The 576716-nt window shown below is 43.1% G+C and overlaps 8 protein-coding genes, 1 long non-coding RNA gene and 1 other non-coding gene across 39 annotated transcripts; 3 read left to right on the forward strand and 7 right to left on the reverse strand.

Annotated features, from left to right (window-relative positions):
• Positions 1-8228: 8228 nt before the first annotated feature.
• Positions 8229-36865, reverse strand: NAP1L4 (nucleosome assembly protein 1 like 4). 6 transcript variants are annotated; one of them, XR_008824219.1, is made up of 18 exons: positions 36769-36862; positions 34966-35006; positions 33845-33903; positions 32787-32818; positions 31513-31574; positions 29873-29972; positions 28799-28940; positions 28612-28698; positions 26958-27083; positions 26145-26216; positions 22406-22545; positions 20344-20489; positions 18730-18752; positions 17974-18093; positions 17657-17686; positions 16273-16350; positions 15074-15111; positions 9333-9508 (listed from the first exon to the last, which is right to left on the reverse strand). XR_008824219.1 is itself a non-coding variant. In XM_056353406.1 (18 exons), the coding sequence occupies exons 3-17, from the start codon at positions 33845-33847 to the stop codon at positions 15106-15108; spliced, it is 1146 nt and encodes a 381-aa protein (XP_056209381.1). In that variant the 5' UTR covers positions 33848-33903; positions 34966-35006; positions 36769-36863; the 3' UTR covers positions 9333-9508; positions 15074-15105. The 6 variants fall into 6 exon arrangements, 4 of the variants coding, with proteins under 4 accessions (XP_056209378.1, XP_056209379.1, XP_056209380.1 ...); XM_056353406.1 differs by having other exon boundaries at positions 16273-16329; positions 36769-36863; XM_056353403.1 differs by lacking the exon at positions 15074-15111 and having other exon boundaries at positions 8229-9508; positions 16273-16329; positions 36769-36863.
• Positions 28271-28398, reverse strand: LOC130156603 (small nucleolar RNA SNORA54). Its single transcript, XR_008824493.1, has one exon. It is a non-coding gene; the product is annotated as a small nucleolar RNA SNORA54 (small nucleolar RNA).
• Positions 36866-40453: 3588 nt separating the features above from the next.
• On the forward strand, positions 40454-43175 carry LOC130155780 (uncharacterized). The gene is made up of 2 exons (XR_008824223.1): positions 40454-41082; positions 41304-43175. It is a non-coding gene; the product is annotated as an uncharacterized LOC130155780 (long non-coding RNA).
• A 6565-nt stretch (positions 43176-49740) lies between these two features.
• CARS1 (cysteinyl-tRNA synthetase 1) lies at positions 49741-84236 on the reverse strand. Of its 2 annotated transcripts, XM_056353430.1 has the most exons (23): positions 84123-84225; positions 78081-78326; positions 75139-75230; positions 74223-74311; positions 73824-73920; positions 73265-73363; positions 72151-72300; positions 70827-70967; positions 69901-69989; positions 68628-68749; positions 67763-67875; positions 67073-67201; positions 66733-66862; positions 66307-66410; positions 65195-65292; positions 63584-63773; positions 63009-63077; positions 60092-60173; positions 55536-55616; positions 55099-55166; positions 53691-53750; positions 52365-52448; positions 49741-51249 (listed from the first exon to the last, which is right to left on the reverse strand). In XM_056353430.1, the coding sequence occupies exons 1-23, from the start codon at positions 84145-84147 to the stop codon at positions 51115-51117; spliced, it is 2493 nt and encodes an 830-aa protein (XP_056209405.1). In that variant the 5' UTR covers positions 84148-84225; the 3' UTR covers positions 49741-51114. The 2 variants fall into 2 exon arrangements, with proteins under 2 accessions (XP_056209405.1, XP_056209406.1); XM_056353431.1 differs by lacking the exon at positions 78081-78326 and having other exon boundaries at positions 84123-84236.
• A 392-nt stretch (positions 84237-84628) lies between these two features.
• On the reverse strand, positions 84629-94611 carry LOC130155779 (tumor necrosis factor receptor superfamily member 6-like). 3 transcript variants are annotated; one of them, XM_056353432.1, is made up of 10 exons: positions 94502-94611; positions 93390-93483; positions 92428-92559; positions 91917-92028; positions 91263-91336; positions 90469-90573; positions 89441-89472; positions 86367-86678; positions 85843-85891; positions 84629-84945 (listed from the first exon to the last, which is right to left on the reverse strand). In XM_056353432.1, the coding sequence occupies exons 1-10, from the start codon at positions 94532-94534 to the stop codon at positions 84650-84652; spliced, it is 1239 nt and encodes a 412-aa protein (XP_056209407.1). In that variant the 5' UTR covers positions 94535-94611; the 3' UTR covers positions 84629-84649. The 3 variants fall into 3 exon arrangements, with proteins under 3 accessions (XP_056209407.1, XP_056209408.1, XP_056209409.1); XM_056353433.1 differs by lacking the exon at positions 94502-94611 and adding an exon at positions 93862-94006; XM_056353434.1 differs by lacking the exon at positions 94502-94611 and adding an exon at positions 93577-93843.
• A 1486-nt stretch (positions 94612-96097) lies between these two features.
• On the reverse strand, positions 96098-278414 carry OSBPL5 (oxysterol binding protein like 5). Of its 4 annotated transcripts, none has more exons than XM_056354277.1 (22): positions 277994-278414; positions 161974-162130; positions 155836-155909; positions 145211-145291; positions 144445-144546; positions 142647-142850; positions 136698-136782; positions 126360-126531; positions 121002-121221; positions 116572-116756; positions 115080-115161; positions 112900-112998; positions 111898-111994; positions 110766-110864; positions 109390-109487; positions 107254-107343; positions 104385-104521; positions 101211-101396; positions 100532-100670; positions 99238-99355; positions 98505-98607; positions 96098-97435 (listed from the first exon to the last, which is right to left on the reverse strand). In XM_056354277.1, exons 1-22 carry the CDS (start codon positions 278006-278008, stop codon positions 97300-97302), a joined length of 2679 nt encoding a protein of 892 aa, XP_056210252.1. In that variant the 5' UTR covers positions 278009-278414; the 3' UTR covers positions 96098-97299. The 4 variants fall into 4 exon arrangements, with proteins under 4 accessions (XP_056210252.1, XP_056210254.1, XP_056210255.1 ...); XM_056354279.1 differs by lacking the exon at positions 277994-278414 and adding an exon at positions 239126-239377; XM_056354280.1 differs by lacking the exon at positions 277994-278414 and adding an exon at positions 238542-238740.
• A 13978-nt stretch (positions 278415-292392) lies between these two features.
• Positions 292393-368131, reverse strand: PTPRJ (protein tyrosine phosphatase receptor type J). Of its 3 annotated transcripts, none has more exons than XM_056353597.1 (23): positions 367968-368130; positions 319261-319279; positions 318070-318237; positions 317051-317317; positions 316218-316484; positions 313024-313290; positions 311627-311893; positions 310162-310428; positions 309227-309493; positions 307177-307464; positions 306788-306922; positions 304015-304225; positions 303724-303842; positions 303065-303152; positions 301968-302009; positions 300940-301027; positions 299731-299821; positions 298804-298877; positions 298516-298650; positions 298004-298123; positions 297076-297236; positions 296440-296575; positions 292393-295684 (listed from the first exon to the last, which is right to left on the reverse strand). In XM_056353597.1, exons 1-23 carry the CDS (start codon positions 368040-368042, stop codon positions 295526-295528), a joined length of 3711 nt encoding a protein of 1236 aa, XP_056209572.1. In that variant the 5' UTR covers positions 368043-368130; the 3' UTR covers positions 292393-295525. The 3 variants fall into 3 exon arrangements, with proteins under 3 accessions (XP_056209572.1, XP_056209573.1, XP_056209574.1); XM_056353598.1 differs by lacking the exon at positions 367968-368130 and adding an exon at positions 355334-355350; XM_056353599.1 differs by lacking the exons at positions 309227-309493; positions 310162-310428 and having other exon boundaries at positions 367968-368131.
• Positions 368132-416227: 48096 nt separating this feature from the next.
• Positions 416228-493221, forward strand: PTPN5 (protein tyrosine phosphatase non-receptor type 5). Of its 17 annotated transcripts, none has more exons than XM_056353903.1 (16): positions 416228-416791; positions 420092-420236; positions 421232-421392; positions 454207-454339; positions 458882-459063; positions 460015-460134; positions 461984-462067; positions 467099-467337; positions 470206-470395; positions 473412-473496; positions 476457-476536; positions 477012-477149; positions 480319-480429; positions 484140-484300; positions 487530-487643; positions 491357-493221. In XM_056353903.1, exons 5-16 carry the CDS (start codon positions 458902-458904, stop codon positions 491448-491450), a joined length of 1578 nt encoding a protein of 525 aa, XP_056209878.1. In that variant the 5' UTR covers positions 416228-416791; positions 420092-420236; positions 421232-421392; positions 454207-454339; positions 458882-458901; the 3' UTR covers positions 491451-493221. The 17 variants fall into 17 exon arrangements, with proteins under 17 accessions (XP_056209878.1, XP_056209885.1, XP_056209879.1 ...); XM_056353904.1 differs by lacking the exon at positions 416228-416791 and adding an exon at positions 416828-416993; XM_056353905.1 differs by lacking the exon at positions 416228-416791 and adding an exon at positions 417064-417086.
• Positions 493222-498428: 5207 nt separating this feature from the next.
• IGSF22 (immunoglobulin superfamily member 22) lies at positions 498429-526296 on the forward strand. The gene is given in 28 exon segments (XM_056354527.1): positions 498429-498495; positions 501746-501877; positions 503526-503789; positions 505323-505593; positions 505793-506153; positions 506155-506215; positions 507170-507198; positions 507949-508084; positions 508087-508105; positions 508720-508835; positions 510111-510305; positions 510602-510657; positions 510659-510704; positions 510707-510750; positions 510753-510838; positions 511825-512000; positions 513095-513194; positions 513196-513218; positions 516365-516553; positions 516556-516608; positions 518347-518631; positions 519472-519563; positions 519565-519755; positions 520401-520417; positions 521263-521521; positions 521524-521573; positions 521575-521709; positions 524600-526296. Coding segments are annotated over 28 exon segments (3516 nt in total). The 3' UTR covers positions 524663-526296.
• Positions 526297-526434: 138 nt separating this feature from the next.
• TMEM86A (transmembrane protein 86A) lies at positions 526435-555386 on the reverse strand. Its single transcript, XM_056353393.1, has 3 exons — positions 554756-555386; positions 537583-537847; positions 526435-533401 (listed from the first exon to the last, which is right to left on the reverse strand). Exons 1-3 carry the CDS (start codon positions 554774-554776, stop codon positions 532974-532976), a joined length of 714 nt encoding a protein of 237 aa, XP_056209368.1. The 5' UTR covers positions 554777-555386; the 3' UTR covers positions 526435-532973.
• Positions 555387-576716: the final 21330 nt, after the last annotated feature.

Genomic DNA, 576716 nt, shown 5'->3' on the forward strand with positions numbered 1-576716 from the left:
CTCCCCGGCGCTGGGATTTTTGGCTCCAGCTGCCCTCTGAGCACATTTCTTCACAGCACGCCCAGCCCGCAGCGCAGCGCAGCGCAGCCTCTCCTGTGGCTGATAAGAGAAGGAGCTTGACCTTTATCTTTGGTGATTCATGGCTGCTCCTGCTTCACTTGCACATTACAGGCTGATTGCCTCCTCTGTGGGAAAGCTCCTAAGTGTTGACCGGGGGCAGGCAGAGCACAACCACACCTGCACCCAGAAATCCCCTTTGGCCACGGTCATTCCATCACTTATCACCCTGCCGGTGCCTCGCTCGCTGCTTCTCTCACAGTGCAAAGCAAGGCTATAACGGTGGTATTGCGGGACAGTTTGCTTTACCTCTGCTCAGAACTGAACGGCAAGTGTGCTGGCACAATTATTAACTAAAAATAAAAATCCTCTTATTTATGCCACAGGCCATACCCAGGTGACCAAGGTCTTGGGTGGCCAAAGTCATTGCATTTTTCCCAATTCCCGAAAGGAATCTCCAGGTGTCCCAGTGCTGTGGGCTGCTCCCAGTTCGGAAGTGGGGACACCAGCCCACGCCACCCAGCTCTGTGGCTCTGGGGACTTTGATGTTTTCCAGTGGAGGGAAGGCAGGTCCCCAGGTCGGGATGGGGAGCTCAGAGAGGAGCACCATGGCCCCACAGGAGGTGCAGAGTGTTGTGTTGCCATGGAGGAGAAACACCCTCCCAGGCACAGCATGTGCCCGGTGTGTCACCACCCCAAGCATGTGTGTCACCGCGATGGGCAGCAGGGATGAACTTTATACTTCACACCAGGTTTCTTAGAAGCATGTCTTCTCCCAAAGGCTATTGCTTCTGAGCACACACACGTTGATATGTGCAGAGACCAGCACCGTGCACACGGGGTACCAAGGCAGGAGCCCGGGACCCCCTTGCCTACACCAGCATGCCAGCCACAGGTGATGGCCATGCATGGAGGAGGATGCGGATGTGGATGAGAATGAGGATGAGGATGGATGAGGATGAGGATGAGGATGAGGATGAGGATGGATGACGAGGGGGCTGCCCTGAGGAAAGGCTGGTTGCTCAGCGCTGCTGACATACAGCACCCTGCTCCCCAGCCTGCAATACAGGAGGGTGGGTTTATTTTCATTCCACAGAAGCAGTTGCTGCAAGTCATCTTGAATCATAAGTGATTTCTCATCTGACAGCAACGAGGGAAAAAGAGTGAAAAAGGCCTTCACCTCATGAGAAGTCTGGGAACGGAGATGGGGATGCAGCCGGTCCCACAGGAGCAGGACTGCATTTCCCCGTGAGATCAACAGGTTGAGTCACTGCAAAAAAGTCCCCTCCACAAAGCCAGGCTGGGACTGATGCTTGCTGTGGGCATCGAGGCTGATGAGCTTTTGTCAAGCATCTGGGACCGTGGGGCAAAGGGAGCAGGAAGGCAGGGGGAGGTTTGTGTTTGTGGGGGGCTGGCGGGGAGCCTGGAATGGGGTCTCAGCCCCGACCAAAGGTAGGAGGCTGCTGGCTCGGCACTGACTGATGAACCTGTCCCAGCTCTTGCATGTTGCTCCCATCTGGGTGTTTGAAAAAATCAGGTTTCACTTCTCTTTGGTTAAAGGCAGCTTTGTTCTTCACTCTGGCGCAGGGCTGGGGTGGCCAGCAGCAGCGGGGTGACTCAGCTGTCCAGCTCTAGCTGTATTTGCAGAGCAGGTGAATCAATCATTGCACAGAAAGACTTTGCACCTTGCCTTTTCCCCCCTTCCCCCCATCACCCGACCTTTCCCTGCCGGGAGTCGCGCTGCCTCAAGCGAGCGAGCGGCTGGCACCGGCCCGGGGCCGGAGCTCTGCGAGGCGGCCGTGCGCTGGCGACCCAGCTGGGGCAGCCTGGCCAGCAGCTTGGGGGTCCTGGGGCCACCTGCCCCTGCAAGCCGAGGGCAAGCTCGAGGAGCTCACCCAGCGCCGGCCAGGGGCGGAGGAAACACCAAGGGTGGAGGAAACACCAAGGGCGCAGCGCAGCCACAAAGCCGCCAAGTTTTTGTCTTAATAATTTTTTTATCTCTGGCAGGAGGAAGTCATAAAGCGATTACGTTTCATTGAAACAGGAGGAGGAAGGACATCCCAGTGCATGGGACTGAGTCAAGGCCAAAGCTCTGGTGTCCCGCCTGCCAGAGAGAGCAATAAAACATAAAGGCATTGTGGAACTAAGCTGGCAGTTCGGCCCCTGTAATTATCACCGTTTCCCAAGGGAGATTTCTACCACGTGCCCCCATTTTTCCCTCCCTGGTCACGCGTTGGGACAGATAGACAAGGTGGTGCCTGCGGGAAAGGTGCCCACGTGGGCTGGGTGGGTGAGTCCCACCTTGGTGCTTGCTGTGCGGGGTCACAGGGAGAGCGTTGCTGTCAGAGGACAGCTGCTCACTGCTTGGCATTGATTAGAATAGAATAAAATAATAAAATACATATTTTTTGAGCTCCTAATCATGGTTTTGCTTTAGTGTCCTGACACCCATTCCACTCCAGCAGCTCACCCGCTCGCCAGCAACCACCCCGTACTTTATCCAGGAGGTGTTTCTGGATGGTGCCGGGTGTTGGGAGGCTTGGTTTGGCTTTGGAGGGCTTTTTGGGTTTGGGGTTTGGTGTTTTTTTTTCAAGCTATTCACGGCCCCTTTGATGTGTTGGCTCCGACACCAAAGCAGCCAATTGCAGCTTGCTTCGGGGTGCTGGGGCAGGATCTGAAAGCGCTGGCAGCGTGGCCGGGAGGCAGCCGGCTTCAATGTGCTCCCCCCAGTCACCCCAGAGCCCCCCACGAAGCCCTGCCAGCCAGGGCCTTGACAGGGGAGCTGCCCCTCCCCCCCAGCCGTACTGCACACCATGCCCAGAGATCTCCCGTGGTGCCACCAACATGCTTGAAGGGGGCTGGTCGTCCCCCCTCCCGCAACTCCCCCCTTTAATTAAAAATTGAAATCATGTAATTGCCTCTTCATTAAAGCCAATTAAAGCCCGGCTGACAAGGGAGGAGGCGGCACATTTTGCAACTTGCCACAGAGATGAGAAAGCACACACCGCAATTACGGTGTCTGTTTGCTTTGCCTTCACCCAACGTCTCCATCAAGGTTGGCTTTGAAATTGGACCCCAGGTGAAATGGCGCTGGCGGCTTCCCACTCCCAGCAAACCCCGCATACTGGTCGGGCCAGCTGCTGGGAGAGGCTGCCGTGCTGCAGTGAGAAAGGGAGGCCAGGCTGCCTCCTCTTCCTCCTCCTCGCCCTGCGTCTGCAGATGGGGCCAAGCGTGGAAGAGGGATGCTCAGGGGGATGAGGGATGGAGAGCAGGACTGGGGGCAGCGCTGCCCATGCCCACCGTGGAGCCCCCCGCGCCGGGGGCTCCCTGCTGCAGCTCTGCCTGCCGGGCCCCTCTCTCAGGGATGCTTCAAAGCTGGTGGCGACTCTGCCTGGGCCAGGAGCAGAGCGGGTGGCCCCCACCCCCTGCTTGGCTTTGGGCACCGCTCTGACCGCGCCCTGGGAGGTGGGGGTACATGGGCAGCGTGTGCCGGAACAGCAGTGGGGTCACAGGGGGTCAGTCCCAAATGAAACGGGGCGTTCGCAGCCTCTTTGGCCTCGCTCGGGGAAAGAGTCTGAAACAGCTGGTTCCCGGGAGGCCAAGACGAAGCTGGGGGCGGCAGGAGGGGCTCCTTCCCCTCTTCTCCCTGGCAGCAGATCCTGAGCCAAGCCGCGCCATCCTGCCACTGCAGGAGCTTCCAGCCGGCACAGCTTTACCGAGCCTACAAGCGCGGAGCGGAGCACACACGCGGTGCTGCAGCACACGATGTCGCCGCCGTCATTTACCCTCCTGCTGCCCTGCTTTGGGTCGCCTGAGCGAGCAGCCCTTGTGAACACTTCGCCGCACACACCGCGTTTGCCTAGATTTTGACCTGAACTGTGCTTTTAAATTTTTTTTTATAATAACAGTCCAGTGTTCTTTGTAGGTGATCTGTCTTCAAAGATCTCCTTTTTGATCTTTTCATAGGCTAAGCAACAATTCATCCTATATAAATCTCAGATTGAAAGTACATAATCTGTTTTTCCCTGCTTTTTTGAAGCGGTAAGAGATGAAACGGCTTAGGGGAATGTCAGCAGTAGTTATATCTTAATTGGTTTTTCTCTGCATCAGAATGTCTTGAACTATTCACTTGTGTGCAGGAGCTCTACGTGACCTTTATGGCAAGTGCTTTAACTCCCCTAACAAGTTATATCCCATCACCGACTTCAGGCATTTGCTTTGGTAGTGGCTCCAATACTGATTTTGTACCCAAACTGCCTCTCTCACGCTCCTTCTGTCCTGGCAATTCAAAGAGTTTGAAATGTGCCTTAGGTCAGGAGCATGAAAAGAAAGAAGGAAGACTAAGTAATTGGCTGGAATAAAAAATAATATAAAGAAGGGGAAAAAAACCCAAACCTAAACCTCTCCTAAGGGTGTGTGACCTTGCCACTGTTGGTCAAGTAGGTGTTAACGCTAAAACACTGAGGTAAGTTCCTCCTTCACCCCTAAAATGTGGATGAACACGGGCTCAACAACCGCAGAGAGAATTTGCTTCGCAAAAAGATCAGTTTAACAGCTCACAAGGAATATTTGCACAGCAACAAGATTTGCATCGGTGATCTATCAATGGTCCTTTTCCAGCACCATCCTATGCTGTTTTGTTTCTGCCCCAAGCAGGGGCAAAACGCTATTGTATGTATATTTTTTTTCCCCTCTTTGGGTCATGCTGCATAATAGGTAAGTTCCTCTCCCCACCATTTCCCTTCCCTTTAGCCCTTAAGCTGGGATGGCTCTGGCAGAGGTTACATTTAACCTGCAGATGCTGGGGCAAGCGGCAAGGCAGGGGCTCGTCAGCGAGAAGCCACTGCATCGCTGATGACGGCTCCTTTGGGAAAGGAAAATGAGCTCGGGGCTGGGGGGGGGGGTTGCAGCGCAGGACTGTTACCAGGAAGGCTGGCACAGGCCAGGAGCTGCGCAGAGCCACCCTGGCAGTCGGGGCACACGCGGGCTGGGTTGTGCTAAGCTGGTTCGGCATACCCACGAGGTGCCCGGGTTCCCACGGTAAAAACCAGAGGGTAAGGCGGCTTGTGCAAGAGGCGAGCGCGCTGCTGGGTGGAGCGTGTATTTTTGCTTGTGTAATGGTGAGGTGAACAAGCAGAGAGGAAAGCCGGTCTGGAAACAAAAAGCTGGCACTTGCCAAACAGCTCAGTCGTTATTCACATGATGCTTTATTAACAGCATATGCGCTTGGATTTTTTTTTTTTTTTTTCTTTTTGGATGTTTGTCAAACCAGAGTGACTTACAGCATTTATTGGCCTGCAAGAGGTTGGAGGTGTTTAGGACAGCAATACGAGCATGTGGAAAAAAAAATAGCTGTGCCTGCAATTAGCGTGATGACTGTGAACTGTCTGGGAAAGGGAGGATGAAGGCTCTTCCATCCGCAGGTCACAGCTGCAGTGACAGAGCTGTTTGCACACTGGTTATGGTGAAAACCACAGGCAACAAATGTAGAAAATTCATAATCTTTCAGGGGAGGAGTCCTGAACAGGTACCATATTGACACAACATCAATGCCTCCCAGGCTTTATGGGGGAAGTAACACAGATACTCGTCCATAGGAAGAGGCAGAGGATTAAGAAGCGTGAATGTAGCACTTAATTTCTTTTCATACATTGCTATTTACAATAGGCTATCAAGAGGCAATTTGCAGGAGCCCAAAGCATACTTCATGATTTCTAAAAGCCACACTGTGGACACGGAAGCCACGGGAGCAGGTGAAGTTGAGCAGTGGCAAGGCTTTGGGGCACATAACACATGCTCAGCAGCAGGAGGCAAGTCTCCCACCTAGCCGCCTAATTCACTGCTCGTGCTTGCAGGCTCGGCTAGGAAGGACATTTCTTCCATTTTCTGGCCGAGTTGTAATTGTTTCCAAAAGGGCTCAAGCCAGGATGCTTCGGAAAAAGTTGCAAATTTCAAGCGCAGGTTCGTAAGGTTACGTGCTACCTCAGTGTAATGTCAGGCAGCTGGGGCACACCTCGCATCTTAAACTCACCTCCTGAACTGTCGAGCTCGCAGGGAGCGAGCAATTTTCTTGTGTGGTAACTAGTCTGACCTCCTCTTACACGCTCTCTCCTGCGCAGGCCTCCTCTGGACTGGGCTGTGCTGAGCTGGCCTCCTTGGCCAGACCTCATTTGTTTTAGGAACTACCGTCAAGGCAGCATTTAACCGAGGACGAATTTATTACAAGTCTCTTTTATTTTAAAACAGGAAAAGCCTGTTAGGAAGGAGAGCAGAAACACACACAGACTACTCTAACTTTTCCAGCTACCACAAATCCTGAACAGATAGCAAACCCCAGATAACCGAACATACTGAAATCAGACAGAAAGCTCCCAGTTGCGCCAGATCCCATGCTGCCAGGAAGGTACCCTAATGCCACGTGTAAGACACCTGAGAAACCACAGACCATCCCGTCTTCAGCTGGAAGCAAAGTACTTGCCTCTTGTTGCCGTATCAGATAGGGCAGCGGGGCAGTACCTCCAAGGCTGCCTTCCTAGACAACTGAGGCGCTGAGAAGCCATTCATCACACTGCAGCCCAAGCAGGCAACACGCCAAATTAATCTTGCTTACAGCGCTTCCAGCTGCTTCAACTTCCAGACCCAGAAATGAAGCTTCCCCCCCCGAATGAGAAGCTACTGACATGAAGACTGCATCAAAAGAGCGTGCTCCCACAGACGGAACTTCACAGTTCCTTTCATCGGGTTGCCATGATGGTAATCAGGCACATATGCACGTAGACTCACTTTTTGGTATCACCTCACCATTTTTGAAACTTTCCACCTTGGGTTTTGCATAGGGCCCCATGTTTACATGTCTTAAGGCACAGCCTTCAGAAAAAAACAACATAGATTTTAGTTTTCCAACAGTTACTCGCTCACCCCCCTTTTCGCACAACCATCGTGACATTCTGACAACCAAGCCATCAATCCCTCATACTGCTTCACCCTGCTAGAGGAACGAGCTGAGCCATTCACGTACCTGTTTGTTACTTTTCCTGGAGTCTATGAAATGCTCCTTTTTGCCATTATCAGCTAGATCTGTAGTGGCTCAGTTTTGACAAGATCTGTTTGCTATTAGGTTGTATCAACTGGCATTAACTCTGCTTTAAGAATCCCAGCTCAGCTTTCCCATCACTTTCCCCAAGGATGAACATCTTGCTTGGCAGCTTCATTACCAAGCCATCTCATTTGTGCTCCCTGAACGCTGGCACATTTGCTCTATGTGTTCTGGAATTTCCCGTTTTCTCAAAATTAAAGTTAGCCTTTCAGGATTCATGCACATAAATTACTTCAGTGTGTTCACTTGCAGATGTTTATCTCTGAGTAACAGCACTCCCGTTTAACCATGTAGTGGAAAGTACTTGTTTAGGATGGGGGAAACTATAATTCAGTTTCTTTTGATACAAAAAGAAGCAAAGCTGGTAAAATAGCAAAGCTATTAGAAAAGCAAATAGAAATATTTCTATTTGCCATGCCAAGCATCACCAGCACTGTCATTAGCCAGTCTGCACATGGGTAAACTCCACTTTGCTATTCCTCCCCTTGTCAGCATGCCTTTACACTGTTCTCTCTGCATGCTCTGGTACACTTACAGTCTAATGACTGGTTACAAAACCTCATGTTTCCCATTTGTTTTTTCAAATAAAAGCCCACAACCTACCCCTATTCTTGCCTTCTTCCCCCCTCCCTCATTCCTGCCTTAACACTGCAGCACATCACCTGAGTGTTTGTGCCCACATCTTTCGACTGCAAGGTACCGATGTGGCATTAACAGGTCATAAACCAGTTTACGTCCCCCAGCATCTCATTTATTCCGTGACCAAACGGCACAGATCACATGGAATCTTTAACAATGATGCTGCCTCCCCAAAGTCTACAGAACATCCCTGACCGTTTACTGGCAAATTGAGCAAGTTTGTTCAGATTTACATGAAGAACTCCATAATGCACTACTTACAAGGGCTCCTTTCGTTGGCTTTTGACAACTGAACCTAGCAGGATGCTCAGAAAAGTGGTGTAGGAGGCCAAACAGCTGGTGTGCCCCTCATCAAACAATTCACTGATCACTACTGAAAGTCAAACGGATGTTCATTTAACCTAGGAAGCATTACGGACCAGACAAGCACCAATGATAATGTTTCACAACTTTAATAGAATATTCTATCTATTCTGTACAAATTGAAAACACCGTATTAAGTTACAAATGTGTAAGGTAAGGCTGGAGCACTCTACATGCCTGGTCACAGTGTTGATACAGCTGCTATTCAACTGCTGCCAGAGGTTGGCAATGGATGCTGAAACTAGAAATGTGTACCTGAAGTGCCACACAACAACAAAAGGTAGTTTTGAAGACTTCAGAGCTTTAAATAAAACAAATCGTGGAATGGAATAATTTCAGTGTTGCATGTAAGACACCGAAACTTCAGATTTATTGAGCTGAATTTTGATAAATTTCCGTGTTCATAGTGAAAGGTCCTTCCATGCTAGACACCAAGCAATAAAACTACTGGAAATTTTCTGGTTCTTTGGCTGCAACCCACTTCCATCAACAGCAACAGTTTGGCCTTTGCATTTTGACCTTCACCCAGAAGAGTTGTCATTTTAATGCAAGTTCGTTTCGTCTGTCTAGACTACTACATTGAGACCAACTCAAATTATTTGTTTTACAAGTACCCATATCGTATGCAAAAGAGAAAGATTTTCAAGTATATTAAAAACTATTAAAAAGCACTAATTCTGTCAAAGTACTTACAAACATGAATAAATAAATAGTAAGATGAACAACTAAGTCTCAAATATGACACCCCCTTCAATGAAGTAAAATTACTTCAATTCAGTTGGTTTTACTGAGATAATAAATATGACACTTAAAGCTGCTCAAGCACTAGTTCAATCTGTAGGTTGCAAGAAACATTAAAAAAAGGGGGGCGGGAACTAGCAAAAGTCATATTGCTCTATCCGTTTCAGCTACCATATGTGTAATCCATTTACTTTAGCTTCTCAGCGCATTGCTATTCTGCAGTTTTCAATGTTTAACAAGAAAATGGATAATCCTCACCTGGTAGTCTGGACTACTGCCCTGTGCATAGGGCAAAAAAGGCTCCGAAGGCCTACTGACATACTTAGCTAGTGTACCAACGGCTGTAGAGTGTGCTTTATTTAAACCTCATATTTCCCAAATGCATTGAAGTTGCCACTGTACATGTTAAGCAATAAAGAAAAGTTAGTGAAAATCATGCATTTTAAAACAAATTAATTTTAAGCATTGTTAATAAGATTGTGCTGCAGCAATGGAATATCCTGAACTGCAGGCCAGGTACCCAAATATTTGTTACAAGTTGTTCAAATATCACTTCCAAGTGGTATTTCCTTATTACTGTTGTTTGCATTCAGCAGGTTGGCTGGAATCTTTCTGGATAAAGGGAAAAAGAAAAAAGAACCAGTTAAAAATCAAAATGGTGTGCAAGAAAATACAACAAATAAAAGAAATTTGCTACGCGGTTTTGAATTAGCCAGAGGTATCATTAACGTGTACAAGAAGAGATACAAGTAAACTCAGACTAGATCATAAAGGTCTGAACAGCAGTCACCGTATTTATCGGGTTTCCCCCCTATCCCCAAACTGCTTGGTACCCCATAGTATTTTTAATCTACATTTGTGTTCTTCATGCTCCATCCAGTAGGCCAAGGTTCAAACAAACAAGAAAGCAAACCACCTCCTACTCGCCCCTCAACCAGAGGCTCAATTTGACTTTCGGTTCCCATTAAACAGTTTAACAATAAACTGCTGCCACCTCACTAACTGAGGAGGGAGGGAGGGAAGGCAGGCTGCTTATTCTGCAGCACATTTGAGTTTTTCCCTTAGAAGCCTTGCCCTTTCTGCCAAAGTGATAAAAAAGTAATTAATGTGTTGATTTCTTCTAGGTTCTGCATCACCAGCAGGTAACTATTCAACAGTTTAACATGTGGACTTCTTGCCCAGTGTTAATCTGAATATGTAAAAGTAGAAACACCTTCATTAGGTAGTAAAACAACTTCCCCTCTGGCAAAAGGAAGTGTATTTGGGAAGGAGAGCAAGTACTCAGACAGCTAAGAACTTCAGGTTTTACACGGCACTTCTTGCTTTTTTGTTGTAAAATAGGATTCTTAGAAAGCAGGATAATTTATTCAGTGTATTTCCAGTTTGCTTCTCCCTTTAGCATTCTTAATATAGTTTATTACAAACAGCCAGCAGTCACAGACACCTGCTGAATTCTAGCAAAGAAAAATACAGGTATAAACCACAACACCTTGAATGTCACTGACCGCGAAATAAAATCTTAGTAACTTAGTAACAGAAGTAAACATGCAAGAGTTCATTACACATCAAGCAACCAAAAGCTAAGGCAACTTAAGTACTTTTCCTGTAGTGAGGAGAACCAGGCGCAACAAAGATTCCTTATCCTAAGTTTTGTCCTTGACAACCTGCACAGAACCCAGACTATTTTTCCTCTTCCTCACCTAAACTGCTTTAGGGTTACAGCGGTCACTATCATTCCCACTGGATTAAAGCCAAATGCTGCCTCCTCTGCACGGATATGCCAAAGACCTTTCAGCCTTCTTCCTTGTGGTTTTCCTCCCACAGCACACATCTCACTAACATCAACTTTGTACTCTCTCATCTGCCTGGGATTCCACATAACACCGATGTGAATTCATGTTCATTAATTCCCTCTTGGAAAGAAGGATATGTTTACACAAAACACAAAATTAGCTAGCATTCTCTCTCTCAGAAAGCAGAAGTCTGATGGCCCCTGGTAATACCTTGCATGGTACTGCTTTTCATTTAGAGGCAGGCAAAAACTAGCAACGTTTTTATCAAAAAGCTTTCTGAAAGTATCTGTTCTTCTTGTAACTGCTTTGTATCTGAAGGTGGCCACAGAGGAGTACACAGCGTTACTTCTCCTCACTCATGCATTCTGGGTAAGAGCCCTAATCAAGCAACAAACCCATTATTTAGAAAGTACTTTAAATCTTTCCATCTCCCTCCTTCCTTCCTACTCACCTGTTATATTTATATTAGACATACTTAGGCTGACCACTGCAACCATTTCCACTGAATTTTAATGATCAACCAAACCCCTTGTTATATTTTCCAATAAACTTAATTGCCTTTTCTTTGTCTTTATTTCTGTAAAGATTTAAATAATATTATTGCATATAAATCTTTATCCTGTAAAAACTGAGTCACAGGGATTACAAAGTTCCTTCTTAAGGACCTTTCAGTGTTGATTACTGCTCTCAGACAAAGAATACAGTTTAAGGGGTTCCTGGATACGAGTTAGTTGTTGGAGAATTTTGAGAGAAGTACTGCTAGTTTATGCTATTTTTAGCTTATAGTAGAGGGCCTATCTATCTTGACCATACATGTAAAGTGTTTCAGCAGACTATAAGCAACAAGGCAGTATCTCAGATCCAGACTCCAACATAATCAATTTTCTTCCACCATTTCAGTAGTACCTCACTGCTCTTGCTAAGCAGGCCAGCACGCAAGTTCCATACCGCCTTCAGCTATCAGCCAGCCGCCTACAAAGCATCTTTAATCCCAAGATGACAACAACACAGATAGATGACTACAATCTTCTTCACGTTACAGCTGCCCTATCAGGCACATGCATGTTGAGACTTATCTTTGACCTCTAATGGCTCCTGTAAGATCAGAGACCAGACCCTAAACTGCAAGCAAGATACTACATCCATACACCCTCAGACAAGGCTGTTAAGCTTGAGCCTGCTCTTCCTGCAGTGCCCAGACATTTGGTCAGCCAGCCAATGTGGGATACGTTACATACACAAATGGGGGTCAACCCATTTTTTGGCCCTAGACAGATCTTATGCTATTTATCTTCCTCTTCTAGCAAGATTTCCATTCATGTTGTACTTCGCTAAATTAACTTCCCAAGATACTTAAAAAGGTGGTGAGTGCACTGGCCAGGCAACAAAGACCAAACAGAAAGACTTTAACTGGTGAAGATAAGGAGGAATTGTATCTTAAACAAATTCGGCAGCATCACATGTACTGAAGTTTACTACCAGCACTACACAGACAAATAAGAATTGTTCTTCTTGTAAAGAGATTCTCTACAGCAGTCATGAGCAATGACTTAAGTTCATAAAAAAATCCTACCACTTTTCATATTTGTACATCTTCAAACTATTTCATAATATGTACAAGGAGTTTAAACTACTGTGGGCCTTTGATTCTTGTTTAAGAGGCTGTTATAATGGAGCTATACAAGCTAAATCAGTGAGACTCCCACCTCTTTTTTCTTTCGCTAAAAAGCATCAATATAAAGCTTTTTTGACCCTGCCTCTTTAGTGCATCACTTGCCCAGAATTAAAAATAAAAATACTCTTGCTACAATGGACATGAAGATTTTTCTTCTGGCATTTGATTACCCAGAACAATGCAAGAAACTTGAGCTAATTAGCTCATGTACAGACCACCTGCTCAAACATCAGCAATCACATCAGGTAAACTGCATCAGCTGCTCAGGGACACAGCGGAGACATCAAATTTAAAGGAAATTTCACTTAAAATTTGCAGGATCGTAGGGCTAACATGGAGAAGAAAAGCACGCTTGAAGTAACACTGTTTTCATGACTTCCATACACACAGCTCACTGCATCTACCCATCCAAATGACCTGGTGTCCTAGAGGATGGGAGTATAAGCCCAAAGTATCCACACCATTTAGGTTAGCAATTTAATCCTTTCAAACCGTATCTTTTTCACACAGTTACTGCTGAAAGACACTGAGTTTTTATTAATCTTCAATGTTTAAACAGATTTAGGCAGGATACATTCCTAGGTGATTCAAAGAGCAACTGAACCTTCACCTCCTTACTTTTACAAATCACTTTTTGGGAAGCTTCCCATCCACTAAAGTAGGTGTGCAGGCACAGGCAGCCCACCAAGACCTCACTGACTCCCAAACTTTTCTGCCAACAGCAGGATCAATGTAGGCAGTAGGCAATAACGCTGATGTCCTTTCTAGCACAGAAGGAAGAAAGCTTTTCACTACTTCAAATGCCTTACCATGAAATAGTTCAGCTAGGGGTCCTAAAGCTAAACCTTATCTTTGTTAATTTTCTAATCTATGTTATGGAATGAGAACAGCAAAGGTATCAAATACATACATGGGAAGTAAACTCAGAGCTAACTGGAGTTAAGCAAGCAAGTGGTCTGAACTGCCTCCTCCACAAATGAACAGAACACTTCAAAGGTTCTGAAAATGAATCTGCTGCTAACAGGCCCTTCCACCACTGTTACTTAAAAGATAGACTAAGCACCCTGAAGCACGTGCAGTCTCTCCCCACAGCAGCTTTTCAGTTCATAATTCAAAACTGCATTCTATATTACTGTGCCAGGTATTTCTCAATTCAAGCACTGTCAGTAATGTGAGATAAAGGCAGCTAAAGGAACAGGGTATGCAAGCACATAGAAACATATACTAGACAAAACAAGCTACATTATCTGCTTCTGTAGCAACTTCTGAAGCTACTTCCAGTCATCCCACTGCTCAGGCTTCCAAAACCACAACTCTTACACCAAGCGCTTATGCTATATATAAAGTTGATAACGATCGGGTTCTAACTGAACAACTCATACTTCAAAACTGACAGAAGCGAGAGGAAGGAAGAAAAGTTAACAAAGCAGAAAGTGTCGATAATTATGTAGCAAACGTAGCACACCAAGGAGGAGGTAACATGGAAATGACTGACGAGGAGAAACTGAATTTAGAAGGAAAACAGACCAAAGAACTATTATTTTTTTTGTGTACATGAAAAGGAAAGCTATTCTAGAACTAAGAAAAGCAGGGGGGGAACTGAAAGGCAAAGAGAGGCACGGGACAGGGAGAAACAGGACGAACAGGAGGAATGGAAAACATGATTAGAGATATGAGTCTCAAAAGACAAAAAACCAGAATTCCAAGTTGACTTGAAAAACTGAAGCTGGCAGCTGACAATTCTTAACTTTATGAAGGGAAGACAGCTGTGTAACAGACTGTAGCAGATACAAGCTGTTGGGACACATGGATGTTGTGCCACTACACATGAGTAAACAGTGCGAGTATGCTGAGGCAGTGTGGCTGGCTTCTGAAAGCATGTCAGATCAGAAAAAAAACCAAAACCCAAAACCACAGCTCAATGTTGAGTTTCACAAAGGCAAAGGGCATTATCTACACACAGAGGGAATGAGTTGGAAAGATTACAGTTTCTCCTAAGTAATTAAAGAAAAAAGAAACAAGCCTAAAATAGAGGGGAGAAAAAAGCATGGAGCCTGTTGGAGGCATTGTTCTCTATGAGGCATGGGATGAAAGGCGAAAGATGACAGCATACAACAGAAGGAACTTCTTTTTCTTCTTTTCAATAGAGACAGGTAAGCAGGAGAGCAGTATCTGTTCAGAAACATGAGAGTGCTCAAAAAAAGTCCTCCAAGAGTGACTGACTGCCTTTTCAGAAAGCATAAATAGTATGTCCTTTCCAGCATTATTAAGTAAGCTGGTTACAAGAGTTCAAGAAGAGCAGAGGAGATATTTAAGAAACAATCTGCATGTACACAAAAAACAGTAGAGACAACATCAAATCAGAAACAAGGGGAAAAAAGTCTGACAAGTCTCAGTTTCTCCTGTCGTGAATATATGAAGTACAGCTTGCTTGCTACAAAGGTAAAGCAGAAGTTGTGCCAGGAAGGCAAGAGGGGTCATTCTGAAAAAATCTGATTTATATGATTTAAAGGCATTCATCTCTCTACACATTTCTTTCTATTTTTTGCTGATAAAACCTAAACGCTGAAGTCACAATTCCCCCATTTCTTTTCCCCATACAAGGAAAAAAACAACAAAAAAACCCCAGAAAACCCTAGAAAACACACCACATTGCATGGCTACAAATGGGACTCTTGGAAGTTAGGTATGAATGGAATTCCACCTTACCTAGAAATGTATGAATGATAAACAGACTTAAATTACACCTAAATGGGAAAAAATTGAAAGGAACTGTCAGCATGAATGAAAAGTGAAATGCACAAAATAATACAGGAGGCAACAACCATAACCTTCCAAGATACCTTAAGCTGTTTTTCTACAGAATACCAAATCCTTTAAAAGGGTATTTGATGCTTATCACAAATATACCTCAACTTAGAACTAACATTTTGTTTCTCAGCTGTCCAACTTTTCCCATTACAGGTACCCCACTGCATTTTGATCCTGCAGAGCAGAGTCAGAATACTCATTTCTGCCACTCTAACCCTGTCTGATCAATCTTTCCACAAGACAGACTGTCCTTACTATACAATATTTCCCATTAAAGAAAAACAAGCTCAGTTCTCGATACAGTGACAAATTTAATAGCAACATGATGACGTAAAGCTCTACATCAGAAAAGTAATACCTTAAGCTACTGTTAAAGACTTCCATCCAAAGATCAAGTAGTTTTGCATGCCTTTCACTTTTCATCTGTGCCTTTATAAAAAATTTAAAGCCAATGCTTTAAGAACTAAACGAATGCAAGTCTGTCATCACTGTCCCAGCTTCGCTAAATATAAGCATTAACTTTACCATGACTGAAGGACTGAAAAATACCTATCAGAAGAAGCACTAACCCTTAAGGCTGATTTAAAAATCAAGTCTAGTAAACTTTAAAATTCAAAGTTGGGGACTAACTTTTTTTGATTTCTAGCAGAGTACAGATGTGCGGAGTCTAACCTGCAGGCATGAGGACAGCCAAAAAAAGCACAAAAACCCAAAATAAACAAGCTAGCTGAGATTTTTCAGACTAATCCTAAATTGAAGTCCAGCCACAGAATACTTGAATGTGACCTTTCCAAAGGAAAAGAAATATGTAATTATTATACAGAAATATCATTACGAAGTAAAGGCACACAGTTTGGAAATTATCTTTTTCTTAGTGCAGGCTGAAAGACAAGACCTACGCTTTCTCAATTTATGGAAACACTAAGGGCCACTTGAGTGCTTAAGAAGGCAGAAACACTGCAGTCACAAGCTAGGGTGGTTTTTGTTTGGGGTTTTTTTATATGTAATTTATTAATATTTTCACAAACGATTATAACCTTAATTACACTGCTCATGATTGCAGTCTGTGATATGACTGCTCACACTAGAATCCTTACCTTAGGATCACTCTCTGCATCTTCCTCTTCTTCTCCCTCCTCTTCCCCCTCCAACTCCTATGACAAAATAGAGATAAACTAACAGAAATTAAAACAGGTTAAAAGTGCAACTTTTTGTAATGGAGAAAAAACAAAACAGCAAATTTAAAAAAATTACAGTGTTTCAGATGTCAACATTAAAACTACTTAGGCTGACTTAAAAGGATTCAGCATCTTCAAAATCTTAGAGCAAAATCTTAAAGCAAAATCTTTAAAAGAAGATTTAAACATTGATCTGGAAGATTCAGCATGGCTTAAGGCAACCCTTCCTATGTAAGTTGCCTATGTAACTTCTACCCAACATATTACTTGGAATTTTACAGTTCTGGTAAGTATATGTCTAATTTTATTCTTTGTTTTGACCTCTTCCCAAAGAGTCTCCGTTTATTTGGATTACTGTTGACAGGCTATATATTCCTGCACAGGGTTTCGCAGTATTTCCACACGCTGTTGTACACATGCCTACATCTAAGTAGTAACACCTGGCACTGAAAACAGATTAAAAATACATGTCTATTTCTATCAAGACTCAGCTTAAAAAAAAAAGAAAATTTTTTATTTACTCAACAGCCTAACAGTAACAACATTACTCAACATTGCAACTTGTAAGGAGAAGAGACTGGTGCTGAAGGCTGCCAGCCCACATCAGAGCACCACCTCAGTAAGTTCTGATGTACTCTGCTATGGTGATCTCAGTGACAGTTAGGTATGCACCTTTAACCAAGCAGCAAAATCACCACAGTAAAATAAAAATGTAAACCTCTGTAAAGGGTATTAGTTCATGTAAGTGTGGTATCATTCGGTGGCTTAGTGCAACGCCTTTCACGATATGTTTGTATACATACAACACTAGTGTAAACTGATCAGACCTCTTGATATACTAGAAATTCTGTCCTAAATTAAGCCTTTATCTTGAGCAGTTGCACTCTCCCTTTTTTACTTTACGTTTAGCACGGCCCAGTCTTCAATCTCACGACAACTAAAAGCTGACAGCCGAATTCCACTATGGCCTAAGTTAGCAGATATTTAAAAATAAGACCGAAGGTTCTTGTCATTCAGCACTCAAGAAAAAAAGAGAGTCAAAAACTAGAGATGAGCTTATCAGAAAGCAGCTTTCGAAACAGTAGAAAAAACCCAGGATTAATGTTCTTGCAGACAGTAATTTTTTGAAGACTAAACACAGCCACAGATTTTGTAAGCCAGGAATGCCAAATTTTTTTGGAAACAAGCATCATACACAAAAGCATTTATGAACAGGGGTTTTTTTGCTCCCTATAGGACTATTTCTGGAACTGGAATGCAGTAGGTAATTAGTTATCTATAAAAGATACAGTATGCATCTCACCTCCTCTTCACCTTCTTCATCTTCTTCGAACTGAAAAACAAACCCAAGGTTTTATTAGCTCTGCTAATATTTGCATAAAATCTTCTGCAGTAATAGTTCTAGAATATTCAAACACAGTAATTGAAACTAAGCCCCTTCCAGAAGCAAAGATTAAACACCCATAGCAACCTAAATAATTCCTTCCTATTCCTAAGCAACAGGAACCTCTTCAGGTTTGTTGCTGTTCTCATTAATTAATACTATATACTAAGCCAATCAGAAAAGGAGGTTTCTATCTACATGGTGACTAATAAACAAAATGCTGATAGCATACATACGTTATCATCATCCTCTATAGCTTCCCCAGTGAAATAAAGCACAGCACGAGGGACTATCCTTTCACGGAAGAAGTGTCCAATTTCAAAATCTGCTGCTAAAGTAAACTCTGAATCTTCATCCTGTAAAGTAAGTCAGTTTTGTTTACTCCTCTGTAGCATACCACGTTACTGGTAGAAAAATCAAAGTATTCCAAAGTTACAGGTTTCAGAAACTTCACATTGTCATCAATATCAACCTTCATGTCACACATACTTTCAGTACACTTAACTTTGTAACAATAAAAGTAGTATTGCAAGTCTAAATCCAGGTTTTCAGAATTGAGATTTATTTTAGAAGTTTTCTACTTTCTACACACAAGCTACTGTCCTGCTGAAACACTTTCTATTAAAAAGGCTCATTCTAACACCTGATGTTACAGAATTTTTCAGAATGCTTCAGACTGATTTTTTTAGAAAACCAGACACCAGCCATGCCATAGTCCTGAGTAGCTAGAACAAATAGCTACTTCTTCCCAACAGTGATCATTGTAGAAGTACTGGATCAGCAAGATATGCAAGAAAGAGCAATATGTCAAGGGATTACTTGGAGAAGTCAAGAGTACATTTCTTTTTATCAGGATGAAGCCCAGCTTTAGTAAAAGCAAGAATAATGATTAAAATACACTGTATTTAATAAAAGAACCAAAAGGGTCACCAGAGATGCTTAGCAAAAAAGATGGCAAAGAGCAATCATGGAATTTCAGAAATGAAACTTACCAATGACTCTCCATCACCAGATACTACAAGAAGAAAAGACAGGAAATTTAAGAAAAGTTCATGTAGTCTAGCCCACCTCAATATTCAAGATGACAAAACACAGTATAAAGACCTCCTCACACCAGAAAACACTGGGGCTATAGTGTCTTCAGAAGCTATTAAAACCTTTAAAGACAATTCAGATTAATCTTAAACCCACAGAAATTGCCTTTTCAAGAATTTTATGTGCAATAAGCACATCAAAGCTGCCCATTTTGATGTCAAAGAGTTTTGCACAAGAAATACTTTCTACACAGAGCGGTTCACCAGGTATGCAGATCACATTTCTTCCTTCAAAGAGCAACATATTTTGTTTCTGTATTAATGCTGTGATTACAGTAACTTTATTTTGCTGGAGTGCTACAAACCCTCCCCTCTCCCCAAACACAGATGCTACCAAGTAGATTTAACATTTGTCAGGAATTGGCAAAGCATTGTTGACAAAAGGCCTGGTACTGTAACCAGTGAGAAACAGTCTGGGGTTTTTTTTGTTTGTTTGTTTAATTAAAAAACCCAAACCAACAAAAACACAACATAAAACAAACCAAAACCAGATTCCCCTCCTCTACTCCGGTGCCACAGTACTGTGAAATCGGTAATTTGGCTCAGTGTTCTCAAGTGAAAATGCAAGCAACAACTGCCAGCAGATGTCACAGTTACATCTTTCTTACATAGCTACCTCTAGAGTATGTCCTTTAAGTGTTTTAAAAAAAACAACAGAAAACCATCATGAGGCCAACAAATCTCCACCCCTTTCTGAAAGAACAAACTACTTGTAACACCCCCCCCCCCCCCAGAACAATGTTATGTTAAAGAACTTTTTGTACCAAATGAACTCCAACTTTGGAAACACTTATCACTTGTCTCTTATCCCCATGTACACAGGAATTTGCAGTGGTACTCAGAAGGGACAGACAGCTCATAGTAGCCCACAACTGAAACAAGAACCAATGTCCATTCTGTTCAGTACATCTCTGAAGACCAAAAAGTTAACTGTTTCTTCCATCCATGTTTGTGGGTGGAAGAGTACAATGGGAGATGTACCAAGAAGAATGTTTCTGGAATCCATCTAAATTGTTTTAGGTATATGAGTACACATCTACCGTCAGATAAGTAGGGAGATGAGGAAGGTATGTATGGGGCATTACTGATCACTAACTAATCACAGAAGAAACCACAGGAAGTTCCACCACTTAAACAAAGGTTTAAGCGAAACCAATATGCTGTAACTTTTCCAATGTTGGTTAAGATTTTTTTTGCATGTTAAAAACCTCAAAATGATGCATGGAGCCATCCTGTGGTAAAACAAGTTAAATTCTTTGGGGGTTTCTACATAAGACACTTGCCATACTATGAATCCTGTTTACGCAGCACACCTAATAGCCAAATTCTACAGAATAACATCAGAATGAAACGATCTGTTTCAATGGGCTGCAGTTTGCTATCTTCCTCTAGTAAGAAGAAAGTATACGATGCAGCAGCATAAACAGTTTGTATGTTTAAGCTGTATAAATACAAACACATAGAAATAAAACACATTTTAAAGAAACCTAAATTCTTGATTTCCACACTTACCCTTTATTGGGCTGAAGAAGTTAAAAAAAGAATCATTAGGTACTTGTTTAGTAATTGTCCGAACTGTGCCTCGACCCTTGTGTTTCTGTTTTTTCTTGATTGTTTTAACTGTAACATTTTTTCCTTTCATCCAGTCAATAGTACACCTAGAGACAAGATGTGTAAAACAGCATTTTAACATAAGACACCAGTGAAAATAAGGAAATGAGCATTACAGCAACTAACAGCAAAGACTATCATTCTCTAGATCAAGCTAGTTTTACACACACTGGCAACTCAATCTACTTGACAAGATGTCAAGTAGATGATGCATCGTAGTGCTAGAGACTATGTGGATGCTGGACATATCAAATACTCCCCTAAATGAAAAAGCTGAATAGTTTGTCTTCGCAGAGTAATCGCTACCCTCATCCCCCTGATATTTCAATACCTCTGTGCCCCAGCTACTGGAGTTCCATAACCAAGGTCATGATTAAGCTATTACACAAAAATCTCAATGGTTGAGAACTATTCTTCCAACAGACAGACCAGTCCAAAACCTTTCACTGCAGGCCAACGCAGTATCCAGCTACCCTAAAAATAAACGTACAAAGAGTGGCCAGGGAGAGGCACATTTTAGCAGTGCTCAGACTTACCTGGCAGTCAAGTACAGCAAGCTAGAAAGAGCTTATTTTTCAGTTCCTTTCTGCTACTGTGCAAACTGACACTTTTATCTCTATTAAAAATCTCTCTCCATCCACTCATAGTTTTACCCCAAACTGCATGGGGCAAAGACAGAGGTAAACACAGCTAGTTCTCTTCTAAAGGAAACAATGGTGTCACAGTAACCCTGAAGTGCCTCAAAATATCTTGTCCTACAGATAAATGGCCAAAGTCAGCCGCAATGTCTTCCCGCTCTACGTGTTCCAGTATCTATAACCTTCATCACAAGACATGAATTGACATAAAAGTTTTTGACAATTTTAGGAAGCGACTCCTCTAAGACTTTAACAGAAAACATTTTGCTGTAATTAACTAAAGTTTTCTTCAAAACAGACTAGGTTTTACTTAGGTACAGTTTTCACTAAACGTGCAAGTACATGTTTTGCCTCACTGCCGGTGAATACTCAATTCAAAAGCCAGCATGTAGCACTAAAAGACAGAAGGTTTTGAGGTTGTCAGGGTGCCTTCAAGAAAGCAAGTATTTGGCATTTCTTTAGTTTTAGTTTAAAAAAAAAACCAAAATAAAAACAACCCCCAAAAACCTTCCCACCAGAAGCTAAAAACACACCCTTGGCAGAGGGACTGGAACATAAAAAACACTAAGTAAGCTAAGAAAGCAAAGGTACAAAAACATTTGTCAGTTGTCTCAACTCTGCTCTGGTGTGCCACTGAACACTGGCTATGGAGCAGAGATCAGTGAGGAGAAAAGGTTAGGTTAGACAGAACAATGCTTTATCCAAAGGAAAACTCTAGCGCGCTGTCCAACTCACTAGACTTCCAGAACATGGGTAAGAATTCACCATCCCACAGCCTGTTTCTGAACACATTTTGCTAAAATAATTGCTGCCTTAAGCTATAACTGCCAGAACCAAACTGTGTGGCCAGTATGTTTGCACCTCAAAACAGTCTGAAAGAACAGAGCATACATATGACCAATTCCTATCAGATTCAAAAGCACTGCTGGAATAAAAATTGCCGAGGAGATGAGCAAAAGTCCAAGAGAGTCTAAGGGTACTTATCAGACTGAGAATGGGGGTCTGTGAAATGTAATGGCTAAAATGAGTTTACCCAGTTATCTGGAAATAAAAGGCTTGTTACCTCATTAGTAATCTATTAAGTTTGAAACGTGTAAGATTTAAAGTGCACGCTATATTAAAAAGTATCTTTGTCTACGTTATCTGTTCTTCCTGCATGCTGAAGCAAAGATCATCACCATTATCCCTACAAACATTCCCAGCTTTTAAGTTATCAAACACTGTATTTTACCTTCATTAATCATTCTCATAGTAAGAGAAAACAGCATCTAAAAAATACAGACTATTACTTCAGAAGATTTTTTTGAATTTCAAATTTTCCTTACCCCTCACAATCAACTATTTCAGGTCCTTCAAATGAAAAGGGATCTGTCTTGTCCGGCTCCGACTTCATCTTGTATGTTTTTGTCAGGACTGAATTAGAAAAGTAGTCATTGGGCCCAAAGTGGAACTCTAATGAGAAAGACTGGAAGAAATTTCCATTATAATTTTATATTGCCACTTATTTTTATCTTTGAAATAGTGCATTAGCAGAATTACCATTAATCACACTCTAAATACAGGAAAAGCTAGGAATTTGTTGATAAACAAACCTTTCCAAACTACAGCACAAGCAGGAAATTAATGTCAACCAATTCTTAATGGGCAGGAAATCTGGAACAACTGTGGCTACTATTAACATTCAAATTATAGTCAGGTAATTACTATATTTCCTTCACCTCTACATATAAAACTGCTGTCTTAAAGCAACTTTGATTTTTATGTCAGAGTAACATCAGGTTCCATTACTGCCCCCACTCTGATCACTCAACGTTATAATCTTGAAACTGAAACAGATTATATTTCTAACTAAAAAGAATTCTAAATTACAGCAATCCTGATTTAAACAGTGCACTCCACCACGAAGCAGAGGGATTTTTTTCCATTGGGTAACAGAAGATCCTGCAAAAGAACACTTAATTTCACAAACTGAAACCCAAGATTATACGTCTTAATAGGCTACAGTCTGAAGCAGGTGTTTCTGCTTATGTTTGAGCCTCCTGTAGCACATGAAAATCGTTTGCAGAAATTCAGTTTCTTACATGGAGAATAGAAGGCTCCAATTATGGAAAACTGCCACATACACAATGCACCACTTTTTAAACATGTAAAGACTTCAAAACTGCTTGCACAATGCTGTGTGTACCCACTTTGCACTCAGGATCAACTATGCACTATTTGAAACAAAAAAAAGTCAAAACCTCCAACATCGCCATACCTGCTGCACAGCCATAGCATGCAGAGCAGTTACCGTAAATATTTTATTCACTCCCCCAGCAACAAGAACTAGACCTAACGCGCATACAAAACAGGTTAACTGCTAAAACCACTACCCTTGAATATACTTCCCCAGGCCCTCTTCAGACTCAGGCCAGAAAATGGTCTGTTATCACTCAAGTCTCCCTTGCCATCTTCTCTTTTTGAAGGCCCACCATGTGCAGACAGGATAAATAACTCTGGGGACCGCAGCCTGTTCACAGATACATATCTGTCACTCACCACCCTAAGGTCCCTTAGTCTTTCTAAGGCCCCATGAATCTCCTCACATGACTGAAATCTAGAAAGACAGTGGCCAAGGAGTGATGAAGACTGGTGCAGCCATCCCAACCTACACACGCAGTTTAAGGAAATGAAACCACTGGGAACTAGATGTGGACTGGAATATCTACACTGGCTTCACATAACCTATTTCAGCTTTACTGCCATTTTACGGCAGTTCAAGACAGCTAGTACAGTTTGGAGGGTGTCTCCAGCCAAGGCAAATCTCCCTCTGGCAAACGTGCAGGGGAAGTTACAAACTTTGCTTATCCACCACCAGCGGCTAAAACTCGTGCCCAAGGAATCCCACAAACCATCACTGGGGCTATGAATAGGTAACCAGTGGCACTACTTAGCATGCAGGGTCCCAAGGACGAGCAAGACAGAAATACCTGCAGAGACTGCATTTCAGTATTTCATTCTGTATGTGCTAATGAGGAGACAATAAGAAGCAGCTTCAAGTTTCACATACTATTAGAAGTGTTGTAATAACCTTTCCAGCAGTCTTTATTTGGACATCTTTGCTTTTGATATCAGCTTACCTTTGTACCATGTATTTTTAGATTTTCCCTGTAGTATGAGGTGTTCTCATGAAGTTGAAAAAAAAAAAAAAAAGATACATCTTCCTGATTTTAAGCTACTTATTTAAGTTATACCCAGATGTATCATGCAGGTGTGAAATGTGCTAGCTAAGTATCCTGATGGTCCAATAGATAATCTAAGCAGAAATCGTATTTATACAAACGGGTAGATTTGTTCATATGATTATAAATACATAAAAGCAAACAGTAAGGGAATCACTTATGCTTTGTGAAGGTAGAAGCTTATATATACAGGCTATGGCAAACAGAACTTTGAAGCACTATTACTGTAGCCAGGTAAACCTACTTTTGGAGGACTGTAACTACAGTTAATCACTATGGGTCTACGGTAAATCAGAAAATTCCTATCTACCATGTATTTCTTTTAGCACCAAAACCTAATCCCCAGCAGAATTACTGTATTTATTACACAGTGGTTATGTGAACTTTTTACAGTACGAAGCTACCACTGCTGCACCAATTTTCAACTGCCAGAGAATTTCAGACAAGACAGTCACATGCAACTGGGGTAACAGGTTTCACTCAAGTAGTTAGGAATGCATCCTTTTGTCTCCAAATAATGACAGGAGATGGAGTTTGCCAGTCTTCTATTTACTGGTTTTCATGTAGCACTGGAATGCAACCTATTCACAGAAACAGGCTGTCAAGAGATTATGACTAGTGCAAGACAAGATAGTTCCATTGATGTTTTAAAAGCAGTTCTTCAACTTCAGGTACTGTAAAACAGAGGTGAATGAGAGAGAACACAAAAAAAGCTGCAGGGGAAAAAACCCAACTATTCCCAAATCACCCAAATGCCACCAAACAGATATGCTTCAAGACAAAAATCAGCAATATCTTAGAATACTTTAATTGTTTAAGCACAGAGTAATTTTCTTCATAAAACTCATATCCTCTCCTTCAGGCCTAGCAATATGTAGGAACTTAATTCCCAGTTTTCCCTCTGTCTGTACTACTTCCCTGGCCTATTATCAGCTCAAGTGTTTTGTACCTAAGAGGAGAAAGACAATGAGGACGGAAAAAAAACCCCAACCAACCAAAATTTTGCTTCAGCTGTTATTAACCTTTAAAAGGTATGTTAACAAAGTCCTTCCATTCTTTTTTATGGGAATCTTCAATGAAGTTTTTTCTTTCATTTGTGTTAGACTTTGTCAGAAGACTAATTCCGTAAGACAAAACAAAAAAAGCCAAACATAAGGAAAAAGGCACAAGAATGAAATTTAAAGAAAGGATGCGTAGGCTCAGGTTCCATCCTTCTCCCCGCCACCCCCTCAAAAGGGGTTCAAGGAGTATGTATAGCCTGCACGAATTAAATAAGCAACAGAACAACTTCTTTTCAACAAACACAGTATCCCGTTTCTGTACACTGAACTTAAACAAGAAAATTTCCAAAAACAAGGCAAAATTGTACTTTAAAAACTACTAATTAGGTACACTTCTGAAAGACTAATTAATTTTCCTATCCTTTGATAGGCATAGTATCCATTACCATTTTTTATTAATATTACTAAGTCACATTTCTTCTTTTGATGAAATATTCAATATAAGTAGCACCCAGCATTTTTTCCACAATTCATTTTCAAACCAAAAGCAGCCATGTAACTTTATGAGGAAAAGTACCTAATTTGGAATTTGAGAGAGAAAAAGTAAGTGAAAACTAGACAGAATTGAGCTAGAATTTTAATCTAGAAACTACAATGATATCTGAGATGTCCAGGCCAAGGATGAAAAAGCAAAGGGTCAGAGAAGCTGAAGATAAGTCTTTAAAAGGCAAAGTGTGAAGCTATTAGCTTAGAAAAAAACATCTCACACTTCAGGTGAAGAGTGTGGAATGGAAGTTTTGAAATTCTACAATTTTCATGAGAACCAACAAAAGAAAGCTCACCATAGGCTGTCCGGGTTCAGAAAACTTAACTTTAATATCCTGCAGATGTTTCAAGATTGGTTCATCATATTCCTAAGGGGAAAAGAGTTACTGTTCAGCAGGCAATATTCAGAAGAACAAAATTTTAAACCTAGCTTGCCTGTTCAACCTGTTTGTAAGAAAGAACCAAAGCTTGTAATTATTCAACAATTTCAGCTAAAAGATCAGATTTGGATCCCAATTTCTTCACCATAGTTGCAAATATCACCTACCAAATTCTTGATCATTAGGCCTCATCTTCAGTAAATAAAACTGTTATCACACTAGGTTGCGTGAACATTATTGAAAATAAAGTAACTTCATTCAGGATATTTATTGCTGGTGAGATTCACAGAAGGACATGCTTCAGGGAATTCTTAACAGCATTAAAAGCAATTAATATAACTGAGGGCAAAACTACATAAGCTATTTAACATGAATTCAACCAATCCATTGGCACACTTATAATATCCTTGCAAAAATAATCCTTTATGGACTAAACTAACAAAACTACAGGGGAACAGCTGTTGTAAGCAGCGTAAAAGCTTGCATTTTAGTATCTACAAAAGTTGTTACAAGATCATATCTTAAACAATCCACAGTGTTTAACAGTTTGGATCAGCTGTTCTGCTTGTCCATCATAAGCCTTTCAAGCACCTTCATGAACAGTATTAGGGATTCTGAAGACTCAAAGATTTGGTCTCACACACACTCCATAAACATTCACTATCAATTGGAAAAAGTGGCAATTCATTTAACACGACAAAAGGTACTCTCTTCAGTGGAGAAACTTACCTGTACTAATTCACTTAGCATATCTACATTCCTGAAGATAGTAAACCAGAAGTCTGGAATCCCTTTGACATTTGTCTCCCCTGCTTCCGCTTTTTCTTCTATTACCACTGCATTTTTCAGGTCTCCCTATAAAACAAATACAGAAACATTTAAATCCCTACTACTTGAAATATTTGATAAACAGAAGTAGATGTACGAAACATTTGCCATCTTTGAAGCTGTGTTTAAGGAACATTTAAAATTTACACTGTTTTTTCTCTGTAAATAAAGCTAACAGACACAAGGTTTACTTACACAACATATATACGTTTAATTCAGACTTACTAGCAACTCATTTGAAATTCTTCTGTATGAAGACTGAATAGACTGAGTTTCACTAACTTGACAAACAGAAACAATTTAAACACATTTCTACTCTTCTACAAAGAGAAAAAAATATATAAATACACTTCTATTTTTCTATTCACCTCACTCCTGTAGCTTCATGAGCCGTTTGCAGCGTTTCATCTAAAAATGTAAAATGTAACTTTGCCTCCTGAAACAGTTTTAGCTTCCCAATTTTGCAGAATACTTGGTAAAGTTCGTTTTAATGGTTATTTTTCATTATTACACTGTCTTCAGTTATTTCTCTTATGCGGTACAGGATTCCCTACACATAACTGATGTCAAATGTTATAAAAAAGAAAGATGACCAAGTCACTTCTCCACCCCAAAAACCCCAGGAAATTGAGTCTGAATTAGCTGCATTGCACCTTTCCTTGTGCACCACTAGAGAGCAGCAAACACGCACGATCTTCGAACAGCGGCTACTTGGGCCGTGAGTAGCCAAGAACACGGAGCAGTTTACGCGCCATGTAACGTTTCTGATCCTGTAACTGCACGGAATATGGCCCGTCAACGCTGTATTTACACAAAGCCTAACAAACCTTTCTTGCTTATGCACATGGAGTTCCGTGTCATGCTCGATCTCATGAGATCAGTAAAACCAAAGAGAACAATAAGCTTTGTATACAGAACAGTGTCCTAAGGAAACTGAGGGAAACAGGCCAAGGAAAAAAACGCAAAGAAAACCTGACAGAATGGTAAACAGCATTGTAAGTAGATAGGTTCTCTGAGAAAAAGCAGCAAGCCATGAGTATACATCTCTAAAAACTATGTTAGGAGAGCAACAGGCAGCCTACAGAATACAAATCTAGGTAGGTCCTACTCAATAGACAAGTAGGAATCCACTAGCCAGCATGCATTCTATTAGGTCAATTCCATTTTATGACTAGGTGACATGTCTAATCTGTTTTTATAGAAAAGAAAGCTAATTATGTCCCCCAAAATAAAGGGGACAGGCAGACAAACAGCCAGCCTTATATTACCTTGGGGTATCATGTAGCACTGGAATGGAACCCATTATCAGAAAGATACTGTTAACAGGTTACGAACAGTGCAAACAAAAGCAACTTTTCAATTCACTCACTACAAACTTGAAAAATGTTAAACTAGAAGTTTAAAAGCTTTCACTGTACACAACAGTATTCATCACAAGCACATTACTGATAAAACTTTATTTCCAAAAAGATGAGTCTTCCAATGGAAAACACTGTACAGGAATTAATTCTGACAATCCAACATATCTGTAGTTCATTATCCAGCTTGTACTCACAGCTAGCTTTTCTTCTTCCTCATTTTCACTGTGCCATTCTGACTCTGCATCTGTGGGTTCAGCTTCCCCATTAATAAACTCTCTTCTCTGTGTTAGAAAAATCAAGAATGTAATTGAAGACGTAAAATTACATATATGTGAACAGAACTGACTCAGCTAGGAGACAAAGATTGCATAGCCTTCCCACCTTATCAAAAAGGGGTTGATAGAGTGCTGCGTATTTTCTCTCTAAATCATGTACTTCTTCATAGAATTTAGCTTCTATATGGGCACATTTCACCTGGAGCTGTTTCAAGGCATCAATTCTTCTTTTCACTGCTTTTGGTAAACTAAAAAGCAAACAATTCTTTAACATTACAAGTTAGTTGCCTCAGCATTACTTAATATATCACTGTGAAACAGGCTGCTCATGACCAAGTGCAATTTTAAAATAAGAGGCTTATGTTAAACATATATATATTTCTTCAAAACGTTTGGAAGAACCCTCTCCTACCCAAGTTGTTCTCAAAGGTGTTCCATTCCCTGGGGCCACTACCCCTCCCGTGTAGTTCAGAGATCTGAAATTAATACCTGTGTTTACACCTAAACTTTTGAGGCTAGAGTTGTACTGATCCATCTATGAAAAATAAGAACTGCGCACTCTAAAGGGAAAGTTTTGATTCATGGGTCATACTCAGAAAAGTATACTTTGCCCATCTGTATTTTAAATTAAGCTTTTATAGATATTCAGGTACAAAGAACTTTTTACAACACTTATGTGGTTGTTTGTGGTTTTTTTTTTTAAAAAACAGGTCTACCATCTATTCCCCATCAAGAAATAAAAGCATAAATATCTAGTAAAAACAAAATTTTGAAGTTCCAGTGTACAGTTAATATAAAACTAAGCTTCCAGCTAGGGTCCTGAACTTTCTACTACATCCTGGACAGCAATCTTATAGAAATCATCAATCACTGCATGCCCTGACAGAATAAGGGTCACAGAAGGAAACAAACCCAGCAGGGGGTGTGTGCATGTGCAGTTATTTCTAACCAAAGTGATAACAGCCAAGGAAAATACTGAATCAGACCAAAATTTGCAATTTTATACAAGTAACCCAAAACTTGGCTCTTCCTTCCACACGTAGGCCACTATGAATCATGGTTTAAGTCAACCATTTTTTTCAGTGAATAATTTGTTCTAATTTCCTACCTTAATTATACAGTAACAACATTCTGTTATGCTTTCAATCTTTCATTAATTTTATTATGCCCTGTTACTTACGTTTCAATGTAACTTGAAGGAGTAAGTGCTGTGTTGTCAAGCCGTTCCTGTAGAGCTGCCAGGACCTGTGGATTTTGCATCACTTGGTCTGCTAGCTTTTCTATGAAGACAGAAAACAACTTTTAAAACAGATTTGAATAAATTTATAGTGCTTTTCTTATGCTGTATGTCTTACAGCATTCACAGCAGAAATACAATTTTCCAGATCTCAAATAGCACCGGTATATGTAACTAACACCTCGAGCAAAATTACTTCAGGATCAGATTTCAGAAAGGTAACATTGGATAAGGATAGAAAATGCACCTTTCTGTTTGAAAATATATCAAATCTTTGGTTTTAGAAGCAAGCAGTACATTGGTGACATAAAAGGGAAGACAGGGAATTTGCTTATGTAAGAAAGTGCAAAATAGGAGCTTCACTATCCTCCCTATTAGCTGTAGCTTATAAGCCATACATAAATTTGCAAGAGAAGAACCACTGAACTATAATTCCAAGACAAAAGTGAGTGTTTTCCAGCTAGTCTGGCTCCCGACAAAAACAACTGAGGAAAACTTTGTGTACCACACAACAAAGCAGCATAGTACTACAACCATTTCCTTGACAACTACTAATTTTTTACATCAAGATACTTCTACAATCTGTAAGACCCCTCAAACAGTCATCACAACAGTTCACAAAAGGCTATTTTTTCAGGAGGTCAGATCTAAATGCTTCTGGTTAGGAGTTAAAAATCCTTGCTAATAACAACACAGGTGGTCACAGTGGGAAGACACAGGCTTTTCAAATCTCTCCACCCTTTCTCACTGCTCTTCTCCCCAGACATTAAAACCCAGTAAGTTGCACAGCACACGCTAACTTGATGAAGCTTTCATATAGATGAGTGTGTGTTGTTTGGTTGGTTTTGTTGTTAGAGGGAGGCGTGGTGCTTCTTAATCCAGTTTGACTACAAGAATTATTCAATGGTGTCTACCAGTTCATATGTGATTTCCAATTGCTGGTCACACAAGCCTTGTTAAAAAACTGAGACCTAAAATGCATTCAGTGACCACATATGTGAAAGGTATTTCACTAACTTACAAAATTGAACATTCAGGTAAATAACAATGGAATGTAGCTTTTCCGCACACAGAAGTATTAAATTGAAAAGCATTATTCAGCAATTACCTGAATTACCTGAATAACGCTGACCTTCCAAGCTAAGAATAAAAACCTCAATGACACAACAGAGATGCATTTTCCTACAAACAAGATAGTAAAGAACTAGCGTACATCAAGGACTGCTCATTTTAATAATTATGCTGATAAAGATTACATGTTGTTAAAAGCTAACCTATGCATGCCTTATTGCAAGCATCTAGTGGGTTCTTTCACGCAGTACTGAAGCATCCTAGTCAAAAAATAAGCAATAATACTTTCACTGTTACAAAAATATAGCCTTTATTTTGCTATTGGCTGCAATAAACATGGAAAACATCAGAAAGTAAACATTCAGCCTAGAAACCATTGCTTTGCTTTCAACAGTAAACACATCTGTAGTTTTGACTAAAGATTTTGTAACTGTAGATAAAGAACCTTCAATACACAGGACAATAAGCTTATTCCACTTTTGTAATGTTACCTACTACTATGTATTTCCTACCTTTTTTGTTGCTTGCATTTTTAGCAGCCTCCACAGAATCTGAAGCAGTTTCTTCTGTTTTACTAGAAAAATTAAAAATGTAGCATATTAAAAAGGCATCACTTCACAAAATATTAACATTTAAGAACAGAAGTATTCTGAATTTGCAGTGTTTACTACAGAAGTTTCATGAACAAGTATTCCAATAAAAATCATGTATTTATGTCTTCAAGTTTTTCAAAACTTAAGTCTGGATATGCAACTAGTTCTCCCAAGATGAACAGAATGCAAAGGAAAAAGGCAATCCCCCTTCCCCCACCAAACCACCCCAAAATAAACTAAAAAGCCCCAAAACAAAAAATACTTGACAGATAAATTCATCCTATTAAGTGAATGGCTGGCTTTTCATCTGTACTGGGTCACTCTGGGCAGGAAAATGTTATTACTCACAAGTGAAAATATAAGACACCCTTTTAGTGTAATGGAAAAAAAACCATGAGAAAGGATACAGGTGAGAAAGGAAGATAAACAACAGGTCAAAGCTTTTTGTTTTGAAAACACTCGCTTCTACTCCAGAGATAACCCTATCCTTCCTATCTCCCTGCTGCAATGTCTTCCATCACACTTCCACTGCTGGAGAAAGACAGGGCCTAGAATGAGTCAACAGCCAGCAAGCACTCCCTGTGTTCCCTGCCAGTTTATAGGTCACAAGAGTACAGACTGGGTATTGCTGAAATTAACCCTAACTCAGATACAAGAGAAAAGATATCGTATATGCAAATGGGTATTACGAGTTACTGGGTAGACTAGCTTATCCTGCTTATCCTTGTGTACTGCAAGCCTCGAAAGCCCAGTATCACGTATGTCTTTACACCAGTTTAACACTGTTATTTGTTCCAAGAACGCTATAAAAAAATTAGAAAATAAACCAGAGCCTTTTGCAAGCTTAAAACATACACATTGGAGAAATATTGATGATCAGCATTATTTTCAAGTCTTTAGAGCATTTAAATAATGAACACTGAAAACCAAATCACAACAGTGCAAATTATGTTAAATGCCAGAACAGAGTAATTCTGTATCTGACACACAACCTCAGCTTCTCCTGTACCAAATGGGCACTGTATCCTTGCTGTAAGGAAACACAGTCTAGTAACAGAAAATATTACCATCGTATTCTTATCCAAGTTCAGTAATTCATTCTTCATATGTAAAAAGAAGACTCTCCCACATAAAACCAGATTATAGTCGGCTCTCCTTTGATTTAATTATTTCAAGAAAACACTTCAACATACCTGTTATCTGCCATCTGTGTGCCTGTATCCACCTGCAAGTTGAAATACCAAGTGTTTAAAAATAATGACAATTTGTTTACCTCAACAGAAATTGAAAATAGAACAGGTGATCATTTAAAACCTCAACAGAAATTAACAGCTGCTGTGTTTTCCAAGATATTCATCATGCATAAGCTCTTACAGTAAGGTGAAGAGCTAATACCCAATACAAACTGGAACCTGCTCATAGTTATAAAGTCTGTTAGGTGCTTTCCTCTAAATCTTTTAAACTTATTTTTTCTGTGAAGTATGCCAGATGGTAATCCATTTCTACCAGATCGTAAGTCTTTGGCCTGAAGACAAGTATCAAGACTTTCCTAGACTAGCTCTCAATTCTATTAAAAAAAAAAAAAAAAGGGAAAAAAAAAAATCACACCAAAGAGGAAGATGTATTATTTCCTAATTCCTTAACAGTATCATAGTAAATAATGAATTTTTAATCTCCGCATATCCTGTATTACTATGCCTGATCTGAAAGCAATTAAAGTTCAAATTAATTACAGCTTCATAATGACTTTCTTCTTATGTCACCTGAGCAGAAAAATATGCCTCACTTGCCTGTCTAATCAGGGCTATTTTTGTGAACGGCTGCTTCTGCTACACTACACTGAAGGACAACCTAAAACTGCTGCTAGATAAAGAGAAGCAAAACACTGAAGGAAAGAAAATTATTTACAAGAGAAGGGTTTTTGACAGCAGCTATGAAGGCACAATCCCCTATACAGACGTTTGCCTTGAATTTATTTATTGGGAGTGAAAAAAACAAGAGGAAACATAGAAGTTGAAGTATTGGTGTTAGCAATGATTGGAACCAAGTTTAGTGCAGCAACCCCAGCCCCCAAGATCTAAATTAGCTCTCCTGAGAAACCAGAAGGAGCCAGATTACCTAACCTGCCATTATTTCTTTAATGGGGAGAAATATCCAAGCTTATAGATCTATTTTAGTAACAGGTTGGATGCTTCCGCCACCCCCCCCCATTCTAAACAGTTCATCACAAATCCAAGTAATCACTACATACCATACAGAAGCCTAGGTGGTGTTTTCCACTGTCAAGCTTTCAAGAAAGCAGATGTTAGTCTGCAAGTCAAATTTAGAATAAAAAGTACCTTCCATCATTCATGAGTCAACAGGTCTCATTTCTTAGATTTTACAAAAGCCAAGCAGGCCAATCTTTAACCCAGCTTCCAATACAGGCCTATCAATGAAGAACCTAAGATGTCCTGAGTGGCAGCCAGGGTAGGGCGCCCAGAGATTGTATGCACTCTCCCATCTGGAAGATGCTGACTCCTGCTCCAAGCTGGGAACACCACCTTCACAACCTCTTTAAACGGACTTAAAAAGATTTGTTCATTTACAAAAGTACTAAGAAAATACCTTAGATTATTCTACAGGAAGTAGAACTGCTTAAAATCTACCAAAAAAGCGCATGAGCTTACTACAGAGTAAGTCCAGGAACAAAAGGGGCTTCTTGTAGGCTAGGTGTGTTTCAGCAACACAGGTCTATTATTTGGAAACACTTAATTCTTGCCTTAAACATCGTAAGAGAAAACGGCAATGCAAGCAACCATCTGCTAGAGCAAAACAGAAGAATCTTACTATCTCACAGCTGAAGAAATTAAGAAGCATACATGAGTCTTTCCTTTCATAGCAGACAGAAGGCAGGGGAAAAAAAGATACAATTGAAAAGTCAAGACATAGCAAACTGACCTAACAGCCAACACGTCATATGACCCTAGTCATTATTAGAGGAAGCAATAGTAAGAAACTAAAAATGCAGACTTGCATTACTTAAAAATTAGTCTCAAAGATTTGTCTCTTCCAACTGAGGCCCAGTGATAGAGCTAATGGAAAAAATCCACTCCACATACAAATTCTTCTGCTCGGTTTGTGCTTTATTTCCTGCACGGAACTACTTCTCATCCTTGCTGAGGGAAGACAAGATTCTCATTCTATCCTCATTTGTGTTTGGAAAACATAGAATAAAATTCCTATAACCTGAATAATTTTTAAATAGTAGTTGAATTAATTTCCACTGGAACAGAAATGAATTGGGCGTGTTCTGACAAGCGCCATTCACCTAAGTAACAAGAAACAACCACAACAAAAAAGAAAACACCATTCACAGCTGCAAATACATACTTTTAAGTCTTGCTGTGCTCCTCAAGTTGTTCTTTCCGCAACTAAAAAATAAAAAGAATTATATAAATAAGTAATTGGAAGCAGCTTTCTTATAAAACAGCTTGCAATTCCCCGTTGCATTACAGCAGCCTTCCAATGACTAAACTGCTGCAGAATTACTAACAAAACTGTTCGGTAAAAGCTTGTGAGGGCAGGGGAAGGAAGAGAGCAAAGTGATTTTAGAGAGAGAAAGTTAAATGCACAGCTAGTTAAAAAAGTACAGTAGCAAGGCACCATGCCTTCATATTTCTTGCCTTCGTTACCTTCCAAGCAAGTGAGCTCAGTTTAGACAATGAAGACATGAAAAAGCTATCAGAACTCCAAGAAAGCAGTAGTCTAAGGTATTGATATAACTGCTACCACCACCAATAAAAGGCCAAATTCATCTTACTTCTTCTGGACAGCTCACTGTTTTCAAATGACTAACGCAGACATGAAGCTTTGGGAAAGACGGGACTCCATCAACCACTCGTCCCACAAAGCAGGCTGCTGCAACTTGTCTAGTTCAAATGTCATACACCATTAATCACTTAAAACAGCAGGAAACCATAGACTCAATGCACACTAAGACAGCAGAAGTTCACTGTAAGAACAAGTGATATCCTGAAGGATGCAACTTTAAAGGAAAAGTGTGTACATTTAATGGCAAGACATATTCATAAGTAGAAGGGTACACAGAATAAATCTTCTCGGCTAAATAGCCTATGTCTGGTACAAAACTCCTAAATACAACTAGAATATGAAGCAGGAGACTAATGGACTCCTGAACTCACACGAAGACTACTACTGACAACTACTACTGGTTTTCGTAACTACAACAAATCAGAAGGGAAAGTTATGACTTCCATTTTAGAGCTGCTGTGGGAAGCCACAACGCAATAGTCTTACACTTCTCGTAGAGAAAATTAGGAGCAATAAGGAAAAAAAGTCGAGAGGAAGAAACTCATTACCCTGCTCCAAAAGCCCTAAACACGAGCAATACTTCAGTTCACCTTGGAAGTTTTCTTGAGGGCACACTATTTTGATTCTTGCCTATTGGTTCTGGGTTTACCTGTAACTTACATACTACATTCTTATTTTGAAGCATCATAAACTGACGTTGCAGGAACAGAGCGAGAAAAACCCCACAAACGCTGGTAGTATCTGCAGTAAATCATCGCAGCAACAGCGAGAGTTTTAAACGGACCCTTACTTGACCGACGGAGACCTCCGAAACGAGAAACCGAGCCCCCAAAATCCCCCACCACGCCGAGGGCACTCAAGATCGCGGATGAGGTCAAATGAAGGAATCCCGCCTGCCCTAAGCGCGAAGGGCCTGACCCAACCCGCGCGGCGCGGGGCGAGCGAGCCGCTGCCGCTCGGCACAAACAACAGCCCTCCCACCCTCTTCCTCCCCCACTTCCCCCGGGGGGAGGGGAAAGGGCGGGCGCGCTGCCAGGCTCCCCGGGGCGGGCGGGAGCGTACATGCAAGTGGCCGCAACGGCTCCCTGCCCCCCCTCCGCCGGACCCAGGCGCAAAGCAGCCTCCCTCTTCCCTCGGTCCAAACTTCTCGAGCCAGCCTTAAAATGGTGCCGGGCCGGGCCCAGCCCGCCCCTCTCCGCCAGGCGGCCCCCGCCGCCACCCAGCTCCACCCCGGAGCAGGCCCTAACGGCGGCCGCAAGCGCCCCGTCCCCGCGGCGGCCGGCCCGGGCCCTCCGCCCGCCCCGCCGGCTGCGTGCCGCCCCCAAGCCGGGGCTCGGCGCCGCGGTCCCGCCGCGCCCTCACCTGCCCCCGCTCCGCGTCCCCTCACGCCCGCAGAGGCAGCAGCGCCAGCCGCCAGGCTCCTCGCAGGCTCACTCGGGCTGCGCCGCCACCAAGAAAGCCCCCTCCCATTGGCCGGAGAACGGGCGCCTCCCTCAGCAAAGGCACCGCCGATTGGCCCCGGCCACGCCGCCACCGCCACGCCGCACGCGGGCCATGTTGACTATCCGACTGCGCGGCGCTCGGCCAATCAGAGGGCGAGCGCCAGCGCGCGGGGGGAGGGGGGGGAGGGGGGGCTGGGGGCGCGTGATGCGGGGCGGGGGGCTGGCGCGTGCCTGCGCCCTTAAAGTGGCAGGGGCCGCGCGTGGTGCCTGCGGGCCGGGGCCCGGGGGCGCCCGTGCTGTGGGGCCGTGGCGGCAGTGGCGGGACCGAGGCGGGCCCCGAGCGGGGGCCCAAAGGCCGGTGCCCGGGAGCGCCGGCGCGGCGCTGTGCGGAGCGGAGCGGGCTGAGTGTTTGCGGCGGCCCGTGCTGAGGCCGGGAGGTGCTGCCCGGGAGGCCCCGGCGCGCCGTGCTGCGGCCCGGCCCCCGCCCGCCGCGGGGCTCGCTGGCTTGGCCGGTGCGCTCGAGGGCCCGCAGCGCTGCGTTCTAGCCAGGTGGGCGATGCGGCCGTGGTTTTAAGAACCCCTCTAGATCATCCGCATCGGTGAGACTATCAGGAGTTTAAAGGTCAACTAAAAATGTGAGTGCTTATTGTTAAAAAAAAAAGCGCCCTTCTCGGTGTTTCAGATCGAGCACCTCTGTGAAAATGCAGCTGTTAGCCTTTCCAGCATTGTTTCCTAGTCTAGATACAGGCATGGTTTTGGCTTCACAGAAAAGAAATCCAACAAAATTTCGGTAACAGCCCGGCGCTGGGCACGGGGCAGTTAGCAAGCAGCAGGTGCTGTGTAGCCTGGTGTTGGGCTCAGTGCAACTTCAGCATCTGAAGCCACTTAGAAGTTTTGGTAACCTTTCACTTGACAGGAAAAACCTGTCACCCGTTATTGTGTCAGTGGATTCACTTGTTCCAAAAGAAAAGGTCGTTTTCCAGGTCTGCAATTTAGTCTTGGATTTTGGTAATTAACAGCTAGGGTTTATCATTACAATCCTTCCACAGGCAAGATTAAAATTTGGAAATGGTGAGACCAATGTTAACAACTAATCAAGACATTAATGTTGGAGTAGTTCAGTTATTGTAGGAATAACTAAGGAATTGTTGGCTAAACAGGTGCCAATAGTGTAATTAAATAAAGAGATAATTTTCAACTGCATTCAAACAGGTAAGAAACTGCAGGAGCATTGTAGAATTAATTGCACAAACAAGCAGATGTGATGGGCCAGAGGACATGCTCAGTGCGAAGTTCTTCCACTTTTTTTTCTTTGCTTCCATTGATAATGAATTCACTGTAGGATAGAATAAGCCTTGTAGTTAAAGTATAATGAACATAAGAAATATATTCTAATGAAATTAATAGCTGCACAACAAAAGCTGCTATGAAATCCTCTGTACAACCCTGTACCAAGGCTAAGAACTTGTATTTACTCAAAAATGTAGGTATAGTAATTAGGTCATGTAACCGTAGTCTGAAAGAAATAATTAATGAAATAACTGATCAGAGGAGGAGTCTGTTTTTCTTTCTTTAACTTTCTCTAACAAGGGGCCTGCTTATAAGTTATCTCGAGGGAGCAATTAAAAGAAACAAGCAGAAGAAACAGATGGTTGACAAGGACATAAATTAGCTCAGACCAATAAGAACACTGCAAACTGGCAAGATCATCACGTACCAGACAAAAGGTGAAAAGTACACCGTGAGGAAGACCTATGGCCTTCCTCCCAGAGACCACTGCCCACAATTCTTGGAAGACTTTGCGCAGGCAAAGGACTGATAAGCTAATTAACATACGAAGTGAGAATAGGCGGGATTAGGTAATGACTATGTATAGGCATTAATTGAATATTCATTGTTTTATTGTATAAATGTAAGATAATTAGTTACTCTAAACATGCACGTTAGGCGGAAGGATCCCCCGTGCATCCAGCGCTGCCAATAAAGGATACTCAGTCAATAAGAAATGTTGACTTAAAATTTAGTTCTTTAAATCAATCTGGCGACCCAGATGGGACACCTCTCTGCCGGGCTGTAGGACCCGCTGGGGATAGGACTCCCTAGGGTACCCCCGGGATTTCCCGGAGGGACTCCTTGACTCAAGGGATCACTGCGGCGGCAGACAAGGACCCCATTGCTGTAAGTGACGGTATTCTTTATTTTGGTTTGTTTGTTTGGTAGACCCATCATTTGGAACTGCCCGTAAGTCAAAAGTTAAACTTCTGCAGGGTGATGAATACTTTTGTGGCTAGCACCTTAAGTATACGTTTGGTTGGCATTCAGTTGCCGTTTGGTTGGCATTCAGTTGCCGTTTGGTTGGCATTCAGTTGCCGTTTGGTTGGCATTCAGTTGCCGTTTGGAGCCTGGCAAGTTCGCCTATAGGGCTCGTTTGGTACGGTCTCGCCTGTTACGGTTGTCTGACTTATTGGGTGTGGAAATTTGGCTCTGATTATCGTTATTGTGATTTTGGCTATATTCTTGGTAATCTTGCTTATTAGAGTTTTCTGACATACTGGATGTGGAATTTGATTATCGTTATTGTGATTTTGGCTATACTCTTGGTAATAATAGTGGCTTTTTGATGCTGCTGTAGAAAGGTACCTGCATGTTGCATTTTGTAAGTGTTAAGTGTATTCTGTTAGTGTGAAGTGGAAAATGGGAGGAAAACAAAGCGGTGGGATTTTAAGGAAAAGTCCTTTAGGATGTGTTTTAAGTCATTGGAAGGATATTGGAGGATCTGCTGGTGGGAACGTGAATAAGAAAACATTGATAAAATATTGTAATCAACGGTGGCAGCTTTATAAGCTGGAATGCGGAGAAAAGTGGCCTTTTAATTTAAAATTATAAGGTTATTAATAATTGTTATACTCATTTATGCTGGAAATGTGAGAACATTTTTGTATTAAGTATATTGTAAATGTTGGTATGTGGTTATTGTCTTGAACATCCGAGGGATGAACGTGAACCTCTATATGTTATGAAGTGTATATGGTGTAAAGAGTTATTATGTGTATGGTGGGGACAAGAAATGGAATGCCCTAACTGTAAGGTTAGGACGCCTTGGGATAAGAGAGAGAGCTGTAAGTGAAATTAGAGTGGTCTGTGGCTGGGATAGCGATTGAGGTAACAAAGTGGCGGAATAGTAAGAAAGAGTCCGTTGGGATGTGTTTTAAGCCACTGGAAGGAAATGGGGGGGCAGCCTGGGGGAAGCGTGAATAAGAGAACTTTGGTTAAGTACTGCAATCAGTGGTGGCCCCTGTATAAGCTGGGGGACGGAGAGACATGGCCCTTAAATGGGACACTGAATTATAATGTTTTATTGCAGTTAATGTTATTCTTGAGGCGAGAGGAAAATGGGATGAAGTAATGTGTGCTGATATGTTTGTGTGACAGGAGGAGTGTGGGATTAACACCACCTGATCTTTGATTATGGCTCTAGAAAAGGATAGGGAAAAACAAACAAACAAAAAAAAACCCCCCAAAAAACCCAAAAACAAAAAAATCCCCTGAGACCTAAACTAGAAAGATGTTCTTGTTGAAATATTTGTGGGGGAAAAAAAAAAAAAGAAAAAAAAAAGAGAGCTCAGGTTGTGGTTCCTTCTGTGCAGCAACCAGAATGAAACACGTTGTAAGATAAAAACTTGTGCTAATGTATGTAAGATCTGAAGCGGGGGTGGGGGGTGGGGTGGAGAGTCAAAGACCCTGTGAAAGTGTTAAAGTATTGGGGTGAGTTTGTACAAACGCCCGTACCCCCTCGAAGGTGCGGCTGAGTCCTGCGGGACGCATGGCAGGGTGTTTGCTGTTTGCCTGCAAAGGCTGATATGTAAGAACACAGACTTAAAGCAACAAGGAGCAGATTTGCATTCAGGGTCAGAAAGAGTTAAAACAGAAGTGCTGTAGCAGAGGCAGGCTTGTGTAACCTGCAGAGCAGGAAGAGCATCTCCTGCTCCAATCCTTCTGCTGGTGAGGAGGAGGGGGTTGCTGTTGCTGAGGATTGAGCAGAAGGACCTGACAATGTCACCCCAATTGCTGCAGCATTTGCAGCACAACAGGACCCGTAACGGCCCCTCTAGGGCAGGCAGTGGGTCTGAGGAAAATAAAGGTGAATCTTTGATGGGAAATTTAGATGTTTGAAAGTTGGTTGTGAATAGGACTGGATAAAGGCTCGAGTTGATTGTTACTAGGTAATTGTGATGTAGAAAAGTTGATAGAAGGAATAGGGGATGTGTACAGAAGGTAAGAGAAGAAGAGCTGGGTCGTGCTAAACTGATAGAGGAGATGAAGCAGAGACAAAGGATGAATATCAGGCAGAAGTGAATGAGCATATTGTAGGGAAAGTGGACACTGGAAGTGAGATTGACCTAAGCTAAAGAACCAACAAGGGGTTCTGGTGAACTAGGGATTAGGAAAAAGGAGGTGGAATTTTTAGTGAATACAAAACCAACTTATTTGGTGTTAAACTTCAGTGAAAAGAATTTGTTACAGTTGTGGGGACTGCTGACCACCAGGAAAACATCCTGAAACCTTGAAAGTACAAACTAAGAAAGCAAATAAGAATGCCAAATTCACCAAAATCTTTGTTGGGAAGAGATTTATTAGAACATCTAGACGTTTAAAGAAGGGGAAATGAAACCAAAAGTTAAAATTAATCAATTTTAAAAGATCAATTAATTAAAATGTTGAGCTTATCTTTAATTCAACAGAAAAGTGGAAGAGAGGACCTCCCTGAAGTAAAAGAAATCTTTAACCAGGTATATCTGGAAGTAAATTCCAGGTAAGGGGAAAAATGCTTTCCCTGTTACAGTAAAAATGATAAGGGGAAGGCCTGCCTAGTTCAGGTAAAACAATATCCCTTGCTCAGCAAGGCTGTGGGGAATATTGGCAGAAAAACTGAAATAAAATACACTCTGTAGTAGTTCTACTAATGTAAATCTGTGTGTTTTACCATGACAGTGACTTGTTATGGGATGCGCAGATGAAACTCTGCATTGACAACGAAGTACAAGGAATAAGGTTGGTCAAGTGCCTCCTACCACAATCAAGGGCAAGACTGGGCTGGCCTCTGTGTTTGCCACCAAGAAGGATCTTGAGCTCTGCTGCTGGCTGCAACCCAGCAGGCGTTGAGCGGTGGGAACATGTGCCATGCCAGACCTTGATGTGAGGAATGGCCCCCGCTGTTATAAGAGGGTCATCCAGGAAGGAAGAACATAAGGTGACCCATTGAGGCACTGATTTGGAAATTGGAAACTGCCTGGCCGACCATGAAGCCAGACAAGTAACAGAGGAGGTAGGAAAGGAGGAATTATCCTTAATACCAGACGGTAAAATCCAAACTGTAAGTACAGATCAGGAGCCAAACTACTCTAAAGAAAACTTAAAGGTAATTCAGGACATGAATGATAAAAAATAAATAAGTGGACTTATTTGAGGGATGGTTGTATAGTGGTACCATCCAATTTAATATGGACCACAGCCGTAACAGAACATAATGAGATGCACTGGGGAGCTGATAATTTATATAAAAGTCTAAATCAGAAATTGATAGGGCAGAACTTGTATACTGTAATAAAACAGGTGACTCAGCAATGTGAAATGTGTTTGAAAATTAGCCAGGGCAACAGTGGCAAGTTGATTTTTCCAGACTCCCAAGAATTGGGGGGTACCGATATTTATTAAATGAATGGACACCCCCAACGTATCATACAGTATTATGGACCTGCAACTTGGAATCCTAATGAACTCATTAGCGGTGCTCGAGAACCTATCTACAATCTGAATCGTATCATTCGTCTACAGGCTGTCTTGGAAATTATTACTAATCAAACAGCTAAAGCTTTTGATGTGAAATGCAATTTATCAACACAGGATGGTTCTCGATTACCGGCTAGCCGAAGAAGGAAGTGTTTGTGGTAAAGTAAATGTTTCCAATGGTTGTTTGAAAATTGATGACAATGGTGAGATAATCACATCAGAGATAGGGAAGTTAGCCCATGTTCCCGTCCGAACTTGGAAAGACGAATACTGACTTGGACTTGTTTTCCTGGCTTCTCGGGAGCCCCTGGGTAAAACGAATCCTATTTTATTTGTTATGTGGATTAGCCACCTTATTGTTTTTGCCATGTGCTGTTCCATGTTTTATAAGATTAATTCAACACGTTATAACTAACATGCAATTTGCTATTATGGTTTCACCCGATGGCGTTAAACAAATGCGAGTGGTATGACAAAATGTACACACAAAATAACATTTTAATAGCCAACAAGAATTTGGAAACAATTGACTCTTAACAATTCAGATAACAATGTAGGCTGAGTAAGAATAAAAATAGAATAGCAGCAAAAACAACTGCCAGGAGCACATAGACGAGGATATGGTAATGCCTTTTATACTTTTCCGCTTCCGCCATAAGTTCTTGACATGAGACAACAGAAAAATGCACCCTCTGCCTAAACAACAACAGGAAGAAAAAAGTTTTGATCTTCTTTCTAATGAACCATATAGGTTAAACGTTTTGAGAACACTCACCTTACAGAATGTTCAGAGGGGGAAATGTACACTCTAGACCCTTCTTCCCTGGCAGGTGACGCGGTGGTCTGGTGGTGAGAAAACATTACATTGAAAACAGGGACCTATTGTTTGGCCATAGTGCCATAAATGTTACCATTAACAGACTTACCGGAGTGGTAAGCTCGGGAAATGGGTTTGGGACTTCATCTGGGCATGCAGTAGCCATTGTTTATCACACGAATGATCCATGTATACCTTTGAACATGTGCATGTGCGATTTTAAAGCTCCACGGAATGTGTTGGAAAAATCTGGAAAGACCGCGCATGCGAAATCCCTATAGTCTAGCCATGATAGTGATGCATGTAAAAAAAAAAAAAAAAAAAAAAGGAATGTGTTAAGAAAATACAGTGTTTATAGTTCATTTAAATAATATTTTTATTACTTAAGTGAAACATATAGCTATAAGTGTTATTTTTAGGTTTTGTTTTTGTAGGTTATGATTATATGTATTACCCAACCCTTTGGATTTATTTTGAAAACTGTGTGTTTGATGCAAAGTAACTTCAATGAACCATTTGACAATCAGTAAACAACAAATAACAATTTATTAACAAACATGAACTAGAAATTGAATAACAGAATAACAGTCCAGCAAAGTCTCATGTAACGTGAAAACAGACTTCTTCACTCGTGAAGCCAGTATTTCTCTTCACGAAGTGACGAAGATGAACAGAAAAGAACGAGACGCTTGTATCCACTATTCAAGAGTAAAGAAAACTCCTGAGAAATCATGGGCCGTCACTCCGGCAGGACCCACAGGACTACGATTCTTCAGGTCATAATTATAGTCGGATGTTTGCCAAATTTGTACTTAACTCTGTGGAATAGGAATGTACATTTATCCCTGGTACAAGGCATATCTCAGGCTCTGAATAAAACTGATTGTTGGATATGTACACATGTGCCTGAATATGGAGGAAAGGGTATGTCATTGATTGGAATTCCATTACCTAGGAATAAATCTTAGGAAAGACTGTGGGAAAATACCTCTTGGAGTATTGAAAATGATGAAATTTTGAAATTACGAGATAAATAGTCCTAAGGTGCAAGAGTCATACTATATGTGTGTTCAGAGATGTAATCCACCCAAAGGATTGGGAAACATGGACTGTAACCCTGTGACCTATGTAGGAAATCAAACTTCTTGTAATACAACTTTAAATATTGGTACCTCGATTTCTGTTAACTCCACAGCTTGGCCAGTGCCAGAAGGAAGAGGATGGTACTGGCTGTGTAATGGTACAGCCCGAAAGATATTACCAAAAAAATGGATGGGAACATGTACCTTAGGAGCAGAAGGTCCTAATATGACGTTACATGATTCTTTGTCAAAAGGATACCTGAGAAATCATATCCGGAGAATTAGATGAGAAATAAAAAATCCTTTAATAGAAAAGCCAAGTGCTTTTCATAGCTTTGCCCGATGGTTTATCCCTTGGTTAGGAGTAAGTGAACTGAAAAAAACCCCTATAGTCAATATATCAGCAATGATAGAAAACTTAGAAAACAAAACAATCGATGCTATAAAGACACAGCAAATAGAAATATCTAGCTTGTCACAAGTGGTATTACAAAACAGAATGGCTTTGGATTTATTATTGGCTGCTCAAGGAGGAGTATTTACAATTATTAATACCAGTTGTTGTATACGTAGATCAGAGTGGAAGAGTTTCCACTGATGTAGAAGAATTTTGGAAACAGACCAAAGAATTACACGAGATTACAAAAGATGATCTTTCTTGGGGATTTGAGGAATGTGGGAACAAGTTGACTTCTTGGTTACCTAACCTTCAATGGCTGAAGCAGATTTTTGTTGTAATAATCATTTTTTATAATATTTGGAATATTTGTATGTATATTATGTAGATGCATGCTTTGGTGTTTGAATGCAAGTAGATACATATGATGCAAAGGAATTTGCATGTACCTAGAAAAGGGGGGAATGATACTGAATGAATTCACTGTAGGATAGAATAAGCCTTGTAGTTAAAGTATAATGAACATAAGAAATATATTCTAATGAAATTAATAGCTGCACAACAAAAGCTGCTATGAAATCCTCTGTACAACCCTGTACCAAGGCTAAGAACTTGTATTTACTCAAAAATGTAGGTATAGTAATTAGGTCATGTAACCGTAGTCTGAAAGAAATAATTAATGAAATAACTGATCAGAGGAGGAGTCTGTTTTTCTTTCTTTAACTTTCTCTAACAAGGGGCCTGCTTATAAGTTATCTCGAGGGAGCAATTAAAAGAAACAAGCAGAAGAAACAGATGGTTGACAAGGACATAAATTAGCTCAGACCAATAAGAACACTGCAAACTGGCAAGATCATCACGTACCAGACAAAAGGTGAAAAGTACACCGTGAGGAAGACCTATGGCCTTCCTCCCAGAGACCACTGCCCACAATTCTTGGAAGACTTTGCGCAGGCAAAGGACTGATAAGCTAATTAACATACGAAGTGAGAATAGGCGGGATTAGGTAATGACTATGTATAGGCATTAATTGAATATTCATTGTTTTATTGTATAAATGTAAGATAATTAGTTACTTTAAACATGCACGTTAGGCGGGAGGATCCCCGTGCATCCAGCGCTGCCAATAAAGGATACTCAGTCACTAAGAAATTTTGACTTCGTTCTTTAAATCACCATCCCTTTCCGTGTTTCCCCAAACCAGTCTTTTATTCTAACAACAGCCAGTGAACAGCCTCCTCCTATTTCCATGGATTCTTATTTTGGGACAACTTTACTCATGGCAGTGGCTACACGTAATTCTCAGTCCTCCAAAGAAGAGCATAATGAACTCTGAAAGAAGGATTTATTGGAAGGTATTCCTGCTCTATGCTTTTGTTCTGGTTGCTGGTTCATAGCTGTCAAATATTCTTTTAAGCTTTTTCTGTCAGTCTCCATTTGGTTAAAAGCCATTTCTCCTTTCCATCCAGAAGATGTTTGAAGTACGTATTCCAAACTTTGTCTCCTGCAAAGAGGAGGTTTTGCCTGAGTATGTGATGTAGCTGCACTCTGCAGCCCCGTTCAGACTATTTGTTGCAGTACTGCATCTTCAGTGGTATGTGTAGTTTGTCCCTCTGAAGTAGTTGCTATCCATCTGTAAATGCAGTTCTCATAAATGCTGCAAACCCTGAATGAAATTAAAATTAGGATGGTCTTGTAAAAGTAGATTTGGTTTCTTCTGGAACAATTATTAAAGCCTTCGAACAGGCCAGAGTGCTGGAAGTCCCTGGCTGTCTTCCTCCACTGATGTGTATTGAAGTAAACACACATTTAAATTGTCTTGTGCCCCTCTCCAAAGACATTAGTCTGCCGTGATCAATGAGGGGGTTTTGCTGACTTCTCCAACCTCTTGTAGGATGGTGGTGGTCTTTAGGACTCTGGATAAGGCACAATCTGTGGAGTCATTTTGCCATCAGGTGCTCCTACCCTGCAGAGAGCTGCAAAAACGTATTTGCTGACTCACCCTGGCTTGATTTAAACAGCCAGCCTAGCATACAAGAGCTTGGAGAACCAACACTGAGAGAAAGGATTGTGGCAGAGCTGCCAAACAGATGCACTAGACACTGGAGAGAAAGGCTGTGCTGAGGTTGTAACCGGCATTAGCATGTCTCCGTCTTCTGCCCTTGGGTGGGTATTAATAGAAGCTGCTGTCACTTGGGGAGATGCCAGCCATTCACAGCCTAATTTGAGAGACAAGACTTAGTTTTGTCAATGACTTTTTCTGGAGGGGGAGGAAGAACTTTGATCGTTGCTAAGTGGAGTCCTAGTACTAAACAGCTAATGTTCTTAATTAATTTGTCTCAGGAGGCATGTTAAGAACTATACATGTGGTGCAGTGTCTTGTATGGAAATTGCCCTGTGAAATCAGGGAGAGGAGTAAAAATTCCCTTCCGTATTTGTGTGGTAGAAATGGTGTCATTAAAGAGGGAGCTAAAGTTGGTCTAGCAAACTACCAGTACCTGAAAATGTTTAAACTTGACTTAAAATGTAGGAAAAGGAGTTGAAGGTATGTAGTGCATGGGCAGAGATTTGCTTATTTGCACGCTTAAAATGCATCAGTGGCTTCCTGGAACAGCAGACAGCAAATACAGGTGTTAGGATAAAGAGGTCACTGAGACTATCGTCAATGTAGTTAGGCACTCAGTTTAAAGTCTTTGAAAAGATTGGTGGCAACAAGACTAGACTGAACAATTCACAGATTTTTCTGCCAGTATCTGAACCAACTGAGGGTTCTCTTTAGTGGAGCAGTCTTCATGTTTGATGTTAGTATGAATGTTCACGTTAGGAAGGCTGAAAGGCGCACTGGGCAAAGTTGCTGCTGCCAAGTTTGGCCTGCAGCCAGGGGTCCAATTAAAAACATAAACCCCACACTTTTACCTTGCCTTGCATGTCCAAATAAAGTCTTTGATAGGTGGGAAATAAAAAGTTCAAATTTGCACAGACCAACACAAGGTCTGTGTCCTAGAAAATTAAAATATTAAACAATTCCAGGAATTTGCTCTGGGGATTTTCATTTTCATAATGCTTAGAAAATCAGTTCCAGGCTGGCTTCCCTGAGCCTGTGTATGCATACACACACATTTTACAATAAATAAATTAAAAATACTGTGGAGTCCTCACCCTTTCCCTTGCTGGGAGGGACAGGTGACAGACACTGAATGCAGGCCATTGCTGTTACATTCCCTTCTGGTTGCCAGGTCGCTCTCACCCAGTGCAGTGGAATTCACTTAAGTGCCACCTTGATGGATTGCCAGGGAAGAGGTACTGTGCTGAGTTTCAGCGATTCCACAGATCAATTGGCACACCTTCACTGAGAAAGTCAGCCTAGAACGTGTGCATCCAAGCCTGGCTGCAGTGATCTTTGTTTGCTAGCAAGCTTTCCTTCACCAGGACTTTATGCATACTGAATTAAGAAAAAAAAATTACTGATGGAGGAAGCAATGTGTGCATGTGGGAAGCATACGAAGAGGCTGGAAGATAACCTTTGGATAATGGAAGTCTGAAATGCTTCGAAGAGCTATTCAAGGAGAGTTGTCCCAGAAACAAAATGAAGCATTTGGGAAGGGAAAAGGACGTGTTTGGTTTTTTTAATTCTTCTACATTGATGTAGTAGATAAATCGTGGAATTGGATGAAGTTCTACTGAAAGTATAGCAGGAGAAAAACCAGTGCATGGGGGTGAAAGCCAGGATGTTATCATGAGATAGATGTCATAACTGACAGCCGAGGACAGCAAGGGGTTAACAGTGTCTTCTCCATAGTCATATACTAACTAGCTTTAAGCAAGTGCTAACCTGGATCACCAAAAAAAGATTTTCTGTAAGCAAATGACAGTCGCTATTTGACATCAAATAGCAAGTTCAGAAGCAGCCCAGGCACGTCTGTCCTGGTTTCGGCTGGGATAATTTTTTTCTTGGTGGCTGGTGCAGTGCTGTGTTTTGGATTTAAGAGCAGTGTTGATAACACACTGATGTTTTTAGTTGTTGGTGGGCAGTGTTTGTGCTGGGTTGGGGACTTTTTGGTTTCTCAGGCCTTGCTGGCCGGAGGCGACACAGCCAGGACAGCTGACCTGACTAGCCAAAGGGCTATTCCACACTATGGGACATCATGCTCAGTATGTGAACTGGGGAGGGGGGGAGGGGGAGGTGGCTGGGGCCTGGGGATCATTGCTTGGGGACTGGCTGGGCATTAGTCAGCAGGTGGTAAGCAGCTGTGTTCTGCATCACTTGGTTTCTTTTCTCCCTTCCCTTTGGATTTCAGTTATCAAATTGTGCTTACCTTAACCCCCAGTTCTTAAGAATTCCTTTCAGGTTCTCCTCCCCCATCCCTCTAGGTGAGGGGCAATTGAGCGAGTGGCTACGTGACGCTTAGTTACCAGCTGGGGTTAAACCACGACAACATCCCATCCCTTCATGGATATCCTGGGGGAGCATGCCGGGAAGAAAACGATGAGCTGATAATGTTAAAGGGGGTTAGAATACAGAGTGGCGTAAAAATGCAACTGAGCCTCTTCTGTTCATAGGCCAGAGGATGGAGGAGTTGCCCTCGTGGCTGTGGCCGGCTGTCTAAAGTACCACTGTGCAGTTTAAACACGTGTTTATACAATTATTTAGAAATTAGCAGAATAATCAAATACTAAATGCAAAATGAATTAAACTAGTAATAGCAAGCTAAAAGAAAAGTTCTGTAAACCACATTTTTTCAGAAAGATGGTTGTGGGATAAAGATAAGCTCTATATTCTTCCCACTATACAAAGGTCACATACAATTTATACTTTACAACAGATTTTATTTTCTGCATACAAGATGTATGTGCTTTACTGACCTTAACATTACAGATGTTTTCAAAGGCAAATACAAACTAGAAAAAAACCCTACTAGACCTTTCTGTTACTTCTCAGAAGGAGTAATATAAATATAAAGATAAAGCAAAGATGTTTTAACTCTTAATTAAGGAAGGGAACACAGCCTAATAGTTATAACATGAACCTAAGAGTCGAGGGAACAGAGGTGTCACAGTATGATCTTCTGCAAGTCACCTTGAGGCTTAAGAATACTTGATGAAAATAGTTCTGCATATTGGGCACTTGGCTGTTAAATGCAGTCGGGAAGTGAGATTTTTTTAGAATTTCACGAACTTTGGTTCATTCAGCAGCTACTGCCAGTGAAACGCATTATTAGGCAACAGAGAACTGTCCTTGCAGACATAATGTGACCATACTACATCAGGAAGATTGTTAACTCAGGGTAAAATCATCACATTAAAAACATCCGGCTTGAATAATGAGCAATGTATAGCTGTATTTCCTAATTGCAAACCAATCCACAAACTGTATCTCAGTTAGAAACCCTGTGTTAAATCCCCATGGCTCTGAACTGGTAATTAGGTACTTTGGCAGCACTGCTGTTCCCTTTGAGGGATAGCTCCAAGAATGCACTACCCTCTGCCATTAGCCCTTCACATTTTTTCCACCACCACAAAGGCAGGTGCATTTGCCTTGTACTTACCCACTTCACTGCAGCTGCAGGTTAAGCAAAGATGATGACGTGCTCCCTTTTGCAACAAAGGGACTGTTAGCTTCTACTATGCAAAGTGTTCTGGGCATACTTACAAGAGGTTTTAATGACAGCAGCTAAAGTAAGTATCCTAGTGGAACTACCCACTTTTCCTGCTTATGTAAAGATACTAAAGTCATCTGGAAAATACTGTTCTTACTGTGGGACAAATTACTCAGCTCCCATTTAGTTGTAAATTTTGCTGACTGTGATATATTCCAGAATGCAAGCTACAGTGGGTCTTAGATAGAAATCAGTATGCAGGGCAAATTAACCAAAGCCTGGACAGCTCTAATAAACAAGAAACCTTACATAAATTTGCTGACTGAGCAGCACCTTGCCAAATAAAACTGGCAACCATTCAACCTGCTACTGTTGTTCTGAAGAAACTTCTTACAGGTTGGCTTTTTTTTTTTTAAGAATGGATTTTTATTGACTTTCCAGATGACATTACTAATCCACGTAAACAGGATTTTTACTTTGCACATAATAGAAAGTGTAAACAGAAATCTGAGCATCAGTATATGCTCACTTCTTCAACGGTGACCCAGCACTCACATTCTAAAAAATTAAAGTCCTGTCATTCTCAATTTGCACTTCCATTCTGAACCATTTGTAGATACTCCTTGTATAGCTTTTCTTGGGTTTCATAAAGTTTCTTTAGCTTCTTAACTTGTCCTTTGCTGAGTTCTTTGCCTTCTGTATCATGGGTGGGAAATCCCTGAAATATTTAAAAAAAACCCAAAAAAACAACACAACAGAATATTTAAGACAAATTCTTGGACTGCTTTTGCTCCTTATGGAATCATGTTTTAAGAAGATAGGGGGATAATGTCATCATGACAAGCTGTCAACATGGGGTACATCTTGGCTAAGTTTAGTCACCTACAAGTTTGACAACTACCTCTCACTATTTGTGTGTGTTCCCTTCCTAGTTAATGACAGGGCAAAGGGTGTATTTATTTTCTGTCCTGTACTAGGTAAGGGGAGGTTAGACAACTAACTTCTAGATGGTTATAACTGTAAGAATAATGAATAATCCCTGAGCAGATGGTTAAGAGACGACTTCTAATCACACCAGCATACAGAACCCAAGGCTTAAAGCAAAGTCAGTATCAGATTTGTGTTCTCAATGGAGAAAGTATGATGAGTTGTTACGGACATTCTCCTTGGCTTGCAGGGGTATTTTCCAGTATTTACACTCTCCATTCTTACTTGCCCCCAGGGCCTGAATTTGCATGGGTGATGAGAACAGGGAGAAACAGGATCCATGTCCTGGATCAAGCGCTGAACACACACTGCTTTGTGTTTTCTAGGTAGCACGTTTTACCATCGAGGGGAGCAATCAAGAGCAAAGTTATCCATACAGCCCCTTCAGAGATCCTTTGCCAGGAGAGAGCAAAACAGTGGGTAGAACCAAAAGGAAGCACAGGACCTCTCTGAAAAACATCAGTTCTAGCAGAGTTGGGGAGTTTGTACTTGCAAGTGAATTCCTTGCCTTGCCACAGGGTAATAAAGCTGTGAACAAACATCATACATGTTCCTACCCACAGTATCTACAGGGAATTTTGCTCTGCAATGAGAGGGGCTAAAGGAGACTGACGTACAATGAAAAGACCCTTGAAATGATGGCTAACAATTACAGAACCTTGGTCCCCAATGCAAGATGTATGCAATAAAATTAATATATCACCATTTCTTTCTCTTCTTCCCTCCTCTTGTTACATAAATAGCACTGCCCTGGAGGTTCTGGAACAAGATCAGCTATGTACATAGACAACTGAGTAAGTGTAACTGGGGAAGGAAAACCACTCCCTATTTAAAGAAGTCTCTTACGTTTTCATCAAACATGGAATATTTGTCGTGTTCTGATTTAAACATTTCATGTGGTGGGATCTTCATTTTTGCCAGTTTTGCTGCCTGTAATATAAAATGTGCATTAACATCACAGTTAATTACCGACAACCTGTCACATATGCAAAAGGAAAAGTAGACTATAATTTGCAAATCAAGGAACATTTAATTTACAATTGTTTCTCATGTGAAAAGAAACTGAGTGAGGAACAACTCAGTAAGTCTTAGCTGTGCTAAGCAGGGAAAAAACCCCCAAACGATAGAGGTATTGCAGGAACTCAAAATAATTCACTTACATACTCCAAAACCTACATCTGATTTTTGCTGATTTGGTTCCTTAGTGCTTTAGGTGCAAACACAAAGGGAATAGTTGCTATGAGTAAAGAACATTCAGCAATTAACTCACTGCAAAGGGAACCACCTTTATCAGGAGTTTCCTGCTGACAAGCACAAGTTTCTGTGCAGGTCACAGCAGGATCAGGATGCAAGTAACTGTACTGAAAATAAACTGAACTGTCACTTATCTGTGAACAAGCACATCTCAGAATCCTTTCCAAGTGATTTATGCCCAATGCAAGGGAATCACCTTTTCGAAAGAATGCAAAAAGCTGCTTGGAATTTGTGGATGATAAATGCTATTTATCTAGTTTTCTCTCTGTACGTGGTGCTCTCTAAAAGTCAGCTTCCTCTTTCAACGCAGGAACGTATTTCCTGTACTGTTAGAGTCATCAGCATGGCAAACTCTTTTTCTTCTTATGAGTTCATCTCCTCTGGCTGTCTACTCCTCATCCAAAGGCTGAAACCATTTGAGCTATCTTAATTCCAATTGCAGAGATAAAATGTGTTTTTAAAAATCACTTCATTGCAGAGCTCAATCATAGGGAACAGGTGGATTCTTAAAGAGAAAAAACTCCATGTTTTCCACACATGCCTACTATATCTGAAAGGGAAGAAAATAAGCTTCTTTTAACAGGTATGTAAGATACTGCTTTGGCAATTGAAGTAATACTGTCTGTAGACTGAAATAAGTGCTACAAGTTTTTCTAAGAAGCTGTTGCAACCTTTAGTTGTGTTTTCAAAGACAGCTTCTCTGTAATAGGAGCTGAAAATTCAAATCTGAACTGCAAGCCAAAGTCATTCTGAGCAGGAAACTGTAGACAAAAAAAAAAAAAAAAAAAAAAAAAAAAAAAAAAGAGGCCCAGTTAAGGCTGGGCAGAGAGCCTGTGTTCTAATGTAATCTTTCCTGCATGTGACTATTGCTGCTAACACTCTTCTTCAAGACCAGATTAAAAGGATCTGAACACCTACTTCCTGCTGTTGTTTTTTCCTGGCCGCTTCTTCTTTCTTCCTTTTTTTCTCTTCTTCAATCTATGAAAGGCAATGTTAATGAGTAAAAGGTAATGAACTATTTAATTTGATTGTTTTCTACAAATCTTTCCTGCATGCTTCCCTGGATATCAAATTACATACAGAACTGGCAGCATAACCTGCAGCAAACCACCATGCCTTATAATTAGGATAGTCTGATACTTCCCACTGTATGACTTTGATTTAATTTGCTTTCATTCACAGTTACACCAGTTTTAACTGAACAGAATCCATTTTGCATGCAAAGTGTATACCTATAAAAGAATACTTACAAAGCCTGCAAAAGAAATGGTCCTGCCATTTCACGGGGAAAAATGTTTTGCAAATGACTTTAAAAAAAGACTGTATTTCACTGATATTTTAAGCTCTAGCCTCAAACTGTGAAGCCATTAGTTTCTCAAGAAGTGGTTGTATCTCTTGATGTTCCTAGGGAAACAACTATCCAAATTTATCCAACCGAAAAAACTTAGAAAAATCTCATCTTGAACTTGCTTAGGAGAGACCCATCAGTTCTCCAAGAGTTCTGCCAGTACTGAACATAATACTGTTTCCAGGGAAAACGTATTCTAGCTGCAGGTTCCACCCAGCAGCTAAATACAAACTGCCCTCAAGTGTCTTTTTGATGAAAACATTTGGAATCAACTGAAACTACATTTTACTTCTCCCCTTTTCTAAAAAAACATTTACATGGAAGAAGAAATGTTGGAAAGTCTGCCAAACATTTCTAGCCATGATGGAATTTTACTATTTGTTAAAACTGAAGACAGACAAAAAAGTGTTACTCTAAATGTTATAAAGTCAGATATTAATGCTAGGATGGTTTCTGTGCAGACCTTGTGCATGTGAATTAGAATTCGCAGTCTTTATATGGTAACATGTGAATTCCTGCCCCCACACCCTGAATATGTCACCCATCCATACTACATTAATTAAGATTTAGCCAGGGCATTTTGTTCTCGCAAATCAGATAAATATAGTCTAGTTCTATGGAAAGCATCAACTTCGTTTGTACAGAGAAAAGAAGTCTGAATTAGCTTCTCATTGGAATCATTCTTCCAGAGACATTAAGATAGTATGCATGCAATACTCAACATCTTTTAATTATATGAAGATCTTCAACAAAAAACCTTGGAGGTATTCATTAGGTCCTATACAAAATTTTCAGAAGCTGCTGTTTCAAAATTCTTTTCTGGAACACACTCAAATTTTAGTATCAATTCTCATATATTATTTTCCTTGTCGATAGTCTGTTAAGATTCTTCTTACAAGTTATCAAAGAAATGTAAAAGTATCCATAGCTTGCACATTATTTTAAATTTAAAAAATACAGAATGCTTAAAATAATAACCTTTTTCTTTTCTTCTCTTTCTTTCAACAACGTGTCCTTATCCACTAATTTAACCACAGTTGGAAGACCTGAAGAAGCAAAAACAGATGAATGAGTTTCCAGTGCTTGAATAGTCAAAGATAAAGGTGTTTAAGTTTTCTTATTGCAAGCTGAATGCAAATACAACTGAGTAACTACTCAGAAGTGATTAAGAAATTAGGTGCTATACAAAAAGATCAAAAAGATTGCAATGCATGTATTTACATTCTATACATGTATTCCAATATACAGTTCTAGAATATATATTCATACATCAGAAATATGATATGCTATAGCTTTGCAGTCCTTGAGTTTGTTGGATTATTCCAGATTAATCTTGACAGGTTTTTTCCCCACTTAGGAAAAGAGTAAGATTATAAAAACAGCTACCTACAAAGTTGCAAGACATAATTAGGTACCTTCATGGTCTTCAAATCGAACTCCGAGTTCAGGAAGGATGTCATCTCGAAGAGCATCGCTCAACTGCAGCACTTCAGTTACTACAGAGAATGAAAGATACTTTTAGTGAAGTAAGATCTGCTGCAAATATACTTGCGTCCTGCTACATAGTTATTTAAATGCAATTAAGAAATTGTCACTCTCTCACATAGGCCAGAGAAAGGTCTTTTGTTTTAAAGTAATAAACCTTTCAAATAAGCTCTCCCTTCTTTCAGCTACCCAGAGAAGCAGCATGTTTCTTTGCAGGGACTTGAAATTAATAAATTTCTTCCAAGATACCCTCATTTTTCCTGAAGGGGAACAGAAAGAAAATCCAAGGCAGTTCAGAAACAATGCAACAATTCTACCAGGGTATAGTGGAAGGGTGTATGACTCAGGAAGATCCTAATGGTTGCTGCAGGATTTCCAGTAAGAAGAGTTAAGAACCCTATTGTAGAAAAAATCACTAATTAACATATCCTGTGCCACATCTAACAGTGCCTTTGGAGGACTACGATTTTGTTGGTTTGATAATGACATTTGTCAGAGCAACTGTAATCCAAACATCCTCTGTTTCTACACGGAGTTATCTTTACCACCTAGTCTGACAAAGCTGGTTTTTGCAAGTAAGCTAGTCGCAGCAGAACATAGAATTTTGATTTGGCTTTCTGGATGGTGATCAGGACATCATGACTAACGTTTTTTCTTTTTTGAGAATTTATCAAAGAGCCTTTGATGACACCAAATGATTAAGAACTCAAGATTTACCGGAAAGAGATGCTATCAGGGCCTAAGGGGAAAATAAATCTTCATACAAGATATTTACTTGGATGAGAAACTGTATCAGCCGAGAAGCAGCAGCCCAGTTAAGAGGAACTACATGCATCAAGAAGACCAGTATGTTGCTGTTGTGAACTTAATTCAGTGGCATTCTTTATGGACAGTGCTGCACTTAGAAGGAAATGCCTACCAAGTGTGACAAGATAGATACCTGGGTTAGATGACACCACATGCTTATAATGTGTTTTCCATTTCAGTAACTCTCAGCTGGCTAAATCTAAGAAGCAATAGGGGTCTCAAGGGCAGTAATTCTAGCAGGGGAAGCTGCCACCCAGACACTGTACTAGACACAGCACCTACCAGTAGATACAGGTACCATCCCTGAACCTTCATCCCTTCCACAATTCTCAGAGCCTCAGAGAGCTGAACAGCAAACAGATCACCAACTGGCCTAATACCATAAAAAGGAACAGCCACCCTATTTCACTGCATGGTAGTGTTCTGCAACTCTCTTTGTACAGGAAAGCATTGCAGTTTATAGAAGCTCTTTAGTCCGTCATGAACTAAGTTGTTATTTTTCTTGATCCAAAGCAGTTACACAGTTAACCACATTCATGTTTGATACAACTCTAAATAAGCCATAAAGATAAACAAGGGCTAAGATTACCTCACTGGCTGTTAACACTAAAAGGTGCTGACTCTAACCCAGGCAAAAGAATTACACATATCGTATCAAGAATGTATCAGGTACACCTAATGCTCATTCAATAAAACAGCATCTTTTCAGTTATAAATATTTACTTATCTGAAATAATGAATAATTGGAAGTTTAAGAAGAAGAAATGTGTTATTTAGGAAAGGACACATCCTCCGATCAATCCTTTGTCATCCAGAGAAGTCCGCACCAGGCTGCTTAAGGCTGAAAAGTAGGTTCTTTTCATGTGGTACCTCCAGAGCAAAGATGTTTTCGGATTGGGTAGGGGTGTGTGTTTATGGGCTGCCCTAAGACGTAAGTCATTATCCTTACTAAGGACAGTGGCCAGGAAACCAGTGGATAGACAGAGCCTTATCACCAGTGCCCATGAACACCCGGACAGCTAGGCACACCTTGAGCCTGTGAGCATTGCCCAGACCGCTTTTCACATTTTCTGTGAACTTCAAGCCAAAGAGTCTCGGATGTGAAACAGATGTTGTGCTGTTGTGAATGGGAACACTGTGATGGAGAGGAAAAGGAGGAACTTAAAAAAACCCACCAGCCTGAGAATGCTCGGTGTTAAGACTGGCAGCAAAAGAAAAGAGCAGGCATGGTGACAATGATCAAATTTGTCCCAATCCTGGTCAACTGATGATACATTAGGAAGAGGGCAGAGGGCTTCCCCCGTGTCCCAGAAGCAGCTTAGAGCAAGATACCACATGACACCAGCATCCATGGCAGGAAATGAAGATGCAGGCAGAGTTCAGTCATGGACACCTTCACCACAGGGTAGTCAATTTAAGCAGATGTCCTAAAATAAGTAACCAACAACTGAAGAGACTTGCTCCTCTTTTAACATCTGAAGAATAACTTGCTGCTAATGGGAATTCTTCCCAAGTATTGGGGGCTGCACTAGAGCACGGATCTGCTCCACTGTGCATCCTTGCAGAGACAGCTATGTGGGGTCTTTGCAGTTGGTCAAGTTCTCAAGCAAAATGTTGGGATGTGCAATACAGAGATGCTCTGCCCAACTGATCGTTGATGTCTTTTGCAGAGGGTTTCTGCATTTCTTTCCCTTGTACAGCTAGCACAATGTTTTCCTTTTTCTGTTTACCATCATTGCTAGAGTTGTTCACAAATTAAGTCAAGACTCAACTGCAAGTAATCGGTGCAGGTCTCCAGTTTCAACACTAATAAGGTTATAAAAGACAGAATTTATTTTACTAATAATGTTTGAATGTTAGCCTTTCTGAGTGATGGTAGATTTTTTGTGGAGTGTATACATTTTGATTCTTACTGAAACCCATAGTTTTACAAATGCTTATTCTGTGAAATGTTCTGTAAATATGTATTTTTAAAAGTTCTGTGTATATGGATGGAGACATTTATATTTCTCTGCAGGTTTTACCGAAGCAGCATACTTTTTATTTAACCTGTAGGAAGACTTAAAGCAATACAGATCATGTTAATTAATATTTAACACCATCCTGCCAGCATCAGGCTATGATGGGGAAACTCCCTTCATTTACAACCACATAGAGGCAGTATTTCCAGCCATTAATCAGAACAACTTTCACAGTAATTTAACACTTCGTGCAAGTAAGAATTTAATTGGTACAGGGAAATAAATCAGTACCACATCATCGCAGGTCCTGCCAACCACCACTCAGCTTCCATATGTCAAATAGTTTAATGAAAGGTGCCTCCCTGGTCAAACTGCAGTGTTCTGTACCCCAGCCACACCGCAGCTAGATCCAGTTTTATTCTTACTGCCCAATTTATTTCATGCAAAATATCAATACCTTCCAAGTAAGAAACTCAAGTGCCAGTAAGCAGTCTAGTGCTAAGTACGTTCTAAAAATGATCTACAAGAATCCCTGTAATATTTAAACGTTACCACTGTTAAGAGTGAGCAACAGTTTAGCTCAACCATCAGAAAACAAGGAAACCAGAAGCCTCACATAAAATGAATATTTATGTTAAATACCAAAAGACCAAAGGTCCCTTTTTTGCCTGAGGATATACACACAAACTTCTTGAATTAATTCAAATTACAGAAAATATTTGGTGTTGGAACTAACAAGCCTATTTCTCAGCATTAGTTAGGTCTATAGGAGTTTGACAGTAATAGCCGAGTAGTCACATTAACAAATATAGTTTTGTGCTTTTAAGGTAAACTTATTAGCCCTTAAGAAAAACTCAAAACAGTAGCAAAATTAGGGTTTGCATTCTTTGCCAGCTGAATAGGTTATCAACCAGACACTACAAGTAATTTTATATTTCTGCATAATACATGGGTTATTAATATCTATTTTATATAGAAAAAATGACTTATTTTGCCTTCAAGTACAAATCTCAGTGTAAAACAGTTTTAAGAAAACAAGAATCAAATACCTATTAAAGACATGTAAATTCCGCAGGGGACAGCAGAAAATGGTAACAGCTCCATTAGGAACTAATCAGTCGCTAAAATCAAAGATGGCTTAATGAAACAACCTTTTTTAACGCTGTATGGTTCTGCTGCCAACACACACAGCATGATTGATCAAAGCTTTTCAGAGGAAAAAAGCAGCGCCTGAAACAACTTCTAGCAAACTCCCAGATGAATTTTGCAAAGAAAGCACTCAATTACCATCAGCGGAGCTACAATTTCAACTACGCTAACAAATAAGAACAGACATCTCAAGCCAGTTAAACACAGACAGTATCATTGCGTAGCAATCTACACCTTTAAGAGAGCAAGCTCCCTGGGAGAAGAGATCTTGGGTACTTTATACCTACAAAGCAGGGAGTGCCCTAATCTACAGAAACAACAGCCAGTCCTGTCATTCCAGAACTTTCAAATTCTTTAGGAAATTATAATAAAATTAGTTTAGCAGCCTGTAAAAGATTCCCAAATTAAAGACACAGGTAGCAGGGATGCAAATATTCAAGCTAATTCTGATTTAAAGATTTTATTCTCTAAGCAAAGAGAGACTGCTGTATCAGCTGGCTCATGCCCCCAGTTTGATTCCTATAACCCGAGTCTCATATGCAACAATACAGGAAAAAGTGAACTCTCACCTTTCTTCTCTCTGGCAATCTGTCGCACTCCTTCTCTGAACTCAGAAAGAACTTGTAGGTATGGCATCACTGTAGATTCAACCTGCAGGATAATTATTTCTACAGTTAGCTAATCATAATTTAGATATAAAACGTGTCCTTACCCACTTCATATATATGTGCTGGTAAATGGAACCTGACCCTCAGGGCTGATGTGCATCGATAAAAATTGTCATTGCTGCATTGATGTCAAAGGACAGATGATCCCTTGCATTAGCTGTCAATTTTCCTTTTGTGCAGGTACTTGTGAAGTTCTGCCTGCCTCTCCCCGTTCCTTTTTTGTCTCCTTTCAGTTACAGATATATCAGTTCCACAGGGTTATGCTATAAAGCAGCTAACTATAATGCAGCACAGGGATAAAAAACACCACCCAGACGAATTTGCTCCTTCACGTTCTGTGTTGCCTGACTTGGGTCACAGTGTTTGTCAGACATAATACCAGGTGAAACTGATGTTAGGACTCATTTTCGTTAGAACACAGATCTGTTCCTCAGATGTTAGCTTATGCTAATTGTGTTTATTCCCAATACAGTGCAGTTGTCTGTATTCCTCACGTGACTCCCTACCCTACAAAACATGGGGAGAGATTACTGTTCAATTATTTCATGTATAAGTAAATGGTAGTTTTAAAAACTCACAGAAAAAATCCTGAGAATCCTGCTTTCGGTGGTAGTGAATAGCAACAGCAAACAGTTAGTGAACAGCAGTGAACAATTACAAGAACAACTACAGATCAGTGCTGTCTGCAGATGCTTTTCTGGAATCCCAAGAGGGGAAGCTAGGCACCCAGGAGACTGATTAAATTAAAAGTTTCATTAGTTTGGAGGGTGGGGGAGAAAAAGAAAAAACACACACTCTTGTCTCCCCTACAGTCTCCCTGAGTCTTTCCAATCTGTTAAATCTCCATGACAAATTCCTTTGCAATTAACAGACAAGATAGTCTGTTATGCTCAAAAAGTGCCCATATGAAAGGAGCTGAGGGGCTCCACTAGAACTTTTCATAAATGTGAATACTATGCAATCACCTTCACAACTGGAACCATTGCTGACAAGTCTGGCAGAAGAAACAGGCTCTGGAAAGTGAGCAAGAGTCATACCTTCACTACCCCCTCTACACTGAAGCTAGCTAAACATCCAGATGAAGCGGTGTCAGGAAAGCATGCGCTGTCCCTACTTTATCAGTCATTTAAGATTAAAAAATTTTATTTCCAAAATAACTAACTTGATAGCAACGCTCAATTCATTTGGAAAATGAGACTACGGAACCTGAGGTTTTCTGAATTAAAATCTCTTCTATCCCCTTTCACGTAAATTACTGAACCGCAGTAATTAAGCTAGTTGTTCTGTCACAGCTTTTGAAGAGGATTATGCATTTTGCTCCAATTTAGACAAATCAAAAACAGGCCTTCTGTAATTAATGAGAAGTTTTTCAACCTTGAATGTTCGCCTGGTAATTCCTCCAAAGAAAAATAAGTATCTGCATGGAAGACTGAAAGAGGGTATAATATTTCATGAAACAGCCCCAACATTTGTGATATTATGCATCTTTATATTATAATGCTTAAACGCAGTAATGTCCTAGGTGATAAAAACAGAAGTTTCTTGTACATAACAGGTGTTAGCACAAGATTCTTCTGACAACTGTGATAACAGGTGTTACCACAGGATTCTTTCTGCACAACATTCTTCTGACTCTACTACCCTTGGCAACGTTACTTTAAAGGAGAAAGGACTTAGCTTCCTGTACCAAGGTACTGCCAATCCTTCCATAAAGTGTTATCTGTTGTAAACACTGCCTGAATTAAGTGCTAAATACTAATTTAGTATTTTTCATTTTCCCTAAAAAGGTAAGTGTTCAGGTGCTGCCTGTCTCGATAATTCAAAATAATTCTGAGCTAAATTAAAATTCGCTATTGATGGGGTTTGGTATGAAATACTGAGTATCTTTCATATTATCTTTCTTTTATCATTACTGGAGATTTCCACAGCACAGTAATATAAGTATTTGCATGGGAAATTATCAGATGAGTGTTCATTCACATTCTTCAACCACAAGCAAGCTTTCCTCTTCCTTTCATTAATAAAAAGTTCAGATTTTTGTTACACTACAGATGTTTTAATTATTCCTTCTAAGAAGGAACAGAAATATATATAGTCACACCTTTGAATGCAGAAAAATACTTGAAAAACAGCACAGGTTTGTCCATGTCAGATTTTCCACATGAACAAAGACAGTAAAGTTGATAGCTTTCATATGGAGTTATTTCTCCTTCCTGCACCATGAAACATGACTGTTATTACAGTGCCCATCAGCACTTTCCTCAGGTATCTCCCAGGTATTTGCAGAAAAATTCTGCATCACATTGGAACTGCTGGGTGACCAAAGCAAAACAGCCTTCAAAAGCCAGATAAAACCTGTGGCTATAAAGGAGATCAGAAAAAAGAGATTGAAATGCAGATAAAACTCCAGCTGCCTCCAGGTTGGTTTTTGGTGTACCACAAGGAAGTTTAATCGGTATAATTGTATTTTGAAACTACTTAACATACAAATACTTGTAACGAGTCTTTAGATGGTAGCATGTGCTGTCTGTAGTTAACGTGGTTTCTTAAACAGACTCATCATTCAGAAGACACGATAATTCTTTTTCTGGTTGCTATACAATTTGTCTCTCATTCAGTTAAAGAAACCTATAAAAACCGCCAACTCTCATAAAAGAAAAATCCTGCTTCCTAAGCCAGTTAATTATTTTAGATTAAAATGTTAAAAGCAGAAAGGATATAAGTCTGCTACATATCAGTAATGTCATCACTTTACCTAACCTAACCTCTTCACAGGTCACAGAGTGATTTTGTATAGTGTACTTTGTCCTTCACTTACATTTATGTTTTGACTACTCCCTCCAACAGGAAAACCAATTGCGTCATCACTTTCTATGGCACCAAAAATCTGGTGAACAAAAAAACATAAAAAGAAAAAAGAAAAGATTGTATACGTCAGGTCACAGGCATGTGAAAACTAAGCAGAATTAACATGTGCTAGGGTTTTGAAGCCACCTAGTTCTCATTTAACCCACAATTTGCTGCTCTAATAAGTTTTGGGTTTTAATTGATACAGAATACTAAGTATTTGCTTTCAGATTTAGCTTTAATCTGTCCGATTTGACACCCTGACTTCATATTTTTTCTACCATCTAATTTTCCTTGCATGTATTAGGGGTTCTCCACTATTCAACAAAACATTAGCTCAAATTAGAATGTAACATAAAGGACTTCACATTGTTCCTGCTGCAGCACGCACTGCAATCTGGGGTTGTTTTGGATGGGATGTGTGTGGAAGATCTCTAGTTTCCTACAAGATTTAAACAAAGACTGTACAGATCCCTACATACTTGAAAAATACAACAGTTATAATTGCACAGTGCAATAGCAACGTTACTACTTGCTATTACATACCTTTAGCATTTGAGTGAGATAGGAACTGATGTTTTCTAAAAGAAGTCTGTTTGGCATTTGTCTGGAAGATTTCTTTGCAGCAATATAGGAGTTACTCTGACTGACTAATGAACGCATTTCTTCTAAGACAGAGCGAGTGTCAATATTGTCACACAGTGCTTCATGAATTGCTGCCTTCTTGTCGTAAAAACTAAGAAGAAAAAGATTTTTTTTACTATTGATGTCAGAAGTATCTGCAGCCTACTCTGAAGAATCTCAGAAGAGTAAGGGAACCTAAAAGTGAGATAATCTTTTGTTGGTTCATAATTTTTATTTGAAGGAAAAACAGATGAGTGAGAAAAGGGCATTATGATGCTGCCAATTTGCTGCTATGGACAAAGGCAGGCAGGATAAGCTAACTGGCAACAACTATCCAAACAAAATTACATTAAACACTTTTTCAGCAACCAGCCTTTTCATGCCGTTTTTTTGAAGCAGTATAAATTGCTTATTTAGTACATTCTTGTGCTTAGTATTTGTTTTACAGTATTGCTCTCCTATCCCTATGTACCAGCCAAGTATTCTGTTTAGTGTCTTTCCATCGACAAGCACCAATTTGGAAGGTAACTTACCACAAAGTGAAGTGTTATGAAGCTGCTACAAGCAGATACAAGGAATAAAGTAATGCAAACCTTTGCAATGTTCGTGAATAGGCATAATAAGTAATACAATATATTAAAGTACCATTTCATCACACTAGGAGTACTACTGTTTCAAACGTACTTTTTTCCAGAGAAAAGAGAATGAAAAGTGGTAGAGAAAGGAAAACAAAATTATCCCTGAAGCATACCTTCTGTTCCTTCCACTTCTTTGTCCCTTTCTTTTGTCCTCTCTATTACTTACTATCTTCCCCCTTTTTTTAAAACAGGGTTATCTCTACCAACCTGAAGTTGAAGATAATATTTTCAGAGGACATCCTTCTACAGTCAACATCTCTGTCCACAACAGTGAACTGAACTAGGAACAATTTTAGTACTGTAACATGAGATGCTTCTATTTAAATTTCACACATAATAGAAGTCACATAGGAAGCTGTTTGTATTACAAACAATAATGACAGCTTTGTTATAAAAACGAAAGACTGCAATATTGATATCACTGTCTCTCTCAATAACACATTTTCGAACATTGGCACTCTGAGTATTTGTGCTTTTAGTCAGGTTATTTAACTTCTGTGTGTCTTAGTTTGCTCACTGCACTTTGAAATGTGTAAAATACTATTTTCCCAGTTGTAACCACTGTGAATTATTGGTCATTTCTCAGACAGAAGGACAGCATTTCAAGTAGTGAAGAAAATGACAGATGTTGAACAAAAAAATTCTCCTTCTCTTCACAGGGCAGTGAGGCATGCTGGTGTACTTAGCCTAAATGAAAGCGAAATTAACAATTTCATCTGTACTTCATAAAGGTGTTGCAAGATTAAATTCACTAGCTTGTATAGAGTTGGGTACTCAGTGGAAATGCTGCACTTACAATATCACTATATACATAGTAAGTCATTTTGCAAGCAAAAAATTAAAACACGTAGCTACACAATAGCTATTCACAGAGAAGTAGGAATGCTCCACTTACTTTTTGTTCAGCTCTGCTTCCTGATTTTCCCATTTCTGAAACTGGTCTGTTACATCAGTGGGAGCTCGAAGAATATCCTTCACATTTAAAAAGAACTCCTATCAAAGAAGAATATGGCTAAAAATCAGTTTATATTAGATACAACCAGCATTTACTACCAAAAAAGAGCATTATTTTCTTAATTAGCCTCCAAAAGTTTTTAGTTCCAACACTGTTTCAGCCAGGATCTACTGAATGTCTGTCAAAGCAAGGAAACCCACACATTTTGCATAACTCTAAATCACAGCTGGACTGTAATTCAGCTCTGTCTCTTGGCTCTGCCACTGCATGATACACTACAATACTCTAAACACCATGCTGCTCAAATACAAGACTATTTTTTAAAAGTCTAGGCAAGAGTTCTTATGGCAGATTTTAAAGTGTGTTGCTAACAATGGAAGCCGAAGAATAAAAATGGCTTTATAGCAAGGGCATCCATCTTGGTGAAAAGTCATTTTCAGTTATTCCATGGCCTGAACCAAACCATAAATGTTTTACATAAAAAGCAGAATAGCTTCAGCTAGAGAGACCAAGATCAACCATCTCAAAATGCTGTACAGCCTGCTTGTGGGAAACGTGGGTTTAAATCATGGTTCCAAAATAAGCAGGGAGAGGAACTGTGCCTGACCCCTCACATATGCCTACAAGGCACAGAGACAAATGGTCGATGTATATGGTGAGGCGACAAGGTAGGAATGATACTCTCTCTTCTCCTTTGGCTATATTTGTATAAAGTCTGATCTGGTAGATGTGTTACAAGAGTGTCTGTTGGACTGAGTCCTATAAGCAAGCTGAACTGAGAAACAAATCTCGCGTGTAAGTGCCAAGCTGCTCAGAGATGTCAAAACCTGGAGAAAGCACCCGGCTGCAGAGGAATGCAGCTGTCTGTGGAATTTACCTAACTTGAACGTTCAATGGCAACTAAACAAATATTGTGACATCCCACCCCACGAATTCAGAAGGCAAACTCAAGTTTCTGGATATGGCCTATATATCCTTGGGTTCTATTCCTTGAAACACATATCACAACACAAAGCTTAGAGAGCTGGAGGAGGAATGGAAAGCTTACTTACATTCATAAACTTCTCATACTGAATAGCTGACTCCATGGTATTATTTGAATAATCCAGTGTATCTTTCCAAGAGTGCATGAGGAAAGCCAACCGTAACTGTCGCGCTATTAGGAGTTTCAAAATAAACAAGGAACATAATCATAATCTAAAGTATTTTTATGGCCTCCAATACTGCAGTGGCTAAGAACGTAATTTTTAATGTTGTTACTGTCAATACGTCTACCAAAAAAGCAAGAACGCTATTATCCATACAGATAATACCAACAAGGAACGGAAGAACAAGGAAGCTGTTCTCAAGTTAGCAAAGAAGACAGACACCTGAGGTGAGCCATTTTTGGAAACTCCATTATGTGCCTGAACAACAAAACTACCACAGTCACCACTCAAACTACATCAAAAGTGTTCAAATTCCGAAGCAATTTTTACCTGTATGTTTCTTCAGTGCATCTTTTATGGTAATGAAATTCTTCAAAGATTTGGACATTTTACAGCCAGCAATTGTTAAGTGGCCAGTATGCAGAAAATACCGAACCCAGTGATCATTTTCAAAGTATGCCTGCAGCAAAAACAAAAACCCTGAAGACCCAACACTGCTTACATATATACCAGCAAGTAGGATAATTCAAGAATAAAATCTGAGAACAAAAAAGCTATGCTTATACAAATCACACAAAGTTTTAAAACTTAGTTGATGGATTTGTGTGAGTTGCAGTCAAAGCAAAGTGTGTTACTTTTTCAGCACTGAACTGAAGCCCAGTTTATTCACCTCAGACTGTGCCAGTTCATTGTCATGGTGGGGAAATCGGAGATCAAACCCTCCTCCATGAATATCCATTGACTCTCCTAGAATGGATCCAGCCATAGCAGAACATTCAATGTGCCAACCGGGACGACCCTGTTAAGAAAAAGACATTACTTGGCTCCTAGTTAATTGTCTTTCTCTCCTGCTTATTCATCATTCCCTCATTGGTCTGCTGCTAAGCAGTTACACACCTGAGGAAAGGAGACAGTGTTACCAAGCAAAAAATATTTTTAATCTCACCTTCATAAAAGTATACTGTTGGCTTTAAAGATCAAACATGGTATATACATCTGTGATGCCTCGATTATCCTGCTTATTATTATTTTGAAAATTACATTGATATTTTTGATCACAAGGAGAAAAAGGGATATAGAAATTACTGCAGATAAAGCCTGTAGATACAGGACAAACGACCAGCAACAGCCATCCTGAGCCTGCATGCAGACTTCTGTTTAAGAAGTGTCAGACAGATTGATACACTTTCTAATTTATTAAATGACCAGAGCAACAGAATCTATGATTGAATACAAGATCCCCATAATCTATACATTATTAATATGAGGTGAGGCAAAGTATTTGTGTAATGCTGTTTACTAAGGTGGATGCTATTTACTAAGGTGTAGAAGATCTAAATCCTGATTATAATGTCCTTACCTTTCCCCATGGAGAGTCCCATGAGGGCTCTCCTGGTTTGGAGGATTTCCACAAAGCAAAATCATTTGGAGAATGCTTCTCACTTAAGCGATCAGCTGAGATGCTCAGGTCACCTTTCAGAAGAGAAAATGTAAATATATACATTTTGTTTGAACACCAGCATTACTGATTTTTGGCCTTGCTGTACCTCACATACAGTGAAAAAGAAAATAAATAAATAAAAGAAAAGAATTCAGCCCTCAAAATTCCTCATAATTAACCCCGATAGTTCTTCAGGGGTTTGATTAATGTGTTTACTGAGCATTTTGAGCTAATCCTATGCTACAGCTAAAAAACTAAAAAACAAATCTGTATTTGGATTTAGTTCAACGCCACAAGGTTTACAAGTAGGAGGAGTTCTCAGTACGAAAGAGGAACCCAAATATTTGTCATGAAATAGCCACAGCATGGTGTTGGAGAGCTTTCACCTGGCATGTGGAAGACCCAGCTTCAAGTCTTTCTTCCTCCTACTCTGAACCAGATGAACAGCCAAATAACTGAGCTGTAGTCAAATGATTGAGCTATTCACAATTCTGACCAAAAAACTCTCTCAAAGAAACAAACGAACTAAAAAACCCCCAAGCAATCCAAAACCACCCTAGAATTAACAACATTTCTTGGTATTTTCCAATGTAAAAGTTTCAGGAAAGTGTTGGCTCAAGCTACAAAACTTTGGAAAATAAATCTGTTGGTAAAGGAAGTGCAGCAGGTAAACTATTCAACTCTGACAGTGACTTTGATCCAAATGTCATTGAAGTCAGATGAAGAGATCAATACATCATCAGTTTATTCAGCAACTTAAGCAAATGTTATTTCCCCTTTTTACCTTCTCCCTCTTGAAGAGCTTTTTGATCACCTACAGCTTCAGGAACCAACTTGGCATAGGAGTGTTTTTCACTGGAATCAAACTTCATAGTATCAAAGTATACAGATCCATTGGACACATACCTGAGAAGTTAAAGTTCATTATTCAGCTAACTTTCTACCAAGACTTAACTGAATTTTATAACAAAAATCACTTCAGTTCTCTAGTGACACTACATACAGTACGGTACTGCTCAGTATTGTAAAGATGACTTAGGTGAGCCTAAGTTTTAAGGCCTGTCCATAAAGGCTTCAGACAAATTGAAAGTCATAATAAAATTGATCAAAGGGAAAACAACTAACATCTTTTGTTAAACTCTTAAGAGGCGAGACATTAGATAACAGTCCCAGGAGAAGAAATATTTACAGTACCTCTGGACCCTTTCAATATTTTGGAATAATATAATATGAATCATGTCTGTTTCGCAGTCATTTTGTCCCCCTTTACTTTGCTAATTTTGCCCCACTACAGCCATAATAAAAACTCTGACACAAAGGTACGTCCATAATAAAAACTCTGATACAAACGTTAAGTTTCAGGGCTAACAGAAATGCTGATAATTCAGTGCCAACAATTTTGAACTGCTGCTCCCTTTTTTAAAGAGAATTTTAAAATGTAGGTTTAAAAAGAGAAATTATGGCAATCTGAATCACAGGTTTGCTTTTTTTCAAAATAAAAATACATCATGTAGAAAAATTGAGGCAATTAATAGAAAGAGAACTCAAAACTTTCAGATGGGCATCTGTCATGATACTTAAGAACTTCCAGAATATTAGCTTGATATTCACAAATATTAGACAATAGCAGAAAAAAAGTTCATTATTACTTTTTTCCTTTTAAACTTCTGTTACTTAAAACTGATTTCTAGCCTTCTACTCAGGCATCCATTTCTGAAATGCCTTGTTGAAGGCCAGGAGTCAAACACAGTTAAAATGAATGGGACTTTGGCTATTTATTTTAATGAATGAGGATTTAATCCTATAAATTTAATAATTAACTTCTCTCTTTGTAAAGACATCAGAAGTACAGAATAGCACATTTTCATCAGGTGATAAATAACAGGTCTTTTGCAAAGGAACCTGAAGTTCCTTTATTTGATGAAACACTACTTCTGGAAAAGACTAGTACTGCATGTGAAAACAGAGGAAACAGTTCACAGTTAAGTGTTGAAAGCAATCATTCCAGCTCTAGTACAGTACAAGCGGACAACAAAAGCATCCAGTGGCAAACTTACCCGTAACCATTATCCACAATCTTTTTCACAAAATCCACAATTTCTGGCACATATTCACTAACTCGTGTTAAAACATCTGGAGGTAAAACCTATAGATAAAAAGTAGAATTTCATATTTATATAGATATGTATAAATTATGTAAACAAAATATTTATATAAAACGTGTTTTAGATATATACAAGAATTAATATAAATATATATATGCAAATAGACACTAAATATTTATAGTATACACTGGTTTAAAACTGGCTCAAAAGCAAGTGACACTAAGACTCCTGTTTCAAGCTTTCTGAAACAATGTGCTGTGGCCGTTCTTCCTCTGCCCTTACGGCAATGTTAATAACAAACCACTGCAGGCGATGTCAGCTCTTCCACCTTCTGCACTTCTGACAGAACAGGCAATAAGCGCCTCTGATTTGCAGGTAAATTAAATAAACCTTCACTGATCTGTACCATTGCATATTACACGGCATTTCATCTGTAACAGACAAATCTGTCCTCGATTGTTATCATCATATAATTTCTTAGTGACTGAAGACCGGTAAGCAGTTGAATCTGAATGCTGAGGCTGGCAGGGCTGTCTTGTGCAGCTAACAGAGTCGATCTCAAACTTCCGGATCAGTTTATGATTATAAGCCTATGCTACACCAAGGGCAAGGGATGGAATGCAGACATCAAATGCAGACATCAAACTTGATCACCAGTTAACTGGCTCTAGTAACACACACAATGGATTTAAGATTGTTGGGATGGAAACAGAACAGGTGCTAGCTTAACCGCTACATATTCACATTAAAAGAGGTACTTTAGCAGTAAGGCTGTAATATGAGGTTTTTGAAAGCTATTGAAGTAGCTAAATTGTATTCTAGGTATTATGATGCATGGCACGCACACTTGTAGAACAGAAAACAGTTTGTATACTCACGTTGAGTGCTTCCATATCTTTATGAAATTCTCCTTCCCAGAATTTGGGGAGCTTTGAGAATATGGAATTATCAGTCACCTGACTGCCAAATTTTGTGTCCAACCAGTCAGACAGCAAATCTTTGGCTTCTTCCAATAGTATCTATTAAACAATAATGGTAAGTGCAACCAATCAAAGACTTGTGCTGTTTACACTTCAGAAAGATCTTACTCTGACCAGAGAGGTTTGCTTAAGGAAGACAACACTTGGCTATGAATACAGAATAATTTTGCTTCTACCAGATTTTTACCATACTGCCCTTCAGAAATATGGATGAAACAAACAGAGGAAGGAAGATAAACTGCTAAGTGATATCTGTTTGCATATCAATTACTTAAATAGGCATGTGGGACCTGCAGTTAAATCGCATCATCTCTTCCCCCCATTACTACCAGACAGTCTAGCAAAAGATTTACTGTGTACATTGCTAAAAAGTGTTTGAAAGACAGATTTGAACATCAGCAAGGATACACTTCAGTTAAAAGATGACATTTTTTTACAATAGGATATAGCCCAGGAGGTGCAATTGCTTAGATTTTAGTTGTTTTTAAAATTCTGTTAGGTCAGTATATATTTTTACAGAAGCACTGGAGGGCTTTTGTAAAGATAATTCAGAGAGTCTTCTCACGAAGGAGCACATACTCTATGCTTTCTACAGTAATTATCACAAATATTCTGAAAGCAAGAAAAGATGAAAGTAGAAACCAATTACTAAAAGAGAGTAGTTATACTGGCTGACTTGATTACTGGGACAGTACCAAAGCCCAAAAAAGGCAACAAGATTATTGTCACTAGATGTAATGGTCTTTGGATAAAAATTATCCTTAGCGTAATTTTTTGGGATGTATTTTCTTCTCTGGTCAGAGACGGAAACAACTATGTAGAAAACTCCCACTAGTATTGGAACGTGATAAATGCATGTTCAGTAATTTATACTGAAATTAATTCATCAAGACAAATAAGTCTAAGAGTAAAACTAAATATGTGCAAGAGAAAAAAAACCCATGGGAAAGGAAAAAATAACTGACTTATTATTCACAGTGGAAGGAATAATAATAAAAAAAAAAAGTAATTGATAAAAACAGCACCTGAAAACTATATAGTTGAATTCAAGGATCAAATTTCCTCTACTGAATGCAAAGTAGTAAAAAGTCCTCAGCCATACAATTCCTCTATTTATGAATACAAAGTTCCATAATGTCTCAGGGAATTACTACAAGCAAAATATTTTTTAAACCCCTAACAATTATAAGCCAGATATATTTAAAAAGGAGCTCAAACTGACCTCATGACATCTCTTGATCTCTTCTGCAGGGTGTTTTGCTTGCACAGCTTCTTGTAGAGGGTCAAAAGCAGACTTCACTGCATTTTGAATTCTTTCTAACATTTGCTTTTTATCTGGGTCTGTTGTCTCATTTAATTTAACTGAAAAAAGCTACAATTAAAAAAAGAATTAGAAAAATTAGAAAGCAACTTGCAGTACAGTAGCACTCTGTTCTATACAAAATACATTATCTTTGCCACATAGTATCTTGCTAGTGACAATACATCATGCCACATAAAAAGCTTTGGTATCAAACTACTGAAACATACTCTTCATCAGAAATAAAGGTGAAGTCAAAAAAATTTAGTTCACATCTGAATTCAGTTTTTCAGAAAGACTTTATGAATTACTACATCATCATTACTGTTGTTTATTAATTTTCATTTTCCATGCAGCTGATCACCTTAATTACACAGCTGATTATCACAAATCTGAAAAGGAGAAGCTTTAATACGAAACTGCTATGCATAGGGAGTATGTCAGGCAATGATAGTTGGACAAGATGTCCAGGCTTCCTATTCCCAGGCCTGCGTTCAATGCATTAGACTGACAATCTTTGTGATCTGTAATCCTAATAATCACCTGCCCCCACCTTCAGTCCAGCATACACAATTTATTAAATCCCTAAAGCTTTGGAGACTTTTTGCTCTTTCCAAGGCCATCAATGCTACGAAAGAGAAATCTTTAAAAGATTATGGACATACCACTGTTTAAAAACTGTTTTTAAGGGTTATTTTTAAAGTTTTAATTTTAACACACAAATGTTGAAATGCTTTTTGAGCTTTTTCCCCAATACCCCAACAACAATTTGATACACGCACTCACAAACAAGTTATATGGATGTAAAAATCGGACATTCTTTTTACATGGATATTTCCTGTCAATTCTAAAACAATGTAAAAATCAAAATGATGTGCAGTTCCAATAATATTTCTGTGTGGTACCAGTTCGATAGAATAACTGAAACAAGCAGAAAGTTTAAGGAGGTAGCAAAGTCAGAGGCATTTTTTAGATGCTTTGTTACATTATTGAGTAAGAACTTAAGACACCAACAGGGATTAAATACCATGCCCACCTCTGAGGCAGTTTTAACATCTTCAAGTAGCTGATCTGGTGCTGATTTGTTTGCTCTATACCGTTCAAAAAGGTAATTCTGTCTTGCTCTCTTGATGATCTACAAAGCAGAAACATGAAAATATTTTTGTGAAGTGACACATAGTTATACAAAGTGCAAATAAAATCTATTACATACCAAAGGCATTTCAGAATCCCGATAAATTTAACAGGCTATAAGAATTTCATGTAGTAATACAAATTAAACACATCGTACACAGTCAATCAGCTACTTCAACAGAGTCAATCTGGTATCTCAACAACAGGCAAATAAAATGTTATCTTTGAAAAATGCTTGGTCTTCATTATTTATGATAACATTCATTTACATACAAGAATACAGGCTTTGCTACCATAGGAACACTAAAAAACTGAGAAACATCAATGACTGTGTACAAAATGTATGTCTAAGTTAATAAGTGTAAGATTTATCTTGGCTTATCAAACAGCAATTACATATGACTCTCTGAATTCCATGCTCAAAGTACAGTATTTTATATCACAATTTTAAAAGACCTTACCTTATCATCAATATCTGTAATATTCATACAATAGAAAATGTCATATTTAAAATAATCCCTCAAGATTCTTCTTAGGATGTCAAATGAGATGTATGACCTAAAATCACAAAAGATATAGGAGTGTTTTTAGCAAACACCTCAAGCCTGTTTCTATTCTATTCGCAAACTACTTTAATCTCAGAGTCAGTTATTTTACAGCAGTTTTAATTTTCCCTCACCTACTAGTAAGTTTTTAATCACACAATGACATAATATTACAACATGCTTTTAATCTTACATCTCAAGCATTGAGTCTAACACGACTGTTTTCTAATAATACACTCATCTAAATAAAGTACCTTTTTCTATTAACCTTTTGCTTCCGATAGACACTGTTATTACCTATATCAAAATAAGTACCTGGCATGTCCCATGTGAGAAGCATCATAAACTGTTGGACCACAGCAATACCACAAAACTTTTCTTCCATTCTGAGGCTGAAATATTTCCTTAATTGAAAGGGAAGGTACAATGATCAGAAGAAATTGAAGGCATGATATCAGGCCAGTAACACCACATTTGGAGATTAGGACATGAAAACACGGACTATAATTACAAAAAAGGAATAGTTACTCCACTCCCAGTTTTACTGTAAAAAAAGGTCACCACTAGCTTTGTCATGTAAGAGAGGTAACAGAGTATGGCTGCTTATTTACCTGCACTCTTATCAAGTAAGGTATCAGATTACAAAGATTCAGACTAGGCAAGGTAATATTCAAGCTGTGTTTGTGAAAGGAAAGATCAGCTTTCTTCCGCACTGAAAAAGGTTACAGAGTAACACACACTTTGATACTACATCCCATATAACCTTAGTATTCTTAGTATTTCCTCTCTTTCCCAAAGAAGACCACAAGAAGTTTTACCAGTTTATATTACATAATATAATTGGCAAGATACTATTTTTTTTTTCTTCTACACAGACACCTAAAGAAAGAAACTGTGATTTTATCTGTTCACGTTGCTTGTACTTATGTGTATTACAGTTTAACCCCTGGCTATTTTGCATGATGGTAACTTGCAATTGGGAACTATATATTAGGCAATATCCACATATATACACACATTTGTAGTATATGTATATTTATTGTTTATATTATAACATCTGCCCAGCAAACACACTTGACTGACACAGCATCTCGCATGTGCTTGCTAACATTCCACACCATACAACACAGAAACCTGTCTACTGATAGGGTAAACACTTCAGAAACAAACATTTGATGACTCCACTATTTGTGTTTCTATGGAAATCTCGGCTTTTCTTTCATTTAGTCACCTTGTTGCGAGTCAGGCTGTTGTAGAGGCAGAGCCTAGAATGTTTTGTCCCTTCAGGGGGAGACCAGGGAGGCTGCACACGCTTGCCTTTACCTAAGAGGAAAAGTAGTTTAAAGAGAATTGAAAAGATGCTTTCCACAAACAGATCTGTAATATAACATTTTCTCCTTATCATGTCATTATTTCCAAAGAAAAAACCCACATACAATTAGACAAAGCAGCTCCAATCCCAGTAGTCCAACTACTTTGTTAGTGCTTCCTACAAAGCCACTAAACCCAAAATAAATTATTCCAATCTAGTTTATTTTCTACTCCCTGAATTGCTACCCCTATTAACTTTCAATCCAAGTAACAGGAAGGAAAAGTCTATAAAAGTAAGCGCATGCAATTCCGTTAAAGCATTAACAAAAGCTTTGAAGTTTAATGAATTATTAATAAAGTGTTATGACAGTCCTGGGCTTTCTGCAACGCCACTGATTTTACCGTGACGGCATATCACAGATCTCATACAGAATTTGCACGAAGTCTCCAGAGAACAGTCTCTAGAGCCAATATTGACAGAGTATGTGTACTCAGCGTGAGAGGGAGGGGAGAGGGAAAGGTTTAGAAAGAACCTCAGCTTTTTATCCTGCATGTTGCTATGTACACAAAGCATTTTTGAACACACTCATTTACCACAAATATGCTCCAATTCAGCAAGAAGCTAAATTTTGCCATTAAAGAGAGCAGATAAAACCCAGGGTAATATTAGCGACAATATTCTTGCATTTTTAACTTTTAAATTTTTAAGCAGCAACATAGTTGTTAAACTCATGGTTTTTTCATGAGTATGTCATCTGTTGAAGATCTGCACTTTGCTATACACAAAGCTGCTTGCAGCTGTAGTAATATTAAACTAATTATCACATTAACTAGGAATGAAAGCAAACCAGGAAATTAAAAAATACAGCAGGGTTGCCAGCTTAATAATACACACAGCACTGTCTTTAGGAGTTCTCACGGTATGCATTTTAACTGCAATTAAAATATTATATAAACTATTTGTTTTGACAACAAAATTTGCCTTCTCATCCTGTGTGTCAGGGTGCTCTTCACTTATTCATATGAAGATATTGGGGGAAACGGAGTATTATGGCTGAAAACCTTCAAGTAATGTAAATATTCATGGTATAAAAAAATTTAATCTCTTTATCTTCCTTGTTGGAATAACTGCCTAAACGTGAAAAAAATATATTAACTGCAGTACTTTGTCTCACAAATGGACTCCGCTTAATCTCCCTGTTATGGATCCACGGAAATATGTGTTTATTCTAAACATTTCATTGCATGTGGTACTCCTGGACGGAACACTTAAAGAGCAGTCTATCCATAACACAGACCATACAGTAAGGTATGGATTTGTTTACTCTGATTTACAAAGATTATGCTGCCATGCTTAATTGTGGCTAACATTCCCCTCAGGGAAAGAAGCCTATGTGGGTTAGTCTAATAAAAGATAGATCTGTAAAGCTTTATTTACTTACAACCACACTAAACATAAGAAAAAAACCAGATACTGCACCCTGAAGTTCTCAGCTTGCGAATTAGGTGTCACGTTGTATCTGCTATACAGACACCGAGGGCAAAGTAAAAGACATACTGTTTAGTCTGTTCAAATATGTCTCTGTCAGCTATCCTCTTCCCCCTGGTTGAACTGAAGTTCATTTGCTCCAATCCACCCCTGGAGCTCTCTGACACACCCAAGAAAACACTGATAAAATACCCAAGGTCTAAGATGTGTGGCAGATTCACGTCATTTTCATAGCGAACACTGCAGAATACCATTTCAGGAGTCCTGATTCATATGCACAGATGATGAAGATAATAAGACATAACCCTTCAGAAAAAGAGATTAACATGAAAGGTTTCATGGACCAGAAACCAGAGACAGTTTCTCTTATTGTTCCACCCTGATCCATGAAAGTCTGCAGACAAAGTGTAGTTAGTGGCATGAATCTGCTCTCAGAGCCAGCAGTACAGCTGAGATCCCTTGGCTGTTGAAGGGCAATCGATAATAACCATCACAAATGCATGCAGGCACACACAGGTATACAGAATCTACTCGCAGCAGTCAGATTTTAACTGCTGGTCTGCTAGGAACTGAGAACACATTTGATGAGAGGTTGTGAGAATGGCACTGGAGTAATATTAGTCAACAACCATCAGCAAAGATGACGGACATTATGCATTCATTTGTAGGTATTGCAAGCACTATACAACAGCTCTGCTGTTTATTATTATTATTATTATTATTTCATGACTCCCTGAGCAAGGATCTCACTATAAAGCAATTATATTAGACTAGCTCATTGGAAAACAACTCAGGAGAGTGATGCAGCTCCCAGAAATGCCAACACCCATGCTTACACAATGTCCTAGATTAACTGGTTAGCATTTCCTCAAATCACCAGCAATGCCACGGTTAAAAAAGAAGCCCAAATATTCTTTTTGAAATTCAGCGTTAATAACAATTGTAAGAGGCAGTATTGAGTTTACTTTATTATGAATTTGTATATTATACAACAACTATTTAGTTACCCTTGCAGGAAAAAAAGAAAGCGGACCGAGCCAATCCTGCTATTTTAGGGAAGAAGCCAAAACCCACATAGCCTTTTACAATCCAGCAGCTAGCTTTTGAAAGAAAATACACACAATCGAATTCTGTACACTGAGGAATTTTAAAATCAAAGAAATGTGGAAACAGAGCTTAAACATTCCAATAGGTCATACAATTATGCAGTAACTGTACGCAAGAAGAATTTTATGACCTTGAATACAAGTCAATATGGTAAATTTTAAAGCGTGCAAGAAAGTATGAAAGGGAACTTCTAGGAATTCCCAGCAATAAAAACCAATACAATGTCAGCTAGTCTATAACCTGCCCACCAGTTTAATATTACTCACTTGTTTGAAGTTTACAAGGCTCATTTTTTTCACTGCTGCCATCATAGATTGCTTCTATGTGTCTGTACCACCGGACAACATGGATATACTGGTCCACAGGTGGCCCCGAAAACTTTCTGAATACCTCCACATCTGCATGTGAAAATGTGAACCCCTGGATATAACTACGAGTGCTCAGGTACTCGTTCAAAGCCTTCACCCTGGCTTCCTCTTCACTAATGCTCAGAATAAAACTGTAGCTGGAAGCTGTAAAGAGAGGCACAGGATATTTGGTCAGCATTGAAAGAAGGAGGAGATCCCATGACCAAAATATATCCTTACACTATACATCTCCCCCTTTAAATTAGCTCTGACAACTGACAAGAAATTCAGAGAAAAATGTATTTAATACAAGGTACTGAATAAATATGTTTCCTATTAATAGATTATGTTCATGCTGTGGTGATTTTTTTGGAGACATTTTACGAAGAGTAATAAGGACAAAAGCACCGGTCCTTTTCATGAAGAAATACTATCTACTTGAAACCAGAGAAAATTCATACACAGCAAACCTAATCAGTCTGTCTTTTCCACATTTCCAAAACACTCATCCTGCAAATACTTAAATATGATTAATTTTATATGCTATGGATAGGCTGTCAATAGGTCTACTGAAGTTGGGCATAATTAAATCTTTGCAGGACTGGGGCCCACATGCAAGCTCCCAGCGTGATGCTCGGTTACTCCTACTTGCTTTAGCAACTCAAAACTTCAGTTGCTGTACCTTCCCATATTTCTCCTATGCCACTTCCTCTCCTCAGACATATGAACAATATTTAAAATGAGTAAGATCTACACAAATTAACAGAAAGAATATTAGATCATGCTCCTCCGTCACAATGTTTTATTTCCATGATTTATTTGGTAAATCATGGGTTCAATTAGGTCTCATCTTTGCAAATCCAGGGATGTTGAGGAAGCAGTGGAAGAGTTCTGTGACTTGGTGGGGATGCTCACAGGAACTGCAAGCCCTCCTCAAGTCAGTGGGTACAAAGCACTGCAGAGGTTATGGCATCTGGACTAGCGCTGACATTAGATAAACCTAGCATTCATATTTTCCTACAATGATTCAACAATTGTAACTCCGTTCACATTCAAAGTACTGTATAACACAAAGTGTAACAGCTAAGCCAAGACCCCGCTTAGGTAGTCAGCCAAGAAAGTAATTTAAGATGTTGTCAAGGTCATAGTGCAATCAAGTGAGAGAGCCAGTATGAGAACACCTGTTCCTGCTCCCAAACTCTGACAGAGACCACTACCACAACTGTTGTTCTTACACTACTACTAACATCTTCTGCACAAGTAGCTCCCAAAGCATTGGAGGTGCTCACAGACTAACGCTTTTGGAAAGGGAAGGATGAAAGGAGATGGGGAAGTGATGGCTATGAGAGGATGTGAGGGACTGCAGAATTAAGAAGTTTTTCAGAATATTATCGGTTAAGACTTTATGAGCAGCTCATTTCCTATATAAAAATCAGTTACTAAAATGTTCTAAAGGAACACAGGATGACAGGGAAATGGCAGCTAGATACCAAGTGTGGTTGTGTTTGACTCAAGTATAAATGAGACACAGTGGCACACCAGTAGAACTAATAAAAGAGATCAGTGATTTAAAAAATATTAACAAAAGGTCACAAAGATATTTAAAATTCATACACAAAATCAAAGTCAGATTCACATTCTTCACAGATTCAATTCTTCTCCAGGGCTATCCATGTAACTGTTCAGTATAAACAAAGAGTAACAAATAATGGTTTGTAACTAGACCTTACCTGCTCGCCTTACTCAGCTGAATAGGATTCAGCTTCAGCTCACATAGTTGAGTTTACCATAAACTTTTCAGGCTCCTAAATATTTACTGATGTTTATCATCATAGAACTTCATATGTTTATACACATGAATTAGTTTGAAATAGTTATGTTCATTAACTATGGAAACCTAAGACACAAGTCTTCCTTGAATGTGAATTTTGTATCCAGGAATCATATGAGGGAGAAGGCCAAAAGAAAAAAAAAATTACAAGAATGATCTGAGTAGAAATGAAACTATATCTCAAAGAAAAGATCTTTAAAGATCTATCGCAAGGAAAGCAACATTCAATTTGCTAAGTATTATTAGGGTTATTACAACCATTATTCACACACCAGGCTGCTAATGGGAGGCAAGTCAGTATATCTGAAAAAATGTGCTTTCCAACCACATCTGCAAACCCATCTAAAAGGGGAGGTGCACAAACTTACACATAAATACAACAAAGATGACAGAACTCACACCAGCTAGTTTTGGTAAGGAGAGATGGCAAATACTGCCTGCAAATGTAGGTACCAGCTCAGCCCTGATAAGCAAAGCAACCAAAATTACTTTGAGCAATCTTGGCACACACATTAATACTTGAAATTACGAAGTTTGACGTTATGTCTAGTTGCAAGAGCAACAGCAGACTTGAAAGTGTAGTACATCAAAGAAACCAGTTAGCCCAGGGGACCTAAGAGGCGGATGTCTTTATGTTGAGACCAGTCACTGACTCAAATTGAGCCCAAACTCATGTCCATGACTGCACACCACAGCAAATGCAGTACAGCATGAACACACCTGAACAGCTGTTGGCAGGATTTCTCAGGGCACAGAAGCAGCCGGGCTGCAGCAGTCTCAAGCTCCCAGCAGGCTCGCTGTACCAGTATAAGTTTCCCACACTGGTTTGACAGGCTGCGTTGAGCTACAAATTTCCTTTCCTAGACTGACAGCTACTTTTCAAACCATGACAGCTAGCTTAAAGCTAGCATGGATGTGTTCTACTCTCTGCTGTGGCCAGATGCAGAGAAACAAGCAAATTTGCTGTGTTTGAGAGAGGACTGAGTGATCAGTGCAATTCTGCAATACCGCTGAGCATCCTATTTCAGTACATACGGGACAAAATCATTCTCACTTCTGGCATTCTTGAGTAGCTCCAAACTGGACTGAATTAACAAAACAAAACCTCTTCTTCTGAAGCGAAGGATGCTCTCCTGGGAAGAAGGAATGAATATGGTAATACTGTCTTTTGGAAAGCGGTATACCAGAGGGCCATCTCTTTTCAAGTAAAAGTTTTTAATCGGTCAAAACTATCTTCACATAAAGTCTGTTCCAATTTAATTTATATCACTACTAAAAATAAGAGTAGTAAATCTACAGTCTTGTTTTCTTGTGAATTATATTCTGCACCCTTAGTCTTGTCATCGTGTCTCACAATGCCTTTAATTCATCACACACTCCCACTGAAATATTTCCTGGTATCTCCCAAGTGCTCCATCTCTTCCTCCCATGCACTTCACTATCCCCATCCTCCTGTACAGCCCCAACACATCTTTGCTCAGTCTGCCAAGTCTATACAAGAGGCAGCCCACTGTCAAACGTAATTAATACCAATCGATGCATTAAAAAACTGTTGAGGGAGAAGTGCCAATGGACGTATATAGGTCTGACCTGTTCTACCCTTGTTGCTTTAGGAAACAAGGCTAAGAAATAGCCCTTCCCTCTGACTGCGATGTTTTTCCCCTCCCAAAACAGAAAAATGACGGTTGCTACTACTCAATTGCATTACTAAGTGTCTTCTTGACAACAGAAGCACATAAAGTATTACAGAGCTGCTGCATAACACTAAATGTTAACTCATGTGAATGGAATGATCCACAGACACCAAATCATATCACTCAAGAGCAACTCTGTTCAGAAAACAAACACCGAGCATGAGTACTGGGAGAGGCAGCAAAATAACCTTGAAAAATCATAGATAATGTAACACTCCGCCCACATTAAAAAGTTGTTTCAAAAAAATTCCACTGTAGACATTATTTAAAACAGTTCTTTCACAATAATTGCCAGTGTATCATCTCTTTGGGCAATATAATTGTCACACATTCTTCTTCCCATGCATTTGGGAATTTGTAAGACTGCAGCAACACACAGACTCAAAGGTATAAGACTGCTTCTACATTTTATTTGCCCATTAAATACCTTTTGAAGTTTAATGTATAACCCACACAGTATCAAATTTGATGTAAATTTTTCACTTTTATTAACTTGAAAAGAAAAACCTCTGTTCCTTGAAGGTGTTAACAGCAAAGTAAATACAGAAAAGCCATAAAGTAGGCAGTAAGCTGACACAAAAATGGATTTACTTTGCTTCGGGGAAAATCAAGTTTCCTGGGCTTCCCTGAACCTGCTAACCTTGTCAGTCATAATTAGATGACAACCGCAATGTTCCAGGATTTCTGCAGATGCATTCTCTGAGGAAAAATCTTAAGATGTTTCTGAATATTTTAAAACGTCATTTCTCTTCCAACTTGGATTTCACAGATTTAAAACTACTCATAAAATATAAGCGTAACGGGTCTCATTATTAACACAGCTCAAAACCGGCCATTTATCATTCTGGCTGGCCACTCTGATAGCTTTGGAAGCAAGTCCAACTGTCTGCTCAGCCAAGAGGAATTATACATTTCCATAAAACATTCAGAAGAACTGAACCAACACAGCTATCCCATCCATGCAAGACACAGCACACACACAGCAAGGCAAAGGACTTTCCAAAACTCACACACGAGGATCAAGAGGCTTTTAGCAGAGCAGGGATTTTTAAGACCGTCATCTCCCACCAAGGAAGAGCTTAACAGTCCCAGTCACTTTAGCCCTGGAAGTTTCACTTCTACTTCTCCTGAACTGAAACTAAATGTAACAGTTTCAGTAAAAAGCAAATACTATTTGCCCAACAATAAATGTAACTAAAAACTGTCTTGAAGGACACCTCAACTGAGCCTTTGGTGGTTCCTCCTCCCAACCTTAACTAAGATACTGAAAATGTCTGAAAAAGTCAGTCCCCTAACAGCAATAAATGTTTCTGGACTCCCTTAGACAGGAATGTTACTTGTGATGGATAAAGAGCAAAGTATCTTTTGGTAACGAAGAAAAAGGTGCAAAATCTTTGAATCTACAGATGTTTAACTGGAATGACAAAAATTTCCAACCCCTTACCTACCATGATGGTATTTCATACCTGTATGACTGGTAATCCAAGTTTCCATTTGCTACAGTAGCGCCAAAAATTATAGGACTACCCTGGCCCTCCTTCCATATGGAAGGGCATAGTCTAACCCATCATTAAAACGTGACCACACAAAAAAATCTGGAAAAGTCAAAAAGTTCAGACATGAGTTCAAGGGAGGACACCGATGACTAGGAAAGGCAGCGAGGAAGGCAGAGGCTTCTTGTTGCTGTTCTCTGCCCTGCTATCCCCCACTGCCGTGCTCCTTCCCAGAGCGGGGGGCTGCGACCAGCACCGACCGAGCGGGGTGGCAGCCGCCGCACGCCGCCCTGAGCCCACCAGGCTGGCGAACTGCTGCTTCCTCGCCCCGGGACCGGGAAGCTCCCGGTTTTTTCCGCAGATCGCCGTGTGCCATCATTAACCTTTACACTGGCGGCGAGGCACGATGCGGGTCGCCTCCCCTGGCCTCGCAGGGCACCGGCGGTCCCCTGATCCGTAGGTACCGGCCTAAGAGGCGCAACCGCCCCCCGCCGCCCCGCGCCCCCGCCGCCCCGCGCGCTGCCTACGTGTCACCCGCCGCCGAGGGACACCGGTGACCTCCCCGGCGGCAGGCGCCGAGCCCACACCTCGCCCCCGCCCCCAGCACGTCGCGGCGGCTGCCGGCCTGGCACCTCGGGGGCTCCCCCCGGCACAGCCTTGCGGGAGCCGCGGGGCGCCTCGCCGCCGCCCGCCCCGGGGAACGCGCAGAGCAGGCCGCCGGGACGACGGCCCCAGGCCCCCCGCCGCCATTTGCCGCTCCGCCGCTTCAGCAGCGGCGACAGGGCGGCGGGCCGGCTGCTCGCCCCTCGCCCACCGCCGCGGCGCCCGCCCGACAGCGTGACAGCGGCAGAGCCGCGGCGCCAACCACCACCGAGCCGCGCCAACCCCGGAGGACGCCCCGCCGCGCCCCGCCAGGCCTCCTCGGCGCCGGTCACCGACCTACCCTGCTCGGCGGCGGGCGCTGCCATCCTGCTGCCTCCTCCCCTCGCTCGCGAGCTGATGCAACAGCGCGCCCGGAAGCGGCGCCCCGCCCCGCCCGCCCGACGCTACTTCCGACGGGCGCCCCGCGTCACCGCGGCAACGGCGCAGCGCCGCCGCCGCGCCCCGGGCGGGCCGCCCCCTCAGCGAGGCCCGACAGCCGGCGCCGGTTCTGGCCCAGCCGGGCTTTTATTGCCGTGCTGCAAACGCGACGCCCCCGGCGCGCCCGCGCCACACACGGCGCGGCAGCTCCGCAGTCCGAAGCGCCGCCACCCCCGCCGGAGCGGCCCCGGCCCTCGGGCTGGCGGCACCGCGCGGCTCGGGAGGCCTCAGCGAGTAACACCAGCGGCGGCGGCTCCCCGCGCCAAGGTGAGGAGGGCATCACGTCCGCGCCACCGCCTTTGCCAGCCGCTTGCCGACGTCCTCATTTACAGGAAGGCCGTAGACATACACACATGTACACAGGAGCACTTGTGAAGTTCGTCGTAAATGTTAATCCGTGGCTTCTGACATACTTATAATGTTATTCATTTTCAAAGTGTTCAAGACCTTATCATAAGCCTCAGCATCTACATAATTTAACTCATCCAGTAATTTAACAATACATTGTTTCATTCCCAGTTTGTTTTTCCAGGCCAGAAGCATCTGATAGCATTGCTCTTCACTGTCACTAGGAAAGTCACAAATAATTTTATCAATATCGTTTTCCTGCAGATAACCTCTCATAAACTGCTTCCATTTATTTGGTGGTACTGCATTGATAAAGACCAAAAACGTATCTCTCAGTTCTGAAAAAAAGAAAAAACACCAAACACCACACACATCAGCTTAGATTTTAAAATACAGGTATTTTTTTTCTCATAACTAACATATACGCTTTCCTGTTAATTTTCAGCCAACACATGCACAAAACAAACAGCAGCAGCAAGGCCAGCTTTGGCACCTAAGAAGCTGCAGAACAAACAGGTTTCCTACTGAGTAATCTTGAAAGAAGCTAAAGGTATCAGTCTATGTATCTCAGGAGTAGTCTCTTAAGAGAGACACCATTCAGTAAAAGTAGTTTTGCGGAAGGTTTCATTGGCATGCACATTGTCACTCACTTAAACTTGATAGGGCTACTCAACAGTAGGCTTTAACCACTTCACTATGCTGCTGGTATAGTTTGCTGCTGGTTTGCCACGCCAAGACCCGCATGAGCAAAACCTGTCCCTTAGATATCAGCTTGCTGGGTACAGGCAGGTGTATGGCAATTTGAGGCGGTCTTCCATGTGAGTGGCCATTTGACAGAAAGATCTCCTGCTCTGACCTACACTGCACTCACTAAGGCAGAGTATACTGCTGCCATGCAGACTTGTTTAAAACCTATGAAAAAATTTTGTACCGTTCTTATTCTTAAAAGCATAAGCATGACTGCATTATACTCCTGTGCAGAAAAGCCATGCTTTAAAGTATAACAATTTACCACAGGGATTACAACTTCTCTCAAATGTAGTAATAATCCTGTTTCAGTATATTTTACAATAATCTGAAAGCCTTATAGCTCTAAGCAATATTCAGTAGCCTCCCTACACTATTCCTTAAGTAGACTAAAGTCAACAGGAAAAAAATTTCCAAGTACTTTATTTTTTTGGAATTTATGGAATTTTTGAAATTTATGGAATTATGAAAATTTATGGAATACTTACCTTTCTGAGAGAGATCGTTAACAATTATTTGACACTTTGGTTCTTGTACCTGTAATACAAAGTTGGACCGTTACTCCAACCTATCAGAGCACTTCACTCACGATTATTCCTCAGCTACTTGACAGCTCGCTTCCACAGCACACATACCAATAAGGGGGAAGGGGGCAGATTTTACAGCACAGCTGAAAGTATCTGAGTAAAAAACTTGCATGCTGAAACAGCCACACTGCCAGCTCTGAAGGGAAGCAGCAAGGCAATACATCTGCTGCCCTTGCGAAAGAATAGCTTCTGCGTAAATATTGAACAGGGACATGAGAGAGACAGAGCAGATTAAATGAGGCGTTGAAGTTTGCTTTCCCAAGATATCACTTCCCATACTTTCTATTACATCTTCAAGGCAAAGCCTCCTCTTCACTATCATTCTGCCTGAAAACAGCATCTATCACTCAAGGAATAGTTAAGAACTCAACTGAAATTACACATGTATCAGAGCAAATACAGTAATTTCACACACGTACACTTACCATACAATTTACTGGCATGCTACCACTTGGTACACGAGGTGGGTCATTCTGATGAAAAGCAAGAGTCTGCCCAATTTTTGCTGGTAGTGAAGAGTTAACGATCCTCCTCCAGCCCCTTCGCAGGACAGTGCCCCGCTCAGAAAGCACAATGCTGTTTTCCTCCGGTAATGTATTTTCTACTTCCAAGCTGACACTGGTTTGCACTTGGCCCTCTGGGCTCTCACCGGAGTTCCCACTCTCAGGGCTGGCTGTGTTAGTTGCAGGTGTCTCCACTTCTGGTAAAATGAGGCTTCTAGTACTGCCCTCAAACTCCTGTAAAGAGCGAGAACATATTTTAAGAAATGTTTCATAGGTAGGTCTTCAAGGACAGTCTGGAGAAAGAAAACAGAACACTTGAAGTCACCAGATGTCAGAGAAATAATAGGAGAGCTGCTCATGCAGCAAAGTTACAAACATGCAAAAGTTACAGCCTTTATAGACTTGGACTTAGAATCACAGAATCATTTAGGTTAGATCTTTAAGATCATAGAGTCCACTGCACTTCAAAAGGTTTCAGAGCCTAAACTTCCCACGTTGCTTGTTGCTTTGCTCCCACTGGACCGCAGGGTAAGGCTCACAGGTTACCTCCACAACAAACCCAGGAAATTTTTCCTGGTGTTTTCACCAGCCTGTACTGCTGCTTGCTCCTGTCACAGTACAGAAGGTATGCAGGAGGGAATCAAATGGCCTTGCTGCACCTGAGGTGACTTAACAGCAGCAGGGGCCTCAAGACTACTGCTGTACCAAGGCTGATGTTCTCGAGAGTTTTTGTCAAGCTAATAATAGCCTATCAGCTCTGTGTAAGTGCACTAGCTCAGGCTTTTTTTTTTTTTTTTTTCCCCCTCCAGTTTTAGTTTTTCTGGCAGATTCACAAACTAGAACTAGCTGAAAGAAGCAGCAGTGCAGACTGTGTAGCTTTTGAGTGGACAGAGTGGGAAGCAAGTGAGGAGGGCTGCATCATTTTCAGCACTGTCAATACATTGAACAAGCATATGCCAGGGAGCGTAGCTCCAACTCATCAAAAACAGTATAAGTACAGCACAGACCAGCATCTATCTAGCTTATCAACTAATGCTAAAAACTAGAAAGCTTTAAGATTTTTTTTTTTATGAGTGGAAAATGAAGGCAAAGAGTGACTTGTTCTAATGAGACTTGTGTTTGTTAATGTGCAGCTCCCCAATGAGCATAAAACAGTGTGATTTCTGTTTGCACAAGGTCAGTGACCCACGTGTGACAGCACCATGTGTAAGTAGGGATGCAAGGGGAACCACCCCACACATCAAACATGTAGTTGTACATCATCCTTACTGAATCCACTTTCTGTCGAAGAGTGCAAACAGGTTAAACAAGTTGACCCTACTTATACAAAATAGTTCTTCAGTAGGTAACCAAGCAACTGAAGGAACACGGCATAGCTGACTAATAGAGCTGCTGCTCTATTGTGGAATGAAATAACTATCAGCAGTAATTTTATTTTATTTTACAACAGTATAAATTCACTGGTTCTTTGGAAAGGACAGCATGTTGGCACTAGAACACCTGTTTTCAGGGCTGCATCAGCATTAACTCTCCTTAGCAAATAAGCTTTTTATTAAGTAGCATAAATGCTCCAAGTACACAGACATTACAATTCAAGTTGTGACAACTCTTACATCAGAGGTGTCACAATGTACTGATTATTCTACTGCCATTTTATTCTAATTAAAGAGATGATATTTGCCTATTCCTGCGCTACAGCATTTTGACCAGACTGTCTGTCATGCTTCTTCATCAGCTTCTACGAATACACGAAGCGCTGCAAATCTGGCCAGGGCACGGGGGAGACACAACTCAACAAAAACCCACGCATGACTCATGTATTTGTGCCACTTACGAACCTTGAAAAAGAGAAGAGTTTAAAAGTGATGTTTGCAAAAGGTATTTCAGTTCTATTTCTTCAGTCTTCAAGTATTTGTGACATAATTCAGACTCATTTTATTGCTTGAAAAATGTCTAATAGTAAGATTAGCTAAAAGCTCACACACCAGGCAAGTAATGCCTGCACTGGGTGGGGGGACAAGAAAGGCAGCAGGGAGAAGGTGCTGTACATGTGCTACAAGAGGAATCTGGATGCTCATCAAGACAAACATTTGTTTTACAACTTGTGTTACACATCATTAACTATGCTAGTGAAGACTGAGCTCATTTTCACCTTGCTATGCTGTTAGGAGTGTAGCTTCTAAATAGAGAATCTAAAGCTAGACTAGCGAAAGACAAGCTAGCCTTTTATTTATCTTGCAAAAGGCTAGACTAGCAATAATCTTTAGAGTGAAACAGTAAGGTTCTGAAATAGCATTTGACTACAGGAGGCCAGGGTGAACCTAGCTTTAAAGTAGAACATAAGCCATCAGCCAGCCTGTGCTTGGTAAACCCTTTTCCAGGCTGTATTTCTGAACTGGTATGCTCCTGAACCCCTTGACTTACGGGACAGTCTAAGACCAAGGAGTTAAGACTGCCAGGTCCTGGCCTGTAGCTTGTGACATAAGCCCAAAGGCAGGAAGACTCAGTCACTTTGCTGGATGGAGAGTAGTCAGTCTGATGACCAAATAATGTTGTAGTCAAAATGCAAGGAAAGCTAGAACACCACAGTCCAGGCAAGCAGTAGCTGATGCTGCCTGGGAAATACATGCATGAAGTGGCAGACAACTAATTGGATCAAGGCATCACCTGGAGACAGCTTGAAGTGAAAGCTTGCACTTAGCCCAGTTTTTTTTCCCCACTTTCAAAACATCCTGGCCAGAGGTTCTGGAATGTTTCCAAGGGAAGTACTGGAAAGGGCAGCTGCAGTGGACACATACAGCTAATTAACACATCAGGCCCTTGCTAACATCTGGCTCTGTATTAATCAGAACTTGTTGCATCACAGGAACACATCCTACCAGAGGGTCTACAGTGAGACAAAAATTGAGAGCTGTGTATCAGGTACAAATAACCAGTACTGGCACAATTAAGCTGCACAAAACTGAGACAAAACACTTAATGCATCATATACTTACCAGACCTTTCTCTGCACCTTCAACTGAAGCAGCTAGAAAACAAAGATAATTTCTAAGAAGCTTTTAGGAATTGCAACAACTTAAAACACAGCTGAATTCTCACAAGACTGATACACAATAGACACATTCGTAACAAACCAAAGCCGTAATACAAGCCATTTAGTTTCCTTGATCTGTCATATGTTTTGTAAGAGTACTACCCTCAGCTTCCACCTCCAGCATTTAGTAAATTAGTAAATTTACTTAGTAAATTAACAGACCACAAGATGCAGTTTGGATTTTAAGCCACTCTTTCACCCCACCCCATCCCCCCCAGCTTATGCTTCTTAGCATTTTTGTGGGCTGCCGCAATAGAAAGAGAAGGCAGAAAATTGTCTTTACTGCAATACAATCAGTAAGACATGATTTGAACAAAGTTAACTTTCAAATTGAAGAGTAATTTTCAACATTATTTTAACTAAACTAGTTGCAAGAAAAACTTTCATATGCAGTGGCAGAAAGAAGAATTCCCCAGGAAGATACCTCTGCTCCCTCTAAATAAAAATATGGAATTAATTCACACAGGACTTATCAACCTAACAATCATGTTAAAAGGTCTCAAGTGATGAAAGGGCAACAATTTGTAGAAAAAGTTTCCACAGCCAAACACAGTGAAAGAAAGTAATTGGGGATCTAATTAGTTGCTGCTACTTGCCCCACACATCTGAGCTCATGGAGAGCTTTTTCCTCACCCTTTGCCAATACAATGCAAGTGGATAGGAAAATTCCTTCCAAGGACCTTACACTAATCTTGCTCTGAAGCACAGGCATCTGTCAGCAAAGTAAGGAAGCTCACAGTTAAGCTTTATGCATTTTATTTGCTGAACAAGACTAGCCACCATGATACAGGAGTTACTTAACTGAACCACACACTAAATGAGCCAGAGATTAAACAAGTCCCCCACAAAGTAACAAAAAAAGCCAGAGACAGCCTTAGCGCATGCTTTGCCCAGTTCTGGAAACTTTATGGATAGTAATTAAGCAGTTACCTTTATCACTCTTCAGGTTTCTAAATCTAACCAACAGCACCGAAACAGCCGCCACCACCACAATAATCCCAGTAATCACCATAATATAAGCAAAAGCTGGGCTTCCTGTGAAGGGTAAAGGAATGAAAAATTAGTACTGAGCAGTCCCCAAACAAGATATTCTGAAGCACAACCTGACTCCCTGCTGTCCTAGAGAACAACCTACGCTCCACAGTAGTACAATGACCTGGCTAGCTTGTCCTGGGTCTATCAGCTGAACTGAATGTGCAAGTGCTCATTTGCACCGCACGTTGTTAGCCCAAAGGCAGCAGGGGATTCTGTACAGCTGCGACAACTTAGCAAGTCTTTCTGAGGAGACCTTTAAGAAACAGGGGACACAAGTATGCAAAAGGTGACAGCAAGCTTCAGGTGCTGTAGCACTGGTAGTGTCAGTTCCTTCTTTCTCTACTCTGGCAGAAGCTCTCCGCCAGCAGAAGAGAAAGCCACTCTGTACACAGCTTCTCAGACAGAAAACACAGAAGTCTTTGCATTATCTGTAACTTTCAACAGTGTCACTGTTGTGACTTTGACAACCCTGGCAAGACATGCAGCTTTTCACCAGCTGAAATTTAAGATAGTTTGCCACTCCAACCCCTTCAAGAACTTGTCTTTAGCAAGTAATTCCCAGACCAAAATACAGAAGCTCTTAAACATGTTACATTAGTTCAAACCGCTGTTTTACAGACTGCTCCAATGTTATTAGCCTGAAGCCACAGACCCAACAAATGAAGCTGAGCGGTATTTGTGTACCAGACCTTGATCAGGTAGGCCACATCCTAGGTCCATAGTAGCATTGCAGTTCTGCACAATATCTTTTCCTTCCGGACACCTGAAATAGGTGGCAACATAGGGTTGTATCAGCATCTCCAGAGCAACATGCAGCTCTGCCCAGGCCTTTTTCAGGCAGAGCTTAGAGACATGAACAGATCATGCATAAACAGGTGACTGTTAGTTACCCAAGGCAATACTATGAAACTGAATAGAAGCAAAGCAGATAAAGCTCATGTGTGTCGGCTTCTAAGTGGTGGGGAAAAAAACCCACAGAGTAGATGCATTATTCAGGCACAGTTAATTTTCTTCAGCAGGTGGTTCTACCTCCCTGAAATTTTGGGCTAGGTGCTACAAAACTCATTCAAGGTGTGTATGTGGGGGAAGTACTGATCTGAAGACATGAAGAATGTAAGTTTACACCTGTAAGCAACAAGCACAAAACCAAAATCTGTATCTTTTAGGTCTCAACCTCATGTATTTTGACACCTAAAACTTAAATGCATGAATAATGCCATTTGGCTTCAGAGCCATTACTTACAGCCTAATAGCATGTGTTTGTTAGGTACTGGCACAGGTTGGGCCACAGCAATAACATTCCCTGGAAGGAAAACAGTTGCTTACATAGTTATCAAACTTACATTGTACTGCATCTCTGACATATTTCACAGCCCTCAGCAGGGCAGAAATACCCTTGTTTGCACTGGCATTCAGTATCGTGTGTCGGAGTACAGGGTCTCAAAGTTATCTGATCTAAAAATACAAATTACAAAATAAATATAGAAGCTTTGCATAGCTGTAGAGCAGGGGTCCTCAAACTACGGCCCCCCAGGGTCCTCAATCCGGCCCCTGGTATTTACAGAACCCCCCTGTCCCCCCGTCCCCCCCCCATCAGGGGTTGTTGGTGGGGGGGGGTGGGGTGGGAACTAAGCAGCTGCAGATGACTCCCTGCCCCTTCATCTGCGCCGGCCCCCGGTTTAAAAAGTTTGAGGACCCCTGCTGTAGAGAGTCACAAGTTATACTCAGGCCATAAAGGCAATTTATATGTTCAATATTATCAATGACTTAGAAGTGCGGAAAGCCAGAGGATGAGACTTTCCACATTACGGAAGGGGAAAAGGGTTAAGGTTTCATCAAAATTGTGCTCGGTACCATCTTTGCACTGTCTGCATGACAAGCATCCTTCCAAGCCGTTCTCATGGGCAGTATAACTCTCCCCTTCGACGCACGGGTCACATCTTCCTCTCAAATGCGGGGCACTACAGTGCTGAGCAACAAAAGTACCTGTGGAAGGGGAGAACTGGTAGCAGCAGCAGCCTCAAGCAATCATTTAACAGGCAAAGGACTACAACAGGATGTTACAACACAAGGCCATTTTTGGTGAAAGTTCAACCCCTTCTCATGTGTGGTGTGCCACATGAACCAAGCGGCGCAGCAGGGTCAGGAGGCACGTTTGCAGCTCGCCGCTCAGACAGGGAGCGGCAGCAAACAAGGCATCCAGCCAGGCCCCTGCCAGGACACACTGGGGAGGGTGACTGCAACAGCCCGAGTCACCCATGTGGCCAGTGCCACCTCCCCTGAAGGGACACAGTCGGAACAGGGAGAATTGCTCATAACCCCACTTCTCCTTTGCCCGATTATCTCTAAATGCACCCGACAAGCCCTCCAATACACTTCTTGGCACAAAGCTTGTTAACACCACACACATTGAGCAAGGAGAAGATTGCAAAGGCAGGCCGATGTTCTACCTACAGCTACAGAAATATCAGAATTCCCCTGGGCCCATTCTTTGTGCTAGCTAAAGCATTGCTTTTTGCTTGTTTGTTTTAAGCTGGGGGGGGGGGGGGGGGGGGGGGGCGGGGAAGACCAACACCATCCAATTTGGAACACTTCAGCGGCAGGCAGAGGTTTCCCGGCTCGCTGCCAAGGCACCTCTCCCAGTCATCACCTATTGCACAAGGGGCTCTCACTTCAAAATGGAGCCCGGCCTTAACAGCACCGACCAGGCTTACACTTTCACTGGATGCAATGTTAAAAAAATAATAGTGACGCAGTAGTCTCCAAGGGATGAAAACCCCATGGCTGTTATCAGCCCTAACAGCCTGCAGCCTTACCAGCTGGACAAGATACGCAGCAGCAGCCTTCGTGTAAGTACTCCCCCTCCCTGCAGTCCTCGGCGCTGGCTCCAGGCATCATCAGCAGCATAACCTACAGCAGAGACAAACAAGCGCGAGTGATTCATCTTCCCGGGACACGATAACCATCTCGGGAAAATGATCCTGCAAAGACTTGAAAACACACTTGGAAGTTGACGGGAAGCCACAAAGGAAACCCAAGCTAATTTCTGCCTAAGTGTGCTGCTCACGGCAGTAGTGGCAATCATAAGGCTGGGGTTAAAGCAGCACTGTGCAGCGGCCGGTGGCTTTTAGGCCAACTATCGCCCCAGCTCCCTGCCTCCCTTTTAAACTTTATTTTCTTTTTACTAATCACTGCAGCCGAACTTCAGAGGCCGCGGCTCCCGCCCCAGGGACGTGGCTCTCCCTCCTCATCTCCCAAGTTGGGAGGGCGACATCCAGCATTCCTCACTGGCTCTGTCATCTTCAGCAGAAGGCAAGTGGCTGAGTCATTAACAAAAATAACGTGCTGCGGCCACAGGAGCTTTAGGAATTTTTATTCTTTTTTCCTGTTAAAGACGCCCGCGGCTACCCCGCCCCGGAGCCCGGGCCGGCCGCCCAGGTGCCTCGCCGGGGCGGGCGGGCCGCGACACGGGGCGGGGCAGCCGCGGGGCTCCGGGCCGCCACTCGCCACCAAGCGGCTGCCGGGGGCCCGCTGCCCCGGCTCCCTCCCCGGCTCCCGGCCCCGCGGAGCTGGCGAGCCCCCCCGCTACACGGCGCGGGCACCGCGAAAGGCCTCGCCCCCCGCGCCGGCTCCTGCGGAGAGGGGGCGCCCCGGGAGCGGCGGCACCTGCCCCCCCGCAGGGGCCCGGCCGCGGCCCGGCTCGGCTCCGCCGGCCGCGCTGCCTCGCCCCCGGCCGGGGAGGGGGGGGGGGGGGGGTGGCCGCCCGGGCCCCGGGCAGCGCGGAACGGAAGCTGGGGCGAGTTCCCGGAGGGGACGGCGGCCACCCTCGCGGGGCCCGGCCGCGCCGCAAGAGCCCCGCCCCGCCGCGGCAGCGCGGCCAACAGGTGGCGGAGGAGACCCCAGCCAGGGACCCCCGCCCAGCACTCACCAGCAGCAGCCTCACCGCCCCGCCGGCTCCCATAGCAGCGCCCGGCTCGCACCGGCCCCGCTCCGCGCCGCGCAGCACATCCAGGGGGCGGTGCCGCCGCCGCTTTATCCGCCCCGGGGCGGGCCCCCGCCCCCGCCCCCCCGGCAGCGGCCGCCGCGGCCCCCCGCCCCCCGCGGGAAGGGAGAGTCTCCCGAGCCCGCACCGCCCGGGTGCGCACCGGGTGTCCCGAGCCCCGAGCGGGCTGCCCCCTTCTTCAGCCCACGTCCCGCCTAGAGAAATAACGCCCTGGTCGCGGCTGGCCTCAGGAATGCCGCTCGTCCTCCACGTGCACGCAACGGCATGTCGGAACATTCACCTCCAGATGCTGAAATTGGATTAAAATCAACGGCACGAGGAATTACAGATTGTTCCTTTTCGGATTATGTTTTTAATCCCCCGCGGCAGCAGCAGTAAACCTTGGAAACTTCTCTACTGCTGACGTATAATTAGTTTATGTAGCTTAATAAGTTTCTTTGATTGAACTGCTGCTCTCGTGCTAACAGCGTTTCTTTTATTTAACTGCAGGAACAAGTCCCAGTGAAATCCCTGTGGACATGCAGTTTGGCAAAATGGAAACGGCCCAAAGAATGTAAAGCATTTGCTTTTACACCTGCCAAAGGCTCCCTGTTCAGCACTGCTTCGCCTTGGTTCAGGTGGGTTTGGGGACTTTTTTATTGTTTGGGTGAGGGTTTTTTTAGTAACTTTTTCTCAAACCCAGAACACATTGGTACCCTAGAGATGGAACTACCCCTACAGAAGAGGAGCGGCTCCCATCAGCGACTCAAATACGTGGTCCCAAAGGGGGACGTGTGTGATGAGGGAGGCTGTGCTGACAGGCCAGAGGTGCACGGACTTGCTGAAGGATTCAAAGGGAGATTTAGGCAGGAAATGCAGATGCAGGGAGGCATCGTTAGCAGCTGGACATTTTTTCACAGGCAGAGAGGCAGAGGCCAGGGGCACCTCCTCTCGCAGGGTTTTACACGGCGAGTGGCACGGGTGAGACCTCCCCAGGAAGGAATAACTAGGGCAACATCCTTTAAAAAAGTACCCAATGTGTATCGGCAATGTTGACATTCTTTAAGGATGATTCCCCAAGGATGAAGAACGGTTTTCTGGAGAGTGATGCCTATAACGAATTCACTCTCACCCTTTATTATTTGTGATCTATTTCTTGACCATCAGCTTCCAGATGCTGGCTCTCACCCCATCTGTCCACATCAGAGACCTGTGCGTCTCTCCACGGAACTGCCTTACTCTCTATCACCAAGTTACCTCCTTAATAAAAAGGTTTTCTAAGTCCAAGACAAGTTGGTACATTTACATGTACCACGATGAAAACCAAGGCAATCACTTTTCTTTCTATTTCAAGGGAAGACACAGAGAATTTGAACCAGAAAAGATCAAAATGCTATTGCTGTTCTAACATATGGCCTATGTTTGGGATTCCTGAAGGCCTTTTCCTCTAAAAAGCACAGCCTAAGAGTTGTTTACTTGTAAAGTGCTATAAAACAAACCCGAGTTCAAACACAACAAATGAATTGTCAGATAGACTGCCACTGAAAGTTGTGTGTAGTTTTATTTCAACATATCAAGCACAAACAGATTTCCCCTAACTGGGGAATATGATGAGGAATGTACTTAAAAATTTGGAAACATTTACATTGAAAGATAGCCCAGACTGGCACCACCACTAAGTATTTTAAGGCTGTATATATAGCAGTACTTACCACTTGGAACTACTTCAGGCCAGAAAAGAAAGGCTTAGTATTGTCCGCAGTCTACAGAAAATATTGCAAATCTTTAAAAAATGGTGTAAAATAGGAAGACTATCAATAGAGTTGAACAATGCAGTGGCAAAACCCTTCCTCCTTTCTGACCTTCGACAATAAACATGCCTACGACCGAACACATGTACACCTATATCGCTCACATCCTTCTCACCTATCCTGGGGCAGTGGTTTTCTCTCTACAATGCTAGTGTGTGGTATTACAAAACAGCCATACAGCAAATAACAACAGTAAGTGACCCGGTTTTACAAACAGGCATGTCTGACGTTACGCTGGATGGGCCTGATCCAGGACACCAGTCAGCTCTGTAACCAGACGAGGAGCTTTCACTGAACACTTCCTATTTCCTAAAGAGGAACGGCTCTAGGAAATTGTGCATATTTACAGTTCCCGTGGAATGGAAAATAAAAACACATCCTGACGTCCCATTCTGTGTGTGCTGACAAAACAAATCATGACTTCATATCCAGGGGCGTGGATTTTTTAGACCAAGTGTGCTCCCTCCCATAATTAAAGGCAGACGGACAGGCACTGTGGACATCAGTTCTTTACAGCTCTCCAACTGCACTCCCTCACTCGTAGAGCTATGACCCAGGCTGGTGTGACCTTTCCAGAACGCCAGGGTGTTTACCATTTTGGGGGTACCAATACTGCTGGGTAATTATTAATTGCATCAGAAAATGACAAGACATAGAAAACAAATTGCACAATTAAAGCTACATTTGGCTTCAGCATTAAGGCCCGTACAGGTTAAGAGGTCCTTGAAGATGTACATGTAAAAGGCAAAAATGACATAATCTGCAGGAACAGAGTTTTGCAGGTTCCTAGGTCCCTTTTTAACCTCGTTTCTTCAACTTTCTTCCACCTCTGTTGTGTTGGTTCTAAAGTGCTTTGGTGCCTCGCTGGGCTCCTTGCGCGAGTGGCCCCCCTCCTGCCGCCAGTAATCATTATTGCTGCCAAACGTAGTGATTTTATTTGAAGACATAATTAATGAATAGTTGACATGTAAGAAAGATGCAGAGGACAAACCAACAGCGAGAGTCCAGAAGGAAGCTTTCAGAAGAGACCTTCCTGTGGAAGGATTTTTTGTTCAGAGCACTGAGGTTTCTGGAAAAGAAAGCAGCACGTTTATGTACGTGTGGGAGGGAGGTGCGCTGTCACATGTGCGCACATACCCAGAGCTTCCACACCGGGAGAGATCCCCATACTTCAGAGACACCCTCACAGGTACAGCACTTGCCCCGCAGACTTTACCTCTCCGCTTTTTATCAGGAGGGCAAGTACTTGTGGCTGCTGCCGGACCAGGCAGGGCATGCTGGCTGGCACGAGAAGGTACAAGGGCACAGACCCCAAGAAATCTCTTCATCCAGCACCCACTCACAAACGCAAGCCCCAAACTTCCCAAATATAAGGACTTGCCCTGGACAACCCCAAGAGCAGCAAAGGAAAGCCAGAGCTCTATCACCGACAGCTCTGGCATCCAGAAAACGGTGGGCCTCGTGTGTCACCCCACCCCACCGAAGGCTCGGGGCGGGGGGGGGGCGGCTGGATAGTGCTCCTCATGCAGAGGGGAATCAGAAGGGCTCCCTGGGGCAGGTGTGGCTGTTAGTACCTCCCCTGCCCTCCCCACAGGAGTCGCAGAGCAAAGCCCTTTGCCAGCAGTAGGGTGAGCAGGTATACTCACAGCTTCCCTCAGACAGCAACCAGCAGTTTAAAGAAAAAGTGGGAATTTAGTGCTTCTCACCCATGGATCCCAGTTTTCAGACCACAGGCCTGCATGTCTGCAGCAAACTGAGCCAAGTCCTAACACACTCGATGAGAAAGGAGACCCCACACCTTCTTTTCCAGAGGAGATTTATTTATAGCCAGGACCTGGCCCAGCCCCTCCCAACTTCTGCAGCTGTTCTGGGGTTGGGAGTGCCAGGAGAGGCTTAGCGCGCTGAGATGATGCTTTTTGCCCCATAAAGAGAGTCTTAAGAGGAAGAGATTTCCTCACTGTTTCAAACAGAGGGTGGGTTTGTCTCTGCGGTGTGTTAGTGGGCTACCTATTGAAACAGCTGCTAACTGCACCCCTGCGGCTGCTAAGGTCGCTCCAAAGGCTGCAGTGGGGGAGTTAAATGCCACAGGGTTTTTTTAGCCCATTAAGATCATTGATTTGATGAGAAAAAATGGTTACCTGTGTATGTCCTGTTGGGCTCTCTGTAGGGATAAGACAGCTGAATGAATTTCCTTCAGGTGATTAATTTCTTTCCCACACTGAGCGCACAGGCTTTCAAACCCTATGGCGAAGCATTGAAAGTATTGAAAGTATCTGGCAGCGGTGATAAAACACAAACCAGGTGCACCCAGAAAGTGGCTGGCTGTGATCAAATTGTCACAGCCGGGGGGCTGGGGGGGGAACACTTTCAGGAGGAAACAGAGGGAGAAGGAGACAGGGGACAGAATCTTCCACCCTGCAGACCCAGCTCAGTGAGTCCTGTGTCACTGGCCTGGGGCCCCTTCTTGGCTCTCAGGAAACAATTTTTGCAGCTTGCTCCCCAGCAGAGGGGAGGGGAACGGAGTGCTCACACCTGCCCCCATCTCTGAAGTGCTCAAGGTCACCTCCAACAAAGGCTGAGAAAAGGGAATAAGAAACAAAGCTCGACTCCTATCTGTTGACTGGAATGTCAGTGTATTTTTCCAAAATGTTTGTGCCAAGAGTTGGGAAGCTCTCGTTGGCATGGGCAGTGCAAGGCAGAAAGAGGAGCAGCATGTACGGAGAACAGGAAAGCAGAATGTTCTCTGTGTCTGTCTGTGGACTATGGGCCCTCCCTATTAACTGGGCCAGGAGATGTCCCAGGGCTGGCTTGAGGAATAAAGTACCGAGGGAAGAACATTAAAGCCTGACCCAGTGACACCCAAATACTTGCCATCATCATCCGAGAGCTCCTGCACCGACTCTGGTGTTGAACAGCTGCTCTCTGTGTTCTGGCTGTGGTTGGACGGCTGATCACTGGTTTTGCGGCGCCTGCAGTCTTTGGTAGACCTCTGCGTAAAACAGGGATTAAAAGAGACTCAGTCACTGTCAGACTGAAGACTCTTACGTTTGGCTTTAAACAAAGCAGTTCAGGGTGCTGGGGAGTATCTGTGAGATTGGAAAGTTTGATTTCTCAGCAACTCCTAGGAGCTGGATTCCTGGCAGCTGCTTAAAGATATTACACGTGTCCCATACAGAAGCATCTCCTTGTATGACAGCATCCTTAAGACACCCATCCAAAGTATTCTTGCTGTAGATTTACCTGACACTTACTATTATGAGCCTTATGGTTCTTTCGCTGAGTTGTGTGCCCACCAACCAGATACATAAGAAAAAGGATGAAAGAGAAAAATTTAGAATGAAATTTCCTGGAGAAAGTTTTTCAAAAGGTGCTTGAAGGATTTAAACATCACAGAACTTTTATGCCTCATTTTGTGATGCACTTTGGAAAGTTTCTCTCTACCTCTCAGATGGGTAAACCAAACACATGGGTTTGAAATTCTCACTGGAGGGTCTGAAAAGCAGTTATGAACCCCAACTTTCCCATTGTTTCAGAGACATTCAGATTTGGGGTATTATAAATAAAAGAAGAGACTATGTACATAATAAGATAGGAGTTCTTCAGCGTAATATGGGTTATATCCACCTGGTTCAGTTCTACATTTACAAAGCATTTTATGAATGACATGTATTACTCCCACGATGAATGCAATAAAGTAAGAAAGCATCATCTCTGTTTAAGGGGAAGAATGGAGAGAGTCTTGTCTAAAAGGAAATGATAAAGGCAGATGGCAGAGACCGAAACTGAAGTTGCAGGGTCTCAGTGGTGCACTCCAAAACCTTGCTCACACACTCACTATGGGAAGTTTTCTGCTTTGGAAACACTGAACAGTGAAGTTCACCTCAGTCATGTGCAAAACTCAGCATAAGAGTCACTGTCACTAACACTGGGTGGAAGAAAAATGCCAAAATGGATAAGATACATCAACCAAGAATTACAGTTATTTGGAGTTTATGATGGTATAATACTGCAGGTCTAGAGTCGTAAGCTGTATTTACCCAAACCAAACATTTCAGCCTATGTTGTGCTTATATGAAAATGCTGCAGTATGTGGCTTGTGTATGTGAAGGGCTGTGTACCTAAACAATTGTAAAGAGTATTATATTCCCCAAAACAGGCTTATTACCTTGTGCCGTATGATTTGATTGTTTATACATGTTGTTTTGTGGTTTGACATCCTTGTGGTTAAGTGTCTTTCCATAGTCTGAAGTATGCCGTTCTTCTCAAATTGGGCAATATCGTTCAAAGGATCCCAGGGCCTTAAACTTTTGAAACCAAAGGAAAAAAACATCAGAAAAGCAAGAATCCCACACCAGGTGTGTTAAGAGCAATACATTAATTCCACATGCATCGGTGCAGGTGTTCGTCCCTGATGGTAACCAGTTTCCACAGGTGCAGTGTGAGGAGTAACAGATACTTCCCTCTATATTCACAGTTCCTAGAAATAACCGAGGGGGGTTCAGTCTCCAAAGGCTTCATGCTTCTTGCCAGGGGAGGAAAGCACAGTTATCAACTCTGCTCGCACAGCGCAGAAAATCTCTGCTAAATGGTTCCACAATTTTCTGCAGTAATAGGGATCTGTACCAAGAGCATGGCAGATTTTCCATTGGCAAGCCCTCATTTCCAGCTATTCCCAATTAGCATCAGGAATATGTATGCTAATAATGACATGGAGCTCAGAAAGAGCAAAAGCAGGGCATAGTTTGGGGAATGGCAGGACCCGAATTAGAGGCCTGTATCCTTGTTTGCATCCCTGGGGACTCAACCAGTGAGGTGTGTTCATCGCCCCCCACCCCACCACTCACTCCTCGTATTTGTAGTGCCATTCATTAGTCGTGGCGTCGTGCTGGAAAAGCAGTGGTTTCCATTCTGTGCCATTCTCTCTCCGCTCCTGGGCAGCATTCCTCTGCTCCTCTTCCAGCACAAATTTTTCCTGCGTTGCCTTGTGTTGATCACCTTTGTTTATTGCACTGGTAACGTGCTGCCAAAGCCTAGAAATAAACAGGGAAGCAAGTTAAACCACCTTAAAACCAACAATGCATTCTGCCACCTGGAATGTAAAAGCAGACGCTTTTCTGGTCTATTGATACTCCAGAGGAACTACAACAGCATTGCTCAGCCTCTGTTTTGGCTTGTAAGTAAAAGGAACATTATGAGAATGGCACCCCTGAATGCTGTAAACAATGACCCACTGAAGAACAGGGGAATCTTCCCTTCCCATCATCTTTGCCTTCCCGTCACCTACAATATCCATTAAAATGGTGTCTGACCTCCTTGTGTTCTCCATGCTTTCAACTCAGTTGTTTCAATACTATCATCTTTTCCAACAAATTGTTTACTTATTTAACCGTGCTGAAATCCAGAGGGTCAACCCGCACACTCCAGAATGCTGCCCTGCACCTGCCACGCAGGTCCAGGAGTGCTTGTGGGCACTTTCCCACCTTGGGCCAAAGCAGACGCACAGCTGCTGAGATGCGTGACCCGCCACCCAAGTGTGCGTGCGCTGTCTGAACCCGCAGCCCCCCTCGCTGCACCCCTGCAAGGCGCCTTTCCTCAGGAACCCTGCGCTGCTCGGGGCCGGGATGGGGATTGATAAATATAAATCCCAGAGGAGACTGATATATAACGGAGAAGCTGTTACCTTCCTCACCCTTTCAATCATCTATGTTTAGGAGCCTTTGTGTTAATGTCTATCCCTGAAACAAAGGCTTTATATTTAAAGTTTAGAAGCACTGGAAAATGAACTCATGTGCATGGCTTGCAGCTGCATGTGCAATATTGTACTTCTGTATAGGAACCGCATAGGAACCAGATCTGTATGAAGCTGAACAAATCTGCAAGACATGGACACGTACTCATGCTCACAAACTGCGAGCATCAACACAGGTTTTCACTTGCACTTGTTTTCACCTGCCAAAAGATTCGTGATCCATCATATAATGTCTCATAAGCCTCTGCCCAGAGGAAAGGACCTGCCTTTTGTGAGAGAAAAAATCATTACCTTTTTTTTTTTTTTTACTAGAGCCAAGCTCTGACAGCCAAGCCTCTCCACAGTTCCTCTAATTAGAGCACTCTAATCCTTATTTCAGATGGGAAATACTTCTGAGATCAGCAGCTAGCCCTCCCAAAACATTACCGTGTGGTTTAGCAGTTAGACTAGGCACTGGAGATCCAGGCTGTTCCAGTACTCCCAACTTCACAAAACACCAGTCCACCATTTAGAAGATGAATGCATTACTGCATTTAATTTGGACCTTGCTGTGAAGCTCTTTAATTTAAAATGGATACTGATATTTTAATTATATTTCTATCACCATACATTAACGCAAAACTTACAAAAAAGCAGCCTCTTAGATAGTCTACTGAAGGCAGAAGAACACTTTCCTGTCCTTTTATACAGGTCACTCCCATTTTCCTGTGTATGAAACTTTTCTCCCAGAAACAATGGAAGGAAACTCCACTGAAACTCAAAGAGATGGGGGTGGGGGAGCGAGAGAGGAGTGAAAATAACAGCCTCAGAAAATACTGCGGTGGTGTAAAATCAGTCCTAAGGAATGCAGCAGTGTAAAGAGAGAGTCCTAATTCTAAGAACCTCAGAGGGACACGCACAGAAATTGTTTGACGAGGGCAAACCGCTCCATCAAGAGCTGCATGTGTCAGACCATGAGACCCTCCCTGGTGAGCTGCATAACAGTACGAGCTTCAGAGACTCTCCAGCGTTTGTGAAAACAGGTGGTTCTCAGCGCTGCAGGAAAGGCTCAGCAATTCAGACAGAACATAACCTGGATTAGATGTAATTTATTCATGCAACTGTCAGCATAATAAGGAGCTGGGTGGAATGTCTGTTAGGGATCTCCAAAATTTTCCTTTTACCTCCTTCCCCTGCACACATGTATCGTTATTAGTCTCTAATGTAGCAAAGGGAGCCAACTCCGGTAGCACCCTGGCAAACAGAGAAATGGAAATTCTTTGTCCACAAGACCAAGATTTCTCGTCTCCTTTAAAAGGATCTTCTCCAGGAGATTAATAGAGAAATGTGCTGCGGTCTGCTCTGTTCCGTGACAACGGCAACTGTGTGACTGTAAATTACAAATACAGACTTTATTGCCCTTCTATAATGTCCGCTGCTGTCCAGAACAAACTAAATGGTCATGTGTTTTTATTTTCATGCAATCCCTTTCTTCACCCATGAAAAGGGGAATCTTCTTAGTGTGATGCGATGCAACACCAAAATTAGGTGCCCACAGGGAAGTGGCCAGCGTGCCGCAGACCCAGGCAGCAAACTGTGCTGGCTTGGGATGTTAGCTGGCACTGACTAGCCATACGGGTGAGATGGCAGGACGAGATGGTTCAAAGCCAGTGCCACATGACGTTGCTCTAACTGTTCTTGCTCAAGAACTGGCTTGGGGATGCTCACCGCATCAGGTAGTCATCCCTTCCATTTCCTAAGTCATGTGTCAGGACTGTGTTTTTAGGTAATCCAGATTACCATAAAAAGCCTGGTGCAGACTTCCTTGGAGATCTCAACTGAGATTGCAAGGCAGGGTTAAACACCTTTTAATTACATTCTCCTGAACATTAAGTGGTTCCGTGACTCCTGCATCTAAGTTTAAGAGCCTGCGATTGAAACAACTCTTCCAACCTTGCCAACAACTCAACCAACATCTTGCCCTTCCACAGAATGTTCCGACAGTTACAGAGAGCCTGTTCATGATCTCCGGAGTCCAGGGAGAGTTGTTATTTTAGCAGATGAAATGTATCCTACGCTATTTCCCCGCCCGGCTCTCTGGTTATTTCAGAGCAGTACTTCGCGGAAAGACTCCAGAGTTAACAGACTGGAAAAAAACAGGTAAAAGGCTGGATAATATGCGCCACCCAAGTGGGTCACAGCTGTTGCAGGACTGTGCTGAGAAATTAGTCCCTTCTGATCAGAGCCCTGCTGCAGGGGAGCAGCAGTGAGATGTTCCGGAGCAACCTACCTCTCCGACTCAAAGTCCGCCTGCTCCTCAAACAGCACAATATGGCGCTTCAGTCTCTGCCTTCGTACCTCACAGGTTGGGTTCCAGAACATTTCTGTGTTCCCGTTTTTCAACTCGTTTATATGCACTTCTCCATCCTGAGAAGAAAAATCAAGTGAAAAGGTTAACGACAATCAGAAACACAGGCAGAAAATAATCCCAATAAATGGAAGCTGCTTCCAGGTGATGATCAGGCTGCTTTCCTTCTCTATCCCATTAAATCTCAATGAACACTTCCTGGAAGTTTCAAAAATGAATGAGGCAAGGCATTCCCAGAAACACTGGCTGAATTAAAAGGGACCTGGTCCATTTTGTTAGTGTTGTCCCCAGACAAGGGTACCCACAGAAGCCCTAAAATGCTCTTCTTTCCCCACTGTTCCTTCCAGGTACCACCCACCACATATAAACAAGATCCCTAGCTCCTTTTCCAGTCTTTCTTTTATTCCTCAATCTGAACGCTGAAACCTCACGCAGAGCCTACTGAAATACTATCCTCTCTAGAGAGGAGACCTCAAGCTGAGATCTTTCACTTCCCCCCCCCCCCGCCCCCTCCAGTTTAGCCAGGTTTTTCTATTATTGCTCCTGAACTTCATTTAGTATTTCAAAATGCCAGGGGTCTTTCATCCTTATTCCTTGCCAATTTACTTGGCAACCAAATATTAAGCAGCGCTTCTCTCATCTGAGGCTGGTTAGGCGATATCACTGTCTCCCTGCTTAACGAAGCTGCTTCCCAGCCTTGCTCAGAGACGCAGCACTACCAGGGAGCCAGACGGGGTTACAGAGCGGACAGTGAACAGCACAACACTGACTGCAAGCGGAATGAATCAAACTACAGCTGCCGAGCAGCATGTGCACCAGTGCCATTTCGCTGCCTGGACATGGTGTGAGTATCACGCAAACCTTATTTAGGTCACGGCTATCGGCTTTGCCTATCACTGCCCAATTTCTCTGTGACACAGCTGCTGCATTTCTTCCCCTGCCATGGTCCCTGATGCATGTCGCCAAGTTCACTTCCCACATCTTCAGCTGTGAAACTCCTTCAGCCCCGAGGGACTCTCATCCCTCCTCAAAGTTTTCCTTAAGACGTCCTCTGCCATGTGCCACCTGTACCATCCTGAGGTGCCAGTGCCGGGGCAGATCTTGGGTCCCCAGGAGTACCCCAGCTGTGGGCAGGAGGCAGCACGCAGGCATTATCAAACACAATTGTGTGCAACTCAGCTGCTGCTTTGATCCTGGGGCTGAGAAGCATTGGGATTTGCTCCCCTTCTTTATCCAGGTGGGTTTTCAGGTTCTAAGGCAGAGTTCAGCTGCGAGGGTTTCTGTCAGGAGGCCAATACCCCCAGCAGGGAGGGAGGATGGAACAAACCACTCCCCTACTGCTGCACAGCAGCTACTCTGTGCACAACACGCAGCTGCAAACAGCGGCTGATGGAGCCACCCTTTCAAGCCATTTTACTTCTTTTATACATCATTCTAGTTTTGTGCACCACAACCAACCAGCATAAAGAACAAGGGAGGAATAAATTATTTTCAGGCTGATAAAACCCAAACACAGAAGGCTGGAAGCTGAGCAGCATGCAAACATGTGGCTCGGCGCCCCAGGGGCACCACTCAATTACATGCTCTCACGGGTGGTGGTCCCAGGACACACGGCAGACGAGGTACACCACAGCTCAGCACCACTCACGACTGCCAAAGCTCACTCTGCAGGAAAGGGAGCTCAGAACAGAAAAGCTACCCAGGCACAGGGAGCAAATCACCTTGTACATGCCTAGAAAGGGCAAATCTCCACATTTCAAAATGGTCATTAGCTTTTTATGTAAAAAGAGAGATCACCTGAGGAGAGGAGTCCAGCAGCAAAGGCTACACTGTGGTTAGGACCTCTCTATAGAAAGGGCTTTGTCCAGGCACATCTTACCTGACCTACCTTATATACCTCCTTTAGGATAAGACAAGTCTTGTCTCAGAAGTGGCAATTTCTGTGGACTGGTAAGGGAGCAGAGGTCAACTATATGAAGATGTAGATGACTAAATGTAGCTAAATACCTAGAGTGCCCGACCCAAAGCCAGGCCTCGCTGCTTTTGCCTTGGTTACCACGAGTTCTCAGCCAAAGCTCTAGACTACATCCTTCACCATGCCACTTTACTCTTGCTGGATTTTGGCTTGAGGATGTCTCCGAGTGATCCATTTGTGGATACTAGGTGTGCAAAGGTGCTAGCTGCTCTGCTGACTGTTCTGAGCTGCCCATACATACAGACCCTCACCGAATCCACATCTCTGTCCGTCACATCACGAACAGAGGAGTAACCACCTTCTATAAATTTTTTTATAAATAAAAGTTTGTTGTGAAAATAATGGATTCAAAAACCTATGAAGTTCTTTCCTGATACTGCTGTATCTGGGGAAGTCTCAGACACCAGACAAAAGGAAGCCTCATGATTTTCATAATCACACATAGGACACACTGCGTCTCCTGCCATCAGTGCCTGTCCTGAGCCTAGGACCCTAAATACAGAGCCACGGGCTTTGAGGAAGCACTCCTCACTGTTCCCAGCTTTGTCCCAGGCTCTGGGAGTGCAAGTGTTACTCACACTGCAGGGAAGTCAGAGGAGTAAATGACCAATGACCTTGAGAGGTGCTGCCAGAAAGCTCTGCTGCCTGCATGCTGCCTGCACTGCCTGGGGACCGCACGAAGCATCGAGGAGCCAGGACACGGGCCCTCGGTGGCCAGCTCCAAGGCAGGGAGCTGCCAAGGGCTGCCAGTCCTCCCACGCACCCTGCTGCCGCGCACACTTAAAACTGTCAGCGACTTCGATTGTCGTATGTTACCCAGTGTCCACTGAGACTTGCTAACACTTCTTCTCCCGATTTAATCTTCCCAGAGATTTGATTAATGCTTGTGCTGCCACCGAAGAAGGGCTGTCAGGGGAGAACAGAAATAGAAAACATGATCAGTCTAGTGAGAACTGGAAGGGAGCCAAACGCAGTGATGAAGCAGGAGGGAAGGAAGGTGCAACTTGCTTGATTTCCACTATTTCTGGGGAAAACCAGAATGAATTCTAACATGGATTTTGACTGTCTAGCATTGTGCCCTGCTCCTTTTGTTTGCAATACCAAAATCACTGTAGGAGCTGCAGGAAGGGAGGTAAGCCTTCAGGTGCATTCAGCAGCACAAGGCCTCGCCTTCATTGCAAATACATTCACTGTCAGCTAGACGTTGGGACAAGTGTATGTGGGCAAGTCCTTCCCGTTGTCCAGAATCACATCACAGTTTGCGCCCTTAAACTTGCAGCCTTGTCCAAAGAAAAAGGAGCAGCACTAATGCAGTTGGTGACAGTTCCTGCTTACAGGACAGCAACAGCAGTGTGGCACTGCTGATGGCTGCATCTGCGTGAAGCATCCAGTGTGAAGAAACTCTCATCGGCATCATACAAAACAGAAAACAAAAAAAGAAAAAGGGTATTTCCAGAGTCAAGAAAAAGATTTTCAGAACAATGGAAAATTCCCCTCACCTCCTGTCTGCCGAACACAGGAAACAGCAGTGACAGAGTGGCCAGCTCTTCCAGTCGTACTACGCAACATTTCTTCAGACATTTTAGCAGCTACTTTCCAATAACATTTGTGCAGGCGAACGTTTTTGTTTTTTAATAATATAAACCCACATTTCCCACAACACCCACCACAAGTATCTCAAGAATCAATGTATGCAATACAGCAGAGAATTGGTACATATCCAAATTAATAACAAAATTATGCGGTTTACCTTTAACTTCTCACAATTCTACAAAAATGGCGGCTAAGAAATATTCAAAGCAGAGCACATAATTAAGCCATGGGGACCTTTCTGAGTCATGTTTGGACTAAGCATATTGTTTTCAAGCCAGAAAAGAATGGTCTGCATTTGAGGCTCTGAAGTGTTTGTAGGTTTGAGATGACACTGATCGAAGTTGGGGAGTTGGCCTCAACACAGTATGTCAGGCCTATGGGAAGAACAGGCTTGAAAGACAAGTATATACAAATGTTAAGGAAGTGCACAGGGCAACAGTTCACTTTGTGAGAGCAAGTAGACAGAAAATTATGATTTCCCCCAGAAAAATGCAGTCTGCAAAAGACTCCCCTAACTCCAGTACTCTCTCGCATTTACGTTGGCTAAGGCTGCAGCAATAAAGTCCCGCAGACTCTCAGTTCTGCCTCTTTCATTTTATGGCCAGGCAAGAAATTGTTTGTTGGAACAGAAGAGAAAGGGATGCTCCTTCAGAAGCAAGCTAACTGTCCAACAACAGTTACAGGTCATCACTTTCCCTCCCAAATTTTAACACGTAACTACAGGAATGCTCCAAGACGTCTCCATTTTATCTGCATACCATAAATTTGCAACACCAGGCTTTCTAGGGGGGGGAACAGCTACATGAAAAAGTCAGTACAAGGCAATGACAGTGTAGCGCATCAGGGTGACAGCTACTCAAAACTGTCTGCCTAGAAATGGGTTCTCACCGGGCCATCCAGGCACAGTTGAGAAACACAAGGTACGTGTAGTTCATTGTAATACCTGCAAAGGTAAGAGTACACATGCGATGGCTGCTGGAGAGCTACACTGCAGATCCACGTCCTAACTTGCCTCACAGTAGTTTGTACACCCTGCTGTATTTTGCAAAAAAAACCCCCTAATTGTACCTTTCTAAACAGAAGCCGCACTGGCATTGCCAAACATTCAGAACAGTTTGGCCAGCAGCCAGCTAGCTGGCTGTGAACAAGTCCTGTGTAAAGCTCAGGCTCCCTGGGTTCAAATCAAGTTGCACCAGGCAGAACTGGCGGCAGGATGATGCCTCCTCCCCAGGCAGGCCACCCCCTGGTGCATGCATACATTGCTGGTACGCAAATGATCTGGTATGTATGGTCAAACTTGCCTGGAGTGGAGGGGCAAGCCTGAGACGCATTCAAAACGGGGGCCACAATGTCTCTCACCTTTAGTTTGAATTCCAGTTCTGCCCTGTGGTTAGTTTTCTCACAGTTGATGGTAACTTTCCCTCCAAGCTCCATTGTCATGGTACCATATAAAAGTCCTGAAAAGGGGGGGGGGGGGGGTAAGAGATTTAAGAGAGGTCCCAGTGGAAGCAATCTGCTTTCTCAACTCAAGCTGGTTCTCACTGACATGCTGTGAAATTTGCTGCTTGGCTTACAGTTTTGAAAACACAGAAACCAAAGTTTCTAGGAAATGGCTCTTTAATATAAGCATGAAGAATCCTCCCTAGTCTATATGCCATATTTATTACACCAACTAGGAAACAGCTTGACTCACAGGTGCTGCCAGTACATCTGTGGCAAGCTGAAAGCCGGAAAGGAAAAATAAGGAAAGTCGTGCCCAGCAACCTCATTTATACTAGTGCTTAAACAGACCCAGTCACTTCTCACAGGGTGCATGAGGCAGAGAGAAGCTGTAAGAGGATTCAGCAGAATCTGAGAGACTAGCAGTCATGCAGGGGACTCCTTTTTACACACGCTTATCTTTTTCTAAAAAGGTCATTTGCAGAAAAAGAAAAACTGACCAAAAAAAAAAAAAAAGACCTAAGCACAGGAATAGTTCACGGAGGGTATGATTTACAGAAGTTACAGTTTTCAGGTAGCTAGACCCTCCATAAATATTAGCTTAGAGGTCAACATGTCAAAACAAAAAAATATTCAAAACCCCAAATTGGATCAAACTGCTGCAGGAGTGATTTTATCACTGTGCTTGAAACGCCACCAACACTTTGCTTTCTAAGGAGAAATGCAAAGTTTCAGCCACGAATCAGCAGCCATCTCCTGGCCTCAGTTCATATTCAGCTCAACAGAGCAAAGCTACAGGGTAACAGGCATCAGCCTCACTGAGGCAGCTCATACACTGATGAGTATCACGATTAGAGTAACAAAAAAGTCAGAAGTCAGGAATTTCCATTATTCTCAAACCCCCCAAAAATATATTAAACAATTTCCATGTTAACTTTAGAAAAGCTTTTTATCTTCAGAAGCTCAGAAATGTACTCTTACTCTTTCCAACTTCACTTTATCTGCAGTGTATACACATAGTACTTTTTCGTTTCTACGTTGTGTTAAAACCAACTTAGATGGGCCTACTAATTCTGTCCTCAGCTCTGCACAGACAAATCAGAAAGACTTCAGTGAGGATTATCAGTTCTCTCCTGACCACTATGACTCATGTGGAGCAACGGCTCCCTGGAATTACCAGTCCCTGCAGCACCAGGTATTCCAGTGGGAAGAAGAGAGCCAGTGCAAAACTAGTCAGTAAGATATCATTATATTATTCTTTCTGTTTGCTTCCTATTTGAACAGCCATCACTTACCTTTACAGTGGGCGTATGGCATGGTAATTATATAATCTTCCCCCCTGTTTAGAAACATCAGCTTTGCTTTCCCATCCAACAGTGCAGAAAGTGAGTTACCTGGAATTTAAAAGAACAAATACAAAAGAACAAATATTAAAAAAAGCATGTTTTACGTGGTCACTCATCCTACCTTAGAAAAACATTTCCATTTAAATGTAGGTCACTAATGAAAGAAGAGATACAAAATGCTGACAATTCAGGACCCTGCAAATCATTTACTGTTGGAGGCAGGCAGTTCTAATAAACTCTCTGCTGTACAGCTCGTATTCGCTCTGGCATTCAGCCCCTGTTGCAGAAAGGGTAGTATACTAAGTAAGTCGTTAGTGGGAGGCAGAAAGCAGTTCCAGTGCTTGGAAGTTTTTCAGGTCCTTCTGTTCTCACAACTTTTCTATTCGTGTATGATCCCAAACAATGAATAAAATTGCCAGGACAGTAATGACAATTCCCAAGTGTTTCAGCAAATACATTTACATGTACAGTAATACATTACTGTAAAAAAAAAATACAGGATAGCGCTTGAGAGGTGTTATTCTAAACAAAGAAATATTTCAAATAGCAACATGGTTTCAGAGCTTACAGTTGGGTGGCCTCCACTGAGTTGAAAAGATACGAGGACATTCTGAAGCTCTCTGGTTCAACTCTCAGAAATCTGGGAGCCAGATAAATGGTTACACTTATACAAAGACTTTTGCAAAAGTCAGTTGGATGACCAGACAGCTATGAAGTGACTCATCTGTGAGCACATGCAAAAAGACAACCAATTGCCCATACGTTCTCATGAACCTTTGCTTTCTGAAAACCAGGTTTTTAAAGCTCTCCCTTTTTCTGTTTAGTTGGCTGGATTTGCTGGGTTTTTTTATTTGGTTGGTTGGTTGGTTTGGGTTTGTTGTTTGGTTTTTTGTAACATCAGTGAAATGGTGGAAATGGGGAAAACCCAGCAGAGCCAAGACAAGGAATTAGGGTGCCCTGGTGATAGATCTCTTAAGCATTTCTTTGTTCCTAACCCTTGACATATTCAGGAGCGATTGAAAAACCAACCAAAACCAATGCCACGATGTTACCTGAAAGATGTCTAGGCTTAATGCCTTACCATAAAACTTAGACCTAGCTAGAATGCTGCCAGTAATGCAGAACCCGTCCTTCCTGTTGCTGACATGAAAAGCCGACACTGGCGGATGATGGGAGACCTAGAAGAAAAACAGGCAGAGGTCATTTACAGCAGTCTTACAGGCTGAGCCGAGCAGGGGGTACATACACAGCCTCACACAGCGCTACACACGCTCTAGGGAAAGAGGCCACAGGACTGAGCTGAGTCCTCTAAGCCCCATCTGTACCATTAACCTCAGTGTTAAAGACGGGAACATTATATGCAAGACCATTCTATATGTAAACTTTCTCCCCTACCCCGTATTTTCTTGTCCTTGTGCGTTTGAAATCACTTTAGGCCAACAAGTACAGTGTCAGATTTTCAACACAATAAAAGTCAGTGCAGAACTTTTTGGCAGCATCTGAATAACCTCCACAGAATGGATGTAGTGGCCAAAATAAAATAAAACAAGACAAAAATTCTCTGATTACATAGGGGAAAAAAGTATGTGAAAGGGGGAGCCCCTGTACCAAAGTCCACGTGGTCCTCAGATCCCTTTATTAACACTGTAAATCTCAAACTAAATTTTTTCAGGCCAGTTTACTTGTGAGTTCTGCCCTTCATTTATCCCCAAAGACACAGAGACCAGCCCTGAATTTATTCCTATTAAAATCATTATAGAAAGTTTAGAAATAAAGTAAGGTAGGATTTGGTCATGTGTTTTATGCCCCTTTTGACAGAGGCAACACAAACCACATTCTATTAACAATAAGAAAATACGGGAGACCTGCTTTTATAATCTTGAATGCCCACCAAGCTCACATAACCTCTGTAAATCTAAGAAAAAAACCCATCAGCAGCTAGTTGACCCCATGTCCCACTCTGGATGTTTACACAAAACTCCCAAGTTCCTCTCTTAGGTGAGACAAGGAGCATGTTACTATGCACAGAGGTGCAAGCAGGCTGCTGTTTGCAACACCTCAGCATCCAAATAAAGCAACTTACCTGTTCTGCTATGTAAAATGTGTGGCTGTTTGTCTGAGGATGAAACCAACAGCAGCGAAATGTCTCTCCCAGAATAGGGTTGTATGGCTTTTTTATTCCCTGAAAAACAAAGTAATCAAAACCTGCTACAAACGAAGACTTGTGATCCAACTCTACAGAGATGGCCACAAAACAACACCGCAATTTCCTCCCTGATGTTTTAAACTAAGTCAATCACAAGAATAAAAAATGAAGAACTAGTTACTATACCCTCCTAATCTAACCTTTTAATCTGAGCCATGGATTCATCTGCTATTCTCAACAACTTGATCTTTGATACTGTCTGATCAAAGCTTTACAAGATGATCAGACTTTATTATTTCTGCTACTATATGCAGCAGGTGCGTCCTGATGTAGAAACATGGCACTTTGGTACTAACATGCCTGAAAAGAGAAAGGAGATCCGCCTTCAGCAAAGGGACAAATCCTGTCTCTGAGAACATGCTGCTTGCTGATGACATGTTACTTGCTGACGACATGTTACTTGCTGATGACTAGTTTTGCCTTCTAACTGCCCAGTGCAAAGGCTCTGAGGTTGATCAACACTTATTTTGCACTCAGTATCTACTCTGAAACCAAACGCAACTTCAGTTTTAAAAGTAATGGTCAAAGTCTTCTGAACAATAGAAGAGGTAAAGTTTCAAAGGACAGGCAATAAAGAAATACAAAACCATAGCAGGTTTCAATGCCCGTTTGTGGGAAAATTACTTTGGGGAAGGAATTAGAGAAAACTGGGACCTAACAGAAGCGTAGTACTACAGAAAGCTCTTTAGGGTAAAACGAATATTGCTTTCAGGCTGGTTGGTGTGCATGGAATCTACTTGACCGTGGCTCCCTAAGCAACAAACCCTGCAATCTCAGCACCTGCTGACAGGAGTAACAGAGGGGGGAGCGGAGTGGAGACCCCATGGCCAGGCTCTGTTGTGCTCCCTGCAGGAAGGGGGACCTGATGGTCTCATAAACTGCATAGCAGTTATCACATAAAGAATATATGAGTTAATGTCTGCTGCCGAGCTGGTCGTTGAGCAAAATTACTTTCCTCAGATGAAATAATCTCATTGTTAATACTAACACACACCTCCATCCCAGCGTTACCTGCCTCCAAGGTACTACTACATCTCGCTGGGTACATGATACCAATCAGTAACAAAAATATGTATGACTAGAGCTGCTCAAGCTCCACCTAAATGTAAAGAAAATGGACTGGTCCTGAACTGAAATCTAAAGGGGGGGGGTGGGGGGGGGGGGGCGGGCGAGGAACTGTTGTCTAAACTCCAAAAATGCCACACTGATTTAGTGTCACAAAGGTAGGTCAAGCTGACCCACCCCCTAAAGCTGTAAGCTCCAGCTGACAAGTTGGTAAGGTGTCACGAGCCCCATACATCCACAGAAACGTAGCTGAAAGTAGGACAAAGGTAATTGTGGTAGTGGGAGATTGTGACCTCTGACTCAAATAGCCCCCTCAAAAGAGGGCAAACCCCTGCTTGGAGAGCACGCGGAGTTAGTGAAGAACTTCAGCAGTGCTGTCTGAGGCGCATGCTAATTAACATTGGAAGCGAGAAACTTTTAACCTGTCCTGTGTATGATAAATGAATATGCAATGTACTATGAAGTACAAAAAGTGTACAAATGAGGGGAGAAGTCAGGGAAGACTCCATGATAACTTCTGGGATCAGCCGATGGGCTAAACCCATCTTCTTTCCTAAAGGGATGCCTACTGGGCAAGGACTTTATTCTGTGACTAACTCATGCTAGCTGTTATTAAATGTATTGCTTCAAGCTTGTTTTGCTGTCGGTGTATTATCACCCGCAATCTTTGAACCTTACTCTGTCACAAACTTGTACTTTGTATAATAAAAATCTTCAGCTGAAGTTCATTTTGAGTAAGTCTCCAGAGACCTGAGCAGCTGTTATAAGGGATGTGACTCAGCGACGCTGTTAGCGGGGGTCCCCGGATAGGTTGGTTGAATCACCCCCCCGACACAGGGGGCTGTCAAAACGCAGGTAGGAGACGGGCTGGTCACACACGAGGGTCTCGTCTTTCTTGGGAAACTGACAGGCTGACCCACTGTGAAGGGTTCGAGGAAACGCCCCTTGTTAATGTGACACCGCAACGACCCCAACTTCACGCATTCTTTTACCTTTGGCTTCTTATAGAAGCCGGACAGATACCACCGCAAAACTTGCTTCATTCGACTGTATGGATCATCTTCAAGGACGGCCCTGCAGGACAGAACATAAAATGCTCTTCATACTGTTCACACTTCACATTCACTTCATACCAGTATAATAACACTAATTTAAATAGTATTTCCCCACTACTAAAGGGAAGTAAATTCTGTGCTTCTACCAGTGAAAAAGGTGTCTGCCAGCAGAAATAATTTTTTTTTGTAATGTACATCATACAACACACACATAAACTCTTGGAAGTGGCACCCCATACTGTGCACTCCTGCAAAAAGCCTAACAAAATTTCTGGAGTGTATCAAGTTTGATTGGATATTCAAGTATATTAACGTGGGACTGCCACTTACGCTAGCATTTAGTTACAGCTAACAGTACAGTGTGAGTCATAAAACCAGTAATACTAATGCCATCACAATAAAAGACAATTCTATTTCTCTTTTTCTTTGTTTCTCTCTTAAAGATCTTTAAGCTGATGTGCTACATGGCCTCTTTCAGTACTTTGAGATTTCATACAGTTATTTAGGTTGGAAGGGACTTCTCAAGGTCATCTCGTCCAACCCCTCCCCATCCATAGACGAAGCGGGAAGTAAACACATACTTCCTGGTTCCTGGTATTTCCAACCATTCAGTTGTATTTGGAAAACAACCTGGATAAGTTCTTGCAAAATCCATTTAGAAGGATCATCCATACCACAGAGAGGTTTAACAACCCCCCCCAAACCTCTTGAAGTGTTCTTAGACCTCAGCACTGAGGAGAAACATTTCCTTAACTTCAGACGTTACAAATATGACAAACAAGGCTTGAAAATGCCATGATTCTGAAATTACCCAGAGGCAGTGGAATAAACGTGAGTAACTAGTGCTGCTATTGGAATATTGCACACACTGGTTTTGAAATGTAGTGGGCATATCTCATTGAGAAGGCTGGTCTTATTCGCAAGGATAACATTTTCTGTCTTCTGTTCTGCTGGTCCCGCTCATCAAATGCACGTTAAAAAGATGTTTCTTACTTGTTTATCAACCAACATAACTGTATTTCCTTTGGCGGCAGAAGTGCCTGACAATTCTGTCTGCTCTCTGTCCTACTCCCCTCTGTACACAGCTATGCCAGAAGGTGGCACAGCTCTGTTGCGAGATGCTCAAAGGCATGAGCTGAACCCCCATCAGTTCCAGCCAATGCTGGCAAACATGTGCATGTGCCAAGGTAGTTCTGTCTGGAGTTTAACTGTTTTCCTCGCTCCTCACTGGCAGCAGTCCATCTTTAAAAGGTCACTGCAGCTGGCACCTGGCTTAATTTACATTGAATCCAGCAGCCTGGGTATTATTTGGGAGCCTTTCAAGCACACAAACACACCCCAGCCAGCACCAAGCGAACATTTTCAAGTCATACATTTTCAGAAATGTAAGGGAAGCGCCCATGCTGGGCACACTCTGCACGCTGCTTACTGGGAAAGCAGGTCAGCGTGGTAGTAGTAATCAGAGAGTTTGTTAAGGAATGAGCGTGGCTCCAGGATGAAGGTGGGCAGCACCACCCGTGACAGGTCCATGCCGGGCCGCAGCTGCTTCAGCAGGATCCACATCAGGCTTTTGTTCTCCTCAGAGACAGTCTCCGTTTGAGACGATTCACCTGTCTACAATGGGAAAAGGGAAGCTCAGAGCAGAAACAGGAAAACCATTTCTTGCAGGTGCGTTTACCTGCAGGGTCCAAGCTCACCCAGGCACACCTGGCCCTGGCACAAGGGTGAACGCTCAGCTACACCACTGCGGAGACATCAGCTGTCTCAGAAGTGAATCCCCAGAGCACTAAAGCGAGTGGTACAGAAAGCCCCGGGCCTCCGTGAGAGCTGGCATGAGGCAGGGAGCGTGCCTCTGCTGTGCCCTTCCCTCAGCCATTGCCTCCACACACCTCAGGACTGCGATGGGCCAACCGGGACCAACATGAACCAAGAGGACCCTGCACCGCAGTCTCTCAGGAGGTATGGACGCGCTCATGGCTGTTACAGCATCACTGCAGCCTGGTGGGATGTATACAAGAAGCTCCTCTCAGTCCCATTCTCAGCAAATGAGAGACTGTAAGATTTACAGCCTTTACTACATTATTACATTATGATATGTGTAGAAAAATTTAGGAGGTAAATGAGTAAACAAAAAATGGAAGCAGTCCTCCAAGTCCAAAATAAGACAAACTGGTAGTGCAAGTACGGTAAAGGCCCCACTGCCAGCCGACATGCACCGATACCCACAGCACCCCCCAACCCTGCTCGGTGCCCTTTGCAGCAGAAGTGCAGGTAACAGTAAAAAAGCCAGGGATTACGTTGTGCTTTCAGTTTCACCACCCGAGCATTCCCAGCATGACCTTTTTGGCTCCCAATCAGCCCTTCCACTAGTCATGCAGAAACACACTAAGTCTAGCTTGCAGGCTGAGGGGAATTTCAGACTGAGGAACAACAAAGCTCTTTTCATTTCATTGCTTTTCCGTTATCATGCCATTCTTCTTGTGACAGTCTGATGCAATACACAGCTTGAATCTCCAAGAAGAAATGGAAACCATTAAAGAATACAATACCACAGCGTCAGCTAGGGCTTGCAATACATACGGGTCTGTCAGAACTTTCATTATTAATCTAGATTCTCAAGTGCACATGTATTGGCAATACAAATTAATGCCATGTTGAAACTGGTGTACAAAGTCTTACTCAGAATGAATCCTTGCAGAAGGGATGAATGAAAAGGGAGGGAGAAGGTGGTGCAGGAGGACAAGAACAACTTCAAGTTGTTTCTGGTTTGCTTTCCCCTAAAATACATCACCCTCAATAATGCTTTTTATAACCTGCTAAAACTAAAAGCTTGGGAAAAATGTTTGGTTTTTTGTTATTAACCTATCTATTGAGGAGGTATCTTTTTTATATTCTAGACCAACTTTTACAATCTCAAAGTCATTCTGACACCTATCTCTGCCTTCACATTCCTACTGCAAACAAGGCAAAGCTGGAACATCAGATGCACATGCACAGACCTTTCAAATGCATACCGGTGCAGAGCTTTCAAACGAGCTTTCCAAGCCAAACTGAAAATTTAACAGTGACAGTTTGCATCTGTGACCTTTGTCATGCCAAATCTGAACCCTACATGCAGACTGAGAGGCAGTAGTTTCAGTTTAAGATGACAGCCGATGTTATTACTTGCATGTGTTTACCCCGATACACCTCTACCTGTTGCTGATAGCAAACCATATCATTGCATACAACGCAGGAGGGGGCCTGGGAAGCAGGACCCCAAGTAACAATCAGTTAGTTGAAAGGAATGTGCTCGAGCTTGTGGGTCACAAGCCCTGGTGATAAGGGACATGAAAAATTACTGAAGGGTATAGAAACAGGGACTAATCATCAAGTTGAGACTATACAAGGAATAAGGCGGTCGGTTTGTCAGATTGCTCAAGGACGTGGTTTAAGAACTGCAGACGTTGTTTTTATTGCTGAATTGCTAAATAGCTAGCGTGAGATCTTCACGCGAGTTTCCACAGTTACAGAATAAGCAAGTTTTTTGAACCGATCAGAATAAGATGTAACAATTGCTTGTGTGTATATAATCATGTTGTTAGGCTAATTAAAGTTACATTTTGCTTGCATCAAGCTGCGTCCCATCTCTCAATCGCGGCGATACAACCTACTTTTCCTTACGTTACAGTCACCGATGGGATAAGACCCAACCACAGTCCTACCTGTGTGTCCCAGGTGATGACAGCCCCATCTCTGGGTCAATGACAGAAATCTAATAAAACACCTAATGGTGTCAAGGCTAAATTGCAATTCTTTAGAAAGCCCACTGGATGCTACCTCTGCCTGATCAGCCACACTACCATTAGCCTTATTTTACCCTACACGAAGTGTCACTCTACAGCAGAAATTTAGTCCTTTCCGTTTGGTTTGTACTGCATTGCTTTTTTATTTTACGTAAAACTGCAGAAATCTCTCACTCTCACCCACCCACATACAGACATCAGTGCTGCCTGTTCATTCAGACACCGAAGTATCAGCCTGCCGTACCAACACTTTAAGACAAATTTGTCATGTGGCAAAAGGTAATTTCAGAATAAGCAGCTGATAGAAATTCATTTTGCTGTTGCTTAGCTACATTCAGAATCCCCTGTTGGGACCCAGTTACCATTTGCTGTGTGTCTGGGGTGGGATGTGAGGGAAGAGATACTCAAAAAAAGGAGCTGGTACCTTTTTATCTCTGTAGGCAACAGTTCTCTTTGCACGAACCATTTCTACAGCAGGGGCTTGCACCTCACACCTGACATCTGAAATGGCAGCAGACATATGCTACCTGGACTGGTGGCTCCAGACCACAAACTGCTGCGCTTGGGGGTGGCTGAGTTGTGGAAAGGAGGAGGCAAAACTGAACTCCTGTACCTCTGCAAGGTGATAGGGCAGAGACATTCTTTTGTGGCCTCTCATGTAGGCTGTCCTGCTATAAGCAGTCTGTGGAGAAATAAGCAGGAGTAATACAATCTGTGTGTGGGACACCTAACCACTCTCAGTGTTTTAAGTTATCACTCAGTGAAACACGGAGTGTAATTAGTACAATTATAAAATTTATTATAATTATAAAAATTACATTTAACTATATTTGTTTTCTCAATATTAGTAGTACACTTTCAGGAAAACATGGAAAGAGGAGCGTAAGAGGCTGGTGAAGGGGCTGGAGCACAAGTCCTACGAGAAGTGGCTGAGGGCACTGGGGGTGTTCAGCCTGGAGAGGAGGGGGCTCAGGGGGGACCTTATTGCCCTCTACAGCTGCCTGAAAGGGGGTTGTAGGCAAGTGGAGTCTGTCTCTTCTCCCAAGCAACAAGTGATAGGATGAGAGGAAGCAGCCTCAAGTTGTGTCAGGGGAGGTTTAGACTGGATATCAGGAAAAACTTCTTCACTGAAAGGGTGGTCAAGCGCTGGAACAGGCTGCCCAGAGCCCTGGCTGCATCACTGTCCCTGGAGGTATTTAAAAGCCGTGTGGTGTAAACCTGGTGCTTAGGGACACGGTTTAGTGGTGGACTTGGCAGTGCTGGGTTTTCGGCTGGACTCGAACTTAAAACTCTTTTCCAGCCTAAATGGTTCTGTGATTCTCAGGAACAGCTTTCTAGCAAAGTGGTTTTCTTTGAAGCACCAACAAGACTTCAGCTTCCTTGTTCGAAGCAACAGGCAAGGGAGTGCTCAGAGCCCTCCCAGCGTGGGAGCAGAGCTCCTCCGCTGCCTGCCCAGACTGAGTCTCACTCAACACACTTGGTTCCCCCAGCTCTCCAGCACTGCCTTCCTCAGTGGTGTCAGTGTGACATCCAGCTAACAAAGGCTCTTACATATATGGAACAGAAACGCATCCTCCTGCTGTTAAATGACATGAGAAATGGCTTTCCTACAGGAAACTGTCATTTCGGAATCAAGTGGCTCAAATGCTCCATTAGGTCACAGAAAAAGGATGTTCCATGCATAATGAAAAAAGGAAAGTATCATATTTTGCATCACAGAAGGACTGAGCACCCTAATCGGTCAGGACACAAGCCCAGAATAGTAATTCCCCCGCACTGGCTCCACAAAGCACTGTGCCAATGCTCTGTAGCTCTTTAATGCAATAACCGGTTAAAGCAGTTGCTGATGCAGGAAAACAGTAGCGGAGCTGCTGTTCATAATGCATAATTATTAGAGCACATGATAATTCAACGTAATTTAGCAGAAAGCTGTGCATTGCTTTATCTGTAAAACACCAAAACTCACAAAGCTAGTTCTTAACTGCCGTGCGTCTACAAGGCTGCATGACAAATACTATGAACAGAGACATTTTAACAGAAACAGGCAGCGATTAAATTTTTTTTTTTCTGTTACCTCCCCAAATTCCTCATAGATCTGTTCAATGTAAGTTGTCCCTTTCCTTCCTGGAGAGACCTCTCCATGGACTTCTGACTGATCGCTCTCGCTTTCATTTGTCTTCCGACTGTTCTCATGGGTTTCATTCTCCGACTCTTCTACATTGTCTCTCTCTGACTTGTCTGAAAAAGCATCATTTTCCAGGTGGTGGTGGTTCTCCAGGGCTGATTCATTCAAACTGCAACACACAGTTCATTACTTGCTTCAATTTGATTTATGAAACCAGATTACTTAGGGCCTTTTAGATAAGGTAAAAACAACCTCCAGGATTCAAAATGGGGCATACATCCCAGGAGAGTATAAGACATCGACTTCCTGAATAGCAGGGTTTTTACCGCGGAAACACTGAGATACTTTTCATCAAAATTCTCCCCTCCAAACTGCACTTTGCAAAATGTGCCACACAGCTCTACTTACCCACCCTTATGCAAAATTGCCCCTGGCTCTGGACAGGAGCCCACACCCCGGAGGGATACAAACACACACAGAACTGTACACTGCTGGTTAAAGAGCTGAAGTGTCAATCAGGAGAGATTTTTCCCCTTACAGAAGCAAATCAGTGCACTGTAGCATATGGGAAAAATATGACATTATGGAATACATTTTATTTTCAGTGCTACTGCTACTTTATTTCAACAGATGGTGGTCCTAAGTTGGCCCTACACTAGTAAAGGCAAATTTAAAAATCAACAGAAGCAAGTATTTTCACACACACACAACGCCCCAACCGAACCTGGGGAATGTGCTTCCCCCAGACAATGCTTTGTGGAAGAACTGAGTTGAAAGTATGGACTGGACAATAACACGTAAGAAGAATACTAGATTATAACAGCATCCAAGGGAAAGCATGGAAGGTGTAGCAAGCTTCATGCTCAGGGATCCACGCTTTAGAGAATGAGGAGAAAGCCAAAAATTCTCTCTCAAGTAGCCTACAGCATCTCCAGTTGAAAAAGCAGATGCAGTTAGTACGACAGATGGCAAACATGATTAGATGGGCCAGAGGTCAGATGCTGAAAAGTATTCATTAAATGCCCATTTTTTCAAGTGATATTTGGCATGGGCTTCAGTGCTCCCTACAAAACATGTCTTCACACACACGCTGCCTCTTTCATGGCCTACCCCAGCTCTCAGGTGCTGACCTTCTCAGCTTGACCTTCCTCTGAAAATGTCTTACCCAAGTTCTCATGCAAAATTGCTCTTGCATAGAGCAGTAAGAAAAGATTTCCAGCTATTCAAGGAGCTTTAGGGGATATAAACAGGCCCTGGATCGTGGAAGAGTTTTGCTACTTCCCATAGTCCGCCTCCCTCTCAGAGCAAGGTTTCTCTCCTCAGAACAGGAGAATGGTCCATCAAGCCTGAAGTCTCTCCATGATCGGCCTTTTCTCAGGCTATTCTGGACATGTTTCAACTTTGATTATAGATTAATGCTGAAAGTTCCCATCCCTTGTTCTCTCTTTTTTAAAAAAGATAATTAGGCACTGCTAGTTAGAGCCAGAATAAAAAAAACCCAAAAAAACCCAACACAACAGAGGAGTCAGAACACAGAACTGGTAGCAGGTTTTCAGAAGATCTCAACTTGCAACTATGCACTGAAATAAGCTCATGATTTTTAACATGCCAAGCAAGCCACATTCTGACAGTCACAGCTCAGTTTCTGGAGAAGCTCAGTTTCTAGAGTTCTTTTGAAAGTGTTGTCTACAGCTTTCTGTGCCTTTAGAAAAACTTTCTTTTAACTCCATTTATATATGTATGCATATACGTCTATGTGTGTCTGTGTGTGTATATATATAAACTACAAGGTTTTATGATATATCATTTTACTGTAAAATAAACCTAAGATCATAAACCATAGAATCAACACTATACTCCAGCACTAAGAATGTGCTATTAGACGTTACGTGCCCTCATCGTTCTAGTGCTAGGATGTTGCTTCTTTTCTTTAGCTAGCAACCAGCAAGTGTAGTGACTGATAGATAACCAGATCCACTGGAAGTGTAGAGTATAGCACGTCCATGAGTTTAAGATAACAAAGGAGAAAAAAAGTTGAGGAGAGAGCTGTCTAGAAGAGATTATCCCATGATTCCTCATTACAGATACTTCTCGGATGGTAGGTCCAGGAAGTTATTAGTTATCAGTTGGTGACCATTTAAATACCTGATTTATTTCTTAATTTTTCAAAGATCTGCTAAATACATGAGTGTTTGTCTGCGGTTGCTTGCTCCCTTACCTAGTGAAAGTTTTCTCAATCGGGTGAAAATGCTTGAAAGAACAGTTCACTATAAGGCTTATGGTTCATGGCTGAGAAGCGGCACTTGTTTCTATTTCACATTTGTAAGAAGAGCAAGTGTTTTTTCGTGTCAGCTGTGTCACATTTGGGAAATATCTGAAGTTGCAGTGGAGCAAATTACTCTTTTCTTAAGTTTTCTCAGCTCCCCCCCCATTATTTTTTAAGGATTTCAGATTTAGTCCAAGAGGGAATTAAACTCGCAAGAAATCCCACTCAGCTGTGCACTGATTACTCACCAGCCACAGACAAGGCAAGACTTAACACATCCAGAGCCAAGGAGCCACTCTGGGCAACCAAAGGCAAAACAGATGTTCCTCATTCTGAGGAACAAACTTGAGATGTTGAAGTGGAGCCAGGTTCTTCTACCCCTCCAAACAGAACCACCACTGAATACGTACGATACGCTAAAAACAAAAGCCACACTATGAGCTTGAACTAAAATCAATGTAAAGATTTCCCAAGGGCTTCCAATGGGATTTGGACCAGGCTTGAAAAGCTGGGAGGGAATGACTATGCTGGAAGTCAACACTGGATTTCCACTCTGAACATGAGTAACTTGGCATTTTTCAGAGCTAATTTACTGCCTCAGCATACTGGAGCTCTTACACCAGTGCTTTATGCCCAAGGGGCATTCCTGGAAACTGCAGTCAATGACCTTTCGGTCATTGATAAAAGTCAAAACTTTTGGGGGTTTAATACCACTCTTCCACACAAAGCACAAAAAAGCCTTTGGCTCTTGTCAAACAAGTAAACCAGCCAGATTCTCAGCGTTGCTAGAGATAAGACATGGAATTCACAAGAAATACAACTTCATATTAAAAAGAAGAGTGCCTGGTGCCCTGAAGGCCTCTTAGCTAAAATCACAGATTTACACAGTAGTTTAGCCTTCAATTCACTTGCACAGTTCTCTCCCTCTCATTTTTATATGCAACTGAAGACATGGATTTTAAAATCACTGTATAATCTTGATTCCTTTCCCAGGGAAGGAGCAAAGCAGCCAGCAGACAAATGCAACTTTGGCTCAACGGATGATTTGCCTTTGCCAATTTCCTTGGGGTTTGTTCTCCCTATAATATTCATCATCTCTCTTTTTCTTTTCTTGACAAAGTAGTTTGGCTAATTTGAAGACAGAGTTAAATGTAATTAACTGCCCCTCTGACAACAGCGTGCCAATTTGGTTGGTAAGATTCCCTGTAGGGAAGGCATTTAATTAGAATGATTAAATCCCTATGAGGAAGCCACTGTCAGTGGCAAACCCAAACCCCTTTACTCAGCACACACAGTTTGGTTTTGCATTCTCTCTTGTTTAACTGTTCTTTATTCATCCAGGAACAACAGCAAGTCACCCCCCTGTTCCCGCAACCATCAGAATCCCCCAGGCTTGAAGCACTGGGGAAAGTCTGGATATTCATTAAAACCAGTGGCAGGACTCGTAAAGGAGAGTGTATTGTCCAGAAGACCAGATGCTAAACACGCAGCCTGAACCAGACTCCGCTAAAAACAGCCTGTCAGAAACATCTGGTTCCAGTTGTGGGTACTCTGAGAACTCTGCCACGTGTGCTGCTGCTGAGCCCCATCATCCAACAGGGTTTTTAGGGCTGAATAACTAAGAGGTGAAACAGAGGCATCGTTTAAGTGTCATTTAGCTTCACAGTTTGAAGAATACTAATACAGTTTTAACTACACTTCCTTACAGTAGCCATGAGTCTGCCTGAATGTTCTCAGTGCCACAGGCTCCATTTTAATATTGGACTTCTGTACACATATATCCATTAGCTGAAAAACAAGTCCACTGCACTCCTGGATTCATTATCACAGCGAGCACAGTCCTAAGAGACTCTCTCTTAGGCAGAAAGAAATAAGAAAGTAAAGTGTTATCGAAAAAGCCCAAGAACAACAGAAGTATTTGCACAAGTACTAGGGCACATGCCCTGGTAACACATCAGATTTCCTTCTCTTCTCCCATTACTCTTCATTAAAGCTTTTCCTCAAACTCAGGACTGGAGAACACATGCTGGGAGTACCAGTGGCTTTCAGAGCAAAGGGCAGACTAAAATGGAACCAGAGATACCTCGACACCCTGAAGAGGACTCAGATCTCCGCTGTTGTTATAACAGAGCCTAAGAAAACCACTTAAAGGTGAGGTTCCACTGTGCAAGGCATCATCTTTGCAGATTGCAAGAACTGATACCCTAAAAACTGTGTAAATGACAGTGCATTTCTGTGAGGCCCAAGAGTCAAATTTGTATCGGCAGAACTAGAAATAGACACGACATCTCCCAGGTCCCGCTCCAAGGGCCAAGTGTCTATACCAAAGGGATTTCTGAAGTTGCCTGTTTAGCTATAAGCAATAGGTAAGGCCTAGTTTTTTTAATGCTTTGATGTGAGCTGTTCCACAATGCTGCAGCAATACTAGAAATATGAATAGAAAGAAGGCTGTGGGGACTTTTTTCCCCCCGTTTGTAAAATCTTATCTGGTGTATCAAAGAAGAAATTGGAAACCACTCAAAACCCCTGTAGAGAAAGAAAGTAATTATAAAACTAAGGATGCAGTGTGTGCACTCTGCTGACTATGACACAGTATTATTAGAAAACATTATTAAAAAATAGATCAGACTTGAAGCCATATGTGCTAGTCGACAGACAGACATCGTTAATGGCTGCATCTGTGTAACTACAGGGCTACTCCAGCAGCTCGATTCTGCAAGCTTTACCCAGGCAAGCCATTTTTCACACCAGCACCTCTGGGCAGCGTTTTGGCCCAAGCAGGGGACAGAAGAAAGTTGTTTATGTACACACAAACACAGCTGAGGTTCCCCCCGGTCTGTGCACTCAAGCATTAGGTGGCAATAAACCTCACGTGCACCAAGCCCATACATTAGTGACAGATGCAGCAGGAGAACACAGAGGCCGTTTTTTTAAACAGGTTTCCTTACTGGACTCTGGCTAGATTATGCTGAAGCTCAAAGAATGACCAAGTGTGAGCCATGCAACACCACTCTGTGCATTAAGCAATAGCTCCATCTTACTGGAAGAACTCGTGGTCTGAGATAGTGCTTGTGTGCAAGAGGTGGCTGAGCCCGGCATGTGCAGAATCGCTCGAGCCGTTCATTTCTCCATCCTTTCCCTGCTTGGAGGCACTGAGCCGGAAGAGGCTGGAGCAACGCAGGGCAAGTTCCAAAGCATCCAGCCAGCATCGGCCTGTGAAAACAAAATGAATTATTTAAGCACAGGAGAGTAAATAAGACAATTCATGCACTGCTTCTCAAAAGCTTCTGGCCTGGGAGTAAAGCTCATTATAATTCAGGAAATGACTGTGTAAAATAATCTATTTCTCATATATAATACCTAGGTCATCTTGCCAGAAATGGCATGCTTTCATGGCTGCACGAGTGATATACTTCCGCACGGGTAATACAGCGGGAAGCTCACCCCAACTCCCCCTTCCCTAACAGCATCTCTTCCTCTCATCTCCCACAACCTGTTCACATCCCCTTTTGCCCCCTTCTGATTTCGTTCAGCATGCAGGAAACACGTACAAGTGCTGCGGTGCTTTCAAACCACCTAGCAGCTTATCTCTGCAAGTAATACATCCCAAAACCACGTTCAGCATTTGGCGTTTCCACCACACACACACGCTACCCAACAGGAGGGAGATACGGAGGCACTGCACTAACAGGAGAGGCCCCTGCCTTAGCATGGGATCACTGAACTACAAGCTGGCTCAGGGGTCCCACACAGCGCGTAGGGCTGCAATAACAATCACTCCAAACAAGAGTCAGGATGATCAATACTTGCCAGAGTGATTAAGACTAGAGGGAGCTGCTTGTCGGGCTGATTATTTTTCCTCTTTCTATGTATATTTTTCCCTTTTCTCCATTCCTTCTCCCTGCTTCACCCATCAGATAATCTGGATGGAATCTCAGTTTTTCTTATCTTGCCACAAAAAAATCTTTACCTGAAGGGTCTACTTTGCAAATCCCAGAAGCTATACGCATGGCACAGAGAAAAGACAAACTGCAGTTCCTATGCACAGCCTCACCGGATTTCTTTAAGGCCTCTGTAAGTCCCACAGGCAGGTAGCAAATAAGAAGCATGGGAAACCAAACCGACCCTTGGCCCTTTTTGCAATGATCCATACAAGACTACAAAGCTGTGTGTTAGTGTTAAAGCCTAACCACTGCAATGCTGGAGTCACTGTATTGGAAGCACCTGAAAATAGTCTGCTTCTGTAGAGCAGTCATTAATGAGGCCAAGACACCTGCAAATTGGCTGAACATTCAAGAATTGAAGTATCATGGGAGTTATCCTCTAATTTCAAGCATGTAAAACGCAGCTCTTCATTACACTCCTCAGAATATATTTTGCAATAATTAGAAGTGTGCTTGAGAGGCAGTGAAGAAAACAAAAGATTTTGCTCTGGCAATGGCAAGTGCTACAAACAGGTTTTCCCTGGACCACTTTCATTCCTAGGTCCCATTCGGGAAATCTTTCCATTACTTTCAATTCTATCACACACTTAGCATCAAGCACATGCATAAATCTCACGGGGATCCTGCTGTTCTCTTGGGACAGAATTCCCATCAACTTCAATATGACTGAAATTTGGCTCTGTAAGATGATCAATGAGAGTTAAAAAAAAAAATCCAGATCATATGTACATAAAGAAATGTTTATAAATTTGAGTAGCTTTCAGTGCTTGCTTTGATACAAAGCTGCAAGCAGTAAAACAGAGAGAGAAAAAATACCAGAGCTTTGAAGAATTGCACTTGAACGCTGAGCCACAAACACCACAGAGCTCAGTCATTTACTCTAATTTCATCCCATAAATTTGTTCAGCGCCAGCTTATGGGTTAACAATAAAACCCACACATAATGGTTAATAAAAGATTAGGAAGGTTGAAGCCTGTTGGAATTGATTTCACCTATTTTGTATTTAGGAAATATTCTTGCATTAAGGCTTTACACGCGGAGATTTATTCCCCTCTCGCCATGTGGAGGATTTGCATGGATAACCTGTTAGAGTTGGTGGCTGCACTAAGCACAAATCCGCTTCCTCCTACGTATCCCTTCTCCCCCAAAATCCACCAAGATGGAAACCTGTTTCAGGCTGTTCCACACAAGGGAGCACACCCCTGCTGAGGCTCACCTCCTCCGGCTCTCTCTTTACCTTTGCTTTTCTATTCCAGTTCTGCAGAGGGAGGACTGCAGGATCTGACATCTGGAAACGCTGCGTATGTCAAGGTACTTTTATATTCAGTGGGCTTGTAGAATCAGGTGCTTTGATAGGCAGCTTGATTTGCAGCAGCAGGAGCACTCTGGAGCGGGAAGGGAGGTCAGCTCCTCAGCGTCCTCAGCACTCGTGTTGTGTGAAAGACATTTTCTTACGATGGTTACAGCAATTCGCTGGCTATGTTTACACTTTCTAACAAGGGAGACAAGGGTGACCCCAAAGTCTCCCTCAGCCGTCTCCCTTCCTGTGCCCCTGCAGTACACCCCTCCCTGGTGCCAGCAGCTCTCCCCTCCCAGCACTCACTGGCACTAACGTGGGCTTACAGGCTTGGTCAGACCCTTGGGGTCCACCACATTACCAGAGGAATTTTCTACGTAACATATCTAGGCTTTTTATCTTTTTATATAACTCACTGGAAGGTGTTCAGAGTAACTTGAATCTTTTTTGAAACCTTATTCAAGAAGTCTAAATTAAAAAAAAAAAATTAAATATTACTTTTATCTATTCCAAGGCAGAGGCATAAAACTCGCTGTACGTTAGTAGTCAGCATTACTTCTCTCCCACAGAACACAGAAATGGCATCAGTGTTTTCATTTCTAACAGAAACTGAATTCAAGGGATGCACAGCATCCCCAAGCTAAGAAATGGGCCTTCAGCCATCAGGTGGTGCTGTGAATCCGAACAAGTGCGTGCCACAAAACCAGACATAAAGTATGGGATTTCCTCTGGGAATGAAAAGGTTACATTCTGTCCAAGTCAATGGCGTGTTAATTGCAGCATAACACCGTAAAATTATACCCTCTCAATTTCAGGGACTGCACACAAGATAAACCTGTTTCCTTCCTAAAGGCCTCCATAAAATGTTTTTACGTTTGAGTGATCTTGCTATTGAGTGATATTCTTTATCGTGAAAATGATACAAAAATGCTAGAATTTGGATTACTTAATTGCTTACTCAACAAGTCTACTCACTCCCTGAGGAACTGCAGAAGGGGAAAAAAGTGTGTGGTCACATAATTAAAGGCTGTCATCTATAGTCATGGTAGTCTGCATGCAGGCTTCATGGTTACCTTAATTCTCACATTTTCTAATTTTGTGTGGTTGACTGAAGTCAGGGGTTTTTGTATGCAAGGTAATTAGATCAGAGAAGGATGCAAAATGTGGGTTCCTTCAGACAGGCATGGCAGCCTGGTTTGACGCATATAAAGGCAGCAAAAAAGAGCTGTGAAGGAGTTACAACGGTATTCTTTTAGAAGGTTTGAGGTTTTTCAAGCTGCAATGTAAAATACCGCAATCAATTATCCGTTATAATTTCCCACGAATTGTAGCTTAAAACAAGCACATGTTTAAATTCTGAAGGAAAACCCAAGAGCATATTGTCAGCTTATGGAAGAATCTCTCCATATGCTTTTAAGCTCTTCTTATATCAAATGATCTATTACTCTGTTGACCACAATGATCACTTCTGGACAATTTCTGCAGAGATCACGCTGTCTCTAAACCACCTGCATTACCTGTGGGAGAGTTGGATAGAGAATGTCTGAAGAGAGATGTATGAGAGGAGGATGGAGAATGTCTGATCTGGCAGGAGATGAGAGAACAGCTGAGTATTGTGAAGGAAAGTAAGAAAGATAAACAAGGTTTTATCTAGTAGTCAAAAGGTGTTTGCACGCTTGTAGTGATACATGGCTATGTAACTGCATGAATGGTTTCTGCCCTGAGCCTGGCGGTACATACAGCTGGAATTTGTATCCGGGCTCAGAGATATAAATATAAATATGAGCTTCTCTGTACAATAAAGTGTCTCTGGTTGCACCACAACCTGAGTCCATGCCTTCGTATGCCACAATTACCCCCTTCTGCTTGGGAGCTGTGAACTAAGTGTTCCTTTTCAAATGTTTATCTGAGCTTGACCCTTTCTTCATTGTATTTAGTATCTTGTCACTGACTTCCAAGGGACAGCCCACAGAGTAAGCTCTGGCTCTTACCTGGGCTGTTGAGGGAGGGTGAAAGATGGAGAGAGTAAAATAGTCCTTCTCTGGAGACATTCAAAACCCGCCTTTTATCCAAGCCAACAGAATTCTCACTGAGGATAGTAACAGAGAGAAGTGACACCCCACCCCAGAAGGTCCCCAACTCAGATGTGAAGTCAAGTCCAGCTAGGTCGCTCGTACTGGCAGCTGACACAAGGAGGAGGTTTCACATCACCCATCTTTTGGCACCTGAACTGGCCAGGTGGGTGTGTTGCCCAGCCACCTTTGGCTCTCCCCAGCAACAGTGAGGAAAGAGTGAGACTCTTGGACAAAGCTGTTCCTGAAGCACCAAAAGCAGATGTCCTACCGGAGTGCTAGTGCTAGCACTAGCTCTCTTTTGTAGCAGCAGCCTCTCCTCTTGCACTGATCATTGGTTTCAATATCCATTCCCTACATCACTTTAACAAATGATGATCACAGCATTTGGCATGTCACTGACGGCCTGGGAAAGTGGGATGTCAGCAGAACACATCTGCACATCATTCAGCTTCGCTCAATTAAAAATAAAAGAAAAAAAAAAAAAAAGAAAAAGAAATGGAGGTGTCTTCCCTCAGTAGGCCTGTAACCCTTTTCTTCTGTTTTATGTGTTTACAATAAAATGACAACAGTCATCAGCAACAATTTGAAAAAGTAAACTCTTTGAAAAGTCAGTTAAACACAGCTGGGTTCCAAAGTTCCTTCCCTCTTCAAAGGTTTGGGAAAGAAAAAGCTACTAAAGGATGTGTGTTGCCTCAATTTCGTAAAAACAAAGCCAAACATGCATCCCACACTTTTTGAAACCTTCTGTATGCTTTCTCCAGGTCTTCTGACTCAGCAGGCTGGAAAAGCACCTTGTGGTCCTTTGAGACGACTCCTGCAGTACAGCTGTGCAAACGGGAATCACTATGGGTCCCTGTAGGATGCTTCCTGGGTCTGCACTACTGCTGGCACCATGTGGAAACCTGGAGGCTGCAAGGCTGAACAGGAGCAGGCATGCACTCGCACCAACTTTTTTTTTCACAGAACTACTAAAACCAAGTGATGAAAACCACTTCTCCTCCCCCTTGGCAAAAAAACCCCCAAAACAACTGAAGATTGCCTATGCTGCTAACCTAGGTTCAGTTCAAGGAATAACTTGAGACCGTCATAGTCTTCAGATCCAAATTACAACAATATCACACAGAATTGTATTTGCATTGAACAACAGTATTGAAAACATCCAAGCTATTCAGCTTCGAAATTCTTTACCCACCTAGGACAACTCATAATTTGATGTGCCAAGTCTATCTGCCACATCTTGCAACAGCTGATCCTAGAGGAGTAGCCAGTGTTCTCTCAGGACTCACCAATAACAAAAATCTGCTCAAGATGGAATCACATTGTTGCACACCAAAATCTCAGTCTGGGACTATACTTTTTTTTCCATTGCATTCCTGTAGCTACAGAAGGTCTGGAATGAATCTCTTGTCAATTAAGACTTCAAAAGCCTCATACCTAGTAACCATACATTCCTCCAGACAGGCATCACTAAGGGAATATTATTCTTCTTGAATTATTAAAGTCATCCAGCTTTTGGCCTCGTGCCTCACACTTGCAAGATAGATGCTTTTAAAAATCAGCCTGAAGTAGACTGTCACCTGGAAACGATGAATATTGCTCAAGTGCACACAAATCACGAATGATGAAGAAGAGGCTGATTTGGTTCAGTCAGTGAACATGAAGGTCATCATATTCAGCTGACTGCTTATTTTGATGTACAATGCATAATTTTTTACAATTTGGCTGTCAGGATGCAAGGATGCAATCTCTCAGTTAGCTGCAGGTACAGTTTATGCACTGAGCTAAATGAAGTCTGGTTGCAAATGCCTGGATTTTAAACTGCTGTGAAAGGTCTAAGAAATATGAAGGGCAGACATAAAGCTGAGAAGGTAAATTCTATTTTTCCCAGTACTGCCAGGATCCATTGATACATTTCATTGTGAACTTGGTATCAAATTGCAATCTTCCTCCTGGTTCACTGCTTCTGTGTGCGACCCTTATTTCAGTAATCTAATTTCCTCCCTAGATCAGGGCATCAATTCTGGGGGAAGGGCCAGTGCCTAACAATGAAATAACAACACTGTAAGCCAGGCCGTCAGGATTTCCACACAACTCCATCCACACCAGGCAACAGAGACTACCCAAAGCATGCCTGGAGGAGAGGACAGACACAGGGAACAAAATGTAAGTGTGGTTTAGAGTTCCACTGTTAAGCCTTCACCACTTGGTAATCTGCCACTTTGAATTTCTCTAGCAACCCCTTCGGTGGCACTGCCCGTGGCAAGGTGGAGATCCGCACTACGAGATTTAAGCAGGCGACTCAAAATGCTTAGGAGGTCTGGAGCACTGGTTTGAAATCCCAGGGGCAGCTCTGGAACGGTCCAGTCAGGAAGCTTGGGACAGGTTTAAACTACTAATTCTAAGCCACGAATCAGCACAAACCCGAAATGCATATACAGTCACTGGTTTGGAAAAAGCAATTTTCTTTTCCGAAACTGCCAAGAAAGAAAGACCCTGTGCCTGTACATGTTGAGCCTGTAGGCTGACGTGACCTTCCACGTGTCTTTAAAACACATCATAAAGCAGACTGCTACTGTGGTCTCTGAGTGTGAAATCTCCTGTAGCTTGGCAGCGGTTCTGCAGGCTGTCCAGAAGTCAGGACCTTAAATCCTGCCAACAGTCTGTCACAGATGGTACAGCAGAGGGGGAGAAAGACATTCTGAAATGTTGAGAGAAGAAGTAGGACATGTAGCTGCTGATCATGATATAGCTGCCCGGATAGCAGAACTGTACATCTAACATACGCTGCAACTCAATATTCCCCAGTAAGTCAGAGGCCTCTATGAATTAACGTTAAATTTGCCAAATGCTCTGTGGTTCATTTTCCACTAACACGGGAAGAAGATGGTCAGGACACCTCCTCAGAGATGCTGTAGATTCACACCATATTGCATCTACGGAGGAGATGTGAACATACTACAAATATACGCTAACATTATGCTAGGGAACAGATTCCACCTGCCCCAGTTGTGTCAGCGAGCTTAGGCTCATTCTGCCTTCAGCTCCTGCCTCTCTTCACCAGAACTGCATCCTGTATGTTTGTTCAGTGCGTTAAAGAAACCAAACAAACTCAGGTACACCTTCTTGGAGACACCTCTTTACAACAGGTAAAGCTATGTAACAGTCTACAGCCATTTCAGTAGTGTCTTCTGAGCTTAAAATCAAATTGTATTAATTGCAAAGTACAAGCCTTAATTTGCTGCAGTTTATACAGATTTCTTTAAATGTAACAGTTTCTATTCCTTGTGTCCTTGGCTGCATATGTTTTATACCACCTACTGACGTTAATAATGTTCCTAAGTCACTCACCTCTGAGTGTGACACCATGTGTTTGGCCATTTGTCAGCCTGTCTACACCGCTCAGTGGAGCAGATACCCCCAAAACTGCCCCCACAAAGGCTAACGAACCAAAGCAGCATGGCACAGTCGCGATGCCAGGACAGCTCTGGTGTTTGGGAGGGAGGCTGTCCTGGATGTATCAGCTGTTTCTCTCTCTTGCCTGCTGATTCACATCCTTCCCTTCCTGCACAAGGCACAGCCACTTCTCACAGCTCACTGACCTCAGCTGTGAAGTCAAATACTCTCATTCAGCTGAAAATTACACCACTTTTCATGCTAGCATTTCTGGTGCAATACTGTATCACATTTTTTTGTGAAGTCCACTGCTAAATGGACACATCCCAAAGCTTCACTTCATGCTGGCTTCCACGTCACCTCCTCAGACTGTGAGGATCTACCAGGCACAATGTGAGTGCTCCAAACCTGTGCAGGTGGCTCCAGGGCGTCACTAGTGCTATTCAAGAGCACATATTATTTCACCCTTAATCAAAGACCTAGTTATTTTCTACATACGTGATTATGACATTTGATTGACAGGTATCACAGTTCCTCCTCCTTCCCTTGATCACATTAGCTTTCCATCTAACCTGAAGACCCTACTATAGAGAACCAGCACAGTACAGGAAAATCATACTAAATCCTAAACTAACTCTACTTCGATCTGTCTGGCCTCTGCATGCTCTCCAAGAATCTTGGCCAATATCTTGGCTTTAAAATATGTTTCAGTAACTCACTATTTTAAGCTTTTATGACACCAGAGACACGTAGTAATTCACTGGGCACAAAGCTTCCCGCAGGCATTTAAATATTGAAAATTCTCATGTCCCAGATATGGTCCCTTTTGTGCTTTTTCAGCAGGCGTTGTGTGACCCAGACAGAGAGATTACAGCTAGAAAAGTCTCACCTCTGATGATGTCTTGGGAGCTACTGCTAGCTTGGGAGCCTTTATGGGCAAGGTTCCTTAGAACAAATCTAAAGCTATTCTACTCAACCTAACGTACGGCAGTCGTTGTAAAAGAGAAGGTGGAAGTTCAGCCACAGCTCTCTTTACCAGGCTGGCTTTAAGGTTTGATCATTAGGTCTCCACCAGAATGAAAGTTTTCATTTAGAAGGTAGCTGAAATGCCAGGAAAAAAAAAAAGTACTTTATGAGACAGCAGTTTCTCTTGAGTATATACAATGACCACATTGGTCCCTTTGCACACTTTCTAATTAAGTTAATGGAAAGACAAGTTACATGGGTCCCTAAAAAAAATAATAATTTAGAACATACGGATTGACAGACAGTAGTTGAAGCTATTTGGTGCCTAAGAACTCTGTGGGACTGTTTCATACATCTATTCTGTGGGATATCTGTACATTCAGGATTTGAAATGCCTGTAACTTAGCAGCTCTACCCCAACAGCACTTTTTATCTCCAAGAGACTATTGTATCAAACTATCCTTTTCTAGACAGGTGGTAATCAGAGCCGGCTTGGAATCCTGTATTTCATTACACAAATAAGCTGTAATGTTTCATAAGCTATGAAAGCATAACACTGAAAGAAACAGACGTGCTTCTACGGCTCTACAAGTTCCACTTATCTTCATATCATTTCACTACACTGGCATCTGCAAGCAGCTTTGAGTGTCCAAATGGTATCCCTCCCTATCAACAGCCCTCTTTGCACAGTACTAGGAAGAAAAGCACACCCAGCCTGTAACGAAAGAAGGTTTCCTCCTACTCTGAGTGCCATGTCAAATGTGCACTTGACATTGTCCCATTTCCAGCCTTCAGGAAAACCTAAAACTTAACCTCTGGATCAGAAGGACACCACTTTCAAAGCCCACTGTGCTCCATAAAAAAAATCCTTGTGTCCTTGAAAGTTACTCTAGATGAGACCCAAAGGAGCACATGGGCTACATGAACACCCTTGGTGAGGTAGGTGAAAAATATCCATAAAATGAACAGCCTGGGTTAATTCACTATGGAAAAAAAAAATAAAATTACACCGAAGGTCAAATGGAATGAGTTTTAATCTTCTTATCTACTTATAAATCACTGATTTTTTAGGTCCACTAAAGTAATTTGTGGAGATTTTCACATAGCAAGCTGGCATGCCCGTTATGTATTGACCTAAATTTACCTTCCATAATTTTGTGAATTCCCAGAATGGTATTTTACATGTGGAGTCACCAGCATCTGGGCCTGCTGTACTGTAAACCATGGTACAGCAAGTTGACAGGAAAATTCTGGTGGTTGAGAGAGATCTATCAACAGTTCTTCAGTATTACTGTATTATTTTCCTCCAACAGATCGCTACCTAGCATAAGACATAGGCAGTTAACCCACTGAAGTCTCTGCTGAACTGAGGAAACAGTTAAGCCCTTCTCTCATCCCAATTTTGGGATCAACTCCGTTCATCCTTTAGTATACTATATACATACTGACTTAAGTGTTTTTTCCCCAGCTACAAGCCTAAGTCCTTCTTGCACACACATGCCCAGAAAGGTGGCCGTTCACTGAGGAATGCGAACTGTGCCTGTAGTATGCTTGACCTATTCCGACCATTGCTAATGAACGGCATCTCAAGCTGGGTGAGCAGCCACTTTTTCCTTCACATGCCTTTCTGTTTGCATCAACCTATTTTCTTAACTAGCACAGGGTACGCAATCCGGAGAAGGCAAACAAAGACCAAAACTTACCATCCGATTCAGAGGCTGCTCTGAAAATCAGGTAGCTGCTGGGAAGAGGCTGAGTGATCGAACCAACATTTTCTCCCTTTGGGCCCTGGAAATGCACCCAGACAAAAAGATGTAAGGCACAGAAGATGCAATGGCCTGTTCAGCGTCGTTCTACCCTTCCTGGGCAGAGTGTGTATGTTTGTGATAGGAGAGAAGGAAGGAGCAGATGGAGTAATTTATAGACTCATCAGTAATCATGATATTGCTGCTGCAACTCCAAAGCAGTAATGAACTCTGACGTAAATGGGGCTTGGTCTAACCAATGCTCAGTCCAAAACCTACTCTGTTTTATTCAGATCTTCAGGAATGGAAGAATCTCATTTCTGTTGCTTGGGACAAAAACAGTCAAATATTTTCTATTGGCCATCTTTGTGCAACACCTGAACAGAATGTCCCACACAACACGCACCGAGTCTGTCTGCAGCCTGGCAGTGTGGCAGAACCCACACCTTGCGCTGTGAGTGCCTCTAGCAGAGAGGCAATGACAGCTTTTCTGGAAGGAAACAAAGGGGAAACTCCATCCTGCAAACCTGTCTGTGGGAAAGGAGGAGACAGGGAAAACCACAGACTCGGGACCAAATGTCTCCCAGCATGGACACATGCTGCTGGGATGCAGCCCCCTTCACCTGTACGTCCAGACCCTTTGAGAACATTGTGTTGTGGTGCCTGGGGTAACGGCCCCTTCAGGCTTTAACAAAAGTAGGCTTTGCTTGTTTATGTTGCCTTTGGTTTAAGAGCTGTAGCAAAAAAAAGATTACAGTGTCTGGTAAACATCCTGCCACAATCCGTTCAGCACAACCCTCCAGAAATGACTGCCAGGGAGGTAGAGTCCATCTTGGATTAGGCACTGCTTTGAGCAGAACCACAGGCTCCCACCTTGATCTCCTCCCTGCTTTTCCCCTCTTTCGAGCTCCAGAAGCTGCTAAAAAAGGCAGTTCCTGTACCCAGTGAGCAGAGCTTCATACTCCCATTGTATGGGCTTCATGCCACAACCTGGCTGAAATAAATAGGAGTCACTCCTCCTCCGTTGCATTTCCAAAGTGACCCAGCCTCCTTCAGCTCCTCCTCTTCCTCACTTTGTAACAAACATGAAAGCAGATCCTTTCTCAAATACGCAGACATCATGACAGAAATAAATGCAGAGCAGAAAATGTCACCAATACTCACAGAACCACTATGCCAACTGCAGGGTGGAACTGGGAGTCTGCTCAAATAAATATTTCCCTGAGTTTCTTGAGAATAGCACACAATGCTGAAAATCTGTAGACGTATTTTTGCAGTTTGAGTATGCCTCTCCTCCCTTACACGGGCCTTTGCAGTATTCCATTCTGCTCCCTGCAAGAAGGTCTTCTCCCTAGCGTTAGCTGGTGAGCAAGTAAACTGCTACCGAAAACTGCTCTGGTATACAAGTGTCTGGTAGTTAAATGGTGGTTTCATCTGGATTTTTGTTTCGGAGTTCCACCCAGAAAACCAAAGAGTTTGGTTTGAATGGAAAGAATAGAAGAGTGCAAGCATAGGACAAGCACCAAATTGTCTCTGAGTGTATGCCACAAAGATGTAGTGCTGAGAAGACAACAGTCTCCAGCCTAGCTTCTGGTCTTCACATCTGCAGGGTTCTGCTGCTGCCAGGAGAAACCGGGATCCTTGTTACTCACTTCTTTTTCCCTTCCCCTCTCCCACAAGAGTTTCACAAAATTAAGACTGTTTAAAGGCTTAATAGTGAGGACTGGCAAAGTTGAGATTAGATTAGTAAACCAGAACAGAGCAGCTTAAGACATTACTAGTGACATTAATGCAATCAGGCGTCATTCCCAATGGCATTTTCCCTTTCGGTAGCTTGCAGCTGAGCAGGGTGTTTGAGAGCTGTTGACCACACCACTACTTGTGTTTTCAGCGCAGAGGTTGGTATTTGCTCTGTTGGAGGAAAAACCCACAGCCAAACAGTACAGATCCAGAGAACCATTACCAAAAAAAATGGAGCAAAGGGAAGAAAGGGAAGGAGGGAATAACATGAGGTTTTAACAGACATTTAGGCATGTGGATAAACACGAGGAGCAGCCAGGTCACTTTGGAAATATATTCAATAGTAAGGCATGGACATACATGGAGTGGCCTGTTTCCCACAGAAAGAAGAGGAAAAGAAGAGTAGGCCGTAAAAATAAAGTCAACATCTCCACAGAGAAAATGAGGCTCTGCATCTGCACGGCAAAGACGGTAATGCTTTCTGTCTCCCAGCATTTGAGCATCATGCCTGTTTAGAGTCTAAGACCTCCAAGACAATTATCTCTCACTAAAAGTTAATGTTTTCCCTGCTGCACTGGGACCCAGAGCTCAGCTGCAGCCTCTAGACAGCAGAGTGAAGAAAGGATCATCTTGAGATCATTCCCGTCTTTACATTTGATTTGAGACCCAAAAGGCATTATCAAACAGATGCTGATTAGGCTTTGGAAAAAGGAGTGGACTCACACTGTTTTAGATAGCATGACTAGTTTTGGAGAGTCCTAAAACAAAGCTTAAAAAAGGGGAAAGAATCCCTTTCATCAGCGGTACCATGGATAACTGTAAGGACGAAGATGAAACTAACTGTGTTATACTATGGAGTAGAACAAACAACTGTAAAAGTGGCAGCATAAGCCCATTACTAGAACTTTTTCTTTAAAGGAATGACTCAAAAGTTCTTAAAATCAGCAAAATTCAAATTATATATATTCCCAGATTCAGTGGGTCAGACCCCCACTCATTTAGCATTCTAAATAAATGTCAGAACAAGCTGCAGTCAATAAACGCCTTCCCACACCACACTGCTCAGCAGCTTCTGAGCAAGCTCAAAGGGAAAATGCAACTATTCCAGGACATTTCTGGGGGACAGCTGAGCAAACCCTGCCAGCTGATAGCCCTGTACTCCCTCTGCGAAGCAAGAGGACAGGCCCTCACACCCCCACACTGATCACCAGGTGTCCTGCAGTCATCTTGGCAAAAAGTGTCTTCCCTGAAGCAGCGTGGGATCCCGCCGCCTTCACGCAATGGACAAAGGGCCTCTGCGGCAGCACTCCGAGTGTGAGGGGGAAGCTTTTCTATTGCTGCTTGCGCAGCTGACTGATTTTGAGACTTTGGCAGTTTTGGTCTTGGGTTACAAAGGTCCAGGCAGAGCAAACAGGTTAAAGGTGTAATCCATTTGCACTGTGCAGGAGTTTCAGGATAAAACCACTGAAAAGCCAGGGAAGCAGTGTAGAACAAAGGACTCTCTCCCCTTAGCAATGTTTCTAAGATAGCTCTAGACATCTGAGAGTTTTATAGGAAAAACAGTTCCCTGGTGCAAATATTTAGCTTTCAACTATAAGTAGTGGTCTTACAGCTTACCTACCTGCCATTTGAAAGGTACCCCAAAATTTTGCCCTGCTCTAATCGGAGTTAAATGCCTGCCCATCAGACTTACTTGGCTAGCACAACTATAAATGCGCAGGGCAGTGCTTGAACCAGACATTTGTTCCAGGACTGAACCCTGCAGTTAGATCCAAAAACTGCTGAGCAGCCAGGCCAACATGTACAAAGGTGCTCATCAATTACCCTGAGTTAGCTGCAAGTCCACTGATGTGAGTCAAAGCTGGACCATCAACTCCAGTCTGGAAAACACCTGAAAATCTCACAAGCCATTTAAGCCAAAAGGGAAAGCTGTTTAGCCAGATCTTATTTCTATTGTGATGGACAGTAACTTGGGCTTTTTGCTTAAGCTCAGGCTAATCTATATTTCACGAGAAATAGGCTTTCTTTGCACAGTTATACAGAACCAGTGTACATCACTCAATTCTGCTCCAGTTGCTTTAAAAGGTGGCCATGAAATGACATAAAATGAAACAGTATTTTTAGCAGTTTTAGCCTTAAAACTGTTGTCAGAGTGCAGACAGCTTCTCTGACATCAAGCAGTTCACTGGTGGATTTCTTGATGTGTATTTTGGTGTTCACCTTGTGGCTGAAAGCATCTACCACACATAACAACCCACGCTGAGTTCAGGTTTCAGGGAATATCCTACTACGCAGCTCAGATGTTAACTTTCTAAATATCTGTCTCAAATGAGTTAGCGTATTACTTTGACTTTAAAATTAAAATCTCTTGGGACTTCCTCTAGTACACGAATGTTTTCAGAGATATATTCCCTTCATATTTAATACACTAATTCCTATTTCTGTCATATATTTTCTAAAAAGCGACAAGATTTAGATATACATACACGCGCTCAGATACATATGCATATTGATAAAAGCTCCTCCTGCTTTTGGATGACTCGTATCAAAGGAAGGGCATTCTAGCACAACACTTCAGATATGTCAGAGACACTACTTTTCCGTACCTGACTGCACTTTTGATTCTACTTTTTCACCACTTCACCTGACGGTCCTTCTCAGCAGAATTGAGTTGACCTGTCAAGTCACAAGGAATTGTTTTGTTCAGGGACAGCAAATGATCAGCAACTCTCTGGGGTGCATGCTCTGATTTAAAAAAGCATCAGAACTCTCAAAACTGAATAAGCAAGGTAGCAATGAAACCTTTGGGACTTAAAGCAAAAGCACTGCATCTAAGCAGAGATCAGAGCTGAGCTACTGTCAGAAAATAGCAGTTCTTACCCCTGGTTTTTGAGGTTAATTTTAATTCTCTCCTCCTACCTTATTAAAAATTGCAAGACTTTTTACAGTGATTGTACAGTTGTGTTTAGAACTGTTCAGTTAACTGCAGGGATGAGCAGGAGTAAGCCTTTTGATCTGCTCCCACAGGGCTTCCCCTCCATTTTGTTAGATCTTCCGATGCCAATGACAAATGCCTTCATCGCTTTCACACGCGTCTTTCCAAACAGATTTACTCTGCTGACCACCTTGCAGCAAGGCACTAGCTTGTAATGCCTTGCTTACACCGGTGATGTCTCCTAGAGAATTTATGTCTGCAGTAACTCTGCTGAGTCACTGTTTTTAATGGGGAAACAAGAATTCAAGAACATCTGAGTTTTGTCTTCAGGGTATCCAAGAGATGATGCTCTCATGCTTCTCAGGAGGTACTGGGGTCTTGCTCTTTGCTTATAGGCATTAGATAATATTTTTTTTCATTTTGCCTATTTTTAAAGGAAAGAAAAAAAAAAAAAGAAATGCAGCTCTCTCCAATTTGCAGGGAGTTATTTTAGGAAGTGTGAGAAATTACTAATCATTTGCATTACAGGGAGATCCAGAGGTCACTGCAGGAGTTATTGTGTGTGTATAGGAATAGACTGTTTCAGTCTGTGGGTAACAACACGACTGAAAAACAACTCAAAAGTGAAGGGGAGAAAACCTCACTATTTCCATTTCAAAGAAGAGAAAACTAAGGCAACCTATCCAAAGTCACACTTTTCTGGAACCATCAAGGCTTGAGCAGACCACTGAGTTCCAAGTCCATCACAAACGCACGCAAACCTCAGAGGCACTAGAGAAAAAAGTCACATTATTAATCCGTTTTTTGTCACTTTGCCAGCCCTCTTCCAATGCTGTGCAAAGCATTCGGTGTTTTGTGTATCCTTGTTTCGCAGAAGTCAGTTAATTAAGGTTTATATCTCATCTCTTTTTAAAGATGTTGGCCATGGCTTGATATAGCTTCTAAGTATTGATCCTTTTTCCTGCACTAACGTGTTTCCCCTTTCTTCATTCTATGCATGCATCTATACACCAGGAATGACACATTTGTGTCACTACTCACAATGCACCACATTCCTCTGATGTCATATTATGACCAAGCTTTGGTGTCTTTAATCTTCTGATGCAGTCAATTCACCATCACTAACAGCAACTGAGTTACTGCAAATCTAGGTAATATCAATGCCAGCTAATACTAGTGCTCAGACTCTTTGGTGACCCAGAAGAGGTTGTTTGACGCATCAGGCTTGTTACCTTTACAGCCCAGATTGATTGATCCAAAGGATGAAAAAGTTTAAAACAGAAGCCATCCTTTTTGGAGGGTCTCTCGATCAGCTCACAAGAATGGAGCAAGATTGTCCCAACCCACTGTCCGATCTTTGGCGTCTTATAAATCAGCAGCACTCCTGGTTTCAGAACACACCACAGCTTGGTCCAGCTCTTCAGAGTCCCACGAATCTGGAGGGAAGCAGGGAGGGAACAAAAAATGGCACTTAAGTTGCTCCTTAAAAGAGAAACAGCATTTATTCAGTATTTATACAGTACTGCCAGTATACGTTTCTCCCAAGGCCACACTACGATGCACTTAGGAAAACACAATGCAGTATCTGAGCAGTCCTATGGTTCTCATGGCAAAATCCCAGACCTTGTGAATCTGGCTATCAGAATCTAATCTTCATATTTTTATTACTGGCTTAGTGTGAGCAGCTTGCTTAATATTTTAGACAACCAGCACTGCTGGCTGATGTGAGTGTGATTTGTTAATAATCATGGAAGACACTCCAATTAGAACATTGCACAGAAAAATGTTATAGCTAGTCTAACTTGACTTATAAGTCATTTTAATAGCATTCTGCATAAGAGAGGTGTTAATGGGTTTTGTCAAATACCCCATTTTTAAAAGCACTTTCTCCGGCTGGTTTACTCCATGCACTCTCTCTCCTGTACAGAAAACATTAACTCTGATAGTGTATATTAGAGATAACAGCTTTAAGAATGGGGAAGTTTCTCAGTAAGGTTAGATTTTGCCTAAGGTCTTCATATCTTCAATGTACATAGGCCAAGCTTCAAATTTTATGACACTGTTCTGTTTTTGTGGTCCAGCATTATTTGTTGCTGAACCAGAAATTTCCAGCCACAGCAAACAGGCAATAGGCATTTTATATTAAAAACAAGTATCTCTATATTTATCTATCATCAACACTAAACTCTGGACACATTTTATTGCCAATCTAATTTCTCAAATAAACCACATGCATCTCACTTTTCTGGCCTCTAATACTGCTCATAGAACAATGTTGGAGGTTTTCCACACCGGTCGAATGCGATAGTATTGTTTCATGAAATCCCACATTACTTTTTATTTTTAGAGCTATGTATTTGACGATGTTTGGAAATTAAGTTTTGTCACGATAAAAGGGGCAATCAATTCACTATTAGTCAAGAAGACTAAATGGCCCCAAACAAGGAGAAAAACAGTGCTCAAAGGTAAGGTCTCTCAACGTCAATCCAAATTTATTTTGCACATACAAAGTTTCAGACTTCAATGAGAAGCTGTCACTAGTTGAGTCTTTGCACAAGAAGAAATTACAGTTGTCATCAGGTCCAATATGTTTCATTTTGTGCTGTGACAACACAAAATCCAACCATATATAGAACAAGCTGTATCTGCCCATTTCCAGGCTGTTAGTCTGTCTATTCCCCCTTCAGTACAAAAACAAATCTATGAGAAGAGGCCAGCAGATTCCAATTTCAGAGAGGGAGAAAGAAAGAAACGTTATCACTTCCTTTTGCACTATGCACTTTTTGAGACCTTTTTGCTACTTAAGAACATGATACAGATGGATTGAATTAGGTTAAGATGGAAAGTAAATATTCCCCATAACTCCACTTTTCTAGCCGTTATTTAAGTATGGCTTTACAGCAACTTCAACTCAAAATTATTCAGTCTTCCTTCAGTGAAAAAAAGTGCCAGTACAAGTCTCAGACACATCGACAACTTCTCACTTATTTTTTCCTACAGCCCTCAGAAGCAATAGTCTGTATTAAATACCTTCAGCCAGTCTGCTGTGATCACTACGCTGGGATCCTTTAGAGCACTGAAGAGTTGTTTGGTAGCTCTTTTCTTCTCCTGTCTGTAATTTTTTTTTTGTACCTGGTTGAGAACAGAGAAAATACAGCAGCTGTAATCATGGCCTCTTTCAGGGAGGAAAGAACGTAATGCATTAAGGACAGCCACATATAACACAGAACTTGACCCAGCACAGGTTCCCCAGAAATAAGCACAAGAAAGAACAAAAGCATAACAGGATAGCAGGTATTTTCTTTGTTCCTGAAGTTCCACTAAATAGAATCTAATCTGTTTTTTCCTTTGGGAGTAATGGAAAGAGACTGAATACCCAATAGTCCCTACCCCTGAAACTAAACAGATTAAATCTAATTTCATCCAAACCAAATTATTTGTACTTTTGGTTTGGTAGACAGGCAAGTGTTCAAGCAATAATTTGCTCAGACTGCCTAGGCGTACCCCTCCTAACAAGACCAATTGAAAGACTACAATCCTCCTGAGGTGCCCAATAGCTCTGGAACATACAAACAACGTGAAATAATTACACTGATCTGTTCTGTTTGCAGTACATAATCTTACCCATATATAAAGCCTGTGAATGCCCTTGGCCTATAATGACTCCTAGAAGAGTCAGAGGCTTCTCTGAGTCTTGGGAAATGACTCAGAGTAGTTCCCAATGGTTTGTTTGGAAGGTACTACTTGTTTTGCAAAAGAAAGTCAGCTGATGCTGACTTGGCTGCTTTGCACATACCTTCAGTGTTTCCTTCTTTGTGAATTTGGCTGTTGGAGACACACACTCTTTGTCAGACCCATTGCAAAGCTTATATTCAATCTAAAAAAAGAAGAGAGGAAATACAAATGTGTTAACATGAAGATATTCAATTTATGGTCTAACGAAGAGTCATTTATATCTTCCAGGAACCCATGAAAGAGCTGACTGCAGAGTTCAGCAGCCGAACTCTAGGCAGGCACAGAAAATGTGTATTTGCAGCGCAGTCCAAACTTACTTTTTAAAATCCCCACCAAATTTTCTTCATATTTCTCCCATGCAACCATTCATCTTGGTAAAATACAACAAAACCAAACAACCCCCCTATTCTTATTCCTGACTTTGAAAACTGCCCGTCTCTTTTCAGATCTGAAAGCATTTCAATTACTGGAATAAAAATTATGGGGAAGCTGGTACAGATCTTTCAGAACTAGACTTGACATTGGCAATGACTGTTGCCCTAGCTGAAATGTCCAGAAACATGAGTGGGCAAGAAATGACCTCATCATGTTACAGATAATACAGGATATCATCATCATCATCATCATCTTGGCCTTGTGAAGTGAGGTACAAAATATACAGTCACTTCAAATCACGTTTGATAGTGGCAGTGCTGTTTAAATTCATTTTCAGAGGCTACAGACTGATCTCTCGATTGTGCTGACGGGCTGAAAAAATGCTTTACTTTTGTTAGCCACAGTCACAATATTACTGTTGTGAAAATAATGTATGCTTAGAGACTACAGCTCTCTGGAGCCCAACTCACAACGAGGACCCCTACCTGGGTAACTACTGTCAGCAAAACGTCCAAAACCCGGGGAGGGCTAGTGACGTGAGAATTATGGTACGGTCTAGACTCTGCCAGTCTAGACTGTATTTTACATGACCTTGGGAAAGTTACTTTCTCTCTCTGTACCTCTTTTCCTTCCAGTCTTTCATGAGTCTAATGCATTCAGCCTGCGATCTTTTGGGGTCAGGCACTGGCTCTCCTACTTACACATGACAGTTTGTGAAAAAGCTCAGCCCTTGGCCCCCTTGATCTAATGAGCATGACACAAAAATGAGTTGTACTAAGGAAAAAAAATTATCAAATGTAGTTCCCATCTATAAATTCACTGCCATGTGAAACAAATCCACTAGGCTCTCCAACTCTCTCTCCTTTATGTCATGAGTTGATGCAATCATTTTACAGCACCTTCAGTTTTGAGGGACCGACTTCCTTTTTCCCTTCCAGTGACACAGAAACCTCTTTGGCTGCTACAGCCACAAACCATGCTGAACACCAGGGTGCGCAGGAAAATATTTAATGACATTCAGATCAGTCCTTTTCACACAACTTAGATAAAAACACGCAAATGCATGACCAGATCACAGCAAACAGGTCATCAACTATGCTTTAGAGACCGTGGCCGGAGCAACAATGGGAGATAAGGGTGCATGCTCAGTTGAGCAAAACTCTTTGTGGGTAACGCAGGATTAGAAATCAGGGGCAGAAGGTGCAATTTGCAAAAGAGGCAGAGTCACTGTAGAACCTATTACTTTTTCTCAAATAACCCTTACAGCAGTCTTTCACTACAACCAAAACTACACGATACTTCAGAATAATTAGAGAAATGAAAACTCTACGATGGCACATAAAGACCAGTGAAGTCCCTCATCTGATCATCTGGTCTAAAGTCAACTTAGCAATGAAAGAGAAAATGCAAGCTCCTGGACTCCTGCAAACTATTCGGTATTTGCCATTTTTGGTTTAATAGAAAGCTAAGCCTGCCTCCTCTACCTGTAATGTAGTCTCTGATACATATTCTATATTTCTGTGCATGAGACTTCACTGTAAAAAACCACAAGATTTACGGTGGGGACCGCGGCACAGATATGACATTTCAGCAGAGAATTGTGCCCACAGGGTCTTTGTCACATTTCAAAGGGTAGTAGTAGGCATCTGGGAGGCATACTATAAGCTTTTCTTTATAAGGAAACATTTCTAAGTGCTTAAATGTCTCTGAGCAAGAATCCTTTGGATTTATTAGGGGATTATGCTTTCATGATTTGAGACATGTGCCCTCTGAAACTGGTCAGAAGAATTCTCCCCCTTTCTCCCAATTAGCAGGGAGAATGTCCTGTCCTTGAGACACAACTATGAGCCAACTGTTTATTGGTAATTTCACTCCCTCCAGCAGGAGAGATCAGATGCAGAGAGAAACGCTGTGTGCACTATTCCTAATTGGCCAGCGTGAGAAGCAGAAAAAGCACAGATGTCCCCGAGATTCTAGGAAATCCTGCTCAGGTGTCTGCAAAGCATCAGGACGTAATGAATGCTTTTTGCTCAACTAATTTAAACAAGCTACAGTTACTTGTTGTCTAGACAATTACACCTTAGCATTTATATAAAGAATAAAATTTTGGCCCCTAAGCTCACTTGGCTTGAGGAAATTTACTTGAAGATGAATTCGGAAAAGCTTTCAACAACTGCCACAAACCGTGTGAACCTGAGCCCTTAAACCTGCTGCTTGTGGAGAACCAGCATTAACACAGACAGAGGCACTCTTGACTGCTCTACCAGCCACCCCTGCCTCCTCCTCGGAGTCTCTCTAGGTCATACTAAAAATAGAGTTAAACAACCACAAGACTTCAAACCTGGGATGCTTACACAGAGAGACATTGATTCTGCCCGTTCAGGAGAGGTGACTCGTAGCTCCGTGACCAAGGACACCGCATGCCCGATGCCAGCCCACGCTGCTGTGTGTGTTACAAAGCCACAGCACGCAACAGCGGATGAAGGGATAATCTCCCCTTACACCACCATAGCCTTTAGAAGCTTAATAAATTCAGTGAAATTTGTCCGAAACTGTTACAAACTGGTCTTTCACTTGGTCAAAGCAGCTGGATTAACAGCCCTGGAGGCTGCTGCAGTGGGCTCCTGAACCAGTGTGCTGCTTCCTTCAGGCACTGCCCCCCCCAGCTCCATGAGCTACATCCAGACATGCTGAATTTGTGAACCTTACTTGTAAACGGAAGCATGGCCACAGGGATAGTGCACACTGAGGCAGACTTAAGAACGGATGAGAAAGAAGCAGTAGCAAATGTCCCTCGCTGCCTGCGTAAGAATTTCCAGGCACGGGAGAATCTGTGCTGCCATGTCCCAAGCACTGTGCTGTGCCAGCTGTGTGACAAATGGGGCAGCTCTCTGAGACAGTTGTAAAATGACCAAGCTTTATGAAGAGAGAGAAAAATTTTACTAATACCAAGACATGGCTTTATCTAGGAGCCATGGACAAGCCTTCAGATGTGTCTGACCTGGGGCTTCTGTTTTCAGAATCGTGATGCTGTTCCCCAGTTACTTGTTTAATGAAGCAAACTGATTGTTTCTTCATGCCAACTTTGCTTCTTGTTATGCTTATGAGAGTGCATCATCACAGATCCTAAACAGCAGTTTGCTTGCAGGTGACTTCCAGGTCTACAGAGTGAAAAGCATTGCATTTCTGGATCTGAAGTTCCTGCCTTTCCCCAGGAAAGGTGGGATCGAAAGCCCCAGCACTGCATACCACAGGCCCCTGTGCTGCTGATAGCAATGCACGGTTCTTCCAGATTTAACATGCTAAGTGACTTGAAGTAATATGATTTCAACTTTTTACATGCATCCATCTTAATAGTTTTGATTGTACCTTGTGGCATATGTAAGGGTCAGTAAACCTGGGCCATCACCTCTAAAGATCCCTAAGATACAGCAGGGCCTTACATTGCTAAGACACATCAAGAGCATTTAATGATGCCCTTCAGTTGCCCTGCCTTTCTCAGCTTGGCAGAAACGAAGAGAAACCATTTGTCATCACAGCAAATCTTTCAAGGACACCGGGATAATGCTTGTGCAGGATATCAGAATCTGGCCCCTTCTCTCTGCAGCAACGGGTGAAGAGTATTAACCAGAGATGAGACTTTGTACAGTGGGAGGGTAGGGAACTGGTATCCTTTTAAATTTTTTTTAAAAAACCCACAACTGGAATATTCTAGTAAGAAAGCAATAGGTGTGTTTTCCATATACTGGTTCTCATAATTATAAGGAGTGAAGGCTGTTAATCTGCCAAAACCTTTTACCAGGGCATGCAGCAGCACTTGCAGGGGTAGGAAAAGGTGGTGTCTCTTTAGTTCTCTCACCAGATCTGTCCTGTCCAGGACTGAGTGATGACCTTGCTGGCTGATGATGGGCTGTACTGTATTCAAGAGACACACTTTTTATCCCAGTTACGTTTCTGTTCCCTTCCATCTCAGTCATGTAGCTTTGCAGATCCACTGCTGATTATTAGCAGTCATCACAATACCCCACACTTCTGCTAGGCTTTGTAAGAGAGCACATAGAGTCCTCACAACAGTGCTATGCTGATGCAGTGTCTTTTTGGTGACTTCAGTTCCAAGAGGAACCAAGTCATTTCACAGAAAAACAGTCTGGGATCGACGCTGGTGGGGGATGCCAGCCCATCGGCATGCCGTGCCTTGGAGGACAGCAAGAGGAATATCCTGTTCTTGAGCACAAACAATCCCTGATGCATAGGACGGACACAAAAAATGTGTAATGAAAGAGAGACAGACAGAAATATTCCAAATCAGCAACATTTACAAAAAGTCATTCTCAGGCTGTGGTCAGTATGGTAACAGCAGTGACAGCTGACAAGTTGCTCTTTTTTCTTCTTCGCATCCAAGTGAGAGAAAGATAAAATCAGATGGGAATTTGAAGGCAGAACAAAAGTAGCCGGGGTCATAAGTTATGTTTCGTGAAAGCAAAAATGGTCATCACATGGGAGACTCATCCTTGCTCACAGATAATTTCTCCAGTATCTTTTCCATCATACAATTGCTACAGATCTGTATCACTGCAGAAATAAAAGAAATGAAGCAAAAGTTTCTGAAGTAGTATAAACACTATGGAAATGCTGGCTTCAACATTAGAAGTGAAGAGCTTTTGGTTACTGATGTGAATATTCACAGATACCTCAATTGCATTTAGACAACTTTGTTTTCAATTTACTATGAAAAGATTTTTTAAAAACTTTTTTATTTTGCTGTAAATTAACAGCTCATCCAAAGCAAAGCAGTCAGTGAAATAATTCTTACTGACAAACAAGCTTTGCATTAGGAAAGATTACCCATCAATTAATAGGCTGCTTTACAGCAAGTTGAATAATCGTCAGCTAAAAATTTCTAGTCTGAGGTAAAAAAATTAACATACCCCTCTTATTTCAACAATGTGACATAGACATAGCAACTGTGTTTACAACACTGAAACAGCACAACGACTGGCACAAATTGAAAAGCCTGTACAAATAAATGGCTGACGTGACTGCAATATCTGGGGAAAATCATTGGTGAAATTCAGCAATTCCAAAAATCAAGTTATACAACTGTTTGGTGGAATGCTTTGCTCCATTGTGTCAGACTATAGTAAATAAAGGAAAAGTCACAGACCTCCTGAGATTTCTATTTGACCATTTCAGCGCACCTTTCATGGGAAGAACGTTCTGCAAGATTATAATATTTAAAGAACACTTCAGGTAAGATGGGAAGTTGCACACTGACAAAGTGCTGTTTCACATGGCTGATACAGTTCATAGAATCACAGAACAGTTTGGGTGGGAAGGGACCTTGAAGGCCACCTCGTCCCACCCCCAGCCCCGGGCAGGGACACCCCCCCAGCCCAGGCTGCCCCCAGCCCCGTCCAGCCTGGCCTTGGGCACTGCCAGGGATGGGGCACCCACAGCCTCTCCGGGCTGCCCTCACGGGGAAGGATTTCTTCCGGATATTTAATCTAAATCTACATTATTTCACTTTAAAGCTGTTACCCCTTGTCCTACGACTACATGTTCCTGTAAAAAGTCCCTCTCCAGCTTTCTTCTCAGCCCCTTCAGGTACTGGGAGGTATAAGGTCTCCCCAGACCCTCTCTTCTCCAGGCTGAACCACCCCAGCTCTCTTGGCCTGTCCTCACAGCAGAGGTGCTCCAGCCTCTGAGCACCTCTGTGCCCTCCTCTGGACTTGCTCCAACAGGTCCACGTCCTTCTTATGTTGGGGCCCCAGCTGGAAGTCTGAAGCAAAGCTTTGCTTTCCCCTCCAGCTTTAGGGACAGCTTTTGTTCCTAGGCTGAATTTAAACAAACAAAGTGTGCAATAAAAAACAATTGGGACTTTCAGCTCAGAATATCCTTTGCTAAATTGTTTAATAAATCATTTCCATTTTAGCACCTCCCCCATCATAAACACTAGAGTAAGGAATTATGATCACCAGTGACCCAAGGTGACATAACAGGACTGCTGTGGCTTACCAGAAGTTATCAGCTTTGAGACATCACACCTGTGAGCGAACAGTTACTTCTGCCTACGTTCCCCTCTGTGAGGCGCCTGGGAGTTTCAGGGCTCGTATGTACCTACACGAGTTGGGGATGTTTCCTGCCTCTCAGTGCAGAATCCCACCCCTCTCCTATGCCATTTCCCCAGGATACTCCAGGCTACATTTCTGCTCACTTGAGATCAGCTGCAAAGCCCTCTGCGGACAGCAGCGATCACCCTAAAATGCTGCACATGGAATCGAAGCAGCGAGGTGTACCTGAGTCCGGGCACAGGAACCGAGTGTAACAACTAGCTCCAAGGTAATTCCATCCGCAACGACAGCGTGGAAGTACAGTAATGAAAAGCCAGCAAGGGTCCAGTTAAACATAACACCATCTAGAAGGGCCAGGTCCTCCCATAAGCTGTGCTTGGCACGCTCAGGGGATGTTTCACTCTTCAGCCCCTCTGAACCAATTCCTGCGACATCTGGATCTCTCTGACAACTGACTCCTCAGTTTGCTGGCTAAGGGAGAACAGAGGGAAAGGTACCCTTGCAGGTTGCCAGAGTTGTGAATGATCTTTTATGATTGTCCCAAATGTAACCATGGATAGAATTAAGTCAGAGGTTAAGAGCATAATCCACAGATCTAGAAGGATGAGCTTGAGACAGCATGAGAGTCATAGCTTAAATCTCAAGTGATCGGTATGAGGTGTTTCAAACTACAGCTAAATTAAATTTCTAGCAGCCGTTTAGATTCATATTTCAGATTACAAATCACACAATAAAGACTTGAACAATCCAGGCATGTGGAAAAACTCATTTGTGATGAACAAAGCAATCTAATCTTTGCCCTCCCATACGTCATATAACTTGCACGTTAATAGCCATACTCCTGCAATGTGATCATTTTAGACTTCGCTGTGGCATTAGTGGGGGACTGAAAAAAGCAAAGTGCCACTGAATGCCAGCTTCAAGATCTTTCTGACTATCCCTTAAAATATACTTCAATTCTTTGTGGGCTCTGCATGCCTATCAACAGACACACACACACACACACACCCCCCCAGCTGCTCTCCAGCCAGTAGAATGGTAGATAAGCACAGGACTGGAAGAAAGAGAAAATGCAACATGCATACCACAATAAAAGGTGCCTTAAAGGGCACTAACAGTGCCAAATGAGGCACAAAATGAGAAAGGCATCTCCTGTCACTATCAGGTGTGTGCTAACTGTACTACCTGGCTGCAGAGACAATCCTGAGGCTTAGAGACAGTTCTGTGATACTTTCACACACCCCACTATGAGCACTGGTCCCATAAGACAAGGCTAAAGGGCTCAAAAAAAAAAAAAAAAAAGAGAGAGACTAATATGAGAAACAATCTGACATAAATAAACTAGTAACTTTTTTCTTCCTTTGGAAAAGGAGATGAAAGAGACTTCACTTAAAAATTTAAATAGGAGAAAATACGCCGCAGGAAAGTTGCCAATGTAATATGTAGCTGAACTGTGCCTTAAATTTGTTTTAGTAAAATCTGGGGTGAGAAGCCACACTTGAAATCAGAAATAAATACTGCTAAGAACTGCACAAACACACCGGAAACAAATGTCCAGCATCAAAATATTTTACTGTCTCTACAGACAGGGCAATCAGGATGTGTGCACGCCTCAGACACAGACTCGCAGTCCATCCCTGAGCGCAGGGCAGTGTGCTTGCAGTTAAATGGCTTCACAGCTCACAGGTTCACAGACATTTATAGGGGTTTTATGAGATGTTCTGCTTGGTGCCTGCTAACCTAGGAAACCTGCAGCTTGCTCCATCATGCAGTGTAGGTATGGCCTGAGTGAAGGAAATGTGAAACTGTTTCCACCTTGCTGATGAAGATGTGAAACAGAAATGCAATTAATCTGCTTGGGAAAATGCAGGGACTCCAAGTCAGAGCTGGGAATTCAAGGTCCCCTAAACCCTGATCCAGAGATCAGATTACTGGACTGGCTTTCTTTTCCTTCTCATTACTGGGTGAAAAGAGTCAGTGTGGTGAAGTACATCAAAATAGCACTGCTGAAGGGACACTGATGTCCAACAAGGTTTGTTGTATCCACTGTGCCAAAAGAAAGGTAAGTATTCATGGCACAGATCTGTTACCTAGAACTTTTACTTTTTAATCCATTAATTAAACCTACACACCCTACAGTTTGGTTTCTAAAAATTATTCCCCCCCTGCTATCAGCAATATAAGCATGACCCAATTAGCACACACTCTTTCCTTTGGTTCAAGTAGGTGGAACTGCTATTTATTTTTAAACTGAAATACTGTGACAGATCCCTAGTTACAGTTCTGGATCCCTTTCATTTTCTAGCTTGAGAGCTGAGTGGATGTGAAAAATGAAATATTAAGCAAAATGACTACCAGTTTGCCTAAACTTCTAAGGTACAAGACATTTCACAATAGGGACTCCCTACTGTCACTGACACAGCAAAGCAAGACGGAAGAAATGTTATGTGGCTGGAGAAGAACAAGGTAGTGTGCAACACGGCAAGGCAAAGCAGAGTGAAGTGAGAACGACAGGTGCTACAGCACAGGTCCAGTGAGGAAGAAGGTCTAAGCAGAACATTCAGGCAGGAAAGAAAAACTAGCTCTGGCCCATCCAGTAATGAAAGCAACTGCCTGCAACACTGCAAATGAGTAGGCAAGTTGAAGTTTGGTGTTTTGGGGCCCTTGTATCTGTTTTGAGCCTATTGGTGTTTCAGAGCAATTTTGACTATTGTAAATATGAAATCTTGGGCTGGTGAAGTCAAAGCTCGGGTCCAGGTTCAGATCCCCAGATTGTTTTGAATCACAGATCTGATGCAGTTGTTTTGTGCTGTGCATTTTCTCTTATCTCCCCTTAACAACTGCTCTTGACACTGTCAAGGAGAGACGCCCCCAACACCTCCCAGGTGCACACAAAGCATGGCAGAAATCTAGTTGGGCACCCAAATCTTCCAAGGGTTCTTCTTCTTTCAAACATACACCTGTAGGAGAGTAAATAGCAAGGCAGGCCCTGAGGCGGGCAAAACACAGATGAGCTATGCTTTCACCCAGATACGTCTCATAAATACATTCCTACCTTTACGTTCACCCTGCATCTCAGAAATCAGACTCCCTTTTGGACAGCATTTCAGTGCTCTGAGTTGTCCTGTCCAGAAAAAGTCCTTCTTCTTCATATTCCTAAGTCAACTGGGAATTTAACACCACTCCTTGTAAGGCACACAAAACATCTGGCTTTAAAACAGCTTGCCAGGTCCCAGCAATAGCAAAGGACACGTACACGAGCCCTTGTGCTGCATACTGCCAACGCTCCTCTCATCACCTTCTCCCTGTGCTGACCTCTGCCAGGGCACCCCAGCAGAACAACCTGCAAGTTCCAGGCAAGCACAGCCAAACCTATGTGAAGATGCAGAGCCTATTTTCATGTATTATAAGAAATCACTTGTCTGCTGCTGCTTTCCTCATGTTATATTTTCATTTCAGCTGGTGTCATTTGCATTTTATAGCTTCATAGCTGAATAAATTCAGTTAAAAATTTATTAACAGGCCTTGCTTCTATTTCCAGTTACCCTCCAGAAACATGTTAGGGAGCTGCAGCCAAAAAAGGCCTGTATATGAATCTTCAAAGCCAGATCTAATTTATAAAGTTGACTCCATCCCTACAGGAAATCAAACCCAGGCACTCCGTAACTCTAGATAGAGAGCCAGGTTTTGAACACCCAGATCCAGACTCTTTAGATCCAGTTTTACCTCTCCACAACAGGCTGGATGGAAACACTGTGTTGAGGAAATGCTGGTCAGTTCATGTTCCTCTCCTCTTAAGACTAATTCCCAGTGTTCTCACCCAGAATCTCAATTCGTAGTTTCAGATGTTATGCACTAACTAAATATTACAATTTTCTCTTCCAAAACAATTAAGGTTTATGATTGCCTTGCTGATCAGGAACAGCAGGAGACACCTCTGCTGACAAAATCAACCTTTCAACTGTAATTATTCATATCTAATTACACTACCAAATGAGGCCCAAATAAACAGGGTTCTGCAGTAGGTGCTATCAAGTCAGGGGAAAGTGTGGGCTTATCTGTCATCCCAACCATGCAAAACCACTGATTTTCTTTCTCTCAAAAAATGCGCACACAGTTACTGCAGGAACAGAGGGAGAGGATTTCTCAATGACTTTAAAAGTAAGACAGTAAGAACGATTAATAACAGCCTGAGAAGAAATGAAAGCAAGTCTAGGGATGGATGCCTATCCCACAGTACCTTGCTAACGGAGTTTGGAGTCTGTGGTGTCTCATCCTTCAGTGCTGATGGGCTGTTTGCTTCCACGTCTTTTCCTGCAACAAATAAATGTGATTCAGAAACAGAGGAATTCTGGGCAGAACCATGGCTACTCATGGCCTTAGAAGGGCTACTGCTAACAGCAAGCAAGAGAAGCTGTCATGAGCAGAAGCAGGCACACAAGGATCACAGAGAGGGATCCTGCAGAGCTTGAAATAACCCACATGTGTGGGCTATGCAACAAGTACTGCTTAAAAGTTAGGTCTCAAAACTTCGTGGTAAACCAACATAGTGTTGCAAAGTCCAGCATATGAAGGCTGGGAAAAAACAGAAATAAAGTTGCTTAATGCATCCTTAATCAGCTCCCTTCTGTGTCTGTATTATGATGCAGTCTTTAATTACGTTACTACAGTCTGTTCTTTTCTTACAAACCCCATGACTTATTCAATGTAAATAATAAATGGAATCCAGTTAATAAGCAGTTATTCAATATATTATCCTCCTTGGTCAGTATCTGGCAACTATACACAGATGCATTTGATAGCATGCTTTGTTTGACAAATCATAACCATGATCATAAAACATTACAGAAGACAGAACATAATCTAGACATAATCAGTAAAACAAAATAAAAAAAGCCCTGCAGAAGTTCAATGTATTCTGACCGTTATTTGTTAAAATAAGAAACATTTTCAATTAACAAGTAGTATTTATGAACACTATGACATTTTCCAATCATTATAGAGAAATATTTCCACTAGCCAAATACGCTGAACCTGCAGTACATTCTACACATTATGTACTAGTATGAGTGTGTGTAGTCCTAGTCCAAGCAATAAAATGTAATGACAGATTCTGTTCTTTTTGCCAACTGTAATCATGTCCTTACAGTACCAGAAGGCATAGAGCTTCTATTAACAAAAAAAGCCAGAAAATGGCATCTGATGAGATTGGATAACAATGACTATCTTGTCACTAAAGAGCTAATTTGCAATGTAGTTTTCTTCTCAAAATTGTTAGCAATCAGAGCTTCAGAATACTGGATGCAGTAAAGAACCACCAAGACAGTGAAATATAATCCATTTGTAGCACACTGCAGGCATGGGAACTGTTAAAAATGCTTTTAGACATTGTGTGGGCCAGTCTTGGAAACATCACCAAATCCAAAACCAGCAAGGGAAAATCCTGATTCTCCTGAAGACAGCAGAAGCTGTCACAGATGTGTCAGAAGCCACAATGTCTCCTGGAGTTTTCAGAGCAGCCATTTAAAAAAACTAAGCATCATGAGAAAAGCCTGCCACAGAAGCTTACTAAAAAATAAAATATCCTCACGGTCATGTTTCTGTACTTCCATCACGGGACACGTGAGAGAACAAGCATGTCCCATTATAACCGGAGCTGCAACCGTGCTACAAGGTTTCACTGGTTAAGAGACAGGACAAAACCCAAGCCCTTTTCACAGGCATTAACAGGCAGCTTGGTGTATCAGCTCTTAAATGTAAGAAAAGGCTTTGTGGGACACCTGCCTCTAGAAGGTGTCCAGCTTTTCACATGATGACCCAGGATGGTGGAGCTTTCAGATGTCGTTCTCACCCATGGCATAGTGCCGCGCTCTGCCACGTGCATGTAGCCATCTGACACAAAGCAAACGCTTCCAAGGCTGGGAGAAGAGGGACAGCACGAGCATTGCGCACGTGGGGAACTGAGGCAGAGGAGGGACCTACGCAGTCACACAGGAAGGCAGTGTACCAACAGGGAACTTGTATCCTAACCTAGTTTCTTAACTTTCACTCCTCCCCTCGAAACACTGCGCCCTAAATAATGCACTCAGAAACCTAACGCCCACCAGCAGGAGAAAATCGCAAGCCGCTGGGTATCTGACAGTCCTCTCGTACTACCATGACAAGTGAGATGGCCATAAGCACAGCTGCGCGTGGATTAGGACCTGTACCTCCACACTTTTTCTTTCTCTGATGGCACTTTCCTCTCTACAGCCCCCGCTCTCCTTGGCAGAAGCAAAGGTTGGAAATAAACTCCCAAAGCCATGGGGCTGCTGCACTGGTTTCCCACAAAGAGCTTTTTCTGCGCATGTATGAGAAATGAAAGTTCGAGTGAAGTTAATGGGAATCAGCTGCTGCTGCCTGCTCCAAGGGAATGGTGCCTATTAATGTAACAGAATTCACATCCATCCTTTATTATGTCTAATTTCTTAAAGAAAGCTTAACTTCAAGCTGGCATCCATACAAAAAGCCTGGATGTAAGAGATTTCCGCCTTTTCTCAGTAAAACACTTAGAAGGGTTTGCCATCTGAACAATGAGATTTTCGCTGTTCCTGAGGCTCTGTACCATCACGCTCACACAGTATTATGAAAAACGGGAACATGCATCTGTTCACTCTTCTACCAGTGTTTGTGAGATGTTTATGGAGCAGCATGTACTAGTTTCTCACTCGTCAAGCCTACTGGCACTTGTAAGGGAAAGGCTGTTTTTTGGAGAAGAGCTAACTTTGCCGTTTGCTGTCTCTCTCAAGCAGACTTGTGGCAGCCATGCAGAAGGACAGTGCCAGCCCTTGTCTGCAAAGCAAACTTCATTGTGCAAGTTTCTCAAAAACCCGCACACATACTTAAGTGCACAGAAAGCCCAAAAGTGGGAGTCCCACCCAGAGAACAACAGACACAGCCACCTCGAGAAAATAAATAGGAAACCACATAAAAACTTAAAAGAAGCTCAATATTAACTGGCTACAGAAGCTGGAGTTTTTATCTCCCTGACCAAGAAAACGTAATGCCCACAACAGAAATAGAGCTGAATCTCTCCTGACTTAAAAGTGCTGGCTGATAGCAGGGCATGCAAAGAAGGGTCCTCCACAAAGTAGCCCAAAAATTTTTGCACCAAACAATGAAAAAGATTTTGGGAAGAGAATCAGTGGTGCTTAAGGAAACAGCCTTCATTCACCACATTGTGAAGAAAAGTGCCAAGACTCCAGTCTTATGGTTACAGAGTAGAATTATCAATACCTTCTTTTATCCCATTACTGTCATGCACAGGAAAAGCAAATACTTAGTTCCTTTGCAGAACAGTAACTATTCCTTTTCTTTTGTTTGCTGCTGGGCATCAATCCTACAAGTGCATTTGCTTTTCCCCTTTATAAAGGATGAGACAGCAAGCATGACCAGTAACAATAGGGAGTAAAATTACTGGGTTATTGAGGAAATCATGATTAACTCCATGCAGCATGAACTGTTATTTTATAGGCTTTCTGACAAAGGAGCTGGATAACTACAAGATGAAAAATAGGCTCTGATGTGTGGCAAAATTATCGCAAATAAAACCTGTCACTGCTGTAAATATCTGCCACATAGCCTAATGTGTACACCAGACTGAAATTTAGTTCCATGAATCTATCACAGTAAAATTCCCTTGTTCATGAAAGCACAACTCTTAGGATGTAGACAAGCTAATTTGAATTTTTATTTAAAGACACTGTGTGATCTCACAGCCTAGTCAAAAAGAGAGATTCTCTAGAAGTTCTTTTAGCTACTCCCCCCAAAAATTGCCTACCCTCCTAAAGAGAAAATGGAAAAAGATTCTCTCTCCTTATTGCTAAGTGAAAGACAGATACAGGCAAGGAACATGAATTCATGTCTCTCTAGTTTGTGAACTTCCCTTTATAGAGAAATGTCTTCCTCAAATTTCTTTTAGTTACCAGAATCACTAGCATTTTTTTATGCAAGCAAGAGGCAAAAAGTCTGACATGTTATTCCAGATACTGCCCTCTGCATTTCCCATATGTTCCCTTCAAAAAAATCCTCTCAATGAACTGAATCTTCATAGCATAGCTTGCCTGAGGTGTGAAGTCTGTCACTCACTTCTCACTGAATTATTTACTTGCACACCTTCATTGTTGGAGGGCTCATCCTAAGTGTTGACGTTGTGAGACCTGCAGCTCCAGCCACCTCACAACCCACCACATTTCTGGCAGGAAATCACTGGGCTTTGCTGCCCACAGCACCCATGCAACACCATCAGCCCAGTGCGCTTGTAAAGAAAACTGCTGGGGTCAGGCAGCAAAACACAGACCAACGGAAAAGCCTCAAAAACTGAAAACTCACATAAAATATAACAGAGAGAAATAGGGGACAGAAATATGGGATGCAACTTATGAGTGTAGACCTGTGGCTTATCTGCGGTGACAGCAACGTCCTTAAGAGCGATGGGAGAAGGTGGGGGGGAAGCACATGTGGCTCAGAGGAAAGGGAGCAGAAGCAGCAACAAAGCACTGAAAAGAAAGCCCATCATGGGAGACGGCCACTGAATGTGAAGAATGACAGTTACTTCTTATGGGAAATGTGAGGAAAACAAAGAGACAAGGCAGTTCTGTGGGGAAGAGAAAAGAAATGAAAGGAGTTAAAAAAAATATGAAGGCCAGACTTCTGCAAGAAATTCCCTGGCTGAAGCAGTAGCTTCTGTTTGTTTAAAAGAGATATTCTCTCCTTTACGAACTCTTTTGCCTATGCTCTTTTTTCTTTGCAATAAAGAGGGCTACTGCCCTCACTGATGGCAGTGCTGGAGGTTACTCAGGAGAACTGTGCAGCAGAACAAAAGGTCCAGCGTAGCTCAAGGCATTTGTTCTGCTCAGCCCAGCAAAGGCTGTTTGGTCTGGCTGCCAGCAGGGATCAAGGAGAAACAAGGAGATGGGGGAAGCTGAGGCAGAAACAAACTCTTCCAGCTACCTCCTCCATGCTGAAACTCTCACCTTTTCCTGGTTTGTGAAAGATCACAGCTCTGTGAGGAAGTCAGTAACTTGTTTAGCACTGAAAATGCTGGTAAGAACTCAAGAATGGGCAAACTAAGCTATGGCTCTCCATCTCCCCAAAGCAAGGGGAAGTGACTATAGCCTGAAGAATCTGCTCTCCAGCTCCCAAGGATGGCAGAAGTGAAACAGCTAGTTACTTACCACTCATTTGTACAGACTGTAATTATGGGCAGCTAGCTGTTCAGAAGTCCCTACAGGTTTGAAGTGTATGAGATTTCAGGTGTCCCATTTGAAGTTGCTTTCAAATTGATTACCAAAAGGTTGCTGAAGCTTCCAGTGACCTCAGTGACAGCCGGGATTAGTCACACTGCTGAAAATAGGTTCCCCATTGCCTTGAAGCAGACACTCACAAATAGAAATACCTGCAAAGTCAGAGGCCCTTGAATCCTTTGCACTTAGAGACAATTAGCTCAGGAAACTCAGACCTGGTTTTGCTCTGCATCTGCAAAGCCCAGAGAGTCTGTCAGGTGTTACATCTATATGAACACCGAAACCTTTTGACAGATGCTATGGTCTTTCTCTAGACAGCAGTGTTTTGAGAACTCCCAAAGGTGCTCTGAGGTTTGATTATTTAGCACTGACAATTGCAGCTGCAAATGACAGCTCTACGTATTCGTGACTGCTCCCTGAAGCACTTGTTTACAGGCTGGAATGGAAGCATTGTTTGCAGACTGCAATCAAGGAAAGACTTGAATGTTTATTGTGAGCAACAAATTCTGAAAGAATGAAATGAGCTCTATTTCCCTCCGCAAGGGTGCTAGGAAATTAAAAACAAAAAAGATGCGAAGAGAACGCATAAAGCCAATCTGCCATTTACCACAACCTGCCAAGATTCCTGGTACTTGTTGTGCTTGTAGATATTTACAGACCATTAACCACTGAAAGTCTGGTTTTGTAATATTTATCCTGGGCTTTAAACCTGAACAGGGAAACCTGCCATTAAACATCTGCAACTGGGGCCAGTAAATCTTAAATGAGTCCAATGCTTAGGGTGAAACACATCAAGTGCCTCGAAGTGGAAGCACCGAAAACATTAGTCATTTTTTTAAGTGTGAGGCCACGCAGCGTTCAAACAGTTAGGAACCCTAACTCTACCAGCCGCCGTGCCCAGGAAATGCTATGGCAATGAAAGCCCACAGACAGCGCCACGAAAGCAGCACTGTCTGCGATCCACCTACACTGCAACAGCTCCTCTCTCTCTCACACTAAGGCGTTTCTCTCTGTTTCCCAGCAGCACACTGAAGTACCTACTTGCAGTCAAGCACCCGACACACTACTTTCTGCACTGACACACCGAAACCAACCTGGGCTGAGCGGATAGATGTCATTGTCGGCCCCAAAGAACAGATTGCGTGTCAGCTTGCGAGGATCAACCTTCTGCGGGGTGGACGAGGCTGGACAGAGGGAGAACCTGCGGCGAAGAAAGTTCTCCTCCTTCATGGCATGAGCTGTGGGGGTTTTCTGAAAAGGATAGAAGTAACAGTTCAAGACACAGGAAATCAAAGTTTCACACCCGGATGACTCCACTGCTTCAAAGCTGCCTAATCCTATGTAGCATGCCAGATCTTTTTATAGAGTGCCAGAAGGCTACGCAGGGAAAAAAAGAAAGTGCTATTAGTTTGAAGCTACAATTACTGATTTGCTGACCCCCAGTATTTGCAAACTGCAGGGAAGCAGGACACTGCTCCTTGGTGATTCCAGGCAGTATAACACCCTCCTGCCTACAAGGATCTATCTAGGATAACAGCTACTTACTGTTTGTATCCAGAGCACAGTGGCTAAAATTCACTTTTAACTATTATTATATTGTTTAGGTTTTGGAGTCTCTTTCATACATGTAACTCCGTTGGTGTCAGCAGAGTCACACCATCTCCACAAAAACCTGCACTTAATCTGAGCTGCATGGAGGAAGACCAGCTGCACAGGCCTGCAGAACAGCAAGCAGAGATAACACCGGTGTCACTCCCTCCCTTATTTCCAATTACACATATAAATAATTTTAGTTTTCATTAAAATAGCATTTAGATCAGCCTTGCAGTTTGATGACTAAGATAAACCTTGCTGCTCTGTGAGGGTAAAGAACAGCAGCTGCCTACCCCAAAGCCTCCCTGCACCCCCGCAGAAGAGCCCGGTGGTACTGTGCTCTTTACCACCACGTGGCTAATGCATTAGACTATCCTGGCTGGAATTAAAGGTTTCTTTTATACCCACCCAACAAGCAGTTCTTTCTTACCCATTACAAACAGATATTATGACTGTCTCCTTTCTGAGTAACAAGCGTTACTCTCTCCCCGTGTGCAGCCAGAGGCAGGGCTCTTACGAGCAGCAAGAAGCATTAACCCAGCCTTTGGGTGGGCATTACAGACCACAGCGTCTGCTGCTCCTCTCACTTTACCTACCACAGTAATTGTGGTAAGAAAACCCCTTTAGGATGGCACACGTCTCCTGAAAAGAGACACCAAGTTTTCCCAACTTTTTTTAAGCTACTAGGAAAACAAAGGGAAAGAAGTCGCCCAGAGTCACAGTGTTCAAGAAGGCAGGACCAGCATGCATGCAAGGTGATCTGTGTGGCACTTGGTTGAAAATGGGCTGATGATGGGCTAGAACACCCTGCCCCGCCCCTCCTGCTCCCAGTACCACCCTGGTGCCTGTGCTGGCCCAAACACCCCAGCGTAACGGGGAACCGACAGTGGCCTCTTGGAGCTCAGCCTTCACAGCTGAGACACTGCACAGGAGGAAGGACGCAATGACCATGTCCCACTGTAGAGAAACTCCTCTCGGGTTTTATCTGAGCTCTGCCCCTCCACCTGCCCTGCTAATCCTTGTAGAAGGCAGTCCCAATGTGTCAGGTTTTGACGTTTTTTTAAATGTATTTACACAGCAGGCTGCATCAACTATATAAACTACCAATGATTTACAAGGCAAGAGGGAATCTGCTCCTTCTTTCCTGCAAGAGATGGCCTCAGTGCCCAAGAGTTTAATTTGATCTAAACGAGTCTGGACTCCAACAATCAGCATGGGTTACCAAAACCACTCTGAGCAGCACGCTTTTCTGAACCCAGCTCACCGTGCTGGGATAGGTGAGCCATCAGATGTGAGGGTCTGTGACACCCAAAAAGGGGCTAATGGCTAGCAGCCAGGGCTAGCCTGAGAATGGGACTCCCCCAGGCCACACACCTGCAAAGTGAAGGTGATACACGTCCCTTGCTGGGCCTGCGTCATCCACGCAGGATGACTTACGGTCTGTGCAGTGCTCTGAGGACAGAATGTTCGCCGAAAGCCCTACGTGTTATCAAGGCCCCCTCAGTGAAGCGGCTGTAAGACTACAGATTCGGCAGCAGCATTTCACCCTAACCTTCACACAGCTCTGGGAGAAAGGCTTTACATTTGAGCACCGAGACACGCCAGGCTGGATGGGGCTGCCACAGCCAAACCCGTCACACAGCACCTCACGCAAGGCTGTTCCAGGTTGATGGCATGTGATGACAGCTGGGTGAACGGGTGGCTGCAGCGCTTTCCACTCGCTGCTGCCCTGCCCCCCCGTCAATTCGACTGCCCAGCAAAATCGCCCTACAAACATACATCCAGGCTCAAAAAGTCCCCAGGTTCCCACCGCAGCCAATGACATCTCTGAAGCAGCAGGTAACTTATGTACCTAACATCTAGCAATGTAAATAACCCCTTTTTTGCATAGATACTCTTGACCGCCTACAGCTGGGTGCAGAGAATTTTTTTTTAAAAAAAGCTAACTTTAAAAAAAAGAGAAGAGAGAAAGGAGGAAAATGCAAGTAGTTACATGTCTGAAAGCAAAATATTTTAAAATAATCCAGGTCTAAATAGCTCTGTTTGGAATGCTAACACTGAGCTATTTTCTGCCCTTGTTCCCAGAAAGGCCATCTCAATTTTCCGCCTCTGGAACTGCTCGTCAGTGGCTTGGAGCAAAAGCAAATCTGTGGGATACTCTCCCCAAAAAGCAGTGACCCAGCAAGGCCGAGCCAATTGTGCAGGAAGGCGTTCAGAAATCCCAGGTCCATCCAGTGGAAAGCAGGCTGGGGAACAAGTTACAAACATAAAATATCTGTCCATCCAGCTCTTACGCCCTGCTCTCATGGTGGAGACTCTTCTTGACAGGGCAACAGAAAGGGTGCATTTAGCATCATTTCATCTCAGCAATTACACAAGCCACATCAGTGGAGAACTTCCAGCCAGCTTACACTGCTGTTGGTGGCAAACCCCCTCCAGACACTGGAGCAAGAGCAGGCTGTATACCAGATCAGACGTACCGGGACAGAATTTCTTTCAACTGCTGCTATATTTACTATGCAGAGAGCGCCGTGCTCTGATTTCCCTCACCTATTATTGCACACTATTCAACCACGAGATAACTGACAGAGTTATTGTGCTGATGCTCTGTTGTTCTCACGCTTATTTAAGCCATGGCCTTGACAGCAAGAAACCTGGATGCCTTGTTCAATGGGGAACAGCCACTGCGCCATAACAAAGGAAAAAGCCTTTTCTTGAGTCCATAATTTGCTCTCGCTATTCTCTTATAAATCTTAATATAAACTTGTGGCAGCAGCTCACCTCTTTCTGACCACAAAGATCAATTTGAGTAATGTCCTCTTAACTGGATCCTTTTTGTCAGAAGGCCTCCAGTGACCCAAGCTCCCAGAGAAGCAGCAGCAGCGATGTGTCTGTCGGCCACACACACGCAACACACCACGTCACCAACATCCCAGCCTGTTTTTCAAAGGTCACCTAATCTTGCATTGCTCCAGCTCACAGGCATAGATCCTTCCTACATTTGACCCTCATCCAGACAGGCTCTTATGCCGTGCGCATTGTCATAGGCTTCACTCCAACTAGAACCTGCTCTGACAGCAGCAGAGCCTCTCATTGAGTGCACTACATGGTATGCACCACTTCAACATACTTCTCCTTTACTTTGGGTAAAAGAGAAGAAATGCTGGCCTGCAGTTCATTCTACAAGATTGTACCATCTTTTAGGTTACCTTGCAATTTTTTCAGAGAAAGACTGAGATGGACAGACTCAGCCTACAAGATTTCACCTTATTCAGTGCAAAGTGCAGCACAAAATCAGAGAAAAGAACTTTTTTTGTATTTTGGGGTTTTTCTATACATCACCTTTTTTCTTGGTGGGAGAAAATGTAGTTCACAGTATTAAGATTCTATAATACACGCGAAATATTTGGCTTGGTTTCCAAAGGATATCTCTGTATGTGTCTGCATCCGTATGTATGCTGTTCTATCCTCCCTCCCACCCAATGCCTTTTGTACCATTGGCAAAAGTCAAGGCAACCCAACAGGTGTTAGAAAACCTGAAAATACTAGCTTCTTAAAAGTTACGTGAGAATCAATGCCTAAAGAATGGAGGGAAACTGCATTGTTGCCCTCTGAAAGAAGGGTAGCACTACGAACCCAGCTATTAACAAATACCATCCAATATAAGCCACAAATCCATAAGAAAATGAGGCTTCATTAGCTCATTTATTCAGAGAGCTCCTTGTTCTGTCTGTCCATAAGGGTCTGCCTGCCCAAACTGGCTTCAAATTACACAAAGTTCGTGAGAGTTGTAGGGGATGCTGAACAGTAGACAGCAGGGGCAATTTTCTGAAGGGATGTAACAGGAAGGTGGAAAGTGCGCACAGCGTTTTTCACAACAGGGATTTTTAGACACCTAAATAATCCAGCCTCTGCCCAGAATCACCTGTGTGAGATAGGAGGGTGTGAAGGTTTTGAAGAATATAGCCTTGTACTATATCTACTTTTATACCATTAATGCATAATTATCTAGAAAACACATAAAAACTCACTAGCGATGAAGTACTTGTTAAGAAATATGCAACCATCCAAGAAACACTTCTAGACATAAGTGCCTTTGAGCCTCAAACCTTCCATGGACGATTTGAAGGCAACTTTGCTGTGAAACTCAAATCTACTTCTAAATCAGTATTTTGGAGGCTACTTCAGGACATGGCAGGTGCTTCACAGAAACCAGTTCCGTGGGGGCTTGGGGAATAGAAAGAAGGTAAAAATCAAAACCGGGCCAGAATTGCAGAAGGCCAAAATTGCCATTATTTTACCAAACCACTTATGTAATACAAAGCAATAAATTTCAACCACTGCTCCTGTGTTCCCTCCAAATCTGGTAGACGAGATGGGGAAATCGCCCTAGAAAGACATCATGTGTTGATGTGGAGATGCCAACATGCAGAATCCATAAGCTCCCTTAGGAAGCTAATCTCATTGCAAAAAATCTTCACTCTAGCATTAATTTACTGCATTAATTTCTCTGGATGTTAGCAATCTTGGTAGATTAAAGTGCCCTTAAGTTTGCAGTACAGGTCATTTCTGGCCTTCTATTCTGTGCTTTTGATCATAAAAATGAAGGAGAGGTAATACAGAGAGTACAGAGCCACTAAACAGTATTTTTCAGGATTGCCCCTTTTGTATTCACAGCTCTCTAAGCACTAGTGGGCTATTAAACACGGGCTGCTAGCCAGAGCTTAAATAGGAATAAATAATTCAGCAGCAAGAAATAAACTTCTTGCTTAACCCTGTCTTTGAGACTACTTTATCTTTTAAAAATGAAAAATACAGGAGAGTATGCATCAAACCCCCATGCAACACAGGACAGTAAAAGCGGTGGGTGAACTTAACAGGGTGCAATTGCCTAATGGGACTTTCACTTCCAGGCAGCTTCAGGAACAGCCAAGGAAAGAGCAATAGGACAAGAATAAAAATTATTTCATCAGCAAACCTCGTGGCTGCCATTAAACCAAATGGGAAATGCCAGCACCTTCTTCTTCTGGCACTGGACCCATTTTGGGTGAAGGCAGCAACTAATACACTTACAGATGATCAGCGTTGGTGCAGCGATGCCTTTCACATGGCTGCTCTGCATTTTGTGCCTTCTGTGCTTGCTGGGAAGATAGGGCAGCTTTCGGCTTCAGGCTCGAGCCTCTTGGGGATGGAATCTTCCTGGTTCCATCTTTAAATCTGCTAAGTTCCTGATATATAATTACCACACAACTAAACACTGTGCAGACATTACGCTGCCCCTACCCTTTGCAAACTAGTGGGTAGGTTGGTTTGCTTACTCTCACTTCCAGCATTTCAAAATAGATTGGAAATATGCACATTTCTATAAGGAGTTAATTAGGGGTTCCATATCGTCAGAAGGCTGTGCAGGGGAAGGGCGGTGGTGATGTGTGTGCTCTTAATTTATTCAAAGCTTGTCTCAAACAACCTTCTCTTTTTCTGGTCACTAACCATTTCCCAGAAATCAAATTAAACCATATTTTGTATTCACAGCAGTCATTCACTCCAGAATCTGCATCAATAAGGAAAACTAAATCTGAAGATACTGACGCTTCCTGATTCAATTAATCATGAGGAGGTAAAAATTTCATGAATGAAAAGAGAAGGCAAATTGTTAGCAGATACATTTCTAGCTATTACTGCCGCCCTAAGTATTCAACAAGGAAAAACAGCAGCACAGATCCTCAGCAAAGGTAAATTAATAGTCCAGTGGTGCACTGGTGATTTACAACAGCTGAAGAACTACAATCAATTCAGAAATTCTTGTGAAATCTGTTTCTGGAAGCTATTCCTAAAACACCTATTTATAAGACAGGTAATTGGACAACCAACCCCCTACTAACAGGTGAATAAAACCTGATACAGTGAAAAGTGCCTGCGCAGGCAATTTTTTTTCTCTACTCCATCCATGGTTTTGGTTAAGGATATGGCAAAACATACACAGTACAGCTGACACTGAATGTTTTGGGCTCTCATGCTGTCAGCTGGAACCTCAAGCAATGAAGCTTCACAATAACTGTCAGCTATTTCCCAGAACTACTTGGGTCAGCTGTTTCTCTGTGCTGCTGGCAAGGGGACCTTTCCTCACCAGGGGTGGTCCTCAGTATGTTCCCCCTAGACCATGTCCTGCTCTGCTGGAGCCCAAACCAGCTCCAGCAGCACGATGAAGCACCACTCTTTCAATCCTTCATGCACTCCAGCTGAAAACACCAAAATACTAGTACTGCGGGAGTGCTCCAAGTTTAAGGAATGCTATGTCCTCTGCTGCATGCCATGTTACTCAGTCCAGGCTCGAAAATCAAATAATACGGGTTTGCCGATGACACCCAACTGCAACAATGGAACGTTATAGAAAGCTAAAGCTACAGACAGCTTTATTAAGATTATATGCAACAGGATGGATTTCTCTCAGCTGCTTTAGCAAGCTCAGGAGTGTGGCCAGTTCATCCTTACAACCTAATTCAAAGCTCACATGCCCTGCAGAGTCCTTAAAGCTGCCTCTCGTGTGCTGGTTTTGTGGAAGTTGCCTACCACAGCCACCCCCAGCAATCTGCTCTTGCTTTCTCTGAGAACAACCATCTCTTTCTATTGCCTTCTGCTTCTCTGCCTGCCTTTTCCTGCACTGGCCAGTAGTAATCAGGAAACAAAAGTATTTCCTCCCTTAATTCTCTGTAAGATGCCTTGATTAACGTTTCCTTTGTATACACGAGAACATTGGCAGCTTTAGGCACACCATCAGCACTTACATGCATAATCTTCTCAGAACAAATCTCTCTCTACGGTAAGCGTTATGTACAAAGACCACAAACAGAACAACTACAGGCAAAACCAGGCACTGCATGCCTACACTAGGAAAAAAACATCCCAGACCATTTGTTTTGAGGATCCCGAATTAACTCAGGACTAATAAACTTGAAGGTAGGGTCACAAAGGGCAAAACATTTTTATTTGACATGTAGGAAAACCTCATCTTTAGAATAATCTCTGGTTTGGATGAACATCATCTGTGAGCAAACAGCAGCCCATCACTAAAGCCATGTTGTGTTTGGGAAAAGGATCACTGCAAGCTTATGGCTTAGAAATAGCCATTGTAATAAACATTAAATACACAATCCTCGTGTGTTTTTTTGTCTTAAAACACTTGCAATTTACTCTGTAAACATCATGCTAGCGATTTCTTCTGACTAAGAATATTGAGCGGGTCATCAAATGAATGCTTAATGATTTTTACATCCACCTCCTCTGCCCTTTAAGCTGTAAATTGATTGTTATGCAGAAGGCTATTAATTTAACACAGCATATTAAATTTCCTACTACCACTGAGGGGCTTCTCCTGATTTGGCAATTTCACTGGTCTTTCCCCTTGCTAATGGCATAGATCATACCTCACTTGCTGTAATTACAACTAGTACATCAATTATTTCCCCAGTAACAGCAGGTGCATGCAGAATTGATGCTTTTACCCATACTACCAGAAGGATGAGAAAGTCCTCAGCGCTCAGTGAAAGACAGGAACAAGCACCTTACCTGCACACCTTTGTCTTAGTCCCTTCGCTTTACTTTCAGTAAATCGTATTTTGCATAAACTCCTTTAGGCCCTGATTTCTGAAGGCATCTCTACTGAGTAAAGCTCATCAAAGGTATTTTCTTGAAGCACCAATCTATGCAGAAGGGTAAGGTGCTTTCATTGAATCCTCTTCAGCCCTTTAATCCCATGTTCTAATATATTCAACTGAAGATGACCAAAAGGTAAACCACGCCTGTTAAATATACATGAAGCAACTGAACGTTTATCCGCCTTACAGAATTTTTATTTAAAGTTTACCATTATTTGTTACTGATAGCTCTAGTTAGCATTCTTTTAGGTAGGAAAACAAAGCCAAAATGCAGATTAGCAGACTCCCCACCAAAACATAATGTACAAGCACATGTGGAATGTATAGGAAGAAATGTGCCATCACAGATCACCACTGATTTCCTGATGCAGTTTTCGTTAACACATTAGCCAAGAAATTCCAGTAAGGATCCACTTTGAAACAAACTCAGGAACCAGATCTCTGCCTCTAAATTTCTGTTTATCTAGAAATATTTATACTTCTTTAAAAGTTTTATATAGATGACACAAGGATTCATCTGGCTATCATAGCTGCTTCTTGGCAGCGAACTCAAAAGGCTGTTGGAGATATACGTACATCAAAATTAAGGTACAAGCGCAACTTGGGCACACATACATAAATTACCCTTGGGCTACCTAGCTGGAGTGGGGCTAACTGTGTGGGCTACAGTCGTAAGGCATGCAAGGCAGGCTAGAAATTATACCTGAGAAATCAGACAAGCACCACATGGGCAGATCATTCTGAAATCCATGCTGATGTCTGCTACTGAGCAAGCTTGTTCAAGTAAGCAGATACAAGTCATCATCACACCTCACCGGCAATACAGACGCCCCTTGAATCCTTGCTGCTTGTGCTGCAAGTGTGGGCACAGCGTCTGGCCAGCCTGCAGCGGTTTGGCAGCACGTGCCCAAGCCAAAAGGCAATGCTCCCTTTGACCTCCATGGGTGTGAGGCTCGGGCACAGACACGGTATTATGAAATTCAATATAAAGAATATTAGGCCCAAAGGTAAAAACACTGGCTAGATGACTCAAAAAATCCCCACCTGAAAAGCAGATTTGAAGCGCTCTGCATCCTTTTTATTGTAGTTATTAGTACTGATAGCTCATACACCACTGATGTTTTTTGTTTGAGGCACACTGAACACAGTATCTCCAAGCCTGAGCATTTCAGGGACCAAGTCTCTGAGTCCCATGAACAGTATTAATGAGTTGCATAACGGTAAACCACATCCACCTTTGACACATTAAGCCTTCCAGTAATTATCCATAACTCAGTACACACACTACTTGGAGAACGGTTATCCCACAGCCCCCTGTGCCCTGAAGTTTTTACGTATGCTAATTGTTAGTAATAACCTCCGATGTCCTCCCATACAATCCTTTAAACTGTAGCTGACTACATAAGCAAACAACTTTTTAATAACCCATTTTTTCTAGTGGTACCTTAGGGATTAGAGATGGAATCACTGTGATAGGCCTTGGGAAGAGGGAGCCTGTCCCTGCATGGCACCTGCCATCCCCACTGCCGGCAGGAGGGCTCCAAGGAGCATGGCCCTTTGCAGGGAGCGACAGGATTTGGGATAAGTCCAGGGCAGTGAGGGAAATATGGTATCAGGTACATGGAAATGTAAGTAAGAAATTCACTTAGTTGTTTTAGCTAAAGCCACCGGAGATTTAAAGCCAATGCAAGAACACATTGCTTTGGACAGCTGTGTAGTTACATCATTTGCAAGCAATCCACATCTTCAAGGTCAATTCTTGCCTCGACATTTTTCTTTAAGAAGAACATATTAAAAAGCATCATTACAGCCTCATACCACTATCTAAATCACATAATGAGATCATATTCCCTTTTAATGGAAGGATCTTACTTCAAGCTTTAATGACATTTAAAAAAACCCAGACGACTGCAAGTCTCAATGATGGCCTTCTATGATATCCACCTCTGCCTTTGTATAATTAAATCTAGAAAAGACTGTGCCTTGGGGATACACTCCCACCACACAACTACTAGGAAATACCAAGCTAATTTTAAGACCTGCTTTCATGCTTGATAGCGTCCCCCTGACATTATTCCCTTGTTCGTGAAATATTGCCCCCTTGTAACAAAGTAAAACAAAATCAGACCTCTATCTCAAGTCTTGCTGAGCTATTTTCAGACTCAATCTCAACAGAGAACTTCAGCAGTAAGGCAAAGGCAATGGCAAGAAAGGGTGTTTACAAACCATCTTAGAAGTGCAGTTCAATTCCACAAAGATTTTCCACAATCAGTTCCAGATTATTTATGTCATGAGCATCCACCATCCCAAACACATGCTCACAAAGAACCAAAGGGACAATATCCTAAATGCAGAGACTTTTAGATTAGAAGTATATTTCTACCTTGACATCCTGGAAAAGCACAAACTATACTTGCACCCAAAGGCTCTGACCCCAAGACCACTAAATTATAGCTGACCTGGCTCATCTGCTTCTGAAGAACAGCTAAGCAATGGAGAAATGGCCACATCCCACAGTGCTCAAATCATGCTGAATTTTCTGCTCCTCTACTTTCTTGTTTCTTCTGTCGATTCAGACAGTCTGTGTAAACCTCAGGAGCCTTCGCAAGGAAGGCTGAATAAACAAGACCAACAAAATTTAAGGAAGTACATCTATTTTTTAAAAGATACTTCTCGTGTTCAGCTTTTCAGACTCTTGGGTGCTGTAGCACACCAAGATCAGTTGTACAGTTATTTACATTTAGCACCCACCTATACCTCCCCTGCTACAGCCACTCCCCCTGAAATTCTGCAGGAAATTAAAACACCATGTATTTTCACACAAACTTCACTGTTTCTCAGAGACAAGAGCATCAAGCTCTTCCTTCAACAATAGTTAAAAGATAGCGCTGCAGTTATTTTGGTCCTAGATTTTTAATTAAAAATCTCTGTGGGAGGAAGGAAACTAGACAACCCACAAAGAGCATCTAGGGTGGAATTTATGCTGTGTTAAATGAGCCCAAAAGACTCAAACAGCACACAGACTGATGCAGCACACACAACAAAACCCACTCTCAGCCTCAGTTATCAAGTCAAAAAACGTTCATGCCTGCGTGAGTCCTTCCTTCTCTCCTAGTTTATCCGTGACTTTGCTGGTGAAAACAAGGAGACAGGATAAACTCTTTATAATCATAGAATCATTTAGGTTGGATAAGACCTTTAAGATCATCAAGTCCAGCCGTAAACGCAGCACTGCCAAGTTCACCACTAAACCGTGTCCCTAAGCACCGCATCTGCGTGTTTTTTTAAACACCTCCAGGGATGGTGACTCCACCACCCTTCCTGGGCAGCCTGTTCCAGTGCTTGACCAGCCTTTCAGTGAAGATATTTTTCCTAATCCCCAATCTCAACCTCCCCTGGCACAACTCGAGGCCGTTTCCTCTTGTCCCATGGCCTGTTCCTTGGGAGAAGAGACTGACCCCCACCTCTCTACAACCTGCTTTCAGGCAGCTGGAGAAAGCAAGAAGGTCCCCCCCAGCCTCCTCCTCTCCAGGCTGAACAGCCCCGGTTCCCTCAGCTGCTCCTCCTAGGACTGGTGCTCCAGCCCCTTCCCCAGCTCCGTTGTCCGTCTCTGGACACGCTCCAGTGTCTTTCTTCTAGTGCGGGGCCCAAACCAGAACACAGGATCCGAGGTGCGGCCTCACCGGTGCTGAGTGCAGGGGGATGATGACTGCCCTGGTCCCGCTGGCCACAGTTTCAGATACGAGCCAGGGTGCTGTTGGCCTTCTTGGCTGTCTGGGCACACTGCTGGCTCCAGCACCGCAGCCGACTGCTGTCAGCCAACACCCCAAGGTCCTTTTCCAGTGGAGGCCCATCAGTCCAGCCTGCCCAGGCCCCTCTGCAGAGCCTCCTGCCCTCCAGCGGATCAACACTCCTCCCTTGCTTGGTGTCATCTGCAAACTGACCGAGGGTGCACTCGATCCCCTTGTCCAGGTCGTCGATAAAGATGTTCAACAGAACCGGCCCCAGTACTGAGCCCTGGGGAACACCACTTGTGACTGGCCACCGGTGGGATGTGGCTCCATTCACCGTGTCTCTTTTTTAGCTCCACCGGCCAACCAGTTTTTTACCCAGCTCGGTGTATGCCCACCCAAGCCGTGAGCAGCCAGCTTCTCCAGGGGAATGCTGTGGGAGATGGTGTCAAAGGCTTTGCACTGGTGCCTTCCTTTCATTCAGCTGGAGGGAGCTTTAGGCATGCAGGTGAACGGATACACCTTTGACATACAAATTTAACCGTGCATTTGTCTTTGCTGATCTTCTCCTACCTGTTCAAATACTACTATCCCAATATTTTTGTCACTGACTATTCTGCTACTTGTACAACTGTCCCACTACCAGATGCAGCCGTGTGCGTGCTGGGCATAAGCCAGACAAAAACTCCTTTTTAGTTATCAGCCATAAGCTATGGGCCTGGACAATCCAGGCTCCCAATCTCCTGGGCAGCAAACCTGACAATACAGCTCTTGACAAAAGGCAACAAATCTGAAAGCTGTGGAATTCAGAAGGAGTACTCTTCTTATCACTTTAAAGCTATCCTATACTGACATTGGCTTTTTCTTTTTTTTTTTTTTGTCACTGAATGGAATGATCCAGGCAAAAAAACCCCAAACCTGAACCAAAACAGTACTGCTTGGCTGCAAGCCCTCCTTGCTACAAGCACTGGAAATACAAAGGGGGTCTGAAGCACCCCTGCCTGGAGAGCTGGGAGTTCCCAGCTGGGGAGGGTAAAGAAAGCACTAACCACGCAGCACACCACCAAGGCAAGGATGCCTACACCAGCGCCAGCACTGCCACAAAGGAGGGAGGAGATGGAGATAGAGAGAACCAGCGGCACCTGCAGACTCCCGTCTATAGATTTATAGATCACACTGACTTTCAACAGCTCAACATCGAAAGTGTTAAAGGTGGCTTTAAAGAAACAAACAAAAAATCCCTGCTTCCCACACAAACATGAGCTGAGGCCTGGCACAGAAGGAAGATCAGGTCCTCGGTGTCCAGACTGGCCCTGGCTGAAAGGAAGCCAAACACAATGCAGCCAATTCACAGCATTTTCTTTATCGCAGCACTATGAGCAGCCATACAATGCTTTCCAATAAAGAACACAGCAATTTATCACAGAGAGACAGGAGTTAGCAGGAAACACTCCCATTATCTCTGCTACGAAAAGGAAGTGGCAAGGAGAATGGTTAAAAGGTGACATACAGTTTTTATGAGGCTGGACTTCAGGCCCGCTCAGGGCTGACCAGCTCATCTTTTTCACACTAGAAAAAAAGTGATAGGCTTCAGCTGCGTGCGTCTTACAAAACAGGAGTTAGAGTTGCCACGCTAGGACTTTTCAAGAGAAACAAACCAAGACAAAGGAAAATTCTTCAATAGCAATTGTGCTGCACCAGATGCCCAGCCTGGGTAAATCAGGGAAGTTCTGTGGCCTCCTTCACAGGGTGATGCTGACCTACAGTGGTGAGCACAGGGCTGGGCATCCAGCAGGTAGGAGGGAGGCAATCTGAGAGACCTGCAATGCCCTCAGGAGGTGGTGAGGGCCCACAGTGCTTTCTGGCAGCTATCTGGTCTGTATTACAATAGTAGGCTTGAAAGTGGTTGTTGCCTACAAGCTCCATACACGTTTATAAACACAAGAGTCCAGATGGAAAAGGTTTGAAAAGTTTGGGAGGGAAACAAGGGAAGGAATAAACAAATATCTCTGAAATGAAGTAAGAAAACACTTAAAATGGCAGAAGGCTAGATGGTCTGTACAGATTTTGTGGTGCTTCTAAAAGGTACAAAACCTTTAACAGCCCATAGCTGTGTGCACATACCAAATTCCCCTACAGAGCATAAACACAGACTGCTATTACCAGCTGCCAGTAATAAATACTATTGCTCAGCCATTACCAATCCGTTGGCACAGCAACCAAAAGTGCTAGGAGCTGTACAAACACGTAATGAATAATTGCCCCTGCCTCAAAAAACATATTGGGTTTCTAACTGTCTCAGGCAGTCCTTGGACCCAAACATATTTTCTAAAAGGCAATAGACCACACCAGCTAAGGTCTGAGTGAAGCAGAGAAAACTAAAGAGCGTAACGTTTAATGTCTTCTCCTTGATCAGGTCAGCTCACTCAGTGTCTTTCCCAGCAAAACTGATCTTCCACTGCAGTCATCTCTTCATCTTTAGGGAAATGTAGAAACATGGATATTAATGACTTCTCTCCTGCGCAGCTCACAACGCAACACCACAGACATCAGTGATGCGATTGCTGTAAGGATGACTGGGTGCTTTATAATGAACAATTTCATATGTGGTTAAAAGTGGAGGTGACGAGACAATAAAAAGAATCTTTTTAAAGCTGCTCACCAATGGATTCTGTGGACTCCTGAGGGAGCAGGGCTGACCCGATACTGCTTCTATTTGTCAATCTCACGAAAACCGTCCCAACTGCAAGCTTTGCTGCCAAGAACTGCAGGCAAGGACCTGTCTGATGCCGCTGCCTCTCCTTCCAGGACTGCCAACATTGCTGGACCTTTTGAGGAGAAAGATCTGCTGTTGACAGCCTGTGGCTCCCACCCGATGCAAACACAGCAGGCAAAACCCACGAGTCGGCTCAGGGAGAGAAGTAATCTAAACCAGCAAGGGGACCAACACAGATCACTTTCCTCCTAGAAGGAAGCAGCAAAGGCCAGGGCAAGCTGGACTCTAGGCTGGGTTACAGCCTAGCGGCAGATTTGTCCAAGGTCAGCTGCTTGCTCTTGACACCAATACGCCAGTTTTACTGACTGCTGCCCTGTGCCACCCTGACAGCCCTGGCACCACCCAGCTGCAGCCCCAGCCACAGGCAAGAGCCCCAGCCCAGCTCGGGGAGGGGGCCACCTCGGCCACCATCGTCAGAGTCATGGGAGTCAACGCGCTTGGGGAAAAAAAGGCAAGGAAGTTTTCCTCCCTGCTCTGCGAAACGAGCCCCTTGCAGTCGGGAAAGCTGTTTCCAAAGCAGTGCTCAGTCTGGAGGTAATGGAAGGTACTCCCAGCACTGAAACGGCACTCACAGTAAGCAAAGGTGGGAATTAAATGAGACGGAGGTGACAGTAACTCATAGGAGGAAACTGTTAGGTTCTGTGAAAATTTATTTCCCTCAACAGCCCGGCAAGATAACTGTGCCAAACACCAGCACAATAAAGTGCGTTCCTCCTAGCAAGCTTTGCAGTCCCCTAATGGCGCCAGCTTCTCCTCCCCACAGACTGCTTCACCTCGCCATCACCTGCCTTAAAATAACTTCCTATCTTGCAGAAGAAAAGGGTCATATCCATTCTTTTACTCTGTGGTAGAAGAAAATCTACAGATTTTAGTTAGGTCCCATGTTTCCAGACACCTGTCAGCCATGCGCAATTTAAGACAGTTCCCCTCCAGGAGACCCCAGTCTGTTGGGGGCTCTGCCCTCCCCCAGCACTCTGAACGTGAAGGGTTTCCCATGACAAACGTGCTTCTCCTTTGCCTGCGAACACCAGGAGTCTTTCCTACACGGTTCTTGCTACAAGACACGTACTGATCACCTCGATTAGCAGCAGTAGTGGGAAAAAAAACATCAATAAACCATGATATCTGGATAATAGTATCTGACTGGAATTTTTTAAAGTTTCTCCCTGTGCCTGTTGCCCCTTGATCTCTGGACTGCTCTGGCCCGCTGAGGACCGAGGTAGATGACCACAAATACAAATACCAAGTATTCCACAGCCACCAGGCACTCACTTTTCACCGGCACAAGCGGCTTTTCAGGACCTAGACTTCCAGCATTGCTGGAACACCTCTGTGTTTCCCTGCCAGCTCAAAGGCACTTCCAAGTAAGCACTACTGGAACTTGCATCTCTGCCACGGCCCTCCTACATTGCCAATATGCTGCAAATAAAAACAAAGGTCAGCAACCAATCTGAAAGTGAATAAAGTCTTACGTACTTTATTTAAAAATAAACTACAGCCATGACTCACAGTCACAACTTTAGAGCCAACACACTGACCAGTTCTTAGTTTCTTAATTGTGAATACATAATGCCAGTAACACTAAGTCTTTTCCACTGTACCTCTAGTTACAAAGACAAGATTATAAATACGTGGCATATTCAGCACTCACTCATGAAGGAGTTATTGAGGCAGTCTGCAGCCCAAGACTTGTTCTATACATGATTTTGTACCAGTTACCCATGTAAAATTGCAAGTATTATTTGCTGGTATATTTCTGCCAATACAATGAAAGCGTGGATGTAGTCAGAGCCAAATAAAAGTGCTCTATACTGGAATAGCTTGTTCTCCTTTCCCACGGGGAAGCAAGCTATGCTGGTATAAGCATGTCCATGCTGGCATACCTGAATTCACATCAGGGGCAGGTTATATCAATGTTACAGAATGGAAGTTGAAAGTAGCGCAATTTGTTTACATAGGCAAAGCCTAATTTTGTAGAGGATTTGCTCCTGATCTTGAAATCTCTACTAAAACTCCTAATTCTACATGCAATCTAGACACAAAATAGAACTGGGCTGATCAGGGGTTGAGCTGAATAAAATACACTACAAATCAATACAGACCACTGAATAATAACAACAACAACAACATAAGGAGGCTGCATGCTTTCATGTGGGCTTGCTCTAATAAAGCCAGTTATATCTAGGGGACTCCATCCCTTTAGGAGGTGAGAAGTTACCAAAGTTGTTCAGCAGCAGAGGGCGGTGAAATGGCCAACGTCGTTTTGTCAGACAAAATTCCCAAAAATGTCAGCTGATGAAGCAAATGACAGAATGCCACTGCCATAGCTGCTCCTAGCAGATTTCAAGCCTCAAGGGAGCTGAGTGCTGGTGTTTTTGAGCAGACAGGCAAAAATGCCACTAGGGTCTTCAGGTACTACTAAATCCATTATAGACAATTCCTGCCAGTCAACAGTTCCCAAAACATAAGGCTACACATGTTCAAAGAACCCACTGCATTTGCATGACACTGCGTCCAGCCTCAGAGGCACAGGAAATAAAGACGGGAAGACTGAAAGGAGGGGAATGAGAGGGGAGAATAGGAGGCTAGGTAAAAAAGGAGAGGCTGAAAGGCATAAAGAAAGAGTCTACGCAAAGGGAGGATTTTAGAGAGCTATAGGAAAGTAAGAAGGATGGCTGGGATCAGTCTCAGGGAAGGAGGAGAAAAGGACACTCACCGCAGTGCTCAGTGTTCTCAGACAGCATCCACTCTCCTCTCCCTCATGACACCTGTGCTCAGAGCAACCGCCCCTTCCCCAGATCCTCCCCAGATCCTCGCTGCTTGCTACAGGCACAGAAGCTTTCCCGTCCCCTCCTGGATGCCACACTCCTCCAAGCTGCAGATCAGCAGGACCCAGAGAAGACACCTGCACGCAAAGCCTCTGCTCCAGGGGCACATGGGCAATGGAACACACCTCCCACACGCTGCCAGCACGCTGTCTGATCCCAGCTCTCGCTCAGAAAACCAGAGCAGCTCTCTAACCCCAAAAAAAACCCTGAAAAGAAGCACAGCATGATTCAACCCAGCAATATATCCTAAGAAAGCCTTAAACAGTAGCCCTGACAGGTGTGATCTGCCACTGTTTGTCAGGGGAAGTTTAAACTGCAATGCCCATCGACAATAATTTGTCAGTGCTGTTAACAGTTTCATTGCTGATCAAAGCAGCTGGGCAGCACCGAGAAAATTAGAGCCAGTTGCAGCCACTTACCAAAGCACACCAGCAATAAATAACGTGCAACTCTGTGACAGGCTCCCTTCCTGTCACACATAATCTCTCACACTCTGTTTCTTTTTAGTAGCTTCTTGGCATACAGAATCACTGTGCGATCGGAAGAAAAAAAACAACAAACAGTTCACTTTTTTCTGTAATTAATCTGTAAGCAATAAAGTAAATCTTTACAACAGTGGGCTGCTGCTGGTGGAAATCACTCGGTGCATTCTGCGCAGGGCTCAGACACGTTTGAGTTTGACAAAGATTTCTCAGCTGATGCAGATGAGCACAGTAAAAGCATCATTTCCTAAGCTGCGCAGAACCTAAACCTGCCATGCAGAGGCAGGTTTGCCAGGCACAGGCATAGACATCAGCCACACTAGCATAGTATCACTGCTTTAGCTTTGAAAACAGTCCAATAGATGTTGCTAGTTATAGTATTCTACAGCAATTGTACACATACTTCAGTAGGCAAGCATGTTTAATTACAGCCCTGCTTCTTCCTACATCACTCTGCATCTGCAAAATATCCACAGGTTTTTCCTTCACGGGTTTTCCTGATACTGCTAAATTAAGTGATAAGCACAAAACACACACCTCAGCCAAAGCCAAGGCTATTTGTGTTGCTGCTGTTCTCCCCAGCATGTGTTCTTCCCTGGCCCTCACGCTCTCACAGTGAAGGAAGAGTTTTGCAAATAACATCTGTATCTGCTGGTGCAACCAGCTGCAGTATATCAACCTGTGTCTTTTTGTATACAGTTTTACAGTGACTTGTCTGGGTTTGTTTGAGATCAGATTCCTCCAAGACATCTGGCATGATGTGACCGCAAACAATACGAACTAAAAAGCTTTGGAAGAACTACTAGTTGCACGGATTTCTCATGAATAACTGATATTCAAAATGATGGAACACTAAAATGCCAGTTGTAACAATAAGAAACCAGCATTTCTGTGGTATTTTACACCTTCAAAGTACAGTGCAAATAAGGATTAAAATGTATGCATAAACACCACCTTCGAGACCTGACAGTCCATAGTTTGCTGAAGCCACAGCATCTGCTGAGAAATGAAGATCTTTTACTAGACATTTCAGCTATCAGAGACAGTGTCGCTGTAGGAAACTGTTGAAGTCCTTGTGGGAGGCAGTGCTCATGTGCCAGGCAGCATGAACATTGCTGGATCCTAACACCACCACCTTGGAGGAAGTGATACGCACTCCCATGCAAGGAGTGATGCAGAGGCCAGGAGGCTGCAGCCCCTCTGCCACAGGGGACTGGAAGAACCAGGGCACCCAGAGACGCTGCCTACATGTCTTGGGGTAACCCAACAGGGGAGGAACCATATGAGGTGCACACTGTGTGCAGAAAGAAGTCCAGCCTCATTTAAGAGGGCAGAGAAATCCTGCAGTAAATTCTGGCAGTAAATGACAGAGAGTGAGAAGTAACATTTTTTTACTACAGGTACCACAGTTGGTCTAGGCAGGGGACACAGTAAATCCATCCAGTGCATTTGGGGTCTGGGAGCCAGTGTTCAGATAAAAGTGCGTATCTCACTTTCAGACAGTTATTAAAGAGCCCTCTGTGGTTGGGTATTACAAGCCAAAAAAGAAAACTGGGATGAATTTAAGAGAAAGGCTCACAAGCAACTGGCATTGCAAGGGGTCTGGGGTCTCCACTGGGACAAGGGGATGCAGGCAGGCTACTGGCTGGGAAGGACACCCTGAGGCCATGCTAGCTGTGAAGGCACAGGGGATTTTTGTGGGCACGTGAGACAAGGAGCTGCCAGGAACAGTTTTGTCTTGGGAAAGAAACTGGATGTTCTCTGTGGGTCCCTTACAGTCCTGTGTTTCCCTTGTTCATAACTTCTGCATTTTCATCACCTAGTGCTACAAAGATAAGTCAGTCTTTCAGCACCTGCTCAGGCTGTTTGGCATTTGCAGCAGCACCAGCAAATCCAACAGTGCCACGGCCAGCAGTTGCTTCTGAGAGAGGGTGGGGAATTTTTGAACAGGTAGATGCGGAGGCAGCTCTAAGCAACCCCTTCTCTGTACTGAGCCACTAAATGTCACAGCAACCTGGAGGCTCCTCACAGTTTTGGACTGTGGTCTGCCCTTGGTTCCATGCAAGGTATGACAATCCAGAGAGGGGAACTGCTGCTGCTGCTGCATCATTTGTGAGCAAGGGCACATCTACCTCTGCCATCTCCGCCACACCAAAACGAGGAAATCCTCAGATTTCTTTCCAGAAGAAAGCTTTTATACCTCCCTTCTAAGATGTCCTGCCTCTTCCTTACACAGCCTAGTTCAGGATTAAAGCAGTAACAAAACTCACATCTGCAAACTGGTATGTGGTTGCTCCCTTGCGAGCTCATACAACTCGGCTGGACTTGGGTCACTGGTGACTTGCTTGGGGTCAGTGCAGACAGGATCAGCCTTAACACTTCTTGATCTTAAAGAAACTTGCTTGAAAGTTGTTTTCCACATGCCAGGTAATCACATTCCCGCTGTCTCTTTCTTGTTTAAGCTCCATTTCTGCCAAGTAACAGCTTCCTTCCTGTACTTAGAAAAGTACATCTGGGTCCCAAAGCTCATACCAGGTGATTTTCTTTAGAAGTCTGGCTGAACTGTTTGCTTTCCTAAAAAGCAGGCAAAACACCTTAATCTTAAAAAAAAAAAAAAAAAAAAGACAACAGTCAAAATGACCACTATAAAATGCTGTTAGAAAAAGGCCACGTAGCCACACAGCTTTGTGTTGCTAAATTAACAATGTAAACCCAGATCTTAGAGCAGACTCTCACACTTAATATCCCTCCAAATTCAGATGCTTGCAACAAATCAGCGGCCTGATCCATTTACAATTAGAAAACAACTGAGCTGGCACCTGGGTTATGCAAGTAGGTTCAGCTCCCAGCAGCTCGTGGGCCAGCAGCAAAGCTGCTTTCAAAGACACTACAAGTTGGGAAGAGCTTGTTAACCTGCCCAGGAAAATCTCAGCGTGCTCCCGCCTCAAAGTCTCCACTGGCCATCTTCCTCTGGGCATGACTTACTCGGCCAAAGACAATGCCCAAGAAACATAAAAAACTGCTTTTTCCTGTGACCGAAGTAGCAAAGGCCCAAAGGCATCTCCATTTGTGTCTTCTGATTTCCTGCAAAAAAAAGGCACACCTTTTTCCTTCAAACCTCTCTGGATCACAAAGCAGGCGGGCAGCCCTTAACCCTCTTCTGGCCAGGCAGCAGGACGCAGGCACTGCCGGGGGAGACCCCCTCCATCCCGGCGAGCAGCATTTGGCCATCCCAATGCAGCCCTGTGCGGAGATGCCATGAGGTCTTCTCCAGTGGCTCTGACAAGGACAGCTTAGCACAGCCGAGCCTACCAGGCCTTCCCGTGATTGCACAGTCTGCACAATGCATTTCTAGTTCTAAAATAAACAAATCAAAGCAAACAAACCAGAAACAACTTATTTTTTTCTTTCTCATTTTAGACCTGGAATCCTCTTGAAATGTTATTGAGGTGAAAGAGATTTGGGCTTTGCATTTTTCTGTGGTTGCAGGGTGCAAATACACACATACTGACACAAAAGAAACATGCTGGGCTCTACAGTGCTGCTTTTCCATTCAGTGAGGAGACAGAGGAAGAATTGCTTTCTGGTGTACACCTAGCCATGCTTTCTCACTGCTTCCAGACTCTGCATTAATTGCACATTTTCACAACTGCCCATTCGGGAATGACACAGGCAAGCCCTTGGTTTCTAGTATGCAGCAGATCAGACCATTTTATATCCAGAACAAAGAAAAAACTTTTCATTCTAAATTGCTGTTCTCAAACAGTCTTACAATATCTTTCATGCTACAACTTCTCATGCCATTCTCAAACTAAAGCTATTTTTTCCAAACAAGTGTAATTAATTCATCTATTATCTTAAAACTGCTTCCAAGATGCTCTGTAAATAAGGCCAAGTTTTAACCAGGTCCCTATCGTGCCATATAAAAAAGAAAGTGTAGAAACTACCATTTACTTCTTTCAGAAAATACCTGCTGTGTTGGTATGGGGTAAGACAATTCTATAGGTTATGTCAGTGGCTTTACCAATACGGCAGCCAAACCAATCTCCTGCTGTTTCCCTAATTCCATACACTCCTCTCAAGCCTCTCCTGTATTTAAAGTGGCTACTGCAGTTTTTATTTGACATTCAGATACATCAAGACAACCACAAATACAAAACAGAGGTCACAGAAATCAAGTAAAGATCTGCCAAAAACTTCAGCAGTAACAGCATTTCACACAAGAAGTATAATTTATCCCAATTCTTTCATTTAGTCCTGTTTCTCTCAGTTGTGTGATAACAGCCTGCTTCTGTGGCTTCACTGAGGTCACTCCTGATTTACACCAGTGACGAGGAAATCAGCATGCAGACGTTGCAGCATGGCACCATCTGGCCACACACTCCTGGCTCCTCTGAGAGCGAGCTCCTCCAGGAAGGGTCTACGGCTCTCACACCGAAACCCTCACAGCTTTGCTTTTGAGGAAGCCACAGGTCAGAGGGAGCAGGCTGGAGATATGCCAACCCTCCTTTATTATGCTAGAAATCCTACATGCTAAAGAGTGTCCTTTGCCTAAATATCACCCTTTTCTGTCTGCAAATGAATAGGGCCACAGCAGGTGAGTTATTGACAGTACTGAGGCATGCTTGCTGCTTTATGCAAAGTACAGCTTTAATGGGATGCTGCTTTTCACTAGCAATGCTGCCACTATCATCAATTTAGCTTGTGTAAAGAAAGTAACCTTTCTAAATTGCAGCAGTTTCATTCTTGAAGCATAATAGAGTTAACAACAGCACCGATCTCATAACCTTGCCTGAAAAGGTGACTGCAGGCTTTTCTGTGTACGCAGTCGCCTGAAAGAACACAAATTCAGAACTTGGCTGATTTGCAGTGTTAACATCTGTTACACAACACAGGAAATTCCCTGCCACTACCATTATCAGTGCATGTGATGCTTCACTATTTTGCTACAGAACCGACTTTCGGAAGAGCCGTATCTTCCTGCCTTCACAGGGCTCCACTGCACCTAAGCAGTAAAATACTATAGTAACAGGGTAGAAAAGTGAGAAAATGCAAGGCGTTATGCACTAGCAGCAATGGAATCACATCATGAAATCTAATCAGATCAGAGAGGTACCATTTTGGAGATTCACAGAGAGACACTTGAAGATACCTTTTTTTTAAGAAAGAGAGAGTGAAAGAATTACATCCAGTATTTCTTGCAGTTCAAAGAATCCAGGATCCCAGAAGTCAGAGGCATGCAAAGACAGCTAGCCAGAAGAGCACATGAAAATAAAAGCTATTAGAAAATAATAGAGAAACCTCAAATGGCAGCAAGCATATGTTCACCACCCATCCCTCTAGGCAAATTACTCTTCTCAGGATGTTTCTGGCTAACAAGCTAACCTTGGAAATACCTTTTTTACATTCTCTGTGCCTGTTTCTGGGATCTCTGCTATGAGAAATAAGCCTGCTAGAAAGTACAGGTAGGTCTGGGCCTTTGGGCCCTAGTTTAGGAGAAAATGTAACCCTTTTTCCAAATATGTGATTAGGTCCCATGATCCAGGAAGAAGCAAGAAGATTGCTAATGTGTGTTTATAAATCTTGCCACATCTGATGGCTGCTTCCAAACTCTCCATTTACAACTTGGTGAGCGTCCAGTAACAGAAGGTTTCCCAGGGCTAGGGCACTGAGGCAGTACCGCTGCGTGAAATGTGCACTATTGTAATCAAATTCCCAAGTGACACTACGTAGTCAGGACAGGATTTGTGCTTCACACCCAGTTTACCTGTATCACTGCTATGCTGTCAATAAATGACAATGCTTTGGTTTTGGGAGGTTGCTCTTTTTCCTCAGTTTAATAAACAAAAGCTGCAAGAAGAAGTCTTGCCGCCTGCCTTCAAGAAAAAATCTGCAGAGAAGAAAAGAATAGGGAAGAGCTTGTCTTTGTAAAGTAAAAGACACCACAGAACTGTGAACCAAGGCACAGTTTCATGTTCACAAAAACCATCAAAGCTCTTCAGCCAAGCTGGAAGGTACTGTGCACCCAGTGAGGACTCACACGCACAGAAACCTCTGCAGCACGGCCCAGGCTGAAGGAATTGCAGCAGGGGAGTTAATTCACAGGGAGCAGGACTGTGCTGCCAGAGCAACGCCGCCCCACAAAGATCAGCCCCATTGGGGGGAAACAGGAAAAGTAGATGGGCAAAACTCCAACTACGCAACTGCTGCCAGCAGGAAAGAGGAGAACTGGTAGCCCCAGGAGCTGCCGGGTTAAGAACCGGAGGAAAATGGCCATGGCTGGACAAGGTCAGCGAGCCACGGCAAACGGGGCACTAAACCAGGCAAACTGAGTGCTCAGCCTGTTGGAAATCAGGGCAAAGGCTACTGGGACCCATTTTGGAGCCCACTGCTCCCCAGCACAGAGTGAAAGCAGGACAAGGGTGCTGCTTACCCACCCAAGCGCCCTCCCTCTGCTCCCAGCAGCTACAAAGCACAACAGGAGGTATAGACTGAAAAGCTCCATATGGTGGAACACGTACAGGCTGCTACAGGGCAAAGTAAACTTTCTGAACACACTGAGCTATTGTTATTACATGCAATCCTGAACTGTTTGTTGTAACTTCAATTATTAAAACAGGTAGGAAAAAAATTCACCCCTTAGTTTTATACTAGTGGAGAAAAAGCCAGTAAAAGGGATGAAAAGGAAATTATTTTTCCTTGTGGCCTAACATGCAAGAGCTGAACCCTGACTGACTCCTGTAATTAAGAAGGGAGAATGAAAAAAGTGTTGTTTGTTAAGTCGTGACCTTGCCTTCTCAGCAGTATCAGCATCTACTTCCATGAAACAACAAATCTCCCCACCTTTGGAAGGGGTTTGTTTCAAATCCAGTCACTCATTTGCAAAAATTTCAACTGCATCCACAGCTTTGGTCCATTTTCAGATTCACACTTAGTGCTTGGTGCCAATACATTTTGTTCTGAGTATAGTCACATACTACAGAGGACATCTGATAAGAAACCAGGACCACTAAGAATGAAATGGCACAAAAAGGCTTTTCTTGGTAGGACTTACACAGATTTAAAGAATTCCAGCAAAAGACAAATTTATCCAGCCTTTCAGAAACTGTTCAAAGATGAGCTTATTATCTGGAACTACATAAGCATAAGGTGCTTCATTTAACTAGGAAGGAACACCCAGAAAAAGTAAACAATGTCATTTCTTCCAACACTCTTCTTTTCATTATGACCTTTTACACAAACGTGGTGTATTGTAGCTCAAAATGAAGCCAGAACCATGGGACCACATAAAACATGACCGATGTGTCAGCTTCTTTTGAATCCAGCTATAAGCAACCAGAGGCAGAAACAGTCTATTCTGTTCCCTGTTCATGAACCCTTTTGCTTTAATGCTTCCAGATCTAAAAGGTTTTGCTTTTAAAACAGCTCCCAAGAAGAAAAAGATGTTATAGGAATGGTAAGAAAGCCAATAACAGAGCCAGATGCAGTGAGAAACAGCTGAGTCAAAAACCTCAGTAAAGGTCATTTTAAATACCATTATCTCTGCTGGTAAAGAACATACCAGATGCGTGGAGCCAGATTCGCAAGTGGTGAACTGACTTTGTTGCAAGTGAGGCCATTTACACAATGTTTTTTTATGTTTAGCAGAAAGCAAGATCTGTTCAAGAGGACAACCATGAGGCTCCAGGCTGTCTTTGAAGAGCTAACATACCATTTCATGCTACAGATAGCTGAGTATCATGTGTTTCATTGGCTTCTGGTTCTAAACTGTGCTCCTGTGGTTAAGCACAGCAGCTGCACAGCAAGGAGGGAATGACTCACAACCAGGAGAACCACCAGTGTCCAGCCAGGAGAGTGCTGTAACGTGCCGGAGGATCAGGAGTACAACATGTGGCAGCTAACTCTGATAAGAGTGAAGACAATCGGGCTTGAATCCTGTCATTTAGGAAACAGACTTCCCCTTGAAAGGGTGGACACCCAAAGGAAGGGACTCCATCCCCAAGCCTGCTCCCTGCATCAAAGGGCATATTTCTAAATCTACAGCAAGCAAGGGTTCTTGGAAGAAGTGTTCTGACAGAACAGGCCATTTTAAAATGGCAATGTAATGCCTTGCCAAAGGATTTCTTCTCTGAAACCACACCTGTTACAGCCTCTCCTGCCAAGAAAATCCACTTCTGCAGCTGTGCCATCAGTGACACAGAAATTCCCTGGGGCTGAGTCTCCAGACTTGTCCCATCGATGGCCCAGTTGGCAGCATGGGCAAGAAGGGGAGATCACCCCAAGAGGACAGGGAACCAGAAGCGACACTTACATCCAAGCCAGGTTGGCTTATGGAGTATTCTTGGTTGTATTACGCAGAGTGTTCACCAGCGAATGCAAAAACAGACCATGAGCTGGTTTTGCATTCACAGTTATGTCCCATAGCTGGAACACGGTGGTGAAGGAAGGGTAACACAAATGCCCTTTCTCTGCAGTTCTTAGTGATCTGCAGGTGACCACAGCAAGTGGAATGCAAGACCTGTGCAGTCCTCATGCCTGCTACTCCTGGTCTGGCATTTTATGGCTTTTCCAAGTGGTCTGACTTCACAGACTGCCATTATTCAGTTTAGGGTCTGACAACAGGAGACAGCGCAAGCAAAGTGCTTCCCTGTGGGGAGAGACAAGAAGTTGGCTGACCAAGGACCTGCTGGTGAAATCAATCAAATCAGGCTTCAAATCTTTGAGTTCACAGCTGGTGAACCCCAGGTCAGGATTTCCAGGGATGTCAAATGGGCCTGGGATAGCTAAACATGACCTAGGAGGGCCACATCCGCATTACAAACTTAGGACCAGAGCACGGCAATCGCTGCTTTGCAAGACCATGGCATCGAGACGGTGCTTGGGGAAAGACAAATCTGAAAAAAGCACCAGTGAACACGGCTGAAACGCGTTCAGTGCCATCTGCACCCAGCCTATCCAGATCTGCAGGCAGGACCAGCTGGCCTTACACCATCACAGTCTTCACAGTCGAGGCCTTCATCTCCCACCTAAAGCGCTCTGGGTAACAGCTGACACCGACAGTACAATGAAGGTGTCACACAGTGGAGGAAGTCAGACAAAAAAGTAGGCAGAGACTGGGGTTCTGCTTAGATCTCTATCTGGTAACATCCACCATACCCTAACGGTTCCGCGACAGAAGGATCCATCATAATTAAATACAAGCTCTCCACAACTGCATACATGTATACACGCACACACCCCAACACATGTATATGCATACACACCTGCATGGATTCAACACAATACTGATATCCTCACAGAAAGGCAGCAAAATCTACTGACAATATTAAGCTGCGGTGATGATATCCTGACTGCTATTTCAAGACACTGTCACTGGGAAAGATTTATAACTCTGTAGCTCTGCCTGCCCATGTAATTATTCTATCTGTGCCAATTATATAAATGGACAATGATTGGAAAATTTATATTTTTAAAAAATATTATTCACAGGAAGAAAAAATACCTATGTAGATACATTAACTGGAACAAAGAGAAAGCTCAAGACTGAGAAAGTTTAGTGCTATAGTACCCTGCATAAAAAGCATCAGAAATTTCTAATTACTGCCTCTCAACTCTTGCAAATCAAAATTTTCTGCTTCTAAACAAAAAAGATCACTGCAATTTAATCAGCAAGGAAATAGTACACATTAGCTTATGGCGTGTGGTGAGGCACAGTTAAGCTTATGAACATGCATTAAAAATAACTTTGAAGTGACAGAATCAAATCAGAAAAATCTGTCATGACTGCAAATATTTATCCTTCACAACAGCTTAATGTCAATTGGTAGGTTCCTCCAAGAAACCAAAATAGGAAATTCCCCTGTTGTGCACCTCTCTAGATGGACAAGCACTACTGAGACACGAAGGAACTGCAGGCACCTTCAGGTGGCCCATGAGAAGCTCTGCAACCAGGCCAGACCCGGTCATGCCCCACCACAAAGGACGCAAAGCAAAAGCGAACATGCAGTCACCTGTGCCTTTCCAAGCGAGCACTCCAACAAAGTTACTCAGCTTGACTGAGGATTTGACCCCACACTCTGACTACTCCATTTTGCACTGCACAGGCTATAAATGAATATTCTTTTATTCATTTCATAGGAATTATGTTACAAAAATTAAAAATACCCGAACTGTGAAAAGCACTAGGTGTTCATCCAATAGCTGAATTTCTGCTGGGTCAAACAGCAGGTGGTTATTAATATTGTGGTCTCTGTCTGGGAGTAATAAACTTCCAGTCACTCAGCTGGCAAAAGCTCCTCTTTGGTCCTGAGTCACCAGTGAGCTACAGCAAGGCACTGAAGAGCAGTATCTGGTCTTTAATTCACTGCTAGGATTTGCACTATGAGAAAAGAGCTTCCCGCTTCTTCCCTCACCTCACCTCACAGTCCTTACATGACATTCACACAAAACAGAGCTCCAGCTTCACAAAATCACGTCGCCTTGACATCCCACCAGCTCTGTGCACTGAGCTGACTTACCAAAGCAGAAGAAAATTTCACAGCAACTTTGCTTGATCAGACCACTCAGCTCAATCAAACACAGCAGGAACCAACAAAATGAGGCATCTTCATCAAAGCAAATAAACCAGTAACTATAAATGCAGCTTCTTCCAAAGAGCAGCACATCAGTTATCAGAGCGCCATACTGGCAGATGTAATTTATTTAATCCTTCATCAAATGCAAAGCAGGTACAGCATTTCAGCAAAAGCAGAAAAACATGAATATACGAGTATTTTCACAAAGCATCGGGGTTCAGACCCTGCTTTGGTGAAAGCTGGAACCACAGTGCACTATAAAACCCACCCAGCTTTTTTACCCAGGACAGCTTGAGTCCCTTTACCTATATTAAGAGCAAATCGGTGGTTCCTAAGCTGCCACAAGTGGATGCTGCTCCATTGAATTCACAACGCGTTTACAGCAAGGAGTCTTTTTTACAAATGTTCCCTGAATAAATGAAGTGATCCCATTGGAAACATTCTAGCGCAAGAGAAATCTTTTTTAATAGGGACCAATCTCTGATAATCTCGCACACAGTGAACAATGCTGTACTCCACAAATAGCCTGACTGATCTGAACGGGTGGTTATGGTGAGTAAGGTACTACTCACAGTGAGCAAAGGTGATAAAACATCTGTTTCTCTCAGGTTGTCACAAAGAGGTGGCCTTCTACTGCTGCGTATGAGACAATGGCATGTAGGGAACTGACTCATGTTTTTTAGGTATGTCTTACCTTTAGAAAGACTGTTATGCCAAAAAAAAAGTCAATTTTTACTTTGTATACAGCGTGTATTCAGTGTCTTTAGGTAAGCAGGCAATGCAACTGTGTGTCCTCTGCTTTACACATTTCAAATTATAGATATACACACACAGGTAGGTTGAACACACGTGACGGCCTGCCACAGACGTTTGCTGATGCATATACCGAGTCAGTAAGCTTCAAACATCTAAAATGGGCTTTGGGCATGGAAATAACCCATCCTGCAACTGATCTGATACTTCCTGCTGTCCTTACACCAAGTAACGTCCTGGGTCCTGCCCTAAGCAGTCACTTAGCTGTTCCCCCACAGTGCCCTGAAGTGGTCTGAGAGCAAAAAAGTATCCTGTCTAAACGCCCACAACAGCTTTTACAGGACACTGGAGTGATTAACACCATCACTTTACAGAAACATAATGGTTTTGCACATATTGTCCTACATGTATCTATTACTAATCTATTACCATGCAGTACAAAAGCAAGGACCGGAATAAAATGAACTCCCCCAAATCTCTTACCAGCATGATAGGTACCGATATTTCAAGAAATAACGTGAAGTCAAAAATGAGACCACATACTTTGCTTTAACTTTATAATACAAGGAAAAAATATGTCCCGCTTCTGCTTCTCTCACAGCTTCATTCTGAGCACTTCAGCTATGTTTGCTCCAGAACATTTTAAGTGTGACTGCACTTGGGAGGGGTCAGCTGGTGTACTCAGCACTGATGCTCAATATCCAGATGACCACACACACGTGGCACCTTGCCATACAGATCTGATGGTCTTGTAGATGTAACGTGGGACTGGAAGTTAAAAATAAAAACCCAGACCCAACACTTCCTGCATTTCTGTTTTCTAGTCCATCTTTAACTCTACAAACATGCAGGGTGGGGAATTTCACTCTTCCTGTTGGGCAATGCATGAGCTCATTGAGTTTCTGATCTCATGAGAAGTCTTGATGTAGTCAGGCGTGTTCACAAGGGGTCTTATTCCAAAAATGACAACCCTGTGCAGACGCCTTTAATTTAGAAGAATGACATTTTGAAGATGCGTTCATCACCTAAATGACCAGTCAGGTAGTGACTCCTTGCAATTATTTTCCAAACGTGGTGGGCTTTCCAAGCAAAGACAAGCTAAGGTATGCCAGCAGCTCAGCTCTTCATTTCCCAGCTTTCTTCCTCCTATCTGAAACTCTTACTGACACACAACATAAGGCATTCCCAACAGCCCTTTCTTCACACTCACCCTACTCTTTGGCGGTAAACCACATCCCCAGCTCTCAGGCTGCTCCGTTCACAAATAAAAATATACATCTGAGGCTGTAAAGAGAAAAACTCTTAAACTGGAGAAAGAGTTGAAAATATTAGCAGGTGGAATAGACTGGACTCTGGATGCATCTTTTGCAGCATCAACAAGACAACTGATGGAAATCAAGCAGCAACCCAAATCCTGCCCCACTCTTCTTCGCCGGCTCCCTGCTCTGCACACAACTCCAGCAATAGGGGAACTAAGGGGCAAAAAGACTATTGCTCCAGCCTGCGGGGAAACCACAGTTATCAACAAAAATGATATCCAGGCTTTCCAAGCAGACAGCTTCTAGGAGCAGACAGGACCTGGGAAGATAAGCAGTACTAACACACATACACCGAGAACAAACCCAGATACACACCAAAACCCAGGAGCCTAAGTTTGGTAATAGCCAATGGCAAATTCAATGCCAGAGTAGTTATGGCAGCTTTCTGGCTGCTGTGAAGCATGCCCCACCTGCAGCAGGCTCCAGAGAACTGTACATCCAGTCGGTAAGTATTCTAGCAGTGCTCTTTCAGGAGGATCATTGTTGCTGGTATTTACACCTCCCAACTTCTGGTAAACAATTATGGCTCCTAAATTACGAAATTAGTGTCTCTGGTTTTAGTGGAAAGAGAGAGAGTCCTGCCAAGAGTGACTCAAACTCGCAGCCTCCCTTAGCAGGACACCAGTATCCTCTGCACTCTTAGGACAGGCATTTAAGTCAGACACCTAAAAGTAGCAAGTGAAAACACCCACTGAAGCTCCTTTCCATTCCTCACATATACCCTTTTCTGGGAAAGGAGCTCTACTTTTGGCTACACAATTTTGGCTCCTAAACAGCTGTTTAAAGTACCCTTGTACCTTTCTAGGACTGACATACTCGTGCAGGGATGCACCTGGGTCAAGGCTGCATTACTTGCTCTCTCCCCCAAGACTGGCTGCAGCTGCACGTGGAAGCCTCATGCACAAATGGAAATACTGGAGGGGAAAAGGGGAGAATTCGAACTTTGGAGGTTTTCAAGATCTGCAACTCATGACTTGGAGCAGAATTTGAAGCAGCAGGCAAGACTACAATGTCTGAGAAATCCCACTGCAGTGACTCTTGATACATGCTGTGCAGCTATAAATGCAAGATGCAATCCAAAAGTGTTACCACTGGGTCTCCCTGTGGCTGCCTAGCACTTGGCTGTGCTTGCTGCCTTTACCCTCAGAAGTACAACCAAAACCAATCCTGAACACAGCAGATAATCATGCAGCTGCAGCTGCCCCAGAAGACTTCGATTTGGTAGGGACACAGCAACAAACACCAGCAGACCTGCTCTCCACCCAAATGCTTCCTTCAAACAGGGTGATCTCTGCTTTGTTCCACAAGAGCTGCCAATACCCGCACAAAGCTACAAGGCCACTCAGAAGAGCACAGCCCATTTGTTCGGCTTCCTGAAGCTGTACACTCGCTGTTGTCCTTAATCCACTGCATCTGGCAGGGAGGGCCAATTAACTATAGTTATGGTGCCTTTTTGATAAAGGACTGCAAGAGAAAGCAAATTACCACTTAAGGCAACATGCATTATGTAGGAGTGAGACACATGTAAGAAAATTATGTGAGATGGTTATTTACTCATGAATGCATTATCCTCCCATCCCAGGCTGAAAAAGATCTCAGGAAGTCCTGTAATGCATTTCTCTGCCAAAAGCAATGCCTTGCAGGTTATTTCTCCAGGATGCTCTTAAAGACCTCCAGTGAGGAAAACTGCACAGCTTTTCCCCTACAGCCTCTTCCAATGACTCTCATCTCTACAGTTACATGTTTTTTCCTAATGCTTCATCTGACTCATTTATTTACACTGAGAACACGAGTGCCATCGACAGTGGCAGACAAACTTATTAACATCACTACAATGGCTCATAATTAAAGTTACCCAAGACTTCTGAGCAGAGGACTTCTACTCAACTGAATTTTAACGATTTGTGTTGAAATTCAGCATCTCAGCCACCTGCCTTAGGGCTGGTTTAAAAGATACTTCAACCAGAGATAATAAGTGATTTCTATGAATGAGCAGAGATACGGTGTATTTTTTTGCTCACTTGCCAGAGACCTTCCCTTTGAAAACTTTAGTACTGAAACCCTCCCCTGACACCACCACCTCATTTGGAAGCAGGAACTTATAAATACAGCCTAGCACTGCTCCTATGGAAAAGTACTGCAATTCAGCCAAGCTCTGTGTTTTGTTTTCAGCCTTCCATCCCCCCACTGAAGGGGCTCAGGAATTAACTGCTGGTGCAGCCACTTCACAAGTCAAAGAAGGTAAAATCAATGGCAGCTGACCCTAGTTCATGGCAGCAGATCCAAACCAAGCCACAAACAGCTCAGAAACAGACACAGGTTGAACAGGGGACATATCTTCCTCACTGAGCCTTTCCAGCTATCAGCCGGGAGCCTGGCCTTGGCACACTGAAGGCTGGAGGTGTACCGAGAACCAAAAATGGAGTAAGATAGAGGGGAAGATGCACCCAGAACTAAGTCTCCAAGAACACAGTCTAGGACCTGATGCTATTCACTCTGAGCTTGGTGGCGAACTCCCTAATAATCTCAGTGGAGCAGAAATTGGTTCCTAGTGTTTCGCTCACAATCTGCCCTTCCATCTCTCCTGTAATCCCTCCAGTTCAAAGATGAGGTAACACTGGCAAAGCAAGGAAGTAAAAAAGTGTATGTTCCTACCTGAGTATCGTAACCTGTCTGCAAATAAAATGAAGTACTGCAGCCGTGAGTGCTGTCATGTGTCTCTCTTCATTGGTATAAAGTTTATAAAATTAATAAAACAATCAAGATGAAGGACAATAAACTCCAATACACAGCTGTAAACTCAATCTCACAGATGTCTGATATACCACACTAAATCCCACTCTACCTACCTTTTCCCATTGCTCTCCACCACAAGGTACAGAAAGGTTCCTTACCGGCAGGCTGCCTGGAGGATCGTTCCACCCAAGCATCAAGCTTTCACAGCTGGAGCATGGGAAGGGGCATGAATCACACCAGCAGTTTTCAAAGGGACCACTCAGGAAGAAGTTCTCAATTTGCAGTCACACAGTGAAAGGGAAACAAATAAAACCTTAAATAGGCTAGCAGCAGCTTTGGGGACAGATAACACACCTTTGATCTCTTATGGTGTAATTAACCATAAAGTAAAAACATACAGGTAAAAAGAGGAAGATGAGCAAGGGCAGAACCCCTACAGAAACCCAGTACCTGGAGATACTGTCATCTACCTTGTCTACTGAAATGCTGTGTGACAGTTTGCATGTTAGGAGGATTTTAACAAAGACACAGCATTTCAAGAGGGCACACAGCAATGATTTTATTAAACTTGGACTAATCCCCAACTCTTTTTCTTCATTCCTGGTTTTATATTGATGAGCATCTTCATTTCTGTGATCATTCCTCTGAGTTCCATCTACACCTGTATGTGAATGCAACATTATGTATGCAGGTCTCTGCATATATGAAGTTCTCTTTTTTTCACTTTGCTCCTGCAGGAATAATATCAAATGACAGAAAAGAATCCTATTCAGACTGTGTTCGAGACAAAGGAGGGAGTCCCCTCAGTCTGTCTTTCGAACTAAACTGCCCCAAGTTAAAAAAATGAAAATCTTCAAGTGCTTTCCTGCCTAACAGACCTATTCACACCAGTGAAATTACTCAACTGTGAAAACATTTGCAAGAGGGGCCTGTCACCGTAAGCTTCCCACACACATCTGATTACAGAGCACAGGCCAATGAGCACATCCATTTGACAGCTCTCACATACACATAAAAAGCACATCCAGGGGCATTAGAATGTGTGAGGGCTGAAATAAGCACAGCTGTGCCTGGAGTCCAGCATTCCCCTGGAGAAACTGGCTGCTCACGGCTTGGGTGGGCATACACCGAGCTGGGTAAAAAACTGGTTGGCCGGTGGAGCTAAAAAAGAGACACGGTGAATGGAGCCACATCCCACCGGTGGCCAGTCACAAGTGGTGTTCCCCAGGGCTCAGTACTGGGGCCGGTTCTGTTGAACATCTTTATCGACGATCTGGACAAGGGGATCGAGTGCACCCTCGGTCAGTTTGCAGATGACACCAAGCAAGGGAGGAGTGTTGATCCGCTGGAGGGCAGGAGGCTCTGCAGAGGGGCCTGGGCAGGCTGGACTGATGGGCCTCCACTGGAAAAGGACCTTGGGGTGTTGGCTGACAGCAGTCGGCTGCGGTGCTGGAGCCAGCAGTGTGCCCAGACAGCCAAGAAGGCCAACAGCACCCTGGCTCGTACCTGAAACTGTGGCCAGCGGGACCAGGGCAGTCATCATCCCCCTGCACTCAGCACCGGTGAGGCCGCACCTCGGATCCTGTGTTCTGGTTTGGGCCCCGCACTAGAAGAAAGACACTGGAGCGTGTCCAGAGACGGACAACGGAGCTGGGGAAGGGGCTGGAGCACCAGTCCTAGGAGGAGCAGCTGAGGGAACCGGGGCTGTTCAGCCTGGAGAGGAGGAGGCTGGGGGGGACCTTCTTGCTTTCTCCAGCTGCCTGAAAGCAGGTTGTAGAGAGGTGGGGGTCAGTCTCTTCTCCCAAGGAACAGGCCATGGGACAAGAGGAAACGGCCTCGAGTTGTGCCAGGGGAGGCTGAGATTGGGGATTAGGAAAAATATCTTCAACTGAAAGGCTGGTCAAGCACTGGAACAGGCTGCCCAGGAAGGGTGGTGGAGTCACCATCCCTGGAGGTGTTTAAAAGCCATGGGACATGGCTTAAAAATGTAAAAGCTTAGGGACATGGTTTAGTGGTGAACTTGGCAGTGCTGGGTTAATGGTTGGACCAGATGATCTTAAGGGTCTTTTCCAGCCTAAACAATTCTATGATGCTATGACTGCTATGTGCATGTTCCTGGTCAGACAGTGCAGGACTCAAAGGTCTGGAAGAACATTGCCAATGTGTAAAGAGCAAAAGTGTTGCTGTACTACTGGGGATGTAGCTCATTTAAAAATCACATCTCAAGAACAACTTTCTACATACAGTTCAAGATGCCCGTCCTTGCTGAAGGCCATATTAAGTTTTACAGACAAGTTTTCTCTATTACTCAAATTTCTAAGCACAACAATGGGGAAAAGCATCGTCTGGTCACTCCAAAAACTCCAAAATAATCAAACACTTACTTTATCATGTTTTCTCCAATTAAAAAAACATTTGTATGAGCATGCATGTGAGAACCAGGAAGAGGAGCTTTTTGGTTCTAATCACTGCAGTGCCACTTCAATGCTGGAGAAAAACCTTTATTGAGATCTGTCTATCTTTGTAGGGAAATGGATGTAATCATACAAAAGGCCTTCTTACATTTTTCAACTCTTCAGCATATGCTCCCAATTATAGCACTGGCATTTTGATAACAGCCAGCTATTCAAGTTCTCCATTTCATAAACAAGCATCTTGTCAGCTTGGAACTACACAGAGAGAAAGCTGCAAAGCCAAAACCACACTCTGCACTACACTATTTTTAAGACAAGCAAATCAGAACCCACCACTTCTTCATGAGGGGAACTTGCCCAGTTTCAGAAGACACTATGACTGACCAGAGGGAAACACCTCTTACAGCAAACCATAGGGCAATTTAATGGACTTCAGCAAACACGAATTGTACTTTTGATGTACATCGTGAAAGCTGGCCTTTAAAATGAATGAGCAAGACAAAACCATGCAAAAATTATAAAAGTAGCAGTTTTCCACAAACAGCTGTTAGGTAGGTATTTATTCAAAACTTATTCAAAAATACTCCAAACTTGCAAACATTCCTCAAACATACCAACAGCTCTGAACACAGAGCAAAGTGAGAGCTCTTAGCTGAGAAGGCTGGCATTTCAGAAAATAAGCTGGCATTTCCCCAGCCTTGCCTCACATAGAATGACTAAGCTAAACAAACTGTATCTGCACACTGTCAATGTGAAAAATCACTGCAAAAGGTACTGCCAGTTTATACATGGCAGGGCACCCAGAACAGTAACAAGGAAAAGTTTAGGCTTTTGTTTTTAATGTACTGCCTGAGACAGAGGTTCCTGGCAATAATGAAAGGTACTGAGAGGAAAAGAGCAGCTGAAATGAAAATTAATCTACTTCATAATGTGGTTGATCTGGGTTTTTTTTCCCCTTGCAAGCAGTTACGATTACTGTAAAGCAGACAGAGTCCTAAAAATTAAATGGCAATATCTGTCTAAGGGCTGTGACTAACATACAGCAATGCCAGTTTGGGCAGGACCAGCCCAGAAAAGCTTCCTTGTACTTCTCTGGCTTTCATACCAGTTTTCTAGGGCAGCAGCACACGGTGGCACCTAACCAAGAAGCTCAGTCCAGAACACTATTTGGCTGACCATGTAAACTAATTTCCTAAGTAGGTCCCAAGTAGATACTTCGTAAGGCAAGTGAGACCCTAGGTCTTGCGCCTTTTGGTACCTTGAGTCAGGCCTAAGGGGACTTACCAAACAGAGGCAAACATTAGATCACCTTTGTATTTCAAGTGACCAAGAAAACCTCTGCTGGGACCAGTGCAAGCAATGCTGTTTGCTAACAGAACCCCAGTATAACTGAGCTGGTGACTAGCAGTGGGTTTGCTGCCACACAGCTGGTAAAATTAGTCTGTGCACTGACAGAGCGAAATCTGCAACGTCAGCAGCAGTGTGTGGTACACACTACATTCAAAAATAGTTCTAGGATGTTCAAAGCTCCTAATATACTTCAAATCTAAGTTTCAGTCCAGGAATTCTATGTTTCCACCACAACCACCATTATAAGGATAGTCTCTGGCTATGGAGCTCTCTGGGTGACTGATTTTATGAGCCAGTTATCTTCAGCAGCCTGACATGGCTCTTCAGATGTATTTGGCTGCAAGATGTGATTGTTCCCTCCCTACTGTCACCCCTCAAGTCTCCTGATTGTATTTTTCTGCTTTCTCATTAACCTTCTGCTGCCTATGTTGTATCAGGTCCGGTCTATGGCATGAAACTCCCTGTGGCAAGAGCTCTAACTGCATCCCTCAGGTACAAACTAATTTCTCTGCAGGGCAGTCACTAGTAAAAGTTATGACACCAATTACTGTGCAGTCATACTCACACAAGCATTAAAAAACTTTGGCTTATGAAAGCCTTAAAAATGCCTGCTATTGCAAACAACTTGCTTTCTGCTATTTTCCTTTTAGCAACACATGAAAATTATTAAATAGACCCATTTTGGTGCCCTGCTTGCTTCGTGACGGCAAGTGTTTTCTTTATACTTGATGATGTGGCTTTTTGATTTGGTTTGGATGAAGTGCAAAAGGAAGGAGTCATTCACTCAGAAGAGCAGAACATTTGTTTTATGTCTCATGCTGAACTGAAGGCAACATCATGTTGGTCCTGCATCAGGACTAACTCTCTACTTGCTAACAGCAATGAACGAGCAGTATTCTGGGATTGCTGTTTTCTACAAGTTAATTCAGCATCCCCTGCAAAAAAAAGCTTAATGCTGTAAGCCCATCAGCTTTGCTGCAACGGAAAGGCAAACTAGTAACAGAACACACCAGCAACCTCACAGAGTCCATTCCCAAGGCACATGATGAGTGGACAGTCAATCTTCCAGTGATCTTCCCAGAGGTATTAAAATTATATCTGACTATTTTCACTAGCCTGAAATTGTTTGCATCTAATAACCAACTACACATTCTCCTAGCTCCAAGGCAGTGCTCCCAACTCTAATCTTTCCTCTTGCCTCCGAGGCACAACTCTTTCAGACCTGCAAATATGAAATGAGCTAATTGAAGTATATCACGTCTCTTCCCTTTTTCTGTATATAAACATAAATAAATATATGTATGTGTATACACACATATAGAAGAGGACATGAAGAAATACACTAGCACATATTCCTGCTCAAAAAGTTATTTTGTCCCACAGCATCTGTTTGTAAGTTAGCTATGAGTACGCACACCCAGGAGCTGTGACTATCTGCTTTAATGAGCCAGACCTTCAGCTCACACCATCCGCATTGGCTCAAAATGCCTGGCTCCTACAGAACTGCCCTCCATCCACACCAGTTGAGCAGTTTTAAGCACCTTACAGAAGCTTACAGAGACATGTCAAATAATTTTCAACTGCAGTTTAGCCTGGTCTCTTACATCTCCCACTGTTTTTCTCATTCCAAAGGAATCAGGCTGAGTTCAGTCATCCAAGGACCAGATCTATCCAAACACATTCCAAGAGATGTGTTACATTCCAGATGAGCAGAACTGATGATTACTTGCACTAATTTTATGACAGGTTTTGTCCATTAAATCCAGGAACACTGGTCAAAGTAAATGCGCTTGAGCAGACACTTTTGCAACAGCTAGCGTTGATTAACAGAACTTTATACAGCACCACATCTGTAGCATTGTGTAGTGTCTCAGCGATTAATTTGTGATTTATGCTCCCATTCTGCAAAGACTGATGGTAAATCTCAATGCAGGACACCTGCATGAAGAATGCCCTCAAAAGGAGCAGGAATCTATGGATGCATTGCTCAACAAATGCAGAGATGCTCAAAGTAGCAGGACTCTAAAATTGGGGTGGGGGTGGGGGTGGAAATTGTAAAGTGCGTCATCTTCGCCCATTTGGCAGAAGCCAAAGCAATGTTGCAGCCACCAAGAGACAGCTGCCTATTAGGCTGCGACCAGAAATATCTTCTGCTAAAGCTTGAAATGCACTGTTTATATATATCTTTGGCTGAATATCTCTCCCATAGCTCATGCTGTATTTCAATGAACACAGAAAGAACTTTATCTCAGCTAAGACCACCTCTGCATAAATTTTGTGACAAGCTATTTACACAAAAAAGCAGACCCTTCAGTATTCTCCTGGTTACAACTATTTAGAAACAACAAAAAGGCTTTAGTGGTCAAATTTAAATTAATACTTCCTAAATGTGGCTCAGTCTCAGACAGCTATACATCTTTGGAGGTCTCCTCCTCTCTGTAAAAGTAATTAAAGATTTAATATCTCTGCTTCTGCCAGCTGTAGTTCATCTAATGTAGCCCAGTGGGACTGGTTTACAGAGATTTGGTTTTGTTCTTTTCATTAATGTGTTAGTTATAAAACTGTACTTAGGATGGATCAACATTTCCATGCTAAGGACTCATTTTCTGAAATATGGAACGCGTTTTTACCTGATGCAAATGACATTCTTCCCTGGCTAAAACTTAGCATAGAGATTTTCAGCACCAAAAGACACTTTTTTTATCCTGCCTGCTTTTGATCAAAAGAGAAACTAAGCTTTTTGCTTCCAGTTTGCTCAGTTCATTTTCACATCTTCATTTCTATTACTACAATAAGGACATGCTTTGATGGGAGAACTTTCTCATCTGCTTTCCACATAAACAACAGCAGGGACCATATTCAACAAAACTATTTATATTCCTTATTTTACTATTGATTTCATTAGAATGGGTCTATATTTTATTGGCTTTCCCATTTCATTTCACCAAGAATTAAGAACCTAAATAGTTTGTTGTATCTGGCCCAAAGTATCTGCTCCATTATCCTTTCCCAAATCATAGCCAGAAAAATCTTTCTCCCAGCTCTTAATTGTTCTCCTCTCCTATTCCTCGTTACTGAATTTCATTTGGAAATAAAACCCGAGCCTACCACTCAACAAGGGTGTCTCTTTACCGAGAGGGAGAGAGAGATATCTACATTAACACTGTTTTAGAAACTTGACAAACACATTTTGAGATTCTTTTCCTGGGATCTGAAGTGTAAGACAAAGAGTTAATTTGCTGCACATTACTTCATTATTCACAGCAGAGGAATGGGGGGTACTGGCAAAATCCCAAGTCATTACCTGCTTCATGTCTGATTGCCAAACAGACAGACATCTGTTATAAAAGCAAAGTTGGTCTTTGCATGAAGTTGGTTGTTTGTTTTTTTTACAATACATATTCTGAGAGCAAAACTCCTTGCTGGCATGTGAAAGGGGCTTCCAGCCAGAAAAATAATATAACAGGAAATGCATAAACAAAAGATGAGACTGAAGGATTATCAGCAGAATTGGAGAGCACGAGTGTTGGACAAAACCCACATCTCTGACATGAAACATGCTGCTGATAGAAGCAATAAGTGAACAATTTGGCTACAATCACTGTCCTCTAGGTCATGATTTGTGCTGCTGTCATAGTCTGCACAGGCCACAGAGTGTTCAACTCGTCTGCCAACATTGTCATGAAGAGAGAGCAATGAGACAATTATTCCTGAGCTCTCTAATTTAAGAAGTGAGATGATGCCTGATTCGTTACAGTGCAACAAATTCTTAATATGGAGCTCTGAAAGCACTCTCCACTCCCAGAATCAATAAGCAGCACAGATTATAGGTGTTGCTACCAGCTTCCTATTGAAAGGGTTAGGATCTGGGTAAGACCCACCGGAGACAGAATGTTTGTTAAGACCAAGCCAAGAAATGGAGCCCTACAACCTGGTGTGCAGGGCATGTGGGAATTCTGCAGAAGAGCTGCTTTGTATCAGGAAACTCCATACCACTTCACAGCAAGCCCAGGTTTGACAGCTCTTCACTGAGATCTTTGGCCCTGACTCTGCTATGTGAAGCAACACGAATTTGCAGGATGGAGCCTCTGTTTAAACAAAACCCCATAAGCATCCTATTCCAGGTGACCAAGATCGTTTGGAGCTTCTGTGCTAAAATGCAGCTCCCACTTCCTGTAGAAGTTCTTCCTAGAGAGAAGTTTCTCCTACTCTGAGGCACAACCAACATGCTGAGGACAAAGGATATGTGTGTAAACAGTGCTTTTGAAATAGTTGCCATCACCTTCTGCAAGCAGACCAAGCAGCAACATGAGAAACGAAACAACAACCTGTTACAGAGTACCACAGCACTGAGCAAGAGAAATCTGCCCAGAACACGTAGCTCGTTAGCTAACATTATTTTCTGCATTCCAGTTGGAGACGTCAAGACAAGAGGGAGACCATCACAGAAGCTTAGAAACTATGCGGTTCCAGACACTATGGCCTCTTCCTTGGACAGAGACTAGAATTATGAGGTATATTCGTCCTTCGGCATGATGCCCTATGATTGCCAAGAGACTCGTGCACGCTCACAGAACTGCCAAGGCACAGCACTACACACTCATGAGTCAAACCACAGAACTCACAAGGCTAACTAAAACACACCCCAAAAACCATAAGAATTTAAAATATAATTTTTCTGTTCTTTGATTTCCTTCCTGTTTTTCAAGTAGGAGATGCAAGATATTCAAGATGTTTCAGCACCGGCTGCGTTTCTAGGCAATCCTCTAGTTCCTAGAATCAGGGCCCAAAGGAAAACATTGGCTACCACAGGTCTAACATGACAGGGAAAGGAAAGCAACAACTTAGCAAGACACTCACCTGAGACAAGAGTATGAGGTTGGTCCTTGGTCTGTTGAAATCAGCTACAATTGTATTGTGCCTTGTAAGAGAAGCCTCCATGCCCCCAAACACCCAGGGGCAGGAAAGCCCCAGCAAGCACCACTGTGCTTTTTCTCCCGTCCTTGTCAAAACAAAACAAAATGCCACTTCAATAAAAACTGATCAACCTTTACAATAGTGTATCTGAGAATGTAACATTCACCCAGGAGCTGCGCTCTGCCTTAAACAGGGGCACTAACTGTGCCCTGGCTTTGAAGAATTTCCTTGGGGCTGCTTAAGCAGTGTTTTTAGGCTGAGATACTGGATTTTTCACTGCAGCTGCTAATGCATGTTTCCTTCTGCTGTTTCTGTTATGGGTCCAGTACCCCTTGGAAAGAAACAGGAGCAGGGAGCGGTACCTTTTACAACTGCAGTAGCAAGATTGTCCAGAGCTCATCCACCAACATCCAGAAGATACAGCTCAGTAAAATGCTCGGGAAGATGACTGGACTGTGCAAGAGAAGACACCAATCACTATTTTAACTAGCCCTTAGCTAAACACAACTTAACTATTTTAAGAGGAGTTCAAAAGGTCAGGAGCGATTCATTCTTGCCCATATCCTCACTTAATCGCATTTTCAAGGGCTCATTTCAGAACTATATAAACTACAATTCCAAACTATATGCACAATGACTTGCGGCAATTACTGCACTTTCGTGAAATAGAGGCTGGGTTGGATGTTTACCTCTAAATATCGTATGTCAAAAAGCTAAGATGATCTGGAAGGCTGGTAAGGGAATGCCTGTGGTGGAAGGTTTCAGACAGTGAGATTTCAGAGCACACCTATGAAAGCTGGCTTTAGTTTGGAAATATACTCACCTTGGTCCCTTCTTTATAAATCAGCAATCAACTCCTGCAGATGATGGCTCAGAAAAGACTCCCAGTCCCTGGTCTGACCTGCCTTATAGCAGCAGTCCTCCCTCCTACCCAACTGACTGCAGAGGTGGTAAGAGTGGGTCTGGTGCACTCTCCCGAGCTTTTGGCCATCCATGGGAGCTCCTGTACAAAGCATCCCAAGGTGGGACTGCAAAATCAGTACACAGGCTTTGCCCCTGGGATGCAGGCTTCTTCACCCAACACTATGGTTTTGACTCTGAGCTACTCCCAAGAGGGGTAAACATCTGCTCCTCACTGGGAGGGAAGGAAGCTCTGAGCTCTTGCATCTTTGTTGAGAGGCACAGTGAGCTGATTCAGGGAGTTCAGTGATCCCAAAACCGTTTTATAGGACCTGTTTTTATGTGCACTGGTGCCAGTTCAGAAAAAGAGACAAGAGCAAATAGCAATGTAAAGCAAGGTCAGTGGAGGGGCAGCTGGCCCTCACATCAGCTGAGTGTGATATGAACCTACATCCCAAGTACTGCTACTATTTGGCACCTCTCTACAACAGATGGGATGGACGTATAATAGATTGTTTTATTTCTTTGCCTATGAGTAACAACTCTGTCTGCCACTCATCCATCAGTGCACTACACCAATGATTCCTCCTTTAGATATGGACAAGACAGATCCCACAGACACCTCATTTTACAGACACATACAAGTGGCTAGGTCTTTCAATAGTTTTAAATAAACTGCAAATTTGAAAGAGAAACAGACCTCACACTTCTCCAAATATAGCTAACCGTCTTTCCTAGTTATTTAAGGGTGGCAGTCATATTCCCTAGTTTGAAGAAAAAAAGAACGGGCCTTTTTTGTTTTATCAGTGGTGAAAAGCACCTTGCAACTTGGATGTCCAAGCGGAGAGAATCTAAGAGATCCTAATTTCAAAGAGCTCAGCAGCCACGTTTTGCAAGCCAGGATCTTCTCCGGCACTTCCAAATGGCACATCAAAGATTTAAGATACCCTGAAATCAGGACTGACATTTAAAAAATCTTGACCACTCCACATCTGTGAATCCTTTTCAGCTCATGCCTAAAAATCAATTTGTACGTTGTATTTCCCAGGAGAATATACTTCACTCAGTGAAGGAAAGCCACCTATTTGGAGTGTGGGTTTCAAGATTTCATGATGTAGCAGTAATCAAACTGAAATCCAGAAAAGAGGACATTGAAGGCTTGGGTCTGAGAAGAACAGTTGTGACTCTGCATTTAGACCTAATGAAAAGGAGACAGGGAAATGGGGAAATAGATCTTGAGACCAATAGTTCAAACCAAAATGTCCTCAGCTGAAAATTAACAGATGTCAGTCTAAGGATACATTAGAGTTTTATTTCTCTTAACAGAAGAATACAGTTTCCAAAAGTGTCTCAATTAAGAACTAAAAGAATTAACACAATATAAGAATAATGTGACAGAATGTCTAACTTTGAAAAACAAAATACCAAAATACCCACCACGTAAGTGCTAGCATAAAAGGATCCAGAGAAGCATCCTTCTCTGAAGTATTCACTGCAGTGTTTTAGAAATTATATGAACTCAATTTATACCACCTTTCTAGGTCAGCAGCTCATCAAAATATTCAAGTGCATGCTTAAATATTCCAGCTCAGCAAAACACAAGCATCTAAGCACACAAAGGCATCAGCAGCGTACAGGCTGATGCAGCCTATGCAGACTAAACTGTACATCAGGGGGTTGCAGAGCGTGACTGCTTCCTTGAATCAGGACATAAAAATGCCATCAACATGCCTTCAGCATGTAAAGGACTCTAAGATACCTGAGTTCTGGGATATCATTATTATTAGGCACCTCTTACAGCTTTGAAACATTCTCACCTTCAGTAAATGTTTCTGCAACTTCCCAAACGCTTAATATTTCCAGTCTTCCCATTAGTCTGGAAAGATGGGCTTCAAATGGATCTCAAATGTAGTTTGGGGCTCTTGTACTCAGTGTATTCTGTGTTACAAGGTATAACACTGCATTGAACAGGAAACTTCACAACTTTAAATTAGACTCTATTTTCTTTCAGTTCATACGCCCAAAGAAAGCCTACCTTTCCTCCTGGTACCTCCTGCTAAATTTTAAAAACACAAGTGCATAACCAAAATGAATGCTGGCAACCTCTGCTGCACTAATAAACATCAACACTTACAACCTCTCAGCTAGTACCACACTTATCTAGGTTACAATAATGGAATGATCTCTAAAAGCAAAAGATACTTCAGGAAAGTTATCAGGAATTGCCTTTTCATATAACTTTCCCCAGGCGATAGAAGAGAATCATGAAAGGATATGGTTTAAAATTTTCCAGTCAGTCTTCCTGTTTACCTTACTGGATCTTAGATTAAAGCATGTAGGAGTATACAGCCCAACCACACCATACTGGGCGGGGGCGGGTGGGGGTGGGGGGGGGGGGGGGTGTGCGCAGAAAGAGAATTTTGTCAGTGTCTTCAGTTTGGCGCAGGTGAACACGAAGTGGAGAGGCAGACTGGGGAGTAAAGATGATATTGCAGACTTAATTACAGAACGCAATGCCCAAATGTCCATCTAACTCCATCTGCCCACCTGAACAAAACCAGTTTGGTTTTCAAAGGTCTGAGCAGCCACAGATTTTACCAACTCCAACAACTATTGCAAGAGTCAGCATTTCTGAAAACCAACAACTCTTATACAACTGCCTAAGGGACATCTCAACTCCAAGGCACCCAACTCTGAACATCCTAAGCTTCTTTTTTCCTATTGAAAAGTTCAGGCTGGTATTATACAAATACATTCATAAAATAAGGTGTTGGTATTGTACTATCTACTTGGTTCTGAAAACCTGCCATTTCATTTTCAGTTTAAAGGGATTCAGCTTATTTCCTCAAGTCTGTGTTCTTAGGGACACGTGAACATGAATGATATCAATTGTTATTTAAGAAAACATAGGCTCCTAGCTCTCATGATAACAAAAACATGAAAAGTGAAGACGTTTATAAAAAAGCTTTACAACAAACCCAGAGAGCTGATGGTTAAAACAGCTCAGGTGCTGCGGAAGCCTAAAGCATGCTTTTTCACTAGTATTGGCAATCCAGTATTTACTATTCTGCTTGGACTTGCAAAAAACACAACTGAAATACTGTAATTTGAAATCAGCATAGAGGCAAAAGAACTGCCCTGTGTACTGAAGCGTCATTTACCTGCCTGCTAATTGCCTGATTTGGCTACCATTTTCCAGACTCCATGTTACAACAGATGAGATGGAACGAAATTTAGTTCCATACAAAACTCGCTGGCTTCAGCTACTTCTAGAAACTGAGGCGCCAGTTTAGCATTTGCATCTCGGCATACCTCCAGGGGGTGAAAACAAGCTGGTAAGATTATAACGGCGCAGAGAATCAATGTGAAAAGCCATAAGGTATCCTCACAGCGCCAGTGTGAGCTGTGAGCCTGTCTGCACAGAGTTCAATCCCATCAAAATCAAAAGATAGATGGTCTATTAAATGGAACTAGGTAAACACAGGAGAGAAATAAGTCATACCTAGATGAGCTGACTTGAATGTGGAAACAGCGGCACTTAATTTTTCTTTAAATGTGACCACTTAGATTTAGAACAACGAAGTGATTTTTACGAACATATTAAATACTATGTATCTGTATTAAAGTATCCTTTGTCTTGCCAGAAGAAAACTATGGGGTGTAATTCTCGATTACAGCAGCAACTGCTTTCCACTGATCTGTCTGTGAAAGAAGACATAAATGCAGTTTTCCAGATCTGAAGATCCCTTTGCCTTGCCAGAGCAACAAAAAACATCCTGAGAAAGATGTTTGCCTGGGCTTTTTTCTCCTTTTAAAGAGAATTAAAATTATGTTAAAATGTGACAAACAGGGAAAGAAACATAGCTAGTTTCTTGATATTCCTTACAGCATGAATTAATCTAAAAGCTGTTTCAATAACTAACAAAAAACGTACCCGTTAAAACCTAAGTAGAACTCATTGCAAGAGAAACACAAACAGAATCTGCAGTGGTCCACGCAGTGGAGCCTCTTCAGGATCTATCTGAAATTTCAATGATCACAGGAGGATTTCTGGTATAAATAGGGAAAAGGAACAGTAACAAATCAGGACTACAACTAGTGTTCACTTGAAAATTTTAAAAACACTCATAATTGAGATAGCTGGATTACTGGAAAATGAAAAACATGAAGCCTTTAGAAAAGATTTTGGGAGGGCCTTGGAAACTAGAGGCCTATATGACAACACTTGTATCTAGCAATGTTGTGAAGCCTGTAATAAAGGATAACAGATACCCACATAAATACAAGCTCATGGCAGTCAACACAGCTGTTGTAAGGGGGAGCCCTGCCTTTCCAGCCTCTTGGAGTTCCTGCAGTAACCAGAGTCTGCAACCATGTGGATAAAAGTGATTTATCTCACTTAATCTGTCACAACTCTTCTTGAAATCCAAACACCTTCATCTACAGCTCATGAAAGCTAAAAGTTGCTGGATAGGAAGGGAAGTCCTTGCATAGAAAAAATGTTTAAAAGTTAGGAAACATAGAACGGGAGTAAGCGTTCAGTTCCCAATGAAAGAAGGTCATCAGTGAAGTTTCATTAGGAGCCTACGCTGCAGTAGGAAAGATGACATTAAAAATCCACAGCTACTTCACACATTGAATACTACATGAAGGTCCAGTCCTGTCATCTGAGGAGACTCAATAGTCTGGAAAACACTTTATTTAGGGGGACAAAACAGAGTTCTGTAAAAGCATGGCTGTCATCAGCATGGATAGCAATTGCTAGCTTGCTGTGTTTTCCACGGCAGAGTCTATTAAAGTGAAGCGAACAGCATGTCTGTTCTTCAGTAAGCGGGATCACCCTACAGTGAGAGGACACTGTGGGTGCAAGAAGTTTACATAGGCTCAGGAGGAGACTGAATCAGGAAACTTGAGTTTTGTTGTTAAACAGAACACTGGATCTGAAAACTGCCGAGTTCAGTAGTTCCCCTGCTCAATCAGGGCTTTACATCTGATCGTGCTGCAGCTGGGCAGGTAAGCTGTTCAGGGGCTACTGCAGCATATGGACCACGCTAATAATGCCTCCTGTAGCGAAGTAAAAGAAGCCCTACACTGAAGCCTTCTGCACAACACTGCATTCATCTTTACCTTCAGTTTAGACCTCTCCCTCACACCCATGGATGTACGCAGACATCCACGCTGAAATCTTTCCATATATTGCATTAGGGAACCAGCTGATGTTCGTTCTCCAGTCACTACCTGTAAGATGAGCAAACAGCACAACAGCAACAGCTGCTATTGCAGAATCATTTCACATCTCCTGGTTTATCCCATTTCAACTGCAAGGAAATCATAGCTTTGTCCAGTGTAATTTGAAAGCTGCAGTAGGCACTTCCCATAAATGCTGGTCACACTTCCACAGCTTCATCGAAGGCTCCCCACCGATTTAGAAGCGGAAAGCTCATTAAAAAACGACTTGTAAGTCTAATAGTTAACTTACAGGACAAGGGGAAAAGTCTGCATTAGCTTAGTCCAGAAGGTGGCTGCACTTAATTGCTTCTTTAAAAGACCTGTTTCTTTGTGAAGAATGGTAGAGAATTGCTGATCATTAATACCAATTTGCTTAGATACTTAAAACATCAATCTCCTTACAGAGAAAGCATTTGCTGAAATTATCACCATTTATGTTGTGTGATGAGCTTTTGCTTCTCTTTGCAATTTGGAAGTAGGCCACCCCATTAATCGATTCCTAGACAGGTTTAAGCAGGAAGGCATTAGTGTGTCCCTGCTAGTAATAACAGTATCATGGTGTAAGTACCAGTGAGCCTGCTGAAAGGCAATCACACAAGAGCCCAAAAGCTTCTTGTGCACCAGGGCTTGTGCAAAATTAAATTCCAGCCACAGAAATTAAAGTCAGGACTGGTTTGTTAGCTTAATGAATGGCTGAGGTCTTACAGAATAGTTCTAATTTTAATGAACTGAGGACAAAAACACCAGCAAAGTAGTATTTGACCCTGAAATAGAAAAAAAAGATGGTTCTCTGGTCCCAGCTGAATTAGGCAGGGGATGGAGCCAACAGCATAAAGATGACATATTTCAGTCCAGATTAATGCAATCTTATTCTAGTTGCCCATGCTAAGTATTACCCTCAAGAGATGCTTAGAGACCAGCAACAGCTCCGTACCCTTCGTGCCTCACTGAAGAGCCTGAACTTTAGGGGGAGGACTCTGGGCCTCCGTTCCTTTGCCTGACCTACCCCAAATCCCCCCTCAACCATGGCACTTGCTGATAAAGACAAACCAGCCACATTCCCAGGTCCTTTTCACAACTGTATCCTCAACAGCAATCATTTCAGCACAGGAAAAAGCAGCAGAGAGCAAGTGGTATCAAAACAGAAGAGTGAGATTCTTCACAAAGGGCAGTTCAGGAGTCATTTCTGCCATTCATCACTGCACTGAAATGCCTCAGAATGCTAGAAGTATCCTTAGATCTTTCCCATGTCCTACTCACTGATGTTAAGGCCATAAGCAGGAACAGCATAATATGAAAACAAGAAAAGAAGGCAGAGGAGGTAATCGTCCGGGTGGCTGTTCTTCCAAATCCTGACTAAGCATTCTTCAGTACCCTGAAATCATTACTACCTTGTTCCTTTGGCAGCAACTCCTTTTGTAGCAGTTTAATTCCACTCAAGACTTACATGCCATGTTGGAAATCATTCAAGTAGCTACAACCACTTTCCTCCCACAGATCCACAGCATGTGAGACAAGATTCAAGGCTTCCTTCATTATTTTCTGGACAAACTTGTGCATTCAAGCAGCCACGTAACTGTCAAAAGACCTGGACCAGGTTGAAATGTAGACATGTCCAGAGCCAGAGGAGTATTTTGGGAATAGAGGAAGGTGGGTGCAGCATGCAGTTAGCTGCTGTGGCACAGGGTGCTACGCACCTGGCACAGCCCTCATGCAACCCAGCAGGCTGTCAGGCTCAAACCCCTTTGACAAAAAAGTGAGGGAGCCTTGAATATTAAATAAAGTGACCAATGATAACACAATACCTTTGCTCAGCTTTTGCTTACTCAAATATTAGCTACTTAAAAATTTAAGAAGAAAGAAACACAATAACCAGACACACAAGTAGACTCCTGGAGTTAATTGCTGTATTACCAAAGAACACTGACAAAGTTAAATAACTGCAAGCTTGCAGGCTACTTTTTAAAATGTGCTTCTAGTCAACTGTGGAGAGCTGTGAATTCCCCTACAGTTTAGATGTTAAACCTGAAGATATAAAGGACTTCATGTAACAAGCAGTTAACTGCCAGCCAATTTTTAAATTAATTAACACACATCTGAGACACCATTTGTCTTGTAATTAGTTATATACCACATTAAGTTTCTCACCAGCCTGTTCATTTTCAGCCCCTTCTCCATCTTGCTTCTCAACTCTATCCAAACAAGCCAGAAATAGTGCTCTCATTTTTAAAATGCCTCAGCTCCTATCTCAAATTATTTTGCAGTCTAAGAGCTACATAATACAGCCCTCCTGACTATAGTCCTTACAGAAGTATACACTAATCCAGTTTGCATTAGGGAAATTATCTCTGCTCCTCCGTTCATGCCATCTTCTGATCAGGAAGTATCTTTCCCTTCCAGGCTACAATAAAAGTCACTGCACCAGCATTTCACTGAAGTATGAAGACGAGAGGAGATGCATCAGGAGACCAGTACGTAAGTCAAGAAAGGAAACACGCCTGGGTGGGATGAGGTGACCCAGAGCTCTGAGAAGTAAAAGTAACTCTAGTCCCACATTAAGCCTGGCTGGAGGCTTCTGCTTCTAACTTCTCCTTGGGTCCACTGTCACCTAGGGTCATCACCATGGCAAGTAATGAGGGCATAAAAGAAGAAAAGCCAAGTGCCCAGCATGGCGGGGTCCAGGGATTCTGTGCGGTCTCATGCACAGCCAATAAGCCTCTGTTATTAGCTACTCTGAATAGCTATCCTAAAAAAATGCTTTCTGTAGACCTTCTGTTCTGTTTAAAGGTGGAGACACCTAAATTTGGATCTCTCTGCTAAACCTGGCACATCTCTGAAATTAAGCTCACCACCAGCAGCAGCAAAAGAAAGCCAAGTATGGGAGCCAGCAGAAAATCAGAAGTGAGGGCTGCACAGTTCCAAGGTGGAAGAGATGTTTGCCTCCTTGCTGGCAGGAGAAACACAACGTTGTTCCAAAAAAGGAAACAAATCAATTCCAAAACAAGACAACAAACCAAACCCGACCCTGCAAGCTTCAGGCACCCTCCTATTGGGGCTGATTATGCAAAAGCTGATTTTTTCCAAGGACGCCACCAGACTTGGGTGGACAAATCCTACTGGTACAGACAGGGTTGCTGAGAAGGCATTTAATACAGGGAAGATGAACATTCAAAGCCTCCATTCCCACAGGAGGGGAGATTTCCAGATTTCGTGCTTGCTGGGACACATTCAGCTTTCACTCTGTGGTACTCTCAAATTGTCTCAAACTCACTGCTGCTGCTTTTCTTACACACCGAATGTGGTCAGCAAGCTTGGGCCCCCTCAAGCTTTGTCATGACCGGGAGGGCACCAAAGGGTAGAAGAAAATACTAATCTCCTTCAATCTTCCGGCAATGCTGCTGCTCATAGTGCAGCCCAGCATGTAGTTTGCCTTGTTGACAATGTCGGCTCATCTCTGACATTGTGTCCGCATGGACTCTACTACAGTCCTTGGTAGGGCTGAACATCAACCAGCCTGTTCCCAACCCAGCTAATCCTACCGTGCAGTTCAGTGTATGACATACCCAGATTTATTCAAAACCTATATCCATTTAACCCTTTTAAGGTCGGTGATGCTGTCCCTTGTAACACAGTTGTAACACGCCATGTAGGAGTAACATGAGCCATGCCAACTGCTTTGCAGAAGTGATCAGAAAATGCCTGCAGTATCTGACCAAGGCAAGGACTTACTAAAAGCTCAGGCTAGGTTTTAATTCAAAGGAGTATATGTTTAACTAACGTTTGTCATACAAACTTCTTACCTGGGATCTCCTAATTTCTGGTTAAAGAAACCTCTTGTGCCCACCGACTGGTGAAGTTGGCTGCAGTCCTGTCAACAGCAGCATAACCATTCTGTGCTGAAAAAGCACTGCAAATATTTTGCAGAGGCAACAAAAATGAAAACACACTGATAATTGCTGTTTTGCTGGGGAAAACATTTTCTAGCCATTATATTTTTTTTCAGGCACAAACCTTTGCCACTTCAAAACAAGATAGCTGGTGTGCATTGACCATTGCTTATTACATTGCATGTGAATGCTTTCCTGTTACCTTGTTCTGTCCCTTCTTGATATTATAAGGTAAGCCCATACAATCCTAGGACAGTGAATACTTGCCTTTAATAAACTAGGTCTGTGTGATATCTAGCAGGATGGAGCTTTGATCCCACATCAGAAGCTCTAGGTATTACCATACAAGTAAACAACAACATTCAACCAGGGTAACAACAGAAGCCTAGATAAGCAAGTCCTAGCAAATAGCTGTAGCAGGCAATTGCCTGGCAGAAAAACAAGCACACAAAAATGAAAAAAATCAACCCAAAAGGTTTAGACTGAAATTGCAAACTTCCTCTTGAATATTCTATTAGAACTGACAAAAGACTCAAAACTCTCTGAACAGTCTCTTTGTAAATCATATTTCCTAATATCATCTCCTAATAGCTGATGAGGCCCTCCAGCCCAGCAAGGCACGGCAGCCCGCTATCTGATCTCTGCTTACACAGATATTCAGACTGTTCTCTCAGGTTCGTAGGCTGCCTTGCCAGATAAACCAGAGCATAAATCACAGAAAATAACTGAGCACCACATTCCCTGTCACTTGGCTTTTCAGTCCTATTTGTATAAAACCACAGAGGACAGCAAAATATTTTCCTAAGTAGGAGAGGCATTTAACCATTGCAGAACAAGTGAAGTTGAAAGCCAGAAAACCACCACCCAGCCAAGCTGGCTGCAGAGCAGCACTGCTAAATCAGCAGGCCAGACTTCCTCCAAACAGCGACAAGGAAAAATCCGGGGGTTGGTGCTGTTTCTGAATTACAGCACTTGCTCCCACATTCATGCACAAATTCAGTCATTCCTGCATCATCTTTAAGTAATACAGGCAAGTTATAAAATGAATCAATAATTTCCAGATATTTGCCTAAAACTGGGTGATGCTCAAGCCCCCCTGGACTTTCGCAAGGCTTTTGCTTTCAATTCAGTGAGGAGACCTCAGCGATTCAGTAAGGCTTTGGAGCTATGGAAAACTTGTTGGCCAACATAAATGAGGCAGAAGGGACGAGCTGCCACTCAAGACATACTTATATCTGAATCATTTTGTAGACTTAATTGTGCTTGCTGGGACAAAACCATCTGACCTCATCTCCTTCATCTGTAGTAGGACTTCTGCTATTGATTTTCAAGGGAGGAATCTCAGCGTCTCATTTCACATACCCAGAAGTTCACATTAAATAGCCAGGGCCTTTTCTTGCAACTACTACCAAAGGCAAAATCAAACAAGATTCCTCCTTCCAATTAATTCCACTTCTGAATTGGCTGGAGGAGTCAATACTGAGCAGCACAACACTTCCCCACACTACGGAATATATCAACACAAATGCCAGGGCTTGAGTATGCCATTTACTCACATCAGCAAATACTCGTTCACGTAAGATGACCCCAATTCTGGGGACACTACTTCTGCAAATACAAGCACTTCAGTGCAAGTGAATGGTGCAACAGGAAGACTGAAAAAGTGAGAGACGAGGGTATAAGCAATTTAAATCACTAAGTCTACACTCGTGGTACCTCGTGTTTCTCCACACAGAGCCTTCCTCCTCCCTCCCATCTCTTTAAGTACTGTTTACTCCCAATCTTAAAGGGCTGCCAAAGTCAGTTCCGAGGAAGACAGTGCCCTGACCACTACTCTCACAAATGGAAAGAAACTCTGCTTTAATTCTGCCAGCTGCTGCTCCGATGAGAAAAGGAAATATCAAACCTGATCCAATTTCTCAGAGCAGCATAATAAGACAAAGTAGTTTGTGAGCTTGCAGGCTAAGCGTTCAAGAAAATTAAGAGTAGCAAGAGAGACTTATTTTGGTCTGGAATCACATGGACAGCTTAGAATTAATATGCTGGCTGGCTCCTATCAACTATGATCAAAAGCGTGTCTTAAAACTCACCATAGCAACACCATGATCCGACCACTCACTATTTCTGAGAAGAACAGAGGAGAAAAAGCAATAAAGAAGCTAAGACACTACTAAATGCATTTAAACATTTCTGCTCCTCAAAGCACATCTCATTTACTTCACAGAGCTGGTGCAGATACAACACAGGGATGCAAGGAAGAACACTCTTTGCTCAGGAATTCTCCAGCTTGTATGTATATTTTGGATCCATCTTGAGATCGGATTGAGCCACGAAGGAGGGGGGAGATTACAGAGGAGAGGCCAAGGCAGCAATGCTATCTCATGCTTCCCACTAGCTTGCAATTGTAGGGATGTCAGACCTCTCAGCTCATAGAGTCAACAGGTGCAGCTTTCAGATTTCCAAGGTCCCCATTAATCACTTCCCCCAGAGCTCCACAGTAGAAAGCTTCTTATTTCATGACCTTAGGGGAGTGGTAATTCAATTTTTATGATACATCTTCATGTGGGACCTTTCCCCATTGACACACCAGTATACACCTTGGCAGCTAATCAATAAACCCTACCACCACAACAGATTCATTTCAGCCTTGAGAAGCAGCCTGGGTCAGCTGAGAAACGTACCTCTGGATTCCCAGGCTCCCAGAGGTAGCGTCCAGACTCAGCATTGACCTCAGGTCACCAGTGTGTCTGGGGAAAGGGCTGACAGCTTCACTTTATTTTGTTTGAACTCATACATCTACTAAAAGAGCACTTCGTCTCCCAGGCTCTTCCATCCCCACAGCTCAGGAGAGGCTGTCTTTATTGCCAGCGCTTGGATGGGAGCCCCAACGCCAAGTTAGGGTTGCATTGTGGCCTCCCTGCTCAGCACCACTCCTATCACCATGAGGGGGCTTAAAACCTGGTGCTGTCAAAAACACAGAGGAGGAGAAGAGCCTTTGTTCCACAGTAATTACAGTTTGCAGATTTGTGTGTGTGGAGGGGTCCAGAGAAAACAGAAATGCAGAGACATAACAAGAGAGCTTCCTTTTATAATGCAGATTGAGAAAAAGCAGATTTACTTTCCAGCAAGTCCCAGAGATACAGAACAAAGGAAGGCAAATTCACAAAGCTAAGTAGCCTCATCCCACACCTACCTTGAAGCTGTTTGGTAGGTAGATATGCTGGCAACACTCAGATCCTGATTTTCTGAATTTTAATTCTCAAAAGTAAGCCAAGATCTCCAAGAATCCCTGCTGCTAATACAGGCACCAGAATAATACGTGGAAGTATTTATTACCAGGCAAGTCTACCCCGGACACGGGCTATGTTGACATTCCAAAGCTGGCACTGAAGATGAGAAAAATAAACACTACTTTCAACCTTAAGGTACCTCTTTCTAGCGCCTATTTGTACTTGACATGAAATCAGCTTTGGGATCCATGTTTAAAATGGTTTTTAACAGTGTCTGACTGAGTAGCAACAGCCAGACTGTAGAAAATAGCTTTGTTTCTTAATTCAATTTGTGCCTCACAGAGGATGGGGCATTCAGCCAGCTGGAGCAAAGCCTACAGTACATTTTGCTGGGAGTTGTGCAAGGATAAGTCAACAAGCAACAACTTAAGACTACACCAGCCTGTTCCAGCCCAGCAGGAACAACTTTCTACTTGCTAACTGCCAAAATTAAAAAAAAAAAAAAAAAAACCACACAAAAAAAACCCCAAAAAGACCCCAAACCAAAAAAAAACCCCAACCATTTAAAAGAAGAAGAAAAAAGAACATATTAAAGAAAAAAGGATCAGAGTGTTTCCTCACAGCAACCTATTTCTTGCAGTATTGTTTGCATTAATACATGGAGTGCTCAAGAGCAGCTCCATCGTTACTCCTCAGGAGTTCAGCGACAAGCCTTGCTGCTTTCATTAATTGTAAATCTGCTCGTATAGATTCAACCTCAGAGCATCCTGTAGCTATCAGTCAGTGTTCCTGCTTGTCCCAATTTAAAACAGGTTCAACCAACATGAAAATAAGAAAATTCAAGCTGTTGATAAAAATGTAACCTTTTGCAGCTCACAGCTGCTTCTGGTCCATATGACATTTTACACCAATAAGGACTTTATCAGCAGAGAGCTGCAGCATAAAAAGATGATTTTGGGATTGAGGTCAGCTGGAGCTGTTCCACTAACACCTATGCACCTCACTGCAACCAAAAGGACCTTATCCCACATGAGATACGGGATACTAACATCCTTCCCCATGTCCTGGTGTCTTGGAAGTCTGACTGTGCAGCTCCTGTGTAACCAGAAACCGCAATAGGCCAAACCTATATAAATACGTGGGGGGTGGAGTGGGGGTGGAATCCTCTTTTATTCTACTAAAGTTATGCCTGGATGTGGGGCTTTTACTTACTTAACGTCTTCACAGAAATACACTCTTCCCTTCACGAGTCTCATCCTGGAAGCAAAAGCTGCTGGGTTTTCCTTTAACTTACTGGAAAGGGATGCTGGCACATGAAAAGGGGCCTTGCATAACATTTCTGAGAAGGGCATGGCAGCCTTGCTCAGAAAAGGCTACTCTCGCGTGCCCCTCAGTGCTGGATAGCCTGCCATTAACAGTGACACATCCACTTCCCTCTGGCACTCACCGGGAGTTACACAGTGCTCTTGCCCCCGATCCTGGTAAAGGAGGAAGAAGCATTTGTGTTCATACCTTAAAAAAAAAAAAAAAAGTGGAGGGTGGAGGTGGTTCGGTTGGTACACCTTCTTCCACAGAAGCGACTTGTGCACATGAAGCTAATCCAGAAGGGTAGAAGAATGATAAGATAAGAAAAAAACCTAAAACACATCAACCCACGCTTTCTTACCTGAAATTAATTGATTCAGGAAAGATTCCAAATCTAAGAGGAAAAAAAGCATATTTAGAGATTAAATTTACAAATTAATGTCTGCTCTTCATGCACTTTGCTGCCAAAATAACTTTCAGTATCCTGTGTTTCTTCTGTGATATTTGTTACTAATAATTACACTGAAACAGCACAAGAAATACTCTGACAAAGCACAAATACTGAACTCCAGGTTTGAGCAGGTTAAAAGCCCTCCAGTTTGCCCTGGAGCACAGAAAACCCATGAGAACAAAACTGAGCTCTGACATTTGTAGGTCAGAACTCAACAACATCAGTGACCACATTAAAAATGTCCCGCTCAGCTGGGGCTGGACTTAGAAGCAAGACGATAACCCACAATACTTCAACCCTACCTATTAATCTTCCACCACGTTGTGAAAGGCCCTCGGACAACCTGTCTCCCCCAGGCTCCCACACAGCACATGGGCCAATGACTTTAACACAAGGCTGATTTCTCCAAGACTGCTGATGGGCTGATGTCTTTCGCAAACATGAAGATCCAAACTCATGAACTGTAATTACTGAGACTGCAGATGAATCCCGATTAGGGAACCATGTTACAGGACAGGTTTTACTCTGGGCTGTCTCTTTTGGTTATCATCAGCACGATTTAGTTTCATCTGAAGGTAATCCAGTGTGCATAGTCCAGGACTGCTCCACAACATGAAACAGAGCAAGGAAGCAGAGATTACTCCGCAAGTGGAGACTGTATCTGCAAAGCACAACCGTTATCTGAACAAAAATCCTACTGGAAAAACCCTGAATCCACACCTACTGCACCATGCACAACACAGCCCTCAACCTCAAAACTAGATGAGAACTTATGTATGTATTACACTTGGTACGCGCTATATTCCTGGTGGTACAAGCATGTGCGTAAAAACAGTGACTTGAGTTTTCTTTCCTTTCTGAGACTTGTAACGCACACGTGGACCACACCTCATGTAATCAAGACTCAGAAAAACCACCACAACAGAGATCTCAAGGGGGATTGCAGCTCCCTCTTACTAACGCTGCATACTGTGGTTTTGCACAAGATCTATACATGCCTAATTCATGCAGGTAAACTGGAGGGACAGCACTCACTCTCATAATCCAGTCACTGAAAAAGCAAATGTGACAGCCTGGGCCATGACTCAAGGCACTAAAAAGGGGAATTTAGGTTTTGGGCTTAGACACAACTGCTCAGTAGTGGCTCTCCCAGACCCTACATTCACAGCACTGCAGTGGGCAGAGAGGGGAGAGCATCTTAACACCCTCCTGGGAGTCCCAAAAGCTGCCTCAATCACAACTCAACTGTGCCTGCATGTCTTTGGCCAGCGACCTACTATGAAGGAGCCTTTCTTCCTAGCTGAGCTTCTCAGTGTGAACTGCCCAGACTCTTCTCCAATTATACTGCATAACACAAAGCAAAAAAGAAAAAATTCCATGTATCGTGTATGGAAAAAGACGACAAAAGCCTATTTGGGGTGACAAATGCCTGACATTTCAAAGTGATGGATCTGTGGTCTTTGTGAGGAGTCAGCCTTGCAATTTGCAGCCCACATTACAGCACTCCAAAACTATTCATGCTGATTTGCCAATGCCAGTATTGTGCTTGCATGCTTGGCACTTCTGGACTATTCTGGGATTTCCCCCCATGCTGACTGGACACATTCTTCACCAAGCTAAGAAGGGGTGACCCATCGCCTCAGGCTGGGGGGAAATGTGGATAACTGCTTTTGAGAAGAACCACCACCACATTTCTAGCTCGTGTGGGGACATCTCAACCCTGCTCTCCCACCCAACAGACCACAGCAACTACAGTAGCTCAATGCAGCTGCACACTGCCTGGTATTTATAAGGAATTTGACATTTATGTTCTGATTTAGTAAAGCATTGAGCTCAATCTGTTCAAGAACCTGCTTTATCTGATTTGCATTGCCCTTCTGCCCAGTTGGCTTTGGTGCATGCGACCCAGCACTGGTGCTTGCCATGGCATGAGCACCGGTGTCCACCAGCAGGAAAGGGAGCCCCAAGCCTCCTCCTCAAACCTGCCCAGGCCCATCCCCTCTCAGGGACACTCACACAAGGCTTCTCAGAGCAATAGCAGATTTTCTGTTCACAAACAGTTAAAAAAACCCCAAACCTCAAAACCCTAACAACAAGCCTACCTTCCAAAATATAACTTTAATAGACTTTGTCCCCTTTAGATCCATTCTGCATTTATGCAATTACAGGGTGCATCTGTACTCACACCTCTCCAGCACTGGCAGATCCCTGTCCAAGTGAGACGCTCCAAAAAAGCCTGGTTTCAATTATGTGTGAACAGTGGGCTATTTCCACTTTAAAAAAACCTACTGTTTGACAACAGTATTTTACCCCTGACCAAACACAGCCCTCCAGTGAATTTGGTACATATTAATTAAGCTCACAGTGCCTCAGTGACAGAATGGGGTATCATCCCAAAGATGCAAGGGAAAAAAGGTACAAGACTGAGACAGACAGAAATTACTTAGAGATAGGTTAGAAAAGAGTCAAGCGGTAGCGACTTTCACTGGGATGGATCAGCAATAAGGAAAGAAGCTGCTGGGAGCGATTTCCCACAACAAATTAACTTGGAAGGACTAATTTATCAGGTTGCGCTGGAGAGCTCAGGGAAGAGCGAAGGAGAGAAGAGGCTGGCAGCCAGAGCACCCACGCTGCAAAGGGTGGATGACCCTGAGGCTGGTGGAGGGACCGGCCAGCGAGGCTGCCTAGAACACAGTAATCCTGTTTTGCAAAGGAATTCAGAGCTTCAATGTTTGCTTTCAGACTGCACTAGAAGTACTGATGGTGCCGAGCTCCAGCAATACTTCATATTTAAAGGAGCAATCCGTCCAACTTGTTCTTTGTAATGAACAAGCCCCTAACGCTTGCAGGTAACTATCTTTAAGGCCATCAACTCCCTTCCATACACACTTTCCAGGAGAGGCAAGTGTAAACTATACAAAGGCATTATATATACTGAGGCCTCATTCATTCAAGCACACCAATGCAAGTGGATAATGAAGTCAGCGACATTCCACATACATCCAAGACCTTACATGCTCATCTGTACAGGCAAGTGAACACATGGCAGTCTCTGCATTAAAACAGTACCATTTATATCAAGTGACTAAAAAGCTATATATAGAAAGCACTGTATTTATACTCTGCTATGGATATTAAAATACACGGTACTAATATGTACTAACATGGGTGTGATTATATATCGGCAATGCCAACATAATGAAATAAAGGGGCATCTCCTTGGTTAGCATCACAGACCACATGTCCTACAAACTGCGGTCTATCATGGAATTTATAGCATTATTTTTCAGAGACTAAAATGAAATGTCAGTTTCTGGATAGCCTATATAATACAACTGCCAATAACGGAGGGCAAGGAGGGATGACGACACACGACACAGACAGACACATATAACCCAAATATGAACTGAACTGAAAATGATTTCACAGATATTGAACAAAATGTCGACGAGATGGTGCCTGATTTTAGATAGAAGGTAGAGACAAAGAGCAAAATGACCTTGTTTTGCACAATAGAGTGATTCATATGGATGAACCAGATACCCCGAATTACCAGCTACCAGGAGAACTGTATTGAAATTAGCTGAACCTCCAGCATATCAAGTGCTGACTCAATCCTATCTGCAAAATGAGAAAACATGGACAAAGTAAAGTCAGTCACCTTTCTGAACTTGACCATTTTCCACCTGGTAAAAATGTAGCAGCATACTGAGCAGGAGCTCCGGGTGGTATAAATCAGTACAGCTCTGTTGTCACCATGGACGGCAAAGGACAATGTATTTTTGCAGTAGTTGCTCTCCCACAAGATCAAGTGCACACATTACTTGATCTTCTCTGGCTGCCTGTGCGCATACACATGCACATGGGCATACCCACACTAAGACAAGTCTCACAAACCCCCTCTGTTACACCCCTGCAATGCTGAACCCTTCATCTGAGGGGGTCTTAGCTCTACTCTGCTACAGTCCTTTTCTGGGCATCAAGGGGAGACTATTACATGGATGACAGAGTTGGAAAAGCTCTGCACAATTTATGCAATAAAGATGTTTTCTTCTAAGGAGCTTTAATCTGCAAGACTGTAACTTTCACGCTCGAAATAGAGTTCAAATTCCTGACCTTGGCACAGCATCACAGAGGACTTATTTTCACTCACATGGATTAACTGTCACTGAACAACTCATCCAAGATAATTGGCATCGCCACTCCTCTTCTTCAAAGCTAGCGTTTCCTCACCTATTTTCCCTTCTTCCTCCAATGAGTACATAATGTACAACAGGAGTACATAATGTGTAACAGTGACTTTAATTACCACCACATCAATTGGCAAGAGTGTTATCCTGAATGAAGTCGGCAGATGGATTATATTAATTGAACAAAAGCATACACAACGCTGTATAAAAGACACCTGCAAGCACGCTGCTCTAAGTACCAGATGCAGTTATGCACATTGCTACGTACTCTGCCTGCCTCCTGAGGAAGGAGATGCTGCAGCCCAGGAGGACCACCCGCATGCACAGCTACCTCGCTTCCAGACCACAGGTAAGTGTGCCGGTAGACCTCTTCCTATGGACAAACCTATACCCATGCCCTTATCTGCATGTATCCACACGGTTTACATGCCAACAGAGAGGTCTACAATCCATTCATAATATTATGTTGGAGTCAAGTCCAATATATTTTGTTCTCCTACTGAGTAAATGGCTTTCTCTGACATTAAAGCTACTCTATTCGCAAACTTGAATGGTTTCGGGATTGTAAAAGAGGATACTAAAGAGATGTTGGCTCTATTTTGTGTTTTAACTAGGGCTGCTATGATTTGCCATTTTGTAATCAATTTCACAGTACTTTTTTTTCTTTTAAACCTCAGGGGATTGCTTTGAAAAAATGTCTGTTTGTTAGTAAAAGCCAGGGGGAAAAAAACCTCTTCTGGTTGGAGAGAAAAGCTTGGAAGTCTGCGTGGAACATAAGCTAGAATTTTTAAAAAATAACAGTAAAGAATGTTCCTTAGCACCCCTCCTTCCCCCATCTTGAGAAGTTTGTATTTTTAAAATGAGCGTCATAATTTCTAACAACTTCGGGATCTCCGAAATTGACAATATTTTCCTGGATATACAATATTATCCCTAACAAATGGATGAGCAAAAAACTTTTTGGGAAGCACTGTCCCAGCTATTTTGACTGCCCCTGCATACCAGAGCTTTGATTTTGAACATCTAGTTGCACGCAATCTGCCTCTCCAGCTTTGAGCTGTCTGTCTCATTTAAATTTAGAAAAAAAAAAAAGCTGGAAGAACGGCTAGAAGCTCTGAAATAGGGCAGTCTTGTCTACACTCCCACCAGCAATTTTCCCAGGGCTGCAGTTCAATGCCCCACCCAACCGCGCAAACCTAGGCTTCCCCCTCTCCCTCCAGCTGCACCCTCTCCCCTCCTGCCTTACATCCAGCAATCATGCGGCCCCCAGGGATGTCTCTTGGTTTATGCAACAGAAAGGAGGTGGGCCAGCTCTCCCGCAGATCAGCTCAAGCAGTTGCTGGATTTTATACATGGGATGCAGTGGGCTTGCACAGCTGAGTGTGCAGAGAAGCCAGATTACTCTGGTGTAGGGGGAACATCAAATCACCTCCAGGAGAGTTAGGAACCCAGTGTCCACACCCTTTCAAGGGATCTATATAGCTCAGGAAGCCTCCCTTGGTAAATCCCAGCCCAGACCAATTAAAAAGCAAGCAGACCACAGAAATAAGTTAAATGCTGCTATTCTAAAGCACCTTCTTAATTTTGAGCACACCTCTGAAGCAAGTAGCAGCAATTAAAACACCAGTCTGTAATTACATTACAGCACAGGAGCCTGTCTGCCCTCACAGCTAGCTGCAACTGCTCTCACTTCTGGAGAGCTTCTTCAGCAGCCACACTCATCCACAATGATGCTCCAGCTCTCCATCCAGCTTATTAACATCCTCCACCCCCAGCTCTCGGGACCTGTTTGAGCAGCATCTTGCCCTGATCAAGGATAAGGACTTTGGCACACTACTGCAACACCAAACCTCAGCAGCAGCGTAACACGCCAAGCATCCTGTTTCAGATGAACTGAGGCAGCTCTAACAGGAAGGGAAGGAGCTGGGGGAGGTGTTCGTCACCACACAATGGAATCTTCCCTCACTTCATCCACCCAAGACAAAATGCTAATATGGCCTGCTCAGGGCCCTGCAATTATTTAGGTGCCAACCTGATTTATCTACAGAGATTTCTTTTCCTGCACCAACTGTTCAAGTCTCTGCTGGCCAACTTGATTAGGAATTTTGGGCCATTTCAACCACTGTATATTACTAGCTTCTCACAAATACCTCTCTGCTTGAGAGAGGAATGCTTATCCATCAAACACCTTGGTGCCTTCGCTGCTTGCCACATGCCGCAATTATTTGCTTTGGCGCAGCAGATCTCTGGACGTTGAGCAGGCACGCTGTTATTTTCCCCAGGGACAGCATGAAAAAAGGAAAGCATACAAATTATAGCAGTCTTGGGGCTGCCTTCATTTATCCTGCAAGGAACAGGATTTTTCTGTGTGTCTAGCGCTATTTTTTTTTGAAAACGGATGCTGCATCGCTGCTCCCAGCCGTCCTTGCCCAGAGAAGGGACAGTGCTGAATACATACCCAGCCAGCGCTGTCCAGTGTGCAAATAAAACTTCACGGAAGAAAACCTTTCCAGCACAAGGTACCTTACCCGAACTCTGTGTGTCCTGGGGAGGCAGGGGAAGGTTCTCTGCCCCAATTTTACACACACTTTGCATTATTTTTCACTTCCGGAGCAGCTGCTCTCTTGCACACTGGAAAATTCATAAATACCTAGTAAAGGTACTACAAACACCTAGAAACATGGCAGGTCCCCAACATTCTGCAGCTCCATTGCACCACACTGTCCATGACGCATGCACGGCTCAGAGAAAGCAAGACCAGAATGAAAGCTCAAATGTGTACGAAGATAATGCCTTTACATAGTCAAGCCATGAGTACAACCCATGGGCTTGATTTACTTCTTGTTCCCATTGTTTGTTTTGTGTGTCCCCCTCCTCCTGATGATTTCAATGGGATTTAGATTGGGGCCTAAATGGATAAACAGAATAAAAAAAAAAAATCCATTTTAAGGCAAGGAGAGACTGGAAACAATTTACCACTCACTTGAAAGTATTTAGACCACCTCTCCTGGGAAGGACTGCACCAAACCAAGGAAAGTAACATACGTGTCGACCCAAGTGGGGTGTCTGAAGCAGCAGAAAGGTAGCTGTGGAAATAAAGGCTCCAGACTACTGCAAGTCGAATTAAACCTTGATTTAAATGAGGCTGCAATTTTCAATCTGGATTTTATTACTACTAATAAGAAGAGCTGCTGAAGCATTCCTTATGTTTCCTTCACATCATTTTATCTGGCAGTCCCTGGAATGTATTCAATGTCAACTGCTACCTTTTCCCTGGGACAGACATCTACACTGGCAGCTTCTAGCACTGACAAAACACATCAACTCCAAGGGAAAAATCACCATTAGCTAAAAATATCTGAATGAAAACAAAAAAAAAAGTGTTTTGAATGCCATGGTATTACCCTGCCTTCCTTTCTTTGGCTCCATCTTTCTTTTCTGTGACCAATGAGATGGCTTCTGACATTTGCATAACTGCCTGATTTATTATTAGGTTTTAAATAAAGTGGAAGACATTTCCTTTAATTACATTTTTGAAAAAAATGCAACTGATAATTGTTTTTTTTGCTAACGATCCATCCAAAGTCTATGAATACCCGGTGAAAATAGAAAGAAAAGGCCCAGTAAATCAATCGTGAATGTAAACAGTGGCAGACCATGACATACTTTTTTCCCCACTTTCCAGAAGCTGCTCATTAAAGCCAATTTTAAACCCGGGTGGAGACAAGCCGCAGAAATTCCCAGGATGAGATAACACTGGTATCTGATTAACAAGAAATGTAACATCAGACTCACTCGTACAAAAGATATCCCAGCCACGTGTACGCAGGCGCCAGCACTACACAGTGTGTCTGCCCCAGAGCGCCCTGCCCACCTGCTCCCTTCCTGTTCAGCTTGGACCTTCCTGAAATCAGGACCATTTCTCCAGTCTCATTCAAAGTTGCCACCTTTCTCCTTCAGCCTGCCTCAAGACACTGCTGGCTAAATAAAGACTTCAGGAGTAGAAATGACTGCATTTTGCGACAGGCATACGCCAGAAAGCAGGAGGACCAGCACGCAAACCCAAACAGAGCAGCGCTGGATGCTTTCACAAGGGAAATTGCTTATAGTAGAAATGGCCTTGGAGAGGACAGAATGACCCCCAGATGTAAGTCAACCCAGGAAAGAGACACTTTAACTTTAAAGCTTAAGGTTTTTGTACTTCGTGTGCTAAATGTAAATCCTTAGGTGTTTTCCAAGAAGTCTGTTTAGGTACCCTGCACGCATTTGCTGAAGAGCAATGTGTTTGGCAGAAAGGAAGTATAGAAACACCTTGTGTTGAACTGCGTAAGCACAATAAGCTTTTAAAACATTTAAATACAAAAGGCTAGAAAAGCAGGCATGAATGTGACTTCCCATATCCCTTGGGATGGCAGGAAGCTGGGAATCCTCCTTCAATCCTTGCAGAGCCAGCAGCTCACTCCAGCTCCAGCACATTTCAGCATTTTACTACGCAACAGCCATTGCCAAGACCAATACATGCAGAGTCCCAACACATACAATGCTCTCTATAAAAGTAAAACCTACTGAGCTGCCCAAGAGGACACTGGCTGAAGTAATTTAAATGGCAAAATAGCACTTTTTGAAATAAATCCATTTCAGGTGGACCTGGCTTGTTTCCAGAGCCAATTAATAGCAATATTGAATCCTTGGGCAGCTAAATATGCACCTTCTGCCCACTGGACGTTCATGTAATGACATTGTAGGATGCTAAAAAACCTGGCTCAGCCAGAGACTATACATGCTGTTTCCCCCAATCCAGACCTTTCAATACTCCCTTTTTTGAAAGCATTTACATTCAAATTCATTTTGAGGGTGGTTTGGTAGTAAGAACTGCAACACACAGTTCCTCTGCCCACTGTAGCTATATAATTGTTATAATTCAGCTCCCTAGGCATGCATTCTCAGATGTCTACAGAGATGCTTTCAGGAGGGATAGCAGCAAATGCCCAGTTACAAGAGAAACAAGCCAGCACTCCCTGGAAGACACTTTTGTTCATTTCCTTTAACAAAAATACACCAGCTGTGCTACCTCTTTGTACAAAATAACAAACTAGCCTAATTCACAGCACTAAAACTCATCAGCCTGCCACAAGTGCTTGCTGCCCCCACAAATAGTAACCCTGCAAGAAGCCAGCACCTTTCCCTTCGAGCTCCTGCAGACCTACCCAAGCTCCCAATCGTGGCTGGTGTTACAGAACCTCCAACTTGACTGCCGACGCTCATCCGCTGCCCAACCACTACTGCTATATTTATGCCACAGCCTTGCCTCCAACAGTATGACTTCTGTATCAGTAAGGGCCATTTGGGGTTACAAGAAAAACAGCATTGCCATCTCAAACTGAGGCATCTCAGAGACAAAAATCAGTAAGTTTGGAAGCAAAGAAAAAAATAAGATGTAATGTTGTATTTCAGTGAATTACTATACTTGGGAAGTAACAGAGGATTCTTAATAGGTAACATGGAAAACCACTGCTAAAAAATAAGCATATATAAGATCTTGTGAGCCTGAGAGCAGAGAGATGACTCTAGAAGCCTTTTAAATCAACTTAATGTTTAATTTTCCAAGTATCGACTTCCCATCATTTCTTTTCGCTATTGTATTCAATGTTCAAGGCACATTTTTTCTTTCATCTTCCCTATACCCTACTTCACAAAAGGACAAGTCACTGGAACAGGGACCAGTGGCATACAAAGGATGGCTGGGAAAGCTGCTCTATCTTTTATTCCCATGTATTTGTACCAGCTGATAATTCACCTTTAACAAAGCTGTGGATCGCTGAAATTTCGTTGCAAGGAAACCATGGTCTGTTTAATAATAAGAACAATCAAATGCCATGATTTGTAGGAAGCAACTTTTTTCCTTGACCTTTTTATTACTGGCAAAACATCTGCAGATTATTAAGAGTGCAGAGAGCACAATGTGTGATAAATAACCTTGTGTTGATACATACCAGACCAAAACACCCCCTCCTCTCTTTCCAGACACATACCTTAGTTTTCCAAAATGGCTCTGGTTTACAAAGAATTACAGATAACCAACAGAGCCTGGATGTCAAGTGCAACACCATGGGTGAACAGGGCTTGCTCAGTTCCTGGAAGCATTAACAAGGGGGGCAAGGGGGAGGTGTGTGTGAACCAAAGCCAGCAAGAGCCAGCATAGAGCCTTACTTCTGCATGTGGCAGCTGCAAAATCACTGCTGGCATAACACATGCAATCTTTACCTTTACCTGAAATACTGTATAATGAAAAATTGGAAAGGACCCAGCAAAAAAACCACAACACTGTCTCCAGGTCTTAAATCAACTGCAATGTGAGATTTAAGGTGTTCAACCTACTTAACCAAACAAAGATACTTAAAGGATCATCTGATCATAGACTGCAATTACAGGGAAAAGATGTCAGAAAGCTGGAAAAAAATGAAGCTAAAAAAAAGCCAGATTAGAGGGAAAGTACACATCTTTTATTGTAAAGATAATTACCCTTTCCACACATTGCTGAAGAACACAAAAGAATCACCAACAAAAATCAAAATGCACTGCATGCCTAAGATATATGCTGAATTTAACCAGAAATCACTAGACATGAGGTAAGAACCCCAGGCTAAAATCCTGTGGCTTGCAGATGCAAAGTCAAGTAAGATCAACACGACTGATACTTTTGCCTTTAAAAATCCAGGATGCAAAAAACCCCTGAACTGTTCAAAAAAGCAGACTCCAGCCTTCCTGCCTGAGCCCACTTACTCACCACATAAGCACCTTACAAGATCACCACGCCAAGTGCTGCAGAGCCTTTTCTCTAGGCTGCCCGAGTGCTGCACATCACTGCACTACAAGCAGACAGCAGGGCAGCCCGCAATGGGCAGCTTGCGTTGATTGTTAAAACTTTTCTAGCACCTAAACACTGCATTTAATCCCCACGTAATTCTTCTAAGGTCCATTTCCAAATTAGCCTGAAGAAAAAACTGTTTTACTGACTTCAGTAAAATAAAACTTTTTTTATTATTTCGTATGCTGTTTCATTTTCTGGTACTCAAAACTAAAGAGTACAGATATTTACAGTACTGGGCGTCTCATCTATGGCTCATCTAGGATGGACTCACTGAGCCAACAGCTTAGAGCACAGCAGGACTGCATATTAAACATACTACAGTACCATTCCAGGCTTCCTACGGGCACCATCTATGTATGCAGCTCAGCTCATTTTCAAGACATTATTAAGAGCTACACTATTTAACTCACCATTTAATTTTGACGTTAAATGAAAGCAAAGGGCAGGACAGAAAAGTGGCAGTGAAAAAAAAAAAAAAAAGATAGGGGCGTGAAGGTTTCCCACTAGCTTTATTCAGAGAGTACGTAGGCATGCTCTGGCTGAGACAGGACAGGCAGACAAGGTCAAATGACACAGAGAAGAGATCAGACCCTCTCCCTACCCTCATAACAGTCTTGTAGGCCAGCAACACAAGAAAATAAATAAAAACGCAACCCCAGAACTTACTTTCTGCTCATTATTTTCCCAATGCAGACAGAGGTGCAGGGGTGTGAGCCATCTCCCCACAGCTACACAAGGCCTGCGATGGCAGCAGGAACCAACATCGGTCTCCTGGATACAAAGCCAAAGGCCTTAACCACAAAATCATCCTACTTTCATTGCCTCAACCTGTCTGAATCCAGAAATACCAAATTAACGGGGGGATGGAAGGAGAGAGGGAAGACAAGAAAACAGAACATTTATTGGGAATATTTCTGACCCACTGAGAAGCACACACCGCTTACAATGGTGTAAGTTTCCCATATTGCAATAGAAATCTGGAACAAGGTTATGAACTTTTAAAAATTTCAAAATACTCAGCTTTCTGAAGTTCAAGTAAGGCTGACACAGACCCTCTATAAAATCAAGCAAAAAGCCCCGTATTGCTTAATGCTTTTTAGGTAGGGGACTGGAACACTCAAGAGATTAAGTAATTCACACACTGCCTTTCCCCAGAGGTTCACATCCAGCCCAGACCACAAGTGTCAAGTACAATCACACACACTCTGATACACTTTAAGAGGTAAGAGAACGGCTCAAGTGTAATTCCCAGAAGACAAATGTTTGTACGGGACAAGCCCCTGGGGATCAGCTTGGCAGCAGCCCTAGCACGACAGCAAGGGAAGCCAGTGGATGACTTCTGCAGAGAAGTGGTGTCTCGGACCCCAAAGTACAGAGGTGAAAAACCAAGGAAATGCTCTGGTTTCCCCTTGACAGCTTTGACTTCTGAAAACCCAGTGAAATCCTGTCCCAAATAAATCACTTTTATGCACACGGAGAGCGAGAGCGTGCTTACAGCAGCTCCACATTAAAAGCATAAAGATGCCATTCTCATTTGCACCAAACATGCCAAAACAAAGAGCTGGTGAGTTTTCAGCCGATACACAACTCCGTGCACCTCATGACTTGCTCAGGGCCTCAAAGAGGAGGGAAGCGGCCTGCAGCCCGGCCAGCCCGAGCTGCTCCAGCTTGCCACAAGCACAACACAGCAGCAACCTACACCTTGCTCTGCAGCGTGGGCGAAGCGTGGAGGGAGCAGCAGCCTCTGGAGAGCCATGCTACAGCCCAGTGCTTTCAGAGCTGACTCCTGCAATAGCACTTCCCATGCAGTTCCCCTGCTTATGGAGCTCCAGGCTCGGCTTCAAGGTGCAATCTGCTCCTTCACTCGATTCCCACAGACATTTTCATTTGGAGCGCCTACTGTTTCCTTTCAAATATCTGCTACGTCCCTGAGGTACAAAGGGCAGAAAGCTATTCTAGCAAAACTTGGGAGTCAGCAATAGAGAGGGGAAAATAAATTATTAAGGACCACACTCAGGCAGACTACTTTCTCTCTGAAGCAAAACTTAAATCTCTTCTTTCTTCCCTCATTGTGGCTATGCTAATAATGCACAACTACTCATTATCCTCATATTAACTAGAAAAGCCTCTTTCAATTTAGCACTTAATATAATTATGGTAAATTAAATAGTGTCTAGAAAAAAAAGTCTTACTTTTTCAGAGCTATTATCTTACCTTTATAAAACTCTATACAGTTAAAAGTGAATCTAGCCATTAAACAATAAGGGTTTGTATCTATTCAGCAAGCATAAAAGTGAGATGTTCAGCTGAAAATTGTTCAAATTCTATTTCCAAATTCAATACCACATCTCCAAGAAAAAACAGGAGAATCTCAATGATAGCACAATGTTCCTTTCGCATTGGGGAGACAGTACTTGAACACCAATTCCCTGTTCACTTCATTCACCTCAACAAAGTTTCTTTTTTTGCATGAGGAAAGAATTTGCATTTTACAGAATAACAAGGCAAATGATTGCCTTTGTGTGCTTTCAGGAGAAGTTCTCGCAGGCTAGCGATGTATTATTAATGTGATTTCTCTGAAAGAGACAGGCGATAAAAAGCACTTGGTCGCCATGAAATCGACAGGAAAACACACAGACTTCAAGAGGGTCAGGATATCAAACACAAAACAGGAGGCCAAGAGGAAATCAGGTAAGAAGCCATGTACATTTACATATCTTCTAATAAATATACGGTCTAAGTGGTAAAAGCTTAGAAGATTCATTTCAGCAAACACTGACTCACACAAGTCCCTGTTTAGAGCAATCTCATTGCAGGCAAAGTAATTTCATTTGTGAGGACAAAGTGCAGACGTGGATTCCATGCCTACTCACATCTGTGCCACGGAAGGATGTGAAAATCTTAAACACCGATCTTCCCTAGAAGTTCAGTCTGTTTTAAAGCAATTAATTTCTACAATGCTACTCAGAGGGGAAAAAAAAAAAAAAAAAACACAACAAAAAAACCGAAACCAAAGCATCTACAAGAAGTATCCAATGCAGGCTCTTCATAAATGGTCATTCTATGTTCTTATAAATAAATCAAACACTGGTTTGGTAATATTTGAACTGATAGTAGAAGCATTATTTTTAACACAATGTGAGCACACCAGACATCAGGAATAAAATACTAACCAGGAAATATCTTTATTATATTGTTGTTCAACAATCGGGAGAACATTAGCAAAAATTAGCAGCCAGCATAGAACTGCTCTCTAACTGTGTATCTTGTGGATAACAGCAAGGCTTATATTAACACAATGATGTCAGCTGACAACAGCTTTACAGCAGAGCGCAGCATATTATGCATTTCTGGGAAAAGGAATCTTTAGCACTGTAGGAATTATTGTGGTTAAATTGCTTCTGAATCACAGTTGGTTGTTGCTCAATGTTTCTCACTTGGTCCCTACCTACCTTTTATCTCCTCACGAGGATGCACCTGTTCAGAGGAGAGAATAAAACTGGCACTGTTGCACCCACTTTCTCAGATAATTTAGAGGAGTTACTCAGTATCTTGCTTACACAATGGGATTACTTTTATTTATAATCACAGAAAGGCCCAGCAGAAGCCAAGGCCACATTGTACTAGATATTCTGTGAACCTACCACAAAAGATAGACCTTGACACCATAGAACATATAATCCAAGCAGACAGAAGATGAAAAAGGCATGGGAAGCTGATGCTAACACACCCTGGCCACGTACCTTCTTGGGGCACTCAGGAACAGGAGACCCTACACCGCACTTCTCACATACGCTAATGGCTAGGGGATCCTCCCAGCTTCTCAGCACACTTCACCCTCTTGGAAAAGAATGCTTTCAGTACCTATACCGAGTTTCCACAAGCCAGAACTTGAATACCAGCTTGGAAAAATTAGTTTAGATGCCTGATAGTCTGGGCTTGGTTTACACAGCCTCCAGCCCTGTCCACAACTAGACCTCCCCAAGTCGACTGTAATGCATACATGTACGAATAAATGAGTATGTCAATGTGCCTCCCATGACCTGGAGTCCAGAGAGAAATTTGGGAAAAGCAAACAGCAGTTTGATTTCAGGCAACAAAGCCTGGGTGGATCATCAGCCAAAAAAATATGGGGCCTGGTTTGCATCCACTGAACCTGAATTAAAACAAAACAAAACAAAAAAAATCCATTTCTATCTATTCTTATCAAATTACATCTCCCCTGTTACAAAGGCAGAGCAAGACAAGGAGGTTGGGCCAAATTAACAGATGTTAAAACAGAAAGAAGAAAATCTATTTTAAACCAAACTCAAAAATACAAAGACAGTGTATTTCATGCCTTACGTACTTGTGTCCTGCTCTAGATTGACAATAACAGAGTCCACGGTCCATGGAAGGCAGCTTAAATTACTGCCTTGCCCACTAGTGTTGCAATTTGTATAGTGCATTCAGTGTTCACAGAAAGCCTTCGTAATCCAGGTAAGGATTTACAACTTTATAGGAAAAAAAAATATATATATTGCTCAGACCTGAACTGTCTTTGATCTACATATGAAAGAAAAGGTCATTAAATGACCTGCAAACATAGATTTCTTTCCTTAGTAAGGTAAGGGGAAAAAAATTATTCACTGTATCAGCAACTGTCAAGCTTGCAGCATTGCACGAAGTTCTTTTCAAAGCAACACAGCAAAAGGCTGAAAGATTCATCTTATAACATGGAAATTTCATCTATTTGTATCCATTCCAGAAGGTTACCAGAATAATCCCCCCACTCCCCCTCTGCCCAGCATTAATCCAGTGGTTATTTCACATTCAGCTTCCAGGGATTTTACAGAAGAGCCAGCAGCAGCTCCCTGAGCCAACAGTACAGTGTTTGATAAAGTGTCAAAAATCCTTGGTCACCTCCTACTAGTACATAAAAGTGATTCTCTCCTGATGCATGCCAAAAAAAACCAAAGAAAAAAAAAGGCAAAAAGAAAAGTTTTTTTTTAAATTAAGTTGTTCTTTTCATTGTGCCAGGATTACCCACAGTGAGTAACAGTTACCGACACCATGCAATACAGTAGAGTTCCCTGCGCCTCCTCACTGGGACATGGCAATTGTTTGCTGTGAGGACAGAATTCCCTGTCATTATAATCTGAGAAAAGAACAAAGCAATCGAATAGTGCAATGTTAGTGTAGGCTTTGCACTCTTAAGCAGCATCAAACAACAAAACTAACAAAAGCCAAACTTTCTGCAGCACTGAAGGTGGGAAGAGGCAACAAAATGCAAACATTTGTCTGGAGCAAACTACATCAGCATGGAAGTTAAAGTGCCTTTTAGCACAATCTCATGTTTTTGCAGTGAGAAAACTGAAGGAGCACTAGCAGGATACTGCTTTTGCGCTTGAAGTGCTGGGATGCAGAAAGACCAAGTTTACGTTCAAGCTTTCCACTCAACACCGAACTAGACATTTCATCACTTAATGCCTCTCCTCTGCATCTTACAGATAAGCAGCAAGTCTGCTTTCATTTAGCCTCTGCTGATCAATTTAGACAGCACACCCTTCAGGACTCTACTACAGTAGTACCATTTTGGGATTACACACAAAACAGCTATTACATTATTCCTTGGGGGTACAATTTCACATTGATTGATTCACTAAAAGATTAGATAGGATGAAGCAGGCAGACTCGATGTTGAGGCTCCCCCCACCCCCCCCAAGGATAGCTACACATGGCCCAGTTTATTGAGGATGTGTGTATTTCTCTTTTGCCTTTAGTTGGTTAATTTTACACTGATACTATAATCATGCCTAAGGTAACTGGCCTGCCAGAACACCCAAATTCACACAACCGTACAGCTGATCACCAAAAAAATCACAGCTTGGCTTGCAGTTTAACAAAACACATATAAAAACTCAAAAACTATTATCAAGAAGGCTGCCAGCATAAGGTTATTGATACTAGCCCATAGCACAGACCTCAGTGACAAATTTCAAAAAGCAAGCCCAGGTGTACACCTAGAAACAAGGAGGAGAAAAGAGCCTTTTCAATCGAGAGTTTGATTTACATTTCTATAAATCCTTCAGTCCAAAAGGAATATAAAGAAAATAATGGCACAAGTTGAACTGCAGCTCTACAAACACAACACAAAATTATCTGAGACTAGAGAACAAGGGATATGCCCATATTTTTTGAGGATTTTTTTGTCTGTTCCCATTCCCTGAGCTGCTGCTTGTGTTTCCTTTACCTTAGTAACCATAGCAGGCATGCACAAACACCTACAATGTGCTGCCAGAGACATCGCACATTGAGGAGCGGAGGCGTAAGGAGCAGCATTTCTGGCTGAGAAAACACTGCTATTAACGCTCAAAAGGCAGGGAGGTCAGGAGAAGAAACACTAAATGCAGCTTTTTCCCCAAATAAGAGACGAGATCAAATAGCACAACTCTGTGCAGTTCCAGAGGGACGTCTGGGCTCCATAGCTCAGAAGCTGCAGGATCCTACTGACACAGTTCTAGGCCGTCTCATTTTTGCCTCTTAAGCCCCTGATCCAGCCCTAAAAGACCTTTGCCACTGGCAACACCAACAGTCTCAGAGCTGCCTCCAGCAGGTAACAGGTCCCTTGGACATGAAGTGACTCTAACCCAATTCACATCAGATTCACTAACACGTTTATGATTTATGAACACAAGATGAATTATGTTGAGTCTGAGTTTTGCCCTAAACACAGCACACTGACTTCAAACACTGCCCATTACAGACCACAGGAATGGCCTTTCCCTAAAGAAACCCCAGATTGCAAACCACAGCACCATGTCGGACACAGAGCCATTTCTTCCCTGCTGTAGTCAAGAAAGCACCTTGCTAAATACCTAACCCAGCAATGGAAACTGAACCACCTGCACTGTACAAGCCTCCCTCCCACTGACCTGATGAATCAGTCTAGCGATAAAGCACATGAAAATTAAATTAAGTACCATGAAATGATTACAGCAGTAAATCCACCTTTCAGTTACATTCATGTCGCACCATGATTAAATCGTTCCTTAGGTTCACATTGTCCTCTTCAGACTAAACCAGGCTGCAGGCAGGACCAAGGCCTGCATTTTTCCCCTTGAACGGCTGAATTGTTGCCACCTCGATCAATAGTGGCACAAAGTAACCCCTGACGCTGGACCAGACTCCCTCACAGCCCTCACACCTTTTTGGCCCAGCTCATCCATCACTCTCCTCGCCAGGCTGGAGCAAGCACACTCTGAGGGCCACCTACCATCCCATCATGAGCTGCCCTGTGGAGAACACCCGTTCTGCACTCCTGGAAGAAAACTTACCATGCACAGAGGGGAAGATGCTGCTGAGTGTGACTTCAGGCTTCTCTCCCTCCCTCCCCACTCACACCTCTTTGGAAACTTGCTGCCAGGGAGGGAAGGTGGCAGCTAGGGACACATCCAATGCAGCGGCTGCTCTCTGTTGTACAGATGTTGCTGAATACTATTATTTTGTGCATCAGTGCAAAGAGAGGGAGGGAATATTTTGACAACAAAGATACTGCTGCAGCTGGATGAAGTTGAGCAGGTGACTACACAGCTTCAAGAAGTTTCCTCCCCACTTAAGTTAAACAATTGTTTCACACTACAGCACTTCGGGTTTGCATAGCACTCAGAAAACATGGTTTCTGATCCAGCGGACAGTTGTATACGCGTATATATTCATCTCTCCAGGAACGCTGCCTCGCTTCACTTATTGCAAGCTAAAAGCATTTCCAAACTCAGGTCTACCCAAGTTGGCTCACAATGCAAATGGTCTCCAGTATAGTATCTGTACAAGTGCCTATAGGAAAGACAATTACTATCCTCACTTACACGTAGACAGCATCAGTGCAGTCTCCTTACTATTTCCTCACCGTCCTTGAAGTACATTAAAAATGGGTTCCACCGACCAGGTACGTCCACACGTGTAAAGAAATGATGTCACCTTGACAGCCTGCAGCCCCCCACGCCACGCCAGCCACACACCAGCCGGCCAAGCCCTGGCACGCAGGGGTGCCAGGGGGACGGGGGGGCATCCCACAGCTCCCACCGCAAACCCCAAACTGCAACAGGCACCCACAGAAACGGCAAAGCTGCCTCGCTACCCGCAAACTGGGCACAAAGCACGGGCAGGGGCCGCGGGGTTGCCTTCCCAGTGCTGCCAACGCTCAGCCTCCAAACTGGAATCACTCTTCTCCCAAGATGAATCTGGGGGCGCAACGTTATGCTTAAAAATCGGCAGCCGGACTGCGCGGGGGGGCGAGAAGAAGGGCTGGCTTTGCGGGAAGAACCGATGGGGGGTGGGGGGGGTGGGCGTGGGCGAGTACGGACACACGTCTTTGGTTTTAGAAGGTATTTTGGAGAGGATGGCGCGGGGGAAGAAGCGGCTTCTGGGGCTGAAGGGCTCCGAGACCGCCGACCCGGCGGCTGGAGGAGGGGGCGCCCGGCGTGGCTTACCTGCTCGGGGCGACCAAGCCCCCGCGGCGCCGCCTTCAGCACGGCGCGCCCCGCCGCCGCCGCGCCGCCCGCATGGCCGGGGCAGCGTGGGCCCCGCGGAGCCGCCGCACGGGAAGCGCGGAGCGGCGGGAGCGGCCGGGCAGCTGCGCGGGGGAGGCGGCGGCGGCAGGAAATACCAAAAGACTGATCCAACCGCGCCGGGGAGGGAGGGAAGGGAGCGGGGAATAGAGGGAGAAATAGAAGGCGGGGGGGGGGGAGGAAAAAAAGAAAGGAAACGTGCAAAATCCGGGCGGGATCGGCGCGGAGCGGGCGCGGTACTCGGCTGCAGGGGCCCGCAGGAGCGCCCCCCTCTCACCCCGCCGACCCGGCTGGAGCCCGGCTCGGTTTGGTTTATTTTCCCCCTGGAGTTTCCTTCTTTCCCTCTTCTCGACACAGGGAGAGGCTGAAGCCGAGACAAGAGTAAATAAAGCAAAAAAGCCAAACGCCCCAAAAAATTATGCAGACACCCCCACCCCCCACCCCAAGCAAGCAACTAGCCATCCTTGGGGTTCGCTGACGCCGTGTGCAAGGCAATGAAAGTCAACCTGGGGAAATCGCCGCGCTGAAGCCCTCCAGCTGCAGGAGCACTTTGTCTCAGCATCCAGCCATAAGCCGCCGCCGCCGTGACTCAAAGGCGCCCATGCAATATACAGCCCTGACACGCAGCCGGGCACGCTCCCAGCTTCGCCTGTGCATCCAGAGCGAAAAATCCATCCCACGGCAAGCAGGGACCCCTCAGCTCCTCCAGACGAGAGGACAGTCCAATCACCGCATCCCTGGCCGCAGCCTGCCTGCCCCTCGGGGGAGGCAGGACTCTACAGGCAGCACAGTATCTGGTAGAACATCAGACACAGAAAACGGCCCAGCCACACACGTTTAACTGATGCTTCCTCTCCCTCCACCCCGCGGGTCCCACGGGTTGATGCTGGACCAAGAACAGGAAGCCAAACAGGGCTTCACGCCTCCGCCATTGCCCAGGGAGAAGGTAATGCCAAAAGTCCACCCAGACTCGGAGCGGCAGCATTAAAAGGCACCCACACTTTATGAAACTACAGTCATATGACAGGAGATAACATGACCAACATGTGTGTCTGACTTCCATCACCAAGTCTGAATCACCCGTGTGCAGCTGAGCCCTTGGTGCTAAACACAGCGCGCAGCTCAGAACCCAGAAGCGTTTAACCAGCTGCCTGAAGTGCTCTGCTACCCCACCCTTCACAGAAAAGGCTAGATCCTTTTTCACTGCAGGGTGTGCAGCCTCTAAACCAAGACAAAGACCCACCAGCTCTGATGTTCCTCATGCTACCCAGGAAGCCAGCTTCCAACTCTAAAAAGCAATAACTCATTAATTAAAGAGGTTTCCCAGATGTAAGAGAAAAATCCTGAATTCAACTAAAGCTGCAAGCTCAGTGTGGACCCCGACACACTTTCTTTCACTACCTCCAGCCAACTACAGCCCATCCACGGACAACATGGCTACACCCTGCATCACTTAAGTCCACGTACCTAATACTAGCTAGTAGAGGTAGCTGATTTTCTCCTAGTCAGCTCAGTAGGACATGGAACAATAGGCACTACACCTAGCTAGGAGTACAGCATGGTACTGGAGAGAAAATTCACCATCTATTTTTGCTCTTTCCTAGAAGTTCTAGTACAAAACAGGGCTATAAACAGATTATAAACTAAATTATGAAGAGATCCCACAGCCTAAGCTATTCCTGCTACTCAAGAGGCACTATGGCCCTTCTCTACCCATTAAATAAGCCCTTGAATTACTTACCTGCATAGGCAGGTAATTATTAAATTCACCTGTATTTGTAGTGATTTCTGCCATCCAACTGCAAGGCATGGAGAGTTGCCATGATTCCAGCTGCCTTCAAGTCAATTGGGATTTTGACTTAACCGTCCCCAAAATTTTACCCTGAGGGCAAGCCTGTACTGTGCCATGGTGCAGGGCACTGCACGAAGATGCCAGAACGAGCGAGAGCCAAGGCTTCTCGTCACCCTGGCTCAGGGCATCGCCATGCAGAGCCGTCCTGTCGGAGGCTGAAGCAGCTTACCTGGCTCATACTGCCTCTCCCTGCTGCCTCCTGCCCTGTTTGGTCTCAGCCATACCACGCTCCTCTCTGTACCTCACGCTCCCTTCACGCTGCCTGCTTTTAGGGTTGGCTCACTCAAATGCAGCTGCTAGTTTGCCAACACCTTGCCTGGTCCAAATGGCTTTTTTTTTTGAAACCATGGGCTTGACATTGATCCTGCTACCTGCATCTAGATTGGCTTTGTCCAGCCATAACAACAGAAGGGGCTCCTCGGCTACTTTGGTACAGAGATAGGGTGTCTAACATCCCTGCAGAAATCACAGTGGGACTCAGAGTCCACTTCCCAAGGATTTCTGTTTTAAAAGTTTTTAAAATCCTTTTAAAAGTGTTTTGACTGAAGTTTTCCACTAGATTATTTTCTTCTCAGGCAATCATTCTGTGATTATTAATATTTCATCTGTTCACTGCCACACAGAGCTCATTTGATTAAAAAACTGCGCATTCAAAAACTTTTTCTGTCAAAACAGTTAGAGATCCTTGTAAAGAATACTTTGTTTTCCGATGTGCTCTAAGACGGTGCATGTGGCATTAGTGACATGTGTGGATACACAGAGCGAAAGGCTTACCAGTTAAACTGTCAGTATTTTGGGAAAATTTATACCAGAATGATGCTTTGCATCATGTAGCCATGGCATTTCTGACATGGTTCAGGGAGCCCCGAAACTGGATTTGCTGTGGCTTCAGACCTTGCACCAGATGGTCCTCTGACACTGACTTAGACAAGAAGAGCAACATCCATTACTACCCTGCCTGTCAAAGACAGGACCTGGACCCGTTCTCCCTCTTACAAATCTGCTACAGAAAGTGGGGAAACCGAACCATGCAAACACTAATATTTGTAAGGACTATTGTCCACAGCCCTCTAGTGTCTGTTCTGTTAACAGCCATTCAGAAGACAACATGGGTGCTCAGGCTCTGCTGGTTACGATTTCCTTGCCTGTGCCGCCTGCACTTTATGTGGATGTACCTACCCAACGGGGTAGGCTGTGCAGTACAAAGCTCATGACCCAACTTCTGCATTTGGGGTGAGGTGTGCTGTGTGCACCAGCTTCCGTCCTAACACCACCTGAGCTCTCAAGCTAATTCATCAGTGACCCCCAGATATGACACATCCCTTTGATAAAAGCTCTCTGACGGATGTACCTAGCAGTTAGGGCTGAGGTCCCTTCTGGCTTCAATTCTCCTTTGCAAGAAAGCAGCCTACCTTTTAGGTCTGCAGCTGTGATATTTTCTTTGGGCATTTGCCAGCGTTCGCAACACTTACCTTTCTCACCACAGCAATATAACTCTGTCCTAAGAGGGCTTGTAAACTGCTGTGAACTCTATCATAAGCAAGGGTAACAAAAACAGCAAAGCACAATATCCTGTAATTGTAGTGTTGGGAGGCTGAAGTCAAAGTGATTCAGTTGTGTTGCTCCAGTCCTTACAATCCAATAATGCAACCCAGAGAACTTAATAGTCAGGGCACTTAAAAACAGTATCTAACATCTTTTTATGACAACCCTAGCAGATGTGCAACAACACAGTGTAAGTGCTGTTTAAAAATTATGATAAAGGCAGATGGGGAGATGAGCTGCAGCAACAGACAGATCACTCAGTTCTTTCAGGTCAGCAGCCTGCTTTTTGCTCTAACAAATAACTGAAACTTTCCCCTGCATCTTCCTTTTTGAGTCCTTCACCTTTTGCTAACTGCTGAGTTCTTCTTCCCCGCAACAGAGATCAGATCCCACCTATGTGAAATGCAAATATATGCTCATTCTGCATTGTCCAGAAGACTTGCATTTTATGCTTCCCTGTATCTCACGACATATCTACAATAGTTCTACAAGCCCCCATTTATGACTGTAAAGGTTATTAAATACCATAAAAGCCATCAGATATATTTATTGGCCTCTATTAAAATAGAAATTGAGAGGAACAATCATATTCATATTGTCATAATTAGTACAATGTCTCTACAACCATAACCACATTAATCAGACATCATATGAACGATTCTTAGGTTGTTAGCATTTCAAGAAGCTCACTTGCCCTTAAGCTCATGGACACATAGCAAGACAAGAAGCGGGAAGCTTTAAAACAAATTAGTTAAAAAAGAAGTTACTGAACACAGGTCTTTATCATTATCCATAAGCTTCAACACAACTGTACACAATTAATGATAAGAAAAAGATCACTTTTACCCGCATGCATTTTCCACTGCAAAGTTCCTTAGCAAAAAGTTTTTAATACCATAGCTGGATAGAGCAGGAGTTTCTTGTTAAGAAATGGTAGTTCGTCTGTTTAGAGCTCTGGAAAATTAAGTCCACAGCTAAACATGTTTGCTCATTTTACATTTTGAAAAACAGAGCTGCTGCTAAACCAGGTTCCTAATTGCAAGTTTGCTAGAATGGGTCTCTGGGGAAGTTAGAAAAAACACAAATATCTCCCTGGGAGCCACTGGAGATTGAGGTACTCTTGTGGCAAAAGGTGAAGGAAAATTTTCAGCAGCTGATGACTGCTGAAAGTTGGGACTCTACACAGGGGGCTGCACGCTGAGTAACAGATTCAGAGGGAGTATGGGCTTTGCATCAAGTTTCACAGCACATTGCAGAGCATAGAAGCAGCAGCATGAAGACTTTACATCTGGCCGTGGGCAAGCATCAAGAGGAGCACAACATCACTGTGTTTTGATACTGCAGACTGTGCTTCTGTTTACTTTAGCAGCTCCTGAACGTTAGATAATGTTTCTGGCTGAGTCTTTTTTTCCTCTGTTAGAAGAGGTAATTTTTCCTGCATGTTTTGCTAGCAAGAACTTACCTCCTAGCTAATATATTCACCATCCACTAACACAGGCCAGCTCCTTCCTTCTTGCCTGTCTGCTGCTGAGATGGGTAGATAACATAATTCTAAGATCTTGTTTAGATCCTGCTGCTTTGTATTTCATCTCCTTTTCTGCTGTCTTGTTTTCTCCCTGCAATAGTCCTTATGGACTTCCTTGAGTGCAGCTTAGGAGACATTTCTGTGAATGATGGATGTTGGCCATTGCAGCACCGTGCTCCCTGCCTAGAGCAGTACTAAAGAAGATGGAGTAAGTAAACAATCTGAAGGTCTTTCTTTATCCACACACTGTGGTCAGAAGATTTTCAAATGTCCACATCTGGGCTTTGGGTTACAAAGCAAATAAGTCTGGCTAGGAATTTCACCCAGTGGGCTAAGCCTCCAAAGGGCTCACTAGGCACTCACGGCTGTGATGGTCCTGTAAAAAAGGGTTTGAGCTTTCAGGAAGGAATCTCCAGCAATAGGTTGTAGTAGAGACTTCAGGAGGCAATTTTGAAGACCTGCCGGTAACAAGAAAAAAGATCACAGATGTTCTTACCTGCTTTGTTTTCTCTGTATGACCTGTCATATGCTTGGATGGTGCCCTGCTTTCTACAGCCTTAACCCCAAGGCTGTTTTTCAGGAGTCTAAACAGTGTCATTTCAACTACTTCTACCCAGACCTCATTCCAGAGAGGTCAATTGTGATCTTAGGTATCTCGTATTAAACAAGACTTCTTGGGCAGATCTCACTTTTCCTACCCTGCACCCGCGCTAAAAAAACCTTCTCTCTCAAGGGGGCTCACGTGCAGGAGTCCTAGATTAAGGTCTGTGCTGGGAGGTAGGACTGTTCTTCCATACACCTTGGTCTTGCTAAAATTGGAGTCAAATCAAGTTGAGTTGTGACTACCCAAGGTCCTAATTTCTTATGGCTTATCTGAAGGCTGTTCACATCAAGCACCATGAACCTATTTTATTCTCCTCTCAATGTCTAACATAGCAAATTAAGCCAAATGCTGCAATTATGGCTTTGGTGTGAAAACTAGATCAGTTCGGTTGCTATTGGTTTGTTCCTGCAGGCCTGGCTAGTAACTAACTGCAAATCTCCTCTCAGAGGGAAGCCCAACACGCTGACCTGATCTGGTGAGCCAGGTTCCTCCTGCAGCTAGCAGCAGGCTGGAAAGCAGCCAAGATATCCAGGATCTGACAAACTGTCCAGTGAAATCTGGGCTAGATTTCAAAACCTTTGATAAGACATGACATGAAACCCATTCGCTATTCAAAAACATTCCAACAGCCCTTGTTCTTGATCATATTTCAAGCTCATTGCAAAGCAAGTTAGCTGTTAGCCTTGAAGGATAAAATGAAAACTTATATGTATGTGTAAATATATGCATACATGCCTAGAAATATATATGTAAATGAACTTTTTGCATGGCTGGATAAGTTTGCAACATCCACATCAGGATGTGTAGCTGACATGATTTCCTCAACAGCTAATGGGAAATGTCCATATGAAGTCAAACTTCATAAACAGCCAGGGTTTTTTTATTTTATTTTTCATCCTGCCCCAGATAAACTTTTGAACAGATGACAACAATTTTAATCTGCCTGGACCGAGTGCTGTTCTCTTACAGGAAATATTACAATGAGAAGAAACATAAACGTGTCTTTAAAAGATTTGATTATCAGACTTATATAGACAGATAGATCTTCATATAAGCCAGTACCAATCTCTCTACAGGTATCTAGTTATTGACTGATTGATACTCTGTCCGGAGATAGATCTGGATCTGGGCAGACAGAAAGTTACAGCTTAGTTCTGCTTTGTTCATAACATCATCCTCTCCAGAGAGGGGCATTTTGACTGACAAATGATTGAATCTAGTTCCTGATACTCAGTGTATGCTATTGATCTGGAAGTCAGGCCAGAGAGTCACAAACCTGATCTATTAGCAGCTTTGTAATAACACTTATCATATTTCCAAGCTTGCAGCTGCTTCCAAACATTACAGGATGTGTTTGTTTTCATACTTGACCCCTTTTATTTTGCCCAACTCTTGACTCACTCTTGCAGCCAGCTCATTTCTGATAAATTACGGAACCTCTCACAGCTTCTTTCTTGCTCTGCTCTCTGAAATCCATCTTCTGTCTTCATCCATGATCAAGCAAAAATAAGTCTCCTTGACTGTTGCAATTCATTTTAAGGATTCTTTGTTACTGCTGATGCCTCCTATGAACAGGACACCTGCAGTTGCCGCAAGGGCTTGAAGGAGATCAGGAAGAGAAAGTACAATAACATTTTCTGCTACTGCTGAAGGCCAGCTGTCTAACTGGTTTCTCTGCACAGAGGGATGCCAGTATTTTGTCCTTTTGCTTCAAACAAGGAGACCTGTCCAGTGTTCCTGTTGCAAATTACAACTGTAGAAGTAAAACACAAAAGTGAAGCCTAGAAGAAAAGAAATGTTTCCCCAGAACAGATAAAACACTATCAAAGACCATGCTCTGACTTACAGCCTCAATGGGCAACACACAAAGGTTTGTTCCAGAGCAAAACATCCATCTCTTTTATACCACAGAGGACCTGGATTTAGATCTGTGCTATTGAAGTCCACACAAGGTCTCACAGAGGATGGCTGGATTTAGCTACTATTTCAATCTTGAAATAGTGGAATAATACCCTGGGAATTATGATGGTGACCACAGCAAACTGTAGGCATTTGCTCCATCATTTTGCAAATAGAATTATTAATATCCTGGGTGTTTTCAGCCCTGACGAACTTGATCCACTGCCACTGTCTCCTGATCCCCATGAACAGTTAAATCAGGCTTGCTGTCAGTGTGTGGCTTTCTCATGCTAATCCTACACCACCAAGCAGGAGCACATCCGTAGGGTGAACAAACTGTTAGTGAGGATGCAACATCTACAGTATTTGAATTCAGAGAGATGGTTTTAGACTAGCGTTCGTTTGGACCCATCAAATCAGCATCCATCAGCAGCTACAGTGAATTAGGATGTGCTCTTAGAGTAAGTACATCTTCCCATGTAGTTTCACTGAAAGGGAACCCAGGTGCATGAGACTGCTCTGGTTATGAATCAAAGAGCAGTAAATAAAGATGAACTGGAAATTTACCTCAAAACTACATTGCTGATGTGTCTCAAAAAAAAGAAAAAGAGTGACACATCTGAGATATGAGCAGGCTGCTGACTGAGGAAAGAGATATTGGTGGAAAAAAATACTGTGGAATGCAGAGACAGGTTTTTAGGATAACATATCACTTTACCTACTGACTGATAATAGCTCCCTAGGTTTGTACAAGCCCTGGAGCACATTGCTTAGCCCTTCTACCTTACGCTCCCTCAATGACTATCTGGCAGTGAGGGTTAGGCTACTCCTCCCCATTTCACACCTAGTGGGGGACGGCTGTGCCACAAATGGGGCAGCTAGCCTGCATGGGGCACCACGGCAAGCAGAACCCTCAGCCTCATATGCCACCCACGCCTCCACTGGGTGCAAGCCTTCCAGCGGGGCCAAAGGCTGCTTTCTTCAATCAGACACTGTCATGTGGTGGTTGCATGCTACTGTTTTGAAGACAAACCGTGTTAAATGTAGCAGCCATTCGCTTTGAACTGTCATGGCAAAGACACAGGGATTAAAAATAAGACCAAATTCTAAGAACAGATGCCTTTTTTAAAAAAGATAGTCAGTGAAAAACATACCATAGTTTTGAACACAAATTGCTACTGAGAAATTGTAATAAATATACAAATATATGAAATGCATTAGTTTAAAGTGTTATTACTTGTATTTATATTTGCATGACTACAGGATTAGAGGAGTAATGCTGATGATGCATATTTGAATGAAACCAGAGTTCAAGACCATCAATGATTTCTTGCTACCCAGAACAGGAAACCCCCTGGGACTCTATGACATGCAATTAATCCTTGTCCTGCTTCCCATCAGATCCTTGGGCACAAAGGAGAGTAGAATAAAGAGCAGAATAAAATATTCTCTGTAGCTGATCTCTGGGGGACACAAATAATTGCATTTGGATATGGAGAGCTAAATTTGTATCACTTTCCGAAAGTACCTTAAATAACCCTGGGCAAAAGAGTTTTTTAAAGCAGAGCAGAATCCAAACGAAGCTTCATGGGTGTGGGGTCATATTAAAACCTTAAAATTCAGCCTATTTTCATCAGACCTGTGCCAAGCATCTCAGCCAACTGAGATGGTTCTGCAGCAAAACTGTGCTCCTCACAACTCTGTCAAACTTTCTAGTGAAACCAGATGAAACTCCATAGTTCTGGACTCAATCAGAAAGCTTATAGGAGGGCCTGTATCAGCAGCAGCACAGATATAAGGCTCTGCTAGTTAAAGCCAGAGTGTAGTCTAGCATATAGATTGGTTTTCAAAAATTCCACTTGCCAGTGGCAGGAAGTTCTTTTCATCAGGCAGCAAAAACATAACGGATTAGATCTGCAATCAAGAAATACCATTTGATGTCAGCTGGGGCTTGGAGATCAGTATGTATTCTTTTTCTTTGCCTGAGAAGGTTGCTCTGAGGTTGTGTCACTGGATTATTTTGAATAGGCGGGCAAGTTTTAGCTCTATTTGAGCAAAACTGTTTTCTCTTCTTCTCTCAAATACATGTCTTAGAAACCTGCTTATACATGTACACACTATTTCTCCCTGAACAGATGTTACTTTTCACAAAATTACGAGGCTATCATCTGTGATGAATACTAAATAGTTTCAAAGAGACTATTCTGTGAGCTGGTACAAAGCATGGAGCCCAAAGGAAAGAAAGGAGGGTCTGGTGAGGAAAACAACAGCCTCATCAGACCGGGTCCCAGTTCTGGCCTCTACTATTGAATTTCTCTGTGCAAAACTTTAACCTACTCACAGTTGTTCATCTGCAGGATAGAGCCTGTGTCAAAGACTTTGTTTACTTACATTTAACATTCTTGACATAAGTGAATGTTTTACCTACCATGTCTAGAACTGCAGTTACTGCTATTCTGATATAAACAACAATGTTTTTATTTCAGTTCAGTATTTCCATCACTTGTAGAGATAAACACATCACTGACTTGTTCTTCTCTATTGTTTTCTTGTGGATTCATTAGATTTTCCCTTAAAAAACCCAAGGAGTTTCTAAAAGTACCAATGAGTTTTTAGAACAGAAGATATTATCTTCCAAAACCAAAAGGAAAGAGACAAATCAGTCAGAAATGTTGTCTCCATTTCTGCGTTTAGGCTATTGCCTTCCCAAAAAAACCAACCTAATAAAGGTCTTTCTATGCTTCTTTTATAAGAAGGCCAGTAAGATACACCCTAAATAACATAATCCTAAAAGTATAAGGCCAAGAACTGGCAGTAATTTCTCTTCCCATCTCCTCTCTCTCCTTTTTTGGGTTTTTTTGGTTGGTTGGTTGTTGGGTTTTTTTAAACAGAAAGAAAAGCTGTCTTGGTATGGGAGCACTATGCTTAGTGGAGGAATGCTGGGGCTGGAAAGGTAGGGGAGTGCTCTCTGCGGAGGGAAGAGACTCGGTTCTTACTGACAGCACAAGTAAATGGCATCAGCTCCAGAAAACACAAAGGATTTCAACGTCTGGCTGTTGCTTGGCACACTCTCAGCTCACTTGTAAAAGGAAATTCAGTTCTGTTAAAATGGGAAGAGACAAAGTGAATATAAATAGATACCTGTGAGCTTGTCTATGCAGACATTTTTTTCCTGGTTATTATACTGGTCTAATTAAATGGTTCACGTTAGACCAGAGTAGACGTTCTGATTTTAGGTGAAGACTCTATTTTGTCAGGATAGCTTCAAGAATTCATGCAGCAACATGAAGTAAAAAGGGCAGGTCTTGATTTTAGACACGAAGTGTCCTCCTGGGAACTACTGGTTTAATTACAGAGGTTCAAAGTCTCTCCCTTTCCTTTTCTGCTATAGCTATCCCACATTGACAAGCCAAGTCTGAAGAGAGACTGAACTGATTGCCCTGCTGCCTGATATTCGCCTTCACTTGAACGGATGCCAACTCAGCTGACAAGTGTTGTAACTGTAATGCCAGTAAATATTAACTATTTCACTTCTCAGCATAGCACCAAAGGAAATCAAAGGACCAAAGGATGTGGGACTGCAGAAACACTTCCCAGAAAACAGAGCTTGAAGAATACAGTAGTTTGGCTGCTGGGATGCGTAAGACTAATATATTTAAGTCTACCTACAGTGAAAGACTTCTGGCAAGGAAGTCAGGGGGAGGACACCAAATGAAGTAATTCTTCTGGAAGAGGTTAGAGGTGGGCTCAGCTTTCAAAAGCTAGAGAAGTAATACTTGTTAACATGGTTCTCTCTTGTTCCTAGAGAGACACCTCTCTTAGGCTCTGGAAAACAGGGCACTTCCACTGACCTGATGGGTGGGCAAGAGTTGTCATGGTGTTTTTAATGAGCCGCAATGACTTTCTTCAGAGACTTCTAGAGTTGTAGATGCTGAGAACAGTTTATCTCAAGGGGTAGGAGTGATAAAGGAAACAGGGACGGGTAATCTGCTGAATTCATTGCACTGTGCAGAAATCACACCTTGATGAACTATATTAACTGTCTCTTGATGAAAAAAGAGGTTTTAAAATGACAGAAGTAGGTAGTATTGACTGCTCTGGATGAATTATACTCCATGGTTTTGGAGGAATTCTGTGAGAAGCCTTCTCTGAAGGCTTCAGAGAATAATAATAAACTGCCAGTTTTCTGAGCATCTCACAATGTAAGAAGCAAAGCTGGAAATCACCTCTACAAAAGGGCATACATACAAAACACATATCACCAGCTAGGTCTGAATATAAGCTGTCTTCCACCTCCAGCTTTCCAAAGCCAGCACAACACCCAACATGTTCTCCAATGCAGAGAGGATACCTGTCACAAAGCAGAGCAAATTCAGCCCATTGTGCTGTAAAAATTCCCCATGCAACTATCAGAGAAGTACACACAGTCAGCCACAAGCCCTACTAACCATCCAAAGTGTGGGTCTTAACTCTACAAAAACATGCTTACAGGAAATCTTCTGTCCCATAACAAACCTCCTTGAAGAAACAGGACAGCCCTCTGCAGTAGCTGTTTGACTCGCACCACACAAACACTGATTTACCGACTATACATTCCCCCCAACAGTGCTGCTTTTTGAGACTCATATTTCTAGCTAGGAAGGCAAATCTTAACGAGACAAAAGGAGAAAGTGTGATGGAAGGGCCAACTAGAGAGAGATGAATGGCAAACTAGAGATAGATGAATTTCACTAAAAAAGATTTAAATGTACAATAGCAAATGAATTTGGAGAGAAAATTAAGCAGTCATGGTATCTTATGCCTAATTGCTCCCATGAAGGCAGGGCTGGTGATTGTTCTTAAAGTGACTTAAAAATTAAGAGTCCAGATACCATGAGGCATGCCAGACCAGTAAAAAAAAAAATCAGCATAGCTCCCTACCACATCTTGCCAAGATCTGTGAAAATCTAGAAACTCTGTATGGAAACGGCCTGTTAAGCCAGCCCATTGTGTCTTGGTCAAAGATTGTTCCTAGTCCTTGATATATTCCCTTGGCCCCCCTGCTCCAGGAAAGCCTGGCCACAGCTACTCACTTGCAGCACGGGGCTGCAGTGGCTCAGGGCTGGAGATAGCGACTGGGGCACAGAAAGCCTGGAAAGAGAAGCTTTATTTTCTCCACACTGACAACCACAACCAAATTGAACTGAACAGATGCACTGTTCTGGGGTTAATTGTTTTTTAACATTTTTTTAAAAATAGACAGGACAAGGTTTTATTGTGTCTTTAAAACAAACTGAAAGAAGCAGAATTTCTGTCAGATAATACGACCAGCTTTTCATGCAAGCTGCGCTGGCAACCCTAGCTATGGCGCAGCAAAGCTCTCCCTCTGGTCAGATCCCAAAAGACATTTTCTCTGAAAGCGTTCAGAATCAAATGTGCATTTAACTCTTCTTTCCATTTCACACTCCATTTCTAGTGATTAATGCTTGTGTTCTAGATGGATGAAAGCTGAAACAGATGTTATCCACTCACAATGCCATTCTGCTAACCCTGAGCTAAAGGCTGAAATCCTTAGCAGATTAGTGGCTGAAATAAAAAATGGATAAATAAAGTGGGGAGTACAGGTGAACAAACTCTTGTAGGTTTTGCTTCTGTGGGTAACAATGCACACAGGCTATGTAATATCCATGCTAATCTGCCAGAGGAAGGATTAAATGGCAAAATTCCAGCACTGAGACCTGCCGCTCTCCTCTGCTGCAATGCCTCAGTATGACCACATACCTTTCCACTAGAATGTCACTGTGTAGACTCTACTACATTTTTTTAAGTGGGTTTTTTTCAGCTTGTTTTCTGTTTATTGAAACAACAGTAGCAGGTTTTCTTTTACATTCCCAGGAGTTTATGCTATTTCTGCCATTAAATGTACTTGCAGCATTGTATGATTCAACCAGTGCTGAGGAGGTTAGGAAAATGATTTGAATTTTCACTTAAATGAAATTTCAAGTGGCTTTTATCAAGTAAGGCAGCACACGTTCTAGCGAATTTTGGACTTCTTTTTATATTCCTTCATTCAGACCTTGGAAGTCCTTCGGAGCAACGAACCTGGTGTAGCTCTGTCAGTCAGAGAAAAACTTAAGAGTCCTTTGTTCTGCATCTCAGAAAGCCAACAAACTGTCAAAAAGCTGTGGTGTATATTACAAATTAAATTACAGTTTAATAATGTACATTAAAACTGTAGGCAAGATAAACAAACTTGGCTGAGGGCATGCTATTGGATATTAAGAGAAAGGGACAAGATCTGCAGCGTCAGTACCCTGAAGAGCAGAGAGCTGGCTAGGTATGTACCAGCTATATAGCTTGACATATCAACTAAACATCTTCCCCCCCCCCCCCCCTACATTTTTTATTAAAGACCCTCCAATTACTCTTTTTAAAACACAGGAATAGCAACATGGATGCAATAATCTAGTCCATTATCCTGCCTCAGACAGTAGCAGATGTTTCTGGGGATGGAAATAACAACCTTTAGTAGGCTGGTGTAAGGATAATCTTACCCTCACATCAGATCACAGCCTGGTCTTCAGTAGTTCAGAGACTGGCTTAAGTCAGGCTATTTAATATCCTTTTGAGAAGGTTTTCTACTCTGGCTACATCAATGATGAATTTCTTTGCAACATGCATCATGGAGGCAGGTACCCTAAATGCCCCTGCTTCATATATCAGATCAAATTTATAAGACAGTTAAAATTCGAGAAAAGACTATTAAAACAGTAACTCAAACTACTTTTTCCAAATGGAGAGGACATTCACCTTGCCATGTGTAAATTGTTGTTCTTGGTTGAATTCACATTGCAAGCTCCTTGAGGCCTCTTACATCACCGACAACTCCGTGCTAGTTCTGCATCTATCAATAATGCATAAGTCATAGCAAAGCAATCAAAGTCCCAGCTCTTCCTCCCATCCATAAGAATAAGCCTAAAGACCTAAACTTTGCAAAAAAAGGCTGCAAAAAAGCATTTATACTTTATAATGTAATGTTAACACAACAGGTATGAAATGAAGAGCAAGAAGGAAAACTATTCCTTCAAAGCTGTGCTATAAAAAAGGACTTCCAAGCTCGTGAACCTCTTCCCACCACCTACCAAGAATCATTTTGTTACAGCCCGTAAGATGACTTAGCTGATGAATAGCACAGCATTTCAAATGTGAGTATTCATTCTCTGATGCAAAAATCTTCAGATCTTCAGAACCAGGTAGCCACAGGGATCTCTGGCTACGTTAACCCTCCCCAGGCTCCACTTCACCAGGCAGCAGTTAAGACCCCAGTTAAGACTATTACTAACCTGCACCTTTCCTAGCTCTTCAGTGACACCTTCCGGGACAAAAATAGACTGAGCCAATCTTATTTTTTCTGCAGCTTTTGCCTGCGTGTAGGAGTCAAGTGAGATATTTGGAAGGTAGTTCTCAAAAAATAGTGAGCACACAAGAAACGCTACCCAAGTACAGTGCAGCTGCCTGTACGCAGCACCCTGAAAAGTGCGATCTCTGGAGACTGGGCAGGAGATGAGTCCCAGATGGCCACAAATCTGCAAGCTTTCACTTCTCCCAATGTATTTTGATTTCCTGAGATTGCTAACTGGGGGGGAAAGAAGTCACACTTGAACAGCTAGATCCTCCCTGTAAGAGCAGTAAAGATGAAGGTGGAAGTTTATATTAAAATATTTTATTGTTAGCCAGAGCAATCTCATCTTTGCTTGAGGGTAAGTTTTAGATGCAGCTGTGGTGTGACATGAGGGCACAACACTTGCATTTCACTGCGGCAGAAGCAGCGTAAAGAGCTGGACCGCAATTCCCACTCCCATGCAACCCCAGTACTAGAGCACAGAGCACACAAAGGTTCCCCCAAACACAGGGGGAAAGATACCTCTTCATTCACTCTCCAGGGAACATGCTGGAAAGACGAACAGGCTGTGCTAGGCAGAGCATTAACTCACTGAATAGCCTGGAGCTTAGCTGAGAAAGACACCACGTTGAGCACTCGTGCATGTACAACCCCAGACTTCGGTGATACTGTGCAAATTTACTGCCAGTCAGACAAGTAGAAACATCTGAAATTCCTATGTGCACACTCCATCTCAAACAAGCTTACCTTTCATCACACTGTGCTCCACCAATGATCTCTCTGGTATATTTGGCATTTTCGGTCTGCCTGTCCCTAGCCTGTTTATTAATTTATTGATCTGTAACTTTTTAATGTCAAAACAGGCACCCTGGGCAACAGTTCTTCATGTCTTGTGCAGCTACTGTTTTGCAAAGAGAACACACAGTGGGTGAAAAAAAATCTGTCGTGCTCTTCAAGTCTGACACACAATATGCTTTCACCTGACCTGAGCACAAGGCGAGCCAGGAGAAGGGCATCTTCTCCACCGAGGGCAGTCAGCAGTGCTGCAACACTGACATAAATACTGTGCTCCATACCCAAAGGCAGAAGGTCAGCACTAGCAATTACATTAGTGTGACCTGCTCTAGCGTGCCAACAAGCTTAGCTACTCTGTGTAACTCTTTCCACATGCCGGCCCAATGCTGACTGCTTTCATCAGTACACATTTTCCTGAAACATTAGGGTTTCCTTGCAAAGGAGGTGTAACTAACATGACACACTGGAGCCTGGAGAATTTATTTGTAAATGGGGAGTGCTGCACAGACGAGAGCCACAGGAAAGGTTGGCAGTATGCAACATAAACAATGTGACTAGTAATCAAAGCAGAAGGCCGTCACTCATGTCTCCTCTGGACTGGCGCATTAATGATCCATGTCCTTCTGTTGGAGAGATGCTAATGTCACCCATGAATCATGCATAGCTTAAAAAGAAGAGGACTGAAGAATAGCTGCTATAGTCTTTCCCTTCATTTCTGCTCTGCAGTGGCCAAAGGCTGAGCTCTTTGTCTAGATGCTAAGAGCTGCTAGGTACACAGCCGCAAAGTTGAAAATAAAGGACAAGTCCAGATCTCCATATGCTTCCTCCCTGTCCTCCCCTTGAAGATACATCTAGTCCCAAACTCATCCTAAACAGATGAGTTCTTGCTGAATAGATAGGGCCAGATCTGGGAGTCGTCCTCTTGCTGTGATTCTTGGTTTGGACACTGAAGAAAATATTGTCCCTCAAAATTTCCCTATTTCCCATCCAAACCCAGAGTATTTTCTCCCTTATATAAATCCCCAAATAGGTATTTGGGGCACAAGCCTGATTTTTCCTAGGCAAGATTATGTATTGGAAGCCACAGAGAGCTTTTCCTGAGTATTGGGGGGTGGGGGTGGGGGGGTTGGTGTATCAGAGCTTATCTGCACATCTGAACACAGTCTGCTGACACCCATTTTTTTCAGGGTTAAAAGACAAATACCACATAAATTGTAAACCTCTGTTATAACAAGAATGCTCAGCAAGAATATTTTCTGGCTTTTCTACTTTAAGGAGACAGGATCTCCTGATTATTCTTCACTCATGATACTGAGACGGCCTGACCCAAACTGAGGCCCCATCATGCTGGCTTGTTTCTATACATAAGCAGAATGAAAGCAGCTCATGAGAGTACAAGGCTTCCAAGGCAAAACATTAAGATTCATGTCTGACATCTTTAAAAATCGCTCTCAGCTGTCCTCAAGGACTTGCACATTTCTTTTTAGAGTTCTTTTACTAGCAACCTTTGCCACAGGCTGCATTCTGCTTCATTCCCCTGGAAGCATTGGTTCACTGGGAGCTGCACAGCTATGATTAGTGCTCCCAAGAAAGGGCTGGGGAGCACCTTCCCAGCCCACCGTGCTCCAACCTCAGAAGCCCCTTGTCGTGGACTTTGCTGTCTCTACCCTCAAAACCAGGTTATGCTTTCTTTTTACAAATAACTTAGAAGGGACACCCTTTCTGGTGTCTGATATACCTGTGCAAGAAGTAAGCATGCTTCCGTCCCCAAGTATAAATGTACTAAAGCGGTTGCAGCCTCTCTCCTGTGAACACTGCATTGGCTGCCCCGGCTGCAATGTGCTTCTCTGCCCCACTTGCGGGGACACGTCTGCCTTGGGAAGGCAAAAAATGTGATCAGACAAAGCTGACTGAGCTGCCTATGCCCACTCAGGGTCCAGTGAAGTGTGTGCTACTGGTGCATGTCATTTGGCTATCAACACATATTCTGGTGTGCTCATATTTCAGGCATCCTTTGCACAGATATGAATGAGTAGTTCGAGGGCACGGCAGCAAAGCACAAAGGCTTAGGGTAGATTTAGAACCACACTCAGCATGTCGTATTAAGCAGTGTGCCAGAGGACCTGTTACGGATTTATACCTTTTGGGTTGATATTTGCCATCGACTGTCACTGCTCAACAGGAAAGGCAGTGTGTTCTTAATAAATGTCAGGATAAGGGGTGGTTGAATTGCCCTGATTGCAGCAGTCCAGTGACTTCTGGGCAATGGTTATCTTTGTTTTCTCCACAATTGTAGATTGTGAGGGACTGTAAGCTGACCTGGCACAGGGAAAGACTTCCCGTATCTTACAATTAATCATTATTTACTAGCCTGGAATAGCCACAAAGTCAGATCAATCCTCAGCAAAGTACCACGCCTGGAGATGAACGGAAAAGTTGTTTTCTGGGCTTTGTTCAGGTGCTCTACTGGAACTGCCAGCAAGAGGGCCTCTTCCCACCAGCAGGAACGGTGACTGCAGAACAGCGATTCGGCTGGAAGTACCATCTGATTTTACACCAGTTAACCACGGCTAAGCTGATCTCCCAGTCTGCCCACACTGGGTCCCTATGCTTTGGAAAACATCGGAGCAGTGGAGAACAGGTAAAGTGCTCCAATACTAGTGTGCTGTGAAAGCCCAGAGGCTTTGGCCTCCTCTCCTTACTCCACGTCTTTGAAGCAGAGGAGGTGGCTGCACTCACAAAGGCGTAAGCAGAGAGTTTGCCAAGTTCAGGCAGGCTTGGTATCCCTGTAGAGGCTCTGTGACAGTAAGTGCCCCATTGTCACTGATTATGAGGCTGAAGAAACCCAAAGAGTTAAAGCTTAACAGTCTCTGCAGACATCAATCTTTCCAAAAGGCATAACAAAAAAAAGAAAAGCTAAATAGAAGTTTTAGCAGTAAAACTGCTTTAACAGCTACTGTAGGTCTAGTAAGACTGATAAGGAAAGATAGAAAGCATATGGATTAAATTTATTGGCATTGGCATAAATCTGGGGACATTAACATAGCTGCAGAAAACGCCATCATCAAGTCTTTGGAAATCCAAAAAAAGATAGTCTTTCAGTGCACAGAAATGAAATAGAAAAAAAAAAAAAAAAAAAAAAGAGGAGATAGGATATGGTATCTCAAAAGAAACAGATACCTGTCTTATTTCATATGTATTTTTGGGCTCAATTTTCTCCTTGCATAAATTAGTGGGAAAGTCATCTTCAGCACCATATTTAAGTACATAATTAGCTTGAAGTACAGGCTTCATCCTGATTGAAATCAATGTGTGTTTAATCATATTTCTGCATTTGGGCCTAAATCAAAAGTCTACTAAGGCTCTTAAAGCTACACTGGTATAAAAGAGATGCAAGAGGTCAGAGTCAGGCGCTCTAGGGTGGAAGGTAAATTGCTACTGCCGATCGTCTGTTAAAACAAATGGTGTTATCTTCTACCAAGAAATTACACTGTGCTGTGTTATGACAAAGAGAATTTATCTTTTCAGTCATTTCCTACTCTGGTACTCATCAGCTGATGATGACTCTGCATGAGTCAGAGGCAAAAATATAACCCAAATTCTTGGGACAAAAGCTAAAATGCAGCAAACTTTGTTCATAACATTAAAAGATACATAATGAATGACAAGAACTGATTCCACAGATAAATGCACTAGCTGGTAATTGCTAAGAGTTATTCAGGCTGACCAGATATTCTTAGACTCTTATTACTGTAGAACATCAGAACGGATATTACACATATAAATCATAACTACCACAATTCAGCAAAATAGTTCAACTTGTTTTTCACTCTCATGGAAGTGGAGCTGAGATTAAACAACACCCCATTACGAGGTGGGTTATACCTTAACATTGCCCATTTCAGTGAACAATAACACACCAACTTCTTGAACTTACAAGAACTGGAGCAACACCTAAGAAATCTGCCTTAAAAAAAAAAAAAAAGAAGAAAACTACAATTTCACTACTTTTACCCACTACAAAAACCAGCACACATTCATATCAATGTCACGGATAGCAGAATAGATAATCATTCGACATTTAAATTGCCCTGTAAGTCAAGAACGTAAAAGGATCCACAACTTGTTTCAGAGCTAGTTTCTAATGGGCTGCTTACAGAATTGGCATGCCAGAAAGTTTCTTGGCAACCAGTGTTACTGTATCTTCACCTTGTTTTCCCTTCCTCATTCTTCAGTCAAGAGAGTCAACTTCCAATTTGCGAAAAGAGAAAATCCTCTTTGAATTCTACAGGAAAAAAGTAACAAACCACACACCCCAAAACCCTTCCCATATACAGGATCTCCCCTCTTCTGAAAGCCAGATAAAAGTCTCCTTTCCCTTGACACCATTCAGGGAGGACAGAAGGCTAATATAAGCACCTCAGGTGTAGATTATTTGAAAAGTGACGTCAGCATCACACATCTGGCCAATGCCACACTGGCTGAAGACCCATGTTGACCACAGTCTCTTCAAATCCCCTTGCATGCACTTCCACATCTCCCTGTCTGTCAAACCCATGCTCTGGGAAGGACCTCCTTTTTGTTCTCTGTGCTAGACTAAATGCCATGGAGCTACTTGATGTTAAGTAGCCCAGCAGAATCACACAGCCAAGACCTCCCAGAGCAGCACGGTGATACTCCCCACTGTTACATACACCCGTGGCAAGCACCTAGAGGAGGGCCTAGGACCAAAGTGCAGGAGCAAGAGTGTGAGAGGAAGACAGCTGTGTGAGATGAAGAGGTGAGAAAGTGTTGTGGGTGGGGGAAGCCAGCCTTGGGTGTGTATGGAGGATGCACACACCTTAGTAAGTCTGGGTGGTATGTGCAAGCAGGTAATAGTAGAAAACATAATTGTTAACAATTAACAGAAAGAAGATAGTGATTAGCCCATGGCATTGGTCATTAAGCCTTGATGAAACTCAGCATGCACAGCTATCTTGGTTAATAGGTTACCGTTAATGAGTACCACTAATGTATTTAGGCACTAAACCACTCCAGAACACCACTGACACGGGAAAACATCCCTTAGTTTTGTCACACCCTTCATTCTAGGAAAGAAAATTCATGATAGGTATGGCATTGCACTGTAACTTTAAGAGTACAGATGGAAAGCCTGCCTCTTCCCAGGAGCTGTAATCTTTCACGTAGTAAAAAGTCTTTGAAATAATCACTCAGTACTTACATATTCAGGGTTTTGGACTGGCGTGTACTGCCCTGCAGCATAAAGTCTGCTTCAGCACTACTTGATCCCCAGCTAGCTAGAATAAACTTTTCTCAGGAGCATCTGTGCTTTGCACTCATTTATTCTACCTCACTTTCTTACACAGGACAAGGGCCTTAGCTCAAGCTAGTATGTTAAAAACGTGGGTTGCAATAAATTGGGCACATGTGCAAACACTCAACCACCTCATTTGTCCACCTGTAAAAAATTAGTTTGGCACTTCTGGTTCAGCACAGGCACATGTGGAGCTGTTGAAGCTTAGAGATCTCAACAAATGCTGAGGAAAACTGCCTGAAGGCTGCTGGCCTGTCTCCCCATCCCAAAAGGGGTGGGGAAATGCTGTACTTAATGTCTTCTGGATCCTGTATAGTCTAGTAGAAAGCTCTGCAGAGAAACAGAATTAAAAAAAAAAATAGGAAGGAAGCCATCAGAAACACTCCAGAAATCCCTAGCACAAAGTCTGGACAAAGCTTTGCTCTCTGAAACCTGCAATGCACTGGAGGACATCTTTCCTAGGAAGGCACTCTGGGGGCTATCGCTCACCCTGAGCTCAGTGCTCACTGAGTGCAAAGTGGAAGAAAATCCCATCTCTTGGCTGCCACCTGAGGGCTGCTCAAGTGCTGGAAATAAAAGAGAATAATGCTTTCAGTTTAAGGTGCTGCCTTCTACCTGTAGACTTTGTGCCTTTCTTATCTTTATTAGACATTTCTCTTGGGCATCAGGCTTGCCATGGTCACCACCACAGCTCTTTGCGTGACCTTCTTCATAGTGATTTTGGCTGTCTCATGTTTAGAGATCACACCTGACTTCTAGAAAATGTTTGGGGTGAGACTAAAAAAAAAAGTGAACAGGGAGGGTGCTACTCTTGCACATGAATGCTTCTGATTCTTCTTCTAAGCACATCTAGAAATGTCCTATGTAGTGAAACACAGCCCTGCACAGGGAACCCACACCTAGAAGCATTCAGAGTCAGAGCTCTGTTGGGAAGGCTTAAAGGGAGGGCTTAGGAGATTTGTAAGCTTTGTGCCAACCTTAGGACTGAGATAAATGTCTTTCCAGAATACAGAGCTCTCTCATTTTCCCTATGGCCCTTTTCTCCCTTAAAGAGCTTTTTAGAGAGGGAATATTATTCCAGCCCCGAAGAGACTGACTAGTACAAGTAGAAGCTAGTGTAACTAAACCTTGGAATTGCTAAAAAAAAAGAAAAGATAAATGAGACCCCAGTGCTACCAATTACCATACAATTAGATAGTTGTCACATGGGACTGTTAACAATAGATGCTTTTCAAGAATAAATCCTTATGCTTTCAAGAGATATGTCTTTTCAATCACCAGCTCTTTTAAGAGGCTTCAAGATAAATGAATGCAAAGCAATTTAACGGAGAACATAATGTAGTCACTTAACATTCCTGATATTGATTCCCTTTCATTAGCTGGTAAGCACTTTATACTCCCTCAGAGAGTTTCCTGCCTTCCTCAGGTATCTGATTATAAGAATAAAAATAACCTTAAAGAATCTTCCCCTTGGAGCCTACCTCTAGATGTATTTCCAGGACTACACCTTCATGTATTTTTTTTCTCAGTCAAGTAGAGATTTTAGTACTGAGAAGGGGATGTGACTAGTTTTTCTGCAGGCTTGAAGCATTTGATTTGCCTGTTAGAAACGCTGTCCATTAAACCTGCTTTGCAGTCCTTTTGTCCTTCAGTATGAGTGGCAGAGAAAGCCAATATATGTGTGTCAGGAGAATATTTACTGTGCCAAAATTAGCAATGGGTGTGTGCACATCAGTGTGTGTCTTCGAAGGTTGGCTTCCTGTTTGTGGAAGTCGTTCCAGGACAAAGCCTGAGCCTTTCAGTCATGTCGGCCATTTCACAAGGACTTCAGGTTTACTGAGTCAGGGGCCTGCATGTTAGCCAGAAGATGGCAAATTTGTCTTGCAGTGCAACATATACCAGCAACACAGCTTTTCTGCTGACCCAGCTGAAAAACGGAATGCACTGGCATCATTCACCACGGCTGTAGGACTTCTCTAGCACTCAGCATACCCTGTGCAAAACAAGCTTGCTATCTTTACACAGCCCAGTGCCGTATCATCTGTTGGTAGCATTAGCTTTTAAAAAGTCATAATGGGTCTCCCATGCAGAGCAGATGAATAAAAGAGGCCTGAAAAACATGTCCCTGACCAGAGAAAATTACTCAGATCTAGAGATGACTTAAGGTTAATAAGGCCTGATAAGAAAGGCTATATTGTTCAAGAGGATTTGGGGCATATTGAGATAAAACTTTTTCTTTTCCTATTCCCTGAATTATTTGCAGAATCAACACAAATTTGCCAAGTGTTTTGCTGATTTTCAATTTGCATTTTTTGCTGAACAAGATTCACCCACTTCTAGCCCTGACTAGAATCAAAATGACAGAATAACTACAGGAAATTGCTTCTTTCTGCTGCTTTCCACAGCAAGTGGTTTAAATGCACAAAAATCAGCACATTGTTCAGAAATGGAAATCATCCAAGAAACAAAGGAAGTAAAATATGCCTTAAAAGACTAAATCTGTTCCATTATTTTCAAAATGGCGTGCAAGACTTGAGGTGCCTGACTCTCACTAGCAACAGAGAGAGTCACAACACTGCAGTACAGGTCTTTGAGATGAACATGTCTGAGATGTGATTTCACTAAGCTTTAAACCAACACTGCCTTGCAAGAGCTTACAGCTTTGTGGGAGTATAGATGAGAAAGCAAACAAACAAAAACAATGAGGAAGAAAATACTTGAGTAGCGAAGGCAATGTGTAAGGGAAAGGTAAGCAGAAATAACAGTATTATTTGCATTCATTACCTAGAAAATTGGCCACAATCAAGGTGATCAAGGTTAAGGCTTTTAAAGAATGGGTAATCTGACTTATATTCACCACTGTTATGAACGGCAGCTACACATACACCTTTTTTTTTAAAAGCACATTTTACCAGAGACAGACTGATTAAGCTGAACACTTTTTATAAGCACTTAAGCATACATGGTAAAGAATAAACATTTGGAGCGAACTACAGGCAACTATAGCCATCTAGTTGATGGTAGTTGTCCCAGTTAGTGCACAGTGACCCAGATCTTCACAGTGTACTTAATCCTATTTTAAAAAGGGCGTCACTGGTGAGTAGAAAGATTTGCCTTCTGGAAATGTTCACTCTCCACTGACAATTAGGAGATTCCTACTAACCAGGAGTCTAACTAAACTCAGACAAAAACGTCTCTCAGCTAGTCTGACAAGGTAATTTAACTTCTGTAGAGTTAAAATTTGCCTGGAAGGCTTTTCTGACATGCTATTTTGGATTTGTTTTCATTGAAATGAAGATAATTTTATTATTTACTTCAATGGGAGAGCATTCATATTAATGCCAAAAATTTTGAGAATGTTGTGTTTGTTGTATTCAAGTGTAAAATCAACAGTCTTTAAGGGAGCACTATCAGAAAAAGAGCTGGACTTCCTCCAGTGATTTAATTTGGTCTGCCACAAACCACACTAAAAGACTCCGTTATATCCTGGATCTTCAGGCTTTTATGCAGAGGTTCATCAGATTTCACATCTCCACAAGAAAACCTTGGTTAACTGAAGGGGCTTAAAGCAGCTCCTCAAAAGGGGAACACTCGGAAACTTGTTTGATTGCCTTTTTTACTAGCAGGACACTAGACAACACTGCCTGGTACCTTGCTGCACAGTCTGACAGCCAGCTATGAAGAAGTCGGGTGTATCACCTGACTTTGAATTTCATGGGAAAATCATCCTTCTTACGCCAAATGCTTCTTCACCATCCTAAAACTATCACAGAAAGCAGATAAAGCTGGCTTTTCCCATAACACACTGAAAAAGAGATAAATAAATTAATTCTTACCCCAGTGTTGACCCACACATACAGCAAAATTCAGTCTCTCAAAAAAAAAGTCTGAGGTGAGGACTGCCCAGGTATTGCTGAAGAGGGTCACGGTAGAGTTTTTCCCTCTTCCATATCCTACCTGCTCTAGGACCTTCCCCCACAGCCAGCTCTTCAATCCTGAACAAGGGAAGGCACCAAGAACAATCAGCAATAAAACCTCCATGGCAGGGTCCTCTCTTTTGTGAGTAGCCAGTATCTCAGTTGCAATCTCAAGACTGCTGCAAACTGGGACTAGCTATCCTTGCATTCCCTCCCTAGGCTCTGCGCAAGGCCATGAAACACACACTGTCATGCTAGAGTTGAGATGGTAGTCTACCAAAATGATGTTTGTAAACTATGACGCTGCCAAATATTATCTAATAAAAATATTTCTACTATGAGGCCAGAGAAGAGGGTTGCAAGTTTAAAACTCAAGGCTAAGGGTACATTGTTCTTCAAACTAGAGGGAATATGAGGTGAGAAGAAGCTAAAAATCAAGCTGCAGAAATATTAGTGCCCCTGGGCATGTCCAGAAACAACTAAAGAGTGGATTGTCTTTTGTTCAATAGAAGGACTCTGTTGCTCAAATTAAAAACAACTGAATTGCATTTCTCTGAATTTACTTCAATACATTGCTGGCTTTATCTATGTCTGGCATAAATCCTGAAGTCATTGGAAATCACAGGTAGAGTAATTCATGTTTATAGCACTTGACAACTCAGTTCATTAAGTTTATAAGAGTTTTTGCAAAAAAGTTTATAGTAGACCTGAATTTGCATATTTGGACTTTTACTGGGACCAGTATCAGAGCACAACAGAGTGGTCTGTTCCCTCTGGGGATACACCAGGAAACCACAAGGCAAGAAATTAATGTGTGAGAGCTGATGTTTGACATTCTTAGGCCAGGAGCCAACCTGGCAAGCATAGCACCTGCAATGCCCAGGCAGAAAAGGTTTAAACTATACCTTAGCAGCTGCAAAGGCTTTTGTAATCCTGTCCTCCAGAAACCAATAACCTATTTCTTCTCGGCTGCTGGCAGAGCAGACACTCCTCTTGTTAATAAAGCAAAGCAACTCCAAGGAATTCACAACCACTGGTAAAAAGTCTAACCTTAAGTGTTAAGTTAACTTGCAGATCTCCTGATAAAGGTATTTCACTTTGGGATACAACTGGCCCCAGTTCCATGAGGCAGTCACTAACAAGACAATACACTTAACCGCTAACAAGGTATTTATACATTTCCTTGACTACAAACACAGCAGAGCCAAGGCTGTGCAGAAGTGCGCTCCTGACTGGTGGCACCTTGCTCAGTCCCGAAGTTTGATGCCTTTGGCCCTCCTACTTCTTTTGCAGGAGTGCTGGCACTGCGAGCTGTCCTACTTCCAGTGTCAGTCCCTCCAAAGTGGAGGCTGGTCCCAATCCCACATCTGCTGAGGCATTTGGGAAAGCAGCAGCTGGGCACATCAGAGGGCCAGAAACCCCAGATCCAACTCTGCTCTGACCAGCCTCCTTGAAATCACTAGTAACCTACACATAGATACAGCCTAGCATCTTCAAAAATAACTATTTTCACTGATTGCCGCAGTGGGGAGCAATGAGCAGATACAAGGAAAAGAAGCAAGAGACCTAATGGGTCTGAAACATGGTAAACCCTTTTCCAGGGAAGTTAATCCACTCTGTTTAGTGGATTTGGGCTCCATATTCAAAGACCCCTAATTTACATAACTCCAGATTTTACTGAAATTCATGCTTGGTCATGCTCAACTCTGCTAACATTAAGGAGAATTTTTTTCACATTGGAACCTCAGTTCTTCAGTGGTTCTGTACTCTGAGACTCCACTTTAGCTTTCCATACTTAATACTGCAAAGGAGATTATGAAATACGTGGAAAAACGTTAGCTGTTTTATGCCAGAATAAATGAAGGTCACATTAACTAGTTATTAAGAACTAATTTGTTATTAAATGTAGTTGAGTGTCAGAAGAAGGATCCAGACATAAGTAGACATATTTCAAGAGAAAATTAATAATATGCTTCTAATATTAATTATAACTCTATATATTATGTATCAAGTCATTTTTATAAGTCGAGAAAAGATCACTGTCATCATAGTCTGGCTTCACTTGGAACAAGGCAGAAGATGTCACTGAACTCACTCATACATATGGATTTTATATTTTAAAAACGTAAATCATCTTGGTTTAGCAATTGTAAGTGGTGAGGTGTCCACAACAAGCACTGTTCCAGTGATTAATACCCTCTTTCATGTAAAGATTATGTTTATCTGCTTCTCCTCCACTCCCAGTGCTGACTGCCAGACAGCAGAGCCTCTGATGTGCTGTTGTCTCTGATAAGAGGTCCCAGCAGCAGGATGCACTGTTGGCCAGAGACAACCAGGGTAAGTCAAGCACGATCAGCAGCACAGCCTCCAGATACCGCTCCCCACCTAACTGAATCAGCCTCGTTGCGAGGCAGGCTAACTTAGCCCATATTTTGGGCTGAGCTAAGGCAGTTATGCTGCTTCTGGTACCCAGAAAAAGCCACAGGAAGCAGTTCAGGTGTACCTGCATGGCATCCTCTCATGTTGCCAATGTCCACGGGCTGCAGTCAGTGTCATGGGAAAGGAGCCCTCATGGGAAAGGAGGAGGCAAGATGGACAGGTCCTTCCCAAACCGAAGCCTTTGGTAACAAGACTCCAAAAACCAGCTGCACCTGACTTCCCTCCCTGTGCTTCAGCTTGCCTGGTTCAAAGCCCTGAGGAGACTCCTTTGTTCCCCTCCTCTTACATTCATAGCGCAAAGATGTGGCCACATACAAACACACAGAGTTTGCTTCCTGCACCCACCTCCAGCTAAGCCACACAGCCCTGGCGCAGCAACCGTCTTCTCTTTTGCGCTGCCTCTGACCCACATGTCATCTGCTGCCAGTGTCGGGCACCGCTTTTGCTGCTTCCTTCCAGGTCATTGCCCTGGCTCTAAAAGCACATTCCCTCCACTTGCAAAACCTTGACACAGTCTGGTTTAAAACAGCCACTCTTAGCATTTGCTGCTGGCAGGCCTGACTCTCAGCTGACAGCAAAGCGGGTAGATCCTTCCCCCTCCCAATTCCTGCCACATGCATGTGTTTGCAGTAACAATAAAAGCTCAGGTACCTTCCTCATCGCCACTCAAGAACATTATAGCAGCCACTGGAAAAAGCCTTTTCCTCCTTGTTTCTGCTGCTCACTGAATGTGTGCTCCCTGCCCATCCTTGCCGCTGCCCAAATAGACTTCTTAACAAAAACAAATCAACTTCAGGTAGTTACTGGAGGAGTAAAAGAAGAGACAGATTGGTTAGGTCACAGTCTGATTGCTGCCCTGAATCTGCCTAGGCCCATCAAAACTCCTAATGAAGTCTAGTTCCCACCTATTTAGTGGATTACAATAGCAGATGTGTTTCCAGCCAAGCATTTTCAGAGGGGTATTTCTCTACAGAGCCTTTGAAAGGAAGAACCCTCTGACATCTCATTGCTCATGAAGGTCTGAACAACCACTGCGCGAGTCTTCTTGTGTTGCACCTTGCTGATCCTTGTGCATGCAAAACCTGTCAGCTTGTCTCCAGAGGTGTGCCATTTCCCTTTCCATCCCAGAGATTTTGGGGATGTGGTCCAGCTGACACAGTATATGGAACTCTCCCTGAAGATGCACAAATCCATTTCCAGTCATTTCAGCTCTGGCAATGCTCAGATATATCTTATTCTGCATCCAGCCACGGCCAGGCCAGAAATGCCTTTTACAGAGGAAGGTGATGAACTTGGCAAACCACACCCTGCTGCACTGGGAGCGGCAGAGGGAAGGGCAAATTCTTGGCTGGCAGAGCAAGGAGCATCAAAGCAGAAACCTTCAATGTACCCTGACAGTGATTTTTTGATGGGGGACCCAGGGCCAAGCCAAACAGGCTTGCCTCTGCCTTCCGCTGCAGGCTGGGAAGCCTGTCACACCTCCAGACTGGTAGTATATTCTCAGCAGTTGGCCCTTGATCAGACTTCCCCCCTTATTTTCTTGGGCCAGTGCTCTAACATCTGACCAGCAATGCTTCCTTTCCCAGACGGAAATGGCTATTGAGATTATATAGAGTTACTCTTGAAGATTTGCTATTTATGGTTTAGGGAAATTATGAAAAAAATTACAGGGTTTTACATATATTGTCAGATAAATGTATTTTGTTTCTTAAGGGGAGGCAAGGGACAATCCATACTTAATGCTACATCATTTCCATTATGAAGCCCTATTTTATTCTCCTGTAATTTTGTGCAAGAAAATTGGTTAAAGTTCCAAATTGCCTCATTCTGTATTGGAGGAAAATGGTAACTAACTTCTCTGGGAGCACCATGTATTTACTTAACAGTTAAACGAAACTTGAATGGCACTTGTCTTTGTAAGCAATCAACCAATGTCATTGATAGCTGCCCGCAAGGGCTGGGTACCTGCTGGGTGGTGAACTCAGATGGCTTCAGCAGCACCCCACCAAATGGTCTCAGGCAAAATTCTGCCCAAAGTCTGAGGTTGCTTTTTTTCAAAGGTTTAGCTGTCGGTCTTGTTTTGAGGGTGTACTCCAGAAAGGATAGCTTGTCTCAGAGGTAACAGGTCAGACTCATCTTAAGAGTTTCTTTTCTTTTAAGTGATGTGGCCCCGCAAATGACTTACTAAATTGGCATCGCTTTAGCAGACATTTTTGGAGTAGAATTTTGGGATTTCAGTTTCCCACGTGGCATTTTGCATTTCTGTATGCGCTCAAGGAGGAGGAGACAGAGGTTAAAAAGAAAAAGCAGTGAACTGGAGATGCACAAGCAGGATAAAGTAACATCCTGCTATTGAGGCAATGCAAGCAAGCAGTTCTTAATGGGATTTGACTTAATCTCATATAATCTCAATAACCTACTATACAGTGATATTTTCTCAAAAAAATGCAAGATATTTAACTTAGAAAAAAAAACCCAAACCTTTTCTTAGTATTTCCTGAATTTGTTTTACTCTTTCTGGTAGCCAAATAAATTCACTTCAATAAACCAGTAATGTTTTCTTAGTTATTAAGAAATACCAGTTTTGGGCAAAAAAAATATTTTTTTTGAGAAGATTCCATTTATTAAAAAGAGAATTCCGCCCTAAGAAAGTTGCCAGCCTATCTTACATATGAATAGAGGAATTACTATACTACAGACTGTGTTTGTTTTGCTGGCCACAAAAGGGACCACGATCCTTCTCTGGTTAGCTGCCGTAGCCACATCCACATCTTCTCTCTAAATACTGCAGAGCTGTCCTGCCAGTGGAAGTAATCAAGTCTAGAAACATCCTGTGCATTAAGGCACCATCTCCTTATCTCCCCACAGACCCCTAATAGGTCTTATATTTCCATGTGTCTCCTCTCCAGTGTATCCCCTTACTCCTTTCTGTATCTGCTAACCACCAGTGGCTCTGGGGGATCATGAATACTTGGTGATTCCCAAGCATACCTGTGCCAATCAAGATAACCAACCGTCCCATCCATGCTGCAGCCTTCCCCTCCGTGCAGACACCTGTCATAACTTGTTTGCCTTTGAGAGCTCTACCCCTCTGCTGAATTCTGCTGAAAAGCTAGTACTACATGGACACAGAAGCACAGAATGGTTGAGATTGGAAGGGACCTCTGGAGGTCACCCAGAGCCCCAGTCTGTACCCTGCCGTGGTCCTACAAGCAGCTGTAGGGTCCCTGCGGCTATGGACAGAGAGAGCTCCACACCACCCACCTTCTTCTGTGTGAAAGAATCCAAAATACGTTTTCTGATTCATGAACTCATTGGCTGGTTTGTACTGTTGTGTTTTTTTTTTAACCTTTTGGGGCTTTTCCTTTTGCAGAAGGATTGCATAAGCCTCAGCTTCTTAGGAAACTGGGCTAAAAAAAAATTCAAAGCATATTAAGTGTCATATTTAATATTTGAGTCTGCAGGAAGGGATATGTAAACCAAACGTGCATTATAAAGGAAACAGTAGGCCCTTCAGCAGTGTAGCTGAACTCAACTGGCACCTTGTGAGCTCGTGAGAATCTCTTTCATACCTAGACTTTAAACCTCTGATGGGCTCTCTGTGATGCAGGAATGAACATACCTTAGGTTCCACATCAGAACAGACAGTCCCTGAGCACAGCAGAAAAGCTGAAGGATTTGCTTTGATTTACAGGCACCAACTGTCACACCTTATAATCATTAATTTCATTAATAGGGTTGAGATCAGTGTCTTCTTACCAAAAAAGTGGCAGGAAAACCCTCAGTGAAACAGCAGAAAGTACTCTCATTAATATGTCTACAACACCCAGACTGAAAAATATTTTTGCTACCGTGCTGGCAGGACTCTTCATCATAGAATCATAGAATCATTCAGGCTTGAAAAGACCTTTGAGATCATCACGTTCAACTGTTAACCCTGTACTGCCAAGCCCACCACTAAACCATATTGCCAAGCACCGCATCTACACATTTTCTAAATACCCTCGGGGTATTTTCCTGAGGTATATTCCACACCCTCCCTGGGCAGCCTGTTCCAATGCTTGACCACCCCTTCAGTAAAAAATTTTTTCTTAATATCCAATCTAAACCTCCCCTGGTGTAACTTGAGGCAGCTTCCTCTTGTCCTGTCACTAGTTATCTGGGAGAACGGACCTACCCCCACCCGTCTACAAGCTCCTATCAGCCAGCTGTAGAGAGCAGTAAGATCCCCCGAGTCTCCTCCTCTCCAGACTGAACAACCCCAGTTCCCTCAGCCACTTTTCATAAGACTTACATTCCAGACCCTTCACAAGAGCAGCTGAACCACTCACTACACTAGCAAAATGAACTTTCTTACAGGACAAGCAAGTGCAATGTACTGTGAAGTTGCATGTGAGGACCTGTGCTTTTAAGGATAAGGAACATACTGCACAGCAGCCAGCTGACCTACATTTACAGCTGAAGACGTAAAGCTGACCCATAGGGAATTCTGTCTAACCTACAAACACAGAAGGAGTGCTAGTCAAATGGACCATGTCTTTTAAAATGATAAACTGAGCAGGAGCAGCAGCATGGGGACAGGCTTTTCCTGCTGCCATATATAAGAAGCAAACCAGTTCAACACAGTACGATGAACCACTGCTGGCAGGGAAGCCCATCTCAGAGTAACTTACTTCCTCGATATCCCGTGCTCCAGTGAGGAAAGCATACTTTTGGTATGTGGAGGCAAACCAAGTGAGCAGCAAGTGATATGGCAGCATGGGCTGAACTGGAAAAAGCAGGTCCTGGGGCCTTGCTGCAGGTAGCGAGGCTGCAGCAAAACCAGTGCTGCTGTGCTTTCACTGCTACCAAGCCCATGGCATCAAAGCTCACACAAGCAGCAGCACTCAGCCACAAACACAGCTCGCCACATGAGCATGGATAACCTTTAAAAAATCAAGGGGGTAAACAGTGTGTTGTAGGGTTATGAGGCAATAAAGAGAGGAGAGGAGGAGACAGAGGCAAAACCTTCCCCAGGCACAGTGGTAATCATCGCAAGAGCATGAGAAGAGAATCACACACACTTGGGATCAGATTTTTAACCCCCACAGAGCCAAGTAGCTCTGTTGAGATGAGCCTAGTGCTGCTTCACACTGTGTGAGGATCTCCCTGTTGGCATAAATCAGCCTTTAGAAAAACAGGCTCCCAGCTAATTTGCTGAATCCTGCCCCAAATACATTGACTTTTCTTGAACAGAGCCTTCCCTGTCCCTCTGTGGAGCTGCATGGTCATATGACTAAAGAGCACATGAGCTCTTTTTCCACTGCTAAAGTGCAAAAGGAAAGATGTAAAAGAAAAATTGAAAGTTAGTACAAAACAAAATTGCATATCCTAAACCTGCCTGTTAAACTGTAAATGTTAATTAAACCTCCTTGCCTATAGTTAAATTACATCACACCAACATTTCATCCCTGGCAAGCATAAGTGACAGCTCCATACTTCGGAATTTTATGAAACAAAAGGGAACAAGCAAGGGAAATAGCTCTGCTGGGCTCGGTAAATGTATACAAATAACCATAGTAGGAAACAATTATTAATAAAACCTAGATAGAAAAACATTTCCTAGATTACTCAGTGTTACTTCCTCTTTATTTGGTTTTTCAGAAATCTAGTCATCTTTTACTAAAACTTCACAGGGACAAGACTTTTCCTGGGACAAAGAAACCTGGGTGGTTTGTTTCTATGCATCTGGGGAAAGCCTGAAACACAGCCATTGCACCAATGCAAATGCCTGATGCAGATGCAATAACCTCCCAGAAGCCAGTACAGTCTAACCGCAGTAGGAAGTAGGGATGAACTGCTGAGACATAGCCGCGTGGCTTACCTGCGACCTACAGCTTGTGTGGGTGCAAGTTGCTGCAGTAAGTGTCTGTATACGTCACAAACTTGACTGGGTCAAGTTTGTTACCTTTACTCTCATACTGAAATCACCATCCATATAGGTTCTTTATGGCATTTCTGTGAAACTGATGAAAGTGTGATGCCCCTATATTGGAGCTGACGTATGACATAAACTTGAAAACAAATCAGTCATGTTTACATGTGTCATATCTTTGTCCTTGCAGCCAGAGAGAGCCTTGTACCACAGAAGGGGAGTAAGAGAAATTGAATAAATACTTCCTTTTTTATATTAAACTTTGACATCCACCTAAAAGCAAGAGGAATGAGATTTGGTTTGCAGCCCAGGTGGGAATATTTAATATCAAAATCTAATCTGCTGTGACAGAACTGCTTAAGGGTATTCCTTTTTCTGTCATGGATTCTGGAAGAAGGAAAAGTAATTCTTGTGCTCACTATTCCTTTCCTGGGACAAGTGCATTTCCTCCCCATGCTTAGTTTCAAATGTAATCATTTATATTACAAAGGTTGAGGCATTTACCCATTACTGTCCCTGACAATCTTATCAGTTCAGCAAGTTACTTCCAAATTTTACACCTCACAGGTAACATTTCAGCAAGTTTATGATCAGCAATGCTTTGTGGCCAAAGTCAGGCATTTACCGAAAGTAAATAAAGAACTTTCTATTAATTCAAAGAAGATGGACTATAAAAACATTTCAAAGGAGATTACAGGATTCAACAGCATAAGCCCCTACCTAAACAACTTTTACAAGTTAAAAAGACAGTGACTTTAAAGCTACTTTTTATAACTTTAAACATTTTAACCCACCTTGAGCTACAGTGACTTACAAGAAACTGAGGATAGGGACAGACCATTCCACGCAGTCTGAAAACAGCCTGTCAGACATCATTTTTGTTAGCTTCCATCTTCTCTAAGAACAGAGGTAGGACCAGCGTGTATTCCATGTGGCAAATTACATATTCCCTAAAACATGTACCGGTCACCTGGGCTTAGGAATTTTCCTCAAAAATCCTTCCTATAAAGTCAGCTGAAAGGAGAAATCAGGTATATTGGGGAAGCATTTTATATATTAGCACTGGAGTATTGGCTGAAAGTTCACAACACTCCTTGTTTTCAGAGTGTTTTAAGTGCCTTATATTTGAGTTCTGTGAAGCAGTAACTTAAATGATTATGCAATCTTTTAAAGGTGTCCGTGTCCCCGCCCCCCCCTTTAGTTACATATGTGGAGAATGATTTTTTTCAACCTTGTGCCTTTACTAACTCTCCATGTGAGAGCTTATTTTAGCCTAGATTCCCACAAATCACCACATTTTAGTGATTTCTTCATCAAAGGAGCAATGCCCATCTGGACACACTTAGCCAGCCACATTTCATCACACGTACAAAATGATGCATGGTATGGAAATGCACCATCTGCCTTGGGTTTTAAGCTATCATGTTGTATCCATCATTTCCAAAAGGTTAAGGGGACACAAGTCTTTGCTTATATGGAGTAATGGGTGAGTGTGCAGTTTGGTCATTTGCTACTGTCAGACCAGAAGTTCAAAGTATTCTAGGGGCGCTGACAGTGCTGCAGCAGGTGATGAGAGGTTATGGGTTGCTATGGCACTGATGAAGCTTTCCCAAAGCAAGACCAATAGGCTTTCCTCCGCTCCTTCTTCCTGCCTCCTTTCTGCATCTCCTTGCCCCTGGAAGGATCAGATGAAAACTGTGAAGGAGGAAACATCTTGTGTTCAGGGAAACAGGAGCTACATACATGTATGCTTTGCAAACACTTAAGATTACATTAAAGGTATGAGTTGTGTATAATCAGTATCATTTTCTGATAGAAACACCCCAGGAAGATCCCAGGCACTGGCTGTCCACTCAGATCAAAGTGGCTACAAGAGCTACACTGTAAGGGAGGACATGAGCTGCTCTGGAGAGATCCTATCACCCATCCATCTGTTGTGACAGTGGGTGTAGAAAACAGGGAGATGAGTAGTTGCCTAGCTCCTGTTTTCTCCCCGGCAGCAATGCTCTGAAGATAATAATGAGTAAACTTCAGCAAGCTTTGCTTTCCAAGATGGTATTTCCATGGAGATATTCCTGAATGTCTCCAGCTGGTGTCCTGGCTGTGGATTTCAGTTTTGTTTCTAAAAGGTATGATAAATACTGTGATTAAAAGCAAATAGGTTGTCTTTACTCTGAGGTGTGCAGGAGAGAGGGAAGGGAAGGTGGAGGGGAGACTTGGGTTGTTGATGGTTTTTGTGATGGGTATTTCTCAGACACAAAGAAATTCTAATTTTGCTTTGCTTTCTAAATAAAGCCCCCTTCTCTGGTTAGTTTTTATCCATCCCTGCATGCCAGGCATCCTGGAATCTGGATTGTGCACCATGAAAAAATCAATCTCACACATCCTGTGAAAGAATGAAATTTGCTTGTGGGGAAAAACCCTTTCTGGTTTTACCCAGTTTGATTTGGAACATGAGGACGTTGCTGGCTGTGCTGCTGAGGTGCATGCAACATGCACTAAGCCTTCAGACTGGAAAGCTCTGAGCTACCTAAGGTACTTTCTCCTGGTCGGGTCCATTTTCTTACCTAACACAATCTTCTGCTCAGAAAGCCCGAATTAAATCTTATGTTCTGTATTTCCTGAAGATAAGTGCCTTACTGTTGCAGAAGCTGCAGAGCATGTGATCAAGGGATGCCATATGGGCCATTTATTAACAATGAAAAATGAATGCATGATTTGTCAGTCTGTAATTAAAACTGAAAAACAATATTCCAGTTTGCACTCCCATTGTTGATCTGGCTATTTGTATCACAGAGCATAAACAGTTTCTTGCCTTATTACTCCTAGCATGAATTCATAGCACATCAGGATTATAAATGGACATTGGTAGTAAATATTTCATATTATGGTTCAATAATACGGTGATACATATGTAAGCACATTGCCTACCACTTTCCTACTTACATACATGTTAATAAGATTATGTTTATATACACATACAGAAATACAAATTCACATCCAAACTAACACAAAACCAGCCAAGATGGAAATAAAATCACTGCAGTCAGTTTACATGTCGTTCTGAATTTTAAGTGCTTTAAAATACTACTGTAATTTGCAAGTCCACATTCTAAACTAACATATTGTAAAAGCATTGCACAAAAGATATTTTAAACCATCAAAATACAAATCAATGCATTTCCACTTTCTTTGCTCACATCTTAATTTAAAAACAAAACATTTCCAAAGAAATGCTTTTTTAAAGTCTTAAGAATCATAATTTTCTCTCAGATCCATTTCTACAGAATTGCCAAATATAACCATTAACAAAGATCACAAGCTTTATGATATTTTTAGTTGCCTCCTCTTCTGAGATTTTTCCACTTTTCTCTGTTTTCCCTCCTCAAGGCAAAAGGGCTAGAAATGCCCTTATCTTTTATCTACTGCAAGAAAAAAAACAAAGATCAGGACCCAGGCACATTTACAAGGCTGGGGGAGGCAGCCGGAGCGCAGAGCACCACACCAGACAACTGATGGCAGAACAGCAAAAATCTGCCATGCTGTTTTGAGGCTGGCTGCAGTCATGCCCTTCGCACTCCTACAAGTTGTGTGTGGGGCAGGCCAGCAAAGGGTAAAGCATCTGATGTGACCTGTCCTTCTCCCCTGCCCTGCCACAGGGCCCTGAGCCACTCTCCCTTCCCAGGGAGTGCTCGCAGAGGCCACTGGCACAGCTCAGGCACAAGGAATTTTCCTTGGGTACCCATTCCACGGGTACCTGAAGTGAGGCCACTTCTACCTTTGGCTTGACAGTGACAGAAGTCACAGGTATTTCTACCTAGACTGATTGCAAATGCTCAAAGAATAAATGAGTAGCTTCTCTGTAGCTTTTGCAGGATTGCTGTCTTGCAGAAACATATCAGCAGCATACCAGTAACAGGGTATCGAAGAGCCCTTTGGAGAATCAAGAGGACCATGCGTCTCGCCCCCAAGTAAGTTGCATCCTGCTTAGCAGTAAAGCTCCATTTCTACCACAGGTTGCTTTTAAATGGTTCTCATTTAAACTAGCAGAATTCACATCTTCACAGTTGCTTCCTCTTTTCCTTCCTTTTTAGTATTACAACAACCACAAATTGCAACTTCACAGGTGCATGATTGACATTAATATAAAAAACTTTTCCAGAAGGGTGAAAAGATACCAAGCTGGTATGTCAGTACTATGTTTTCCACTTACTTACTTATATCTTAACCTGAAAGAAGCCCTAATTTAAAATCCACAACAGAACCTCAGGAAATCACAAACACACCTACAAACTAGATAATTCTGTTCTGCAGATACTGCCTTCCATATAATGCCAGTGCCTGTGATTTCTAGAAGGGATGTTTGAAATCCAATGAGTATGAATGTCAACTTCCCATGGCTCCCTTACAAGCCTCAACCAGCAACAGGAGCAGGAGTAGTGTAGAAACACAGGAACAAGCGAAAAAGTAGTTCAGACTATTTACAGCGTCAACAAAATGAATGTTTCGAAAACACAGCACCAAAGTTTGTCAGTGCTACCTGGCACAATTGCACCAAAGTCACATTAAAACACATTTGCTGCATCATTTCCCATTAAGGTCCTATTTCACTCTTATATCCGCAGGTGATAACAGAGCCACACAACTTCGTATACTGCCATTCCACTTGTCATGGGAGCCATGGGAGTTCAACAGGATTATTTCCTTCTGCAGCTGAAATACAGCTAGGAATTGCACCAAGTGAGGCCTCCCCTCCTCCTCACTTGGACATAATAGGGAAAATCTTCCTACAACCACAGCTGCAAATCAATGCACATGTCTCCTCCACCTGCAAAACTTGGCCCTCCTACTCCAACCTCTTCCCACAGTTCTCAAAACGTAACAGCATGGCTTGGAAAGGCAGCTGCGGTGGAGGCAATTTTAAGAAGCTATAGCCAGAACTACGCTGTCCATTCTGGCTCCTCAAGGAACCCATTGCATCCCAGGCCAGTGTGGTACTGCAAAGCTATTCCAGCCAAGGCAAATCATGAAGCTGCTCAGGTTCCGCCTTGACCCTCAGGAAGAATGAAGAAAAGCATTGTTGCCATCAACACAGTTGTGCTAAGCACAGCCCAAGAATTCAGCAGGTTCTAGCTCAGGAAGTGTTTGAGGACTGTATATAGCTTTACTTACCTTTAATTTAATACTTTGTCTTAGCTCTGAGGATGCTGTATCGTCCCTGCACTATCATCAGTAGGGATCTGTTGGCAGAAAACACTGCCACCTCACTTCTCCTAACAAGGAATGACGAAACATTAGGGAGAGGTATTTTGAAAAAATACGGTGATAAAAGGTGGTTTCTCAAAGCTGTTAAAACTTTACAGCTTCCAGATCAATGCTGGCTATCAGAGGCACTGCAGGTTGTTAGACTGAAACTTAAAATATTCGGCATCACTTCTGAAGCAGCAGGTATGCTGTGCTATCAGGATTAGCTGCATCTTTAAATATTATAGAGCTGCTGCAGTCTAAAAAGCTGCGTTCCTTCAATCTGTTCTAGTGCTGTGGGTCAACCATCAATTCCTTAGGTAGCAATAGTTTTGGAGGCTCTTCCAGAAATGTTTATCTGTTTCCAACTGATGTAGGTGCAATGCAGTATCCTGCCACTTTGAGCACCACACACTTTGGTGGCTACATTAGAAACATTCTCTTTCTTAGCTCTGCCCTATTTTTGCTCTGTTGCAAAGCACAACTTGCAAAACAACCCATAGCATCAAACTTTACAGAAGTTACCCTTAAAAAAATGAAAGGGCAAGATTAATCAGCAATTTTTAGACTTAAGCAAATATTAACAAGCAGCTCTGGTATTTTGAATTTTCACTAGCAAAAGAATAAAGCTGAAGAAAACAATTTAATGTCAGCATCTTGCAGCTGTATTTTGTTCTCTCATAGCAAAAAGCTTAAATCAATGTCTCGCAGCACAGGAAATAATCAGAGGGGAAGACAAATGCAGTGTTTCCACTTAGATCATTGCAAGAGTTAATGGAGCATTTTGTGACAGCAAGCAATTTACCAAGTACATTTTCACATCATTAACCAGCAAACGAGACACAGTCCACAGCAGCTGCACATTTAATTGTGTCAGCAATTACATTATAAAGCACTTAATGCGTATATATATGTGTGTATACAGACCCATCTTTATATACTTACCGTGCAGCAAGGCATGGGTGTTACGTTGGTCTTGAAACAATTGCTTTACAGCCCCAGGCAGAGCAACCTTCTTCTCACTCTCGTCTCGGGCAAGTCAGTGTTTCTGGAAAGTGGCCAGGCAAGATCAGATTCATCAGCCAATAAAATTGTCTAAAGCTGCCGTTCCACAGGAGACCGTTCCTCTGGTTGCAGGCTCAGGAGCAGCCAATAAAGGAGAAAATCAGCATCAGAGTGCGGGCGAGCATTTTGCCCCATACGAAGGGTCTGCTTTCCAAAAATCCAGCTTCCCCCTGCCTGTGCTTCTGTACACAGTCATCCTGCATAAAAAACAATTTGCACTTGCCTTGCCTGGCTAAAATAGATGCATAACTATTTTGAACACTGACAAGGGTAAAATATCAGTCAAGCAGGTGCCTTGTGCTGGGAAGCAATACAGTGACATCCGGAGCTGTGAATTCACGCTGCTGGGGCAGGGGTACCATATCAGACCTAGCTTTGTAGGGAGTGGTGGGAATTACTGCTCAAACAACTTAGCATTCACTGGAGGACAGAGATGCTGTTCATGGTGGGCAGTGTGGAGACCATTGCAATCTTACCTCTATTTTATCTTCCAGAGCTGGACCTGCTGCAGTGGCTGCGTGAAGCCATCCCGTCCTCAGGCCCACATGTTCATCCTGGACTTCACTGCTGTTTGGAAGAGCCCTTGATTTCACCCTGCCAGTCCTACAGCAGCAGCATAATTTCCCAGTGTGCAATAAGACCTCACAGAGGTGACAACCAGGAGCTGGCTGACATCCAGGGACATCCAGGAAATGTTAGTTTTCCTTACTAAGAAACCAAAACTAAGTCAGTCTTAGTATGTGGTAGCTAACCTATGGTAAATCCTAAAGATGACAAGGCATTTGTTGCAGTTATGCATGTTAGCAGGTCAGGAAAGGACTTTGGAGGCGTGTACTTCTACAATTAACACGACGAGGAAGACCAGACCTATATGTCACGAGCCTGAAAAAGTGGGTTTTGACAGCAGATGACCCATGCTATGAAATCCTAATAGAGAAAAGGCATAGGTAGTCTCTGCACACTGTTTTGCTCCCTTGCTTGCATTTACGTCTCCTAACTTCTTTCAGGTAAAACCTATTCAGATTTGTTTCCACAGAGGTTTTGCACCAAGGTGCTCCATCTGCAAATCTGACTGGCCACCCGATATAAGGACAGTCCAGGCCATGGCCCACGTTTCCACCGACATTTATTTCAGTCTTCTGACACAAATGAAAAGCAAACACCATCCAATCTTCAGCAGTAACATTACAGACTGTCATCTACACATATTAGAGGACAAAGTTGTCTGTAGTGCAGACAACCCCTTGGGAAGTTATTACTTTGCAAAAAGCTACACTGCACCTTAAAATGGGAAGGCTTTTTTAATGAAAAAGCAAATGGTAAGGAAAAAAACAGTTATATTTGAATAGGGTCAGCAAGACTGTCATTAACAATAACCACTTTTTCTTTATCTCCTGTTTTGGTATGGATGCTTCTTCACTTATTTACACAAGACAGCGCTACCACTGCTCCCTTTACATGATGACACTGCAGCCTTTTGGAGAACCACAATCCAAAAATGTTGCCCCAGAGCGCTGAAGGCGGTGTTACACTTGAGCTGGAAAAGAGGCTTCTGAAGAGCCACAGTACGCTAAAATCAGGCAGCACAGAGGCACAGCCTAACTGAATACAGCAGCCTGGACTTTGATCTTGGAAAGCTACATGTGCAAGCATTTATGATCTGGATTTTCCTTTGATGTAAATTGGCATAGACCCGGGCTAATTCACACAGGCTTTTCTTCCAGCTGAGGATCTTCTGCTATCTTTAAAAATGTGAGGTTTCATTTGAAGCCACTTTACACTTCCATATTGTCCATTCAGTGGCAGTGCTGGGCAGAGAGCACACACCACTGAAGGCAATTACGCACTGTGTGTTCCCTCAGAGGTGGTCTTGGTGCTGCAGAAAGAAGCTTGTCAAGTAGTAGCTTAGTAAAACAGTGTCTTGGCTGCAAAGACAATAAGGACATATACTTACTGGAAGCAGCTGTCTTAAGGAAACCAAGGAAAACATGCCAAGCAAGTGAGGAGCCCCCCTACCTCTGGGAGTAGAAGAGCTCAAAGCCAGCAGCAGGCCAGGGGCCACTGCAGTGGCATACCAAAGAGAGGGACGCCAAGTAGGTTACCACCGCAGCCTGCCTCCAGGAAGTTCTGAATTTTCATATAGCTGATGAAAGAAAAATCAGTCAGCCAGGCAGCTGTGCTGGTATCCCATGCCACTGACAAGCACTGGGTTGATTTATTTTGTAAGTTGTGCACATTGCACTAGAAAACCAGTAAATACCTACGTTTTCTCCTCCTGTGTATCTGGAGTGTGGTCAAACTGCACAGAGAGCAGCTGATGCAGGATTTGGTTAATCATTCATTGTAAACTCTAGTTTCAGCGTTTAAATGGAGAGCATTTTCTAAGCTGCTTTCTACACATATTTGAGGTGGGTTTGGCTCTAATTAATTTGGAACAGGGCAATGAGTTCAGAAATTTTCCTTTTCTCTCTCACATCCCTGTGTCCCACTTTACTTTTAAAGTGGTAAGGCCCATCTAGATTAAGATTCTAGGAGGAGAAGGGAGAGAGAAAAATATCTAGCTGAATTAGGGATGGCTGACAGGGGCTTTAATCATCACAATCATACGCTCAAAGCTTTTCAGAGACCGTAACACGAGTGGCCATGCAAATCAGTGAGTCATTGCAACAGCTGAACAGGAAAAACCCTACACACAAAAAGAAGAAAAAAAGCAGAGCTCTGCTTACCTGCCGAACCTGCTCACTGAGGAGTTTCCATAGTATGCTTCTGTTCTGCCTGGCTATAGCACATTTTTATTCTCTTTAGTGCATTTATCCTTAGGATGTCTTTGTGAAGTAGAACATTACTTGTGGGAAAGTTACATTACTTTCTTACTACTGGGAAAGCCCAGCAGCATGCAGGAAGCCTGTGATACTTCAAGAAACTGAAGCATATCTTCACTAGTTAGAGCTAAGGCTGTTAAAACTGCATTGGCTTCTTGGTAATTCGAGATCAAAAGCTGCTTCCCTCTTCCCCATCCCTTCTAGCACCTGGATATGCAACTGCATCTGTGTGCCTTTAGTGAGGGGGTTGTGTAATTTTAGCCTTTTAATAGCAGTCTTCTATTCTTGCATATCTTATGGGCTCAATATTTACATGTTTTTTCAATACTTTTTTTTTTTTTATATATAGGTGACTTCAATGTTTAAAGAGAACATACTGATTTTGGGGGGACAGCTAGTCTATACTCAACCCTTCACACTTTGTGCACACATGACAGCAAGACACTTTCCATAGTTTTACCCTTTCTAGCAAGGAAAGATGAAAGCCCACATACAGGAAAAAACAGTAAAATAATCAGAACTCAGACTGTTTTTTCCCTCACCTCAAGCCTAAGCAGTCCCTGCTTGAGGGTACTGTCCTGTCAGCTCCAGAAACACGGAAAAATCCAAGTGCAATCCTAGGCAAAGAACTGCAATATGCACCAGAAAACATGCATCTGTCCTAGAGTGGAAAAATGCAGCCTGCAGTTAGTAACAAAAATATTTCCCTGTGTATTGCTTACACCTGCGAGAAGTAAGATACCCTCTTCGGAGTAGGCAGATTAGCAAGCATGACATCCAGTGCCCCCTGCTTTTAAGGGGGAAGGCAGTTTTGAAGCAGACAGAGCTTGGGAGAAGAGACAAGATTAAAGGAGTGGTGTTTCAGCAAGCCCTCATGTGAAGGGTGCAGGAGTGGTAGGAAAGGCTCAGTGCTCAGTGCTCAGCTCCTGGTGGCTTCACACAATCCTACTCCAAGTGCAGCCCATGATGAGCAAAAGGAGCTCCGTCAAAGCTGGATTTTTGTGTCAGGGTAGCTGTACCAGCTACCTGTAATAAACATCTTCTGTGTATGGTGTTCTGTGATCTATCATGACAAATACCTAGCTTATTCATTAACACAGGAAAGGAGACCTTAAGTGATTCACAGTGGGAAATAAAAAAAAAAAAGGCATGCTGCTCAGAACTCACTTTGATTCAGATGAAGCAACTTTGCAAGTCTAATAATGCAGCTTTTGGCCTTTGGTGTTGCTTACAGGAAAACTCATCAGATCTGCCAGGTTTGTTCAAAAAAAGGAAAGGAATGGGGTTTTATTTATATCCCACCCCCCACCTAAATCAGTTTGACACTGCAGCATAGAGTGGATGCCCTCTGGCTGGCAGCCTCATTACCATCTGTAATGAATGTAACATCTTAAAATATAAATAATTTGTGTTGTAATAGCAAATACAGTTTGGAAGGAGAAAGACATTTGGGGAAACTGGGATCAGAAAAGGCTACAGTGAGTCAACATGGGCCTCTGTTTCCATGGAATTACAAGCACAACCCTGCCCGCCTTAACTGCAATCAAACTGCCGCCCAAACCACTGGGATGACTCTCAGCACAGGAAATATTGCATCAGATTATCAAATAGGAAAGTCTAGTACTAAGCAAAGAGGGAGATCTCCCAGATGGGGAGCTTGCTGGACCAGGACCTGACAGGAAACGACTTTATTTTCCAGCTTAGTTGCCGATTTCTGTCCCACTCTAGGCAGAACCCCTAACTGTGAGGGGGAGGAAATCTGTATAAATAAATGAAAAAAAATAGCAAACAGCTGTTATTACCTTGTCACATCCTATTTTATATTTTTTGAAACAAACTTCACCCATGCTTCCTCTGCTGTGCTTGGACTAATTTATCATGCATTATGTATGTTGCTCTGTCTCAGTGTTTAATTATTGATGAACCCCTCCACCCTTGCCCCCTTTCCTCTTCCACTTGTGCCAGGATCCATCCAGCACAACTCAAGCCCTTCCTTGCCACCAGCTCTCAAGGGTGTGAGCCTGCAGCCTGGCCCAGCTCTGGGCATTGCTAACTTCTGCCAGAGAAACCAAACCCCTGCATGTTTGCCAGACAGCTTGGTTCAGACCTTCGGAAGGCACAGGAGCACTGTGTCAGATCAGGGGACTGATGCATGGAAATGTCAGCCCCTCTGTGGGCTCCCCAACAGCCCTCCTGTCCCTTGATGAGGTGCCGTGGGCTGGGGAGACCCCAGTGCACCCCATAAAAGTGTGGTGCAGCCCACATGCACCCCAGAACCCTGACGTGAGGCCCGACACAACCTCCCCTAGCCCCCAGAATGGCGGGCCCCGAGGAGCTGCCTCAGCACCTTCTCTTGCCCACCGCAGGGTGCGCCTGCCTTGGATGGCCCTAAGGTCGCTCTCACCTGCCATGGGACTCCTTGTTTCTCTCAGCAACATTTTCACTTCATTTCTATTTAGAGGGAAACATCTGAAGAAGGGAGACCCACCCGCTGGGTGACACAAGGGCTGGGCGCGCCTCAGGGCTGGCTGGCAGCTGCGGGGTGACAGCTCTTCTCTGCCGGCAGTGGGGGGTGGCTGCTGTGAGGAGAGCTGGCGGGGGCTGCCCCGTGCCGGCCACGGCCGGTTCCAGCCAGTTCCTGCCACAGCACGGCGCCCAGCCTCTCAGGCGAAGCTGTGGAGCCTCCGGGAGGAGGTACCGCGACCTGAGCGCAGCGCGCCCATGGTGAGGAGTGAGGGGGCAAGGTGTGAGGGGGAATAGTGTGACGGGAATGAGTGGAAGAGTGTGAGGAGGAAAAGTGTGAGGGGGAAAGTGAGAGGAAGAGTGTGAGGGGGCAAAGTGTGATGGCCAGCACTGCCGGGCCAGACGCAGGAGAGGGCTGAGGGCTGCTTGAGCCGCCAGAGGCACGATTGCCCTTCCCACTGCCCGGGCAGGCGTGAGGAGGAGGAGGAGGGAGGGCAGAAGGGATCATGGTAGACACAGCCCTGCCTGGCTGTAGGGATTGGGAGTGAAGGAGCAAAGCTGAGCCTGAGGAAAAGGGGACAGGGGTGTCTGTGTGTGCTTTAATTTGTCTTTGTTTCTTGCTATCCAAACTTATTTTAATTGGAAATACATTAATTTTCCCCAAGTCCATTTTGCCCATGATGGTAATTGATAGGTAGTCTGCCTGTCTGTATTTCGGCCCACGAGCTCTTTTATCTTACTTTCTCCCCTGTCCTGCTGGGGACGGGGCTGAGAGAGCAGCTGGGCAAGGGGCTCCAGCCAGCCAGAGTCAACTCACTGCATATTACTATTAATCAAACTATTAACTTTGCACTTGCTCTTTTCTCTCCTGTTAGCTTTATGATTGTCTGTTCACTATTTATTTGTCTTTAGATTTGCTGTACATGTTCTTGTGGGCAACATAGACTATTCCCCTGTGTGTTTTGCTCTCTCCAGGGTTTCTCCATGTCTCTGCGTTTCAAGGTACATACCCTCAGGGTGGCAGGCACATCTTTGCTTCCACAGTAGTAGCACCTTTGTGTTTAGTCCACTCTTTTTCAGGGCAGTCTTATCTATCAACCCATGCAATAAGGTATTATGTACAGCACAGCAGCTTTTCCTGTAAGCCAGTAGTGTCTTAAAAGCTGTTCTCAGCTGCCAGTGCCAAACGAACCTTACTTTAACTCATGCTCAAAAAGGTCATGCATGGGAGCTATGAAGCCTTCCCTAGAAGAAAGCCTTTGATGCCAGCCTGGTCTGTCCGAGTCAGTTCCTCAGCATGCAAATCCATAGGCAATGCCAAGAGTAAGGAAAAGTAAGAAATTACTACTGCTTCTGTAATTTAAGTACCAGATACCATCGCTTGCATTTTATTCCAGCCCCCATTTCCAAACAGCCACAAATAGATTTGTGTTTAAAACCCCCAGCTTTCTCCTCCTTTTAGTGACGGTGATGTGCTGCAGTGTAGGAGAGGTGTAAATCTGTTGTTGCCACTGTTCTGCTGGCCCAGCATCCTCACCTGTGCTGTACTGCAATTTCAGTTAGCACAGAATGCCTCTGTCAGCATCACAGGCAAATGCATCAAGTATAATGTGCTTTTTTTTAACTTTAAAGTCTTCACCTCCAGCTTGCATAATATCACTGTCATGGTTTAACCCCAGCTGGTAACTAAGTACGATGCAGCCGCTACCTCACTCCTCTCTCACCCAGAGGGATGGGGAGGAGAATTGGAAAGGAATGTAAAACTCTAGGGTTGAGATAAGAATATTTTAATAATTGAAATAAAATAAAACAAACACAATAATAGTAACAGTTATAATGAAAAGGAGGGGAAGAGGAATGAAATGCAAAGGGAAGGGAGAAAAGAAGAAAGTCGATGCACAATACAATTGCTCACCGCTCACCACTCTCTGACTGATGCCCAACCAGTTCCTGGGCAGCAGTCCCCCAGCCCTGGCCAATTTCCCCCCCAGTTTACATACCGAGAATGATGTTCCATGGCACGCAGTACCCCTTTGGCTAATTCAGGTCAGCTGTCCTGGCTGTACTCCCTCCCAATTTCTTGTGCCTCTCTAGCCTTCTGGCTGGCAAGGCCTGAGAAACTTAAAAAAAGTCCTTGACTTAGTATAAACATTACCTAGCAACAACTGAAAACATCAGTGTGTTATCAACATTTCTCTCACACTAAATCCAAAACACAGTACTATACCAGCTACTAAGAAGAAAATTAACTCTATCCCAGCCTAAACCAGGCAAATTACTCAGCTGATCTCTTAATTTTCTACATGCAAAACCAAGCTCTTTGTTCTGAAACCACACGGCTTTCATCTGCTGCCAAAGGGGAATCCATCTAGCTGCTGTGACTTCCCCCTTTGAAATGAGTCCTCCCCACAACCGTTAGCAGCCAGCAGGCCTGTGGCCTCATTGGAAAGCCTACCTGGTTTTGGTTTACCAGCAGAGTAGGGAGGGCTGGAGACAGCAGGCTGCTCACAAACCCCTCCTTGCAGCTACAACAGTCAGCTTCCAGGGCAGGGGGATTTGCCCAGGTGTAGCAAGACCCTAATCACCACTGTTTTCTGTTTGCTTTCTGCCTTTGCTGTGAAGTTACTTAGGAGTAGTTGGCATTTCATTTAACCATATGAGTTATTTTGGGGTTTCCTATCCATTGCAGCCCTATTGTATCTCCTGGTTTCCTGTGCTGTGGCTCTGTTTGGTGCGGAAGGCCGTGGGCTGCTCTTGGGGACCAGCTGTGATGGGGAGACAGAGCCCTGCCAGCTCCTTTGCAAGGCTGGCAATGCACCACAGTGAAACACTGTGCTGTCCACTGTGACTTCATGGGCTAGTCCCTCAACTGCTTTTGCATAGCAAGAGCGAGATCAAAAATCCAGGCACATCCTCAGATGACTGGTTCACCCCAAATGTCTCTTTCCTCACCCACAGCCTTAAACATCAGCAAGTCCCCCTAGCCTGGCCACCCTCACACCTGCTGCCTGTGACTTTGTGCAGCTCCGACCCCCACCTTATGTTTCATTGTTGAGGTTATTTATTGCTGTAATTAGTCAGTTGATTCCCCCATATGTGAATACTGTGCCATCCTGAGACTGTCACTTCAAAGGACTTTTGTCAGATTTATCACCAATAATTAAACTGTCTCCACCCAAGCAGACTGTGCTTTTGATCAGGAATAGGCAGTTTGCTCCTGACTGTGGGCCAAGGAAAGCCATGATTTGATCACTGGCAGATGTCCTAGTGAGCAGGGGAAGCTCACTTTGTTATGTTTAGCAGCTCCTGTCTTTCAGTCATGGGAAATCATAATTTGCCTGTTAGCATGTAAGAATTTTCCTTATGCATCAGCAAAGTTGAAAGGCCATTGTCAGCTTGGAGCACGAAGCCTGCTCTATATGGAGGCTGGTGAGAAACTCCACACTAATCTTACCCTGCTGTTTGCCCGCTGGTTTCTGGTCCAGTCCCAGGTTATTAAGATGCAATTAGTTGCAATGAAATTATTCAACTATGTGGAAATGCTTTATTTTTCCCCTTCTCTGTTGTGTGAAATAAGAAGAAAAGGCACCGCAGCTTCACATCTGCAAACATTTGCAGCACATACCTGCAGCGAAACATGCAGGTTTTCCCCTCCACAGCCCCTTGGCTCCGGCGCAGCGAGAGTGCATTCTGCTTCCTCCAGCTCATGGGAAAGCGATTCAGCCCCACAATGCAGCTGCTGGCAAAGATGTCAATTTGTTTTGCCGGTCCTTTTTGTGGTATTTCATAGCTGATTTGGTGTCTGTGTTAATGATACCAACATTCATTGTCCAGGCTTTGAATCGCCCATAAACCCCTCTGATTTTATTCCGACACCACCCACTTTACTGAAAGGAACTACTTCTGAACAAAACCACAAAAAATGCCTTCAAATGTCTCCTAAAAATTTTGTATCTAAGAAGTCCAGAAAATGGTAGACAATTGTAGATGCTGTCTATTAGAGTGACCATGGTCATCACACTGCTGTTTTGTGCCTTGTTCAGCTGCTGGTTATATTTATCTCCTGCATCTGGTTGTATCGACTGCAAATTCTCATCAGGAGATGAACCTTCCCTCCTCAGCAGCTCTGTCCTCAGTCCAGAAAGCAGCCAGCTTGACTCCTCCAGAACCATCCTGCCTTCGCCAAAATAAACTAAATAGCAAAGTCCTTTAAAGTTGAAATGTTTGCTGATTGAAAGCCCAATCCAAGGAAAAATTGTGGTGTGGTGTTTTCTCCAAGTGCAGAGAGAGCAGCCTCTGCAGACGGTGGTGCTGCTGGTTGTGTTTTCACATAGATTCTGGCTTTACCTAGTAAAAGCACTTACAACATATTGATCACTTTATGTAATAAATTGCAACTATAATAATATTTCATCTGGAACCAACTGACCGTGTTCTACAGAATAATACTTCCACATACCTCTAATATCATTTAAAGCCAGTGACCTTGAAAGAGTCTTAAGGCCCTGGTTTGGTAATAACATTTTGGCTTCCTCAGACTGACTTTTAAAATTTCAGCCTACCCAGCCATGCATGCTTACATGGCATTGGAATAACATAAGAGGAAAAAAAATATTTTAAAAGATATTTAACTTGTGTCTGTGAAATGGAAAGTCGAGTACCTAAATACACATAATGGATGGCTCAGTGCAACACTCTTCAGGAAAAAGCACATACTTTCCACAGCTGCTTAGAATAAGGCACTAACAAACCTATAAATCGCATAAGAGAATACCGTGGAAAAAAGTACGTGTCCTATACATGATATGTGTTGACCTACTTCAATATCAAAATCTACATATAGGAGAGCTGTCAGTGTTCGGGTAATTAGTCTTCAGTTCTAGATGACTCAGGTTACCATCTGCAGAAAGTTTAAGCAGCTGTTACTGATTGACATCCATATATATTCAGATTCCCTATTCTCTGTACCACTGTTTTCTAACTGGGTGCTTAATTTTGCTCAAAAAAATCAGCTTGGTTTGCCAAAGCTCTATGCAAGCTGTTTGCTCTGTGTATGCCTTCACTCCCTCTCTCCTCTGACCAAGGGTTGTCGAGCAGAGATAAGGGCATGCTCCACATGTGAGTGAAACTGGTGCTTTCTTTGCATTTCTCAGTATTTCAGTCCCCTTGACTACAAAACACATTTTAGAGAAACAAAATTGGAATATATTCTTAAATCCTGATTGAAACAGTCAACCATTCATCTTTACTTTAAATTGCTTTTAAAAAATGTCCAAATTGTGAAGAAATAAAATGGAAAGCAATTCCCAAGAAAGATTTTTTTTCAGTTAATGTGGAACTGTTCAGATCTTTGTTTGGAAGCATTTTTTAAAGGCAATGCTTTCTGAAACCCTAAAAAGTTCATTCTCAAAATACCAAATGGCAATATCAAGTGTCTTAACAGAAATAGTGTCACTGGTACTAATGTGCTGGCAGTGAGCTTGACAAATAAAAATATTGATGGTCTCACTTTGAAATCTATTGGCTGCCATTTCAGTCACATTTTAGGACATCATCAGGTGGAAGAAAACCAATCCAATAGCTTTAGACATGACTTATTATTAAATTACAATGGTTTTAAAGGTTTGATTGATCCTGATTGTCCAGAAATTTTTCTCAGCAATTCGGTAACTGGACTCCAGAGCTCAGCCTTCCTCCAGCATGTGCCAACCTGCCCTGCCAGTGCCAGCGCTGGGAACATCGATCTGGCCTGGAGACAATAGCTGAGAGCAGTTCAGCTCAGTCAGACCCTGCACAGAGCAGATCTTCCATGGGACCGGTGCTGATATACAAGCATGGGAAGTTTGGAGTTGAGGTGTTACTTCTAGTTTTGATTTATTCCTCATTCATTGCAAGCAGCCGAGTAGGTGTAGACACACTTTCCAGTAGATTTAGGGCATTTGCTGAAGGTCCCTCACACACTCATCTCCATTATAGCTGTGCTCGTGAAAAATCGCGTGCTTTGCATTGAAATCTTTCTGTATTTCAGGCTGGAGAAGGAAGAAGCCAAAGTAACTCACCAGATGTTGCCAGATGCTTTAAAAGGTGCATTTAAAACCTCCCTAAAGACTTGTAAAAAAAGGTGTGGAAGAAACTTCGTTAGCGTTACACACACATACACAGATTCATTAACTGAAATAGCCTTTTTACTGTTTTTTATGTTGAGCAGTATGAGTAAGGACGTCTTGCTGTCTTTATTGATGTATCTGCACTGCGTTCGGCAATCCTATAAATCCATCACTGCTGAGAAAAGCTGTGGAGCAGACAAACTGGGAAACGACCGCACAGCCGACAATACTGAATAACCAGCTTCAGGCTGGTCCAAGCCAGTCCTCACCTTGGACTACATGCACCATCAGAAAACACCTAGCAATGCTCAGGTGTTAAAAGCCAAGGATTATTTGGCATTGTCAGGCTATTGCTGAACTTAAGAGCTTTTTCAAAAAGTTACCTGATCAGGTATACAACACTCCACAGGTGAGCATGAGGTACCTAGCACCTGTGGAGCAGGCAGACAGCCTTAAACGGGCATGGTGACCTGGGTGGCATTGACGTGAGCCAGGGCTGGAGGGGACAGGCTTTGTACCCATAGCGTGGGGAGAAGAAAGGTGAAACAGCACATGGGGTGGTGGGAGGTTATCAGAGTCTGGGAAGGAAGTGAAAAAGCGAGCAGCCTCGCAGGAAAAGCGTTCCCTGGAAAGAACAGAGGTATCATGTGCCATCTGGAGGCTTACAGCAGAAATGAACAGGCTGTATTTCCTTTCTGGAGAGACAGCGATCACCTTTTAGGTAGGCACATATCTTAATCAAGAACAGATGTTAGATCAGCCTTTACCAAAGAGCCTGTTTTCCTTCTGATAGTACATTCCCAGCACTAGAAGCACCACATCAGAAAACTGCCAACTAAAAAACCAAAACAAATGAGTCTAAGAAGTATCTTAAGGGAATACCAGTTGCCTTGCCCATCCTGCCCTGCACAGAAACAAGGGCAGAGACACAGCACAGTGTGCAAGGAGTGCTTTTGTCCCTAGCACACTGAGCACACAGCTTTTGTGTCCCTAGCAGTTTTCTTGTAAGCATTATTAATACACTAGGGGTGTCTATGAAACACTAGCATTACATCCAGAACATTGTTCCACACAAGCTGGCTTTTCCCTAGTCACTTGGAAAGTTGACGGTAAAACATGAGTTAAAGTAACTCATTTTGGATCAAACTAGGCTACCTTTTCTTGGTGTGAGGGGCTGATTTGCTAGGTTTGCTTCTGGCTGTCAGGAGATGATGTCTGTTAACAAAAATGGAACCATTTAAAGCCAGAGTTTTCAGTGACACGAGGTCTTATGGGAAGAGCTGAAAGGGCCTCCCTGAAGCAGTGCCACAGTAACTGGGAAAAGGAAGCACAGTAACTTCCCTGGTGGGTGTGAGGAGAACACTGTACCTACCTGCCTCAGAAACAAACTGTTGATCCTTGCTTGCCCCTCATTCTGCCCCTGGACGAAAGTGATTGCATCTGCATTTCTTAATTAACTTTTACTCAGAACACCCAGGAACTGTTAACACCTAGCATCTTTGCCATAGCTAAGAGACTTTTCCTTTTTTGCTTGAAAAAAGCAAAGTGTGTGAAGTTTTCAGGTGTTTTTCCCTTCCAAGCTCCCATTTCTGTCCCTCTTCTGCAAGAACATCCACATCTGTTCATCTCCAAAATCCATTTGCTGCCTGATAGCACCCAGCCAGGAAGGGCATGCAAGGGAGCAGTATTCCAGACTACATACCATTTATCAAGCAAAGAACAGGACAGGAAGATTACATCCTTTCCTGTCTGAACTCCACCTTTTTATTCTCAAAGTCAGTAAACCTAATACATGGCACCACCAGGTACAGAATGAGACTTCCAGATACACAGGATCTGTTCTGCCCACCCCAACAGACTAACACTCCATATGACATCCAGAACACTTGGCTTTACTGAAGTTCTAATATTTCAAATCTGATTTAAGGAAAACAAAAAAGTGAGGGATTTTGCTCCCTAAAAGTGTCCCCGAGGCTGATTGGCCCTGGTAGTGGTGGTCACCTGCTGCAGGTCCTACGCTGGGAAGTTCCTTGTCACAGCTTCTCTTCTGCAGAAAGTCTCATGCAGCGCACTCTAACAACCATCATGTGGCTGGCACGTTCTCCCACTGGAAGATGATGAGACAATCACGCTTTGCTCTTCCCCTCTCACCATGTGGTTGTTTCAGAAAACGCACCAGAGTTATGATGGAGGATCATAAGATTTTACAGTAAGTGTCAGCACCCCGTGATAAATTGCAGAGCTATTGAGTGCCAGTATCACCCTCCAGGCATGTGATCCTCCTTGGGAGTGATTCAGATGGCAACCAGGAATGGAAACCAAGAATTTTAGAAGACACAAGATTTATATGGTAATTTTATATCCATCTGCAGTCAGGTAATCTGTAATCAAGAAGCCAGCTATAACACAACATTACCAAGATATTTCTGCACCCGCTTCTGTCATCACCCCCTGACAACAGGACACCTCTTTCAAGGGATGAAAAAGCCATCACTCTTGGTTTTGTGGAAGTAAAGGAGTCCTAGAAACACTGGTCCTCCCTCAAGGCTGTTTCAGTTAGCGGAAATCTTTTGACTGACCTTGGATGAAGTTATTGTTCCTTTAACCGGTACCAAGCTCTTCATTTAGAGAGACCACCAACTGCCAGAACACAACAGCATCAGGCCCTGTTCCACCAGGCAAGGCTCAATGACAGATTAACACCCTCGCAGGGAGCCCTAGTGACCGTAATACGTACCCAACTCATGTGCCACCCTACAGGATGGGAGCCCACTCTCCTTACCCATTATAAAGCTCCTCAAATTAAATGGGTATTCTAGAAAATTAATTTTATTCAAAAGGAACTGAGAAGAAAACCCCAAGAAAGGAAACACAAGTCAGAAAGTGCTCTAGGATGATGCTTTTTAATTGTTATTTTTATATCTTTAAAAACAAATGAAACCATTAAAACCATTATAGACATGTGCTGAAATTTCCTGTACAACAAATATGAAAACAATTAAGATTTATACATAATTTCAAGATATTCAGCAGTCACTTATTTGACACACATCAACTTTTCCCTTCTTAAGCAGGCCCCAAATGGAAAGAAAGAATTGAACAGAAATGCAGATGTAGTTGCCACACAGTGGAGCTTTCAGCCTGAAAAGCAGGTATCTTTACATAAGCAACAGCAAGAGAAAACATTGGCCAAAGAGACAGACCTCAGCGACTGTAACACACAGAACATCAGAAGGCAGTGAAAAAAGTATTTGCAGGAACTCACATCATCTTGACCAAGACAGATCAACAAGGTAGTAGAGCATTGCCTTTAATCCTCCTCTTCCTGCAGAGATATTCTATGAGGCATGTTCTACTTCCTCTCATCAATACTACGGCCAACTTTGTGTTTACCACATTTTAAGCCTTACCAACTTTTTCCACCTATACCTGCTATCAGCAGGTCATTTCCTTCCAACTTCTGTCTCTTCTCACAATGGGTCAGATTTGGGAATACACGTGTATTAAAAACAGATACTCATTAGATGGCAACACAAGGGAGAATTTGGCACCTGCTTCCAACATCAAAACAACAGGACAGATAGGTTTGCTTTCTCTAACAGTATCTGGGCAGTGACCAGGCAGAAACACATACCATTATAAGCTCGTTTTCTGATGTTCTGCTGCAATACAATGCAAACGTGATCTAGCATAGAAGATTAGTCTCCCTCTCTTCTGTGCTATACAAAACAAGGGCCTTCTGAAGCAAGAGAGCATTCAGCACCCTAAGGCAGCAAGTTCTTGGGAGACCTGCCGTAATCAATACTGTCTCTGCGCTCTGCACAGATGTGCAGTAATTGAAAGCTTAAGAGAGAAAAATATAACATGACTAAGGGGCAGACTTTCTTCCCTCCCAGTTCCTTTGGAATGGTTCTGTTTGGTCCAAGTGGTTTATCTTTGTCATCTGACAGCAGCTTAGAAAGAATGCCAGGTGAGAGATCCACTACGTGGAATGCCAGTTTGGATGGAGTTAGGCAGGATCATTAACCTCGTGGGGTTTTTTGGGATTTTTTTTATGTGTGTGGGGTTTTTTTTTTGTTTTTTTCTTTTTAAGTATTTCAGAGAAAGAAAAAAAATATTCAAGAACCCAGAAGTGGCTGCTACAAAAAACCCCAAAAAACACTCCCCAAAACCCTGAAAGCTGAAGCACACTGTGGTTTGTCCTCCAGTTTTGTTCACACATTGCACACCACAATTTCACTCCAGGTTGTAAAAAATTCCACGGTATACCTGTAAAGTTACAGCTGTGCACCAGGAATTGCTACATTTTCCTTCAGCTGACAGTGGACTCTGAGGTCGCCAGGTTCCACTGTACTGTCACATACACTCCTAGCATCTGTAGCTTCTTCTGACAACTCTGCTATAACAAACAAAAACCCAAAACAACACAAAACAAAGCAGCAGAATACCAGGGACTCTGGTTATTAAACCTTCATAAGACTTTCACCACTTTATAGCTATTCTATAGCATTATTCATAAACTTTGTATTCCTCTGCAATGCAACCAGTGCAATGATCCAAAGACCAAAAACTACACCCCCCCACCCCCCACCCCCACCTAATTAAAATTAAGAAGTCCTTCATTGGTAATGCCTTCATAAGTCTAGCAGTTATGTACCAGCAAAATAATTCCAATCTGATCCTTGACTTGTAAAATCAGCAGCTAGGGGGTTTCTGCTTGTTTGTTCCATTTTTAAAAGGACCAGTTAAAACAACAGCAGCAGTATATTGCAGGTAATTATAAAACCATTACATTAGGTCAATGAGATGCAGGCAGGTAAGATGCGTCTCAGTTTTGAATGGCTAAAACAACTGAGAAATTGGTCTTTACAGGAGAATTTTGTGCAATTTGTTCTGGTAGAAACAGTAAAGCCTGTCAATCTGGGAGTGCTTGGACACATGGAACCTTCGTTTCGACATTTTCACAGATTTATATATTTGAGAAAAAACAACAACAATGATAAAAAGACACCAACCTGAGTAAAACTCTATTAGAATAGAGTGATCATTATTCAGTAAATTATATATTGCACCTTTAAATAAATCATTATAAATTGTATAAAAACAGGAATATCAGCCAGGAACAGGGAGAAGCTATTCTGTCCTTCATACACACCCACACATACCCGCACACACATTCACATACTCACTTGCTCAGTTTTTTTTTACTATAGTTAAAGCTTGGAGTGACAGACCACACTCCTTTTGCTCTAGCAGAGGCACCGAAACATTAAGGCAGGGGCTATTTGTGGTGAAATGCAAAAACAAAGCTCACCTCCAAACTTCTGGAGAGTCCTGCCAACAGTGCAACTACAGTTAAGTTTGACATAAGCCTTATTTAAAAATCTGTGTTCTCATTAGGAGTTTCAGTACAAAAATAGAATCTCTGCTGGTTTTTTTCTAGAGTAGCAACTGGAAAAGGCACAATTTCCAAATATAAATGTCCATTTGAAGGAGCTGTTTGTACTCCTTTTTTAAATAAACAGGAACACAGAAAAAAAAACCCCAAAACTCACAGAGGCACATATCTATTAGCTAAGTAATCAGATACAGTAGATAAAATATGTTCCTGAAACTTATAATTAAATATATTAAAACAGCCCACAAGCCTGGTGTCTGTAAATAAAATCATATAAAATTGTAATAAAAAGCTTGTGTTATTATTTTAATATTAAATACTAGCTCACCGTTCATACTGCAAATGCTATTTTCACTTATCAGTACTGTTAAATTCCCAAGAAAAAGCAAGATTCTTCTGTTAACTTTAAATAGTTTTGCTTGGTTTGTTTTTTGTTTTGTTTTTCTTTTATATCAATCTGCAGCTCCTGACAGAATTGGTTTTCCTTCCGCAGATCACATCGTCAAATGCAGACAGAACTGGAGAAGCCAGACACTCCACACAATCCTGGAAAACTTGAGCAGAACATCTCCCTTTCCTATGTGCAGGTAACGCCTCCTGGAGACATGGCATTCCTTCCAGGCTATGCGTGGTAGCCATTTGCCTTCCCGAAGCCTGGCCCAGGTGTGAAATTCTCATAGATTGCCATTGCTGTCATGTTTTGGTAAATAAGATCTGTTTTCTTGTCTTTCTGGGATTTAATAATATCCATAACACACTGGTTTAGGAAGACGTACTGGTCCTGATGAAAGAAAGAGAGGGTAATACATTTCTAGAAAATAACTCAATTTTGGAAGTAATTCTGCTCCTGAATACAGATTCTGGGGTTCGGATGCACTGCGCTGAATGCTATCGGGGAGTATATTTTAGAAGTTGTACGTATAGTTCATGGGAAACAGGACTGGAAAGGACCTCATGACATCATCTGATCAACCCTCCGTAAAGAACTAGGATCAAGTTTTCCGTCATGCCTAACTCCCTCTTAAAAGACCTTCATGATGGACAGTTTACAGCCTTTTTCAGATCAGCTTGAGTTAATCCACACACCTGTCCAGACTGATGTCATAATTTCAACAGGAACATGGGTGTTCCTGCAGAACAGAACTGAGACGACTTGACTGAAGATAATTCTGGCTCACAGCTGTAAGGATAAAACTATAAAACTCACATGGGTGAAAGAAGCTGCAAAAAAGCCCCCCAAAACCAAAACAAACCAACTTTTTCAGGATTTGATTCTTTCCAGCTGCAAATGCCACTCCTACAAAGTACTCTGTAAAGAGATTGCTCGGATGTACTATGGCCCCTGGCTGCAACTACTTTCGTGGGAAGAGATGAGGCAGGAAGGAGGGAAGATAAATAAATATCAAATAAAAAGCAATTTCAGATTGCTTCTTAGTATCTAATCTTCCTATAATTTTGAAGTACACCTTGAGCCTACCCTTCCTGGATTATTACGCATATTGGAAAAACATGCTGCTGGACGAAAGACAGCCTTACCTCAGTTTGCACCATTAAAGGTCGGTGCATGCGAAGATCATACACCACTCCATAGACATCCACAGTGTTCTCCATTTCAATCTGCTGAATCAGGCGGTCAATGGCAATGAATGTTCCTGTCCTCCCAACACCAGCACTGCAGTGACATGGGGAAAGCTATTTACTGCTTTCTCTCAACCACCTGCTCACCAGTGGCCTGCCAAAACACCAGTGAGTCTAGCAAAATGCTTTCTCTTATTGCAGTGGCACGGGTACTAAAAGCCTCTGCAGCCCAGTGGGTGGTTCTTACTACCACCAACAGGGAGGGAGGACATGCTTTTGGGCTTCCCAGTCTTGCACTGGCACAAGGTTACCTGTAAAAGTACTGGAAAAGGCAGCTTCTTGAGCTAAGTTTTCCAGGCTAGGACACAGGGTCTATTCTAATGAAATTTTGTGTCATGTACTTTGCTACCTATATAGCATTGCTACCTTTCTGAGGCATGGGGCAAAGGTTTTAATTTGGCAGGATGATTAGCCCATGGCCTTAAGCAAAGAGACTTACTTTTTTTTTTTCTTTTTCTAAATCACATTGAAAAGAATTGTTTTTAAAAAAGCCAGAAGATAAAAATGTGTCTAACACAAATATGTTCTTCCTACCTGCAGTGCACCAGAGTAGGAGAGTCGATTGGATTTTGACTGCTGTACTCATGAACAAGGTGTCTGAAGTTGATGAGAAGGTCTGTTGTCTCCGGCACTCCATGATCTGGCCAGGAGGTGAAATGGAACTGGCGCACCGTGTGGCTCTCTGGCGTGTTAGACTAGGGGAATACACATCAGGGGAAAAACAAACAAACAAATAAAGAAACCGGCTCCAGAGGAGCAACAGTAGGGCTTCCAGACATATGTACTGGGCAAAGCTCAGCTTCACTAGGTGCCTGTTACAAACCGTGCAGTAATTTGATCAATGATATTTCAGTTTCCCTCCTCCTGCTCTGGTAGAGAACACTTCGAAATAATTTCCTTTTACTTTTCACTTTACTCCAAGATCATCTCTGCTGCATTTCATTTGCTGACAGAAACAGCTAATTGTTCAGTCTAGCAGACAGGACAAGTATCTGCGTAAGCAGAAGTTCTGCGTAAGGTGCGAGTCTCAGAGAAACACCAGCTCAGGACCACTGACAGGGCAACCAGCAATTCCCATTAGCAGGCCAGATTTTGCTGGCAGACCCCTTTATGCCACAGGGAGGCTCTTACTGACAACTCACTCCCACCACTGGATATGTTGCTAAAACAGCTGTGAGAAGCCAGGGCTTCCAAACATACACACAAGTACCACAGGAATCTCGTCGTCAGCGAATAGTGTGAAAGATTTTAAATCAGACTTCTGGCAGAAAGCAGTCCAATATGCTCCAAGCCTCAAATAAAAATAAACAACTTTTATCCTTCTCCCTCAGATAACTCTGAATTTCATTAAGTTTTAGTGAAATTATTATATATTATCACATCAGTGTTGCTTAACATGTGAAGTCATAGTGATGCAATAAATCACTTCTACAGATACACTAACAACTGGGGGGGGACTCACCTTTTCTACAGTGAAGTCCCTTATTGTCCATTCTGGAAGGACAACCTCCGAGACCATTGTCACAGTAATGTCACCGTAGCTCTTGGATTGTTTGTCTGGCCAGTATTGCTCACATTTGGTCTAAGAAGAGAGTTGCAAGATGAGGCACATCATACACAGCAGCTGACTCTAGTTTTAAGTAACACCCCACCTGAAGCAGGGCTAGAAAGCACATCGCCCTTCCCAACAGCCCATTCCTGGGCAGAAGCTCTACCAAAACCATTCCTCAGGGAGAAGAACCCACCCTTAAAGGCAGCAATTCCACAACCCTCCTGAGATTATCTTTTCTAGTAGTCAGCAGATATAAAATGGGGAAAAGCTAAAAAAATGGGGCTTACTTAATTTAGAAAACAGTCTTCCAGTAAGTGGATGGTTTTTAAAAGAAAGAAGGTCTCCAGCCTACTAGGGTAACACCAAAATTAGAAGAGACGCAACAGTCTTCAAGAGATGGTTCAGTTTTAATAGAAACATACCCGGGCTTGTTCAACACATTTTGTCAACATCACAATAGAGTAAATATTCTTTTCCCAAATCATGCGCCAGAAGTCTTCTATAGTACTGGGTAAAGGGCCCTGTGCGGCAATAAAGGCCTTCTTTGAGTTATAGCCCTAAGACAAAAAGCCCAAAATAAATATATATATACACACACGCACACATGCATTAATGAGACAAAAAGCCAATTTTAAACATCATCATGAGCTGTTAAGCCTACATCATAAAAACACGCATTATATTTCATTTCAACTAATGAAGCAACTTACAGGCATATAGTTTGCATTAATATAATCGTCAGTTGCAGAGTTTTGATCTGAAAGTTTCACACGAGAAATATCATCTGCAGAAAGAAAAAACGAAAAGAAAATGAGGAATTTCAGAACCTGAACCTTTCAGCAAAATACTGCTCATCTAACACATGATTTCTAAATAAAAGGTGTTTTATAACAGTGTGCGTTTTAAGAATAAGAATATAACTTCAGTGATCACAAATAGCAGCAGTTTAGAACTTTTGTAATGAAAGCCTTCAGAAAACCGAGTTGTTAGGATAAAGACTCAGAATACTGAACAGATATTTTATTTTTAAAAAAATATGGTATGTTTTTGCATAGATATGTATTTTTAATCCAACAAGAAATTTACTATAGTTTTAACTACTAGAGAAAAATGTAATTTGTCTCCTGCTGCCACCGCAGCTGTTTTTCCTCCAAAGCACCCATAAGTACCCGTCACTGTTTGCCTTCCAACTCCTCCTTACATGCTGCTGCGCTGGGGTGCCCACAGCCAGCTTGGCCGGGTGCGGAACTCGGGTTCAGTGGCACGGCTGCCCAGCTGGGCCACAGCTCTGCGCATCTGTGTGGCCACAGCAGCTCTTACCCTCTTGGGTTTGCCGCCTGGGCTGCAAGTTTCTCACGAACAGAAAATTACAATTATTTAATTAAGGAAAAGCTCTTTAAGGAGCTTCCTTGAGGGAAGCTTGGGAAATTTAGGGAACATTCTTGAGGGAAAACTCCTGAGGTTTGCTTCTACAGTGATTTTGGGAACGCAGCAGCCCAAATTCATTCATTTGGCAATTAATGACATTAGCCCCTCTTTGAAACCTCTGGCTACTATTGAAGCCAGGTTAACTGAACCCAAGTGTTTTCATGTAAAAACTTGACCAGTAGAAGATGCAAAACCGAAGAGTAACTCACATGGTAGGACATTGTTGTATCTGTTTTTTCCCCTGTTCTCGGCAAGTTCAGCAGCAAATTTGGGCTGATGAACACCAGCAGACTTGAGTTCCTACAATAAAAGAGGGCCTTACCAGCACATGGTCCTGGTCTGGGAACCAGACATAACTGAAACAGACAAATGCTCCAAACACCTTCGGCCTTTGCTGTAACAGCAGGCACATTGAACTGGGATAAATGACAGAAAGAATCATCTTTTTACATAGCAGGAGCGTGACTGCGGCAGAGCAGACGGAGAAGGGATGAATAAGGAATGCAGGCACAGCAGCATGTTTAAAACCCAGAGGGGGGTTGTAAAGCCCAGAACCAGTTTTGCAGAAATAGACAACATGGACATCAATGACACTGACAGCAAGGGTGCACCCGTTCTGACCCCTGGGCAGCGACCTCCCTCGCATAAGCTCTGCATCACAGGGAGGAAGGGAGCAAGTACATCATGAAAGGACAGAAGGAAGCACAATCTCAGAGGAAGGCAAGGCAGAGCACAAGCCTGAAAAATGCAATCAAAGGGACAGAATTTCATCTGGAAAGAAGAAGAAAGTCAGTTAATAGCTTCAAGGAGATGAAAAAAATTGAGATTTTTTAACAGCAGACATGGCAACACAGAATCCTTACTGACACTTGATTTGCGTTTTGTACCCTGCTAACAGCTAAGCTTTAGCACATTTCACAGAAAACCATTTATGGTCCCTAAGCTAATCACAATTGCTGTTCCTCTGACTGCTCCGTCCAGCTATGCACAGGTGTGGTTTGCAAATCACACCTACACACTGAAGAAGTCAGTGCTGTTAGCAAGAGACCTGTCTTGCTGTGTAGAAAAACAAAAGATAAAAAAACCCCAAAGTGCAGAGAAGTGAAATAGCTCTCCTGAGGCTGACTCTATAGTGCAACTCAGGCAAGGACTGAGGAGACGCTGCCTCTGACGAGAGCTCTGCCCAGCAGGCCATGCTGTAAGCTCACAGGGTGAGAGAATAGTTCAGGATGTGAAGTATTTATCATGCACTTTGGAGCTGAATCCGAGAAGGGAAGGCTACACACGCGGCGTAATAATCTCTGTTATAAAGATCCCTTCCCTCCCACTCCAGTCAGCCTCCTGTATGCTCCGTAGGAAAGCTAATTTGCCTTTCCAAAAACATTTGTCATGAAGCTCTCTCCACTGAGGGCACATACCTCATACTCTTCAGCAAAACCACAGTTGGAGTCAGCTTGCTGCTTCTTAAAGTAGGACTCGAAGTTCTCCACTTTAATGATTTTTGATCTGAAATGAGAAAAGCCATGTACTGGTAACTGAGATTACGTAAATAAACCATGAATTCAGTTAATGTGTTAGAAAGTATGCTTTACTTACTTCTTGATTCTTCAAGGGAGGGTGGGGGGGAAGAAAAAAAGGCTGATTAGACACATGCAGCTTATTTTTCACTATGTGAATCTAAGAATGAAAGCACGACTGTTAGTAGCAGCTACAAAACCGTGCATTTACAGGGGACAGGTTACCAAGCACAGGATTTAACTGATCTGTTAAACCAAGGTGAGAATAGCGCATCCTTCAGGAGAAGGGTATCACAGATGCCATCAGTCAGCTGCTTCTGCACTCCCCTCAGACTTGCCTCATTCCCTGGTGCATTTTATGTAAACTATCAAAGTCTGCACAGGTGGGACTTCATGGGCTGCTCTGGCCAAGACTTCCCACCAGCACAAAAATTCGATAATGTGATTCAATTGCACTGTCTGTGACTTCCAATATATTGTGGTTACCCTCCCACGGCAAAGCTTGTACAGTATCAGGATTGTCCAAGTTCATGGCTCAGCACAAAGTAATCATAAAGCAAAGGAAAATCCAGGACACAGTGCAGAACTGTGCCTATGTGCACTTTATCAACAATTTGGATTGTTCCCTCGATGTGCACGGAAGCCCACGTTTCATTCAAACATCCTCTTTTTTCAAAACTCCGTGGAGCATCTGTGCGTCTAATAACAACTCACAAAGTGAGCGCTCCAAATCCCTGCGGCAGCTCAAGAAGTGTCAATCAATGTCATTAAATAATTAGTCAGCAGGCTAGAGTCTTTAAATTCCACGAGGAATTAATATTGAAAAATTCTATATAAAACTGCACAGAAAACCAGGATCAGGGTTCACATTAAGTTTTGCAAATATCACTTGAGCTCAGAAAACAATGTGTGAAAGGATATGGACTTACTTAATGGGAGAAAAGGACACTTCAGTATTTCTTTTATCTTTCCTATATGGTGAAAGAAAACAACACAATACACAGCAGAATTTAGTGGGATGCATATTAAATTTGTGACAACAGCTATTTCCTGTGCAAAACAATTTCTTTTAAAGCATCTTATCCTGTGCAAAAAAACCCTTCTCAGGCAAACCCTACACCTGAAGCGAGAACAAAATACTCCATTCTTCATTCAGTGGTGCTGTGCAATGGGACCGTTTCTTTCTGTCAGACCCAGAGTACAACACCTGGACACAAAGCATATGGTTTGGTGGAACAAGCACATCCGAGGGATCCACGCTGTTAGCTAGCATCTCGGGAGAATCGCTGCTAACCCCAGAATGCCCACACTGACTGTTCAGCAGCCATGTGTCAGTGGTGCAGAAAGTGGCAGCTGAATGAAAGTAAGTGCTCCTAGCTTTAGAGGAAGCTCTTCTCAGTATTGTCCACAGCTACTGGACATGCCTGTAAATATAACAGCAGTTAATCAGAAAAACTAAGAAAACTGGACTAAGGGCCCTACAGCCAATTCTTTAGAAAGGATGTACCGCACAACCAGAAGCAGGAAAAGGGCTCTGAAGTCCCAGATCATTTGGAAAACACTGGAAACAGGAACCAGCTCAATTCCTAGGCAACTCACCAGCTTCTAGAAACTCCGGAATAGAGATTTCACGTAACAGGCCATCAAGCAAGTAAAAAGTGTGATTAATGGTTCATTTAAAATAAAACCATCCAAGATATAATTACATATGTCTTTTAGCACAATAATTTGTGATGTTTTCTCACTTCTGACTGAATGACTTCATCAGCATGCATGAATTCAGAAGAGCTAAACAAAACAAATCTTAACTTGTCAGTTTGTAACTATGGGGTTGAAAAAAATAATTTAACTAGTTTGGCACATCCACTCTAATCTGTGACATACAAACAAGGCTTTTAACAGAACGTATTTTAAAACCTCATGACAGAAGCGCATAAAACAAAGAGAGGCCTTTATAGGAGAAAGATACAGAAGTGAAATACTTGTGGTTCCTCATCACAGCAAATGCATAATGAACACACATTACCTTCTCCTTCTCCAGAATATGAAACCCCCTATAGAAACTACAGCCAATATAGCTAAAAGGCATCCAATAACAGCTCCAGCAATAACACCTGGTAAAAGAGAACCAGTATTACTCATTACTGATTTACCTCCTTGGTAATGATTTAGCTCAATCAACACGCTACAAGAGAACCTCAGAAGTGACAGAGCACACTCCGCTCTACTAAACATCTATTCTCTACTGCGTCCTTTGTCAGTACCAGTATTGAAAGCTCATCAAGAATAATAAACCAAGCATGATAAATTAATACAAAATTGGCATCAAAGGACCAGTATTTGCATTCTAATACATCCGCTTCTAATTTACCAGAACTGTTAGTACATCAGCTGCTTTTTGCTACTTGTTTCTGTACCAAAGTCTCACTGTGCCATCCAATCCCTTTTAGTGTGTCATGAATAGCACAGCTTTCTGTTACTTCTGCAGGGGAAAGCACACATGGGAAAAAGAGGTCACCTGCAGGGCTATATGCAAGCTATGAATTTACAGAGCGGTTCACTGCAAAGCTAGAAAGAAACAATTCAATACAGAAAAAACAGAACAGCGTGTGTTTTGCTGTTATGAAACTTGCCACACACTGTATATGTGCCAAGCCACCAGTCCTGTAATTGACATTTCCATACCTGGATCCTGGGGTAGCAAAACTGCCTCAGAACAGGGTGAAAATGATACGTAACTATCTTCCCCCACAATGATGTTGGCCATAGTAAAGGTTATGTTAGTGAAACCTGCAATGCTTGCCCTGTTGGTAAGGGAGAAGAAAAAAAACCAAAGACAGAGAGACAGGTACATTACATGGTTTTAACAGACATAAGCAAAATCTGTAATAAGCAAAATCTGTAATCTTTTAATCAGACAATCTTTTAGCTTTCAACTCCAGAAAAATTACCCAAACAGTGGTTTGAGATAAATACCTGTATGAATGAAGAGGAATCAATGGTCCGTTTTCGTAGGCATACATTGTGTTTCCCTTGCCGACATTAATGATGTTTGTACCATTCTGAGAACGGAAAGAAGGTGATTTTGCCTGCTCTATATCTATGACGTATGTTACATAGGTGACTGTCGTCCTCTTCTTGAAATCTTTGTATGTGTTGTTCAATTTAGACTTCAAAGACCCACAACCTTCAGGGAAAAACAAGGCCATATGTAGTATACATCACGCACTGATTTTTGTATTGCTTGGTGCGATGCCCAAGACTGTCACATTAACCACAGCTGCCATTACTCTGTAAGAGCTGCCTGAAATGAAAGCCTGAGCGCACCAGACAATCTCAGAAACCTCTTCTGCTGCAGTGCAATCTACTGAACTACCTCCCTACTCCCCAACACTGTTTGTTTTAATCTCACTGGTTTTACCTCCACGATGTATAGCAGAGCTTCTCTGTAAAGCGGTGTTAAGTAGTAGACTCCAGCGTCCTCGTGGACACCCTTCGCGAGACAAGCCAGCCATACCCATATGTGCTCTGTCAACTATCATATGTAGCCGAGTACAATGCAAACAGTGTAGAAAAAGTCAATTGGTATTTGCTAACACTGTGCTACCGAAACAGCATCAAGCCTCATTCAGGGTGACACCAAACTTGTCCTGAGCTATAGGTCCTTGCTACATCTTACAAGAAGTCTCACACCTAAACCCTAAAGAGACAAGAGTTAATTTCTGCCTTTTCTTGACACAGACAAGCACTGGCCAAAGCAGTATGTCTTCCAGAAGACAAAGAAGAATAGGCTACTGTAGTCAAACAGTGGCCAACAGGATACCACCTGCAGAACAGCATCCCTTTACAGTGTCTGTTGTTAGAAGATGAACCCTAGAAACTTGAGGCAGATTATACAGCTGATGCCCATGTGATTTAAGAGGTAATAAACAAGCTCAAAATAACAGTTGTCCAACAACTCAAGCGCAAACTGATGTAAATACTCAAAGCGTTGCAGGAGGAAGAATCTTGCTCATTTGACTGCAGTTTGCATACGCTGCTCCCTACCAACTGCCTTACAAAGCCAAAAGCTCCTTCTAAAAGCAGATATAGTATCAAATTCACCTTTAAAAAGGAGAAGCCTTGCAGGAGCTCTGAAAGGTGGAAAAGCTCCAGTAGCTTTTCTATAGTTGTGTAGACATGGTCTGACCTGCCACCAGCAGCAAAGCTCTCACCAACTATAACTGCAGGAACAGGGGGCAAGACAGCTTTTCTAAAGCAGTGGCTTGGTTACATTAAAAGCAGCTGAGGTTGCAATTAACTCAGTTGCCTAGAAATGGGTGTTCAATCTGCGTGAGATACGTTATATGCCCTGCCCAGTCCCTAGTTTCCATTCCAAAAAGATGTACATCTTGGGCTGTATCTGCAGCTCCTTGGGGATGTCTTGGCCATCACCTCAGGACGCCTCAAACAGCCACAGACACCATTGCTTACACAACCGAAAAAAGTCCCCTCTATCCAGCCTAAAGGTAATGAATGATGTCTGTTTTAAGACAGGGAAATACATCTCAAGCATATTAATGCTATTTCAACACTAAAAAGCTGAAGCTATGCTTGGCTGTAAGGATAGTTTTCTGCTCCTATCAAAGCACTCAGATTCTAAATTATAAACACGGGTGATCTTCCTTATTTCAATCACATCTTGAAAGTCCTCTTTCTTGAATAACTTGCAATCAAAATCACACAGAAGAACATGCTGAATCTCATCAAGACTAAACAGGACTGGGTGAAGGTACAAGCAGAGCTGTTGCTGCATGCAAGAGATCCGACATTCAAATCAGCAACTCTGGGGCAGCTACATAGGCATGTGAAAAGTAAGAATTTTCTACATATGTTGGACATATGTTGTATGGAAACCACAGAAGACCGACCTACAGTCAAATTGCTGCAAGATGAACTTCCACAGTGTTAAGACAAAGGTTAAGCATGAATGTGAAATCCCACTTGGGGGGAACAATCTCCAGCAGCTGCTTTATTCCTCCAGCGCACTGGCAGAGATGAAAAGAAGTTCAACTGGAACCTATGCTGCAAAGTTCGTTCCTTAATTTTACGATTTATCACTGGACATCCACCAAAGACACTTCTCTATTTTGATTCTTTAAAGAGGTGAGTTTGAAAGAGTACCCTCTAGCTTTCCATGGCATTCAACCTCCCACAGCGCGTAATGCTGACAATGCTATTCAAAAGTGTTCCACTTGCACTGCCTCTCAGTTAATGAAGTATTTTAAGTAACATCAGAAGGAAAGTTCTCTTTTTTTTTTTTTTTTTTTATTTTTATTTTTAAAAGATCTCACTGCAGACATCTTCCAGCTAAAGAAGGGAGGGGGAAAAACATCCCACATTCCAAAGCTGCTTATTATTAGTAGCCCTGAAAATTACTCTGTGGGAGAAAAAAAAAAGGATACCACACACTCTTGTGGCAGGAATCACCTGCAGATCAAGTTGGCGACAGCACAGTGGCAATACATATGACACTTACATACAAGGATAATTCAGGCTGGAAAAGGCTGAGTTAAAACAGTGGCTTTCTGAAAACAAGGAGTGATCTGACTTCAAGTAACCAAAGTATGTGCCTTGTGATTTTTGAAAGGTGATTGAAAATAATGAGTCAGCTTTTTCTCTATCCATTTAACTCCTCTTTAGAGTTTAAAACACAATGCTGTCTCATAATTGTTTCACACAGCTACAAGATACTATCATAGTATCTTACCTTGTTCTTCTGTTGTGATCATCACTGCATAGGCTTTCAACGGTCCATTCACTGACTCAAAATCAGAGAATTCAACAGATAATGAGCTGTGACTGACTGCCTTGACTAAAGGAGCTTTGCTTGGAGCAGGTGGGTCTATAAACAGAAATTTTTTTAGTACCTTAACAACTGATAAAGAAAAGTTTTCCGATCATGAAAACGCTGTAATACTGGTGCTGTTCATATAATGCGTATTTACTGTGAGTCACATTAGACTTTGCATGAATGTAGTGTTTTATTCATAATCTGTAGGCTGATAATGTACTGCACATCATGTCTGGTATTCTGTAATCATTAAGTTAATATTTCGGTTCTACAAATATCTTTCATTCTCAAATGTTAATGCTCACCAGTAATGCTTGTATTACACATTTGCTGCACTGGACGGCTTTCAGAACTATTTGAAAGAGTTGCAATAGTAACAACATAGGTCCTGAAATAATCCAAAGACAATGTTCTGAAGGTTTCCTCTGAGCCTTCTCTCATACAGGATGGAGCCCATTCTTCTTTTTCCCATGTATCATTAAAGATTTTAATTTTGAAGCCGGAATTGTTACCAGAAGGACATTCCCATTTCAGCATCAGGGAAGACTGCTTGGCCACTGGTTCACAATGAAATGAATTCACTACTGCAGGAACTGGGAAAAAAAAAAAAAAAAAAAAAGAGAAGAAATCAAGTAACGTCGTAAATAGAAAAAGATGTCTATTTATAAGTTCTGTGTATACATGTCTGTAAAACTTGAGTACTCCTTTCCACTTTTAAAAAGGTGAAGCTACTGCCTAGAAGGACTTACTACCCTACAGGGGAGAGAAGTATTTAGCACACTAAGAACACAAACCTCTTCCGTGTCCTCTGACTCCGCTGCAGACAGGTTTACTGAGAAAATTTAGGTTGAGTATCTGACAGGATGAGCAAAGTTTCCAAAATACTGTTCAACCATTGAACATACTACTCCAAGAACATTTTTAGAGTAGTATGTAGATTGACACTAACTCCATGTATAATTACATAAAACTCTTAGTGGCCAACAAATTGGAAAACATAACCTCTGTGCGCTTTAGAGCACAGCAGCAGCCATCCTCAAGAGCAGCAGCAACATCATCTCAGCTTCTGTGAGTGTCCTATAGGACACAATATAAAAATTCCAACCTTATGATCAGATACAAAAAGACATTTTAAAAGTTAACATAGCAGTAACACTGAGGAAAGGTCCCTCTAAACTAAAAATCTCCTAAAACTTGGCCTTCAAGACCAAAACTCCTGTAACGTTTACTATTCTAACACACGGTAAAGTTACCCACGACTTTGATGAAGTATTTAATACTTCCAAATAAAGGGGTAAAAAACCCTCATGGATTAAGTTATTTTGTTATTAAAAATGGGGATTACTTTAAGAAACTAAGGAGAATCAGAACTGTGTACCAGAAGAAACAGATTTAGTTAAAACATAGCTGTGAGTGACTGGGACTTATTTCTACTGCATTTTATAAAGATTTCTTTTCCTCTAGTGACACTGTCAGCTACTCCTACAAATACGGTGAAATTATAGAAGGTTCCAGGGTTTATGTCTGTAATAACAGCTCTGGTGACGCTGGCTGTCTGGTTTCTAGAGGAGGAACCATGACTTTGTATCTCTCTCCTGTACGCGTAGTTAGAAGTATCATCTGTGCTCCATGGGAAAAATCAAAGAACAGCAAACTCTAGCTGGGTATGGAACACAGGGCTGGGGTCCATGAAGTCAAGGGGAGACTCCATCAATGCTCACAAATACTTACTGACACACACAGACAGAAAAAGCAGAAGCACAGCCACACTTGCACATTTTGGAAAGACTGAGAATTACAAATAGCCAAGCAGCACTTTCACAGTACCAGACTCTCTAAAACAGGTTGATTCTGGGGCACCTCTGGAAACCCCACCGAGGAGCTCTGGGGCAGATTCACTTCACCTCAGACAAAACAGGACAAAACTAAGGAAAGGAACAGCAGCATATATTCACAAGGGGGGAAAACGGTCACGATGCCCAGCATGAGGATCACAGGAATACCTCAACCTTCTCTCTGCTGCCGAGCTGAGCAGAGCAGCGTGGCTGAGCGCCACACAGCACAGTACTGCTGACAGCCCAGCTGCAAGCCCGGGCCCCTCCAAAGGGGGAATTTCCCAAGACACAATTCACGTTCTGTGGAAGCCCTTCAAAATAAGAGCCTGAGGGCCTGCTCCACAAGGAGAAGGCAACAATTCCCCCACGCACATATTATAACATCACTGACTGCAGGTAGGCTGTGTACAGCAATTCCCCCTGAAAAAATACTGCACTTCAAGCCTCAGGCAGGTAGGCAGAACCCTGTGCTGCACAGGAACACACATCCCAACAGCAACTGCAAGAAACTGTGACTTACTTGTATACAGGCTGATGGACATCGCTTCTCCTTCCGTCTGACCATCAGCCGCTACTGCAAATACTGTGAAACTGTACATCGTCCCAGGGAATAACTCAGTAATTTCAACTTCAGTGACATTGGATGACAGGTTCCTAACAGAGGTACCACTTACAACCTCTATCCTGTACGTGTAGGAGCTGGAAGCAGTGGTGTTCACTGCCCATGTTAAGCTGACTTTCTCAGCACCAACATACTCCGCCTTGAGATCCTGGACTGGGCTGGGCTCTGTGAAAGGCAAGACAACAATCTGTTACCCTGCAGCAACACCTGCTCACACACACGGACAGAGGGAACACAGCACACCGCCACCTCACCCTCTTCACATCACTCACTGCTCAGAGTGCAGGGGCACCCCAACAGCATCACCACATGCTCCTGGATGCTTCTGCATCAATGGGCAGCTAAGAGAGACTGAAGAAAAGTCATTCTGAGTCATTCTGAGTGCACATCATCTCCCTTCGACACTCCAAAGGAGAAGCACAGGCCATCACTGACCACTGCTCCCAGGGCTTCCCTTGGGAATCCAGAGAGGTGGACAGGAAAGGAATCAGTATGGTGGGAAGGGAAGGGGTGCTTTTGTATGTTTGTTGTTTGGGGTTTTTTTTGGTTAGTTGGATTTTGGGCTGCTTGTTGTGTGGATTTTTTGTTTCAGGGCAGGCGGTGGGGTTAGAGGTGTATGGTGGTGGTTTATTGTTTGTTTGTTGGGTTTTTTTTTTCTTTAAATAAAATACAGTTGGAGCTATGCTTCCTCTACATATTCACACCTCATTCTTAGTAGGTAGGCCAGGTAAGCCTTGTATTATATTTCAACCCTTTCACAGGTAGGCATAGCCCTGTGCTGCACAGGAAAACACAGTCCACTAGAAATGGGGATCCAAACAACCGTGACTTACTTGTATACAGGCTGATGGACATCGCTTCTCCTTCTGTCTGACCACCAGCTGCTACTGCAAATACTGTGAAATTGTACATCGTCCCAGGGAATAACTCAGTAATTTTAGTTGTGGTGACAGTGGACGTCAGGTTCCTATCAAAGGTACCACTTACAACCTCTATCCTGTACGTGTAGGAGCTGGAAGCAGTGGTGTTCACTGCCCATGTTAAGCTGACTTTCTCAGCACCAACATACTCCGCCTTGAGATCCTGGACTGGGCTGGGCTCTGTGAAAGGCAAGACAACAATCTGTTACCCTGCAGCAACACCTGCTCACACACACGGACAGAGGGAACACAGCACACCGCCACCTCACCCTCTTCACATCACTCACTGCTCAGAGTGCAGGGGCACCCCAACAGCATCACCACATGCTCCTGGATGCTTCTGCATTAGTGGCTGGTAACAGCAAAGCAAAAAAAGAGGCAACTCAAATACAATCTTCCTTTCATGTTCAAAAGCAGCAGGACAGGTCACAATGGTGCCAGCACTCCCAGGGTTTCCCCTGGCAATCCAGAGAGGTGAGCAAGGACAAAAGAGTAGGCGGGAAAGACAATGGTGCCACATCTCTGCACAGCAAAAACTAAGGAAGATCAAATATCACTGGAAGAGGAACAGAGGTGATGGCCCAGGCTCCCTGTTTTTCTGCAACTCTTGTGCCCCGCACTCACTCCCGTGGCAGAGAGACCATCTCCAAAACCCCTCTTTCCAGCACCCTATTCTCTGCATCTTCAAAACAGGGCTACTAGCCATCAGGCAGCACAGGAGAAAATTTTGGGACTTTACTGGAAAGGTAGGGGCACACATGCAGGTACATTTCAGGACAACACAAATGACAAGAACAGGCATGTTTTCTTTCAAATACACCCTTTGGAATGACCGAGCTGGGCTACAGCCTTGCAGGACAGCTCTAAAATTGTCTTTCCAACACCATGTGTCAAGACTTGATATTCAACATGGCAAGGTACTGGGTGGCCAAAGCAGTTCTCCTGAACTAGCGTGGCCTAAATCCCACTCTCCTGCTGCAGCCTGATAGCAGCTACAGAACCTCAACTCACAAAAGTTCCCCTGGCACAATACGCTTTCTGCGGGAGCCCCTTAAAACAAGAATTTCAGGCCCCCATCCTCTTGGAAATGAATGCAACCTCCTTTTCCAAATTTAAAGAGAGAGGTCCCTGGGGAAAAACGTCTTCTCTGTATTGCCAGCCTTGGGGACGAACTTCACCAACAGCTTTCTATCATAGCAATGCTTCTGATGTACTTTAACACCCCAAGGTTGGCAGATCGGCCATCTCCAGCTCTAGGATCAAAACATCACCCCTGCCTGCAGCAGTACCCAATTACACCCCTCGGGCAGGTAGGCAAGGGCCTGTGCTACACAAATACAGTCCACCTGAAACAGAGCTGCAAGAAACTGTCACTTACTTGTGTACAGGCTTATGGACATCGCTCCTCCTTCCGTCTGACCATCAGCCGCTACTGCAAATACTGTGAAATTGTACATCGTCCCAGGGAATAACTCAGTAATTTTAGTTGTGGTGACAGTGGACGTCAGGTTCCTATCAAAGGTACCACTTACAACCTCTATCCTGTACGTGTAGGAGCTGGAAGCAGTGGTGTTCACTGCCCATGTTAAGCTGACTTTCTCAGCACCAACATACTCCGCCTTGAGATCCTGGACTGGGCTGGGCTCTGTGAAAGGCAAGACAACAATCTGGCAAGACAGAGAAATAAAGAAAGAAGAGCCACAGCCACATTTCCTTATTCCATATAAAACGAACATTATTTGCAGCCAAGCAGCACTCCTACAGTATCAATGACCAGTTTCAGACATTCATGCTGGGGCATTTCTAGAAAAGCCACAGAAGTTCTGGGGGGTATTCTCTTCAGTTAATTTCACATGCTAAAATTATTTGTTTCCACAGTGGGTTTCCAGACAGATGGAAATCAGGGAAGGAAGCAAAGTGCAGGGTAGTCTTGGTCTGTTAACTCAGAATTGTGCCCGTCCGTGTTAATCTGAGCCCTTCAGCCCAGAGTCACCTCAAGATCAGCATAAGGAAATGGGCTCCTTGAGCAGGCCCAAGAGCTGACCCACGCGGGGGGCTGTGTGTGCAAGGCTGGTTCGGCACCAACACCAGGCAGGCAAAACCCACCCCAGGCAGCTTAGACAAGCTCATCTACTCAGCAGCAGCTCCAGCAGACACTGCTTCCAATTGCTTTGTGGGGGAGTTGCCTGTTCCCTTTCTACCCTTGAGCTAGACACAAAAGAAAGACCTTACCCTCCCATCCGTCCCTCTGATCTGGGGAAAAAGGTGCCATGGCACAAAGCCAACAAAAATGGCACCACACTGAGTGCAGCCCTAGGCACCGTCACAGCAATGGGAGCTCCAGTCCAGGGACTCCATCAAGAGCTCAAACCAATCTTCAGGAACAAAAAGCTTCTGTGATCTTGGCCACCACATTGCTGCACACTATGTCCTTTGATATGAGCTGTAATAACCTGCTCCCAGAAACACTGTAGGGGGCCTATTCAGCCCTCAAGTCTAGAAAACATCATGCTTTTGTGGCAGCCAGATCTCTACGTACTCTTGAGCAGACAAGCTGATGAAATAACTGCTTTACAGGCAACACGGGCACACACAGATACACATAAAATCACAGTTGTTTTCCGTTTTACCAAAGACCACTTGCATTCCTGTTCGCAGGAGCGAAGCAACATCGCAATGATAAATAGTAAAAAGTTGCACACCGAAGGTAAAAAAGCAGGACAATTCGGTACAAGCTGAATGTTTACAGGCAATGGGGAGGCACTGCTTCCTTACTTGTATACAGGCTGATGGACATCGCTTCTCCTTCCGTCTGACCATCAGCCGCTACTGCAAATACTGTGAAACTGTACATCGTCCCAGGGAATAACTCAGTAATTTCAACTTCAGTGACATTGGATGACAGGTTCCTAACAGAGGTACCACTTACAACCTCTATCCTGTACGTGTAGGAGCTGGAAGCAGTGGTGTTCACTGCCCATGTTAAGCTGACTTTCTCAGCACCAACATACTCCGCCTTGAGATCCTGGACTGGGCTGGGCTCTGTGAAAGGCAAGACAACAATCTGTTACCCTGCAGCAACACCTGCTCACACACACGGACAGAGGGAACACAGCACACCGCCACCTCACCCTCTTCACATCACTCACTGCTCAGAGTGCAGGGGCACCCCAACAGCATCACCACATGCTCCTGGATGCTTCTGCATCAATGGGCAGCTAAGAGAGACTGAAGAAAAGTCATTCTGAGTCATTCTGAGTGCACATCATCTCCCTTCAACACTCCAAAGGAGAAGCACAGGCCATCACTGACCACTGCTCCCAGGGCTTCCCTTGGGAATCCAGAGGTGGTCAGGAAAGAGACAGACTAACTATTTCAGTCAGAGGGGCCCTACAAGGATCACCTAGTCCAGCTGCCTGATCACTTCAGAGCTGACCAAAAGTTAAAGCATATTATTGAGGCCGTTGTCCAAAGGCCTCTTAAACACTGACAGGCTTGGGGCATCGACCACCACTCTAGGAAGCCTGTTCTGATGTTTGACCGCCCTCTCGGTAAAGAAATGCTTCCTACTGTCCAGTCTAAACCTCCCCTGCCACAGCTTTGGACCATTCCCACAAGTCCTGTCACCGGATCCCAGGGAGAAGAGCTCAGCATCTCCTTCTCTGGAAGCTGGGAGAGCAATGAGGTTGCCCCTCAGCCTCCTTTACTCCAAACTAGACAAGCCCAAAGTCCTTAGCGGCTGCCCATAGGACACGCCTTCAAGCCCTGTCACTGGCGTTGTTGCTCTCCTCTGGATGCCTTTCAAGGACCTTCACATCCTTCTGCAATGGCAGGGCCCAGAACTGCACGCTGTACTCAGCGAGGCCACACCAGCGCTGAATGCAGAGGGATAACCACCACTTTTCACCGGCTGGTTCTACTGTGCTTGCTGCCCCACGGGGCACGGTTTGCCTCCTGGCTGCCAGGGCACGCTGCTGGCTCATAGTGAGCCTGCTGCCAGCCAGCACCCCCAAGGCCCTCCCTGCAGGGCTGTTCTCCAGCCACTCCTCTCTCAATTCATACTTGTGCCTGGCATTACTCCGTCCCATGTGCAGCATCTGACATTTGGTCTTATTAAATTTCATCCTATTAATCATAGCCCAGTGCTCCAATCTACCTAGATGCCTCTGCAAGGCCTCCTGTCCCTTAAGCAAGTCAACAGCACCTCCCAGTTTGGGAGCAACACCAGAAAATTTGCTAATGGTGTGTTCAACTCCTGCCTCCACGTAGCTGATAAATACGTTGAACAGGACTGGCCCTAGAACTGAGCCCCGAGGAACACCGCGGGAGACTGGTTGCCAGCCAGATGCAGCCCCATTCACTGCAACCCTTCGAGCTCTGCCATCCAGCCAGTTCTTCCCTCAGCACACCGTGAACCCAGCTTATCCCACAGTTGGACAACTTGTCCAGAAGGATGCTGTGAGGGACAGGACCAAAAGCCTTACTAAAATCCAGAAAAACTACATTACTGCCTTCATCCACTAGGTAGGTGACCTTATCTTAGAAGGATATCAAATTAATTAAACAGGACTTCCCCTGTGTGAACCCATGCTGACTGTCCCTGATGATTGCGTTATTCCTTAAATGCTTTCCAGCAGTATCTAGTATGATCTTCTCCATAATACTTAGAGAAACTGAGTTTACACTAACATAGTTCCATGGATCTTTCCTCACGCCCTTCTTGTAAACTGGAATAACAATGGCTAGCTTCCAGGCAGCAAGGTCCTCCCCAGACTCCCAAGACCTTTGGTAGATGATCCAAAAGGGGTCCTGCTGTTACATCCGCTAGCTCCTTCAGAACGCTGGGATGAATCCCATTGTGCCCCAGGGACTTGTGGACATTCAGCTGATACAGCTGGTCCCTTACAATTTCAGTGTCCACAAATGGAAAGTCACTGGTCCCGCACACGTGGTCCTCTAGCTCAGGGGACCAGCAAGCCAAGGTCTATCAGTATTATGAAAGACAGAGGCAAAAAAAAAAAAAAAAAGCATTGAATGCCTCTGCTTTTCCTTCATCCTTATTACTAAGGTGACCATCTTCAGCAAGTATCAGTCCAATGTTTTATCTAGACCTCCTCTTGTCATTAACATACTTAAAAAACCCTTTCTTGTTGTCTGACACAACATCAGCCAGTTTCAACTCTAACTGAGCTTTGGCCTACATTCTTCTCCCTGCATATACGAACAACAGCTCTGTAGTATTTCCGAGAAGCCTGACCTCACTTCCAGAGATCAAACACTTCCTTTTACCTCCTGAGCTCCACGAGGAGTTCCCTGTTCAGCCAAGCTGGTCTTCTGCCTTGCTTGCTTGACATATGACACGGCAGAATTGCCTGTTCTTGTGCTTCTAAAAGGTGGTTAAAAAATCAGCAGTACTCGTGGACTGCTAAGCCCTCAAAAGAAGATCCCCATGGTAGTCTGGCTAAGTAGCTCCCTGAATAGCTCAAGGTTTGCTCTCTTGAAGCCCAGGGTAGCAAGCCTGCTGTCTTCCCCCCCTTATTACACTGAAAATGTTAAACTCGACCATTTCACGATCATTATGGCCAAGACAGCCACCTAGCACCACACCTCCCACAAGTCCTTCTCTATTAACAAACAGCAAGTCTAGGAGGGAATCTCTCATAGTTGTGTGAATCACACAGTTGAGTGTGAATCACTCAGTACTTGTGACAAGAAATTATCTCCTATATGAGGGGATATGAGGAGATCATGACGGAAGGGAAGGAAGGTGGGTTTTGTTTCATTTCTTTTTAAAGCAGGGATGTGTTTCTTCCACACATTAAGACCCCATTTTTAGGAGACAGCTCAAATTAGGCTCCAGGATTAAAACATCACATCTACACACAACACTTTTATATTTCAGCTGTCAGACAGGTAGGTAGAGCTCTGAGCTACACAGCGGAACAGGGCTGCAAGAAACTGTGACTTACTTGTATACAGGCTGATGGACATCGCTTCTCCTTCTGTCTGACCATCAGCCGCTACTGCAAATACTGTGAAACTGTACATCGTCCCAGGGAATAACTCAGTAATTTTAGTTGTGGTGACAGTGGACGTCAGGTTCCTAACAGAGGTACCACTTACAACCTCTATCCTGTACGTGTAGGAGCTGGAAGCAGTGGTGTTCACTGCCCATGTTAAGCTGACTTTCTCAGCACCAACATACTCCGCCTTGAGATCCTGGACTGGGCTGGGCTCTGTGAAAGGCAAGACAACAATCTGTTACCCTGCAGCAACACCTGCTCACACACACGGACAGAGGGAACACAGCACACCGCCACCTCACCCTCTTCACATCACTCACTGCTCAGAGTGCAGGGGCACCCCAACAGCATCACCACATGCTCCTGGATGCTTCTGCATCAATGGGCAGCTAAGAGAGACTGAAGAAAAGTCATTCTGAGTCATTCTGAGTGCACATCATCTCCCTTCAACACTCCAAAGGAGAAGCACAGGCCATCACTGACCACTGCTCCCAGGGCTTCCCTTGGGAATCCAGAGAGGCAGGTAGGAAATTGATGAGGATGGAGGTGAAAGCGGGGAAAGAAGGTAATTAAAAACAAAACAAAAACATCTGGGCTGTTTCCGCTGCACACTAACATCCCACCCTTTGCATACAGCCCAGATTAGGCTCCAGGACTAATATATCACATCTACATACAGTAGTACTGAATTATAATCTTCACATAGGTAGGTAGAGCCCTGAGGTGCACAAAAAAATTACAAACCACCAGAAACAGGGCTGCAAGAAACTGTGACTTACTTGTATACAGGCCTATTGACAGTCCTTCTCCTTCTGTCTCATCATCATTCACTACTGCAATTACTGTGAAATTATACAACGTCCCAGGCATTAAGTCGGTAATATTAGTTGTGGTGACAGTGGATGTCAGGTTCCTAATAGAAGTACCATTTACAACCTCTATCCTGTAGGTGTAGGAGTTCGAAGCAGTGTCATTTACTTCCCATGTTAAGCTAATGTAAGTCATACCAACATATTCTGCTTTGATATCAAGAACAGGGACGGGCTCTGTGAAAGGCAAGAGAAGAAAAAAAATAATCTTTTCACCTGCAAGAATATTTGTTGACAAACACAAAGCACTCTTCTCCCCACCCTACCCAAATAACAGGTCTCTGTAAAACAGTAATCAGTCTGGGAAAATGATCAAGCCACCCTTACATGTTGGACGCACTTCAAGTATCACTTCATCTCAAGGAGTAAAACTGTCTAGGTGCAGCAGTGACTACCATCCTATCCTGCCTCAGCGGTCAACTTCACGCAGGGAGCTGAGAAAGACTTGAAACACACAACTTGCTGTTATGTTTCCTAATCTGACTATTCCAAAGGGAAAAGCCTTTCTAGCTGCAAAAATCACACACCTGTCCTCCAGACAGATGATACAGCACCCTCCACACCAGGTAGAGTACTTCAGCTGTGGTCTGTTATGCATGTATTCCAAATCTGTATGTCAGAGTATGTTTGAACTGTTGCAGCTGTAACCTAAAAAGCTAACATAAGGAGAGAAGGAAGCCCAAACCTAACAGTGATAAAACTGTTTCAAGGCTACACGCTAATCACAGCATTAAATTGCACTCCCAGTCAGCTGTGCAGATACAATTCTTTGGCTCATTCTCTACTCCAGTAAAGGAGCTGGATCTGCACCCCTGCAAGGCTCTTTGCACTCTGGGCTGGAGTTCAGGCTTAAAATGCTAATGCAGTATAAAAGCACATCTAAAACCACCTTGAAAATTCACATCCCAGTCACATTCCAAGTGACTTACGTGTTACATTGTTCCGATCACTTATTGCTCTGTTGGATAGTGACATATCCCTGGTGGATCTTCCACCTCCGTAGGCTTTGTTCCCACTTGTAGAGTTTACTGATAAATTGTCATTACTACTGGTTCCTGTTTCTGCAGTTACATTTCTTGAGCTGCAATCCTCAGTGCCTGAAAGAAAGAATAAAAAGCACTAAGTATCATTACAAAACTTTGGGTTTCCCATTGGCAAAAGCATAGTCATTTTTACAGATACCATGCACAGACCCACTCACTTCTGTTTTCCCAGTTGTTCTCCTACAGATATTTCACTGCACATGCCCTGGTTTTACCACGTTTAACTCTTCTGAGATTATTTGTATTAGATTAAGAGATTGCCACATTGTTTTGGTCATATACTGACTCTGCTCATGGCCTGAATGAAAGCTACCATGATCTGATCTTTTTTTCTGCGCAGTTTTGCTTGAAAGGAATTGAACAAACTTGCATCCACATTCAGGGTGTGTATTTTCCTCATATATTATCAGAAACTAGCTGCTTTATTTAACCTGGCATACCAATTTTGTCTCTTCCCCTCAGTGTATGAGCAAAAATTTTCATACCCTTGCAATGTGTTCCCCCAAGTAAGGAAGAGACATGGTATACCTACGAAAACAACTTCAGGTTGATGCAGCACAGCCCAGAGTATGCAGAGAGTTGATTCTGAAATTTAAAAGCTAACTCACTCAAGTCTGACATTTGATATTAAGGTAGAACTCATCTGCAAGTACTTTTGGAAATTTCTGCCACATGAAAATCTGCCATCTTAGCAAGTACAGCAGTTGCTATCCTCACTTCAGAAAATCGTCAAGGCATCAACTTCGGGTGTCTTTTTTTGTTTTGGGGTTTGTTTGTTTTGTAATGCCTTTAAGTATATTTTCCATCTTTCTAAGCACATTAAATCCGTACTAGATTTTACCAGAACTCTTTGCAAACTGAAAAGCAAAGGGATCAAAGTACACACTCGTATCTTTAAAAATCCTTAAATGCATTCCACGAAATGTCACACAGTTTTGAATACTATTTCTAAAAATTCTTTTCAGGAAGTTTTTTTAAATACTTAGCTGATACAGCTGTATCTTTCTTAAAATAAATTAAAAGAAATAAGAGGTATATGAAAAAAAATTAAAAATTGAGAAACAGAATGATACTTACAGGCAATTGTACATCTGACCTGGAAAACAAAAATAGCCATAGAGATTAGAAATTCAAAACTACCAGAAGTTCAAATAAAATAAGGACTGGTTTAATTAACACATGACAGGGGAGGTGGGGAGAAATCAGTTTAAGATCAAGACTTTTCAACCTGCAAAAGAGATACCTAAAAATCTACTGACATAAAAATAAAAACAAAATTATACCAAACTACTAGATAAGAAACCCAAACACGCCAGTAAAATGTCAGTTTCAATGTTGGGTTTGTTTTTGTTTTTTTTAACTGGTTTATTTTGTTACAAAACCAGCTTGCATAACATGTTCTGATTATTTTGCACATATACCTTTAAAAACAAACCCCATAAGATCTTAGTCAAAGGATAATTTAGTACCTTTGACACCACCCCACAAAAAATGGCAGATGCCAATTAGGTCTTTTTTATTCATAAGATTTTTCCTTTCATCCTATTGCTATATAAACTTTCTTCTCACAAAAGAATATTTTGCATTTTCTGAAACAAACCCATTGTAGTCAAAGTTCAAAACACTTAGTATGTGTTCTGAAATCTAGTTTATATGTATGTGCATCCATAAAGTACCCACAGTAGCCATTTAACTGCAGCCCAAAATGACTTTGCTAGTAATACTGACAAGCACAGCAGAATTTTGCTTTGAAAATGTTTTTTAGTATTTCAGCTTCATGCTTTTACTTCTGAATAAGCCATTTCCCTTCCTGTTAGTGTGTAAATTGGCCTATAAATTGCCATCTTCATCTCCCTCGGGTGGCAGCACAAAATGCTCCCAAATGAGTGTAGTAAAAGCCCCAGACTGAGGTCTGCAGGTTCCCGAGAGGAAAAAAGTGATTTCTGAGGACTCCTGTAGCCAGCTGATACCGACCAACTGCAGCAGCCACTTCGGTAGTGTAACAGAGGTACCGCTCCAGCAATTGTATCAAGGCTTAAATACAGCTGTTCACCATGCAAAGCTACACGTGACCAGGCAAAACCGAGCACACAGAGAGAGACCGGCGTCCAAAGGACACACAGATCCCCTGTGTCGTGCTGGAGATCCGCAGGTTGCAGTGCCTTGTGCCAGGGAGGCTCGCGGGCACGGGAGGTTTCTGCCCACGCTCCGCTGTGTCTGGTTTTGGCATCGCAGTGGGTGCAGGTGGAGGCAGCCCCCAGCCCCAGCAGCTCCAGCATCACCTGCAGAAGGGCTGGTCTTCTAGCTGGACCTTATACTGTATCGCTCCTAGGAAATCCAGTTTAGCTTTATGTCAAATGGCGTGCTACCCACACAAAGCACCACTCCCTCTAACTGCAGAGGTTGACACACTTATCTAAAGCACTTGAAACTGTCTCGTTTCCTTTTTCCACCCTGTTTTCTTAGACAGTTTCTTAGCTGTTTCTGCAATCCCATGAGCTAACTCAAAATAAGCAGCTGTATCACTTCTATATATCACACTAATGCAATGCAAAGCTTCAATCCCAAATTACTTGCCTCGCAGCTCTCATGCTGCTGAGGCCACAAGTAGCTCCATCAGCAGTAGCTCCCTGCATCACAGTCATGGGCCCAAGCAGATGCACCCTCAAAAAGTAGTCAGGAGATACTGTTAAATCTTGTTCTCTGTATGAGTATGAGACTACAAAAAGCACTCTCCACAAAGATGAGGCAGGACAGCCGTCCGGAAGCAACATCAGAAGCAATGTCTCCAGCTTTACAGTAAGGAGAAACGCAGCAGAAGCAAGCTTCACGTGGAGACAACACACACTCGCCCCCCTCCAGCCTCTTGGTGCCACAGGAAGAAGTTTGGGCACACTTTCTAGGGAAAAGAGCATTTACAAGCATCAAAGAACTAACGCCTGGTCTTCTCTAGCACAGTCCTACTGACAACTCAGCACACCAAGGACATTACTTGGGACACAGATGTCCTATGTACAAGTGTGAGGCTCCTCCTCAACCTTTCTGAATATTTGAGAGCTCAGCCGAACTGCAAGGTTATTAGAAAGCAAGGAAACATTCATCAGCACTCAGGTCAAGAGCCTTTCTGTATTCTTGCACAAGGTGGCCAAGGAAGAAGAGACTAAAAGGAAAAGCCACTCACTCTTAAGGCAGGAAAACACCACTGTGCAGCACTCAGAGAAGTACTAAGCAATGTGGAAACAGCCACTGAATGATGAGCAAGAGGTGAGATTCACTGAAAAGCAGGGCAATCTAAAAGCAAAGCCAGAAAGATACTATGTTTACTAAGAAAGGGAAATCACAAAATGAAGAGAACAACAACAAGAAACACCACAGGACTGAGTAAGTTACAGTGATTTCCGCAGCCCTCTACAGACAAAACAGCAAAAGCCTGACATCACTCACAACCAGGCCTTCAGTTACTTTCTCATCTGCCTGAAGATGATTAAGTTTCTCATCTCCCTCTCCCCATATTTTGGGTTCAGGGACACAGCATCCTTCCTGAGCAACAAAAACAGACATCACATGACTGAGAAACAGGTATGCCACTATCAAGTCCCCTGCACCCCTGCTTCTCACCTCCCCATTTCTTCCCTGCTAGCTCACAACAAGAAGCATGTTGATTCCTGTTTTACCCCCTGCCACAGCCATCTGATTCAACGGCAAATTATGATCAAGCTGCTAGAAACTTGGTTGTAATGTCATGCCTGGGTTTTATTAATGATGGCCAAACAGCAAAAGGAAAGTTATGCTACAGCTCCTGTCACATGGCACACAAACAGCTTCCCATCACTTTACTTGCTTTTGTGTATCACATACTTTGGCAATACCCCCTCACAATACCCCTCTGACTTTCCAGAACCCTATTGTGCAAACCAAATTCAAAAAAAGCACATCCCGTTGGCAGCAGGCAGGCCTCCTTCTGAAACCCAAAACTGCGCAAAACAAATGATCCCATTCCCAAGCATCAGCCTGCTTGACTCAGTCATTCCGTGCCATATTTTTCAACATAAGCCATATAAACTGAACTGTTCTGTAGCCTTATGTTTTTACTGAATGAGATGCTATTTATACAAAACATTTGTTTATTATTTCAGAGGATATTTGTGCTGAACACCTGATTCTCCTTGTGTTTGCATCTAATATATCAGGAGCCCTGCCATCTCTACTTTTTCATTCTATGTCACAAATCCATATGATTCATGTATAGAGTTGGGTATTCTTTTCAACAAAAAAACTGGAACTTGGGGTAAGTGTGGAACATCCCTCCCCAAGAAAATAAAAGCCAGCACAATGCTGAACACTGAACATTTCAACTGAACAGGAGATGTGTGTACACATACTCATTCCTGTCATTGGCTATGGCAAATGAATTTTTTCCACGTGTCACACAGCCATGATCAAAGGCTGCACATCCCAGAGGAGCTGAATAATCCATCTGCGCTCACGCAAGGTCTGTCCTGCGCTCCTTATGTGTGCAGTTTTTTATTGACCAGGAGTTGGTGGTATGTAATAAGATGCAGGATTCACCTCCATCCTCCTCAGCTACCCAGTGGGTCACCTAACTGAGGAATTATTATTCGTAGTCTCACAGATAATCTTATTGAGGAAGAAATAAGATGTGCTGCAGGAAAACATCTTCAAAAATATTAAGTGACTGAGAAGCCCAAGTTCCACAAATATCTGGTAAGACTTAGACTAATACTATGATATTCTCAGGAGCGGGATTTAAAACATACCTGCTCTACACATGCATTGGGGGAGGCATAGAAGCTGGTCAGCAGTGGAGAAGACAGCAGTGCCTCCCCTCCTGTTGGCCACAAGACTTCAGATCAGCTTGGCTCTGCTGCTGAACTGTACCCTCAAATGAAGTTAGGTTTCGGGGGGAAAGCCCTTGTCACCAGCAGCCCATCTGCCTGGGGTGCTCCAGTTTCCAAGACAAACAATGTGGTTTGGGTCATGTAAACACAAGGTTAAGCAGCTGGCTGAACAGTCACAGTGAGCAAACCAAAAAATGCTAAGTAAAAAAAAAACCCTTAGCCACAAATTCTTTTTGAGAACGCTGCCTGAGGCCCTGCTTACTAGTATTTTTTGTGCTCACCAGTGTGTGCCTTATGACTCAGATGCAAAAATCCAGGAAACTAATCACAACCCTTCTCAAAGCTAACAGTGTTTCACATGTGTACCTTCAGATCTTCTCTCCTCCACCTACCCGTCCTCTTGGGTTTGGAGGAGCTCCACAAAAATACTGCCAAGCTATCACAGTGGTCTCCAAATTCTTTCTCAACACCCTTTCACGAAAACAAGAGCATAGTTTACTGCTCCAGTAACCCTGGTCTCACCTCCTTTTTTCTTCCTGCTGTGCACACCTACCATTAGCCATCCCACATCCATAACTATGGGCTTTCGAGCAAGCCACCACAGTGCAATCACCACCACGGTTTTAAGACTCCAGGCTTCACTTCGGTGATGTTATCAGTCATCACGCTCAGCCAACAAACGTTAACTAGTGAAGATGCAGTAACTCAGCCACTCACAGACTGCTCTGCCACCTCTCGTATTTCATACTTTTTCAGAAAGCATTCCCACAGAAAGTTTTTATACAAGGTCAGTGAAGTGAAAATTAAACCCTGGCATGCCATTGGGAAGCCCCACGATAATGGAAGTGGGATTGCTCAGATACTGCACATGCAGACTGATACAGCTTTCCAGTACTTGCTGATTTTCTAGGATTTGTAAGGCACTGACTGCTATTCCAGCTGGGACATCTTCCCACTTCATTGGGAGTGTAAAGTTTAAACCAGTAGGGAGCGACACCTTCCTGCAGGAGACAACAGTCTCAGAGACAGGATGAAGTTCGGAAAGACGTAATGTTTCTGTCTCTTGCAACCAGTCTCAAGGCTGTTTCACCCCATTCATTTCAATATTATATCCAAACTAATGAAGTCTGTAGGCTTACCACACCAGGCAAGAAAAATGAGATCACCTGAACTGGGGCATAAAACTATGTGCCTAAACATGTATGAACCTAGTTCAAGTTAACATGCCTTACTTTGGCAATTTCTGGGGTTTAGAGTGAAAAAAAACCCCAAACAATACTTGAAAATGAGCTAAAATAAACTTGTGTAATATTTTGCCCTATTTCTAATTTCTTCCTAAAATGTCTTAAGTCTTCAACTGCAAAGCATTTCTCTGTATTTGAGCAGACAACTTCTAAGCACAAATTGTTACACCGTTATACTATTGTAAAATGCATAGAAATTCATATGCAATTCATATGTCAAGCCAAGAAAAGCAAGTGTTTTCCCCTGTACTTAATGTACAGAAAGAAAAAAAGACAATGTAGATTAAGTCTGTGTGCTGTAGATTCACTCCAAGCTACCCTAACAATTCAGTTACCAATTTCAGCGGCATTTGTGAATACTTGGTCCTCCTGTATCAGGTCCTTAATAAGGAGGAAATAGTCAACAGGTGGCTAAGTCAGAAGCTAACATTTAATTTTGTTAGATAGTTTCAATTAAAATTGATTACTTTCTGGATTTGGTGCTAGGGTTTGGGCGTTTGTGGGCTTTTCCAGTGTATATTTACTGTGCTAAATTCATTTTAACTGTAACCCACAACAGTTTCTTTGATTCAGATTAACACTAGATGATCTCAATAATACGACACATTCACTTCCAATGAAAAACTGAAAACACACTGTGGCAAGTGTCATCTCCACATATCTTCCCTCTGGTATCTTAAGCAGGCACTCACAGCCCATCCAGAAAACACCATTTCACAGAAAGCTTGGTTTAAGTGAGTTTCTCCTGGGGGAGGAAAAAAAAAAGCTCTAATACTAGCAGCAGCAGTGCACCAAGTTTTTGCAACATTTTTGAAGGCCTCTCTTCTTTTAACCCTAAATGAGCAGCTCTGCTAATGAGACTGCATGAGACCAGATGGACATCCAGAAGAAAGAAACATTAGTTCATGTTCGTTATTAATTGGATAGGGCTGGACCCTCACAGGACACCGTGTTGTATTAGGAAGCTATGCAAAGTTCTAAAGCAGTCGACAGCCATACAAACTATGCACAGGCTATTTTGAGCTGTTATGCAGTTACGTGAAAGAGGAGAGACTATTTCCACTTTGCATGTATTAATCTTTTACCCCTGACATTTCTAAATTTTGCCTTCCCTGAAGCAAGCTTTTCTCCAAAGACAGACCAAATATCATTTTTTCCACTGGCTTTTACAAAAACAGATGAGGAGATTCTGGTTTGTGCAGAAACTGCAGTGAACTAAAAATGTTGTGAAAGACAAAGCCTTGTAGGAAAGCCAAGATGAGACACCGAATGAAGATTTGTGGTGAAACATACTGGAGAAAGTTCTTTGTTCCTGTCCTGATTTCTCTCCAAATTTTACCTCTATCTGCTTCTCAGATGACCAGCCTAGGTGTGAGGAATCTTCTGGGCAACGGCAACGTATCCAAAATAAACAGAAAAATATAGAATGGATCTCATCTGAACTGTACCTGTTAGATCTGTTTCCCCTTCCTCAGTCCTACCTTCAAGAAAAGGTTTCTCGCGTAAGTTATCCTGCAGTTTGGTACAAGGAAGCAGTTCACCTACCTGTGCACATATAAAACAAACAAGCAACAGAAATACCTAAAAACGAGCAGCACAGATTTTGGTAGGAACAGGCTGACAATAGGCCCAGACACCAAACACAGCTGCATTGCAACTGACAGCACTCTCACCACCGACCCAGAAGCACCATTAAGACTTCTTCCCAATGGCTTCCAGGTCAACCATCAGCTTAAAACTTTCCGTGCAACCCAGTGACTGCTGTCTGTTTCCCCCAAACCTGCAGGTTCTGATGAACTACAGGCAGAAGGTGTTGCAAACCACCTCACAGCTCAGTAGCATCCCCCCCAACATCCTGCAGTCTTTCAACTGAGAAAACAACAACAAAATTTCATTCCAGAGAAAGGCTGAGAAGTTTCAGCAAGTTTAAACTATTCGCATAACCCAGTAAGCCCTACATGTAATGTCTCTTCAGAAACGATCTTGCTGAAGGAGTTTACAAAGGTAACTGTTTATTTGACAACGGCAGTGAGTAATATAAATTATACATATATATAAAATATATATAAAAATAAAAAAAATAAAAAATAAAACAACTACCTACTGAAACACAAACTGTTACCCTACTTGAGCTGCACATCATACCAGTGTCGGTGGAACTGCAGCTGGGTGTGCAATGAGCAATGCCTGAATCAAAAAACCTCCTCTTTTAATAGGAATTTTCAGTTAACAGTGCCAGTCATTTTCTTTCAAAACTAGGAAAGCGTCAACCTCTATTTTATGTGAACAAGGCGCATTCCTGCATGTAGCCTAACAGCACAATTTTTTCACTCTGAGTCATTACTCAGGCACACCCTGGAAGGAGGAGGATACAATGAAAAAAAGAAGGGAAAAATTAAAAAAGAAGAAAGAAAAAAAAAAAAAAAAAAAAAAGACTCCTGTGGCAATGACACAATGCTAACTGTCCCCAGGTCAGCAGGGCTGGCCACTCGGGAAACACACAGCAGAGCCAGCAGCCACGTGGCCCTGCAGCACAGCCATGGAAATGAGGGGTGCTCCCTGGCAGGGCCCGATTTCAGATCTGCTTTGCTGACAGCAATTGAGACGCTCAAGTTTCTCTCTTACGACAAGTGGATTTCACTCTCCAGAGCCAGCCACTTTAGAGTCTGCACAGTCGCTGCTCGAGAAAGTGTTAAAAGACACTTTACAAGGAAACAACATTGAGCTGGATTTGGTTTGAGAGTTTTCCAAGTAAAACTAGCTGTAAAGGGATTTTAAAACTCACAAAAACTCAAATGTATCATCAAGAAAGATGATTTATATTGAAAATAAAGATCAAATTTTTGATCTTTCAAGCCTTGTCTGGCGTGTGAAATCAGCTCGCTCACACAGAACTCAAAACTCTCTTGCTAGACAGAAACCCCTTTTTTTGTGGCAGCCTTGATGCTGGCACATGAAGGGCTTGTTGTTTCCTGCCTTACTTCTATACTTTTCTTCAGACAGTTTATCTTTTTGCCCTTACCAGGATCCTGAAAGGCTCCTAATTTAAAAAAGCAACGAGGCATGCAGCTGGCAGAAACCAGCCTGTGACCACTGCCCCACATCCAGACCTTTCAGGCTAACTTTCATCTCCTCCTTCATGCTCTGTTACCGTTTATCACCATTTATTTATGCTCCTTCAGCACGTTCAGTTCTAGCACCATGTAAAATGCTCCACTAGAATCCAAGTACGTACCTGCACGGCATGCCCCGCAGCCGGCAAATCTGTGCCAAGCGCGGAAGGCGATCCTTCCTCCCAGCCTGGCTTGGTAATGCAGTCTTGAGACCACTAGAGGCCCCGATAAAACCATCAAACTTCAGCCCGAGTGACTAACCGCAGAGAAACATGCCTAAATTCCCATAAAAGTGACATATTCTGGAAAGTGCAAGGCTACGGATGACCATGCCAGAGCGTGAAGTGTGGATGTAGATAAAACCGCCAGCTCAGATGCAGATGGTGGGAGCTAATTACACCATGCTGAGCTGGCTAAGGCAGGCTCAGTGCATCCTCAAGCATCACAAACCTGTCAGGAGGGAAGTAATTTTATACAATAAATTACTGGCTGGACCTCAGAATTTCTTCACAGTGCTTATTTACTACATCTCACATCTTCAGCTGCACTGTTTTGTACTAAATCAGCATTTTTTGATGGGCCCTAAAACTAAAGTAGCATCTGATCAACTTCTTAAAAACAAGTGCAGATTGCCCCATAGCAAAAAATGTGACACTAACCCTTTCCAGTTCTAAAGTAAGTCAGAGATCTGGCTGATCTACAAGGATCAGATTATCACAAACAATTCGATTAAACAAACGATGTTTTCCCATATGCTGTTTTCACATGCAGCAACATGGGGCTAGGGGGACACCCCGGAGGTTTGCCTTCAACTGTCAGCCCGTGTAATCCTTTAATGAATTTCAACTGTAGCAGAAGACAAATGGACTGCAAGCGTTCAAACATGTAGTAGTAGTCCTGGGAGGGAACAAAAGATCTCATTGTATGGCTCCAGCAAGTTCATCTAGGGCTCTGGTAGAGTCTCTCTTTTCCTCCTCTTTGAACAGAAGCTGAATAGAAACAGAAATGAGAACTGGCTCTGCCATCACCCCATCACCAGACTTGCCTCTATGAATACACTGAGGCTGCATGAGAAGTTATTCACTGACAACAACGTGGGCTCTCTCTCACTTAGCAGTCAATAGTCATGTCTATCAAAGGTCAACTTCATGGCCATCTGGGAAGACCAGCTATGGTGGAAAAGGGCTGGATGATGCAGGGTCAGAACTGGAGATCAAACCTGACACTGCAGCCTGACCAGCTGCAAACTTTTTGTTCTAGAAAAATAATACCCATGGCTTCTTTCTCTGTCCGAGATACATAAAGGAGTCCCTGCTGATCTGTATGTTTGGCTTAGCTCTGATACAGATCAAATAGCTAGTAGCTCATTTCAAACTCTTATAGTTAAGGGGAAGATATGTTTATGTAATCTATGATGAGTCTTGAAACAGTCCTTGCAAATAAATCGCATATTGTATCATCACTGTGCAGTGTTTGCTTACACTTGGACATCACTTAGAAACAGAGGAAGCTTTAAAACTAAGATTCAATTTTTATAATATTCTGGTCAATGTTTGCTTAGAGTAATAACACCACTGATAGGGTTTCCCATAGCCTCTGCTATTTCCTTACAGTTAGGGATTTTCTGCTACCTGTATCTCCAGAACACAAAAGCATGCCTCTTTCCATTGCATAGCTTTAAGAGACAAATACAAAGTTTTCATAACAGATTACAGAATATAACCTTTTTAAAAAATGCAATTAAGTGAAATTTACCAAATTCCATCCAAACTAGCTGTCTTATCACTAAATGAATATCCACTACCAGCAAGTTTAATGATGAAGCACAATTATTTCAATCATAAATTCACTTTCCACTTGATAATGGTTCTGGCAAATTTTAAAAACGCAAGATTAAAAAAAGATAATTTCTGTAAAAGTTATGTTTCTGAAGGCACATATATAAATATATATTATACAGGCAGCCTTCCATTTAACAGATTGCCTTGGGAAAATATTTTAAAAGCACTTTGAAGATTTATTAGAAATAGTGGTCTGCTATTTTGTGTGTGAATAATTTTGTCACACAGGCCCTCCACAGCATTTGACAGTGTTACCCCTAATGCAAAACCAGAAAGGGGCAGCAACAAGTCCAATACCATCCTCCAAGCATTCTGGCAGTGTCTCACGTTGGCAAAGTCTGTCATAGCAGCCATTGCCTCAGCTGTGGCAAAAAAACCAAACAAACCAAAACCAAAAACAAAACACTGAGATATTAAAAAGAACTGATACTATCAGGCACCAACACTGGAGGAAGAGACTGGGGGTAGGGGAGGGCTTCATCAGTATCTCTCTTTTTCCTACCTATGTTATTAACCCATTTAGTCAAATTATTATTTTTTTTTTAAGTATACCTGGGACAGTTAGAAATTCAGGTCGAGGGATATCCCCCAGATATACTCAATGTATTTTATACAAGCCTCTCAATACTTACGTACAAAATGGAAGGATGAAAGTAGAAGCTACTAGAATCAATCGCAACTCCTCATCCTCAGGCCTCATTTTTGTTACACCTTCAACAACACCTAAACAGCTCCTTCAATTAACGATTCTTTGACTCGAACTGAAAGTCACAAGAGTAGACTTGGTTTTATTTCACCCAGATTATATGTTCAACATCTTTGAAACTTTAGATGTTATTCTCTTTTGCTCCCATGTCCTCAAACAAACCACAAACATGGAAACTGAAAAATATCACTTCTTCTCTAGAAGTTTTCTAACCTTGAGTTAAACCTAGACAGTTTCCCTGCACCACCACAAAACACCTTGGAAGCCTAGCAGGACAAGAACTTCATGATTTATATACATACAGGTTTATATGGATTTCACATGTTAAAGATGAAACAATGCCTACAATAAATAGTAGCAAAGCATTTCCAACCAAGAGAGTAATAAACGGTAGTAAAACATTTCCATTTTTGAGACATTTCTTTCTGGTCTGACATTCAGTGTTTCGTTTTTTATACTTTTTAGTATTGCATTAAAATATACCTAGGCCAGAAATGGGATTATGAGTGATCTGTTAAAAATACACTTCTGAACTTTCTTATCTGCATGTTTAAGGCCTGACAAGTTACCAAAACTTTGAACAGAAACCCCACATAAGTATGTATGTTTGGAGCAAGAGCTATGGAGAAGGGTAGATCCCTTCTCACTGTAGTGCATTTCACCGTGCACACGTGGGACAAAGCTTCATCTTCCCACTCAAATACTAAAGCCACATTAAACTAGCATTTTGACAAAGATGAAACTAAGTCCTCCATGCCTGCATTATATTTTATGTGCATGTCACAGAACACTAGGCCATTTACTGTATTTGCTCATGTAATAGCCAGACTTCCTCCACATTAGAGGGATAACGTTCATCTTTGTAACTAACTATAAACTGCTGCTTGCCAACAGTAAAGCCTGTAAAGCAGCAATATAAAACAAGAGTCACGCAAACCTTAAGCGCTTTGTACCACACTGCTGGGTGGGATCTTCTTAAGCCTTTAAAGTTTAGCACATTAAAAAAATACGTGAGAAGTCAGGGTGCTGAGTCAGAAGTCAAAGTCTTGTATCAGATGACATAAATAATCAACGTTTGCTACCCACTGGGTGACTGTTCAACTGCATTAAATGTGCAGGTACAGGAGAGAGATAAGAGTGAAGAGGAAGTCAATTGCATTCCAGCTGCTAAAACCTCATAATCTTATACCTTTTAATTGATGTGGTTGTGCAGACTTCCACACCGCCTTCCCTGAACTGCTCCCTTAGTGGCCTCATGCTCTTCCGCCACCTTCCAGTGAGGGTTAAACCAAGAGTGATTCACAAGCTGGATTCCTTTGCACCTCTCCTGTTTCTAACAGAGATAGTCAAAATGTCACAGAGTTATGTAATGCTGACAGAAATGTGACTACCTGAAAAACAGGTTTGAATAAAGAATGTAAAACTTCTGTAAGTATGATTACACACCAGAACAAAGGATTGCAAGCTTCATAGGCTATGGCAGCCTCTCATCATCTCTAGCAGATACTACTTCATCACTGCTTATAGCAACTACCTTACAGCAGTTCAACTGAGGATAACAAACTAACAAGAAAAAGCACTTTGGACCAACCTGCCTTATCGGCAAGAGGTGCTAGCAGAGTTTGATCCACACCCAGCAGGGTTTTATCCTTTGCCTGCATGGCAGGACCCCCACCCTGTGCTTCAGCACCAGTGAGGAGGCATCCTTCGGACACCAACTGGGAACAGTTTTATCAAGATGAAAGACTCAGCTCAGACGACACATACAAATGAGGCCAAAGGCATACCAAGCCAAGTAGAACTAAGGACCACTGTTCACTGCACCCAGACTGCCCAGTGCTAAAAGACTTTTCAAATGAATGAGGAACACATTAGCTTGAATACACTAGGACAGACAAGGCCCTAGTTTAGAAAGATGCCTCATCTATCACCCGACTCAAGCTATGAAAATGGAAATGTACCTGCAAGGCTTTTTTTTTATTTCAAGGGAGTATCATGTATTGGGACACACAAATCTCCAGATACTGAAAAGCATGAAGGCAGATGTCCAGACAAACCCTACGGGTTGAACATCTTTATAAAGACATTTTCTCATTTTCTTTTCTAGTGATATACCCTGTCCACACAACTCATAACCATTTAAAATCCTCCCTTATAACACTTTCTCCCCTGCACCATACAGAGGTGTTTATGTCTATGTTTCTTGTAACAGCAACTGCATGTTGTGAAGGCTGTGTTGAGAACCCACTTTAAATCCAGACTTTAAGATTTAGAGCCTAGCCCGTGCTCTGTCTCTCAAAGACACTGACCAAAGCACATTCCTTACAAGTAAGCCAAGCAAACAGAGACGTGTTTGGATAACTAAGGGGTTTCCTTCTTGTTTTAAAATGGAGAAGAGACCAGCAAGTGTGTGTCCCTGCACTGTTACCCAGGACACAGGCTGCCAAAAAGATGAGCTCTGATCATATATGGTGTGGCTGCGCATAACAGGGAAGACTTAGCATCACCCATCTCTCTGTAACATAGTTTTAAAAAAAACCCAAAACCAAACAAACACAAAAACAAAAACACCTAAAAAAAAAAATCAGCCATCAACTAGAATGTCTTATCAGGGGATAGCTCTAGCACTGCAGGTACTTCAAACCACCACGTTTCATTACAGACTGCAAGAACATGAAGTTACCTACTTTCATTCATTCACACACTACTACTCTGGAGACAGGAATACAACACCACAGAGACAACCCAAGCACAGAAGAAACCAAACACAAAAGAATTACCTTTTTCCTCACAGAAGTAAATGGCACAATCAGTCATTAAGACCAGGAACGATCCTGCACTAAAAGTTGCAAGTACTACAATAAAAGGTAGTAATTAAATAGGAAAGTCTCCGGTAGCGTCTTCCATGCTTTTTGATCCAGTATCTACCACTGAATACTTCCTAGCCAATTTCTCAAAACCTGAAGTCAGAGGATATGACTTAATGGAATTTAACCTTCATATTTAAATGAAAGAAAATGAATTGCACTTGTGGTGGTGTTAACTCTCACTCAAAGCACTTATACTGCAGGTTTACCGAAACTTTCTCATTTGAATAATGTCCTTTGTACCCTACATTTAAACTACCCACACCGGAGACGGCAGTCAAACAACTGAAGAAGGGGATAGTATGTTATTCTTTCTACTCTTTTTTCCCTATTTAACTAGAATTTAATCCCAAAAGAGATTGCCTGTTTTCCTTACACCCTTCTTATCCCATTTCAACATATGCTGAAGCTCCCCACATCACTGAGTACTAGGACAGTAGTGTTTTAAGCTCTTACACTGTTCTTTCACATAACTCTCCCACATCATATGAACACTTCATGTACCTATCCAGTCTTAGCACCTATTATATGCAGACTGTGCAGTTTCTTCCATTAATTTCATTAACATAAATTTTATTGCAATTCCATCAACAGAATACATCAGAGTCTACTTATAGCAACTGTCAGAAAAGCTGGGTGTAAATGGTGGCTCAGTCATCCCAGATACACGGTGCCTGCAAAGCTGCACAACCCAAACCAGACAAAAACATCATCTTTTAACCAAGCTGATCTGCAGAAACAACCTTTCCAATAAAGCACCAGAGCTTCCTCCTTTATTTCAAACACTGAACAGACATCCAAGAGCCAGAACAGCTTTGAATAAGGATGAGTTTAACGTGACTAATCATTTCCTCTATTATTATAGGGAGCTTATGTTGCCTCTTAGATATCTTGTTTGTGTTACCACATGAGCTAGTTCCTTCTGCTGCAACACCACAGCTTTTGGTGCAAAGCTCTCTTTTTAAAGCTATAGGGTTATAAAACAAACAGAACAAAAAAAACCCCACTTGTCTGAGGGGGTCAGGTTTGCTTATCGGCTAAACCGGATCCACACACTGCTCATGACAAGCCTGAAGACTATGTAACAATAAAGAAACAGGCCTATCAGATTTTAATATTACTATTTCTGGAACTCCCCCTCCCCCACCCCACCCCCTTGCTGAATCATTTATTCATTAAAAAACACAGTTTCAGGGAAAACCAAACTATTCATGAATTTGGGCTGAACTTACAGAAGGGTTCACTCAAGGACAACCCCCTCTGACTTGTATTGAAGCCAACGCAGGAGACTGGAATGAACTATTCCGATCATGACAAAAACGTTCAGATGCTGGGCATGGGGAATAAAAGCCAAGGCCACAGGAGCCACATTCAGTCATAATACGGCACAAGTAGCTCCCAGCAGCCGAGTGGCTACAGCACTCGGCTGGCACGAGTAGATGCAGGTTGAAGTCTCCTCGCTGCGGGGCCAAGAGGCTAATCCTTCTTTAGGCAGGGTGAGGCTTCAGAGTGGCACGCCGAGCTGCCTGCCAGGACCCTTCGAGCTGCCTGCCAGGACCCCTCGAGCTGCCTGCCAGGACCCCTCGCTGCGGGCAATGGGGGATGCAGAGCGCACGGCTCCTGCCCCAGGAGCCATCATCCTGGCTCTGACCTGTCCTCCACCGTGTGCCCTGCTGCCCTGAATACTGCCAGGCTCGAAACACATTCCTGCTGCAAGGGAGACCTGTGGTCAAGCCCCAGAGAAGAAAATGGGCTTCAACAAAAGGCACAGAGGGACGCGCTGCTGGGGCAGAGCATGGGCTGCCCTCCCCTCCCACTGCATTCCCCCCAACTCCTTCCCCTGTGGCTCTTGGTTTCAAAAACACAAGCCACACAGGCAAGAAGCCCAAGCTAAACCACTCAAACATGAGGTCACACCAAACAGTCAAATTAATTTGAAACTAGCCAGACTCGGGTTTTCTGTGTTTCTGTAGGACTTCCCCCTGTCCCCATCTCCCCCCTGCAATACTTAGTTGAATTGTCACAATTTTTTCTCCTTGAATTTTTTTTTTTTTTTGCGGTGGGGTGTGTTGTTTTCCCATATCTATGCCACCAAATGCAAAAATAAAGATAGATGTAGATTTTTGTTTTTCTTTTTATGTCATACCAAAAAAATATCTGGCCACTGCAGAACTGCATGCACTTAGGAGAGGTTGAGTCTGGGACACATTCACATGTTACTAGCACCTACAGGCCAACAGTGCTGGGAGCAGAAAATACTGTAAAAATAATAAATAGATGTTAAAAAGAAGTACTAGGGAAAGGCATCTGTTTGCACGCTGGGGTGGAGTAGCAGCACAGTACAAACGACAGGCATAAATTGTTCTTTTTCCTTTCTTTTTAGCTTTCTGCGTAATCCCAACAAATGGCAGTAATTTGGGGAACAGCATTAAGTTCCTCTATCAGAGGCCACTCAGTACATTCCCCTCATTCAAAAGCAGCTGGAGCACAATGGTAAGAATGTTATTCATTATTTCCTATTACTCAGGGTGGGACTAAATGCTACTCAACAAGCCTGTATATCAGATAGAGACAGCTATAATAAGTTCACTGAAATAAATATCCTGGGAGGGAGAGGTCTGAACCATTTAATACCAATTTTGTTTATAGTCAAAAACAGTAAGAAGTTAGACCCAAAAGTCATCTAATTAATCAACGTTATGGGCAGGACAACACTATGAAATAACAGGAGTGAGATCATAATGCAATGCTCTGATTAACACTAGCAAAGGCGAGTCAGTGTACGCACAGCAAAGCAAGATTCTCCAGCCCATGGTATTTTGGGAATCTGTGTTCTGATACATGCTCAAACTGCAGCATTCCCAGCTCTCACAACTAGATGTAAACAGCCCCTTTTATTACGTTATCTTTATTGGAGAGAAAATACTGTGGCAGGTGTAGTTTCTTACCTTGAAAGTAGTCATTCATACACAAAACTACTCTTTCAGTATCCACACAGCTTTCATGAGGCATTATATCCAATTATGTACCACCAGGGATGCTGTTAGTGATTACTCAAGAGACTGGATGTTTTCAGCTCTATGGCTTCGGACACAAACTTCCAATTAGCTGAAAACACTGCCCCATTTACCCATGCTTGCCCATCTCTCGCATCTTCATGATTGATCTCCAAATTTAGACCTCTGATGACAATGAAAACTAAACAGATAAATACAAAAAAAGGGGGCAGCCACTAAGGTTGAGCAGAGTTTTGCATTTCTCCCGTATCTGACAGCTTCTGTGAACTGCTTTTCCTAACTGCTGCTCTGACACCTGGCCAAGCTGGCAGGACTCCCAGCCCCATCTCCCAGTCCTGAGCAGGTGCATCAGCAGCCGCTTTGCACCAGAGACCAGGCAGAAGCAAAGGACAGCCTCACCCTGTGGCACAGCTTTATCAATCACCGGTCAGCAGCAAGGCTTCTAAAAACAAGATCAAGACAACGAGAGATCTTAGTGATATGACGGAAGCCAAAACGGCCTGGGTTTTTTGGTGTGTTGCGTGTGCCTGTGCACGTGTGTTGTGTACGTACGTACCACACAAATGAACCCAAGGTGTCTCTGGCAATGCCTTCCAGCACGCAACGCGCAGCCAGCGGCACACGCCACGCTGGGGTGCGGAGCTGCAGGCATTCATGGCTCTCACTGGAAGGACACTCAGTGCTTGTCAGGATCAGAGTTCTCAACTTCCACTCTAGCAACTGCCACTGCAGGAAGAGGTGGGGAGTTACATATATATATGTTTATTGTTTAAGAAAAGTTTGTAGGGTTTAATAAAAATAATCAGTATTTGAGACATCTTTTCTGCTACTGATTCCGGATTAATGCTCTGCCCAAGCAGCAAACCTCTGATTTTTGCAGGCATTGGGATCTCTCGTTCTTCCGTACACACATACACAAAAAAAGCTGTTTTAAAATAATAGGGAAAGAAAAAATGATGACTTTCAGCATTTTTTCCCACAGTCCGCCCCCCCCAGTAAGAGCAAGGCTCTAAATATATAAATAGCCTGGCAAAACGTGTAGTATAAACCACACCCCATTTCAGGGCCACTGTCTTAAAGGAAACCGTTAATGTTAAAAAACCAGGGATGTGGAGAACGTGGTAAGGCTTGCACTTGGTGTATTTCTGTACTTACCTTTGAAGGACACCAAATACCTCTCACAAAAATGCCAGGTCCTGTCCCCCTGCCCTCGTTCTATTTTTCATCACACAGAGACTTTTCAGCAGCTCTCCCAGCCCCTGTGAAGCCACGACCGCTTTTAATTAAGAACAGTGGCTTAACAGGACATACACCCTGGGGCTTGGAGGAGGGAGGGTTCCCCCAGAAAACCCCATACACAGAGTTTCAGGATGTTAAGGCAAGAAGACACACAAAGTCCATCTTTTTGCACAACCAAGGTCCCATTCCACTGCTGAGGGGTTCACTCCAAACCAAGGGAGATGCGACTGCCCCAGCCCCGAGCTTGCTCAAGGTTTCCAGAGCAATTGCACCAGCAGGAGCTGCAGTCTCCCCTTGTGCAAGTGAACACTTGACACCCAGAAAGCGTATTTCCCAGCAATGCACGCTATTTCTGTGGAGCTCACTTATTATAGTTATAGGAAGTTGCTGAGAAGTAAGATCTCAGGAAGCTGAGAAGAGGAACCAGAGCTTTGTAGGACTGACAAGAAATCAGGAGAGTTGTAATAAGATTGCTAAAAAACAGAAAGAAAAAAAATACCTTAAGGGTAGGATTAAACCTTGCACTTCAGTTATAAAGGCAATCGCTGTGTTCAAAGGAGACGGGGGACTAATACGGAGTTTCTCTCCACAGCTGAATGTTAAGTTCCTTTGTTCTACCAGAGCTGGATATATCTACCTTTCACCAGCACCTTCCCCTCTTGCTACACGGTTTAAGTGATGGGTGAATGCCAGCCTCCACGCCCCCCATAAAAGCCAGTTAGCATTTTGCTGTGCATCGAGTCAATACCAGGACTCCCCAAGACACCAAGACTTCACTAGCTCTGCCGAAACTGGAAACTACAACCTCAGCCTGTGCTGTTCTGTGTCTGCCAAAAGGCTTTGAAGTAAGTTCTTTGAAGCTGGCCAGAAGCGGCTCTGAACTGGAGAGAGCGAGGAGCTGGGGGGCTGGGGGGGGCTTTGATTCCCACACAGTCAAGTCCAAGTCAAGCCTGGTTTCAGCAGATAAATGTGCATTTTTTAAAAGTCATCATTCCTTTCACAGGTAAAAGGAGACTTACATTCTAACTTACTTTCACAAGATAACCAGTGGGTGAACATTAAGTTTCAAGGGTAACAAGATACGGAAGTGTGAGCTCAGTTCAGTCTCGCCCACTACTGCAAATACCATCCCCTGAAAAGCAACATCTATGATGGGACTGGACTAGGCACCAAAACAGTTCACTATACATATTTCTGCAGAAATGACTGAAAATTCCCCCAAAACTCCCTGCAGCATTTCTGCTACAGGGACAAAAGGAGCACTTAGTGCAGGCTTGATTTTCTTAGGTACAAGTAAAGAGTGGGAGCCATTTAAAACTGGCCTTTTCTGGAATGTGTCTGCAAAGGACATCTCTGACCCTCACTTTCAGTACATAACCTAGTATCACTCAGCCTGTAGTTTTAAGGGTTACAACTTTGGAGAGCAGTAATAAGAAGTCTGGCTTAAAGTAACCGCCTGCATGAAAACAACCCTGATCCGCTGGCCCCAAGTATACATTATCCCTCAAAGCAAGGAGCAAGGGAACGCAGTAATAAAAACCCAGCTGAAAGTATTACACATTAGAAACATTTCATCCTCCTTATGATGGCTAAGGACCAAGGGAACAGAGGCAGTAACTACAGTGCTGAACGCACACAGGCAGACGATCTTTTAGCAAACCGATGGGAATTAGCCAAGTTTCTGTTGCACTGAGTAAGGAATCAGGCACAGCAGGCAGACCGGCTTTGGCCAACAGAATTATGAAAGTGTTAGACATGTTTTGATTCTTTAAAAAAGAATATCAATAAATAAAGTAGTTAAAATGAAACCGGTTGCACGTAGAAGACTGCACCAGAAGCAAAGTGCCTGAAATTTTGGGACACTGGGTTTAGTCATATTCAAGTATTGGTTCTGTTTTTCCTTTCCCAAAAGGTGTATATTCTTTAATACAACTAATTTCCCTCATAATTTAGGGCTTATTGTAGAAGTGTTTTCCATTCAGTCCCTGACCAACTGCACATAACAAGAGGACAGATGAAGATTTTCTTTCACTGTTAAGGTTCTCTTGCTGTGTTTTATAACCATTACTCACAGGCCTTTCTACAAGCCAGCATTTTTAATAATCATAAGGCAAAGGAACCTGTCAACACTATCTCCTCTTTATTTGCTCTGCTAACTTTGTGGCTTTCCACAACAATCTAAATCAAGTCATTCGTAATTTTGAAATCTGAAAATGTTTTGGTTCTTTTTTGGGGGGTTGGGTTTTTTTTTTCCCTTTGAAAGTTTTAGTGTAGACAACTATTCAAAACAACATCAGAGCACACAAAGTGGCAGTCTTGTACTGAAAGGAAAGCATCTCCCTGTGATAAAAACAATGCCATATTTATTGTACAGCCCTGACTGTAAAGTTCTTGTAAGGCTGCTACAAACGGTGCAACAGGTTTCTACTTTATCGTGTCCCGGTGATTTGTACATTCAATTTGCAGAGTTTGCAAGACAAGTTGCCAGTGTTACTCTACTCAACCTCACTGTTTTGTTGTTGCTGCTGGTTTGTTTTTTAATTACTTAAGGTGTGCAATTTGAAATCACTTAACGGTTCCATTGAGCTGCTTCTAGGAATGATTCTTACCTACTTGCGTACCATGGCTTGCGAAAAATGACATGAAGAAATATTACAGTTACATGGCAGGAAGAAGAGATTACTCAAAATACGTACGACAGCATATGAGTTCAGTAAATATATATATTTAACTAGCCTGCTGCCTGTGGCCAGATACTAAGGCCATGCAAAGTAACTCCAGTTAACATCGCATTAAAATCACCTAGTGCTATTTTAACAGCTTTCAGTTTCAACAGTACTTAACCAGATAAAGCACGGGTCTTAGCACTAAAGTCTCTAAGACAGCCTCCAGACATAACAATTTATTTTCCTTAAGGACACCTTAACACGTGTCCTTAATGAAAGGACTTTGAACTAGACCCTGAGCTAAGCCCTCTCAAGTCACTTGCTGTGTGCTTGTGCATTTAGCATGTCATCAACACAATGAGCCAATAAATTGCTGCCCCTTCCTTCCATGCTTTGTTTTTAAAGGCTTCATTGTATTTTATTTAGTTTATTTAAGCAAGATTTCTATCGCTGCTGGTACAGAAACAGGCAAATCTTGTTATCTTTGCAAATATTTAAAAAGACTCTAATACACATGCATATTTTTTCAATTGCTCCGACCTTTACAATTTAACAACTTAAAACTTGTTTGTTCAATCAGCAACCACAAACCCATAAGCCTTTAAACTTCGACAAGTTATGGAAATTAATGACATCAGGAGCAGCACTTTTTACATTTTCAGGTTTTTTCCATGACAATCTCAGAGATCAGCCACAAAGCCAGGCAAAACATCAGCTGTAGAACTATTACTGAGCATGCAGTGCTCTCCTGAACATGCAACCTTTGGGAAAACCTTCACACAGAAGAAAAAAATCTTTCACATCAATGAAAAAGTTGAAGGCTAATCACTGCAAATTGTGGGGGCTTCCTGCAAAACCACAGACACCGTATCTGAAGAACGGATCTGACAGTGGCTTCCAAACATTTTTTCAGATCAGCTGCTCAGGTTGTGATGCTTACATGAGGGTCAGCAGTTCTGAGGGTCAGCAAGAACTGCTGACCATGGCATATGCTTGCTGAATCACCCCAGACATTCAAAATAAAGACACGTGACTTATTTTCCCAACCAACTGCTTACAAGGATTATTGCTGTCATGGGTCATTAGACACGTTTCTGCCCTTTTTCATTGTTTCTGCTGCAGAGTGGGGATGGTAGTTCAGCGCTTCCAAATTAATTTGGAATTTAAGAGCAGCAATGACAGAGATGCCGGGGGGGGGGGGGGGGGGGGGTGGGGTGGGGTTGGTGGGCCGGGACAACAGTACATTTAACATAAGAATGCCCAAAATACACCGAGGAATGCCAAGCCATCTCTTTCTTCCCAAAGCGCCATAAGGCAACAACAAACAAGAGGAGGAGTTGGGTTCACTAAGGAAAGAGCTGCAGCAGAGCTGGGAACTGTTTGCTTCCCTGGATGTGGGTAAACAGACAAACGTTTGTATGACTAACTGATCCTCATCATTAGATTTGTGTGTAAACCTCCCTATATATATATATTTTGTCTGCATATATTTAGAAGAGAGGTTTTTGCTGCCTTTTTTTTTTTTTTCATAAGCATAGAAGAAATGGGGCACAGATTACCCTTATCCTGTGATTACTTTTTTTTTCAAGTGGAAACTCATAATTGAAACATGGTCAACAATACCTCAAATAGATGAATATAGGTAACCTACATCCAACTACATACAAGAAGGCTTGCTTATGTTATGAACAATAGTATATAGTACTTCTCTGCATCAGCTACGGCTGGATGCTTAGCACAGGAAGCGATGGCAAGTGGCAATGGGAGAAAAGAACTTCAGTTTAGCTTTGTTCTTCCCACTCCAACCTGTCATTATTATTTTGGTCCTTTTTAAAGGACCAAGTCTGCATTTTGAGGTCTGTCCTGTGTGAATGGACCAAGCACCTCTCTCCGTAGGAGAATACAGACAAGCGGCAGGCTTGCCTCCCATTCCTGATTACCCGTAATACTCCTACAACCGCTGTCCCTGCAGACAGCCTGGTGCTCTGTCAGCCAAACCACTGCTCTGCTCCCCTGCCACCCTGCTTCAGGTGCAGGATACAGGGCAAGCTGAGAAGTGCCAAGTTTCACTGTGTAAGTTTGAAATGTTACTGAGCCCAGCTACCAACTCAGCCTGTGCTGGGCATGGCAGGTAATAAATTACCAGGGCAAATTTTGTCAAAGGACCTTCCAAATCCTTAGAATGCCTTCCGCTTGGCCCCTCTGACCCATGTAGTCCAAACACAAGTCCCAGCTTAGGAGCCACCTGCAACAACAGCCTGGGAGAGGAAAATGACCACAAAAAGAGCCCCAGGTTCACCTCACCTAATTGCTCCCTTTAACCACCTCCCACCAAACCAAGATCCAAAAGCCAAGATGGGTTCTTCCTACCATTTTTATTTAAAAAGTTACTTAGCATCATGTTGCAAATGGAGCTGTTCACACAAAGAAAGATCCAAGGCTACAAAACCCATAAATTTTTAGAATATTTCTATCCATTTTCACAGTGGACCCATATGGACATAACATTTACACGTGAAACTATCTGGCAACAGTAGCTTAAGACTGTCAGAGCTGGAGAGAGGACTTCAGCCTGATCCACAGCTTTTATTAACTGGTTAAAACTAATAGGGTCTTCAAACCCGGTCTCCTAACCAGAAATAATTCCTTGCCAGCAGGACTACAAGAAAAGTCTAAAAAAAAAAAAAATAAATCACGTTTTTTTGTTACAATGTGTACTAAAGGCCTCAGACAACATGAACATTAAGCCTCAAAAGCAACAAAATGTGTTTGGGGAAACAGATACGAGCCTTTGGATAAAATAAACAACAAAGAGACAGAAATTAATGCCCTAATGTAAACTGCAGGAAGAAGAAAAAGGATTTTGCTAGTAGATTCACATGTTTTGACCTCTGCATGAACTCTAAGTAAGCAGTCCGCGATTTCTAACAGCAACAAGAATGGAAAGTGCATAGGAAGATACTGAACAAGGATCCCAGTCCTTCCAACTTTCGATAAGCAGTTAAGGCAATAATCAACTGAAGAAAAACCACAAACTGCACAAAGTTGCAACACTGTTGCAAATCTCCAAAATGCTTCACTGCCAAGTATTATAGGCAGAGCAGTGCAAGCCACAGACCTTTATATACCTTAGAGCCTATGGCTTCGACTCCTTCTGCAAAGGCTTTATGCACAAAATCTCTGCCTTGGGGTTTAGTTAAATTATCAGTTCACGGAAAAAACTGTTTGATTTAAAAGTAGCAAGTCCTGGAGAATCTACCACATCCCCATGTTAATGATTCCACAGTTTAATTAGTTTTAGCATAATTACTTGTATCTACTCCCCCCCCAAAAAATGTGTTTAGACACAAATATTCAAACTATTTATTACTTGAATGTTGGGACTTTTTCCAGCTCATGCTAAAATCTGTACCTACTGAATGTATCAGAAAAATGACACCAGACCTTTAGCAAAGTAGGTGTTTTGCCCCCATATCATGTTAACAAGCAATAACTCAAGTTAATGGGGACAAGCTGGTGTTAGAAGTGGCACAAATATCAAAATAAGGTTAAGGTCAAGACTACAGTGTCTAGATTACACTACACATTTTCATTAAAAGAGAGTTATCTCTAAACAATTAAGAAATTAACCTTTGCCGCTAATCTCAGGTTCAACAAGGCACAAACATACTAAAACTTGCCTTCTCAGTAACACATGGCCAGTAGCAGAATCTCCAAAAAAAGCTGGTAAGTTCATTTTGGTTTGGCTGTCGGGAAATACTAGCTTCTGCTACAGAGGTGTGCAAGATTGTCACCACGTTATTTCTGTTTTTCTCCAAAAGACAGGTGCAGAAATTATCTTTAAAAGGAAAATTTATTTTTATGCTCGAAAGAGCTTCTAGTCTTTGGAGCTGTAAAGAAAAATTTGAAGTCTGAAACAGACTCATTGATCCTCAGCATATTGTCATTACCAATATGCTGGGCTTTGGTTTGCTCTATTAAAATAGTTCAGGCATTTGGCTCTGAAATTGGTATTTGATTCTGGGTTTATGGAGATGGATGATAAGACACTGCATAAGAAACTAAAGTACCACAAATATAACTTTTACTACTACTATTACAGAATGTAGCTCTCCCTACGCAACTTTGGTTGTTGGTGAAAGGGGCGAGCCATGCCTCCACCCCTCCGGCTGCCCCCCCAGCCGCCCTCACTCACCTGCCTGCTCACAGAATTTGTTTAAGGAGCGAACTCGGCAGAAAACCTTGCTGACAGGATAATGGGAACAGCTTTCTGCTAGTTCAGCTATCCACCCAGCCCAACGCGGGGTCAGGCGCGGGCCAGCGGGGTGAGAGGGGGCAGCCCAGGTCACTGCAGGGCAGCAGGGCGGTAGATGGCCGTTAGATTGGCTCAGCTGCCTTGTGAGCCCTCACCTTCTTGCAAACATAAAGGAAGAGATCTAGAGCTTGTCCGTCTCAATGGCAGCTGAGGCAGGAAAACGTTCACCTTCTGCCAGCAACAGACCCCTCTCAGAGGTCACAAATATTTCAGTAAGGTAAAGGAAGCACACAGAGTCATTTGCCTATCTTTCTGTCTGGTGAAAGCTCTACCAGCTGCTTACCAAATGAAGGCATGTCCTTCACTGACCAGGAATCTCAGAAGGATTGCCTCTCCAATCCACTCATTCCCCACCTGCCTGCCTGTCTTTTCTTTCTTCTGTCTGTGGGAGCCAGTTGAAGGCTGCAAGAGGGGCCACTGACTTCTTCACAAGTCACACAGACCAGGGTCCTTTTGCCATAACTACATTTCTGGACATGAGCACATGCTTTTAGACAGACTGTTTTCAAAAGCACTTACTATTCCAGGTAAACTAGTTTATTGTCATTACTGAGATGCACAAGGCACTTGCAGAGGGATCATTCTCACAGTGCAGGGATAAATCATCTTTCAGCCAGCAACAACAGTGAAATGAATGAACCAGCTGGGAACCACATGATGCAAAATATTTCATTAGATAAACTGCACTACTCCTTAGTAGAACTCAGTAGTTTTTATTCACAACAGAAATGGTACCATGTGTTCTTCAACTAATTGCTATAAATACTGCACAAATTAACTGCTATGAAATACTTTTTTTAAATAAACTGTCCTCCTTCCTCTGCACAATAATATTAGCAGAGAAGACAAATACAGCAGCTCAAAACAGAAGAGCTTGAAGAAAGCAGGAGGAAATTTAGCACCCTTTATTTTGCCTCTTCATGCAAATTGCATATATCTGCACTTCAATAACACCTAGAAGAATAAACTGGGGCAGTGTTCTGCTGAAAACCGTGCTCACATCTGGCAAAAATGGCTCCTGCTCATTGTCCTTCTAACGTAACTACAGTAATACCGTAGGGTCTTTCAGGTAGTGGGCATTTGCAAAGGATTTCCCCCTTTCCTTCAGAGGAAAACATTAATTCTATTTCCCACAACATATTTTTGAAAGTGAATTAGCATTTGCTACACAGAAACACTTCATGATCCAGCAAGTGCTCAGCAAGGAATTCACAGTTTGTGGTGCACATGGAGGGTCCAAAATGTAGGAATGACAAAGTGGGATAACCTACCCTCCCCTGTTTTAGAGGTCACTTCCAGACTACTGCTTCTTTGGCAAGGAGACACCAGAAAGTTACCAAGATTCGGCGGACCATGCTTAAGAATTAAGGACAACCCAGTTTTGCAAAAAAAGATGATTAAGCCATATGTAGAAATGCAAAACTAGCCTCAGGAAAAAAAAAAAAAAAGTAAAAATCTCATTTCCTTTAACATAGAAAGGGAACAGGCAAGGGAGATGTCAGAAGAGCTGAGTGGTCACAGCCTGCAATTCCACTTCCCATCATCAACAACCAAAAGATGTAAGGGTTCACTTCACTACATAACCAGACCTTTAGTCTTCCATTAGGAAAGGGAGGAAATTTCACCCAGGGTAGGTGGTGATGCTGAAAATAAAATATAAATTCTAAGAGGAAGGACACAGTGAATGACTAAAGCCCTCCTGAGACAAATGAGGGAGTCAGAAAAAGAGGGCAGGAGAAATAATGACCCTGGAGCTCTTCACAGCTGTGTGAGCCATTTTATGAAACGGTAATTGCACTGTACACAGCCAAAAATGCATAACAGGCTTTCTTAAGTTATTTACTAAGAATATCTTCCCTATCATTTTAATAAAGTTTTAAATTTAAAATTTAAATTTTAAAATTTAAAAATACAAAGAAGTCACACAAGAAAAAGAGAGGCTGCATAAAAGTCACGATGTTAAAAAAAAAAATGCAATGGCAGAACCAGTATTAAGTGCGATTCTTGCATATAATAGAACCTTATTATGTATAATCACAGAATACATTAAAGCAACACAAAACGCCACATATGCATCTAAAGATTACACAAAGTTCAGTGCAAAGCAATGCACCACCTTGTACACTGAGCCCTTCTGGTGAGCAGCAGAGGAGCAGCAGAATTTCTGTGGCTGCCCACGCCAGACAAATCATGCTACTGTAATCTTTTTTCTAGCATATTCTTAAGTTCTCTCTATTGACAGAGGGAAAATACAAGCTGGCCCTCCTTTCACTGAACTCAGCATAATTTTAGCTTAGAAGTTGCACTACTATTTACTTTTTTTTTTTTTCCTTCTCATTTTAATCAGTTAAGAATATTTTCAGGTACTGTGCTTATTCCTGATAATCTACAAAGACTTTTGGGTTTACAGATGTATCTTACTGTTCCCTACAGTACTTCTGTCTTCTCCATTTTGACCTTGACACATGCGATACAACTAAATACACAGAGCAAACGTGACACTGACTTGGTCACAGTGCTGCCAGAAGCTCCAGGAGAAGGACGTACATGTTTTGGGGTGGTTTTTGTTTTTTAAAAAACTTCCAGTAATCATCATGTTACAGTCACAGCAGTAGAAAAGTATCATAAAAAATATAAAATGAGAAGAGCCGCTGCTTCATGACTTCATAATGTTTTCCGGATGAGGTGCTAGAGAAATCTAGGCTAAGTTACTGCTTAAACTTTCCCCAGAAGATCTCCCAACAGACCACACCATGTGGCAATTTTTAACCCCTAGAAGCTGTAACTGTTCTGGGATGGATCCAAAACTTCTGTGAAAACATGAAGGCTACAGTTACAACAGTCACCTACACCTTCATTTCTTTTTCTATATGCGCACTGGTAATTAAACTAACCTCTCCAGACCAGGGTGGAAAACTGAAGTGAAAAAGTGAAATATACACTCAGATGTTCTCTATTCAAGTATCTGAAAGGAAGAAAAGTTTACTAAATGTTCATAAGCAATACTGAAAGCTAGAGCACATACCCCAAGCTGAATGACACACTAAGAGCACAGTATGCCTTACTCTGCAGTTTAGGTTTTATTTCATAAAGATTTGTAAGGAAAACATGTACCTTAACATTTAAGATTTCCTTAATATTTAAAAAACTAAGAAGCAGATTTAGCCAGTTATACGATTGCAGAGCTCTGTGCGTACAGGCAGCTCCGGTGAAATGAAGGAGAAGTAACCCCACACTAACACTGGTGAGGGGACGGGAAACGATAGGGCATTGCCTAAGTTTACACCATAGAATTGTGATTTTAGCTGAGTGGATTCTCACTGTCATTTACATCAGGGTTGTTTGCCATAAGGTCAGCTGGGCTGCCCTTGGAAGTAAGTGTTGGTGAGACATGAAGAGGCTGCAGAATTAGGAGAACAATGAAGCATACAAAACAAAGCCTCCAAATTCAGAATAATCTTATTTCTCTGTGTTTGGTATGACAAGAGCTTCTTTGTGGTTCATGTGGTATGTACTCATAGCAATCCCTGGTTATTAATTCATATTAGAGAGTACTGCATGACAGGTGCTACTTTCAAGGAGTAAGGTGGGGGGCAGCTGGTTACGTGGGGGAAATGCGGGGGGCTGTTGAGAACTTCTTCTGTTAATGAGTAATAGGCTCTCCTCATCCCCTCCACAACTGAAAAGTCAAGGAAGAAATGTAAACACCGAGTAAGGTTACTGTTTTCCAATTCGCCTGTGCTTCTTCTAGTTACTCATTACCTTTCACACATATTAACCAAAGAATAAAAGAGAGACAGAAACCCTCCCCACCAAGAAGCAAATGAAGCAAACAGGCAGCAGGTTTAGAAGAACCAGAACTGCTCAGGCGAGATGCATCCTCCCACGGACAACAGCAGTGTAGCCCAATCCCAGCTGAAAACTCGATGATGGATCCTTACTAGCACCACGGGGCCACAGTGACAGCAAACGCACAGTCCCTGAGCCAGTTTTATCTGAAAATTCCCAGTCTGTAAGACAACCAAATAAAACACAATCAAGCAATGCCCAGAGAAAAATAAAAAAAAAACCAAAACACCTCAAAAAAAAATAAAATCAGGCATTGCTGACCATCCATTCTAATAATGTCATAGCCAAAGTTCCTGTCACATCTGCTTGATATGCTGGATTACAAACAAACCCCAACCCAAACAAAAAACTCAACAGACACCACAAAACACCAGTTAACTGTAATTTCAAGCATCTGACCTCTGAAAGTATTCTTGCTGTTTGTAATACAACCCACCACGTCCAAAGCAAGACCTCAAAAGCAGGTTTAAGGGAGACTATGTCAACGCACAGATTTTTACATTAGACAGATACTGACTTCAGCAGCTCTCAGGATTTAAATTTTGCCCTAGGCAGTATGTGAGGCTCTAGGGACAGCTCAGGGGAAATTCCAAGAGCAGTCCCACAGGTAAGGAGCCGGCTAACAGAGAAGAGCAGTACTGTGATGAGCTCCTGACATCAGGTAGCAAAAGAAGAGGTACCCCTCCACGAGGACACCGAGCTGGTACAGGGTCAGCACCCACCTGAGAGAGATGCCAGTACTGCTGCCATCCAACAACACTGGCATCCCTACAACTGCAATCAAGCGAAATCACAGCAGGTGCTAAAAGATTTGTCCCCTTAAAGGGCTTCTGTCTATTAGCAAAAAAAGATGCCAAGACCACGAAGCACAAACCCCACTGTTGTGACCCCTAAAATGATGCACAGTCTACAAAAGACAAACTAAAACGGACAGAGCAATGGACCTTTCAGTCCCCTTAATTTAATTCTCTCCTTTAAGTCAGTGCACTATTATTACCCTTGCAATGAGACTGTAACATTGAAATTTTTCAGCTTGATGGTAAAATCACGTAGTGTCCATCCATCTCCAATAATAGCAATATTGAGACAATGAGCTCTATTGAGGCATTTAATAAGGCAGATAGTCATTTGCATAGTACATTTTCTGTGACTCTCTGTAATACAACATCTCAAAGACTCAATTCAGAGTATTCTCCTTTCCCACAGACGTTTTAAAAAAAGGATTCTTTTACTAGAAAAAGAAACAATGACCCCTCCCATAATAGAAGAAAGCAACAGAAAGGATTTTCCTGCCTATGATGGGTGCACACTTTTGTCTGTGTATTTTTATTTGGTTGGGCTTGCCTTATTTTTGGTTTGGTTTTGTTTTTTTTTTAACTCTATGTGCTTTTCATCTCCGTTGTGGATTGAATACTCAGAAGTACATTTCTGAATTTGTTCTAACGGACTTCTGAGCAGGAAGCACTTTGGGATCCCCACCCACCAGCACAGGCAAATTTGATCTTAAACTCCCCTGCCACAGTCTCTTCCTTCATCTCTCCACATACTCCTCTCCTACATGACTCACTGAATTATTATTTGCTGGACATACCATGGTGATGTAGATACACTAGCCTGCCTGTGAGTCCTGAGTGAAAGGACGAGCTCTGCAACGTAGTACTTGGGTAAACTTAACAAATCACTTCCTCTTCAGCAGGCTGCAACAGCCTTGACGACAACGTACATGCACGTGGCGTATGCTGCGCCTCAAAGTTCAGCTCCAATAACATCTCCAAGTACCGCCACATAGAAGCAGTAATGATTACGTCCTTCCTCTTCATAATCCTTCTGTCTTCTCTGCTTTCAGTAAATAGTCCTGGACTTTGTCAGTGTTTTATTTAGCATGAGGCGGCACATATTCCTGGAGGCAACTAAGCTACCTCTGCAGGAAGGACACACGCAGAATACCCAAAGCAGCTCGGGTCTGCTCTGCCCTCTGTCCCTCAGCACAGTCACAGGCAAGCTCCAGCAGGTTTTGCTAAATCCTCCGTCCAGTTTCCTCTGCCAGAGGCCACAAAAGGAGCCCCGGGAGGGAACACATCCCCACAAGTCACCACCCCAGCCCCCACCTGCGACAGCGAACGTTAATCCACCTTCAGCCGCGAACACAACCCCTGCAGCCGCCCCTGGCCAGGGCGCAGAGGGGACGGCTGCCAGGAGGCCCCCGGAGCCCCCCTGCAGGACCACCGCGGCTCTTCAGAGGGGTCTGGCACGGAAGCCCCCCGGCAGAAGGCTGAGCCACAGCACTGCCCTTAGGTTAGCCCCGGGCAACCCGGTGTCAGGCCCCGCGGAAAAGAAACTAGCTGGCACTTCTGGCAAGGCAGGGGAGGTCAGCGGAAAGGGAGAAAAAGCTGCCGCACAACAGTCCCATCGAGGAACAGTGCTGCACTCTTCGTCCAAGTTTCTGATTTTATCAGATTATGCCACAGTGTTAACATTGTTTACGGCCCTATTTTGTATCTGTGAATCACCCACTCCCAGAGAATCTTCCTCCACCCCAGTTTATAAATAGCAGCACATACAGAACAGTTTGTGAAGCAAAGGAGAATTGCTGAAACAAAATAATGTATATTGAACTGACAAAAAGTCTTTCAAAAGCCTTTCTCATTTATTTATAGTGCTGGCTAGATAGGCAGATTCCCACATTTTGTAAACCCTGTAGGTCACTAACTCCATTGCTCACTCACAAGCAATTCTGCTAATAAAAAAAATAATCCCTACAGTTATAACTGAACTTATTCCTCATTACACTGCTTCTTGGCACATACCTTCTGAGAAGAAAAAAAAATTAAATAAGCAACATTATGTATTTTTCCTATTTGAAGGCAACATACAACTAGACCGTGATAAGATAATATTGACATTATTTACATACCTGGAGACATTCAGACTTTGAAACCAACCCCTTGGGGCTCTATCAGTACGAGGCAAGTTATTTTCTACCATGTCATAGCAAACTGTGACATAAGTTTCCATAGACTGTATTTTCACAGGAAAATACATTCTTGATTGCAAGCATAAAACCCATCAAGGGCTTTTTAATTCCCTCTTTTCTTCAGGAACCATTTGCTTGCACTGGGAAGTTCACAGCGCTATCATCCAGATAACAAAGCAGACAGACATACGCGACCAAAAGCTTCAGAAACAGTTTCCTGGAGCCTGCCTGAATGCACATGACACCTTGTTGAGCCCACACGTAACCTGCTGTAGCCTCTGGGACCCAAACAAGCAGAGCCTGGGTATTAGAGAAACCCAAATTCCCCATCAGATGGGCTGGATGGAAAGGGAGCTACCAGACTCCATTCTGGCAAGGAAAACCTTCAGTGCTGGTGCTGAATCCCAGGCAACTCATCCCATCCTTCCATCCTCCCCCCTCAGATGTATTTGCAACGCATCAACGTGACACCAGAGAATGATCTGGACTGGATACGTGCCAGCCTAGCAAGGGACTGCTGAGCTCATTAACACCCACGTCAAGCCCACACTTGCAAATATACACCACCACAATGTCCCCACCAGTTCCCCAGCCCTGTTTTGCCAGGCAGCCACATCAACACCAGTGATGCTGGGGCCGGAAGAAGCCCTTAATTTTTCCACCAGTTGCAAAGATGTGGGTACACAAGATGCCGGTGAAAAGACATCCTGCCCAGATTGATTTAGCAGAAACCAAAGAGCCACTGAAACAACACTGGCATGTTCTATTGACAAAATTCCTTCTAAGGTGAAAGCAGTAAAGTACTTCTCTATTCAGTCACCATTTTTTTTCCCCTGCAATTAATCACATGGTTATTTGTCAAGCTAATGGTTCCTTAATCAGTCATAGAAGCTAAAACTTGCTATAACAAGGCTCCTCTTTAAACACAAAAGATGTATAAAACTATGCACTCAAATGCATATTTTGGGAACAGTTAAATGTATTAACTGTGGTTCTTTTTTGTTATTTTGTGGACAACAAAAATCAACTGTTTATAATCTTAATAAAAAAGGAAAATAACAGTGCTTGGAAAATATCACAGTAAGACTGGACATCACTTAAGCCAAGCACATGTCTGTCTGTTTTGGTTTTTTTTTCCTCTTTTAATTCTTCTACTGCTTATCTCAACACACAGTTCCTTTTCCTTTAGCCTCTTTCAAACAACACTCGATCCTAAACACATAAAACTAAATACTAAAATAAATGATTTCTCACCAAAGCCTCGTTTCTTCTATCCTGATATACATTCACAAATACATACATGTATGTGAGTATACACAGTTACACAGAAACATATACGCACATGTATATACTTGAACTGGGTAATGCTACTAAAAGTATTATTACCTTATACAAAAGCTGCCTAGCATCAAACATGACTTTCTGGCAGAAAGAAAAAATAAGAGCAGGGTCCTCTTGGAATGAGATAGCAGCACTGAAATTCAGGAAGTCCACGCTGTGTGTCATCAGTTCATTGTGTTACTTCCCACCCTCATCCCTAGTTCTCCGTATTTATGAACAGAAGCCCGCTCGGGAGTGGGGGGGCTCAGTCTTATCATTCTGAAATACTCACCAAAGAACTCACAGAGGTAATATTTAACCTACCATAAACTCTTTCCATATAAAGAATGTGTTTGTAATCACAGTCTTTGGTAACATGTCTGATCAACACAGAAGGAAAACAGGACTATGGCATGATAATGACGATGGGGATCTCCCACGCACAGAGGGGAAACCACTCAAAATCAGGGAGGAACAAGAATTTTAATTAGAGCTGACTGAAAAGTGAAGCATATGGTCCACAGGAATTTTTACTTTCAATTAAAACACCTTCCTCCCCCTAGGCAAACTAAATAAATACAAATTAAAACAAACTATTCTGTGACATGTACATGCACAAACAAAGACAAGTGTGACAGAAAATTTGGGTGGAGCTGCTCCATATACCATGTACAATTACAATCCAAGTCCTGCCACACTCACTGTTTTGTCACTATACTACACAGGCATTACTCCTCCCCATCATCACTGCATGAAACTATCCGTTTCCCCCACATTATTAAAAGACATTCCACCCACATACCTAAAATTTGACTCGAGGTGTAGGCTGAAAAGCAAAGGGGGAGAGATAAAGGTGTAAAGAACAGGACTGAATTTTAGAAATAAGACTTATAAAATATGGAAACAGCCAAGTTTCTACAATAATATATTAACAGGGAACAGTATAAAAGATGAGGCCATTAGGGAAGTATTTACAATCAAAATGACTGACATTGCACCTACAAAGATACAGAGAAGACTTCAGTAAACTGGATACATTCAATTCAGAAAGAAGTAGACTGCCGTGAGAAACAACATCCTTACTTGCCTTAACAAAACTCAAAGATTTTACAGAATGGGTAGGACTTTCACCTACTTTTAAGTTCTAACAGGATTCTTTGGCCCACAGAAGGGAATTTAGGGAGGAAAGGTTGCAACACCAGGCTGTGGCACAGCTCTGCAGGGGCAGTCCCCACCAGGTATGCTCAGAGATCTCGCCAAAGCATCGCCACAGTGACTGCTGTAACTGAGGACGCCCATGCACACTGTGCATCCAAAACCACAAAGCTCAGCTGGGGACAAATGCCTACAGCGAGACAAGAGGAAGAAGTAGGAAGAGTAGTTTTGTATGAAAGGGAGGAAGGCGCAGATGCTCTGAAGTCAAAGGTAACTAGTTAAATGAGAAGTTTGAATGGTAATAGCAGAGGGTGTAATGTGACCTTGCCCAGGGTTTCCTAACAGAAGACCCTTTTTCGTTTGCTCACAACTTACCCCAAGTGCTTCAACTTGGAGGGAAATTTTTAAGACTACATGCCAGCATCTGGCTAATTATATGCACTTAATTATGAAATGTTGCAGCCAAAAGGCTTCAAAACATTTGAGAAAATGAGAAGAGAAGGAAAACACGTTGCTGCACCATTACTAAACACCACAGTGACGTTTCTCCTTCTTATGGTCCAGCAAGAAATTACCTTCCCCAACCCTTTTAGAGCTCCCTTCACTAAGGTAGCCCTTGCTATCACTGGGAAGAACAAACTTACATCAGAAACACCTGGGATATCCAAAAAGTCCTGACTTGTGCCTACTGAAGCCTTTCCAGAACTGGCACAGAGGGGAATAAACACAGCATAAAGCTAAACCAAGCACTGAAAGATGCTCTGTAAGCAACCCTAATCATCCTATACATGGAAGGAGAGGGAGACTGAGGAAGAACAGGGAAAAATTAGGTGAAATAACCAGAAGACATATGTCAGGAAGGTGCATGAGAAGGCAGGGAAAGGGGAGGAGGGAGCTGAGCAGGACAGCACAGCAGGAAGCGGAGGCTCTACCAGTCAGCAGTGCATTGCCATCACACATGAGTATGGCAGGCCCTGCAATGAGTGGTATCCAGGGTTAGGATCACCAGCCATATCTGCAGCGATGAGCTAGGTCCAAGGTCAAGCCAGGAAGTTCATCCCATGCTACAGGACCCAGGTCAGCAGGGCACCCAGTGGGTCACCCTACCAGGCACCCGCTCAGCTGCCATGTGCCCACAACCCAGCTGGGCACTCTCCCCTCAGCTTGAAAACCGCTCCAAAATGAAAGCAGGGGGAACACACTTCTTGGCAAGGCTGTAATAGGGGGAGCTGCACAGGTACATCATCCATCTTAATTGCAAAATGCATCCAGGCAAGCTGAAGCTTCCCCAGCAGCACCCCTGATGAAGGGGCTGGCACGGAACAAAGGCAGCTAAACACGGCAAGAGGGGAGAAGAGTGCACACTCTGGGCCCTGCCTCCAGCCTTCGGAAAGGGTAAGATTAAAGTCAAATGGGCAGCTTTAATTCCAACACTTCCTAGCTTTTCAGAGACTAATTTTGCAGCCATAGAAATGTTTCCTAAATACAGGCTGTGTGTTTGCACATGTGCATGCTTAAAATAACACACATTCAGCCATCTCAGAACACAGACTGCCTTCCCTATGCATTTTCACAACGACAAGCAAGTTAACCCCACTCTTAGCTAGGGAGGTTGAGTAATACCCTGATGCATACCTATATAAGCAAACAGTAATACCTATCACATCCTCCCCTCAACAGCGGCAACTGTAGAGACTGGAGACTCTGCTACTGTGTAGTGCAGCAGATGAATCAGAGGCTCACTCCTACTTAAGCTCTCAGATGATCTTAGTTTTGACCATCAGCAGACAACAATTATCATCACCTTATTGTAAGCAGCGTGCAGCTGGTAACCTCACGTAGCAAGAGCCTGCAAGTCCAACACTAACTGTCTAGAAATGTCTTCTATCACTTCTAAGCAGTATCCAAATTACAGGGGATAGTGTCTGTCATCACAGCTGTCAAGTGTGCGAAGGTTTGGGGGGGGGGGGGGGGTTGAATCCTACCTTCCTCCCGTTTCAGGAAGGGATGTCTCATCTCAACAGGATCTAATTAAAAAGGAGACAGCAGACTGGTCAGTATTATTTCAGAGATGAACACAGTCCAGCTCTATGTAATACAACAGCACATACTTGGGCACTGCTGTAACAGCCGATAGCACTGTTAACTTACACGGGCTGCGGCGTTCTTGCCTCTCATGTACACCCCGTGTTTATTCATCACCTCCCTCAACAACCTACCTCCTTTTCTTCAGAAACTTCCGTCTTTGCTTTTAGTTTGAACACGATGAAAGTGCTTACACCCTGAACCCAATTAGCCTCTCATATTCTTGCTTTTCCATGTCCTCCTCAGCTGCACCCACACATGGTTCTTGTTTAGCTCCCTTCAGTGCATTAAAGCAGCGATAGGAACATTTCAAATTAGAGTCCTTCAAACACCACCCAATGCATACAAACCACAGACTGCCCACAAGACCAGTCACTGCACTATGGGACATCCAGAAACAAACTATGGGTTTTCCTCCTCAGCTAAAAGAAGTATTTGCTGCCCAAAGGCAACAATCACATTTGTTTCAGTTATGCACAATACACACAGTTTGAACAGCCTGATGGTAGCCATTACTAGCGCACTGATTTTTGCACCATTTCAATATAACGGGTGTTACCTCTAGCCTTGATTTCTCAACAGGATCTGCACAGCCATGCACCATCCCTTCATAGGGTCGGAGGCAACGTTTGCTTCCTACCACCCCAATCCCCCTCGCTGCTCCTGCTTGCTTTGAATAGCTGTTTCACAACTCAGGACTTGCTCTATGACACACTGAGCATCCAGGATAAAATTTGCTGTCCCACTAAATGCCTGCCAAGGTTTTGTACTGCCTCAGTCACAGTCCTACCCCTTTTTCCCCGAGCACTTGTGTGGTTTACCACAGGCTACCCTGTGTCTAGAGGTGAATGTCTGTCTCACAGCATAAGAAACCCTTCCCCCATCTGTGCCTGATGTAAGGAATGCCTTTCCTATCTACAGATCGACCAAGAATTAACCAATTCACTTAGAGAAGAAAGGGACAAGACCCCACAACCCAGCGTTTGTCTGATTTATAACCCATTCATGGCCAAAAAGGAATACTGTATTCACAAAATACCGGAAGTTGTGTGAGGGAAGCTTTTTTCCCATCCAGCTCTCATTTTTAACACAGTTTGTGAGCAGAAGCAAATCCTGGTGGATACAGATGTGGTGCGGCACTATGCTGACTTCCTACATGCACCTGGCAATTAAGAAAGATTTCTTTTTTGAAGTCATCGCCAGAGGTCCTAACCCCGATCAAGATTGCTTAGTATTAGCCATATACAAATGCACAATGTCCCATAATATTTACAACCTCCAGGTCACAAAATACAACTGGTGCAACAAGGGGGAAGAAAATGTGGAGAGAAGATATGAGGGGCAGCAGGTGACCAGCTCTGGTGCCCTCTGACAAATCTTGACAGCACAACTTACTGCAGGTCCTAAAACTTTGCAGTCATTTTGAGTAACCTTCAAAACTCTAGCAGGATTTCAGAAGTCCTAGAGACTTCCTGGAAGGTGGAGCAGCAAACGTCCAGCTTCAGGACAGCACAAAGTAAGAGGCCTTTGTTCAAAAGGGGAACTGAAGTTTTGCAGTATCTTAGCTCCTATCTTTTCCACACATTTCTACAGGAGAAGACAAAATGTTCAGCTGACCAGTTTTCACTGCAAATCTCAGATTAACATAGCTGGAATGAACTTTGATGCAAACTTAAAACAGCAGTGACAAATACCACATGTAGCAATGAATCTGAATAAATGTCTGGACACGAGACATCAGTTTTCTTACTCACCTACCCTTTTTTTTTTAAAAAAAAAATTATTCAGAAGAGAACAGAAGCAGCTAGGGTAGCCAATTTGCAGGAACAGGAGTGCAGGGGACTCACATAGTCTGCAGCAACTGGTCTTTGGCATAGATGGGCATTACAACTTATTATTCTTCTTACCTTGAAGAGGAGCTGGAAAATAAATAAAAATGAACTATTGTGTCAGTTGTCATAAATAGCCTTAAACTGAGGCTCAGGAGGATTCACTGCACACACTGCTTACAAGTCAAACCACAAATGCACTGCACAGAATTCTGCATGTAAGCATAACCTACGGGGCACAGTAGAAGGTTATCATAATAAATGACCTTCTGCCTGATAACTGCACAGCAAGCCAGCAATGGGTTTGATAGGGTGGCACAGGGGCTGCTCCGTGAATCACCAAGAACTGCTGCTACAGAAACAGCAGTCCGTTCCTGCAAATCAAGTAACACTGCAAGTGAATGAAAAGGAAAATTGTTGTACTTTATTTTTTTTATAAGCTGTTTAAACTTTCAGAAATTTAGAAAAGAACTATTTATTTGCACCTCTTCCATGAAGTCCTAACCAATTTTACCATATAGAGAACTGGGGTCCATTACCAGGAGGTCGCTGGGGTGGAGAAGTGGGAGAAGTACGCTTTGCAGTAAATAATTAGCAGCTCTGGCCTTCTGCTCGCTCCTCCTGCAGCATTATGCTTCACACTGAACCAGGAAATGGTTGAACAGATACATTTAAAAGCATAAAAACTGAGTCAGAAGACAATAGTTAAATAAACACCAGTTAAACCACATACTGTAGGTCTGTCTTGTAGTATTTGGAAATTAATACCACTAAAGACTGTTCCAGATACTGCTTCCACCTGCAAAGACTTGCTGCTGGCTAGCAGTCAGCACATAGACGTTCACTAGCAGTGCCAGTACTTTCCAAAACATTGCAGACAAGAAAGAAAAATAAAATTAGCTTAATATGAAGTACAATAAACTAATTATATGCTTTAATTATCAAGCACATATAACACCTGGTTGAGGGGATATATTTTTTTTAAAGCAGGTTGCGCAATTATAAAGTTACTTAAGGATATCGCTGCTTTTTTCCACATTTTAAGCTTTCAATTCCATGAATACAGAGAGCTGATTGTTATCTTCTTAAACGTGGAACTTTTAATACGAGTGTATAGCAGAGATCAGAAATTACAATGTCACAGAGGAATCGGGCACACACTCACAATAAAGGCACTGAAGCAACCACACTTTAACTACATAGTCTCAAATGCACATATTTTAGATCAACTACTTCTCAGCAATAATGAAAAATCATTACAGCTGGAGGAAGAGACAAGAAGATTAAAATGCACTGACATGGTGCTGGAGGACATTGGCCATTAATGTCTTGCCTTATGAAGAAACAGCCCAACACCTTACAACAGTATTTCATCTGTAACTGTTAAGCTGGAAGAGATACCCGTTTCTGAGTGGATTCAACACAATTTTTTTTTTTTTAATTTGCTTATGCTGGCTAGCTTTTTTGTCTACAACTATCTCCCACAAATTTTAACATCTCCAAATGCAAGTCCTTGCTAAGTTACACAGAAATGAAAGTTTTCTTCCCTTTAACAGGGACAAAGGAGAGTACTGTTGAGATTTATTATATACATACAATTACCTGCATTGTTATGGAGATTAAAGGACAAAGGGCCAACAGATCTAATTCCAGGTCTTACAGCCTTGTCCCTTCCCATAATTAAGTCTTAAAAATGAGTTTCAGCTAACAAATTCACAATACTAATATCTACAAATGTCTTGCCTGTAGTTAGAGGTAATTTCAATAATTTTAATGTGGATGCAGTAATACATTTAATTTATCATTGAACATTCAAGTGAACACACTCAATTTAATAGTACTAATAAACTTTTATTTCAGTTGGTTCTAAGAAAAGTCATAAAACTAGTACAAACTTCAAAGAAATAACTGGCTGGGCTGTTAGTCACTTCAAGAAAAAGAGGCAAAACAAACTTTCACAAAAAATCTTCCCTTTTTTTCTTCTGTCTCAGAAATATTTGCAGAAATATGATTTTGAACTGCAGAGAGATACTGAAAAAAGACAAAGTAAGTATTTTTATTTGGCAGATATTAATACTGCCCCTTTATCTCATGTCAGAATATGTCTGTCTCCTTTCTTCAGCTGGCAGATACAACAGCTATTGGAAACCGAGTTTAAAATACCAGGGCTGTGTCTGTGGCATCCACAGTATGCCAGCTAAAAAGGCTAGACCCTGACCTCAAAGCTGCCCTGCTTATTTCTCCCTGGTACCCAGCTGCACGAAACTAGACCCTAGAGGTGAATTCCCCTCAAAAAATTATGCAAACTGAACCAAAGATAATGGACTTCCCCAAAGAAAGAACTTCGATTTTTTTGCCCCTCTCTGCCTGCCTACCCCCCTTTTTTTTTTTTTTTCAGTTTTGTTGAAGATACACATTTACAAAAACCGTGGGAAGGAAACTGTGGCTACGCTCTTTATTTCTCCTTTACAAAAAAAAAAAAAAAAAAAAGTGTAAATGCATAGAAGGTGAAACCATCAAAGACCTGTTAACCAGGCACAACCCACTCTGAAAGAAAAAAAAAAAATTGCGCTGGAATTGACCTGATAAGTACGTTTGTATTGGTATTGAACTCCAAGCTGTTAGAAGAAGTGGCTGATCCTGCAAGGAGACTGAAAGAACACCAGAATTTAGAAAGCATAATTCATATAGCAGGAAAGCCATGAGCTATCCATTCCCCAAATCCAAATCTGATTATAAATGGGTGTTTATAATATGTGCAGCATCAAGACGACATTAGAAGTCCTGTACCTACTTTCGCTGGAGAAAAATAATTAAAGAAAACAAAATCTGATGACTAAAAGGACCCTACCAACTTATCACCATTCATCTCCCTCCCCCGGTTTAAGGCATTTATAAGCATATAAAGTTCCTCCAGAATCAGAGAAAACAACTAAGCATGACCACAAAAAGAAGAAACCCCTGAACTCCCTTATTAATATAATACGATTTTGCATAGGTAAATTTGATGCCAGATACAGGCACCCACTTTTTCCCTTCAGACTGGTTTTCATAACAAGTCACATTTTAATGTTTAAAAAGTACACTGAGTCCATGGTATTCCTAATATTGTAATAAAACCATTGGCAAGGGTGACTCAATCTCTTTTGATGGTTCCACATTGCTACTTTCTGCTATGGTAAAACTACTAACACGTTTCTTTCACCTGCAACCCACAGGTTAACAGTGGAAAGCCTTCTCTTTCTCAGCCAAAGCTACATCTTGGTCTCAGAGAGAGGTCACTTGCCCCAAATCCCTGCCAGCACAGAAAACTGGTCCCCTTTTCAACTGGGACTATTCTTTTTTCTAGATGTTGCTAGTGGTGGAAGCCTCTTCTATTTTCAGCTGGACACCACCTACCACCAGTATCCTCCCTGCCCCTTCCACTTCAAAATGCATAGGCCATCTTGCACAAAGACAAGCAGCAGAGCAAGTCAGATAGCATCTAACAGGTCATCTGGCCTTGAGCTGATACAGGCTGCGGCCAGATGAAGCTGATTAAATGAACTCTCTCCATTTCTCCCTTTGTCCCTCTGTATCGTGATATCTATTGCAAAATTAAGTTCAAAGTTTCAAGGGAATGCTCTGGGAATCGCTTGGCTGAGCTGCTTTGGGCACAAGGAAACCCTGGGGAAGACAGGTAGCAAAACGAAGCAACCTCCATTTATCTACAGGGACCATTGACACTGCAGGCACAACAAGCACTAGCAGGAGGCAGCAGGAAGCTTTCACAGTCTGTAGCATCACAGAAGGTTCCATGTTTTGCTGCATATGTAGGCTGGCCCATCCCAAAATGAAGCCACAGCCTTCTCTGGCCATGGCCTGATGCCCCATCCTTCGCAGCATCCTCCTTCTCGTGAGGCAATATAGCTCTCCCAAGCCAACCCTCCGGCTGGCACCCACCTGCCCTTCGCATGGCTCTCTCCTTATTTCCATGGTCAGAGTTGGCAGAAATCGTAATTTGAAAATGAGGACTCAAAAGCAGGTATGTAGAAATAGACTTGCCAGCAGTGACCTGTTCAGGTGTGTATGTAAGAAAACAAATAAGGAAACATTAAAAACGCTCTTAGTCGAACCCAAGTGCACAAGAGGAAATAATGAAAGAAAGCCCAGTCTAAGCTCCACCATGATGGGGAATGTAGAAACAAAAGTCACTGGCATTCTACTGAGAAACGCCCTCCAGGGCCATCTCCCACTGCAGAGAGGAACCATCGGCGAAGCAAGACACATAATGTCATAACCTTTGCCTAGCAGCCTTCACAGAAGTGTGTGGAGTCCCCTGTCTTACCAGCCACTTACCAAGACATCCTAAACCCGCAAATAATTCATCTTGATAGCCTCCATTAAAAAAAAAAAAAAAATTCCCACAGAACTAGTAAAAGCAGAGGCTTTCAAACACGCATGTAAACCCATCAGAACATGCCAAGCTACAACCCCCCAATGATCAGGGACAGGCTGGGCTTCTACAAAGCCGGCCCACACAAATAACCCCTCTTTAGGGAGCACGCCCATTCAGGCTTGGTTCAACCCCATTCCTTGCAAGCTGGCAGACAAAAAAACCCTATCAAAATATTGCCAAATATCAAAAAAGAAGTAAAGAATTAATCTAAGAATGCACCTCATCACAGAGCCAGCTGTGTTTTAGATACAAACTATAAAATTCTAACAAGGAAAAGCTTCCAAGTTCTTTAAGTCCCTCCTCTCACTGGATTGTGAGAGGAGAGGGGGCTCCAGCACCTTCAGGCTCAGGACAGACCCACTCACAAGGCCAGGACCAGATGTCACTCTTACCCTTTCTCAAACACCCAGAGCCTCCAACACAGATACGCTGAGAGACTGTATCTGCCTACCAGGCTACAATAGCCAGACCGTAGTTTACAAAAAAGCTCCAGACCTGATGTTCAAGTCTTTACTCAATGCTTTCGTAGTCTCAGGAGCAGAAATTTCTTACCTTCAATGGGGGAAATAGGGATGAAGTTCCCACAAATTGTTCTTTATACTCGATCACTGGCCCATATGTTGCACCGTAAACGGAAAACAGTACTACAGCATGTAGATGCCATTCTCCTGCACACCACAAAGCCAAACCAATCAACCAAAAAACCATTAAGTCTTTCCAATAAACAAAGCACCCAACTCAACATTTAAAAATCCCCATAGTCTAAAGCCGAAAGTAGAACTCCAGATGCAGTACACAACAAAAACCTCTGCCTGCATTAGGAAGTCATCAATGACATACTAGGTATTGCATTTACTCAGTTTGGCTAGAATTGTACTAAACAATGAGGAAAGTCAGAAGCATACCAAACAAGTGGGAGGCACAAGACAAATAGGAAAAGGAAACCAAGAACAAGCAGATGTGCAGCGCTGGAGACAAAGGGATTTCTAGGCATCAGCTAGGAGAGCTCAAAGGTAATCCTTCCAGTGACCCTTTCTCCTCCCAATAGGCCTTACATCAAACACAGGCCTTAGTCCTCTTGCCCACATGTACCAGCTGCGTTTGAAGCACCACATAAAGCCACGATCAGTTACAGTCCCCACAGGTCCAGTACCACAGCAGATGACATCGTTCCTTCCCCCATTTGTAGCTGAAGGTGCAACTGCCTCTATTCTGAGACGCAGTTAACAGCACAGATTCCTTTTCTCCCATTACATTTCTACAGGTGGAGAAAGAGTCTTTCATATGTGGCCCTAGGTGTCTCAGATACATCACAGAGAGAAAAAAGTGATGGCTGGACTGCATGGTTTCTAATACCAAGGGATTCTTCCAATTTCCTGGTGATGGTAGGAAAATAACCTTAGTAACATTCAGTGATGTGCCAAATACCAACAACATTTATGGGAAGATATGGACATTACCCTGTGCTGCCCTGCCTTTTCCACTGAATGCCCATGAATGGCACAGAAGATAACTAAATGAGGCCACAAGTATATCAGTCCAGCTCTGGGTGGACCACATGTACGTGTCCATTGTTTACTGGATTACAGAAATACCTTTCCCACTTAATCCTGGATTTTCTCCTGGAATTTTGGATTAATAGCCCCAGGAGGCCTGTTTATGTGCAGATACATTTGGGAACAGCTGGAAAGCACTTAAGAGAAAAGCCTTAGTGCAGACTTCCAGAGCAGTGCATCTGTTTTGTTCTTCTCTTCCTGCACATGCCTGATTGCCCTTTCCTCCCCTGACATGTTGCTTTCTAACATTTCATACTAGCACATGCTCACCTACGCTTAGCTGTCTTTTTCCCCCACAATTAAAAGTCCTGCTCTGCAGAGTCATCCCCTGCAGAAAGTTAATTTCCTACTGACGGCTCCATTTAAGGCAAGGTTCTCTTTCACCTTCCCCTTTCTGCATAGCAGTAAGCTGCTAGAGAAAATTCAGTTAGCTCCTCCTACACTTCCAGCGACACCTTCAATCATGTTCAAGGTACTATTTACATTCAAATTCTGGAGTCTAGCTACAAGCAATCACATCAGGCTAACCCAGATGTGCAGTCACTGACTGTTCTAATAGCTTTTCTCTCATTTGCTCCTGTTGTGGATCTTCCTTCAAGCAAGCAAAATACCCAAATAAGTGACATGAGACAGGCTTCATACCTGCAAACATCAAATGCCCAGTCCCCAACCACTCTCTAATATTGTTGAAACACCCACTCTATGACACACTGTAATTCGAGCAGGAAGAAGGAAATGTGCAAATTAAAATTATCTGGACGACACCCTATACAATAAACAACCAAAGATTTTCATACAGTAGCGATCTCTCTCTCTCATATTTAGAAACTCCAATCAAAAAAATTTACATGCCATGAAAATCCTCAACAAAGACTTGCATGTAGCTCACATAACTGAGGAAGTACTAATAATAGTGTCGCTGTTTGCACAGAGATTTCCACTGTGGGCCTAAATTCTGATCTCAAACACACAGAAGAAGATATTTTGTTGTGTGTTGCTGGCTGCAGACTAAAATCAAAGTACTGGAAACCATTTGAGTGTGCTACAACGTGCAGTCAGCCTGCACAGCTAAGGAAGCGCAACATGCAGCCATGCCACACTGAAAACAAAGCATCTGTTGAGTATGACAGAAGGTGTGCATGTAACGAACATAGAGAAGTATGTGAAATTAACCTGTTGCAGTTTCAAACAGAAATTAAAGCCTTTGCATTTCAGTGTCAACCGTCAGTCACCACAGAAAACAGTTTGTCCCAACATATGAGAATTGTATTTCTAAGCTCCACCAACACAAGCAAACTCACCTCACAGCCACAGCTTCCCTTTCTGGCCTACGCTGCATACATCCAGGCCTGCTCAGGTCTCGAGATGAATGATGCCCATACCTGTGTTTCTAAAGGCAATCATTAAAGGTCACAAAATACACAAAGGGTGTTTACAGTAGCAGCAAGGCAGCCTCACAGTTCTCAAGCTTTATTCTTTTTAAAAGCACTAAACGAGCTATATATAGACCTACGTCACAAAGTACTTGCAAAATATTTTTGCAAAACTTACTTTTAACTTTTTTCTTTCATATGCTGAATATTACCCTGAATAATTTCACAAACTAAAATATAGAGCATCGTACAAGAAAAGACTCAACAGGATGATGATTAGCAGTGATCAATATACAGCAGAAATTAACCAACATGCAACATACAAACACTGCAAGCCCATATTAGGTATGATGGTGCTTCATTTAAACTCCTCAGCTAGATATTCCTCAGCCATAATCCTATATAATCGACTCACGCAGTATCAGTAGGAGTTCTGTGCGTGGAATAAACTGTAAGAACAAGTTATTAGGTCCACATAAAAGGCATTTAGAACTGTAAGCACCAAAACATGCACACAAAGACTGAAGCTTAAAAATCCATTGTTCTTGAGTAGTAGATGTTATGTTGTTGCATCACTAATATGACATTCTCATTCTCAGGTCACTAGCTCCCATAAGAAACACACCGCAAGGTGTGTTTTTTTTTTTAACAACCCCAGCCTTGCCCACTATGTTGTAATTCATTAAAAATAAGGAAGATGCTTATCCTTGACTGAAAGATGCCACAGAAAGATCATATGCCTGTCACACCGCCCAGGAGCTGCCATGACACAGCCATTCCACAGCTCAAGATGCTTCCTAGCCCTTGGATGCATTCAGGCGACAATGCTGTCTGTGTTAAGCGCACTGTCCCCTTACCAACCCCACAGACATCTGAAAGGCAATGTGGAGAGCAGATCCTGCCAAGAGCCACGCCTACCAGACTCGCTGACTTTCCTCTCGTGACCCAGCACGGAGACTGTAGACAAGGGGCAATAGCTCTTGCTGGCAATGCACAAAGTCCAGCTCATGCCATGTGCCTGACAGTCTTGCCAGCTGCTGTCGTCTTCTTATGCTAAACACCTTACCAGGTAGTCCCATGCCATGTCCCCATACCTGCACACATGCCACACCACAAACAACGCTGGCCAAGCCTGACATCTCCCTCAACCTGTGCAAAGAACCCACCACAAACAGCGAAACTGTTCCCTTATAAGAAACCATCCTGAATTTTAGAGTGCAAGACCATGTGAACACTACTTGCAAGAGCCAATAAGACCACTGTGCTCTGAGCAAGCAATAGCTCCAAGCGAGGCTTTATTCTGCATCCTTATTGCTGGCAGTAATGGGCCATATAAACATGAAGTTTTCTCACATGAGTTATACCTCCCTACCTGCCATAAGTGGCTGAAATTTAGTGATTTCAAATGAGAGCGACTGTTCAAATTAACAATTTGCAGACTCACACCAGCAGCTAGGACTTGGTTTACATTCCGGTCCTCCAAGGGGCCTCTTCCCCCACCTCCCTCTAGATCAAGCAAGTGCTCCCGATGTTCAAAGGTGCTGATCAGCACAAGTTAAGAGGTCTGGTGAACACCGACTTCCTTGCACTGGCCTTCACATTCCCCAGGGTAAAAGTCACAACTGAGACTGTCAAAAACTGTAGTCTTCTGAACTTTCAGATCATGACACCATGAGCTGGGAAGCTTCCACATAAAATTATGAGCCACACCAAAATCTGCAGATCTGACCCACATCCTGTAGCACATTGACGGGAACTCTGATACTGTCAGGGGATGACAGGACCTACTTGAGGGTCCCACAGGATGTCAGTGGGGTGCACAGATGGGCCCAAAGATGATGAATGCATACATGTAACTACATGTGATTGAGGAGAGGAACCATTTCATTATTATTATTAATCACACTAGACACCAATTAAGAGCCAGACTTAAGAAGACAAGTAGATCATTATGTCACAAGATTTTATTTCATGCTTGAGAAGAAAAACTACAAACCATAGCAATCATGGCTGGCAAATCTTCACACAAAGGCTGCTCTGGTTCAAGGGAAAGCAAACACAAGCTATATGCCCACACAAAGCTCCTCTTGCCTGGGGAAGCCTGCAAGGCTACAGCCAAGGACAATGCAGGCCTATCCATAGCTTTTCCAAAATGCTGGAATACTTTGATTCCCAAGTCAGTCTTAGCCCTTACTCAGAAGATTTTTTTCAAACCCAGGCTTGGTACAACAGCAGAGGTGGAATGTCTAAACACTCCAAGGTACCCCAAACTGAAGGAGACACAAAAGGAGGAGGAAGCAAAGGTTTACAGTAGCCACTGGCTGTAACTGCAAGCTGGTGCTGGTGTAAGATAAAGAAAAAACAGTTAAAAATCTAGACCAGTGTATAGTCCTGCTCTGCAGCTCTCAGGGTAGGATGGAAACACAGCCCAGGCAGAACCCTCACTGCAGATTACTGAGCATCGTGGTCCATACCAACACATGTTCACACTTCTGCTGCAGAAAGCACTGAGGCAGACACCAAGCAGGTACACCTGGAAGCAAAAGTTCAGCATGCCCCAAAACATTAGAGTTCACAGCAGCCGTAACGCGTTCCTACGGGAATGCTAGGTAGCTATCAGCCCGGAGAAGCACGGGGTGAAAGTCTGTGCCAGCCTGCGACGAGTGAGTCACCTGGCAAACGACTTTCATTTACATCACTGAGAGGTGTTCCTGGCACACCACCCTGCAGCCCTGCCGCCCCGGCGGAGGCCTCCCGCTGCCCCGCGGCCCAGTGCCGCCGGCGCCGCACCCCCCGCGCCGCAGACCGATCTTTCCGTAGACGCCCCACGCCGCCCCCGAAGGGGCGACCCGGCGGCTGATACGCGCCAGCGGCGCGGCCGACGGGCGCAGAACGAGCTACCGATTGAACAGCAGCGACACGGCGCGGGCGGCACCGCGCTCCGCCACGGGGAAGGCGCCGTGCCGCTCCGCCCGGGGCAGCCTGGCGCCCGCACGGGGCCACCAGCCGCGCCAAGGGCCGCCCCCCACGGCCGGCGGCGCCCCCCACGCTGCGGGCGGGCGGGCAGGGAGCGGCGCGGGAGGCCGCGGGGAGCCCGCCCCAGGTGAGCGCCGCCGCCGCCGCCGCGCCGGCCGCAGCCCCCCCCCGCCTCCCCCTCCCTTCCCGGGCGGCACCGGCGCAGCCGCCGCAGGACAAAGCCCGAGCCGCGGCGCGCACCTGCCCCGCCACGGAGCGAAGCGGCTCCCAGCGGGGGCAGGTGCGGTGGCCGCAGCAAGGCGCCCCGCCGCAGCAAGGCGCCCCGCCGCCGCGCCCGCCCCGGCCCCGCGCCGCGGTCTCACCTCGGCCGGCGGCAGCAGCAGCAGCAGCGGCGGCAGCAGGCAGGGCAGGGGCAGCGGCAGCGGCAGCCGCCTCATGGTGGCGGAGAGCGCTCCCCGCCGCGCGCACGGCCGCTCAGCCCGACGCCGCCTCCCCCGGAGACATGGCCGGGCCGCGCGCCCCGCACCGCCCGGCGTCCCACCCCTGCACCGCCCCCGCAGGCGGCGCCGCCGCGCCCTCCCGCCGCTGCCCCGCCGCGGCCCCTAGCGCTGCCTGCCTGGAAAGGCGGCCGCGGGCCGCGGGGCAGGGCCCGCGTGGGGCGGCGAGCCGGGGGGCCGGGGCCGTCACCGTCCGCCGGCGCTCCCCCGCCCGGGGCTGAAACGCCCCTTGCGGCGGGCGGGGGGGGCTGCGGCTGGCGCTTCCCCGCCTCCCCTCGCCGGGCCAGGGAGCGGCTCCCTCCGACAGCGCCCCGCGCACCCGCGGGGGGAACGGCACGGCGGACCGTGCCGCCCGGGCCGGCCTCGGGACAGAGCTCGGGGCAGGCCGCGGTAAAACGCCGCCGGCCGCGGCCTCGCGGGCCCTGCCGCCGGGGACGGGAGGGGCAGCGCTGCGGCGGCCCGGGCGGCTCCAAGGGGCTGCCGAGCCCGGCGCGGGGGCCGCGGCCTTGCCGCAGCGAGTGGCTCCACTTGCGGCGCCGCCGTCGCCCCCAGGCCGGCCCCCCGGAGCCCGGTCCCTCGCCAGGCGCTGGTCAGGGCACGTGCTGTCCCTGCCATCGAAGGGGACGTGGCATCACCAAACGCAATCACTTTGATAACCTTAACTTACTTCCCAGCCTTAACGCACTGTTTCACCTCTGGATGAGGCAAAAGGAGAGAGGGTCCGTTTACAGCGCGGATCTTTAATTATGGGAACACTGGCAGTCTTCATTTTCTCAAAAGTTTTGAGCTCACATGTTTGTAATTTCCTTGTCTTCCCCAAGCCCTCAGAGCACATGCCTGACACTATGGAAGCAACTATTTCCACAGGAGTTCATGGGAAGACTCACAAGAATAAGGGCGTTGCGGTGGTTTAGCCTGCAGAAGGGAAGGCTCCAGGGAGACCTTATGGCACCTCCCAGTAGCTGAAGTTACAAGAAGGAAGAGGACAGGCTTTTTGGCAGGGCCTGTAACAACAGGACAAGGGGTGATGGTTTTAAACCGACAGAGGGTAGATTCAGGTGAGATATAAGGAAGAAATGTTCTGCGATGAGGGTGGTGAGACACCGGTGCAGGTTGCCCCGAGATGTGGTAGATGCCCCACCCCTGGAAACATCTGGAAACATCAGCGGTCAGTTTGGACGGGGCTCTGAGCAACCTCATCTAGCTGAAGATGTCCCTGCTCATTGCAGGGGGTTGGGCTAGATGGCCTTTGAAGGTCCCTTCCAACCCAAACTTTTATAATTCTGTAGGGGCATGCACATATCTCAGTGTTTGGGAGGCTGAGACTTACAGCTGGAGTTAGATAAACGGGGCGGGGGGGGGGGGCATCCCTTCATATCAGTAAGATTTGTAGAAAATATATAATTACTTAGGAAAAGCACTTAAAAAATGTTAGGGAGTATTCAAACAAGGAAATAAACACTATACAAACCCCATTTTAATAAACCCACCTTTCCCACACTTTCTATTCAGTGCAAAGCACCTGATGATTCTTTTGCAGCTATAGACTCCTGGCAAGCTACACACCTGCCAGAAGTCTCGCTGGCTGCAGTGAAGTTGTTATGCTGAGATAACTTCTGCAGATCATACCCTACCATTTGGAAATTACAGCTCCGGCTCTTAAAAGGAATTCTTTGTCGCAGCTCCCAGTGCCTGGCCAGAGCCCCGATGGGTCTAAGTTGCCAAACTGCAGCTTCTGGCCGGGCCAGGTTTCACTTGCATCTAAAATGCAATCAACTGCCTTCATGGTGGCAGATCAGGGCTACGCTGCACGGCTGCACTTGAGCTATCATACCTGGTCATCTTCGGCTCCAACTTGGTGAGAACAACATGGCTTTTTTAATTGCATGCCTTTCCAGTACAACAGCCTAGTAATTAATCCAGTTACCCCTGAAAGTTACTGGGAATCTCTCCACTGATTTAAGCAGTAATTGCAGCCAGCCCTGAGAGAAAATAATTCTAAAAAACCAAATGCACTGAAACAGCAAGAAGTGGGATTCTGACCTGTTCAGTTATAAGAATCCTCAAATCGATGTTGCCAACCCCGGACTCTGTAAGTCTCTGGACCCTCAACTCAAGTTCACTCATTCTTCTTCCCTTAATGGGCCACGTAACCCAACTCAGAAGCAAGGGGCATTGTGTTTCTTAGGCTATGTCAATTTCTTGCCCCAGAGAGCAACTCGGCAGCTACATCACTATTAGAGGAAGCTAAACTTCCTCCACCATATACCATGTCTGCCTGGATCTGGTATAACTGGTGGGGCTTTTCACACACAAGCTACATGGCATCTGTGATTGATTAACTGATTACTTTCTTATATAACACTTGTGGCTGAGTCCTCGCAACTACTCGTTGTCAAATACCTGAACCAGGAGGTCTATGAAGTGTTGAGAGACAGGCTCATTTCTGGAGCATCCAAAATAGTAGAGGACTGCATTAAACTTGCTTGTGAAGGTATCTAAGCAGAGTATTTCTAGGACTGTAGTATAAAGTTACCTTAATGCATATTTTCAATTATAAGCATAACTACTGCCAATCATCAGTAGGATTTACACGCAGTCAGTTAAACTGGCACAAAGAGAACATAGGAGGTTTGTTACTGGTTTAGAATACATCTCTCACAGACTGTTACCGGACACCAAGGAAAGGACTAACTCCTTCCCCGAGACATTTCTTGGATGCGGGAAGTATGCTATCAGGGACACAGCTCTGTCTGCACCAAAACAGTAATCTACCAAGATTCACAGACATTTGAATAGGCTCAGACACGCTGAAGATGGCCACAAAAAGTAAAAAAAAAATGTGTCAAGAAACATAGGGCACCAAAAAGTGTGATTATTTTGTAACATAAAACAGAAGTGCAATTTCCATTTGATTAATTGGGGAAAAAAATCCCAACTAGTAGCAATCAAACTTTTTTTTGTATGTACAAATTCTGATTAAATGTTTGTCTCCTCCAGGTTGTTTAAAATTCTGTGAGGAACCTTCCAAAAAAGCTTTTCTGATTAGATTTTGAGAGCTCTGTGGAAAAAGAATCACATGTATAACCTGATTGCTTCTTTGGATCAATGCCTCTGCTTTTTATAGCATGCTATGGTTGACTGCTTAGCCATGCAGACCTCAGGGAAGAACTGGATAGCAATGAGCTGTGATTCATGCTAGAATCAGACACTTCACGTGCTGAAAATGGAAAAGAGAATTTAAAAGCCAAATTTTTTAAAGTGTTCCAGGTGTTAATGGTTCAGCAGCAATAACCATCACAACACAAATAATTTCCTAGGAATTAAGAGGCTCAAGGTTGCATTTCAGGCCACAGGCTCTTCACAGTGTGTTACTAATCTGCTGGAAATAGTCTGAATTACAACTGCTGTTGCCTAGGTGTTTCTATAGGTAAGTTTTGTTTATTCTACAGGCTTTTATTAAAGCTGTATGTGTGACAGGATTATAAAACTGGGTAGGTGTTGCTCCTGGGCTAAAGCTTCTACTATACCTTCATCTGAAAGTTAATTTGTGCATCTGAGTCATAAAACCTCTTCAAAAAGAAGTGTCAGAAAGAAGTGTTTCCACATCCTTATAATCAAGTTTTTGAACAAGAGACCCAAGTTTAAAAGTCACCTTGGGCTCTCACACACAAATCCAGGAAGAATGTGCAGGCATATTATATATGGGTGCTCTAGTTTATACGGTAAGGTACACTACTTATTCTCTGGGCAGAGAGAGAGACTGCAAAAATATAGCGACCCAAAGCTGTTCAGTTTGGAGCAGTTGCCCTGACTGATAATATTTGTCTTTCACTGATACTGGCGATTAAATACAACTTCTTTTAAAAAATATATATAAAACCATTATGGCTATATTTAACTGCATAGCACAGCCAGCCTTGATCACAATAGCATATTCTCCTTAGTTCTTCACAATTTCATTCATCAGCTCAATGTGCAGTGTCAGCTGAAAGAGGCATCAAATTGCTGAGCATCATCAGGAAGGGCGTTGAGAACAATGCAGAGCGCATCATTTCGCCCATGCATAAAACCCAGGTGCACCCACATCCTGACTAACACACACCATTGCTCTCAGCATTGCAAGGAACACAATGGACTGAGAGCAAGTCCGAGAAGGGCAGTTAAAATTATGTGGATGATGGTGCAGCTGTCTTACCTGGGGAGACTTAAAAAGCTGAGAGAGAAGGCAGCTACCTGGAAATAAAATAAATTAAAGACTTGTTCACTGAATCCCACCTAGAAATAGGGATCACTAACGCTAATAAGAGATTTGTTTAACAGATAGAATATAGTGCTTTCTTACATGGCAGGCTGAACTTAGGGAATATGTAGTCAAGAGCAGGTTTTAAAGGCAAACAGTACAAAAAACAGGGCGGACAAATTCATGGACAACATGTCCATAAACAGAAAAAAGGCAGAGGTGAGTCTGTAACATCCCTAATTGATGACCGTGGATGCTGGGAACAGACCTCAGATATCAGTCAGGTTTGTTTGCTCTTCAACAGAATCTCCTAATGTTGCTGCGGGAAACAGGATACTGGTTGGATGGATTCATCACTGGTCTGACCAGGTAGGGCATTTCTTAGTTGCTTACAGTAGCAATGTCCAAAACAGACCCTCACTGGACAAAGTACTCTATAAGCACATAGCCAGAAATGAGACTGCTGGCATTAGCTTGCTATTTCAGTAAGACAGGTAAAATGGCAAAGAAAGTATACGTTACTATTGTCATTCGTAAGAGAGGAAGCACTATTATGATTTCAGACCGAGAGCCAGTAAGTGCTGTGCCGTTGCAAGTCCTTAGATTCAAACAAGATGGCACCTACATGGCATAGGGACTTCTGTCCTGTCTGTCACTGCTCCGCGCCCTGAAGCTATGCAAGCCCAAAGTACTCTTTCTGGTTGACATTGCTCTTACTCTTATTTACACTACTTCTTCTGACCCCAAAAGGGCCCTTCAGGTTTCCACGTACCGCTGAACTCGGATGAGTCTCTTGAGAACAACTCAAAGCTGGGCCACAAGTCCCTTTTACATTGTAACAGAGGAATAAGGGGAGAGTAAACTGAACTGTACACAAACACAATGTACAGTGTTGTCCCAGGAACAAATGCAGTTCTAGTTCTTTTAAAATTACTTTGAAATTGAAGAGACGGACTAAAGTTCTTGATCGTGGAAGGGATTTTTTTTTTTTTTAAACATATGGACAAAAGTAGTAACACAAGAAACATAAATTGTTACAGATGTGTTTTGGTTCATATGTTCTTAGTTCAAATGTAAGATCACAGCACCCAGTTCAGTCTTTTTGCCTGAGCTTATGAGGGACATATCAAATACTGGACATTAAATTAGAAATCCTCCTTGAAAGCAGAGCAGTCCATGGGAAAGATGTTGCACTCGTAGGAAGATTATCGAGATGAACGTCTTCATGAGTGCTGAGAACCTTCCTGGGGTGTCAACCTGCAGGCAGAAATTACAGAATTTACAGCAAACGCTACACTAGCCTCAGCAGCAGCTTTGGTGGAAAAGCAGAAAGTGGCTAAATACTGCACCCAGGGATGGTCCTATTGATCAGAAGTGATTCAGAAAGGTTTCAGATGGTGGATGTGGCTCTAACCTGGTTTCTGCTGGTACAAGCTCTCCACAGCCTGTAGCTGCAGGAGGTACTGGCTGGGGACTGCGATGTAGTATTTTAACTCCTAAACAGTATGCTTTTTTTTTTTTTCCTTTTTTAAAAGTTATTTTTCTTATGTTCCTCACAAGGAATTAAAGGTGTACTGAGCTGCTGGCAGAGCCATCTTTCAGATGGAGAGTAAAACACAAACAGACAGGATATTCAAAGGCAACATTTCACCTTTTACAACAACGAGAAAGTTAACTTGAGTTCTGGTTAGGCCAGGTTTGGGAAGATTTTGTCTTGAATGATAGGGAGGAGAAAGACAGTTTTTGTTGTGGTGGGGGCTAGGAAAGAGAACAAATTAAAAACAAGCTTTCGGGTTTTTTTCATCCAACTTTCAACATGACTTCAAAGTGCATTAACTGAAAACGACTTCTGGAGGTGGCTAACACCTTCTATCTATTACATTCATCCGCTGCTCTGCGTGGGAAGGCAGGTGGGCAGGAGAATATATTTTACATAATAATTGAATGGAAAATATGCATTAAAACCCCACAGACTAGCACACTCCAAAGCATCTGCAGCACCTGAACTACTTCCAACACAACTTCTTTACTTTTTTTTTTTTTTTTTTAGGTGACTCGGGTTCAAACAGACACAAGCCTTTTAAATAAGTCACCTTCTACCCAGCAACAAATGGACTCTGTTTCCACGGGAGCAGGGAAGAGGTTCATAGTCCTATAGCTTGTCTCACAAATGCAAGGTCCCATGTAATCACTAGGCTTCAGCCAGGAGTAATGTCATGGGTTGCAAAGGGCTCTAGCACAATAAATATACACCACAGTTTTACTCAGACATGTAGAAAGGGCAGGAGGAAAGTGATGTTTGTGATAGGCAGTCTCTGCAGGGGATATCGAAAGGCACAGCCATAGCTCAGCTGTCCCACACAGGAGAGAGAGGTCTGAGGCCGCATATGGAGCAAGAGGAAGGCGTGACTGGTAGGATTCTGGCAAACACCAGAAGCTAGCAGCCTGTGTAGCTGGCAGAAAGATTTCCCCTTCACCACCCGCCTATTTTTTTGTTCTTGCCTTCCTGCTTGCTAAAGAAATACATAGATGTTTTCCAGTGCTTTCAATTACTGTTTAAGTCCCCAAAATGACACCATATAATCCAAATGGAATAACACCAACTCATTTCTCAACTCATACTACAAAACATTACAATAGCTGAGTCTGCTCTAGTGAATGAGTGAAATCACCTGTCTAGTGTAAACTAGCAGGTGTGTATGTGACTAGGAACCTCTATCAAGGGCAGTAGAAAAGGCAGTGGCTGAACAGCTCATGCTGTCCTGAAGTCCCATCTACCGTGATCTCCTACAACACATCCTGCCACCTCTAAGAACTGAAACCTTAAGAAACTTGTCAGCAAAAGCATGGTTCTGCAACACCACTTGCAAAACTACTGATACTTTTAACAGCACCGAGATTTCCACATCAGAGGATTGTCATCTCTAGAGTCACAGATGACTCAAATCCAGAGTGATGGATACCAAATTAAAGAAGGAACAAATGAAAATATTAAAAATTAAATGTGTTGAAGTTGAAAAAATAATTGAGCTTTTTCCACCCACAAATTGGGTGGTGGGCATAGTCTGAATGCTGGGCTGTTCAATGTCTTTTGCTTATCTCTCTCAAGAAATACAAATAATAATGTGTAGAAATGATGCAAAATTGCATGAGTCTTCCAAGAATGATGTATATCAACTGTATCGGGAAAAGACCATTTGTGGACATCCTAGGAGATCAGAGTCTTCAGGGTCATTTAATCCCTGTTCCATGGCAGAGATTGCCCCTAAAAGTGATGTAGATACATCTTCTTGAACTCATTTCACACATGGTACTGAAGCATGGACTGTTTTCATAGCAATCTACATTTGGCAATACTGTAATAAAGTGGGAGAAGCAGTTATCTGAGCAATAAAACAACTGTCTGGAGCACAACTGGCTTGTTTACATACAGCCAGTATTATCCTGCACAAATACCTGCTTTACGCTAAACACCTTTACTTTTTACAAAGGTATGCAAAAAATGTCAGGAAGCAGAAAGGCAAAAAGGAAGAGGTGAGACTGAATCCCCGGAGTGTTCATATCCGGCACTGAGAGACCAAGATCAGCAAGATATCCTAAGACTCCTCTTGGTTGATAACAGGTCCTATTTACTGTGCTCATACCACTGTGATTGAATTGGGATGGTTTCAAGCATCTTGGCAGTAACGCTTAGCAACTGAGCTTGAAAAGCAAGATGGAAAGAAGGCCAGGAAGACATCTGCCTTGGAAGAAAACAAAAGCTGACATAAAAAAAAAAATCATCAGTTCACGTCACAGCATGGCTGAGCTCCCCGGATTTGAATTTGCATCTCTGCACTTGCAATTCTAATGCCTGGTGATGCCCTCTGATCTTTGCTCATTTACTTGTCCTGTCTGACTGGAAATGATGTTTTGGCAACAGCCTGCTATTTACTGTGACACCACAGCCCTAAACAGCTTTTAAGACATGCTGAGGCTTAGCTGGCCAAGTTCTTATGCTGGCCTTTCAACTCTCAGTGAGAACTGAGTGCCTAGCTTGCTTACATCCTTTTCCAAAATCCCAAGTTCTGTTTTTCAATAACATTTTTAAAAATATATCTATTTTTTAAAAACTCCCTGCTATTTACCACTTGAACAGTCAGTATTATAAAGCTTCTTGATGCTACTGGAAAAAGTTCTTATGCTCACTAAACTCTTGTAAATTAAATAATAAGCTACGTATCAAATAATGAAGTATTGATATTGCGGTTCCTCCGTGTTCTAATACTATGCACTTGCATAAGAACAAAAATGACGCACCAAAGATTGCTCTTTGGATTAGCAGTTTCCACATGCAATGCTTCCACCTTCAATCCCTCAGTTAACAGGCGGTTCTGAACAGTACTTCTGCCTCCCCAAGAAAACAAGGGTTCAAAAGGCGAGCAAGCAACATCAACAACTAATAATAAATCCTGTGGGAGGTATACACCCTTACAAAAACTGATGGATTCAATTCAGCTTGCTTCAATAGGTACTCACCAGCAATAGTTGAAGTTAATATTCCAGCTGACAGCTTAAAAAGGTTGGGTGAATAATCTCTTCTCTTAAAATGGAAAACTTCCATTTTTCTAAAGATCTTGAACTTCCCAAAGTGCATCTATACAGCTACATGCTGTTGCAACAGCTTTGCAGGATATGAAAGCAAGCAATCACTTGTTACTTCCTATACTTGTCCTCCTTGCTAATTGCTGTAGAGCAAGGTAACCCCAAAGAAAGCTAGTACGGAGGGCAATGACTGCACAGGCCATATTCTCTGCCACAGGTGATCTGAATTCCTTCTCTCTTTTAGGCCTCGTGAGTGGCTGCTTAAGGAGCTGTGCTTGTCACCTCTGTTGCTAGTTAAGAGACTAAGCATGTAACTCCCTTCAAGTATAGACTATACATGGTTCTACAGCAGTACAGTTACTCAAATTAACTATGTCACCGTCACTGTAAAAACACTCGTTTTTGGCAAGAAATAACTTAACCGTGCCCATGGAGAGAGGACATGGGAAGAGAATAGGGTGAGGGGGAAACAGATATCAAGGGCATGGCAGAAAATTACTGCCTAAACAGAACTCATACCTCCAAGTGATACCAAAGCAAGGAGATAAAGATTTGAAGCAGCTGATCAGGAACAAATCAAACTTTCTCGAGCTTCAAAATGAAAGCAGCAAGTCAAAAGCAGGGAAAGACTGAAACTAGTTTTTTTCTTGTTGAAGGAGCACTGCTGCTGAACCATCAGCCTAAGTAAATACTCAATCTGTGGCTGCAAGCACTGCAGAAGTGGCCGTAAACACATTGCATGGGGTTTCTGTCAGACCGTGCAGTCATCTTCCACAAACCAGAGAGTGCTGAGGCTTTCTGCTAGGTCTAAACTCTTCATTCTTAGCCACTGGCTTCTTTGCTCTAATGCACTCCAAGAGGGTCACTTAACAACGGATACAGGGAAAAAATCATAGTCACAAGAACACTCTCCATGCCTATCTACCACAACGATTTGACCAGACTTGGCTGGGTCCCAGGCAGGTGGATGTCTTGGAGTTTCAAGGTGGTATGTTCTTTTGAGAGATTTCTAATCCTTACAGCTCAGGAAAGCAGCAGATAATGGAGAATGTGCTTGTGCTTCTTAGTGATTATCAGAGGGAATCATAATGGAACATTCCCACAATTAATTCATTTCCTATATTCAGCATAATTAATTAATCTAGGGAATAAAACTGATTATGCTTCTCTTCTACAAAGCATATTTTTTCTGCACGAGAATTCGATCTTGCCTTTACTATTAATACATGGCTTGGTGAGATAAATACGATCCAATTTAAAAAAAAAAGTATTTGTCCCAGCATCCATTTTACCTAGTCTATTAGTCAGTCCTGATTCTACAGGAAGTACCTATCTCCAGGATGCAGCAGTTCTTTCTTTAAAGGTAGAAGATTCAAAATTAAAATTAAAACCAGAAATATGTTGATTTCAGTAACCAAGAGATTCTGATTAACAAACAAACTTCTACTTACTGTTCTCCTTCTGAAGAGATTGTCAGACTTTGGGTTGTCCAGGTCTTTGAGAGACATGAGGATTCATCTTGATTGCTGTCGAAGTGCTAATTGAAAGTTTTTATTTCCTAAACAAGTCTTAGATTTAAGAGAGATAATCTTGATTTTTATTTACAGGATTTAAGACAGGAAAGTAAATAATCTACTTAGTTTAGTGCAGTAATCTATCCCTTTCTGGTAGGAACTGACCTTTCTGGTGTGTCTTACTGGAGTTCGAGACACTGCATACAAGCATGGGCTGTGATAGAGGTTAAGGCATGCATAGGCAAAAGAAAAGCAATAGCAGCAGTAGAAAAACAGAATAAATAAATTTCCCAGTTAGCGGTGGTGCTATTCCTTTCTAGAGGGTAGTTGCCAAGCAGGTTGCCCAATTTCCTTCCCCTTGTTCCTCAGCCCTCATTTTCTGGACACAGAAGACTGCTGTACATGGGCCATTACTTCTGTAACTTGTTTATCCACAAATACGGGCCATTTCTCATCCTGGTATCCCACTAGCTATGGACATGCTTTAGCCATGCAAGCTTTACTGCCTTGTCTAGGCTCTGGTAGAATAAGCTGGAAGGCAGCTGTTAACCAACAGATAACCCTCCTCTCGGGATACTCTGCCAGTCCCCATTCCCTCCCCAGACAGTATCAGGTAGACACAAGTATATTTTCTAAGAGATACCTATTGCCAAGTAAAGCTAGTAAGGAAGTAGAAGCTACCTAAATGCAATGCAAAGACTGATGTTGCTTCCATCCAGCTATAAATAATTATAGTCATCTCAGTTTCTTTGATTTGATTTCACTTTAACTATAGCACCACCATCTTTAACAGTTTGACTGCTAACCTCATGACAGTTGTTTTTTCCCTTGCAGAAGGACCTGCATTTCTGCATTTGCATCAGAAGCAGGAAAGACTTCCAGCTTTTCTTTAAAATGAAATATGACTGGATCCCTTGTGATCACAGGAATAAGCTCCACCTCCCTAACGGTTCATAACCCAGAAGGCAGTGCTGGGGAGGGATGGGGGCGGGGAGCAAGAACATGTGATTTCATGATTTTTAAGTTCATCTCTGAACAACTGGCAGAGCCAGTATGGAAGTCTGAATGGAAGTCTGGCTTTTGAGGAGCTTTTGACACTTTAGAGGTTGCAGACTTTCATTCAGTCCCTTGTCATCTCTACCTTGGATTGCAAACAGACATTCAAGATGCATAAGGTAAAGAAGGACCAACTTGAATTCCTATGTTCCTGCCACTGCTAAAGCCATTCAGTGTCTGAATCTCTGACCCTAAAGGCTTGGCCTGGCTAGACAGTGCTGTTTGGACAAGGAAAGTCTGCCCAGATGCTTTTAATTATTAGGAAAGTAGTTTTCCAGAAATAGCTGGCTGGCTCTTTGCCAGATCTATTTCTTCCGTCAGGAAAAGCAAAATGTAAACATCCAGCACTTCGTAAGAGACCATAGAAGTCTCCTTCCAACTAGAGCAGAACTTTGGAAAGACTGTGCTATCCTCTCATCTCTTTTACAGAATGCTGGGCTAGCTCATCAGCAGAATTATCCCACATATAGGGAGGTTCTGAGAGCTACTTCACACTGCAGGAGACATGGCAGCGCTGAAGAATCTCCTCAGTCTTGATACAGAAATGTTTCTTGTGGGCTTGTGAGAGTACAGCAAACAAGGAGCTACTGCCATGCAAATACTTAGAAAGCTCTCAGGTACTGCCAAAAGAGACCATTTCCACCCAGTTGCCTACCAGTGGCGAAACAGGGCCCACCTGCAACTTACTAATATGGCTCCTGTCAGATTTGCCCGAACTTCAGAAGAACTACTTTTTAGTTACATTGCAGCGTGCTTACTGATGACACAGGTATAGAAGTATCTCCTGTGTTGTAACCTCTCCCAGGCTCCAAAGACAACTCTTTAGGGAGTATTTCACCTTTCCCTTCCTTGATCTGTACCTGGAGATGTCTTACAGGAGGCAGAATCTCAGCTGCAAATCCAATAAGAAAAAAAATCCCCTAATAGCTCTAAGCATGACACACATGGGGAGGCAAGAAAGCATGTTTTCTGGGTTCTCCCGCCTATGCACAATATTCTGGTAGGAAGAAAATGAGACAGAGAATGTTACAGTGAGTAAACAGAATTTCGCTCTTTGCAGTAACTGCCAGGCAACTCACGGCTCCAATTCTCCCTTTGCAGCCTTGTGCCCCACAGGCATGGCATCTGTGCTCAGCATTTCAGCATTGAAAGTCCCCTGCTTCTGGAACCTGTAGCCAAACAGCATGACAGGAGATACATTCTTATTAGCGCTTTAGTTTTTAGTTTGGCAATACTTGGAGGACGTCCAGAGGACATGTTAAAGAACTGTAGGTTGAAATAAGGAAATGGTATGGTTTGATAGCTCAGATATTACTGCTTTATTCTTAATTCCAGCAATGCTCTAGGGATTACCAGAAGCAAAGTTCCTTTGCTGGTAACTGCTATACAAATATGTAGGATGACATTTGTAATAAAGAGGTGATAGATAAAATAGGAGACACAGAAAAGGGAAGTTTTTTACAGATGGCACAGTGAATGATTAAGTAGCTTGCCCAAGGCTACAGAAAGAGATCGTGTGAGAGCCAGAAACTATGTCTGCTGAGTCATAAAATGTGAGTTTACTCATCTGAATTTTTTCCCATTATATAAATGCCAAGGAGCTTGACTGTGATATAATATACATAAAGTTGCTTAAATGCAACTGAACTCAGTAAACAGAGAGTGGTTTCATTAGCTTAAAGAAAAGAAGGCCTTTATGTTACAGAGGGTGGAAAATAAACTACTTATTTGCCAGAAAGGCAGTGGCCTGGTCTTCTGGGTCACTGCTGGGCAGCGTCACCATTGTAGTTAGTTTCAACAGGGAAATAACTCGCTAGTGTTGACACTGTGGCACTGCTTTTGGTCTCTCTTGCACGTCTGACTTCCTTGCTTTGGACAATTTTTACGACTCTTAGGTCAGGAGGGAGCTATGTGAAAATATTGCCTATCTGCTACAGGTACAGGTAGATGCCAAGGGAAGCTTGAAGCTAAATGATGAAGTCCTTGCAATTTACAGCAAAGAGAGGAGGGAAGAGGGCATCAGGAGGGAATTGCATTGCAGAGCACCGCAGATTGAATCAGGGATTTCTTCTCTGAAGACCAGTTGTTAAAAAAATAAAGAATCATCTTGCTTCCTCTTCACAGGAGGCGGGGAAAGGCAGAGAGCTGATGTGAGCCCCAGCCAGCTGAAATTAACAAGAATTAGCAAGAAACACAGTGTCCAAAAGTAACCTTTATAAAAACTAAGACCCTTATATGGCACCAAAATAATGGAATGGAGAACTTCCCAGGAGGACTGTGGAAACATTAGGACTGTCCCATTAGACAGTCCCTCTTGTCTGCCTACAAGGCAAACAAATAGCTAATTCAGTCACTAAAGAGACTTGACACTTTCTGTGGGGGCTTTGGAAATTGAAGAGGTGGTATGACACAGGATGGTAAAGTAAGAAACAAAGCTGGGGCAGAGGGTCCCACTGTGTATGAAAAAGCCTCCAGCTGGCAGGTGTTTGTTTGCTCTGTCTGTCAGCCTCTGATCTGGCAGAGCACTCACAGCTATTTAACTTGCAGCATTTAAGCAGTTCATTGAAGGCAATATGACTGCATCTGGGCTCTACTGTGCTGTTGTCTTGAAGTACTTCCCAAAACTGCAGGAATCAGCCTCTCTGGCATTGCCTAGGCTAGATTTTTGCTAAACGTTTCCCACCAGTCCACATCAGCTCTGATGGGGAGACAGCAGCGGTGTGGACTCTTGAGCAGAACAGACTTTGAACTTGAATGTTAAAGGTCTGAGTCCTTGAGGAAGGATTTTCAGAAGGCCTATTTGCACAGTCTAGAAAGAAAATCTGTACCTCAGAATCCATTTATGTTTCTAGAAAAGTAATTTGACTCTCAAATTAGCACCTATTGTCATCTTCAATGGGATTTCCACCTGTCCAGAAATTATGAAAAAGCAATATAATCCTCTATAGGAGGCTAAACCTAAATATTTGTTAACATAACTGTAGACATTCGCATTTGTAAAATGTTGGCCTTGCTCTAAAATATTGTTTTACTAACGGATTTTTCTCATTATCTAAAAGTTGTACATGTGTGGCTTTCTAATTACACCAATAGGTTGAGTGTGAAAATGAAGACTATTAAAACAACCCTAAAAAAAATTTCTTGAAAATTTGGGTCTGTTTGGGTGGTTTCTGCTTTTTCATAAAACGGCCTCCTTCGTCTGGGTAAAAATGCTCTTAGTTTTTGAATGTTGTGCAATGAAAATTTCTGAATGTTATTTTTTTCCGTTTGAGAACAGAAACATGTCCACTCCATGCTCCCCTGCCCACAGCTGTTAAAAGATATGTAAAAGCACAGAAAAAAGCCCAACCCAAAATGTTAGTTATTAAACTTCCCCCTTCCTCTTATTGTGCAATAACAGTTCAGAAGCATGCACAGTTAACTTTCCATCATGAAAAATATTCTCATCTAAGTTGCTAATACACCCATAGAACTGATAAGCTAAGAATATTCCCTGAAACTTTTTTTTTTTAATTTTCACTTAGTATATATTTCCATGGCATGCAGAAGTGTGCTCTCTACCCACTCTGAAATTCATACCCAAAGACACATTGCCTGCAGAAAGGCATACTTGAAAAGGCTATTTTTGTCTATTTTTTCCTATCTAATGCTTTTGATGGTTATGGAAAGTTGTTGAAGACTGATCACTCACAGTGCTCTGAAAGAACTTTTATTAGTAACAACCAAGGCTAATATGCCAAGGCAGCACATAAACAAGAGGTTTCTTCTTTTAACATTAGGGTCCCTAAACAAAGTGTTCTATTGATCTTCTAAACTATAATGCAGAGCACTCAGCTTTCTATATTTTGCCTACAAAAGCTGCTCTAACTTCCTGCCAGGAAAATGATGCCAGGCTAACTTCGTAAAGCACCCTGGAAAAGGTTTGAGCTCTTACTAGAACTCAAAATTCCATGGCTATTCTTAATACTCTTAAAAATATTATTCATATTCTCTGATTAATATTATGTTAATATTCTATATTATCTTACTCTATGAGTTTTTATACAAGTAGTGTTATACTGAACCTTACTAAATAAGCACACTTTGTTAGCGGCAAGAGGGGAATTTGAGCACCTGAGCACATACACCCACAACACTTGTCACAGGACCCTGACAGGACCTCAGCAAGTGGAAGCTCTGTTTCTGCTCAAGGGGCAATTTCAGTCTCATGAGCATTGTTAGCGCTGGCCTTGCTTGAGTAAACCGTCTGCCAGCTGACTCCCCACATTTAGGCGTCAAGCCAGCTAGCCTTGCTATCCCAGGCACCATGTTCTGCCACCTCGGTGCTGTGTTGTTTGGGATTTGAGAAGTTTGGTAGGACTGTTCACACTGGAACTCAGCCAGGCGAATAGTGACAGCTCTGCTGCCATGGCAGGTGTTTGTGTTATTCAGGAAGTGAGACCTGACAGATGATACAAAAATCTCCTGTTAGCCCACTATCCTGTAAATGACAGTGGCCAACAGCAGAAGCCTAGGAAATAAAAGGACAACAGAATAACAGCATGATAAGCATGTAGTAATGCTTTCCCAGTTCTCTCCATCAGGTTTTCTCCAGCATCTAATAATCTGCGGCCCACAGCTCTGGGATGTAAAGATACAGGAATCAGTAGCAAATCTTCATGGTTAGACCAAATAAATGCTTTTTTTGTGTGATAGAACACAATTCATTAGGAAAGTACAGGTGTTTCATTCTTCAAAAGTTAATTCAGACTTATAAATACCAGAATCATTTGACAAAAGCCTGGAGAATATACAGAAAAATAAAGAAAAAGCAAGAAAGAGGGAACTTCTCAGCCTGTCTCATGGTCTCATATTCCCTTGATACCGATTAAGCTAAATTGGTATCAGTGATACGGTAAACTGCAAACTAGGTGAGGTTATGCCAGTAGTATAGCCAGTCATTCTGTCTCAGCTAAACCATTTTCAGAGGAACAAGAGGAAGGACTAGGAAGACCTTTGTAAATGTGCACAAGTATATCAGTGCTTTTATGGCCTGGTGACTTGAAGCCCTACACAGTTTCAGTTGATAAGACAATTACAAGGCTTTCATTCTCATCTGAGTAAGAATATTTAATCTTTGCAGCATTAAGTCCCATGTGCTAAATTAAATTTCCTGCCAGCTCAGCAAACAGTTTTGATAGTTTGAACTGTATTGTACAGGCTTTCCTTTCATCACAGGATGCATTCTATCTCAGCATCAACAGCCAAGAGGGGAAACACCACTCAGGCCGGGGAACTACATCTGCTTCAGCATAAGCATCAATACAACGCAGTCAGTGAGCTGTGGTGTTCAGAGACACCATCAAACAGCAGACAACCACAGTGGGATTCAGATGACCAAGCAGAGGTACCTGCAGTGGGGGCAGCTATGTCTGAACAAGCCGCTGCAGGCTTCTTTAACTGTCCATGGAGGTAACAGGCTACTTGGCTGGCACAGGGCAACATCTGATGCAAGCAGCTGGGAAGGCAGCGTCCTAAAATTGCCTCTTTCTCTGCATTGATTTTTAAGGCTGCATAGAGAATTAGCTCAGGTGTAAACAGCCAAATTGCAAATCTCTGTGGTCAGGAAGGAAGAATCTGACTTTCAGTTCCCTCCCAGTTCTAGACAAATAGAAGTCTTTGCCACAGTAAGTTTGGGGAGGCTTCTCTATTCCCCCTGCTGCAACTCACTCATCTACAAGTTTATTTCAAAATGCTTCATTACTTACAGGCTAAATTTTGCATCTTCATTCAAGAGTTGCCTAAAAACGTAAAGCAGAGAAAGCTGGCCATATTTTTCTTCCAAGGGAAGGGAAGGAAGAGGGCAAGCAACTGATGGCATTATCAAAAAAGCAAGGGATTTTTCACATCATAAATTCTTAACAAGTTTAAAACATTCCATCTTGGTAAAGTTCACCAAACGCTCATGCTTATTTTGTAAACAATGTTTTAACTGTTTTAAATCTTTGTTAAATTTCCCTTATTTAAATTCTTACTAAGTAAGAGTGGGTAATAGTTGTGATTAAGAAGATTTTAAAGAAACAAAAGTTCTATGGATGCTACAGTACAAAATAAAAGGTTAGATTGGGGAAAAAATACACACTGGGGAAAAAATTGTCAGGGGACAGAAATTCAGTTGTCTTTTGGTCAGCTCTATTCACAGATCAGTCCCTTCCCAACTTTTCTTGCATAATCTGGAGTTCATAGCATTTTAGAGATTTGCTGGCACTGGTTCAGAAGTATAGGGGGTTTAAAAATCAACTCGGAAATGCACTTTTCTTTGTTACACCAGTGAAACATCACAGGAAGATGAGTTTGTCCTGCAAGCGTCAGTTTCTCAGTATCCCAAACTCTAGCCTTACTTGATCAGAGTAACTGAAGATGCCTGAAGATGAAAAGCTTAATTTACTATAAGAAGGAATTAAATATGTATAAACAGAAACTAGGTTTTGGCAGGCTTTTTTCCTAATCCTTCAGTATTTCCCCAATTACTACACAGCCCAATCATTCTACATAGGTTGTTTTTATTAACACTACAAGAGGCCATCTGTCTACAAATACCCAGGCAAATAATAGAAGCCAACACAAGAATAATCAAATTCAGCTACTGAAAAATCTAAAAGTTTTGTGTGCAGAATAAATACTTATTTTTTAGGCACTTCAATAACATTTGGAAGTTTTCCAAGCATTTATCATTTCAGGGTGGCAGGGAACTGTAATAATTCTTTCTCCACCCATTTCAAGAATTTTACTTTTAATCACCAAAGATGTTGTAACGTGAGGCCTTTCCAATTTGCATCACCCACCCTGTTATCACACCCCCAAAACACTGTGCATGCTGTGAATTTTACAAGCTTATAGAAAACATAACAGCACACTCTGATCCCCAAAACACTGTAGCAATGGGCTGGTCCCCTGAATCAGTTTAAATGCATGGAGTTTAGTAATCTAAACTACAATACTTGAATTAGTTGAACAGTTTCTGTTAAGAACTATTTTAGATTTGTTTTTAAACACACCAAGCGTAGAAGCTTCCTTTAAAAGCTTCAGTGTGAAATCAGCATTGTTTATCATATTCAGTATTCCTGCTAAAAGGAGGGAAAAGAGGAAGAAAAATGGGGAGGCTGTAAAGAACTAACCTGCTGGGCAGTGCTAGCAAATATAGCGACTTGATTCATATTGTGCTGTTATTTTCTGCTATCCAAAGTTTCCATGGGGACAGAAGAGATTGAAAAGATTAACTATGAGCTGCAATACGTCCCCGAGCAATGAACATAACAAAATGCATGCAAGTGTGGAAGAGGGTGGTTTCCCTTCCTGTTCAACAGTTTAAGAAATGATAGTGATCCAGTAGTGTGTAGCTAATTTTCAGCTACTCCTCAGCTTCCATGTTTCACCACTGCTCAGCCAGATGCCTGACAGAGAGGAATGCCCACTTGCCCTATGAAAGAAGTACCCTGGCAGTCACAGCATCTCCCAGAGCAGGCTGTTGCTCCACTGTACACAGAGAGTTGTACAAGTGTGCACTTCCCACTTTGCCACATGTAAGCTACAGCCCCCCAGCCTGTCAGTTGAGCAGTAACGTATGTCTGGCCCTGGTGTTGGGAGGTAAAAATTCAGAAATGTTGCAAGCACCTATAATCACTCTGTTAGATAGATTTTCACTGACTTGCCTCTGAACTGAATTTGCCTCGGTGGCCATGATTCTAACCTATAATTGTAAGTTTAAAATTAAGTGTCAAAATATATTAAAAGCAGTTGATCACAATGAAAGCAAATTTAAATATGATGAAGAAAGATCAGAAGAGTTTAACGGAAATTGACTAGATTACCTCTTGAATTACTATCTCTGCTTGAATATGCAGATAATTTAAATAAGAGCCTGTCTTTCTTAGAAAATCCTGCCTTCAAAATATATCTTGGGATTTATGGCTCTTAAGAGAATGAAATATACAGGAGGGCTATCTTTTCATAACTTATGCTATAGAGTTATGATATACTGAGAACAATGACGACAGTAACAAAAAAGGTACACATACAGGAGGTTTGTATAAAAAAATTACATAAATGTTTGTAGTGTGGTCCAAAGTATTATTATCACTGCTTAGGGAACTAAAACATTTCACCATAGATAACTACAGCAGCCAAAAATCAACTATTATGTAATAGCTGGGGGGAAAAAAAAGAGGGAAAGGAAAAAACCAAACCCACTCTGTATCTCTTCATGGTCCCTGGGCTATCTATCCAGACCAGATGTTAGGAGGGAAGGATGTGCTTGTACAGCCTGCTGCACAACAAATGACACAAGGACTATGCTTCTTGCAGTAGTGCAAGTAAAGACGTGTCAGAAATGCTGAGGAACTCACGCTTGTGGAAGGCAATAGGTAGAAGGAAACTCCTGTGCTTACTTGTAGGTCTCACCTTCAGAAGATGAGGGGCCAGTTCCTGGCTGTGATATTTGGTAAATCAGCTCATCTCTTTTTCTGCCTCAGCTGCCTCAGTATGATGGTTTAAGCCAAATAGCAATTTTATATTATTCAGAGCAATGTTAAAGAAAGGAATAATTAATTTTAGAATCAAATAGTCATACTAATAGATACAAGTTATTGTATGTTGCCATACAATAATATAGTTGTTATAAACTCTATTTCTATCTGCTTTGCAGATGAAACAGTGCATTTGGAAAACAGTTCTTCAGTCATGAAAACTACACTAATAAAACATGTTCCCCTTCCTGCATAAGCTAGTTGTAAGGCACTTACCACCCACGTAACTGTGGCCACATTCAGGAGTTGTTCCTTTTTTTACTAACTCAGTAGAGTGAATGCAGTATGACTTCAGAGTGCAGAGAGAGACCAGCCATAAAAAATGCTCTTCAGCTGTTAAACCCACACACCATTTTGCTGGGCCTGAGAAAAGGATGGACAAGTAGCAGGAGAGTTAATGTCAGGAAATAATAATAACACTAATACTTCACTAATTACTCTTTTCCTCTGCACTCGATCAAAAGTGAGATTAGGGCTTCAGATAACCAAAAAATAACCCCCCCAAAATTATGCTAAGAATAAGAGGATACATCTGTTTCCTGCCTTAGCCCGATCTGCTACTCTTGTCATCAGAATAGCTGCACTGAGACGCGAAGTTCTGAAGATTAAAGCTGAGGGTCACTATTTTTACCCAGAAGAGCTCAAGAATATGCGTAAGAGTAGTTCATTATGTCATCCCTGCCTGTGACAACGCAGAAGTATTGCCAATCAGGGAAACTCCTAATTGTAAAAAGCTCATCTGAGTGAATGCAAGCAAGAGATTAAGGAAATATCTGGCCCAAAAGAGTTCTTTACTCCATCTCTGGAAGTAAAAAATACAAGTTTACCATGGATTTAACTAAGCATAGCACTGACATTTGGCTTCAGCAGGAATTTGTCAGTATGTTAAATGTGTCTTAGTTCCTACAGTAGGAAGTCCTTTCCTGTTACTTTAGAGCTAGGAAAGAGGTATTTTGAAAATGGAGCCCGTCACTTAATTTTTCTTTTACTCACCTACAGTTTGGGCCTGTTGGCAGGGTTTTTTAAAAGATGAAATTTGCCACAAAAGCTATCAGAATGGGAATACCTAGTCACACTGACAACTTACTACCATCTGTTCACTGGTTACTCATGAGTGATTGGAGTCCCCTTTGTGCTAAACACTGCATATATGCATAGCAAATGAGAAAGTGCCTGCCCCAAATAGCTCAGAACAGACAGAGCTAAGATTTGCCCAAGACTGCAAGATGTACATGGCAGAGCTGGGAAACAAGCCCAGGTTCTCTCATTTCAAATCTAACTCAAATTCATTTTTCTTTCTGAAATGGCCTGGAAACTGTCCTATATCTCTAGGGAAAAAAGGTCCATATCACTGACTAATACGCACAGGTTAGTAGTCTGTAACTAAGCACAGGAAGATGTGGAAAGGCTATATTATTATTTAAGCTGAATAAAGGTGAAGTGCTACAGCCTGCACTTGTTCAGAGTGACAGCAGCAGAAGTAATCACTTCGTTTCACACAGACATCTGTCCCCCTGTGAAGTCTCCTGTCCTAGAGGAAATAATGGCTTGGGTTTTGCCATCCTTTCTCTCCCTTCTCTAATATAAACCCCAAATTATTGCTATTCTAGCAACTTTCTATCTTCAAAATGCCCAAACCAGGTGAGATTTACAAAAGAAATATACCTTTGGAACCCCCTATTAGTTTTCTTTGTCTTTTTTTGTCCAGTATCTGAGGAACTGGTTGGGCAGTGGGAAGATCTGAGCAGGGAGGGAGAAAATATTCCTACTCAGACAAAACAGCCTGTTCCTGGCTCCTCACTGGTCCCTTGCCCAAAAGATCTGCTAACATTACAGAATCTATGTTGTACAAGGTTTTCACGACATCTTGAACCATTAATGTACAGCGCCTGGTGTTACTGCACTCCTAACTCAGTCATTCAGCTAGATGGAACAAATCCCAGTCCAATTTATGCCTGGATTACTGGTATATTGAAGCCCCAGGGCCGGGGAGGTGCAGAAGGTCCAGAGAAGCAATGTGCAGGAATTGCATGCATGAACGCAGCAACTCGTTCTGTAGTGGGCAAACAGCAAGAGCTGTCGTGTGCCCAAGGAAACGGGTCTCTGTTTATCCTACTGATCTGCAGTCTGGTCCATTTCTCAAAGTCCCTCTACAGAGAAACATGGAGGAGGTCAAAGCTGCTACTGCAGTCCAGGAGCTGTGGTGATGACCGCGAAGCTAGTCTATGCTATGTCTGCAATAACATTGTATCACCACCGATTCCTGAGCCCGGGAGGTCCTCACGCAGAGGTCTTTTACCCTAGCTTTGCAAGGCATTAGTTTCTGAACTAGGGAAGGTGCTGCCTAGTTTTTTGACAGCATGATTCACAGTGGTTACTTTTGTCCTTTCAATGAAAGCAGTATCATTAAGGAAAGCACAGTCAGGTCAAGTTTGCCTTGCAAAAGGAGACAAAACTACAGGTGACTGAAGCACAAAACAGAGCGATGTAAAGTCAGCATCCCTTCATAGCTCATGCAATGAAGCACTCACAGTGTCAGCTTTGAACTATTCTGCGGTGTGTTTTGAATAACACATCACTTATATGCCTGGAATAAAACTTAGGAATCTTAACACTACATTGATTAGACTTTGTTAACTCATAAATCCTCTTCATCAAGCGTCCAGGTTGAATATTAAGATTGAGTTAAGGATTTTTTTTTAAAGTCACCACTGCAAACTTTCAACTGTAAGGGAAGGTGTTATATGTGCAGTTTCTAATGGTACTGCTCAGCCTGCAATGAGATTATGGTATTGTTAAATTGAAGGAATTCCTGTTCTGTGGTGTTGGTTTTGGCTGATCCAGTATTTTGGGTTAACTTCATGCGATGTATTTTCTTTAGAACAAATTTCCTTCAATTCATCAGAGGAGGTTCAAGCTGCTGCGCTAAGAGTTTGTGACATTTTTTTGGAAGTAGTTACAAACACACCAATGAAAAATTAACAGATTTTCGGAAACACTCCCTTGGGAATGACGTTTCTAATTATTTTTTTTTTTATTCTTTATCTTTTGTTTATCCTCTTTTCTCTTTCAAGGCTATCTATTTCCAGCCCAGCAAAACTGCTGCGTGGAGCTTCCTACTTATGACACAATCCTAGAAAGCTGCAGAAGAATGCAGACCAGGGAAGAAGAATCTAATTATCCACTAGAACAGAGGCCTTTCGCAACAGAGATTCAAGGGCAAACCTGCAGTTAGTGGTTACTGTAGACTCTTGTACCTGACTCTGTCACAGGCTCATTGGATATACATTGCTGATTGATAACAAATCAGGTTATTTCAGACCCAGCCATAAACATCAACAAATTATCAGTGGAGCAATTGGTGCAGAACAATCAGCACGTCACCTGTAGAATTGTCTCTAAACAAAAATAGGTGTGTTCCTATGTGTCCTTGGTTCACAAAGGACAGAAGGAGCCAACACACACAGTAAAACTGAAATGAGCTCTCTGACAGAGTCCTCTGGATCATGTCAAGAGTATGCCATTAAGTATTTAGTCAGTGGGAAGAGGCGTGTGATCCTAAATAGCATACCTAAGTCATCAGTCTTGGTAATTACAGGTAAGAAAACAGTATACTCAGCCAAGCAGTGAAGAAAGATGGATTAAAATAATATGGTGTCAGTAGGGACAAATTTGCTTGAAAGCAAAAGAATGCTTGCTACTTATTTTCCTCTGCAGTTCTCTATATTTTATGGAAACAGACCATTTTGAAAAATTCTAATTGCCCACTTAATACAAATGCCTGTCCAAGCCTCTTCAAATCCACTGAGAGGGGCAGAAAGGACAATTAAGAAGAAAAAACCTAATGGAAACAGACAGTGGATGACCCTTGTCATATAGTCCTGTTCAAACATATACTTTCCTCAACAAGTGCAGTAAACTGCAGCTTTTTGGATACGGAAAGAAATACCCCCCAGAAAAGTTAGATGTATCTCAGCCTTGAAAGCTGCTCTCTTTAATGTGGCAACGACAGGAATACATGAGTTTCACATTCCCCTTTTATATGTTTAACCTTTGACAAAAAGGTTAAACACTTCCCTCATAACTGACTCACATCAGGAAATGCAAGAACTATACTCTCCAGATGAAGCCTGGCTAGCTGCAAAATGCAATGTCAGCGTCTGAAGTGTAGTAAAACAAGGATTCCTTGTGCAGTTCCTAGTATTGCTACAGGGGCAGGAAGTGGGTCAGCAAGAGGGTCTTTTCCAGATGGGAGAGAGCTGAAATGGTAACAGGAACAATGAGGAAGTTCAGGGCAGAGGGAGAATTGGCTTCAAACATCTCACTGAGATCTATTTTAATTGCGTTGATGTATTAAAATTCCCCTAGCAACATAACAGGAAAGTTTACAAAACATTAAATGGAATACCTGTGAAGGGTTTCCATGTTTTCCATTCTTTGCCTTACAGATAACTTAGGGCCAGATTCTCATCTGGTGTCAATACACCTAATTCCCTTCACTTGCCTAATCCCCTTCAGTTGGTTTCACTAAGCTCAGGTTTGGCTGGAGTGTTGGTTTATTCGTTGGAAGACTGGTGGCCAAACTCCTGAACCGCAGCAGCTCCAAATAAAGTCAATCAAATCTGCAAGTACTTAGTATCTCTGAAATTCAGGTCTGGGATATTCACTTAGTGCCCTAACGGGCTACATATATACTCCAGTTATTAAACTGAGTTAAACACAGGCCCTGTGAGGTGGGACAGAGCTGCTTGCAGGGTGCTGAGGAACAACAGCTGCAGGAAACAAAGAAGTGCTGAGCACCAACCTCTACCCAGGATAAAGCATAAAGGAATGATCAGAGTTGAGTCCAGGTGTGACTCCCCTCCTCAGCTTAGTATCTGGAGGGGACCACCTACGTGGATATGAGTGAGCCTACAGGACATGGCATAGGAAGACCCAGGAGTGCAGTTCCTCCACATGGAGTATGTTGGGGAATGGGAAGAGAAGAGAAATTGTGATGAACGTGGCAATCAACATCTGGAAGTAATGTCTGCTGGCATCTGTTGACAGACCATAGCTAGTATGACAGCCAGGCAACAAAGATCCTGAAAAGGTCCTGATGGGGGTAGATGTCACTACTCCCCTTGCCCACAGCATACTCTGGGAGGGGAAGAGGAATGTAGGATGTTAAGAATCAAGCACTGTTTTCAGGAGCAGATCCTCTCTGAGGTGACTCCTGAGCAGTGAACTTGCCATCAGCCCCAACTTAATCCCTCTGCTCCAGCCCCCACTGCTCTGATCAGCCTTCTTACTTCTGCATTTTGATTTGACTCATTGTTCCCTGGCAGGAGAAAGCCCACTAGAAAAAGTCATAGGGCTCCAGGACTTCTTGCTCTTCCATGCTTAAGCTGCCCCACCTTTCCCTGCTACTACCAAGCAGCCCTCCTCTTGTGACATCATATAGCCTCATGCTACCCATACTTGTGGTGGTGGCAGCAGGCGGCAAGACACGGGGGAACACTTCTCTTGCCTGAAGCACGCATTTTAGGGTAGAGGGGTGAGCTGGCACTTCCGCTTGGCCCAAAACACAAAAGCTCTTGAAAACCACAACATAGTGCAGGGAGCTTAGGAAGTGGTTGTGGCCAAGTTCCCTACTCCCTTCTGCACAGTAAGGCAATTGTGAAACTCTCTGTAGCACAGCACAGCACGGGATGGCGTACGGGTGTTGCCCAAACGTATTCCCTTCAAGACAATGCGCAGAGAGGATGTGAGGAAGAGGCCATTCCAGGACTCTCTTGACTCAGGCAACAGAGCTGCTTGTCACCACAGCACAGACCCCTTCAGCCAAGTTGGTGTGGATGCAGGCTTCATGGCATGTTAGGGTATGGAAATAGACTCTCTTCTGTATTGAGCCTATAAGGTGGTGATCCTAAACCATGAAATAAAATATAGGATAAAACCAGATCTGTAAGTGTGATCTGTCCAGCATATCTAGAGTGACAACACTCTACTATCTGCTGTCCTGATGGTGTATCTCCTGCTTCCTTCATCATATGTGCAGTATAGCAAAGGGTAAATCCTAGCTCTGGAACCTTGTGAGACCTCCCTCACGATCAAGAACAAATTCACTTTAAGGGAAGCAGAAACTGGCTCTTAACTACTGATTCAATTTCCCTTCAACACCAAAGCAAAATAAACAAAAATAAACTCTTCTGCATTTGAAGAGTATTCAAAAATCAGTTTTCTTGGACACTGGGATGAAGAAAGTAAAGAGGTACTGCCGACAGACTGATCTGCCACACATGTTGTACTTGCACAGTGCTAACAGGGGATGCAGCCACCACCTCAGGAGATCCACCACTGCAGTAAACTACAGGGTTATACTAGATTTACAAACAGCAGTGAGGTCTGTGACAACTAGCACATTCCAAAATCATCAGACACCTGAGCTACGGCATTTTGGTATCGACCATGCCTATCCTGCCCCTCTTACAAGAAACCTTTCAAGCCCAATATTTTACATTAATCCCACTGCATTTGCTACAGCAATTGTCATAGAAACACTGCATTTTCTGCAGATTGGTATATGATGCAAGCAGGCACCAGGTGGCGGTGTAATTACAAGATTAGCAGTGATATCACAAAATCATATTATAGTAGAAATCTTAAAATTATTATCTAGACACTTTCATATATCATTATTGCTATATTGATCATATAAAATGAAAATTTTCTCACTACAGCAGTTGCCTCATCTGACACGCACTGACTTTTTGATCCTCTGTAACAGGATAGATACGACCCTTAAAAGGCTAAAAGGAAGGTTACCCCAGTGTGGGATAATAGACAGCTTTCAGCAGGAGTTTTTGAGAACAGATTCTGGGTGGGTTTGCTCATTTTTTTGTGTGCATGTGTGTTTATGAGTAGATAAATCTTTTGTATGGGCAGCACGAACTCTTGCCCGGCTCATGTAAATGGCGTCCTATGCATCACTGTACTTTGCAGCGATTCTCCACTAGGGAAGAAAGGGGGGAGAAAGGAGTAAGTAAGGCATGTAAGGGCTGACTCAGCAAACAAATGTTCACTTAGTGGAAAAAACACAAGAAAGTAATAAGACAGTAACAAACATCCCAGCTTGCTGACAGGAATAGCTGGCGTAAAGTGCTCAGACCTGTAGCACTAATGGGCTCTCCAATTCAGGATCAGGAGCAAACAGACCTCAGGCCTGTTTCTCCTCTCATCAGGAGCAGAACATTAAAGTCAGCAGAGCTGTTCTGACATACATTCCCATATCTGGATGCCAGATGGGAAATAAGGAACACATTTTTAAGAGTGAGAGTGACTAACCATTGGAACAGACTAGCAGGGGAAGCAGCAGATTCTCAGTTTTCTGAGCCCAAACTGGATGCCTGCTTTGTGCAGGCTGTGTTTTAGTGAAACACACAAAGCTCACAGCAAGGACAGCAGACTATGGACTGTGATTAGAGAACACATTATTCAATCTGGCTCTTAATTCTATTAATCTGTAACAGTCAGAGCAAATGGAGGGAAAATCAGGCCCTGTATTATTGTTTCCCAAGTGGGTGCATGAACCAAACTTCTGGCGTAAATATTTGCAATGCAGGATTCAAAGTTCAATTTTTTCATAATTCATTTTTTGGTATAATCACATAATTGGAAATTCACATTAGCTCATCTAAACTGGTTATAATACAAATGAATTCATTTCCTTTGTGGACTGAGTAGCTTTGCTCTGCATTGTGATTTTGGATAACCAAGATCAAACCTAATTTACAGGCAAAATCTGTGACCCAAACACTTTGGTTTTACTATTGCATTTCTGCTGGATAATCCCACATAAGATTCCAACCCACTTGCAACAGATGAGCACAAATCATTCAGGTAGAAACTGCCTCTCTCTACAATAAAGTATGACCTTGGAAGTTCAAAATAAATAATAGCCATATCAAAGATTCATTTGCACATAATCTCTTCCAGACAGCAAAGCCTGTGAGCAAGTTTAAAATTATTTCTCATTAAAAAACACATGTATTTCTCTCCAAACAACTGATATAGTTGGTAAATGTTTGTCTATGTGTACTCGGACACACACATTTACCTCTAATGAACTGTGGTACAATGAAGATGGTTCCACGCTACTGTAACTGGCAACTGGGAAAACTGATTCTGAAAACTTCATCAGCTGAGTTTTATAACAAGTTCTAGATGAACCAGTCATTGATAAACGGACTAGATTGTGCCTGCGTGTCCATTCCTTTCAACAACAATGAACATACCACCAGCCATAAAGTACTGTACTGGTTCAATTAATTCTGACAGTCTAGTACATGGAAGAGCTAAGGCATATCTCTATGTGGCATTTTATTCTTGGTGTTTCATTATCATTCATTCAGTATTCATTACAATGCATCTCATCTTGGTTAATGCAGTGGATATTGATGTGGATCTTCCTTTACTTCAATTAAAACTGTTGTAATTCATGATTGGCATAACTAATCGAAATAATGCTTCCTTTCTCAACCACATAATCTACACATTACAAAGGTATATAACAGCTTTTTTGTCTATTCATTAGTAAGTTGCATAAAAAGAATAGAACAGAACTCTGTTTCTTGAGATAAAAGAGATTAAAAGCTTACTTTCTTCTGCCGTTTAAATATGTAGATGGCTACGAATAATATGTGAATTTCCTGTACGTGTATGTGCCCATCACCATCTCCAAGTACCACTGCGCATAAAGGAACGATCCTGTTCAGAAAGCAGTGGTCCCGAATAGTCCCAAGACACCTTGCTGGACTGTTTGCAAGGGCACACAGTGAATTAGCCTTTGTGGCTGTTCATCAACAACCTCCGTTTTCAGTCACTGTGCCATTCTGCCGCCCTCTGTGAAAAACCACTGAAAGTATTTGGGATGTCTGCTGCCTTGCACTTTCAGAGTTCAACATAAAAGACAACTTCTTTGCTGCTCCCATGCAGAAAAGCCTGAATCGCAAAAGGACTGACAGCAGTGGGGCAGGCCAAGAAGTCTCCCCTGACACCGCAGGACCCAACCTGTCAGTACTTCAGCTTTGAGTCTCAAGGTATTAGTGTTCTTTAAATGTTGAGATCAGACATAAACCTACGTAACAGATGTCTTTCAGGAATTAAGTTGTGTGTCACGGTCAATATGGTGAATGAGCCTATTTTTTTGGTCCCTATTTCACACAGTGCTGCAGAAAATGGACTCTTCTTCTGTTCTCATGATTTCTAATTTTGCCTGCACATTTGCAGTCTCTTGGGTCATTGCCCCTTCTCTTGAACAGTGTGTTTTGTTCTGCATCAAACAATAAACTAATTAAGCACTTCCTCACAGTACTCTTCCAGTCTTTCATCTCCTTTCCATTGAACAGGATTTTAAAACGCTGTTTCAAACCCATTTCTGACACAGTCTTGCACTGCACCGAAGTTAAATTGCGCATTCCCTGGGGTAGGCAGACGCTTGTTCTCTCTTCAGTTAGTGGTGCACTTTATAAAGCACAAACAACAGCCAGCTATTTCAGTAGAGCTGAGCTTAAGCTGTATTCTCCTGGAAAAAATATATTAACAAGCAGTAACAAACACAGCTGTCTGGTTTTTGTTTTGGGTCAGGTGGTAGGAGATCTGAAATTAATTCAATCTCCAGGATCCAAATCCTGAATAAATGCAGATAATATGAAAATCTACCACTTGGGGAATTATATACTAATTTTTCACTGCCTCTCTTTTAGGGACAAATTCTGCTTCCTATTATACAAACTTAAATTCATAGCAATAGCATTGGCATTGGTAGTCTTCCACTGAAATACACCCTTGTATATCAAACTAGGGTATGGCACTGCCTCCAAAGGTGAAAGGCATGATACAAAAAATGCCGGTTACTTATTAACAGTGGAGTGCCTGCAGTGTCATTACCAGCTGGGCTAGTATGCATTTTCACGTTTTTGAGGATCATTTACTAACAAAGCTTTTAAATATATTTTGAGATGCAAGCTTAAAAAATGGAAATCCTGAAGAAAGCATGCATTGTTTTTTAGTATTTCTCCTTACAACTCTGAGAAATTTAATCAAAATCCCAGAGAAAAGCACTGCCCTGCACTGTATCCCCTTAGATGCACTACCGTGGGCTAGCCCACGCTAGTGTGATCTCATGGTCAAACCACTGGCCTGAGGATCCCAGCAGCCAGACCCTACTGCCTGCCGTGCCATGACCTGCACCTCTCCTAATCTCAGCCTCTGATCTCTCCATCCTGTTCCCTGTGCCTTACTTAAATGTCAAGCTGGGAAAATACTGCTGTTTGGGGCAGTCTCAAAAAAAGAGTCCTGAGTAGGGATCAAACGAAGCCTATGTCGAAACACTTTCCTGGGACAGATGAGTGTACGTTTCCTAAGTGCAGTCTGTTTGGCCAGGGCTTGCCTCCCGGAATCATGGCCAAGCTATAGCTGTGCTGGCAAAGCCCCTTGCAGATACTTGTCCAAAGGACTAAAGGAGTTTCTCTGAAAGCATGCTACATTGGGGTGCCTTCCTCCCCTCCTCCCCATGCCTCCAGCTGGCAGCTACTCTAGCCAAATACTGTAGTACAAACCTGTCCTCAATCTATCTGATGCTTTCCAAGAACACAACAGCAATCAGTTACAGCTTTTCCTCATTGATGCAACAGAGATCAGTTGTGCTCAGAGTCCTAAGCAGGGGTCTGATTACAGGAGGTAATAGCCACCCAGTGCCACCAGGTATGTGTGGTGGGACAGTGGCACAGACAAGCACAGCCACCCACTCCAGTGCAGCTGCAACTGCTCCACTTGGGAGTCAAACCTGAAATCTCTGTGGTGTTGCTGTAGAGCATTCAAACAGAGTTGTTAATTAATTAGTTAACTAGGCTACATTATGCTCCAAAAACCTCACCTCAACAAGCAAACCCACCTCCTTGTTCTCTGTTCCCCTCCCACCTTGCCCTATCTTCACACCTTTGGCTCCTTTTGCCAAAAATGATGACTTAGCACCTAAGTCATCCTCTGCAAGGATGTAAGGAGTCATTTCCCTTCTGTACTTTTTTTTTTTTTCCTTCCCTTTTTGGAACTGCCCTTGCCATTTTGCAGACAAGTTCCCAGCTCCAAGAGAACACTGCATGCCTGCTGTGGGTGTTATGTGAACGGAAATTATGTGGTTTGGATTTTTACAGGACAAGGCAAAATGTTGCAAATAACCTCCATAAATCATTTTAAACAAAGCTCAGGAAATGCCATAATGATTTAGACCGCAATATCTAAAAAGAAGTTTACACTGTTCTCTGACTCCTGGTGTATGCTTGCTTAAGATGTAATTGAAAAAGTATTGTGTTACTGTTTACATTTTCCATTTTCTATCTCCTGTCCAGGCACAGCTCATTGCTGGCAGCTCTTAATTTGTACTATGCAGTATTTCATCACCCAAACAACAGTTTCTCTAGGCCTACCAAAAAAATGGCCGGAGGGAGATAGGTACCAACCATAACAGTCGACTGAGGAATGCTGTAGTGAAAGGCTGGTGACATCTGTAGAGCTGTGGAGTTACTGCAGTTTCCATTGCCCTTCACTTTCCTCTGTCATTCAGGCTGAGAAACGACAACCCTCTACTCAGTGTGGGATTCCACACTTAAAACACCAATCTGGTTATTTGCTGTCCTGTACTGCCTCACACACTGAAAATCGTGCCTAACCAGGTTACTGCTTTTTAAGAAATGCTCTTTGCAGGTGGATAGCCAGTGAAAACCCAGGTTTGTTTAGTCCAAATCAGTGATGACTATTGGTTGGGAAGGAGATATATTCTCTACTGTAAAATACCAGTTTTAGTAAGCAAGTTTAAGGAAACAATATTACCAGCCAGAGACGTAGTTTCAGGACAGCAGCATATGTCTTGTTGCCTTCAACCTTTGACACCCAAAGTCATGCTGCAATGAGCTATGGAAAGAAAAAGGACAAACTGGAGCACAACAGTAAAATCTGATTGTTTGTGATCATTCCTCTTACTGATCTTCCACCAGGCTTAAAGACAGGATAGTGCATGAGCTGTTTTGGGAGCATATGCAGTTATAAATTTTTCTCTTGCCTCATTGGTATTATATGAAGAAAATAGCTGTCTACAGTCAAATCTATTTACTTGCTTGTCTCTCAGGTAAATTTTATACCATTCAATAAAAATTCACTTGTCTTCATAAACAGATAATTCTTACTTACTTAGTATATAAAATGAATATCAGAATATCCCACATTAATTCCAAGGTATTAGAAATCACTTATTTACCTTCTTACTACTATTTTTAGTTCTACTTTTACTGCTTAGCTGCCTCAGGAGGGCTGGGGTTCAAATACATCTATTGAGTGAGAAATGGCCTCAGTCTAATTCTCTGATACAAGACAAAGTCAGAGAGAAGAAAAATTATCATCCTTTTTTTTTTTTTTTTTTTTTTTTAATCAGTAGGAACTGAGGCACATTGTAATTTGTTCATACACTCCAAAAGTCTGTGTCAAGAGCTGGAATTTTAATTTAGATCTCTTGAGTCTCTGCATGCCATTTCTAATGTCTCAGTAAAAGCAGACCTGAATTTGTCACATTTCTGATGGCAGCAGGCCTCAGACAGGCCTGCCTCAGAGTTGCTCTGAGTGACAGGAGGCACTTTGTTTCCCTGCTGGCAAGATAAGTGTGTCTATTATTTTCCCAGCTTCCACATGTCCATTGCTGTGGTGCCTCATGTGAAGTGCAGTACAGCTGCCTTGTGCTTCTTTCCCCTTCAGTCCCAGCTATCTGAGATCTCCTGTTGATCATGAATGGGCACAAAGCAGGGCAACTAACACAGCATGCCCTGGGACTCACCTGACCCTAGGCAATTTAGAGAAACCCACTGGGTTGGCATGACAAACTGAAATCATTTAGGTGACACAGAGACAAGTCAAACTGAATCCAAATCAAAATGTTCCTTTTCTGTTAAGGAAACATAATACAACCAATTCACTTTGGGACTACAGAAAGATCTGAGCCTCCATTTCCTAACCAGCATTCATTGAAACTTTTCAACCCACAGGAAGGAAAACATATCGATATTACTGTGTTCGGCCCAATTCCTGATAAAGACAAATTCTCAAATACCAGCATTTCACATGGGACGATATGCTTACATTTATTTGCTCTTTTACTGCAGAGAGTGGGGAAAGAATCCTAAGCATAAATGTATCAACCTCCAGATTATTTCTGCTTTCAGGTGGAAAGACGGAGGCATTAAAGAGACTGAACTCTGACTGATCCAAGGACAAAAAAACCAGTAAATCACCCAAACTACTCTCAGCAGCCAGGAATTCTGACTCTTTGTTCACTGCTCTAATGATTAAATGATGATGACAGTCATGACAAAAACCATGTAACAGGGGAAGGTGAGCATTAGACCACCTGTAACTGGCAACAAGTAGGCTAATCATATATAGTCTGTGAAATCCGAATACTTCAAAAAACACTTTCTCCAACCCACACAGGAAAACTATCACTCCATACTCCTACGATGCATTGTGCTATATTTCTTCTTGTTAAAACTGTATCAACAGTTTGTGTTATACTCTTACTAACACATTCTTAAGTTAGAAATAGGAAGTGTATAATAAGGCAAGCAAGAGCATCTCGAATTTGTGTATGCATGCAATATGTTAGTGATATGTGTCACTACTCTAAATCAACAAGAGGTATTAGATTTCTTGATTCCTGTGTGGCATTAAATTTAAACTGAAGGTCACCTTTTTGTTGCTCTTCTGCTCTTAGGGAAATTGCATCAATAAATATAAACAAGGCTTCCATGTTGTGAGTTAATGTCCAGAGAATCGACATTTTAATAAATGGATTAAAATGCTGTAAATTTAACATGCAAAATGGATATTAGACAGAAGGGAGCTTTCAGTTGATACTTCAGCAAATAAACAAAAACTCACTCTTAACTCTTTTGTTTCCCAGCTGTTGAACTGTTAAATAGCTACTTGAATTCCTCTAACCAGTCACAGGAAGAACATGGAAAGAGGAAAATCAGCTTTAGGCCTTTTAAGACTTAGTCCACTCTGGATATAAGGTGACAGAACTTGCATCAGCTTCAAAAAGAATTGCCCTGGCTCATGTCATGGACAAGTGTGATCTTAGAGCATATTTGTTTTATATATCAAGTCAAATATATGCAGATATGAGCTCAGAATAGCACCTTTGCAGTTAGGGCCTGGGGGCAAGAGGTTAAGGAGGCTATAAGGCAGGCTTTGTCCACAGCTGTACCATCTCAGTAAATTACAAAAGTTCAAAGTCAAGTCAGCTCTGAAGAATTCAAGAAACTCCAGTACATAACAGCTTTGACTCATTTAGTTCTAGAAGGTATTTTCCTATTACTTCAGGAGGATTGCTGATATATCTGAATCTTCAATGACACTAATACACAAAATAGCACTGCAGCCTCATCACACAATGCCCTACCTTGACCCTCCAGACCAGGAATGAGACAGTCTCCAGGCTGAGAGAACTTTTTCTTCCCTCATATACTATTCACTCTACAGAGAATTATCTGGCTGGAAGTTGAAATCTCCTCACCCAGGACTTCAGCACAATGACCACATTGGAGCTCCTGCTCCCTTAGATGTTGTGCTTCACCACAACCCTCGACCCTTCCTTCATTCATGATACCCTGGCATCCACAGGTAGCCGCTGCCCCAAGAGGTCTGGACCTTCACTAAGAAGATGGAGCCACATTACAAGAAAAAGAGCCATTTCCAGTTCCTTCACCACCTTGTTGCTAGAGCTGAGAGGCCAAATGGCTCTCTTGGATGGTCCAGAGCATGACCTAAGCTCTGGAGAGATGCAATTCTGAGGAGGTAGAAGCAAGAGAATCACTAAAGGTTCAGTCAGAGTAGGATCAATCTGTGTCACAACACAAGGATACTACTTAAGAAGTGCTGTCACCTTGGCCTTTTGGTACTGTGTTAAATCACATACATTTAGATTCAGATACTGAATTCCCACCATGTACTGTTGACTACCTCACATACCTCCTCTTGCTTCTGCTATTACACCTTATCCAGACTAGAGGATCCATGGGTAAATGCTGCTATTTGTTACAGCCATGGAATCCTACTGAAGTTAGCAGGATTGAAAGCATTCAATTAAAAGAAGAGTTAGCCCAACTTATGCTAAACAATGACAGTCGCATCTGATGTTGGTTTGGGGGTTTTTTTGTCCTACTTCAGTTTTGGTCTCATATTCCACTGCAGCAAAGCAATACAAAACCATGACAATGGCAGAAAAAAACCCCACTAACCATTTAAAATCATGAACTGTGGTTCTTTTTGTTCTTTTTCTGGGTTTTGGTCCCTGAAGACTCAGACCAGAAGAAAAATCTATTTTTACTTTAAAAGTTAAGATTCTTATAATGTAGCTATATTTAGCCATAACAGCATCAAGTGCTGCCAGACCTGTGGCAAACTGTTGCAGTTTCTTGTCTTGACACTATCTTTGAACTCTGTCATTACACAAGGATTGACTCACGGAAATGCCTTTCTCCCCATCAGTTCCGTAGGGCAACAACCTCTGTACAAAGATTCCTCTCACATCATCAGCTAATCAACACAACACTTTCTGAGGTAAAGCTTCACCAGTATTCCATAGATAAAGGAATGACATGCTGAGAGATTAAGATTCAAGATCATTCCCCTTCTCCACACTCCAGATGCAAAGTTTGGCAATCTCCCAGCTCCAAGCTGAGTTGTTACCTAGGCAGGTGCTGTTTCCCCACTATCTTCTTTACCTGATAACCTGATTTATGTGGAGGAAAAAAACAGGCAGTCAAGCCTGAAGAATGACAGTCCTCTGTCTGGGGCCCTCACTGTTGAAGTCTGAGAGCACACTGAGTCATTAAGCACCCTTTGCTATTCTTCTAAGTCTTCATAGGGATTTGGTGGCACAACGGGGAAGTCAATCTGCAGCTTGTCCCTTTGACAACTCCAGTCAAAGGGAGACTTGATTCTCAACAAGTAATAGCTAAGAGGTACAGTGCTGAAATTAGTCCCTCCCTCTTTTGCAGTACCAAGCTATGAGGTGGGTATTAACAAGCCAGGTAAAACCAAAACAGTTTTTAGCAGCCCACTTTCAATTAACCGCACTCCATTTGCCTGACAAAGCAGCACTTTGCGATAAGCCCTAATGATCACTGCTCCTGGTTCTCAAGCTTGTCTATTGCTTTGTTCTTACAACACTTTTATTTAGGAAATAGATGGAAAGATGAAATGTAACTATTGCCATTCAGGAACAGAGCAATAGTCCAGTTTGATCTGAATCCTGCTCTGTATTTGGCTTACAAAGAATGCTTTAAAAGAGGACATGAAAGAAGGCGTGTGTGTATGTGTGTGTGTAATCCACCTTCTTACCCTCTTTGCCATGCCTTAGCCAGTTTTCTTAGAAAACTCTACCTGACCCCACCCTGTCATGAGCTGCTATCATGAAACATGAAGACCAGTGTTGTTATTTAACCCCACCTGGCAATTAAGCACCACACAGCTGCTTGCTCACTCCCCCTCCAGTGGGACAGGGGAAGAGAATCAGAAGTGTGAAAACTTGTGGGTTGAGATAAAGACAGTTTAATAGGTAAAGCAAAAGCTGTGCACACAAGCAAAGCAAAACAAGGAATTCTTTCACTACCTCCCATCAGCAGGAAGGTGTTCAGCCATCTCCGGGAAAGCAGGGCTTAACCACACTAATGTGTGGTGCCTTTGGGAAAGCAAAAGCCATCATTCCTTACGTTCCCTGCTTTCTTCTTCCTTTCCTGGCTTTATATGCTAAGCACAACATCATATGACACAGAATATCCCTTGGGTCAGTTGGGGTCAGCTGTCCCAGCAGTGTCCCCTCCCAGCTCCTTGTGCCTCCCAACCTACGCACTGGTAGGGTGGGATGAGCAGCAGAAAATCCCTTGGCTCTGTGTAAACACTGCTCAGCAATAACTAAAACATCCCTGTACTATCAACATTGTCTCCAGTGTCTCCACACTAGCTACTGTGAAGAAAATTAACTCTGCTCCAGCCAAAACCAGCACAACCAGTAAGCATCAGGCTGTATAGCTCGGAGCAAGTGCACCTTCCTTCTTTAATAACACCTGTATACTTCTTACCTCCTCCTCTGAAGGCCTCTTGACAGTTCACCTCCTGCTTCATTTTAGGAAGACACAGCAACAGGGTAGGGATATAGATGTTGTATCACTATGTATAGTGATACAACAATTGGCCACAGGTAAGTAAATTTTTTTTCTTAAGATAAAGCTCACCCTCCAGTTTAAGTTTGGATGGCCTTTCAGTTTCTCTTGCTGAATCCTATACTTGAGTGCCACATGGCTCCTACGTCAGTTACTCCTACTGTAAGTATCATACACCTCAACCGGTGTGCATTACCCAACCACTAAATAATGGAAATTGTTACTTTCTCAAATGGTTATTACATAAAATTAAAATTCTATGTTTCTCGCAGTATATAAACTTTAGCAGCATTGATGTTTTTCATGTAGAGAGGTACTAAATTACATAGCAGCCAGTACTGTTAAGCAATAGCTTTATGACTTTTCAAAAACAGTTACTTGCAGTTCCTAAGTTTTAGTAAAGGAGGCGCAAATCAAGTGTTCTTGAGATTGTATATTTAGACCCACCATATATTTTCCAATCAAAAGCAAGCCAGACTATATGATGGCTATTTGTGGAGAAACAGTTTGTGTAACAACAAAAACACGCTAAGAATTAAAGATACTTGTATGCATTAAGAAGACTGTTTCGTGCATTCCATATTCTGTAAATAGCATTCTAGGAAAAGTTAGCTTCATCTACTGCAAAAGGAGTATCTATGCAAGAAAAATGCCAAAGTTGCACCAGAAAACTTTCACCTGACATAGGCTATTGCTATTCAGGTTCTTTTATTGTCATTCTGCATTACTAGTATTTTTCAAATGGGAAAAACTTAATTCATAAGCTCCCATACGTCACAATTTGAAGTAACTTCTGAGCACTGCCTGATAAACTAGGCTCTGCCGTAACAGGCAGATAGAAAGGGAGCTACTGCTGCTGCTGGCAGTTCAGTAATGCTAAGTGACGAGACTGGGAACAAATACCAACTAGAAGAATTCAAAGAAAAAGCCTAAAAACAGCTTCAGGGGCCAGACAAACCAGTCTTGCAGAGCATGTGCCAACTTCTGATGACTACATACAATGTGTAGGTCCTTGGTTTCTTAATCAAGTTATTTTCAGCAAAGGAATATATATCTTTATGTTACCTGCCATAACATACAAGTTAAAATTCTTAGCTGATTATATGCCCTGAAACCTAATTAAAACCAGAGACAAATCGCATATTTTTCCACTATACTGAAGGCATTCTTTAAGACATCAAGATACTGTTAAAACCAAAAAAGTTGTTTTCTAGCAATCTCTTAGAAATACAATTCCAAACTTAATTCTGCTCAAGGTATTGATCATAAGGCCCTAATCCAGCTTGACTCCCCTGGTTCAGTATTTTGGCTTCCATATGTTGAACTCTTGGGGTCACAATTATTCATATAAATATTTATATATATGCATCTGCACAGCCATAATTCCTGGCACATACTGACAATGAATGAACAACAGTAGCAAAGGATACTTATTTATTCCAGACACCTGGAAATCTTAAGAAGTATCACTGAAATTATTATTTTCTGAATGAGTTCTGAAATCCTATGTTTTCAAATATTCCTGACCTTGGTAGGACTATCCCAAGTCAGAAGATACTTTCTATGTAACATTTTCCTATGTGACTCTTGGACCATGTGGTCTCTTGCTACTAGAGCTTGTATTTCTCTTCCCAAGGATGAATTTTAACATTCATTTTCTTCAATCTGGAGCAAGAGGACTATTAAATCAGAGAGATAAACAGTTACAAGTCTTTAGCCATACCCAGTTATACAGACTTCAGCTATCTCAAGTGTCTATCAATTCCGCTTAGCAGCAACACTTGCTGTGAAATGCTTGTTTGCTAATATTTGCAACACTGCAACAGATGTACAAAATCAGATAGGCTACAGTGAACATTAAGAAAGGGCAGATGATTGTTTAGAGAGAGAGAATATGTTCTCTCTAATATATATTATATATATAATATATATAATATGAGAAAACACCACTAGTTGTTTCCTGGCATGTAAATTTTTATAGTCAAGAGGCAATATTCTCTATAGCGACAGCTCTTCCCTTCAGATTTGTGCTTTTGCCTCCCTTCATTCCCCCTGAAATCAGCAGCTGAAGCTAGACTGGATTTTTATGTATAGGGAGATCTGGCTGGTGATTGCTGTTGTTTTTGCCAAAATTTCTGTGATTTGACTATTTTTATGTAAAATATGCAACAGCAAGAATGCAAAAACCATGCAGAGCCAATGTTCTGAATGCTAGATTTGAACAGAAGAGATCCTGCAGAAGCTGAAGAAATTAATCTGGTGATAACTGGGGTATTGTAATGCTTTGGGAAGCTTGACATGTATTGAAGGACACCATTTCAGAGCCAACTGTATACATCTCATTGATTTCTTTATGGTTGTTTCCTCAGAAGCCATTAGTCTTTTTTCTTGTTGGCTAATACAACATTTTTTCATGGGCTGTGAGTGTGAGTATAGATATATATCTGTCTGCAAAAATAGACGTCTTTTAGCACCTAAAATCCAGCCTGTGTAGTTACATGCTTTTGTAAGAGTCTCACCCGCTTTGTTATGATTGAACTCTGTTGAGTTGGTATAGAAAAGTACAATCCTGGCCTTGGGAATTTACTATCCAATTTAGAAAAGCAGTGATAACAAATATTGGGAAAATGGGGGAAGAACAATACAGGTGATAAGACCAAGCAATTACAGATGCTAATAAAATTACTTTGATTTTAGAATTTCCCCATCAATTCTTAATACATACTATTTTGTTACCTTTTTTCTACCATTTCAAAACCAGCCCTGCACAAACTGAGCAATCCTGAAATCATGAGTTCCAAAAGTGCATTTGAAATTTTAAATACACTGCATTTGTGGATTCTGTCTTGAACTATCTCCCAAGACCTGGTACTGACAATGTACAGAATGCCCACCAATTTCCTTAAGCAGTCTTACACTGAGCAGTTACTAATAACAAAGGTCCCACAAACACCAGCTGCCTTTGAAAAGAGATGCATTGCCCGTTTTATTTCTGTTCCTTCTCATATCCATGCATAAAATGGTCTAAAACTCTTCCACTTCTCATTATCAGACCATTTTCAAAACCGTACATTCTCACAGTATCTGAGCAGGTGTTCTCTCCTTCAGCAAAGGTATCTTTCATGCTGTAGCCACAGAGGTCTGCAGGCATGATCCCCTGAAAGCACACTGCCATCAGCATGCTTTTTGTCCCCAGACAAGGAATAGCAGGCTGCCATTCTGATTTCCTCCGAGCCATATGCTTCAGCATCTTGAAAGCATCCAAGCCAAGACTTCTTTCGCTTTTCTTGAACCTCTAATGTGTGATACCCTCACAGTCCTGGTCTTTTGATTTTTTTTTTATTTCTGGGTTTTATGCAAATTGAGTTTTTTACCCCAAGCAGAAACTATGCTTCCAAAGTTTTGAATATGACCATGTTAGCCTTCTGTAGGTGTGCGTTTATCAAAATAGCTGCTGGTGACACAAGCTGAGAGAGGGGAAACCCCAGGACATGCACCATATGGTGACAGGAACAGCAGAAGAAACAGCAAATACTAATTAAAACAGTTCTCATGGTTTCAAAATGGCTTTTCCATGAAGTATTAACAACTGCTGTTTAATCCTTCCTTATGACTACTTAATTCTGAATGAACACATCTCTCAACTTTGGGAAAAGTTTGGGGTTTTTTCCTCATTCTGCCTTTTTTAACATCTGAAATATAAGGAGAATTATAGTAACCATGGTATCCTGATGACATAATGGTTACCATGAGAACAAAGCCGAAACAGTGTCATCAGAGCCCCTTCTCTCTGCTGTGTGTTGAGTTTTATATTTAATAGAGGTGGCCAAACTGCTGCCACCCAGCCTGGCCAATTCTATTCTGCTTCACTTGAGTTTCAAAGCTTGTAAAAGCAAAGCTGCCCTGCACTGCTGCCTTACCTTAGCCCAGTTAGTTTTGCTTCAGGGCAGCAGTGCCACTGGCTTAAAAATCTGCATAGCAGCCAGGTAAGAAGATAACTGTGTTGTAGCAGATTCCCCTAAGACAGTGGCATTTGTCATGTCCCTAGGACACACTGCAGTATAGCCTTTGGCTATGTATGAATAGCAGTTCTTGGTCTTCACTTGCGAAACAAACCAGATTTTAAATCACATTTGCTTAACTGTACTAGATTTCTTTGCTAACCTGTGCAGGGTCTCTCAATGCATGATGGTCTGTGGTCCAGGCCTGCAATAAGCTCTGCCCAGAGAGGGATCTGCTAGCTTCAGGGGGTACTAGCTGAGTGCAGAGATGCACCACACCCAGTCTGTTATAGGACAAGAGTGCTGAAGCAGACACCAAGACTCAAGACAACACTGTACTCAAGTTGCACATGATTCGTCTTTATGAGTGCTCCCGAGTGACGGGAACACAGAAATTAGTTCAGATTCTCTGTTACCATCTGACTGCTGTGAACACAAAGTACTATCCTCCCCTGGGGCCAGCACACAACGTTGCTACAGGACAAACTGGCACTGCCAAAATGCTGTACCTAGAGGGCAGCTCCAGCTTCAGATGAGCAAAAGCTATTCCCAGTTTGTTTCCTTAGAGAAGTTCCACTTTTATTGCAGGAACCGATGGACACAACTCACTGCATATTGTTTGTTCATTTTGTTATATATATTTCCGAAATGCTATTTTAAATCACATTTCTCCCTTATGCTCCTACCAAGTTTACTGCATGAAAATAACCCTCTGATTTTAATTTCATATTTAACCAAAACAAATGTGTCGTGGCTCTGTTCACTTCAATAAATCTATCCTGATTTATATCATGCATACAGATACAAGAAAAGTGGTCAGAGGGGAAGACCTGGAGGATACTACAAAACAAAGGGGCCAGCTAAGCAGGCAGCATTTCACACAAAACTCCCTGCATTCTGCCTGTTTAACAAAATGTTTCCACACCAACCCAAGTCAGTTCCTGCAGATGGTTCACATACATTTCCTTCCTCTTCTAATTGGAGCCCACTGCACAGGCCCTTGCTAAAGCTTCTGGCCACAAAGTTTCTATTGTAGCCCCTTTTTAGTATGTGCTACCTAACTTTTTTACCACACTTCCACACAGTTCTTCGTGTTTCCTTGCCTTAACCTTACAACCCCTTCTTGGAAAACCAGGATAGAGAGTCATTGACAAAGACTAACTGCAAAGTACCCTCTAAAACCACGGCCTCTAAATTCAGGCTGGAAGGGACCTCTGGAGGTCATCTGGTCTGATTCCTACTAAAAGCAGGACCAACTTGGAAGTTAAATGAGGTTGCTTAGGGTTCAGTTAGACGTCAGTCCAGCTGACTTCCGAGTACCACCAAGTATGAAGATACCACAAACTCTCCGGGCAGTCTGTGCCAGTTTTTAACCATGCTCACAGTGCAAGAGAAAGTAGTCACAATTCCCTTATATCTGGTCAGAATGCAGTTCTTGCTACAACTTAAAGAGCACTTGCCTCCTGTTCTTTTGCTATGCAGAATCTGATTCTGTCATTATTACTCACCGTTAGGTAGATGAAGACAGCACTATGATCCTCCCTTTGCCTTCTCTTATCCAAGTTAAAACAAAGAAAACCTCAGTGCTCTCAACCCCTCTTTTACAGCAGCACACTCCAGATCCTAACCATCTTAAAGACCCCTCCACTAAACACTCTCCAGTTTGTTAGTCTCTCCTTTGCACAGGGAGACTCAGAACTCCAGATGCAGCCTCACAAGCCCCTCACAGAGGGGAGAAATCAATTCCCCCAGCTGCTGCCTATGCTTTTGCTAATATAACCTGGAATGCAGTTAGCCTTTCACTGCTGCAAGGGCACACTGCTGATTGAGGTTCAACTTACACACTGGGATTCCCACTTTCTTTCCTGCAAAACTGCTCTCTGGCCAGATGGTCCCCAGCTTGTACTGTCACATGGGATTACTCTATCAATACAAAAATATGGTACAAAAATACAAGACTGCACAAATTCACAAAACTTTACGTTTGCCTCAGAACATCATGAAGTTTCTATTGGCCCATTTCCTCAGCTTCTTGACAACCCGCTTGAACAGCAGCCCCAATTTGGTTTAATTTGTGAAATGAAGGTATAGTCTGTCCTCTCATGTAGGTCATTGATAATGATGTTAAACAGCATCAGCCCCAGAGGAACATCACTACTAACCAGTCACCAGATAAATTTTGAATTGTTGACCATTACCTTCAGGCCTTGGGCTCAGTCAATTTTTCACCCACCTTGCAGCTCGCCTATCATTCCATACCTCCCCAACTGTATACAAAGATGCTATAGGAGACTAAGTCAGAAGCCTTGCTAATGTCAAGGTAAACAACATCAATTGCCTTCCTCTTGTTCCCTGAACTAAACATTTCATCACACAAGACAATCAGACTGGTCAGGTATGGTTTGCCTTTGGTAAACCCATTCTTAATGTTCCCCAACCACCTCTTCTTCACATGCCTAGAAACTGTTTCCAGGCGAGTCTCCTTCATAACCTCCCCTGGGACTGAGGTGGGACTGACCAGCCTGCAGTGCCACAAATCTTCCTCCTTGCCTTTTTTGAAGATGGGCACTGCATATGCCTTTATCCAGTCACCAGGGACCTCCTCCACTTGCCACAACCTTTCAAAGACAGCAGAAAGCAGCTTTCTACTGACATAAACCACTACATTTGCACCCTCAGATACATTTTGTCTGGTCCCATGGACATTTATTTATAGATATTTTTTTTTTATATGAAAGCTAAACTTGTAAAAAAAAATCAACAGACACAGTAGGGCATAGCTCCAAGTCAAAATAAACATAACTATATGCAATAGTTCAGCATATTTGGAATAACCTAGAAAACCCCCACAACTACTAACCCTTCGTTACTGAAGGACCTGCTTTTGCTAGTTGGAGATGGACTTACTCTGTCCAAGTGTCCTCAATCACTTTTTCTTTGCTTTACCTCAAGACAGGAAAGAGATGGACAGATATGTCTGGACTTTGAGGCCAAATGTAAGATGGCCCTTATATGGTTTGGAGAAGCCTCAAGGAAGTGTGGTTATATACATTTTGCATGACCTCACATATATGATGCAGAACTACTGAGCTGGACTGGAAATGTTTCTCCCATCAGTGCACAATGGACTTTATCAGCTCTCTCTGCTGTCTCTGGTTAGCCCTGTGGCTCTTTTATTCAACCATCTCTCCATAAGGTCTGTCCTGTTTGAAAGAAGACATAGGCTGAAGTAACCAAGAGAGGAAAAAGAAATAGAAGCGCCTGCCAGGTTCCACTGGACTCTTCCCACTGGAGGCAAGATTCATCCTTTCCTTACACTGCAAAGCGAAGGGTACAAAAAGAAGGATGCAGCTCATATGTATTAATGTGGCCAGATAAATACAGCAGGTTTGGCTCATTTGAAAAAACTGAGCCATTTGGGAGCAAGGCCCAGAGCTGTTGCATTATTTATTAACTGCTACTTTGCTACATTCCCCCAAGACAACACAAGTCCATTGGAGACTGCACTGTTTTCTCTGCTGTCAATGGGACCCTCCTTCTCTTTTTAAAAAGAGAAGAAGTGGCAACAAGAAGCGTGAAAGCTACACCTGAACAGCTCATCGTTCTGAGGGTGTCACCTTGGTGTTTGGAGAGGGCTTTCACTGGAGAAAGCTGCTCCTGCTCTCTCAGACACAGATCCTCAAAAAAACCCACAAAGATTACTCTCAATGGTACCTGTGATTATACAGGGTTTGCTCTTACATCTAAGGAGAACTAGGCTGATGTTCAGTCCTGGTTGCTAGTGGAGGTCATCTGTTTTGCTGCAGATGAAATGCTGAGAAAGGAAGCAACCTCACCAGTGCATCCCAGGTAACATTTTGACCTCAGTGTGCCTGTCTTGTCATAAAACTGAAACCTTCACTGATTTTTTAACTCCAGAAGGCTGATTTGCATTTATGAACATAAGGTTTAAAAATATATATGTATATATCTGTGTCAAAGACAGTCCCAGAGAGCAGTCTCAACTCCCATCCCTCATTCACTAACAGGAATTTCACCAAAAGAAGCATGTTGTGAGGGCCTGACTGCTTTTTGCTGCAAGCAGTTGGAAGGTCAAAAGGGAAATAAACCAAAGTAATTCATAAACCTGCTGGACTAGATTTTCTAATGACTTCCTAAGCCACAAAATCAAAAAGACTTACAGCATTAACCAGGACACAAATACAGCAGCATACCAATTTCAAATGTTACAAATTCCAGCTATTCCCACCTTAACCCTTATCAAGGATCCTTTACCTGCTCCAATAGCTGCCTCAGACCCATCACAGTTTAAGTGCTTCACTCTCAGCAAGATCAAACTTTAACCCAAATTTCAGCTATAGCTCTACTCCACAATCACATCAGTGGATGTCCCAAAATTATTTAGGTAGCACTACTTCAAACCTGGCTCATCAGCTGTGCTTCACCCAAAGTTCAACGCTGATCCCAGCTGTAACCTTAAGGCAGCAACCTCTGCCTGCCTAGCAGCAAGCTGCTGCCAGGGTCAACGCTTAAGTCCCTAGCATAGCTAGCAATAAACCCAGCTGAGTGGTCACTGAATCACTAACCTTCACCCTCATATCATTACGTTAACCTCACCTCAACCTCACACTTAAACCCTTCCTAATTGTGGCAGGCTAGTGACTTCTGTCTTCCCCAGCAATGATTCCTTCCCATTGGCCTCCACAGACTCAAGCCAGGCACTAATCCTGCTAGACCCTGACCGGCAGGGTGACAAAACACCAGAGCAAAGTCTAATGCCAGATTACAACCAGCCTCAGTTTAAACTCATCACGCACTCATGGCTCAGCCATATACCCAACCCTAAATGTTGGCTCCTTTCCTTCTGGCATAATTTTAACAGAGGAGCTGGTTCGCTGATTCCAACATGTTCTCTGCAGCAAGCAGTTGGCAGAGTACAGGGTACCCAAATTTTGCTATTCAAAATCAGCTGGGGCAGATTTGGACTGTTTTTCAGCACAAAAAAAAAAAAAAAAGCAGAGACCTACATGTAGCAGCACATGTAATTTTAATGTCTTACCTCTTGCACTTTGGTAAGCCTAGGAAGCAAAATGGCTCTCAGAGTAAAGCAAAGAAACCCTGCTGCCTCTCAACTACTTACTTCTGCTAGGCCCAACCCCCTGAAAAGCTACTGTGCACCCCACAGCAACAAGCAGCAGATGGCTGGTAAAGTAGCTAGGAGCATTTGGGAGCAAGGAGCTAATTCCCTGCTCCACTGCAGTCTTTCTGAACTCCAAGAGGAGTTCCCATCACAGGCTCATTCCAGGTTTTCAGGCCACTGACTTTTGGAAGGGAAGAGGATACTGAGCTAGTCCAGTAGTAACTGATGAGTCCAGTTTTGCCTCTTACATCAAACTGACTCACCCTGCACTGATACCAACTTGCAATTCTCTTTTAATTGGGAAAATCACTAGGATAGTACTCACCACCAGAATCCTGGGTCATAAAGTCAGTCTCTGACTCAGAAGGAGGTTTACAACAGCTGTGGCAACGATACGTACTGTAGGTGAGTCATGTTGAACTACAGCACAAACATAATAAAACAAATACATAAAGAATTGCACTGACCCTTCTAAATTATGTTACTTTTGTTATTCTGTAGCAAAGGACAATATTTTATTTTGCACTCAGTTTTCAGGAATACAAAATCTAAAAAAATAAACTTACTAAGACACTTATCATATGAGTCCCAAGCAGCTTTTTTAAATTCAGAGACTAACATTTCAGCTGATATAAATTTTCTGGCAGGCATTAAATTTGTGGAGGCATACAGAATTAAACCAGCTCAGAATCCGATTCTAGATTCATGGGATGAAAACCCATGTTTATTGATTATGTAACTGCAAATGCAGATACCTCTCAAATGCAGTATGCAATGTACCTAACAGCACATAACAAATGATTTGTGCATTTTCAGAAGTGGAAAATGCCCCATTCAATTTAAATCGTAGGACAGATTTAGATAAATACTATTGGGTTTTCCAATCAAGGATTTCAATAAATCAAATTAAGAAAATATATAAAACATTATGTAACTTAGAGGAATTACTGCCCTTCAGTGAATAGATACTGAGGTAGTTCCGCTGACTTAGTAGGCCCCCACCGCCTGAACAATTAATCCTTTAATTCTCCAGTAAATTAAGCTAGTAAAACTAAAGTCACAAATCAAACTCAACAATATTCATGACAAAGCACTGGGAAAAACCTCTGTTCTCCAGTCAGAGGTTGTGAATTATGTGTTTAACAAGTTACAACTTTTTTAAGGACCACTGACGTGGGGAACAGGATTACCCCGAACAGGCCACCCCACAGTACAAAGTAACCACTGTAAAAAACAAGTGGGTTTAAAGCAGTCTTTGAGATGCTTTCCTCTCTCCTATTACTTCTGGACAAGTCTTAATTCAGGTATTAGGTGCTGGGGTTTTATCAGTATAAAATGGTTTGCCTTCAGTGAAGCAAAGTAGGTTTACTGGAGATGAGGAATCAGCCACGCTGTTTACATGTAAAGACTATGGTCATGGCTCTGGTTTGAGAAGTCAGCCTCCTGCCCCGAGATTCTTCACCCAAACGTGAGTTGACAAGAGGCATGCTCTTCATCCACTTCAGCACAAAGTCAACCACACTAACTAAAGCATTTGCACTAATCCCCAAGGGCCCACCGCCGCCGCTCTACCCAAAGTTCAGATGCGGCCCCGGGAACCTGGGGCCTAAATGGCAGGAAGAAACCCCTGAGGAACAGTAGCAGCGTCTCAGAGCGGCCTCTCGTCCCCCTCCTCAGGGGGGAGCGTGGACAGTCTGCGGCCGCCGGCTCCTCTTCACTCGGACTCGGGAACTAGCAGCCCACGGAGGCGAGGGCCACGGACGGCCCGCCGTCCTACCCGCCTGGGCCTGCCGGCGGAGCCCCGCCGCCACCGGGGGCCTCACTGCGGCAGCGGCCGCTCCGTCGCCCCCGGGGTCCGGGGCCGGCTTCTCTGCGGGCGCTCCCGCTCGCTGCCCAGCTCTTCCATTCATGCTTTCGCCGTCTCCCTCTTCGGCTGAGGGGAAACGGGAGCGCGCGTGGGCGGCCGCTGGAAGGCTCGCTGTCAGTCAAGCGGCCGAGCTGAAAAGAAGGCGAGCGAGGGAGAAGGAGGGAGAACAGCTTTCCCGGGGGAGGGGGTGGCTGTTGTCGCTGCCAGCCTCGCAGCCCTTCCCGGGGGCATCTGCAGCGACGGGGCGGGGGGAGGGCGGGAGCGGTTTCACCACAGACCTTTCCCGCCTCAGGGAGAAGCGGGGGCGGCTTCTCTCCCGCCCGCTCGTTACCTGTCTCCTCTCCACACACACCCACTCGGCGGCGACGGGGGGGGGAGGCCTGGCGGCCGCTCTGTCTGGCGAAAACGCCGAGCGGAGGGGCCCGTGCCGCCGGCAGCGGTGAGGCAGGGCGCTGTGGCGGCCTGCGCGTACGTATCTACCGGGGGCGGCGGGCGAGGCGTGGGGGAGGGCCGCCCGCCCCCGCCGCTTTCCGGGGGGAGCACGGTGCGTGTCCGCGGCGGGGCGGTACGTGGGGCGGCCGGCCCCCTTGAGCTCTCCCCGGGGCTGGGGAACTTCTGAGGCTGAATGGCACCTCGCAGTCCCGGCGCCAGCCGCCCTACTCGGAGGGGGGTGCGTGAGCAGAGGCGCCGGGCAAGTTACAACGGTTTTAACGGTCGCAGTGGTTTGGGGCGGGGGGCGGCCGGCGCGCGCGCGCCGCAGCGGGTGAGGCGGGAAGGGCGCGCGCCGCGGGGAGGGGCGCGAGCGGCGGTGCAGTGCGCAGCAGGGCCGGGGGTTCGGCGGCGGGAGGCGCGGCGTGCTGGGGCCCGCTGTCCCCGCCGCAGCGGGCCGCTGCCGCTGTGCGCCCCCGCACCTGAGCGCGGCGCTGGGAGGGACGGCGCAGGTGAGGCGGGCGCGGCGGGCAGCGGCGGCCCCCAGAGCCGGGGAGCGGAGGTAAGGCTGTGCCGGCGGCGGCCGCTCCCGGGCTTCCGGTGGGTAGAGCAGGTCCCTTTCCCGGCTTTTCCTGCAGCCGCTTCCCGCCTCGTCCCGCCGCATAGAGACGCGGCGGCAGCATCCCGGCGCCCGGGGAGGAGGATGGCCCCGGGGACCGGGCGAGGGGCTGGGGGAGCCGCCGGCGCGCGCCTGCTCCCGCGCAGCAGACGGGGGGGGGGGGCCGGGCCCGGACGGGGATCGTCCCTGTGCCCCGCCGGGGCGGGCGGAGCAGGCGCCCGTGTCCGCGCGTAGCGGGCGTCGCTGGGGAGGGCTGGGCGTTGCGGGAGGCTGCTCTCGCACCGCTGCCGCCGGGAGTTGGCTGCGGGCTGCAGCCGCCTTGCGCGGCTTCCCGGGCGCCCCGCTGCCTGCGAGCCGGCCTGGCGAGCAGCCCGCGGTGCGCTGCCGCGCCCTGCCGCACGGCGGCGCTGCAGGCGGGGAGGGGCCGCGGGCGGGGTGCGGGGCGGGCTTGGCGGAGTTACTGACGGGTGGAACAGAAGGGGCTTCGCGTGGGCCCGGTCAGCTCCTTTGCAATTAAGAGGATTTTTTTCGAGCTTTACGTACGGCTGTCCTGTTGACGCTTTAGTGACACTGTAATTCTTACGTCGTGTGTGGAAAGGAAAAACTAATTTAGTTGGTTAAGCCTTTGTATTGCAACGTTATTTATGGGCTTTCTGAGGTTTGGCTCGAGCTCCACTGGCTGCCACCTGATCGGCAAAGCTAGGGTCAGGTTCTGTGCCTGAGTTAGGGCAGTAAATTACTGACTCAAAAGAAAAGTGGCTGCATTACCCTCTTTTTATTTAATGAGTGTTGCATATACTGAGGAATCAGTATTTGGGTTTGATCACAGTGTTTTGCTAGGTAGTTTGAGATAACTTCTTGGTTGTATAAAATACACAGTTAATAGATCAAGTTCAAATCTTGGATAGACCCAGAGCTCCTGTTGATTTAGCAGAAGTTGTGTGACGTTACAGAATCCTGAATGTTACTGTGTGGAACACTTGCAGTAGAAAAATTTTCTCTCTGCTTGCCCTACGCTTGTTTTCCAGTTTGTTCCTTTGGAATAGCAAAAGGTAGTGCTTTTGCCAATCTTTTCACTGATAACAAATTTGACAGTTGAATTAGGGTTGTATGTCTAAAGCCAGGGGTTGTTCTGGGGCTCAGTATGTGCCCATTGAGAGACAAAATATTTAGCCTGTTGACTTGAATGTGAATAAAATGGACATGAGAACTCTTATTTTACATTTGCGTATAACAAGTTCCCAGCATTTCCAGCAGGTATGTGCAGGAAGGCAGGCACATCACATTTGCCTGTTTAATTGGTTTTGTTATCCTCAAATAGGCATTATTCTTCGTAGTATTTTGTTGGGTTGTGGATTTTTTTTGTTTCTTTGTTTTTTTACTTCTAATTTAGCATTATTGTTTTGGTTTAAGGACTAAATATTAAAATACTTGTAACTCAGCTGCAAAGAGAGTTGCCAGCTGGATGTCATGCATGTAAAACTAGAACAAGAGCCTTTAAATAGCAAGACCATCAATTTAGTAACAATTCAGTGTGGTAAATGATAGAATACACAAGAATACAATTCTGAATGATTATAACATGCATCTTTTGATATTAATATTGATAAAGTACAAGGCAGAAAAGCAAATAAACACACCCAGCTTTTAAGTACTGAAACTGGTTTGAAGTGGGAGAGCTGTATTCTGTTATGTAGCTTATGCTTGAAAGAAAAGCAGGGAGGGAGGGCAGAAAAGTTAGTTATGAGCATTTGTTTTGTTTTCTGGATCTTGAAATTCTGTTATGTAGTAGGTTGCTTTCCAGTCTCTGCTTTCTCAGTGTCTGGAAAGGCAGATGTTGCTGCAACAGGAGTAATTACACTGGTTTGCAGCACAGGAGGAAAAAAAATAATTTCTGTTCTAACTTTTTGCATCTGCCTAGAAAGATCAGCCATTCAGCTCTGTTTTGGGCTTGTCAACAGAAAAGGTGAGATAGGGAAGTTAAGTTTGTTCAACAAAGGTTGTGTAGTTAATGTACAAATTAGGAAATTTCTGTTTCTAGAATAAAATGAGTAAATTTGCCTAATAGACTTATGTTGAACAATTCCACTTGCTTGTCCACAAACAGAACCTCACCGAAAATCAGGAAATTTTCCTAGGTTTTGTTGATTCCTGGTTGCTTAACCAGATCACACTGTTCCATGGGATGTTGAGTCAAAGGGCACAAGAGGCAGCGGAGGCTAGAGCCCTGTAGGCTTTTGTAGGATAGGCTTTCTGAATTGTATCTTTTTAAAAGGTGCATCTTCATTACAATCAATGAGAATTTTTCTATCGTGGCTCTCTTTCAGTTCGCTTCTTACCCTATGCAGACCATAGCAAAGTGTGACTGAGGAGACCCAAGATTCAGCCTATGACAGGACATGGGTTCTTGACTTAAGCTGATGCTTTGAGGAATTTTAGTTTTCAGATGTAAAGTGTTTCTGCTGTAGAGGATATTTGAGACTGTCTGCAAATGAGAGTTAAGAACTGAAGAGCTGATTTGAACTAAAACGTCTTTAGCAGAATAAGGCCAGAAGAGATGCAGAATACGTGTATGCTAGATGTATGTGTGCTACCACATAGTGAGTGAGCTGTGATATTCAAGAAGGGCAAGGGTCTTGAATGTCTCTGGAAGGCAGCAGGATTTTTTTTTTATCTCGCCATGTTCTCAGACACAGTAATTCTTTTCCCGCTTTTTTCAGACTCCTCCCTTAATGGTACGGAACCAACTTGACCTGTGATTTTGAGAAACACTTTAAAGAGCTAGTATGGTAATAATTCATGTTAGAAGTCAGATTCAAGCTCCTGCATTGTAAGACTCCTGATTTGTCACCAGCTAGAATTACAGTAAGTCGTTCTGTATGTTCTTGGTTTGTGTTTTATTTTTTTCCTCTTAGCCCTTCCTTGCTTAGTGATCTGCTGCATGTAACCTGACTCCTAACCTGTTTGGGGCCGGAGCAGCTTTTCATAACTTTTTTCAGTGTGCCTTAAAACCCTGTTTGCAGTTCTAGTAAGAGACTGGTGTAATAGAAAGTAACAGTCTGACCCTGATTTAAGGTCAAGGGTAGCTGCCCAAAATTTTTAGTATTTTTAAGACACGGACCCCTAGCATAAAAAAATTAATAATAATTGTTTCTTGTTTTCATTGTGATTCCATATCATAACTAGTTTCATTCTGTGTTTTACTGCTGTGCTTATGGGTATAACAGCTAGATAGTGTGACCTGTGTTTTTATAGCAGTGCTGACCTGTGGACACAACTGCACATGTTAACACAGGAACTCTTTATTTTTGACACAAACTTACCCTTAAGCGACTTGCTTAAGTTATGGGGAAATTGTGATCTCCCTTATCTATCATCAGATAAACACCTTTAGACTAGCCTTGTCAATCTCTGCAGTACAATAAAGTCATTCAGACCATCTTTTCTAGAAGAGTTGAAAATGCAATGTTGGATTCAAATAGCAGTAAGTGCTAGAAATATTGACAACTGCATGTAATATCTTTTATGTGGATGGACTTGTTTAGGATGATACTCATCTTTATAATCCTCTGTGTGCAGACTTGGTACTTCTGTGTGTGCCAGAGGTTCAGACAGATTTTGAAAGTTGCAATGAAGAGTTAGTCATAGCTGCAGTATGCAGAGCCTGCTCACTAGTTTGGCCTGCTGTCACACACAGAGCTGACATGTCACTATCCAAACTCTTGTCTGTGTGCATATGCCACTTCATTAAACTTCATAAGCTATGACACAACTAGTCTTAATTGCACTTGTTTTTTAAATAATTCAAATGTTGTAATTCATGTATCACTAGAACTGTTCTACTGCTCGTTTGTCCACAGATAATGTTTCATTAAAAGTGCTGGTGAGCACTCAGGACTCTGAAGACAGCAGTTTTGTGCAACATAAGAATGTTCCTTAAAGAAGCTGATGGAGGATAGAGCTCCAGAGTTCCTGAGAGACACTGACAGCATAAGATGGCACCATAGTCTAGTCTGAAATTGTAAGTCTTAAGGAAGACTAGATGTCCTTGACTTTACAATAAAAGTTATTGCTCTAAAGAAACTTAATAGCGGTCTAGAGTCTGCTTTCAGGACCTGTATAGGTGTTTGTTACTGTTCAGTTACACTAATGTGACTATGAAGCAACTAGGTTCTCTCAACATCTGAGTGTGAGTCGAATCCCTCTGTGTTAGAGGAAGTAATTTTACTTACCCAGATCTACATTCAGAAATCAGTCATTTCTGAATGGCTTTGTTTCTAGAACTGCTAGGAAATCTAGGAAATGGATGGTGTAAGCTTTACAGCATGACTGAAACTACTGGTTCCAAAGGAGGCTCCATTTTGAAAGATGTGTGTTCTAAAGTTGTTAGTTCATTTGTAGAAGGCTTATTTGAAACCGGCAGTTGACAAAGGTCATAAAATCATTGATAACATGAAATGTGCAAACTTTTCATATGGGTGATGTCCATACCCTTGCAAGGTTTGGTTTATTTGTTGTTTTTTTTTTTTAATCACTGAGGCTTTTTGTAGTATGGGCCCCTGTCAGTGGGGAACAGGTTACATGTGGGGAGGCTAGGACACTAACACTGCATATTATAGCTTGAAATACATTACACAGTTGTAACTCCAATATTAAATAAAGAATAACACTATACTTGGCAGATTCAAGATTGATAACTGCTCCGGGGGGGGTGGGGGGGGTGGGAATCTGTATTAGTGAATATTTTAGTGGGCAAGTCCAGTGGACTTAGATTTTTCCATTTCAAAAAGTGGAGGAATCTTATCTCTGGCTTCCACATCTTTTTACCTTCATTGCAGAGTTCTTATAAGAAACACTAAATGCAGAAAGCAACCTTGCACAGTAACGTTTCTGTTTGTAAGTGGGCAGTGATCAAATCCTGTCTTTCATTCCTATGTGACCCTGAGAGTTGCAGGACATGGATGTATTTCATTGAGAAATGGAGGGCTAATTTAGATATGGAAATTCATGATCATTAGTGTACCAAGCTTATTTTCCACATGTGCACGCTTCCTACAGAAGCAGACTGTGAATGTGGAAATGTCTATGCCTAAATATTTAGAATGGCTATTCGTAGCCCTGTGTAGACAGACTCTTCTTAAATGTGAATTGCTATTCAGAAGTTGGTGAAATCTCATCTAAACCTGAAGGAGGATAAAACAACAAAAGGAGCACAATAAAAATGCAAATTGAAGTGTAACAAAAGAGAGATCTTCAAAGTACATGTGCTTTGGTAAAGATAGGAATTTTCATTTGTAAACCTGATATGAGAAGTTACAGTTAAATGTCAGCTTAGATATGCACTCCTTTGTTTGTTCTATGTCTGTATAGAAAAAAGAATACTTCCTATTTACAGTTGTAGCTGTTTAAACAGGTAATGATGCATCTTGTATTACTAGTGCAGCAGAGAAGTGACTCTTGTGATGTTTGTTACTTCTTGAAATGCACGTTTACTGATAACGAGAATTACACCTAGAAATCACGGTCTCCCTAGATCTTGCAAGTTCTCTGTGTCTGGGAATGTATACCCTTTACTCAAATGCAAGGGGTAAAGGTAAAGATAACTTATGTTATGTGTCATTAAGAATTAAGTGTTGAAAATTGGTGTAAGAACACCACTAGTCTGTAAACTTAAGTCAGTAAAGTATAAAATTGTTTGCAATAAATGGAAAGGGAGCAGACATGGGACAGTGGGGGCTGTTGATGCATGTAAAACAGCAAACAAGATGCTTGAAGGAAATTGTTTTCAAAAAAATAGGAAATTATTTTTAGGAATTTTGGTAAAACTCATTAAGTATTTCAGGGTTTTTTTTGCAATACATGAATTGTAAGTTATGTTTTTCATGTCAGGCTCCTAAGTACTTGTTAGTGGAGTGTTTGTACTGTAGGACCACACCAGCCTGTGAAATCATCACAGATGAGAGTCAAAAGAAGCATTAAAACTAATTCAGTGTTGACCTGTGAGTTAAAACACATTCTAAAATTGTGATTGCACTTAAATTTAAATTGAAAGCTTTTAGGAAAGAATATTTTTGTTGAGGAGATACAATTTGGGATGTTTCGGTTACCTTCAGTTATTTCATCTACACTTCCTTCTGCTGGGTCATTGGTGGTTTGTTTTTTTCATAGCCTACCTGTATTGTTTCTGACATTTTTAGAACCAGAAACTTGAAACTTTCCAGTCCTTAAAGACTCAAACAAAGCTTACAGGACCATTTGTATTAACCAGCACTAAGTTTATGTGTACCTTCTTCCATTATTGAAACTATAGCATACTACTTATGTTACTGTTTAATAATTCTCTGCAGATTTCACCTCTTCGCAGGGGTGGCTTAGATTAATTTAGATGCTGAAATCATTTGGATTAATGTATACTTCACTTCCAAAATGAGGCTGTATCTCATTTTTTCCTTAATTCCACATGCTGGTGGTTTCTACCCTGAGAAAGAAGCATTTCCTTTTTCCTTGGAGATAGTTGCTACTCCTTTTCAGTGGGAGAATATACTCTATTTGTAACACCAGTGATTTCATGAGCCTCTGATGGTATCTTAGTGTTTGTTAGGAAGTAATGCTGGGATTTTATAAAGATGCGGAGAGTTTTTTCAGGTATCATTGAATAACCAAAACTACTAAAAAATACTAAAGAATTCTGCATGGTGAGGATATCTGTTCTGAACTGTACCTCTCAGGTGCTACAAATAGTAACTATTTTCGTAACGGATAATTTGCAGTCTGTAAAAGCAGGTTGTTCCAATTACTACCTTCTTCCTGCTGCCTCAGTAGTGGGAGATTTTTAGCAACCAACAATGCTACAGACTTTGTTTAGGTGGAGGTGTATACTTTGTAGGTGTGGGTAAGGGGAAGGCTCATTGGAGTGTAACAAATTTTAGATCATTTGGAAAGCAGCATTAAAGAAACTGAGGTGGGGTAAACGGTAACTAGCTGGTTTTGGGTTTTTGGGGGGGGGTTCAGGGTTTTTTTTGGCAGGTAGATACTTAACTACTTTCAGTCTTAAAGAAGGATTTTTTTTGGTAGGCCCATTCCTGCCTCTGACCAGCTTGCCAGGACCACAGCTATACTTCACATGTAGAATGACCTTGGAGGGGAAGGGAGAGGAGTTGAGAAGTTCCTTCTTCGGTTGAGGGAAGTGGAATAGTCTATTGAACCTGCTCGCTGATCCCAGCTCGTTGTTGAAAGTTGGGTTGTCACAAGCAGTCCATGGGTTGTAGGTTGGCAGTTGTCATGTGCAGCTGTGGTGACAACACACAAACACTGAAAACTTTTCCACACAGCTGCTCTGGAGACCTGTTCTTACAGTTCTTACTCAAAAGGCAGGCAGCTCAGTCTCCCTGGATGCATTCCATGTGTTTCTCAATCAGTAATGAAATTTTGCATATCATAGTGCTGTCTTGGATTTGACCAACATTTGGGTTATTTAAAATACAGGCATATACTCCCATAAAATAATAAGGCAGGCAGACTTATTGTAGGCTGCTAGTGGCAGTGAGAATCCTTATGGGCTTGAGGTTTCATTTTTCTCCACTCCTGCAAGATTTAGGTCATGCTGGTTAGGTCAGAACACTTAGAAGCAAGCTAGGCATCTTGATTCAGCCTCCAAGATGGTACTTGTTTTGCCAGGGATGTTATTTGAAGCATTCCCTTGGATGTATGTTACCACTTAAAAATTTACTGGCAGTTAACTGAATTACACTTGCTTGTTCACTTTTTGGGGTTGTTTTTTTATTGTGTTTTTTTTTTTTTTAAATACAGGTAAGATAAATATACTTAATATGGTTTTTTTTTCTAGCATCATCCAGAGATTCTGGGAAAGGCAATCCATTTTATTCAACAGTACATTTTTTTTCTGACGGTTCTGCAGAGCTCTTTTTATTCCTAAGAACAGAGACTTGGCGCTTCATTCCTGTACCTTGACTTGTTGAGTATGGCTAATTTGTTTATTTTCGTTTCTAGAACATCTTCCATTTCATACTCCAACAGCATCTGTTCCCTCATTTTCAGTCTCAGTAACAGTGCATATTACCAGCCCGAGGCTTGGCTGTAACTGCCTCCTTTAGGAGCAGAGCCTCCCTTGCCAGTACAGATCACTGCCACCAAAGCATTTGCTCCTTAAGTTTGAGAACAGCAACACAGAGAGGTGGGATCATTTAAGTAGCTGGCTTGTTTCAGTCTTCCTCTAAACAAGGAAATCAGAGCCTGCAAACATTCATAACCTGAAACACTGGTACAGACACGATCATTTCTGTGAAATTGCCTATGTGATTACTTTGTTATGAAACTGCTGGGAGCTTCATGAATTACTATAACAAATCCTGTGACTAAAAAGCATGTAACGGCTATTGTATTCTGCTGGTGATTGTTTCTGCCCTTCAGAGCATGTTTAGAATGGCCACGTTATTGAAATAGTTAACAGATTCTTTTAAATTAGAGGGAGACTTCTCCCATACTTAAATGATGCCTAACTTGCTCTGACATACAGAAGGAGTTGAGTGCCCAAATGCTGTGTGTATTTTAGCATAAACCATGTTTTCAGACCCTTAAGTGCTCTGTTCTTTCTGGTAAATTCCTGCAAGCATGTGTAACATTCTCCATGATATATATGTTTTATAAAATCTCTAGTTTCTTAATTATTTTTTCCCTGAAGCAGGCACTGCTATTTTTTCTTAACTTTTATCTCTTTTGAGCTTTAAGCATCGTGTATAACAGTGTATGTCATGATTTTTTTTAGGAAAAAACATTGTCTTTGCAAACCCTTTGAGTTTCTTATGCACTCTGGTACCCTTACCTCTCAAACTCCTGATTGGAAACACTACAGACCTTACTATTGAATGTAGTTTTGGCCATTTGCTGCAATTCTGTGTGTTGGCAATGGGCAGCAGTTCACAAATGGGGAATCAGTGCTCTAAAGTTTTGTAGTGATGACAGATAATGAGAGAGCCAGCAATTAAGCCACAGTGTTTTATCTGCAGTGTATTCTGTGCAGCTCAGAACATGAGTTTTCAGTCTGTTACCCTTCAGGATTAGGTTACATTATAGTAATTTGTTTTAGATTAAATTGAGAATTGTTGCATTGTGTTAGTGCTGGGCATGACTTTAATGCTACATAGAGGTTTTTTTAAGCCCCCAAATTGTGCCAGTGGCAAGATACTGATTCAGGCACGGTGCTGGTTCCTGTGTTTGGATAGAGGAGACCTGTGTACCCAGCTGCTTGGCAAGCTTTCTTAGAAGTCAGGTCCTGCTGACACTGTCTCTGGCTTTACTGTGTTCTGTCACAGCCTACTGGCATTTATTTGGTGTCCTGGGATTTGTAAAGCTGTGTCTGTGAGTTTGCTGATTACACTGAGAAGAGAAGGCAGTCCAAAGCTAGCTGGCATAGTGTCTGCTGTCATTTGGGAATTTACTTTATTAAGGCATCCCACTTCCTTGGTTGTTGATACCGAACAGAAGTAGAAATTGAGAGCAGATCTCTAAGCTGATTTACTATCTTTGAAACAGGATATTTATTCCAGTTTGGAATATTGTCTCCTATCTGTGTTTAGCAAGCTTTTCCTCCTTCGTTTTTTTCAGCTGATACCAGTCTCTGCTGTTCTGTGCATGGCTCTCATCCTTTCCATCTGTCTGTCACCTCTCCAGCCCATGTGTCACCTCTAGCTATGTATTTCTTTCTTTCACAAAGACCTGAGTATCCTTCTGCTGCAAAAGCTTCAAACCAAGGAAGTGCAAGCTGCCCTCTTTATCCACTACATCCTCTCAGATTAGCAGCTTCTATCTGATGTTGTCTAAGTACTAAAGAAGCAGCTTTTCCCTAGAAGCTATAGAATCCCTTGTTTGTAAGGGACATTGTCATGAACTGAAATGCGCTGATGGCTACCACTACAGGATACGTAAAAGAATCATTTGCTTCTGGTCTGTGTTCTTCTTTTGCAGCTGATTGCTATGGACAGCTTGCTCTTCGATTCTGAGAACACAGTGGGTATTTGGAGGTACCATCTTGAAACCAGTATTGGTCCTCGAAATTGCCACATTAATCCAGCCAGCCATTTGTAGGCCATTTCCTGAGATACTGAACATTGCGTCTATCTATTTGTGATTACCAACTTTCTTCTTGGGTTGCTGCATGACTTTAGGAGCTAATGCTTCCTAAATTACCAGAGCTAGAGATTAACATAAATCTGAGATTTTGCTAACATGTCAGGTAGATAAAGCCTTGCTTGCTAATCATAGTGATTTGCATTATATTGGTCCTTTGTTCTAGAGAAGCATTTTTTTCCTGTTCAAGAACTGGTCTCAGTCCTTATATCAGTGTAAATGTTAAAGCTCCTCTGCTGTACTAATCCCTTACTGCATCATTTGGAGGCTGTTAATTGATGATTATTCTGAATGCTTAACCAACTTTATTTGAGGGTTTCTAAACTTTTCTCTGCACAGACTATTTCTCAGTGACACTGGTTAATGTGAGGAATGGTTTTAGGGAAGCAAATGGACTGGAAGGCAAAAGAAACTGTTTCTGTTTTGCATCTTTTGTGTGCAGTCGTGCCATGAAAAGCAAGGTCTGGAAAAGATGAGAGTGATTGTTCTTATCCCCCTCTGCACTATCTCCCTCTGCCTGTGCCAGGCATTCACATTTGAAGAATATGATGCAGAAGCAGAGCCCCACCTGCTGATGTTCCCCTTTGTGTGAGAGAGTTCATTAAAGAAGGGGCCTTACATAAATTATTTTGCTGACCTGTGTTTCTGTGTATATGCTGTATCGCATCTGTGGGTGTTAACTGATGCACAGGAAAAGAAAAGTGTGAAATCAAGTCAGTGGTAGAGCTGGAGAAACTAAACACCCCCTTTAGTTGTATGCGGGTCATTTCTAAGCAAGGTTTAGCATCTTCGCAAAACTTGGACCAAGATAACTTCAGAAGTTACCCCAAAATGAAGCTTAATTTCTCTTTGTGTTGAACTTGATGGCAGAAATCATCTGGATGGTGGAGGGAACAAGATCAAACTACATGGTGATGGCTTGCAAGCTGTCCACACAGCCATAGGTATTTTTTTTCTGTCTGAAAGGATCCTGCTGCTCCGCTGGGGGACCAAAGCTGCTGTTCTGTTTTGACTTTAAGTGGTGTCTAGGGAGAAGAAAACAGTATTGGCAGAAGCTTCTTTTGCTTTGAGCATTATGCCTCTATACTCCCTAGAGAACTCATTAATTTTTAAGGCTGTGGCAGCAATAGGCTAAACGGATACAGCAGCGATACACTGGTGGTTTGAGGTGCTGTATTCATCCTTTTGAGATAACCAGTTCAGCTCCTTTCAGCAACGTGTAGCACCCCAAGGTCAATGGGGCAATTTGACCTGAGAAGGTGGCCGTTCAGCAGGCAGGAAGATGCCATTTGGTACAATGATGGAAACCAGAAAACTGCTCTCTTTCTAGAGCATTGTCTGTTTTCTGATTGAGTCGTTCTTAAGATCAACGTACCATGCTAGTAAACTCAACCTGTTTGTAGAAAGGGAGGAATAATGGAAGGAGGCCAGGCTCACCGTGGTTTATGCAGGGAAGATGACAGTGTGTGAAAGACACAGTTCTGAGTTACAGTGTGATTTCTGATTAGTAATTGCTAGTCAGGATGAGTGTCTTGATTGTTGACTTATGGGGTCTTAATGTTGTGAATGACTAAGATTTCAAATGGGTGTGTTTTGAGGGTGGTTGTATTTAATGTACTTGTGTATGTGGCCCATTTGTAGCTTGTAGTGTCCAAATACTTAATACAATTAAGGTAAAATTAAGACATTGCTGTCTTAACAGTGGGAAGTCTTATATTGGACAGGGTGGGGAGCTCCTGAGTCCCCACATAGAACCTGAGTTCTATGAGTTAGCTTCCTCTAAGAAAAGTCGTAACAGACTGCCACTGCATTTTGAGCTGCAGCCCTGGACTTCGGAAGAAACCTACTGTTTTTGCCATGGGTAGATGCTTTGAAGCGGTAGTAATCAAAGCTGAGTTGGCAAAACCCAAGCAGCGAAGTTGTGGCATGGCCCCGGGGGCCTTGATACTATTTTGCTTTCACCTGAGGACACAGCCAGAATGCAGGGGGCAGGATAAAAGGGGGATTCTCCCATGCCCCGCTGCCTGTTTGCTGGGGTTCACAAGTGGGACAGACCTGGTGTAGCCAAGGGCTGAGGCACTCCGAAAGCTATTCTTGGGCACATGTGCACCTCTGTGAAGGTAACAACTACTGAAGGATACAACATGGGGTATCACAGGACATTTAGGGGCACCAGTGCATGGACCTCAGGAGGATGAAGGATGGAAGCAGTTGGCAGATAGGCCTCTGTTTGGTACTGAAACCACTTACTGGCCTTACTTTAATACTGAGATCACTTACTGCAGACTTGGATCGTCATGAAATGCCTCTGTCTGCTCTTAACACTAATGCTGCTTCCCCCTCCCCACTACTGCAATCGATTTCCAAGAATTAGGAGTTAGAGGCATGTAGTCTGCTCTGGCTGATGGGGTTGGAAGCTATAGGGACCGCAAATTTGATACTAAGTATTTTCTAATTAAAGAAACAATGCCAAGATACTGTGAAATACACATGTAAACATCAAAGGGAGAGTAATGCTCCATCTAATGCAAAGTATATTCTGCACATAAAGCTCTTAGTATATACTGTATGTTTCATCAGGTTTGGTAGTTCATAGTGCTTATCTTCCTGACCCTGGACTGTAGACATCATCAGCCCTGTGATGGAAGCAGGATCAAGCTCTCTAAACCCCAAATAACAGAGCAAGTACAGGTGGACTATGATCCAGACCCCATAAGCAGCTACACGCTTTAATGCCCATTGATATAATCGAGTGCTTAGACAAGGGGTCCCTGATTATTTAAGGGGATGCTAACCAGCCATAATGCCCCACTGAGATTTGAGTCAAGGGCATTTACCACCTTGAGGATTCAGCCTTAAATACTTGCGAAAATGCTCTCTGGTCTTGGAACTTGAAATTATTCCAAGCTTCTCTTTTTTTTTTTTTTTTTTTTTTTTTTTTTTTCTATTTTCAAATTAAAATGTGAAATCCAGTCTACTCTAGTACTATGTTTTTCTCCCCACCTCCCTCCCAGATTCTGTCTTTCTGGACTGGATCCCTATATATCATGTTGCAGTAAGATTTAGGATTGTTGTGATAACATATAATTAGGGATTTATAATATAAATGCTGGCATAACCTCAACTAGCCTATTGCAAATGTGAGGCTATTCATTAAGGACTCTCTAGGGTGCAGTATACTCCTTGGTGGGTTAGCTTCCTGGAAATGTAATCGCAGGTTGCAGATTGGCATCCAGTTTGGGTTTTAGTCTCTCTCTTGCTACTGTACAAAGCAGTTTTGATTCTGATAATGTAGAGATTTTGGTTTACTTTCATGCTGTTTTTTAGGCAGGAGGATGAGTCATCTGGGGAGATCCTGGAGAAACAGTGCAAAGATACATTGCTTTGTGTCCAGTTAGTCTTCTAGAAATTAAGCAGGATATTCATGCCCAGCCTTCAGTAACCAGTTTAATTCCTATGTCACCCGTTAGTGAGCTCAGCTAAGTTCAGAAGAGGCACCTGAGATTTATGTGTAATTCTAGCTTATTTCGGGCCAGTAATTTTATGGAGGTTGAGATAAGCATTATAGGTTGCTGTGGAATTTACTTAGTTCTTGGTACATCTGGAAGCTAGATTGATTTCCTTCAACTCAGAAAAACGTTGAATTGTTTTTATTGTGGGATGCTACAATATTGTGTACTACTTACAGGCTATCCATATAAAATCACTGTGCAATAACCTTCTAAACAATTATATGTACGGAATATTCATTTGGGAATAGCTATTCTTAAAATACTCATCCTACTATATTGTGACATAACTTGTATCTGTAGACAAATTCATAAAAGTTTAATAGTTTTGTGGAGGTCTAATTGTAAGAACCAAACTGGCCTATGCAGAAGAAATTCTTTTGTGTAGAATTACTTAGATAAACTGTCATCTTTTATAAAGATCCACATTTATTTAGCTGTTGTATACTACCTTTCAGGGTGTGCCACCTTAAAAATTACCATTTTGTTTTCAAATTATTTGTTGCTAAATACTTTCCAGCCAGTTCGTTTAAATACTTAAGTGAGAACTAATCCTTCTTGTAACACCACCCACCCCCACCCCCCGCCTCCCAGTCCTTTAAAATGCTTCACTCTCAAACAACTATCCCTTTTCAGGCATTTTTATAGATTCAAAATACACACACATACACCCAATCTAGCTTTAACCATGAAAATAGCTTAATTTTTTTGAAATTTTAGAATACTACTGAAGAGAAAAAACTTATCTAGGGATGACATCTATTCTTCTGTGTATTCTACTGTGGGTTGACTGGCTTGTGAGTGTACTTGACTGACACTGTTTGAAACTGTATGAGTGCTGGGAACCCTGAAAATTTTGGCTGCCTTTACCCATGCCATATGCTTTGCTAGCATGATGCTTGCTCATAAGCTGATCAGGCTGTTTTGATAGAGACTCAGATGCAGAGAGATCGTGAATCCACATGAATATCTAATGGTAAAATAGTCTTCAGAGTTATGTTGCACATGAGAGCAAAAATAATATTCCAAAATGAAATACCGCTCTGAAACATTCTTATGAATGCATGTAGTCTGTGTTCTGAGTTGGCCTGATCATCCTGAGTAACCCTATCAACCCCACTTGATGGCATGACACAAAGGAAGAGCAAGCGGATTCTGGGCTTCTTCAGATAGCCAGTTCCCGCAAAGGATAAAACTTGGTGAGGCAGTTATGACCTGCACTGTGAACGTAACTGTCAGTGGAAGGCAGGTAGCAATGTGTCCAATTCTTTTAAAGTTAGGCTGGTATGGAGAGGTCTTATAGTTTGCTTAAAAAGAGTCCCCACATCAATAAGTTTGATGCAAGTCCTTAATGTGAACTTAAACCATCTAGCAAAAGTGGCTCCAAGTATTTCTCTCTGATGTTTCCACAAACGATTTGTCAAGCTCTCTGAACATATGTTGGCTTCAGAATTTACAGCACTTGCATTTGTATGTTGCCTGTGATCTGTTTCTGGTCTTTGTTAGTTTATAACCTGTACTCTGGCTCACCCAGAAGCATGCAAACACTTCCTTACCTGAATCAAGTTAGAATTTCGTGAGCAGTGCTGCACTACTTGAACTGAGATTCATGTGGGTTCATTTTAACCCAGTGGTTAGCTTAAGGAGTAAAAGAATGGGGAAGTGCTGGCTGTGCAGAGATGGAGAGGCAGAGCTAAGTAGAGCTGGTAGAAGGGTGAAGGGTTGCGTGACAGGACGGTAACTCCTTTTTCATATAAAATTTCTTTGACACAGCTGCAGTGCATATCACATGGGTCAGTGCTAACGGCCAGAAGGTGTTTACTCCCTCTTTACCCTCTTAGAAAGATGGTCATGAAAGACTTACGTGGATTTTGGTAGGGTTGTAGGACTACTCAATACTGTGCACTCTGTGGATCTAGCATTCTTAATACTCTTAAGAGTCCTAGGCAGAAGAATAGTAATTTTGATGATTGCTGTTCTGTTTTGTGAAATCCAGTGAGAGGGAATTACCCTTACTGCCTAAAGACTGGGAGCTGGGGAGGATATTGTGACCACTTGTAGTGACTGGCTCTGTAGCAGGGTTTTTGCTTGTTATGTGGGAGGCTTAGGTTTCATCGGAGCATATAATTTTTAATTTCCCCATTTCACTGAGGCTGGATTTTTACAGAAATGTAACTCTGTGTACCTTGCGAATCTACAGGAGAGCAGAGCTGATTTGTGTTGAGACAGATCTCCCACATGGCTGTGAAAACAAGTGCACAAATTCAGAGTAGCTGGTTGTAAATCTGAAGTAACTGTCATGGAGATTCATGTTCTTTCTAGGAGTTAATCTAGATTTTGCATCAGGGTAACTGTGACCAGAATCTCTCAAGATGTATCTTTGCTAGACTTTAGTTGTTCACAAAATTAATTGCTAATTAACTTGAAATGGTTGATTATTGTGAATGCTTCACACATATTTCTTCTGTCTTACCATGATAGAATTTAAAGACAGAACTCCACTAGATCAGACCAGATCTTACCTGTTTGGAACTCCTGCTTGTCAAAAGCTGTTCCTTCCAGCTAGATACTAACACACTGAGCGCAGTGAGCAGACATTACAGCAAAGTGCTGCACTCCTCAGGAATCCAAACTTTTGCACATCTGGGGGAAAAAGAGCAGAGACATGGCAGCCTGTATTGCCAAAGGTCCTTAAAGTAAGGAAGGGGGTAGGGGAGGTCCTGCAAGGCAGTCCCAGGCTGCCTGTGAAGACTGGCATTGCCAGTTTCCACAGTGGAGTGGGGCAGTGTGAGATGATTTCTTGACATAAATACAGTAGGTGGTGTTACGTGGATTCACTGCTGAGATACCTTAGAAGCAGCGTGAGCTACTTCCCCTCAAAACACTTCTTCCCTTGTGTCAGAAAGCAATTGAATTGGTGCTTTGCTAATTCAAACAAAGCAGGTTGTAACATGAAGTAAGCATCCAGGGCCATTGGGAAGGGAAATGTCGCTCCTTCAAGGTCTGACAACACTGAGGCACCTGGAAATTCTATCTCCCTCTGTTCCTCTGTATACTGTTTCACAGTCAACATTACACTAAAAAGACACACTTTTCTTTTATGTGTTTTGTATGGTTTAAATGAAATTGGGATGCCAGAAGGATGGGATCTAAGTGATCCTGCTGTAGTCTGGGTAAAGAGGTATTATGACAGCTACACTTGAAAACTAAATTCAGGTTTCCAGCTTGCCTCCATTCTGGAGGAGAGGACAGTTAAAGCAATCCAACTGAGACCTTCTGATGCCCTTGAAGATAATAAAAGGATCAGTGCCAGAGCTGAAAGCAAAACTAGATTAGACTTCGATTCAATGAAATGCCTTTATTTGTAAAACAAACATTTTGTTAGGGCCCACCAAAAAAACGTGTTTAAGTAGCATAAAGCTAAAAGTCACCCTTGTCTACAGATGTGCTTAACAACCTCCAGTCCTTGGGCTTCACTTTGAACTGGTCTGTCCTCTAACAGCTTGTAGTTTGAATTGGGAAAGCCTGGTCATACTGACTGAAGAGCATGCAATGAAGATGTAAGAATACAATAAACAGGCGATCATCTTTCCTGCCTGCATAAGAAAGTAAAGGCATTGTGCCAAGCAAATATGCGCATTAGATGACTAACAGAGCTCCCACACTGTCAGTGTAGGCAGGGAATATGCAATGCAGCCACATACGTGTCTCAGAACCATACTGAGTGCTTTTTTAATTCTTAATGTTTGGTTTTGCTTTTAAATAGGAGTTCAGATCCTTGAGCAGGATGTTTATCTCTATGCACAGAAAACAATATTGGTCACAGTTTTTAATATACATTAAGTTTTTATAACTACCAGCTGATAATCTCTGTTGCGAGTGACATGAGAATTTCAAATAATTGCTGTAAATGTCCACTAGGACAGCTGTGCGTGTCATATGTAATTCTCTGAGTTTACCTTTTAATTTTTTTTAATGGCTGGAAAAACCCTTCTGTTTTTTCCAGTGGGAATGTTGTTGGAAAGTTTTGTATTTATCTACCCTGATTAAGATTTGATCTTTCTTTTTTTGACAAAATGGGTGTGAGGTTTTCATCACAAAGATTAGTATGCTGTAACAGAGGAGTTGAATTGCATTTGATACTTGCTTAGCCATAGTTTGTAAAACATACATGCAGATACTACTGAGCTGAACACCCAGGGAAATTCTGTAAGTCACTGTAAGCAGAGTGCAGTTCAACGTGGCATTTAATCTAGCACTGAGCTTCCACTGAAGATGGTCCCCTTTTCACTCCCCCAATGATGACTAATCCACCCCCCAAATTAATTAGTTTTCCATCAGTTCTGCAAGCTGAAGCAGCAGCCTCGTTGCTGCATAGTTAGGTAAGATGGATGGATATGATGCAATAAGAGGAGAGTGAACAGGAGGGAACAAACCCCTCTTCTTCTGCAGCAGTGTAATGTTAGATCATCTTAACTGCAACATGAAGCTAACCTTAAGTGTTTGCAGTGTCATTTAAATTCCCCAAGAAATATTAAGGACACACTGAGCTAAGAACTCTGCAAACACAGAATGGGAGACAGTCTTTTGAGCTGAATCTCCAAAAATGGGGATGCTGGAAACCAAAGACAGAATCCCAAACCACCAAATTACAGTTCTGTGGCCTGACAAGTAGATAATCAGGTATTCAATGGACAGACCTCTGTTATTCCCAGAGCTAAATTTTTTCCAAATTTATTATGCTTTTCACTGGCTTATCTCATTCATACAAGAATCTCTCTTTGTAGCACTGAATAACTCTCTATCTAATGACAAACTGATTTCTAGGAGTTCAAGAAGCAACAAAGCCGTATTTCCTTTACAGAACTATGTAGTAGCTTGTGTCATTTGGATTTGTTTCTATTTCCTCTGTTTTAAAAACCTGTCTCTTCTTTCTTGATCTCTGTGAAAGCTGGCATCTAGATCCCTCATCCCAGTTACTTTAATTTTACCAGCAAAAATTGCTGTTACGTGGACTAGCGGTTACAAGGGGCTGTGCAGAATGACGGGGGTGAGAGTCCACAGATAGTCTGCGTTATATAAGCTACACTTTGCTTTCCACTCAGGTGGTTAATTAAACTTTGTTTTCAGATTCCAAGACAGAAAACATTTCTGTGCAGACTTTATTTTAATAACATGTTTCTGTTCCTGTGCCCCAGGAGACTTGGCCCTGTCTTCAGGGTCATCCATTCTTGACATGGAGAAAAGGGAGTATAAGGACAGAAGGAGAATGTATGGCTCTGTGCAGTCCCTTCTTGGGCAAGTAATCTTGTCTCATTTGGGGTCATAGATGGAATGAGGGAACATCTCACAACATAATGTTGCTACAGATTGCCTGAATGTGTTCTTTGGAATATATTCTACATCCTTCCCAGAACAGTGAAAAAGTAAACAGTAGCAATAAACAGTTTTACTGGTTTGGGTTTTGTGATGATGTTCCTGCCCACTGACCTGCTTTGCCACTCTGTCAGTGCTAGGGTGTGCATCCAGGTAATTGTGTGCACAATTTCTGCTTGTGTCTAGGCTTTGCCAGTGTTTTCAGCAAAAATTAACCTGGTAGCTTAAAACCACAGAGTTTTGCTTATGCAGAGCACAAGATAAAGTCACTCTTGCTTCCATGAAGTAGTCTGAATGTGCTGCTGAGTACTTGCTACCAGAAGTTCTGCAATTGCTTATCAGTCCTCTGTGACACATCCTTTAGAGCTTCATAGCGAGCAAAATGAAGTGCTGAAATCTCTTAACTCAGAGCCTGATTTTGCTGGCACTTACACACATGAGTAAGTGCTCCTATGACTAGTGTTCACTGTCAGCATAACAAAGGACACACGGGAGGTTTAAAAGGAAGGTCATGCAGTTGTATTGCCTGTATTGTTTAAGGTGACTGACTTCCCCTAAAAGTACTCTGACTTCAAGGTTTTCCTAGTAGTCATGGGCACATTGCAGCATGTTTCTTCTACATCAGACTAAAGTAGGTGTAAAACGCTACCAAAGCTGAATATTGTTTTCACATCAGTTTTGCATTGATGATAACTGCAAGATGTAAGGTAATTGAGAATAAGGCTGTATGCATTTTCAGAGATAGGAGTGATTCCAAACTGTCCTTGCTTTAGTGGTGTTTTCTTCTGATCATTCACATGCTGTTGGAGGGACAGAAAGATGAGGTGTGTTAGGCCATAGACGGGAATATTTCCTTCAACAGTTTAAAATTATGTTTGTCCCTAAGTTACTTGGTGGAAGAAAGAGGAAGAAGAGGAGGAATGCTTGAATTTAGAGGCAGTGTAGAGAGAGGGATTAAGTGTGAAGTCTGGCAAGGCACCTGTACTGAAGGCAGACTAAAACGGTTGTATGTAGCTTAAGAGGTAACTCTAGAAGCTCCAAGGACCTAGAGGTACAGGCCTTGTGCCTGCAGGTTCAGCATTAATTCTTACTTGGCCTCCCTGGAAATGTCACAATACCAAGTTCCTTGCACAGCAGTGTGTGTAAAGAAAACACTTCTATATCAGCATTTGGGTATTGGTGGATGGCAGGCACTAAGAAAGGCCAAAGAACAGCATTTGGGGCTACTGTCATTGCGAACAGCTTTATGTTAAAAATTAAGATACGTGTGTGATCAAGTTACCTTGTGTCAGCTGAACCCCTGTAACTACATGTACACCTTCTTACTCTGCTATTGTAAAAGCACTGAGCACTTCTTGCTTGAATCTCATCAATCTTGTCTTCTGTTCGCATTGGACTTGAGAGCATGCAGAGTCCATTACACTTCCACTTAACAGAAATAATAACTCTATGTACTGGGGTAACTCATTCAGATACTGGAGCCCTTTGTGTCAAGGTAGCATAAGGAGAACTATATAGAGATGTATAGCATATTTTGTTAGACCATTTGATGTAGTTTGGGGATATAATTTGTCCTTCAGTAGTGAGTGAAGAGGTACGATTTCCTTTTTTCCAGTGGCAATCACTTGGGAAATACGGTTACTTCTTAGTTCTGCACCTCATGGACATGCTGCTGGAGTGGAATGGGTGCAGTGAAGCCTGCTTCTCAGGAGCTGTTGCACACAGCTAGCGATTATGCTGTGAGCAGAAGTTTCAGAGGAGCAGTGGGGGTGCTGATGGTGGGCTTGGAACTATCCACAGTCTTTTCATGGTGCTTGTTACTTGTTTTGAATTGTACCTGCTCTGTAAGAGAAGGATGACTCCCCTTGGGACTTGCCAGCAAGACATCTTTTCTGTTTTTAAGCTTTGACTTAAGAAAATGGATCAGAAAACAAACTTAATAAAAACATATAGCTTACTTGATCTTTATAGTCATAGACTATATTAATTTTAAAGCAAGATGTAAATGCAGTTCTGCTTGTTATATAAAACAATGAATTCAGAAATCACTTAGCAGAGTTTATCAAATTTATCACTGCACTGAAATTTGTAGTAAAATGTAGTTAAAAGGATGGAGCTAAACCATCAGTGAATCTGCTCCATCCACCAACACAGAAACCACACATACATCCTATTTTTAACTGGGTAGTTAAAAAAAATAGATTACATTTGTGTGCTTTAAATCCTCCATGTATGGTTCTTCCAGATACTGAATATATGCAGAGGTCTTTCATGTTTCCTTTCCTATTTCCTGCCCACCAATATGGCTGCTTTGGAGGGAAATAAATGTGTGAGTCATTCTGGTACAGTAATGCTCCCACCTTCCCCCTCCTGGTTTTTTGTTCCTTGTGGTTTATATATGGGGCTACACTTCTTCCCATTGTGTTTTTACTTAGGCTTTGAAACTGCCCTAAGAGAAGCGTTCCCTTCTTTATTTGCTTCTCCTCATCTCCATTGAATTCTGCTTGGCCAAAATATCATATGTTCATGCTCATAGCCTACAGGTTGTTCATTAAAAACATCTTAAATTCAGCGGTGATACTGACTTACTCTTTATATGTGAGCAATACAAAGGGTAAGTTTTTCCAGCAGTTTTGTTTTTGTTGCAGAATGAGATGTGGGTAGTTCTGCCTTGCAGAAAAGCTTAGCCTGGGAAAACCTGATGTGGGAGGGAAGAAAGAAAAGATCACACATAATTTATCATGTGACATAAAGTGGAATAGTTCCAAAAAACCCCTGTGTTAAATCTTTCCAGCTGAGTGTGAGCTTGAATGTCGTGCACTTATATTTGTGTTAATGTAATAATGTCAGCATGGAAACATCCATAAAGTACTGTGGAAGAAACTGTGTGTGTATAGGCTGTCTCTGGCAGGTATGCTTGCTGAAAAGGTACCCTGGAAAGGCCTTATTCTGAGGTGGCTGAATGGACACAAGAGGCAAAGACAATTAGAAATTATCAGTGATACTAATTTGAGTGAAGGCTCAGGAAATAGTGCATGAAATGCAAATCTATGTCTTTGAAGTTGATGGGAGGTGCTCCAGTAGATGTTTGAAGTAGAAGACATTGTCCAGGCATTGTCATAGGACTGTAGTCTGGTCTTTGTTTCAAATTTGGCTAAGAAAAGGGTATCATTCTGTTCAGCTGTCACAAACATGCTAAACTTCAGTATTGCAGAAAATGCTGTGTAGATTGTGGTTGAGGGTTTCCGGTGTTTTAGTGCCCAAGTTGAGTAGTCAGTAAGACACATGCAAAGAAAATATTGTCATTTTCATTGCAGGGCACGTGAGCTAGTGAGAAACATTTAATGCATTGCTTGGTTATGGTAGGTTGGAGGGCAAATGTTAAACTAGTGTTAACTTTCAAATTCTGAAAAATACCTTGGGAAACTTAGGATGTGTTTGTGCCAGTCAGTGAAGAGGGATGGTGAAACCATAAAATGATGGACTACATTGAAAAACTGTCCTTTTAGGTAACCAGAAGGCTATTTTTTCACAGAACTGCCTCGTGTTAGGTTTTGTAGATGCTTGCATCTGAGACAGAGCATGAAGCAGAAAATGTGGTGAACTAGAACTGTATGGTGTTCCTGGAGACTTGAAAAGTTTTGTTGTAGCTGTGTGACAATAGGCCATGAGCTGCTGTGGTGCGGGTGGATAACATGATACAGATAAAAGAGGTCGCATGAGTCTGTGGGGATGAGCAAAATGAAAATGCTGTTTTTGAAGGAGTGTGTACTTGGGTTGACAGTTTGAAGTTGAAGTCTTTCAGTTAAATCTATGTTAAAGCAAGTTTCTTCTGCAGTGTGTACACAAAACACTGTAGAAAATTAAACTGATTAAAATCTCAGTCCCTCTCTGAGCAGCATCAAAGAATCGGAGAGAGGATGAAAATGAGGCATTTTGCAGTGCTAAGGTGCACTATGTCTACAGGTCTGCATCCACAAGGACCGTGATTTCAACAGAGTTAAATTAAAAATCAGTCTCTTCTTTTTGACAGGTATCTGTTTGGTAAATTATCATGTGCCAGTTTTAGTTCTGCAGTCCTTACTGCTTTAGTAGTTTCTTTCAGGATTATATAAGACAGTTTGCCTCCAAGGAACTTTAAAAAAGGTATTGGTTATCTGCAGTACGTGAGAGAGTAAATGTTTCTTGTGAGCCAGTTTGTAATCCCTGTTTCATTTGGTGGTGTTGCACAAATAATCCTGATGACTTCGTGAAGATTACATACAAAAAGAAAAGAAAAGCAGTGAATAAGGAAGCCTTAGTCGGCTCTGTGTGGTTTATACTGCTTCTGTTTGAGAAATAAAATAGAGCAATATACACTCAGTGGAAAGAATCTCTGTGAACATCGTGGAAGAAGAGCTTGTTTTCTTTATTTAATGGTTTGACAAATATAAGTTGAGAAACCGTTCATTTAATGTTAAGCTTTCATTACATGGATATTCCAAGATTTCACTGTAGTTTTTATAAACAGTAGTCGGCATTTCTAACAAATGCTTGATTCAGAAAGAGATTTGTGCTTACGAAATGTTTGTATAGTAACATGAGCAGAGTTTGGCTAACCGTATGTTTGCATGTGGAATGCAAATAGCACCACAGAAAAAGCCACTCTGGCATGAAATAACCTACCCATTTTCTTGGAAGGTTGTTTTTTTTCCCTGTTCCATTACAAATCATGAAGAAGTGGTATTCACAGCACACTAGATAAAAGTGGTGAAAATTTAAATTGCAACAACGAGGAGAATCAAAAGAAATGTGATTGTGACTGGGAAGTTTAGCGTTTACCAATGGATTAGATATGTGAGTAACATGTATTTGCCATCTTATATGCTATATGGGTAGCATGGGTAAATGCTTATAGCAAAATTTTGACTTTGTCAGGACCCTAAAGAAAAAGGAATGACTTGGAATATGTTTGGAAGATATTTTTTTTTGGGTGTGGCATGCCTTTATGAAGGGCTGGACAAGTTCTTAAGCATTTTTTTCTTTTAATTCTTCTTCATCCTTTCTCAAGCTGGACAGATGGCAAGTGTGTTGACTTGATGGACTTCCTTCTCCTATCCTGTGCATAAAATGGTTTTTGCTCCTACCAAGTAAGGGGTGTAACTCTGGTAAACCACCATTTGTAACTTAGAGAAGCTTAAACCTGTTGATGCTGCCCCCAGGTGTATGTTTGTTCGTCTGCCAGCTCCCTTAGCCTAGCATAGCCGTATCAAGGATATATTTTTGTTTAATACCAAAGATTATTTATTTAATTAATCATTAATGCCAAAGATCTGTTATTCAGACTGGGATTTTGTGAGGCATTTAAGGAAACTAGTTACTTCTTTTCTGCTGAAGTTCTAGTGGAAGTTGGAATCCTGGAATCCTTTGGTTGCCTTTCAGGTTCCCATGTAAAACACAATAGAATCCATTAGTGTGGTGATACTTTCCCATGTGGGACTTTCTCAGGTTTTGTGCAGATGCAAATATCATAATCGTTGCTGGAGTTTAAGATTTGGAATGCTGGGCTGTCCTCAGACTGCCCAGTTTGTAGTATTTGATGTTCTCACAGCTGCAGCTATGCTTTAGTTGTGAGTGACAAGTAGACACGCATTTGTGTGCTGTATCTGTAGACACAATTAAAGGAAGCAAAAGCATATGGTAGGTAGCATTATGAAAAGCATGCCAGTCTCAGTTTCAAAAGCAACTGTGTGGTATTGTCTGTATTGTCTCATTGTCTTTCAGTATGAAATAGACTCCATATCTTTAAGCCACCTTTGAAAATGGAAGTTAGGCCCATCTACTGAAAAATTATTGAAGTTGTTTCAGTAGAAGTGAAACAGTCCAGTCCTACCTGGTTGGATTGGTAATTTTGAAAATCTGGCATCTGGTACCTCTGTAGGTACCCACCAGCATGTTCCCTGATAGAAAAATGGATCACAAACAGTGTTTAGTTTCTGCAACTTTGCCTTTGAAAATTTCCATTAAGAGCTCACAGTGGGAAATGGGAAATTACAATCACAGAAAAGTTTGACTGGATTTTTTCCTGCTTCGGAGTTTAAAGCAAGATATTCCAGAGGAGATGGAGGGAAGACTCTCTACCCTAACTCTGAGGTTACTTAATCCCCAAGAGGAAGGAAGTTTTCAATGTACTGCACTTCTTGCATATGCTGCCTTGTTTGATTTGAGCTGCTGCCAGATGCTGTTTTTAGTCTCTGCGCAGTCCTTCTGCCAGGCTTTTACACTCCTACTCCTCCTGTGGGCTTCTCTTCTATGGCCTTGTATTTATTTTCTGTCTTTCATCTCTTCTCTCATCAGATACTGTAATTTCCATTAGTCTTAAACATACCTGCACTTTTATGATCTTTATTTTATCTTCTCCTTTCTCTGCTTGTTGCTGCTAGTCTGTTGTCTAGCTTAATCTCATCTTTCATGTTAGCATATGAGAGTGGTTTTGTAGGATGTGATTTAAGGCCATAGAACAGACATTTTAGAGGTCAGAAATACCAAAGGGCCTGTTTCAGGGATGTGGGATCCAGAACGGTACAGTGATTTCAATTTGGCGCATAGTTACCTACCAAATGTTATGCATGCCTCATGGTCACTCGTTGGGTTGGTGGATTTGGTGGTTGATTAATGGACAAATTATTCATATTACTGCATGCTAAAATATGCTGAAAATCAGCCTGGTAAAAATGCTAGTTATTTTTGAGAACAAAACCTTGCTGACATGTGTCTTCAACAGTCTTGCAAACTTTATTTTAGCTGAAGCAAACCGCCCTTTAGAAGTCTGTTGTCACAGTATCTTAAACTTGTACTGCCTTTGCAAATCATGCTTTCTAGACCTCTGCCTTACCAGTCTGCAGATTGAGGTTTCATACTTTACTTATGCATGCTGGTGACATATCTGTCACCATGGGAAAATACCAGAAACCTCAGTAAGAAAAATATTTCAAGAAGCAAAGCATTTAGAAGAGAATGGGAGAGGAATACCATCCACAAGAAATAAGAGGTTTTAACAATGTAATATTCTCTTCATTGTATCAGAGCTCTTTCTCAGAAAGCAAGTCTTAAGAACCTGACACTTGCTTTATCTTTGTGCATCTTCTTATCTCTTTCCACCTACTCATGGTCTCTGATCTTTGTTAATCTAGATTTGCTCTGCATGTTCACAGGGAAAAGTTCTTGAAAAGAGGAGGGACTGCAAGGACTGAAAAGTCAGCAAAGCTGATGGAGAGCCAGCATTGAGTCATGCTCAACTGTCCAAAAGCAGTGAGGAGCTGTCTCCCAACCCTGCTGCCTGAGAAGAGTTGTCAAAGCAGAAGTGATCATGGCATGGTCTCATCTAGTTGTTAGATTTCCAGCTGCAGTGTGTTGCAGTAGGAAATCTGGTTGAATGCAACCCAGGAGTTATGGCTCTTTCACCACAAAATGCACCTTCCAATTGATATCTGGCTCAGTTGCACAGAAGAGCCATATTCAAGCATGTTATTGAAGGAAAGACCAGGAAGGGGAGTCTGTATTGATGAAGCTTCCTTAGGAGCATTCAGTGTGGAACTGAGGAGCTTAAACTCCCAGATTTAGTGGAAAAAGGGAAGATTCTGGTACTCCATGAGAAGAGCTTTTGGGAGGACAAAAGATGAGTGGAGTAAGTATTGACAAGTTTGACTTTTTTGGGGTGCATTTTAGCAACATCTGTCAAGCTTCCTTTAAAAATAGCCTGGCAGCTGGGGCTTGACTGGATATTGTCAATACTTACTTCCCAGCATAAGGAATTGGCCTTTAAATTTCACAAAAATATCTACCAGCTTATTGGATCCATCTACCTGCTCATGGAAGTGGAAACCCAGTAGATTGAGTTTGTTGTCATGTGCTTTGCCATCGTAGCTTTCTGGTTGTCATCTGAGCTTTACATAGTCTATTCTGTTCAGGTTTTGTGTTGCACCATATGTGACTTCATCCCTGAAACTGCGCCCACCACTAGGCTATGTGCTAGCACGGGGTTGTTAGACTGTTCTCACCATGGGATCTGAATGCCTCTTCACTGTAGTCTATTTGGCTTACGCGTGCTGCACCTCATGCTGTGGTAGCAAGCTGCCTGCATATAACTACACTGTGGTTCTTTGCACCTACCAAAGAGCATGAACGCTTATCAGGTGTCCTTAATAACATGAATCTGGCATTGCTTTATTTTCAACTCAGCTGTTTAGCTAAACGAGTGTGTTATTTAAAAGAAAGAAAGCAATTTCACCTGAAAGTAAATGGGTGAATGGAATGTTATTCAGTCCCAACAATAGAGGCCATTTGCTGTTGATGATTGCCATCATGGCACGCTTTAAGTGAGAACAAACATACTACCCCACTCCAATACACGCAGGCCTTTTTTCTTAACAGATTTGTTCATTAAGCATATGTTCAAAGACTACAGCTATTACCACTTTTAAATAGAACCATTTTTTCATTGCTTTTCATAGATGCAGTACCACAGTGTTATGAAAAACCCATTAATGTTCCAGATTTGATTAACCAACATATTCTATTAAAACTCCTTTCTGCTCCAGCAGTTGTTTGACAATAAGCAGATAAATACTGTGTGTTGGAGGCTGACCTTCAAATGACAGTCCAAAGTTGCTACTTTGCAAAGTCTTTAGCAGTTTGAATGCCTTTGTCTTCCCTATGTGTATATTAAAAAGGTCTCTTCTGAGCCCAGAAATAGGACTGGAGGTGGTTAGACTGCAAGGCTGAGTCCCAGCTTCCTTGTACAGGCAACATTCCTGCTGAAGTAGGTAGAAGTTTCATCTGACCAATTTTGCAGGCTTTTGGGAAGAGGGATGGCACTCCTGGAAGACACAAAATGTTGTATGGCTTTTGTGGGAGGCAAAGGTAAATACAGAAGGCTTTTTCAGAATAGGTAATTTTTCTTCTTGTCACATTTTGTGCAGGGGCTCTGAAAATGGCCCGTTTTAGCACCCTGTGTGCTCACTGGTACCGGCAGGTTTGAATGTCCTTTGCTAGGACATTGAAGGAGTCTGTGCTATTTTCCATAAGGGAAAATGCTCTTAGGTGAAGCTTCCTTTGTTATTGAGGTTTTTCTGCATGCTACGGAAGTGCTGCTTCTATTGGATGCATGTGTGGATTCAGTCTTTTCAGTTGGTAAGACCATTTCAAGACCTGTAGAAGTGAAAGGATGGACTATAATATAATTATCCCCCCAAAGCAGGACTTTTTTATTTCCTTGATTCATCTTTTGTGTCCCTGCTCAGCATACCTGAAACAGATAACAGTGCTTCTACTTGGGCCATGCATAAAACGTAGCTCTTTCTTGCCCATTCTGCTTATGATCTTCCCAGCATAATTAAGGCTATCTTCAGGAAAAAGGACCAAGAGAGTGGATTGCACGCAGTTGTCACTGGGAATTGAGGGGTGAAAGGAGAAAAATCTTCCAGTACAGTCTGGCTGCTGTGGAGGAAAGGCAGAGGTGGGATAAGTTTGAAAGTCTGTATTGGTCCTTAGAAGCTAAGAATGAGATTTACAAGATTATTCAGTGCAGGTTTAACTTTTTTATATCAAAGTGAAGCGTATACCTCAGTGCGGGAAGAGAGTTGGTATGAGGCGTTTGGCATCTCCTGTTAATGCCAATGAAGTATTCTGGATAGCATTGCAGGAATACAACTGTGGATGAAATCTTGCTTCCCATTGACACCTGCTGTAACATACTTCATAAAGAATGCACTATGGAAGGCAATTGACTACCAGTATTTCAAAATATGTTATATACACAGCAGCATTTCAATATGGAAACAGAACAGTGGGACAACTATATAACATATATATGAGTATATAAAGATATGTTTGGTGCCTTTGCGGTGACCTGCATTGTAGATGTTACAATATCCGGAGCACCTGAAAAGGAAGAAATTAATCGAGGCCTGAGAAAACCATGGTTTTTAATAGCTCCCATCTGTGTTGCATAGATGAGGTGGTAAAATAACTTGCTGTCTTTTCATCCTCAGAATAGGAGATACTGTCAGACCTTTTATACCTGTAGCAATGGGATGTTTTAAGTGACAAATACAGCATACCTGCCACCTGCTTCCGTGTAACATCAGATCATATTCAAGTCCTCTCCAGAATGGTCTCAGTGTAAGGTATTGAAGAGCATTTCTGCACTGTAGGGAATGAAAATTTCAGAGCTAGCTGATACCAGGCTGGCCCTGGAGCTAGAATTAGAAATGCTATGCTGATGCAGTATCCAAAATGGTGTTTCCACTGAACTTTGCTTACCACCTTGCAGACCTGTTGATTAATGTCAGCTCTTGCTAAGGTAACTCAGTACAAGGCTGTGTGGAGTGAGGTACAGCTGCTTTATATCAAGCAGAGCCTCGAGATGTATGCGTCCATGGGAGGTTTGCTGCTTTGGATTGTTTTGTAGAGTGCTCATGACTGCAGGCAAGTGGTGCAAAATCTTCCCAGTATAATTGCAGAGCTCATCATCAGCATGTGCTTTTTTTGTCACACCTTCTCTGACATAGATCTGTAACAACTTGTGTGTGCATGTCTGCTTATCTGTCTAGGCAAAACATTGCTCTGTGCATGTTCCCTCACTGGGAAGAGGATGAGAAGGCAAGCTGTTGTATTTTTTTAGTTCACTACTTAAGGCTGTGTATCCGTGTTGATGAGTGCAGTATAGGAACCCATATAGAGGAGACATGAGGAAACAAAGTGGACTGTTACCACCTTCTTCATTCACTGTTCGCTTTTTGTGCTGCTATGTGGTTAGCTAGGGGGAAGGAGGGTTTAATGAGGCTGTTATACTTAGCACATTTTAATAATTTAAGCATGCCCCTAACGTGAAGAGACTGCAGTTAGAGGTAGTGGGGCACTGAACTGGAAGCAGTGATGCTTAATTTTGCAGGCTTTGCATTTGGGCCCATGATGGAGTAGCCCTGGGTGGAAATAGCACTCTAGTACAAAGATAAAACTGAGTGTGCGTGTCCTGTTTCTAGGTGTCTGTGCCTTTATCTATACAGGTGCTTATTCTGGAGCCTAAATTATAGTACCTGAATGACACCGTTGCTTTCTGAGGAAGTAGTGCAAGCATAGCCTTTTTAAATGCACGAAAGAAAGTTAAATGCTTATACTTGGCATAGTACCCTTGAGGCATGGTGTCGGGTTTGTAGCTGAAGATGATTGTTGAGACTGGTCTTGATGTAGTTTACTTTGCTCAGGGAAGAAAGTGTCTTTGAAATAAATGTGGAATGTAATAGTGGCTTTCCAAAATGTTTTTTGCTGAAGTCTCTGGGGCATAAGATTTTAGTCACTTAGTAAAGTAGGCTATCCTTAAATGAATGACATAAAAATGTTCACATTTGAACCTGGCAGGAAGCCAGCATATCACTTGTCTGTTTCAAGGTGCAAACCCTCTTATTCACCAGAGCAGAAAGCAGATTCAATACCTACAGGATACCATGCTAGTAAGTCACTGAAGATGAATTGGGAACACACAATGGTATTAACATTAAAACTGTAGACATTGAGCAGAAATATGCTTTTCTGCTTGAAAAATCTTTCAAGCAATGCAAGCATACTAACACCAATTCAGGTGATAGTAGTATGAATAATGAGTACTTTCAGAAGTGCATGAAACCAGAATGTGCTTGTTTCTTTTGTCAGATTTACTCTTGTATCACAGGGGCCGTTTGACCAGTTTTAAATAACTGCTGCGATTTGTTAATTATGTATTCAGGCACATTTAAGTATATCCTGTAGTTAAAAGGCTAAAGTCACAAAAACTGTTATTTGGGTTTGGGAAGGGAGAGTTGGTTATTCTGTTTCAGAAAGAGAATTCAGTCCTGTACGTCTGAATCTGCATTGTTATTGTGCTGCTGACAGTTTTCCCTAGCTATGTTGTCTGTGCAAGGCTGATTCATGAGCAAAGCCATACCTCTTTAAGTGTGGAATTACAGAGCTGCTTTGTGGGTTTCCATTTTCAGTGTTAAAGGGAGTTTGCAGGCTGGAAATAATTTGGGACAACCACCTCCACTGAAAGCCAACTTGCAAGTCTGTTTACAAAAGCTCAAGGCACCTCCCAGAATTATCACCAGGCACTTGGTAACTTTCACTGAAGAAAACAGCATAACAAAGAAATGTTTGGGGTTTTTTGGTGGGTTTCTTTTTGGGGGGAATTGCATCTAATTGTTAAGTGGCAATCGGACAGACCTTCTGTAAGGGGTTTAATGGAAAAGGTGGAAAGAGCTTTATGCAAAAAACCCTAAAGATTTGAACAGAGCCCTGATTGAAAGATGGCAAATGCTAATAATGTGTGGGTGTGATAGAAGTTAATATTCACTGTCTCTGCCCGCTGAGGGTCTACATTACTTCAGGGCTGTAATTTGACACTATATTAAATATTTTACTTGTTTTGAAGCAAACACTGCTCTAGGGGCCCCTAGCTGCTGTGAGAAATAGCTTATCCTTTAACTTGACATGTTTTGCACGAGAGAAGGGAAAAGTACAGTGCTTAACCACACATCTTGTGTTGAAGACCTGTAAGCATTATTATAGCCCGTTAAGATGAATAAACCTCTTGTTGTTTGATGTAGTAGTGGAAATACAATTTAGATGTGGACAAGGGCATAAGTAATCTTGTGTCAGAAATTAAGAGGAACTCCCCCATTATTAGTAGATACAGCAGTGTATAATGTACTCATTACTCACTGGAGGAGAATCAGACCGCAGCAGGTGGTACAGTACCTCTCGTATACTTCCCATATGGGTGCTTTATCTGACAGTTCCTTACTGCTTCTGCTGGCTCCCAGCAGTTCATTGTTGCTGAACTGGGAGGCCTCCCCTTTTTAGAGCAGAGAGCCTGATGATTTTGTTTTCTTCTTGCTCCTGTGTAAGTGAGGCTTACACCTGATTCAGAGTAGTGTCAGCCAAGCGTGTTGTGAGCTGCTTTGCCCTTACAACTCTGTTTCCTATGAATTATTATGAACTAGGGACTTGATGTGATGATCAAGTAAGTTACTTTCTCTCTTACTAGATGGGCTAGGTATATTAAGCAAGCAATAGCACTGTCTAGGACTCCGGGTCTGCAAGGAGTGCTGGCTTGAGCATCTGGTTTCTTCCAGGAAGGGTTTGATGGCAGCTCAGATGGAATCTCCCAGTCTGACTCTTCAGTGAAACAAATTCTCTGCTGGCAGGCTGCATCCTTCCCTCTTCAGGGATGACTTGATAGACCAGAGTCCTGTCTTGTAAATACGTGTTTTGCAAATTCTTTTGATTATTTAGAACAAACTGTACGGAGGCAGGGAAATTTGAGAAGGTTTTGAGTTTTGTTTTTATCTTTCCTGTATTTACTTTCCCCTCCAGTTACATTTTTTTTTTTTTCATGAACTGTTTCTTGAGCAGCATGATGATGAGCCAGCCACTCTAGGGGGTGGGAAGTAGAAGTTAATATAGAAAAGCATGTTAGTGTGATGTCATTAAACTCTTCTGAGACTGGATTTTGTCTCTATACTTCAGACCTGTACAGCACAAGCATGTTTCAAGCAGACTTGCACCAGAAGAATTACTGGGAAGCAAGGCTGAACATTACTTAAGAACAGGCTTTCTCACAGGGAAAAACAGGCTTACTTTTTGAAGCGCTAATTCTGCTTAATGAAACAAAATCCTTATTTAGTTCCTAACAAGCCCTCAGTTTTTCTTCTGAAAAACTACAGTAGCAGTAGGTTAAAAATTGGTCTGTAAATAAATCACAGTTGTCCCGGTTTAGTCTGAAAGTCAGTTTCAGAAGTGTTTTTCTAGATGCTGATTTAATAAACTAGGAAGCTTCTGGGCACTGTCTTTTTTCAATATGTGTACTGTCCAGAAATCTAGTTACAGAAAAGATTACTACCTTGATAATTCAGTGAAATGTATGTTTCTATATGTACAGTCCAACCTACATAAGAATTTGACAGGTAGGAGGAGAGTTGGCTCCTGCTATGTGTGGTTTTTACAGAAGCTGCAAGAAAATGGCCGAGACTTTCTCTTCATCTTCTTGAATGATGAAAGTTGGGGCTGGTGGACATTTCCACTGCAGCAACTCAGATGAAGATGCCCTTAGGAACTGGAATCTATCCAAATGGTATTGTCACTTACCACGATGGCACTTCCCTTGGCAGCCAGTCATTTACTACACTGTACCGGTTGGACTGTTGAAAAAATCACAGCACCTTGAAAGCTCTTCTAAATCACAGAAAAGAAGGAAAACCTCGAGGCCTGATCTGAAGCCTGGAATTTGCAGAACATACCAGCAAGCACGTAACATCAGTGACTGATTGGGAATTGAATGAGGTTTGCAACTTGTTCACTGGCCAGTCTCATCTTGTTGAAGAAGAGGGGGAGGCAGTTTGTCTTGCAAGCTGATATTTTTCTCTATCCCTCTCTAGCAGCTTGCAGGCTTGCTTTTATATGCGACCCTGCAGTATCGTGATAATGGTCCCGGGTGAACATGAATGTTTTTTCTGACTTCACCTCTCTTTCTTTCCTCCCACCCATCCCAGATGAAGTGGCAGGTGGACTGAGTGGGAGCAGTGTGAAAATGAATGCAGAGAAAACGTGTGACTCAGCAGTTCAGCAGGGAGCTGCCGAGTGGAAAGGCAGCTATTCTCCTCGCACACTGGCATCAGCTTCCTGCTCCCTCAGAGATGAGAATAGGCTGGGTGCGGATGGAGCTGTGCAGCCCACCAGCAGGGAGAAGGGGCAGCATATTCTTTTCAGCAGAACTTGAATTTCAAGTAGAGAGGAAAGTTTCTTCTCCCAAGTTTAAAAATGTTGCCAGTGAAAGGGGAGAGGCATTGAACTAGAAATGTGTGCGCAGACCTCAGTTCACTGCCTGGCTTGCTCACGGATTTTCTGCATGACTTTCCTCTTTCCTTTCTTTTTCTGTTGATATGTCTTTCCATTTTGGTAATCATTTGGCTTAGGCAGCAGACACTAGTTTTCAAGCTACTAGTTGAGCTTGAAAAGTGCAAGCCTCCAGCACTTTTCCTGGCTGGTAGATTACACCCATTTCCCTCTGCACTGTTGTTCGCAGAACTCCGCTGAGAACGTTTCCCTTTCTCAGAATGAAGCTGCTGGCTTTAAGCATGCTAGCTGATACTCATAATCAAGCAAGTGCAAAGGAAAATGGATGTTATTTGCTGGTTTTCCTCTGTCACACAAGGGTAAATTAAATTAACCTTTTTCTCAGTCAGTATTAAGGAGGGGCCATTGCAGTGTCTTTCTAAGCAGTTTTGTAATGATGTGGTATTTTACTGTTTCTGTGGTTTTCCTTCAGAAGGGAGGGTTTGAAGCAGGTTTTTACCTGTAGACTAAGCAACAGCAGGTAGACGTTTTATATCAGTGGTTGCACTTACTTTTAGCTTTTAGCTCAGTTTTAAAGCTGTGGTGTGCATTGTTGTCACTGAATTTTCCAGACTTCTGTTCCAGAGTTGGATCTTTCAGATTAACTTCTTCCCTTTCAGCTAACGTAGATAATGTGCAAACCCACCTCACACACCCCATCCCTGCCAAAAAAAAAGAGGGGGCAGAAAGGATGGGGAGGTGTTCTCTTGAATCTTCAGAAAGCCTGAAACAGTGTCACTTTGAGAGCTCCTGAGCAGCTGAATTCCTTTTGAGGGGCGTATCAACCCAGGAATCAGAGTGAATTAAATACTAATATTCTTAGCTACTTCCAGTGTGATCATTTCAGTAAAAACATTCCGCTTTCCCAAGTAGAATCCCTGAATGTTATAAATATCAGCTGTTCCTCACAGCTGTGAATACCTGTAGCTTGGCCCAGCTAATTCTGGTGCACTTAGTGTGAACTGAAAGCACCAGAAACCGTAAGCTGAACTTAATCTCAGAATAAGTAAAGTAGGAGACTGACAGCCAGGTTGCTATTACGTAGACGTGAGTCTTGGTGAAGAGTTTTCCATTCCTCTGTAATGTGTTGAGAGATGGTGTAGTTACAGTTGCTTGGACCTCTTGCCTGGATTAATGATATGTCAGGCTTATTTTTTCGTTAACCTCTGTTACAGAGAGGAGGATGAAACCTGCAATTACAGTTTTCAGTGCTACGAAGAACCGCTGGATCAATCTAACTGGCTTCCAGTTAGATACAAAAGTGATTTAAAAATTTCTTTGGTGCTTTGCAGTGTTTAGTGGTAAACTTCATGGGATATGTGGATCTGTCTCAGTTGTTGCTAGTGTTTGAATTAAGCTGTCTGATGTCTTCTGAAGTAGCTCTCTATGTGGTTTTGCATTACAAATGCAAGATCTACCAACCACAAGTTCTTGGCAGCTAAAACTGAGGACTTTTTCCGGAGTGGAATTGGAGGTATTGAGGCAGTTGCATTGTTGTAAATCTCTCCTATCTCCAGTCAGGCAGTAGTGTAGGTAGCTGTAGGGTGCATTTGGGAATGTTTTTCTTTTACTGGATACTTTCGGGGACTGGATGCTCTCTTCCCAGTCAGTGTTTTATTAAGCCGTTTGGGAAAGGTAAATGTATTGTAACTCTTGTAAACACAGCACGTTAAGGATCAAGTAGAATAGAAGCAGTCAATACTGTATCATGACTGAGGAAGTAAAAATAATAATAATGGAGAAGCCAGAGAGAGGTGTGTTCTTGCAGTAACAGCAAGTGTTGGAAATTGCATGCCCAGCTTTCAACACAGCTCATTAGATCTCGAGTGTGATTTTAATATAACTTGTCAGGTGAGTTAGGAGTGTAGAGAGCATCAAGAAAAAAACCGACTTCCTAGGTGGTGAATTGTACCCATCTGTAAACAGTAATGATGCAGCTTCTGTGGGCTGGTTATAAAGAAGTTCAGTAAAAGTTTCTGAGTTGTGGAATAGTGACCCACCAGTTGGTTTCCCGTGGAGAGAGGAATGTGAAGTACACAAGTTGTGTTTGCTATGCAAGCATGAAAGGTCCCCATCCTCTTACTCACTTCTTCGCATACCACTGCAGTTCTAAAGAAAGATTGACTTTTGGTCCAAAAGCTAATTATTCTGTTTCCATCCTTCTCGCACTGTAGTGGCAATCAAAAAAGAAAATGTCTGCTTGGCCAACACCTTCCTTCTAAAGCTCCGGTCTTTGATTAGATGAGCTGTATTTTTACCATTCAGCACAAGCTACCTTTCATTCATGTGTACTCTGAGGCAGCTCATTCAGCTTTGATGTGTCTTGCTGGCATCTGCACTTGCCTGCAATCAGCGTGTCTTACAACCTGCAGATTTTATAAGGTCTTGAGCAGATACATGAAGTACCATGAGAGGGCTGTGTCCTGCATATGCGGTTTAGGTGCATGTGAAAATAAGCAATTCGTTTGCAAACCTGTATCAGTAGTATACATTCATCTGCTGTTCTCTAATCAATAGCAGGTCTCACTAGCAGTTAAATAGAAATTGGAGGTAATGATTTGAGTAGGCAGTTGCATTTTGAAGTCTGAAGATGCAGAGGCTATACATGGATTTAGGACTCTGGCGTGAAGTGTTGGTAGTCTTGGTAGATGTGAAGTATTGCGGACTTGTTCACACTTTGCAATGCTTCCACACTGTGGTCCCTTCTTATAAAGTAAACCCTTGCTGTGCACAGCTGTCATGAAGATACAGACAGGTTCAGAGGAATACGGATCTCCACACGTGTAAAACAAATATGGGACAATGCAGCTGAGCTGCTGTGGTGTGTTGACTGCTGCAGCTTGAGAACTGACAGAACAGGTGAGGCCCATTTTTCCCTTGTCTTGTGTGTCTGGCAGGCAGTTCCGCAGAGCTTGAGGATTCCACCACAAATGAAGAAGCCACCATTAACAAAACCTGTATTTTCCATTGAAAAGGCAGTACCACACAATCCCCCAGAAGCATGATTCCTACAGGCACAGTGTGATGGATGTAAGTAAAAGTCTAATAACAGTATGAGCACTGTATTTTCATTGCTGGGGTATGTTTTATTTATATTGTAAAAATCCTTTTGATAAGGAACAAGTAGTCTTTGATCTCAAAAATACATCGTTAAATTAAATCTGCCAACAGAGGTGTCTCAGTTCCCGGAGCATTAGCACCCATGCACAAGAGGGGACACAAGTTCCTTTTAAAGTGCTATGTTCATTAGGAAATGCAGCCAGGATATGTGGTCCTGGGGGCTTGTTCCTTGATTTGTTTTGTGTTTCTCTGAAGGCTCTGAGTATGAATCAGTTCAGTTACAGAGCTGCTGATGCCTCACCTACCCCACAGCAGCATTCGACTTGGATCATGGCATGTTTGTTACTCCAAGGCATTGTTGACTAACTTACCATTACTACAGTGCCTTTTAGTGTTTCAGTGAAGTCTAGTACTCTAGGCACATGTTTTTCTGAGAGTGTATATAGGTGTTGTTTCTTCTGCCTTTTATGTACCCACATGTGAAGTCAGAAAAAGAAAGAGATGGAGGCACAGGGGATTTAAAATGGGCATTGTCTGAGTTACGGAAGCCAGCTGTTACCTTGTGCGTGGACAGAGATGTTTCCCTGTATAGATTATCCCATAGCAGTGTTGTGCCATTTATTTTTGGCAGCTTGTACTGGTGGCTACAATTCAAGAAATGATGCAGGATGAACGGGTTACTGGCTTGATCCAGAAAGCTCCTCACCTCATCCTTTTTCAGAGAAAGTTTATGGTGCTGTTCTGAAATTTCAAGTTGCTTTAACAAGCTTATGGCTGCTACAGATGTTGGAGACCTTTTATTTCTTCTGCCAGAGGGTTTTTTCTAGCAAGTATAGTCCTCCGTCAAAGCAGAAGTACTTGTGGAACTTGAATCCCAATCTCTGTGGTGCAGGAATTCAGGAGAATATCACATGGATGTTGGATGTCATGTCAGTCAAGTCATTAGCAGAGGAGAGGCTTAATTAGCTCCTCCTTGGATGTAAGTTACCCTTGTCAGCTGTCTCAAGACCTTCAGACTGACCTTGACACAAGAAAATTTTACTGATACCTCACTCATTTATTACCTAATCTGTGCACTGAAAGAATCCAAGGCCCATTAGGGCATATAATACAGGAATATAGGGTCACAAGTTGAAGTGTGAATGGTAATTGAAGTATTGTTTAAGGATGACATAGTTAAATCAATACAGAACCCTAGGTGGGCATCATGTTTGTTAGAATCTAATAATTTGTGATTGAGTAGCAAGTTTTTGAATGGACTTTAATTAATCCAAGGCACTTTCTTTGTATACCCAAGACATGAATCTTAATCTATATATTTATACATACGCATTCAGACAGATGTCCATTATTTTAGTTCTTACCCCTGTTGTCTTTTACTGTATTAGTGAAAATACCTGTTGATAACCGTATCAATTCAGCAAAGCTGGAATCCTGGGTTCCTAGGTCCATAGACCAGATCTCTGCTGTATACAGTGAAAATAATTGAAACTAGTAGTAGTCTATTGTCCTTCCTATAGGGCAGTTTATAAGAAGGAGAATGTGATTCCTACAATTGTACAGCTGGTGCTAGACAACACTGGAATACTGGGAACTGGGCTTCTGGGCTGTGGAGGGGCATAGATCCCCATGGTTACAGGTACAGTGCAGTCCCCTGACTTTGACATCTTTGTTCCAGGAGGCATGTGGTTAAGTGGCCTTCACATTGTCATACTGGAGTCACAGTTCTGTTTCCAGCCTATACAGAAGTGACTTTGTAAAGTCTCAGGCTGTTACTGATATGAAATTCTGTTTGCCTGCTGCATAAGGCAGCTGAAAGAGCTTTTGGTCAATTAAAAAAAAAGGTCTTCTGAAGTATGTAATATTATGACTTACAAAAAATAGTTGAAGGCTGAGCTTGAAATCTGTTATTACCTGGCTCCTTGTTCTGGTTGTCTTCCCAAAGATTTTGGGTTTTTTTTTTTTTAAAAAAATTAATTCTGCTTTGTCTGTATTTTATCTTGAACTGTGGGGAAGAGTATCCAAGAAAGGAAGTTGTTAGGATTTGGAAAAACAGTAAATGGGTTCATTGACCATTCTTAGGGACATAGGTGCATTGTTTAATGCAGGTAAAGGAAAAGTAACACTTAAAATGTGCATAGTGAAAACAGAGGGTTAGAGACCTTAGAAGCAAGCCATAATAAACTATATGTAAATAGATATTTTTGAAGGTTTACATCTCAGTCACAGGTGCATGTCTCTTTTCATGGATGGCAAAAATGATTTCTGACATCAAGATTCTCTCCCTGCTAAATTTCAAATTTCTGTTCCAAAATACAGACCATAAACATCCCACAAAAATAGCAGGGAAAAATTGACAATTGTTAGCAAGGGTTTTGACCTGAATTCTTGTCCAAATCCAGTGAGACATGAAGCAGTTTGCAATCTTGAAAATTTTCAGCTTTTAAGTGTTAGGTTTTAGCACATCATAGAAAATGAAGGCCAGCATGGAAAGTATTTAGGCAGCCTTAACTGTGGCTGTTTACTGTGGCTTCTGTGTTGTCCTTCTGGAGAACATTGAGTCCAGCTCTGTGTAGCATGGTATGAGAAGTCAGGTGTTAAGTATATGGTCACTGTCCCTGTACACTGAGGACTGCATGTGGGCTCTCTGTGTTTCTTGAAGGGGTTTGTCACAGACTGTAGATTACTGGCTGGAGCCTGAACGACAGTGGTAGAACTCCCAAGAGCTCTTGAGCTAAGTTCCAGAAACTACTTGCTTTTCTTTGAAAAGTGATTATTTTCAAGTGGTTGACTTCCAGCATTAAAGATATACAGATGAAAGTGAAGGGAGTTTTACCACTGTGAGAAATACGAGCAGGGAATGATGACACTTCTGATTTGGCCTCTTTAGTTCCATATTTTATCCACGTGCTGTTGACCTGTATTTAATATGAAATTTTGATAGTGTCTATGCAGATCACTGTACTGAGTCCTTCCGGGCAAATAGTGAATTTTAGCATATACCTATGGTATGACATACATGGGTGTATGTCTGTCTAGATGCGTGTTCTCTATGCTTCCTCAGAAACACCCGTGTAAAGACAGTGAAAAGAGCTACATATAACCAGTTATACCAAGCATACCCTGCTGAGGCCACTACCCATTGTAACCTGACTGGAGACATCTTGAAAATGAGAAACCAGTAACTGAGCTGCTGGGGAGTACTTCCCCAAGGTAGCACCTTGCAGGTGCTCCTTCTTGTACCTCTGGGTCTCCCCAGTCATTAGGCAGTGGTGACCCTCTTGCTGCTGGGCAGCTGGGGAATGGGGAACCTTGCTGAGGGAGCAGGCAGTATTTCCTGAACACCTTATTCTCTTGTGCAGGGATGGATGCCCTAAGATCTGTTTCAGTGACAGGAGGGAGAATAATCACAGAGTGGGGACAAACATGTCATGTTTCTGTCCACTCTCACATTTTGGTACTTTAGAAGTCAGAGTGGGATATTTTCATGACTTCTTAGTGTATCAATGGCCGGACCCTCAGCTGATACACTGATCCTATGTTGTATTTGCCTAATTAGAGCGGTGGCTAGCTTATGGTGGTTTAGCTGACTTAGAGTTACTGTTGTGAGACATGTAGAGAAGTGTCTGATAAGAGGAACATTTGTAGAAATCTGACCTCAGCAAACCATGGAACTGCTGATGATGTGGCCTTTCCCTGGGGCACAGGTGGCTGGGTTAGGCTTAAGGCTATAGTCTTGTTTGTAGGGCAGCCTTTAGGCTTTCCATCATGTAGAAAGATACAAATCAGTAGTATTTACATCAAACAGGCCTGATCTTTCACGCCTTTTAGCTTGTAAATGAATTTATCTACACAGACTCTGTTCAAAATACTGTTACTGAGGGACTAGCCACTCCAGTGTGTATTTCCACTGAATAGAATAGCATTGCAACTTTATTAAATAGCTCTTGAGTATGAATTAATCCAAGAAGTAGGTTTAGTATAAAGGCTATTTTATTAGTACCTTAAGACACTCTGCCAAAACCCAGAGCCCGTGAGCGCTATTCAGACGCATAACATGAACCAGTCTCTGCCTCAGAAATATATAGTCAAATTAGACAAAGCAAACAAATACTGGGAAATAGAGGCAGGAGGGACAAAATGGGTTCTTTGCCAACTTGTAGCCAGGAAGTGTGGAGCTAGAAAATAGCACAGATGGTTCCTTTTAAAAAGTAAAAACGAAAAGGTGCAGCGATGTAAATGAGATTTTATTAACAACAGTAATCTGCAGAATCTGCACCTCCGGAAAGAAAGGGAAAATAATTTATCCACCCACACTCACTTTTTTCTGACGAAGGCAGGTGAATACAGCTGCACTAATAGAGTGTGACGCTCACAATCCTGAGCCGCGCTTACCGATGCAGAACTGAGAGGTAACCATCGCCTCTAAGAAAACAATAGCCCTTGCAGCCTCTGCTGTGGCTGCAGGGTTACATACTGTTCATTCCCTGCACATGTCATTTTCACGTGAAGGTCCTTCCAATCCAGCTGTTATGGAGTCAATGGATGAAGCTGAAGGACATCAAGGAAAGCTGAATAAGAAGGAGCAGTCCCTGAAAACCTCCCAGAAAACAGCACTGCTTGGTTGGGCTGCCCAGTGGAATGGATTAATGCCTGGAGACAGCATGTATCTGTTTGTCCTTTCACAGATACTGGTAAGATGGCTTGTCATCACTTTAAAATGCTGGGACTCTTCTTTTAAGCTTTGTTGGTTTGGGAGGCTTCCTCCTCATGCATTGCAGATGTAGCAGCGGACATAGCTGCGGTCCTCTCGTTTCTGCAGCCATTGTCTCACAGCCTTGCTTTGCAAACAGCCTCTGCTTTTTGATGTCCCAGGCTCCCAACCCTATTCCCTGCCCCCCTGCTAATGCCTCCTTTGCCAAGTGACCCATCTCCCAACAAATCCATTTTCTGTAGCTGGTATGTCTGGGGGTAAATAACAGTCTTGTTAACAAGTGGATTGGGAATTGTATACTTTAAAGTTGCCACACGTGCCCTTCATGGTTGGGGATAAGCGTATACGGGGATGAGTATACCTCTCTGTGAGGGTGTTAAATACAGCATCGTTGCTTTTGTAGCTTTATGTTAACTGTTGTGTGTGCAGGAACCTTAAGCAGTTCAAATTAAATGTTTCAACATGTGTGTGTTTGTGTGTGTATATCTGTTTACAGAGATGCCTATGTGAACATGGCTATTTGCAAGAACTTTACATAGTATGAATATGTCTTTTAATAGCATACCAAGTTCACTGAATTACCAATTTTGATCTAAAAGTAATAATGCTGAAAGTTCAGAAGTCAGAGGAACCTGTTGCTCTTTCGATGTACAGGCTGCCATGAGCCGTCCTTTTGCTAGTTTAGATCAGAGTAAGCTTGCTTAACTCACTGATACACATCTAGTTAATAATAGCTGAACATTTAGCCTTCGGTCTTTTTATTCTTGTTAAGCTACAGTCTAGAAAATACCTGACTTAGTACAGCAAAAATGATCAACATGAAATCAAGGAGAAATAAATTAGTTAATAGTTAATTATGCAGTCTTGAAATGAAAATGAATGTTTGTGTAATGAGAGATGCTCATTATGTATTTTCTGATTGATTGCACAGCTTCTCTGCATGATGCTGTGGTACAGCACTTACGGGACCATCCCAGCAGCTCAGAATGCCTTTGACTTGCTGTCTTACCTGTTTACCCCATTTAAACATTTTTTGTCAGATCAAGGGGAGGTAAGTCCCATTACTACCCTGATTTATATAGGTGTTGTCAGTAGCCTTTGTGTGGTGCTTCTGATATCTTTTCTGATTAAAAGTATTATATACATGTACTTCATGTAATATAGTGATGTCTGCATTGTGCATGTGTCCTGAAACAGAGAAAAGAGTTTTCTGAAAACAGATCCGTATTTTATCTTCAAGATACAGGGCTGAATTTTTGGCTGTGACGTTAGATCAACACAGCAGATTTTTCGTACTGTACAAATGAAAAAAAGCAGTAAGAAATCAGCCCACTAGGGTTTAGTCCACAGTAATGGGAGAGCTGGAACTTAATTTATTAGGATGGATAGAAGCTTAAATTCTGGACAAATGAATCAACCCTCATAAAGGGTGCAAATCACAAGATACCCAGTCACAAAATTCTAATATCGTTGAGTGTTTAGAGCGCATCTGTGTGCAGTAAAAGTATTTCAGGTGTACTAGGTGTACCGATTCAGTTATATCTACAAAGCTACCCTAGTAAAATTGCTTAGCTTCTCACTGCGACGTAATGACCAGTATGATTCATCTGATAAATTACTGGTTTAATTATACCCGGTGCAGTTTTCTCTAGTGTGGACAGAACCTTAATTAAATGGTAAGCAGCTACTTTCAAAAATCAGACGAAATAATTTTGCTATCAGAATGCTTATGTTCATTGTACGTATCTTTGTAGCAGAGGCTATGCAGTACAAATAGGAAATCTGACTCGGTGCCTCTTGTGGCTGAAGTACGGTGTACAGTACACACTAAACACAGTGGCTGTTTTCTGTGTTCTCTTAACAGTGTTTGAGCTGCATGTCAGATGCTCTTTTGTTTATTTGAAAGAAGCACTTTTTCTTTGCCCTTTTCCAGTTGGATTTATTATGTGCAATCAGAGCTCTTCATTGAGTATTGTCTGTACCTTATTTGCAGTGGGTCAATCATTAAAAAATTGCTTCTTACAGAAAATCCCTGATCTATAAGATTTTGACTTAAAATAAATGTTCAGTATGGAGGAAGCTGATTCCTAGAATGCACCACAAGAACACCCCAACTATGACTCTGTGCAGATGTTCAAGCGTATCTTTGAGGACTGTTTATTGTAGCACTATTTACTGTGCAAATTTACACTTGAAAACAGTAAAGGCGAAGAAATCTTCTGACATTAAAATAAGCGAATGAAAGCTCTTAACTCTGAATTTCTCTTTAGCTGTACAAATGGGTCAGAAACAGAGTAAAATTCCTTGCCCACTGAAGCCCATTAGAACCGAATTTTGCACCTTCTACTGAGAATAGGCTGAAATCTGAACTACTTAAATATGACTAAGTCATCAGAGTAAATTTCACTGTCAGTGATGTGAATTATCTTGATGGTATTTCACAGAATGTGTAGAAAATGTAGAAAAGTCCTCTATGGCTGTGTTCTATGTAAGGACCCACAAACATGGGAACACTACTCAGCTTTCTTCAAAGTCCTTTGCCACAGAATAAAATCACACTGACTCAGGCCATGAAACATTGGTGCAGGCTGCAAAACTGAGTGGTGGGTCCAGATCTCAGTTTTGACAATGCATGAGGCTAGGAAGCAGATTTTCTTGTTTGCCTTCACAGCGAAATCTAGTTTTAGACCTTCTGAGATGCTGAGACTTAGCAATGGTTTCAAATTCAGTCTTTTTTTCGTTGTTGATGGTGGCTGTTCCACAGATTGGGAGCATGGTATGACTGAATCTGCATGGGAAATCCAAGAATGAATACAGAAGCTTGCCAAGAACATGCATGCACATGCTATACTGTGCCCCTAAATACTTTATGAATCATTGTCAATTCTGTCATTTCGTAGGACCTGACTAGAATCGGGAGCATTGTGGTATTATACATCCTGCTGTCTTTAGCTTCTCTAGGACTGTTATTTGTAGGATCTCTGGTAAGTTATGCTACTGTACAAACTATATTCATGATCTTTTTCAGTGAGTTTTTATAAGATGTCTAATTCACCTGAAGTTGTTGGTGATGTCCAAGCTGATTGTAAAGCAACGTCTTTGGGGCTATTTCTATAGAATTACCTGCTTGCTTTATGTAGAGGAGTTAAGACTACACTTAACCTTACTCAGTTTTATGATGAATTGGGGATTACCGTGATGGATGGGTTTTATTCTTTCCATCCACAGGTGGGCCAACAATTTTCACTTAAATAGAAGGGATGTGGTCCAGTAACAGGACCATCTAATATTGCTGCTTTATGAATTGCCTGAAGAGCATCCATTGATTTAAGTGGCAGAAAGAGCTGTTCCAAAGCACCAGTGCACTTATGAATGTAACACCAAGGCACCAGCTGCAGAGCAAGATTAGTGGCACAACTGCGATTAATCTAGTTAGCTGTCAGCTCTTTGGGAGCAGGAGTGTGTGGTGTTTCTCCATTGATTGGGTAGCTGGTACAAAGTTGTGTCATAGATGGGAAAGCTATGGAGAATTCTTTCTTTTTAGGAGGAAGTATTTGATCATGGCTTTTCATACCCCTGTGTACCGTTCTGGGAACAGTGGGAATGCAGCTACTGAACATGCAGGTGGATCGGATCGCCTCCTGTCCTTAGAGCAGTGTACCCTCAGGGTAGCTGAGGAAGCTGAAGCTGTACTGTGTGCATGCCATTTGCATGCACAGTATAATGAAGTACATCATAGATTCATGGGACTGTTGGTGGCAAGGGACCTGTAGAGATTGCTAGTCAACATCCTGCTTGAAGCAGGACTGCTGCCAACACCTGATAAGGCCAGCCATGCATTATTTTTCTACACAGGTTTTGAAAACCTTCAAGGACGGAGATGTATCATCTCTCTGGGTACCTGTGTCACAACTGCATGGTGCTCTTGGGTAGAGTTTTTTTTCCAAATGTCTGATCTGAATTTCCCAAAGCTGAGCGTCTGAGCTGAGATGTCTGCAGCTTGTGGCCATTGTCCCTTGTGGTATCAGCTGCCACTACCAAGAAGAGTCTGGCAGCATCATCTCTGGAGCTGCCCTTCAAGTAGTTGCAGGCTGCTGTTAGATTACCTCACCTTCCTCTTCGCCAGGTTGAACAAGCCCGATTCCCTCCACCTTTTTCAAAAGTCATGTGGTCCAGACCCCAGACCTCCTTTGTAGCCCTCCTCTGGCCCCACTCCAGTTTGTCTGCATCTCTCTGGAACTGGTGGGCCTAAAATAGGACACGGTATTCAAGGTACAGGTGCATCAGTGCCAAGGAGAGGGGAATGCCTCCTTTGATTTGCTGATCACACTCCCTGGTAGGAAGTTTATCATACTATATACCATGGTTAAGTTCACTCAGATGCAGCACTTCTGTTTAATGTATCAGGTGAATGTACCTCTTAAAACCAGTCACAAGGCAAAATAATTAGTGTTAATGCTTCCATTATTGTGATCATTGATGTAGACAAGGAAGTCAGCCAGGTTTACACAGTTTTCTGCTTTTTTGATGCTTCTGTTCCTTATCCAGATGAATTCCCTGCTCAAAAAATAAACTTCCGGTGTTTTTTGTGTTTGAAAATACCAAAGAATAAAAATGAGACATCTAAGAATTGTGATGAACTGTGTGAATTCCAGGTAACTTTGCAGCAAAATGTTCAGAGCTGGAAATCAGAATAGCACAGGTGTGATTTTTCTGCATATCCAACCTATTTCTTGGTGGATGGAAACACTTTATTGCTGATCTATTCTTAGCACAGAAAGTAACATTAAATAAAAACTTTCTGTGCCCAAAAATTTTGATCTCATTTTGAAATGCTTTGCATATGTGGTAGCTTCTTGTAATTGAATGTTTATACCAGTGTAGATGAGAGCAAACTTGGCCCATTTTTAAGTGTTGGTTAAAACTTGTACAGAAAACATTTTTATAACAATTTCCATGTAGTCAAGTTTGCTCTGTTTTGTATTCCTTTGGTTTGCGCTAACAGTCTTCTAGCTGGAGTGGAGGCACAAATGTCAGTGTGTGACCGCCTGTTCTGTGAACAAGTCACAAAGCATCAGAATATAAGAAACATCCTGTGAGTTCAGAGCAATGGTCCTTGCCCAGTAAGTTCCCTGCAACAGTGGTATTAGGAAGAAGAGGCTCTTCAGAGAAAGCGCATGAGCCTTGTCCCTCCCACCTCCCTGTTACCTTACTCTCTGACATCTCAGGTCATGCTGCTTGGCAATTTGAAAACATCTGCTTCTACCAGTATTTAGGGGATAATTATAAAATAATAATAAGCATAAAATAGTCATTGGCAGAACGTTGAAAATAATGTAGTGATGGAGCTAAGCAGGGATTCTAGAATCCCAGCCTGGTGGACAACAGATAGTTGCATGAAGACAGTTTATTTTCCCCTCTGTCTCAGTGGAGTGATCTCCCTCACAATGGGTTTTATGTGATGTGCTGCCTAGAAGGGACCCTGAGGGGGTCTTTGATGTTGCAGGGTGCCTTTTATATTGCAGCGTGCCTTTATGATGAAATCTTTCTTTCCCAAATGCGCCCTTCTCTCTAAAGATGGACCTGATGCATCAGGCCCACACTGATGTATGTACTAGGTGACATACCAGTGAAAAGCAGCTTAAGCATTTTTTTTTAGTTCATCAACTGTGGTAACTTAACAGTAATGCTTTAGTAGTTCCTTGGAAAGGGAGAAAATGTGCCTGTTGATGCAGGTGCTTTGTTGCTGTAATGTAGAGCAATAACTGTTGAGCTATGTAACAAGGCTGAGAAATGGTGGTCAAGCAGATTCTGAGAAGTGATACCGAGAGAACAGAGGCCCTGTCTGGTCTGTGCACATGCTAAAGTCCAGCTCATTCCTGTATCGGGATATTGTGACTCTAATACATGTAGAGTGAATTTTTCAGGAGAGCAGACCTCAGCCGACATTTGAAGCACTTCTCTGAGAACACCCAGGTACCAGACTGCATTGGGAAGCTGGCAGTCACAGTGAAAGCAAAAGGCTGGATAGGGTGCTTGAGGCTTGTATTAGCACTGCTGTCTGTTTTCTGTCTCATAAAACACTGTGTTAAGACCCAGGCAGCTGCAGAAAATCAGCATTGAGCTGCCCAGTCCTCCTGAACAGGTTTTCAGAGCTGACAATCTTTCCATTATTTAGTTTAACCCCATCACTTTCAACTATAACTTAATTTCTTTTGGTGTTTTGGGCAGCTCCTTATTTACCACACGCTTCCTTCAACCTAAAGAAAAGCTGTTTTGTTTCTTGGGTGAACTTTTTGTTCCTTTGGATTTATGGTGTGTTAAATCACCCGAAAAAATCAGCCCTGTGTCACCGTACAAGCTCTAGGATCTGTAACATATAACGGGTACCTAGATGTTACACTTGGCTCTCTGCCCAAGCGCCGATTTTAGTAACAGCAGCACTGTCCAGCAGTCCAGAGTTGTTGAGCGAATACTTCACACTGTGAACTGCTCAGCTATTACAGTTTTGCGGTACGTGAAAGAAGCATGGCTAGTCCTGTGGGACTGCCCAGCTCTAGAAGTCATCTTGGGGAGTGAAAATAGAATGATGTCTTGGAGCTTCTTGCTTGCCCTCCGGTAGCCCAAGCATGTAGGACAGACTTGGTTCAGACTCAGCCCCAAAGCTGTGTAAAACAGAAGTCTAGTATATGTTTGCTTTTGTAATTACTATGTACTCTGATTAACTGAAACAAAAAAACATTTTGAAGTAACTGTCAAATGAATACTGCGGCTTTGTGAGAGTCTTAACATTTCACTAAAGCTGACTGTGGACAGAAATTAAAATTGGCTTCACTTCTTTCATTCTTTACACTCAGAGAAATGAAAGTGCATGAAGACACACAGGCACAAGAAAATTGTCATTTAAAATCCAATACCAGACAACATGCTTTAGTAGCCTAGGAAGAGGTTTGACCTTTTTAATGACACATTTTCTAAATTCAACTGACCATTTAAAAGCCAGTTATAAGAAAAGTTTGGAAGAGGTTTTACTTTGGAAAATAAGACCTGTTCTTCTTAGTCTCAAAAAAATGTATGACAGTCCAATATAGTTTGTATAACAATCAGCCTGAGTGATATTGCTCCTAGTTCAATGCTAGAGGGATGAAGTTGGCCTAGGGTTCCAGAATTTAGACGTGGCCTTGAAATTTTTAACTGAGGCCTGTGTGGAGGATTAAACAGTCTATCAATACAATCTCCAAATCAATCTAGTCTGCCGCAGCATCCGTGCAAACCAATATGATACAGCAATTTTTTAGATTCATGCTATTTCAAACCTTTCACTATTTTATATTATAAACTTTAATATTACATGTATGTCCTAGAACTTCACAAGATGAATTATTTAATGTCTATATCATGTTTAAATGAATTAATTAGATCACAGAACAGTCTGTGCCACAGGCCAAAAACTGGTAGGGGCATTCTGAGCCTCAAAACCAGATACATCAAAATCATGGCCTCTTTAAAAAATGATTGGTTTATACGTGAATTTGAGGTACAGTGCCAGATTATCAAAGATGTGCAGTTCAGGAAAATTTATATTTACTTAACCCAGCTATATCTAAATTTTAGATGGAAAACAATTAAGTCAGGAGAAGTATGATTTGTAGAATAGTATAGTAGATTTTTATTTTGTAAACAAGCTTAGGAAGGGGAAGAAACTGAACAGTGATATCACATTGGCTTGCACATGGTGTGTCACAAGCACAATCTGCTTCCACTGTATCACTGAGTTAAGCCTGGCCAGCTCTGTGGAAACCTCTGTGGCTGAAAGCAGGTTTGAATGGGTAGATGTAAATCCATGTAACGTATCACAAAGCTACTCCTGCATGGAACATTCCTGTCCTCTTCAGTACTCTGCAATTCTAATACGTTATAGTGAGCTGCGATGTTGCCCTACAAACCCATCCTCTAGGCTGCATGGAAGGCCTGGCAGGAAGCAGAAAGCTTTTTCAAATGTTTGTTTCCTCCAGTTCTGGCATCTGCTCAGAGCCCGTCCAGACCCCCCCTTTCCACTACAAGAGGACAGACGCCAATCTGTGAGCCGGCAGCCTTCATTCACGTACTCAGAGTGGACAGAGGATAAAAATGAGGATGACTTCCTAGATTTGGATCCTGTACCGGAGACTCCGGTCTTTGACTGCATAATGGACATTAAAGCGGAGACAGATCCAGCTACTCTAACAGTTAAATCCATGGGCTTGCAAGAAAGGTAGGGTAGACATGACTAATAGGGGAAAGTCTGGTCCCAGATTTTGTGGATTTAGGAGTTCTGTACCTAGTAGGAAACTTGAATGCCTTCATGAATGTCACTTTAAAATGTGGTTTTAAAGCCAAGCACCTGCTTTATTTCCTGTCTTATTTTCAATCCAGTCATAAATGTATTAGCCAAAAAAAATACACAATTTTTAGACAGCTGTCAACAAGTGTGATTCAAAAGCAACATTTCTTTCCTTTGAAATATCCATCTGTGTTTGATGAATCTCTTGCCATTCCCTATGACGGCAGCTGCACAGCATGAAATCCACTATAGGGTGGTGAAAACTTTTACCTATGAAAGTGGTGTGGGTCTTGTTAATTTTTTTTCTGTCACTCATGCTGGAGGATTAGTCCTTTCTCCAAAAGCAAACCATAGGACAAGTGGTAATGTACAATGATTCTCATAAAAAATGGGTTAGCCCAAAAGTAAATTAATTCCTTTGAAATTAACCCAGTAATGAAACTTTGGGGTAAGCTGGTATTCACTGCTTGAACCATCAGGGCAATAGAGCTTCTCAGAGATTCACAGCTGAGAAAAGGCAAATTTAAAATAAAAGGAAGATATTTTTCTGTTTTGTTTTCTTTCAGTTGTCTTAGTGAAATAGAACAAAATCTTGATGGTAGAAATCCAGTGAGGATACTCTGCTGCAGGTGATGATGTTATGAATAAGAATGACATTACTGAAGGACCCAACATAGCAAAGTATCACCTCTCTTTATTTCTAGGTTTTCGACCTTAATTGAAGTGCTAACCATAGTTAATTCTCGTATCACAAACTTAAAACCAAAGGCAGAACTTGGATTTTAAAAAGTATGATGCTGTTTCCAAAGCTCTTCGTGACACAGTGAAAGGGGAATGTTACAGAAGAGGCTTTTCATTTGCACTCCATGAGCTTAGACATTTTTTTCTCACTTTATTCATGGTTGCATTTGCTATAAAATTTCCTAGCTTTTCTTATGATATTCTTTAAATATGAGATTGCAGTAACCTCTGGGGCTTATCCCTGCACCTGCTGCTATCAGTGAGTTTTGCTGCTGTTTTTCATTACGGGCAAGATTGGGCTTGAAATGCAACAGTCATTTGTGGTTTTGCCTATCCCTGATTTCATTCCTTCCCTCTCATTTTAAAGATGCTGATGCTTCTTCTCAGGTAACTGCTAGCCTGCAGGAAAGATACTCACTGTTTCAAGGGAATTGGGGAATAAAAATTTGGGAATATCAGTTAGGGAATATCAATTGGTTCAAGTAATGAATTACAATTAAAATGTCAAAGAAGTAAAGATGGGAAAAAGAAAGCAGTTCCTTGAAGTTCTCATATCAGGTAGAAGGTGTATACTTTTTCAACCATACACGTGCGCTTGAGAAGCCAGACATCATTTCAGGTTTGAACTGTGCTTGGGCGGATTTCACTTACATCAAGCACGGGTTGCTCTTCCTTTGAGTGTCGTGTTGATTTGCCTACTTGTCCGTCTTTTGCATCCATTCTGCTTCTCCATCTCTCCATTTTACTTCCTTCTCATTCTTAACCACCTACACCATTAGAAGGGTAGTCACTAGCTAAATTCAAACAGCACTCTTAAGAAGAAACCCTCTCATTTCCTCGTGCTGCAGAACTATTAATATCTTTATGTGTGTAGCTCTTCTACCTTAAAGAACCCAAAGCATTCGTTGTCAAACGCAGCTGTTTCTGGGGAAGGAACACAGTAGCTATTTAACAGCACACAGGAGGGGAGGGTCAAAATCTTTTGAAAGGTGTCACTAAAGATTCAGTGTCTACCACTACTGGTCATGTTTCATCCAAAATTATTTTCCCATGACTGTGAATCATAGCAGGAGGCTGGCTGTCGATTCTTTTGGAAGAACTCCTGAATCCAAAAAAAGGCTCTGATCCAAGTAACAACTTCTACTGTCTTTTCTGTGAGCTGGTTGTGCTTGCATGTTTATGTGATTTTTTCAACAGCTCCTGCAAACATCTCCTCACTAGATTTTCCCAGTTGAGAGTCATAAAAAATAAGTTTACTGTGTGGTTGCATAGAACATTACCCCTAGTAATAATCATATGATTTTATCATTTATAATGATTTTATTATGTTAAAGATACTTAAATACAGATCAACTGATGATATTTGAATCTTTTGTCTGTGGTATTTGAGATTGACAGAAGATCAGAAATGATGTAAAACTGCATTCAATAAACAATACAGACATTTTGACTTTGTTTTGTGGTATGGCTAACTGACAGTAAAGCCACTACAAATTCTACACTCAGCAGCATCTCTGTTTTTACTCTAACTGTTAAAAATGTTGGGACCTTCATTTTACCCTTCTTATGATGTACTGTTGTGGAAAGAAAGTATTTCAGATAGAAAAATTATTCGCTGTAATGGTTGGCTTCTCATGTCTTTATTAATGTTGAGCTGGTAATGTTTATCCCAAGGTCTTACTCTACCGATGTTTTCTGTGCTACTAATAAATGGTTATTCAGTAGGATCTGGCCTGATGAAAATGAAGACCAAGACTTTCACCTATGGTGCCTAAAATGTCAGTCCATATTTAGGCAATCAAAAATGTGGTGTGGTTTGCAAAAGTGCAACAACAATTGTTGGCCTTCGTATTCCAGTGTACAACATAATCTTCTGGTCTCGTCTACCCAAGAAGCTTCGCCCATTTTCCACAGTTAGCAATCAAAACGTAAACAGCAGAACCAGCTGGGTGCTTTTCTAAAGTTGCTGTTTATCTGTCACTGGGACTGTGTCCATTGCTGACAATTATGGGTCAGTCTGTTCTGTTGTAAGCAAACTTCGATTGCTCTGTTTTGCAGGAGAGGTTCAAATGTTTCACTCACACTGGATATGTGTACCCCAGGCTGTTCTGAGCAAGGTTTTGGCTATGTTATGTCACCACGGGAACAGTCAGCCCGAGAGTACCTCCAGACGGCATCAAACATCCTTACTGAAGAGGAACTACACAAAAAAGCACTGGATCCTTTCATACTCCAGGCAGAGTTCTTTGTGAGTATCTGTCCTGTCTCTTCTAGGAGCATCAGGAAAATAGGGTGTTGTCTCTCTTCTGTGAACCTTGCTATTTTCTGCAAGTCTAAAATTAGTACATACAAACTCCACTTCCATCAATGAAGCATTTAATGGAATTCCCAAACTCATCATCCCTTGAAATGACAATGTCGGAAAGCTTTCAGTCATATTGTCACTTAAAAACTAGAGAATTTGTTCCGGCAACAAAAAACCCCCTTTGTTTTCACAAATCTTTTTTTTCTTTTTTTTTTTTTTTTTTTCTGTTGGCATGCTACTTTTTAACAAAAAAAATCAAACTTTTTCATTGGACTACTGAAGAAAAGCCAGATTTACTATAGGCATAACTTCTTGAAATGTGTCTGGAGTTGCCCTGGGGGATGAAATTACTCAAGTGCATACTCTTTGCTGTTGAGTACTTGGCATGGAGCTACTTCCCAAGCTTGAATGTCCTCCAGTTAACCAAAGCAGAGAATGGTTATGTCACTCAGCAGGAGCCGTAGGAAGTATGTATTACTGGGTTTTTTTCTGCACAAAAATTATTTATTGCCTTTAGGATTCTGCAGTATGTTTCCTTGGCTCACTGTATCCACTGTTCTTTGAAAGAATTGTTCACCTCATTTTGAGAAAAAAAATTATGTACACAAATGAAGCAAACAGTCGAAAATTTGGTTTCTACATAGTTTAGGATAAAGGCCAGATACATTTCAGTGTGGTGAGTAGACTGGCTTTTTAGATCTTTGCATTCAGTGAGTGTCTTCCCTAATTGCTTGAGTGTCCGTGTCTGTTATACCAGGGTGTGGGGGGGGTGCAGATTGCTGTAGCGGCTGTGAGTATTATGCCTGCTAGGCAGGGTTGTAAATTCCTGCACAAGATGGGAGGTAACCAGGGCACAGTCTTTGCGTGCTGGGATATTTCAGAACACGTGATCAAGAGCTACAGAAGTTAATGCTACCAAGTCAAATACTCTCTTAAACACGTAACCTCAGCAGAACGAGAGGAAGATGATGTTTTGCAACACAACAGCCCTTTCAGCCAGTCCTCTTTATGACCTGTAAGGATCTGAAAGGGTGGAAGAAACACTTTATGGCTTGCTGTCCTCCCTTCTTGTGCAGTTTCAGGGTTTTTTTCACTTTACAAGTACAAGGGGAGATGAGATAGTCTGGACTTTTAAAACAGACCACCAGATATCTGTGGTCCTTAGTTCACTTAGTGCTGTGCAAGTTGAAGAAAAGCAGCTTTTGTGTAGACAAGCCCTGATTCTTTTGAAGTAAAGCATCCATTTCTGTTATAGGGAGGAAGTGTTCACTTAGTGAGCATCTCAATTGACTGCTGAAAAGTTCACATACAGTTTCGTGAGTCTCTGAGGTGCACTGTGGCTTTCAAGCACAGAAAATAATGTTAGAAGTAGGAAAAAATATGCTTCATTTCTCTGAGAGTTTTTGAATTAGTCTTCCTGTTGTTCAGAAAATCATTCAACAGCCAAACTATCCAAGCCATTTCCATTCTTTAATGAAGGCTGAAAAAGCATGGATAAAAATAGCTGTGTAATCACAGTGTCATTTCTGTAATTAAAAATTGTAAGCTAGTTGTTTTGGGTTTTTTTTGAAACAGTTACTGTGAGCTAGCTCTGCATCATGTAGTTTCAGTCTGTCTAACCTACTTGATTTTCAAAGTTCAGATCCATGAGAAAGGAAGCAGTGTGTTTCATTTTGGAAGAAAAGTCAGCGGGGATCTCAATCGCAGAGCTGAGTCCTGAAATTCTTACAAGATTTAGAGTTTTCACTCAGGCGAAAGTCCTGTCCATTTTGCTTAGAATTTGCTTGAGCAGTGAATAAGTGAGTCCCCAAAACAGACCATACCTCTTGGCTCAAGAAGATTTTTGGGTGACTAAATACCAAGTAGGAATTGAGGAAAACATGAAGGTTTTGTTGCCATGCCATTCCCCAGATTGATAGGAGATTACTTCAACAAAATATTTTTATTATCAATTGCCTCTGCTGAAGTCCAACAGTACACTCAGTGCTGTACAAGAATGCAGGTGGTCAAGTCTTCTAAAGCTCCAGAATTTAACATAGTCCATAGCTCTGCTCATCTTAGTTTCTTCCCAGAGTGAAGCATGTCTTACTCAACCCTGACTGCTGTTACCAGAACGTGCATTATGGGCCTCTCATGTCCGCTGTGCAGCAGCTGGGATGACCAGCTCTGGTCCCAAGCTCCCATGAGCCCTTTCTCTGCCGAGCCTGGTTAGCACATCCCGTCTCATTGCATGCCTGCCGACTCCGGTTGGTGGAAGGTTCCTGTTTGTTCCTGTTGCGCATTGGCCGCTTGCTTGCAGGAGACAAGTAGTGGAGAATAAGAAGCCCCTCCATCTTTGTGTGTTCTTTGTGTCAGCAGTGTAGAGAGCAGGTAATCCCTGAACACCTGTTTGCTGTCCTTGCCTGTGGAGCTTTAAGTGCAGTGCACAAAGAGTGACTCCCCCCCAGCTCCATAGAGTCAGGTCAGTACGCCAGCCCATCATAATGTGTGTCGTAATTTGTTGCTGTCAGAGGGTCACTAGCATATTATTTCATTCCATCCTCAGAGGAAGAAGGAATGTGTATCAGAAAGAATGGTATCTGAGGTCCATTGCTTTTTGGAGCAGAGTATCTTACATACCACCTTTTGTTCGGTTCCGTGCCCACACTTGCAATTCAGTTCTAATAATACTAGAAACTAATGTTAATGCTGTTGCATATATTACTCCAAGAATTAGTCACTATGAGCATTTTCATATTAAGGACTTCAGAAAAGAAAGCCAGTGATAGTAAAAGGAAACATCAATCACATTGTGGTGGTAAATTGCTAGAAGTACTGTACCACGTGTCTTGGTTGATTTCATCACTTTGTCTCCCTCACAGGCAGGACATAATGGGCTTGGGTTTCTTACTCTTTCTGTGAACCTAATAGTAGTATCTACTGTGTTTTGTGGGTTTTGTTTTTTCTTTTGTTTTTACAGGAAATTCCAATGAACTTTGTTGATCCAAAGGAATATGATATTCCAGGCTTAGTGCGTAAGAATCGCTACAAAACAATTCTCCCAAGTAAGTTTCTGCTTTTTAAGTCACTGAGGCAAGGTGATTTATTCTATATGCCATAGATCTTTGCACTTTCCTTTCCAGAATGCATGAAGTGTGTTGTCACTACAACGTATTGTCCAAAGGCCATATTTATGAAGCAGAAAGATGGCTTCAAAGCATAAACCAGATTTACAAAGAGTTACAGAGCGTGAAGAACCTAAGATTCACTGAACATCAGCAATAGTTGGTGTTGCTTTTAAAAATTCCACCCATGAACTTGGTCTGTTCATTCAGGTGTTACTTAGTGGTTTGTTTGATGAAACTCCTTTAGAAGAACTGAATTCTAGCCATGTTATTTTCCTGGCTGATGTTTTTCTCGGAATCATGCCTCAAATGCAAACTGAGAATATTGGGAACTGACCTGATGGCATTAAGATTATGTAGAAAATCAAAATCTTTTTCTGTTCTATTACGCTATTTTATATGTAGCCAGGAGTAGAGTTTTGAGAAAAATTTTGGTACAGATTTTTACAAGTGTCATTTTCAGTTCTGTAATACTAAAAGTTACTTTGAAAAGTGATGTGATTAGATGTCATGTCTCTTTTTTTACTCTAAGCCATTGTTGGAATATGCCACTGCTGGCCACAGTAAAGCCTGCAAAGCCTTAAAGGTTCTGTGTCAGGTTAGCAAAGATAAGTGCAGAGAAGTAAAAAATGTCCTCAGCTATACCTACCATTTTAGTCAGCAAACCTGGATTGGAAACAGTTCCAGAAGAGATTTTTTTTTTACCTAGACTTACAACTCTTGGCAGCTGCAGCCAATGATCCAGTGTGTGCGACCCTCCTGATGACTTTGTACTCCACCTTGGACCAGAAGTGTAAAAACATTCAGCCACATTTCACTATTGATGTGCTAATGACTGAAGTGAATTGTTCGCATATGAATTCACTAGTTTTGCTGGAAAGGGAAGATTGCAAAAGTGGCTAGTGATTTCAGGTACCTAAACTGCTAGGTTTTGAAGTAATCTATATATTCTGAATTGGGTATCTAATGTGTACTTTGAGAACTGGGACCATTTTAAGTATCTCATATTGGATGTTTAAAATGAGACGTCAGAATTGCTGCCATTTTGAACACCCTGTTCCAGAGTTGTGAACAGATGCCAGCTGGCCCACTACCATGTATTTTTTAAGAATGATCACTCAATGGGCTAATTATTTGTTGCAAACTTCATCTCAGCTGTATGGATATCTGCTAGCAGCCATGCTGTCCCTTTGACCTCTCCAGATAAGGTAACTGGTTCCTACCCTACCATGCCTCCAAGGATTAACAAACTTACATGAAATAAGTTTGCAACTATTCACTAACACACTAACTTTAAAAATGTAAACACTACGTTAATAGAAAAATCACAAGGCAAGTATTATAATTTAAAGTAAAAGCATATTCTGAGTAATGTTTAAATATTAGTGGATGCAGAAGTGAAAAGTAACTCAAATTCTACTGCCGCTGAAGAATACTAAAGGAAGCCTCTGCTTAAAAATATGTGGTACCTGTTGATAGAGTTCTTCAGATCCGTTTTATTTTTCCCTAAAGAGCCTCCATGAGATGGGCAGCCTAGGATTATTGGTATTATTAATAGGAGAAAATCACATAATTGTTACTTATTCAGCAGACTCCACAGATGACTGCATAAAACCCAGGCAAAGGGACTTCATGCAAGGGGTCTAACTACCCAGTGCAGTGACATTTGAACAAACATCTGGCAACCAATGTCACCGTTTTAAGTGTGACCTGTTTCAGGCTATCAAAATTACTGATGAAAAAGCAGATTTTATCTTTTGTCTCACCATCTCCCCAGCACTAGAGATGTGAGCAAATTTGAGCAGGAGGGAACTGTGCTAAAGAAACTCGCTGGTTTCACTACTTCTGTGCTATAAAACAGTATCTTTGGTAATGTCTTTGCTTTGCTGATTATGATCATACTGTCACATAATAGATAACATGAATCTGTTCTGTCTGGGAACAGCATTTCATGCTGTGTCTGTGTGTCTAGTACTGTAGAAGTTACTGTGTAACTAGTCCTTAGTGTGAGATGGGGTAAAGTACAATTTTTGGGGGTTTGGGGTTTTTTTTTTCTGGTTTCTAAGCAGGCTGAACCTTTCTATTAAGAAGTCATCTGTGGTTTGTTTTTAATATTCTCTTGGTGATACATGCTGTTGCTGTTTGCTGAGGCCTCTGTCAGGAGGATGTTTCTTGTCAGTGATAAGAAACTGTAGTACTGGTGAAGGTGGATGTGTGTCAGCTCACAGTAAAATCAGTGGAAGAGCTCCTATTGACTTCAGTGGAATTGAACTGAACTTCTCAGGTGGAATGTTTTCATCTGTTAACTTACTAAAACAAGAATAATGCTTCATAAACAGCCCTAATGACGGTCACTGTAGTGAAGAGACTTAAGCAGAGTACAAGAGACTGTTAATACTCTTTAATTTCTCTAACCATTGTATTTGTTAGTAGTGTATCTTGGCATTTAGTGTCACTGCAAGACAAGACAGGGAAAGAGTTACTGTCATCTGGCTTGCCTGTGTGCAAGAAATGTTTTTATGGTTTGGGAGAAAAGCTGTTTGCTGTCATTTCACAAACAATGTTCTAATGTCTTACAAGCCAGAATGAGTCTGTTCACCTAACAAATTGAGAAATAATTTCCTGGAGCGGAAAACTGTCCAGAGTCACTCTGGGACACTGACTCTGCAACAGGAACAATTTAAGTAGGCTTCAGAGAGCAGGTAAAGCTATCAGAAGCAGCCAAATTACCCCAGCCATCCTTTCTGGGTTTTTTGTGGTAACATTTTAACATGGGAACTCTCCAAGGCCACTCACTTCTTTTGTGATGGCCGTGAATGCATGTAAATGTCTTGCTGTACAAAAGAATCTTGTGTGCTTTTTTCTGTCCTCTGAGCAGCTTATCTCTTTACACCTTTCAGATCCTCACAGCAGAGTGTGCCTTACCTCAGCTGATCAGGATGACCCCCTCAGCTCTTACATCAATGCTAACTACATCAGGGTAAGAGCTTAATAGTCTGATGCGTCTGCCTAGCCTCTCTCAGCCCTTGTTAATGTAAACAGAGTTGCAACATCCACTGGCTTTAAAAGGCATCCTAGCTGAACTGATTGCTCGTCTCTCCTGCTTATGTTAACTGAAAATCAAGCCCCAAAGTGCAACTCCACAGATTCAGACTAGACAAAACCACACTTCTGCCCTTCTTGATGCAAATTGCTTGTCAGCTGGCCTGACCACGTGGTAAGACTGAATAAGGCTCTTGACTTAGCCAGAGTCACCTCAAGGCTGTTGGACTCAAGTGAAACGAGTGTCCATGTTGTGCTTTTGCTCTGTGTACACGTGCAGGAGACAGAAAGGAGAAGAACTGATGCCACAGTGTCACTATTTCAACCAGTGATAGCTCTGTTTTAAAGACTGAACCATCAAGGTTGTGGTGGACATCCCTGTTAAAATTCATCTCTTGTTGTTTTGTTGGCAGGGCTATGGAGGAGAGGAAAAGGTATATATTGCTACTCAGGGACCGATAGTTAATACTGTCAGTGATTTCTGGAGAATGGTGTGGCAGGAGCGTTCTCCCATCATTGTCATGATTACCAATATAGAAGAGATGAATGAGGTAATGGTGTTACATATAGTCTGTATTTTTGTCTGTACTCTAGCAGATACTTCCAGCATAAATGCTCAGCCAGTAACCAGAAGTTAGTTCAGTGGCCTTGAGCCATCGGAGCCAGCATTAAATTCTTCAGGCTCAGAGAAGATGTGGGCTGCTCTTTCAGTTCAGTTTACTGTAAGTCTTGTTTTACCGTCTGACCTAGCCTACTGCTGGTTTTGCCATTTTTCCTCTCCCAGCTGATGCAAAACCTCCTCAAACCCAGCTCTCTCTGCAGACACTCTTAAATTCTCTCTAAAGGAATAAAAACAATAGTACCCTGTAACTATTAAGGTTGAATATCTTTAATCAAAAGAGTTGGTGCAGCTTTATCTTGCATTTATTATGATTCAGTGTCTATAGCCCCATTTCATTGAGGCTGTTTCTGACTTGCAAAAGATGCTAGTTAACGATAATCAGCAACCAGAGCTGCTGTCCACCTAGCATGATGTGGGTTTTTTTGCAGTTTAAAATACTGCTGCCCTCCAGCTGTTCATTACTTACCTGCTGAAACAGTTGCCCCATAGCAGAGTTGCAAGAACCATGTGTCTGGGCTTCAGTTCACAGACAGGTAGTTGCACTTACGTCTGCCTTTATTGGCAGTGTAAGATGTGAGACAGTGATCTGAGCATGTGTGGGGCTCTGCATCCCCACTCACCACTGGCAGCAAGTGGAAAGGTCCAAATGGTGTTTCTTAAGCTGCAGCAGCAGTATTTGTTTAAAGCTTGTCCCTGAGAAGCCATTAGTAAGAAGCCCAAGAATATGGGCATACTTCTGTCATGCACACAGAGTTATAATGGCTTAACTGCTAGCTGGAAGCTTAGTGTCCACAATTATGCATGTGCACAAACCTTTAACACAAACCTTTAGCTTTTCCCCAGTTGCGAAGTAAATAAATTTAACCTTGAACTTCAGAGAAAAAAGACATGACACAAGACAGAGAATTACCATGCTTAGCAAGTTACCAGTGGTCAGTTATTACAGCTGGCTGACTGGACACATACTGTCAAGGCATTGCTGATGCAAAATACAGTATTTTTGGTTTGCACTTTTTACACTTTTTCTTTGCACTAACATTTTAAACTTGCATCTGCCTCTGTCTGAGAGGCAGCACTGAAGTAATAACTTACGTGTTGATCAGAGTTGCCAGTTTATGGCAAATGAGATGTTAAAATGTCACGACATAGTACACCAGAATTATTTAAGGACCTCAAGGTTTAAAGATGATGATGCAGAGGAAATATTGGTCCTGAATGACATGTCCAGTGATAAGTTCTTCCGCTATAGTTTTCATAGCAAGATTGTGTAACAGGAATGTAAAATAATGTAGAATTCCTCTTATCCATACTGAGCAACTATTTCACTCATCATGTGAGTCTTGAGATGCAGTGCACTGCAATGCTGATATACTATATAACTGACCCTTGCTGTAGCCCATTTGTCGTAACAGAGCTGCTGAGTATTTTCTGATACCTTTTGTGTCAAAAATTAAGTGGTGTCAGGAATCTCAGCCATAAATATAGGGTAAGTCCTTTCATATAAATGTCTTCTATATTCATCCCCTTTCTTCTATAACACATGTATTAATGAATAGCAGGACTCAGAAGTACATAGATTCAAAACCAAAACCTTTGTTCAGCAATGATGCTAGTGACAGAGTCTTTGTGTTCCTCCTCAGTGCAATGACTTTGCTAATGTGAGTATTAAAAGCTCTTATCTCAGCCCTCTGTAACATCTAATCTGAACTGACAGACAGCCCACAGAAATGAGTGGGCAATCGTACTCCACTCCTTTAAGCAAAGCAACGTCTGTGCTATTGATAGCTGCTAGTGCTCTTGACAGTCTTTACAATGGATTCAGCAGTTTAAGAGTACAGGAAGAAAAAATGCAATCTGCATAAATAATTTTACAGAGACACAGTGGGCCACACTCCCAGTGGGTTATTAACTGATGCACTGTGCAGATAGAACAACACTGATTCTCCCCCACACAAATTTTGACTCTGTAAATTTGCAAGATACTTCTCTGTTGTTAGTCTTTCTCCTGAAATAGAGTTATTTTTGGTGGGGAAGAGCAAAATGATTTAACTCACTTCCTTCATTGTTGTGTACAGCCATATAAAAGAGGGAGCTTACAAGCATAATCTTTAACTGGATTTGTCTGATAGCAGATTCTTATTCCTCTGTGATAACAAGATTGCTGCTTCTGTTATCACAAGGGACCCTTTTTCTCAGTCCCTGCCTTGTTCATGTCATTCCTTGTCCATGAACTAGTTCATGCACCATGTTGAAGTCCCTGTCTCTTCCTTTCCATATTGATCTGTTTAAAGAGAAACCACATACAACCAACCCCAATCATTTTCAGTCCTCCTTCCAGGATAGGAGTGCTTACAAATTCTCACCTATTCATCTCTAGCGTGTCAATACCACAGTGTGGATTTGGAAATGGATTATGGTTTCTGCTTTTCTAATTGCCAGGTTGTGCTGGCTGCATCTCTGACTGTTTTTTGGCAAAATCAAATGTAGTAGTGTAATAGCTGTCACAGCAGTTGCTTCCTTTCAGTTCCTTAGCTTTGAAAGTTTCTCAGTGTCCATTTGAAGTGGATTTTGGTACATAATCTAATTCCCAGTCATGTTCTTTTGTACAAAAAAACCTATGCAAATGATTATCTTATATTCAGAGGGCATTGACCCTTTATAAAAAATAGGAAAGACCTATTTTGTGTTTCTATGTCAGTGTATACATACCACAGAAATATTGGTAACTAATGCGTATTATACTAACAATTATTACCTTAAGAAAACGATTAACCTCAAAACACAAGCACATTGCTACTGGCCTTTCTAATGAACCTTCAGTATGCACATCAGTTGCATAAAGATAAATAAGGGTGTCTGTATTTAAAAGCAGTGGTTAGTCATTCCTTGATTTGCGCATTTTTAATCATGCAATCAGGCTGTTATGAACGCAGCAGAAATCACCTGAAATGTGGTCCCTGTTTAGAAAGTGAAAACTTGTACTTATAGAAACAAAGTTTATTCACATTCCTCTGTGCATGTGCTAGATCCAATTTCAGGAGTAAAAATGAACCTCCCTTGATACCTGCTTAACTAGATTTATTTTGTATTGCACACAGAAATGCACAGAATATTGGCCAGAGGAACAGGTCACCTACGAAGGAATAGAAATCACAGTTAACAGAGTCATACAAGCAGACGATTACCGTTTAAGGCTCATCACCCTAAAGGTAAATCATTCCAACATACTGACAGTGGTTTAGCTGTCTAAACCCTTAATGGAGATGTTAGTGGAGAGTTGTGTAGAAGTCTTCTGCACAGTATACTGCTGTACAAATACCACTTTTCATTACTGAAGTCATTATAGCTTCGCCCAGTTCACTGACATACAAAGACCTACAGTAAAATAAGCAGTCAGAGATTTAGACTGCGTATGTACAATCTGAAAGCTACAGGGCCCATTGCAGTAGTATGGGGTTTGCTCCGTGGAAGAAACCAGTGACTCATTCTGTGCCTGTCCTCTGTGTTCACTGGTCATTTAGAGTGACACGTTAGCTCATGGGTAGCTGCTTACCAGTCCTCACAAGTCATACTACAGACAGCACTTTGGGCCATGGGCTTAGGCAAAGGGTTACTTGATTACAAGCGGAACTTGTACCCGCATGGTGTCTTACAGATTCTTTAGGATGGGGAGAGACCTAGGAAATATTTAGATTGTGCTTCTTCTCTTCTTACGATCATTATTAGGATGCTGCCAGACTGCTGGATGCCCACCCGCTGTTTATACCTAAGATGACTTGTGCTACTAGTAAGAAGTAAGGGAGTTGAGAACTGAGCAAAAGGCATTTTAATTTTGCTTACCTGTTTTCAGTTTCTCTCGGCAGTGGGACTACTGGTCTGCTTGGCATTTGGTCAGTGGTGTGGTAGCACCACTTCTGTTCACCTTTTCTGAAACCCTTTTAGTAGGTACTGTGCTAATTTATTCTTTGAGCCATTTGGCCAACTTGACTTCGAGATACTTTAAGGGACCATTCCATTCCAAGACATTAAAACTGTTGACAGCCTTTACAAACACTTCCACCACAGCATGTTTCCAGCTAACTGTGTATGTAGTTTTACATACCAGTGACCATTCTATCAACTTCTGGCTAGAGAGCTTAAACACAGGTTTAAGAGTCTACAGTACTAGAGTTTACAACTGCTTTCATTGCTGCGTTCTAGTATCTCGAGCTACATGTTTTAATAAGAACAGTCTTACTTACATAAGCTACATACATCTTTCATCTACCAGATCTACCCTGACCTCAGTATACCATCACAATTTCTTTACAAGCTGAAAAAACTCTCCTTTTATCCAAGCAGTTTTAATTTTTTTTCAGCCATATGCTAACAGGCAGAAAGCCAGCATATAAAATCCCATGTCTGGATTGAGAGTGTGGAAAGTCTGTCACTCGTGCTTTTGGCAAAGGTGGCAAGGAGAAAATCACACGCCCTGACAAGTGGGAAGTAAAGAATATTTACAAGTATGTTGTAGACTTGCAGCTCATCCCAGTTTGTTTTTCCAGTTAAACAATGGTTTTGTTTTCAGTACTAGTGGGGCAGTTTCTCTTTCCCCCCAGTCCCAAATGTTAGGAGGTGAACTGCTGAGTTCTAGAGCCAGAAATAAAGATTCCATTTGTTAAGTTACCATTGCCTAAAGGTGTACATCTATCATTTAACAGCAGTAGTGGAGTAGCAGCTCTGGACCATACATATGCTAAATTGACTTGATAGTAAAAACTAGAGAAGCCATGAAGTGACCAGTTTTCCCTTAAACAGGAGTGGTCAGAAACATGTGATGCCACCACCAGCAATACGTGATTACTGCATGTGTTACAGGGTGGGCTGTCATACTTCTTTCAGAATAGGGACAGGATTTGGGAAGTTTTAGGAATTTAGAAAATGCGGAGGCAATAGGGCAAGGCTTGTTTTCCTTTCTCAAAGGAACTTGCTGGTGTCCAGCCACTGATCTATGATCTCAGCTTCAACTACAGTGTGTATGTTGGTAAACTTCAAGCCATCAAATCTTGCTTCCTCCTAGGTGTTCCTAAATCTTTATCAGTCTCAGGGAAGCACCAATAGAGAATATTTTGTTGAAGTCAAAGCAGAAGTGTATAGAACCACAGGAGTCAGGGTTCTCTATGCTGAAGCGTGAAACTCTATGAAGCATAGACAAAACTAAAGACATCCAGAGTTCATCATTAGAACTTTGGCTTTTTTCTGTTTCCATCAAATGAGTGACTTTATTGATTGATGTTTTTCTTAGATAAATTATACTTTTCTCTCAGTATTATTTACAATGTTTTCATTACAATTTTTCACAACCCACTTAAGAATCCAGTGTTCATAACTTCTGTGGCTCACAAATAGTCACACATTCAGAAACTGTGTAACTGTGTATGTTCATGTTTCAGAGCAGTGTTGATTTGATTTACTGTAGCAAGCTCAAATTCATGACAACTGGTTATGCTCTCTTAACCAGAATATCTTCTCACTAGGGTGAGTAAATGGTCTGAAGCCAGGCTCTGTGTTATGATAGTAAGACTCTCTTTCCCTAAACTGAGCCTTAATGTTCCTATGTACCCTTAATGTTCCTATGGCTGTGCTTCAGTGAGCACTTTAAACCCAGTATTAGCTGGAACTTACAAGCAACTCAGTGAAGCCCAGCCTCCCTTTGTGCCAGCCTCTTTTTGTGCAGCTCTCTTGTTCCTGCGCTTGTGCCATCTCCCATGTGCCCACACAAGCATTTATGTGACTGCGTAAGCCAAAGGGGGAAATGGATTGATCCATCTGAAAATTAATCCAGCATGAGAAGGAAAAAAGATTTAACTAGATCGCTTCCCCAGTCTATTTCACTGTGAAACTATGCAAAAGCTTTGTCAACCAAAAAGAGGGATGGAAAGTGGCACAACTACAGAGCACTTGTAACATCCAGCAACTGACAGTTAGAGGGATTTAGGAATACAGATAAAATAAACTATTTCTAGATTTTTGTGCCTGGTTCTTTAGAAGGAGACAAATTTGTTCTGATTTTTCCTCCACTCCTAAACTCAGCCAGCTATGTGTTTAAGGGAAGATTGTGGAAGCTAACACTTCTGTTCCCGGACCTTTTGAAGACATTTGCTTAGCCAGCTCGCTTATGTAGTGGCTGAAAGGGTAAGGCCAGTTCCCTGAGCTTCATGTTACTGTTTGGCACCTTTAGAAATCATGCAGAAGGATGTCACTTTGAACACACAAAATTGGAAGCACACAGTGCTACTTGGCACTCAGAAAAGTAACAGCACATTTGCTATATCGTAGCCATGCTGAGACAGAGATTTGGAGTTTGTCTCTCAAAAAGCCCGGGGCTGCAGCTGGATACAATTCCCACCTTCCTGTCTCTGAATTTCTCACCTTGTTTAAGAGAAGAGTAGAATTGACAGGAAACTTACATGAGTCTGTCTGTTAGAAGAGACAGAAAAATAAGCTGTCATCTCTCTCCCTCATCTAGGTAGCTAGCTATCGGAGACAGACATACGGCTCCTGGCTCTTTGTCTGTCAGATACATTATGAAAGCAGTTATGTCACAAGCACAGCTCTGGGTTTGCTGAATGAATCTGTCAAGAGGGAACAGACTGCCTGGAGTGTTTTGCACACAGCTCTTGGCACTAAAAGAGCAGAATACTTTGAGGGGTGGGGGAAGGGGGAGGAGGGGTTTTTTTTGTTCCAAAGGCAGTTTACTGAAGTGCAGACATGATATTTGAAATCCAGATTTGTGTGTTGTGTAGCTTGCCGTTTGGATCTCCTGTTCCATTTAGCATTGATTTACTCATCTCATTCATAAAGGGAAGACCAGGTTTTAGTATCAATTTAGAACCGGAAGTTCTTTTAAAATTTTGTGTTTGTCTTAACTGGATTGCAGAAGGGAGAAGAAGTCAGAAACCTGAAACATTACTGGTACACGTCTTGGCCAGACCAGAAGACACCAGATCAAGCTCCCCCTCTGTTGCAGCTAGTTCTGGAGGTGGAAGAAGCCATGCAGAGCGCAGAAGAGAAGAATGCCCCAGTGATTGTTCACTGCAGGTAAATAAGATCTGGCTTCTGAGGGCTTCTTCACATACAGTGGCATATGGCAGATACAGTCGTACTGCCCATCAGTCAGACGTGGGAGGTCTTGTCCAACTGCTTCTGTGAAATATGCTTGGAACTTCTAAAATTTAGTGACAATAATTTTCTATTACCAGGCATTGCATTCAGATACAGACTGAGCTGAACACAGAAGCTGGTGGTGGCTCAGTTACTTGTAAGAACAGTCTCATTTCACTTGCCTTACTATTAGAATATGCTTTTAATGATCATAAAAGGGCCAGGTTACCAAAGGTTAATGTACTGTGAGTGAAACTGAATAGGAAGACACATGTAAGCACAAAAATGAGAACATCCAACTTTAAGCCTCAAACCCCCCTGTTTTGTAGATTTCTTTGATTTTTTTTTTTTTTTTTTGTAAATGCTTATTAGGCCAAAGGCAATAATTTAAGTGTAACACAAAACAAATAAAACAGGTGGCAAAACTGATTGCAGCAAGTAATTGTCAAGAAATGTACGCAAATGATGGTAAAACTGAAGTATCTATGAAAAGTCCCTGGCAAAGGTGAAAACTTCTTATCTGGAAGAAGCAAAATCTTCACAGTGGTTTGAATTGTGATGAGAAAATTATAATTATGAATCACAGAGCAAAAAAAAAAAAGGTGACGATGGATACTTCTGTCTTCAGAAAGAAGTAGAATGATGTACTTATCACTTGTAGACATTGAGTACGTTCTTTTGCACTGATAACTAGGGAGCATGTTAAGCAACAACTAACCATTTTTAAATCAGCTATACTGGATGATTTCCACCCAAGAGTGTTCAAAAAAATTGGACCACAGCCTCTAATCCATTAAAATTTACTATAGCTGAATTCTAGTTCTTCAAAAATTTGAGAAATTCCAGAGGTCTAAAAGCAAGTCCTGTTTTGCCAGTGTTTAGAAAGGTTAAATGTGATTACTTGAAAACTACAAGTCAGTTCTCAAAACACTTATTCCAGGTAAATAGTAGAAAGCCTTGTAAGTGATGCAGTAACCTTGTCAGGGTAATCTTCCATAATTTCAATAAAATATGCTTTGCCAAATTGACCTTTGGGATTTCCGTAAGGAATTTTACTTATTTTTGCACAACATCTTCTAGGAAATGGCAGGTGGGTGCTATCCAAAAGCCATGCTAAACAGGCTGTTATCATACAGTGGGAATGTCTTGGCGTGAATGGTTGGTAGCCCAGTGTCATCAAAGATCCACCTATAAGCTAATACGGAGTAATCACTAGTAAAACGTTCATATGATGCCACATGTCCAGTTTTTCTGCCTGTGTTTTAAAACAGATTTTGACAGATTGGGGAGAGTTAAGACAAAAGTAAGAAATGGTTTGTAAGAAGGTCCCCTTTGCCCTTGGAAATCTGTGACTCTCTTAAGAGCTTCTTGAAGTATTATGGTATTTGCTGCAGGTAAAGATTCTGGTCACCGTGTCACTCTTGCTTTGCATACGTGTTTCATTCCTCTTGTATGGTGTCATTCCCATGACCCAGTAATAATTTGGGGGGAAATGGGGCATTTTAATTTGAAATAACTACTAAGAGACATGGTGATAGGATTATGAAGTATTTTATGTGGTAACTGCTAGACCAGAGCCCTTCCAGATTATCCTCCGTTGCAGTCACTTTGTCTGAAGAAGGAATTTAATACATTGCTTCTATTTGAGAGTGCTTTATGCAGCAAGCCGTTAGCCAAGGCCTGTGTTACATCGAGTACTGTAGCTCCTTTGACACTTTGGGAGATCCTCAGTAGAGCATAATCACTGTGAGTTTGGCCTTCATTGGTGTAAAGTAATGCATCTTCTGAAAATGGGTGGTGTTCCCTCCCTTTGCAAAACATGCTGAGGTCTGTGGATAGGAAACAGTATACAAGAGCTGTGTACTGTGGCCTGTTTGGTTATGGCATCAATTGGATGATGAAGGCCCTTTTTTTTTCTTTTTCTTTTTTTTTTTTTTTCTAAATCACTGATGTACGTTCATATGCAGCCGAGTCATCTGAAACCCTGAAATATTTGAAGTCGTGATGAACAAACTAGATACAGTAAAGAAAAGAGAAGTCAGGACATGTGGTACAGAGCTTCAGGGACAAAAATTTCAAGTTGGGTGGGTACCGCCATCACAATTATGTGAAGACTGAGATAAGTTCTTAAGTGAGTAAGACCATCCTCCAAACTTCCCTTAAATTGTTTTTATTGATCAGTAATAGAAGTTAAAACGATTCCAGTGTACCCAGCAAGCATAAACTCAGAATAAAAAAACCTGTTTATACAGTCAGAGAAGCAGTATTAAGACTTTCAAGCAGCACCTGGCTGCAAACTCCATTGTTGCTTGTACATTTGTTGCCAGTGTTTTTGTATTACAGCTTGAGCACAATTTAAATGGAAGCAGGATTTCTTGCAGTTGTGTCAAGTAATTATTCCTGAGTATACTCACTTAATTATTTAACGCATAAGAAGGGCTTTTAGCTTTTGCTGCTAGTTTTTTATTAGGTGATAAGAAGAATTCACAGCTTCGGTAGCAGTGTGCCCTTGAAAAAAAAATATCAATTCTGGTCATTAAGCAAGGACTGAATTAGATAAAGATGTTCAGGAAAGACAAAGAAATTGCTTTAATAGTGAATTTGTTTTATCTTACACTAATTCAGAGAATTACTAGATTGTCAATCTGATCAGCAAATGGCATTGCACTTACCATACTGCTGCTAGCTCTAATTATTTAAGCTCTGATATTTTAGTTCTAATAATAAGAAAGGTTTTAGGTTTTTTTACTGTACCTATGAATGAAAATGGCTTTCAAAGAAACCGTTGGGATTCAGACTCTGAAAGCAAGTGTTGCTCAAACCAAGTCTAAGTAAGAAATACTGTTTAACTGCTTATTTTCAAAGGTTAAATGACAGCTTCAAGGACATATTGGGTCAAATGGTACCTAATAGTCCATTTTTAGCACTGTATGTGAGATATTCACTCGTTTGCTGTGAGTGGCTTTCGCTTAATTGTGTTTTCCCATTGAAGTTAGTATCTTTTCCTAGTTACGACTTTATATTCACAAGCACCCACATGGCAAAGGTTGGAGGGACGAAAGGGATAATGGAGTTTGATTGTGGATTTAATGGTGCTTGTTTAACAAGAAAGTTCCAAAGCCATTCTGACATCTCTGCTGCCTCTCTCTGCTTTTCCCTCCCTTAGTGCAGGCATCGGGAGGACTGGCTGCTTTATTGCAACTAGTGTCTGCTGTAAACAGCTGAAGAGCGAGGGCATAGTTGACATATTGAGAACTGCCTGCCAGTTACGGTTAGACAGGTAAGAAAGCCTGTTTCCTTTCCAGAAAAATGAAAAATGGTAATCTTCCCCATTATTTTAAGGAGAAACAAATGGGAAAAGGGAAAGAACAAAGGCAAACGGAGGCCAAGAGAGAATGTTCCTTGAGGGAAGTTGTCATGTTCTAAGCAGTTCTGACTTATAATCTGCCTATTTTATGAGCAGTAAACCTAATGAACAGCTCTAGAACTGAGCTAGACTCACAGCTGGCACCAACATCTGCATTAGCTGCACAGCTCAGTGCAGCAAGGGATTACCTTTCACCAGCTGAGGAGCTGGCCCCATGTTCATACAGAAGCAAAGTCTCATTTAAGCTCAGCGTCACAGATCAGCACTTGGCTCCCAGGAGGGGTGAAGAAGTCTAGCCTTGTATACTGGGAGCTGGGAGCACTGTTGGAAGGGCATGTCTGCTTGGGATGCTGTGGGGAGAGGGAGAGTATGCAGTCTAGAGTGTTTGCAGACGTATGAAGGAGCTGTGAAAATCTCCAGAAATTCAGTAGTTTCCAGTTAAGCATTTCTTAACACTCTACCTTGAGTTTGATTATGAGGTAAACAGACTTGAATTTTGCACCAGAGATGTTATTTTTCCTCTTCCACTGGTTTCAAGTGCCATCAAAACATGTCTCAGTGCTCTCTGTAATGATGATAAATGTAGTCGGGGGAAGAGATGTCACGAAAAACATACCAAAGATTTTTCTGAGGGAAAAAAAAGAACCTCAGCCCCACACTGAACTTCTATTTCAGAGGAGAAATTATGCTCAGTGGGAGGCAGAAAATGACATGCTTGCTGCCCTGCTGAGGCTCCGATAGATAGGGACCTGCAGGGGCTTGGAGGTTTGGCTACTTCAGTGGATTTCAGGCCAAGCAAGGAAAGGCTTCTTGAGGAAAAGAAAACCAGAATAGAAATAGTGACTGCTGATTATCTGTGGCCTTCTGAAATATCTGTCTGGATCTGAAATATCTTGTCACTGTGACTAATGTTACATAGGAAAATAACCATACAAATGAAGGTTGAAGACACCTGCTTACAAATGTGCATGATACAGAAAGCCAATTAAAAATACTAGCTTTGCAGGGAGAGGGGAGCTGGCAGTCATTTTCAGAGGCTGAAGAAGAGAGATCACTTTAGGGATGCCATGGAGGGAAAGGAAGGCTGCAGAGACCTGTGTAGCAGCCATGTACCTCTTAAGAGTGGGATGGCATAGGAAAAAGCCATTTAAATGTCATTGGAGAAGATACTCAGGATGGAAAATCAGTCAGATCACCGTCCTTGCTACAGAAGAGCATGGTTTCCTGATGTGCTGAAAAACGGGGCTTGTAGGCTCTTGGAAGTCATGCTGCCATCCACTGTCATTTTCACTAAACCCCCACAAAAGCTCTGGGTGACTTCAAAAGCGGCGTGAGAGGATGAGATGGTGTGCAAGCAGCTATAGGAAGGAAGACCCTCTCTGTCTTCTCCTTGTCTGGTCATTACTGGCTAGAGAAAATAGGATGGATGGGAAGGAGTCACCAGAGACTGAGGGAAAGATGGTTGGATGCAAGCCAGAGCAGACGTAAAGGAATGCACCTCACTGCTTCACAGCAGTAGAGGGGTTGACATTAGCCCTGAGAACCACCTTTGAGGTTACTCTGGACGTGAAGGGAAGAAATTTTTCTTTCCCTTTATTCCCTCACATATCCCTTGGAAAAATCCTGTGCACTGGGCTTTGCAGCAGTGGCCAACAACTAACTGGTCTTAAAATAACTTAGTATGACTATGACTAAGGAGGGGAAGTGATCGCTCCTGCATCCTTCCCACAGTGTTGAGAGACATTTGCTGTCCTTTCCCACAATGCAACTCAGATTTGAAAGGTTTCTGTGGCAAATAGGGGTGAAAACATAATTTCTCTATTCTGTGCCCAAGCCTGGACAGTGAGCACATGTCACAGTGTGCATGTGTGTGGGAGGGGGAGGAAGCCACCACATAGCAGGGAATCAGATAAATTCTTGTTAAATTTCTCCTGTGGTCTGAAACTTGATGGCCACGCTACTGCTTCTGTTGCTACAACTTCAGGGTTCAACCTCACCATTAATGGAGTTGCATGGGGAGTAATTGCCAGATATGACTAATGTTTCCTGTGTGTTGTGGACTGACATAAATACATTTCAGTGCTGTGTGCAGCACAAAAGGACTCAGAAACAGATTAGCTGTGAGCTTATATTAAGTAGAGCAGTTGGGGAGATGCTCAGCTAGGGATAGTTTCTTTAGAAACACAGTGCGTGTTTCCTACCTTTGCTTATTGATGGGAGGCTGTAGCATGGATCCCTGCCCTTCGCTACTCATTGTTAAGTGTTATTTCAAGCAGCTGATTAACAAAGTAACTGCAAGAGGCAGGAGGAGGAGGTTGTCTTTCCCACTCATCTACTTCTTACTGGTATGGTTACTGTGTGACCCACAATTGTTAAGGTGGACCCCATCGAAGAGGGAGGTCCCCAAGGAGGGTGCTAGCAGTCTGCTGTCCATTTGGCTCAGAGGAAGCAACTTTTCATTAGTTTCCTCTGGTGAAAGTTTCTGAGGAAATGCACCACGTATGCTTTTCCTCAGGCTGACACAGTGTGGTTGCCTCTGGCCGCCTGCAGGTTCCCATGTTCCTCACCCCCACTTGTTGCAGCCGCCTTTTGGCACTGTGTGCCTGGGATCTGTGCACCAGCACCGGTGCTGGCACAGTTCTGCATACACCTTCTGGGAGTCTGAGCCACAGATACAATTATTTTCATAATGGATTATCAAGAGATTGTATCGCTGTTGATGAGGCGCTCTTAGCAGAATTTTGAATGTTAGTAAAATCTGCTTCAAATGGACAACTTAATCCTTCTTTTTTTTTTTTCATTTCTGTCTCCCACTGTAGTACTTGTGTTGATGAATATGCTACTTGCAGAAATACACAGGCTAACGATACATGAAAAAGCAAACTGTTTCTGCTCCTGCTTGCATTTCCTTTTAGGTTTGCAGTTTTAAAGAGAACAGCAAAAGCTGGAATAAAAGCTGAACCAAAAAGATTTCTGTGCTGGGAGTCTGTTACTGGTCAAGGTGTGCATGGTAGTCAGTTCAGTTAGAAATCTGAGTCGTCTTTTGTTAAAGTTCCATTGTCTGTTCCAAAATCCTGCTGGTCATCCCCTAGTTCCCTGGTGAACTTGCCAAAAGCACAGCGTGGAATGGCACACTTTTCCAGCATGGGAAAGTTGCGCGCTCCATCAGTTGTCTGGCCTGGCCCTCTATAGTCCGCAATTCAGCTGAGAAGTCTTAGATGAGCCACTTTCCCTCTTTGTTCCCCCTGCTCCCATCTATTTGTCTAGAGCTTTGCTTTTCATGGCATTTAAAATGGTGCTTGGAGTATGTATAGGTGCTCCAGTAGCACGAAGGTAAATGATGATGGTGGTGCCTTACTGGCTGAGGGCCTCTGCCAAGAAAAATGAAGGTAAAGCCCTTTCCTGCTCTGCCTACCTTCTGTTCCTTGGTTAGCAAAGACTTTCAAAATGGAGCTTGAGGTCAGGCTGAGAGCTGGTTGCAATCAGGGGGCACTTTTCACTCATTTCAGGAAGCTTTGGAATGGATCTTTTGTGTGTAACAAGCTTCATGCTAGCTGTGCCATTTCTCATATGTTTGCATGTAATAAGGCTGCTGTTTCCCTCCCCTTTTTTTCTTTCCGTTTCAGGGGAGGAATGATCCAGACTTGTGAACAGTATCAATTTGTCCATCATGTCATGAGCTTGTACGGAAAACAGCTTTCTAGAGCAGCCGAAGAATAAGTGTTCATGATATTCCTAAAGGCTAAAACCAAGAGAACTTTTGACTTCATTCAGATATATTTCAGATCTGATAAGAGACACATGATAACCTGGCTGTCTTAGCTGGAAAGAAAGACATATTATTTTACTTTGATATTGCTTTTATGCTCTTGTTTGCATTGACATTTAAGAGCGGAGGTACACCTTGTCTTAAATATATGTGACGGGACATGATCTTCACCAAAAAAGCTTATTTATACTGTAAATAAGTATAGTAGCTTCATTTGTTACAAAAGCAAGAAAAAAACCAGGAAAAAATAGTCTTCAGTTTGCTATTTTTAAAAGAACATTGCTAATATATCTAAATACAGTGTGAAACTTTTTGGATTGTCATGCTGAAATGTGCCGTGTGTTGACTGAGCTTGAAAGTAACTTTTTGCTTCTTTCTGATTGTTTTTACATATAAAATTACCGAATACTGTGTATATCGTAAACCTTCTGAGCCCCTCTGCATTGAAAGATTCAAGTAGATTAACATTGAAATGACATTTCACACATGGTTTGCTTGTTTATTTTTTCTAAAGCAGTCCACCAGCAGTGTTACCCAGAACTAAAGGGGAAAAAGTATTTAACTGATATGAATCAAATTCTTACTTCCAACTCTCACCAGCAGTGTACCCCAGTACCGTGACAGCTGGCTGAATGAGGTGAATAGCAGAAGTTAATCTGAACGTAAGTTCTTCACACTTTAGCTTTTCTTTGTCAATATTTTGCCATCTCAAGGCTGAAACCAGATTTGATTTTTGCAAATAGTTTCTTTTTTTATGTAGTCAAACCACAATCCGAATACAATTTCCCCATAAATTTGAAGTTTGAAATCAGTTGAGGAATTTTGTGAGTTGAATTCATCCTTATTAAAAATATAATAATAAAATCACTTGTATTCTATGAATTTAAACTTGCTTCAAAGCTTTGAGAGTGACCGAGTGCCCAGCACTCATTAAAACTAACACAGACCCTATAGGCAGCTTTAAAAAAAATCAGTCTGAGCATGATGGCTGCTTTTTGATAAATTTACCCTCAAAACATCTTTAAATAATCGCTAGCCCATTCTAATCACTAGTCCAGGCAGCAGTGTTTCCTTTTCAATAATACAGTTGCTGCCCATGCTTTTCTTTCTAGACCTCAATAAGGCTGTAGTTTGTTTAATGCTTAGAGGTAAGCACATGTGTAAGTCCTGTATTAAGCAGAGAAAAATGGATGTACACAGGACGCCTAACATGAAAGATGAGTATTTGGTGAATAGAAGCTGTAATGACCTACTAAAAATATTTTTGCTTCTCTTTATTTGTAACAATAACCAAAACCCACTACTTCTGTCAGTGCAGGAGATTCTGAGAATTTACTGCACTTCCTGATCAGGGGAAGGTAAAGCAGCTCTTGGAATGATAAGGGCTGATCCTGTTCCCACTGAGGTTTTGCTATCGATGTCAGCAGGTGCAGGGTAGGGCCTGAAATGTTATGCCTACAACTTCATCACTGTGGGGAAAGTTTCCCAATATTTCAGTACACATCCTTTGTGTTTATTCTGTATCCATGATCCTCTAAAAATCCTGTCAGCAGGTTTTGCATGAATGTGCGGCAAAATGTGTTATCTTTAAACCACTTGATTTTATTGCTGTATTTAAAATATTTCCTTCAGTGAGAAGCTAACAGGAAGAACTGGCATTCTTTTTAAAAATACTGGTGGTAGTCATTAAATAGAGCAATAAACTTAAGCTTTTGAGCATAATGTGACTGTTAGTTTTATGTAAACCTTGCTAGCTGTATTCTCCCCTCTGCTACTGATTCTTTCGAAGGGGTAACACTATTCCATCTAAGCACTTCTTAAAAATAACAGAAGCATCACGGATACTCTGAATAACATTGTAAGTGGAACTCCCTATGAATGTTTTCAGCTGTTCAGTGCCCTTCAGTGTCAAGACTGACTCAGTGAATAAAATTACTTCTTCTGTCATCAGCTTTCTGTGCATCTGCTAAAGAATTTTGTTGATGATTGATAGGAGCGGGCATATAGGAGCGAAGTTCATTGTGTACATTGCCTCCTGTGCAAGGAGACTGTCTAGAGGAGAATTGCTTTATGGAGAACAATGTATAAAGGGTTCTGAAATACTGACTTTGAGGTCCTTGTGCAGATCCTCAGCAGGTATTAGTTGGCAGTGCTTCACTGAATTGGGTAGGAGTGAACAATTGATACTGATGAAGGAAATCTAGCCCACTGTCCACTCCCATTTTACATATGTGGAATGTCCTGAGAGAGTGGTCATGATAAAATCAGGCTGCTTTGCTTCAGTTCACTAATATAAAGCAAATGTCAGCCTAGTTGCACAGTCTGGTTATGAGGGCTGCACTGCTGCCATCTTGCACCAAGGCAAGAGCATGCCTCTCAGTCAGGATCAGAATATTCAAATGCTTTTTGAAGCTTTATTTTGTCTTAACAGATTTGGAGCTAATCCTCCTATTTACTCTTTGGCCTTACCATAATTAACATATTTCTCTCTCTCTCTTCCTTTTTTTAAAATAGAATTTGAGGTCTGAAGTACCTTATATCAACTGTTCTATCTCTTCTGACGGCAGAGGTAGTGTTAAGAAGTGCTTAAGATCAGCAGAAAGGAGCTCTGGCCATGCAGAAGCACTTGAGATGAGTAGGGCTGCTCTTTCTGTAATCAGTAGGTTTGAAAAGCCGACAATAGGAACTAAACTAAGCTCTCTGTCTGACTAGTCTCCCCTTTTTACTGGGCACTCTCTCTCTATTAAAAGAAAATTCCTAGGTCAGTTCATCCACTGCCTCCAGCTCACGGCCCAGACCTCTTTGTACCACAGACTACAGCATTAATATCTACAATGCAGTTGTTTCCTGGAGGACTGCATTCCCCTTTTCAGGTGAGTTAGCATGTTACAAATTTGAGATTATTTTATTTAGAACCAAGTGGGATGTCTTCTGTTTCATAAGCTTTTGCGCGCTTTATGGATAGGGCAGAGCCCAGCTCAGTGCCTCTCATTTGCTGGTCATTTGGTCACTGGCCATCCCACTTAAGCAGGCTTATCCTGTTTATGTTTCTGTCATGGTAACAGACTAATGACACACTCTGTCCTTTTGTAGGTACTCTGAGATCAGCAGATACACAAAGTTGTGTAAAAACAAAAACTAAGATTGCACTTGAGAATAAGAGCTGTCCCCAGTTAAAGCACATGTCTGTCTCTGAAGGGTCAAGATGAAGATGACTTGGTCAAATTACCCTGAAATTAGGTCAGCTACCTAGCAGTCGTGTACAGTAGAGTGTTGCATTTATTTGCAAGACTTTAAAAGGTAGCTAATGATTCTGGATGTTTCCTCTACAACTAGTCTACTTCGGAAAATCTTATCCTCAACCTGTGAATTTGCAGTTGCGAAAGGGCTTAAGACTGAAGAGATCACTAGATAGACCTTGGTTCCTGACACTTCCCTGCTGTCTGCAGTGGAGGAACCATGTAGCTTGCACGCAGGTGGTCTAAGAAGGTGTTTATCTGTTGTTTGGTGAGTTGGCAGGTTTTAGAAGTGGACCTGCACTATTATTTTTGATGTGCTCTTTCACCAGAAACTATTTTAAACAAAGGGAAATGGTAAGTTTACGGTTTGTTAATCATAAGTCTGTGTGTCTATTTTTGACATGAAACATGCTTTATATGTTTGCCAGGGAGAAAAAACAAAAACACTTTTTCTGAGGTGCATTGGGGTTAATCTTGTTTCTTCTGCCAAGTCTGTAGATACATATTTGCTGATGTCTGCAAGAGCAGCTATCAGCTTAGGATAATGTAGGACAGCTCAAGAGTCCTGCAAGAAAAAAAATTGCTCCATTCAAAAACACGGAAGGAATAAAATGAATGAAAGCAGCGTTTGCAGATTTGTGCATAAGGGACAGGCAGCCAAAGAGCAGCATGCTCTAGACAACACAAGCATTGATTTATGATGTCTCAAGGTGAGTTTCGTATATTCATGAAGAGGTGAATTCCCTCTGTTAGAAGGAAAGAGAAGTCTACTGTCCTCTGAGTAGTGATACAGATCAGGCTCCAGCACCCAAGTACCACAGGTGCTACATTCTTGTGGAGCAGTGTGAAAGTCACAAAAGGTGGTATGATTAAGTGGTGCAGAAGACCTGCCCCAAGTTTGTGTGCCATGTAATCCCCAGCAGGGCAGCAGTGTCAGGTTTATTCAGTTGATAGCAAAGCTGAATGCAGAGAAAGTCTAAATTATTTACTCGGGATTAAAAGCTGTGTTGGCACTAGAGCTAGCAATATGGCTCAAAGCATTTAAGAAAATAAAGATTAAACACTCTGGCAAAAGACTTGGGTATTGCAGTTCCCGGCCCTTTCTCCACTGCACTGTGCTACTTGTGTTCCCTGTCACTTCTTTATCTCTTAGCTGCCTTTTGCCTCTCAGGGTTAAAATAGAGTTAAATCAGTCACTGTATTGCACTAGTTTTAATCCAATATGCTGATAGCCAGTGTTCTCCAGGGATCATCTCTTCCCTTGGAGAGAGCCTGTCTTGCTAGACACTCTTCAGAGGGCTCAGCGTCTCCTGCATACATTTTGATCTCAATACATCTCAGAATTTTGGAGAAAGAGAAGCCTGCAGTCCTGTGTATCTTACTAAAGGTATTTCTCCTTTGGGAAATGGTAGTGTTTGCCTGAGTCAAAGTCATCTTGTTATGTCTGACCTTAACTCCCCTAGCACCAGTAGCAGCTGTAAGGTGTCTGCTTTCCTCTGGAAGGGCAAAGACAACACTTCTCCCCAGGGATCAGAGGGAAAAAATCCTATATAGATCCTTTTGCTCTTTCTGCTTTGCTTGCTTAGCTTGTTTGCCTCTGGGGTGGACACAAGGAAGACTGTCAGGAATTCAGTCAAAACAAATAAGGCACAACAGAAACCTCCTATTGTAAATTTGCTTTGACTCTTTTTGTCTTGAAAGAAAACCAGATGTAATTGGTTTCACTACATCCACTGTAATCTTCTTGGTCTTTAGGCTGTTATAAGGAATATGGAGAGCAAACGCTCAAGCATCACAAAGGCCAGGCCAATGAACAGATCATTCAGAGTCACTCCTCCGCATTTTGAGGCTCATGTCTGGCAGTGTGGCCAGACTTAACAATCCGAACTGAAAGATCTTCTCATTCCATTCATGCACATAGGTTTTCCCCCATGGGCTGTGTGTGCATGTGTGCACATACGTACGTGCCCACTCAATGTGCCACAGTAGCTGGTGTAAGAACAGAAATGCAAGGGGGGATGAATATTGAAAGGGGCTGCCTGGTTTTTGGGTCAGTTTGGATAGGTGGGAGGAATTGGGTTGGGCTCGCAGCGTTTCGGTTTTGTTGGGGAAGATGTGACTTCCAGCCCAGATACCAGGTTTCTGTGTGTCTACGTTGGGCTTTTGTTCATGAATTAGAATACTGAGGAGGTAATTGAAGGTTGGTTCCTTGGTAGATTTATTAGACAAGCAATAAATAATACCTTATCCACTTCGCAGCATGACCGATCCCATTTCCACGCGCTTCTGATTTGATAAATGCATCTGTGTTAATAAGAACGCTGACCTCTCGAGAAGGGAGCACAGAAGCATTCTGTCTTGTTGGAATCCTTCTTTAGCCTGCAAACTACAGCACGTGTTTGTTTTTGCTGTCTGTATATGGTATTTTTTGCTCACTGGTTTCAACCTCTTCACATTTTTTCTTAAATTTTTTTACTTTCCTCTTTCTTTCCTAGACTAGCAGAAGTAATCTTAAAATCATAAGGAAAGGTGGTATATTCCCAGGGGGTTTTGCCATTGCTTTTCCAGAGTTTACTCCTAGAATTATTCCTGTCAGCCTCTGGAGGTTAGCGAGATTTTGATGTTCTTTGGTTTTCCAAGTTCCTGTGGTTTTGCAAAGCATAACCCAGGTGCCTCCTGCACTAGACTCCCTTTTCGTTTGAATTAAACGTAAGTGCAGAATAGGTAACAGCAGTCTGCTCCAAACAGAAATCAAATGCCCTCAGTTAAGAGAAGCAATTTATTGCCACTAGGTCAGCCTTTGTTGCAAGCAGGATGTGTAGCTGGTGTCCTTCAGAATGGATAGACCCCTATACACATAAACCAGCTTCTTGTACCTGCACTATTTCAGCACTGCTGCTATTAATGCTAGCAAAGTAAAAGAGAGCTAATTAATGCAGGCTGAGATCTGTAATTCATTCTCTTGAGAAGTACCTTACTTATTGGGAATGAAGTCGTCCTCCATATGAAGAAGGGTGACATAATCTCAGACTTATTAAGAAGTAGAAGAGAACTGATGAAAGGACAATTTCAGTAATCTAAAGTTATGAACTGATTTTCTAAAGAGCTTAGTTCCTGTTTGAGTAGCTGAATAAACTGGCTGGACTTGGAAACAGTGGAAACTGCTGTCTGTATAGCTTAAAAATAAAGTTAAAGCCTGGCGATTTCACTGAGGTGTGAAAGGAGCACCAGGTACTGATTTAAATGCCAAAGCAGGATTTGTTGAATGTTTAATTGTTTGAAACCTGGACCCACAATAATTTTTTTTAACATGCAAAACAAGACTGGTAAATTGTTTAATAGTCTGCTTTTGGTCAAAGTTTTGAGATGGAGTCACAATCAATCATAAGAAAATCTGGGATTGGGGAGGTAATAATTATTTTTAATTAAAAGGTATCCTTTTGGCCTGTAGAAAATTTACCACTTTTAGCCTCATACTTGAAGTTTTATTTTCCTGTTATTCCAGGAATGAGAAACTGCTGAAGCCAGTGTAAAGGATGTAGCAACATGCCCCACAGGAGGCCAGCATGTATTTAGATTCTGAATTACTCAAAGCCATATTTGTCCAGTGTACAGGGACCCAGGCATCTTCCTGGGAATACAAGAGTCTACAGAATGTCATGCGAGCTGAGGGACACAGAAGGATCAGTAATGGTCTTGAAAGTTCCTGTCTATTTAGTAGGAACAATCAAGACCTTAGCAGCTGGGGAGAAAAAAGGTAAAATATACATAAACGTATATTCTCAAGAATGCCCTGATATTTTGTATTCCATAGCTGTGGGCAGGCGGGAATGTGGAAATAGGCTGTGTGAGATCAGTAACTTTTGTCTCACAGCTGCTTTGCTTTTTCTTTTCTTTCCTCCCCCTCCAAGAAAGGCACCTTGTGAAGTACCACTCTGAATTATAACTCCTTGAGACACTTAAAACCAGGAGTAAAAGAGCTGCAGAGAGCATGTTGTAAGGAAGAGTCTGTCACGTACAAAAGATATAGTCAAACTTGTCCAAACTCTGTCTTCTGTAACTGAAACTAAAATTACTATTCACTTGCACCCAGTCTTTGTTGTGTGCACTTCAGAGGTACTGTCAAGTCTTGAGAGCTGGTTTGTCTTGTAAATATGCGCTGATGCTGTTAGCAGCAGCCATAGTAAGCACAGAGGGATAGCCACACTGTGTGATGAGTGAAGTTAATCTCTGTGCAGAGTGGCGTGGGTTGACTCATGGTGTATCTGTGTTCCTCTAAGCACAGAGGGTTGTCTGCATTATTGTTCTGTTTTCTTTCTTGCCCACAGTTGAGGTATAGGCAAGTTGAGTTCCCTGTTACTACCATCACTACAATCTCACATCCTTCAAGTGCAACCTTTTGGGCTCAGGAAGTCGGTTCCAGGTTCATCAATTAACAGGAAATCTTGTAATCTGGTGAGGCTTCCAAAAGCTCATTGTTTACTGTTAAGGGCAGTTTTTATCACAAAGTGCTTGCTCTCCCGACTGAAAGATAAGAAAATGTAATACCCCCAGCAGTTTAGAAAAAATCTGATTCTTACCAGCCACTTCTGCTTCTTAGCTGGCACAAGCACTGGATCTTAACCTGTAATATTTTCATTTTCAGAAAATCTGTGGCCAAGGATAAAAATTTTGATCAGGCAAAAGAAAGTAAAAAAAGTAAAGGGAATTCCATTTTTAAGGTGAAACAAGGAACTACTAAAATGGTAGGCTGGCTTTTAAACTGTGTCACTATGAGCTTTGCAGGATTTGAAAATCCAAATAAATCTGAAGTTATGCAGAGAGTTGTGCAGTGGAGCAAGTGAGTAAATTAGCAGGCTGTGTGCCTTCCCCTTTTAGCACTTGGTGCTACAGGTGTGGATTTGCCCCACAATGACTGAGGGCAAAATATGCTCTTTTCTAGGGCATTTGGGATTATAGAGTGACATCTTTTCCCAACCAGCCCCAGTCGTTGCTGTCATCAACACCAGTGACCACTGGTCTGCAAGAGTGAAAGGGTGAGAACAGAACAGGGAAGGGGGGAGGGGATGAGACCATCTTTGGGCAGACCAGGTGAAAGCAGGAGTGATCTTTCTCTTAGTTTTGTGGTTTGTAGGAAAGATTTCAAAAATCATGTCTCTGTGAGAAAACCTCTGAGCAAAAAGACGTAACAGGGTCTAGAGGTGCATCATATATACCCCTGTACAACTTTAGAGCGTGTATGGAGATAGATAGTCATCACTTGTCTTCTGTGCATAAGGAGCCAGAGAACATTGCTCTTACACAGGCAGGCTGGGAAAGAAAGGCCAGTTCAGCAGGGAGACCAGGGTGTGTATATTCTGATAAGGAAAAGTATCTCCTTGGGAGGATGGCCAAAACAGAGCACTTATGCCATAGCTATAATTTCTGCTGATAACAAAGCAAAGTCTCAAGGTCAGATGGTCTTGATACTGTCTTCCCTGTGGACTGTGTCTTCTAGGTTGTAATGCATAAGTTGCAGCTCTATAATTTGTGCTCTCAAGTCTTGGAAAGGCTTGTGGTTTGGCTTGATTTCCTTCTGCCCCAAGATCCTTCAGCAGCACACAGCTGAGTCAGAGACTTACCAGTCCTTCCATATCTGTCTTGCTAAGGAACACTTTTTAGGAGCTACAGTTTCTAGATGACTAGTCCTCATCCCTCAAGTACTAGAATCAGATAGTCCCTTTTCTTCAAACTGCCTTTCATACTGGGACCAGTCTTGGCATAGCTATAGGCAGCAGAGGCCCCACTGTAAATGGGCTATATGATGACAGCTTTTTCCCACAGTATGATGGCATGGCCTCCCAAAGTGATGCACACCAAGCTGACAAAACGTGGGCAGTATCTGTGCAGTGGGGTTTGCCTTCTGCTGAGGGGGAACCGAGTATTTTTGTTTGTCTCAAATGCCAGCACATGGTCTATGTGCTATTGCAAGACTACAGGTATTGCCCCTGAACCAGCCATTGCCTTTGATTAGAAACATTTTTGTCTTGTTTTGATTATCTTGGCTTAAAGCAGCCTCCTTACTGTCTCGGCACTGCAGTGAGGATGATGAGACAGTTCCCAGCCACATCCACTGAAAGCAGGGTGTGCACAGGCCCTTGTAGCATTCACATATCCTAACGCAGGTGATGTACTTGGGAGAGCTGGGGAGGTCCTTGATTAAAGAAAAGCACAATGCAATAGTCTAAATGAATAAGCTGGAATAATCCAAGCTGGTGGTAGAGTTTTTCTCAATTCTCCTGCTGTGAAATGGAGACCTTTTGCTATCAGCCACAGAAAAATATCTCAGTACCAGTGAGGTATTTGCATGGAGCTTTAGCAATGACTGTTCAGGGCCAGTTCCTTACTAATCAGTCTGGCTGGAGTAAAAGTACAGTTTTGACTGAACTGAAGGACTAGTTCTTACAAAAACAACTAAATGGCTTCATTCTGATAGAAAAGTGCAGCTGTTTGGAGTCTCCTGAAACAAACAGTTTAAAGGAGGAGGATTTTTCTTAAACAATGGGCATCTGTCTAGACATAGGGCAGGAGCAGCACTCAGGAGCTCAGTACAGCTTGTGTGCAAAAGAGGTAAGTCCTAATGGGCCTTTTGTTATGTCCACTTTTTATGCCCTTTTTGAATGACAGCTAATGTCAAAGCACCTTACAGCACCCCTGTGCAGCAAGGCAGCTCGTTGTGTAGATGACAAGACAGACAGGTACAGAAAGAGCAAATTGATTGCCAAGAATCCTGCAGAAAGATTGGAAAGCAGCAAGGAATCGATCAGCAGTCTCCTATGGACCGCTGCCGCTATTGCACTGCACTGGCCTTTCTCTCCCAAGAGTTTTAACTGACTGGGGCAGTTCTCTGTGTAACTTTTGTTTCAGTGCTTCTTGTTGTAGCCACCCTTTCCCACTCTCAGTCAACAAATCCTTCCAACAGTACATCTCTGTTCTGCTTGATTAATGTATTTTTTCCCCAATCAAAGAAGTTGTTTCTAGGAAGTCTTCTCCCTAATTGGAGTCTTTTAGCATGGTAACCTGCTTCTTCAAGATCCTTGCTGGAGAAAGCATTCCTGAATTTGTGGAGAAACCTTGTCTACTGACAGCATCAAGGGTGAGTAACAATTTCTGGTGAAAGTATACCTAGTATGTGCCAACAACTGACTGCATTTTCAGGTGCTCAATAATATATTCACCCACCTCATGCAAGAATATTTGGTCCATCATCTTCTACAACTGGAAGAGTGGTAAACTAAAACAGATGCAATCTGCAGTTACCTATACCCACACTCACTGTTTTTAGAGATTTATCATCTATCAGTCAAAACCAGCGGAAAGCTGCTGTTGATTTTAGCTGCTGGCAACTTGTCCTTATTGATTTAAATGCAGCAGTTCTTGTTTATGCAAAACTCATGATTGAATAATTTGGCTAGGACTGGAAGAATGTGACCTTTAATGCATAAGTAAATAAGCCTTTCCATCATGTATAATCTCTCCCATATGACAGATCTGTGACTGTCTAAAGTGAAAGATCATATGAGCCTTTATGGTATATCACAAAAAATCACAGATCATTCCTGTCAGTGCACAGAGCACTGCTAATGAATAAATGTCATTCCCAGAGTGGTATCTGTGATGGATATAAAGTTGTAAGAATTACAGTAAGTAAAGCAAGGTTAATGTAGTCTCCTCCATGAAGCAGACGAGAAAAGAAACCATGCATTTAAAGTAAACCTAAGCAGAGAAAGTAGGTAACAGGCCCCAGTTCCATTTCACTCGTTCATTCGTTATTTCCAATGTTTTCCTTGAATATTAGGAGACAAAGCAATATTCTGAGCTAAAGTTAAAAGTAAACCAAAGCCTAATTAACACAGAAAAGAGAGAGTGGTTACCAGTGGAAGAGGGATCCAGAACGTTTTGGAAGTATTTTTAAGAAGTATGTGCTAAGTTAACACATCTTTTTTTCTTGCCATTACCACATATTTATTTTTTTCACACAATGAAAACTAAAAAAGAAAAAACTTAAGCACTATAGTATTCCTCAGCAGCAATAAAACTGTCCTCATTTGCAGTGAGCCTACTGCAGCAGTGCTACTTTCAAATGCTACTGTGTGATCATATGGTAGTGTTTTGGATCAACAGAAAAAGCATCAGATCAGGAACTATTTTTTTTGCTGCCTAGTTTTATGTTTAACATGGCAAGACCCTAATGCTTTTGGTGTGTCACTCAGGCAAAACCAACACTAAATCGTAATAATTCATAATATTTTTCAGGACGTGTCCCAGTTCAGCCCTGTTTAATTTGTGATGTCCAGTGACTGCAGAAGTTCTGTCCTGTTGTTGTTCTCCTTGCTTGCATTGCTGTGTCCCTTTCTCTCCTCAGTCCTTAATTCTTAGTCCGCTCTAATTCACTTCTTCTCTCAGGCAGTCCTTTGTTTACAAGTTTACCAGTCAGGGCAGGTCAAACTCTGCGAGTCTTAAGTCCAGCTGCTTCCATTCACCCTTCTCTGGTCTATGTATTGTTTATGCAGTTCAGGAGTGATACTCACTTCCAGTGCAGAGCACCAGAATAAAAGGATGTCTCTGAGAAGAAATGTGGCTTCATTTTGCTGCCTTAGGCCAAGAATGCACCTGATCCCAAATAACATCGCTGTTAGTGGGAAGACTTCTGTCAGTTTCTGGGGCTTTGGGAAGGCAGTGAGGGATCTTTAGGGAGGAGGGAGCATTGGATTTGGCCTCAAAATTTTTGCCTTCAGGGATTCTGAGTTTTCCACAGGTCATTTTTGTTAGTGATTAAATACAGTGATTTAAACACAAATAAAAAAAGGAATTCACTAATACATTTGCCATATCCACTCACCACTGCCCCAGCCTATGTGGAGCTTTTGCTTTTTGCTTTCTCTGTGGTTTTTTTTTTCCATTACAATCTGAATGCTTTTACTGTGATGATACAGGTTAACTACAAGTGTGTAGTGTCCAATACCCACACTGATGCCATCTATACAGTATCCTTGATCATAACTAAAGGTAAACTCTAGAGGTCTGGCTTGACTAGTGGCTAGGTCAGCTACTAACAACTAAGCTTGGAAGAATTTTGAAGTTAAATGAAATGGAGGGTGAAGCAGGGTGAAGAATCCTATCCCCTGCTGACTTTAAACTGAGAATTTTGTGTCTTGCATTCTGTGTCCACTGCACAAAAAAAGAATGTGTTTCCAAAGGTGCAAGTGTTGTGCTTATTATGGGGAAGAGCCTTTATGTTCCCATACTCCCTGAGAAAAAATGATACGAAGCCTCTAGATATGAAATCCACGCTGTGTATCACCAACGTGAAAGACCTAGGCAGCTACAGTCCTCTTGTGGCTGATGAGAAACTCCCCATTACATTGAGTTATCAGTAATCTTTGTTCTCAGATACATGAGGCTCTGTATACAGTGTCAAGATCTGCAGACACTTGAGGGTCAAAATTGGTGGGCCAAACTGTGACCCACTTTCTTTCCTTACATGTCTTTGCAACATTAATGATTCACTGGTCTTTTTAGGCTCAAACAGGTATCTAACATTGTACAAGTCATAAATCAACCCACAATTACCAGAGCACACATGTGAAAACACCTTTCATGAGATAGATTTCAGTTTGAAGCCTAGTTATTACACGTAATAAACCAAATTCTCCACTGACATCAGTGTGGCAGGGGCATAAGTAACTACTGAATTTAGACCAGTTTTAATAGAAAAGATGGGAATTACAAAACAAGCCCTGGCACTGCCCTTCTAGTGGAAGTTAACTTTGTTCAAACATGGTACAGAACTTGGGAGTGAATTAATGGGCCTGGGCATAATGAGAACAATCTTTTTTCATCCGTGTATGCTTCTTACAGCCAGCCAAATGCATGCCTGCTGTCTGAAAGAAAACCAACCACATTATATATAGCAAACTTGCTTTAAATCAATGCTAAGTAAAAGTGATGCTGCCCAACTGCCTTTTATTGCAGTAGGACCATGCCTTAAAGATAAGCTTTCCCATAAGTACTGTTTTTTAAGTATAATACCTTTTCGATAAAGCCCTTTAGCAGGGCTTGGGCACAGGCTGTTTAGGAGTGTGGTAGGTTACCTTGCGTAAGCCAAATAGTGATCTTGTGCCAGGCACTGCAGCACTCTTCACAGATAATGCAGGAAGATATTAGTCCTCCTTCTGCTTGCCAAATGGTTCCAGGCATGCTTGTGGATGTCATGAGCACTTGTCTGAAACCATCTACTTTATGATGACTTACAGTAAAGGAGAGGGAAAAAAAATAGCAGAGCTAAGACAGAAGAACTGAACAGAAAAGCATTGTGTCTGTTGGTCATTGGCTTTGTAGGATTACGTGCAACTTCTGCTGAACATTATGAACTATAGTTAGCTTAATTTCCACTGAAGCTGAAGGAAAGAATTTATCTTTCAGCTACCACTCAAGAAAGAAATTAAAATTACTTCACTGACATCTTGCTATTTAGTGTAGGAAACTGGAGATCAGGAACTAAAAATAACAGAGTGAATGTTTGTCTTTTTGGTGCTTTAACAGGTGGGCCTGTAACTTCTGACAGACTGAAACTACTGAAAGTGACTGAAAGACAGACAGCAGCATTTGGAATGCACCTGCAAAAGAAAGTGCAAAACTTCAGTTGGAAGTTCAGTGGGAAAGAGTTGAAGTGGGATGATGACTATGAAATTATCCCATCTGGCAATGGGTTGGCCCACACTGTGAAAACTAAGGGCGTTCAGTCCAGTGACTTTAAAGAACTTGTTCAGACTGGAGATCCAGCGCAGAATACTCTGCTCTTTGTTGATCATAAGTAACGAAAAGGAAGCATTTTTGAGCAGTGGGTGGATCAAATGCAAGATAGTAGGGTTTGAGCTGCAGAATCCATACAGCTAGAACACAAGACCCCAGAGCCTGGGCTGAGAAAAATGGAAGCCACAGTCTCATAAAGCTACCCTGTGGGCAGGCAAGCAGAGGAGCAACAAGACCTCTTTTTCACACTGAAAGTAAAGTCCCAAGCCTGGAATCTCTCCTGCACAGGAGCCCGTGTTGTATCCTGCAAAGACAAAGCCAACTGTTTTGATTTGTAAGGTGCTTGCTGGTACGCACCATTTTTTCTTGCCAACCTCTTCCCCTTTCCCAGGCATTCTAATTCAATTTGTCAGCAATCTCAGGAACACCCAAGTCAAAAAGAAGGGAAAAGCCTGCCTGGAGTGCGTGCTGACTTCTGAAGGTGTCATGCTGAAGGGGGTGAAGAATGGATGAATGATTGAGACATGTCCTAAGCACACCATGAAGCATGAAGGGAAGAGAGCTGAGCTCATCATCATTAATGCTGCTGAGCTGAGTGACTCAGGAGATTGCGCAGCCATTGTAAGCTACACAAGATGGTGACCCTAATGAGCAGTATGGCAGTGCCAGTGTAACTGTGGAAGGTAAGTGTGAATGGCTCAAGAGAGGAAGAGTAGAAAGAATAGTAGTATTTACACTGTTCTTCAGTGAACTCTGCAGGAGAGCAATGCTGCTTTGCTGTAGCGACTAGGAAACGGATGTGTAGTAACACTCCTCTGCACTGTTTGTTGCTTAACATGTAATAAGCTGTTAGTCCATGCCCCCTCTTGGTAGCATGAAGGTAATAATAAAGAACTTTCCTATGCTGTATAAAGTGGTAGAAGCATAAAGCAGTAAATCTGTCATTGAAATCCTTGCACGTGTCACATAAATCAGCCTAGTAAAGTGTACCATGTTTTTTATTTTAATCAGGGTTGCTTTAGTGAATTCTTATACTGGTTCTTTAAAGTGACCCATGGGACATTTGGCTGCAGTCTGCTGAGGACCGGTAGCACGACATGTGGCTGGTAAATATGTAATATCACATATGTTTTGTACGTTAATTTTGCAGTAGCATTATTGATGCTGTAAACTTCAGTCTATGATCTTTACAGAAAGATACAAGGTTCTTAAGAGCAGGAAGAAAAGTTGGAAAGCTTAGCTTTATGCTCTCGGCATAGGCTGGAGAAGAATTTCAAATTTAGGGTATAGATTTTAGTGGCTGTTAGTATTTGAGATGACTTCTGTTAGATGTAGACCAGCTTTGAACTATGCCCGTGTGCCTTCCATGAAAAGCGCAGCATTTTAACACCATTTTAAAATGAACTGCATGGAAGGAGGATAAAATTATGTTAGTGCATCCTTCACAGGTTCAAGAACAACTAACTGCATATGCATTTGGTAGGATGGTATGAAGGAAACTTCAGGGGACAAAAGAAGTTCAGCTGTGAGGTCAGGCAGATTTTCTCGCATGGAAGATTGATCTGTCTTAGTGCCACCCCAACAGATGTCTCTGTGAAGCTGGTCTTTTCCTAACAGTCCTGCATTTTCTGTGTCAGATGATGTCCCCCACAAACCCTGTCCAGATGTATGGACTTGGGGGGGGGGGGGGGGTGGTGTCTCTCCATTAGTTGTGACCATGTATTTCTCATTTTGTTTTCCCAAAGCCAGCCAGAAGGGGACTGTTTCCCAGTGGCATCCCCAGCCCTGGGCTTTCTAGGTGTGCAGCCCTGCAAGGATTCCACAAGGATTCCATGGCTAGGGTTGAGTGTGGCTAGCGGTGGGCAAGGAAGCCCTGGGGCTGGGTACTAGGCCTGGTATGTGAGTGCTCTCTGTGGGCCATGACCAGGGTGGCCTTGAAGGGACAGTGTGCAGCAGGGGCCTTTTCTGACCACTCCTCTGGGACAGAAGCCACTTGTGTGGCACCAGTAACCTGGAAAGCCATGGCTGAGCTGCTTCTGACTCCTGTGCACACTGGAGTTGCAGCCTGGTGCCTTAGTTATAGATGCATCTTTCCCCATGTGAGGTTCAGGTTCAGATACAAACATTACGTAGGCAGTAGAGGAAAGTGTTCAGCTGGTTTGACAGCGCCTCTGGACCAGCTAAGGGTGTGGAGCAGTGCCAAGAGGCTGTTTTCTGCCTCAACTTTAGGGTTCCAGTAGCTGCATTCCCTCCAGTGAACATGCATAAAGAAGGGTAAAAACAACTTGGCCTTTCTCTGGCCCACTTTCTTCCAAGGGTATCCAATTTACTAAACTGGTTTCATCCAGAGGGCCTGTCCATTTTGTTAGGAGGTCTCCACACTGTTAAATACCTACTTGGTGTTTGAAATGCTCAGTTGATGATTATTCTGCACAGTTTTTCTGTTCATGTGCTTCCACTGGTTTTTCTTCCAGAGACATTTGCAACCATGTATGTGTGTGACTTCCATGCTCTAACTGGGCATTCTGCTGAGCTCTGTGTTGTCCTGAATGATGCAAAGTGGAAGGAATATGGCTCAAGGATGATAAATAGGTAAAATGCCCATGGTATTATCAGTATAATGAAAGACTGCAAAACCCTAGTGGGAAGTTTTCTCCAGATAGGTACTGTGGGACTTGGCATGGCTTTAATAAACAGCTTCTGACTAGGGGCAAACATATGGACAGATCAGCCAAGAACAGATCTAATCTTTTCCAGTCTCCTACACCCTTAGTCTTACTAAGTTTTGGCTTTGGATCTTGGCTTTTTAAAAATTTTCCTTCCCAGTCTCCTGTGAAGATGCTTTCACATTTGCTAACAGATTTTCTCAGCCTGTAGACTTGCTTTCTTTCCCACAAGTTTGGCTTCTCACCACCTACCACCCTTCTCCCTCTCTCAGTCTCTGATTTTTGGAGTAATCAGTAAATGGGTCCTTTGCATGCAGTGCACACCCTTCAGTACATGCCATGTGGCTCATCTAGGCAGATACACAGATTGCTCTATCCATGAAATCTAAATTCATTTTGTCGATGGATGACAGAGCATTTTACCAGAGCAGGAGCTAGAAATCCTGATTGCTTAGTCATCTTAGAGCTGGACACTCTGGTAGAGGATTCAGGGGCAGCGTTGGAGATGGTGTTGTTTGCAGTGTGGGTTGTCCCCTGCCTCAATCCTCTTGTCAGATTACGGATATGAAAGGAATCTGGATAGTGAAGCAGGGAGCCACAAACCCACTGACAGAACGGGAGAGGACTGTGAAGGGAGGTAGATGTTGAGAGCCAAGGGGGCAGAGAGTGAAGCAACCAGTTGTCATTGGAGACAGCCACCCCACCTCCTTAGTGCTTTTTACCAGGCACGCACAAACACTGAGAGTATCAGTGCTTCACCAGTCTCCTTCCCTGGGCCTGTACAGCCTTAGCTGTGTGCATGAGCAAAACCTCTTCTTTCTGCTGCTTTGTTTCCTGAGGGGAAAAAACTGAACAGTTGTATTGGTTGATTTTAAGAGACTAAGCGTAGGTTTATGTGTTTATAATTTGGCGATCAAGAATTTTAGCCTGAGCTTTTACTTCAGACGTTGTCATGAGCAACGAGAAAAACACCTTTTCTGAAATTATATGTAGAAATACATAAATAAACATATTGCTCAGCTCTTGGCGGCCAGATGGCGCCTGGTGGGTTTTCAGACTCCTCTGCAGTGTGGAAACGAGTGTCTTTCTGTCCCTGAATCAAGGCAAGGTGGATAGATGCTGCTGCCCAGGACAGCGGGACAAACGCAGCAGTAAGAATGCTGTGTCTGCAACACTGAGTATTTATCATACCTGTGTTGCAGTAAGAACTCATCCACAGCAAAGCTTTGGTATAGGGAGGGTTGATTTTCCTTCATTCAAACATATTTTTGAATGCCTTTTTACCACTTTCAGCAGATGACTATAATTTCTAAATGTACACATTGTGTGACAAAAATAAAAGGAAAACCACCAAATACATTTTGGAACCTGGTTTGGGGTTTTTCTATTATTATTATTGTGTGCAGGACATCCTTATCATGTTCCCATATTACTTTGTAACAAATGAGGGAGCATTTTCTTTAGAAGCAGTACCTAACTTTGAATCTACTATCTTTATCATGATCACAGATACATATCCCGGTGTAGCCTTAGGGAAGAACAGCACAAACGGCTGCTTCTTCTGCCTTGCAAAACAGAAACTGCCTGGAATCAAATCTCCAGGCCCTAGGGAAGTGAGGAGCTTTGGGGTTTGCTGTTTCCTAGAGGTCCCACTTCTGCTGCTGAGCTGAACAGCTAAAGGAGGACAGCCAGCTCCCTGTATAAGAAACAGAACTAAATTAACTGAATCAAGACATGCTGAAGATTGTTAGTGTCCCCAGAGGCTTTCACAAAATACAGAATTCTTACAGTAAAAACATGAATTTATGAAGGGCCCAGCTTTGGACCACCTTTTCTGGGAACTTGCAGGTATGGGAAAGATGTCGCGCTATATTTGCAGCTGCAGCTTTCAAACATCTTCCGTTCTTTCCAGATTCTCCTGTTACTCAAAAGCCTGTCCCTGAGCTTTTTGCTGCACGCAGCATTACTGTGAAAACTACGCATACAGCAAGCATCAAGGTGCCTTTCAAGGCAAAGCCAATGCCCAAAGTCACATGGTTCAAAGATGGCATTGCGGTGGCAGAAGCAGTGATGGAGAAGGCCAGTGACTGTGTTATAATCAAAACCTGAGTGGAGCCGTTATGCTGAATCTGAAAAATCACTGTGGCTCCAGCTTCTAAGAATCCTTACCTCAGCTTCATTGGTAGGTCCTACATTAATTGTAACAGGACAATCACTGGTAGATATGTTTGCTTACAGGTGCTATAATTCAGACTTTCTCTTTAAAAATCTTGCAGTGGGGCAGACTCTGAGTTACCAAATCAGGTGGTTCAGGTCAGTTTAGTTTTGCTGTCATCTACACTGATTTACACCATGAGACGATATGACCCTCTGAATAATAGCCCTCTGTGTCACTCTGGTCAGCGGCTCACACTGGAGACAAACCAAAATCCCCACAGGGGAAAGTAGAGTTCCTGCAACACGTGGGGAAAATGTAAAGTGAGATGGAAAGCACCCAAAGGTAATGGAGAAAACAGGTGACTCTGTCAGGCATAGAGAGGAGGATGGCTGGAGAAAAAAATTGTGGATCCAAGTAGGGGCGGAGAGCAACTACACCACATTTGCTGTGGCAAAAGTGGAGGAAGGGAAAGAATTCAGAATGCATGTTTGCTGGAGAACCTATTAGTCAGCTGTTTTTAATGTGGTTTCACAGTCCCACTTCCCATTATTTTTGTCCTCTTCCTCCTTGCCAGTCCCCAATAGAATACTGTCCCCTGTGCTTCAGGGGACAAGTTCTAAGGACAGAACTTAGAGGCTGCTTTTGTGCTTAGGCTGATAAGCAAAATCAAACAAATACCCAGGTCCTTTCACTGCAAATGTTTGTGGACCCAGAAACCCCTTGACACAGACTGGCCGCAAGAGAGGACTAACATGGTATTCCAGGGTCAGCTTAGTGGGGTACAGCAGAAATGAAAAGTGTCTTTCTCTGGAAAATATTGTGAGGGAGCAGAGAAGATAATTTAAAAGGGAATGCTTAAAAACATTTTGGTTTGTGGCCAAAAAAGAAAATAAGTCAGCCAAAAACTAACTTGGTTAGAAAACATTGCTGCACTATTCTCTGGCAGTTGTAGTTGGGGTACCTCTTGTTCCTGGATTTCCTTTGTGGACTGGGATCCCCAGTGAAAGGGGGATTTGCAGTCCTCTTTCCCCAAAACCAGAGTATATCACAGAAGATACAGTGCAAACAGCAAGCCTGGCTTATTGAAACATTTCAGAAAGAAAGTTGTTACCAACTTGATGAAAAATTACATACATTACTTCTAGAACTTTGCCTTTTTGTCCAAACCTATGGATTACGGAAGGTGTTTCTGAGCCACTCTAATGCATTGCAGAAAGAGCTAGTTTTCTGATTGAGTGCAAGAATCTAAATGTTTCAGTGTTTGAAACGACAAAGGGAGGTAGAAGGCAAAGAAAAAGAATCTTTAGAAAAAGGCTGTGGCCATGAATAAACTTAAAAATAGAAGTTACTCTCCTTGACTTCTTGCTATACATACATATATATATTTATACACACACACACATAACGCATACACAGAATTTGGAGTCAATGAATTCTGACTGTACTGTGCTAATTTGATTTTTTTCAGTGTAGAACATCTGAGACGGGTGTCTCAGCCTCAGGTTGTAGATGTCAGGAAAGAAGCTGTCACCATCACCTGGAACTTCCCAGCCTGGGACAGAGGTTCCCCAGTGCAGGGTTACATCATAGAAAAAAAGAAAGGCACCAATCTTTATATCCCAATCACCAAGGAGCCAGTCCAAGGTCAGACCAAGATTATTATCTTGTTTATGTAGGTAAAAGGGAAGTTAGATAAGGTTTAAATGCAAAGTGGAGTATTGATTAATCAAAAAAAAATTAATCGTGACACCTAGCAAAATACACATTTTAACATACGCTGTTCAAAGTGAGATTTTCAGCCCTCAGATAGAAATGGCTTGATACTCAGGAGCAACAATGAGAGGGCAGAACACTCAGCACCTCTGAAAGTCACATCTGTGGATTTGGGTGCCTAATTTCAAGCATCTGTATTTTACATTTCTCCCTACCTAAATCTGGCTGCTTTTCCTTGCCTTAGACCAGAACTGAATTAGACAAGTGATTGATTTTGTTGTATCTATCAGATAGGAACCATATGATCCATGCTTAGCACAGCTTATAGAACACATGGGAGTGTTCCTATCAGCAACATCTGACTAACGAGACTTTTGATTTTCCTTTTCTGTTAATATTTTGGTTCTATCTTGGATTCTTTCCTCTGTCTGATTCAAAATGTGGACTTTCATATTAATTAAGTTACAATCAATCACATTATCCAGCAGTATCCTCCTTAAGGCACTGACAGTACTCAGGGTAAATAACGGAAACACTTTTTAAGGCAGATTATTCAATTCCTGAGTATTTTTTCAAAATTGAGTGGACATTTAACCTTGCTTGAAGGCTAGATTGTGCAAGGCTTGGCCACTCTGTTGAGTTCATTACATCATGGGAAATCCCACTGAAATCAGTGGAGCAAGACATGAAGATATTTTTTTCCCCAGCATGTATGATTATGCCAGGCTATAGACCATAATTTAGTGGAAAGAAAAATATTTATTTTTCCTCTTATTATATGCATCAAAATTCCATCTTCTCCTTAGGGAGAAAGATACGAAAATGGAGCAGACCACTGGAGAATTAAAGGTTAGACCTAGTTAAGGGGCTCCCTGAACCCCTGAAATTTATATCATTTTCCAGCAGTCTGTGAGCTGAAATTTCTTCTTGGTTTATCTCAGTCAAAAAGCAATTAAAAAAACGCAACATTCTGACCACTTGGGAACACTATTATGAGTTGTGTAATTGCAACATTGTGTCTCTAGGTACCAGATTCAAATGGATGGTTTTCGGGAGGATGCACAGTGAGTTCCATGTAATAGCTGTGAACCACACAGGCCTTGGACTTTTCAGCATGCCCTCAACTCCTCGTTGCAAAGGATCCCATCAGTATGTTTCTTTCATTAGTGTCTAGTTTTCTTAAACGTGTTTGCAATTACCAGATCTGTGCTTTTATGACTGAAGTCTGAGGGAATGTGGCAGTTCCAGCCTGGCTCAATGTGATGGACTGCATGGTGTTTATAGCTTGTCTAAAGATTAAGGTAGGCCTTAATACAGGTGGCTATAAATGTAATTATAAGTGCCTGAAAGTGTGACGTTATTCACTTAAAATGTGTAGCTATTAAGATGAGGATATTAGTAAGATAGATAGTAAGAGATTCCTACCTGGGGCGAAATGAGTATATGCAAACAGCAGAAAACAACACGGTAAAGGTGCTAGAGGTGTAGATACCTTTAGCACTTAATGTTTACATATAGGTTGCCAAAGGCCCTAATGTATGACAAAGAGAATAATTTCTTACCTGTGTTACTGTGCTCCTGTCAACAGTCCCCCGTCAACCCTTTTAAAAGAAGAGAAAACTCTTGCAGAATTCATTAAAGTTGCTTACATTATTTTAATACTGGTTTTTTAGTAGTAAAGAATCTGTGACTAATTCTGGACTGATCAAAATCACAGACACACTCCAAAGGACTACAGTAGCCTCAGAAATGCTGAAATGGGCAGATGACCATGAGATTCTGTGTGGAGGAAGCAGGGCAACAAGTAGGATTGCAACCCTGGATTTCAGGAGAGCTAACTTTGGCCTCTTAAAGGACATACTTGGAGGAATCCCATGCATTAGGGCTCTAGAAGGTAAGGGGATCCAAGAGAGGTGGCTAATATTCAAGAATCTCTTTCTCCAGGCTCAGGATAGCTGCATCCCCGTGAGTAAGAAATTAAGCAAAGGGGGCAGGAGACCTGCATGGATGAGCAAGGAGCTTCTGTCAAACCTCAAACAGGTGATTATAGGACGTGAGAAAAGGGGCAGGCCACTTGGGAGAAATATAGAGTTGTTTGCAGAGCCTGCAGTGAGGTGATGAGGAAAGCTAAGGTCCGTTTGGAATTAAGTCTGGTGAGGGAGGTCAAGGACAACAAGAAGGGCTTCTTCAAGTACATCAGTAGCAAAAGGAAGACCAGGGAAAGTGTGGGCCCGCTGCTGAATGAGGTGGATGTCCTGGTGACAAAGGACACAGTGAAGGCAGAGTTACTGAATGTCATCTTTGCTTCAGCCTTCACTGCCAAGGCCAGCCCTCTGGTTTCCCAGACCTACCCTGGAGGCAAGAGAGGAAGTCTGGAGAAAGGAAGACTTTCCCTTGGTTGAGGAGGATCCATGAGTGCTGAGGGAGTTGGCAGATGTTATTGCCAAGCTATTCTCCATCATCTTTGAAAGGTCATGGTGGACAGGAGAGGTGCCTGAGGACGGGAAGAAAGTCAATGTTACTCTGTCTTCAAACGGGGCAAGAAGGAGGACCCAGGAAACTACACACCAATCAGCCTCAGCTCCATCCCTGGCAAGGTGATGGAACAGCTCATCCTGGAGGTCATCTCAAAGCATGTGGAGAAAAAGAAGGTTATCAGGATCAGTCAACATGGATTCACCAATGCAAAATCATGCCCAACCAACCTGATAGCCTTCTGTGATGGAATGGCTGGGTAGACAAGGGGAGAGCAGTGGATGTTGTCTACCTTGACCTCAGCAAGGCTTTTGACACTGTCTCCCGTAACATCCTTGTACATAAACTCAGGAAGTGCGGACTAGATGTGTGGACAGTGAAGTGGGTTGAGAACCGGCTAAAGGCAGAGCTCAGAGGGTTGAGATCAGTGGCACAGAGTCTGGCTGGAGGCTTGCAGCTCGTGGTGTTCCCCAGGTGTCAGTGCTGGGTCTGGTCCTGTTCAACTTACTCATCACTGACCTGGATGAGGGGACAGAGAGTAACCTCAGCAAGGCTGCAGGTGATACAAAACTGGGAGGAGAATTCTTACTCTGTATGACCATATAACTAAAGCATTGTAAAAACAAAAGGCTGTCAGAAGCCATCAACAAATAGCTTAAACTATTGATAGAATCTTGTGATAGATACTTGAGTGGGCCTTAGTCGGTGCACATAATTTAGAAAAAGATCTGGCTGAATGTGGAAGCTGGTAAATGAGAGTTTATGTAGTAGATGAGAGCCTTGAGGTTAGTTACTCAGATGGGAAAACTACTTTTGCATCAGAAGACAACACAAATCCAATTTGAAGCCTGAAGCTACGATTCTTCTCCTGTCTGAACACTTGCACTATCTAAGATTAAGCCTAGGAGAGTACGTACTGTCCATGTGCACGATATCCCTTATGACCCTGTGTGCTCACAGGAGCGTTCTGTATACAAGCCATTAGCATCAAGTTTGTCAGGGCATGCTGCACTGGTTGAGTTTCTTGGTTTGGGGCAGGAGTGCGGAGGGTCGTTGCATTTTAGCTGAGGCTTTCAGAGCAGAACTTGAATTTGGATACTTTACTCCCTATTAATTTGATTAAAACCAGATATTTTCTAATATTCCATCTTTTGCTCTTCTTACATATTATGGAGATCTAACTAGACTGCTGCAAGGTGGACTAAAGAGCAAAAAGCAAGATCTGTATTTTAAAAAATGACTATTAATTAGGGGTACTGTAACCTTTGGCAAATAAACTTAAAGAATATTCACAGGATTTTGCAAGCCAGTAAGCAAATTCACTAGTCCAAGCAGTCCAGATAGCACCTGACCACTTTACACAGGACTGTAAAGGGATTTATTAAACAAGGAGAGACATAAGGCAGTCAAAGCCATACCAGACAGGTTATAGGACATGTATTGCACAGCTCACCAGTCAGCTAGGAAGAGACAGAAACAAACCTTTAATGCTAGACACCTCTCCCAAACACCTGTGGAGAACAAGTGGTGGTCAGTGCTCATAGAGGGTGCCCTTTCCCAGCTGAATTCAGATGGTCCCATGTCAAATGGTGCGAGCATTTTTCTTAAATGGCCAACCTTGGAACAGGGTCTACATGTATATGCTATGTTAGAAACTGCTTTGTTTTGTTGGACAGAACTTGCTCTGTTTTTATTAAGGCTCCTTTCACCCTAAAAACCTTGCTGGTTCAGTGTCTTAAAATAGGAAGAGCTCTGAATTCACTTACACAAGCATAGGCCTGTGGGTGCAGTAGCGTGTCAGAGCTCTCCTGCTGTCACAGAGCCTCCAGGACTGCTGAAGGTGGTGGATTTTTCCAACTCCAGCATTTCCTTAGCCTGGCAGGAGCCAGACCAGGGGGATATGCTGTTAGGATACGTACTAGAGGTGTGAGCTGAGGACACCAAGAAATGGACAAAATGCACCAAGATCCCTCTTTCTAGTACCACTTACACTGTGGGAGGTTTGCAGGAGACAAGTATGACTTCTGAACCTGAGCTGTGAATGAAGTTAGTATGGGAGAAGCAGTGGAAGGAAGGAACAGGAAGGAATTCTAGCAATGTCACCCTCAAGCACGACATGCAGTATCCATCCAGATGGAATTCCCATCTATCAGCTGTTACTTTCTGTTGGTTTTAGCATATACCACACTTTGTAAAGGATTATCAATTTCGTATTTCACAAAAGCACATTTAGCGTCACAGCTGTGATGCTTTTTGCTGAGTTTTCAGAGGTGATGCAAGGAGATGGAGAGCAGCATAAGGTGTGCAGTTCTTAAGCCAAATCAAAGTCATTTTGCCATCCTTCTTGCTGAGCTGTCCCCTGAATTAGTATGTTAGGTGTAACGGCAGTTGTTTCTTCTACCGTCTGACCTCTCGCATTGCATCACATGTGTGATTACAGCGGTCACTGTTGGAAGATTCTCAGATTACTGTCATGGATACTGTAGTCTAAGTATGGGTTAGGAGGGTAGGCAGTACAGCAAATAACCCCATCACATTTGAAATGCCTGTTGTAAATATAATGGTACTGAGACAGGATTATAATTCTTTCAGTCCCTCAGTTTGAATGGGATGACCCGTCAGGGTGCCAGCATGCTGAAGTTGAAATAATATTATCAGAGATCATGCTTCAAAGACACTAAGTGTGTCTTGAGAACGAAGGGATCATGACCTGCCATGAAATCCCTGGATAGCTTCCTACTTGAGGTAGCAAAGTATTTAAATCTTTATTGTTTAGGACTTGCAATTGCTTAATTATTAATTAGGAAATTCAGACTTTTATGTCTGAATACACACCCAGGTAACAAAGCATGATGCTGACTACCCTCAGTAGCAGTAACACCAGCAAGAAAAGACGCATAATTCTTGAGTCATGTTATGTAGTGCTGATTCCTATAGAGCAGAAGGACATTCAGGCTTGACTGAAGAAGTCTCAGAAGGCAATATCCAGGTGACCAGTATAAAAAATGGTTGTTTCTGTGTCTCCGCTTTGGTGCTACACAACCCATCTCCCATCTGTGCAGCATGGCTTTGTTACCACATCACCAAACAGAGAAACACCAGTGCTTTAGGTTCATGAAGTCCTGCAATAAGTCTTTACTCTCTTTGTGGCTAGTCTTTTTGTAAGCCTCCCTGTGGTGGTAAGGGTAGAGGGACTTCTGTGCGCAGAAGCTTGTCAGCTGCACAATCCAGCCCTCTGCAGCTGGAGCAACAGTGTTCAGCAAACCATTAAACACTGGGGAAGTTCTCTGATTCATCATAAGAAGCAGAATTTTTTGAGCACACAACTACAGTTCGTGCTAATTGAAGTGAAATCATTCTTGATTAAACCTTGAGTGACCATGGGGAGTCATTGGGTTGTAAAGACAATGCTTGAGGTCCCAGTGCTGTGCTTTCTGAGGTACAATTTCTATTAACATGGATGTTGAGCTCACTTCTGTACAGGCTACAGGCTAATTTCTGTGCTTTCCTTTTTTTTTAAGCCTAGGCTAAAAAAATACAGGAGCTGAGGCTCTATAGTACCTTGCAGAATCAGCCCCAATGTAAGAATGTAGCTCTCAGTATAAGTTTATCTGTATCACATCAGCTGTTTTCCCTCAGCTTTCAAGATAATCAAACCAATGAACTGTACAATAAGGCTTATGTGGCATCTCCGAAGCCAACTCTGTGCATTTTGCTGGGGACAAAGCCTTCCATTGTCTTTACAGCTTAAAGAAATCACTAGGATTGTTGTCCTTGAAACGTTTTTCTATCAGGCTGATCATGTACAGGTGGCTCCTGTACACATAGATGTCCCTTTTATGCTCAAAGACATGGTTTCTGTTACCACCCAAGTCAGGAAACAGAGCATTATAGCTACACATTTGTCTTGGCCTCCCCACCACCACCAGTGATGTGGCAAAATAAGGCTTATCAACAAGAGGGAGGAGGACAAGAACCATTCCCAGTCCTTACCAAGCGATCAGTTTCTGACCTGTACCAGATTATCCTCAAGGAGAGTTATAAAGAAGCCCTTTATGATGTTCAAATGCACGTTGCAGGTACTGTATAGAGCAAACTGTATAGAGCATCTCAGTCACATCTGGGTATTGACAGGAGGTATTCCTTTGCTGACAGAAATTTCTTGCAATTTCTGCATCCATGCTGGAGTTGGGAAGGCTTTTTTCTTGAAAAAAACAAATAATCCCAATCATACACACACCTTATCCAAAATAGGCCACAGGAGCAATCCAGAATGTTAGTTTCACTCAAGGGGAAGAAAACTCCCCAGTCAGAAGGGATTTTCCTACCTCTTGTCACTGTGTTTCCCCAAGTCCCACCTTCACAGTAGCTCAAAGCCAGACCCAGTTAGCTGAGCCAAGCAGAGGAGCAGCATGGTTCAGAGCTGAGGGATAAGGAATAAAGAGTGAAGCAGTTATTGCTCAAGACATCCCCAGATGCTGCCTTGGTTTTCATGCCATTATTTAATCAGGCAAATCCCCTTAACAGGACTAATGTAACAGTGTCTGTCCCCTCAGCACTCTGGTCTCATCATTTCCATTGCAAGTGGGTCTAAGCAGCCACGTGGAGGCAGGCTGATTTGCTTCTTAGAGGGATTGCTATTACTATAATGATCTGTTGGGACTTACGGAGCCTTGTAGTGTATTTTTGTACTTGTCATCTCTTCAGAGGGTCCTTTTTAAAACTTAATAGCCTTATTTTTTCCTCAGAAAGGAATTACACAGGGCAAGTCCTCAGGTTGCTCAGGGTAGAAGAAATCAGGGATGGTACTTTCCTAGACACACAGGGACTTTGGAAGGGAGGGACTGAAGTGCAAAATATTTGCCCCATAAAAGGACAGAGAGAGGGTCCCCAGACAGAGGAAATGATACTTGAATGTGTTCGTTAGTTCATAGATTTCCCCTCACCGCACACCTACCTGCAGCTGGTTGGAGAATTCCCAAACACTGTGACCCTAAATCACAGCTCAGATGTAGAAGACTGATTGTGGTGTCCTGAAATGTGATGTCAGTACCGCCACATGGTTCAGCCACAGAGAAGGTCTACAGCAATAAGTCACAGGCCTGCTCCCAGGGAGGAAACACTTCTGAGTCATTGTGCGCAGTGACACTGGGGACACTGGCCCTCTAGATTCACAGGAGCAGTGGTGCATCTCCAAAGACAGATGCAAGCGTAAAAATTCATGATGGCACTGGAGGAAGATGGGTGCTCTCGTCCACAAGACTGTAAACCAAGCTCAGGCTCCCTCTATGGCCTTGGGTATTATCGCCAGCCTGTTCTGCACCTCAGGTCCTCACCTGGGGAACAGAAATAAGAATACATCCTGTCCTATCCCATCTATTTGTTAGCAGTCTCTTCAGGACCAGGCTTCCTTTTTCTGCGTGTATGTGTAGCACATTACATAGCAGTTCATACAGGTGTGTTTAAATTAAAATTCAAGACAGTAGAGGCCATCTGCGTGCAGTGAGGTTGATACTATCATGTCTTGACATAACAGAAGATTGGTGTTACAAGTCATTTGTCTTGTAGGATATTTCCAGTCTGACTGGGATTTGTTTCCTAAATGAAAAGCAAACAAATCTAACACATGAAGGAGACCATGTGACAGTCTTTCTAGGCCAGAAGCTATAAGAAGTCCCTAAAAGCACATTAAATTAAACACTCAGAGGTCATAGAACCATAGGTATGTTACTTCAGCTGCCTGTGCAGCTGAGAACACTTCTACTTATGTGGCAGTAGTCATGTTCTTGTATGGAAGTACTCTAGGCTTGGATTTCACAGAGTCTGAAATAACTTCAGTAACTTCTGTGTATGTAGGCGAGTACAGCAGAGTAGTAAGTGGATAAAAGGTAGGTTGGTTGTGCCTTGCAGTGCATTCCCTTGAACGTTCCTTTGATAACAGCCTACCTGTCTTCAGGCAGGACAGCAGGACATACACAGATGCGAACCGAGTTCCTGTTCTTCATTATAAATGGCAAGTCACAAAGTTTATTTGCACAAACCTGAGAGATGCTAGAAAAACTGAAAGATAAGGAGGAGATAAACTGTTGCCTGAGAATGAGGTCTCATATGAGAATTTTGCCTCACAGTGCTACGTTTAGGATCCAGGGGATTTACCTAATGGGACCCCATGCCAATGCAAAAGGAGATAATAAAGATTTAAATAAATGCATTTAAATAGGGGCTGGGTTTGCAGTGGACACTGGAAGTTAAATTGCACGTGCAGTTCCCCTTGATTCCCCCAGAGCATTCTGTAGACTGTTAATGCCTCAGAGCAACACCAGCAGAGCAGTAGCTCTTCCTTTACAAGATCACCTGCTTTGTTTTATAATTGGGTGTAATTTAATGCATTTCTAAAGCACCTTAGGAGCCAAATATCCAGAAGCACTTTACAATTTAATGGCTTTAATAACAGAAGGCATCAATATATCCCCATGGAGCAAAAACCTGACACCTCATTCACAAACCAAGAAACAAAGAAATTAATTGCTTGCTTACAGTTGCATAGCAGAGTAATAGAAGAATAAGATTTCTGATTCCTCCCTCTCTTACTTTTCAGTTTGTTTACAATGTTGAGATAGGTATGCTGGTCAGATGCTGAGAGTAATGCAGTGTTTTGTTCATTTTTCCCCCCTCCCTGGGTTTTCCCTGGTCAGAAAGAAGGCCCAGGTCATGAAAGGTCATACCCAAGCTCTTTGGATTTGTACTGGTGCAGGAGATCGTCTTGATGGTGCTGGCTCTGTGCTTGCATGTTGGCGTGTGCAACAGACAGTGCAGTGCGAAGCAGCCCACAGTGACTCTTCCCTCAGCAGAGTGTTTTGACTTCAATATGGAGCCCCCGAGGAAGGACTGTTCTTCCCATTCCATCGCCCCTGTGAAGAACCACAGCACAGGTCATGGCAACAGCCACGCCATGAGCTGTACTTTCATCAGCAACCCCACCCAACAGTGACCCTGTACAGGGGCAATATTAGCCTCACATCCAAGTCTTAAGTTGTGGTTCGACTCAACAAATAGCATCTGTCTGCTTATGGTCCCTACAACTTGGACCTACAGGTTGATGATCTGTGGTAAATCAGATTTGCAGCCACTGCAATTTGTTGGGGGTGATTCCTTCCAGGTTGAGTAACCACAGATTTCAAGTCTGAGTGTAGTTTACACCTTGTTATTTTCCAGGGCAGGGGCACTTGCTGGGACTGGCACTGTGGATCACACTTCTCTGGGCCAGTTTGGCTCTCGTCCACAGAGAAAGAGATTACACAGCCTGTAGGTACTGCAGCTGGAGCTGCAAAGGCCACACTGTAGGAACTTACCTTCATATTCAAAAAACAGCATAACTCTTCGACTTCGTCTTCCACTGAAGTCACTGAGATTTGTCTTCAAGGTTATTTTTGTCTCTAATCATTGTTTCTGGACAGCCTGCTGACAACTGCTGAGCCACCCTTGCCAGGGCTTGGTTCTCCCCGCTGATGCAGAAGTAGCTCAGTGTGGGCCAGCGGAGGGATGTGCACACTGAGTTTCCTGCTCTGATTTTCAAGCACTCATCTGTGTTTGTCTGTAGAATACATGCAACACTTCTTTCACTGAAGCCAGCCACTGCCCACCTGGAAGACTGAAAGCAATTCTTTACCATTTTTTAAGAATTCCTGGTGCTATTGGGTCTCCTACTCCCCACAGTCCCTGATACACTCCTCCCTGAAGCCACAGTTTCAGGCCAGAGCTGGAGGGCATTTTCCTAGTCCCCGAGATCAGCGGGAGCTTTCCCTGGCCCGGCATCGCTGCCAGCCAGGCTGATGCAAGAGGCACCCTGGCAGCACTGCTTGCCTCAGCTCAGGGAGGGCAGGTGGGCCTGCGGGGCATGGGAACAGCGTTCTGTCCCCTTGGAGATGCAGTTGCTGGGTGAGACTTGCCTTCTGCCTCCCCACACAGAGCTTGTCGGAGTAAGGACTGTTACAGTAGGAACATACCTCTTTCAAAGCTTTTACAGGCAGAGCTGCCTAAGGGACAAGGCTTGCAAAAGCACTGTGTGGGTGACGTGCTCATTTGTATTCAGATTCCTTAATGGGAGCCTATTTCTGAGGCCTCCCAAGGCTCCTTCTTACCTTGACCTGGGCAGTCTCTTGGATGGTCTCTGCTGCTAGGGCTGTCTGCAGCTGAGTGAGGTGGGAAAGCAGGAGTCAGATTCTAAGAGACTGTAAAAATTATTTTAGGAGGTAAGGAATTCACTTCAAAGTGAGCTTAACTGCAGGTTTATTTTAGATCTTAGGAACTATATTTTTGCTGATTTTAATTCTGCAAGAGGGGTAGTTACTGCTGGGAGTCAGGGGTGAGAGGACATTGTACCTTGTGTGAGCACTCTTAATTAGGCTGAGAGCTCCTTCATACCTGGACTTTCTTTAGGGACTTTTTTTACAGACTGTCAGTGGTCTTTCCTGGTGACAGGCTGCCCTAAGGGAAAGGAGTAAGGACTGATCTAAGGAATGAGCAAATCTGCTCATTTGAATAGTGATGTGGGAGTCTCAGCTGCTGATCTCTGTGCTGATTCTGTGGGAGCTAAACTGCAGTTTCTCGAATATCTCTCTCCACTCCTCTTAATGTGTTGCACTGGGTTGACCCCAGCTGGACGCCATGTGCCCACCAAAGCCACTCTGTCACTCCCCTCCTCAGCTGGACAGGGGAGAAAAAATACAACAAAAAGCTCCTGGGTGTAGATAAGGGTGGGTAGATTACTCAGCAATTACCATCATGGGCAAAAGAGACTTGACTTGGGGAAATTAGTTTATTACCGATCAAATCAGAGTGGGATAATGAGAAATAAAACCAAATCGTAAACACACCTTCCCCCCACTTCTCCCTTCTTCCCAGGCTTAACTTCACTTCTGATTTTCTCTCCCTCCCCTGCCAGCAGCACAGGGGGACTGGGATGGGGCTGCTGTCAGTTGATTACATACTGTCTCTGCGGCTCCTTCTTCCTCAGGGGGAGGGTGCTCACACTCTGCCCTGCTCCAGTGTGGGTCTCTCCCATGGGATGCAGTCCTTCAGGAGCAGACTGCTCCAGCAAATCTGCTCCAGCGTGGGCTGCCCATGGGTCACAGCCTCCTTTGGGTACCCACCTGCTCCGGTGTGGGGTCCTCCACGGGCTGCAGGTGGAGATCTGCTCCACTGTGAACCTCCATGTGCTGATGGGACAGCCTGCCTCACCGTGGTCTTCAGCATGGGCTGCTGGGGAATCTCTGCTCGGGTGCCTGGAGCACCTCCTGCCCTCCTGCCCGGACCTGGGTCTCTTCAGGGCTGTTGCTCTCACATATTCTCACTCCTCTCTCCTGCTGCAGTTGTTGCAGAGATATTTTTTTTTCCCCACCTTCTTAAAGGTGTTCTCTTAGAGGCGCTACCACCATTGCTGATGGGCTTGGCCTTGGCCAGCAGTGGGTCCATCTTGGAGCTGGCTGGCATTGGCTCCATCGGACATGGGGGCAGCTTCTGGCATCTTCTCACAGAAGCCACCCCTGTAGCCTACTGGCTTGCAAAACCTTGCCATGCCCCAACACATGTATCGTCTTCTCTCTCTTCTTTATGGAAGGGCGGGGGCATTCTTGTGCTTAGCCATTTTTTTTCAGTTTTAGCTTTTTTCTTAGTAGTTGCAAAACCAAATAGAGTATTGCTCCACCTCTGGGACACACAGCAGCATCTTTCTTGCTGCTATAGCTCAGAAGAGTGGATATAATATTCCTTAGGCTGGGAGGTGGCCGGTTGCAGAGAACACAAAGCCTGTTAGACCCAAAGTGAATTATCTGGAAGAGTGATGAACTGAACAAGGGGAAGTAAGAATGAAAATGAGAACTCCATAAATTTGAACTGTTCACTTCCTACAAAAACTGTGACAACTGCTTCCTTTATACAGTGGAAAGCTTTATAAAGCTTTTTAGCCAGAGCTTTGTGAGACATGCACTCAAATGGTTGATTGCAGTAATGGTGGCACTTACCCACCCACCCCACCCCACCGCCCTTGAGAAAAGGATGATAAAGGTCTCCTGGACATACCGACAGAAAATTTCCAGAAGTCAAAACACAAGATGTAATTAGTGGAACTATCTCTGCCAGGTCTAACATGCAAAACAGCATTGCTGTGGCGGTATTGTTTGTCTGTGTGTGTGTGTGAGAGAGAGAGACTCAAAATACAACTGCCCTTGCCTTCTGTAATGGCTGGTGAAACCAGCTGGTAGAGTGGGGCTTCTGCTCAGCAGGGACGCTTCTGATGTTTCCTTCCTCTAAGTGGTTTCAGGCAGCAGGGTGCATGTTGAAGGTGATATTTCTAATACCATCTGTTAATGTATCTCAGTGGTAATAAAAGGGGCTGGAGATTGCAGTTCTCTCTTCCGTGTATCAATTTGCTTCTGCACTGGTCAATAAGAATCCTGTTTCTGAGTTCCAAGAGGAAATTCATTTTCTGTCTCCATATCCCCAGATAGCCTGGCAGGACCTCCATAACGATCTAGGCTTCATTATTATGTCAGATTGTATATAAACATAGGGCAAGCCATAAATCTGAAGTGATTAAATCCTTGCAATACCAAGACAGTAAATACAGTCTGCAGCTTTGCAAATGAGGGAGTCACTTTGTAAAAAAGCTGGCCGTAGGTCAAACGAGATCCAGAAGGGTCCAGTAACTTCACTGCTGGTGGCCAAGACCAGATAAGGAATTGCAGAATATCTGAACCACTGAGGGATCAACAGATTGACAGATAGATAAATACATACAGATAGACAGACACACACACATGTGGTGTTAGTTCTTTTAATTTGGAGTGAATTCTTTCAGGAGCCAGTTGTGGAATAAAAGCATAGCAGTGGCCAGCCACAGACACACACCCAGTCTGAGAATATTTTGCCACCTTTGTTCCATCTGGAGCTAGGAAGGAGGTGTGAGGAAACGGGATGCTCCTCCCAGCAGGCCTCTAAGCTTTTGAAAGGAATTGTAAAAGACCAAATTAAAGAAAGAGGAAAGAAGCACCCACTTTTGCCTGCTACTAACACCTTTAGGCCGCTTTGAAAAGAACGTGATGATACTTCTGCCTGCTACTGATTCATTCCCACATCAGAAACCACGCCACTTCAGAAGGGGAGTGTGAAGAAGTCTCTGTTAAGCCTGTGAGCAGATCCATTTAATGGACGGGGAGCAGTTACACTGTTTCTATGCTATAAATCCTTCAAACCTCTCACTGGTGACAGATGGCCTGGTTCAGGATTAATGAAACCAAGTATCTGTTCCACTGCATCAAACAGCTGAAGAAACTGGCATTGGATGCCGAACCAGAGAAAAATGTCCACACTACCCTACTTTTTCCTCCTGGAAGTTTTGCTGGGGTGGGGGGAAGAGAGACGTGGCCATTTGTCTGGGATTTCTGGGCAGCAAACGGCCTTCCCAGAGCAATCCTTTGCAGCAAGCTGCCTCCTCCCAGGAACTCTGGACAAACGGCCATTGTATGTGGGACTGGCTGTAGCAGCAAGGGGTGAGCGTGCTTCAGGGCTCTGCATCCCAGGGCACCCATGATGGATTGTGACACGAGCCAGGTGCCATCGTCACAGTGCTGCCTGGCTGGTTTGTGTCCGATGTGCTCTGTGGGGTGCATGTGGCTGTGTTTCAGGGTTCCCCAGACAGGAACACTGTAGCCGACTGGGGGTGTCAGCTTCAGTGGGGCACTGCATAGCTCCAGGGCAGAGCCACACAGCTGATGGGCGTTACAGCAGCACCAAACTGCCCACCACAGAGGATCAGCTGGCTGTATACTCCATGCTAAAACTGTCGCAGAAACAAAATGAGCAACAAGACATTATCTGCACAGTAAAAATGCCCAGTAAATTAATATTTTTAATTGCTGTTACCCACAGAAGAAATGAAGAAAAAAAAAATACATTCCAAAGAATTAAACCAGTAAAATCAGCATAAAAATGTGTTAAGAGAAGATCCTAGATCAAGTGGCCATGTTGCATGTGGTGACCTTTACAATGATAGTAAAGGAAGCAAGTGCTAGAGACTTTCAGAGGTGGCAAAATGCTTGACTCCCTGGGGGGGAGCAGCTGCTTCAGTCCTATCTTTCAGTGCATTCTGCCTGGAATGTGTGGGAGAGGGGCTGGCACGAGAGGCTGGCATGGGTACAAGACACGGAATTAGTGTTCAGGACAGACCAGTCAGTCTGCCGTCTCAGTCAGGCAGAACTACCACTTACCCAGTGGCATTTGCTTTTTCCTTCCTTCTTGTTGTTTGTTTTCTGGGTTTTGGAGCTTTATTTAACAAAGCATCAGGTGCCGCTGGCCTGACCCTGCCAGCACCACAGGCTTGAAGCAAAGCTCCCCAGGTGGATTAGGAGCAAAGGCTGCCCCAGCAGGAGCCTGCACAAGCGAGGTCTAGATACGTGTGTTTGTACTGATTCAGCACTGTCACCCAGCAGGCTGGCTTTGGTTTCTTGCTTTTTGTCTGTCATGAAAAAGCTTCTTTTATTTCCTGATGCGCTTTCTGTCTTTTGACTGATCCAAATTGGCCCAGTCGTGCTCCCACTGCAGTCTCAGTGGCTCAACCCATCCTTCTTATATGAGACTGGTCTTGTGCTTCAGCCTCACTGTTGAGCCATCACACCACTCCATCAGCTTATCCTACAGCAGCATAGCATCACCACAGAAACAATACAAGCCACACAAGTTTTGGCATTTCTGCCAACTGGCCATCGTTTTTTTCATTTGTAATCTATCTAGAGTTGTATATTTTTATTCTTTACAATAACAGCAAAAATAAAATAACATTAAGAAAATTTTCTCCAAACTAAGAAAACTAAAACCATCAAACATTTTAAAGAAACCATAAAAATTTGCATTGTGTTTGCTTCTGAGTTCGTATTAAGATTTTACTGCAGCTGCTTCAAAATTATGGTCCATTTCACATGTACACAATTCATGTTCCTTGGTGTATAATTCCTCACCTTCATTTGTGTTTGTACAGCAGCTAGTGCTACCAGAACAGAGTAGTTTGTAGCTGTGGTCCAGATTTGAGATCAGTGAATAGTGGCATTTTTATACTGGTTGAGAACATGGTGATGGTTTATTTCTGTTTAAAAGCTGTATTTCTAGATCAGCTTTTGTTCTGGGCCCTAGGGCTGCTGGTACAAGCACTTTCTTCAGTACAGAACCTGCCATTTCTTTGATTCACATGAAAAGGAAGTAATTCAAGAAGGATCTGACAACTTCCATTGATTCCATTGAGGTGAGGTCTTCCCTCTCTGCTGACTTTAAAGCCAGTAAAACTTAACAATCACAGAAATTAAACATCCCTTTGCAAGCTGTCCCATGAAACCTAGCTGACCTTCTGCAGAATGAAGGTAGAAAAGAATGATTTAGTTTTCTGTTCCAGTCTTTTCAACAGCCATAGCAGACTGTGAGAGCACTGTGTTTTGCCTGGATTAGATTTATTCTAGCTAACAGTAAGGGATAAGGCCAGACTGCAAAATCTGGATGCAAGGTTCACATCCAAGAGTTTGATTGAGGCTTTTAGAAGAACTAAAAGCCATTTACAGAGCTGAAATTAAGAGTTCAGCTAAAAGCCATTTACAGAGCTGAAATTAAGAGTTCAGCTAAATCCTTCTCAAAGTTCAAGCGCAGCTGAGCCCTGAGCCCATCCTGTTAACCAGTATGAATAAATATTTTGCATTTGCTTTCCATCCGATGCAAACTGAAAAGGCAGTCACACATTCCATGCTTAAGAGAAGTCCTGCAGATCCCTAAAAGCATTTTTAATACTAAAGGTAGGATAATACTTGGTACTTTGTAGCACTTTACATCTTCAAAGTACTATATGAGCATTAATCCTTACAGCATCCTTGTGAGGTATGTAAGTGCTAATATCCCAATTTTAGAAATGGAGTGGGTGCTGGTCCCCCACTGTTGTAAGGTGGCACAGCACTAGCCCTCATAGACTTGTGCCTTTTTACACCAGATGAGGACCTGGCCCCAGAAAATTTAAGTGACTGACCCCCAAGGCCACAAAAGGAGCAAGCATGGATTAAAGGCAGGAGAAGTACCCAGGAGGACTTCTGTTCCAGGAAGTCGGCAGCTTCCCAACCTCTTCCAAGAATGCAATGACGATGCCTCTGCTTAAAAGAGCTCCCTTTTGTATCCAGAAACCAAGGAAAAAGAAAGAGCCACCTGCCAGTGAGCTTTACACTTGCTGTTTGCTTTGATCTGCTTATTCCAGAACAGCTCCCAAAATTACCATGCTAACAGGCTGAGAATATGCAGGTGTTAAGTGTCAAACTATGGGAACAGAAAACTTTGAAGAGCCACTCAAAATAAGAGCAAAGTTTGTGCTGGGAATTTTATATACTTGTGTAAAAATATATCAGTTACCTCCACTGATTACAACATGAAACTGTCAGCAATCTGCTTAAAAGCCATGTTAAGAACAATTCTTAAACCAGTCAGTCTTACAGTTACCTCAGTACGGAGGAGTAAGAAGCCAGGTATAAAGCACAAATACAATTTTCTTAGTAGTAGAACTACAGCTGTTAAAATCCTCTGGCTTTGTTCTTCTCAGCCCATGATTTCTACCCAAGCTTCACCCTGCTGACATCAGTGCAAGTGGCACAGCCCAGAAGCATTACTAGCATTTAAAAACCAGTTGCAATTAGCATTGCTTCATTGACTTCATTGGGAGTTAGTTCTGTGTGAGGAGGATCTATCTACAGAAAGAGATACAAGGCTGAAGTAGATGTGCTGCATCTTCTAGGTGTCTATATAAGGAGCCAAAGGATCACCAAGAGGGTGATAACTACAGAAAGGAAAGACAGCAAAAGTAAGTGGACCATGTGCGTAACCTGAAGCGACCACAGACAGGAATTGCAGAGAGGTGTTTGAATACAGCAGTGTGCAAAGCAACCCTCTCTCTACTTAGCAAGCAAATGAGCTGATACTGCTGGGGCCAGACACACTACCCCACTGGGTTACTTCATTCCTTCTGTGATGTCCCTGGGCCAGGGACCGGGTGCTTCTCAAAAACTGTACCCCTGTAAAGGAGAAGAATGGATCAAATGTCACACTTTTACAGCGCAGAGACAACAGGAAGGTCCACACAGGCAGTGCCACAGACAGTCAAGTCATTCCCATTTCTTGTTTGCTCCCTTTTCAAAGTGAAAATTGCCCTCACTGGGGTTGAGGGAACAGTTTTAATCCCAAGAAAAGGTATTTGACAGACTGTCAGCAACTGGTTAGTGTTTTGCAGGGTTTATGAAACTCAAAATTGTGTCAAATCAGTGTCCACAGCAGCTGGTCTCTTCCCAGCAGGAAAGTGTCTCCAGGAAAATGGCCTCATTCAAGTAATACAGATCAAAAGGAGGAATGCAGATCAGGAGAGAGATTTTGAAGACCTCAGAGGCTTCACTGGCAAATCTCTGAGCCAGCCAGGCATCTTCCTGAATTGGTGTGCCGAGGGCTCTGCCCCACCTTCCTGGGAAGGCTAAAGCAGCACTGGGATGGAGCCAGCGTGGCTGGCCAGGATGCATCCCAGTCAGCCTGCTCCAGGTTGAGGGGACAGCAAGAGACAGGCCACTTGGGCAGCACATGTTTCTGCTGTTCCAGCTACAGCCACCCAGAGACCTCTGCCACCAGAAACTGCACCTCCGATGGCCAGTGGTGAGCAGAGGGCAGGCCTCCCAATGACACCTCAGAGATCCTTTTCTGCAAGTATCCAGTAGCTGATACTGGAGCAGGATAACAAAGCAAGCCAAGATGAAAAAGCACACAGAAAAGCACCTCAGCCATCTTCAGGAAACTGAAGACTACTCGTTTCTAGAGGGGAAGAAAGAGAGAATCAAAATTCTAACTTTTAAATAAAGCTTACTCTATCACACATGCATTTTCTGCAAAGCAAACAGAAGCTCAGGGTGCAGGGGGCTCCTCTGAAGAACTGCCAGCTAAGGACTGAGTGTGTTGGACTGACCCATGAAAGGGAGCTGTACATCAGACTGAGATACACTGTTGGCTCACATGCTGGGAAAACAGTGGGGTTCACCCCAGATGCTTAGATTTCCTCATAGCTGGGTCAGTCTGTTGCAGGAAGAGATTTGCAAACAGTCAAGCTGAGTAACAGCAGGTAACATCCGCAGAGAGCTACACTGCAGGGCTCAAGCTGCAGCCAGGAGATAAGCAACGCTGATGAATGAAGATGTTATAGGGCTCTGAATTCCCTTAGCAGTTTACTCCAGCCAGGCCCCGGCGCGCCAGTGAATGAATACTGACAATATTACACAACAGCATTAAAGGGAAGAGATTACATGGGGCTGTGCTATTTACAATGCTTTCCCTCTCAATAAGGCAGCTGACCTTTCTGATCTCTTGACTGAAAAGCAGCAGATGACTCCAGGGGGTCAGGATGGTGAACCTAGATTTTTGTAATACTGGCTGCATTTACACTGCTGCAGAAGTGGGGAGGCAGTGCCTGTTCCCCACCCAGTCCCACCTCTCGAGGCCAGGAGGAGTGGGAAACCCACTCAGCACCTCACCACCAAGGGACAGGCTAGCAGGGTTGGTAGGGTCTCCTCAGCTGCCCCTGCCCCTGCTGCATCCCTTGCAGAGTGCCAACAGTGCCAGGCACTTGGTGCCAGGCTTTTGCCTGGACTGGTCTGGGAATGCTAGATATGGAGACCACGGTGATTTTCAGCCCGTAAGGCTGGTCTTGAGGGCTTCCCCTCCTGCTCCCCCTGCCCACCTGAGCGTGTGCAAGGTGCTGTTGGAGCATGTCTGGATTTGAATTGTGCAGTCTGCTCTGGCTGGCTGTTTGGCTGCCCGGTTGAAGAGGTGCAGGAACCCTCAGCAAGCTTTCCTTGCACACCTGGGTGCACTCGTATCCTAAAACAAGCCATCAGGGGAGCATCTCAGCCCACGGGAGCAGCCCTGGGATGGACAGAAGGAAAATGCACACTCAAGACAGTTCCAAACAGAAAGAGAGCTTGCTGTTAAATATCCTAAATAAGAGAAAAAAGACCCACACATGATCACAAATCAGGTCAGCCTCTTCCTATATCTTTTTAAGAGTCTGAAGTAATCTTGCTTCAGCAGATGGGCCGACAAACCAACAAAAGAAACACGGATCAGAATGAAGCAGGCTTTCCCAGCCCTGATGGTGCATTCTCACAGTATCCATGTGAGTTTGAGAAGGAAATGGCAGGCACTATGAGCACACAGGACAGTGCATTTCAGGAAGCTCTGCTGAAAAGGGGCTTTCCAATAACAAGCGGTACACTTGTTTACCACCAGCTGGCAAAAGAGAGCGATCTGCATCCAAAATCAGGGCCTTGACCACAGGAAATGCTCACAAAGATTTGAGAGAGACTGTAAACAGCAGTACTGTAAAGCTTAATGAGTATATAGAATACTATTTCTTAGGATACTAAGGAAAAAAGGCGTAAAGGTTAGATTCCTGTCTGCCATACTGAGGGCAATTAGAGTGTACATTAATAAGAGACATGTTCAAGGTCCTGCTGTAAAAATCAAAGTTCCTCATCTGCCCACTACATCTCAGCTGTCACTGGTGGCTGCAGGCACCATGTAACTGCTCACACAGGGCCAGGGGAATGCACTGGCCTGGCTCCCAGATGTCCCTGAAATCCCACCAAACTCCTAGCTCTGCCACAATGGCAACACTGACCTGCACCTACAGACCTGCCCTGGAACACTGATCAGCTCTGATCAAAGCACACAGCACTGCATGTCAGCGTACTTCTAGCTCTGTGCTCTCTGCTTGGTGTTTTGCTTTCATTCTGGTTCTGCTGGGGGCTGCCCCACATGCTGCCGTTGACTCCAAAGCTCAGCCCCCATCTGGGCACACTGTTTTTTGTCTACCTCCAGGCTTCCTCTAAGCAGAGGCAATACCTTCAGTTTGCATATGGAGTTTGTAATGCACAAAAAGAGACAAGCATCGGTTAAATTCATTTTTACCTTTGACTTTAGTAGAGATCTGTGCCTGTCTGCCAGTATACTATTAAAAGCAAGTCTAACACAGTGCATGGCCAAACCTCCTTTCCATCAGCCCTCCCCTTCTCAGACATTCAGCATCAGTTTCAAGACTAACAATTAAAATGCAGTAGTACAGCACTTCAAAGGAGGAAAAGTTGAATGAGTAGCTACTGCAGGGACAGTCTAAGCTTTCTGATGTGGACTCCACACTGAAGTAAGCTGTATTCAGAGAAAGCCATTGGGGAAAAAAAAAAATCCCCAAAAGTAATGCTTCAAAGAAGCAAAACCAACATCACCAATGTGCTCAGAGAAATGGAGATCTCTCTCAGGGGTGAATGCAGCTACAGCACCTGAGATATAACCCACGTTGTTCACAGATTATTGGCACTCCATCTAACTTCTCTTTCTGAAGTCCTCTTCATCTCTGCTCTCTACAGCTGACAGTGCAATAAGCATTTGGGCTGCATAGTAAGTAGCCATGATGATGAAGCGTGAGTAGGGCACAGGAAAGCAGAACTTGTTAAGTGCAATGGTCAGATCTGACACCATGAACAGCATCGCACCGATGCAGGCTGACAGCTTGGTCCATGTCCAGAGGTCGTTGCACAGCTGCATGCCGGCAACTGCTCGCCAGCCCATGAAGCCGATCAAGGCGATGTAGACAGCTACCAGGTATGTGAATGGGCCCGAGAGGTAGGAGTACAGGAAGGCATAACAGGAGCTGGAGACAAGGCCCATCAACAAGCCAGCTTTGAGGTCCAAAGGCTTCATGCCGAAGGCTGAAGAGTACAGGATGTGTGTGATGGCAAACATCAGCAGACCTGGAAAGAGGCATTGACTTAGCAAGTGTGACCTTTTATCGGCAACTGACAGTTGGCAGCGGAAGAAAATGTGGCAATATTGGGTCTTAAATATACCACAACAAGCACAGGCTTAGAAGCGTTATAATCCTTAACACTGGTAATCAGTGGGAACCATACTGACCACTTGGGACAATTTTGGTATAAAAATCTGTGCAGAGGAGACCAGCCTCGGCACCAAGCTCCCACCCTAAGAACGAAGCCCCCGCATCTACAGCTGCAGCCAAGTACAGCTGTGTTGTGATGCAAGCCTTCTTGCTGAGAGGCCAGGTGAACAAAGCTTGTGTTCCAGGCTGTTCCTCCTCCCCTGCTTCGGATGGAAGGGTAGGGGCGAGGCATACCAAAGATCATCCCCTCTGACTGTCCAAAGTGTTTTCCTCACAGGTCACATGTGGAACGGGAAGGCTGGAACCAGAGCAGTGTAGGAACAAAATGTGAAAGAAGATACCAATCCCTCTGAACCCAGATACAAAGCCTGACTGTATTTAAGCCACAAAATCCAAAGGCACTTGGGGACTAAATCTGGCTTCTACTCATCTCTGCTCATAGCTAGGAGAAACCTAAGCTGAAAAGAAGCAGCTGGCATATTTCAGGGACTGCACTGACTTCTTTTCAGGGACTCTGCCAACAATTTTATGGCTATTTGCAAAATTCAGATGAACCTTAGCTAGAATGAATCAGTGAAAATAAAATGGCAGCTTCCCTTTGAAGTGCAACACCCCTGAGAAATGCCAGATGTGGGTGTCAGAAGGTACCATGCATATGTTGCTCACTTGCCACTAATCCATTTAACAAAAAATGTTACAGTGTATTGTACAGCTGCTCACTACTAGCTGTCATGCCAGTTGTAGGGCCCCAAACTGAGTCCAGCTCCTCTGCTGCTCTGGTTCCCCGACCCACACGTGGTGCAGCTGCAGGCTACCCCACTTTATCCTGGCAGGGTTACTAGAATAACTGAAAGTTTTCAGGCAGCTCTAAAGCATGAAATGGAGAAAAGGATCTGGGAAGCCAAGTCCTCCAGCAGGACACTGGCTAGCATTTAAAGCATGATGCTGTGGTGTAAAGGGCAGTCATTAAAACCTGCCACTGGCAGACAGTTCTTCATCCTAATATTCTTGTGTTGAGGCAGCTCAGAGAAGGGCAAGTGTCTCCCTGCCTTTGGGGAGGACCAGATCAGACATCCACTGAAAGCTCAGCCATGTTGGCATGAGAGGGGAACCCACAGGAGGGAGAGGGCTGGCAGAGATCTGATCTGCAAGCTGAGGCTAGAGAAAATGGACAGTGTAAAGGGGAAGGAAGAGAAGTGCAAAGGAGGGCAATGAGAAGTTGATGTTTCCATAGTGCTATTACACATCATGGGCACAGCACTGAGGAAACCAAGGTGGGAATACAGGACGAGCTGTTTGTAGTGTTTAATGCAGGAGAGGTTAGAGCCCTGGGCTCATAAGGAGAAGTTACTTCATCCTAGCAGCGAGGGGTGGCTTTTCCTTCAGTGGCATTATATGGAGATTTCTGGGATGGGGAACTGAAAAATGTTTTGTCCTTCATGCAGGCAGCTGGCAACAAGGAGGAGGAAAGGAGGACAGGATGCAGAAGCCAAGCAGAAGCCCAGAAAGGCAGGAGGAGTTTGGCGATACACGGTGGGGCTGGTTACAAACAAGGGAGGCAGCTCCCAGATTTGCTCATTCAACATCCACAAATCAAGCCAGGAACTGGGGAAAGCGGCGACAGCTGCACAGGGAGGGGGAGTGCATTCCTCAACCTTTGGCTTGGTCCTCCCAACCACATCAGGCAGAACTTCTCCTCTCTGTCCACTTCCTTCCCCCAGGTTTCCTTATCCCTCCCTACCCCTGGAGTCTTCCCTCAGGCTAGCAATAAAGCCTTTTTGTTAGTCCCTGTCTTCTTCAACAAATGCATAAATTGTTTCTAGGTGCCTGCTAGCAAAGGAGGTGGATGCTACCACAGTGAAGAATCTTCTACGTGCAGTAAGACACTAGTCAGAAAATAGCATGTTATTAATGGACTGAAACAGCAAAAATGAAAAAAAGTCAAGTGTGCCAGGAGTAGCTCCCAGGCTCTCACTTCCCTATAAAGTAATGAATAAATGTGCTTTTATAAACTCATTATCTCAAAAGCTATTCAAATCACCCCAGTTCTCAACTTTTTTTTCTTCAGCCCGAAAGCTGTAGAAATTGAACAGAAAGTACATTTCTATGTAGTATTTCCTTAGTCTCCTGAAATTTCAGATTCCCATGAACGATGATATCAAAAAGTTGAATATTGTCAGTTGTGAACAACCGCAGCCTGCTGTGTTTTAAATAGGAGAAAATACCTTTTGCAGGAGAGGTGAAGGATGAAGTGGGGTGGTGCACTTGTATCTGCTAGCGGCTGAAATGCAAATGTTAACACTTCACTACTGAAGATAGTAGCTCAGATTAGCACTGACTGTGGCAGGAGACAGCCAGGATGAAAGCAGAGATTTTCAGAATGCTCCAAGAGAGCTTTTCTTCTCCGTAATAAGAAAAATGTGTCTAAACCCGCAAAGCAACATTTCTCAGTTGTAAAACTAGGGTCGACAATCCAACTTACTTGCAGATTAAAACACATTAACCAGATACTGAATTGCTGTGACTGGTTGATCTTCCTCTAGTGCTAGATTGGAGAGGGAATTCAAACATATCCCAGCTACGTGGGAATGGAAGATTCCATGTAGAAAAACAGTTGTGGTGAGAATCAGGCCTTGAATGTTTTACAAGCCACAGCTCGAGGAGCAATTCCAGGAGGCAAAACAGAAGCACAAGCCGTCGGGCTGAGGTGACCTGTGCTGAGCCAGGTACCCTTGTTAGGAAGAGGCCAATCAGTGGGAATGCCAACACTCAGCCCCAAGGGGATGGCACCCCAAGAGAAGGCTGGAGCTCCTCAGCAACATGCCTGAGGTTCAGCCAGAGATCCAGTCCTCAGGGCCTAATCTAAACCCCACTAAAATCAGTAAAAAAATTTACATGAACTTTTAATGAGATTGAGATAAGCCCTTGGGAAGCAGGATTAAAACCAGATTCAGAGCATTTGGCCTTTCCTGTCTGGCATTGCACACACTTCCCTCTCATAAAGAAAGAGCTTGTGGGAATCCCAGAATAAAGCTAAATACTGACCTGAAAGAGGGAAAAAATAACCCTTTGACTTTCAGAGCTGACAACAGCACAAGTCAGAAAATGTCCCTCTTATCACATTTTCCAGTGGGCCAGTCACAGCAGCCAGTTAATGGTGGGTGTTAGGTGAGATCCCTGTGCTAGATAAATTAACTTGAGAAACCTGACCAGTCAGTTTAGTGAAGGACTCAACTGCTGCTGATTTCTTGTGACAGTCCAAGGCCAAGGAGAATGTTGCTGCAGGCAGGTTCATCGTGGCTTTAAATGATTAATCTAAATCATTAAGTTCCAGTCTGCAAACTAGCAAGATCAAACAAGCTTGTTTTGCTCTGAGAGATGTGGATCTTTTTGTCTGGCCATTGTGGTAAGGTTTGTCCTTGATTCCTCATCGTTTACATGCCTTGCAAAACAGACAGGTCTTGTACAACAGGCTGCATGATTCATACTGATGAACCCGCAAGCAGGACAAGATCTCTGATGCTTTTATTTCTAGTATCCACTTAAACACCTCCCCCAGGCTACGGGCTTGTCTATCAAAACATAAGGGTCTTCTCCACCTGTTTGCCACTGAGCACCTTTGCACTGTGTGTCCTATTTCTGATCCTTGTACCAAAGGGCTGACAAATCTCCCTGCAGAGAAAGAGGAGGTGAATACCCCCTGTAGCTTCATGAGAGCTGCCAAGAGCATTTCCTTCTCTTCCCCAAGGATTCTGCCCACGCCACCTTCCCAGTTCCAGCCAGCTGAGATGCTGGGAGCACGTGCCAGGAAACCAAACGTGCCCCAATTACCTCGAGAAGCTCAAGAGAAGCTCAAGAGAACGACTCATTCATGATGTGACTTCTCTAGCCATGACAGATTTTAGTCAAGGTGTGAGTGTTTCCCATTGCCTGAGGCTTAAGCTGTACATGAGTGAACAAAACATGTGGCCCAGTGACTCATCACTAAATAAAGAGGGTAACAGCTGGACACTGGCACCCCTTTAGGACACTCACCATGAATGAAGTAGCCCTGCTCCTGCCAGATGAGAAAGGCGTCTCCCACTGCTGAGAATATGAGTCCTGCTAGGATGCGACTGGCACTCCGGTGTGACACTAAGAAGTTAATTCCATGAGCGAGAAGGAAAACCCACAGGCAGAAGATGGGCAGACATTTGATGAGGGCACTGAACCAGGAGGGGCTGGAAGTTGGCAGCCAGAGAACAAAATAGACACAAGTGGCTTTAAAGAAGGGCACCAGTTTGGGGCCTTCACTCTTCACCTATAGGAAACAAACATTAGAAAAAGATAAATGAATAGGATCATCAGAAGCATCAGTGGAATAAACTTCATAACAGAACTATCTCCTTCCTTTTGCAGGCTGCTCTTTCATGTGTACTGTTGACTACCAGCATATCTACCCCAAGAGAGACTGGTTGAATGTGACCATGATCCTCAGCCTAGAACTTTGTGACCCCCTCTGCTGAAAACACTTCTCAGCTGGCAGGATGGGTTTTGGGTGGTGGAGATGGAGGAAGTTTTAGATACCTTTTCTCTTTATTTGTTCTACTGAAAACATGTAGGCCATCAGTCAAACACCTCTGGCAGTCCTTGCCACCTCTCTTGTGTTTAAACTAACCTCTTTGATACAACTCCTTTCCAGAAGCTGAGAAAATGTCACACTCCCCAGGAATATCCCAGCAGCAAACAAGACAATAAAAGTGCAAATCTTCCATCCCATTTTGGCAAATTCTCTTGCTTAGGCAGTTGCAGGTCACCCTGAGGATACAACCTCTCTTCTCATCTCTCCTGCCCTGTAGCTTCATGCCTGGACATTGCTGTTGGCATCGCCATGTGACTTCAGAGCTTACCACATCAACCTCCCAGGTGAGGATGTCACTTCCTCAGCTGAGTAATATCAACATCAATCACATGTTGCTTTGTCCTAGCATTACACTAATAATACAGCACCCAGATTGCAGGAAACATTTTGACTCAGGGCTCTACTGCGTATATCCAGACACAAATATGCAGCATGAGCACCAGGCTACTCACAACAAAGCCACAGCAGAGGCAGGGCACAGAGCTACAGACTCCACAGGCTGGGTCTGCTCTCAACATACGCTTGGCTGAGACCACTCTGGTCAGTGGTAAGAAATACTGCATTCACCTGCCCCCCTGCCATACTTCTGCATTTCAGTGCAGGTGAGGAAAACCCTGAATGAGAAACGAAGCTATGATTTTATTTTCTCCTGGAGTGCAGCTGAGGGCCCAAACAAGGAGCAAAGGAAGAGTTTGCCTCATGTGCCTGCCCTTTAGGAGTCTTTTAGGAGGCCTGTTTCCTCCTGCATCTAAGGCAGTACAACCTCCAAAGCTCCCCTGCAAACAGGCGTTCACTCTCAATCTTCTCATTACCTTGGGTCAAGCAAGATTTAGTTGCTTAGTACCACGACTTCCCACTACTCATGGCCAAAGCACACAGAGGCCTCACACACTGGAGAAGAACACAGGAGAAAATTTAGAGGCGTCAGAGCTGGGTTGACACTTCAAAGTTCCTCAGAACCCAAACATCCATGTCTGACACTCTCAGGTTGCTTGTCTCACACAAGGAGCCCATGCTCCAAAAACCTGCAAAAGAAACATCAGTCTTTTTTTCCCAATGTATGGGATGCTCCCTGCATCGTGTGGCATTGCCATGACACAAACCCAGCAGCTACCTTTCTTTGATGCAGTGTGCTTCATTGCAGATACCTAGAATGGCTGAAGACTGCACAGCAAGTATCTCCATGCTTACGGTGCTCAGTTAATAAAGCCTAAACTCATCAACGTTCAGGAGCTTTTACAAACACAAGCAAAGGGAGTCTGGTGAAGCTGGAAGACAGAGGCAAAGGCAGTGAAGAGCATCTTCACATGCAGTGTCTTAAAAGGGAATGCAATCTCTAAAGTAGGAAGACCTAAATAAAGGGCATCCCAAGAAGACTGCTTTCAAAATCGTGCTCGCATCCGATAGAAATTTCCCCAGCATATCAGCCGTTTCTTAGCAGTAAGGTATTTCATTATTCCTGTATACATTATTCATAGGCTATTGCCAACACAGTTTTTAAACACTCCATTAAACAACCAGGCTACACAATTCACTCACAAAAGGACATCAGCAAGCCATTAACTTTCTTGTATTGCATGGGGAGCCCGTCGTGGCTCCTCTACTTAGGCTGCCTAAATTAATCACCATTTACCACTTCTTGTCTGCATTCCTTGGGAGAATTCTGGCAGCAAATAGCAAATGAACTTGAAATAAAAGTCATAAAAGCCCATGTAGTCTCACAGCACTGAGGCTGTCCAGGAACCATTAAGTATCACAGGGGGAAGAGTGGAGCCAAGTTTCCCCCATCTTCCCATCTTCAGACCCAGCACCTTGCCCTTCTAAAGTGACACATCAGACTATCCAAAGCCAGTGCCTGGTTCCAGCTCTGTCTCCCCCCCCCCCCCCCCCCCCCCAGTTAAAAACATAGTTGATCACATTCATCCTCTCACAGTTGCAGACAATAGATGACAGCACTTCTAGCAGGGTTTCCTCCTCTTCCCCCACCAGTTGTGGAGGATCTCCACCATGCTGTAATGAACCCAAGATCTTCAGCACAGAAAACTAACAACCTCCAGAGCTACAAAGTGCAAAAGAATTTGCAACATCAGCAGTGCTCCAGGTCCCTGTAATGGTCTCAGCTAAGGTGGGTAATTTTGTACCTCTGAAGACAAGGATATAGTTCAACTTCTGCCTTGGTTGCAAAATATCACAGAGGCACTGTTAGAAGCATACAGGAGAGTATCTGGGTTAATAAACACAGGAAATTTTTAATACCTCATATTAAGAGAAAAACACCTGCTAGGAGCAGTTACCATTACAATCACAGCTTGTCCTCCCCTGTGTGCACGCATGATGAGACAGGTTTTTAATTACACTTGTAATTTTCCCCAGGAATCTTGCCTTACTGAATATAAGATATGCACTTGTACCAAAAGATTATGTTTGCCTAGTGAACTTAAATTGCTATTTTTTACTATTTGAATGTGAATTTTCCATGCCCAGCCAGCATAATTTTAAAATAATGGTTTGTATTGTTTGTATTATTTCCATCCTAATAATAAGGAATTTTTCAGGCATAAGGGGTCAGATTCCAGTCTCAGCAACTCACCCGTAACCGGAAAATTTAGTGTTAACGGAGTCCTCTTATAAAAATAACCTCATATATCTGGAAGGGCTACAGCCTTCTCAACATTAACACTTTATTCCTCAACACTTTTCCTACAAGTATACTTGTAGAAAAGAGTTATTTCCAGACATGCCCTTGCCCGTCACTGAATGCTGCAGCTCAGTGGAGCCCTGTTGTAGCTCTGACCAAAATGGGTGCCTCAGGAGGGACACCACTCGCTGAGACAGAGGTACCTGTGCAGCTGAGGGCTGGGCAGTACATCCTGCCAGGATGGTGTGGCACTGGAAATCCTTGGGAGAAATCTCCCAAGAAAAGCTGAGGTAACCAGAGGGTGAGGCTGGGGGATTTCCCTCTCTTTGGTCACATGGCTAAGCCTCAGGAAGAGATGATAGGGCAACTTGCCACCTGGAGGACAACTCAAGGCTGGTTATTGGGAAATTATGTACCAACTTGAGTGGAGGCTGTGGCTTGAGGAAAGCCAAGCACAACCCATGACTGGACTTGCCTGTACCTCAGGGAAGGGAACATTTCTTGGCCACGTGGATAAATTGCATCAAACCACCCATCTCCTTTGCAGCTGTGTCTCAGAGATGGAATGTGAGATAGGGCTGTGCCATGGCATTGGAAAAGCAAGCACTTCATGCAAGTGACAAGATAGTTTCTGCTAATGTATGTAATTGTCACAGCTTTAAGCTGGGTTTTGCCATTTAGTTACAAATTCTGCGTCCACTGCTAATATGCTCTCTGCTGAAATGCAGTACAGAACACATCTTGAATACAATGACAAGACAGTATTTCCAAGTTTTGAATTTCTAAACTGAGCAAAACTTAGGGCATTTTCCTAATTGCTATGACTACTAAGTTTCTTAGAGTCTTTAAAAATTAGTTTAAATTGCTGTAAAGCCACTATCTCTGTGGAATTACAGTGAAAGTATAATTTATTAAATTATCTGTATCCAATGAAATCAAATTTAACCCTCCAAGACTTAGGCAGAAGGAGTTGTGCCCTGGCTCTCACCAAGACATTTTGGACCAGATGACCTCCAGAGGTCCCTTCCAACATCAACCAGTCTGTGATTCTGTGATCTTCAAACAGAACATGGCACTGGCACATGGCAGGTCTCTGGAGGCTCAGAGCTTGGATATCTACCTCCCTACTAGGGATTCACGGGTTGACAGTACCCCTTCTAGTTTTGTGTGTTCTCATTCTGCTCCTGTTCGAAATATTGCTCTTTTCCTTGTTGTTGTTGTTGTTCAACAGTGACAGATGACACTATCACACAAGTATTCCAAGCATGTTGTGATTTGTTATTGGTGTAAGACATCTTGAGAGGTTAAGCTAGCCAATGAAGAAATACAGTTAGAGGAAAAGTGGCAGACCTGAAGAAGTAACTCCAGGTAATAAGGACTGACAAAAGTAATGCTCTTCTCTCTGCAAGTCCCCTGAATCAGCCTGCACATAAAATGAGTATACAGCCTCTTCCAGACACCAGCTGTATGCCAACCTGCTGCAGGGATATGGCTCATGCCCACTGGGCTGTGAAATGCTGCTTTCCAGGAAAAGCATTTTAAAAAATAACACCCCAGCTATTCCACTGAGCAGCACTTGAGCACAACTGTGCGCACTGGCAAAAAAAGCTGGGCCTTTGTCCTCCATCCATCCCTCCCTGCCGCCTTGCCTGGCCAGGTACCATTTTTATATATCCTTAGCTGAACTGTTTCTCCTGGCTTTTGGCATCCTGAATTGCAGATCCTACCTTCGTTCTGCCCTACTGTGACAATAGCTCTTAACCCCAGTTGTGTGCCGATAAATATTCACATAGCTTTGTTGCCATGTATTACGCTGCCACTGCAAGCCCATAGCTCGTGTCTCTCATTCCCCAGAATATGTGGCTCTTTGCAAGGCACTGACAATCCTCTGTGCAACGAGTCACAGAGCGAGCTGCTTCAGCCAGCGGATGGACCACAACTGGGACAAAGTGTATGTATGTGCAACAGGCTCCTACCTACAGAGCAACAGGGAATCAACACAATTCCCCATGAGGCTGAGCCTACAGAAAAAGCCATCTTTGTGCTTAACTAAAATGAGAAGAACATAAGCAGAAGCCTGCGTGTGCACAGATCCTAGCCAGAGGCAGCAGATTTTCCCCTGAATTAAACAACCTTTCAGCTTTTGCTGAACCAAGGAGGAACATAGCAGTGCTGGGCGATTTCTGGCCACAAACCCGCATGAGCTGACTGAAGAGCCGCCATCCTCCTGAGCTTACTTGCACATTCCCACCTTTGCCTAGACAGTGCAGCCCCAAGACTTCTGAATGCATACACACTGAAACGGATACAACAGAGGGAATTTTTAGGCAAGGGACCAGATGTGTGTGTGATAGGGAGGATTCAGCTGTTTGGTACCCAGATTCACCACTGACACCTTCCCTATCCTGGCTGGACATGGGCCATCACAATGACCAGCTCTGGCATGGACCCTTGCTCGGCCACAGACCCAAGGCCCCAGTGGCCACTTTGGCTGCTCAGCTCTGCATCCCTCCTGGGCAGCTTGCAAAAGTGAGAGAGGAGGAGATGGATGAGACAGATGAGACATAAAGGGGCCATGCAGTCAGCATTTCTTGCTCCATAGGGTTGCTGAAATATCAGGGCTGGCTGGGACAGCCCTAGCTGGTACACTCCAGTGAGGGCAAGGTGAATGCAAAGCACCTCACCTCCAACTCTGCTCTCCTGCAGGAGTAAACAAGCTCCTGGGGAAGAACCAATTCCCCTTTGTTGCCACAAGTTGTTTGTGAATAAAATTCTGAGAAAAAGTGCTTGTTTATGGAGGGTGGGAAGGAGTTACTGAACCAGCCAATCAACCTGCCTGAAATACTGTGTTGGTGCAACATATTTGTGCAATTAGTAAGAGAGTTTATGTTTGTGTTGGAGGTGCCACGGGCCAGGCATACCAGGACAGATGGCTCCTAAACAGGCTCCACATGCTGCAGGAAATTCAGGGTAATAAATAAACCCTCCTCCCTTCAAGTGGACGCAAGACTGTAGAAGCTTAATCTAAAATGGACTTGTAAAATTGGTAATAAATCACCCAGAAGATGGTACATGATTTGCCTCTGGGGGAACGTGCGTGCTGATAACCCTGTCTCCATCGTGCCTATGCCATGCAATGAGTTTCACCAGGCCTCTCAGTGTTTTACAGCAGCTGCTGGCACTCCCCAGCACATCTCAGGGCCTCCATTTCCCCAACAAGGGTAATGCAGTGAAATTCAGCTCGTGCTCAGCTGTCCAGCCAGGCCTAGTCGCAAGTGGTCAAAAAATTGTGGTTTTGTCTGACAGGAGAGCCTCTGTCACTCAGCATGAGCCAGAAGGAACAGGGCTCAGCCTGAACCCTTCCCACCTGCAAAAGGACCATCCTCCCAGCTTGGCTGCATGCAGCAGGAACGGTGGGTCCGCGGCAGCTCTTCCACCCCGAGGGTCTCTTCAAGTCCTCCTGCAAAACTGGGCTAGTTCCTTGGCTTCTCTCATCCCTCCCCCTACCCAACAGCCTCGGTACTCTCTTCCTCCCTCCAGTTAAGCAAAGTAAGCTCCAGCTGCACTTCCCAGCTTTGCTCCACAATAGACTGACACAGAGTTGACAGCTAGAAATCCTCGACTTCTTTTTCTTAAGACCAATGTATGGCTATTTGCCAGAAAAATACAATTAAAAATTTGGCACAGGCCCTCACAGTCCTTAGGTGGTGAATTCAGCTATATTGCTGCACAAGTTCTTGGCATCAGAAAAGCTGCCCTTTGGTGGAGGCATCCGGGAGCAGGCCGTGGATGAGGATTAATCAAACTGGCATCTAACAAGGGCCCCTGTGCAGGGCTGGGCTGCTACACACACAGCTGCACAGAGAAATGAGAACCACAACAAAAAATTTCATTTCCAAGCCAAAATCCTGGCTGATTTGCGGTCACATCAACATTCAACCTAATCTCTGGATTAACCATGGTGGGATGAAAATGTATCAGCACCAAGGTTAAAATCTTCCAGACGAGTGTCTTCCCCACAGATGCAGAAAGGAGGGAAGAAATTTGTAGCAGCAGTTTCCTCGCAGCCACGCGGCAGCAGGGCATGTGCCGCCTGGCAGCCAGGCAGCGCTTGCCTGCACCAGCCTCTCCCAGGGGAAACCACAGCTCAAGGCCCCACAGCACAGCAGAGCGCCTGGGCACAGCAGGGGCACGACACTGCCACCCAGCTGAGCAGCAGCAGGCGACTGTCAAGAACAGGACGTTTTGTACCAAGCCATCTGGGGAGCACGTGAGCGAGGCTCATCGTGTCATGGGAGTGCCAGTGATGCGAGATTGCAGACATGGCTGTTTGCAAAGGTCTCCTTCCCTGATGTTTGCTCTCCAAGTGTGGCTTCTCCACCACAGACTGTTGTCTGTCCCTAGCCGTGGACACTGCCTAAGAGAAGCCTGTGCTACCCCATGCTTTGCCTTAGCCATGCTGTGATCTACCGCCAAACGCCCTGTCTTCTTCTGTGTGGGAGTAAACTTCTGAGGGGGATTGTCTAGGATAGGTTTTAGGAGGAAACTGCACTGAACGCACAATGTATGAAGGACATTTAAACAAATGGCTCAGGAAGGTAAAAGAAGCATTGGACATGCTTTGTGGCCTTCTCCAGAGGACAACAAAATAGCTACAACTGTGAACCCTTGTGCCATGGTCAGGGCAGGACATGAGTGGTAACAGGCAACAGGGGCAGGCAGCCTTCACTTCTGCCCTGCCCGCATCGAGGCAGGAGTAGCCAAACAGCCACTCAAGTAGAAATACCAAGACTGCGTTAGCAAAGCTGCAATACAAATACAACAGCATTCCTGTCTTGTCTTCAGGTGCTTAATGAAGAAATTAAAAAACAACAGGTGCTGAGCAGTCACACTGACCACACTCACAGAGCTACTGATGAAGCCAGTTTGGCTTAGTAGCCAATGCAACCTGGGAGCTCTCAGACATCACAGCTTCTGCTGCTATACCCACAAGTTAAAAAAAAAAAAAAAGCATCTGCAAACACCTGAGATGTAAAATAGTGTGGGAGGAAGTCACAAATAGGAAACTGGAGTCTCACCTTCAGAAGACTCCTTGCAGGAGGCCTTAGAAATGTGAGAGAACAGTCCCATAACAGCCTAAAGTAGAGGCAGGTGGTTCTGGAGCCAAGGAAATAAGCCCCACCACATCAGAGCACTGCCTGCACCACATGGTGGACCAGGACCCAACTCCTGCTTCTTGCCTTTTAAACCATGACATTGCCCAAAGCTATCTTGAGACACTGGGCCATGAAGTTCCCTCCAGCGGTTAAGGAAGCTAGAGCATCCGTGAAGGTATCTCCTGTACTGAAGAAATCATGTTAGCGTGACTAACTGCGGTCAACGAGCTATGCAGCAGTGTCGCTGGGACCTTCCTCTGCTGTGCAGGACCTACTGCTGTCAGGACAGGCAGCGAGATACTGCCACACCAGCCAATACCTTACAAAGTCACTGCGGCGTCTGCTTTTGGCTTTCTGGGACTGCAGGGAAGCCTTCAAGATGGCGAAGCCTTTCTTTAGCAGCTGTTAACTCATAAAAATCAACTTACAAACACATTTCACCCTGAACTAAAGACTCAGCTTGGATGTATGTGGTTTTTGCTAGGGCTTGTTTTGTTGGGATTGGTTTTACTTTCTTCCATTACCAAGCATCATCTGTCCTGTCTACTGGACTGGCATAGGACCACGAGCAAGGCTATTTGAAAAACCTTTTCTTAATCTGCGGTAGTAACGATTGACTATATCCGTAGCAATCCTATAGCCGCCTTCTGAGTACGGTCAGCAATGTACCATTGTCAGTGACCAACAATGTTAAACCAAGAATTCAAATACAGTCCCTGCAAGGCTGTAGGAGCTGTTGTCACAGACTAATGCTTTCAGAGTAGTCCACTGGCTCTCAGAAATGAAAGCAAAAACACAGCATTTGCCTGCCAGCATCTTATCTCAGAGCAAAGATCACTTTTCCCTCCTGGGCTTCCAGATCTTCCTTTCCGCATAGCGGAAAGCAACCCTTTCTGAACATTTCCTTTGCTTTAACACTCACAAAAGAAACCCTTGCAGATGTTTAAAAACCTGAGCCACAACAGGTCTGTCTTGTCATTTTGCTCCTCGGAGCTGCAGTGCTGCCACTGCAAGGGCACATACCCTTGCTCAGTGAGCAGTCAGGGGAGGCTGCATCCCCTGCTGCTGCCTGGGGTGTCAGGAGGTGCTGTGAAGCCACAGGGAACTTCAGGAGCCAGCCAGCCAGCTAGCCAGCACCCTAAATGCACAGTCAGTAGCTGTCCCAGGCAATTTCTCTCAGGATGGGAAGGGGCAGTTACCTGGCTTCTCACAGTAAAATCCAGATTAAAAATTTCTGCTGCTTATGGAAACGTCTCCACAACCCATCCTGGGAACGGTTTCCAGGCTATAAACACACACACTCAGGAGACTTGTCATTATTTATAATCACACTCTTCTGTGAAAGAGAATGCAGATTTCTGTTACCCAGGAAGAAGTGTTAGGTTTTACGTTGCTCAAAGCATTATCTAGGTAGTAGCAGTGAGGGATCTGCATTTAGAGTGTTCTGTCCCCAGGGCTGAAATCAACCTTTTGCCTTCACTCTCCCATCTCCAGCCTTATCTGCAGCCCACAACCCACTGCAACATTTATGTACTCGTTGGAGGGCCTCAGCCACCCTGTCGTTTGGCTGCAGCAGGGGGATCTATGGGAGAATGGATGCTGAGGGAAAACAGGCACTTGGCAAAGCTCTGCCCTGCCACATGCTGTTTTGCTGATAGGGACTGGTTATTTGGGAGGCAAGGCAAGCCCTTCCGTCCAGAAGCGACTTCAAGACCTCATCCTACCGACCAGCTATGGGGAATAATGCAGGACTAAATGAAGAGCATTGCAGGCACCGGTGCTGTCACAGCCCTTTATGATAACAGCTAAGGAGCCATCGGGTAGCAGAAAAAGCAGGCGGCATGACAGGCTGTACCAGCCCTACCAGCCATTCCTAAAGACATGCCGAGGGTGAAACCACCTCCGGCACCCAAAAGGCACTTTTGCAGCTCACCTTTCTGGCTCACCCAACAGATTGTGCACACCTGGCAGGTAAGGTTTTTGCAAAAGCAGCAGGAAGGCAGAACTGAGAGAGGTGGCTGCCAGTGGCTGGGAAAGCTGGCAGCTTTACATAACAGACTTTCACAATATGAATCCTCACAAGGAACTGCAATACGATCAGCAAAATCTGGAAAAAACTAGCAGGGCTGTGCTGGGAAACCCAGGAGGGACAGCTCAGCTTCTCTTGTGCCTAAAGGAAAGCTGAATGAGAAGTTCTATCTGCATATCATGTCCTGCAGGCTGAAAGCTTTGAAATGCTAAGTTTGTGAAGCACTATGAGAATTAGGAGGAAAAATAGCAATGTACCCCAATAAAAATGTGTATTTAGAGAGGGGCCATTCTGCTACCTTACTGAAAAGCAGCAGCTCTCCTCACATTATGGGACCAATATGCTTTATGAGACAGGTGTATATAAGGTCAAAGTATGACAGTGGAGTCAACAGATTTTATTTCCATTATCTATTCTTGTGCCAAGATGTTCTGACCTGGGCAGGTCAGTATGAGACACAAATCACATGACGATAAATTGGACTTTCCCACGCAATCTCAACACTGGTGGAGCGGGCAAGTGCAAACACTACCCTGCGCAAACACTACCCCACATGCTCCCAGGATTCATGCTAAGATATCAAGGGTTTTATTTGCAAAACCCCTGCTCTAATCAGGCTGCGTATACAAATGCGGACCATGCTCACGAATGAGCATGCAGCTGCTTACCAGTGTTATGCCCTTTATATTGAGGGTGCAAGTCCACAGATCCATGGGAGATTAGCCCAGTGGAAACTTCACAATTAAAGTGATAAACTTGTCATCACACTTTTATACCAGGGTTCCAGGCAAAAGCCATGAAACTTCCTTAGTTTCTCTTGCAATGGAGCACAAGTCAGCACTGCTATCGATTTATGCCGTAACAAAAACTGAAGGACACAAGCAAAGAGGGATATAGTAGCCAAGCTATTGTCTCAGCCAGCACAAGCCTACTTCTGCTGAAGCCATGGGAGACAAAATGGCTCACGTAAGGCTGAGGATCTGCCTGGTGTGTCTAGTACGTGCTGAAAAATGTGAAGCTGGCTTAACATTAAACTTACCCTCAGTCTCAAGCAATGATTCAATCAGAGGCTACTTGCAGCTAGTAGAAATGCACTTATATTGATACATAATGGGAAATGTAATGCCTGATGCCAACTGGCAGCATCTGTCTCCAAAGCTGGTGTCTGGTGAGGAGCAAAAAAAGAAACCTCACCATGCAAACTTCAATGTTTGTTGTCCCAAGGCCAATTCAGTAACATGGCTAGTCTCATCTCCCCTCAGTCTTGGAAAGTACTTGGCATGTTTAGCAGTAATCTACAGGAATTCGTTTTTTGGGAGAAAGTGTAGCCTGCTGGTAGACAAAAAGACATTTCCATAAGCTCACAGCAAGGTGAATCAAAACAGCCACCATCCTCATGAGCTAGCAGATTTGCAACACAAGAGTCTGCCTGCAACATCAAATTAACACAAGGGACACAAGCTACACTTAGTTAGAGAAAAAACACGTTTTTGTGCAGTTCTGGGTCAGAGGCTGTGGTGCGAACCCCTGGACACTCTGCAGGTATCTGAAATCCTTCCCACCCTAGCACACTTCAAGTCATCCAGGAAAGCTCTCACCTAGTCCATCTGTCACCTTTCAGCTCTGGTGGCATGTCATCTCCTAGACACGATTTTCTGCTCCGTGTCACCTGGACACTTGTTCACCTTCAGCAGTACAAGGAGGGCTGCTCTAGACTGACACACTTGTCATACAGAAACCTGTCATTAGCTTAAAGGCTGTTTGGATTATGGCAGTTTAAGAATGGACATAGGAAGGGCACAAGCGGGCTAGAAGAAGTAATAACCTTCATTTGGGCATGCTGCAGTAAGCAAAACCTACATCTCCATTGTAATGATGAATCTAATGGGCGTCATGTGACATAAGGGCAGCAGAAAAAATAAGTGCTAATATAATAGCCACTTAGGCCTCTGGGAAGGAATGGAGTTACATAACTGATCTTTTTTCTGTTCAAGAGTTTTTCCACATGCTAGCAGAAGACGGGTTCCAGATGCCATCTTTTTCTAAGAGTCTAATTTCACTGGAGTTATTATTTCCTCAGTATTATGTAGTTACCCACAGAGAAAGATAACTTTGGCTTTTCTGTCACACTCAGTTTATTTTGGAAATAGATGCTTGAACAGGAAAAGAGAACAGAAGAAATGCGTCTGTCCATTCAGAGGAATTGTGTTAAGTACAGGCTTCTGAACTGGACCCATAATCTTAATGCAGAAAGCACACTTTAAACAACGGACGCATGTGACTTGAGTGATACACTTGAGTTAATGAAGCTTTTAATCTACAGCACTGCCTGCAGCAGGAGTCGGCACAAACTGCTTAATGCAACCACACTGGGACTGGGAGGAGCGTGAGAGAAGCCCACACTTTCTACTCTCCAATTTCAGTTCAATTTCAACTACCCATATCTAAGCCCATCCTCACACAGCAACAGCTACAGCAAAGAATGTTGATGTCATAGCAAGAATATGCAAGTTCAGTCTGAAAAAATAAATTGTGGCATGTAACACTATGCCTGGGCTCTAGCTGGCATAAATCAGCACAGCCTTTTGCTCAGCAGGACCAAAGCTTTTAGGTTTCTCCCAAAAGGCGTGACTGACAAACATTACTAAGATTCAGCTAAGCTTACCTAAGATAACGATTCCCTCCCTTATTTCATCAAGTTCAGATGCTTAGAAATCTTTTCTATAATTTATTGAAATTTATTTGGGGTTTATACAAATCAATTTTTTCCATAATCATCTACGTGGTATATAAATGTGCCTCGTGTCCACAAGCCTCCTGTGTAGTAAAATCCCAGTTTGTGATGTATTTAAGTAATGGGCAAAATTACAATGAAAGCAACAATGTTACTTATAAACAAAGACAAGTAAAATTAACCTCTCTATACTGTAAGAGTTACTTCTTATTTAGATGGTTGCTAACACTAATGATTAATGCAGAAATAATACATCCTGTATTTAAGAAGAAAAGGCTGAAATACTTCAAAGTGTGATCTGGCCTTCTGGTTTTGAACAGCAGTGTGACAATTGTGGGGTACACGTTTTATAATAAACCTTTAAAACTATGCTTAGACCTACTACTGCTACAGTTGCCCATAGCACAGTCTCTAAGCAATGTGATTTACATCAGGTTTCTATACTTGCCTCAATCAGTGTGGCTTGGCCCCTCTTCAGAAACTCAAATGATACTCACCCAATTCTCCAGCCCTATTCAATGTTTGTCACTGGTGAGTACGCTTCCAGATCATATCTTTCAAGGTTTTTGCCCAGTTTTTGTAAGTGACCTTCATACTTCCTCATAGTGACATCCTGCATCTACCCAGGGGGTCAACAAGGGCTGTTCTCTGAAGGGTTGCTGGCTGCTTCCCACCTAGGGGGGACAGGGCCAAGGGCTCCACTTCCTTAATGCAGCCAGACAACATATTCTTCCCCAACACTGCTGTCTCTGTTTAAAGATGCATATACATCAGAGGACAAAAGGGAAGGGAGGGGGATTAAGGGATGGTTTCGGGGCAAAAATCTGTCCCAAACAGGGAGTTTCACCTCCCTCCCACACACAGGACTGCGCTAGACCCAGTAGAAGTTAGGTATGGAGGGGATGCTGTAGGGATGAGAGCCCATAGTTCATCTCGCTGAAAAAAAGACACACCAATATCATCTACAGCTGCCCCCCAAAAGAGACCTATTCTCAGCTAATTAACGTATTTGTATTTCCCATGCTCTGCTTTCCTCAAGGTGCTGTGAAGCCCTATACTAAGTTTAGCCCTATCTTTAGGGGGGAAAAAAGGTCCTTTTGAGCAAGGAGCATTATGCAAACGCCAGAATGACTGTGCATCTCCAGGCTCATGTCCTGCACGCTTGTGGCCCTTGCAATCATGCTGCCTCCTGTGCAGAAAGGTTCTTAGGGCAAGGACTGTCTCCCACAAGCTCACACTAAAAACTGCTTAACCAATGGAGGGGGATGGGACGGGGATGACAAGGGGAGGGTGGACGATGACAAAACAGAACAAAAATCACTAACGAGGCTGTCTCAGAAAGGACGTGTATTAAGATGGGACCAGTGATGGCTGAACAAGAAGGGAATTAAACCTCACATACCCTGAAGTAAATGCACCGTTTATTAATACAGCTGTCCAACCGCAGGCTCTCAGCCCACACTGCTTTGTGCAGAAAAAAACAGCTCTTGATCAGAGCAGTATCAAGAATAACAGTTTTTAAGAAGGATGCTCCTGCTTGCCTAGCAGAGTAAGCAGTGAAAGCTTCCCTTCAAGGTGACTTCCAACCACAGTGAGCATTGCCCACCAGCTGGAACAGGTTCGGCAGACAAACTCATCTTCTCTGCCACAGCCCAGCACCACGCAAGTCTAGACTCTGGCATCAGCAGGACCCCAGAGCTTCATCCCAGCTGAGGACCTGGTGTAATACGTTAAAAGGTATTTTGGCCCCAGACTTGTTTATTTGTGGGCATGCTGCCCCCTCAGCACATCTGAATTGTGCGGCACCAGAGACAACAGGTTGGCTAGCTCTGCACAGTGCTGCGGGTTCTCCTTGCACATGGGGCAGACATGCCAGCCCCCCCAGGCCACAATCCACAACTGGCAGCCAGCACAAACAAGCAGTCCTATAGCTGCAGTCTCTCCCTAGCTTCCTCTCCACAGTCCACACCTTCTTGCGTGGTTTCTTCCAGCTATCAGTTGTACAGCAGACCTGGAGCTCAGGGTTTCTGACTCTTTCTTACAAAACTGTCTTGAAGTAGAGGAGGAGGCACACAACCTGCTTTCCTGTATAAGTAGTTGGGACTATCTGCTGCAGTTGTGTACAAAGGCCGTTGCTTTGAAAATGGGAAGCAAAATCATGTCGCTCTCAGCTGTGCTCTTCCAGGGTCTTCCCCATTGAGGCAGATGTGGCAGTGTACCAACAGAGGACATATACTGCAGACAAATTCCTCTGGCTAATTTGATGATGCCTCAGATGCTGCCTCCATGGAGAGTGCCCCCATCATGTGTCACAGCAGCAATAGCCATGCTGGCTCTGAACATCTGGCTTGTCTATGCAGCAAAAGGCAGTGTGGTAAGAGATAAGGGCTGGGCCCCATGGGTAGCACCTAGCTGAGGCCAGATCAACTGCCCACTGCTGTTCCCTTCAGCAAGTGACTTGCCAGAGGGAGCCCCCCGGCCATACAACCAGCCTGCTTCTTGCCCCCTGCCCCAGCTGGCACCTGTGCAAGGGCCACACGGTGTTCCCCTTCTGGGCAGGGCACGCTGCTGTATGACACCCTTCCCACTGCCCTGCACAGCCTGCAGCACAGCTGCTGCCGGAGCAGTACAGTGCACTCCTCTGGAGGAACAGCAATGTGAAAACCCACTGAAGGCGATGTGCAAAGACCTCCTCCTTAACAGGCTGAAGGCTTGCAGGTTTTTTTTTTTTATGAGCTCTTTGGAGGACCAGACGCCCTCTCCTCCCACCTCTACAGCTGTGGTAAACAGCTGCAGCGCTGGTCACAGCTCTTGGTCACCTCATCCCTCCAGCTCTCTGCAGCTTCACACCTGTGTTAACTTGCCTTTGGAGAAGCAAAGAGTCAGTACATCAGGGAGGAAGCCAGAGCAGTGCTTTGTTATGTGTCAAAAGGGCAACCGAAGAAGGCAGGGTGTTTTGGTTTTGGGGGGGGGGGGGGGGGGCGGGGGGAAGGGAAGTGTGTGTGTCATTTTCCTTCCCAAGTTCCCTTCCTAAAGTGTAATTTCTCATGTAGGTAAAGCCTTCTGTCCTGAACTATGTACACCCCTCCCAACACATACTCATGCTGGATTTGTGAGTTAAGAACGGGGAAGTCACCAGGTTTATACGTGCAGGAGGGGATGCAGCGCACTGGCTATTAACCAAAATATTTCAAAAGGGGACGGGGACGGACCCCCGGGAAGCAGGGTGCCAGCACTCCCCAGGGGCTGCAGCGGAGCACCCGGGGCACCACCGCGAGCCGCTCCCGCGACGCGCGTGCCTGCTGGGGCACCGGAGAGGCCCCTGGCTCCGGCGGGGTACACCCCAGCAGCACCCCGGCAGCACGCCTAAGGCGCAGCGCCGCCGCCGCTCTGCCCGGCGGGCGCTCTGGCTTCTGTCGACGCTGACGCGCAGCCCCGTCTCCCTGCAGGGCCGGGCCAGGTACCGCCGCCGGGAGCCCCAGCGGCCCGGCAGTGCCGCACGCTCACCGACACCCCGGCCGGGCGGCGGGGACCGCACGACTGCCCGGGGGCCCATGACCGCCGCCGCGGCAGGCAGGGGACGCGGCCCCCGGCGCCGGGAGCGCCGAGCAAGCCGCTGAGGGGCCGGCGGGGGTCGCCCGGCGCGGCAAGGTCTGCCCGGCCGGGCGGGCGACGCAAGCCGCAGCCAACGCCGCTGCCCGGGCGGTGAAGCCGCCTCCGGCGGGGGCTGGGGGCGCGCGGGGCCGGCGCAGCTGCGCGCAGCCGAGGGGCACGGGCAGGGGCTGCGGCGCCGGGGGCGTACACGGGCACGCGGGGCGGAGGGTCCCGGTCCACGGCCGCTGCTTCGCGCCCCGGGCGCGCGCGGGCAGCGGCGAGAGGCGGCGGCTGAGCAGCCACCGGCCCCGGGGACCGGGTAGGGGGCAGCGGCGCGTCGGGGGGGGAAGGCACCGTCTGGGAGAGCGCCACTGCCGGCGGCCGTGGGAGGGGGCGCGGGTCCCGCTCCCCCTGCCCGCCGTGCGGCGACACTTACCACGGTGACAGGGGACACCATGACGGCGGCGGCTGTTGCTGGCGGCGGCGGCAGCTGTTGTTGTTGTTGTTGGCGGCTGCTGCTGAGCCGTGCCGCCGTGCCGCTGCCCTACCGGCCGGCCTGCCTGCCGGGGCGCTTTTTTAGGCAGCAGTGACGTCACCGGCGAGGGGGCCCCCGCGGCAAATGCACTGCGGGGAGTGAGGGGGACGGCCCCGCCCCGGGGGGGCGGGCAGGCAGGCAGGCCGGCCGGCAGGTCGGTCGGTCGGTCGGTCAGTCAGTCAGGCGGAGACGTGGCCCGCTCGGGCCCTGGCGGCACTGTCCGCCTCCCGGCGGGGGCGGCCGCAGCGGCGCTACGGTCTGCGGGGTCCGGGGGGAAGCGCGGGGCCGCGCCGGTCCTTGCGAGCCGCTGCTGCAGCGCAACTGCTGGGCCCGGGGGTGGCGCGGGGGCTTCCTCCGGCGCAGCCCGTGTCGGAGCGGGGCCGTTGCGCTCCGGTGCGGCGGTAGCGGGGCTCGCTGCTCCGGCCGCTCGAGAAAAGCGCCGGCCCGTTTACCTCAAGGGCCTGCCAGCCTGTCCAGGGGTGCCGGCGGCCCGGCCTGCCGCCCGCTCGCCGGCCACCGGCCCGCCCCGCCCCGGCGGGGGCGAGGGGCCGGGCCGCGTCCTTCGCCGCGGTGCCGGCGGGCCCTGGCAGGGGTGAGGGGCAGCGCGCCCGCCCCGCCCGGCCCCCTCACACACGTGCCTCTCGAGCAGCCCCCCGCGCCCTGCCGCCCTGGCTGCCCCTCGGCTCCTCGCCACCCCCTACCTCCCCCCCTCTCCAGGGCCGTCCCGGCTCGCCGCTGCCCCCGTAACGCTTCCCACTGCCCCCGCCCCGGGTCCCGCGGCCCCCGCCGGGCCGCTGCTGGCCCCGCCCCCCGCGGCCCCGGGCCCCCGCCAGCACCGGGCCGCACCGCCCGCCTCTCCAGAGCCGTCCTCCCGCCGAGGCCGTCCGGAGGCTGCAGAGGCGTTAGCGCTGGCACAGGGACGGGGCGAGGGACGTCTAATGTGGGGCACTAGAGAGTGGGACGCAGCAGCTTTGGCGTGTTGAAGTGACCCGGGAGCTACCTTCGCTCTGTTCTTACTTGGGATTTAATTTTTAAGGATGCAGGAAACCACTTGATCTTGCTCAAAAGTTTCACTTCATAACAAAACAAACAGGTATTTAAATAGGTGATTAAGTAATCTGCTATTTGCAGCCTGAGCAAAAGTCATGTTCAGTATTTATCGTATCAAGGGAAAATTTTCTTTTATAAAGTAAAAAAAAAAATCTTGGCAATTCTTCTGCAGCCTTTGTGCGATAGATTAGTATCGTGTTTCCGAGGACGAAATGTATACCAACAGCAAGCAGTCCCAAGATGCTACACAGGCAACCCGGTTTATATCAGCAGAGACGCGTGTGTGAATAGGGCAGCGTCTGGCCCATCACTGTGCAATGGGACTGGGGCGGTGGTCGCCGCGACCTCTTCTGGTCGCTTGCCAACCTGAGGGGGATTTCTACCCAAAAAAAAAGAAACTGCAAATCTGCACTATCAGACCAGAGAGGCATTGCAGTGAAATCTGTGACAAGTAAGCCTCAGTCAGATCAAAGCAAACTGTTCTCTGCACAACAAAGACCTGTGTGGCCACAGCCAAGGGACTGAGTGCTGTTCTTACTATTTCAGTTAAAACAGTTCATAGGGCAGTAACATTTTCATTAAGCAAGGAGAGAAGGATAAGCTTTCCCTTTTTTGGTGGGAGCTAGGTGAACCAGAGAATGGGAAGAAATTTCACAGCTCTTGACAACGAAGGCTTTCCCCTGATGAAATCAAGGAGGACAATCCCTAGCAGAAGCAGCACAAGGAAACAGAGATATGCAGATGTCCAAGGATGCAGTTAATTTGATACCCTACAGGAATCTTGAGGAGGACCAATGAGCTCTCAGAACCTGGCTTCCTAATTGCTTTTGAAAATCCTTCTGGGAGCTTGGTTATGTCTTGTCATTTAAATACCTCAAAGAAAAATCTGCTCCTTGGTCCTTAGCCGAACTCTTTGTTTGCTTATCCTGGCCTTTATTTAAGTGATGAGCCAGGCTGCACACTGGGTAGGGGAATGTTTGCATTTGGGTATTGTCTCCAGTACTCCGAAGGCGAGAGATGATATCAGGATGGATGCGGCTTTGCGTTCATTCTTTTTTTTCTGATGACATACCTGTCTTCAGCGGTTACCAGCTGAAGCTTCGCCTGGTCTCGCAAGTGAGGTATGTCTCTGTGTCATCGATACCTTCAGAACATGTTAACACTTCAGGGTGGGTTTTCAATGCTGCATTATTAGCTCAAAGAAACCTATCAGAGAATTGGCCTGGAAGAGGGCATGGTAGTTATTGGAGCTGTAGTAACCTGACGTTGTTTGTTTCAGGTTTTCAAAAGTGACCAGTGGCTTTCAGTGAACGGTCTAGGTACCTTAAATACCTATTTTTCAGAAAGCATTTTCAGAAATTCTGCTCTGTTCTCTTTTACAGCAGCCCACCATAATTTGCAGTATCCAAAGTCACTGATCACCTCTTGTCTGTGAGCAACAGGGATATTCTGATTTACTCTAAAATCAGTCTGAGTCACAAATGAGTTCAGATAAAGTTTTTTACCACTGTGTTTATTTAAAGCCAATCACTGGTTCCATTTCCCAGAGGAAAAAACTGCCGGCACTGTCAGTAAGCAATATATTGATTTTAAATCAGCAAGACTGCCATTGATCTTAGTAGCTATTTATTGCACATGTTCCCAGCAGCCACTTTCTAATGGAATTTTAACAATTCAGTAGGGTCACTTGAAGGTCTCAAGGAAGCAAGGGAAAAATTAATCTCTTGCAGGAAACACCTCCCTAAGACAGTACCTTCACTCTCAGTTGTAAGACAGAGTGGTGTACTTCTTGAGTTTTGGTGAATTCTAATGGTTAATTTTCAAGAAATACATAGTTTTTATTTTATTCAACTTGTCCTGGCAATATATACACAGTTTCATCTCTGTCTTCTTATATATCCGAGCTGCTGATGGTGGGAGGCTGGGTATATACAAAGCAAATATGCCTAGCCTCTTGGCTTCTTCTAAGGCTCTGCAGCCATTCGCTGCTGTCAGCTTCAGGACAGAGGAACGCTTAGTCTGGCGCAGTACATCTACCCTTACATTAGAAACGCCACTATAAGAACTAGTCGAGATATGCCTCTCTTTCTGCTTTATTTCCTCTAGAACAAGGTGTTTTTCATTTGAGTTAAATGTTGCACCAGAAGGGACAATTTTTTGTTTGGGTACACCATTTCCAATGGTTTAACAGGAAACAACACACAAAACATTCTTCCCTGACAAAAACTACATTTGTTACCAATCTTGCTCCATTTTCTCGCATTTGAGCTCAGCTCTAAGGTGTCGCACAGGTACATGGGCAAAGATGGGTGGAGTAGGAAGTGAATAATTGTAAAGTATTTAAGAAAAATGCTAGTTTATCATAAAACTGAAAGGGATAGTGCTTGATTAGGGGCTGGAGGAGGTGGCCAATGTATGCGCTGAGTTGGGCTGGTGCCCTGCCTTTGGAGCCAGAAGAGCTTTGGCCAGCTCCATGCCACCACTGCTTTCTGTTTTGAAGTTGCTGCACATGCAGTGGTGCCTGTGAGGACCATTGTGTCCCTGTGCCCCTCAGGCAGGTGTCCTTGTCCCTATCTGGTTGGCTGGGTTTGCTGAAATTGCACAACAAACGGCACCGCAGGCCACAGAGACCCTCACTGATGTCTGTGGCCTCAGGTATGCCTGAGGGAAGATGTTAAGTGCCAGACCTACTGAAACGGTTCCTGAGATTTCTGCAGATAGCACAACCGAACTTTTCTCTACCTCTTATGCATGCATAATGCTCATAACCTAAAAGCTATAAGTGACATAAGCACTTGACAGGTACCTGTAATTGTAGCCAAGACTTGACTTGCAAGAGTTTTGTGGTTGTATTTATTTGCCTACTACAGACTGCAACATAATCCAGTGGATAACAAAGGACAGGGGCAAACAAGCACCTTGAATAAGTGGTGGCTTCCATCACTTGCAAACCTCTACTGCCTGGCATCGAGCTGAACCTGGCAGGTGTTCTGAGCCGCTCTGGCACGCTTCTTACATGTTACTGCAAGGACCAGAAGAATGATATGATTGTGTGAGGTTTCCTAGGTCCTTTTGGGAGGTCTGGATTATATGCTGGGTGGAGGTACCCTATATGACAGGTAGCAAGAGGGCAGGTGGGAGGCAGCACATTCTAGTAAATGAGAATTAAATGGGACCTGGGATTTCAGCCAGGCTCCTTTGCTGACTTGCCGGATGATCATGATTATGTTTCTTATTTTTCACACCAGTCTGCATCAGTAAACAATGATTGACAGCTGTCATCAAATCTGGCTTTTCCCTTACAGCTAAGTCCAACTGGAGCATGCTCCTTTTTTGGAAATCTATCATTTTACCTGCTATTAAGCAAAGCTGTAGTGTCATGGGGTAGTACAGCCCACAGGCAGCTGAAAGTGTGGCTGATGGGCAGGGAAGGCATCTGAAGCAGAGCCCTGCTGTGAATGCAGCAGGGGCTGGAGGCAGGCTGCTCTGGAGCTGGCTGCACTGCTGAATTTCTGGCTAATACCCGGCCAGGGCTTTCTGGACCTTCACAATGGTGCCACAGTTCCCCATCACCATGGAAACCGGTTTTTGAAAAGGCACTAGTTTAAAAAAGTGATCTGAAACCAAAACTTGTGCTTTGTCTTTGTCCCTGGCTCTGGGGTTCCCCTGGGAACACGGGAAGGCTCCTGGGAGTCTGGCCTGCCTCCCTAAAACCCAAACGCAAGTTCCCCTTCATGAGAGAGCCACAGCTGAATCAGCAGCTGATTTTTCCACAGATATAGGCAGAAACCACGAGAGCAGTTAAGTCAGCAGGAAAGACCCCCAAAATAGCTTGAGAGGAACCAAAACCAGTGGTTTTGTCCTGCCTGTCCCTCCTGCCATTACCTGGCCCACCAGGTAGGTCATAAAATTGTGTACAGCTCAGACAGGTTCATCTGAGAGTGTTAAAAGACTTCAGGAGACATTTCTTTAAATTGCTTTGTTCTCTACAGCCTTGTCAAGGCTTAGATGGGGAGCAAGCACTGCTGTGCAGTTACTGAAGGAACAGGGTAACAGTATGGGGGGGGGGGTCCCCCTATGTATGTGCTCAGCGCTCCCAGCTGCTGGGCCTTTCACAGTCTAATTCAAACACAGCAGGGACAAGGGTAACCAAAAGGCTTTTACTTTCCATGTGTGGGCTATAAAAAGGTCCTTATTGAAAATGGCTTTGTCTTGGAGCCTGCAGGTCAGACCTAGATGTGTTCAGCCATGCCAGCTGTGAGAGAAAAATAAACAAACGGGATTTTAAGGGCTCTCACTGCAAAAATCACACAAGACACTTGCATGTGGGTGCCAGTCCCAGGCTAGACCTGGTAGCATAGCCCTCATTTTAATGGTCAGTACAGTCATTGCCCAACATTAAAGAATCATGCCTGAATCTTGGCACTAACACTGTCACCTGGGAATCACAAAGCACGGACAATGTGTATTTTCAGCTCAGGAGGCATCACTGGAACATAAAAGCCCTTTGCAGAAGTTCTGTGAGGGCAGGAGCTTCTCCCCCTGCCATCCCTGCTCCCTTCCTTGATTTCATCATGGTGCCCATGTAACATTCTGTGGTGCTCTGCTGAATTAAAAAGAAAAAACTGAGGGCTGGAGAAGTTCAGGAGGGGGTAACAAGCAGCCTGAGGTGCAAAAAGGAGGGACGCAAACTTTGCACTAGAGGAAATTCTCACTTAACTACCTTTCTGGGCTGAGTTAAAGAAGCCTTACACAGGGCATACCCCACTTGCAGCCCTTGCAGACACCTAATTAGCAGGTGCCAGGGTCCAGGATGTGAGTCAGTGTAATTCATTTCCACATACAATTGGCAGAAGGAAGTGAAGACTGCCCTAGGGGAGACCCAGAAAGCCAAGTAATTACGAAGAGCTGGAAAGACAAGGCATAGTGTTTCCTTCTCTCTCTGAAATTTCAGCACCCAAACCCCACTCGCTTGCTGTGTTCTGAAACAATAAATTCATGTTTAGGACAAAAGATGGAGGAGCAGAAATGCTACAGCCCCATACAGTACTGATTCAGTAAAAACAGCAGAACTAAGCAGCTGGGCTTGCTTTTTCCAGCAGACTTAATGCTCCATTACCATGTGGCCATGCTGGATGGCCTGGACCTCTCAAGCCTTTTCACTATCCCTTCCCACTTGCTGTGTGTCCGCAGCTCTGCAAAGAACCTGCAAGAAGCCCAGGGAGAACCGCAAGTGAGTCCGCGTGGGGAGGTGCTGTTGCAAGGAGGTGCCTGCTCACGTGCAGAATCATGGTGCGGACCCTGCTCTGGAGCACAGGGGTTATTCCCAGCCCAAATGCCAGAGGCTGCCCCTGGTCCAAGGCCAACACACCATCTCCAGGGCAGGTGGCAACCTGTATGACGTGGTCAGGGACTGCTGCAGAGGACAAAGTCAGTGGTGGGAAGGGCTTTCTGAGCCCCAGGTGCCCACAGGAACCCTTGGACCAAAGGCATGAGCCAACAGCTAACAGCCCATGTAAGGCAGCCTTTGCAGGCCCCTTCCACTCACATTTATTTTTTGGTCCGTTTTGCTTTCTGTCCTTTAGGATTTTCTCTTTTCCTGGGCATGCTGTCAGGCCCGGGGCACTTTGCCAGCAGTGCAGTTCAGCATTGCTGGTCATGCCACGCCTCAGCCTGGGAACTTCTGCTCCCAGTGTGGTTGCTCCAGTCTCCTCTAGCCAGAACTGCATGGGGGCATTTTTCAACAAGCTAATGCAGACATGCACCCATGCAGCCATCCGTGGTGATGCTCGTTGCTCATTCTAATCGGAAGTACATTTGGAAAAGAGAAGTGAGGCAGGATCCGTGTCTGGCCTCTTTCAGAAACTACCAGTGTGCCAACCTATCGGGAGAGTAGCTGAGGATAGCTACTAGCATTGCACTCTTACCTGGAACAGCACTTTTTTGTCTATGAATGTCCTAGATGCTGCAGTATACAGACTTGGGAGGGGCTCCTTTTTCGGCCATACTGCCCTCATACTTCACCTGTTTTAAGTTGCTAAGCTGGAAGGCTTGAACTTGGGCCAGTGTTTCTTTACCATAAATATCTGTGATAGCAGCCTCAAAGGCAATGGTTTTCCCCTTGCTACCCTTAGTGGCTTTTGTTAACATTTAGTATGTTACCAAGCCATTAGACTTCAAAGTAGCATTTGTGGTTCCCACATCTGCACAGGAAGGGCAAATGCTTCAGAGGTCATGAGTCTCCTGATGGGAAGGGAAGATGCCAGTGCCAGTCCTTTCTACCTGGTGCACCAAGGCTTTCCCACAGCTGCCAAGAGCAGAGAGTGAAGGCAAGAGGAGACTTTAGGTTAAATAGCAGCGCAGAAGCACCCAGCTGGCACAAGGAGCTGCTAGGCTGCCTCTGGACCTGCCTCATGCTCCTGGGGCAGCAGGTGGAGGAAGGACAGCAAGCTTACATTTGCCTCTATCAAGGCTCTGTCCCAGGAATGTGGGGATGTGAAGCAATTCAATCATTACTTTTTGTTCTTGCAAGTATGGAAATATTTTAAGCTCATTTGGGACTTTTTTCAGCTCCTCCAGAGGTATACCTTAAAAATGCCCAAGCTTTAGACATTTGTCTGTGGACGAAATACATAGGAATATTAGCAATAAGATCAGCAGTAGGCAATGCTGACGTTAACTGATGCCTTTGGAAAACAGTTTCAGGCCCTGAGAAACATAAAAATCTGGTTACTGGTGGCTCTTGGGGCAGTTGTCTCTGACTGCCTTACCAGAAGATTGGTTTTTAACAAACACTTTTCATTTTAGGAAAGAATACAACAGTTGTACCTTGGTCACTGGACCATAGCCAATGTGTAATCTCCGTTGCCATTTTGCTTGTCCTGTGCCTCACCTTCTGCAACACTAAAACAGTGTTTTTATTAGAATTTTTATTTAGGTTATTGAAGATTTTTAGCTAAATAAGAAAAAATATTTTACGGAAGAAAACCTGGATGGTGCCTACAAATTCCTGTCCCTATTACTAAGCAGCTATAGAAGGCAAGTAATTTAAAAATCCCTATTTTGGCAGCCAAGAGTTTAGGGAGCATTTAGGAACCGCAGTCTAAGACAATTATTCAGAACTATCAGTGTTAGACTGCACTCCAAAGTCACTCTTATTGATCAAGTAAATAATGTGTCCTTGCAGTTATAATCTTCTGCATTTTTGCTAAGCACAGAGCTAAGCTGGCTTTCTCCTACTCTTTCATCCTTAGGGCAAGCAGAACATAATGATGCAAATAGATGATAATGAAGATCAGCATACCCTTTAGGAGAAGTCCACAGTGCTTCTCTGCACTATTATCAGTACTGTCATATCAGATAAATAGTTTAAAATTTTTCCTGTTTGGCACAGGAGAAGGTCTGTTTGTCACCAGAGTTCATGTAGCCTCTAAGGCAGGGTCAGCAAGTGGCCAAAGAACAGTGGACAATAAATCCAGTATAAATAGCTGAATCTAGATTTAGATCAAAAGGCAAATTGCAAACATTTGAGAAGCTTAAAGAAGATATTTGAAACTTATCTTTATTGCTAAAAATAGGGCTTAATTTTTTTTTAAAGTGTTTCTAGTTTTTAAACCTTCTGGATGGATAATGTTCATTTGTTTTCCTGACGTGGAAACAGACAGAAGATGACAACATGGGTTTTCTGTGAAGTAAATGTGCTGAGATCAGCTCATATGTCTGTCCAGAACTGCTGACTTCAGTACTGCTAAGTGCCTGCTTTTCATTTCATGATCTCATGTGTGTTTCGTGCTGCTGCTGTGAAAAAAATACAGCTTTTTTAGCAGTTAAGGCTAACTTTGTAATGAGATCATGATATACTTTCCAGAAGGGTTGATGCACTAACACTAATGTTTTTGTTGTGAGTAATTAATAGGAACAAGGATCTGGTTCAACCTGAGCTGGAATTTTTGTTTTCACCTCAGTCACAGATGGCTGCTTTCTAGCAGGACCATAAAAACTGGGCAGCAAAAGTCCCTTCTGCTCAAGCCTCTCCTCCAAGGCTGGATATTGCAGTGCACCTGATAATGCTGAGAAGTGGAATCGCAAAACTATCAGGAAACTTTGAGCCCTGTGAGGTGTGTATGCAATGCAGAGCCTTGTTATTAGAGAAACATGGGAAAGACCTACTATTTGCTGACTGTGGCAGAGTCCATAACTGCTGCTATCCAAGCAAACAGCACTGGGGTTGTCAGAAACACCCAAGGGTGAGCCCTTCCTTTTGGACGAATGTTCTGCCTCCTCTTAACATTACCAGACAAGGAAATTATTAGAAAGTATTGCACTGGTACAGGTACACATATTGCTGCACCTCAACAGAATGAGAGGTATAGCTGGGAGAGGGACAAACACTGAACTCGTGCTGACATTATCTGGATTTAAGTCTCAGTTCTGCTGCAGCTGATGAACTGCACCTGTTCATCTCTCACTGTCTGTCTCTTGCTGGTGCACGAGTAAGGCACAATGCAAATCAGAACAACGCAAACCTCTGCTGTGTTTGGCATTTCAAAGTACTGTTGTAATAAACGTAGTTCAGAGTTTTACATTCCAGTGTTGTTCTGGGAAGAGTTTTGCATCAGTATCATGAATTTGTGGAAGCCAGCTTTAATAACAGTAGAAACACACAGTAACACAGGTGTACTTCAAGTCCTTGGCCCATGCCTATTAAAGCATTTATAGTAGGTCTCATCTGCAGCCTATTCACGTTAATGAGAGTCTGTGCATTCACCTCCATGGGCTCCAGATCAAGCCCAATAAAATGAATCACAGAAACAATTTGCAGGAAAGAAAAAGAAAGCATAGTACTGGAGGATGCAAAAAAGAACAGTGGCAACAACGCTTCATCACTCAGAATTGCTTAAAGGCTTTTTTAATTAAATGATCAAAAGTGTTGATGTAATTATTGTGAATATGATGACAGAAAAATGAGATTTTGTATATAAAAATTATTAGATTAGACCACTGCACACTGACTTTTGAATAACTGAATATAATTGACTTTATAGCAATAAACTGACCAAAAGAATGACCAACCTGTTAATAAAAATAAGGTTGTAAGTAAAGTCGTAAAGATGGGACAGCCTTGCTAGATAGGGTGCAGGCTACAGGCACTAATTTCACTGCTCTGGTCTAATGCAGTGGCATCAGAAGATACAGCATTTGGCAGCAGTATTAGTTAGCAATATGTTCCTTCCCAGCTCCTGGGGGTGCTCCATTTCCCCCTTGCTCCTGTCTGCCCTCATGGCAGCCTGGATCTTGGTACAGCCTTTCCATGAATCACACAGGGAAATGGAGCCCACTTTCAAACATGCACACGCACAGAGAAGCAAACATATTTTGCTGGGTTATTTTTTAACCCAAATCACTCTCCACCCACCTCGATCTGGCTCAGAGCATGGGCTTTCAAGTGCTGGAAGCAGTGCCAGGATAGCACAAGGTGAGGAGAAACAGGATGGCTGGCAGGGGCATGGGGCAGGGGCTGGTGGGCAGCCCTGAGGCACCAGCCATCCGTCAGCATTTCAAGTCAGGTTCTTCTTTGCTGTGGGTTCCACAAAGCTTTTACGTGATGTAAAGCTCACCAGAAATACCCATTCTTTGGTTTCTCTTTGTTTGTTTCTTTTAATGCGATTGGTGGTGGTGGTTTTACAGCAACCGTTTGCTTAAAAAAAATTTAACCTTGTAGGAATTGATGGAGTGTTGATTACTCATTCACTGAAATTCAGGAGTTTGAATATAAAGTCTCCTCGTGCTCCCATTCCTAGCATGTCATTATTCCAATTAGGAGAGTGTTCAAGATATTTAAATAATTTCCCATTCAGCTACATGTATGAGACAACGCATTCACTCAATACAATAATGCAATTGTGCTTTTCCTCTGAGATGGCAGAAGGGGGTTGTTGGAGCCATTTTGAGAAACAGTAACTGAAAAGCAAAGGCAGGCATTGGATTGGGCATGCGGAAACATAAAATCAAATAGCAGACGTGTGAAAAAGCCCCTATACATCCACAGACAGCAGAAAGCAAAGCTAATAAAGCAACCTGTCTGAGATGAGAAACCACATCGCTCCACCAACTAGAGAAATATGTCGTTTTGGGTTGACTCTCTTCCAAACTGGCCGAGAAAACAGAGCATGGGCAGACACTGATGCTCTTCTGACTTTCACTGAGGCAAATCAGGAGCAACTATGCTCAAGCAGCTCATTTCAGCACAGATAGACTAACATAAAAATTATTTATGTGAAAAAAGGTTCAGGCCCAAAAGAATAGGTGCAAAATCTGGCAGTCAGTTCTTGCACCTTGTAATAGCCATAATGTTTTTGTGGTGCTGACCCAAAAAAACACAGAGTCCCAGCGACGGTTATGCACAGCAAGGACACTGGGACATCTACTATACAGGCAAAAGTCAACAGCAAAGGAGATCTATGTTTAACCAAAGAGAACAAAAAAACATTTTTACAGTTGTTTATGTTTATATGTTCTATAAATATGGAGACAGGATTCCTTTTTGGCCAGTCTGTGGATCCAATTACTTTGTTCTTCAGTTTCATTTTTGCAACTCTAAGTTCAGAGGTGATTTAGGGTTGCAATACACAGTGACCACAGATGCTAAAAACAGACCACAATAATGTAATACAGACAACAGCGTTTAACTGCCACGTTGCCTTCTACCTCAGCTCTTTTATGTCCCTATACTTAGGGAGATTCATGTATTTGGAGGCATGTAAACCTGTTGCGGTTATGAATTACCATGTCCAGAATAACATGGGGAAGAGACAGGAAGAAAAGAGCGTGTCCAAGAGGCATGCCAAGCTGCTGAACAGACACGTGGCTGAACACTGTTCTGTCCCATAGGGATGGGTGGCGAAATGCCTTCCCTTGGGAAAGCTGGGCTTTCAGCCTTTTCAGTGTTGCCTGGCATTGATTTCAACTGTGAACAGTTATTAAAATAGCAGCCTCTAAAATCAAGACAGAAATGAAAGAAAAGGGTGTGATGGGAATCAGAACAATGCAATTTTGATGGGTTTTTTTCTTGCAAAGTCGCAAGCCTAGAAATACATCTTACAAAACAGAGTAAAAATTCTCCCCTTTCCGATAGCAGACTGTGGCCATTTTTATCCTTACAATTTTCAAATAATCAGATATAAAACAGCTCTGAAGAAGAGCTATTAACTCAATGATGGTGGGGGTGACTCCCCTAAGCTATGGAGCCCAGGGCTCTGTTATACATGGCTTGGCCCAGCCGGCTGGGCAGGGGGAGCTCCAGGTGGGGTGCAATGGGCACCCCAAGCAGAGGGCAGTGCATCGGTGCCCTGGGAGCAGCTCTGGGAGCAGCCCAGGACCTTTCCAGCTCAGCTGGCAGTGGCAGAGCCAATGTTCTGCCCACTGCCTGCTGCTCTTCTCTGGGTAACTGAGCTGAAGAAGTAGCCTGCATGGGGCAGGAGAGCAGCTACTAAGCCAGGGTGTTGGGCCAAGAAGAACAGGACAGCTACAAGGCAGGGGATACAGCCGGAGGAATTCAGGAAAGGCCTGAAGTCATGGGAGCAGAGGTGTTTAATCTAGCACGTGTCAAAGCAGACACAGCAGAGGCCAAAGAAGGGCCAGTTAGTGGGACCCACTGCCTCAGAAGCTACTTTCTGGTATTGCAGCTGGGAGCAGTTTCATGACTGGCAAGTGAAGGTCTGGGTGACAGTATCTCACCTAATGACATAACTTAATGCCATTCTGTTTGGCATGTTCTCTTTGTCAGACCAGGAAAAGAGGCTTTCATAGGAGAAGCATCAAGAGTTTGGGTTTGTGCAAGGTAAGGCAACATTCTTAAGCTGGAAGGGTGCCAGCCAGTATGGTGGGGATGCAGCGGACATCTCTGCTATTAATGGTCTTCTCTCAGTTTTTTCAAGCGGTGCTTACCTGAAGTTGCTTGTCCAAGTAACTTCCACAGTATAATCAACACCAGTGCAGAAGGTAGCCTGTGTTTCCTTGCTCTCTGACAGTCCCCACCTTCCTCATTGCTGGGGGGTGGGCAGGAATGTCCTGGCTGATGGACCAGGGGCCAATGTGGTGACACAGTCTGACAGCCCGACAGTACGGCAGGACAAATGTTATGAGAAGGGCCGTGTTCTGCAACTCAAGAAATGAGCAATGCATATCTGTCGTGATTCACCATGGCAGGCTTTAGGTTTTTAGGCTGCCTGTATTTAGGGTCTTAATTTTGTATTTAGAGCCTTTTATTTTGTGCTTATGGCACAAATTTGGCATTCATGCAATACTCCAGATGACCAGCTGAAGTCCTTTCTCAGCTCCTCTTTCCTGGCACTTACCTCTCTTTTTATCCCAGCTCAGCCCTGCCTCTGCCAGTGCTCCAGTGATCCCACAGGATCTCAGAGCAGCTGGTGACAGGTGGATGGAGATCCCTCACAGATGGGGAAAATGTAGCCTGACCCAGATGTGACATATCTGGCAGAATATCCCATTCCCCCTAGACAGCCCTTTGTTCCCATCTGTCTCCAGCAACTGCTGCCTAAGCCATTCCTGCCATATAGCTTCCTGCATGCAGCAATATTTGCATGAGGCATTTTGCAAGACCATGTTGTGTGATGTGTTTATGCTCTGGATTAGTTCAATAGAACTGCAATATAACCTGCAAGACAGTTTCCCAGCTGGCAAATTGTGTTTAAACAGTGAAAACCAAACTAACTTTCTTATTGCTCCAGTCCTTTCACATCTGGTTGCTTAGCATTGTTCCTGTCTCACATTCGCTCTGCAGTGCTTCAGCAAGATTGCCAGACTGGCCAAAAATCAATTTAACAGAGACCAGGAGAAAAAAGCCAAAGCCAAACAAATGAGATGTAACAGTCGCTGGTAGGATACACAGACATATCAATCTGGCAACTAGTCAAACTTCTCAGAGCCATCAGTTGTGCTCATTAAATGTCAGAGTTGTGAATTTGCCCCAGGTATTATCAGCAAAGGCTTGAACGTGGCCCAGCTTGGGTGAAAGAGATTTTTCTCCCCCAAATTTCAGGTAAATAGGTGAATTAGAAAAGATGTCAACAGCAATTCCATACCCCAATTTTAGCTCCAGAACCAGATTTCTTTGCCACAAATCCAGGTTTTAAACTTTTCCTTTTATTCCAGATAAAGCTAAATCTTTTCCCTAAGTATTTACAGGTACTTCTCAGGCAAAGGCTCCCAAGTCATATGGATTTGAATTTAAATGCCAGTAAAACTGGTACCAAATTTTTATTTTATAATGTTCATCTATACGGCAATGTAAGCATTTACATAGACGCATTTGCCTCAAATCTTTTCCCATACACATCAAAAATGGTAGGGTTTCTAAGTTGGGTTTGGTGCATTTTTTTAACATGGAAGATTCAGGAAGCAGCAAACTTTCTGTAAACACTCAACTTGGAAGGAAGGATGCTGCTGTTACTGGCTTTTGTTTTCTTTAATATCACAGCAGCTCATGTATTATATGGCCACTGCCAGGAGGTGGCATAAAATTGAAGACAACTAGAGTGAGGCAGAGAAAACTGAACTCTTCTAAAGGTCAGCAAAGAAAGAGCAACAGCTCCCTTCCCTGCTAGTGCCACTGAGCAGTGTGGGAGCAGGCATGGCCAGCGCCAGAGAGCTCCTGTCAAGTTGCTCTGCTATGAACATCAGGAGGTTCTTACTGCTTTAGGTTCAAAAAGCAGAAATTAGAAGACCCAGTGGCTTGCTCTTTTGTGTAGGCTTTGGGAAAAATTTGGGACAAGAGTTTATACTGAGCAGGCATCAGGAAGGTCATCTTTTTTGCACCTGACAGGGGCCTTGACAAGGGCAGGATTCAAGCCAGATATGATTCAGGTGACTCTACAGAAATCAGTGGAGTCTCCCACTGATTAACTGGTTACCCCATGTGGCCTAGGTTGTGAAAAGCACGCTTGGCTAAAAGCTTTGCCTCACTAAGGACCTTGGGATTTGACCTTCAGTTCTGAAGGTGTGACTGTATAAATAAGCCATCACAATTTGTCTGTACTGTGCTTGTCGCAAAAGCCATTTACACAGAAAGGACCTGGAGGTAAGCAGCAGGCAGGGGCCGTTCTTGTAACACCCAGGCCTGGCAATTTCTCTGAGGGCAAGAGACCTCCCTACCTTACCATACAGGTGGAAAGCTGCCCAGCTTTGCAGCCGGAGCCCTAAGCCCTCTGCAGATCCCGCTGGAGGACAGTCTTTGCCTGGAATCTTCATTTGGAGCATTTGGAAAAACGTTCAAGAGTCAAGCATTCCCCTCTTTAAGGAGACACTGTTGCTCCTGGAGTGCAGCATTACTGTTGCATTTGGTAAATCACCATCAGGGCTCTGACTAATGCTGCCTGCTTATATCGTATTTCAAAACATGTAAACAGATCTGTGGCCTTTGCTCTCAGCAGAAGTGTTGGGTGGATTTGAACAGAGACAGGGAGAGTGGCTGGCAGGAGGGGGCCTGTGGACCAGCTAAACAATGCGCTACTGAACAACGGAATCAGGCACTGCATTTCTCTAGTGCCGAACCCAAGAAGGGTCAGTATCCTTTGCTCAGCTGCTGAAACGCCATAGCACCTTCAGCAGGAAGTGGCATTTACTGCGCAAATGCTGAGTAGCATTTGCAATGTATACAAGGCTGTTATCACAGATACTATTTACTAGAAAGGAAGGCATAAATTTTCCACCGCTAACATGCTAGCTCTCAGAAAGAGTTAAAATTTTAACTGCAACCCCAAAATCTGCAGCTAGTTGCACCTTGTTGTTGCGTCAGCTGTTTGCTTGTAGAGGAGCCCTAACCTCCTCACCTGCAGAGGAAAGTCCAAAGCTATCTGCAGAAGGTTTTATGGTTGTTTACCAAAAAGCAGAAACCCACATAGGGAAGCAGCCTGGGAATACAAGCCAAGAAAAGATGTTGTAACATGGTAGAGGCCTCCGACTCCTAAGAAGAGAGCACAAGTCTTGACTCATAACTTTGCAATGCCCCTCAACCACTTGAAACCCCAAGCACAAGATGTCTTCTTTGAGTGACATGAACTGAATCTTGCTGAATCTATGATTCAGTGCCATAGCTGCACTGCATCCTGCAGTCTCTCTGATGCTGAAGAAAATGACCTGCCTATTATCTTTACTGTTAAAACCTGAATTTCCTGTGCAGGGGAAGACCTCATGTAAAAAAGCACAGAAAATGCTTTAGAGGAGGAGAATGTGCTCAGATTATGAAGCAGCTGATCTAAAGGCAGTGAGATCCTTAGGGAACACTGGGCCACAATAGTTGACATTTGAGGCAGGAAATGATGGTTTATTTAACTAACTGAACTAAAAAATGCCAGGGAATTTATACAAGGGAAGCAGAATTAGTAAGAGCAGTATTTAACCAAAGCAGACATAAAGGCTTAAATCCTGATTGTGGGAAATACTAAGAGAGATTTGACATCTGCAAGTGGAAGTGGCCTCTGCTGTGTGATTCATCTAAAACACAGATCAGGTGAGCAAGAGATCCCCTGGAGGGTGTTCCTGCTTGCTCGTCAGCAGGGCTTCTGGCAGTGTCTGCTGCTTCTCTGCACAGTTTCCCTTCCAACCACAGACCTGCCTTGAAGTTTCTGAGATACAATAGCACACTTCTGCAACTAGGCTATTTGCTCCTAAATATGCATGGTTTTTCAAATGCCTCAGTAAAAATACTTTCAAACACATTTGCTGTTAAAAAGGATCTTTCTGATCAAATAATAGTGTTTTTTCAGAGGTCTTCTTCACTCTTCTTAGCCATATGCAGTAAACACTGGGATTTTTCACTTTCTGTGGTAGTGAATGGTATTCAGCAGTTTGACTTTGCTAGAGGATCTGGCTACAGACACCAAGCTGAGAGAAAACCTCTCAAAGTCAGACAACTTTAGTAACAGCAAAGGAAACTGAGAGAATAGCACAACGTTAAAGCATTTATTATTCATTAGTTGATGCCCAGGGGAAAAAAATCTGACCAGTTTTTGGACTTCATAAACTGCATCTGACTTTGCCAGACCCTGGCTGGACTTGGGGCAGAGATCCTGTAGATGAAGTGCTTGATCTCCTCTATCTTTGCCCAAAAGGGACATTCCCTGTGTACCAGATTTCTCTCCTGCATGGCCCTCCCCCTCCTCTCTCCAGCCCTGCTGAGTGTTTCAGGCTGGAATCTATTGTCCCAGCTGCACCTGAGCCCATCTGACAGGAAAAATGGCAGGTAGCCATCCTTCTGCAGAGCAGTAACCTTAACCTCCTTCTTCACTCTGCTGGGAGAGCAGAGTGCAATGAACAACAGTTTGGCTGCATTGCTGAAAGCTGTGGCCTTAGGGGAGCTAACTTCTTGTTGTTGTTAGGTTTGCTTCCAGCAGAATGGTTCCCAGTTGGCTTCATTGTGCAATTGTACAAATCCTGATGCCAGCATAAATAAGGAGTGATGGAAAAGCCAGCAACACAAGCAGAGCAGAGGTTTCTTCTCTCATCAGCTGTGCTGGCTTAGGCCATCCACAAATGTTTGTGGGATGCCTGCTCCAAGAAAAGATTGATGCAGCTATGTCAGCTGTAGAACCCTGTGAGATGATTATCCAGATTCTCCTGCAGTTCTGCACATATCCTAGCATGGGTTGCTCCTCCCTGTACTGCACTCTGCTCCATTTCTGTGTGCTGCATTGTTTTTAAATATTTACACAGCACTAGCTGGAGGAGAGTGCTTCCAAGAGGAAGGAGTCTGTAACGCCTAATCATCTGCTGAACAGCACCAAATCATCACAACCTTGGACAATCAACCGACTGATTTTGTGTTATTTATGTTGCCCTGTAGCCTACATTTCAAAACCTGAAATGTATGCATTGGAAAAGCTGACAACAATTCATTCTGCTCAAGCTGTTTAATAACGCTGCACAGCCTTTGTTTGAAAAGCTTGCTTTCAAGGAAGGGAATTTAACCAACTTCCAGACTAACTTCTTCCCCAGTTATGGTGAACAAAAAGCCTTTGAAATATTCAGAATCTGGTCTAAGCTAACAAGTCAAGGAAATAAGTGTTAAGACCTGAACTCCTGCTTGACACTCTATTTGTAGTTTATCCAGTGGTAATGAGCCAGATTCTTGCCTAGTATAAATGGACATCAATCTACTTAAGCCATGCAAGAATGTTGATTTGTGCTTGCTACAAATCTGACCTTTATTTTGGTATTTCATGGTAAGCTCCAATCCTCTTTGCACTGCTCATTTATTGAAATGGAATTAGATTTACTAAGGTATGCTCTGACAGAATGGATTGTTTTTCCCTTAAGTGTTTCTGCCAGGGATAAGATGGTGGTCTATTTCAATGTAGTAGTGTTAATAAGTTAGTTTTCCTGATGGAAAGTCAGAAATGATAGTATCATTCATTATAATGCCACATATTTTTTATTCTCAATGATACATCAAGTAAGTACAATATGCTCTACCAATTACAACCTCCTTCTAGGAAATCTGAGATAAATCTGCAGAAGGGAGCTTGAAATAAGTTCAGCTAACAAGCAATTGAATAAAAGCTTAAATATACAGAGCCAAATAATTTCCTGAGAGTGTATTGGAATGAATGTACCCTTATGTTTGTTTAATTGAAACTACATTGCTCCAAATGACCTTATGTGCTTTAAGTCCACAAACCCTGCACTGAGGCTTAGTGCACCGCACAAAGCCAGACTTACCAGGAGGTGATAATCAAGAATTTAATTTATTAGTTTAAATATAACACTCTCAATTTTTGACCATGCTAACTCATGCTAAATACAGCTTACCACTGCAAAGAGCCATGCTGAGGAAATTGCGTGTAAGATTACACTACTGTGAAGTGCTGAGTAGGGGTGCTACACTCCAAAGGCGGAGCTCATGTAGGAGGCAGCAGCCTGTTTGCTGAATTCCATTTCACCAGGTAACATCTTTCGCTGCCGTTTTCAGTCTGCACTGATTTCTGATTAGCTCCCTGGTGATGACTGAAGTAGTTTGCATTGAATTGTTTACAACCTGGCCAGCAGGTAAAGACTTCTCTAACCTGACACACACCCATAGGGATCTGACATAGAAACATTAAGCTTGGTGTGAAGGAGGTGTGAATGGCGTTGTACAAGTATGAAATCATGAAAGGACAAGAAGGGACAAAGGAATGGCATATGCAGCTTCTGAAGGCACCAGGGTCTGGAAAGCCAAGGGCTGCCTCCCAGGTGGATCTCAGATGTGTGCTGGAGGCAGTTTTTCTCCAGCCACGTCTCCTAGGTGGACCTGGGACCTGTGCTGCAGCTTTGTCTTCAGCCCCATCTCCTGGGTGGACTGCAGACCTGTGCTGCAGCCTTACTCCAAGCCTTGTCTCTGGTCCCATGCCAGGTACTCCTCAGTGTCCTCTGGACCTGATTAATTAACTTTGCCCTGTTTGGGACTGTTGATGGACCCTGTTATCAGTATCCAGGTCTGCGTGCTGTCTTTAGGGACCGCACCCCATCGGTGAAGGCCCTGCCTGCGCTGGGCCATCCTCACCTCCTGGCTTGCACTGCCGGGTCTCATCCAGGCTATGTGGTCACGTGCCTGTCCGTCCCCATTACGTGTGAGAGGAGTGATAAAGCTGTGAGCCAAAGCTGGCCTGAAATCCATCTAGAACAAAATATGCTTTCCCTTCTATGTGGTTTTACGTTGAACTTTGCAACGTGATCTGACTGTAAGTGAAAGAAACACCCGGGATAATGCTGATCTGATAGAAAGGTGCAGGGGTGTTTGTGCCCTGATAATATGCAAAAAGAAATCGTAGTGGTTCATTTTGGAGGGTAGCGGGTGCTTGATGATCTGGGCATGAGATTCTTCACGGCAGGGGGAGGATAAGATGGAGAGGTGCAATAGGCAGAGGAGCAGAGTTTCAAGCAGCAGTTCATTTCAGGTTGCTTTCATCTGGTGGCTGATTGCATTGTTTTCATTTTCACGTGTGATACAGCCGCGACCTGTGCGGGCAGCGCGGGGCTCGGCACGCCACGGCACCGCAGCTGACGCAGGGGCTCCAAGGCGGGCGGCTCAGCACCGCCCCGGCACTGCCCCGCGCGCTGGGGGTCCCCGGGCCCCGCCACTGACGCACCCCCGCGTCGCGTCGCAGCCCCCCGCCCCCGCAGCGCCGCGGCACCGGCCCTGCGCGCCGGGGACGAGCGGCCGCCGCCGCCCGTCACCAAGCCAGGCGGGCCTAGGCAGCGCGAGCGGGGACGGCGGCGGCCGCCGGCGCCTCCATTCCCCAGCTGCGGAACCGTCCTTCGCAGCGCCGCGTCCGACCCTTCCCGCCCCGCTCCCCGGCCGGCCCGGGCGCGCACGGGGCGTTGCTGGGGCAGCCGCCGCTCAGCCCGGGCGCTCTGGGCGCACGGCCCCGGTGAGCCGCCCCGCAGCCCGCCCCGTGCGCGCCGCTCGCCTCCTGCCAGCTGCGGTACCGGGGTCCGGGGGTGCCGTCGGTGCCCCTCCCGCGTGCACTTGCACAGTGACCTTCTTTGTCGCCACCTTTTTAGCAGCCCCAAGAAAGGAGGTTATTCTTATAAAACAATCCTTTATTTGCGTCTTATTTTCATCATTCCGGTGAATATATGGCCTGCTTAAATAGTTCAACCTATTGTCGATGCGTCCTTATACTGCACATTATAGCGGATTTTTTGTCTATTTCCCGTACACTTATCTTTTTGGACTTCTGACACATTTAAGCAACAGGCACCTTCAAGACACTCAAGCTAACTTAACTTGAATAAGCTAAACAGCTAAATCAAATATAAGTTTGGGTGGGTTTTTTTTTCTTTCTTTTCCATTCTTAATCTTCTTTCCTCTCTAAGAGAACACTTGGCAAATACAGCTATCCCGCCAGCTGGTGTTACTCAGTATCATTATCCTCGCTTTCTGGCAGATACTTTCTGTTCATGTGAGGTTTTTCCTGAAGATGTTAGCATTTTCATCAGTAGTGTCCTGATTTGACAGATGGTCCACAGCGCCCAGTTCTTCACCCTTGTAACATAATTCACCCATTCGCTCAAGGGTGCAGGGAATGCTGACAGGTGGGCAGTGCTACACGGCTAACTGCTTGGTGGGGCGCAACTATGTTCGTACTTAGCAGAAAGTTTCATAGCCCTTGTTTCAAGCATGATGCTGAAAACTGTCCTAAAAAAACCCCAAGACAGATACTTGAAATCACTTGTAAAGACTAGAGAAGCTTGTTTCGTGGCATCTCAAGTTTGTTTCTGTCCCCAGCATACAGCAATGTAAAAGTGATATTTTGTGATTGGCCTGGATTTGAAATATATGCATTTTAGACAACTGATAATTTCAGATCACATACAGAGGAAATAACATTCTCTGAGTTTAGTTTGTCTAGCTCACATTACTGTGTTAGGAAACAGTAACTGTTCCATGACCAGCTGAGTCATTAAACAATGAGCTCCTCGAGTTAAACGTCTCCATCTACCGGACACATTTAAGCTTCTAGAAAGGAAATTGTTATCAATGAGATTACTTTGCCTAGAATAAATCATGTCAAACAAGCTGATTCCAGCTCTGATTTTGTAACTGCTCTTGTCTATAGCAGAAAAGCCACAGATGCCAGATACATTGGTTTTAGAAAGACTTCCAGACCATCCCACACAACCATCGTTCTCTCAAGCAAGTCCAGAAAGGATGAGTGCACAAGTCCGGGTGTAAACCGGACCTACAGGGTACTTAGCAAGACTACATCATTAACTTGGCTGGACGCATCAAGCAGAATTCTGCAAGAGTATC

This window comes from Falco biarmicus, chromosome 10 (genome assembly GCF_023638135.1).
Source record: "Falco biarmicus isolate bFalBia1 chromosome 10, bFalBia1.pri, whole genome shotgun sequence".
NCBI lineage: Eukaryota > Metazoa > Chordata > Aves > Falconiformes > Falconidae > Falco > Falco biarmicus.

Bases quoted from the DNA above. Each gene is read 5' to 3' on its own strand.
- NAP1L4 (XM_056353403.1), bottom strand. The intron at 26,217-26,957 runs GTAAGTTTCTCC...TTTTCCCCTTAG, and splicing joins TGCTAAGTGAATTAGTACAG to GAATATGATGAACCAATCTT. The intron at 9,509-16,272 runs GTAAGGATTCTA...CCCTTTATCCAG, and splicing joins ATGCAGAGAGTGATCCTAAG to AAAGATTCCAGCCAACCTGC.
- TMEM86A (XM_056353393.1), bottom strand. From the start codon at position 554,776: ATGGTGTCCCCTGTCACCGTG. The intron at 537,848-554,755 runs GTAAGTGTCGCC...TGTTTCCTATAG, and splicing joins TGGTGTCCCCTGTCACCGTG to GTGAAGAGTGAAGGCCCCAA. The intron at 533,402-537,582 runs GTGAGTGTCCTA...GCCTCTTTCCAG, and splicing joins GCAGGGCTACTTCATTCATG to GTCTGCTGATGTTTGCCATC.
- OSBPL5 (XM_056354277.1), bottom strand. The intron at 126,532-136,697 runs GTAAGTTTTGGT...TTGTTTTCACAG, and splicing joins AGCAGCCTCTGAATCGGATG to GCCGATGCTGGCTGGATGCT. The intron at 111,995-112,899 runs GTAAGTTGCTTT...TTTTTCTTCTAG, and splicing joins CATTTTACATAGCAGAACAG to GTCTCCCATCATCCGCCAGT.
- PTPN5 (XM_056353903.1), top strand. From the start codon at position 458,902: ATGGAGTCAATGGATGAAGCTGAAGGACATCAAGGAAAGCTGAATAAG. The intron at 473,497-476,456 runs GTAAGTTTCTGC...TACACCTTTCAG, and splicing joins CTACAAAACAATTCTCCCAA to ATCCTCACAGCAGAGTGTGC. The intron at 477,150-480,318 runs GTAATGGTGTTA...TATTGCACACAG, and splicing joins ATATAGAAGAGATGAATGAG to AAATGCACAGAATATTGGCC.
- LOC130155779 (XM_056353432.1), bottom strand. From the start codon at position 94,534: ATGGGAGCCGGCGGGGCGGTGAGGCTGCTGCTG. The intron at 92,560-93,389 runs GTAAGGCTGCAG...CCCCTTCCACAG, and splicing joins CTGCGTATCTTGTCCAGCTG to GTACTTTTGTTGCTCAGCAC. The intron at 86,679-89,440 runs GTAAGTATATGA...CGCTCTTTACAG, and splicing joins AAGGTGCAGAGAAAGGTCTG to GAGTTTGAGGGCAGTACTAG.
- CARS1 (XM_056353430.1), bottom strand. From the start codon at position 84,147: ATGGCAGCGCCCGCCGCCGAGCAGG. The intron at 74,312-75,138 runs GTGACTAAATGA...CTTTCAATTAAG, and splicing joins ACAGCCTGACTCGCAACAAG to GAAATATTTCAGCCTCAGAA. The intron at 66,863-67,072 runs GTGAATAAACTG...TTTTTGCTGCAG, and splicing joins ATGAACTGGCACAGTCTGAG to GCATACTTTGAAAATGATCA.
- PTPRJ (XM_056353597.1), bottom strand. From the start codon at position 368,042: ATGAGGCGGCTGCCGCTGCCGCTGCCCCTGCCCTGCCTGCTGCCGCCG. The intron at 317,318-318,069 runs GTAAGTCACTTG...TGCCTTTCACAG, and splicing joins TGATCGGAACAATGTAACAC to AGCCCGTCCCTGTTCTTGAT. The intron at 311,894-313,023 runs GTAAGGAAGCAG...TGCCTTTCACAG, and splicing joins GTCCATCAGCCTGTATACAA to AGCCCAGCCCAGTCCAGGAT.